Consider the following 498,466-nt stretch of genomic DNA (forward strand, 5'->3'; position numbering starts at 1 on the left):
ATGTCTTCATGCAATTCTGAGATGTTAGTATTTTGTCTAGTTGGAGTCTGTGTTTAAAAGGGAACGCAAATAATTTCAGAGTAAGGCTTGGTATATTTTCATCATAACAGCTTTACCAACACTGAATTATTTGCAGTTTTAAAGATAACAAATGTATTACATATCTGTGGGTTAATTCTCAGGGTGCTTGCTCCACATCTACCCTGCAAGCCTCCTATAAGTTTCAGTTCAACTTTTGCACTGAGTAAACATTACAGATTACCTATACTTTACATTTCATGGTGAAAGTGATTAATTTTAGGTTAGCAGCTGCTTAACAGAGATAATGAGTTAGAGCTAATGAGTAAAGTATTCCTTATATTTTGTCTGAAAAACAGGTATATGAAAAAGAGGCAATCTAGAGAACTTAAAGAGTAAAAGTCACGATTTCAGTACGAATTCAGTGCCTTAAAAATATTTTCCCCTTCACAGATTACGACAGAATAACTAATTCACACGCTTCTTTTCTAAAGTATTTAACTCAATAATTTGTACTCCTTTGAACATGAGTAACTCCACTTGGCAGCAAGCTTTCTTGCTTTAATAGTCAGGGAGCATTTTCATTTTGGGAATAGGTTTGTTTCTGTGGGCTTTTTCAGCAAACGGTTTATTAACACCCATCAAACGCAGCTTGGATCAAGAACACTATCCAGGAACTTGGTTAATCTTTTAACTATCTGTGACCAGAAAAATTAAGAAAAGATTCAAAAAGGTTGACACCTTGCCATTTAAAATTAGCTGTTGTTCAGAATAGAGCTACAAGGAAATTTGGGTACCATTCACAAACAAGAAAAGAAGCTTCCCTTGCTTTAAACATTGCATCCCAGTGGTGAGGGATAAAGAGGCAGAAAGGAGGAAGGAAACTTAGGTTTCTAATGGCTTTTCTAGAGTCTCCTAAGCGCTGAGCCATAAGGACTCCCACATATCCATACACATTACTCCTTAATGTTTTCTCTGAATATTTTGGAGCGCTGCCTACTGCTCACACCAAACACCCTAAACTGAAATGAGATATATTGTGAGTATTTAATGGAAAACACTTCATCCAGTAACTCCAATTTCAAATAAATAAATAAATAAACAGTCCATCTGGGTTGCCTTTCTCAGCTCCGCCCTCGGTCAGTGATGAAACAGAAGCAGAACTGCAGCAGTGCCCCGGGGCAGCAGCTCTAGGAGGCACTGACTTTGTTCACAGTGCCCATAGGCTTTGACCAAACATGCAGAGCACGCTGCGCTAGCAAACCCATCCTGAGGGGTACCTACAAATGGCGAATGCTTTCACAGCAAGCACGTGTCACCTAACAGTGTCCTGCCGGGAAGATGCCCGGGTGGCTGTGCGGCTCTATTTAGCAACCACATCACTGCAGCCCGCGGCGCTGGCCAGCCCAGGGTGCCGCGCTCCTGCCCCAGAGGGGTGCGAGCTCGACCCCAAGCTAGCAGTTGGCACAAGCCAACGCCTTCCTCTCCTTGGGCTGTCATCTGCAGCGTGCTCCAAAGCCTACAGTCAAGGGCAAGCTTGTCTCCAAGTACCTTAGAGGCAATGAAGTTCAAGTGCAGATTTGTTTTTGAGATCACGCAAGGATGGGCTAAAAGCAGAGCAGCTGAGGTGCCCGAGCACTGCCTGGATCCCCGACGGCTGAGGTCGGCAGGGACCCCTGGGCACACCCGGCCCAGCCTGGCACAAGCAGGGGCACCCAGAGCAGGGCGCTTGGGAGCACACCCAGGAGGCTTGTGGGGATCTCCAAGAAGGGAGATTACACGTGCCCCTGGGCAGCCGTGCCAGTGCTCTGCCACCTGCACAGCAGAGAGGTGCCCTAAGTGGATGTGGAGCTGGTGCCCTGTGGAGGTGCGAGTGAAAGGGCTGGTCAGGAGCCACGAGCACCAGCCAGCTCAGATTATGTTCTCAAAGCGTCTCACGGATGACAAGCTTCTCCTAACAAAAGGAACTACGTCCTGTTTGAAAACTAACCATGGACACCAGTAACCCTAGCAGCAGCACAGCTACCCCTCTGCTTTTATTTATCCCTTAGACCGATTGCCAACATCTCTTCTCTCTACTGAGATGTTTCTGTTTAACAAAACTTCACATACTCGCATTGGCTTCCATTCCTTTGGTTAGAAACAAGGACAGTATGTCTGAGGGAAGAGAAGTTATGCAAAAAAAAAAAAAAAAAAAAAAAGCAAACAACACAACAACCAACCAAAAAAATCATAATGCTGATGATTTTTCTGTAATTTTACTGTTTGATTAAATAAGAGCTCATTCGCTTGCAACCTATCCGTTCCTCTCTTCTGTAATGATGTCATACCGTTGTATTTGATCTCAGACTTTCAGCAGGAATTACTTTCTGATATCACAAATTCAATGTTATGACCACTAAAACACTGCAAATGAATATATTAAAATTATTTCCAAAAGGGTAGGATCTGTTTAAACCTGTATTTAATCTTCAGTGACTAGAAAATATACCAAGGAAAATGATAAAAGCAGTGCAAGTTACATTTATTTCTGTTTTAATGCATATACATCTAAAAACCTCTTCAATGCTATAAAAGTTCATCTAAGCTTGAATTCAGATGCCCTGCTTCCAGGCTTTGTTCTAACTTCAATACAGCCTCTAGGCTGGAAGCCTTGATGCATCTTAGAAACAAAAAGTACAAAAGATGAAAGAGACATTGAAAAGAAGCCATCGGTACACAGAAAACTGTTCCCCAAGCCTGCTAAATCAGCCATGTCTACAACCAGCCATGACTAAACCTTTTAGTAACAGTATGAAGCACAGGGTTTACCAATGCTCCGTTTCTGTTCTGGTTGATAATTTAGTATTTCACTACAATACAGAACTCTCTAAGAGAATATGAATATGTCCTCTAAGAGAGGGATTATGCCTCCAATTCAACTGAGCACTTAAGCACATTCTTATCGTAATGCAAATACTCGCTTGTACCTAAAGTACATGACTTAAGCATATTTTTAAACATGGGAATAGCAAGCATTAAGATCCTGCTCTCTTTCATTTAAATAGAAATTAAACTCCACAAATGTTAGTCAGCACTTCTGGAGCAAGCAAAGCCTGCACATGCTGCTATTCGTGATGATTCATACGCAGCTAAGGTCCCAACTCCACAAGCGTGAATACTCCCAGAGAATTTAACCACTAACTTTAAAGAAACTGAGATTTCACCACCTCAATTCAACATGCCATTTACACACAGAAGTCTTTGCAGGTTCAGACCGTGAATGTCAATTTTTCTTATCAGCTAATGTACTGCTAATCAACAGAAAAGCAAAATTATCGTGGGGCTGGCATTTCCTGATCTGCACATGCTACTTAGAACAAAACATTTTAAGCAGGTTTTCAATCAGTCATGTTATTAACCGTAACAGCCAATAAGAGGAAGCTGTATCAACTTGACACAAAACACAATTTAACGGCGTAATCAGTAACATTTTAATAGGTACACATTTTGTGTGAATGAAGGCTGCTTCACTTCGCAACAACAGGTGTTAGTATTTCAAGTCCATTCCCAGTCAGCATACACAGTTAAAAATAAGACCCAGAAGCAAAACGCTGACTTCATTTAAAACTTCGGGAGTCGATGGGAACTGCAGTTATGGGCTAGGACAGATGTTTCCTTACAAATTCAGGAAAAAAACAAACACAAGTCCCTTGATTTCAGTGCTCTCTCTTTCAAATGCCTGGTGGTCTCTTAAAATCCAGAAAAAACACGCCCACATTGCTTGGCTTCTGCATGTTTCCATTCAAAGGTGAGGAATGGTAGCATGCAGGCATTTGAACTCTCTGATCCCAATTAGTGTTAGGGAAAAGAGGCAGAGAATCACTCTTATTGTACAGGATGGAGTAAAAACCAAAAATAACCATCTTTATCCTTAAATCAGACCCATTCTCTTCTGCTAGTTGAGCTACCTACCTGAAAACGGCACCCATTCACAACGTTTTAATCTTAACGATTTTGCAGCAGTTGATCACTTCCCCAGGAAAAAAGCACACAGGATAATGCTCTTATCATTCAGCGTCAAAACAGCCGCTAGAGAAGTCCCAGAGTTTGACTATCATTCAAATCCTCATTCCCTAAGGAAAGAATTGTGGATCTGTATGAAACTGACAGAGAGGAGCGCGTCTTTTCTGGGAACCTGCAGTTCTAACACTTGCCTACGATACAATCTCATTGCCTCCTCATTAAGTAAAACAGCGCAGAAAAGAAAGATCAATTTGACCAACATTTAAAGCAAGCAGCCTGTTGGAATGCTCTGTGACACTGTAAGACAAAAAAAAAAAAAACAACAAAACTTAGCTGGCCAGCTTTTTGAATATCCACACTATTTCCCTTTTATTTCTTGGACTATTTTAAGTAATAAATCCAAGATAAAATAAACTTAAGGAACACTTCATGGGACCAGGGGGGAGGGAAGGAGACAACAACAATCCTGTAAGAGGAAGTCAAATTTTTAAAAGTTGACAAGGGACATAGGAAGGGTAGGAAATGAAGTCATGTATGCCTGCCGGGCAGCTTGCAATCAAGCACGCCAGGTGGCATTTTGCAGTGTTGTTTTGTTGTTTAACACGTACAGACCAAGTGCACCAAGTCAGCCAGCTGCAGACAGCACACCTGTCCATTTCAAAGCTTAATTGAAAGTGGATTATTTAAAAGCGTTAAAAATTAAACCCTATGCTTTGATGCATTTAAAGATTTATTGGAAGATGCGAGTTTATCTGTCCCTAATAGTAGCCTGCGCTGCTCTCCATTATTCGGGGCACAACGGCACAGTACAGGTAGAGTAGAACTGACCTGACTCACAAGGCACGTCTGCTCATTCAGTACCCGCGTTGCAAAGCAGGGTGTTTGCAATGCGAACAGCTCACCACTCCACAGCTCTGCCATTCTTCACATGCAACATGTAAATCCGCATTACTCATTTAGCACAACAGAAGTAGAGACACTGCAATAGAAAACTGTCATCATCGTTCCCAGCACTACCACACAGTGTCTTGGCACTGCCTGACACCTTTTTTCTATTAATGAAAAATAAAGTCAAAGCAGTATTTGAGGCACTATAAAGAGACAGAAATTAGCGAAACAAAATATTGCAGTTTCATTATCTCTTAAGACCCATCAGTTTTGGAAACAAGCATTTCAGCCACCCACATGGAACCGATATAGTCTTATTTTTGTCTTTAGCCAGAAAACATTTGAGTCATATGAACAAAGATGTGAAACAGCACAGAGAACTTCAAAGAAAAAGTAACCTTCCTGCTTAGGATTTCTTTCCCTAAGAGCACTAACAAAGTGATGCTCCTTGTCCAAAGTTTAACCTGCCTTCTAAGTGCTAAAACGAAGAAAACAAACCTTTTGTCCTTTTATGCAACTAGAACACTTAACTTTGTGATTAAAAAAAAATATATAAAAAATAATCGCCTTGGTAATTTAGCAAGACACACTCCAACAGTTGGCTGCCAGAGCTGGGCGAGGCACAGCACTTCAAATTGAACCTGTATCAAAACATTCAAGTTTTCAATTTCCACCATTTGAAAGATATTTCAAAACAGAGTCATGTTATCCATACAGGTCATTCCAAATCATGCAAGAAAAGAAAAATCTGTTCATTTGCATATAAAAGTCTTGGTGCCATTCTTCTTCCCATGCACATAGATTTTTTCTTAAAGACTGCTCTGCAAGAGAACAGTCATTCTAGTTTGGATCCAGAAGAGCACATAGCTGCATGTGTAACTTAAACACACCAAAATAAGGGTTTTGTAAAATGTGGATCAATATTACATGCTCTTGATACTACACAATTACGAGAGCTAGCATACACCAAATGTAGCAGAACAGCGTCTCCTGTAAGTACCATCACATTTAGTAAGACATCAGATATTAAAATAAATCAGTACCAACTAATAGCAGAAGTTCAGCAGGAGACAGCTGAAGTAGCACCAAGTATGTAGAAATTATCAATTCACTCAGGAAAAAAATTACTGAAGACTGGATTTAAAAATTCTGTCCAAAGTATCTGGAGTACTGTGATTAATCCACAGCCCCACTGATCATCAGATAAACAACCGATGTGATTTTGTCTCCAGTGCTGCAACAGGAACAGTTGGAAAGACACCATTTTCAGAGTCATGATGGTTTTACTTTCATTAATTACCTAAAGCCCAGATTGTCGGGAAGGAAACAGGAGTCCAATTCTTTGTTTTACAGAACAAAACAGGTGATTTTAAGCTGTCCTCACCTTTTGCCACATGCTCCTGTCTTTGCTCTTGCCTTTTGTGGAGTATTTAAAGTTTAAGAATTTCCACCTACTCCATTTTCATGCTAGCTTTGTTACTGCTATTTTTAACTTAAGAAAAAAGAAATATGGAAAAGTTCACTGACCCACTGCTGGAGTCTTCCTCCCCACAGCTCTGCTGCAGACCAATCTCTGTAAACATTTCTTAAATGACTTCAGGTAGAAGCCAACTGGCTTAGTTCAAACAGCGAGTAAGGGTACAGCAGGAACATATGGTGTTTGATTAAGTCCCACTCCTCCTTAGGCAGAGATACTTTTTCTTGTCGTACGCTAACAGAAACCACAGCTCTCTCAGCTGTGATGATTCACACATTTATGGCCATACTCACACGCAGTTCAGCAGCAGCCCTCTCCATGTTTAACAGTCTGCTTCACAAGCCAAGCCGAAGGTGAGGACACAAACAGGGCTAAGAGTCATTGTGGGGAGGAGGGAGAAGACACAGGACCTTACAAGTTAGCGCTGGCACCAGACGGCATCTCCTTACCTTTACCTAGCCTAGCAGATCTTTGCCTGACACTAGGATAGCTCAGGCCAGAGAAGTAGATTTGTCTGCAGCCTAAGAGACAGCAAGACAGGGGGACAGATAATCCATGTGATTTAGAAGCCACTGCAGGATATTTTGTTGGAAAGATCGGAAACGCATTGTGCGGCTTCTGCCATTTCTGCTATGCCAAATTTGCAGAGTTATGTGCAGGGAAGCACTTGGTGCACCCTCGCTTTATATTAATGCATAATGTTGTCAGATATCACACAAACAAACAAACAAACAAACATGTTTTTCAGAAAGGTTCTTATCTACAACCCTGGGAAAAGTAGAGTCCATAAACAAAAATAAATCTTTTTGTGTATGTATATTTTGCTACCCCTTTATTCGTGAGGATCTCTACATCTGCTTGAAATTCTACATCCCTGGATTGACAAAGCAGATTACAGTTTGGTAAATTTCTCAACATTTTTTCCAGGCCACAAATACAGCCTCATTCTATCTTGACCAGCTTGAGAATCACTGCAGTCAGCATGAACTGCAAAGTATCTTCGCAGGCCTTTACCTGTCCTTGGGCAGACATTGGGAACTCAGCTCTCCGGAGTTGGTTTTTTGTTTTTCCTTTTTTTTTTTTTTTTTTTTTTTTTTAATAGGTTGCTAGTTTCCACAGAAATTACTGACAAGCTTGGGACATGAAAATGCAGAGAACTGAGGCTCCTAATCATTTCCTTTACCAGACACCTCCCAGCTTCTCCTCGCCCCCCCAGCCGCATCTTCTGTTGGCTGCGGCTGAGCTGCTGCTCCGTCACGAGCAGCCCTGAGTTCCCAGTGCACGTGTGATGAAGCCCGGTCCCCCAGCTCCAGCAGCAAAGCTTACATGAGCACATCCTTTCACCGGGCACTTCCCCGCTGCCCACTGCTGCGCGCTGCTCCCCGCAGTGCCATCAGAACCACCCACGGCTGGGCTGCGAGCCGGTCAGTATATTCATACAGGAGTCTTTTGTCTTGCCAAGGAAAAGTTACGTTTCCTAAACCTGAATCAACTCCACAACTGTGTTCATACTGTGGCCCAGCACGCTGGTGTTCCTCACAGCTCACTTTTGCTGAAGGAGATGCCCAGGGCAGAACATCCTGCATCACTGCCAACGGGCAGGTCCCCGGTCCCTCTGCATATGGCTGTGTGCAGATAGTGCAGTGTGGGCATTAAAGGCAAGAGCAGCGAGCTGGATCAGGAAATTGAAAAAAAAAATCTATGTTGTGGGGACGTTTCTGGGAAAACTGGATCAATTTTTTGTGCTAGCTCACTGCATAGTTGCACAGTCTTGTCTGCTGGCGCAAGGAAAGCTGGAGAGGCATCGTGACAGGCCAGCACTGTCCCTTTCTGCTGCAGCCAGACTGACAGGGCTGTGCACTGAGCAGCTTGGTGCTCATGCTGAGCATCAGGTACGAACATTTGATTCTAGATTCTGCAAAGCCATGAAAGAGGGGGGAAAAAAAAAAAAAGCCAGAAATTCAAATAAATAAACCAGTAGCATCCAGTTTTCCCCATTTTTAAAAAATTATTTTTAAACAGGAAGGGTGAAATCTTTACTGATAGAGCAATAATTTTATATGCCACCATCTGAAATGGTATTTTTGTAAAAATTCGCACTGATACAGCAGAATGTCACTCTACTACTTCTTCAGAAATACTTCTTCTATTAGCTGCCCCATTTCGGTAACAAAAAAAGCATGGGAACATTTACTGCTTTTTAAACCAAATGAAATTACAGTTTACAAATTACCCGAAGTCAATTGTATCATGATTGACTGAGTTGCTGTGACATCAACACAATGGCTCGCAGTAACTTTTGAAATCAAATTGTAGGTTTTAATGATGGGGGGGAAAAACCCACACATCTAAATGATTTCCCTTGTGAATGCTAAACAGCTGCTCATTTGTTCAGTTAGCCTGCCATGAGCATTACTCTCTCCTCCAGTTATTTTCTTCCAAACCTTTGTAATTTCAGCATCTGTAAGAGATTACAGATAAACAGGTTCCAGAAAAAAAAAATACAAAGACAACACTGTTTTTGTGAGCGATATTATGTTTATAATCCTACATTTCTAAGGAGCAAGCCTTCTGTGTCAACAGTTCCCACTTTTTAACCACAGACACAGTTCCTGTGTGGTTACATCAAATGAGAAAACCTAGGCAATCTTGCAAACAGTGAAACAATCACTAAAATTAAAGATTGTCACAACAGTGCTTCTGCAAGGACTGAACATCTGCAAAATAAAAAAAAAAAAAAAAACCTCCAAGTTGGATTAAGCTCGGGATAGATTAAATGAAGCAGAAAAACATATTCACGACTTGGAAGACTGAAGGAGCACATAAGCAGCAAAATAACCAGCAAATACCCGTTAACTAAGCAGCATGTCTAAAAAGCTGGAAAACAAGTACAATCCTTTTAAGAGATCAGATTTAAGGCTCAGGAAAAAAAAAAAAAAAAAAAAGGAAGATTCAGAAGGAAAAGATGCCATTAGACTCTTTATAAGATTTGCAAACATAATGGAATCAGTGTCTTCCAGATGATGCTAAGAATGAAAAGAAAAAGATATCTTACTTTCAAGTCACATCCTGAAGAAGATGAATAAAGAGAAACAGTACTTGTTTGTTGTTGATACCAAAATTGATATAAGAGTTTAAGCAAGTATTTGACAAGGCCTACTATTAGCTAATGGAATAAGAAATCAGAAGAATCAGTACGCTATGCAGCTCTTTGTGTTGGCAAGATGAAACAGGGTGCCTTTCCACAACACATTCTGTCCCTACCGGGCTTGGGACAGCAATAAATGGGTGGGAATTGATGACTTGTGATACACAGCAGTCAAGTTAGATAATGTACTGGCTGCTCTGAGTGCCAGAACAAATAAGAAAAGCTATGACTGTATGACTAATACCAGTTAGAATGAGATTGCTGTTCTTCACCGGTAGTCATTTAATGTATTTGCAAATCTGACAAGACCTCAAGATATTATTTTTTAATTCTCCATACTTCTGTTGTGCCAAAACAAACTGGCTCAAGATGACTTTCTCATTCTTACCAGTATTTCTTGCTGCCCCCCATCTTGCCCCAGCCGCAGGCTCTCAGCCTCGGGGAGGACTCGCAGTGCGCTGGCTCTGCGGGGACGCGGGGCGCGTGGAACGGCCTGTTCCGAACAGCGCCGATGGTTGCAGCTGTCCACCTGGAGCCACCCAGGAGCTGAAAGGCCAAGAGATGGCATCGCGCCACCTTTCATAGCCTGCCAGTGGACTGTGCCTTCTGTACTCACAATAATGCTCAGAAACGGCTCGGTTTGCCAGGGGAGGCCAGTAAGCTTCTTTGTTTTCTAAAAGCCGTTATGTGCAGAAGCTAGGCCAACGTAGCAACATCCAAATTATGGGCTAAAACCAGTTTAGACCGATTGGAAGATGATTTAATGGATCCAGCACACCTCTGGTGCAGGCAGCCTTGCGACTAACGCAAGTCATTGCTCTCTCAGGTTCTGTGCTTCCTCCCCCCTTTATTCTAGGTCCATCTCTTCCGACCTCATTTTGTGTTTCCCGTTCTCCTGCCCACCTCTCTCCTTCGGCCCTTCCTCTCAGCGCTTGCCTTATTTCCCCCTTGTTATTCTTCGTTTTACTACATTTTGCCTATCGTTCCTTGGGACCCCCCATTCCTAGAAGGAGGCGACTATTGTGGCTTGGTAACATTTTATATCCATTTAACGTAACTAGCATAATGACACCTTTCCGGCAGCAGGACCTCTGTTCTCACGCCGTGTTCCCGCTCGGCACACGGCCGTACCGTGGCAGTGCCTGCGGCAGGAGCCCGCACAGACGACGAGCGGCGCTGCAGGGGGCCGGGCACACCGGGGGTGCCCAGGGCCGGCAGCTCTCCCCTCAGAGGAGCCCAGGGGACATTCCCGGCCCGGCCTCCCCCCGCGGCCCCGTCCGGCACGGAACGCGAGCGGCCCCCCCGCAGCGGGCACGGGGCCGTTTTACGGAGGGGCAGCCGCGAACCCGGCCCGGGCCCGCTGCCGCGGTTGCTGATGCTTCGTGCGAGACCCCCAGGTGGCCCCGCCACCCACACGCGGCGCTTCGCCCACCCGGCCCCGGCCGTTACAGGGCACCGGCGGCCCTGGGGGCTCCGGCCCCGGCAACCCTCGGGGGCCGCCCCCGGTGCCCGGCCGGACCCCGCCGCCCCGCTCCCGGCCCTCAGCGGCGCCCCCCGCCCACCCGCAGCCTCTCCCGCCGGCCGCCCCCTCCCCGCGGGCACGGCGGAGGCCATCTTGCGGCGGGGGCCGCGGGCACTTACCGGCACGAGCCCGCGGGGCTGCGCGCCCGCCCCGCACGGAGCGGCCCCGGCCTCCGCGAGCCCCCGCCGGCAGCGCCCGGCCCGGCCCGGCCCGGCCCGGCCCGCCCCTCGCTCCCGCGCCCGCCTCACGGCATCGGTAACCACGGCAACCGCCGCTCCCGCCGCCACTGGCGGGCTCACGGCGCGGCGGCAGCCAATGGGGCGCCGCCGTGCGCCGCGCGGGGCCAATGGGCGCGGCGTGACGCGGCCCGGGGGGCGGGGCGAGGCCAGGCGGAGCGGGCGGCGGCGGCGACGCCGGCGCCACCAGCAGCAGCACGGCCCCGCCGCTCCGCCGCCGCCATGGGCACCCCGGGGTAGGGCCCGGCAGCGCCGCGCGGGGCCGCCCGCGCCCGACGCCCCCTCCTGCCTCGGCGCGGTGAGCGGGGAACCGGCGGGAGGCCGCGGGGGTGGGGGGAGGGCAGCGCGGGGCAGGTGAGCGCGCACCGGGCCGGGGGGCGCCCGGAGGCGGGGGGGGGGGGGGGGGGGGAGGCGGAACCCGGGACCGCGGCGGCCGCCGCGGTCCCGGGTTCCGCCTCCCCCCCCCCCCCCCCCCCGCCTCCGGGCGCCCCCCGGCCCGGTTTGGATGCGCAGCCCTCGTCCGCCCCGGAGGGCCGCATCCGCCGGGCCTCCCGCGCCGGGGCTGGGCTCCTCGCGGACCTTTGCCCCCCGCGGCTCGGTGTCCTGCCTGGCGCTCGGTGTGAGGCAGCGCCCCGGGAGGCGGCCGTCGGCAGGGCGAGGTGTGTCCGGGCCCCGAGGTGACGCCTCAGGCACCGGGGGTGGCGGCGCTGTCCCCGTGAGGCGGCGGCACCGGGAGGCGGGGGCGGGGAGCGCCACGGGCAGCTCCGGTGCGCGGCCGGCCCCGAGCGGGGGCAGCGCGGCCGCTTCCCGGCCGTGCCCGCGGCCTGCGGGGCGCCGCTGTCGGTGCTGGAGCTGAGGCGGAGCAGCCGCCGGCCCCGTGCGGTGGAAGCGCTGCCTTCCCGTCGGCTCCCGCCTCGTCAGGCGGCCGGGATGGGTGCCAGCAGCGGCAGCGGATCCGCAATAAAACGCGGCCGGAGCGAGGTGTGTCAGGCAGCGATCCCCCACGAGTGGGTGAAATCCGCCGTGGTTCGACCTTGATGCTTCCCGGGATCCTCGTGGGTCCGCTCCAACTCGCGATACTCCGATCCGCGTTCTTCTTAGGGTCTGGCTGTGTTACGGCACAACGCGCTTCTTGGGGGCTCCTTTTTCTTTAACGACACTGATGCGGGGCCCTTTTACGATGAGTGGATGAATTCGGTCACACGATGTAAACAAGGAAAGCGTAGTGATAAATTACTCCGTTCCGAGCAGCTTCATTTGCTAGCAAAATATCATGTAGAATACCCTTTAAGTTATCTCTGGTAATGAGCGCTAGCATGCGCTTTGCAAAAATAATGGTAACTGTAATTAGTAAGCTGTGTCAGGTATTTGGGAGAGGAGATCCGCATGTATTGTGGAGGAAACCTCAGTGGCAGGAACACTCTGCATACTAACAGAACAGGAAACATAAATAAGAACTCGATGTAATTCTGCTTCGCTTCGTGTAGATTATTAACATACACGTATAGCAGGTGGAAGGCTAAAGCAATTCCAAAGGATGGTGCTCTGGGAGGACTGTCCAAATCTTGGGTTGGGTTTGATCTTTGAAACTGTGCTGAAATGAGCAATGTCTGCAAGCGTTTCTCTGATTATTTTTTTCTTTCATTATTGGCTGCAAGAAAGCACTGACTGGCTCAAAGATCTCAATGAGCAGCACAGAGTTGTTGTAAGCATAAATGACAAAGATTGGGTTTATTACCAAAATGTGGCTGTTGTATTGTGGTGTAGAGGAGTCCCCTAAAAATCAAGCACAGCCATTGATTCTTGTTTGGAAAAAATTACTTGTGAACCTGCAGTTAGCCGTATTTTGTGTTTCTCTCGTCTCTCGCTTGCTGTCTTAGTGCTTGTAATCCAGCCAGTGGCTACGTTACGATTTCTCTGTATGCGAAGCTGCGCTGCTGTAGCTACTTGTGGAGCAGCTGCCCGGAGCAGTCCCTGCGAGCACTGCGCCAAGGCGGCTGTTGTGAGGTGGGACCCTGCTTTGCCTGGCCGTGCGTTCGCTTCCATTCCTCGAGGGCTGCCCGTCGTTGTGTCCACGTGCTGTGGACGTGCAGAAACGTGGGAACAGTAGCTTCGTTTGCTGGCGCTGGATGGGAAGCAGCTTGTAAGAGTTACTGCAGAGAAATTGTTCTGGTGCCTTGTATAAAAAGCGCACACACATCTCCGCAAGTAACTCCTGCTGGTGTGGCTCAAACTTCTGGAAGTTTCACAAATTTTTGGTCTTGTTTCTGGGTTGGTATTTTTCCTCTGGTGAAAATGAGGCATCAACTCATTATGACTTTGATATGCGCTGACCCTCCAGAAGCTCTCTGACCCAATTTAAGGTTTACTACCTGGAGGGGGATTGAGCTAGCACAGCTTCGCTTATATGGGAATAGGAAGCCAGATTTGGAACCGGAGGTTTTGCAGGCATGGCTTGCAGGTATTGCTTGCTGCTGTTCCTGACCTGATCCTGAGTACTGCTGACAGCAAGCAGTCCAGGTAGCGGCAGAGATGGAGCAGCTCTGTGACCGCAACTGAGCACAGCGCAGCCACCAGCGGCTCTCTGGGCTCGGGTAGCTCTCCTGGCTCCTGGCTGCCTGTCCTGAGGCCTGATGTACAGCGTAGCTCGCTGGGTAACTGGTGGTGTCCCCTTGATCCCAGCAGAATACCCGCTTACTCTTGTTCACGCAGAGTTTGCAGAGGGAGGGAGGAGGTGGCTGAGGACAGCCAAGAACTGCCTCTGGTGACCTTCCCAGAGCTTTTGCCTGCACAGAAGAAAATAGCAGCTTCTTGTCAGTTAAAATCTCTGTAGCTGGCTTCAGTTTCCAGACCTTTGCTCCTTCCTGCTCACTGCCCCTTTCTGTCCTTGGCCTTAGCACTCGCTCGCCTTCCCTCCAAGGAAGGCAAGAGGCGCGTTGCAGGAAGAAGGAAGGACCGCTTTGGTTTCACAGTCGATTGATGTTTTTTCTGTAATAATGAAGGCCCCAGAACGATCGTTACAAGGGGAGGCAGGAGGTGAAAGTTCTTTCTGTGGCATCTCACAGCATTTTGGTAGCTTTCCAAGCCGCCGAAGCGCAGGAGGACGCTCCTCGGGCATGTGCCATGGGTTCAGGCAGGTGACGTGCGGCTCGGGCTTGTCATCCCCGCGGGATCGGCCGCCTGAGTCAGCCCTGGCTTCCTGGAGAGCCCCGTCTGTGCCTCCTCCTGGGAGGCAGGACTGTAGCGAACCAGTTCAGCCAGTTCGCCGCCTGCCTTTGCCTTGCCCTCCTTCGGGGAGCGGTAAATACAGGCGCTTTGGGTAAAGCGGGCTGCGGGGAGCCCGTGGCTGTCCTTAACTTTGCGGTCCTTTTCATTGCACCCCCTTCTTACAGGCAAATGAAGACAATGCTGCTTTGGGAGAAGTTAGAATGTGAGGGAAAAATCTGTTCTTACCGCTTCAGTACTTTTGAACAGGGTGGCTTTTTAGCAGTTTGTTGGTTTTAAATTGGGCGCACTTCTGATATACGTGTGTTTTCTCCCTGTTATTGCTTTCTTTCCTCCAAACAGAAGAGCAAAATACTCTTTCCTATCAACTCAAATTTCAAAGTATTATAGTTACAGAAGGGAAAGGAATTGCTGTTTTTCTCCAGAATGTCTCCACAGTCATCTCTCATGGATCTTCCTCCCTCCTCCCCATTTTTTTAAGCTTGCATAGCACTAGAAAGTGAGGAGCAGCCAACTTTCTGTAGATTGGCTTTTTAAATCGGTGTAATGCTACTTTAGTGCAAAGAATAAAACTACGAGTTATTACTTTTTGAGAATGATTGATCTGTTCTTTATGGAATAATTAAAACTAAATCTTTTCTCCTTCCCCCAGTTAGTGGGGCCCTGTGCTTGTAAAAGACGTGCTCTCTAAGTGTCGTAACTGGGAGGTAGCGTGGTTGGGTTTTTTGCGTGAACCCTACATCCAAATTACAGCTAATCTAACGTTCTGATCAGGGTTGTGATTAATTCATTATTAAAGGAAGAAAGAAATCTGTTGTAAATCCTTTGAAGATGTACAAGCTGAAACTTGTTCTCTGCATCACAGCTCAATGGGGGGATTTTTAATGTATTTACTGTTTATGCAACCATGGGGTAGTAATTATGGGCAGTGAACAAAATTTGCCCTGTAGCTATTGGATCTGCAAAGCAAAAGCTTCATAGATACTGTGTAGGTTGTATAATTGGCCAGCCTTTACTGCTTGTTGGATTTGTAAATAGGAGTTCAGAGCACCAGGTCCCCCCTCCCTTAAGAGGGAGATGCATCACAGCTCGGAGTGGGAAAGCTCTGGTGGGATTTGTGTGTCCCGAGAGCACTCGTGTCAGCTGGCAGCAGGACAAATTGCCTTGGGTGGCTCAGCAGAGCATCCGTCGGGTCCAGAAGTGTCCAGAGCTTAGCTGGAGCCATCTCCAGAGGCAGTAGGAGCAAGGGGGAGAGTGTCCCGGAGGGCAATGAAGGGGTTGAAGGCAGGAAGGTAGGAACAACTTCAGTGCCAGGTAGGGCAAGTAAGAAGTAGCAGAGATCTGGGGAAACAAGCAAGGAAAGGGAGGAGCTGCACTGTGTGGTGCCAGACATTGCTGTTCTCTCGGGTGATGATCAGCCGTAAAGACACGGGCAGGGAGCTGCTGGAAAAAATCTGCATTTCTGTTTGCTTCTGAGCGCAAAAAAAGCTTTTCTCTCTATACAATCTTAACCAAACTTCATTATGGCACACGAGTGTCCTGGAAAGCCATAGGCTGCCATCTATGCTATACTTTTTAAAGTATATGTAAAGTTTTTTTACTTCTATACTTTTTAAAGTATATGTATAAATGTACTCAAAAGCATTTGCGTTACATGCATTCAAATAGAAATTATCTAATCCACATCTGAACTTGTTTATGTGATTTGCTTGTGCCATCTCTGCTAGAAATGTAATGGGAGCAGGAGACTTTCCAGTTTGTTGATGATTTGTCCTCTTCCTGCCAAAAAAAATAGGTTGCAGCAGAGTGCTTCCTTAGCATTCCTAAAGGAAATCTTCTCAATTCCGAAAACATGGTCAACGTCATCTTGTATTGGCAGTATGTTTTGTTATTGTGTAACGGGAATCAAACAGTCATGTATTTGTGTGTCACGAAGGTAAACCTGATTGGTGAAAACGTTTAATGATCATTTCCCTTCGCCTGTTCCTGTGGAGCAGAGCATACCAGCGCCTGCTCGTGTGTGGAGACGCAGTGCGTGCACGGCTGGGTCAGCAGGCGGGCACCCCGCTTTCTTCCATCTCTCCTTCAGAAACTTTCAGCGGCTCTTACAGCGCGAGTGCAGGACATAAATTCCCAGATAATTCTTCCTGGATCTACTTGTGCTGGTATACGCTACCTAGGATGCTGAAATTCAGCACAATATGCTCCCCTAGAATTAACTCTCTAACTTTGTAATGGCAGACTTTTAGTAACTTCACTTAAAAAAAAATCACCAGTCTCTTAAATAAGTTGAGGTAAATGACTTTCGTGTCATTGTGGCATGCTTAAAAATGAAAGTATTTCATATCGTTCATAAAACGAAGAGCAAGATGCTGTACGTAATGCCAGGTGATTTTTGAGCACTGTTGAACAAGCTCTGTGTACAAACATTACATACACGTGGTGCTGTTCACTGATCGTCTTTTTGCAGTTGCCTAGTCAAATCTTGTATTCAAGTGTAAAGATAAATATGGAGGCAGATCTTAATGATTTAATAGTTTTCTTTGTTGTTTTTTTTTTTGAAGTCTGACAATTTTGTTTTTAATTAAGAAATAACAGTTTCAATATGATAGCATGTTGTAAAAGGAAACTGTGCTCGTACTGTCATAGTGCAAACTGATCCAAACTGATACCCTCTTACTGGAGGGAACTCCATGCTCCACAGGGTTTACAAACCAAAAGACAAAGTTAGATAAACGTCATAAGTGGAGGAGAAGATACCAAGAACATGTCTTTTTGTAATAATGCCTTCATCCAGGGTGCTTGTGTTCCAGTAGTAACGCTTGGCTGTTGGTCTGTCTTGTTTGATACAACCTTAATGTAAGGTACACTAGCAGAATTTGCTTCCATCCGTTTCTGCTGTATATCCTTTGTAGCAAGCTTTGCCTTGATGGCTAATGTCATGAAAATAATCATTGATACATTTTAGCTGAAACAGAAAATAATGACGCATGAGATGGTTGGTGTGATACATCCACTTGTCTGTGGGAGCATCTTCATACTTCAAACTAGATGAGAAACCTCAAACCCAGAAATTTCAGGCTGGCGCTCAGACCTGAGAGGTGTCCATTTCTTTCATGCTACTTTGACTACCTAGTAAAGAAACAAAGTTTCCATGAGTTTTGCTGTTGTTTCTTAATATAAATCAAGCAACAGCATACCTTGAGACTTGCGAGGTTTCACTGTAATTAAATAAATTATTTTCCAGAAGGTACTTTAAAAACAAGAAGTCGTTGTTTAGAATTCTCTGCAGAACAGTAAGAGTGCCACGGGGACTGACTGTGGTTCAAAGACGTGAAATTTTACAGCAGGTTCCAGAGTTCTGGTAGAGAACACTGCCTGCTGTGGGGTGCCTTTTGGATCAGGCGGGCGTAATCAGGCTTCTGGTACTAAGAGTTTTTTCATGTGGTTCTGGAACACACCAGTTATTTTTAAGGAGCACACAAAATGCACCATGTAAAAGTAATCCAGTAAGTATCCAGTACCTTAACGTATCTTGAATTAGCACGGCAGACTGAGTGCAGCACTTCGATTTGTCTGATGAGCTCCTGAGTTTTATTTTTGGCCCCTCCAGTGTGCTTAGGATGGAGCAGGAAAAATGCTGTCCCTCAGTCAGTTGCTCCTGCACTGATGATGTCTGAAAACATAGTTGTGCAACGGAGGAGGTTAACACTTTTTATTAAACTTAATTTATTTGTTGCTATTCATGACTAGACTTTTTATTTCTGCTTTATTGTAATAGGTGTAAAACAAAATGTATTAAATTGCAACTTGCTTGCTTTTAGGAAAGGCAGAATTCACGAGGTTTAGAAATCCTTGACTTAAATTTGAGCTGTTTTAATGATATAGTTAATTATGCTATATTATTATCTTGTATTACAAGCACACTGATATATCCTATAATGTAAATATTTATTAATATATATTGGAGGGACAGAAATTTGAAATAGAGAAGGAAGATGTAATATTTTTAAAAACTGTTTTTAGATAGGAAAGATGACCAAAGTGCCATTTTTCCAGACTTTTCCTGTGTCTTCCCTTTATCTCAAAGTAACACAAACATCAAATTACAGCAGCAAACTACTTTACTCTGCTAATACTCCACATAGTTTTTGTTACAAAAAAATTGACTGTAAGATTTTATGTATAGCTTCGGTATAATGTTATCTTAACATGTTCAAATTTTAACAGTTCCAATAAGATCATCTGAATTAGAGCTCGTTTGTTGGTTACTTAGTACTTCACAAATTAAAATGGCTGATGGAAAAAGATCAGGTTGGTAGACAGGTTAACTTACACGCAGCTTTAATATCAGAATACATCAGTACAGATAAATATTGCCACCAACAGCAGCATTTCTGCAGTAGTCGGGTGGAAGGCTGTTGTTAGATTGCTGCTTTGGTTGCTTTTACGAATGCCTGCAAGTCTTCAGCATCTCAGCGTTGTGTCCCCCCCCAGTATTTACTGAATAACGTCTTTATGTATTGCTTGTTCTCCAGCTTATGTTACGGTTGTGTTGTGATAACAAAGTATCTTGCCATGCAGACGCTGTGCCTGTAGAGGAATAAAAGTTATCTGTTCCTTGTGAATGGCAGTTTGCATATGCTGAGATTGATCGCGTTCTAGGAAAAAATGTCACTATATGAAAACTTATGACAGCAGCTCTTTCAGCTGCATTTTGTCATCACAATAGCAGTTCAGAAATGCTTCATCTTAGGATCCAGCAGCTGAACACTTTCTTTTACTTGTACAGAATTTTCTTATCAAATCAAGAACTACTAACGCTAGGTGGGTAATTTCTTCAGTATTTCTTGCATTTCTTTGAGCTAATAATTGGTTCTATATGATCCTAAACAAGCTTTTCCCTCCAGGTTCACTGAAATAAGCAGGCATTTTGCTGAAAGCATATTGTTGTCTGGGTAGCAAACAGCCTCCTGCCTGTTTAGGCTTTTCTTTCAAAATCCTTGACGTGTCAGTCTCCGTTCCAGTTCTTTAGGTGGGCAGCCTTAAGCGTGCTGGAGGAAGGGAGGAGTGATACGCTGCTTTGTGAACCTCATGTCTGCTCTGTGCCTCCTTGCCCAGGAGCTCAGCTTCTTCGCAGGTTCTTCCTCCTCACTTGAAAATGGCCTGTAGCTGACCAAAATGATTTGCTTGTTGCACAGAATTGTATCCAGGCTAGAGATTTTTATCTTGGCAGCTAAATGGCTGTTAATACTAGAACTTGCCCAGTGAGGTGGTGGCATCACCATCCCTGGGGGTGTTTAAGGAAAGGGTGGACATGGCTTAGTGGGTGACATTGGTGGTAAAGGGATGGTTGGACCAGATGAGCTTGGAGGGCTTTTCCAGCCTTAATGAGTCTAAATTAAAGTGTAGCATGTGCTTTTTCCCCCAGTAAGAATAAATGCTAACTGTGATACCTGTGATGTCACTCTACTAACAATCATTAACAATCAATTACCAGCTCTGAAGCCTCTGCTCTGGCAATTTATACAGCCTGGAACAGAAGGAGAGCAAAGAGGTAGTAAATAATCTTCTTAAATTTTCTAATTTTTACAGCTTTTATTTCATTAACACTCCCATTAATGCACTATCTTTTTATATTGCCACTTGTCAACAGGCTTCTCAATTCCTGAAAATAAGGCAGCAGGTGAAGATCCGTATGGATTAGTATAGTCTATTGAAATTCAAAACACTTGAGCTTTGCTTGGCCTGTGTTTCAGAGTCAAGTTTTGGTCACAGACAACAGATGAATAACTGCTGTTCTTCAGCATGTTTTGTTGCAAGAATCTGGCACCTGTGTGTTTAAAGGTTTTAAAAAGAAGATTCTTTAGAATATGGAAAAAAAAAAAAAGCTCAGAAACAGCTAATAGTCTGTGTTCCTTCAGAATATTTTGCTTCCTTTAACTCAGCTTTTAAAAAGTCACTGCAAGTCAGAACTTTTTATCTGCTTTACCATTAAGCTCACATAATTAAGCTGAATCTTATAATTGGTGGTGGCTGGAGAGAAACCTGGGGACACAGAACTGCTACTTCTCTGGTTCTGTTTTCTGCTGCAGGCCATTTTCAGTCAGGATTATCGTGCTAGATGAACCTCTAGCCTGATGCAATATCACTTTCCTTATGTTATTGTAGGTAGCTGGGGTTTCTGCATGCCTTTGATTTTTGGACTTTTTCAGGCTCTGTTTGAAACAAGACAATCCAAGCTGGAGCAATGCTTATATCTGAGGGTATGCCACAGTTTGAAATATGATGCTTTCTTATTTTTAATGAATTGAATAATCCCTTATAAGCAGGTGCATTTGCAGTAGCACTGGTGGCTAAGTTTGCCTTTCAAAGGACCTTGCTGATGGACAGGGTAGCATGCTTCGGAGTTCAGACTCCCTGCCTAGTGCTGTGGGTTTTTTTTTGTTTTTGTTTTTCTGTGATGTGAAGCAGTTCAATGTGATGGTATCTCATGATGTAATGTGTTGAATTTGTAAGAGTTACAACTTTGTGTACAAACTGCCTCTTTTTGGTTTTAAGTGTACGTTAACTTTCTGCTCTTCCTTTCCTTGCAAGCAGAGCTAGTGCTCAATATAATTCATCTTGTCTGGTATACTGGAAGTGGACCTCGTAGCACTGAATGATGTGGCACTAATGGCTGACTTTATTTCTGTGTTGCCTGTTTTATCTAGCAGTGTGTATTAGGAGATCCAGTGACTGTGCGTCTCACCTGGCCAACGCCAAGATCACTTCTTCATCTAGATCAAGGAACATGTGGGTGTCAGACATTCCACAGTGTAGGATTTATGCGTAGATTTTTATTTTATCTTCAAATAGAACAGTGATTTACATGTGCAAATTTACTGTGGTAGGGGGCATTCAGTGTCTCCCCAAGTAAGTTATCCTTTATCGTGACAAAGCTACAGCTGTGTGGTTTTCTCGTGTGCTACGTGTTTTGGGTTGCTTAGAACTGCTATGGCCTCAGCCACCTTGACTGTGCACAGAGCAGACAGAATGAGATCCCCATTTTATCCCAGGTGAAACTAAAATGTGAAGTCTCTCCATAAGACTAGTGGAGAGAGACACAGTGGCTTGAACTAGTTAATTGTTTTCAAATGTCAACTTGCACCTTTAAACCTGGAGTATTAGTGCACTGTTTGTAAGTCAACTGAAAGTCGTAAGTGGAAGAAAGCTGGATTGTCTGTGTTACTAATAACTTTGCAGATTTTTTTTTAATCTCTTGTGAGGCCTGGGGCCAGGTGCCAAGTTAGGCAGGTTAGCTTCAAACTATTTAGCTAATATTGTGACAGGCCTGGATGCTGCCGAATATGAAGGTTTGGTGTTTGTTTCTGGCTGTTGTAGCTTGCCAGCAGGACCCTGTAAGCTACCAGCAGCTGATCCACGCCTTGGTCCATCTATCTGGATGGTGTATGAATGGCATGAGTGCATCACTGTCTCCAGAAGGGTCAGCGAAAATGCTCAGCCTGTGTGTGGAACCTCAGCATGTGGGTCTGAAAATCCTGTGGATGTCCGGATGTACATGGCGTTGTTTTAATGCTATGGATGGATGCTAAGCATAGGCATAATGCTGGTAGTTAAGTTCAGCTACTGTGTGAAGCTATTTGCTTGTATTTTATTCAAGCTCCCTAATTGAAATGGCCCTACCACTTGCCGCGGAATGAAAGCTAGCAAATCACCATGCTTTGACCTTAACATTTTCCAGCAGAAAATGAACCTGAACTGCACTGATTGTAAACACAGCCCAGATGAGCTGGCTGCTTTCTGCTAGTTTAGCTGGTGTGATTCAAGTAGTTTGACTTCCTTTATAGTGGTAGTTATTTTATTTGTATACCAAGGTATCTTTTTGCCACAAGAAAAATTAAATCAGGCATACTAATGGGATAGCCTGGAGGAGCCTGGGGGAGGCCTCATGGCGGCCTGCAGCTCCCTCACCAGGGGAGGCCTCATGGCGGCCTGCAGCCCCCTCACAGGGGAGCGGAGGGGCAGGCGCTGAGCTCTGCTCTCTGGGGACAGCGACAGGACCCGAGGGGACGGCATGGAGCTGGGACAGGGGAGGGTCAGGCTGGGGGTTAGGGAAAGGTTCTGCACCCAGAGGTGGTCAGGCACTGGGAGAGGCTCCCAGGTCATGGCCCCAAGCCTGTCGGAGGTTCAAGAAGCATTTGGACAATGCTTCAGGTGCAGGGTTTGATTTTTGGGTGGCCCTGTGTGGAGCCAGGAGTTGGACTCAATGATCCTTGTGGGTCACGTCCAACTCAGGGTATTCTGTGATTCTATTTTAAGAGTCCACTGTCAAGATCATAACAGTACCCGCTAGGGTATATCACCTGGGCATGTTTTCTGGACAGACATGTTTTTGTTACTGATGGAATTTCTGTGTTGCTTTAGCAAGTCTTTCACCTATTTGTCTGTAACTTTCACATCATTATGTTATTATTTGACTTGTAAAACAATTCTCAAACTTCATGGACTTGCAGGTTTCTTCTCTCCTCTTAGAGTGCTCTACTTTTTTCACTTTTACCTGTTTTAAAATAGTTATACACCCCAGATAGCAAATTCTTTGTTGCCTTATGTGTGCATCAGATGCTTGTGTGAATGTCATCCCTTCCACTAGTGTGGACAGATGCTGAAAAAGTCTGTTTTACTAGCATCAGACAGCTCTCCTCAGCTCAGCTGGAAACTGTGTTGTTTTTTATTTAACAAGTTTTGCTCTTCTCAAGTCGAGTAACTTCAGTTACAGGTTTGCCTGCTTCAATTATCCTTTCATGTTAAATCAGTCGTTAACAACTTGGTCCATGGCTGTTTCTGAAACTGATTTTTTTCTTACACCTTTTAGTCTCACCTTTGTTGAGTAAGTAATCTTTGTAGGTTTAGCTGCTCTTTAGTTACCATATCTATGAAATGAATACCTGCACTCCACCATTATGATGGTTATTCATGCATAAGTCAGTCTAGAAAAGCTGGATCTTACCAAAGTTTCCAGGAGTATTTGTTTCTGATATAGCTTCCACCCCAAAGTTTTAGAGTGGCTACAGGCCACAAGCAGCTTTTTCTTCTCTGCTGTTGGAGATTGACTGAAATGCATTGATGGTTATGCTGTAAGGTTTGCCCTTTCACAATTAAAGGAATGCATTTGTATGACCAGTTACAGATAAGTCTCCAGAGAGATGACTTCTCTGTGAAGTTGAAAGCTGATAACAAGACTATTCCTATCTTTGGAATTTTTCTTTGGCTAGTGTGTCTTAAAATTTGCTGCTGGACCGAATTTATACCTAATAAATTGGAAACACAACGAAAATGTCTTTTGTGGAGACACTGAGTCAGTAGCTTATTAAGCAAAACTTTTATGTGGTTTTTTTTTTTTTCATTTTATACTTGGCACGGACCCAAGTCTTCCATATTTTGCAAATAGGCCATCACTCAAGTTAGGTCATCAGTTTGTCAGAGTTCAGTGGGAAACCTGAAGGTCATACTGCTGCCCCAGTAAGTAAAATTTTTCACTTTCATGAAGACACTGTTGTACAAATCTGCGAAACGTATGGTATTTCTTGTAAATAAAGTATGATGTTCTACAGCAGCTTTCCTCTTAGGTTTCTGGCCAATAAGTTAAGAAATAGGGAAATTACATTGCTTCTGAAGTATCTCCCTGTTTACTGGTATGTATCATTTAATGACTAAGCACTAAGTGTTGGTGCTTTAAGGCTGTGGTAAGAAAAAGCTTGAGGTCTGTAGCACGGTGACTAGTACACATCTGTTGGTCTTCATTTTCCCGATTTGTTTTTGTTTCATTTATAAACAAAATCTAGATCAAGGATTTGTAGTCCTAAGCTTCAACGTTGGTGAATCAAAGCAGCAGCATGTGGTGAATGTAAATTGTACTTACCCATTTCACTCGAAGTATTCGAGTGTCTCAGCAGCGTACGAAGTTACTTTCATGAGAAGTTGAAATAGCATTTTAGTGTTTGGCGGGTTGGTTGTTTTTGTTGTTTAAGTTTTCACAGAATCACAGAATGGTTGAGGTTGGAAGGGACCTCTGCGTTTGATTTTGCCTACCACAGAGTACCGTGTTTAATCTGGCCGTTTGAACTTACCTTTAGCATAGAGCTGTTCGTTTGTAGCAAGTGTCTTGCCTGTGGGGTGCTTTGGCCAGGAGTCGGGAAGTCCAGTCCTCCTTCGGTGTGGCACTGGGAAGCGGCACCGGCCTGCCCCTCACGGGGACAGCATGGCGGCCGGGCCGCTCCGCACCGCTCCGAGCAGCTTTCCTGGTGGCCTGAGGTGGCACTGGGGAGCCAGGGCGTGAGGACGCCCCGTTCCCTGCGCTGCACCTCGAGGCCAGACACGTCCGTTCCTGGCTGTGAGATTTAATATGCTCTGCACAAATCCCGGTGGTGTATCTGAAGCGCATTAGATGTGGGTGCTGAGCCTTCCTGTTTCCTTGGGGATAACAAGGTCTGGCGAGGCGCTAGCTGGTGACAGCGAGTATGCAGCCAGTGACCGACCCGCTGTGGCCGTTTGGGCATGTAACAGTACCACGAGGTTTTCCTGGAGATAAATGCTTTATGCTCCCCGTGCCCATTGGGGATAGGGGTAGCAGTGGCGATGACCTCGCATTTGAAAACCTTGCACCTGCCCGTGAGGGGCCTTCCCCCTGGGGCTCCCCGGCCGGCCGTGCCCCTCCGTGGGGCGCTGAGTGCTGGCACAGCTGGGCCGAGGACCGAAGCGAGGCAGGACAGCACGGGCACGTTATCCCGTCAGTTCAGCGGTGAGCAAGCGCTATCCCGAGCTGACTGTAAAGTGCAAGTTAAGGGACGTCTGGCTTTTTCCATGTATCTGACAAACCTGTTGGCGCAAATCCTTCCTGTGCCTTGGCAGGAGGATGTTGGCAGGCAGCAGCAGCATCAGTATGAAAGCCGGGTAAGAGCGGGACGAGGCGGTGTGAGCGTGCCTGTGTTTACCTCTCCGTATTTGGTTATGTTCTTCTGAAGTTTGCGTTTATAGCCTCGATGCAATCTATTTTTAAAATGTATAAAAAAAGATCCTAACAGCACTCATCAGAAGGTGTGTTGAGAGCTACTTGGAGTTAACTAGCAGTGTTACTGTAGAGAAAAATGTTGTAAACTGTATTTGCCATTGTGACTGAGAAACTTCTTAATTATTTCTTCAGATAACATCTCTTATGTGCAGACGTGTGCGGAGTATATAATGCAAACAATTTAGTTTTTATTGTTTCCGTTTGACAAAAAACAACAGTGGAACTCTGTACAGTCCTGTAAACCAAGAGAAGTGTAAAGCAGGTTTCTGAGCCCCTGCTTGTGCCCCTGCTTTGCTGGGCATGTTGAGACAACATTTGCTCTGTCGTTTGCAGCTTTACCTGTCTGGTCCTAAGCAAACTTCACTGAGAGAGAGTGAATTAGGTGAGCATTAAAAGAAAAAGTAAAGAGGTTAAACCCTTTGTCGAACCTCTTCTATGCCTTTGCTGAGTGCTTCATTTAAAAAAGCTTTGGGTTTGAAATGATCTCTCTCCCAAACAGCAAAGCACAAAATGCAATTAGGTAGATGCTGTTAACATCTGTAATTTCCTCTGCTGCCTGTGATATTGAGGAGATAACTGAATCCTGGACGAAGTGTTTCCTTTTTTGCCTAGCATAAATAAGTGTAACACTTTCAGCTCCTGTGGTATAGTAACAGGGGTGTTTCTTGTTTATTTCTCTTTCAAGTAGGAGTGTGTTTAGCACTTTTCTCTGCTGATGTGTATTCAGAGTTGGGTTGGGTTGGGGTGCTTTCCTGTCAGCCGCTTGCTGTTCCTTTCTTTGCAGTGTTCAGAAAGCTCCGTTCAAGTTTCAGCTATCAGAAGTTGTATATATATTTTTTATAAAGCAAAAGTAAGTCATTCTAAAAATGGAAAGATATGCCTCTAACTACAATTACTGCTTTAGCATTATATGAAATAGCAATCTTGCAAGTCTGGAAGTACATTCTTTTCTGCTGTTGTCATCCCTGAGTGCATTTCCTGAGCTATTATATTGATGTTTTCCTGGACTTGTGGAGTGCAAGCAAGAGCAGGCTTTTTCTGTTTTGAAAATGGAAATCCCCTTCACCAGTAATTAGTTGTTGAATTTCAAGACTTAAAATTGCGTAATTTTCCAGCTACTTTATGTTACTGAGAGGATTTGGTTTTGATAGCTGTGTTTTAAAACGCTTATTTTGAGCTTCATGTTAAAGCACAGTGTAACTAAGTCTAGCTTTTCTGGTGGTAAATAGATTATCTAATTTAAATATATCAATGTTAATTATCAAGCTTATTTAAATCATAAGTGTGAGCATTTAATTGTTGTGTTATCTGTAGTTACGAAGAAGTATAAAAATAAAGTTTGTCTGATTTTGGAAAGGAGGAAGGGGCACCCCAGCATCCTATTTAGAAGAGAGAGTAACACGATTATTAATATCATTGGATAAGGTGTGATACCTGGTAAGAAAATGGTGTTTAAGGCTGGGTTGGATGTGGCTTTGGGCAATCTGGTGTAGTGGTGGGAGGTGTCCCTGCCCATGGCACGGGGGTGGAATTAGATGGCCTTTAAGGTCACTTCCAACCCAATCCTTTCTGTGATTCTGTTGTTCATGATCTCTGAATGCCGACCCTACCATTAAGCAATAGAGTTTCTCCTTTCCCTGGACCGCAGCCATCATCTAGAAAGTGTTAATAATGGTGTTGGCTCCCACTTATCACCCTAGTTAACCACGTCCAGGCAGTACCAGACCTGTGATGGAATGACAATTCGTGCCTTTCAATGCAGTTGAACTAGCGGCTGCTCTGACTACAGCTTTTAACAAGTTACTGTTTGCCCCTTTTCCCCCACGGTATGTTCACCTAAGCTATCTAGGCTGCTTGTAAGAAGGCCACATGACAGCATCAAAAGCTTTATATCCCAGATGTATTTCTTCTAGCACTCTTGTCAAAAAACAAAATTAGGTAGATTTGATATAATTTTCTTGTGACAAATTCACGTTATTTCTTACTGCCTGATGTTCTAAATAGCCGTGGATTCCAATATTCTGGTAGATCAGGGCAATGCAGATTTGGGATGGTCCGAAGGAAAGATTCAGATTTGGGGTCTGTCATTTGTGTGTTCTTTAAGGCACTGGAGCCTTGTAGACTTAATTATTGAAAGGTCGTCTTATTGCCAAATGGCTTCTTCTGTGTTACACGTGTGAAACGTGAACGCTCTCCAGACATCCTTCAGATGACAAAGATTCTTCTTTTTTTAAGGTGAGCTACAAATGGTGCCTCAGGCCTTGAAGGCTATGATCGTAAATATACACTTATTCAAAATGGTTGTCTTGCTATACCTGTCTGATCTCTTCTTTTGAATGGTTAGTTTGAAAGCTATAAAAATACTAATCTTGTGAGCATGTTACAACTGGATGTTTGGGGATGTAGAATCCTGCCTGCTCACTAGGACAAAGTGAAAGTATGTTGCCATCGGCCAAAAAAAAGGGCTGTCTTGTACTAGGAGCTGTAACAAAAACACATTTAGCCAAAAACTAGGGTAATCCTTTCAAACATTTTTAAAAGGATATAGCACCAGCTGCCTTTTGCGCTTGGACATGGAAGGAAGGAGGGAAAAATGTATTTTGAAAAGAAAAGGGGATGATGAAGAGACCACCTTTCACAATAAGATAGCTAAACACATCTCCCACCTTTCTCAGGCACTGTGTCAGGCGCACGTAGGTTTCTTTCATTACCAAGGAGCTGTTTGTGCAACTTGTGCAGGTATTTTTTTGGGCTGTCATTTTAGAAGACAATTTCTTCCACATTTTCATCAGATAGTATATTTACTTCCCTGTTTTCATCAAATAATTAAGTCCATGTGTACAAAGCTTGTGCACTACCCATGTCCATCTAGAAAGGTCATGTCCTAACAAAACGTTGAGCCTATAGTGTGATATTTGAAGGATCTTGACTCTTGCTGTGTTTGGAAATTTTAAAACTATTTTTTTTTGTGTTTGATCCATAAAATCCATTTTTTCATTGCTTGTGTCATCTTTGCAAGTGGATAAGTTGTCATCTGCTGTCTTTTCATCCAAACAAATAACTACTGGCTGGTAGACATAACACAGTTTATTTTAGCTCAGTCACTTGGTTGCACCAAGCTTGAGAATGTAAATCACCGCCTACTGCACGGGCGAGCAGCGCTCCATCCCTCTAGCAGGATGGAGCTAACGTGAACCACTCATAGCTAGAAATGTACTGACATGTCTATGAAGTAACTCATAAAATCAGATAAAATTTAATTGGGTCTTCATCTAAAAACTGTGGAAATGTAGTAAGCCTAGTTTTGTTTTCAATTTTTACATATACTGCAAAGGATCAAAAGAGAAAAGTCTTTGAGGCTGAAATGTGCCTTGTCACTTAAGTGCGGATTTATATGAATAACTTAATTATATAATAAATAATATGTCCATGTCCCAGCAAGTTGGCTTTGGTTTACTGGAGCTTTTTTCTTCTGTACCAATGAAGTAGCTCTGATGTCCTCATCTACTCCTGTTGCTTGATTTAAACTTGTAGCTAGACACACAAGGATTTTTAATAAGACGTTGCTTGGGTTTTTTTCCTCATCATGTGTACTGTCAGTCTATCCTACTCTAGTCAACAGTGTTCATAAGAATCATATTACCTCTTCAGCAGAAATTACTTCGGTGGCTTTTATTACTGGCTTCAGGTCAGTATTGGGAGGCTTGGAACATAGGCAAGGGGGGGAAAAATTGGGAAAATCCTCTGCATAAGGAAGGCAAGAGGAATATGAAAAGAAGTGAGAAGGAAGATGTGAAAAAGTGCCACTTCTGATGTCTTGCAGGGAAACTGGAAAGGTCTGTGGCTTCCTGCCCGTCTCCTGCCTGGACAGGGGTTAGTCAATGCTGGCAAATGTATTGGCTAGCGCTGTGAAAGTAACAGCAGGAGCAGTGAAAGGCGGGGATTAGAGACTAGCTAGAGTGAAGAATTAAAGTGTGGCTTCCTCCCCTCAATTTAGTGATTTCTTGCATTTCTTCTTTCTCTTCAACTGTGTATTCTGGTTCTTTCATTTAATCAGTGATTACACATGGATACAAGATAAGCTGGTTCAGAAAAATGCCATCCAGCTCCCTCCTCACACACACACGGGAGGAAACATAGCATAGCTTTGTGTCAGATAACTCACTGGACCTATTTGCTTTGCAGCTGTTTGACCATTCAGTCAGACAGAAGAGAAAGAATTACCCATTTTGGCAACTGCGGCTTCAGTGCATGATTGGAGGACAAGTGGGAATACCAAGATAGGCAAATTACTAAAGAAACCTGGTGAATGTGCCCCATCATCTGTGCTGGAGTGCCAACAAGTCTGCTGCCTTTGTACAAAAGAACATCTGAGAGGTGTTCAGGAGTTAGTGCTTCTGCGTGGTAGGGGCTGATGAGCTAAGTGTGCATGGCGGAGGCAACAGGTATTCTCTGAAGGGGTGGTGAAAGATTTCCTCGAGCAAATCCTTGCAGTTGCCTGAAGAGATGGTCTCTGCCACAAACTGATTGGAATGTTTTTGGTGGCTTGGTTTGCATCGATCCAACTCACTTTGTGGTTTCACGAAACCATCTGAGTGAGCTTTCACAGTAAAGAGGAGGGAAGGGCTGCTCTTCTCAGCATTGGTGTAGGTTATTTCAGACTACAGACTTCAAGCTGAACAGCTTTATTTCTCTTGCGTGCTTGCTTCTAGATGGAAAATGTAAATGCAGCCAATCCAGCCTAGAGCTAGTGTCACCGCTTTTGTTGTTCTGGCTTTTAAGTGGAGAATTTCAAAATTTGGAATAGGAGTTGGGAATTTAGGTGATTGCTTTCTTCAAGCAGTGTGCCTGAGGGAGGCATGGTGGCAGGCACTGGGCTGGGCTGTGGGGAGCATCATCCCATTTGTGCACTGCATCGCCCGAGCTCAGCAGGCAGCCGGAGTGAATGAGTTTACACCTCGGAGTTAGGTTCAGTGCTTACCCAAGTGTCTGTAGGATCAAAGCCAACAGCTGTCTAATCTTGATACCAAGATTAGAAAATCAGTAACTTTGCCAAGAAATGTGTTAATTGAAGGAACAGCAGTTAAAACAACTGCCTGTCTGGGAAGGTGCAGCTCTCTAAGTACGCCTCTTAACACTGAGACAGATGTACATTTAACACTGACATCTTCATTAGTAACTAATTTGATTGGTTTTCCTTTGAGTGTTATTATGAGACTCAATATTGGGTATATTTTCTGTTCAGAGAAGTGACGATACTTTTCGACTAGTCCAGGTGTATGTTTCCTTGAATGGATTCTACAGAAATCTACTACAGATGAGTTGTGGGGGCTGGAGGGGGTGTAGCTGTACACCAGCAACCTGGTGTAGTGGTGGGAGGTGTCCCTGCCCATGGCAGGGGTTGGAATTAGATGGCCTTTAAGGTCACTTCCAGCCCAACCCATTCTGTGATTCTATGAAATCTGCCTCACTGCAGCTCTTCTAGTGAATCGTGAATTTCCTTTGTTGTTGTTGTTTTGGAATAAAGAGTAATTTTTAAGACCAAACCATTCCATGATTCTGTGATTTAATTGTGTTTGTTTCTCACCTGGAAGTTCTGAACATAAGGGACACTGCGCTGGTTCCTTTGCAGGTCAGGACACAAAGGGATGCATCCCTCTGTAACTTTGTGAGGGCGTTTGGGATTTGACGTTTTGATCTCTTAATAAATTTTACCAAGTGAAGGGAAAGCTTGAATGTGTAGTTTTATTACTTAATGATATGCTAGCAAATTTAACAGTCTGTTTAGAAACCTGAAACGCTGAGTTGTTGTCATAAAAGAGTGGTGGAAAGTGATGTAAAAATCCAGGTATGACCCAGGGAAGTGAAACATAATCTATGATTCTTTTGCTCATTATGGCTTGATGAAAGAGTTGATTTTTGCAAGAAAAGCCTTAAAAGATTACTTTTTTCTTTTCCAAAGCCTTCAAGTTGAATCTGCCACTTCAATTCTTCAAACTTACATAAATATTGGAGCAGTTTTTTATTCTGCTTTCTTTAATGCTGTTTAACTTTTTCTTCTAGAAGCAGGGGTCTCTGGAGCTTTAGATGTATGCCAGGTTTAAGGTTACTTTAGGAAATCTTAGTTTGGCTACCATTGTATTGCAAGCTTAAAATGAATGAAAATGTTTCAAAAATAGGTATCACCAGACACTCAGCGTGCAGGCTCACACGAAACGTGACACGCGAACCGTGTGATAGCACTCTGTGTATTCTCCAAGCGTAAGCTCTGCGCTGTTTGAGAGAAAGCCGGCTCCATCTCCCCAGACGTGGCACTGGCTGAGTTCAGCTGAGCATGATGAGTGGAGGCAATGGCTGGTCCCTGTGCCGTGCCAGGAGCTGCCTCGGGGCCCGGCGGGCAGGCCGGCAGCATGGCGCTGCGCTGGGGCCTCCTCTCCCTCAGAGACCGGAGTCTGAGCCGGGGGGGCTGGGCTGGGTCCGAGAGGCTTTGCTGGGGCCTTGAGGGTGCTGGGGCGTGGTGGGAGAAGATGCACGTAGCCTGGGCTTGCCTGTGTTGGTCTGGGAGGAGGGCAGCGTCTGGCATAACCATCTTTATATTGCCTTGTTTGTGGTTTGATCCCTTTGGAAGGTGATAATGTGAGGGAAGAAAGAAAAGGAGCTGAGCTCGCGTGCTTTGATATACAGCAGTGTGGTACTCGCGTGATTTTTCCTTCTCCGTCCCAGAAGGTAGCCCGTAGACTGCTTGCAGTGTAAGCTACTCTTTGTGAAATGAAGAGAAGGAAGCTACTGTTCGTATTGTGTGCCTTCTCTAAGAATATTGAGCTGCTTCTGAAAATCTAAGTTTTTATTACTGTAATGTTGTATCTTATGAGTTTTTCCTTTTCTGAAGGAAGTGAGTTTGGTACGTGTGCAGGAGATGCATCAATACCGCTTCTGTGCTATTTTCAAAGTATTAAACACATCATAACAATCTGCAATATTAATTAATAGTAACTCCTTATTTATTGTATTTTTATTCTTTTACATGTACTGGGGTTGTTAGTGTGTGCTGCCTCCACAATAATGAAGGTTGGGATTCTCAAACTTTCATCCTGTCTATCCATTCTGTGCTACCCATAGCCCAGGACAATGGTTATAACTTTACTGCTTTGATTTTTTTTTTTTTTTTTTTTTTAAAGAGCACTAGAAGCATTATTACCATTAACTATAATTAATCTCTTTGGTTTGCTCCCAACAGCAAAACACTCTGCTGTTAGATGTCATTCCTCTATGCATGATATAAACCTTGATTCTGTGTCTTCTTGATGTTTAATGCTAGTATTCTTTACGCATCTTGGACTTTGCTACTTTTGGTAATTTCCACAGGATAGTATTTTAAAAATAATCTTTAAACATCATGCTGCTTGGTAACGTCTGCCTGCTCTTTACATTCCTGTTTCAGTTTGTAAAGGTGAAGCACAATAATAGGAACATATGCTGATATGTGTAGTATGAAGTTCTCTGCTATTTTGGATAAGTTTGGAAAGGTGTTAAAAGGAAGATGAAAATCTATAATCCTGAAAATTTGTATTTACTTAAATGTCCCTGACTGAAAATGTAAACTATTTAAAAATATTGTTTATTGCAGGCAAGATGCCAGCCCCTGAGCAGACCCCACTGGTGGAAGATGGGCTGCCACAGACAGCACAGGAAACTTCCACAGTCCCAGGCATGGAACCAGAGACTACTGCCACTACCATTTTAGCTTCTGTAAAGGAACAGGTATATGCCTTGCTTCTAGCAATTCAGAAATCCAGCATGCATTTCAGAATTAATCATTGTCTTTTTTGCATTGCTGGAAAGAAACATTGTTTCTGAAATTTGTTTCCTACTGTTAGTATAGTGCATTTTGTATGTCAAAATGGGGATATCTGAAAGGGTTCACTTTACTGCAACAAAATAAAACATGAATAAAAACAGAATAAAACATGATTACATCATATGGTCTGAATATAAACAAGTTTCATACCCATGGGACCCTTAGTCTTAAATGAAAATTGACTGCAAAGCAATGAAATTTTTCATGACTAAGTACTAGTTTCAAAAGTTTTTGAGCTGGTAATAGACTAATAATTTCTCAGTGATTTTGAAACTGAGCTTCCAATGTTAAGGTTATTAAGGCTAGAGGCCATCAAGATATGAGTAAGCACAGTCAACTTGGTTATAAAGAGCTTGAGCTACCTCATCATCTGAAAACAGCAGTTCATCTTGCACTGCTTTAGCTTATCACGAATGTCAATTATAACTCATTTGCTTAAAGTACATTTGTGGTGATTTTACATTAGTCCATGTTATTTTGCAGTTGACAAAGAACATGCTTGTAATGGTAGCTCAGATGATGAGCAGCACTGTAATAATGACAGCGCTATAATTCCTAGTGAAATAAGGAACAATTTCACCAGCCAATAATCTTACCACTGTGATTACTGTCCAGAAATGCTTTTTGAAATTTAATACAATAGTGATTGCTTAAGCTGAACATACTATTATGACAGCATTATTTACATTGGATTGATTAAAATATATGCCTTTATATATATATATATATATATATAAGCATTCGTTAACATACCCTTTCCTACCCAGGAAACATTTTATCTTGTTCTTACAGAAAAAAATGGATAATGGAATATTTCCTCATTTTAAAAAGGAGGTTAAAACCTCTTCCACTCTTCATTCAAAAAAAGACTCTCAAATTTATGGATATTAAGCAACTCAATTCTGATCAAAGGAAAAAATACGACTAAAATTGTGTTTTAGTAGTTGCTGAAATGCAAACTTAAATGTAGCTTAGTTCTCTGAAGTGTGTAGACATGTTAAAATGAGTGGAATGGGGAGGAGGATAAAAATCATGCTTCGCTCTTGAAAATAATAACTTGAAGGTACTAAGAACCAAACCTTAGCTTTCTGGTATTCTTTCTGTTGATATTAATTATGGACAGACACTGACATATTCAACGCCCTTCCTGTATGGCACAAATCCCAGAACAGAATATTTTCCAGTGCAGTTATTTACTTTATTAAATTTGAATGGAAACTAATATGCTGTTTACTATGGCTTAACTTCATTTTATTCAGAAATCTCTCTTTTTATTTGCAGTGGATCTGTATTTGTACAATAGAGCTGCCACACCTTAAATTCATTGCTTTAGACACGCTTAGAGTGGAACCAAAGTTGAGGAAAAAAAAAATTATCATTACTTGTTCAGCTGTACAAGATTTTAACCTAATAAAAACTACTAGTTACTGCAGTAGTTCTGAAATAAGTACATAAATTTATTGAACGACTTTGTTAAGCAATGTCCACCATAGTGGCATGGATATAGACATATCTAAGACGGCTCACTTGGCATAGATATTTTGAACCTGCCTTGGCAAGGGGGTTGGACCTGATGATCTCTTGAGGTCCCTTCCAACCCCTACAATTCTGTGATTCTGCAATATACAACGTTTCAGTAATTAATAAGCCTATTAACTTTACAAGACATTTTATATAACCTCTCCATTTGTTTCTTTTTCTTCTGATCACAAATCAGCATAAGGCAACCTTGTTATCAAAATAGAGCATGTCCCTTGAACTCTGAACACTCTCCTCATTGAGACAAAATTGCCAGACAGCTGTGTAAATCTCTTGATTATATTCTAGGGAAACAAATGCATCATTTTCACCAAAAGTGATTGAGAAGTGCAAAGAAAATTTGATTACTACTGCTTTGTCTGTACTCTTCTGACAAAGCTTACGTTTTTAAACATGAAAATAAATCCCTAATTAGTATAAACTACGCCACCTCCGCCCTCTTAAAGGAGGGTAGGGAGGATAGTTCTTTTACCAGGATGAGCTATTCTGTTTGCCTCACTAGTGGACGTGCTTTTGGGGGTGAAAATCAAGAGAAGGACTGACTCTTAACACAACTTAAGTTACATTTTTAGTATTGGATTGCCTTTTTGAATGCAGGGAAATCCGAAGACTAACTATATTAAAGCTGAAATGTATTTTAGCCTTTTTTTCTTCTAATAGCTGCATGTATACAATGGTGTTTTGTTTTGGAAAGGCAACATCATAGCAGTTACAGGAGAAATATAAAGGCAGGTAGTTGCCAGCTACTCCAGATGAAATTCTAGATTATTGGGAATCACTGGTGTTTCACAAGCACAGGCCTTACACTACTGAATTTAGAATTGTTGCTGAATTGGCAAGATGAAGTGGGTGACCAGATCATTGAAAATTTAATTTCCTGCTTGGTGTTGGCTTTCCTTTTCAGTGATTGGGCTGAGGGAGGAAAAGGTCTCACAGGAAGAACCTTCCATTGCTCCAGCTTTGAAAAGTAACATGAATATACTGCTTCTGATTTGTTTGCCAAGACAGAAGCAGTTGCAGCAGTGGTAGATTTATTTATTTCAATTTCTTTGTTCTTTAAGTGTTAACTAGTTCAAAGGTGGCCAACTTGTCACTTTTCCTTTGTAAACAGGTGATAATAGACTGAGAATGATTGGATACACTTTTGGGTTAATAATCATAAATCTCTTGTGGTTTCCTATGTGCTTTTCTAGAAATGTTCCCTTTTGTTCAACACTTCAGCAAAACTAAATTTTCCATAACGGTATTGAACAACATACTTTAAAAAAAAAAAAAAAAGGAAAAAAAAAAAAGTGCACTTTACTTTTTTTCCTTCTTTGTTGTTTAAGTACAAAATTATTTAGATGGCTATTGAGAATGTTGTTTTTTTTTTTATGGGGTTGGTGGGGAAAAAGGAAAAAACTGTACAAAAAAGGAAAGAAGGGTAAAAAAAAAAAAAAAAAAGGAAAAAACTGTACAAAAAAACAGCTTCCATATGGAATTGGCGGAAAGAATGTGTTCTTCGTACAGCAGAGTTTTTTTTTACTGAACATTTAAAACATTTTTGCTAAAATTACTGTATTTTCATATGAAGTTTGAGAGATTTCTCTACCAATTCAGATATAATTTGGATTAGGTAGTGCTTCATATCAAACTGTGTAGGCATGTGGCTTCAACAGATTACCTGAAAAAAAGATGTAATAAATACAGTTCTGGTAATCGGGCACAACAATTGAACAGTCTTAGTTTGAAATTCTGATTTGGATTAGTGATCGGTTAGATGGATAAATGTATATCTATTCTGAGATGAACTTTTTATTAAATGGCTGGTACTTTTTAGTAAATGGCTTTCCAAGCTTGGTATAAGTGAAACAAAATCTTTGCTACATGACTGGGAGATTTTTTTTCAACTCTCTTAATGTTGTTTTCAACTGTATAGATCATTCTTACCCCGTTGATTGCGGAACTTTGCAGTTTGCTATCTCTCTTGTTTACAAATATTTCCAGATTTGATGAATCAAGTCTGAGAAGTCTGCTTCCCAAGGCTTTAATTTTAAGACAAAATTTCTGGAATTCCTCTCTCAGATGAAACTGATAACTCCATTTCCAGAATCAAAATTCTTTATACTCTGTTTCTCATTTGAAAATTAGATTAGAAACTAGAATTAGAAATTAGTTTTTCCTTCTAGCATTGTATTGTTAAGCTTTTAAGGGGAAAATCCCTTTGAAGAAGAGCCTGCCTAAAACTGTGGGCATCCACAAAATATATTGGAGTATTTATACCTCTTGTAACACTGATAGTTTACCAGGCTCTACTCTGCAACAACTCAACTCTAATCAGCTGCTGGCAAAACAGTACACTTAGCAATTCAAAATAACCCATCATTGTAACAAACAGTTTTCAAAGAGGTTGCTACTCAGCTGAAGTCAGTGAATACCTCAAGTGGCATTCCTCCTTTCTGTCATTGTATGAGAGTACTTTTCTATTTGCTGAAACTTTGATCCCTCATCTGCTAGAACAGCACTAAACTTTTTTACCAGATCAGTGAACAATGCAGGCATAAAAGTATTAAGGGCTTTAATGGTCTACTGCTGTTGAATGCAGAGTAAGTGTGATCAGCCAATAATTGTAGCTGTGTGACTTCACAACCTGTAATCTGTGATTCTCTTTACCCTGTCCAATTTTTCATCTTTTGTCTTCTGTTTTGGAAGATACTGAGATACTGAAAGCATGAAAATGCAGTTGTGTGCGTGAGTAAACTTTATTTTTACAGAAAACTTTGAGGTTAATCTAATATGGTTAGTTAAAAATTTTGTTTCATTTCAATAGACTACAGGGGAGAATCCAAATATTGAGTCACTGAAGTACAGTATTCAGGTTGAGAAAATATATTTGATATGTTTTAGTCAGTTCCTTAATTTGTTTCAGAATTACAGCAAGTGGAAGCATGTAGGACTGTGCATGGATTAGTGCAGGGGCTGGCATTTGTAATGTGAAGATATAAATTAACTTTATTTTTTCCTCTTGTTTTGCACCTTTGTATCATAGAAATGTCCCAAATATACCTGCCTTTCCTTAGCACAATGAACCCGTTCATAGGCAATGAGAGCTGTGTGTCTCTGCACTGTATGTTACAGCTGACAGGGAAAAGTATTCCTCTCAAATGCTTGCCAGCCATTTTTATCAACTCGAACTACTGGAAGAAGCTTAGCTGAATTGTTCAATGCTCAAAATGTTTATGATTAGGAAAACATTTCAAAGTTAACCTACAGTTACTTCTTGATTTTTCATAAAGACAGTGACGTTCGGCAATTTAAGCAACTTAGCCTGTCCTGGTGCTACTACGTAGCATCACAGCCCTGCGTTCTGCCCCAGCCTGCTTCAGCAGCCACTCAGAACTGGTAGAAGTTGACGCTGCTGCAAGATGCTTCCCCTGCTGTGGCGTCAATGGCATCATCTCTCCTGGGTGTCCCAACTGCCTGGTCCTGGTATGGCAAGACAGGCACATGCTATTCAAAAAGAGTTCAAGAGTTGTTTTTGCTGCTTGTGACATCAGTGCTGATTCTTGGACAATTGTCACTAGAAAGCCTTCAGTTAACCGGTTGGACCTTCTACCCTGTATTCAGAGTTTTAAATTAGCAGTATTTTGCCAGGTTTCAAATTACAATAGGGCAAGAAGAACAAAATTTTTATTTTTCAACATTGTAAATCTTGAGTGCTTATTCTCCTCCGTATTACTGAGGTAGAAAAGTTCTTGGTTAACAAAAATTAAAATGTTGGATCTCTGTAACATAATGCTATATATATATAGACCCTGAAGTATCTTCATGAGTGAGGTCTCAACATCATTGCAGAAATATTACTGCTGGGCATTCAGAGCTTCTAGCTCTGTGTGGTCAGTCGTATTCACTACAATGTTGGCACCCCATGCGGGGTTTTTCTCTGCTCCAGAACCTTCAGCCTCCAAGAGCATCCACGGTTACAGAGCTCTGAAATTTGAGTTTTGGCTTCTAATCACGGAAGCTTGTCTGCCTGATGTCTGTCTGGTTGCCTTTCCAAAGCAAGTTGCTTTCTTCTTTCTTGAACCATGTATACACTGCTTCTCCCTGAAAATAATGAAAGCTAGTGTTTTTTATAGCTTCATGTTAAGAAATATGGCCTGTGGTTTTGCAATGAAATTTAGCTTATGAGTACAAAATTGTTGTTTTGTGAGGTGATTAAGTAGTTACTGCTAAACAGGTGAGTAGAATTACATTTTTTTCCTCTATGTATTGAGTAATCTTGGAAAAAAAAATAGCTCTGGCCGAAGCATTGTAGTGTATGTTTCAGAAGATTCGGTTAGTACCAAATCTTTGGTTAGTATGGCAGTGTATTGGGTAATCTACGTATAACTTCACTGTGCCCTGCCCACATAGATGATGATCTGCAAATGAAAACAAACGTACTGATTATTTTGTTTGACTCCTGTCATATTGTCACAAGCCAGTGCTATAAAAAAAAATAGTTAATTGTGATTTTTTGCTTAGGCTAGCAGCTTCCCGTGCTGCCAGCACTGTATGGGAGCATCCTGTGTGAGGGGATGGCTCCCACTCCTTTCAGAGAAGCTGTCTAGAGAAACAAATTCAAAAAGCTTCCTGCAACAAATAGTATGTTATATGATAGATAAACATACTGGTGGTAGGTGTCCATTCAGAGTGGGATCCCTACCCGCTTCCCACAAGTTTACTCCTAGTGTGTGATGTATTTATTTTAAACTTTTTTTTTTTTTAAAAAAAAAAAAAAGCTTTTTTATTTTGGGTGCTCATTTTGTTTGTCCATTTTAATGGAACTGACTGTGGGGTCTGAAACAAAAGATAAAAAGGATAAAACAGATGTTCCAGCTATAAAGAAGGTGGCACCTCTAAAATCATCCATCTCTTAGGTATTTATGCAGGTATTTAAGACCTGCAATTACTGTTACAGACACCAGATTTAAGAAGAGACATACGTAAGTCAGCATCCATTGCTTCAAAAAGTATATTAGTTTTGTTACTTCACTGGAACCACAGTCTAAACGCATAAGAACGTTATTCAAATTTAAAAATGAAGCTGAATTTTCTTCTACTTTCACACAGTAAATTAATCTTGCTGTCACTTGCAAAAATACATTAGGTCTTCGTAGGTGTCAGAATGATTTTTAAATGGCAAATTAATCATAAAGGGAGATTCAGGCTGGATATCAGGAAAAGGTTGTTCACCGAGAAGGTAGTCAGGCACTGGAATGGACTCCCCAGGGATGTGGTCGTGGCACTGAGCCTGCCGGAGTTCAAGGGGCACTCTCAGATGCATGATTTTGGGATGGGACTGTATGGAGCCAGGGGTCGGAGTTGATGATCCTGTGGGTCCCTTCCAAAGGAGGGTGTTCTTTGATTCTATAAACCTTTGCAGTTCAGTGCACTGTGATATTTTTCTTAGCAGCAGATACACAGGTCATGAATAATACTATAAATGGACAACTGAGGGTGATGGTACAAAATCAACAGTGCTGAGTACCTCAGGTGAAATGGCCAAACATGATTTCTTGTTTTTTTCTATCATGTCTACTTTGCACAGTTTTTCTACTTTAGAACACTAGCGAGTTTTGCTTTTTAAACATAGCATAAATTAATGGAGTAAAATTTCTTACTACATTGTCAATTTGTTACATTCATGTTTTCCACACCCAAGAAAAGTAGAAATATGGTACTTTGTTTTAATTAGCGTTTGATTTTTTTGCAGCATGGGGAAAAAATAGCTTTGCTTTTTTGTTATGTTTATTTAAATTATTATTATCTTTTATTTAAATAGACAGTTTATTAATTTGGGTATTGTGCAGCTTCCTGCACTGATATTATATCAGTGTTCTTTTAAGAGAAAAGTTGTCTGTGTTCTGCCAGTCAAAACCAAATCATATGTTTTTCTAGACAGGGGTTACGCTCTCACTGAGATGTGATGTGAAGTTAAACAGCTAACTTTCAGCAGAAAAAGAAAAGACTTTTTCTTACTTCAGTGCTTTCAGCTAAACCTCACTAATCCTGATCTTTGTAATCGCCTGAAATCCTCAAAACCTCAGGTGATTATTGGTATTGGGTGGAGCTCTGTTCTCCAGATGAAGAATTTGAGTATGCTTTGAGGAATTATCAGGAAGGGTAGGGGAAGGGTGCCTATTAAAACTGCAAAAAAGCAAGCACACTGAAATAACAAAAATACAGCATCTTACACTTGTGTTACCTTTAGATCCCTTTTCTCTGCTGCAAATATAGTATTTTCTGTAACTTACACCGTTATGCTTTAGCAAAGGCTTGTCTTGCATTGGTCGTTCTTTTAGTTTCAGTGGGGTTTTTAGTCTGAAATCTGTGATTTGATTTACACTTTACAAGTGTAATCACTGATTTATCTGATCTTAGTTATCTGGTTCATCTCTTAAACACCTTTAGGACAGAAATGTGGGATGAATTAGTTAACAAAGATGCCATCCTGTAGGTGCAAGGTCAGTTGACAACCCCAGAACTTATTTTCCCTCCCATGTGTCTGATTCCTACCATTGTAACTGTTGGAACTGTAGCTTTGTCCTATTTCCTTAGTCCATATTCCTTTTTAATTGATTTACTTTATATAGGCTTTCTAGAATATGTCAGCCTGTTTGATTTGGTAAGTCACTGTAATTTTTTTCCTTCTGGAATGCAAAATGACAAAGTAAAAAGTTGCCCAGAAATAACCTTTGCTTTATAAAGTGTTTTGCTGCAGAAATACATATGAACTGGTGTAGATCAGAATCATAGAATGGCTTGGGTTGGAAGAGACCTTAGAGTCCGTCTGGTTCCAACCCCAATGCCAGGAGCAGAGGTGCCACCCACTTCTGGCCCACTGCACTCCGGCCTGTAGGAGGCAGCAAATTGGGTGAGTACTCAGATAAACGTGTATACATAGCATGTATGAAGCTCTGTAGGCTAATTTTATTTCTGTTAATGCCTCTGCCTGTAATGAAAAGGCAAAGCAATAGAGATTGGCTGAGTAGAAGCAAATAATGGTTAGTGTATGTTTTGTTTTTATTTATCTAGTTAAAAGATCAGTAAATAACAAATCTGCAACCTGAGTCTTGTGTTCAATTTCATAGCTTAAATCAATGACATTACTTTTAAAAGTATTTAAACACCAAGATATGGGAAGGAGTCCTAGCCGCAGGGTATTCTTTTTATATTATCTCAGCAAGTGAGGAATGTTGTACAACAAATATACTGTTTGTTGTAAGTTTGTTACATGCTATATAATACATCATATTTTACCTGGGAAAAAGCTTGCCTTGCCTACATTTTCTTCAAAAGTTACAGAACTTCAGCATCTGAACATTTATTTTTTTTTTTTTTTGAAAATCTGGGCATTCCCCACTAAACATGTTAATGTCTGGCTGGAGAATTGTTTTTTGGATATGTGGCTCATCTATATTAACTGGAAAATAAATTCTCATTTATAAAGGCATTTGCTTTTTTGCTTAATATACTTCATAAATATTTTTTTCCTCTCCAAAACACAAACTGTCCAAAAGAACAGAATGCACATGTACCTCTTTTGTATAACATGAAGTTACCTCATGCTAAGACCTGGTATCAGCCTCTGAAGGCTGGGTCTGTGCTATTCGATGCGGTTCCGTTTTGTACAAACCTTCCAATATTACCCATGCTTTCTAGTCCATATACAGGCCCATAAGATTTGCTGTGGTCCAAAGGTTATCACATTCATGATGTTTTGTTTTTTTTATCAGGTCACAGGACTAAAAGGAGTGTTAACTTTCAAATTCTGTTCAGAGGATGATTTTTAATAACATCCAAGTTTAGTACATATGTCCTAAAATGCTTTTTCACGTCTGAGCATTGGCTGTGCTAAGCATTTCTAACATCGAAGCTTGACAGTAAATGCTAGCCTAGTGGGAAGAGTTGCTTTGTCTTACACTGTAAATGAGCACTGAATTGCCTCCATCCACTGAAGATCTGGGTGGCCTGGAAAGAGTTGAAAACCACATCTACTTCCCCTGGCCCCCATGGTCTGCATGTGTATTTTTTGGGAGGGGCTTTACTGTAAATATGCAACTATTTCAAAATGAAAATGCTTTGTGCCATGAGGAAAGATCGTATACTGGCATTTAGGGAAAGCTAGATGCCTATCTGTTTTTAGGGTTCTTTTGGTTATCCGAGCCCAAAACAATCAGAAACCATTTTAAAGTTATACAATTTTACCCTAATAGATGATCGATCTTAAAATTTTGCTTGATACAGAAGCCTGAAATTGGGCTTGACCACTGCTGTCCAGTTAGACCTTCTCTGCTTTCAGCATGGGGGTGTGCTGCATTTCAGGGCTGCTGTTTCTTGGCCACGCTGAAATCCATCTTTGTGTTTTCAAGTGTAACATTCTTAATATATATATATATTTATATATGTGTGTGTGTGTGTGTGTATATATATATATATAAAATGGATGTTCAGACTTCCAAGTATTACTTTGCTGATACTTGATTGGGGGGGCAGCGCATGTACATGAAGCGCAAGTGCATGAAGATGTACAGACCCACAGAATGTACTGTTCTAGTAAAATTTTCTTAGTGGAGCAATAGCAGAAAAATGCAGTCTTGTAACATGGATGGGTTATGAAGTTGATCAGAGGGCTGGAGCACCGCTCCTGTGAGAAAAGGCTGAGAGAGCTGGGGCTGTTCAGCCTGGAGAAGAGAAGGCTCCAGGGTGACCTTACTGTGGCTTTTCAGTACTTAAAGGGGACTTTTTAAAAAAAAAAAAAAAGTGGAGAATGACTCTGCTCAATCAGATAATGACAGGACAAGGGGGAATGGTTTTAAACTAAAAGAGGGGAGATTTAGATTGGAGGTTAGGAGGAAATTCTTCGCTCAGAGGGTGGTGAGACACGGGCACAGGTTGCCCGGAGAGGCTGTGGATGCCCCATCCCTGGGGTGTTCAAGGCCGGGCTGGATGGTGCAGGGTGGTGTCCTGCCCATGGCAGGAGTTGGAACTAGGTGATCTTGAAGGTACTATCCAACCTGATCCTGTTCTATGCCTCTGTCCCATGGCAGTAGTGGGTAAGTTCATCATGCTGGAGGGAAAAAGCCTTGATGGACAACATTTAGAGTATCTGGAAGTATTCAGTTTGGTTATTGAGCAGCGAGAAGTATTTGGAAGTTTCTACAATCACTTGAGCCTTATGGGAGGGGCAGTAACTTCTGTGACACATCTTTAACTGGCCAGTTTGTTGTATAGTGCTCAAATCACACCTTCAGAAGAAGCTTTTTATTTTTGTTCTATTATTATTATTTAATTACAGAGCAGTTTCAGGAGCATGGCAGCTGCTGTTTGCCATAGTCTTTATTTGGCTTCCTGATGAAATCAGTGCTAATTAGCCTCCTATTTGGAGGCAATCTCATTGCAGGATTCAAGAGAAGAAACTTTATCCCTGTTTCTGCAAGGTGAATCTTGGTTTTAGAGTAGTGTTTAAGCACAGTTACTCGGACCTCTCCCCCTGGCTGGAGCTGAGAGGTGCAGAGAGGTTCTTGCAGACTGCTGGGAGCCACAGGTGCATTGCTGAGCTGCGCTTGCTCTTGCTGAACAGCTACACGAGCTGCAAGAAGTAGAGATCTCTTTCAGGAGCCGTTAAGGAAAATAACGTATTTAAGCCCTGTTCCATGTAACTGGAGGTATGAAATAATTGTTTGCATTAACTACAGGCTGTGAGTGAAAGTGACTTCTGTGATATGGCAACTAATGTGTAATACAATGACATCAGATACATTTGGGGTGGGGGAATGCTCGTTAGTCATTTACTTTTTGAAATTAAAGGAATGCTTGTGTTGTATTTGACTTCCTTCAAAATTGATCTAATTATTAAATAGTGATGTGCATCTATTTTAAATAATATTGAACAGTTTATTTAACATGATGGGAATGGAGAATAACAAATTGAAAAATAATATGGTTGCTCTGATAGAATACTTATCTCTCATTAACAAAACCTAACCGTGGAGTAAAACTTCACAAATATCCCCTGATGACAGTACGTGTTTCAAAGTATTATATTCATTAAAAAAAGGTATTTCTAGATTTTCATAATACACAAAGATTTTTTTGTAGCTCCATGTATTTCCCATGTCTTCCTGGGAGTATTATGTTCCAAAAGCTGTTCCAGATTTTATAAAGGCTGAGGTTTGATACTTGTGACTGCAAAATATAACAAAAGCTTAAATATGAAATGGTGAAATAACACATCTGTCTGCAGCCAGTTTCAAATAACAATTTCTGTGGTTTTGAATATAGAAGTCAGAACATAGTATAGCTTAGGATTTGAAGTTTTGCAATTGGAAAGGGTAGACCGCAATATTTTATAGTACACCTCTGTTATAAATGAAATTGAGGACCGACTTTGTAGGCACTAATTTTGTTAGATAGTGACAACATAAGAAGATACCAAAAATTTTAATTGTGGGAGGAATAAAATCCACAAATGCTTAAATACATTTTTCTTTTTGTAACAGGTGATTAAATTTGCGTGAACCACTGATTTAAAGAACCATTAAATTCCCCCTTTCATCTAATAATTTATTCCACTAAGGAGAAGTCAAAACAGGAAACGTGATTGTGATGAAACTGACTTTTTTCAGATTTAACCCACACCAATTTTTTAACATCAAGAATGCTTTTCTTTTTATTTTGAAATTTCAGGAGCTCCAATTTCAAAGACTTACCAGAGAACTGGAAGTGGAAAGGCAAATTGTGGCTAATCAGCTAGAAAGATGTAGGCTTGGAGCAGAATCACCAAGTATCGCCAGCACAAGGTACAAGTCCTGATGACTTTACTTTCATATGTCCCATGAGTTAAAGGGCTCCTTATGTCCTGTATACATATATTTCCACTGATAGTTGTTCACCTTCCATTAATATCCTAAGTACAAAAAAATGTAGATTTGCTATGAAGAGTTGTGAGACAGTTTTAAAAGACCTCTTTAATCATCGATTACATTCTCAGTCTAGGGTGTATAAAGCTTTAATTGTACTTTATGTTAAAGTTTGCTTTTAAGATTCAGCCAAAGAGAAATGCAGTAGACTTATAAATATTTGCATCAAACTAACAGTGCTAGTTAAATGCAGTAATCCTTACAATTTCATTTTTCCTGAATTAGCTGCCTAGTTTCATCCAGCTCTTCTAAATATACTTCCTCATTACATTTGTTTTCAGGGAATATCTTGCTGTAATTTTACTGTTAGCATATTTTAAGCAGTGTGAAACATGCCTGATATATTTAATGTATAATGATGATAACTGTAGCAAAGCATTTCATTAAAAGCATTTCATTAAAATTTCATTAATATTTTTATAGTAAGTATGATTTTTTTTTTCAATTCCTTAGCAAACTTTTAAACTCTTAAATGTATTTGGGTGTTTATTCATTTGAAATACGTTAAGTGATTGGTAGCTCTTGATTCTGAAAGCGCTGATAACAGTGCGTTCTCTTATGAAACACTTATACCTGCATCTCAGGTTACAGCACACTTCGTGTTGCCATGTATAGAGAGAATGTGCTCTGAGCATTATACATCTTTTTTCCTTGGTTACTGTTGTTGTTGTGATCTTTCAGCAGTAAATTTAGGTGTCATTTTGAAGTATTTCCTTCTGAGGTCATGATGCACATTTCTGCAAATTAAATAGAAAGTTGATCCCACAAAACCTTAAGAAATGGGACGTGATTATTTGCAATAAATAAATAATTTTTTAAAATCCTGTGTAGCAGCTAACACAGTTGTTTCAATACATCTTATTACTTGGCTTAAGATGTCATTTGACAATGTTGTTCCTAGCATGAGAACTTCTGTTTGAGAAACTTTGAAATATTCAGAAATATTCCTTGGACAAGATGACTGTTTTATACCCTTCCTGCTTGCCCATCCTTCCTCCAGATCCAAACATTTCTGCAGTTACAGTTCAGATTTCGGTTTTGAAAGCTTAAAAAGAAACCAATAAGTTCTTATGGAAGAATAAGTAGAAAGCCTCTATTATTATAATTTATGCCTACAGATACCTCTCATTCAGTCTTGAATCTCCTAATATCCGATTTCAGAGAATTTGCCTGAGCAGTATACAAGGAAAAATGTTTTCTGAATTTGCTGTATGGGGAAGTAGAGAACAAAGAGCACTAGAAATAAATAGCTTATCCCACAAATAAAATTGTGTAGTTTTTGAAGTAATGTACAATTACCAGCATCTACACAATGAGTTAGATACTATGCATTTATCATTTACCAAGATGAAAAACATAATTTATAGCTTCTCAGAGTCATTTGTTCTTTTATTTGCTCTTTATGGCTAAGCAATGTTTGTATGAAAAAGGTGGTGAAAGTGTAGGGGGAGAAAACATTAGCATCTAAATTGGTTTGTTATATATTTTGGTATGAGAACATCTGTGACTCTAGGTAAACTCTCAAAGCACTTGTTTTCAGGGCCATAAAAATTGTTTCATTTTTCTGTAGTTATTAATACACTTTCAAATAAAAATTAATTATAATCTTAATTTTTTACAGACACCCTTATCTTCTGACCACTGTTCTACTCTCTCTAATTTTTTCTTATCCCAGCTGAATCTAGTCTCATAAACATAAGAATGCTACACTTTTTTTTTAAACTGAGGGACACTGGATTACAACTTGACTTACTCAAAACTTTGAGATGTGTGTGTCTTTGGTTAATATTTTGGTTTATTCTTTAATGTGGCTGTGCTTTTTAAGAGACGTGTGAGAAGCTGAAAGAAAAATTCCGAATTGGAATCAGATGCTTCCATTTCTGCATAGCTTCCAGTGGAGTTAGGGTTGTTGAAAGAATCAAAGTAAAACAGTAGCTTAGAGGAGTGTCATGGCAGACACAAATGCAACTGCAACACTTACACCTGTATTAAATATATATACGTGTGTGTGTGTGTGTGTGTGTGTGTATATATATATACATGTGTATATATATATATATATATATACAGCACTTTATATATATATAAAACTGTTTTAAGAAACTGGGTGATGTAAATGTCTTGCTAAGGCTGACAAGGTATTAAAAAACATGAAGAGGGCGTCTGAGGCATAGAGAAGCTTGAAAACTGAACACTTTGGGGATGGTGAACAGCCTGCTCAAAGACACACAGGAAAGTTAAGCATCTTGGCGGCAAGATAATGTTTCTCCCAGACAGATACAAGAATTTTCTAATACAGCATTATTTGGGAGGGGGGCAGGGCAAAAGTGCAGTATAAGATGCATACCCTTCTTTATTTTTACCCTTTGTTCAGGCTTTCTGCCCCAAGCAAATCAACAATGCTTTGTTTCAAAGATAATGCTTTAATCTCCTTTAATGTGGTTAAAACGTTTGGGAGCATTTGATGTCGGAAGTCCAGCTGAAGGCTTTTTTGACTTCAGTGATGTGGCAATGCCTCTAACTTACCACTTCTAAACTGGTTTCTGGCAAAGCAGCACTGGCCTGGAGGTAGTGCTGCTTGCCAAACAGACGCTGACCCCAAGTCACAGGTACATCCGTGGCAGTACGTGTCCATCTGGGTTGTTGCAGCTTGGGCTTTTAGCTGTTCTGTGCTTCAGTCACATCATCCCTTGAGCCAGCTCATCACCCAGTTGCACAAGTGCCAGCTCAAGAGAAGTCTCCTAACAGCTGGTGAGAGAATGGAGAAATGCAACATCAGTGGCGTAAACCAAGTTAAATCTCTGCAGCTAGTACCTGTGGCCTCTCATGTGGTCTTTGTGGCTGTGAGCATAGATGCTCACACAAGATGGAGCACACTCCATGCAGATGTAGGCATGGTCTGCAACTGTGCACCTGGAGGAATCTGTCTGGAGGTAGGCACCGATGGTGAGACTGCAGCCTACTGAGCTCACCTGAGAAGGACTCGTGTTGCTGAGGAATCGTTCATTCTGTTACTGCTAGTCCATAAGAAATGTGTTTGTTGCTTTGTACACATGAACAAAGCAAAACAAACTGATGGTACTTGCAGTTTATATTTGTTAGGCTGTTGCAAGCCTGTGTTACAATTATATTCTAAATGCAAGCAACACATAGGGGTAGTAGTCGGCTGTTTTGCTCTCCAAAGGAGTATGAAAGTTGACAACAGCGGCAGATCCTCATGTACGAAGGATCTGTAATGTGGGTGGAGAAGGAAGCACTAGTTCAACTGCCCTGAATTCTAAAATGTTTTTATTTTTGTGTACGTGTAGGTTATTGCCTGTTAAAATGCTTTCTTCTCATAATTATATTTATAAATGGGTATTGTCCTCAAGCTTTTGTAAGATATTTCATGCCATCCCATTGCATGTGAGTATTAAATATTTTTCATGCGTTACACACTACAAGATTGGAGATGGCAGCCTGGGAAAAACAATGCAAGTTTCAGTTTTATCTTTTTACCTCTTGTGTTGTGTTTTAACATGCACAAGTTTCTATGAGGAAGCCACCAGGCTGTTCAGCCTCCCATACAAGCCCAGATACAGACAGCATTGCAGCTCCCTTTCCATCTGCAGTGTTACTCAGTCGGATTCAGTTCTGGGCTGCCAGGTGTGTTGGAGTGCATGCTGATGCAGGTAGATAACAGTACGTGTCAGGGGTCAGCAGTCAGACTTGCTTTATAAAAACGCATTGCTTAACCTCTCAGGTGGGAGTTGGCCAAATGACTCGCACACAGTCGATTCATCTTACTCTTTTCATGAGTTGCTGTGTGCAGCTCTTGAAAATTGAAGGTTTTGGGGAACCAAAAGGTTCATATTTATTAATTTAATTGTAAAATAGTACACTCGTAATAGCACAAAAAAAGTGACATTAGAGGCACACTAGACATGATCATTTAAAGAATACGGGTCCTTTTGGCAGTATGGTAAACAGTCAAAAATTAACATTTCAAGTACTGAATATACTGAATTGATCAAATTTGAGTTGTAATGTGCCTACCTGAAGTCTTTTGAGTTTTGTAAAACAAAATTTATGTTTTAGCTACTACGGTGGTTTATTTTCTTTGCTTTATGTACTGGAAAAAAGGGGTTAAAATACTATGTGCTCTTTCTGCAGTACTATAAAATATTCCAAAGTGATTCTGTAACATATTGCACTCTCTAATTGAGCACTGATTGTTTTCTTTGAGATGAACATGTATTGCATTTCATGTTCATGTTCTTTTTTTTTTCTACAAGTGGCAAAATGCTTGTAACAATTGTAAATAGGGCAAGTGGTTTTGCTTGAAAGTCAGTGCATCATCGTTTTGTGCTGGGTAACTTTTGTTCCACTGGAGGAGCAGTAATGGGCGAGACACTTCCAAACGGTGCACCGCCCCCGTGCTCCGGGCGTTCCAGGGCATGCAGCAGCAAGTTTGTCCCCACTGCGCTGACCTCTGCTCACTCATTATTCTTACAGAAACTACTTTGTTGATATTCATGTTCAGTTGTTCGTATGACACATCCTGTTTCAGACTTTCCAAAAGGTGTATTTGAAATTGCTTGCATACATGATGTCACCAAACTTTAATGGCACGTTTTAAGCACCATGAAGTTTACCTTTGTAATGAGTATGTTCTTTGAGGGGGCATGGGGACGGGGGTGTTAGATAGGAATTTTAGTTATTTGTTTATATACACTAATTTTACACTTACTGGAATTTGAAAATAAATCATTTGAAGACCTATATTTAATTTAAAAGAAAGAAAAGATATACTTTAATTTTCTTTGTTGCAGAGCTTCAGTGCAAAATAATCATAGAATCATAGGAATCACAGAATGGCTCGAGTTGGAAGGGACCTCATAGATCATCTGGTTCCAACCCCCTGCCATAGGTGGGACACCTCCCACTAGGTCAGGTTGCTCAGGGCCTCATCTGGTCTTGAACACCTCCAGGGATGGGGCATCCACAATCTGTGCCAGTGCCTCACCACCCTCCGAGTGAAGAATTTCCTCCTAACCTTTAATCTAAATCTCCCTTCTCTTAGTTTAATACCATTCCCCCCCATCCTGGCATTATCTGATTGAGCAGAGTCGCTTTCCATCTTTTATAAGTCCCCTTTAACCCTGAAAAGCTACAGTGGGGTCACCCCAGAGCCTTCTCTTCTCCAGGCTGAACAGCCCCAGCTCTCTCAACCTTTTTTCATAAGAGAGGTTGGTCCAGCGCCTTGGTCAGGATTACACATATTCAATACTATTTATCTGGGTAATGAATAATTTCAAATTATGATGTCCTAGTTGATCATTGTAAAGCTGTCGGAAGAAAAGTTGAGGCACATTGTAGTAATGTTGCATTTATGATAACACTTTAGAAAAAATGATGATTAATTACATCAGTAGTATTTAGCTAGGAACTACTTACGTTAGATAAAACAACCAGATATCAGATCCCTTCATGGTTGCTGATGTGAAACATTTTGGAGGGAGTAACTCTCTCTGTTGCAGAATGAAGGAATGTCCTTTTATCAGAAGTTGGTCCGTGTCATGATTGTTTTAGACCTCACATTCTTATTCAGTGTATTATAAATCCTCTTTTATCTACTTGTAAGGTTTCTATTCTCTTTATTACAAATAATTGCATATAAAGGTATGGTTTTTATTTTAATACTCTTCAGACTGTAACAATATTTTGTGATTCTGATTTCAGAATGTAAGAATGGATTGTGTTGGTCTTGTTTGTTCTCCTGTAGGTTTAAAAAAAAAAAAAAACAAAAATAATAATCTCATTGAATGTCTCTTCCTCTGTCAGTATCATTTGATTATACTCTGAAATGTCCTTACTTTAAAATTGTCTCAGGAAATGAACTCATTTTTCTTATCTTCCATTTCAGCTATTTCCCTTGTAGAAAGAATAACAAGACCAGAACCATTAGTTGGTGTAACAACATTAACAATTTTTTCTATATTTTTCATGTTTTCTTCAAAACCTACATTCTAGTTGCTTTTTTATTGTACCCACATCCACTGATGTCTCCTGCTTGTATGTTTTCTTACTTGCTACACAAGATTTTAGGTTTTCAGGTCTTATGGCTGTCCTGAGAATGTAAATATAACAAAAACCACGTTCATAGGCACTTTCATTAGTGGTTAAGTTGGACATAAAAACTCTGTCGTATATGAGCTGGTCCAAATATTCCCATCTTTGCCTGTATCCATTACATTTCTTGTCATAATGCTTCCCATTCAGTCATCCAGGTGTTTAATAAACTAATCTCATTTCCAGATTTCAGTAGTCTATGCAAAGGTTCTTAAACACTGCTGCTAGAAGTAGTCCCAGAATTTCTCTACAAATGTTTTTTGACATTAAAAATGTTTTTTTTTTTTTTAATTTTGTTTTGTTTGTTTTGGTATGAGCAATTTTCTAATCCTATAGGTGTGGGGGGTTTTTTGTAGTTGTTTTTTTGAGTTTATCATGGCTAGTCAGTTATCTTAAATGAGTTTGTCATAGGCTTTGCAAGAAATTTTTGAATATGTAAGTAAATAGATAGAAAAGAACGAAAAGCAGCAAGCCTGTTCTGTTTTTAGCCAAACAGCTGAAGTAGATTAAAGATGTAGGCTTGTCTTTTCCAAAAGTTGTCTTGGCTTGTGGCTGTCATGGAAGCTCGAGTGTTTTTAATCGATTTCAAGTAGCTAATTGAAAACTCAAATATTTAATATGTTCAATATTGCCTTCTGCACCTTCTAAAGGTAGCACTAGAAAAGTAATCGTTTACAATGAGGGACTGATGTGTTGTACTGGTAACAACTGAAACACCTCTTTAAGTTCCTTGAGAATCCTTTCCTCTAGGAGTCTATATTTAGTTTTAGCACTACATTTTTAATAGTTTGTCCCTAGTGAGGAACCACTTGGAGTGGTTTGGAGATTTTTCCATCAACCTCTGAGGATGATTGTTTTTAAGTATTCACTTGGATCTTCTGTGGTGTTCTCTATTTCCTTTATATGTATGCTTTTAGCTCATTGTGAATGAATATGATTCTCTATGGTTTTTTATCTTATAACCAAAGCAAATAAGGAACTCGTTCTCTTTTTTCTCATGGTGCTTTGCATAGATACTCTGTTTACCCAAGCAAACAACAAAAAAGTAGAAAGAGATAACGGAGATTTATGTATTGAAAGTTTTTAAAATTTATTTTACATTCTTTTGCTTTTTACTCAACTCGTAAATAATGTTGCATTATACTTAGGAGCAGAGGTAACAGCAGCCTACATCTTCTTACTTTCACTCTTGTGCAAATTCTTCTGTGCCAAGTATCAGCACGCAATATCCAAGTATTCCATGCCCAGGACTTTTGTAAGTCTTCGCATTCTCTAGCTATTTTTTCTGAAGTGTAAAGTCTTCCGCAGCATTTCTAGGTCATCAAAAGCTATTAAAATTTTAGACAATGCAATATATTAGGTATTTTATGAGTTGTAGTTTACCAAATGTCTTCAGGAAGCATTATAGAGTTCCCTACTCTAACATCTAGGACCTGAAGAGTCACTATATGACCAATCAACCCATCATTTAGTAAGTCTTTTTAAGATGCTTAGCTTAGTGAGTGGGAGAGCTCAAAGCAAGTAACGAGATACAGAAGGCATCACTTCAGGCCTGTAATGCTGAATACCATGTCTTTCCTTTGGCACTTCAGCAGTGACACTCAGGCAGCATCAGCTGCTTGTTTAAAAGTGCAGAGTATGCTATCACTTGTCTTGAATCCACAGAAATTTAAGAAGGCTGATTTTTGCATTTCTACACTGAAAATAAACGAAAATTGTGAACTTTCTTGTTACGCCTCTGGTGTTCGTATTTTGGTTTGTTTTCTGTGTATGCAGACTGTAAGCATTTCTGAAGATCTGTCAAAGCTTTTGAATGCCAGTAGAACTGGGGAATTTTGCTTTTTATGCATTTTGATTGCTGGTTTTCAAATATTAAAAAAGAAATGCAGTTTATTGGTGAGGTGCTCTGCTGATAAATTGAAGAGCGAGCTACATATGTGAATGTTTACATTTTTATCCAGTAATTGACTGAGCTTTGAATTAGGATTGTTAGTTTTCCTGTGAGCAGTCAGCTACCACAGACCGAGACACAGTAAGTGACCTTCTGCCAGCTGAGTCGAGCAGCTTGCGCACACTGCCCCGAGCTCTGCTGGGCAGTGGTGATGAGCCAGGAGGACGTGTTATCCACTCAGCCGCTGAAAACTTCTTACAGCTGAAGCTCTGGAAGGGCGGTGCGTGTCGTAGTAGTTACTGCGGTGTGTTGTTCACCTAAAGCAGTACCTGAAGGACGGTCAAACGTGTGAGACCTCTGCGTTTTGAATGAGTGGTGCCCAGCGCAGGCAGTGCCCTGCTGCAGGGTGGCTGTGCCCCGCCGTTCCCCTGCAGGGCCGGCCGGTCTGTGTCGCTCCTCTGCATCAGGATTCAGCCTGCAACAGCGTCCTGTGATAGGTGGCCAAATTTGGGTGTAGCCCCCAAGGGGCAGCTTCCCAAATCCTACCCAGAGCTGTAGTGCTCGCCTTTATCAGCGGAAGACCTGTCCCGGCAAGTCACAGGACCGCTTGCTCCTCTTGCACTTTGGTAGGTGCCTATAGTACTCTGAGTGGTGACTGCAGAGTGGGTGCAGGAGTTCAGCTGAAAAGCTGAGGACTGGAAATTAGCTTGAAAATTTATCTTTAGTTATAATATTTGTGAAAACTTATGCTAACCTGTGTCATCAAAAATATGGAATCACATTGTACTGATTTTGGTGGTTGCTAGTTACTAGTAATGTGTGTTACAGCCTATGGATTTTAATATATGCCCCTCTTTTTATTTTTCAAATCTGCCTCTGCCAAGAATTTCCAGTTATCTACATCTTTAAGCCTTCATACTGCTTATAACTGTGAATGAATTCTTGATGTAGATACTTAAAATTGAAGATAAAAAATAGGTAAAACAAAACATTCTGTCTTAACAGATGCTTAAATTTGGACTGGTATCTCTGGCTAAGCAACAAACACACAACCCTGTGAATAAACCATTCCCTCCCCTCCCCCTTTAATAGTATAATACTTAACAAAAATTAGAAATCTACAACTTTCTTAAATTTTTGTGTTTAAATTAAAATTAAATTAAAAAAAATAAATAAAAAATTAAATTCGTACCGTTTTCATCCCAGGGATGGGTACTGTAAGAGATTTGGCTGAACCAGCCAGTTCTGCCTTTGAAGTGTGGCCAGGTTGTTAAACTGCCATAGCTGTTTGAGATGAATGTTCATCACCTTTTCTAACTTTGAAATCCAAAGCTGAAAAGTGTTTATCTGACAGCTATTGCTTGAAGAATGTAAAATGGAGCTAGTGATACTTTGTATGTTTTGTCTCACAATGACTTCGTATGAAACCTTTTCCCTTTATGGATTTTTTTTTCCAGACTAGCAGCTAGTTCAATTTTGTGTCTACAACAGAATAAGCTTTGAAATAAAACTGTAAGGTGTCAAAGAAATGATCTGAAATTAAGAAAGGGGTTTAAAAGAAATGCACATACTTAGGAAATAGCAGTAAGAACAACACCAAGAAAGCAAAGGATCCTCAAAATGAATCATGGAATCACAGACTGGTTTGGGTTGGAAGGAATCATCTTAACTATTGTGTGGGGACATCTTCCACTAGACCAGGTTGCCCAAGGCTGCATCCTACGGGGATTGGGCATCCATAATTCTCTGAATTTACTCTTACGCTCAGAGTAAAGCATTTCTTCCTAATGTCTAACCTAAATCTACCCTCTTCTAGTTTAAAACCATCATCTCTTGTCCTATTGCTACATGCCTTGATAGAGGGTTTCTCCCCAGCTTTCCTCTAGGCCCCATTTAGGTACTGGAAGGTCTATAAGGCTGGCTGCTATAAGGTTTCCCTGGAACCCTTTCTTCTCCAGGCTGAACAACCCAAGCTCTCTCTGCCTCTCCTCTCAGGAGAGGTGCTCCACCCCACTTAGCTTTGTGGCCCTCCCCTGGACCCGCTCTAACATGTCCTTCTTGTGCTGGGGGCTCCAGAGCTGAATGCAGCACTGAAAGTGGGGTCACACGAGGGTGGAGCAGAGGGTGACAATCACCTCCCTTGCCTGCCACGCTCCTTTTGATGCAGCCCAGGATATGGTTGGCTTTCTGGGCTGCAAGCACACATTGCTGCCTTGTGTAGAGCTTCTCATCACCAACACCCCCAAGTCCTTCTGAGTGTTGCTCTCAATCCATTCTCTGCCCAGCCTGGATTTGTGCTTGGGACTGCACCAGCCCAGTGCAGGACCTTGCCCTTGGCCTTGTTGAACCTCATGACGTTTGCACAGGCCCATCTCTCAAGCCTGTCCAGGTCCCTGTGGATGGCATCCCTTCCCTGCACTCAATCTCTCTGTCTCTGTCACCAATAAAGATGCTAAGTAATCCTGGCATCAGTGCTGACCCCTAAGGAACACCAGGGGTTGGAATATATTGATTTCAGGAAAATCTGTACGCCTCTTCTGTCTTCAGTAATATATGTCACTGTTATCTGAACTTAAGATATCCATACCTCTCTACTCTTCCTTGAAGGTAGAGAAGCCTTGCAGAGAGGTCCTGACTCTATGGTGGATGCTCTTTAAGTCTTTCTAGGTCTCTCTTGTACTGGGGTCCCAGAACTGGCCACAGTACTCCAGGTGCAGCCTCAGCACTGCTGAGCAGAGTAAAGAGATGCTGTGAGATGAGCCAGGAGAACCTCCATGTGGAGTTCTTCACCTGTAACTTTACACACCAAGTTTCAGCCTAGTAAACTATCCTGCTTTATGTGTTTTGTAAAGAGAGAACAAGCGTAGCATCCCAAAACACTCTAAAATTGGCCATTCGCTCTCACGGTCTATGATGTATAGTAAAAATTTTGATACTGCCTAGCTGGCTATCAGATGCTTGAAGCTTGAATTTGAATTCTTAATTTCTTTGGATTTTAGTTTAGTTTGTGCTAGTATGCATGTTTAATGCTCCTATACGCAACTCTATTGTCTCTCAAAAAAGTTCCTTGATGATTATTTCATGTTTACTATTTTACAAAATATCTAGTAGCGGTGATTTTGCTGTGCTAAAATATTTTTTATAATTGGTAGCTGTGGTAGAAAGATAAAATAAATAATACTAATTCAGTAATATATGCATCTTATCCAACATCACAGTTGCATGCTGATACATAGACAAAATCTGATGGAGTTGCCCGTATTTTCTTCTGAATAGATTTTTGTTTGGAAAATACTAGCTTATAATCATTGCAAAATGATTTAATACTCCGAGTTTGATAATTGATATATAGAGCAAGGAGATAGTGGAAAAATGTAATAATATATGGATGAATTTTCTATCTGCAGAGTAGTGCATTAGTACTGTATCAACATGTGAAAGAATGTCTTGTAGCAGAAACAAAATATTTAAGATAGTTTTGTGTAAAATAACAATTTGAAAAAGACAATCTTGTAAAATAGTTGTTTCTTAAGGCATCTGTTTAACCTTGATAATGGAAATACCTGTTTGTGCTTAGCGGTCGACACATTTTGATATGTCAGATGTCTTCACTTCTTACCATATACAAGGGATCAAAATTCCCTCTGGAAAACTGGGAAGTGACACAGTAGTAATATCTGCAGGTTCCATTTCTGTTCATTTATTCAAATTGCATTTTTGGAGATTCAAAATGCTCTAGAATTGTAATTCCCAAACTTTTTTGCTAGACCCTACCATGAGCCGTGAATGCTCCTGTTTTTGAAGTTGTTTGCTTACTGCTAATCATATGCACATGACTGTGAAATTCTACTTTATGCTATCTTATTTATATCATCACACCTTAAATAAGAAGTGCATATCATAAGACATGCTCTTACCTGTCCTGTTGCAGAGAGGTCACGCTCATTGATAATTTACAATACAGTGAGTTAGAGGGAATTTCCCATGATAAATAGAAAATAAAAATCAATAGCCAAAGGTTGAATTGTCAGGTATAAAGAGCTACAGAGTATTATTTACAGGGGCTATTGAAACTTTGCTGGTTTTTGTACAATTTTATATGTTTTGGTTTTAAAAATACGTAAAAATAAAGAAGAAATTCAAACTAGATACGTGGTTCTTTTTTGTGATAACTTTTTTTCTTTCTGCAGCTCTACTGAGAAGTCATTTCCTTGGAGATCACCAGGTATTATCTTTTATGTGTACATTTTGCTTTAAACCTGCAAATCTGTATTTTCTTGGTATTTATTGCATGTTTTGATGTGAACTGAACATTAGCAGCAGCACTATGTACCTTTTTCAAATATCTTTTCTAAAGTAATATTAATATACTTCCTCATGTGCAGACTTATGTGTTCCTTTGTTACTGTAAAAGGTTAATTTGGCTTAAATACAGATAGTTACAGGTACTTTCCTTACATCTTTTTGTGCCTTTTGAATTTTTGTGTGATTTTGTGAACAACAAAAGCCTTGTATATTTACAGTTAATTAAAATTAATTTTGAGTCTTCCTCTTGGTAGGTGAGGATCATGGAAAAAATACTGTTCATCTTCAGCTTGAAGACTTTTTTCCTTTTTACGGTTATTACGTAACTGAGAGATCCTCCAAGAAAAAACACTCTCAAAAAAAAGCTTTGCTTCTCTTTTTATATCTCAGGATATCCTGAACTTACTTTCCAAAATGAGAAAAATTAGTCTCATAGTACTTCTACATTTACTCTTGAGTATATTAGGTGAAAGTGGATAGGACTGTATCTTTCAAGTGACATTCAACTCTATAAGCCAGAAGGATCAGTTAGAACAATCCAATGAGATCTTGCCAGATCAGAGCATTTAACCAGTGAGGTTGCTTGCATCAGTTAAAATATTTCATGATTGAAGAGTCAATCTCTGAACAGTTGGTAGTCCTTCAGAGTGATGAAATGTATATGCAGAAGTCCTCACCACACAGCAGAACTAGAAATAGGACTTCAACTCCCTCAACTACTTTTGTGCTCGATTGTGTTTTTTTTTACTTCAATCGTATACCCTTGAAAGAATACCATGTTAATCAAAATGAGTTGAATGTAATAAAAATGCAGTTAGAATTTTAGGTAGCTTGTTAAAAGTTTATCAACTAAGTTCTGCACAGTGTTAAATATCTTTATGTAAGTATGTATGCAGTTTTAAGAACTATCCAATATTTTGTCTTACAAAGAATAACACATCATAATGATCTGCGTGTTCACTGAAATGTATTTATAACTATGATAATTATGACTACTTTAGATAAATCCATCTCTCACATTATCTTCTTTCCTTTACCCCGTATGTTTTTTGGTTTTATTTAGAGATTAAGCTTTTAAACCCCATGTAATTGTATTTGCATGGTTTCAGTTGCTGTAACATTATCATCTCTGTTGATGTGAGGCACTTGTATTAGCTTTTTTTTCCTTTCTTTTAAGTCTAATGTTCTCAACAACCTATTTTCCATGGTATTTAAATTTTGCTAATCATGGTGGTGTTTTTGGGGGTATTCTTCTAAACTATTTTTAAACAGAAATTGAGCTCGTTTTTTCATGTAATTGAGAAATTACTATTTCTTTATTAATTTTTTTCATTCTGAAATGTTTTTGTGTCCTTTTTCTTATATTATTTCCCTTGGTTCTCTAATGTTCCAGTGGCAGTTCACAACTGGTAAAGGTATCTTCTAACAGATCTCAGTCTATGTTACTGATTTTGCTAAGCCAATTACATTCCATTTCTTTACTTCCTCCACAGTTTTTCCTGAAGCTTATTCTTAATCTAATGTTTTTTCTCCTTGACTTTCTATTAATTTGTCTTTTTCTTTCTTTCATCTATCCAGTTCTCATTTTTGTCTTATCCTTTATCTCCTCCTATTTCTATGTTTCTTTTCCTTAAAAATCTCCTGCTCACACCCCTGCTATGAAGTCACTTAACATTTGGCACAATGGCAATACTTAAGAGAGAAAAGGTCCAGGAAGTCTAGGAATGCACTTACTTTAGAACAGGATTCATAGTCAAACTATCATAAGTTACAAATATATTTATATCAAATTTCAGTTTAAATAGTGTGTGCATTAATACTAATTGAGATGTATATTACATCTGTGTGTATTTAAAGTAAGGCTTTCCTAGAGTAATTGCTCAGAAGTGTACATGTTAGTATTTTTTTGATTATAATTTAAAGTGATACACATTTCACTTAATGTTCACCTTTACGTTGTGATTATAGGATGATGGTAGGTTTTACTTACATTTCTTTAACAAAGCTCAAAAGTGAATATGTGACTAGATGATGCTTTACCAACTGTGATCTTAAAAATACTGAAGTTAAAGATGAACGAAAACACTTTTTTAAAATCACCAGGGTATTTTCCTGACTTGGAGACAGCAGTTGTCAAAAGACGTCAGCAGGTGTTGTGATGTGACCTTAGCTTGAAAGTGCATCAACAGAAGTATACAGAATTTTTAACAGAAAAATAACATGATGTTGTTTCGCAGGTGCTTATAAATAGAATATTAGATCAGTAGCCATTTATAAAAAGGCTATTATTTTATTCGGGGCATTCTCCTCATGATTTATAGTAGCAGAGAGAGAGAAAAACAAGTCATTTTATTGTGCTTTCTTGCTTTTGTTAGAAAGTCTAAACAATCTTTATTTTTTAGCACTGTGAAAGCATTTGCTTGGTGGCAAATGTGTGATGGAAGTGAGATTTCAGTTTAGATCTCTGTCTTAGAAACATCTGTGTGGCATCGAACAATTGAACTTTATTCTTCCTATGTGTTTGTCCCCACATTGGTTATTTGTCAGTTTGAAATTGATTTTATATTATGTAACAGCCAGTAAGCAAAATAACAGAGCCTTGTGTTACTTAAATGAAATAGACTGAAGATTAAAATATTGAAGTTGAAGATAATTATAAAGTAATTTAAATTACTACCAGTCCCTGCAAGTCTTTTAGTCTAAAGAACATGTCATAATACCCACTGATGTCCATCACGATCTGTTACCGAGTTAATGTAGCAAGAGCTGTGAAGAGTTATTTCAGTGTTGGTTCTCCATATCATTTCTAGGGACACTTTTGATGAAATTAATGAATGTAATAACACTTATTAAGTCGTAATTAAATTTGGTCATAATACTCCTATTGCAGTTAATTGATTTAGTGTCAAATTAAACTAGATGGTTTTGACCTAAGAATGTGCTAGTCCCAATTAAGCATGCTGGCTGCCTGTATTTGTAAGATGCATTGATTTTATTTTATTTTTTAAATCTGATATTTGAACAGTGTTCAAGCATTCATTATAATACCAACTAACAAGTAACATTTTTCGTATGGGAGTTCAATTACTGCACAAATATTGAGACACCAGCATTTTGTGTACGGCTATTATTACCAGCTATTGGTAAAATTCAGAGTATTTCTTTTTTGGCTTCTTAGGTAGGAATACTCTGTCTATGTTTTGGAAATCCATTTGAAGCATACTGTATATAACAGTCGTAATAAAGAATTTCTAATAGCTTATCTGTGGTTTTCTGCGTTTTTTTTTTTGTTGTTGTTGCTTTGTTTTTTGTTGTTATTTTGTTTTGTTTGTTTTTCATGAGTGCAACTAGATTTTATATCAGGTAGAGAGTTTTCACTAGCGATTTCATAGAATTTTTCAGCCCACTTTCCCATTTTCCTCCTCTATCACTAGCATCAAGTCTGCACACTCCTGGTTTTGTAACATGCTGTTATATTCATTTTCAAAGAGCACTTAACGGGTTTCACTGTCTACAGCTCACAACTTTTGATGTGAAACATTTGCAGAAGTTTTTACTAGACCATTGCTTCTTTCCATGTTATTTTTGGTTTCTCATCTAGTTGCATTCATGTATTTCTTCAGTAAGAATTTACATATTTGGTGTTCCAGATGTAATCCATATTTCCTACTGCATCTCTTCTTCATCAGTGTAAGTGTATCATGACAGTTGAATAACAATTGAATATTTGTGTCGATATAACTTTGATTCAGTTTGCTCTTTGGTCTCCTCATCTTTGCCCTTATATTTGTACTGGGTCTGTATTTGTACCACCGCAATATTCTAGACTGTACAACTTTTTCCTTTCTTCATAATACTGTTGTGATGTCTCCTTTGCCTTCTCTTATGAGGCTTTCCTTTGTTATCTGTAAATTTCAGCTAATATTCTTATATGTAATGTTAGCGTAAGAGTGGTTAAAAAAAGTGAGCATTTGGATAGTAACACATGAAATAAAGAATTCATAACATTTGCAGCAACTTCTTTTGCTGATACAAAAATAAGATTGGAATTCAACTCAAACTTTTGCTTACAAAGTTCTCAAGATAATAGGTGACAAGTGACAAAAATTCTCTGTTCCATAATGTTTCTACTCTGCAAAGTGTATTTACTAGATAGCCAATTACATTTTAATTAAAATAAGTTGGACAGCACATCTAAACACTGAGAATTGTAGAGCTATATCAAAATTTCAAACAAGGTTCTCAGACACGAATATGAAAGTTCTTTTAGTTTGGTAGATGGGACCTACAGTCTACCAGTAGACTGTATTTGCATTGGAAGTAATTTCTTTGGTAGCGTGTGTGAGAATTATTGAGTTTGCAGGAGAATTGCATGTGAAGTAGTGCATTTATCATCCTAATGTATTATTTCAGATCCTCCGGCCACCAGTGTAAACAAACCCCCAGTGTCAGAGAGCGTTCATACCAATGCCTATCACGTTACGACAGAGCCAGTACAAGGGAACCTTTACTCACCGGAACAGACATCTCTCCATGAAAGTGAGGGTCTGTTGTATGCATTTTAAATATTAGAATACATTTCTATATTGACTGTATTAAAATGTAATATAATTAATAATGCAACAAATAGCAATGTTCTGTACTATTTTATTTTCCTACTGTTATGCAGTACTTTTATTCTTACGTTGGCTTCATATCTACAGGGTCTGTAGGTAACTCGAGAAGTTCAACACAAATGAATTCTTATTCTGACAGTGGTTACCAGGAAGTAAGCAGTTTCCATAACAGCCAAAACTTGAACAAATCAGAAAACAGACAACAGCATTCCCTTATCGGAACCACTAATAACCATTTGGTGAGAAGCTCACGAGCTGAAGGGCAGACTTCAGTCCAGGTACACTTGAAATACTACACCTTATTTTTTATCTATTTTGCCTGTGTATATAACACAGTTTTAAAGACAATAAATGTATAGCTGGACCTACCCTTTTTTGCCTTAACACCTTCACTGATTAGAAAGTGGAAATGGCTTGCAGCTGAGGTTAAAAAAAAAAACAAAAAAACAACTTCTGAAGACTTCAGAGTGCAGAGTATACTGTTGATGTATAGGATCAGCAAAGCATCACTCATGATTGTTTCAGTTGTGATGCTTGTGAAAATCTTATAAATTTTGCCAATATGCAAACATGGTGCTTAAAGAAAGATGGTATTTGTGTTCCTGTACCTTGTACTGTTTCTAGCCTTTTCCCCCCTCCTTTTTCATTAATCAGAATGATATTAAGACAGTTATTGAATAAACTTTATTAGCTTATACTAAAATTTAATACTATTTCTGAATTTTCAAAATAGTAACTCTTCTTATTAGAATGGTGAGGAAAGAAAGCATTAGTACATATTAACATAGACAAATAGGAATGAGGAATTCCTTTCGTGTGTGAAGAAATTCTGTCTAGAAAAAAAAGGGGGACTTGAAGGAATGACTTTAAGGATAAAAACTATTCTTCAGCTGCTGGTATATATTGTTAATTTGTGTATATTTCTTGTTGTTTTCCCTGTCTTACAGGAGAAAATTATCTACTATATGATAAAAACTGATCAATGTTTTGGTTTTGTTTTTCAACAGCCTTCAGTTGCTACCAACCGAGCCATGAGACGTGTCAGTTCAGTCCCATCCAGAGCACAGTCTCCCTCTTACGTGGTCAGCACAGGTGTTTCCCCTTCAAGGGGGTCGCTGCGAACATCTCTGGGTAGTGGGTATGGTTCTCCATCAGTTGCTGAGCAAAGATCCCTTACTTCTCATGCATATTCATCCACTACTCTGCCAGTACAGCGGGCAGCATCCCCCTATGCTGCACAGAGACCTGCTTCCCCAGTAGCAGTGCGACGGATTGGTTCTATGACATCTAGACAGACGGCAAATCCCAATGGCGGGACTTCTCAATACCAAACATCAGCGAGAGTTGGTTCTCCTCTTGCACTTGCTGATGTACAAACCAGAGTCGCTTCTCCATCACAAACCCAACTGGGATCTTCTTCCCCAAAGCGTTCTGGCATGACTGCGGTTCCACAGCATTTGGGAACAACACTGCAAAGAACGATGCATGACATTGAACAATTTGGACAGCAGTATGATATATATGAGAGAATGGTCCCTCCACGTCCAGATAGCCTTACAGGTTAGTAAAAAGGTAAAGACTCAGTTTAAAACTCGTTACAAACATAAATCACTGTAGAATGCCAGTAGTGTGGTACTAGTTTTAAGGATGAAATGTAGCAGTAGAACGTAATTGTGGTGGATTTTGTAAATACGTATCAATATGGTATATGTATGGTATAAATATGTATATGTATGGTATATGTATGTATAAATATGGTATCAATACCATAAGTTCACAGTGAATACCACCTTTCTCTCCAATTACTAGATTGCTAGCCATGCATTAAATTAAATTGTATGTTTTAGGGTTTATGTGGCTAAGTGAAATTCTGAGTCTCCCAAACAGGAACGTTTCAGTAATTTGAAGATAAAGTATATTTACATGTATGTGCAGATTATACACACAGTAAAAGATACTAGGCTGGGACTAGTTTTATGTCTATGAGTTTGCTAAAATAGGTAATGTAGTACTATTGAATTTTAGTCTTTTTGTCTAATAATTCTAAGTTATCTCAAAGTATGTTAACTTTGAGGGTAACAACATAGGGTAACCATTGTAATATTGTCTTAAAATAAAGTCCTAAAAGGTAGAATATATTCATCTGAGAGGCAGGTCTTAATAAGATGCAGTTACTTACATGTTTTAAGTTCTGTGTGTGTTGCTGTGTTTGTTCTGACCTTCACCTAAAGAAGCACAGACAAAGGTGATCTTGCAGTTAGGACTGCATGTTCTCTAGAGCAGAGACTGCAATGTCTGTTTTTTCTTCTAAACTATTATACTTCACACAAACCCAAAATATTCTTATTTCCCAGCAAAGGGAATAAAGTGTATTCTCCCCAGCTTCCATTTGCAAGGCTTAATAATCTACCAGTTTACTAAAGGGAAAATATCAGTTTGACATAAATGACAATTTAGTAGTTAATATTGATGCAGTCCAGTGGACTGCATAATTTGTGATGTAACAGCAAACCTGTACTCTTAAAATATTTTTAAGGTACTTTACAAATATCAGTGTTTGAGAATATTATTTTGCCTAAACAAGTGAACTGATATAGTTTAGGGAAAAAAAAGTTACTGGGGTAAATCAGTGATACAGAAACAGATGTTTTACGTTTAATGTATCTTTAGTATTAGGAAAGTAATCAATAACTGTGGAAGTAAAGCTTAGCATCTTATTTTGTAGCCATTTGCTACAGGAAAGTTGCAGTGGTATGACTTTAGTGTGCTGTATGTCACAAACCAAGTAAGCATCCCTTATTGTTATAAAAAACTTTTTTTTTCCTGGTATAAATTACTTACTGTGTTTCTTTAGGAGAACAGTTTAAGACAACATCTGAAATCTTAACCTTATATTTGAACTCTTTTCTTAGAGGAAATTGGGATCCAGGGGAAAGGTTATTAATGTTGCAGCCTTTAGTTTATCCAAAACTCTTCCCTGCTACATAAGCTGGAGGAGAGGATGGATCTAGCACTGCAAAAGCTGTAGCAGGAAGTCCACTGCTGAGGAAATTAAGTTAAATGTAGCAGAGGTAAGACAAGTGGAACTCAAGATAGACAGCTAAAAAACAAGGTGAAAAAAAAGTTTCATATAGTTGCTGCAGAACCGTCTGTGTGTGTGTGTACACATATACATAGATAATACATATCATGATCTATTTAAACTTTTATAAAAAAAACATTTCTCCACCTGCTTAAGTCTCTGCTACCACTACCAAGAAGGCTTTTGTTCTTACTGCTATATATTATTTCATTTTCAAGATTACGACCCCACTTGTACCCACTTTCACAACTGGATTTCTGTCAGATTCACAATTTACCTTGTCAGTGCTAATTCTGTGAATGCGTGTGCTGACTTAGCTTTTATTTAATGTTTTAGACTTTTAACTGTAAATGCTACCAGAAAGAATGAGTTGGAAAACTTAGTCATCATATTATGGAGAAAACCTTTTATCAAGGGAATGCAGCTTTGTTAGTGAACCTTTCAGTATGGATCATTTAACAATGGAAAGAAGTTTGAGGAAGAAATCTTTGTAACTCTAACTGTTATACACTTTTTCTTGGCTAAAATAAGAAAGATACAACCGTTGCTGGTTTATTATTTTTGCTGGTATGGGTCATGTACATATTTACCTCTTCTTGGTTTCAGGCCTGAGGAGTTCATATGCTAGTCAACACAGTCAACTAGGACAAGAATTACGATCAGCTATATCTCCTGATTTGCACATCACCCCTATATATGAAGGCAGAACTTACTACAGTCCTGTGTACCGTAGTCCAAATCATGGAACAATTGAGCTCCACCAGGGATCCCAGTCAGCGTTATATCGGACAGGGTCAGGTAGGTAAAGGGCTTAGAAAGCTCTTCCATGGGCTGTGTGCCAAAGTCGTGCTTGATTTTGTAGTGGAGCTTCTCTAGGACCTGTGGCATAAAGGAGAAACGTAGTTCCAATTAAAAATGAGAAACTATATACTATAAATCAATAGAGATAGAAATGAAGTTTGAAGGACTTAAAATAACCAGTAGGAATTAAAAAACTTTTGTGATGTTTTCAAGAAATACTTGGGGTACATGTCAGTGTAAGGTCAGGTTCAAAAGATTTTTTGGTATCATGCACACAGGTACATCCAAGCAAAGAGTATTTCATGACAAATTGTTTTTGATTCCTTTTGCATTCTCTATGCATCAATTCTCTTACCATTTGAGCTCATGCTTTGTCATTTAATTCATCAGTACAGCATGATAGCTTGCACACCTGCACTACCTACTGCATCTTTCTCAGTAAAAATACTGTTTTTACCCTACTTCCTAGCAGAGGATAATGTTAAAATACTACATATGAAAATATAAGTGAAACTGAAATATTCCTCTAATGTTTGGTAGAATTCCTACTGATATATTTTGAAGTGCATAGGCATTAGATTAGTATTAGAACTGATTTCTGTAAAGAGAAATAGTTGATTAATGATTTGTGTACTGGAGTAATTTCTAAAAATTCTGGAAATAATGGACTGATAAAACTAAGCAGCTCTCTGGAAATATTTAGAGAAGTGGGGTGCATCAAACACAGCATTCATAGCCGGTTGATGGAAGTGTTTGTTTCACTCAGCTTTGCATTTCTGTGGCCTCACCTTGAGTACTGTGTGCTGTTATGGGTGCCACAATGTAAGAAAGACATAAAACTATCAGAGAGCATCCAACAGAAGGCTATGAAGATGATGAACAGCTTTTGCAATTATGCTACTTTCTTTTCTACAACCTACAGTATAAAAATTACGTTTGTCCGTCTGTGCCAGTAAGGAAATATAACTAGAAACTTGAATTCTCTGTTTACTTGTCTACCTAATATTGGTTACTTTGGAAGAACAGAAGCTACCACAACAGCTCTGCTAAGTCAGGAAGATACATGTTCCTGTTTTTGAAACCACCATCTTAATACTTTGAAATCATCACTTACTAGTTTTTTTCAGGGAAAATGTGCATGTAGTTGGGAAAAGTAAGATCTAATACAAACTATATAATTTTTTGTTTAATTGTTTTTCCTTTTTATTTTTAGTACTGTTGGCAAGTTGAAGTTACTGTTGGTAATTAAATTTTATTATGCACCTTGAAAACATTTTGCATCCTAATTTCTCCTTAATGGCACAAGATGCATTTCTTTCTTTCAGTACTCAGGCAAGCTGGGGCATAAGCCAGGTTTCACCAAACTTTTATTTCTGCAACCAGCCTCTCTGTCTTCCCTGGGACGTTGAGTAATTATTCTCTTACATCTGATGGCAGCTTTTAACACTGAGCACTGTACACCTTTTTTAGACTGATTTTTTTCCTTACACTTTTAAACACATACTGTCTCTTCTCTTCAACAGACATTTGTTACCTAGTTTGTTTTAATACTGATTTTATACTAGGAGTTGGAAATCTGCAAAGATCATCCAGTCAGCGTAGCACACTCACATACCAAAGAAATAACTATGCTCTGAACACAACAGCTACCTATGCGGAACCCTACAGGTCAATGCAGTATCGACTGTCAGAGTCCAGTTATAACAGGCTGCAGCATGCAACGCCCGCTGATGATGGGACCACACGATCTCCATCCATAGACAGCATTCAGAAAGACCCCAGGCAAGTCCATTTGTGCTTTAATACAATAATTTTTAATACATTCCTTAAGTAAATATGGCACCTTTGTTGTCCATATTTCAGTTTTACAGTGTTTAAATGGTCATGACTTATTTAGATGTAAAGATTTTGTTGAATAGCCAAAGTAATAAATCATTCTACTTTGTTACAGCAAGAAGAGTGACTTTTGTGCAGTTTTCTTCCGTGTTTATTTTCATTCAAGAGTTCTTACAAAAAGTACTTACAAATTTGATGAGAATTGACTGTATTATTCCAAATATTTTCTGTAACTTTACAGAGCCACTTGTAATACTGTAATAAGCTTTCTTTTTGTGGGAATGGGAAAATGCCAGGTTGTGAAAATTAGAAAGTAAGTACCTAATTTATTTAAATGAATTTTTCGAGAGCAGCCTGCTTACATTTCAAACTAATGTAAGTTTAAAAACATTATATAATGTACCACTTTGCAAAGCAAATACACATTCTTATTTTTAATGCAGTTACTGGTTTGAAATTGTAAATGTACGTACACAGCATGGGCATGTGACAAATGTAATATTACCACTACATTTCATTAGACACTCCATTCATTAAATCTTATATTTTAACACGGGAATATCAAAACCTAGTCTATGCAAACCTGGAGGGATTTATGGTACTATGTTTGTCTTCAGTATGGGTGATTGCTAGGAATTCCAGTCTGTCCTCAGATGGCCAGTTCATTGAGGCAGCTCTGTACCCTCCCTAGTCATGAAGGAGCATTATGCATTCTGGTGGTTTTTAGAAACAACTGAATGCAGAACACCTCGTGTATGGACTACATGGATATGGACTACAGTGATCTCTCGGGAGTCTTTCAGACAGAAACTTAGGACAACAGATCAACTTTGCAAAGAGATAGCGATTAGCTATAGTCAGACTAAAAATGAAATCTTTTGTTTTCCTTTGTTTTCTTGGGTTACAGAAAGCTTATAGCATAGTTCAGTTTTTTCCAGTTTGGCACTTTCCTTCAGTCTCCTTCAGTCTGAAGAAAAGCTGAGAGAGCTGGGGCTGTTCGGCCTGGAGAAGAGAAGGCTCAGGGGTGACCTCATTGCAAACTTTCAGTACTTAAAGGGGACTTAAAAAAAAGATGGAGAGCGACTCTTACTCAATCAGATAATGACAGGACAAGGGGGAATGGTTTTAAACTAAAAGAGGGAAGATTTAGATTAGAGGTTAGGAGGAAATTCTTCACTCAGAGGGTGGTGAGGCATTGGCACAGGTTGCCTGGAGAGGTTGTGTTTGCCCCATCCCTGGAGGTGTTCAAGACCAGATGAGACCCTGGGTAACCTGATCTAGTGGGTGGCATCCCTGCCCAATGTAGAGGGAGGGGTTGGAACTAGAGGTTGGAACTTTAAGGTCCCTTCCAACCCAAGCCATTCTATGATTCTATGATTCTATGGTCTTACCTCTAATTTAGATCTACTAGCTGCATGCAGCTGCATGCCAGACTTCTTTTGGTATGGCTTACAAAAAGCTACTCTAAAAGCTACTTTACAATAGAGATGGTTCCTATTCATAACAAGGAATTTTTAAGAAATTGACTCAGTTTTTACTGTTTATACACTTTGTCTTTTGATTTCACAGTGGAATAGATGTACCTTAATCTGTTTCAGTCTCTAATTTGCATGTCATACCATTGCAGAAGTTAAGTTACTGTGTTATATCCTGAGACCAGGCTTTGGAAAGCATTGCTCTAGAATAAGAGTCAGAGAGCATTCTGAAAGCTACTGTTTGTTTTTTTTTTTTAAGAAAGGTAGTTTTCCATAAGGTCTTCCAGTCATTACTGAGAAGGAACAGGCTTCCTAGTGTCTGATCGTTGATGCCCCATGCCTGCCAGTGTTCAAGAGGCATTTAGATGATGCCTTCAGTAACATGCTTTTATTTTTGCTAACCTTGAAGTGGTCAGGCAGATAGACTGGATGATCTTTATAGGTCCCTTTCAACTGAATTATTCAATTCTATCATTAGTAGGGAGAAATAAACCCGTAAGTTGTTGAGCAGTTCAAAGGAAACCCCCAACTGAACTTTTCTTTACTGGTGATTGAATTCTAGGGAGACCCATCATGCCAGGCTAACTTTAGCCTTTGAATAGCTATCTGAATACCCTTTTTGGAACACCAGTTTTTTCATTTGCTTAGGTTTTTGAGAACAGGAAAACTTAAATACTACTTTTCTTCTTAACCTTCCTTTACAGAAAGAAAATGGCACAACAAACATTAATGGCTTTTTTTCTAAATCTGAGAATTGGGCATGGATATGTTTAATGGGTTTTCCAGAATATGAGTACACAAAATCACGGTGTTTAAGGAAGGAGGTTTGATGAAAATTATTTTAAACTTACAGTCCTTAAGTAACTCAAATTTTTCAAGTTTTTTGTACCTGATGAACTTTTGACACTGCGCAGCTTTCGTTCAAGTATAATTGGCTTGAGACTAGGAAGAACACTGAACATTCAGAGAAAAAATGCTGTGTGGAAGAAATGCCCTTGAGCAGCATTGTTAAATGTGTATCAGTTGCACTATATATTTAAGTTTTGGGAGATTCATATAGGTTGCAGTGTTTGAGTTAGTATCATTTTGGTGTGTGTATTTGTGTTGTCAATGAATAAAGTAATTGAAGAACATAGAATATAAAGTGTCATTTTCCAATAAGAAGATTAAAAGTTGATCTGACATAGCTATTCCAATATACCTGTTTTTCTTCCTGTCCCCAATACTCCAGAACAAAAACAAATTGTAAAACACTTATGATGCTCTAGTAATTCCACTTAGTAAATAAGCATACATTTATAACAAATGTCTTCCCTTGAATGTGTTCACCTAATGAAGGGAGTTTGCTTGGCGAGATCCAGAACTGCCTGAAGTCATTCACATGCTTCAACACCAGTTCCCATCGGTTCAGGCGAATGCAGCCGCCTACCTTCAGCACCTGTGCTTCGGAGATAACAAAGTAAAAACAGAGGTACTGTACTGAGTGTGTTTCTGTTTCTGGGGGAACTATAAGCTAAAAGAGCAACTAAACCTCTCATTTCTGTTTTTGTATTTTCATCATACCATGATATTCTGGATTTTTTGTGTTTCTGTTTATACTAGATGTATGTTCATATTGAAGTACATAGATATGTGTGATGGAAGTTACGTGAAATTGTTTAACATTCAAGTTTTATAGTCTCAAAGAAGTGCATAGGACATTTCTTGAAGCCTGTGTTCATGTAACCTGATCTCCATGGCTGGAGATTGAAGAAAAAGAAGTCTTGAAGGCCTTCCACTGTTTTTGATCAAGATAACTTAAGGAATCACAGAGAATGAGTGAACCATCAAGCAAAGAAAAGAAATCCAACCCTAGAAATATGCAGAGGATAGTATTTATGTCAATGTGGTGTGAAGGAAGGACACATTTGAGTGAAAATTCAGCTTATTGTTGAAATTTCTAGAAACTACTTGCATTTCACGAGCTGCTTTTTTTGCAGAGCAGCCATGAGCTATTTATCTGAAGGAGTTTGCTTTTTCATTCATATTATATGTGGGTGTTATCTGCTATTTTAATTATAAATATTATTTATGTCAATAAAATGCTGGTGCAACTTTTACAAGAAGCTAACTTAGCATTACTCACTGTTACTGAAGGGTGGATTAAAAGATGGTGGTTTTGATCTTCTGGTGAAGATCACAATGATCAGCAGATGTAGGCAGATTTATAGGTACTCTTGCTATTTTTAAGAGACAGGACTGCTCATTTCGGAATTCTTGGATTATTATCTGTGTATGTTCATCTATATGAGATCTTGTGTTTCTTCACTTTTTCTTTTCATTCTGCATTATGAAAAATCGATTTTGTTATGAAATTGAATCATGAAAAAATATGAAATGTCTGCTTTAATATTTCTTTTCAAAAGTGCACAAAACAAAAGCAATATGCCAAATTTTAAACTGTGCGATGTTAACTTTTTTATTATGTATGAAAGTGTCTTGTCCTCCTTAGCACTGGAAATATTTGAGATATCAGGTATGATAGATGTGTGGTACCATATATTCAAGCTCCTAAAGCCTTATCCAAAGAAAACATTATTTTTCTGATTTGGAAAGACAATGTATTACATCAGTCAGAGAGACAGCTGTAAATGTTGCCTGCCTTCCATTTAGAGTGTGGAATTTTGAAAAAGAAAATTAACCTTTTTCAGATAGGGAGGGTTTATTTATTGTCACTGTTACTTGCTTTGAGTTAATCAGCTGTTAGAAATTCTTACAATTCTATGACAGAACAATTCTATGATAGGACAATTGTCTGGCTATAATAGTACGGAATAATATTTGTGTGCTTTTGGCAAATGAGGTTTTTATTAACATTTCCTGATGAGGTGGCTCTCAGTCTCTTAAGAAGCTGTATCCTGGGTTCAGATGGTGGATGGCATGTTTTAAAAGCATGATGGTATCTGCGGCAATAGGGAAGCTGCAGCTGACAAGGAGAATGTCCCCTTTCAAAGCAGAGGCCAGCAGGAGAGTATTTGCAGTAGGAAAGAATCATAATTGCTTTATTGCAAAGTTCAGTAAAGCATTACTTGAAGACTGCATTAACTTTGCATTTTTGTTAATTATTTAAATGTATTGTTTTATTGCTGTGGTAAATACCAGATTAATTGCTAGACAACTAAGAGTATTAAAAGCCTGGCAAAATGAATTAAAATGCTTGCATTGCTAAAACCTGAAGGTAAGCATAAAATACTATTTATCAGGAGAAAAAAAAAAACACATTTAAATTAACCATGAAACTACATAGAAGGAATAAATTACCCTTCCATGTAATGCATATCTGTCTGAATTTGTTTTTCCATAAATATATTCAGTACTGGTTTGTTAGTTCATGAATGTACCTTTTTTGTGAGTTCTGTTTTTGTTGTTTGTTTGGGTTTTTAATTTATAAATGGAATTGCCTGTTTAAACAAGCAGCAGCTGCTATATTTCAACATAGTTAATGACTCAGTAAAATAAAAATCTTGAGAATGGTTTTCCAGCTACAGTTTTATTTTTGGATGATGTACATAAAAACTGTATCTCATCAAATTTTGAGTACAGATTGGAAAAATAATGCAGCTTTTGTGTCATTGATAACCTGCATCTGTATTATGGATGTGTAGTGTAAAGGTAATGTTTGATGTGCTGCTGTGTTGGCAGATGAGAAAGATTTAACTGAAAATTATAGGTAATTCTTACTTAAGTTACTTAGTAACATAGAAATAGGAATTATTTGCCTTAGAAGGGAATGACACTGTAAAAATACTTTATAGTATCCTGTATGTAGTCTGTATCAGATACATAAATGGTAAGATAATTTTCATGGTACTGTAGACTTCCTACCTACAGAAGTCTTGCCAGATGAATAACTTCAAGCGTTAAGCCCTTCAGTACAGGTTACGATAGTGGCTTTGCATGATTGATGAATGCCAGGATTTGTATGTTTGGGTTTTTTAATGTGTGCAGTAGGTACACAGGTGTGTAAATAAATGTTTCCTTTTGAAAAATACTCTTTTTTTTTTTTTTTTTAACAGAGATCTAAAAAATTTACAACTTACCAGTCTTTCATTTTCTTTCTTTTATTCTACTGATGTGATTTGACAGGAAAAAAACACATACACTGTTGGATTTCAATTCAACTTGCACTTCAGTTGTTGGTTTGTTTGTTGTTTTGTTTTAAGCCTCTTCAATGTGTTTGCTTTTAGGAGTGTAGATAACGATATTAAACATTTTGATTTCCAATGCCATTTCCTAAGAATGTAACAGAGAAGGTGCTATTTTTCATAGCATCAAATTAGCAAGATTTGGCTAAATCTCTTTTCACTGAGAGTTACTTTATTTGCCTTGTGTTATGGCCAGTAAGACTGAACTTTTAAAGCCAAAAGTCCTTGAAAGCTTGTACACATTAATATATTTCAAATGGCCTTGTGGCTTGCCAAACTAATCAGTATACAGGTTAGAACAGAAAATGAGCATTTTAAAAGTACTTTTATGCTGATCTAGAAAATCCCCAGGACTGTTGTTTTACATCTCTTGTAACTGTTCAGCCCAGAACCACATCCTGGATTAACAAAGTGTTAGGCATGATGGCCTATTTCTTTTCTGCCTGTGACTTCCTTCTAAGGCAGCAGCAGGTATGTGTTTTATTGAGAGATTCTGTGCCAGCTTCATTAGGTGTATTCTGTGGATAGCATGGCATAAAAGTTACTGTGCTGTGCAAAAATAATACCAGGTTATAATAGATCAATCCAATAGCTCATATAATTGCAAAATATCTCATTTTTAGAACAGTTAAAATACTTTAGTAGCCCTTGGATGTTGATTTTTAAAATAATGTTAATCTTAAAAGAAGTGCAACTTAGCTATCTCTTTTAAAAAGGTTTTTAATTTAGTAAAATGTTACAGAACTCTAGAATATTTCAATCTTTTATCACTTCTGGGATTGATTTTGAACAAAGAAAAACACTACACAGAAACAAGATCTCAAAAGACTGCTAGAATTTATTTTTAAAACAAAGAATAAATATAATTAAGCTGTTTAAAGCAAACAATATAAATACTTCTGTTTGTTTTAAGAGTTTTTTTCTACTGTAGAGTAGACTTTTACAAAGAACTTCAGGTATGCCCATAGGACTTCACATACGCTAATTTTAAACTGAATTTATTTATTGTGTGATTAAGTGTAAGAATTGGCACTTAAATCTTTGCAACTCTTCATATATGCTATCCCTTAAAAAGATATTTTGAGGTATAGAAAATTAGTTTAAAAAAATGATTACTACAAAACAGAAATTTAACAGTAACAATCCTCTGAACACAACAAATGATTGAAAATGTCTGTCAACTTTTTCTACAAGGGTGTGAGTGATTCACAGATTTTCATTACAGCATTACAGTTATTTAGATTTACCAGTAATATTTCATGTTGATGTAGAATAGAATATTCTGTTCTTATAAAAATAAAAGTCTTTTTAATCCATAGAGTGAAATCCATTAAATCAGTGGGTGCTGATGTGTCCATCGTTCCATTTTTCAGGTATGTAGGCTAGGAGGAATCAAGCACCTGGTTGATCTCTTGGATCACAGAGTCCTGGAAGTTCAGAAGAATGCTTGTGGTGCACTGAGAAATCTTGTTTATGGAAAGTCTACTGATGAAAACAAAATAGCAATGAAGAACGTTGGTGGGATACCTGCACTTTTACGACTGCTAAGAAAATCTGTTGATGCAGAAATAAAAGAGCTTGTAACAGGTAAGTTTTTAATATAGACCAGTGCAGAACTGTAATACAGACTATGTTTCTGAAGTGGGCGAGACTTTGAAATAATTGGTAAGTGACTGGAATTGTGCCTATTGTCCGGATTTTTATTTGCACATTAGTATTTTGTCAATACAAAACCACTTATTTGGTTACTGACAGTTAAAATCATAGCAAAGCAGTACAAGTGAATCCCGAGGTTATTGCACCAAAGTTCCACTTAGGGTAAATTTTGCCCCGTTATGATTTGCCCAAATACATAGCTATGTTTTGAATCGATATTTCTTTATTTGCTCCTAAACTTAATTTTATTACATGCTTTTTTTTTTTTTTATCAGATGCTGAGAACAATTTTAAATAAGATCTCGTAGAAGTCAAAAGATGGACCCAAACTGTTTGTGTGTGTTTAAATTACAGACAGACAAGTGGAAATATGTAAATTTTGGAAGCCTTTCAGTGCCCAGGTTGTTAGTAGGGTCATGCAAGTGACTGTGTGTACACCCTCATCTCTTGATTGTGAGGTAGCAAATTTAGATTATATCCTATGAACCTGCTTGGCACTTAGTGCAGGCAAAAAGTACAGAAATAATAAATGACTTGAATGATCCCTCATTTGATTTTGCTAAGCCACTGTGCTTAACTATTTACTTAAACACTAAGCAAAGCTGCACAAGAGTGTTCAAGTTAAAAGTAAGAGAGATCTTATTCTGGGAACTTGTCCAAGTTGTTTTCTTGCTTAGGAAAGCTATCAAGTAGCAAAAGGTCTCTGTATCCAAATCATTCATATGCAGCCTTTTTTCCTTAACATTTGTTTTTTTTATTTTTGAATTTAAGATTACCCTGCTACCGAGAATTGAAAAGCTGCAGCTTAAGTCTATTCCTTAAGAATAATTATGTAAATGAAATATTTAAAAGTAAAATTATACGTTAGCTGCCTTGTCTGCTCTGCAGAATTTATGCTTTATGCATCTAAATCACATGTACTTGTAAGGTGTTAGGGATACTTCCACAGATAAAGACAAAGTAAAATTGTAAAATTTTTAATTATAGAGGGTATTTAGTTACTATCTAAAAACAAAAAAAAAAAAAAAAAAAAAAAAACAAACAAACAAAAACTCTACTGTTACTTTTCAAAAAAAAAAGCACATCATCTCTAAGTAAAAAGAGTTTTCAAATGTGAATGGTATTCACATTTTGATGACTTTTTTAGAAGTTGACTTACTTTTTGATGCACAGATTTTTATTTTTTATCCAACTACAGTAAAATTTTAAGTTTTGACCAAATTGTTTTCTGCTTACCTTGGTGGCATTGACTTCTGTTAGAGTTATACCAATGCTGATTGCTTTATAAAAATCCAGAGCTGACTTTTTTGTAAACAGCAATATAAAGAATTATAAGAGATTCAATGACTATTTGCTTAATAATAATTTAAAAGAAAAATGCACACACCTCCACCTATGGTAGAACCAAACTAGCAAACCACACCCCAGTTACTGTGTTCCCAGTTTAAGATAATGTAAGTACAGATAAATGAATATCAATCTACAGCACTAGAAACATTGTAAATCTGATTTCTAGTTTAAATTTAGCATTATTCATTCCAGCTGTAGCTTTTCCACCACTTTCATAAAAATTGATTTTCCATTGTAGTATTTCTGAAGGAAGATGCTTTTCTTTCTACTGAGGGTGGTCTTAGCAAATTAATTGTATCTTCATTATTACAAGTACCAGTTAGTGAACAACCATTGTCTTTTAAACATAACAGAAGAATCTGGTGTCATTGCATGTGAAATCCATCCAGTTTAGTTTAATATGAAGTTAGATCGATGAAACTTTATTATTGCAGATAAGTGAAATTATAATGAATCTTGCAATCTATATAGATATTTTTCACCTGAATGCATTTGTATAAGATTTCTGAGAAATTGTTTGACAAAATAAAGTTTTAGCCTAAAATTATTTGGGAACATATCCTGAAGATTAAGTATCTGAATTTTGAAAAGCTGAGAAAGAGGGGTAAGGGAGGGGGGAGGTGGTAAGTGCAAAAGCATGTTTTGAGGAGTTAGAAAACGGTAGGAATACCAGGGCCTGTATTTAATTAACAGTAACTGAAATGACAAGATTGAAATTATACATAGAGAGAAAGAAGTGGAAGCTGAATAGAAAAACATATGAAAAATATAGAAAGTATAATTGCAAAAACATAAGAATTTTAAGAGGAAAGCTAGTTACCTTCTTAATGGCTATAGATTATTTTGAAAATAAAATGTGCAAAATCACTTCATAGTCACAAAAATGAACTAATACTTTTAAAAATACCTTTTTCTTTAAGTTGGACTTTGAAATGCTTTGGATCACATTAACTCTTTACTGAGCTTGCTCTATTTGTGTGCAGTTTCCATAGCTGCTGGAGCATAGGAGCCTTGCTCTCCTGTGCTCTGCTGTCAGAGACCCCTTTAAAAGGGAAACAACTCCTTTTTGCTAATTGCATCATATTTCATTAGATATTTAGCGCCAGCTCTTTCTCAAGGCTACTGTTTCTCTTGTTCCAGCACAACTTCAGCAGTAGGCAGCAGAAGTATTGTTGGGGCCTTCTTGATTGTGTGCAAGAGCTCCATTCCCTAGCAAGTGACATGAAGGATGTACACTGATTTATTCTGTCTGGGTATGTTTTTACTTTGCAGTAGGCCAGTACAGCCTGGAATTAATCTGTGACTTTCAGGAACTCATGTCTTGCAAAAGTTAACAGCAGAAAACTGTGTAAGAGATAGGTCCAAAGCATGTATATTTTGATTTTCTAGGTGCAATTTCTCATAATCAAGTCTACAATCAAGAGACCCTAGGACGCAGACCTTTAATTTGTTAAAATCTGAGAAACATTGGTGCTCTCCTTTAGTGCAAGTTTTCCAAAGAAAGTGAGTCAAATGCCTATCTTACTAGTAGTTTTTTGATTTTTCATTGGATCTTCACCAGCAGAGGTGTGCTGTAAACCATTCCCTCCCCAAAGACTTCTGATCCACTCTTAGTAGTGGCTAGTTTTCTGTCAGGCTTTCACCCTGGAAGGTCAAGCAAGAACCAGCACTGACCCTGGGGGAGCAGTAGGATTTCATAGCTGGAAGTTAGGAAGAATGAGCATGAATTCCAGCAGCAGCTGATCACTAGCTTAGCTGTATGGTAAAGGTCTGTCTATAAGGCCTGTCTGTACAGGGGAAAGAGGTTGTTGTTGATGGTCCTGGCAATTCTTCATGGTGTATATTACATCAAATCAGTGCTGCATCAGCCAGTTCAGTTTAGAAATGCTGTTTTATGTCCAGCAACATGGTCTTTTATATTCAGCGTCATCTTTCCGAGAGATTGCATTCTTGCAATAGTTGACAACTGTGCCTTGTAGCTTGTGTATATTTGGAAAAGGGACCTCAGGTTCTGCAGTCCAGGCAGCCTGAGGTAACTTTCCAGGAGGTACAGAAATAGCTGCAACTCTCGTACAAGTTTGCAAACTAAGCAGTCTGTGAAATGGATATTGTTGACTTTCACAACTTCCATTATACTGTAATATTTACCTCTGTTCTATTCTGTATACCATCCAAAGTACTTGGTGATGAACTGTGTAAAAACTGCAGAGGTAGAAGAATATGATCATCCATGTTCAGCAGAGGACCTAGAAGCCAGTGCAGCTGCTGAAGAACTCTGTTGCCTGTTTGGTTAACACTACATGGTGTGAGCAGCTGCAGTGTAATTCTTAGCAGTAAACTCTTCTGGGGTCTTAAAAGTCTGGATTAAAACACCGAGATTCAAAATCAAAACAAAATGTGAAAAAGATGTGGCTGGTTGCAGAGTCAAAACAAAAGTCTTTGCCTCTGGTATTTCCAGGGTCCCACAGATAGTTGAGGGTGCCCCCCGCCCAACACCTCAAAAGCCAAAGCTGTTCAAATAGGAATGACCAAACCAGTTTTCTGTCTCTGATTCAGAAATTTCATCTGCAGCTTTTTTTTCCTAACCATGACTCAAGCTTGACTTTAAACAGCTAATGCTAGACTAGAGACATAGGCATCATTATGCATTGATGTCCTAATGAAATAGCAGCTTTAACACATGCCTTTCACATATTCTCTGAATTAGGTAACAAATTAAGCTTTGAAGAGCTACATAGGGAATTTTCTGAACTGAGCAATTATTTTAAAATCCTATTACAGTTGCTGAACTGACATCAGTAATACAACCAATTCAACGGTGAACCTGTGACCTGTAGATACTGAATCAGAGAGAAAGTTGGGCTTACTTATGCTGGAAACTTCATTGCTGTCTATTGCAAAAGACAGTTTTGTCATCTGAAAACACTGCCACAGGTCCAAGTCCAGAAGGATTGTGAATAAATATCAAAAGATTGGGGTTCGAATTAAATGATCTTTAAGGTCCCCTCTAACACAAGCCATTCTATGATTCTACGATTTTGTACGTCAACTGTTCATATACAATTGTCTTAATATTTTTCCCTTAGAAGGAAATATAAAAGGCAAGGGGATGGTAGGAGATATTTCCAATGTATAGAGTTCTCTTAGCTAAGAAGCATTGCTACCATGTCATCCAAGGGAATGCTTTCAGCTAATGAGCATTTGTAGAGAAAGTAAATGAAAAAGCCCTAGACTTGTGGTGTTGCAATTCCAGTCTTTTTCCATACCATAGTGCAGGAGATAGATTAATGCATGTATTAATCTGAGAGTGGAGTTTCAAATATGATTAATTTTAATTATACGGATGACCATCAGTTTGAATGCTGGAATGTGTTGCTCCGGAATGATCCAATATGTACACTACTTCTAATGTTTTCATTGTTGTAATTGTAAAGTTCAGATAGATAAATGTTTCTTTTTTCATATCAGGATATTTTGAGTCTCAATTTCAGTCTTACTTGATGTGTGATGTAACAGTAGCATTATGAATTTCACATCTGAGATGGCTTAGATTCATTACTGATAAGCATATATTGAATCTCTGGGAGCTTCCATCAATTTGTACTGGGTAGTCACATAACCTCTCGTGCCAGGATTCATAATTGCAATCGAGAACATCAGATTGACTAAAGTAATGATTCTTTTTATTTTTTTTTCTGAAGGAATACTTAAGGTATCAGAAATAATTGTCCATATAATTTTCTTGAAAGGTGTGTGACATAGAGGCATATCTTTTAACAATAACGTAAGATATACTTCTTTTATGTCAGCGTAGTGGAAAAGTGAATGTTAGTGTTGATTTAATTTGCACTGAAATAGAAATTAATAGATAGCTAATATTTGCAAAGAACAATAGCTTTGGGCATGCAACCTTTCCAAACTCAGATTACAGAAGGTACGTGCTATAATAACACAGATCTGTTCTTTTTCCTTCTTTTACTACAACTGATTATAGGCCACATCTTGACCCTTGAAGGTCTAAATTAGTATGCTCTCTCCCATACATTACAGCGCCAAGTGAGCTATTTCACAGCTGTTGCTAGGTCATGAGTTTCAGTATACTCTCTTGAGCCCAGTTTAGATTCTGCTAATCACAGGTCCATCTTCCTACACATACTTTGCTTTCATGCATTCCACCCAAGAGCATTATGTGCAGCAAGCAGCAAATAGAGAAACACTGTTAATATTTGGTGTATTGAAAGAACAGTTCTTCAAAAATAACTTCCCCCCAGTTGAAAGTATCTTGTGGAAATTCATGAAAATTTGGGATTTTTTCGGTACTTCTGTGATCTGTCTACATGCAACAGGATTTGATTTTCATGTAGATGAGGTTCTCAACTTTATCAGACTACATATTTTCATTTCCGGAGTAGGATTATTTTGGATGATGTTCAAGAAATGTAAATTTAGCACAGTCCTCATTGAGAGCTGCAAGGATCAGAATTACAGGCTGCAAAAATAGAGCAGACAATCCATTTTCAAAAAGGGAAGACAAAAAGCCCCACATTTCATTAGAACTACAGAAGCTTTTTCATATAGCATTCTAAACTCTCCTGCAAAGCTTTCTGATATTTTTTTCCTGGTACTGTTACTGCTGATTTCCTTCCTCCGTTAAGAATTACCCAATGCTGATCTCTTGAACTTCAGCCCAGTTTTCTCAGGTTTTCCTCACATCAAGAGAATGTCAAGCACAAATAGTGGCTTGTGATTTTTCTTCTGTGTTTTGTAGTATGTTCACAGACTAAGCAAGAAACATGAGGCCTGCTGAAGCAATCAGTTGAATTACAAACCAAAGTGTAACATGAGTAGCGGCAAAAGTCCCTCTCCTTCCAACCCCAGAGATGCTAGGGACAGTAGAGATCCGTTTAGGTAGGTAAGTAGACTTAGCACTCCTTTTGCTACACAGGATCATTTGTGAATGGGATGTTCACCAGTGTCCCAGAATAATGAAGCTGGCAGCTAATAGCTGTTGAAAAATCAATCAAAACAGTTAAATATTTTTCCATGTACCTTCACAACAATGACAAATAAAAAGGCACTTTATTTAAATGACATACAGAATTTTACTGTAACACTAGAAGTATCTTATACCTTTCCTTAATACAACATTGTACCAGCTCCCACCACCATCTTTCTTGTGTTTGAATGGAAACTTCCCAAATTATAACTGCCTTTCCCTTCAGGGTTTGTTTCTAATAAGACCTAAATTTGGTCCAAAATCTCTTAAAAACAAACATCCTATAATAAGACTGTTCTCGTTATTAAAATGAAGATTAAAAGGCTATGTAAGACACATTTTTGGTTTGTAAAATAAATAGCTGAAAACTGCTCCCAAATTACCAAATGGAACATCCTGATGAGAGCTCTTGCCTGCAGATAATGAACATAGGGATAATAAATTATTAATGATCTGATCAATCTACCTCCTTAAGAGTTAGCTTCTGGGCAAGTTTTAACTTAGTTATTCAGTGGTGCTCTAGTGATTTGCTCTTTGATCAATCCCAGGATAATTCTCATGGAAAAGTTAATATTTGCAAGTCTAACAGTCTTCTGGATGGATGGAGTTTAGGAAGGTCCTTTACTTAGTCTTTTCCGTCTGTGCCAGTGCATACACATGAAGAAAAGATGATGTTGGAGGTTCCCTTCCAATTTCTTAGCAAGCACCTGAGTTGTACTGTTCCTCCGAAGGCAAAGCAGGGTGGATATGCTGGGTCCCTTATGAGTCTGCTGCAGCTGACTGCACTGGGCTCATGATCCCTGGATACGCAGCACATCATCTTCTGTTGCCTTGGTATTTCAAACAGTTCTCAGCTGTTCAGCATTTTCACAATCTGTGTGTTAGCCAGTAAGGAAGGCAAGTGCCTTATACTTGGCAAGGCTGAGAGATTTACATCTTATTTGAATAATCATACATTAAGGATGACTTGTAAGTAATAGTAATAATTAATTAATTAAGTAATAATTTTTAGAAAGTACTTACTTGTAAGTAAGTAATGACTTTTAAGTAAGGACACCTAGTGGGTCACTAAGATGATTAGAGGGCTAGAGCACCTCTCCTGTGCAGAAAGGTCGAGGAAACTGGGCTTGTTTAGCTTGGAGAAGAGCAGGCTCTGGGGAGACCTCATTGCAGCCTTCCAGTACTTGAAGGGAGCATACAAACAGGAGGGGGAATGCCTGTTTACATGTGTTGGTAGTGATAAGACAAGGGGGAATGGTTTTAAACTACGACGGGAGATTCAGGTTGGAAATTAGGAGGAAATTTTTCACTCAGAGGGTGGAGAGGCACTGGAATGGCTTGGACAGGGAGGTTGTGGATGCCCCATCCCTGGAGGCATTCAAGACTAGGCTTGATGCAGCTCTGGGCAGCCTGCTCTAGTGGTTGGCAACCCTGCCCAGAGCAGGGGGATTGAAACTAGATAATCTTTAAGGTCCTTTTCAACCCAGGCCATTCTATGATTAATATTTTCAAAGCTCAGGCACGTAAAATCAAGTATGATGTTTTCCCATATGCGTTAGGTAACTAACAGTAGTCTGAGACTCAAAATAAACTTTTTATCTTACATAACTTTCTTTAAGAGCAAATGTTTGGGGGAAACCAAAACTGGGGCTAGTGAAGGGTTTATCTGAGATTTATTTTCTAGTTTGAATCAAGAACTGCATGAAGTATGGCCTCAAAAACTTAAAACTATAAGCCAGTGAAGCATTTAGGTTGTTCACTGTTAGTTATCAGTTACGTTCTTTAGTGAGGATATACAGTCACAGCTTTATGAAATGAAATTTGATGTGTATAGAAATAGCTTGCTTTATGTAAAGTTGAAACTGAAGGATAAGTAATAACTGAAGTAAACTTAAATAACCTAAGCCTATTTTAAGTGTGCAAATGTGATGCAGCACAAATGTTGATGAGGCTCACTCAAGAGACGCAACAAAATTACAAAAAAAGAATCTTTCATAAAATACCACACAACAAATTCCAGCTCCTGGGGGAGCTGATCACAACAGATCCATTTCAAAGGCTTTCCACTGAAGCAACAGCAGTCAAATAAATATGTTTTGGTTTTAGAAAAGGCAGCTGGAAGGTTTTTGAAGATGCTTTGTATGATAAATGCTCACAAGAACCAATCTTAGCCTAACTGCCACAAAGTCTGGTCTAGGTAGGTTGAGTTGTTGAAGAAAGTTACGTTATGCAGGAACAGCGAAGTTAACTTCCACATTCTTCAGACGTTCAAGTTATCTTTGTATGTTGGCTAAACCACAAAGAGAGGAATCTCTAGGAATTATGTATTTTGACTGCCTATGTCACAACTAGATACTGAAAGACAGTCAGAAATCTCCTCTGGAATATATCCACCCCCCTTACGTGTTTTTCTGAAGAGAAAAAGGCAGGCTGTTTTACAGAAATACTTTTCCTTCTTTTGTGTGGCTGTATTCAAAGCTTTTGCTGTTTTGCAGACGTTTGTTTTTATAAACTTTTATAATTTTTACTGTTTTGTCCCCCCATAATTTGTTTCAGAGGAAACTAAATGTTTGAGATCTAGTCAAACTGAAAATTAACCATATGGTTTATAGTAGCAATTGTAGTGGGCTATTGAGAAAATGCTATTTAATGTCTCTGCTGAGTGTACACAGCTATGCAACTTTACAATTAGAAAAATATTGCATGTGAGGAAAATACTGAGAGTTTTTCATGAAAGATATCACCTGTGCCTGGTGAGAATTTAGATGAATTTCAAGTTGTGTTTCATGATGACAATGAAGATTAGATTATTGGAAGTGTATATGCATGTCAGATCTAATAATTTGTATCTGAACGTCTTACAGGAAGACTGTGTAAAAAGGTAGGAAACTACAGAATTCTGCCTGAGGGTAAAAGATTGATAGTATTCAATTCACTTGGTTAGTTGAATGTGTAACACTTGAGACCTCTTGCTATGGTTTTCAAGAAGAAACTTTCTGTAGGATTTTTATATTAGGCTTTGGAAGTTCAGTTCCACATTAAGTATCTAATAGCCCAGACGTACAATGCGAGAACGCAGTAATTCATTGCAGGTCAGCAAAACCATTTTCCCCCTTCCACTGTTCATTTTGCAGTCCTTTCTGGATACTATCTTTCCAGGTTCCTCCTAATATAGAATAATGTCATGTCACACACTTGGGACCTTGTCTTGAAACTTTACTGGCAACCACCCATCTGCCAGTATCTTCTCTACCATTTTCTGAGATTTTTTCCACAAGATCTTATGTTTGCAAGACAGTAATGAGCTTTCAGCCATGATGTCCATAGACTTGGTTTCTTCTCACTTCATTTTTGCTCTTGTATTCCTATGAATACCTTTAAATCGTTATTTCTGCATAGGAATCTGAAGAGATTTCAGTCCTAAATGCTCTCTCTTAAGAATATTGCCAAATCTCTCCTATATTGCTTTTTAACTTCAATCTCCCAGTTTCTTATAAATGAGGATAATAATTTTTCTTCTCCCTCCCAAACCTCATTCTTAAAGGCTTATTGAAGACTCACCCTTTGGAAATCAGATGTTCATGCCTTTTTTACACAAACTTGTAGTGATTTGGCATTTTGCCTGGCCAACTACAAAAAGACAAATTTCTCTTCCCATTGCAGATAGTCAGTATAGGAATCCTCTTTAGATAACTAAGAAAGATACTAGCATTAGAAAGAGAAGCTCAAGGCACATATGTTTCAGGAAAACGGAAAGGTGTTTTGCAAGTGAAATGAGTTTGTATGCTTGTAGGGAATATTCCTCTAGATTTCTGTAGTGCATTGAGGACTTACTCTGCTCCTGACAGGAGAGGATGAGCTGTACCTAAGGAAAGGAAGGAAGAAGGGAACATCTGTCAATCAGTGGATGTTTCTGTTGAGTATTTTTCCTTAAGAAAAAGGAGAGTATTTATTCATTAATATGCATGTTTTCCTTCTCAGTATAGTGGGAGACTTGAAGAGTTTACACGCTTGCCAGACAGACAGAGTAAAGGTTACTGAATACGTAATAACCTGCATATGAGGACATTTTATTTCAGACTGTGAAGTGAGTCTTAATGGCAGCTTTGTTGACCACTTACTGACTGTTACTGTTAGAATAACATTAAAATTGCATTGCAGACTAAATGCATAGGTAAATAATCTTTCTCCTGTTAAAAGCAAAGTCTTTTCAGTTGTTAATGTTGCTTTGTATTTGTTTACCAAGTCTTTTCTAACTTGACAACAATGGAAATCTTTTCTTAAGGGGTTCTCTGGAACTTGTCTTCATGTGATGCAGTAAAGATGACAATCATTAGAGATGCTTTGTCAACACTAACAAACACTGTGATAGTGCCACATTCTGGATGGAACAGTTCTTCGTTTGATGATGATCATAAAATTAAATTTCAGACTTCCCTAGTTCTACGCAATACTACAGGATGCCTGAGGTAATTTGCTGTTATAGAAGAGTATTGCTCTTTTTATGGAGTAATTGTGTTATCCAACAGGTCATTTTATATTTTAAATTTTAAGACAAACTAGCTGTTGTGTTCTATAAATTCAATTTAGTTCTATCATTCAGGCAACTGTCATATATGTATTTTCTCTGTTAGAATATGAAAAGTACAAAGTTAGTCACTGAAAGATGTTAATTATAATGGCCAGTAGTCAAATTTTTTGCAGTTTTCTATATACATTGCAAACAATCATGGCACTTTTCCCCCATTACTGCAATTTTTGCATTGTGTGCACACCTCATTAATTTTATTCAGGAAAAACAGTGTGAATTTGGCAATTTTTTAATACTGTATACATCTAAAAATAGTATATGTATATGTACAAGTAAAGAAATGTTCAACTAATCCCTTTGTGGATTTCTTAAACAGCAATAAGACTAATAAAATATGAAACTAAAACATCTGAAAAGAGAATTGAAAGACCAACAGTAGTATATGAGCTGTTCCTGTTTGTTTGTAGGTTTGCTTATTATTTCAATATATTACATTTCAAACTGTCTTCTATTAAACAGCATATTAAAGCCATTGTGTTTAAGTAGAAGCACAAAAATTGTTTTTATTTGCTGGTAACCATTCTATATTCCTGAATATTTTTATAAGTTACTTTTTTTATTTGTTGGGTTATTTTTCAAGACCACAAGTTTCACACTGCTTTTGAACATACAGTGATAGTATGATGTCTAGAGGATACAATACCAGCACCATGTCTGGAGAATACACACCTCCACAGACAGGCACTGTGACTTTTTTTTTATTATTATTTTTTATTAGCAATAGTACTAGTTTCAGCGTGCATTTAATCACTATATAAAGTTCAGGTTTTGCAATGTGGTTGCTTTGCAGGCAAATAATTGTCAGCACACACTTTTGTTACTTATTCTAAAGCACACTTTTCCTTCCCCTATACCTTACTTTATGCTTCTGTCTATATATCAGTATTACAAATGTTAAATGACACTGCAACCATGGAACAGCAGATCAGTGAATGGATCCAATTTTAAGAAGTAGTAGCAAAGGGTATTTTTAACAAAAACAAGCTCAACCACCTATACCAGAGCATACAAGCCACAAGTTTGTGTTAGTACGACAGAGAGGGCTTGGAATGGAAAAGTCTGTGAGAAAGGGCTTCTGCTCGTGGCTTGTTTTGTCAACGAGTCAATTCTGTCTTGAAATTACAGGTTTGAATCATTTTCATTTTTTATAAACATTCAGGTGGGGTGGGTTGCTGCACCAACTAGAGAAGTTAAAAGCAAGCATATATTTATTATTATTTTATTTAAAAAAAAAAAAAAAAAAACACGCAAGCTTCTGCAAAGTATCTGGTAAAATTATTGCACGTATGTCTATCTGTGAATACACTGTGTTCATTTGTCATTTCAACCCTTTAGGAATCTAAGTTCTGCAGGTGAAGAAGCCCGGAAACAGATGAGGTCATGCGAAGGGCTGGTTGATTCACTGCTGTATGTGATCCACACATGTGTGAACACATCAGACTATGACAGCAAGGTGTGTGCATGTTTCATCTAAGTGATTTTTTGTGCTGAGCCGTATGTCTGATTTGATCTTTTGAGGTTTTTGTACTATAATTCCTCACTGTGATGTGTTTCAGACAGTCTTCTCTCCCAACCCTAATTTAATGATGCACAATCAAATTTTGTTGCATAATGCGGTTTAATTTGTTCTGTACTTTTCATTTTTGTCAGTGTTGACGTATTCATTCTTTAATAATAAGCTCTTGTGCTTTGTATTTTCAGGATACTTAAAATAAGCCACCAGAGTAGAGATGACTGTTAGAGTTTTCACTTTCGAGAATATCAGGAGATAGATTGCAGTTTTCCCAAAGAAGCAGATGTAGCAATGCCCAAGGCCCAGAATTAGAATTTGGTGCTTGTGTTTCAAATGCCTTTTCACCTGTACTTAATTTAGTTTGCTTTATCACTATTTCAGAAAGCAACAGGTTACTTAACATCTTTATGGTTTGGTTTCAGACAGTGGAAAATTGTGTGTGTACCTTGAGAAACCTTTCTTACCGTTTGGAACTGGAGGTGCCTCAGGCACGTCTGCTAGGTATCAATGAATTGGATGACTTGTTAGGAAAAGAATCACCTAGCAAAGATTCAGAGCCAAGTTGCTGGGGAAAAAAAAAGAAGAAGAAAAAAAAAACTTCACAGGAGGATCAGGTATACCTTTTTCTTCGTATTACAAATACATCACCTACTTAGCTAATGCTGGGGGAAAGTACAGAGTTTGAAGAAAAACTACCATAAGTTGAATGAAAATATAGAGGTTTCCTGTACTTACAAATTTATGTTCACTTCTCAGTGGGATGGAGTTGGCCCTATACCAGGATTTTCCAAGTCTCCTAAAGGGGTAGAAATGCTATGGCACCCATCTGTGGTAAAACCATACCTAACACTTCTAGCAGAAAGCTCCAATCCAGCTACTCTTGAGGGCTCTGCAGGATCTCTCCAGAATCTTTCTGCAGGCAATTGGAAGGTATCTGAATTCCTACTCTTCCTCCTATAGTTAAATTTTTGCTGTTCTGTTTCAGTAAGGTATTGGAATGGGTTTAGGGAGAACCAGGTAATTTTCTAATACATGCATATCAGTGTTTCCGTCTGGTGTCTGTCATTCCTGCTTATGCGCTATGGAAGTATAATTTCCACAGTGAAAAACAATGCCAAAGATGGTAGGCAGGAAGAGCAATCTGGAAACTGGCCTTGAAATTGGTACCACTTATTTAAAATAAACAGAAGAATCTTTATTCTGGTACATGTTAGAGTCAAAAAAAAATCTTAACTGCTGTGAGTTCTGGTGGGAAGGTACTGTCAAAATAAGACCAGTGCCAAATAAATATGTATACTATACAGTAATAACACTTCACAAGATCAGGACTATGGTACTCTATATTAATTGGTTCTGAGAATAAATGAGTTTATCTGTTTTATTTCCATACATTCTTGCTTATGACCTTTGCGTACATAACATTAATAGTGTTCTCATGTAGTGCTATTGTATTTGTCACAGAGATTAAAAAAAATGTTAATTGGTTTCTTTGCTGTAGATAAACAGCTGATACTTTTTCATTTTATGCCTGCTTTAAAGTTGGTCCTAAAAAAAAATATACTGTTCCCTCTTTAATAATTTGTCATCTATTAAGTTATTTTATCTGTTAGGTCCCTTTCTTTAAACATTGCTCCATACCAGGAATGAGTGAAAAAAATAGCAGAGAAGCAACACTTTTTACTAATAAAAAGATACGCATTTAACATATCTTTCAATTGTTTTTAATTGGAAGATTTTCCCTAAAATACTTAAGAATTACAACCTAATAAGAGATCATTTTAATTAGAATGTTCTACTAGATATGAGAGTAACTGGAGTTCGATTACAGTTTGCAGCATACATTCGAGCCGCTGTAAGAAAAGAAAAAGGTCTGCCAATCCTTGTGGAACTGCTGAGAATGGATAACGATAGAGTTGTTTCATCTGTGGCAACTGCCTTAAGGAACATGGCATTAGATGTTCGTAATAAGGAACTTATTGGTAAGTACAGAACCGTACTGAATAAAGCACGGTTACCAATACGTCAGACCTTCATTGAAAGAATACTAGGATGAGGTTGTACCAATAGAAATAGCATACTACGTCGTGTTACTTGTCTCACAGAAATAAATCTTTTTGATAACAGTAGCTTTTCAGAGTAGCATTGTCATTTCAGTTTGTCTTTAGCCATCTTACATGGCGATCTCTTTACAACAGATTGAAGTCACCTCAGCCAAACTAAACTGGACAGGAAACTGGCAGTACAAAGTCTGACTGGCAACAGAGCTGTACTTCCTTGGAGCGAAATAGTAGCTTTCTCAGAGGGCTTCAAGGTCCCTTACATATTCTGAGAGAATAGGACAGCCCCGCTGTCGTCACATCAGTAAATTTAACAGTATTGGATAGGGGGAGAGGGGGAAAAATTCCTCTCCTAGTGAAGTATTTCTACCAAATCACAGGTATAGAGCAGTATATATGTGCCCATGCTGAATTAAGAAATCAACAAGGGTGGTTCCTAGAAAAACTTAGTTTCCTATTAGTCAGCTTTAGTATTTAATATTTTGAGCACTCATCTAAGCCTTTCTCATTTAAAAAAAAAAAAAAAAAAAAAAAAAGCAAACATTTTTCCTGCCTTGGTTGGGAATCTGTCTATTGTGGCAAGTGTTGAACGTACCTCACTCTCAGCTTCAGACTGCTATACTCTAAGCTAACCCTACTAACATGTGTCAAGGTATAAAGATGTTTGATATCTGTTACAGAAGAATTTTCTATGTTTTAGGCTACCAGGGTAAGTACATAAGAGCTATTTATACAGATAAGAGCGAGTTACTCTCAAAAAGATGGTAAAACTTTTTCAGCTGCATTTATACATTTCTGGAGCTTCACCATCTAGGATGTTCAGGATATGTTTTCTTGCAGAGTAGGTATTACATCTATTAAAAAATTGGTGAAAAAAAAAAATCAGGTCTGTTGTTGCATCAGCCGTATAGAGGTAATAATCAGGTGATATACTCTTTTCAGGACTTTCTTCCCCTTCTGGCAGAACTTTTCAGTTCAAGAGCCACCTGTTTTCTCTCCCTGTTAAAGCTTTACCTATCAAAGAATTAATGGCTTTCCACGTGTAAAATATTTTGAGACATGTATCATAAGTTACCCCATGCTGTTACCCTATTTTTTGCAAATTTATCACCATTGGTAGGTGCAGGACTAATGGGTTTACATGGTCTAAACTCTGGGGGACAAAAATGTTATTTAAAAAAGTGGATACTGCAACAAGTAACAATATAAATTAGTATATGCAAATGTGTGTTTGTGAGCTTGCCAAAAGATTGGCTGTGACAGAATACTACTGTATACAACGTAGTTGGTGCTAGTATTCCAATGTGTTTGAAATTGAATCGCTTTTGTTTGTGGAATTTGTTAATTTCTTTGCGGTTTTTTTTACTCAGGCATGTTATGCAAATAGCTAGCTAATAGCTTTGAGTAAAGCTTATCCATTGAGCACTATTATGTACAAATACATGTCTTCAATAAAGTAATTTATTGAATTAATAATCATTTAATTATCAACATAGCCTAAATAAGAAAAATATTTACCTTAGCTTTAGTTAATTTCCTTTGTTTGCAGTTTGATTATTCCTGTGCATCAGTCAGTAATTGAAATTGAAAGAGTTGAGATCTGATCTCTTGGAAGTAACAAATAAGGTGAACAGAATGTCTGAAAGGAAAGCTTCCAATTGCTGTAAGGATTTCATTAACCCTCCCACAAATGAAGCTTAGGCATAAACACCACTCCTTGAATCATAAAAATAATGTAATGTTTTCTTTGAATGATTCTGCATTCTCCAAATAATCACTCTTTGCAAGCGCTCCTGTTTTAATAAAAATGCAGCTTGCTTCTCATGTTTTAAGCCAGAAGGGAGAAAAAAAAAATCAAAATTGATCTTTAGTCTCACTTGACCATGTAACGTGCAGATTCTTGGAACTTTTCTCTGGTTTTGATCCTATGTTCCATTTTATTTCTTTAAGGTGCAATTTATTAATGAGTCCTAGAATTTTAACTCTTAAATACCAAAATGTGTTTTCTTACTTGATTCTGTTGATGGTTTTTTATAGGTAAATATGCTATGCGAGATCTGGTGAATCGGCTTCCAGGAGGCAATGGTCCAAGCATATTGTCTGATGAGACTGTGGCAGCTATCTGCTGTGCTTTGCATGAGGTCACTAGTAAAAACATGGAAAATGCCAAAGCCCTTGCTGATACTGGAGGAATAGAAAAGCTGGTGAACATAACAAAAGGAAGAGGTGACAGGCAAGTAGGCAACAAACTTCATACCTAAATGCTTCCTCTATTCCATTTCAAATGTTTAAGAACACAGGAAATGGTTTGGGTTTGTTTGTTTTGTCTTTTTTAACTCACAAAAAAAAGGGGGAGAGATCTGGTTTTGCAGTCCTGATCTGAGTAGCTATCAGAGTCTGAAGCACACTGGGACAGGAGAGGCAGTTGGTATGGTACCTACCATTCTTTTACAGTCTATTCTTTAAAGCTGTTGGAGGCTTTTATAGTTGCAGACAGTAATCATGTTAATGGGGACTGTTCAGGTAGAAAGGTATTAAAAAACTTTTCTTCTTTTAAACATCCACATCATTCGTGGAATATTTAGAGCTTTTCATAGTCAGAATATTTTGACACCTTTGTCAGGATGCATCACAGTAACTCCTAATTATATGTAGGTTGTGAGGAAAGTTTGCCCTACCAAGCAGTTTCCCTAGCCAGTGGGATTTTCTGGAATAGGATTGCAGGGCAAGTGTTGTTTGGTCAGATCTGGCTCTCTGCAGACTGATTCAGGTATAGCTGTGTCATGGAGCCTGGTGTGCTTGGAGTTTTGTTAGCTGAGCTCAGCACAGGGCATTATCATACATTGTGTTTATGTAATGATACTAAAAACTTTCAGAACTGGATAGCTGAGGATGAAGGAACAGGAGTACAAATGGCTCCTGAGCTGTGCACCATCAGCACAGCACAGTTAGTGCAGCCTCAGGGCACCCCATCTGGCTCTGACCAGCATCTCTGCTTTGAATTCCTTGGCATATCTGATGGAATTCAGATTAGCAGGACTCTTGTGTAAACCAGAATATCTCAGATCTCCATTTTTTTTGGATAGAAGAAAAATGATTATGTGTTCAGCCCTGTGTACTATTCCCAGTGTTGCTCAGATGGTAAGGAGGAGGAAAGGATCTCCAGCTATGGAGAAGTTGGTCTGTGTGAATTAAATGTACTGCATTTTTAACAAAATCTGCCTCAAAAAGAGAGTGTGGACTATATTTTCAGTATCCACGATTTATGATGCTTCATGTTTTCAAAGCACAGACTCAACTGCAGCTGTGACTGCAGTGGTCCTTTACATGACTGTTGTGGAGGTGACGTGTAAAGTAGCACTTGCAACTCTAAGGGAACAGGATACGCTGAACAAATTTAAAACACGGGGAGAACAGCCTCAGGTTGTACCAGGGGAGGTTTAGATTAGATGTCAGGAAGAATTTCTTCACAGAAGGGATGGTTAGGCATTGGGACAGGCTGCCCAGGGAAGTGGTGGAGTTGCCATTTCCCGGAGGTATTTAAGAAAGGTGTGGATGTTTAGTGGTGGACTTGGTAATGTTAGGTGATGGTTGGACTTGATCTTATGGGTCTCTTCCAAACTAAATGATTCTATGAAAATTTTTCAAACAGAAGTGTCTACTCATTGACTGACACTATAAACTGCAGTTCTGTCCAGCATTTTTCTTTCAGGCTTTTATTTCAAAAAGTATATTTGGATGAATCTTCGCACTGATGGAAAAAGGTGTATGTTTAATGTAGGTGTCATGCTGTGGCATTTAATTTCAAATCACTTCTTCAGTACTACTACCATTTCTCTTTAAAAATATGATGTGATTTTATTTTTAATAAAGCTGGAGCAGTTTCCCTAGCCTTGCTCTTGAGAATGGAAAGGTGTTTCCCTGACCAATAAATGTTTTCAGTAGTGCAACACAGAACTAGAAAACAAGTCTCAGTATGAGGTTGTCTGGACACTTTCAATACTAGCTCCCTTTACTTCGTTGTTATCCTACAGCTACGAACCTTGTGTAAAGATTTCAAGTATACCGTCTCTGTTTTTATGAAATATACTAAACAATGTTTCTTATCATGATTTTTTATTTTTGTAGACGATGACAATCTGTATTTCTCACGTGGGTGACCCAAAGAAAGAATTTCTAGGCCAGAGCGGGAAATAATTGTCATGCTTTATCTGTCTCTGCACCAGCCTGCTTGTTTAGACTGCTGACACAGCTGTGCTCACACTGTTGTAATGCAGGCATGCATTACTGAAACCTGAAGAGATGACCTGACTTGCTTCACAGCTGCAGGGTTTAGACTGTTCCCTAGCTCACAACTATTATTTTGTTGAAGTGGAGTTTCTGCTTTTTCTGCTTTCTACTAATGTAATATTCCTTATTTCCTTAGATCCTCACTGAAAGTTGTCAAGGCAGCTGCCCAGGTACTGAATACGTTATGGCAATACCGAGATCTCCGTAGCATTTATAAAAAGGTAGATTACAAAAGTAGCCTCCACTGGAAAACAGTTCTACAAAAACTGTTAATTTAATGCAAAGCAATTTATTTTGTTCTCTTCTTTTTACCACTCCACAGGATGGATGGAATCAGAGTCATTTTATTACACCAGTATCAACACTAGAGCGAGAGAGATTCAAATCGCATCCTTCTTTATCAACAACAAATCAGCAGATGTCACCTGTCATACAGTCAGGTCAGTCAAGACACAAAAAGAGATTTGCCAAAGGGGTACCTTGTGTCTCATTTTCAAACTCAAATAGCCTTTCAGTTTATTTGTCATCCTGTCTAAAACATGGGGGCCATGCTGTGTCTCCTCTGTATTTAAACATATAAACAAGACTGCACAAGAATTTCATGTTCTCTGAATGTTACCTTAGCTGATATTACTGTCAGGTTCCATATCCCACAGAGTTTGTGAGGTGTCTCTACAACAGCATTTTAGTTTGGATAAGAAGCACTTCGCAGCCAATCTCCCCATTTACTCCTTAATGCCATTCAAAGTGCAAACAGTCTCAGAATGTGTGAATTGTGTTCCTTTTGGAAGAAACTAAATTGGATGGTGTGCTTCCAGAGCAACGATGTACTCTGTCTGATGACAGATATCCAGTCTGTGGGACAAGATTAGATTTAGTCTTAAGTAAAATCCTCAGAGTGTACAGTGTAGACATCTTGATTTTGTCACCTTTGCCCTCTACAAAGCCACTCCTTTTGTGTTGTATAACATGGCAGGGTAGGTGTAGCCTCACAGAACATGCATACTTAAAAGCATGTAAAGAAAATACATCAGCAAGGAACCTATTTTTGTTCCCTGTAATGTTCCATTAGGATGAGCAAGACAAATAAAAAAACATCTTTTCTGACTGCTTCTCATTTATTGCAGTAATCTCCCCTTTGTTCCTTTAACATTTCCAGGAGTAGGATTTAGATGTTGGACAGGGCTGATGTACAAGGCTTCAAGTAGGTTTTGTGTACTCTTCATTTAGCATTTGTTATCCAATTTACCTTTCTATTTTTGTGTGAATAGATCTCTCTTAATACTGAGAAATACATATTTACCATGACTGCTAAAATAACAGATCAGCTCCTATAATACACTTGTTTAATTACTACTTTTTATAAAAGGAACAGTCCTCACATGCTACTTCATGACATGGGTGAATGAAAAATAGACTCAGACAGGAATTTATTTTGCTATAAGCAGTACACCTACAGTGACTAAGGGAAAGAAAATGTCTTTCATGCGCATAGTTCCCCTCAACCACCAATATGCAGGACTTTCTTTGTCTAATATCATACAACAGCAGACTACTGATAACAGTTCCAGGGGATTTTGTAATTCTGATCTTACCATGTTCCTCATTCAGTTTTCTCCCAGCCTTTTGGGATTCTAATAAATTGTCCCAAACAAAGACCCCCTTGTCATTCTTGAACAATGTGATACCAAAGGCAGTTTTCACCTTTACACCTGGTCACCAAGTTGCATGTACTGCCATCAAAATAGCATCTTGAACTGGAGGACTGTTTAAGCTCTATATCTACAGACAGAGCCAAAATATCTTCTCATACTAAGCAATGACAATGAAGCAAATATTGCTTCAGTAAAATCTAGACAGTTCCCTCAGCCTATGTGTAAAAGGGTATTCCAAATCCTCATCTCAGAGTTTTCTCCCCCTAAGATATGCTAACAGAATGACTTTGCTGCTCCAGTTTTGTGAACTACAAGTAGGAAATAAGAGGGGAAGTTCTAACGTAATATTCAGAGGCTGTTACACGTCAAAGAGAACTTATTTTTTTTTGTTTTGTTTTGTTTTTTAAATCCTAATAGGAAGTGCCTGTTTTTCTGTTCCAGAGTATGAACAAGCTTAAATTATTATGGTGGAAGTCTGGTGCACAAAACATATACACAAAGAGCACTGTGGCAGTAGCCTTGCAGATTACAGTGTACACAGTAGATGCATGGTAGAACAGTTCCACTTGGTCTGTAGCCATTGTTCTTTGTTACAGTCACTTGATTATACACATCCTATTATTAATGCACACGCTATATTGAACAGTTTCAGAATTTTAATAACGCCTCAAAAATTAACCTTTACGGCTATGAATACGCTAGGAAAAATATCAGCAATTAAACTATCCATAATAGCACAAAACTGTGAGATATGATCTAACGGGCATGGCTAGTGGAAGAAGATAATGTTTTGAAGCAAAATTTCTAGAATTTGTTTTTAAGTACGTAAGTCAACAAACCAGTTGTCTGTGAAAGAGAAAAGATTTAGCAGAACAAACTGTTTACAACTGAAGTAGAGATTCAACTGTTCACTGTAATACCACAAAGTAATCTGTTGTTGTCAGCCAACTGGAGCTGACCAAATGGCCAAGGTTCACTTCTGCATGCTAATGTAAGAGCAATAACACAAGTCTGTGTGTGGATTGCTTCAGCCAGGCAAGTTTTCTGTTCCTGTCTCAGGTGATATGGTGGACTTGGAGATTTTATTTAAGTACAAGATACGTAAGATCATAAACTTTAGCAAACAAATGAACAATTACATTTGTATTTGAGTAGCTGTGCTAAAGAAAATGTCATATGCAAAATGAAATGGGTAAAGTTTCTTATTTTAGTTGTAAGCATTATGGAGTAATGACTCACTGTAATACAAAGTTTAATGATAATTTAATGGTATGTCATTGATTGCTTTCATAATTGGTGTTCTCCATACAGGAAAAGCTATGTAACTAGTTTTAGTTTTGTCCTTTACACACAAGTTTACTCATTTCATTTGCTAATCGTTGGGAAAGGAAGGGATGAGGAGAGAAGAGAGAAGGTTAGGTCTGAGAAAGGATTTTATTGCACATAATGGTAATCTTTATTTTTTCATCAGTTGGCAGCACATCTTCATCACCGGCTTTATTAGGAATTAGAGAACCCCGCTCTGAATATGATAGAACACAACCTTCTATGCAGTATTATAATAACCAAGGCGACATCATTGCACATAAAGACATATATACTGGTAAGATACTTGTTAGGTGAACTCTTACCTCAGGGTGTTCAAGGAAAGGTTGGACGTGGTGATTAGGGGCATGGTTTAGTGGGTGACATTAGTAGTAGTGTGATAGTTGGACCAGATGATCTTGAAGGGCTTTTCCAACCTTAATGATTCTATGATTCTCTTCCTTATATAAGGAGTCTATACAGCCATAATATGGACAGTTGCATTAGCAGGCCTGTTACTACTAAATGTTGTTTTCTATTTTTATTCATTTATATTCACTGCAGGAAGAACAGAAGAGGTTTTTCATCTCGCTGCTATTTTCTTTAAAATTGTACACATTACCAGAATAAGAGGAGATCCAGTTTATACACTGGGAGATGAGGTGTTTGGAAATCTCATTTTAGTTTAAAAATCTATTACAGAAAATTGTTTTATTATGCACATTATATTATTATAACCATACATTATATATGTGTGTGTGTGTAATGTTATTGTATTATAAAACTATACCAAGAGTTCATATTTTCCCTGATTTTACTTTTCTCTTCTTACTATTTGATACAAGTCGCAAAATAAGAGATGACAGTAAATAGGGAGAAAGAAATTTTTTGTATTAAAATTAGTCTGGTAAGTAAAAACAGCAGCACAAAAAATTCCTCAGTTTTAATTTAGCTACTACTGAGAAATAAAATTCACTTGCATTTTATTGTTATATTATTAATAGACTCTAAAATCTGAAGACTTGATTGTTTGGGTGCTATATATTTTTTTTCTAGGTAATATAAGAGTAAATAGACAAAAGAATAAAGGTTGAAGTTGATGCCATTAAACTATTTTCTCACAGGTTCCAGCAAACCTTCACCAATTTACATCAGTTCCTACTCCTCACCAGCAAGAGAACAAAATAGACGGCTACAGGTAACTGAAATTTTATTTTGAAATGATACTGATAAAAAGACTCAGACTATGGTGTTTTAATGGAACTTAAAAGAGTTTATTTCATAATATCAGAGTGTTTTGGGTAGAGTGTATCTACACCATTTTAAATTTGTTATTCGGCATTACCATACTTAAAAGTACATAAGCTATTGCCAGTTTATTATTTTGTTTTCTTTTTATAGTCACATATTTTAGTGACTGACCATATTTTGTTACGGTTGGATCTGAGACCACTTTTCTGACTTGACAGGTGTTTTTGGTAGCTATGGTCAGGTTCTGTATATTTTATGGATGTTCCTAAAATACTGCTTTTGGAGAGCTACTAGATTCCTAGTGAGTGCAGGACTTAGAAGTTTTTCCTGCATTAGATTCATTTAAACCTTAGCTACATTTCACGGAGGCTTGAAACCTTTGTTATTGTCATCATTGGTAGAGCTACACTAAACTTTAGGGAAAGGTTGTATATAATGCATGAAATGTTTGAAAACAAATATTTTCTCTGTTAATTAAATTTTGAAAAAATATTTTTCTTCCACTTTGTTAACAGCATCAGCAGTTGTATTACAGTCAAGAAGATACCAACAGAAAAAACTATGATGCATACAGGTTATATTTGCAGTCCCCACATAGCTATGAAGACCCATACTTCGATGATCGAGTTCACTTTCCTGCTGCTTCAGATTATACAACACAATATGGACTGAAATCAACCACAAATTATGTAGACTTTTATTCCACCAGACGATCTTCTTATAGAGCAGAACAGTACCCAGGTTCACCTGATTCCTGGGTGTAGCATCAAAGGAAGAAAACAGTGTATTTCTCATCTTGCTTGAGAAGAAATGGAATTGCCTCATTTGTTGCTTTGGTAATGAAATGTGAAAGTGAAATAAAAGAAGGAACAAGGAAGTGTTTTGGTTTTGGAGATTTTTTGTTTTGTTTTGTTTTTTGTTTTGTTTTTTTGAGTGATGAATTGTCAGGAAGAAAAACTGGAAGGGATGGATTTTTTGCTCTGTTTAGATATTAGGTATAATTACTTGTAGTTCCTGTAGTCTGGTGAGGGTGTGGGCGATGTGATGAAAGGTTTGAGAATTGAGTAAAATGAATTTGGAAAGTGCGTAGGTCAGAGCAAATTAAAGCTGATTTTTTTTTATGTGAATAAAAGTCTTGTTCTGATAGTTTGTACAGAAAAAATAAAACGGATGCCCTTGTTTTATTGCTATTACTAAATGTCAAGATTGTACGCTATTACGTTGTGTAAATTTCTTTCATTGGTGTAAATATGAAAATGCCATGTTGGTTCAAAGTGCCATCCATTTGTAATGCAGTGTGTCATTTTAAAAGGAATTTGAAACATCATGCACAAAAAAAAAATCCAAGAAAATGTTATAAATTAAAAAAAAAAAAACTTTTTAAAATTAATAGTGTAATTTTGAAGCACAAAGTTTAGTTCAGTATATCTACACCTCTCCCATTCCTTGCCTATTTCATAAAAAACTTCACTGCCATTTTCTATGCACATGGAAGAACAATAAATATGGAAGTCTCATCCATGGAAAGTTGTTCCCTGTTCTTTTTATTATTATTTTCTCTGTGTGGTATTCAAAAACAAATACCGTAAATGTGAAGTCTGATCATATGTTTTAAGCAGGTTAAACGTATCAAAACCACTTTGGCCATTCAACAGTGCATATATTCCAAACTTGTCAGTCTGGCATACCAAGGTGTGAAACTATGTACTTCCCTTTATTCCCTAGACTAGTATTTTATTTTTTTTTTACTTTAGATGCAGGTAATCAAGATATTTCAGAACTTTATTATGTTTTCTTCCCACCACTTCTCTATTCCTCCCCTTCAGTCCCCTCAAAAAAATATCTTCTTGCTTTCAGAGAACGTGTAGTCTCCACGAAGGCTAAATTCTCCTTGGCTTTATTTATAATTCAAATAATTGATTATTTTAAGTAACTACATCATGTACTTTCCTCATGCTGCAGAATCTCTTAACTTCATAGTGTTCATAATTATTGTTCCCCATCACTGCAATTTTCTTCACTTTCTAATATTTGGAAATATCCTGATTGCATCAGTGAAATGATAAAAGGTAAGCAGAACTGCTCTAAGTTTAGGTAACGAGGCAATTTTTCCATACTTGGTTGGGCTACCTCTGCCTCCTGATTGTACAATGGGTAAGAAGTTCAGGGGTAAACAGCACAGTGAAAGCAACAAGTTATATCTTAACTTTGTACACAGCTATGACATTCCCCAATGATTGCAGTGCAATGTGTTGTTGAGGGTTGGTGCTGTGCAGATTGTGCCCTTTCTTTCCTAGTAGACTCATTTTTTTTTTCCTGTTAAGGTAGAAAATAGTTTCTATTTACTTCAGCTTGAGATTGGCCAAATTGTTCTTACAAGAAGCACTGATCTCACATCAGGTTTTAACTACCTTCAGAGTCATGTACAAGCTTTGCTACACAGATTAATGCAGATCAGCATTGATTACCTGGTATGCCTATTACCTACTAAAGGTGAGCCAAGTATACTTGGTTGGTATTGCCTTGTCCCAGGAAGATTTAAATTATCTGTAGACGATATAGTAGAGACTGGCAGGATCATAGTCTGTTGTATATATAGAAAATACATAGCCTGTATTTTCTTTGAATCCGCTAATACCTCTCAAAAAAAGCAGATAATCAATGCAATATAGCAAATAGCTCTATGAAGGAATGATTTTTGAGGTTTTCAATCAAGATCAAAAGCAACAAGACTTGGGACAGCAACACATCTATGTTGTAGCACATCTGTTTCATCACATTCATTTTCTTTTGTTTTTACTAGTCTTACTTGTTTATATATTTTTACGCATTACATCTTGGTGCTATACTCATTAAAATTATTAGGTTGGTTAATTTCTCTTTACATGCAGTTTCAGACAATGTGCAAAAGTGGAGAAAAATGGGGCACAGTTTAATTTCATTGTTCATTTTCACAGTGGAGTGGTCTGTTGCAAAATGTCAGGAGCATAAATATAAGGCAAATTTTTTTAAAATCCACTCTATTCACAATTTTGCATTCAGATTGATAAGCCAGTGAGGAAGATAAAAGACTGTTTAACTTTCAAAAAGTCCATGTCTTAAGACAGGGTAATGCTGGTTTGAAAGTTAAATAGTAATAGCACCCTGGAAAATGTACTTCTCTATTTCCATAATTAATCTGCAAATGGACTGAAAGAACAAGAACTAAACTGTATCAGAATCAGGGAGTTAAATAGTTTAATATTAGAACAGATTGAGAAGATGTACAGTGAGACTCAACAGCAGCCTTATGCTTTTCCTTTTAGGTAAATAGCTCCCACGGAGGGCAATGAAAAGCAGCACTGACCTCAGGGAGGCCGTCATACTCACTGAATGCTGCAGAAAAATAGGAAACAAAGGCTTAAATTAACATCTCTGTAATTCCCGAGGAGGGGAGAAGTGTCACAAAATAGGATTAATTTCCTTTTAATACATAACAGAATTAGGATTATCGTTTAAGTGGCCTCAAAACATAAAAATCCAGACCCTGGTCTTTACTCCTGCCTGACTAAGAAGTGTCCTCTGTGAACAACGTAGGAAATTTAAGTTATACGTGAGTTCAGAATGCTCAGCTACCGTACCTGGAGTTTTAGTGAATCAATACGATCCCCTTTCCTCAGAGGCTGCATCTGACCTTTTGACCCCAGGCATTCGCTCTGGTCAGCTGGGGATCTTGGCTGTGAGCCACTTCTGCCTGACCGGGGTGTCACTGCTGCACAGAGTCCCCTGCAGCTGAGCTTGCATGTAAGTGCTGCAGTCTTGCAGTGCCTTCTAAAATTTCTCCTACATGCTCAGACAGATGCATGTTTTGGCAACATCCTGAGAGAAAAACAGAGCAACTCCACTTACCATAGCACACAGATTTAGGATAGTTCCTAAAACATTAATTCAAGAAACATGCGTACAGCTATTGCAAGAACACCTGGCTATGGCCTGACAACATCAGAACAACCTAATGAGTACATGTGAACTGCCAAGTGAAATGAAACATTTATTTGCCATACCTACATTACTTTACGGGGTAGCCAAAGAAGAGAGACATGGATGACCCTGACAGGAGCAGAGATGAGCTAGGCAAAAAAAATGTTTGCCTGAAGGGAAGACCGTAAACATTCTAGAAAAAGAAAAAAAAAAAAAAGGTCCTCAGACTATCAGTGCTGACAGACACTTGTTTAGTTGAAGAGAAGACATCCAATGACAGTACTCATTTGTACATTTTGTGTTTGAGTTTTCATAAGACTAATAAAAGGTGACAACGTGAACATCAATTTAATTTAAAAAAAAAGCAAAAACCTGGGTTTGTGGCCATGGGTAAATTAGGGCAGCTGTGAACAATAATAAATAAAGGGATGAGAAAGAAAGCTGTCATCCTGAGAACACTGGAGACCCGACATCTCTCATAGGTAGCACAGGGCAGAGAACCTCGAGGAAGCTTTACACGGCGGTACAAAGTGACAGGAGGCTGGTGCCAGGAGGGGCTGGCCAGGGCCAGGGGAAATGCTCTTTACCAACACCCAGCCCATGATGACTGGGAGAGGCACACAGAGACCACGGCAAGAAACATGTAACCCTTATAAAGGTTTGCCACAAAATCATTTATACATAGATACCTCATAGCTGTTAATTTGTATCTTCTATGAGGAAAGGCTTCATTTCTGGCTTCACCACTTCTTTTACTCCATCAGTCCTTGGAACTGGATGATTATTGAAGCACGGCTGCACTGCTGCTGTGAGCAATGTTACTTCGAACTGATCAGCACCTGGGGAGGCGCCTTTCCACCATTCAGATTTAAAAAGACACTAGTCTTCATCAACAAGTAAATGGCCCTTTTTGGCAAAGCAGAGCTTGAAAATAACCAGCATTGAGCCAATGCTGTGCCTGCCTGCCTTCTGAGCAAACCTTGTCCTCTGCAGGCTGTGATCAAGCTGAATGCCGGCACAAATACGGTGGCACTAGGCATGGGAAGACTTCCAAAAGTCTAAGATCTACAGGACTATAAACACGCTAAGAGGAGAAACTGTTATGTTGCAGTTGTGCAGCAGTTGTGCTGTGTTATACCCTGTAGCACTAATTCAACAAATTAAGAATTAGAACTTGGTTAGGCCAACTGTACTAAAATTAGGTACTCAAACTTTTACATTGTAATGTGGTCTCTATTACAGAGATCATGGGGGAAAAAAGGAAAAGCAGGTAATTTTAAAGATGATCTGAGGTAACTAAGAGAACGTATTACACCTTCTGAGATTCATGGAGATTGCTGACAGGAATAGTAATATTTTTTTCTGTGCCTTTTTTTCAGACACAAGTAGCTTCAGGTTGCTGGGATTTGAGAATGGAAAAACTGACTGCCATTTATGTGTAGAATAAAACTTTTTTTTTTTTCTTTTTTATTTTTTTGGCGAGTGTGGCATTCATGGGTAGCAATCATGACGTTGTCTTGAAAAATATGTTAGCTACATAAGCTAATTTCTAAAAAGTTTTAAGTTTTTTTGTTTGTTTTTTGTTTTTATGTGTACAATGTCTCATTTATTAAGTCTTCTGCTGCTTGGATAGTTCATTCTACATTTCATAGCTCATTCTACATTCTACAGAAGCAGTCTTCTTGTCTGTTTATTCAGTGTACTTCCTGATTAAACGTTCATAACCTTGTGAAAAAGTTGATGATGGCTGGGTGAATTTAACAAGTCATCCGGAGTCAACCATATTTCTACATTAGACTGCCCAATGTGCATTTAAAAGAATTTGATGTTTCACTGAGTCAAACCAGGTTATATTATTATTAATAATTTGGAGATTAGAGAGTTCAAGTAAAAAGTTATATTCCTGTGTGATTCTGTTAGTAATTTGAAACTTGCCAATTTCAGCTGATGACCATGGAAATCTTTTTTTCTAAACTAAATCCATCTCCCTTTTGTCCCTGAAGTGATCTGATTTTTTAAATAAATTATTCAAATTCTAAAAAAAAAAAAAAAAAAAAAAAAAAAAAAAAAAAAAAAAAGCTTGTTGTTTGTTACAAATTAAATCATTGGTTCTGAGTTCAGTCCCTGGTAATCTCATTTTTTGCTTTAGACATTTATAGGTTTAAATCAGCAGCACCTAATCATTTATGCTTCAGGAAAACTGCAATTACAGGAAGTATGAACATGAGTACAGTTGTGTTGAACTACCACATAAGGTGCACAAGTTTAATATCAACCATGAGCTTTCCATTCCTCAAGCTCGTGAACAACTCCTCAAAGGTAATATAGACATAGGTATTTCCCCACCAAAGAATTTAGACTCCCTAGACCTAATATTTCTAATATTTCTTCAACTCACACTTTTAAGCAGAGACCAAGTGAAGCTGAGCACCCTTTCTGCAGGCATCACTGCTACTACTAAAGCCCAGTGCCTTGCTCCAGACAAAAGGCACATTCCTTCCCCAGGCTCCTTCTAGCTGCTGCCAAAAAGACAGCAGCAAGCAGGGCCTGAGCATATTTGACATGCTCCTCATACTGGTCCACAGGACAACCTCTCTTCATCTCTGCTTGGGTAATTATTTACTGCCATGCTAAGGGAATGTAGAAGAGAGCCATGCAACTCACCTTCAGCCACTAAACAACAAAACGCACAGCAATTTAGCAGAGTTCTAAAAACAGCACCAGGGATCCATAACATCTTAAAGCATTTATCTGCAGATGGGACCGTTGCCAGCATGGTCAAAATTACATCGCATGCTTGCATGGTGAGCATGATCATAGTTAGCCTTTATTGATTATGACTATTAGCAAGCTTATTAGTGATGTTCCCAGGTTGTTACTGTAATGTGACAGCCATTCATGTTTTACATGGACAGTTTAAAAAAAATAAAAAATAAAAAAGCTCACAGCAGAGCTTTGATTTGTGGTCATCCAAAGCAGCTTAGTGCAAATTAACATGAGTTCCTCTTATATATATTCTTTTCCTAGATTGTTACTCTAGGTCCTGAGGTGTGCTGCTTTAATCATATGGATTAAACATTTTTACATCTGTTTTAATCATGTGCTACTACATTACATTAAGAAAATCCATTAAAATAGGCCTCTTTTGTCTGAAGACTATGTAGTTAAGTCTGTGTGTCTCATCAACACCTTTGTGCATTCTGTCATTAACCTTCAGGAGGGAAGATGATAAAGAAAATGAGTTTGCTAGAGCTTAGGTTAATGACCTAACGTGAAATACAGAGTTACTAGAGATCATGAAAGCTTAAAAACATCAAGAGAATGAAAACAAATCTTCTGAGATTCTTACTGAGATTTATCTTTTTATGTAGGACACATTAAATTTAGTCATTAAGCAGATTAAGAATAATTATTGAAATTCCCAGTATGTAGTGGTCATTATGATAAGTATCTTTAAGTTTGATATAAATCACTTTCTCATTTTCTTGCTTTATTTTCATAATTACCACTCACAAAGCTTTTTGTTGTTGGTTTTTTGTTTGGTTGTTTTTTTAAGAAAATATCAAAGCAGCAATCATACTTATCGTCTTTATGAAAAAATGTAATATAAACACAACCCAAATCCCTCTATGGAAGGAGATCTGTCTAGCTCCTAAGGCACGTGTGTTTTACAAATTTTATGTTGGGATATTTATTTTCTCAATGCATTTTTCTCCTCTTCTTATTTTAGTTTGATCATCAGACTATATTTTCAAGTGTTTTTCCTCTGATTAATAAATAGCACAGGGATTGAAAATAAAGGGTTGTGTCAAGTGGGCTGTGAACTTCTGGACTTGGTTACATAAAATTATCTCCTGTGGGACAAAGTCAAATTAAGGGAAGAAACCAAACTAAATCTACTGTTTCTGTACTGGTGTATATAAAAAGACTGTCAAAAAATTATTTTGTCTTTGTTGTTTTTTTTTTTTTGTTGTTGTTGTTTTTGTTTGTTTGTTTGTTTTGTTTTTAAAGCAAAGTAGTCCGTGTGTTCTGAATATTTTTACAGGTACAATTAATAACCTGTTTTTAATATGACAAAAATACGCAGCAGTGATTATTTGTTTTAAGCTAAATCAAAATTTGGCCATGCCTTTCCCCATAGGAGCTGAAATATTATAGAAAAGGATACGGTTAGCACAGCATGATCAATAAACATGCATCTTCACTAATTCAATGTGCCAGTTACAATCTAAGGAGTAGGAAAGGGACATGCAGTTTGAGGAGTACATGGCAAAACAAAATGTGGGTTCTTTTGAACTGCATGGAAAACATACCCATTCTTCATCTTTCCAGACAGAAAAAGCTTATCTCCACAGCAGCTGTAAAGAGCATTGGAATACAGCTTCCTGTTTCTGCATAAGGATCAGCAAATACCTCATTTTCAAGCAGATAAAAAGAGGAAGAGGGATTGTGCATAAGCCTTAAAGTACTATTTGTTCCAGTATAACACCAAGGCTAGCGTTCAGGGACTACTGCATACAGATAGCATTCACATACTTCTAGAAAACTCTCTTTCCATTGGAACCAGCCTAGTTGTGTCGGTTTTGAGCAACAACTGCAGGCTTCAAATCAAGGCTGATTCATTCAAACTGCCAATTTTCATTTATAAAGAACCTTTCTAAACACAGGCAGCAAACAAAGAATATACAAACACAGACGGCTCACTGCTTTTCCCATTTCTGTTTTCTCGTAGAGACAGAATCAGCTCTCACCAGGCAGATGTCATGGCTTTCTAGCATCCACATATCAGTCCTTGAAGCCAGGAATTCCCTCATCAAAGCCATATGTTCTTCATTTCCTATTTTTTGACTGTCTTCCTACCCCAAATTTTCCCTACCATTGTGCTTATATGTTCCTAATATATCACACTTTAAACCAAAAGAAAATAAATTGTATCTTGACAAATAAATAGCGCATAAAATACTAAGCACAGCCAGCTTCTGTGTGCTCCACTCCACCCACCGAGCTATGATTACAATTTTACATGCAGGACTGAAGAACTGTTGAGAAACAACACAAACTACTATTTTCCTCATGCAGTAAGTGACCTCTTAAAGAGAACTCATTGTTAACCAAAGCACTTGGAGACTAAACCTTTCAATGTATGCCCCTTTTTCTACACTCAGAATATCAGAAAATGTATGCTCTTTCCATTGCCCAATTTGGCAAAAAAAAAGAAGCAAGGCCACAGCATAATTTAATTTCAGGATAACTATGATCTTCCCACTTTAAAAATGTCCACATTCCAGGTTAATGAAAGGACTTGTCTGGTCTGAAATTTCTTCTCGATCCATCAACTGTCTTGTATTTACACCCCAAAACAGTAATCAGATAATTAAATATGATTTACAGCCAATGGGTTCTCCATACTGATTCATACCTGAGCTTGTAAATGATAAACCACACTGGCTTTCTTTTTCACTAAAGCTGAGATACCTGCTTTCTTATTTTTAAAGTGCAAATGCTTTTTATGATTAACTTACATTCTTTCCAGCTCTTCTTGGGCAGCATCCTTTTCCTCTGGCTAAAAGGAACAGTGCATCAGTAGACTTCTGGTCTCCTGTCGAGAAAAGACAAACTATCCACTCTAAAGCACAACCACTCTAAAGAAAAGTGACCATGCTCAGCAGGATTCCAACATTCTTGCATGCCCTACAACTGGCAGGCAAGTTATGATGAGTTTTGTAAGGTTGATATTTGCATGTCTTTGTATAACCAGCAGCATCTCGAGCCACTCAATTAGCAAGACTCATATGAATGCTTGCTCTTGTCCCTATGCAATTCTTTACAGACATCCATGGTGTTGTCTAAGAAGAAAGGGCTTCAGTGAGCTCAAAACCAATGACATGCTGCTTCAGAAAAGAAAGTCTTCAAAGTGACTTACAAGCAAAGTCACTGTGCTGTATTTTTCTCTAACAGACTAAGCCAGATACGATAGTCACAGCACCACACCCCCAGGTGCTGGCTGGCCAAGCCCACTCACCAATGCTAAGTTTGTTCAGCTGAGCTTGTTGCTCTCGTGGCAGTAGTTCCCAGTACCCAGCGAGCATAACCAGAGCCATGTCCCAGCTGCTGATGCTGTGCACCCTCATGCACCTCCACTAAGCCAGGGCAGCTTGACAGGAATTGATGAGGCAGCCCTCATAGCCGTACCAGTCGCCAGAAGATGAGACTGCCAAATTTCCTTCAGTTCACATGGGATAAACTCCTCCCATTTTGCCAAGCAGACTGCAGAAAGGGAGACTTGAAATGGCTGGGTGTTGTGAGCCTAGACCTACAGCAAGAGGTCTGATGCCTTGTAGGCCAACTTTTCCAAAGGAATCAGTTGCAGAGGCCTCAGGCCCTGCTCTGAGTACTGAGCGATGTTAACCACCTATTACAACCATTTTCTGTGAAGCATTTTCCAAAGCTAGAACACAATGTGACTATAATATGTATGGCATTATGGAGCCTGTAACACCTGACCATAAAATTATTCAATTTATTTTCTGTCACATTGCCAGGAGAAGATGTCAGTGGCAGAGCGGTCTTCACGAAACTCAGCCATGAACTTGCAGGAAATTCTAAACTGGAGCATGCTGCTGGCTGAATTCTCTGAGCACCCTGCTGTTAGCTGAGGATTTGAATAGTGTCAGAGTCTGGATCCAAAACTCAAGGTTTTATAAGATTTGCACTTCTGATCATCAAGGCAGATTTGAAATTAATTTGTCAGTCATTGAATCTAGGAAATGCAAGACAGAAAAACATCCAAAGGTTCAATTTCTTTCCCAGCCAAGCCCCTAAAATATGAAAGTGTAGTATCAGGCTGGAGTATATAAAACACTGTTTGCAGTGTGATACTGCTTCTTGTTAAGGAGAAGACCTTGAGCTTTTACCTCAGGCAAGACTAGATCAGGAGTAAGGCAATGTTCAGAGCATTTCTGCAGGGGATATGGAGAAACATCTCTTCACACACATCGCGGAGGTGGGAGGAGTCATAGTCTGCAAAGAAAAATGGAAATCAGCAGCAAGATCCTTCATTTGCTTACAATTACCATCACAGAGGTATGTTTTACAATTTGTTTCTTCATCCAAGGATGCCATTATGTTATTAGAGATTTGAAATACCTTATATTTAGATGAATACAACCTACAGAGCCTTCATCAGTTTTAAATGTACACAGTTTCAAAAATATTGAGTTTACTTTTTGCTCTTATTAGGTGTTCTAGGGCATCAAAATAAATAAATAAATAAATATGTGTACTTAGCTTTCTTTATGGCATTTTAATTAACAGGAGGATTGATAATTATACCATAATTAGACTTGCTCATGCAATCATCCTAGCTATGCTATTTTCATAAAACCTAATCAGATGTGTTTAAAACTGGAACATTCTAGAGGACGTTCAGATTAACCCAGAAAAACAATTCGGATAAGCTTTTGTGAATATGATGTCGGACAATCAAATCTATCATCAATTATATAGCTTCCCACACCAAACATCTAATCTGAAAACATACTGGGGAAAAAAAAAAAAAAAAAAAAGACTTGCAAAATAATTAGCAAAACTGACAGACGTAATACAGTGATACACAGACATAGATCAGGTACTGTACAAACAGCTTGATCCATTAAGCCCCTCCTCAAGTCTGTGTGGGACTGTGTCTGCACAAACCTGGTACAAGTTTCAGTAAAATATCCGGAATAGATTATTGCCCAGGGTAAATGTGACTTTCAAAAGCCTGTCTCCTCAATTTTGTGAATGAAACAGGGAGACCTCTGAGACTTGTCTACTTTAATTTCAATCTGCCGTAAGCATGATTTCATTTATTTTAGCATTTTAAAATAGTCAGTGCCTAAACAAAGCACTCACAGTGTTGCATCTCTAAGACTTTCTATCGGATATTTCAGCAGCTAGAGCATATAGGGTAGGTGAAAAGCATAGCATATATTTCCCCAATGAAAATCAGATGTTTAAGTCTTTATAAAACCTGTAAACCACCTATAGATTAAGTGCTGAAACACAAGAAACTGAAACATAGTCATACTTTATTTTTCCCTTAACTTTGTATGTTATCGAGGAAGGTGCTTGAAGAAAAATAATTAATTCAATCCTTCTAACTTCTGCATATGTTTAGTAAGTTTACTCAAAAAGTAACTCAATGCTTTGTGAGGTTTTAGCATAATTCAATGTGATTATTTTACCCCCTCTTACTGAACAGTTACATGCTCTGTATAACTTTCTGGTAAGAATTAAAAAAAAAAAAAAAAAAAAAGCTGAAAACCTACATGCTTTCATTCTTCAGTGTCTTAAAGCACTCTCAAGGCTCATGTTTTGCCATGCAATGACTTACATCTGGGCTGAGACCAAATTCAGAGTCCCAATATGGATATAGCACTTTCTAAAAAGATACTGGACGTATGAAATCAGAAAACCCTCCTATATCAGCAAACTCAACTAGAATGCATTACTTAATAAAAAGCATTGAGTGATATCAGTCAGTCTCATATGTAAGTAAGTGTGGCGTTGGACATGTTATTTCTGTACCATGCCCTCCACTTAAATGCAAATTGTACAATAGAGCCTATTGCAGTAAATAAGCTTCATCTGCTGCTTAAATCAAGTTTTAATATTAATTGTTTTGCTATTAAAATGAAAATTAGGAAAGGCCTATTCATGATAATATACTATCACTCCTCTGTACACAAATGCATGTCGGGTATCCCTCTAGATCAGAGAACAGCAGGCTCTGCTGAATCAAATTTATATAAAACTAAATTCAAATGAAGGAAGCCATAAAATAAAACCTATGAAAAAACATTATGTGTTACATAATCCAACCTAACACAACCTTTCAGAATTTGTCTTCCTATTACTATGTTGGTCAAACCTGGGTCTCATTTGTACTAGTCATAATAATCCTTCAAGGGCAGAAAGGTAAAATCATAGAATCACAGAGCAGTTGGGGTCAGAAGGGACCTCAGACCCACCCAGCCCACCGCTGCCATGGGCAGGGATCCCTCCCACCAGCCCACACAGCCCAAAGCACCACCCAGCCTGGCCTTGGGCACTGCCAGGGATGGGGCAGCCTCAACTTCTCTGGGCAGCCTGGGCCAGTACCTCACCACCCTCTGAGTGAAGAATTTCTTCCTAACATTTAATCTAAATTTCACCTCTTTTAGTTTAAAACTTTTCCCCTTGTCCTATTATTAGGATATTCATTTTCAAAATGAAAATAGCCAAAGCATAAGCACCGGAAAGAAAGCAAGAGTCAGAAAGATAACATGCAAGATTGAGGATCTCAGACTGAAATAAAAAAACTCTTCTAATGTAAGCAAGTCACAAGACTGTTACTTAGATGCATCCTTCAGGCCCTTGTCATCTTACCTTGTCATCTACCTGTACAAAAACACCCCCCACAGTGGTAGGTGTGTGTGGAAAAGTTGCCTTGTTTCTTGGACAAAATAGGGTCACAAAGGTCAGTGGAGAGCTGCAAAATATGGAATTTCAGATCAGATCAGCACCATCATGCTAGAATAATTACAGTTCATGAGAGAAGGAAAAAGCATTTTGGACAACTGCATTCAGTTCAGACTAGTCCTTAATTTACATTGATTTCACTTATCTCATGATATTAGTATGTTGCGACTTTCGCTCAGGAAAGTAATTATCTGGCTGGAGGAGATTACAGAATACACAGACTAACACACTTACATTGGACTGTGGTATGTGTCTTACACTAAAGGAAGGAGCAGCAAAACAGGTTACAGTTGTGTAGGTAATTTGTATTGCACATCAATCTGTCTCTCATATGTGCAACTGGAAATGCTGTAATGACAAAATGCTTTTATAAAACACCAATTATGAACTCAGGGACACCAGTTTGGGAGCTATACCTTTAACCCACTTTGATTCTTGTTAAATATGTAGCTTTTATAGTATGGAACTCATTGCAGGCTGTTCTAAAATACAATGCCAGTAAGAATAGCAAGAAGCTGCTCAGTATATCTCAAGTGACATGCTGGCTCATGCAGCCAGTTAAGACAACAGTTTCCCTTGTCTGTGGAACCTCTCCATTTAAAAATAAATAACTAAATAAATAAATAGAGCAAAGTTGAAAGAGAAAGTTGAGGAATTTGTTACATTTGTAAGCAAGCTCTAGAAGGGGCTGTGAGGACAAGGAAAAGTATCAGAACAGGAATGCTTTGTGGAGTCTGATAAAGAGAATGCAATGGCTTCTTTAGGATACCATCATGTGTAACTGCCCACTCCATTGCTGAACATGGGCATTCATACACAATGCTGAGGTTTTGGTTCTCTTTATAAGTTCAAAGCATTTCTTTTTGCTCAAAGTGCACAAAGAGATAACTTGTCTCGTATGCATTATTTGAAGATCCGGGGAGTGCTGCCACAGAGCCAGGGCAGGCAGGCTAACATGGACAGATGGAATTTCAGGTGCTGATCACTCACTCCCCTTCTGAACAGCGGCCAGGAAAAGCACACACTAAGGCAGCGTTTACTGGGAAGGTATGCTGCTAAATTACAAAAATAGAAAGAAAGCTCTTGCTGCTGTGGTTAGTCTAGGGAATAAAAGTAGTTATAAAAGAATGCAATGGGTGTGGCAGTGGCTAATAACAAGCCGGGTCACAAAGCTGTCTGGTACAGATGCCTGTAGGCAGTTTGCACAAGGAGCACTTACCCACCACAGGAAGACATGAAGTTTAACCGCTCATGACAGAAGACATCAACAGTGCTGTAAAAAGCAAAGCAGGCACTGCCCTTGAGAGAGTAGGGCAGTAATGCTTCCACAGACATCCCAAAGGCAGGACAAGTGTGTCAAGTCAGCCAGTGCCCTGGTCTTAGCCATGAAGGCGACCACTCCATGAAAGAGTCCAAGGGCAGACCAATAATTGCAGGCACTCCATAGCCTTACTACTTCAGGGCACCCTAAATACTGGTAAACATCTTTACGCATACCATTTCTATTTCATATTAAATGTCTCCTTGTGGTCTGTTCTACTTTATATGAATTACATGAAAAAGAATAGTTCAAGCAGCAGGATACTTAGTGAGATAATTTCTAGCTAGTTCTTTAAGGTATATGTAGATTCTTTTTTCTTGACTAGGAGGAGTATGAAATGGATTATATCCAAGTGCATCAGCACAAAGCAATTACACATTATGAGAAGACATTGATCTGCATTAGGACTAAATGCAAAAGACCTCCTGCTAATTACAAAGACTCATAATCAAGTCACAGCACTGAATCACAGTTCATTGACTATGTCCTAAAATTATTTAAATAGTTAAGTAAATCCAGAATCAGCTGGTGCTTCCCCAGATTGACCAGAGAGGTACAGGAAACTGAGATCATATCACCTGAAATGCTGACTGTTGACAATTTTCCCTCTGCATAAAAAATCAGTCCTAATATATGAGTGTATAATATGGGAACAAAATATATATTTCTCCAGCCTGGCTGTAAATTCCCCAGCACTGCTATTGATCCAGATCCTATTTAAAGCTGCTACTCATTCAGAGAGGTTACTAAGATGTTGTGGAATAGATTTATCTAATTCCAAATATTGTACACAATTATAATCCCAAACAGTGAAACAGGGATAAGGCCATTCACTGACTGTTGAAAAGGCATTTATTTTGAACCTGTCTAGCTTGCTGACATTGTTATACATTCAGACAAAGGTAACTAAGAAAGAAAATCTTTTACATTTCATTGGTATGCTAACCTGTAGAGTCCTCTGCTCATGCCTGACATAGGAAGGCCTACAAAGGAAATTCCTTTATAACCCAACTGCAATATCCATCCTGTTCACCAGTTATGAAGTTTGACAATGAAGCTTGTAAAAAAAGACTAAGAAAAGCCACTCTCAGATGTTCTTTTTCAAACTTTTCCCACATAACAAGTAAACTTCTGAGACCATTTGCTTGAACAAGATTCAAAATGACACACATTTGAGAACATACCTTAAACCTAAGAAGGTAGTTCAGCCTAGCCTACTGACTTAACTAATTGCTCAAAAATGTATGTCACTCTGAAAATGCCGTCTCCATGTATTATTTTGCAGACTAGGCTGCCATGTATTTTCCTTTGCATCAGTGATTACCTTCCTAATCTAAGTGGTTTTAAAATAATGTGCAAGACACGGTGGCAGCTAATGATCATGACCATAAAAGCTGTTTGGACCAATGTTTCAGAAGTTGTGCAAAGAGCCATAGGGACAAACATATTAAGATGAAGATTTCTGTGTAAGCAAGCAGCATGAAACTTCCCTAGTGATGCACAGAGGTCTAAGCTGTGTACTTTGGAAAGCCTCTCTGTTACAAGGTATGAAGAGCTGGGAAAGCTCTTTTCAGCTTGCCGGCTCTCTTGGTCCTACAAATGCTAAAATCCTCTACTTCTTGACCACCACCTAGCGGCAGCTTATCTATACATAGTTACATCTATGAGCTTGTGATACACTTTTTTTTCCCCACCAATATAGAACAAAAAAATCCTTTCCTGCACTTTCCAAGCAACATGTAAACAAGATCACAAGAAAGATGTGCTTTTCCAAGACTTCCACAGCCTGCAACCCAACCTATTTACAGATTCCACATGACTAGGCCTATACGCATTACTGCTGCATACGTGCTGATCCAATTCGACAGTCTGATGGGGAAAAGAGAAGGGTCCCTTCATCTCTGCTTCCTCCTCCTTGCCTTCCGAGTGATTGGCACCTCAGCAGATATACACAACAAGCCACTCTGTACAACAGAGCCTTTGAAAAAGCTGATGGGGTAGCAACTAGAGAGAGACTTGAAATTTACTTGTCCTCAGCCTTGACCCATTCACTCAAATGACTCAAGACTGTAATCTAGCTCACAAGGTGAATGTCCCCATAATTATCATATGGTTATACCGAAACTAATTCTGATTCTTCAACTTTAGCACTGTTGAATAACTTTTATGACATTCTGTGAAGATTATCAATCATAACGTTTTCTTTTTGTTAAACTTCTATTTTTATTCCTCTGTGTATGTACAGCAATCACATTTCAATGCCATACTACTACAATGTTACCCCTGCTGTAAACTACAACCATCCAAACCTGAGCAGGGGCAATTCACAATTCTCTCCCTCCATTTTCCAACTTATTAATGTCCTTCCAAGGATTATCACATAATCACTACTGTTTCAGAAAGTTGCTCTTCCAGCAGCAATTACTGGAGAATTTGAATCAGTTTCTACCCCCCGTGAAAAAGGTACATTTGTTGTTGAGGCTGCGTTGGGTATGAAGTCACATCTGGTAAAGGATTACCATCCAGTTGCTGAATATCACGTGCCCTCTAGTGGCTTGTCCTCTAACACTTGCATTGTTTTTGTGCACTTACTCAAAGTAGATATGAAGACAAGTCATTTGCAGCTGCCTAGCTCCAAGGAGCTCAGTGTCACTTGGCGCATAAACCAATAACGATATTAAAAATATTTTGCTTTGCTTTCATTACCTACCATTAAACTCTGTTTTCAAGGACAAAGGCCCAAAGCCATGATCAAGGGCAACAAAATACAGGGAATTCTCATATTTGGCCTTTAAGAACCATGCCTGTATCTAAGGAAAGAAGAGTTACGAATATGATATGTCAGAAATAGTGAAGTCTGCAAGGGATCTCATACTGCTCAGTGTGTTGCAATTGAATTACTAGAATTGATTCACTTTTTCCATCACCCAATGATATATATATATGTGTGTGTGTGTGTGTGTGTGTATATAGACAAGGATATTTAGGTGGATAAATCACATGATGACAAAGTTTAATCTTTCTAGTTATTCTGCCAGCAAAGTTATTTTATAACCAAAAACTACCCAGAAAGACATACCTTCTCCTTAATGATATTACCCTCCCCCGTCCAGCACTATTATTCGATGACTGGACACTTCTTCCCCTGTAGTCTATGAAAAACTTGGTATCCAGATACAAATCAGGACCTGAACTTCTCAGATTTCCTAGACCCACTGGGAAGAAACAGGGTAAGCTGTACAGACATGAAGCCAGACTTCCCACAGATTTTGTAGAAGGCATAATATATGCACATGTGAACAATTACAGCAATATAAAAATCACTGAATATATGGCTGCCTTCATTAATTGGTCTCTTCTATGCTTCAGACACTTAACAATAATGTTCTTTACAAAACTATTCACCTTTACTCCGAACTAATACAAAGAGACAATACAAACACAGGACAGAGAAAAAAAAAATTTAAAGCAATAAAAAATGTATCACACACCTGCAGCAGAATCATTTTTGTTTCTGTCATGTTCTTCTAGCATCTAAAATAGCTACACTGACTCAACTGAAAAATGTACTACCTATCTGTGACTGTGACTGAGCTTAAGAAAACAGAAATAATACTTCATCTCTCAGTTAACAGATGTGAAAACAGGATCAATTTATATCAATAGTCACAAGCTAGTAATTCTGACATTTGAAAAGAAGCAATACTGGAGAAAAGGAGAAAAAGAGTTATGAATAAAACCATGATACATCAGGAAGATATTCCATATGCCTATATGCTGAAGTGTCTGTTTTAGACCTGGTCTATGCGTGGTGTATAATTTTGCTAGTATCTATTAGCTAGATTAGATCAAGTAATCAGACTGTCCGCTTGGAAAGACATTGATTCTTGATTCTGCCAAGTAATTTTGTGAGACTTAGCAATCAGGTAGTAACTTGCTTGTGGAGTGCAGATTCTGAAAGAGAAATTGTCACGAAACATGAAAGAGCTCCAAAGCACTGAAAGCACTGCTCAAAGACAATTCCTATAACTCTTGTCCCTTTACCACAATCTCAATTCTGTGTCTTCCCTCAGGCATGCCTCCATTCTAAATTAAAAAACAAACACACACACACACACAAAATAACACCACCAACAAAACAACAAGAACTTTCTAAAAATATGTATAACCACTACAACATAAATTCCATTCCTAATTACTACCACTAAAATAATCTATCCTCAGTATCAGCTAAATATCTCTGAAGCCTCATATCTTTGTGATCAGGACTTCAGTGGAGATAGGACTGAGAATGGCAGGAAGAGATTTCAGCTGCTCTATCCTGTGGTCACATTCATTCCTCCCACATAGACAAAAAAAGTATAATGATCTCCAACAAAAAAAGCATAATGATCTCCAACAAAATATCAAAAGGAAATAAAGGAAAGTGTTAAATAAAACCAAATTTACATATCCATGCTGATGTTGTGGTATTTTAATAGTGCTGAGTGTTACTTTTCAAGAACAAAGTTTTCAGACAAGCATTATGCAGGTACGATTCCCATTCACAGCAGCTTCTGGTTTAAACATATAACAAGAGATGGAGATAGTGTAAACATCAGAAATAAATAAAAAGAAAGTGAGTGGCAGAAAAACAGAAAAAAAAATGGTGAATCATACCTAGTATCATAAGAAGTCTATGACATCAACTTATTTCTTGTTTAAACCAAGTTCCAAAGATTTTCACCAAAAAAAAAAAAATCTGGAATGACATACAATGGCACTAAACTTTTGTAGTATTAGTGCTTTAGGCAACACACCAAATCCATATTACATGATTGCCTTATCTGATAAGTTATGCACCAGCTCCTCTCCAAACTATCTGGTAAAAAACATTTTCTTTTACGCTGGATATATCCTCTGATTAACCCTCATTAGCAGGTTGTACAACATCGCTTTCATTTTTGGACTCATGATTCCCCATTATGTGACTAATACAGCCTGGGTCAATGGTTCAATTTGCCCCTGTGGGTTTAGCACTAAAAGCATAGACTCATGCCAGATGACCCATGGTCTGGATGTTAAGGGCATGAAGGGGTTGTCTAAGAGACAACGCTCTGAAAAGCCAAGTTTAAATATCCAAACCAACAGATCCAAACCTAAACCTGTTCGGAATTGCCTTCTTTTAATCAGTTTTATAGCGTTTGAGGAAGATATCACAGGAAGCATGGATGAGAACTGTAAGGTTCTTAGGCCTTATTGGAAATATTGTTTTGGCTTTAACTCAAGCCGTGAAGGACTTGTATTTTGTATTGAACTGTGCTCATAGACAAGGGATGGAGATGGTTACCTCAGTAACACTGCTATCTATCATTTTAAGCAGAAGCATGAAGCCAGTGTATATCATTATTAGGTGTCATGGTATCCAAAGAATCCAAATGATTCAACTGTCAAAATCCAAGTCTGAATTGCGGGGACTGAGGGAACACTATAATGGAGAAAAGAGTTTGACACTGACCTGCATGCAAGCTGCAGCAAGGTAAGCAGGCGCACATGGATTTTCCAGATTCTTCTGCTCTCCTTGCATTATTTATTTCAATTTTCTCACGGTTGATTTTCTTCTTTATTTTGCTAGCAGGTTCAGCAGCACCTGGGAGAAATTCATTTTCCTATGTGAATTCTGAGTTCACTCCTCCAAAAGTAAAAGTAGGCTGCCTCAGCACATTAAAACAACAGCTATTTACAAAAAGTACCCACCAGTGGGGGATATGTCTGATCTGAGTAGATAAGCTCTAATGAGACCTTACATTTGAAATGAAAGCACCGTGGACAGGAATGACTAACACAACTTTCCAAAATATGCCAACAGAGAAATATACAAGTTCACAACACTTTTACAATGCCTGCCTAAGAACTACACTGCTGTTGGGAGAAGGAATGACATAAGGATTTATTACATTTGCTATTGCATGTGTCAACTTCCAGGACTGAAACTTATTGACAATATCTAATAGTGATGAGCATGCAAATAGAAAAAAGAAACTTCTGATACTTAACCAGCATAAAGAGTTACTGACTTAGCTTCATTTGTCATTGCCATTAGCAGAATGCAGAGAAAAAAAATGCTGTATTATCTTAAGGATCCGTTCCCAAAACATCTGATTCAGCTCAGATACAAGGAGGGTACCATAGCCAAGCTCATACAAATACACTGAAAAATCAATATGGCTCTGCTGAGGCAGAGTAACATTAATATGAAAATCCTTAATTACTGAACAAATACTTCTGGAAAAGTTTGTTATTTCTCCTTCAGATCATCTGAAATAAGTCATTTCTCCAACCAAAAATGTCATCATCCATTTTAAGCTAAATATTTATTGGCAGAGACATGCAGTACTATTGGCTTCAATATTTGCAAGGTAAGATGCTTTTCTAGGGAGGAAATTGCTGCATACCAAAGCTATTTCCTGCCTCATACAGAAACGAATACGTACAGAACTGAAATATCAAATAGATCTGTTTTAGACAGGATGTCCTTTAACTTTTTCAGCTCTAAGAATCCCAGACAACAGTAGTCATCCATCAGGGTTGCTGTCAAGCTATAAATCCATACTGTTTTCTTATTACATGTTCTCTTCTACTTTCTTTTCTACTTAAATTTTCCCTCCTGATTCCACTTATATCTTTTTTTTTTTTTTTTTTTTTTTTTTACATTCTCACCTTCCTCTTGTTTTTAATTCTTAAAATCTAAGAACAAGACAATCCCCAATAAATCACATAATGAACATTTTTTTTCTTGTTTGTTTTTAGAATCTCTAAAAGAGCTAGTTTTTGTGACAAAATGTTTTGGCAGAGCAGATCAGAACATGTTTACAGCATATGAGAAAAATCTTTGGCATCACGTGTTATGGTTTCAGCAAATGCATGCAGATAAAATTAACACAGTCTCATCACAAGATACGCAGATTTTGCTCTTACTCAGGCAGGGTTTATACTTATATGGAATATTGCGGCATGATAAAACAGCAAGGGGTGGTAGTACTCCAGTATTGTTTTATATCATCCTTCTCCAGCCCACAGAGGCACACTGAGTGGAGTAGGACTCACCTTCTACTGCACCTGCCCACCACCTTGTTTAATGCCCAAGGGCCTGAAGGTCCCATTATCTTAATACAAAAGATTACCATCACTGACAGAGTCAAGATAATGACGAAACGCAATGAAGGTGTCTTCATCCACAACACAGTTTACATCATAGATGGTAAACATTAGAAAATAATTCCTTAATGGAAGTTTTAATTTTAAATACTGAAAATGAAACCATGAATAAATATATCCCATATAGATAGTTGCAGATTTGGGCATGTCTACTTCCAGCTCTTATATTTCATTGAAAGGTTATTATAATTAGACATTTATCTTGGGTGATGTTATTTCTACAGAAGATATCTTTTTGAACAATGCTATTTCTACATGGGATGAAACAGGATTAACTACCATAACTCTGGGATTATAAAAATCACAGAAAAAAATCAGAAAATCTTACTGATGGTACGGTTATTTTAGAATTAAGTACTAATCTTGCCAACAACATCAAATGGAGAAAGAAAAAACATTAATGAATGCTACCTTTGGGACCAGGTCCTTTGCTGTTTTGAGCAAGTGCTTCTCTTCAACTCTCACAGAGAATTGCAGTAACCATACTGCCTTGATACTGGTCTGAGGCAATAAAAACGGTTTAAGAAACACTCTAGCTTTTTGGATGTCTTCACTGTCAATGACAGTATTTAAGCAGAACACACCATATTCATTAACACTGTAACTAAGTTTTATTATTATTGTTGATATTATTATTATTATTTAAGAAGGAAAATAAATCACAATAAACTACACATGGAAAATTATCTGAAGTCACGCATGAAACTGATACTTGTGCCATCAGTGCTGGAAAATTCTTAGCCAGAGCCTACCACGACTAATGATGGCTATTTAGTATCTTAGGCAATAAAGAAAAATAACAGATGTTTCTTATTAGCTGCAGGTTGGGATGTAGTTTTCAGTGGCATAATATTTTATCACTCATGTTTCCTCCTTGAAAATTCATTTGTTCACGATTAGCACAAAAATCAGTTATTTTATGAAGAGGCTCTGATAATTAAGGGCAAAATTATGGTGCTGCTGAAGACAAAGGAATTGTGGTCAAAGACTTCATTTCATATGATTTCATATCACAACTTGATTTCATATCACTTGATTTCATATTCACTTGATTTCATATCACAACTTTTCAAAGAGCAAGTACTCTGATGAATGACTAAGGTAGATCTTTTGGCTGAAATTATGAAATACTGGATAATTTAAACATTATGACAAGTAGGTATTTTCAATAAATTCTGTGAAGCTTTTATACAACTGAAGTAGTATAACTCTATCTTCTTACTATGCATTAGTTAGTTTAGAATGGTTTGCTAAATGCTGCATTGCTGTATTTTTGAAGTGTGACAAGTTCTAACAGACCTGGTAACAAAAGATTTTTTAAATACTTATTAATATAATTCACAACAGAGAGAAAGTCTCTGTGGCTAGTGGTTAACAGCCTTCTGGGCTTGATTTCAGAGTACAAGTAACTGTCTGGTTTGCCGTGTGCATATTTTGGATACCATGCATCCAAAGTATTTAAATATTTTGAAAATGACAGTGATTTTAATGGATTCTTTCTCATACGTGAACGCTAGCTTCTGAGTATCACCATCATGTTTTTGTGTTGTTGTTAATGTACTCTTGCTTAACTTTCTTCTTTAGACACATAGAACAATAACGACTATGTAAAAAGATGCAATGGAACTTGCAACAAAACACAGGGGGCCTAGGTTAGATTTCTCAAGGATCGTGATCTTACTTGCTTTAGCACTACAGCTCTTTTTAGTAAAATCATATTTAGGCTTTCAAAAGTGAACTGAGATTTTTTTTTAGTTGTATAGGCTGCTTCTGACCTTATTGGTGGACCAGATGCTAGTCCAGAGAGGTGCTACACAGCAAGGCAGGGCCCCGAAAACAGCTCTCCAGAAAAGCAGCCCCTGTTCTCCCACACCAGTGTGGAAGAGAGCAACGGGGCTGAAGCTGGATGTTTCTGTGTACACACCAGCTTCAGCAGCTCCATGTTGCATTACAAACTGCTGGAAACAACACTTCCCTTCTCCCTGGTCTTTCCAATCCCAATACACTGCCATAATAGAGAAGATGATGGCTGGATATACTTGCCTGTGACTATCATGTGAACTATTCCAGATAAGAATAATAAAAATAATCTGGATATAGAGTCTACATGTGCATTTCTTAAATTCTAGCTGCTTTTTTTTTTTTTTTTTTTTTTCCTCAAAATAAGCATGCATTTCAGCAATGTACTGGCTGGACACATAGCAATATAAAGTCAGTTATGTCCAAAAGATTGCAATTCAAATAGAAAACTAAAATCTAGTCCCTATATTTGTTTGGATAAGGTTTGAATATAGGTCTCCAGATCTTTTTTGATCACACATTCCAATCAGTAAAAATGTTTTGAGCCTGTATCCCTCATGTATATTTATATAAATTATATACATGTTAAATGAAATCATACATATAATAAATAATAAACAAATTATACATGTATACAAATTATATGCGTGTATTGCTATACTAATATATTAGTGCATTATAAAAGATAAAAATAGAAATTTTAAAAGGATGAGATGAAGTTTTTTTTCTTAAATAATTTCATTTTATTTATTAGTGGTAGAAAACCTTGTCTTCTTACTAAAAATAATGTTTACAACAAAGCAGATAAATTCAATAACAAAAAATATTTTGTTTCAGTAAGATTTACGTGATTGAATATGCTTCACTAAACCCTTACTTTACATTCACTTGCATTTACTGGTTTTATTATTTTGAAAATATCTGCTAGGTAGCATACTTCTGACAGCCACTTGTCATCACAGAAGATGTCAGCATATTTGGAACAGAACTTTTTGTGAAAGAAATACACATAACTCATCCTAGGGAAGAGTTCAACAACTATGTTAAGAACTTTGCATGAGTTGACCAGCAAACCTATGTGTGGGACAAAAGATATCCCTGGTCACTCACCACATCATTACAAAGTATTATAATGATTCCACTGTTTAAAGGTCTTGATTTTATAATTTTATAAAATTTATAATTTAAAATTTTATAAAATTCATAATTTTATAAAATTAACCACATCAATGACATCCTCTAGCATTTTGTGCACTTCTGGCTCCAACTTTGTTGCTGCAATAGTTTACTATGAATTATATGAATTATGCAGCAAATGAAATTCATGTGTGGTGCTATCCTTGTAACCTTACCTCAGATTATTATTGGATTTTGGATTATTGGATACTGGGTTATTATTAATCAACTCAAAGCAGCTTCTCTATCAGTTGTTACACTTGTGTGTTTGGTTTTTTTTTCCATAAAATATTGTTTTTATTAAAGAAGTAATTTGCTGTTGAGAATATAACTTCTCTTGCCCCTTCTTAGTGGGGCAAGATATCCTTATTTTATTTTTGTTATTAAGTAAGAAATCTTAAAGGAGGCTTCTAAAGATTTATTGTTTAGTGAAATTTTGTAAAGTATTGGATTGAGTATCACATGACTTTAAAAAAACACTGAGAGGCTTGTCTTCATATTCCAGCTGCTTCATTTTTAGAAGTCTGGCCTATCATGATGGCTTCATACTGTCATTAGCTAATATTGCATGGCACAATGCACATTCAGGGGGAGGTTTATTGTTAATGATAGCAGGTGTAAATCCACATTTAATGATCATTTCAGCTCTTTTTGGCTGACTTTTTGTCAGATCTCATTAGATTGTCATTGCTTTCCCTCGTAAAGTGTTTGATGAAGAGTTTGTGACAGAGGTTGGGAACCGTCAGCTTTGCCACTTGTTTTCTCGCACTTGCCACCTCGGTGCCGTGTGTGATGCGGGACCCTCTGACACACGGAACAAGCAAGAGCACCAGTGCCAAGCCGCATGTCAAATATCCATACCAGTAACTTCTTTTCTTATTTCGTAAATAGAAAGTAAAGACACTCTGAATGTTTCTTCAGTCACCCCAAGGCACCCTCCCCGCGCACCCCACTTTGGAGATCGCTGCCAGGTACGAGCAGTGAGCGACTGCTCTGCTATTAACTTTTGTCCAGGCTAACTGGGTGCCCTGCTTTTATAATTAATACGTTGAATCTTTCAAATGTCTGGTTTAAGCAGGCAAATTTCAACCTTCTTTCCCCAAAGGGTTTGGAAAACCTGTTGACGGGCGTCGCTGTCTAAATTCGGAGCGGAGAATCAGCCACAGGGGCTGACAGCGCAGGGAGCCGGGACACCGGCCGGCCCAACGCTGCCCCTCCCGTACCTCACGTCCTTCCCGTAGCCGCTGCCTCGCTCCCCGCCGCCTGCCTCTCGGGACGTCCCCGGGCCGCAGCCCCGCGCTCCGACCGCCTCTTCCACCGCCTCTTCCACCGCCTCTTCCACCGCCTCTTCCACCGCGCCTTCCCCCGCCGCTGCGGGCCGTCAGGCTGACAGACCCGGGCGGGGCGGGCCCCGCCCCGCCCCGCCCCGCCCCGCCCCGCCGCCTCATGGGCGCCGCCTCCGGCCGGCCCAGCCCCGCTCCGCCTGACGGGCCCGCGCGAGGCCGCTCCCCGCCGCCGCTCCCCGCCTGGCGATGGTGCGAACGGGGCGCCCCGCGCCCTGCCCGACGGCGGCCCGGCGGCCTCCTGCAGGTAGGGGCCGGGGCCGGGACTCCCCCTCCCCTCTCCCTGCCGCCGCCGCTCCCCCGCCCTGCCCCGCGCCTGCCTTGTGGCGGCGGCTCCGCGGGGTCTCCGCCGGTCCGGCCGCAGGCGCCGGCCTCGCGGGCGGACCCCGGCGCAACCGGTGGTCTGAGCCCCCTGGGGCGCCCGGGGCCGGAGGGGCTGCGGGGCGGCACCGGCAGCGCGGAGCCGGGGGGTGCCCAGCGGCTGGGGCAGCCCCGCCCTGCCCCGCCCTGCCCTCCCTGCCGTCCCGGCCGCTCCCGCGGGGCAGGACTCGCCCGCTTTCCCCCGCCTCCCCCGCTTGGGCCGGCCCCCACGCCTCAGCGCCGCGGGTTACGTGCGCCGTGCGGCTGGCCCTGAACTCGCTCCGACTCGGCCGGAGCCGTGCGGGCGGGGCTGCTGCCCTCCTCGGCGGGGGGCGGGGGGCGGCCGGGTGCTGCGGGGCGGCCTCCCCGGCCTCCGCCTGCGGCTCCGCTGCGGCCCGCTCCGTGCGAGCTGCGGGTGCTGCCCGTGCGGGGCCGGTGCCTCAGCGGGCAGCCCTTGCCCTGCCTGCTGTCCGCCAGCTCCGGGCGCTGCCCCTCGGAGCGCTGCCGCGCGGGAGCCGCGTTCCCGCCCGGTGCGCTGGGAGCAGCCGGTGCCCGAGGGGTGCGGGGCGTGGCTCATCTGTCTCATTTTACCCCTCAAATGTCTTTTGCGTTCTCAAGAACTTAATCTTCAAGCATGCTTTTACGTGTTTGTGAAGTAACTTCTTTTGCAGCTTCGCTAGCTGACTTCGCTAGGCCTTTTCTGGATGATTATTTTCGTCCCTCCGGTGACAGCGGCGGTTGCGTTGCACCTGAAATGGCCTTAAAACCACTGCGATAGTGCCCTAGTGCTTGTCCTGGTATTCCTTAATGTAGGTGACAGTAAGCTGCAGAAGTTGCAGAGAAGCGTTTTCAGGAGGCTTCACCTGCGGGCACTGCCATGCGGTGATCCTTGCACAGGAATGCCAGGAAGCGAGTTGTTTCAGCTCAGCACCTAGCGAGCGAAGGCAGTGCAAGTGAATACGAGGGTAAAGGCACCCTTTATTCTGGCCACAGCATCAACAGTAACCTTGGGATCTCCAAGGTGCTGTGCCTTTGCTTTGTATTCATTTTTGTCGCTGTTGTTTTCCCACCCTGCTTCTTTGAAAGCTGTGGTGTGTTTTAATATGGAAATTGGTAAGGATTTTGGCACTTAATGCTGAACTGTTAAGTTAAATGGATTACAGGGTACTTAAAATATGAAAATTGAGCTCCATATTAAAACTTTGAGACATCTCTCTTAATTGCTTTGAAAAAAAAAAAAAACAGCTTTCTGGTGCATCTATATTACACTCTCCTACAACCACGGAATAGCTGCTAGTAGCAACTATTTTCAAGTTAGTGAAAAGATTGAAATAAGTCTCATGTGATTTGCAGTCATTATAAGCAACTCTTTTCCCAGTGGGCTTGTAGTAGGCAAGACTCTCAACTGGTCACTTAGCGTTTAAATCTTTTTCCCATTTTTGGATATCTCCCTCTTCTTCTCCCACCCTTGTGGTTTTTGTAAAGCTTTATAGTGTTAAAAGTGTTTCCTTGGCTATGTGTGTCTGATCTCTTCTGTTAAATTAAAACCATCAAAAGCACTTGTATTTACAAATTGGCAGTCCTGCAAATGTGTGCTTAAGTGAAGGTCCCATTAAATGAACGATTCCCTTTTGGGGTTTGACACATTCCTAAAAGTGAATGCATCTGCATATCTAACAAGCTGTGGAAGAACGGACCTCCAGCTAAGATCTTGAAATATCCTGGCTTTTTCTTTTTTTAATCATTTGTTGGTATTGTTTAAATATGCCTCTTACGTGAACTCCCTTTCCAGAGAAATTTCACACCTTGTGAGCTTCAGGCTATTTAGAATCCCGATGCTCTTTACTAGAAGACAACTGGAAATGGTTGACATTTTTATTTCAGTGATTTTCTCATTTTGTAGTTAGATTGCCACCAGAGTTTTATTCTAGGTCTCGACTGTATTTGAAGCTGTAAGATTGCTAGGTGATCTATTTGCTGCTTAAACAGTAGCATAATTAACTGTATGTAGGCAATGCTGAAAAGAAAAGACAAGCTGAGATACTGCAGAACTCTACACTGCTTCAAACATGACTGAAGGACAATTGTTAATTCTAAAACTAAACCTGCTATCAGAAAATACAAGGAGATAAGCTAGATCTGATAGAAAACAGTTGTCAGATAGACAAATGCATGTGTTTGGGGGGGGGGGGGGGGGGAAGGAGAAAAAACTTCTTTCTCATGCTATTTAGCCAAGTAATTTTTGAAGTTTTTCTCAATTTCCTGTCATCCCCTGCCCCTCCCTACCACTACCCCCAGTATTTAAATTTGAAGACTCTTGTCCTGATTATTAATAAGAAGAACATGAACCTTGTTGTAAGAGGAAGCAACTTGTTCAAAATAATCAGAATGCATACTGAGTTTGTTCCTTCTTATGCTGGCAGTTTTAAAACTTAAAATACCTTTGTGAATGGGAAGGTACTTGTTTCAACAAGATGTTTTAGATAACTTCATATGTTCTTTGTTCAGAATTGAATTTTCTGACATGCCTCAGAACTTAAATTGTTATTGTTAGGTCTTCTGTAGCTTAATTAGTGCTAATTGGTTTTGTGATTGGCAGATATCTTAATAAAATAGAATTAAGCTTGTTAGAACACAAGTGAAAGATAAATATGCATCTGCATTATTAGCTTTATCCTAGAATACCTTGAACAAATCATGAAACCTTTATTGCTGTTAGTGATGCTTTTTGAAAACTAAGTGTTCAGAGTTGTGGGTGTGTTTGTTTGTTTGTCGTATTTAAAGTGGGATTTATTACATCTGAGATTTATGGGGGAAAGAATTCATACCAACATATTAAGGTGTTAAGATTTAATATAAGTTCAAGTGACTGAAAACCCATTGACTTCTTGATTACAGTATTTGGAAGTTGAATTAAAATTTCTGTGTCATAGTCTATTCAAGTCTTTCTTGGAACTCTTTGGTTTAATTCTGTGTATGTGCATATATACAAGTGAAGTAAAAATAGAATTAAATACCAAAAGATAATTTTGTGTTAACAATTAATCTGGGGTACAGGTATTTTTGTTTTGTTTGGCATGGAATCCCGTCTGTACTTTTACATAAACTGTATTTTCTTCTTGCAGTCAAAGCTGGAGGTATGAGAGTGTCTAAAAAGCAAGAAAATGGACTTGTTAAGAAAAACACTAAACCTCCAGGAAAAGACAAGACAAGGTATTGCACTGCAGGGCTGGTTTCCCTGCTCCATAGGTGAAGGTCATAGACAACAGGTTGAAGGTTGAAAATAAAGACAACTATTCAACTCTGAAGAGTTTAATTCTTAAAGTAACTTGTGCTACGTAGGATTGCTAAACAGTCTGGCAGACTTCGGTCTGACTCCTGCTTTTGTTTGTGTGTTTTTACCCCCACTGGGATTTAAGTTGCCTGTATTACTTCTGATAAACAGATTTGCATCTGGCATTTCTGAGTATCTTTTGCTGCCATCAAGAAGTCTTCCTTTTTAGTTGAATATCTGTCTACATTGAGTCATAGTATCAGTATCTGACAACCAACACAAAGTACTGTAATCTAGTAGAATCCTTGTGAAATAGATTATTTTACCAGGATTTAAAAGGGAAGCTTGTGACTAGACCGACAGCTGAACTCAGGTTTTGGATGAATGTGATTTTATTTTTTACCTTTTTCTTTTTCTGGATAGCTTTTAATATTAAAATCAGCTTTCTTTACTTTTTTTTTTTTTTTTTTTTTTTTTTTTAAACACTAGCATAGTGACACTGTTTTGGCAGGTCTACAGAAATCACCACTGTGGGTTTGTTTGCTTTTCTTTTTCCCAATGGCTTGGAGGACACTGATCTAATTTTTTTTTTTCTTTTTTTTTTTTTTTTTGTAACAAAGCTGAGACAGTAACACTGACTTCTTTCCTGTTTACTTGTTCACTGTACTGTGATCAATGGGTATTCAATATAGCATACATACCTTGTTGGAATGATGGATTTTGTCAGGTTGCAGTCATACAAGCCACAGGAAAATTGTTAAGTAGTAATCATACAGATTCCTTGTCCCTGTGTTTCTGATTCAGATGAGATCATCTGATAGAGCTGTAATAGTGACTTGTTTGAGACTAAGTGGCTGGTCTGAGCTGAGTTCAGTCTTGGCAGGAGATGAACTTTGAGATCTAGTTCTAAAAAAGTGTGCTTACTCTAGAGGTGCTGTGTAATATATTGCATGATAGAATATAATTCATCATCTTAATGGCTAATTAGATGCCTGCATGAGTTTATAGATAATACATAAAAACTGGTTATAGCTCGTTACGTAAGAGAAGTGACTCTTGTTTGGGGGGTTTTTATTTCTTTAATAACCCTTTTTTTTTTTTCTGGAGTATTTTAGTTCGGAAGCTTTTTTTCACCAGTTGTTAGTTGTCTGGGTCCAATCTTGCTGCTGTCTTTTTACAGAATATGGTTATCCGATGGCATAAACGTATATTTAATATCTTCTGTTTGTCAATGTGGCAAACTAACAATTCCTAAATTGAAATTTCAATAGAAAGTTTATCTTGTCTCATCTACCAAATCATTAGCTTCATTCAAGCAGTATCTGCTTTTTCAAGAGTCACGGTTAAGGTGTTTGGTTCCATGTATATGGCTGATACTGGCTTTTCTTGACTGCATTTTAAGTTACAGAGGTGTCACTGCAAATAATAATATCATCAGAAGTATGTATAATCTTCTAATGCTTATCTAAAGTATTTCGTACCCACAGCTTATTTATTTGGAATGCTGGTGATGTGGCTAATTCGCGTTGAACTACAAAGAAGTTAATGGGATAATCTTGTACAAAAAGTTCTTGCTTGACAATTTGCTGATGTCAAGGGAAATATTCCCCTGCCAGAGGATGAATGTTTTTCATAGGCCTAGATTAGAATCAAGAAAATGACAAAGTCAAATTTTTTACTTCTGTCTTTTCATTATAGACTTCGGTGAAGCTATTCCACAGTGTACAAAATTAGTATTTCCTATAAAATATACTACTATAAAATATAGTACTTTCTATAAAACTATGTATAAATAAAAAAAAAAAAGCCACAACACATCTTCCATTGCTCTATTCTGAGGCAGCATACTTTCCTTTTTATATCGTATAATTAGCTCCAAAACTTAAATTTCAATTACAAAATGTTTTGTATTAACAAGTTTGAAAAATAAGTGGCAATGTTTTTGCAAGATGGAGATACTAAATACTTCTCTTTCTCATGCTTTACAGTGCTGTCGTCAGTATTTCAAAAATTCAGAAGATGAGTGTCGTACTGGCAGAAGCACTGGACAAAGTAAGTACATGTGGAAGAACAAGATAGGCATTTGTCAAGGCCTCTCCATAAAACTAAACAACAACAACCAAACAAAAAACAGTGAATTTTCCTTAAATTACTGTCATCTGATATTTGTAGGCTTGTCTACTACTATATACTACTAAATATTCCTGATGATAAATAGCCTCTGAAGAAACATACTATGTGGGTGAAATGCTAGATGGCTAAAATATAACTAGCGGTCTCTTATTCTGCTATTTTGTAATTAATTTTTATTATTCTGTGCATTTCTACTCCTATTTAGCAGTAAATAAGTAGCCACAAAGTGGTTATGTATATGTGTTATAGAAAAGGACTGTTAGATATTTTAAAGTGTATTTTGTTTTTTTTTTTTTTTAGTGGTACGTTGATTTCAAATTCACAGAACATAGAATGGTTTGGGTTGGAAGGGACCTTGAAGTCCACCTAATTCCAATCCCCTGCTGTGGGCAGGGACACCTCCCACTAGACCAGGTTGCCCAAAACCCCATCCAACCTGGTCTTGAACACTTCCAGCATGGGGCATCCACAACTTCTCTGGGCAACTTCTCCCATTGTCTCACCACGCTCAGTAAAGAATTTTTTCCTCATCTGTAATCTAAATCTACCCTCTTTTAATTTAAAGCCATTACTCCTTGTCCTGCAAGTGCACAGGTGGGAAGCTCATGTCAAACTGTTTTAAGTGATCCTTGAGACAACACGTACAACGTATTGCATTGTTGCTCCATATACAGTTATTTCACCTGGGGACTGATACAAGATAGTCAGACATCTGACTGATTTCTCTCTTGGAAATAGAAGATTACTTAAATTTTATGTCACAAGGCTGCTGATAGACTCTTCTATTTCTTCTATCATTATGCTTACAGGTCTAGTATCTCTTGCTAGGTTGTTGATGCAGAGTCTTACACTTAAATATTGCAAAAGCTGATTTAACAAGCAGCTTTTTAATTTGCATGCTAATCAGATCTGACTCTCATCTGTTTTTCATACACATGCAATCTTTAGATTCCGAAGCATACAAAGAGTTCCTCATCTGTAGAGCTTTGTAAAACATCAGTCACATTTCAACATAAGCCTTTCATCAACAGATGGGATCAAAGCTTTACTATGTAGATCTTGAAATTTGGCTTAGACTTATTTGTTAAGGAGAAATAGAGATATCATCTTGTTTTTCCTCTATTTCCCATCTCTTCTGCTCTGATCTCCCATTTTCTTCTACAGTTGGTTTCCAGAATCTCATACATAAGCCTTCTTTAGAAGTTTAAAAAGTGATAATTAAATAATACAATGATGGTGGTTTGAATCAGGAAAAGTAAGAATTTGTAACCACTTAATGTTAACTTGGTTACAATTTATTTGTTCTGCTTTCCTTGTCAGTTCATTCTATGAACTACTGAGAAAGTCAATTCACAGATGGTAGTCAGACTAATGTCAAAATTTTAAACCAGAAACTATTAAATGTACAGAATCACTGAGTTCTGTGTTGATTACTTGAACTCTTTGTAGAGTTAGGTTTAACTACTTTCATGTGATGGAATTTAGGAGGAGAACAACAGAAGTTGTATTCTATTACAACTTTTTTCCCCATTTTAATGTTACAGATGAGCCACAAAATTCCTGCAACAGCATTACAAGTTGCTCACCAAAAGCCACAGCCTGCCTTGGAGAAGTTCATGCTACCTAAAAGAATTTACATTATTCAACAGCCACGGAAATGTTAAAATATGCATTTAAAAACTCATGTTTACATAGAAGCAAATTTCTATTCTAAATAGCACTTAGCACACTGCGGTAAAGGATCAAAAACTGTGGAAATAGTTTGACTGCCTTGTATCTTACTGTGTTTCTGTTAGTGACAATAAAATACTTTATAAAAAGAGTTACTCAGTTACTTGGGTTTTATTAAAATATATAGCTTCTGTCTAATCTATTTTTAGTAGTGTTCAATAATAACTCAATGCCAAGAAGCCTAACAGCTTCACTTCCTGTGTGAGTTTTGACTGAAGTACTGGAATTGTCCATCTTTTCTGTATTTTTTTTTTAACTCAGTGTGATAGCAAAGGTGAAGTGAATGTGATCCTAAGAAAGGTCACAACTGAAAGGCGTGTTTTCTGAGAGAGTTGGTATGTCAATTGTAAATGGAGTGAAGTACTGCTTAAAATCCAGATTGCCTAATGCTTTGACCTCAGTGTTTATTTGGGTCTTTTTTTTTTCCTCTTATAATTTAGGCTGAGGTGTTCCATACCAATGCCTGTCTCAGGCTGATTGCATGACATGGCAACTTCAGAGGGTCCTGGGAAAAACCTACAGATTTTTCTTGCATTTGTTTCTGTAAGGAAGTTCAGCTTATTGTGCACTGGAGCATTTTCTAAGGTGAGGAGGAAGGGAAAATGATGGTTGAAGCTGACATTGGAAAGTTGGACAGGTTAGGAACTTTTAAGGCCCTCAGCTAATAGAGGTTTCCAAACACTTTTTCCTTGAAGGAAGATGTCTCAAGAATTTAACAGCAAGAAGCCCCTCTTTGTCCTTAATGACTCCCCTGCTGGGATCCAGACAGTAGGAAGAGCCAAGTGAGAACAGTCTGTGTTAACCCATTTAGGGTTGAGGAGTAGGAATGAAGGAAATACATGACTTGGACTCGAACCTCTGGGATGAGAGGGAAGACATGAAAGAAGAGTCAGGTTGCAAGGAACACAGTGATTTGCATATGGAGTTTAAGGTTGGGATGCTAGAATGGCAGATGAGCCTGAAAAGCAATTAGACTCAGTACAGACTGGAAGTAGTAGGACCTGAGGGATCAAGCTTGAAAATGGGAGGAGCAATTGTAAATAAAAGAACAGGAAGTATCCTTGAGCCCTGCATGCTTATGCTGTCAGGAAAGACAATAAAAATAGTCAAAGTCCTGCCAGAGAATAATTATCTCCTCCTGCTCATTGGTTGGGTAGGGGTAGCTCAGCTTTTTTTCTTGCTCTGAATCTAATTCTGTTTTTTTTTTTTTTTTTTTTTTTTTTTTTTTTTTTTGTTGGTTTTTTTTTGAGGTAGTAATTGCAGATGAATGTGCCACTAAAATTGCAGTCAAGCACTTCAGGCAGACTCAATATGAAAAGTGATGCTCAGAAATGCATTTATATTGTCTGTAAGGTTTCTTTTTATAGTGTGCTGCACATGACTACAGTGAAAATTTATTGAACATATGAAGCCCTCTCCTTAGAGGAGAACCCTTAGAGGAGAAAAAGGGGGTTACTCAGAATTAGTGTTACCACTTAATATGAATGTCTGCTTCACTTTATTCATCTATGAAATGTAAATAACTTTATATGTTGATTAAAGATTAAATTATGATCACAGGAGGGGGTGATTAGTAGTATGTGCAATAAATAACTTGGTTACACCCTGAACAAATAAGAAAAATTCAAATACCACTGCTAGTACATGTTCACTACAGAATAAATGCCAGAAAAAAAAATTTATAATTCTGATCTTTACTTTTTTTTTTCTGAAGAAAACTAATAGCTAGTGAAAATAATAGGGCCTGATTCTGATGGCGGTTAAGGAATATTTCTTTCTCTGAAGTAATCTGCTTCCAGAAACCTATGCATATGCTTGCCAAGGATCTCATGCCAGATAAGGTTGTGTTAGTAAAAAGGATTATTTTCTTTTTGAATTACACCCATCAACCTTCCCCTGGATGCTAGATTAACTGGACACCTAATTATTCTGGACTGTGCTTAATATATACTTGAGTGAAGAATCAATTCAAGCATCTTTTCCTAATAACTTGAAGGGACGGTGTGTATCCTGTCACACTACAGAAACTGGTGACTGGTGAATTGCACCCTGCTGCAAGGAGCTATTCAAATAGCTTGGGAGCAGAGAGGTACGGGATCCTTGTTTCTATCCTGCACCCCTAGAGTGGCTGAAAACATTACTATTCTAGCTGTGTGCAAATCACTGTGGGGATCCAGTCACTTATTGCAGCACTTCATTGTTGCAGCTGCATAAAATCCTATGTTGTGATACAATATTAACATTGCTATGGCAGTGAGTAAACAGAAGAATCTGACCACCCTTCTACTTGTTCCATATTGAATTTTTGCAGTCTGTTCTCTAATGAATATTATCTAAACAGTTTAAAACAACATGTTTAGGGTAGGGATGGCATGCTAAATAGAGAAAGTAGCTATGGGGAACGTATCTATTGACATGAATCAGGTGGTCATGTTGCTTATGGACCTAACCCAGTTTTAAAAGGTCCTCATACAGTGCACCTGTAGCAGCTTCGATACTATATAGTTGAATTAAATATATTCAGTAACTCGGTTTTCTCTGGTATAGTGACTACTCTGTCTGCACTGGGAGTTGTGCAGTATAGGCTCAGTCTATGTTTTTAAGAAGCATCAGTCCTGGAAAAATGCATCTGCGCGTGTTGCAGCTGTGCCTAGGATCTGTAAGTGTACAGTGCATATTTGGAGTGGTTGTATGGTAGTTCCAACCACCCTATCACAAAGACTGCTTTAATGTAAAATATCTTCCATATTCTACCTATATAAAATTTTAATGTAGAGAAAGGGGACCTAAAACGAAGCCAGGAGGCCTATGTTCGATAAGCTCAGTTTATGGGTTTTACTAAATGTCAAGCAGGTGCAAGTCCCTCTTTTGCAGTAATATGTATCCTGCAGAGGAAGAAATCCTGGCAACTGATCTATTTCATTTCCTGCATTCCCCTGTGGCATTATTACATGTAGCATTTAATGTTTGCTTTCTGTGTCAATAGCACTTGCTATTTGGAGAGAACCTGAAAGTTGGTTTTACTCAGCTGGGCAGATGAGCACCACCACAACTGCTTTCTCACTCCTCCCTCAAAGGGAAGGGGGGAAAAATATGATGGAAAGAGCTACAGGGTTGAGATAAAGACAGGGACATCACTCTGTAATTATTATGATGGACAAAACAGACTCGGCGTAAGGAGATCAGAGAATTTCATTACATATTACTAACAAGCTAGAGCAGTGAGAAACAAACCAAAACCAACCAACCAAACAAAAACCCTACAGCCACCTTCCCCTCCTCCACCCTCTTCTAGGCCCTCATCCTGAGCAGCACAGGGGAATGAGAAATGGAGTCTGCAGTCAGTCTATAACGCTTTATCTCCGCTGCTCCTTCAGGGTCACTCTGCCCCTGCTCCCCATGGGGTCCCTCCCACGGGATGCTGTCCTTCACAAACTGAGCCTGCGGGGCTGCCCATGGGCAGCAGCTCCTCAAGCACTGCTCCCGCACGGCTCCATCCCACGGGGTCCATCCCCCAGGAGCAAACTGCTCCAGCACGGGTCCCCCATGGGTGGGCAGCAGCTCCCCCCAGCCCCCTGCTCCTGCGTGGGCTCCTCTCCACGGGCTGCGGCTCTGGCCCGGGGCCTACTGCTGCGGGGGTTCTCCATGGGCCTCAGCGTCCTCCAGGCCACATCCACCTGCTCCACAGGGGGCTCCTCCACCCATGGGGGGGCTGCAGCGTGGAGATCTGCTCCGTGTGGGACCCATGGGTGCAGGGGGACAGCCTGCTCCACCAGGGGCCTCTCCATGGGCCGCAGGGGAACTACTGCTGCCTGCCTGGAACACCTCCTGCTGCACTGACCTTGGTGTCTGCAAGTCTGTTTCTCACTTCTCATTCCCCTAGCTGCTGTTGCACAGCATTTTGTTTTTGTTTTTTCCCTTTTATCAAATCTGCTTTCACAGAGACGCAAAGAACATCGCTTATTGGCCTGGCTTTGGCCAGCGGCGGGTCCCTTTGGAGCCATCTGAAACTGGCTCTTACCTGACATGGGGCAGCTGCTGGCTTGTTCTCACAGAGGCCACTTTTGCAGCCCCTGCTACCAAAACCTTGCCATGTAAACCCAGTACAGAAGTGTACAGAGAATAAACTCTTCTGCTGAAGTGTTTTATAATTAAGAACACTTCCATTTCAGCCAAGTCAATCTTTTACTTAACTGTTGCATTCTGACAAGTGCTTTTCTGTAAGGTGCTTTATTTTCTCAAATTTATATATATTTATTAAGGTGTCCTGCTTATAACAGTATTCTTAATAACAAGAACTAAACAGAAAACAAAAATTGTATTTTAAACTTTAAAGAATAGACTTGACAGTTTTTCATCCTGTTTGTGCCATCAGCTCTTTGACATCTTTTTTGTTTGTGTTTGCATCATTGGTGATGCTATGATGAATCAGTTTTACCTTCTGTTTTAGGGAGTTTTATCTAGTTCTAGTCTGAATTTATTACTTTGCCTTTATTTAAATATGAACTGCAGCTAAATTCAGAACATAAGGAACGAATACAGTTGGTTTGCTGGAAAAGATCAAAGCCTTGCAGGAAGCCTGCTTTTGCAAATGATGGAAGCATTTAACAAGAATGGCATGCTTTCAGGAAACAATTTCTTCTGTAGAACTTCTTGATGGAAATAACATTGCTTAATATAGGGTTGTTTCTTGTCTGTAGACTTTAAAACACCTTACAGAAGTGGGAGCGGCTGAAGACAACTGGCAATAAAAGCCATGAAAACAGATTTCAGTAAATGCTGCTAGCTACGAGGCCTTCAACATGCATGTATTCCTAAATTTGATAATGTCACACCTTCTGTTTGAAGGCTTCTGGACTTCTCTGCAGGGATGAATTTCTTGAGTGAGGCTGAGTGTCTACCTCTTAGCACCTGACTCTAACATCTTGGGTGGTGCTTGGCAGAGCTGTTTGGGAATTTGGCAATGTGTAACTTTAGCTGTTCTGGAATGAATTATGGTATGTGTTGTTATTCATTGTACAGACTTAAGTCTGAACTGAGAGTACGTGACTTCTGACTTTTGTGTGAAGCCATGAAGCAGATTAAATGACAAAGGAAATACATGTGGCTAATCTGGAAATCTACAATAAAAGGGAACCATAATGAAAGGCTTAACAAAATAAAATAACTGTTTAAAGCCTTTCTTCCTTCTGAGATGTACTCATTCAGTCTGTCCCTCTCCAAGCAGTATGCACAAATTTGCAAATCATTTTAAGCACAGTAACCTCTCCGTGCTATGCAAAATCCAACTGGTATACACACAAACATGTACATGTACTAAATTCCTCTTCAGCTGCATTGGTAGAGGAATGTGTTTCTGGAATGTAAAAATTCCTTGGCCTAATCAGTGTCGTCTGTGACACTGTTGAGCATAACTCCCAAAACAAGTTCACAGTAAGCAATCCTGTTTTGAAACCCTCACTGTCCTTGATGACCATGTTTTCAACATGCTGTTATTCCTTGTGTTCTCTTTCTGCATCTCGTAGGCTGTCCTTCCTTCCTTAGCACGAGCAGGGCAGATGCTTGCAGCTGATCAGTTTAGCTGATCGGTTTAGGAGGAATGCACACTTTTTTCATGCTTTTGAGCCATTTGTGCATTAAATCTTTTTAAAGAGAGTAGGTGTGATGGGATTCTTTGCAGATACCCAAGATAGCATTCCTTAGAGCTTCCAGACCTAAAGCTTTGACTGCTTCTTGTCTTCCTCACCGTTAGCTGAATGGCTGCTGCTGTTCTGCGGAATACATTATTGAACCACGCTTGTACCTGGTAACTGTTTTCAGTCTTTCTCAGCTACTGTAAACTTTAAGGCACTTTGCTTTCTCTTTTCACTAGTTATCGTTTTCACTTTATTCAGCGAAACCATGCAGAGAACAATGATTCAACCTGATAGTGAACAGCTTTTTTCTTCTTGTCAAACCTGGCCATAGACCCCAGTCCTGGCCATTATTCCACTCTTACTGGATTTTAGTGGAAAACTTTTAGATAACTTTATTATTAACATAAATTTCTGGCATTTCATTTGTAACAAATTACCAATTTTTAGTTAACTCCTTAGGTGAAGAGTCTATTAAAATTATGAAACCTGAGTATTTCTTACTCTCCAGCTTTCCTAGTTTGCTAAGTTGCTATACAGGTTTACCAATCACATCAAGCATAATGTAAGAAACCTCAATAGTTCAGTATTATGAGTATACTACTTTTGCCACAAGAGGTAGCTATATGTCTACAGCTTACTCAGGTTCTGCCAGCTAAGCTAGCCTCTGAAAACGCAGCTATTTTCTTAGAAGGAGGTATACTTAATCTGAAAAAAAAAAAAATGAAGTAGTTTCAAAGAAACATAATAGATTAAGTACTGAAATCATCATTTGGTATTTCACACGGGACTCTAGCAATTGTGGAGATCCAAAGAGCATAGTCGTTACAAAACAGTTCCTTTTCCTTCCTACATTCTTGATGTTTATGGCTGTAGTCGATTAAACTGAAACATCAAACAGGGAATACAGGAAAGCGCATACTACATTTATATTAGACACACTTGCATAGATAATCAGTATTTGCTGATTTTATAGGTGCTTTCATATTTAAACTTGTTAATTTAGAAACAATTCATTCTTCCGTGAACCAGGCAACATTGGAAAATTGGATACAGCATTTCATATTCAACTGTTATGTAAAACGGGAGGAAGTTTCTGAAACTGATTTCATTTAATTATTTCAGAAGTTATTTTTATGTAAATGAATAACAAAGCTATTATAAAGTATTAGTTTTTATAAAGTAGCCATCATTTTAGTTGCAAAATATACAGTTAAAGGCATACTGAAATAGAACAGTCACTAAAATAATGAATAGTGACCTTAAACTTTAATTCCAACCTACTTTTTTGGTCATAACTTTCTGGAATTCCTTCTAGTTTAATTTTTCCATATTTGGTATCTTTTTTTTTTTTTTTTTGAAGCTCAAGAGTTAGCGAAAACTCTGAGCCTAATTTAAGCTGCACAAGCCTGAAATATTTGTTCCCTATATGTTGCTGTCAAGAAACATCAAAAACGATGACAAACAAGAATAGCTATTAAAAAATAGCTGAAATTTAAAGCTTTTAACTTGGTTTGTTCTGTGGATCTCAACCGAAAAAAGTGAAAACAAGTCAAAAAGCTAAATTCAGAGTGAGATAATTTTGTTGGAGCTGTTCAAAGATGGCAGGCAACAATGGGTAGACATATAATTTTCTCTACAGTGCACATATATTTGAGTTCTGCTGTGCAAAAGTTTTTCGAGGTTTCTAAAGACAGTACTTTAAAATATTATGGATAACCCTCCAATTATGTTTAACTCTAGCCTCTAACCCTTTAGCAAGGCCAGTTTTAGGCTGCTACTATCTTGAATTTTATTTTTTTCTAACTGAATTCAACTCACAAAAAGTAAATAAAGGAATTTTAAAATGTTATAGATGTATTTGTCATGACACATTTATAACTCTGACTGTCTCCAAGAACTTAAGTGAAGGATAGCTTTGTTCAGAATGCCTTTATTAGCGCATGCACAGAAAAAAAGGGGGATGAGGGGTGGCGAGGGGAATGTCCCAAAGCTCTGCGGGCTGTGGCTGTAAGGAATTTACAAATTTGGCTGGCAAAAATGGAATGCATATATTGTTTTACACTAATAAGATCATGCTTCACAAATTGGAGAAAATTAAGTTTGAACCAACCAACATACTGGTTGGTATGGCAGAATGATAATAAGCTCAGAAATATTTGTCTTTAACCAACAATACTGTTCCTTTCAAATGGAACAAGGACTGCTAACCTTTGGCGTTTTTCCCAGTTTACATAAAACCTTTGGGTAGCTTGGCATATGCGTTGTACCTTTAAACACTTCCACTGAGACACAAACTGTTCTTCTGCTATTATGGCTCACCAAATGATTAAAAACAAATTCTCATTTTAAAGAACAATTTGTCATATTTGTAACAAAAATGTGAAGGAACAGTTTTGACTGTGGTTTGGTTCCAGCTGAAGGGCAGGGGGAGGAATACAATCCCTGTTCCTAAGAAGGACCTCGGTAGCACCAGCGTTCTTGACAGTTTTCTGACAGAGCGAACTATAACCTAAGAACAGATCGTCATCTGTTTACAGAGAAGAAATTCCATTAAGTCTCTTTGAGACAGTCTTTCCCAACAGAATCTTCAGAGACATAAATTAATACTGTATGCTAGACCTATTGCCCTAGAAGTATAAATACAAAGTATACTAGGGAAACAGAACAAATTATCAGCCATAAGCACGGATCTCCTTACTTTCATGACTGTTTTCATGAGATAGATGTTTCTAGTGCTTCCAGCTTTTCAAGACATTCATGGATTTTTTGGTTACATCCTGGGGATTTCTGAAGTATTAAGCATCATTTCTTACATATCAAAATAATTTTTTCCCTTGACAATAGGCTCTTAGGGAGCCTGTAGGGAATGCAGTACATGTCTCCACATGGGGATTCATTTCCAGTTAACTACTACTAGCATTATTTCAAATATAAAACACTCGTTTCCCTCATTCTATGATGTTATTATAGTTTGGAGCAAATAATTCATATACAATGAGCTTCTTCTAAACTTTATGATACACAAACTTTATTTTATTTTCCGTAGTGCTTTTTCTGAACTGATGTGCTGTGCTAAATAAATACACTAAAGTAAAAACAACAACAACAACAAGGACTAAACACACCAATAAACCCTACCCTCTGCACCAGTCTACATTAGTTATTTTGACACGGAAAAAAAGGATGGAAGGAAAGAAAGGGAGGGAGCCTAAAGGGCAAAGAAGAAATTCTGGCTTGTCTCAAAGTGGTCTCCAAGACATGTTACTAGTGCCTTCTTCCTACTGCTGTCTTTTGCAGCATTTTTGCTTCCACCATTATATTCTATCCTCATATGTTTTGTTTTTTAATTCAGATGACTCCATAAAGAAATTGGAACATTTGGGTGCCAATAATGGTAGACGAATTGTCATTTTTTTGCTAAATTGCATTGTTTTTTGCTGTTGTTGTTCCCTGTACTGAAGAGTACTTTTTAAAATGCTCAGTTGCTGTTACACTCACTTAAAAGATTCCCCAATATTAGTTAGTTCTATTTCTGAAAGTAAGGCAGAATGAAAGAAACCACCACAGAGACATAACCTCTGTGGGAAGGAGAAAAGAAGAGCCGAAGAATGTCAGTGGCTCAGAGTAAATAAATTATCTGAACAAATGAGTGGAAGGTGCAGAGGGCAGAACAGTAGAGGACGATAAACAGCTGTGGGCTGAATTGTTCCCAAAAGGAAGGTACTGGAGAGCAAAAATCCTTATGCTGCTGTGACCAAAAGTATTGCTCTGATGAGGTAAATAGGGATGTATTAAAATCAAGCCCCAGTTAAAAATATCCCGATGCCAAGCTTTCCTGTGGAACAGCAGGACCTAACTCCAACTAACAGCAAACTGTCTTTCAAAGCTTCTAAGTTCATATACAGAGGAAGAGCGAGTGAGCACTGAGCGTGACTAGGAATAAATCCCACAACAGCAGCATCATAGCTCTGTTTTTTTGGCTCAGGTTTCAGAGACAAAGACAAAATCATAAAAGGCTGCCAGAGCTAAGACATTTCCTCTGAGACAGAGAAAACTCCTCTCTTTCCAGACAGAGGCCTCATGCAGAATGGAGGGAAGAGAATGTGATTCTCTGCAGGAAGAGGGAAAAGCTGCTGGCTGAGCTGCACAATGTTCTGCCCTTGTTTTGGGACAAGTCTCCAGCTACTGAGCTGCTGAAGTCAAAATGAAAGAAGTGTGAGATAACTGACTTTCTGCTGTTGTACCCCTGAGAGCCTTTGTCTCCACGTTGCTCTGCTCCTCCAACACCATACAAGGCAGTCCCGGCAAGTGTTCTTATGAGGATGCTCTTCTGTGTAAGACTGCAACTCGTTTCTGAACACACATATGGATTCTCTTCTGTACCCCTCAGAGACCCACTGAAAGATGCTGCATGAAATGTATGCACAACATAGAAAATGTCCTGCAGTACTCTGACACTGTAGTAGTTATTTTGCTGTTAAATTCATATTTAGTTGTTCATGATGAATTAAACATGAAGATAAATCGTAGTTTGCTCAGCAAATCCTTACTGTTATTTATAGATGTATTTCATACTGTCCCTACACTTTCCTTTTTTTGGTATGAGGAAGAATAATCTTTTTGTTAATTATATGAAAGTGTGATGTAGAAATTATATGTAGGGAAGCTAATCAGCTTGGCCCAAATGCAGGGAACAGCTGGATGATTGGACATTTGGGATGGAAAAGGCAAGCCATTTGAGACTGGGAGAGAAAAATACATCATATGAATGTTTCTGCTAACGTTATCAACTGCTGTGCTCATAATGATGGCATTCAGACCACCACTGCTACATGTGTCTTTACCTACTGAAACAAACAAACAAACAAACAAAAACAAAAAACTAACTCTAAAACCATTAACATGAGATGGTTATCTAAGTGTAAAAACCACCTAGAGATAATGCTCTGTAGTGGTTACTTTGATACAGCTCATCAGGGTTACCACAGATAGCAATAACCTCAGCTAGCTACACCAAAGTAAAAATATCTGTACTTCATTTCAAACTGGATTTTATGCCAACAGAACTGTTTCAAATTACCTCTTGTGATAGAACAAATCTTCCCTGCTTCTGCAAAAATCTTAAGTGTCAACATTAAAAGCAAGTTGGAATGACTATTGTGCTACTCAGATAAAGTTTTAACAAATTCTTTCAGTAATGCTGAGATCCTTGTCATCAGTTATATTCTGCTCATCTATTTGATGTTTGATTTTAAATCTCGTATTTTAAAAATCATGAAGTGAGCATAAAGATTTTTAAGTAGAGTTCTGCAACTGGGAACTGAGAGATTACTAAGTACCAGTTACTTAAGTAAGTTACTGTCAGACACAGTTGAACTGTTTACACAGACTAAATGCTCAGAGGGATGCACAATGGCAGATTAAAAATAGATACCTGAAATTGCTTTCAACCATCTGCAGCACCCTTCCACCTGGGAATCTTACCTAGCAATTGAGCTTTTCCATCAAACACAATTTGTTTTATTGCTGCAGTTTTCAAACCACTATATTAAGATAAATGGTCCTCAGATCTCTTTTACCTTACAGGCTGACCTGAAACAGTGGCAGTTGAGGAGCTGATACATACCTACACATACTTTGCAGACAACAGAAGGGTAGGGAGCATACAAGGGAAGCAGCATCCAGTTTTAAGCCACTGTTGCACATATGCTGGTGGTTTCACTAAATACACAGCAGGAGCAGGGTTAGGGTTAAAACCTTCAGAACCCTAAACTTCAGAACTGAATCTTTAATTTTTAAATGAAAAAAATCCTGAAATTAATGTCACCAGTCTACTATCTATATAAAAATATGGACAAGTTCATTTCTCATTTTATAACAGAGAAAACACAAATATATACAGGTTTTGATAAAAAGGTTTCAGCATTTATTTTAGCCAGCGTTGCTATATGCTGTTGTTAGTGATCTCCATGTGAAAATAAGTTTCAAATAAATAAATAAAAAAGCAAGTACGAATGATTCACATCATCTTATGAAAATATGCAAGAGAAAACAAAACAAAACAAACAAAAACAGAAAACAAGTGCTCAGATTGCAAACTCAAATCTCAGAAGCCAGAAAATGCTCGAGTTAAGGTCTGTTAAAGTTTAAAAAGCTTTTAATGTCAAGCTTTCTTCCATTACAGTAGTTATATATCATAATCACATTTCCCCAGTTATATCGTCGAAGAACTGAATGCTTTAGGACTGCAACTGCATCATCTTCAGCCTTCATTTATTCAGTTCTCTTCTGCACCCCAATTTTTCAGTATCTTGAGAAATGCGACACAGAAACCAGAAAGCATGTCTCAGTGCTTGTTATACCAAGGGTGTATTCAGAAGTGGTATCGCCTCTGCATATGCTCACTAATCCCTTGTTTATATGTGCAAAGAATGCATGAACTTTTTTTGCTACAGCACCATTCTTGTCGAGTTGCATCACCATTATAGCCCCAAATCCTTTTACAGGTGCTGCTTTCCAAGCCAGAGCATCTCGCCTTCGGCACTGCAGTCACGGACCTCGGTCCTTGTTCCCAAATGTGGTCCTTGTTCCCAAATGAGTCTGCCTGTCTCAAATGCCTCCCATGCCCCAGTTTAACAAGTAATTTCACAGAATCACAGAATCACAGAATTTCTAGGTTGGAAGAGACCTCAAGATCATCGAGTCCAACCTCTGACCTAATGCTAACAGTCCCCACTAAACCATATCCCTAAGCTCTACATCTAAACGTCTTTTGAAGACTTCCAGGGATGGTGACTCCACCACTTCCCTGGGCAGCCTGTTCCAATGCCTAACAACCCTTTCGGTAAATAAGTTCTTCCTATTCATCCTAATTTGGATGCCTCTGAGAAATTTTGTCAGTATCATTTACATTCCACCGATCTTTTTGTCCTTTGCAGATCTTGTCTGCAATCATTTTCAGTGTTGTTTCAGCCCTTTTTATCCAGGCCGTGTTGCAGTACTCAGGAGGTACCCAGCACCTGCACGTTCCCCGGGCGGCACAAGGCAGCCTCCGGGGACGGTCGCTCCGGGGTGCTTCGCGTATTCGGAGCAGAAGCCCCGCAGACCCGAGCCGCATCCGCAAGTTTTCAGCACCCTTAGCCTAGCCGAGGTCGCTGCCGTCCGGGCACGCTGCAAGGGAAAGATGAGGCACAGACGGAACGGAGCGCGCTCAAAAGGCCGCGCACCGGCACCGTCCGCCTGAGCCGAGCTCCCGGCACCCCGCCGCCCGGAGCCGTCGCGCCCGGCGCTGGGGCCGTCGGGGCTGGCGGCCGCCGCCAGTGCCCTGCCCGCCGGGGGGCGCTGCCGTGGGGTGGGCCGCGGGGCCGTGGGGCCTGCGCGCTCGGGGCCGGCCCAGGCCTGGCGCCGCCGGCACCCGCCCCGCTGAGCTCTGCTGCGGGCCGCGCCCGCCCGTCCCGCGGGGGCTGCGCCGAGCGGGCCGAGGGCCGAGCCGATCCCGGCCGAGCCGATCCCGGCCGAGCCGATCCCGCCGCCCCGCCCCGGGCGCTCCCCGCCCCGCGGAGCCGGTCCCGTGCAGAGGCGGGGACTGCGGCCGTCCGCCGGCGGTGAGCTCATCCCGGCGCCGCGCCTGCCTGGCCGCGGAGGAGCCCGGCGGGGGCCGCGCCGCGGGAGCCGTCGGGGAGGCGAGCGGGGCCCGCGCGGCGGAGGTGAGCGCTCGGCGCCTCTGCCCCTGCCCCCCGCGCCCCCGCCCCACGCCGCCGGGTTTGGGCAGCGCCCTTCGCCCGCTCCCTCCAGCGGCGCTCGGCGGCGGCCGCGCGAGTCAAACTTTGTGGCCGCGGAGCGCGGCGGGGACGGGCCGAGGCGGGCGGCGGGGCCGGGGCCGGGGCCGGGGCCGGGGCCGCGCGGGTGGGGGCAGGGAAGGGAGAGGCGCGGCGGGCCCGGAGCGGGGCGAGGCCCGGGGAGCAGCCCGGCAGCCCGGCCTGCGTGCCGGCCGGCGGGGGGAGCAGGAGCCCGGTCCCCGGGAGCGCGCCTGCCGTGCGCTGCTGCCCGCGCCGAGCCCTGAGGGGCGCCCGGGCGAGAGAAGGACGCGGGCGCGGCCGCGCCTGACAGCCGGGCTGCCCCGCGGACGGCAGCGCCGGGCCGGGCCGGGCCGGGCCGTGTGGCGCCGCGGAGCGGTACCGGGGGCCCCGCCCGTGCCCGCCCGGGAGGCGCGGACGCCGCGCGGCTGGGCCGGGCCCCGCGGCCAAGGGCTCTGCCCGGCTCTGCCCGGCCCGGTGCTGCCCGGGCCCCGGCCCCGGCCCCGGCGCCGCGCCTGCCCTCGGCCCGGCGGGCTGCGCTGAGCGCTCGCACAGCCGCGCTGCCCCGGGGTTTCGCAGGATTGCTCGGGGCTCGTGGCGTGTCAGAACGCAGCGTGAGCTCGTGTTTCGGACAGCGGTGGCTTAAAAAAGTACCTCGGTGGCCGTGAAATTAAAAAGCACCAGGAAACAGGGATGGGAAATCAGTGTGGTATCTTGCATCCTGCAGAACTTCCTCCCGCGGCTGTTTGATATGCAGCTGCCAGAAATCGGCCTTCTCCTGTTTGCTCTGAGCCAACGCTTAAGTGATGGGAAAGTAGTATCGTGACATTAAATAATGCTAGTAATCGAGGTAAGCGTGAATACAGTTTCTGTTTGTAATTGCTAGTGCAGTGTGTTTAGAGCTTCGTTTATGTGGGCGCGCTAAGGTGCTACTCGTCTCGGTTTCTGGGCTTAGCTAGCCATCGGAATGGTGATAAATGGTGTCGGCTGCAGAGCCGAAGCATATTTGGCTCATTGCCAAAGTCGCGCAGCTTCCCATAACAGTCTGTAGGAAAAAGACGTTTTGTGTGTCTAACCACAGTCCTGAAGTTGATGCCATAGCAACTTTGTGATCTGAGCATACACTTTGGAAGACAGCTAAGCAGTCTTAGCAGAATTATTCTGTTCTTCTTTAGCTGAACTTTGTGCTGTCATCAGGATTAAGTCTTTCTTTGAAGATGAAAGATTAATCGACAAGCCTTCAAGCTTTCTTGTGTCTAGGAACATCGGCCCGATCTGTTGGGTGTTTGTAATGACACCCATAAACACATCTGCAAATTGAGATTTATAATCATGGCTTTAACCTTAAGATTTGTCTGTAGAGATGCTCTTTTCACTAAATATTAGTATTTCAAGCTCTGTCAGAAGCTAGATCTTTGTGCTTTGTAGAAAGACAGAGGAAGGTCAGCTTTGGATTGCATGTATGACTATGGTTTGAAAAGGATGGGTCAGTTCATGTCTTTTGGCTGCTCCCAGCACCCTAAACTATGCTCAGGCCCTGGAGAGTTTGTTTACCACAAAGCTGTGGCAACAGAAAAAGAAAAAAACATATGGCCTTAGAAATGCACATGGCCTTATTTTTCAAAAATGTTTGTAGAGGCAGTGCTGTTATAAAACTGGCTTTTAAATAATATGTAAGGTATAGTTTAACACATGGAGTGGGGAAAAAAAGAGCAAATACAAAAACAGTGCATGATCTTCCCAGTGCCTTTAGTGTTGTATTTAGCTGTAGTTTTAAAAGTGCCTTTTAAAAAAAGTTTGTTTTGGTGGAACCATAAAGTCTCATCTTGTCCTGAAGGGAAGTAAGTAAAGGGGTCATTTGCTCATAAATGCAAAATATCTGGTGCACGGCCTAATATTAATGTGTGAAATTCCTATCCTGTCTCTTTTTACCTTCTCCTTTAAAATTCATTATTTAGCATGACTGATTAAATTCTTTAGTATTTGTTGTGTTTAGGATATTTTTGTAAGGATGTCAGCACACTTACCTGATTAAAGGTACTTGTCCAAGTATAAAATATACTGTCGAGATTTTGAGATGCTCCCTGTTCTGTTCTTAGCCTCGCCATCCACTGTCCATTCACTGTCCTGAGGCCAGTACAACGTACCTCGCTGCTTGTGCAGAACAGAGACAGGTTGAAGTACGGGGTCTGTTGCACAGTCTGAACCAGAACACAGGTCTTCTGCCATCCGTTGTTGAGCTTCGGCAAAATACTGCACCTCTGATCTCCTTACTGGAGCAAAAATTTCCCGTTGCTTTCTGTTGTTGTTGTTCTCCTCTTGTCTTCATAAGGAGACTAATCCTGCAGTTTGCCTTGTAGTTATTTCAGGCTTCTATTCTGTGTAGGTGCTGAATAACTGTAAACCTTGTCAAGCCTGCGTCTTGAAATACATGCAGTGTAGTTCTCATTAGTGTAATGACTTCAACTTTTTAATGTCTTGTTTCTTCAGTCATGTTTTTTGTTTGTTTTTGTTTCCTCCCCTCCACTCACTGGTAGGAGGCACACTAAGCCGTAGCCTTAAGCCATAAAGGCACTTTGGAACCAGAATACTGCATTTTGCAATATCTTAATATCTTGGCTTAAGTGCTCAGCCTCTCTGTATAATGTATGGAGATACTCCTGTACCTAAGTGATATTCATGAGAGTCTGGAAGCAGAAGGCTGGGTAACACAAAGCCTCTGTTAGAGGTGTTTCTCCATCACTGGGAAAGGAATTGACTGGGAGGGTTTTTTTTGTTTGTTTGTTTGTTTTTTATCAGCTTCCTTAAATTCATGGTTCTGCTTTAAAGTTAGGACTCGTGAATTATCAGTAGAGGCAGATTTTCGTGTTTTAGATTTCTTTTCTAACACTACTCTGTATTTCAGAAAAGTCTCCCCAGACTCCAGACCAGGCCCATGATGCCTTCCTTGCCCTGTGATTAGCAATCCAAGTATTGCTCAAATTCAACTTTTTTTTTTTCTCTTGTAATTATGCATCACATTCCAGCGTTGTAAGAAATAAAGTATCAAAGAAGAGCATGCAAGGTGAACGTGCAACACGTACCCCCCTGCGTGGGAGGGGGAACAGTTACAGACGTGGGGGGGGGCTTGGGCAGTGCCCATGCTGGTGGATGCGCCGTGTAACAACAGCAGTGGGTGACTTTGTGACCCAAGTCAATGGCTTTATTGCTGAACCCTTAACTTCATTTCTTCCCCTTCCCTTCTCTGTGTTCCCCTGTCTAGTTCAGACAAATCTTTAATTAAGATATTCAAGAATTAGCATGGTTGTAACAAAATCTGAAGAATTCCTAAGCAGTCTCTTTGGCGTAATCCTAGCTGCCACCATGGTTGTTTTTCTAATGCAGAGAGCAAAGCATTCTTGGTCATGTTAAGAAGCCCTGGCTTCTAGTTGAACTTATGACTTCCTCTGTTAAGGTCTTTAATTTTTACATATATTTATAGAATTAGCAAATATTGTCAATACTTGTGTTATCTGTATCTAGTAGCATATGAGGTGCAGTTTCAGAAATGTGTAGGATGAAAGGGTGAGGGTTTGCTGCTTGGTTGCTGTATATTTCATATATTTGGTAATTAATAGTTTCAAAAACAAGATTGTATGTGGGATGGCTGCTGCCTTGTATCCAGGTTGCATATATGGTCTGGGTGGTTGTTTTTTTTTTGGGGGGGTTGGGGTTGCTTTTTTGTGTGTGTGGTTTTCTTTTAGGGGGGAGGTTGATGGGTTGATGTTAGTTTTTATTTTTTTAAGACTTGATCATAGTCTTGGTTAAATCTAGATCCAGCCGGAGAGAAGCTGCAACTTGTTAGCAACACAGGAAACGCCCTCAAAGAAAGTTTTTGATGTGTACGTTAGTGCGTAAATGTGAACTCTGCAGCTACATGGCGGGAGTTAGGCAGTGGGGAACCCTGTTCCACTGAAGTGTGGAATGGTTTGGTTTCTTTCAGTGTTGTATTAGCTTCTGGTGGAACTTTGCTGCTGCGTACTTAATTATATTTAAGTACTAATTATTAAATATCTATGACTTGTCGAAAGCTGGTAGTCATGAGTCAAATTCAGAGCTATTGCACTTAAAATAGCTGTGGTGTTTTAGTTGTTGGAAGAGACAGACATGAGATTAAACTTTTTTTTTTAAAACCAGCTTTGTTTCATCTGGAAAAATGTTAGAATTTGAGTAAAGACTACCTTTCTTCTTTCAATCACTTAAAATGAAACTAATCAGTTTCTTTCTTGACAGCTGTCCTTGCCTCTGAATCTCTGTTTCTGGCCAAACTTTAACAAGTTAGGGTTTGAACAACATAAAAGTAAGAATGAATAGAAGCAGAATATGACCTGTGACTTCTGAAACTTAAGTGAAATTTAAGTTGCTAGAGGAGAGCTTAATGTGTGGATTGGTTCTTTTGTTTGTTATGGGGAGGGGGGCTGTTTCTTTTTTTTTTTTTTTTTTTTTGGTTTTGAACAAGAATGACAAAACATAAAAAAAAAATCTTAATGTGAATTCTGGAGGGGACTTATTTTTGTGGTTTACACCAGAAATGCCTTTGAGTTGAGTTGATCGTTAATGTGCTTCAGGGTCTATTTTACACTGGGCTGGATTCCCATTGAGGTCAGAAAGGGAGTTTTTTTGCTTAAGTAAGGACAGAGTTTCTGGATTTTTCTACAATATTTGCCTGAAACTGAAAGTTTCAAGAAGGAGGAATGTTACTGCCACAAACTATAGACATAGTTTTGCTACGACAAAGTAAAATCTTCAGCACTTTCCAAGTACTGATCTCGAATCTTTGTATGCATGAAAGAATTACTTTGAAAAGTTTAAGAAACAATGAAAAGACGTCAGGGGAAAATTCCCCTTTATCCTCAGTTAAGTTATACTTGGCAAAAATGGAATGGAGTAGGAACATTGTGCCTCCTGGCATGAGGTACCTGCCTACTGTCATGATGTACTACCAAGCTAGTGCCCAATTTCAGAGTTCTTGGGAATGCTTAAAGCTCTGGGAAGGCAGAGCTGGTTTGTGTAGGGTTGTCACTTCTTCTGCGTCTAAGCTGTTGCTTGCTTGTGCCACCATGGTGCATTACCAGATGTATTTTCTGTAGGTTTGGAGCAGGTCAATCAACGGGTGATGGAACACTTCCTAAAAATAACTTTACACTCATTCAGTGAAACCAGGCATGGTTTTGAAATCTTGGGGGGAAAAAAATAATAAAGTGGTGTTTTATTTTTCCTGACCAATAATTCTGCACTTTATGACTAAAAGGCAACGCAGAAAGGAGGGCAAAAGTGACATTGTTAAAGGAGGGCAAAAGTGACATTGTTATTTTGTTCTGTAGAGTTCAAAGTGCTGTAGAAGTCTGCACCAGAGGATTATGCCGCAAGATTTGTTAGAGGGGATTTTTCTTCTCGTGCCTCTACCACGTTCTCCCAGGGCTCTTGCAGCCTCTGCCGTAGCGTTTGCCACCACAGCCCCGTCTGGGGCTTCTCGAGAGAGCTCCTGGTGTTGGCAAAGCGTTCTGCTCAGGTGCGTTGTTCCACAGAGAGCTGCTGGCTGTCTCTGAGACATCTAACAGCATCCCTCGATCTGCTAGAAATGACATGCTTCCTGTGTTTTTTATTTTCCTCCTATTTTCACCAGGTCTGCTAATAGGAAAACCAAATGCTTTCTTCCTTGGTGGGACTTGCTTGGTTGAGGGAGAGCTTTAACCGGTCCTTTTCCTTTCTTCAAGTCATAGTTTTTACCAGGACAAATAAAGATTTTTTTCTTTCCAGTTTCTCTTCTACCCACAGGGTTTCAGGCTAAGTGCATTCTTGTTAACTTCAGTCTGCTTCTGTTGCATCTGTTGTCTTCATAAATCAGTGAACTTGGTTCATTTGACTTAAATGGAATGCTTGCAACCATCCCAGTAACTGGCCAAGGTAGAGCAGTACATACTCTCTTGGCAAACTTATGAAGATTACATAGATCTATGATAGTAACGAATAATTAATTTTTAAAGGATACAGGTTTGTATTGTTCCACTAGTTAAATTCTAGTTGTGAAGATTTATTTTTGGGGGGAAGGGTGGGTATGGGACTTGCCTGTGGAGGAAATGCTTTCTGACATTGGCGTTAGAGGCTCTTACTGGTGCTTGTCTATTTAATTACTGAAAGCAATGGGACAACTGTAAAACTTTAATCTATATGGACTTGCCAGGTACTTCATATTTTTGGTAAGAGCATGTATGATCTTGTCTACACCAGGGAGTTATTGCAGAATAAGGCAGGGTGTGAATGTGAAGCACTTTTCACCTTGTATAGACAAGCCTTTGATTTTTCTTGCCGGAGCAAACTCTGGGATGTTTCATGTATGTTTTTGTCCCTAGTTTGGGCTCTCTGGTGACCTTACTGCTGACAAGGAATTACATCTAAAGCATGGATCTCATGTGAGTGATTTCAGCAGTCTGCTTCTGTGAAGGGAGTACTCTCTCACAAGAAAGCCTCCAGTCTTCTTACAATCCAGCACGTAAGTCCTTTGTGGTAGATACTGCTTCTCCTCAGTGTTCAAACAGGACTCATTTTAACATTGTAACAAGGGCTCTTAATCCTACTGCATTATACATTAAAATAAAAAGTGCTTTAAGTGAAGAGGAATTGGCAAAACACGGATGTTTGAGTGTTTCCTTGTAGTTTGCGATATAGAGGAATGTCTGAGTGTTACTCATAAAAGAGCATAACCAATTAATTCAAAACAGAGGATTTGCATTTCATAAAAGACAGAAAGGGTAGAATCCCAGGATTTGAGACAGGAAGCAGGGAGGGTAATATTTCTGCTTTGCCACATTCCTATGGGCGAGATTTCAGGAGATAGCTGAGCCAACCTAGCAGTTTGTTGTGATTCCAAGGTGTGGTTCTCCTTCCTGCTGTACCTGCCGTGGGATCCTGCTTTTTCCAATGTCATCTCCGTGGCTCATCCATCCCCTCAGTGCCTTTCAGAAAACACGAAGAAGGTTTTTTAACCTTTCCTGCCAGTTAGCGTGTTGAATCATGTTACTGAGTGTTCAGACAGAACGGGCACAATGCAGCAGGAATGTGCAGCTGCCCTCTTTGGCCATCATGTAAAGACTCACCTGTTAGGACCTTCAACAAACTGTTTTTTGCTTCTCTGAAATAAAACAAAAATAAGACTGCTACCCTCCTTGAAGTATGTTAGGAAGTGCAATGTGCTTAAAAAATACTGAAGACCAAGATACTCAGGAGGAAGAGACGGTATATATAAATGCCTAAGATATATATTGATTCATGTGTCTCCTGGATTCTGTAACTTAATGTCTAGTCTCCATGCAGGCTTGAGAATATTAAAGTAAATTAGCAAACTTGGGAATTTATCTGCTGTGTTACTGCTTTAGGCTCTTTATTATTTTGTTTTAATTAATTTTGTTTTATTTAATTTTAGTTGAATTGTGCTATGTTTATGAGCCTTGCATTCACGTTTATTTCCTGGACTTAGGGTCACTTAGTTGTCTTGCCTTTTTTTTTTTTTTAACCTGTTTGTTAACAGATCCATTTAAGGCAGTTGCATTCTCTGAAAGTAATAATCTTCTGAATTTCATTTCTAAAACAGTTTCTAAGTTTTCCTTGTATTATTTGCCCTGTTTGAGCAGGTGGGCTGGACCAGGTGACCTCCAGAGGTTTCCTCCAGCCTCAGCTACTCTGTGACTCTACCCTACCCAAAGAAGTCTTAGTGAGCGTCATTACTTTTTGTCATTGTGTATTTCAAGTCGTTGCACAGATATCACTCTACATCAGGTAACTGAGGTTAGAAGTTATATATTCTAATGAAAACATCAAAATCTACGTGAAACAAGAGCAATATATTTTAAAAGTCACATTAAAACCTCCAAAAGTATTTACTTAATAGATAATGCTGATCTCTACTTTTAGTCCTGTGAGGCAGGAAGTGTATAATGTGTCCTTTGTATGCACACTTTGGATGGAGCTTTGCATTTGTTTTCTGGCAAAAGTGAGTAGTTGAAATTCTCATCCATTTCAAGATCACAGAATCATAGAATATCCTGAGTTGGAAGGGATCAGTTGGAAGGGATCAGTTGGAAGGCATCAGTTGGAAGGATCATCAAGTCAAACTCCTGGATCAGATATTTTACAATCAGGTTGCAGAAAACATCCTGTCCTAGAATTTCTGAGTGTAGCTGATATGGAGAGGAAAAAAAATAGATCAGAACGTGCACCTGTATGGGACATAGATGTGCAAGATAAAGACAGACGTGTAGTGTTAGGAGAAAATTATTAATGAAACAGGAGAAAAGAGGCAAATTTTGCTTTTTGAAAGGAAGGAAATGATGAAAATTCCAGGAAAAAGCAGAGAAAAAATTCTGAAAATAATCTGGTGGTGTGGATGAAGAATATAGGTGATCTGGAACTAGATACGATAAGGAATTGAAATGTAGAAAAAAGCTTTGAGTTGCATCAGCACCATCTTACTGTCACATTAGCGTGGCTTTTTTTCTAAATGTCAAACATACTGGATTCTTTGCAAACTTGGAAAGTAGCTTTGATAAGGAGAAAGCCACCTTTTCTGTATACTGGCTGTAACTCTGACAACAGAGATTTGTCCATTGCTGGGTTTATCAAAGAGATCTTCTATTGCAGTAGCTGGCCAGGGGTAGGTCAGCTCAAGGCCCCCCGCTTCATGCACAGTGTTACGTGGGGCTCTGGGCCGGGAAGGAGGCAGGGGAGCGCGGTGGCCGTGTGGCCTGCAGAGCAGGCAGCTGCACCAGCAGGATGGCTGCCTGGCCCCTGGCCTCACCAGGTGTGGCCAATGTCACTTCATTAATGCCATCAGTGACTCGAGTGGTGGTGTTTCCACAGTGCATCAGTAGGAGAATCCAGGAATAGGCTTAGCATTGTTTTCAGCATGTATGTGAAAGTTAAACGGCTGGCACAAAAGAGAAATGATGATGTACCTGCTTGGAGAAACCGAAGGGAGTTGTGCCGCCATCTACTCCTCTTGTAGATTTGCTTCAGTCATGTTTTCAAAGCACAAGTCCCTTAGGGGGCTGTTTGTAAACTACCTCATTTTTTTCCTCTTCTGAGAGATCTTCTCAGCATCTGTAGTGGTCTGGCCAGCTGACATGGTGAAGCCCCTGAAAGGAGTAAGGCTGTGGAGCGGTGACCATTGGCAAGAAGCAGGTATTGGCACACTCAGTTCAGCAGTGTTTTGGCTGGACCCTATCCTGTTGTTGCTGCGGATATGCTTTTCAATAGATAAAAGAAATGATGGAAGAAGCCTTCATTTCTAGACAGTAAACATATATTCTCGTATGATGTCCTACGATGTTTTCCTCTAACTACATGCATCTCTAATCACATACTGCCAGTTTTCACCAGTGCCTGTTTTGGCTTGGTATCAAGCGATTTCATGTAGCATTTGGAGGGAATTTGTCTTCCTTTTTTAAAGGGTTCATCAGTGAGTCTATTACAAATCTTTGGAGTTCAGTGATTTATTTTTTTCATATCAACAGTGGCACCACTGTCAGACCAGATGTGGCAGGTGGCATTTTAGATACACACAACCATCCCACTTCTAGAAGCGCAACTGAAGACCGTCATGCTGCTTGTTTATGTGTAGCCTGGCAGGAGAATCATGGCATTCAATCTGGAGGTGCTTAATGTTATTTCTCTGTTCTTGTTTTGCTTTGCTACTTGGTTATATGCGGACAAAAGAAATGACTATGAGAATTAGCATGTTTGTTGGATCACATGTGTTACCATAATTGTATACAGAAGAGACCTGTGGAGTTAGATTGATTTGAAGTCACTTTTCTGGGGGGGGCTGTGTGTCTATTGTCTAGATATCTAGAGTGCTGTTTTGAGAACTGCCTTAGCTTACCAGTGAAATTCTCAACACATTACTTGCTTTGGCCAAGTCTAATTTTGGAAAAGATGGTCTGTGATTCTTTTTTTTTTTTTTTTTTATTTTTTTATTTTTTTATTTTTAAGATAAATGATCTTGGTGGTTGGTGTGCTTTGTACCTAAAAAGAAAGTCAATTGTTACTGTTTAGAAGTGGCTCCTTTCCAAGTTCTGAGTTGAAAATGCACATCCTATATATGAAAAGACTCCATGGTAGTACACACAGGCACATAACTTGATAAGTTTGTGGTATTTTTTCTATAGGATTTTTCATCTGTAGTATTTGACAAGTTGAAATTATTAAGCAAGTTGGAAGTGAAGCATAATAGCTTTATCTCCCTCACTGTTGGTTTATCCAGGTGTTTCCTTCTGATGAAGATATTAATTCCCTTTACATGGCATAACTTGTTTCCTCCCCTTGAAGTTTAAAACAGCTGAAATGGAGAAACCAAGCACTATATATGCAAGCTGTAACGTAAAAGCCACAGTAAACAAGCAGAGGGCTGATCAGCTGCAGTAGTTCATTTGTTGCGTTTATGGATTTTAATGATATTCAATATGCCTAGAAAAATTAAATCATTAGTATTAAACCTTGTTGGGTGGGCTTTTTAGTCTTCTCAATAGACATGAGGGAAATGCAGCCCTTGACTACTCACCCAGTGACTGGAGAACTTCTCCATTCTTCCTGGGGATGCTGAGTAGAAACGGTATGACTTTAACCAAAATGAATTTCGGTTAAGCCAGTTCTGTCCTGGGTAATGATAGTAGACAGATCTTGTGTATACTAGCTGATGAGGAAGCACTGACTGCCTTAAAGGAATGTCCTGTACCTAAATTTGTAAGAATTCAACTGGCATGCCGTCATTTTGCTGTCACCTAAATCAAATTTGGTTTCTTCCTCCTACAAAGGAGAGTTGGATATTGTCTGCAAACAATTGCAGCTACAGAAGACAGCTATGTGAGTTTTCTAAAGTGTAATGACTCCAAATACCAGGCAGTGCTTCTGAATCAGCTGGTAGGAATCTATTGCCATGGAGAAGTGAAATGGGACATCACTGGGCTGAGAATTTTTGGGTGATGAAGACTTCCTTCTACTGCTTCCCACCCCCCTTATTTTCTAGACTGTGGTGATGCCTTAATAGTACTTGTGGCTTAGTAGGAAGAGACAAAGTTAGTTAAATACACTTGTGAAGGCTAACCTTTACAGGCTATTGAGCCTTTTTTTTTTTATTATTTTTTTAAGAAATTGGGGAACCTACATCTGTTCTAACGGATATACTGGAAACTGCATGATAGTCCAGAGAAGAAAGTCTGTTAAAATGTGGGAGTCAAGTGATGCAGATACTCATGACACATCTGTCCCCATCTCTGCTGTGCGAGATCAAGCCTGTCTTCAGTTTTGTGGGTCATGAAACAATGTCTGGAATTGCAACAGCGTGGAGGAGGCGGGTTTAAACTGATGCAGTGTGGAAGGTGATTTTGCCTACCAAGTTGTGTGAACTGCAGCCTGTATAATTTAAGATGGATACATTCTGCATTGCATTTACTTTTTGCTGTTTGAAGTGAATGGCTGTGTTGTTTTACAGGCAGATTGTTAATGTTCATTTGGAAGCTAGGGCAGTATCTAGGACAGTTGAGAAACTGGAAGCATGTTTTGTTTCCATGCTCTTAATCTTCTGTTCTTTCTGGAGGAAAAGGTGCTGTTATAATGTAAGCATATGGCTGTTCTGTATAATAATCACAGAATCACAGAATCACAGAATTTCTAGGTTGGAAGAGACCTCAAGGTCATCGAGTCCAACCTCCAACCTAACGCTAACAGCCCTCCACTAAACCATATCCCTAAGCTCTACATCTAAACGTCTTTTGAAGACTTCCAGGGATGGTGACTCCACCACTTCCCTGGGCAGCCTGTTCCAATGTCTAACAACCCTTTCAGTGAAGAAGTTCTTCCTAACATCTAACCTAAAACTCCCCTGGCGCAACTTAAGCCCATTCCCCCTCGTCCTGTCACCAGGCACGTGGGAGAACAGGCCAACCCCCACCTCGCTACAGCCTCCCTTGAGGTACCTATAGAGAGCGATAAGGTCGCCCCTGAGCCTCCTCTTCTCCAGGCTGAACAAGCCCAGCTCCCTCAGCCGCTCCTCGTAGGACTTGTTCTCCAGGCCCCTCACCAGCTTCGTCGCCCTTCTCTGCACCCGCTCAAGCACCTCGATGTCCTTCTTGTAGCGAGGGGCCCAAAACTGAACACAGTACTCGAGGTGCGGCCTCACCAGAGCTGAGTACAGGGGGACGATCACCTCCCTCGCCCTGCTGGTCACGCTGTTCCTGATACAAGCCAGGATGCCGTTGGCCTTCTTGGCCACCTGAGCACACTGCTGGCTCATATTCAGCCGACTATCCACCATCACTCCCAGGTCCTTCTCTGCCTGGCAGCTCTCCAACCATTCCTCTCCCAGCCTGTAGCTCTGCTTGGGGTTATTGCGCCCCAGGTGCAGGACCCGGCACTTGGCCTTGTTGAACTTCATGCAGTTGACCTCAGCCCATCGGTGCAGCCTATCCAGATCCTCCTGCAGGGCTTTCCTACCCTCGAGCAGATCGACACACGCACCTAACTTGGTGTCATCTGCGAACTTACTGAGGGTGCACTCAATGCCCTCGTCCAGATCATCAATGAAGATATTAAAGAGGACCGGCCCCAGCACCGAGCCCTGGGGGACGCCACTAGTGACTGGCCTCCAACTGGACTTGGCTCCATTCACCACGACTCTTTGGGCCCGGCTATCCAGCCAGTTTCTAACCCAGCGAAGCGTGCTCCAGTCCAAGCCATAATAAGACTGGACTAGGATGAGTTGGGTCAAGATTTCAGCGTGATTTTTAGAATCATAGAATGATTTGGTTTGGAAGGGACTTGTGACTTCCAAGACCTTTGTCTTCCTTTCATTTTCTGTGTACTGTTAAAGCTGAAATGGCAGTTTCTGACCTAGTTTTCATCTAGTTTTAAGCTTCTGATTTTCTGCTGACGTAGTTTGTGCAGGGTGTCTCTTCTGCCAGATGGAAAGCGATGAATTCTTTCTTGCCTAGTGTTTTGACCTTCTTGTAATTAAAGCAAGGGCTTTGTCATGTTTTCAGTGTTTGACATGGTAGGACGGAGAAAGGTAGGTTGAAAGTGGCTATTATGACAATAGGAAGAAAAAAAAAATCTACGGTTATATTTAATTTTTATTTCTTTGCTCATTCCTGCCCAAGCATAAGCTGTTGGTGACATCCACCTGTTCCTAGGATTGCTGGCTGGGATTCTTGTACTGGTGTTCCCTCAAGACTTTTTTTTTTTTAACCTTGTGACCTTATTTCTGTGTAGAACACCTCTTCAGATAGTGGCTTTCCACTTAGAGGAGGGCCAAATTTTTCGTTTTATCTTTTTAACTTTTTTATTGAAGTAAGTATTATTGCTGAAGGCAAGCAGCAAGGAGTCTTTTTCCTCTTATCCACCCTTCATTATTCTACTTGCTCCACACGCCCCCACCTTCTTCTTACCCCCGAAGCAAAAACTTACTTTGCTGCATGATCTGTGTATCCTGATCTGTCTTGGAAGGCTGGAGGAAAGGAAAGATAATTCATTAAATTTAGAAATAAAAGGCAACAGGATGATATAGAGGGTAATTTACTTCTTTGGAATGGAACGATACAATTTAAGGGAGAAAACAGCCTGATGAAAGTGAAATTAGTCTAAATGAGATGAGACTAAGAGAGCACAGTGATCTTTTGATCAAAGCCTTTGAAGAAACTGGCAGTACCTTGAAAATGATAAGAGCTTGGAGGTGAGGTTCAGAAAGAGGCTTAAATAGCGAGGTTAAAATTGGTAAATTCAGTAGGGAGAAGAAGTAGGTTTGTTTTTTTTGTTTGTTTAAGTCATAACTGAAGAAAGATGAAATTCTGTAGGAAATTGTAGACGGTTATGTCTTGGTATTTTCTCTGGAGGAGCTTGACAGAGTGGGAAGAAAAAAAGAAAAATAGATTTTCTATAACTAATATGTGGCCACATACATATATATATACATATATATATATATACATATATATATATATTTTATATATATATATATTTTTTTTTTCTATATGAGAAACAGCTGGTGAGTCTTAAAATCTTACAGCTCCTCTGTTGGAAACGGGTGCTCTTTATCCCAGCAGTAGACAGGCAAATGAGCTATCCAATGTTTTTTCATCTACATCATTGCCAAATCTTTCAGGTTAGTTTAAACTGGTGTTTATGACATTGGAAATTAATATATATTTCTTTGTCAGTACTTTACATCTACTTCAGTGCAAGATCAGTTTCTTCAGTGCTTGAGGGTAGTAATACATCGCTGGGGAACAGGAGTCTTTTAAACTGGTAAGCAGTCATTTCTGCAGTGTCTGGCACCTGACCAAGAATTTTTGGACAGCAGTGAATTGAAGAGACCACATTTTCCCCTGTGGTCACAGTCCTTAGAGACCATGGCCAAAACAACCTGCAGTAGGGTCAGATAGTAGCATAGCAGAAAAGTGAGTGGTTGCAGGATGGGGTAGGTATGTTGATGAAACCTGGGAAGTCAAATCTAAAACCAGACTGGTAGGAAGTAATCTACTGCAAATGCTCATTCTAATAGCTAGCATGATAGTGAGGATGTTTTTCTCACGCTTCCTCATCTTTCACCTCTTTTATTGTATGTTAATAGTGCTTCAGGGTGCAGTTCTGCTATTTAGCAAGATGTTGGAAACCTCAGAAACCTCTGTGTCCTTTTGAGTCTCCTACTAAATTGAGACACAGCTTTCAGGGGTGTCAGATAAACTGGGGGGGATGCAGAGTATCTCATAGATGATAATAATAATAATTAGGATGTTGAGTGAGCAACAAGTGAAACAAGTGCAGCATAGTTTGTCAGCTTTGTATCTGTATTTGTATTTGTATCTTCCTGCTTGAGAAATATCTAGAAAAATAAATTTAAAAAAATAAATGTCATATTGATTTAGTGTTTCACAGAAAAATCATTCAATAATACCTGGTTTACTTCAGTGAGTTTGTTTAGTTTTGGCTAAAAGCAACCTGTTAGAAACATTTTTACGCTACATTACAAGCTTTTTCAGAGACAGACTTCTTCAGCGTGTCTGTCATTTTCATTCATACATTTGAGTAATAATAACCCAAATATAGCTCATTATAAGTTGTGCCTTTAAAAAAGACGAGCAAAACCCACTGTTCTTTCTTTATCAAATGTTCCTGTTCCTTCGTGATTTGGGGGTCTTGTGGATCTGCAAATACACACTTTATTATAAAAATGTTAAATATTGATGTCGTAATGTAATTGTTTTAAAGATTTTTACATACTCTCTTGTCTTGATTTCTGTTACTTCACTAACATCTTGCTGCTTTAAGTGACTTTTGTTTTCTTCCTGACTGAAAAACACAGTTAAGCGAAAGGAATTTGACTTTGCCAGAAAAGGGAAATGTTTAAACTCTGTGTGTAACAAATGATATTCTGACTGCATTTAAAGGCAAAACAGCACTGTTGCTAAATTAAGTTTTCTGCAAACCTTAGGATGGAATCTTTGGATACTTGTACTAAATGCACTTTTTCCAATACATCTTTTCTTGAAGTACACATTTAATAAATCCTGTGCTGAGAGGTGTTAAGTACTGTTTTGCAAATTGTAGAATGACTAAGATGTTTCACCCTTTACTTCTTTGCAAATACATGCTAACTGTTTTTCAGGATTTAAATATGGAGAGACTGAGCAGCATGAATTTGGGAAGTAGGTAAATGTGGAGTTTGTGGGTACTACTAGCTCAGGTGGTTACATACTGTGAAGGATCAGTTTATTTGTACTCTTCAGACACGATGAACTCTTGTGGATAGATCTTTGAAAATGACCCACTATATGCAAGGTATATGAGACATGTATGCCACAAATCATTAAAGGAAGTGCAACAAAAGCTATGAACCTTTTTGACGCTGATGTTAGTAACTGCTAGTAGTAATTATACTTGCAAAATATTGTCATGTGAAGAAGTTTCTGAGTTTTAAGAGATAATTGCAAACAGGGAAAAGGTGGAGGAACTTTTTCTGTCTTTTTGCTTTTCAAGGGGTATGTTGCCTAGGTTGTGAAGTACATAATTTGTAAAAGATTAGGAATGAAGTTAACAGTATCCATCTACTCCTTACGTAACTTAGCATTTCTATTTTATACACCTGATCATGTTTTGGAATCCCTCATTTAGAAAAAAAATGATTATGCAAGTTCTTAAATCAAAGGACTTTCTACCCCTTCCCTTCATGCTCTGAGTATGAGGCAATTGTATGAAGTATCTTGTGTATCCCAAAGATGCACGGTGGGATTGGGGCTGGAGGGCAGTACCTGTTTTAAAACATTCAACATGAACTCAGGTGGGAGATCCATTTTTTTAAGCAACTAATATAATTTTTGATTGCATAAGCAAAAGAGTGTTGGGGTATCTTCCTACTTATGTGACATTACTAGTAGCATCCCTTGGATAATGAGTCCATATCTGGTATTTAAGAGATCCTCAAGAAGGAGTGAGGGCCATGCGTTTTCATGTTAAAAATGCACTGAAGCCTCACCTGATCACTGAACTCCTCAGGAGGTTTAGTTGACTTCTGTTAATAAGCTCCTGCTTGGGAAGGTTCTGACAATCAGAGTCACTTTTCAAACCAGCAGGCAAAAGGGCTGTGAGATCTAATAGTCAGGAGTTAGACAAGGCATACTTACAAATAGGACGGTGCTTACCCAGCGGGGGGGAGTGTAACAAGTGGCCTGGAGGTTGTGAATGAAGCCTTTGTCATATTCGAGCATGTGCAGGAGTCCCTTTTACAAGATTCTATAGTCTTTTTGTGCAGGAGGACAAACTTCAACTGTTAGATAAATGAGCTAGTGACAGATGTAAATTATTTGCCCCTTACCTAAATGCTAACAGTATGTGACGTTAGTCGATGTAAAGACATACAAATGTGATGAAAAGACTGATGTCTATTAATAGAAAAGGTCTCTTCAGCTGCACGTGTTGGATTTAGTGCAACTGTATGCCACGGCAGTTGTGCAGCTCAATGGAAGCAGTGGCCGTGATGCATGATGTGAAGTAAACCTTGAGAGAGTTAATCCATGCAGATTTCTTTCATGTGGCGATTATGTTGTTTGCTAGGAGACAACACCAGAAGCAGCCAGGTATTAAAGCTAGTCTGATATGGATAAGCAAGGTGCAGTTGCAATGATTTCTAAAACTATTTAGTTGTCTATGTTTCTCCAGGTGGGAGAAGGGTTTTTTAGTGTTTCTGTACCTATTCTTAATTAGGAGTAACAATTGCTCTGCATAAAACTTCAAATAAGTGGTAATATTAAAATCACAAATAAGCTGTTTGTATTTTTAATACACACTAAGCTGTGCTTTTTTTCCTTTCTCTTGTTCATACTTACACTTTTTTTTTTTTTTTTTTTTTGATTAAGAGTACATTAGCAAGGGAGGAAAATTTGCTGGAAGTGTTCATTGTTTTTTTGTTTGCTTTTATACTATAGGAGGAACACACGTATACAGCTTTATTCAAGATAGAGGATGTTAAATAACTTATTATTTTGGAGAAAAACTAAAGCTTTAAAGCTCCTGGCAATTTGTGTGGAAAGGGTGGTATTTAAGTGAAGGTTTTCCTAAAATGGTTTCAAAGGTCTCTGCTTTCTTCTTACTATAGTGACAAGTATTTCTAACACTTCTAGAGATCAGATGAATTGGAGAAGACCAAACAAGCAGGGAGAACAATATACCTGAAATTACAGATCATAGTTGAAAAGAATTTCTAGAGGTACTAGTTATCTAGAGCTTTATGATGTTGGGCCCTTTTTCCCCAGTGTAAAGTAAATGCAGTCACTTAGGGCTTCTGTGAGGGCATTGGTGGAGAAGGGGGTGGAGGGAAACGTTTGTTTAAATGTAATAAACCTGTTCTTCCTTTAAAAGGATGGATAAGGGAAAAAACGTTGATACAATTGACAGTGTTGGTATGAGGTGTGTGTGTGTGTTTTTTTTGTTTGTTTGTTTTCACTCTTTGAGTGATTTTTTTTCTTGTTGATTTTTAGACCTGTTCTTAGTGATCTTCTCACTGGCTAAGTATCACCTGCTAAATTGCCAGCTTTCTTCTTAACTGCACCTCTTTTCAACTCTTTGTCAGGGCAGCATCAAGGCTTTAAGCACAACAGTGTGGGGTTTTTTTTTGTTCGTTTGCTTGTTTGTTTTTTTCCCCACAAATAGAGAGCTCTGATCTTTTCTTCTTCTGACTTGGATGCCATGTTTTTCTTGTTTGAAAAGTGCAGTGTACAGGGTGCACTTCCTGAGAGTTCTCCCCAGGTTTCTATTAAAAACAAAATACTGGACATATGAAATAGAAAATAAAATGACGAGGCCTGCATTTTGAATTACATCAATTTGGGCATCCAAATTACAAAAGTTTCTCAGATTCCCTCATATTTGCTTGTTACCTTTTAAAATTCAAGTCTGTAACTTAGGATGCATATCTTTTCTGCAGCTATCCATGTTGATCCATCAGGATCCACTTGATGACTCCTTTATAAAAGCTCGCTTAAAATAACTCATTTGATACTCAGCTAAGAAAGGCTATAAGCCTTATTGGAGAACTGCTAGACTTTCATTAAGTAGTTTGCTTATGCTCATCAGCTCTTTGGGTTATTTAAAAGGAATTATATGTTTATTGGAAAAACATGTTGGATTCAACTAGTTGTTAACAGTGTGTTGAAGTGGTCTTGGGAATCCCCAAATACTGAACTAACTCTGGTTGGCATACCAAAAATACTAAAGTCAACCACAAAATACAGTTATTTCGTAGTTAGAACTCTCAGGCAGGGACTACACTGTTACAGCTTGGGACAAGTTTTCTTTATCACCTAGGATCCACTGTCATGCCTGAAAAAGCTTAGTAATTTCACTGTAAAAACAATAATGAGTTACAGCTAGAAGTCAATAGCTCCATAGCTGTGTATATTTACTGCTTTACCAGCTTAGAAAAATTTACAGAGTAGCACATAATCTGCTAGCAAAATAAAACATTTTTCCTCCAGTCCTTACTAGACTTTATGATTATAATAAGAGTAGGGGGGAGGTCTCTGGTAGTCTCCATGGAATAATTGGTTTGTATAGCTTCTTTACAAAAGGAACCCAAAGAACGTTGTTAGATTTGAAGCCAGACAGAATTCTAAATGTCAATTAAACTATGTTAACAAATAAAAGTAGCTTTAGTTTTAAGTGAAAGTTATCCTTAGGAGACGAGGTCATATGTAATGCATGATGAACAAGGATATGGAAGTTTCACCCTTTTTTTAGCCTTCATTGGTGAGCATAGACAGCTGCAGGTAGATGAGAAGTGAAAGAAACTGAGATGGAAGTATTGAGCATTCTGCATAGGAATGATGGAAGCAGTTTGCACTGTGCTGTGTTCACACTGCAGTACTAGAAGAAAAGGAGAAAGAGGTTTGAAACTCATGTAAGCAGTATTTTTGCTTATTTGTCAGTTACAAGGAAGAGAAGAATGTGGGAGAGACTTTTAGTTGCTGTTGGGTTTGATATGGTGATGAAATGGGTTTTTAGGGCTGTTTCAGTCCTTCAACTAATATTCTTCTTAAGAGCTGCTTTGATTATCCTTCTCTAGGAAAAAAAAAAAAAAAGACTATTAGCATACTGTTATTTCAAACGTAAAGTGCTATGCAGCAATTTTTTTCCCCACTAGGTTATATTCAGTCAACTTACAAGTTAGAAAGTATGTTTTTAAAAGGCAACTCACTGACAGCGCACATTAATTTTTAGGCAAGTGAACAGTGTGTTGTCTTGCAGTAAAGCATCTATGGATCTATAAGTTCAGTTTTCCTGTCGCACAAGGAACACTTGTATTAATGTTAATGAGATTAATTGGTCTTGCCAGACTCTACAGATGATCTGTATGCTATATCGGATTTTAGAAGTCATGAGCTTGCCCAGGTTACATTTTTTTTTTAATTACATATATATATACAACCAGTTTAGCCAGTTTATGCTGCCAAATTAAACATTCTCTTCCAATTCTACAGTCTAAATCATTAAACCAGGATAAAAGCATTTAGAGCTTAACAGTTTTTCAAATTGTTTTTAACTTCATTTATTTTATCATACAACTTAAAGGAATTTAAGATGATACAGCATCACATGACAAGACAGTGATCCTTGTATCAGAAGTTCTATATTTGAAATCCAGGAGGTGTGGAAGCCTGTAAAGAAAAAAAGCTTTATTTTTGCTTAAGATAATGCACAGTGTTCAGACAATCTATCCTGATGTTCATGATAGGCAACATTTTGCTCAGAAGTTAACTTGAAAATGAATTGCTTTCCAGCTGAAAGGTAGGAAGGCAAGAAAATTAAGGTCCTCCCTTTCCTTGCAGAGGGCCAGTTCTGTGTAGAAATCTAATGTATGTCTGTAGAAATTGTTTATTATATCCTTAGTACGGGATGAGTATAGTTCCTTCGTCGTGAATCTAGGTCAAAATCAGTTCTTCTTTTTTTTTTTTATATTATTATTACTCTTCCACATTCTCTCCCCACCCCCAGTCATTAACTTTCTCACCTAAACTATGAACTGTTGGGATTTGCTAGGTTTTAATATTTCTGTTTTAAATCTGTTTTGGGAGCTCTATAATGGGAATCAGCTGGAATATTTGGCTCACCAGTGAGCTGACTTAAGAAAACACCTATGGTCTCAAAGAAGTGAGACTAATATAATTAGTAATAATAAAATAATAAGTCTAATATAATTAGAAAAAAACAGGTGATCACTAGCCACAGTCAGTAAAGCAGACGAGAGTTTGATGCTTTCACATCCTTTGTCCATTGGATTCCTCTTTGTGCCCAATATTATTTCCACTGACTTTTTTTTTTTTTAATGTCACATTTCTTCTGTCTTTGAGCTGCTTCTGGAGACTTCTTTTAGCACTGAACCTGTTTACAATTCTGTAAAAGTTGTTTTATTATTACTTTTTTGTGGAGGCTCAGCTCCGTCAAACCAAACTTACTTACCCTCTTGTATTCTTTGGTTCTGGTTGCATTACAGTAGTGAGCTGTATCACTTCTTGGGGGGGGGGGAAAGCACATCCAGTATTCTCTTTAAGGCAGAACTAGATTAGATATGCTCTTTGAGCTTTAGCAAGATGTCAGGAAAACTATTTCTGTGTTCATGATACTAGTCGAATTTAGTAAAATCTGTTGTTCTGCAAGATTTATGATGTTCTAAAGTGTTTGTATGTAAAATTTGTCGTACAACAAACATACCAGTAATGTGTAACACTGAACAATTTTAGAGGAAACATGAAAGTTTCAAAGCCATGCATAGGTTAGAGAATACCAAATTAAAAATGTCTCTGCAAATCTAACTAGACTTCCCACTCTTCTACATCTGCATTATGTTTCAGCCCTGAATTATATGACTGAACACTTTTATCTTCACTAAATGCTTTAACTGTATCTGCAAACACCTGCTTACAGGTAGTAAAGCTTTGTGTTTTTTTTTTTGTTTTGTTTTGTTTTTTTTAATTGAAAGCTATAATACTCTTGAGTATAATTACCTCAGTTGTGACCTACTATAATGAGCTGGGAAATTTTTCATTTTAAGGAGCTGTCCAATTACATATAGAAATGAGTTCCACAGAACTTATGACCTTCAAACTGTAACAATAAGGTCAAAATTATATATCTGGGTTTCTGGAACAAATGACCAGCGTCCAAACATTAAACACAGACTCTGTGTTTGTTCCAAACTCACACATGTAGCAGTATCTTAAGTCGTGTGGTGTGAAGTGGCTGGAAGGATTCAAGAAGAACCAGAACAATTTACCTCTTCTTTTTTCTTTAAAAAAAAAAAAAAAAAAAAAAAAAAAAAAAAAAAAAAGTTATGTGCTAAAATTTGCAAGATCCTTTCTGAAGTGGTGTTCAAGAGCATGGGGAAGAGAACAGTGGAGTTGGAATCTATTTTTTGTCAGAGAAAATATCAATATTGTTCAGTTTGGCTGATAGGTATGAAATGTATAACACAGCTGCCCTGTACAGTACTGTGCTTTACCCAGTTGTGTGAAAACATCAGAGAAGGCTTGTCTTTGTGCAAGTAACATTCACTACAGCATTTTCAGTCTGTCATTTTGTAGATATAATGCATAGCTTTCTTGGGTCCCAGTCAGTGTGCTATAGATGAAAAAGGGGGTTATTTTATTTGTAGGCATCCTTTGGAATATTTGAATGAATAGGACACAATTACATAATTAAAGATTTTAGCACAGTTTATGTACAAAAGAAAAAATTTGGATTGTACAGTCCAGCATTTAAATTTCTAGTATCCTAACTTTTTAATGCTTGCCTTCATAGTTTTGGCATTGTTAATGTATGTAAGAGCCTTTTGTTTAGTCTGCAAGTTTGAATGTGGTGCTGTTTAAAAAAGATAAGCAAAGAAAAACATAGTTTGAAGTACTAATAAAGATAAGTGTTTCATACAGATACTGGGAAGTTAGTTCTGTAATATTAAAGAACATCTGTAATAATTCAAACATGCTTTTATACATAGTTCTCAATGCAAAATCATTCTTCTTTCTCTCTCATACCTATTTCAAGCTAGGGAAGATGTTCTTAAGTGCTTGATTTTTAAGTACGATTTGAGGACTTGTTGGTTTTCCACAACTATAAGATGTTTATTTGACTCTTTAAAAACAAATGACAAAAAAGAGGCTCTATTTAAGCAAAATAAGATTATATTCTTCCTCATTCAGTGTATTTCTGTAAGGAATCCCAACTTAAAATATTCAATCTAGCACAGGACATTGAAGCTTTAAGTAGCCTTGCTTTAAGTAACCAGGTCTGAACCGTTTTCAGTATTAAAAAAAAAAAAAAAAAAGCCATTTCACAGAATCACAGAATCGTCCAGGTTGGAAGAGCCATCCAAGAGCACCTAGTCCAACCTCTGACCTAACACTAACAAGTCCTCCACTAAACCATATCACCAAGCTCTACATCTAAATGTCTTTTAAAGACCTCCAGGGATGGTGACTCCACCACTTCCCTGGGCAGCCCATTCCAATGCCTAACAACCCTTTCAGTAATTTTTTCTTTTTATCTATAGTTTCTTGACTAACTGTTTGCTAACCAGTTATGGCATTCTAGTGCCCATGTTTATTTCGGGGCTCTTGACTTGCCTCTGACAGCACAGAGCAGAGGTGTGGGAGGCATTTTGGAAAGGGCGCTGGGCTGGCCCTTAAGGGTCTCATCCATCTGGAAGATTTCTGTCAATAATCTACTTTTCATAGATCTGGAATGAAGATGAGCTTTAAAGCTTACCAACTTTTTTTTTCATGCCTAGAGCAGAAGCTTGTGAGGTTTACAGCTTCTCTTGCCGTTTTTGTTTTGTTTTTGTCCCCTTGCCCAACACTGTGGTCAGGCGGATGAGCACATCAACTGGTGCAGATGTTTCATCCTCAGCCCGACACTTCTTACTCAAGCACCACAGCTGAATGTCTTTTCTTGCAGATGTCTGTCTGAGCTGTTTCAGAGAAAAGTATTCTACTCTTTCCTTATGGGCATGCTCTTTTCCTGTCCTCCTCCGTCCTGACTAGTCTATCCAGTGCAGATCTGAAGTACAGGCTGTTCACTTCTGTGTAACGGTCTTGAAATACCTAGCAGGCTAATGTAATTACATCTCACGGAATCGTCTGTTCTCTACAGTAAGCAGCCTGTTACCTGCGTTTGGGCGCTGGCACTCCAGGCGTCTCAGAGCCCTGTCCCAGGCCCAGGCCTGAGCTCTGAGCACGGTGGGGCGAGGGCTCCTCCAGAAGCCTGGTAGCACCCTGTGCCGAGGGATGGTGGCTTTGGTTGTTTGGAAGGCAGTGCTGCTCCTTGTACAACTTAGTAAGTGGCTTGTGGTCTGTATCATCTGGCTGTTTCCAGCTGATCGTGTCTGAGTCTCTCAGAAAATTCTAAGGAATTTTTTCCTTCTGTATAACAGTGGACCTGAGGACATGACTTGTAGTACATTCATGTTGCATATCATGTGCTAAACTGAGATAGCTTTGCAGTTTTTCAATGGAGAGAGAAAACAAACAAACAAAAACAAAGCAAAAACAAAAACAAACAAAAAAACCCTAGAATTTATAGATGCTTTAGAAAGGTTTCTGAGAAAGAACTGCTCTTCACTGTTCCTTGCATTGTTTTCCCTGTAATGGAAGATAGTTACCTGAAACATCTAAACTGTCTTCCAATTTTATAACCTGGATATATTTTTCTTATACTTGTAATTCTCAAATCTGCAACTGCTGCTTGCTTGAAGTTGACTGTTAAATTTGAGACGTCAAGCACAGACTGGGAGACAGAAATGCATGTGCTCACAGTCATGAATGTGTCTGACACGTGTCTGTACATAGCAGTGATAAGGACTGCAGTGATTTAATTTGTTGTGCTGTTCTTGTGTTGGTCAAGAGTGTGTTATATAGGTGAAAAACATTAGTGTGGTGATACCATGTCCCATTGTCCACTATCAGTTCTGTAGTTCCACAGTCTCCAGCTCATCCAGCCACGTCGCCAGTTCCTTCAGCTGTGCTGATGAGCTCAAGTCAGGAGTTGGGCTTTTATTCTTTTCTGTTTTTGACAGGGTGTCTTACAGTAACTTACAGAGGTTTAGCCTTATAACCTTAATTACACATGGAATGTGGAGAATGCTGTATTAGTTTTCTTTATAAAAAGGCAGCGAACTCTAATTATTTAGTTCAAGTATTAAAAATGCCTTCTGCTTTAGGACTTTGCTTAACCAAGCTACATTGAACTAAAAATAAAGCCTGCCAATAAGTTTCTTCTAATTACCTCACTGTTTTGTTTATGCTGAACCTACCTTTGTTTTGTTTGGTTTTGTCTGAATGGCCATTATTAATGTTGCATTTAATTGTGTTTCTCTTTGTTATCCTTTAGGAACAACATTTAAAATGTTAAAGGCAGTTTTAAAAAAGAGCCGAGAGGGTGGAAAAGGGAACAAGAAAGAATCAGGTATGAGTATTAATAAAATATTTTATAATGTAGATGAGTTGTGTATTATAAGTTCAGCAATTTATTCTGTTGCAGCAGTGATGCCCAGTCTTCAGGACAGAGGGTGACCAATATTGCTTACGCTAAGTGTGGGGAGGTCTGCATGCCATAGGTCTTCTGCTTTGACTGGAGTCTTTACATGCAGAGCACTCATTTTGTGCAAAAGTAGGAGGTCTGAACCAGGAGGTTCCTGGAAGTGCGTATCCAGCGCACTCATTCTGGAGCTGCTGCCAGGAAGAAGGGCAGATGAGAGCAGCTTGCTCACTTTTCTTATCATAGAAATACTGCGAGCAGGATGCATGTATTGTCCTGTCAGCTTTAACATGGTCCAAAGTCTGAGGTTCAGAACCATGAACTATAAAAATCTGTTTTAAACTACTTTTTCAACTATGTTATAGCAAAAGGTTTATTATGTGTTACAGGAGATATATATGTATTGTTAGTCATGTATTTAGGAAAAAATATATTGAAATTAAGTGAAAATTTTTAAAGTTGGTTATCAAGCTTCCATCAAGTTCTGATTTTTCTTTTAACTGCAGGGGTTTTTGAAAGTAAAATTAATCATTAACAAATTTTAATTAATAGCAGAATAAGTTTTATTTTCTATTAATCTTAAATTCAGTAGGCCACTACTTAACTGTATTGTATTTCAGGGAGAAAGTAATTAAGAACGCTAATTCCTGTTTTCATGGGCAGACAATGACAAGCAATGCTCTTTGAGAATAAGTAATAGTAAAAGAAGTGCAGATGTCGGCGGCTGAGTATTAAACCTGCCTGCTTTGTGCAGGGTATGCTGAAGCCTATGTGAAGCTCTGTTGGCTAGAAACTTAAAGGATCTCCATGACAGTTACCTTTTCCCTCACAGTTCTATCTTTAACTGGGAACTACTAATTTAGATTAATATGTCTGATTTTCTGGTTAGTTTAGATCCTAAATTATCAGTAAGAGTGAATTTATGCTTTTTGGCAACACAAATTTATTACTCCCATAATAATAATAATAATAATAATAAAAAAGAAGTAAAAGATTTAAAAAAAAAATAGTCCTTTAATGCACTAAGTAAGTACTGTGCACTACAGTACATAGACTACCACATTAAAACTGTCAAAACCTTTAAAACAATGCAATCACTACATTTGCTTTGAAAAGGAAGTTAAATATGCATCTTGCCATGCTACTTTTAAAACTGTACTAAATTAAAGTCCTACAAAGAAGGTTTTTTAAGTGTTGTTTTGCAAAAAGCAGTTCTGTGTTCAACTGGCAGGTAACTCAGAAAATTCTTGTGGTCTTCTGAAGTTTACACTTCACCACAGAATCTTTCGAAGTGACTGAATGATGAGAACTGTTCTAGAAAGAAAAAACCCTGAAACTAGAACAAAGATGCACAGAAGTGATCTCAGAGCAAGATGAAAGGCATCCTGTTAATATTGTATGTACCACTAACTTGAAGTTAACAGCTGGAATTGTTTAAACATAGTAGGCTAAAGATTTCAGTAGTGAGGCTTTCCCTGGTACATTTTTCTTTAAAATACTAAATGGAAATTGGTTTAACCTCAGAAGGAAAATTAGCTTGTTTGGAACGGAGCTTGGACCACACTTTAATCAAAGTCTGAAGCTTGAAAAACCTCTCTCCTCTAGGTAAAAAAAATCTGTATTTTCTGTTTGGGGATCTGATCACATCTATCTAGAGTAACATCTGCAAAAGAAAGGGTTTCCTCACTTTGTTTTAAACAAATACAATTCTGCTATGTCCCTGAATAGAAGGGGATGTTAGGGTATATAGTTTTTACTGTTTCTTTTTTGTTTTGTTTTTCTTTGCTTTAAAAACAAAGATCTAAAGTTTCATGTATAAATTGAATGATGTGGAAATGAAATACTGGGAAAAATCAGTGAATAATTCTTGGCTGGTGAATGCTAGAGTAAGTAGAAGTGCAGGAACTTCTTTTTAAAATGAAGTAATTAATTTATGCAGTGGTTTCCACAGGTTTGGGCATATTTTGTATTTTGTATTTGAAGATATTTAGAAAAGTTTGGGGGAAAAAAATGTGTACATTCTGTTCTGTGTTACATCCACCGCTTCTTGTGAAGCTGTGTTCAGTTTCATAGTTCTGTCTGTTTTATTTCAAAGGACCTTCCAATTCTTTCAACTGTAAGACATTTCTGAGCTTCTTTTGGTGAAGGTACGAAGCCAGGCAAACAACACTGATCAGCCTGTAGAATTTATTTTTTTGCTCACTCCTCTCCATGACCCCTAAAATCCAGACAGGGAGAAACATAAATTTTTTGAATTGCAGAGTTGTCCCATTTCATGGTCCTTCACATTCCTGATGACAACATCTTTTTAAAATTTATTGACAGAACTATGAAGAGACTGAAAAGGTAAGCTAATGGTGGAAGTTGACTTGAGAGTTAATGTGGAAACATCCATCCTCTTAGTCACCACATCTGAGGGTAGTGCAATAGTATATTTAGATTTTTCTTTGAACTTCATGGTTGCATACATTTGATTTTTTTTTTATTGACAAAGTTTTGAAGAAGTTTTCAAGTATTTCAAAGCTTCGGAATGCAGCAGGAAGTAGACGAGACAGAAAAGTTTAGTAGTGTCAAACTAAATCTGGTTAGGAAGACTTCTGTGACCTTCTTTGAGTATAACTTGTTCAGGAATAATAGCTGAAAAGGTAGGAAGATGTTAGGTTGCCACAGCTGTGTCACATTTGGCTGTATGAACGAGCTTGCACGCTTCTGCTGAGGTGCACAGGTAAATCTATCTTTCTTTGCATCCTAGTAGAAAAAGATGAAACATTGATGTACAGGATTGCAGGGGAGGAGCTCTAACTTCTGAAAGCTTTGTCTTGACTATTCATAATTGTCTCGTTCTAACTGAAGTCAAAAGTGGAAGAGGTTGAGGCTAAACGGCAATAGGTGATTCTTAAACAGAAGTAACCCCTGTTGTCCCATAGTTTTACTTGTGAATAAAAAAAAAATAGCCTGAAGTCGGCATAACTTAAAGCTGTATGGGATGACTCCCATTCTTCTGAACATAACTTAATGTCTGTGTGTTAGCTACATCTTACCGTTTTTGCATCTGTTAGCCCTGAAGAACCACTGCAAGTAGGAAAGAGGAGAACATACCTAAATTGAAGGCACAACTGTAGTATGAAACGGTCTGGGAAAAAATTTAAAAAATTGAAAGAAATTAAGACTGACAGTGCAAAAATAGACTGTGTGGATTTTAATGTTGAAATTGGCTCTTTTGCCCTGACATGAGGTCTTAAGAGCTGAAGATGTGCATAACATTTTTGAACCCTAACTGCTAAGTGTATTTCAATTTTTAATAACTTCTTCAATTCAAACTTATATTGAAAAGGAGGGTCACAAGAATGAGAGCTGATGCTTTTAGGAAAGAGGCTACCTTATGTGTTATACTAAAGACTACTAGAGGGCTCTTATATACACATTACCTTCTGCTCTAATCAGGTGGAAGTCAGTGTTGTGGGAATGTCACTTGTGAATGGAGAAATGGTGCCTGGTGCTACTCCAGTAGCAGCATGCTAGCAGTGTGTAGTAGGGCTTGGATCCTGTAATCACTTCCATTACAATTCTTCTTTCCTACAATTGTTTAATTACTATGGGTTTATCTAGATGTATCTGGGAGGCATTGATAAGTGAGTGAGTGTTGTAGCATTAGGTAAAATCTGAGTGAAGCAAAACTTGTGTGTGTGTGTAAAAAAAGTGCATGTACTTGTGTACAGCATGAGTACAGTATGTGTACAAGTACGTGAAAGAGGGCAGCGTTGACAGCACTTTCCATAACAAAACTTAGTGATCTTATTTCTAATTGTGAATTCAAAGACAAGGTAGTTGGTATCATATTTAGGTAAACTGATGTGCCAAGGAAGCAAACTTTTTAACAAAGCAATTTTTTGATCTGGGCATACAACTTCTGCACCTAGCTTTTCCTTTGTTTTCTGCAGTAGGAAACAGGCTTCTTTATACCCATTCAGACAGTCATTTCTATGAAGTTGATCTCAGCATTGTCTTGTACTCCTTCCTTCCAGTAAAATGATGTGCATACTGGGTAAAGCACAAACCTGGGGTAGGGGAAACCACTCAATCTACACCCTTCACATGAAACTAACATAAAACTATTTTATGATTGTTGGGAATCAAACAGAAAAAGGGTGAGTGTATTAAAGTGAGTCCAGAGTTGGACGACAAAGATGATCAAGGGGCTGGAGCACCTCTCCTACAAAGAGAGAGATGGGGTTCTTCAGCCTGAAGAAGAGAACGCTGTGGGGAGACCCTGTAGAGGCCCTCCAGTACCTAAAAGGGGCCTACAGGAAAGCTGGGGAGGGACTCTTTGTCAGGGAATGTAGTGAAAGGACAAGGGGAATGGCATTAAACTAAAAGATGGAGATGTTCTGAAGAACAAGTCTTAGGAGGAGCGGCTGAGGGAGCTGGGCTTGTTCAGCCTGGAGAAGAGGAGGCTCAGGGGCGACCTTAGTGCACTCTACAGGTACCTTAAAGGAGGCTGTAGCGAGGTGGGGGTTGGTCTGTTCTCCCACGTGCCTGGTGACAGGACGAGGGGGAATGGGCTAAAGTTGCGCCAGGGGAGGTTTAGGTTGGACATTAGGAAGAACTTCTTTACCGAAAGGGCTGTTAGGCATTGGAATGGGCTGCCCAGGGAAGTGGTGGAGTCACCATCCCTGGAGGTCTTTAAAAGACATTTAGATGTAGAGCTTGGTGATATGGTTTAGTGGAGGACTGGTTAGTGTTAGGTCAGAGGTTGGACTAGGTGGTCTTGGAGGGCTCTTCCAACCTAAATGATTCTGTGATTCTGTGAAAAGAGGGTAGATTTATTGTTATTACACAGTATTTAAGTGTAAGACTGCATCAACAACCTAGCAAGAGATACTAGACCTGTAAGCATAATGATGAATAGAAGAGTCTATCAGCAGCCTTGTGACATAAAATTTTAAGTAATCTTCTATTTCCAGGAGAGAAATCAGTCAGATGTCTGACTATCTTGTATCAGTCCCCAGGTGAAATAGCTGTATATGGAGCAACAATGCAATACGTTGTACGTGTTGTCTCAAGGATCACTTAAAACAGTTTGACATGAGCTTCCCACCTGTGCACTTGTCAGCAACACTACCCACTTCCTTTTTAAGTTATCTTTTTTCTTCTCTGAGCTGGATCCTTAGAGAAGTTAAAACCATTTTCATAGTTGGACAGTACTGAAGACTATGTTTTGCTCTGGGTTGTAAACCCAGCTCTGCCAAAAAATTACTATGTCACTGATAGCTTTACTCCACATTTCAATAAAATTTCCGGTACCAAAGGGACCTAAAGGAAGCTGGGGAGGGACTCTTTGTCAGGGGTTGTAGTGACAGGACAAGGAGTAATTGCTTTAAATTAAAAGAGGGTAGATTTAGATTACAGATGAGGAAAAAATTCTTTACTGAGCGTGGTGAGGCACTGGGAGAGGTTGCCCAGAGAAGTTGTGGATGCCCCATCCTGGAAGTGTTCAAGACCAGGTTGGATGGGGTTTTGGGCAACCTGGTCTAGTGGGAGGTGTCCCTGCCCACGGCAGGGGATTGGAATTAGATGGACTTCAAGGTCCCTTCCAACCCAACCCATTCTATAAACAGAAACGTTTATTTTTGTGTCCTCAGAAGCAATCCATGGTTTTCTAATGTACACTGGACTGCAAATATGTAAGAGTTACTCTCTCAATTTACCTTTGTTTCTTAAGGTTTTCATTCAGTCTTAGAAACAACATAAAAATGGTATTTTCTCCTCTCTTTAAGGTTATTGTCATCAAAGAAATATACTCTCTTTAAACTCTGAAAGAGGTTCTGAGTCTTTGAGTATTGCTTAGGAGTTGCCCTTTCTAGTGACATGTGTCGTACTTAGGCTTTTTGACTGGGAGTCTGTTGTGTAACTATTGCCAGTTATTATGACTTCCCTTAGGGCATGAATTTTCTTTCATTATTCTTTGTTTTTTGTCTTGTTTGTATGTTAATGGTCTTTATTTTCTAGATGTAAGATGATCTAATTTCTGTCTTTACTTCTACCCTATGCTTCTTTCTAAATCCCTTGGATATTTTTTTGCTACTTGTTGTCATCTTTTCACAGCTGACTGTGGATTGTATGTTTTCCAGTTTCTTTCCTTGAGGTTTTGAAATTGACTTCTGTAGCAACTGGGAGATGCTCTACCTCTGGCCTCTCTTGCAAGGAGTTGACCTTTGTTATTTTAGTATAGCACACAAAGTTCATACCTTTGTGTCATAATCCAAGAAATCAGAGTCAGAAGACTTGTTTTCTAACTCAAATTCTATAGGGTTTAAATCCCCTTGTCTGTCTCCATGATACAATGATTTTATAAATAACATACTAATAAGTCTCAGAATGTAAACCAAAACTACTTCTAAATTATGATTATTTTAGTAGAAGTTATACTCCAGCAACACTTTCTTAAATGCTTAAAAATGCTTCAGAGGGAGATTTGTATTATTTCCTGTTGGTTTTATATGCTGCCAGTTACTGTGTAGTAAACATTTATGTTTGTTTTCTTTAACTGTCCTAAGTTGGCATACTGCCTGCATGGGAATCTATATTTTTCTTCTACCAAATAATCAAAAGATCAGTAGATATATAATAATTATAATGGATTTTAACTTGAAAAGAGATGAAAATCCTCTATAATATGTATCTACAGAACATGCTCAATTATTTCAGTTGGCTTTTTAGTAACATGAGCATTGTCATTCTGTTGACCCAATATCAAGCCTGAAGGAACATGAATAATGGAAGTATTGTGCTTAGTTTGCGGTGTTTTTTCTGCACTAAATCCCATCAGAAGTTTAACATCAAATGTAGTACACAGCATGCATGAAAACGTCAGTAGAAATTAATGTGGTAAGTAGTTGGGATTTTTGTGCTTTCTAGTTTAAAGGATTGTTTGACTTCCATGTAGTGCTCAAATAACAAGGGGCAAATTATTATATCAACAAAAAGGTAAAGTTTAGAACATAATACTGCAGTGCTGTAGAGGTAGAGATTCTGGAGAAATAAGAATGAGATCAGTGTTTGTGATTTCTGGATGATGAAGTAAAGGGTATGGAAGTACTTATTTAATGTTACGCATCATGTTCAGTGGTCGTCTTCATGTCTCAATTTTTTAATTGGGGTAACAAAGTTCCATTATTAATATTATCTTCTTGGATCTTGTTCCATTCTCTTGTAGATCAGACTTAATTTTTTACTTTAATCTTTCGAGGCTAAGTTTCCTTTGTTTTTCCTTTTTGTATTCTGGTATCTGTATATAAATATTTTTGACTTAATATGATAGAATAGATGCTTTTATTTCTGCATTATGTTCTAGTTCTAGACTGACATACTCTTACCCTTTTTTTCGTATGCTTAGTTTTTGTATTGATGTTTTATACTAAATGACTTGGATGAAAACTCAGAATTTCAAATTTATTTCTCTTTTTGTATGTGTTCAGATTTAGTTAGGAGATGGATTACAGTTTGTGTTCTTACAGAGCTATAAAATGGCTTTCAAAGGCATGTAACTTATGCTGAGTTGTGATCACCTGTATAATATTCTGCCATTCCTGTTAGCGTAGGCCACTGTTATAAGCCTGACCAACAGTGCTAGTGCAGCACTTTGAATGATAAACCTAAATGTGTTTAAATTTCCTGACGCTTTTATTTTTGTTAATGGTAACTAAATTGCTACTTTAAAAGTGAAGTTCCAGTGCAAGAAGGCATAATCTTTTATCAAAATCCATATTTATTTAATCATTAATTAAAATTCAGTGCTTTCAGGGTTATTTGCCTGTGTAGAACTTGCTTAGTTGGAATGGATTTTTGATCCCCACTTGATATATGCATTATGTCTCATTAAACATTGGTATCTGACCAAATATACTTGTAACTAAGCTGAGAGCAATGACACCTTCAGATACCCTCTTGGCAAATTCAAAGGCTTGAAATAATTAAATAAAATAGTTTAAAGTTTTGATGTTTTATTTAGTTTTAATACTTTTAAAACTAAATATGCAAATTCAATTGGCATTTTCTGTCCAAACTCTTTATGACATTAGGCTTTGAATTTTAAGTGCAAAGGTAAAATACATATCCACTAGCTGGAGCACTGAACTTTTACTGGAATACTTTCAAGCTTCAGTGTGACTTTTGGCTGTTGCTTTAAAAATATCTTGCAACAGAAGAGGCATTGTTTCATGCTTTAAATATGGAGCTGTTTTTGATTATTCTATGTTGCTTTGCCCATTTTCTATGTCTGCTGACAGTTATTTAAGAATTTAAACTCATTTTTTGCTGAGCAGTGAGTATTTTATGTGGTGAATGTCTTTTCCCAGAAGCTAATTCCAGTGGTAAATCCCACATAGATACAAAGGGGAGGGAGGGAACACACCATGATCCTGCTCTTGAAACACATGTATAGAAATAACTTCAGTGGTCCTATTAACCTCTATTTATTTCCCTGTTTTAAAACTTTGTTTCTTTTCTTTTTTTTTTTTAAGTTAACACCAGAAGGGAACATGAGAGGGAACATGAGTATTTTGTATGCTGAAACAGTAATCCAGACTTCAGACATAAATGCTTGAAAGTGAGCAAATAATTACAAATAAGTACAAGCCTAAGTGGCCATCTGGACCTTTGAACGTTTATTCTAATCTGTACTTGGTTTGTTTTCTAACTCAATGCCCTTCACTGCTGCCCAGTTACTCATGCTGTAATGAGATTTCTTCCACGCTAATTCCTCCCTTTTGTTGGCCAGTCCATACCAGAGTCTCAAGAGGAAATAAGGAAATAAAGAAAGAAAGAATCAAAGAATCATTTAGGTTGGAAGAGCCCTCCAAGACCACCTAGTCCAACCTCTGACCTAACACTAACCAGTCCTCCACTAAACCATATCACCAAGCTCTACATCTAAATGTCTTTTAAAGACCTCCAGGGATGGTGACTCCACCACTTCCCTGGGCAGCCCATTCCAGTGCCTAACAACCCTTTCGGTAAAGAAGTTCTTCCTAATGTCCAACCTAAACCTCCCCTGGCGCAACTTTAGCCCATTCCCCCTCGTCCTGTCACCAGGCACGTGGGAGAACAGACCAACCCCCACCTCGCTACAGCCTCCTTTAAGGTACCTGTAGAGTGCACTAAGGTCGCCCCTGAGCCTCCTCTTCTCCAGGCTGAATAAGCCCAGCTCCCTCAGCCGCTCCTCCTAAGACTCGTTTTCCAGACCCCTCACCAGCTTCATTGCCCACCTCTGGACTGGCTTGAGCACCTCCATGTCCTTCTTGTAGCAAGGGGCCCCAAACTGAACACAGTACTCGAATTATTAGGTGTTGATCTTCCTTATTGCATGGATTTTACAAGACAGAAGCCTGTTGTTATCCCAGAAGGCTCAGTGATGATTTACTTCTCTTACTATGAATTTTTTTCAACTTGTGATCAGTGTGAGTGGTTACCTTAACCTAATTGCAAAGACTGGGTCACTTGGATCCTTGTGTCCTCATAGTGTTCTTATTAAATTGGGTCAGCTGTGTATGTACATGCACACGTGCACATGTGAGCACTTCAATTTTGAAAGACAGATACTTTAAAGGGCAAGTGTCCTTGTTGTACAGTTGAAATAAAGCAATGTGGACACAGTTGCTGAAGAGAATTCTGTTGCTGTTACCTGTCAAATCTGTTGAAAAATTGGATGGGAATGGAATGCAGAAGTAAATTGTTTTTTAAAATACCAAAAATGCTGTTTTAGTAATCTTTGTTTCTCATGTTTCTTTTGACTTAGACATAGTGATACTTCTTTCTGGAAAGTGCTAGGTAGTTCCCCTCATTCCATATAACTATTTTTTTTTTCCCCTGATCGTTCCCTTCTGATCTTGTTGGTTAAGTCAGATCTTTTGTTTAACATCTGTTAGGGAGAAGCATGTCCTACCAGAATAAAATTTAATAGTATTGTTAGTAATAACGTGTAAGAACTTCTAAGTGTTGCATACTCCTGTTTGCAGAGACAATCGTTCTTACTATAGTGCTGCACATACACATACGTTAGTACAGTTTGCTACTTGAGGTCTTCTTGAAAACTCAGTAGTTTTCACAGAGGTGTCATGGGACTTCTGGTGCATAGAGAACAATAATACACAAATGTTAGACAAATTTATCGATGCCTGTATTCCCACAGAAACATGAGGGCAGCTGGCAGACAGAACATGTGCGTGCAGGTTGAGACTGAGGCAGCCACCGTGTTTAATGCAGGTGATGTTCTTTTCTGTGGAGAATACTGATTCCTTTCTTGCCTTTTCAACTGTTTATTGAACTCCGAGGATTGCTGATGTAAGCCGGCAGTGACCTTGGTAGTCGTGCAGTCTTAGACCAGTCCTGTTAGTATTCTCTTTTTCCAAGGGAGGTTTGCTGTGGCACCCAGGTTTTTATGACTTTCTAGTCTACTGCCTCAAAAGTTTTAGGAAAGTGTGAAGTTTGCAACTGTTGCATAGCAACATTTGCTTATAGCTTCTTTGCTTTATACCAAAGTCCCACCTAGTCAGATCTGGGCAGTTATAGTCAAGTTCTTGTTTATCTGAAAGGTGCTTTTGGTGCTCTTTACCCTATGGTGCATGCTAGGAAGCTTTATAAGCAATAGGGTGCTTTTTTTTTTTTTTTTTTTTTTTTAAAGCTCCTTTAAGCAGAACTTAAGTTTACGTCTGCTATAGCACAGTTTGATATCAGAAATATTTTTAAATGGGCCAGGACTCTTGTTTCACTTAAGCATGTAGATTAAGGGAAAAGAGGACAAATTGTCTGTCTCAGAGTTAAATACTGAGAGACAACTGTAGAATATTGTCTGTCCTGCAGTTGCTGTCAATATTTAGACCTAGTCAAGGAACTTATGTTTTGGTTGTTTTAGCTTTCACTGTTTTGAAGATTGACATCCTGCTCCTTCATGATAAATTAACCTGAATTCTAGCATCAGCACAAGACTATAGTTTTCATGCATTCTGCTGAAGTAGTTTCAATTCATTTAAATTCAATTTCAATGTATTTTCCAAATAATCTGCACTATTTCCCCTGACACACTTACTTCTTTGTGGCTCCCCGCTCCCTACCACCCGCTCAGGGTGCTTTCTTTATCCCTTGTTTCCTCTGGGGGGGCAGAGCATGCGTGTGGTTGTGAGGGAGAGAGCCAGTGGGAAGGCCCGCCATAAGAAGATGCTTGGGGAAGAGAGAGAACAAAGCAAGCTGCTGTGCTGCACACCCTCTTGCCAGCCTCCGCCTGTTGGGGGTCTTGAGGGCTTCCTTAACTGCAGGTCGCTTTTAGTTGCATCGACAGGTTACTTCCTTGTGAACAGCCTCTGAATCCATGTAAGGTTTTAACATTCAAACGCTAAAGGTTTCCGTTTATTATTACTGTGAGAGTCCTTCTTGAATCTTTGGGGTCTGTGGGGAGTTCTTCCCCTAGAAGATCCGGTTTATGCCTGTGCCTGGGACAGTGCTGGGCAGGTTGCGGTGCAGGAGCTCTGTTGGTTACCATCTACTCCTGTTGCCTGCTTTTTGGGGCTGCAGGCGTGGGGCTGGTCTGCTAGCTAGCATAGCCTTCCACTAACAGCTTTTTAGAAAGTTCTTGCAGGAGGACTGTGCAGTTTCTGCTTTCTTGAAATGCTTTATGTCTAATAGCTGTCTGACAGGGTTTGCTCCTCTGTTATTCCATTGTATCCTTAGCAGTTTTTATTGATAGTCTGCTTTTTTTCTGCTTCAGTAGAATTAATTAGTGTTTAAGTATGTTTCCAGCATCGCTGAGGAAATGATATCCTCATAGATTGAAGTCAATATGGTTGGGTTTTCTCAAGGTGTGAATTTTTGCTCTAGTTAAAAGCTATAGTACCTTAACAGCATAGGTGTATGAATGACAGCAAGCAGAAACTTGTAAAATTAGAAAAAAGAAGTGATTGAAAAGGAGAATTTCTACACGCATTTTGGATTTCTGTTTTTTTAAATCATACTACTCTTACAATCCAAGCCATCATCTTTGTACCTCTCCCGACAGCACCTCTGGTGGTGTCAGGAAAACAAAATCTGAAGAAAAAACAGTGTTGCTGTAACAAAGATTGCTAAGACAATAGTATATAAACACACTGTAAAACATGTTTCAAATTATTGTCATGATCAAATCATCTAAATATATTGTTTAGAGATACGCTACAGAACTGTATTTAGCCCTTTGATACTGAATTTTGTAGGGCTTTTCCATGGCATGTAACATTTTGTATACAATAGAGGAGGATAAATTAAAATTCATGCATTTTATTAAGAAGACAATGAGTTAAACACTGCTTGCTTCCTTCACAGTAAAAGGGAGTTGTAGGTGGACTTATTAACCCTGAAGGGGGAGGAAGTAATTTCTACTCTTTGTTCTCTTGTCTCTTGCACCCTTTCTCTAACATTCCAGCTGGAATACTTAGACAAATTCCAAATTACACCTGTGGCAACATATCCAGTTCAAAAAAAAAAAAAAGACAGTATTTTTCTCATTGTAGTCACCTGTATGACTGCTACTTTTGTTTGCATCCAAAGAAAAAACTGAAATGAGCATCATAACAGTTTTCTTTGTGTTCTTCAACAATATATTAGGCAAACTTGCATATACTGTATTGCATAACCAATAACATACCTAATATTAAGTCTGTGTTTAAAAACACCTATTGTCAAAGTTTAACTCTAAAAGGACAGAGAAAAAAAATCCTTAGCTTCTTGTTTTCACTGAAAGTATAATGGGAACTCAGTGATGTAGATATGAGATTTTAAAACGCTGATATATGTAATTATAGCCTCTAACATTTTGTAGCTTTTTATTTTAGTTATATACTTGGCTAGTACTTGTTTTTCTTTTACGTTTGGTGTTTTACAGCTAGTTTGGTCAAATATTGAGGCTGTTTTTCTAGTTCCCAGGAGTTTAAGCCAATAGTTACACTCCTGTAATTGTTGCAATGAAATTTTAAAAAGAATAAAAAGTTAGTTATTTAATGTTTCATTTCTTTCCTAACTTGGTTAAACTTACTTGCTGTTTCCTTGAAATCATTACCTCATTACATGTCGCTATGAATTTTGTTTGAACAAAGAGAACTTTTGGAAGGGGATTTTTAAGGTGGGTTCAGAGGAGTAAGAGAGTAAGTTTTACATATATAAATTGAAAAAAAAAAAAGTTTGAATCTAGCATAGCATTCTTCAAGGTCATTTATCTTACAAATAGATCTACATAGCTGTCACGTATGGTTCTTGTGAGGAAAATAGTATGTCTAGAAAAAAAAATACAACAGCTTAAATATTTGCAGCTTTAGAAATACAGAATTAGACTGTAAATTTTAGGCCTATTTGGTTTTCTCATCCTTCATGTATACTTCTGAAAAAGAGAGTGGCAGTTAAATTGGCGAAAATATTTTTACTTTTCTCAGAGGGCTAGGTTTGGGTTTTGCCTTCTGTCACGGTGGAGAAATTTATTGTATGCACTTAAGGATGCCTATAGTAGACTGTGGTAGGAAAGAGCTCTTACAAATTGAAGGCAACAACAGTTGAATGACAACGGAGTCAACGAGAAAGGCGGTGAGAAAAATCCCCAAAAAAGACAGGATCTTCTGTGAAGCCATTTTATTTGTGACTGCAACAGAGGGTATCCCACAAGCAAGAGCGCACAGTAGAAGTTTATCATAACCTCATATTCCCCATTACCCGACATTTGATTTCTCCTGTTTCCTCGTTGGATGAGTAATACAGGTTCACAACCTACTCAACACACTTCTATACCCTATATGTACGATTTGATTTGACTAACCGTTAGTTTCTCCTTTTCCTTTTTTTTTTTTTTATTTTCTTTTTCCTTCTTTTCCCTTGACTAGAGGGCCTGTGATTTGTTTTTACCGATTTCGTTCTGCTCATCCTGTTTTTTGTAGCTATCCTTCTTATTTCGGGACAGCAGGACCTTCCCCTTATCTGCTTAACATACTCCCTGCTGCTATGCTACTGTCATGCCTGCACAATCACTTTTGAACATGCAAGGTTAGTGGAATTTTCCACTGCAAAAACACCTTCTATTGCAAAAACACAACTTTGTTTCTCACAAGGCAGATCTTACAGAGGCACATCTATCTGAAATGTTTCCTTATTGTAAGAAAATAAACATATGGAAAGTTCATATTTGAAAATAAATTGCTTTTCCTTTGTTTGTCTGTTCTTGTACTTTGGATTCCCATACTTCAACTTTGCTGCTTGTTGCTGCACAGATTAATCTAAAAAATACTGTGTACTGTCTTCTTTGCATCAGTTTGGTTTTGCTTTTTTACCTTTGGTCACATTCAATTTTGGTTGAATCAAAGATTCAATTTTGACAGCAATTTGTATAAATTATTGAGCAATACCCTAATTTGAGTATAAAAAAAGCTGCAGTTAGTTAACATTAATTTTCACCTGTTTTTGTCATCTGACTAGGAAAAACTGAGCACTTTCAATATCTATTACTGCTGTCTTTGCTCACAATAATGATTCAATATATTTTTTTTTCTGTTGTTTCGTAAACATGTTTGATTTAGCTGAACTTGCTCTAGCAGGATATGTCTATTTTCAGTGTATTTCCCTATTTTGATCTGCTACTTAGTATGTTGTGAACTAATACTTTGTTTCTCAGACTTAATAAATAAATAAATAATAAAAGAAGCTATCAAATTGCACCTAACTGGACTTCTGTTTTACAGCAAAAATAAAAAGGCTGAACTGTCTGTGAGTGTACTTTTTTGTGAGATCCTTTTAAATTAAGTGTAGGGCGGTCACCCTATGAAATTTATCTTCTAAGTACTTTTCAGTAAAAAAAAAAAAAACACACACATTTTCAGGTAGTCATTGAATTTAAGGATGTCATGGTAATCCTAATATACTTTTATTCTGTAGAGAAGATTTTGTATTCATAAGAACTGTAGTTTTGCCTCCGAGAATGAAATCTGAAAAGTTGTTGTTTTGTTGAAAGTGAGTTTTTTTTTTCTTCCCTCTTGCTATCTTTACTACAGTAAAATAAAATCTTGCTTGGTTTTGTATTTTAAATTTTTCTAGTGGATTAAATTTTTCTGGTGTATTTTCTATATGGATTCTATAGTGGAGGGTACACAGTGAGAAGTCTGATCATGCTGACTTGGTGCTGGCAAATGTATATTTTTCTGTGTTAAATACTTGTATTTCAATGAAACTGCCTAACTTTTGTTTTGGTATATCACATAACAGATGACAACATTTTATTTTTAGCAGGTGACTCCTGCCCAGAGAATGCCTTGCAGATCGTTGCAACATCTGGCCACAATGCAGATTTCCCCATTGGCAATCAGCCCGTCTCTGAGGATACTTACAGAATGAACTTGGCTAAAGGAGTTTCAATGTCTCTTCCATCTTCACCTCTGCTACCACGACAGTCTTACTTGATGCAGTCAAGATCAAACAAAAAGTCCCCAGGTAACCTGAAACCAATGAACAACTCAAATCTTTGTAGTATTTTGATTCAGATTTGACGCAATATAAAAGTAACACTTCCTGACACTTTATATAAAGTAACACAGTAAAGTCATGTTAATCCTTTGCAATGAGAACAAGAGCAGTGAAGGCTTTTTGCATGTTCTCAGGTTAAAAAAAAAAAGAGAGAAAAGATAGTTGATTATTAAATAGAATGTATTATTTCATATGGCAAATAATCATTCTAATTTGTATAGTAAATACCTTTAGTGAAATGTCTGAATATGTTTAAAACTGATAATTTATGATTAGTAATTCAGTTAAGACAGCTGCAAAACCCCATGTTCATATATATGTTAACAGTAGTATAAAAGTGACCTGTTGTTACTAATGATTGTAAGTATTTGGCATACCTATTAAGTATACAATATTAAGGCAGTATTTGTTTCAGAAGGTTGTTTATGGTTTAAAGCTAATTTATTTTGCTTATATCTACACATATAAATGTATTAATAGTTAAATAACTGCTGAAGTTTCGGCAAGAAACTTCATAATTTTTAGAGGTTGCATCGTTAGTAATGACCACGTACTTATGTGTGAGCCTTACTAAATAAGGCACTCCATCTGGTTCCCTTTTTATCAACATTCTGCACATATAAATCATTCCAACACAACAGCATCAGTTGAGTTCACTCAGGTCAAAGCTTGAGCGTCAGGTGAAATTGTCCATATTCCTACTACTTGTGCACTCAACAGTTTTGAAATTCTTAGTTGTAAAATGTATAAAGTTTAAGAACAAAGACTGGCAAAAGTTTTTTGTCAGCACTGAGAAAGGTCTTGATTAACAACCCATTTTACATAAAATTAAAGAAAAAATCTTGCTCAAAGTATTACCAGAGGATAGTAAATACAATTTGTTAAGTATTCTTGGTTTAAGTTGTCTGTCAGTATTTGACAGTTTAGGTAAAATTTTGAGTCACAGAATATATTTTGATGTTTTGTCTTTTGCTGCAAGTGATTTGCATAATAAACAGCTTCAAAGGAATTTATCCTGCCTTTTAATGTAGAAGGAAATGGGATTTTTGCCAAAGACTTAAAGGAAGGTCAGGATCTAACTCCTAACTTTGTTACTGTTGGGAAAACCTAACTGCATTGTAGCTAGTTTCAAGATAATATCTGACCAACCTCATAACTCAGTTTGGATTAGTGATGCGCTTTAATAAGCAAAGTATAGGCTTCTGTTTCTCTTGCAGGAGATGCATAAGAGTTGCTAAATTTTAAATGGAAAGCTGTATTCACAACACCCTTAAAATCTTTTCACTGTGATATATAGACAAAAAAAAAGTGGGGGAGGGAGGGAGATTTCTTAGGTTTATGAAGTGCTTTGAATACATTGGCATTTGTGCAATTGTTTTGTACAAATACCTAACCAGGTGATGGGGTGCAGGTAGAAACATTCTGTGATATTCCTGTGAGTTTCAACAAATTAAAGCTGATGGAAGATGGTTTAATATAAATGATCTAGCTAGCATCTGGGAGTAATAGAAAGCAAGAGAATACTGGCTGTACAGATTGCAGAGCATTATGTTCAATAGCATATGAATAGCAGGTTGAGTTTTTTTCAGGATATGGTGGATAAAAGCATCAATGATGACATGGAAAGTTAAATAAATGTTGCAAAGTTAAGATGTAGTTATTCTAACCTGTGGTAGAATAAAATTCTAACTTCAGTCCTCACAGTTTACGGATGTATATTTCAGTGTAAACAATGTTGTTAATTCCTTTTAATGTCTTTGCTCTATTGCACTGCATATTTTCAAAGGAAAAAAATGTCCCTTGAAATATCATCATTTGTTCTACCTTTGATTCTATTATGTAGTCCTACTTTTTATAAGCCAAGCATGCTGATGGTCATATGCATATCACAGAAACAAAGGATGGTTTGGGTTGGAAGGGACTATAACGTGATACACTTGCATAACTTATTTCCTTGAGTAGAAATTCTATTTAGCATCTGCTAGACTGAAGCAATATACTGCATATTCAAGGGTAATAATGAAAGAGTATATCACTAAATGCTACACATTTTTTAATGAAGATTTTTTCCGAAGTTTTTATTGAGTTTGAATAATTTATTTAAAAATTTTGGTTTGTAAATTAAAATCAGTCAGATTTTCCTAAATTGTGTTTTGGAGTTATTAATTCAAAAACAGAAGCTGTAATTAACAGTTATTTGCACTAATGTTCATGAAAACATCTAATTTTGAGGGCTTCATAATTAATACATTTCCACTTTTCTAGCAAATGTGTCTATACTGTAGACTGTATTTATCCAGTCCTGCACCTGTGGTAATTGATTTAAAAATAAGTATTTAATCAAGCTTATATCAACAGTGTGTAACAATACTCCTGGTTAAAATATTTTAAAATAATATGTGGAGGAATGTTTTTCAGTAAGAAATGCACTGTAAAATGTTTCATGTTTTTGTGTAACTGGTGTTAACATTCAAACTCTTTCACAGAATTAGATTCCATTTTGTGATGTCTAGAAGAGAAAAAACTTCGATGTAAACTAATTAACAACTTGCTTTTACCGCTTCTCCTTTCTTTGCTTTCTGCATATTTCCAAGTGGGTGTTAATCTGCAAATTCTGAGGGATATATTTGGATTTGTTGTTTATGATTTAATTTCTTCTCTTTGCTTGTATTCTCTACTATCTGAACAGCAAGAGTTACCCTGCCTTGTCATTGCTTCAGTGTGTTATCATTTAGAGTAGGATGTGGACAAACCTTTTCCTTCCATAACCGCTTCATCCACTCAGTCTGATTATCCACAGCATAAAACTTGAAAAAATAGCATTTCCACCAGAAGTGATTTAGTTAATGATGGAAGTATGTTCTATATTTCATTCCCTATCTTTTTAGAAAGTTGCACACTCATAGATGGATGGTACTTGAAAGAAAGCAAATTCTTATCTGTATCCTGCTAAGCAAAAGGTATTGAAAACATTCTGAGCATCTTAGTAAATTTTGGTAATATACAGCGTCATTATCACAGCAGTACTATGAGGGGGAGAAAGAAAACAGCAGAAAATACACAGTTTGTAAAATTGCATTCAAGCAGTGTGTATATCCAAACAAACAGTTTAATTTATAATTCAAAACTATGTAAAAATACTTTTTGCCTCATTGCTGGCAGGCATGTTATCCTCACTCAAGTGAACATTTGCTAATTTTGAAGGATTATTTTACCTTATAGGCTGTTTCAGTTTTCTGTTTAGTTTATGTAAGATGCAATGGTAGGAAAAGATGTTCTACTGTAAATGTGTCCCCCTTTGAACGTTGTATACCTCCAGGTAGTTTTCTACTCCAGATGATTTAGAGGATAGAATGCTTTTGCCAGAACGTATTAGCTGCAGGTGTACTGTGGATAGTGTGTTAGTTTTGTTCTGTCCCTTTAAACTAAGAAGGTTTTTTTCCGTCATTTAACCTATCTGTTCCATGACTAATGTCATTATCAGTTCTCAGGTTTGGATTGATTTCGCTGAGAAAAACTCTTGGGGACCTTAGTATTTAGCAAGCTTAGAGGTATCTGTTCATAACACATTTGGAAATTGCTAGTCTGGGGGGTCCCTGAACCAACACAGAACTTGGGTTTAGTGTCCTTTTTTGAATCTGTTATTTTGATTGCTGGCATCACACTTTTCATTCCCTTTCTCTTGTCCACTACCCCTCTGCGTAGAGTTCACACTTGAACTGATCAGTCTGAAGTCAGTCTCCATATGTTAAGAGATCAGTATGTTAGCTATTTTATTATACCTATTCTAGTGAACAGGCGCGCTGACAAATGTGCCCATCTGACAGAGACATCTTTGCTGCAGCGCATGTGTGGTAATAGCTGCCGTTTTGCCCATCAGTCTTCAAGTAGCTCAGCCCCTAGAATCTCATAACCCATGGGCAGGCAAAACTGTGGAGAGCAAGCTGAGCTTCTTCCCTGGAACACAGAAGGCTGTACAGTCCTGTTTGCACAACCTTGTGTGGGTGACATTGTGTTTTAATTATTTGCATAGGAGGTGGGGGAGTTTTTTGTTTGAAGAGCTTGGAAGAGTACCAGTGCTTCTGGCTCCAGTTCAATCTTCAACTGTAACTATAAAAGGAGGGAAGAGAGAAACTATATCTTAAGTTACCAAAGAGCCAAAAATTATTGGCAGAACTAAAGCTACTGGTTTGTTTGGAGTCAAAAGCTTCCTTAATGAAACAGTCCATTGAGGAGGTGGATAAAGGAGCAGGAAAAAAAAAACAGGACAAGGAAAAAAGGTTTTCAGCAGGAGGACTTTGTTTGGGAAGGGGAGCAGTAAATGAAAAAATGTCACAGTAAGTTGAGTTTCTTCTCCTATAAAGCTAGAATGAACATTGCTTGAATTGGTAAACTTAGAGCCGTGTAACTAAAAAATATTCACGTTCTTACAGAGATGATAGTTGATTGCACTATAATTTAGGATGGTCAATTAAAAGGAAGAAAATACTGGTTTATAAAGGAGATTTCAAAAAATGGTTGTTGGACTTTATGGTGCAAACTAGAAACTGCTGTTGCCTTTGAAGTAAATGTTTACTGAGCTAAATTGTTTGTACTACCACGCTTGAACAGAGATAGGAAGCAACTTCTGTTTTTAAGGGCATTAGTGAATGCAGAGGATGACTGCAGGAAGAGTCTTCCATAAATGTACAGTGGAACTTTTAGTTAGTTTCAAATTAAGCATAAATTAAGAGTTTTAATCAATAAAAAAATTAAATCAGCATGCCTGACACTTGAGAATAGACTAGGTAAGAGAACTAGTTTCAACTAACCTTCAGGTTTGTGCTCCAGTCTTGAGATCATTTGTAAGCAGTTCCTTTTTGCTATTTGCATGAACCTAAGCAGAGAAAGGTGGGTTTCTTAGGGTTCCTGGGATAACTCAAGTTGAAAGGGATGTCAGGAGGTCAGTAAGCCAACCTATTCCTCACAAAGCAGGGTCAGCTCTGAGGTAAGGCTCAGGACTTTATCCAGACTGGTCCTGAAAACTTTTCAATGGTGGAGACTACACAGCCTGTCTAGGTAACTGGTTTCAGTGCTTACAGACTAAGTATACCAGCCTCCAACCCAAGTATTCCAGTGTTTCTCCAGTGAACTACTAATTATAACAGCTCTTTTTCATGTCCTTGATTTCTCTCACCAGTTTCACATCTGGGCAACCTTTTGCTTTCATAGCATCATCCCAGCATGCCCAGCAATGTTTCTGAATTCCTCTTTTGCTCCTGCTACCAGCTCCTGTTGACCGTCTTTTTGTATTGAAGCTGAGTTGTGAGCCAAGTCAATCTCCTGTTAGATATATTTGTTCATTGTACTATCAGGATGGACTGGTTTTGTGCTTGGAAAGAGTCTGTTCCTAAAGACCCTCCAATTTCCTAAGTTCTTTCAACCTTCAGAGCCATCTCCCATGGGATCAGACGTATCATTTCCTTGAGTAAGCCAAAGGCAGCTCTCCTAAAGTTCGGGCTTTGCCTGCGCTCTGCCATTTGTGTTCCTCACTCCCATCATTCTTGAAACCCACTAGTTGATGATCACTGTGGCTGAGGCTGCCTTTGATTATCATATCCTGAACCTGTTTGTAAATAACAATTGCAGCTGCATGTTATCCTTGGTATATCAATCCGTCTTTTTTTTATCAAGTACATATATATCCTTGACACCCTCCTGAAATCTCGGTAATTTGTATCCTGTCACAATGCCTTTCCAACAGACTTCAGGAAGATTATAGCATCCCGTATGAGCCAGACGGCATCTGTGACCCAGAGACTTCATAGAGTTCTTTAAAGAAAATTTTGTCAGGTTCTAGTTGTGCTCTAAGGAACTACAGAAAGAAGACGTTTTTCTGTCCATAGCAGGGATACTGATTCCACTGTAAGAAAGAACAGAGTTAGTGGGGATATTGGCAAATATAGCATAATAGGAAACGATCATTATTGACTTCTTAAAGGAAAGTCATGACCCCCAAAATTGTTGGAATTCTTTGGAGGAAATCATGTAGACAAGTGATATCTTAGGTGGTGAAATATCCCTGGATTTCTAGGGGGACCTCTCCAAAGAAGAAATTGAAGAAATTTAACCATTATGGGGTAAGACAAAAGACTTTAATTTTTATATTTAAATAGTTACACAGAGGATCATCTGCGTGCTGGAGGGAACATGCCAATAATTACGTAACTGCTGAGATTTAAACTGTTCAATGCATTTATCAACCGAAAAAGGAATGCATGGTAAAGTTGTAAAGTGTGCTGGCATTGCTAAGTTATTCATGGTGGATGACTACATACGTGACAGAACAGCAGGTGAAGTTCGGTCAAGGTGAATGTAAGTGTTAATCGGGAGGGCGGGAGTCCTGCAAATTTCACATAATGTTGATGAGAAGGAAAGCCAGTTCAGAGGATTAGGAAGGAGATGACCACGTTGCAATAATGCTTTGGAAACTTCAGCTCTTCAACAGTCAAAAAACAATCCTAACAGTAAAAAAGGAAAGGAATAGATCATAAGCTGAAGAGAGTATTGTTATGCTATTGTATCAGTCTGTTGTGCTACCTCAGGAAGATTCTGGTAATACCAACTTCAAAAATCTATAGTTCCACTAGGAAAGAGCTAGAGTAGGGCAGCAGGAATGACTAAAGTTGTGGAATGGCTCTGAACTATAAATGATTTAAATGGATTTGTCTGGCATTTTTCTGCCTGGAAGAAAGACAGTTGGTGGGAAAAGGAAACTCTGAATACTGTTTCACGTATATTTCAATATTGTGTTAACTTGTAAATTTTGTGGATGCTGCAGATTGGTAAAGAAATGACTGGGTAAATTCGTGGAAAGAAAGTCCATCTAACTCTTAAATAGAAAGGGACCACTTCTAATTCAGGAAACTATAACTTCTAAACGGAAGTCAAGAAAAGTGTACCAGGACAGTATGTTTTCTGTAACGTAGATTATCATAGAATCATTTAGGTTGGAAAAGACCCATAAGATCGTCAAGTCCAACCATTACCTAACACTACCAAGTCCACCACTAAACTGTGTTTCCATGCTGTGGGATTCTCCTCTGGTGTTTGACGTTGATAAAATAGTGTCCCAGATGAACCCTTTATCAGACTCAATACAATTATTCTACACTTCTGGAAAACAGCTTCCATTTTGCAGATACATTTTGTCCTTTTGGTACAAAAAGGAACTTTGTTTCATTTCTTCATGCATTAGTACCTGTGTCCTCTTCTAGATTAGTGCATGAAAATAGACTTAACTGTAAATTTTCCTACTTATTGTAATGTGTATCAGACTTGAAAGTACTCTATGTCACTACTAAATCAGTCTGTGAGAAAATCTAACTACGTGTCTGCTCCACAGCCTAAAATGTGAGTAGTAAAAATACATCCTGAAGATACTTTAATTTTAATCTGTTTTATATGACTACATGTTGTTCTGGTTCTTTTAGAATGGTTGTTTTTTTGTTGTTCAACTTTTGATACATTTAACTATACTCCTGCTTACAAATAATAGGTATGGACTATTGTCTCCTTAAAAAATGTGATGTTGTTCCAAAGGAATGTATTTTTTGCTGTCTTCACTAAGGCAAATACCCCTAGTTTTTGTTAGGAAATAGTGCAGAAAGGGCACCGTCTGGTGATAGTTGGTAACTATGGTTTCTTTTGGTTAGAAAAATGTTATCATCTCATAGTCTCTAGATAGAGCTATAAACATAAGTTTACATATGCCTTAAATTCCATGCCCTGTATTCCTTAGCTAAGAAATTAGGTTAGCACCATACTCACATATTCCACCTCCAGGTGGAAGTCTGAAAGAAAAGGTAGGTTCAATAATGAAATGCCTCAGTGTTGTAGAGCCAAATCATCTACCTGGGGAACAATGTATGTAGGCCTGTGATGTAGCAGGTCACATATTTTTCTGGTCCCTTGCAGTGTGATGGGAAAACATGTTACCCTGGGGAGCCTGAAGCCGAAATGTAGAGAATTGCAACTTTTCTTAAAAGTGGACATTGGCCTTAAACTACCCATGGAAATGAGCAAGAAATCGATGCAGATTTTGGAGAGGTATTGTAGTGTCTGAGGCTACTGCCAAAATGAATCACAGAATCATTTAGATTGGGAAGGACCCTTAAGATCATCAAAAGTCCAACCATCAACCTAACACTATCAAATCCACCACTAAGCCATGTCCTTAAGTGCCACATCCACACACCTTAAATACCTCTGGGGATGGCAACTCTCTGGGCAGCCTGTTCCAATGCCTAGCTACCCTTTCCATGAAAAAATTCTTCCTGATACAAACCTCCCTTGGCACAACCGGAGCCTGTTTGTCAAGGTATGGGACACGTGGTATGGCTACAGGTGTCATAGCTTGAATATGCTGTGTTTCATGATAAAATATGGGATGCTCAGAGAACTTTGGGATGCTCTTGAATTTTGAGCCAAGTAGAAGACGACTAAGGACTTAAATTGTAGCCAAGAAAACCACATTATCAAAAGCTGTATGGTACAGTTAACATCAATCCTGCAGTCTTTCCCTAGTGCTTTCCAAGTGGTATTTACTTTGTTAGTGAGGGAGATCTGCTGACCAGAAAAAGGAGGAAAAACTGAAAAACAGAAGTGCAGTCCAGAATTGTACGCTAGCATTAAGGAGGATAAGAGGAGGGAAGCAAGCTTGCTGGAGTTGTTTTTGCACAGTGTTCACCTTGCACACCACATACGAAGAATAATTGTCAAGACACAGATCTATTCTATCCAGCACTTTGAAGTATTAGACTCTGTGAGAGTAATGACTCATCCTTCTATTACTGGTGGGAGAGGAAGAAGCTGAGACCTGACGGACTGAAGTAACAAAGAAGCAATTGGCATGGTGGTAGTAGCACAGTGAGGTGGTTGTCCCCTAAGACTGAAATTCAGTTTGCTTCTTTTTGTTGTTTGGAGCTTTTTTTGATCACTTTCCTCTGAATCCAGTACATTATAGACTAATATATTTTAAAACTATCAGAATATCGTGAACTGCACTTGGTTTACAAGCAACTATCTCTAGCTTTCTTGAAGCTTTCTGGCTTCAGTTCTGGCTTTCGTGAGAGGCACCAGACAGTGCTTAAATCCGGAGTTCCGGCACCGCATTACAGGGTAGACAGGGAAGTAACGGGGACTCAGGTCCTGAATGGGAGCATTTCCTGGCCTACTGCAGTATCATTTCTCATTAACAGTAAGTTCAAGTGTTTGCAAAAGGCCTTCCATTATCCAGTCCTTAGTTCTGCAACTGGCAGAGGCAGGAAGTGAAACTACTTGGAAACTGCAGAGTTTAATAATAACAAAATCCAGGTTCTGCCACGGTGTTATAACCTGCTTCATACAAGGCTTATTGGGTTTGAGTACTATGTATTATTTTACTGATTATTTCCTATTTGAAACAAATCCTACCTCCTGCCCCTCCCCCCAAGACAATGAAGACAAAAACCATCAAGTAGCCTTGTCAGTAGTTTGTTATGGAGAAATATATGAAATATATTTGTACTTGAATATCACCTTCTATCACCATGGGATTGTTGCCGATGAAGGGGGGTTCTTGGAAATACATCTGTGGAACTTGATTCTAGAGCTTCAGTTGCTTAATGCTTGTCAGTGCAAACTTAACCAGTTTAACCAGAGAAGACGCTTGACTGAGATCTTGGATTTCGTTTTGCTTTCAAGTGTATCATAAATTTGACTAAATAAAGAATCTGACAGGAATGTTTGTTGAAAGCCAAAAGTTGCCATGACTTGGAAGTTGAGTCACTGTAGCCTTTGATTTTCTCTTTGGTAAGTGCTTTTTGAAAAGACTTCTGAATGTAGTTTTAATTCTGGCTTATAATCATCTTCAGTAACTTGGAAACTGTAATGCATTTCAGTATGTGAAAGATCTGGGAAACAAGGCATGTGTAGTATACTGTTAACTGTTAGTGCTTAAGAATTTTAGTAAAAATTATGTGCTCCTGACGAAGATTGAGATCCTGCTGTGCTGTAGGTTTGTCTAAGTCTGGTATCTCTTCCACTGAACTTAACCTACAGAGTGAAATGTACTGGTAATCCAAGAGTGGAATACAGTAGGAAAGTCAGAGAAGAGCTTCATCAGAGAACAGAAATAAAGTAGGAAGTAAGAGAAAGTGGGCCTGGCTGGGCAATGGAGTTGCACTGAGATGATGTGAGGGAGTACACTTCCAACAGGGAGCTGGGCTGGGACCTGGAGTCCTGCTCAAAGGACAGTTTGGAATGGGCAGGGTGGAACAAAAGCTTGTGGGGAGACCTATCATTTCAGGATCTGGAAGACTGCCGAAGAGCATGGCAGTCCTGTGAGCCAGTCCTTCCTCTGCTGTCAGACAGTATTTGAAATTGTCAAAGCACTTTGCAGTGCTTTTTAATTAATAATGCTCTTTAATTACATTTACATGAATATTTCTGTTCAACTCTGGCTACTTTCAATTAAATGGGGACAAATGGTGCTGAAAAGAAGGGTAAATCATTACCTGTTTCCAGAGCTGGGGAAATTCCTGAAATACCTGTATTTCAGATTTTTTTGTTAAGTCTAGTAACTGACTGTGTTTCTAGAGACTTCTAGCTAATACTTAGTTTGCTCTGAATGAAACATTAGAATCACAAACTACACCTCCAGCTCACTAAAACCTTGAAAGTTTCAAATGGCTTTATTAGACACATTACAAAAAATAAAAATGGGATTGTACTAGTGAAAATTTAAGACAAAAATACAGGTTTAGTACCTTCAGTTTTCAGCACTGCAGATGATGATATTTCCACTCCCTATTCCATTCAAATATCTTAGCTTTCTAATGTGTAACTTTGCAAAGTACCCTGTTTATGCTGCTCCAAAACTCTCAGTGTTGCAAATGCTTTTATTGTTATAAAATTCTACTGACATATTTTTTCAGGATGTGGATAAATACACGGTAGAGTTTCAGTTCTATGACATATCAATGAAGCAGCCTACCTTCCAGTACTATCAATTGCTAAATTAAGATGAAAATTTCTCCTTAGTGTTTGTAGTGCACACAGATGTTGATGGTGAAAGTACCGGTATGCTTTTTCTGTTAAACCTTTAGAGGGCAGCATCGTTCCCTTTTAGTTAGATACTTTGCTGACCAGAAGCACAGTTCTGTAGTTAACATTTCCTGCAGTTGCTACTAACCTACAAACCCGTGTTCAGCAAAAAATAGATCCACAAACAGCCTGAAACCAAAGCATGAAGCTAAAAGGGAGAGCAAAGAGAGAATCAGTTTGATTTTTCAAAAGTGTGTTTGTGTGTGTGTGAATGCACCACTCTTTTTACTGCTCTTTTTAATAGTAGAGGTTGTGTATTTAAACTTATTATAAACTAGGAATGCTATTGTTTTATGAAAGCAGAAATTTTTAGTGTGATTTTTTTAGTGTGCTAATTTTGCAAACTGTCTGCCTGTAGGATTTCTCGCTTAGTTTCAGAGATAACTACTAACAATATTATCTTCTTGTTATAATGGAGAGTGAAAGCTCTACAGAGGAGGCCCACTGGAAGTTACCTGAGTTTGAACATGGTAAAGTCACGCACTGTATATATACTGGAAACTTCCAGGATTGTCACAACAAGCAGACTGGTTTGATTTTCTGCTGGGCTTTATGTTCCCAAAAGCCCAAACAGAGCATTTCTTTCTCACTAGTGCAGAAGTACAACAGCTCTTGAGTTCTTACAGTAGCAGCTCTGCGTGTAAGAACTAGTTCCTCTACTTTATTTGTCTCCGAGGATAGACACTTTACATTTGAAACTTGTGGTCCATCGGGAAACCTTTGATACTCAGCTCTTTCCCATTGCAGGTCCGATCAGGAAGCCCAAGTACGTGGAAAGTCCTAGAGTGCCAGGTGAGGCAGGTTTACTGCTGAGAAAAGGGGCAGAGCAAGGAGAACCCAGTCAAACTGGTAAGAATCTGTTCAATGATACTTGGTTTAGAAGAACAGCTATTCATTTCAGAGGATCCCGCATAATAATGAAATTTTGTTTCTTTATTTGTAAGAGTGTTTGGCAAATTCCATATGCTTGTACTAAGGAGGGAATGCTTTCCATTATACTTACATGATCTTTATAACTGTCTCAATTGTTGGAATTGTATGTGTACTGCAGGTAAAACAATGTTGACTGTCACTGATTACTACGTATTGCAGAGGCCAACTAGATTTTTTTTTATTTTTATTTTCAGTGTAAACTGTGTATCTCTGCACTGGATACAGTGCTTCATTTTAGAAATTTTGTAAAAGCTTGCTAAATATGAAGTCAGTAACAGCAGACTTCTGTGTTGGCAAAGCTGGTGAAAGCTAATTCTCTGAAGTTAAATGGAATTTTTGAAAAGTTACACACACTCATCTCCTTCTCCCTTTCATCACTCATTCTTTGAGATGTTCCTCAATTAGGGTCTTTTTGTTACACGAATTCTACAAACTATATACTGGTAAAACTGTTTGGATGTCCGTACTGTCTTCCAGGTGTCTGGGAGCACATCCCCAGGCTCAGTGCCTTGCTCAGACTGCACTGATTGGGAAGCAGCAGCACAGATGCTCCTGTGCTTTTCCCATATTATAGAATCTGGTGGTAGGTAATGCAGCTGGTGTTTCTGTAGCTAAGGATTCCTGCTGTGAGGAATTTCTCAGAGTCATTAGAGGATGCTCCCTAATAAATTGACTGTTTATACCTGAGGAAAGACAGGCCAGCATATTATCCCTTTTTAATGGATAAAAAAATTAAATGCCATATGAATGTTTTTGTTAAGGAAGAGCTTATGCTTTGGTAGGTGATGCCAAACTGTTGACATCAAAGAAAATAGCAGGAGATGGTAGTTTGTGAAAAGATTGTGTTAGCTGTAACAATCAATGACTGTGTTTTCATTCAGGGTCGCCTCTTTTTGACCATACTGTTTCCTTATATTTGTTGGATAACAGAAGATATTTTAAAACGCTGTACTGATAAATATTTTTGTAACCAAAAAAGCTGGGAAATCTAAAATAGTGTCACCTCCATTGCATAAAAAACAACAAAAAATAACGGTATTAGTTGCAATGTTACTGTGAAATTGTAAGTCTGAGTTATTAACCTCTGCTTTTCACATTTTCGATATGAATTAAACTTTCTTAAAATTACTGGAATACATTTTCAATCTGACCCTGAACTGTGATGTTGCTGAGTTTATTGCTGTTGATACATGATAGTCATCGTGTTGATCATCAGTCCAGTGATGAACTGTTTGTCTTCATACAAACAATTGCACTTAATCATTTCTGTTTTGATTGGGGGTTAGGGGTGGTGTTTGGTTGGCTTGGTTTGTTCGTTTTTTGTTTTTTTTTTTTTCATCCCCTAAATTTGTGCAAATATGCGGAGAATCCAAGAACCACCAACAGTTTTAAGTCTAATGGGCAAAAAGTTAAAATGGCATTAGCTTCTCTGTTAGTTAGACATACTGCTGAGAGAAGATCTAGTGTTTACATTTAATTGTACTTTTTCTGCCTCTTGTAACATTTTCCAAATACGAGACTAATTTTAACCAACTTCCCCCCTACACCCTGTCTCCAAAGCAAAACCTGATAAAGACTCGAGCTGTTCTCCTGCAGCACAAGAATTGATGACAAGATTGGGGTTTTTACTGGGAGAAGGGATCCCGACTTCTGCTCATATAGAAGAGAAAAACGAAGCCATGGTAGGATAACAGAAAACAACATATTTAATGTTCATCTTACTTATGTTATTTCTTTATTTTCTCTGTTTGCTAATTGCAGTTACTTGATAATTACCACATCTATTTTAATGGGCATATGGTAATGGAATTGTAAATGAATTATAACAATCAAGTTGCATGTTTTGTTTTCTTTTAATTGTGGGCTGATCTTGCATTCTTTCTTTAAAAAAAAAAAAGTTGAAAAAAAGAACAGACTCATCAGTCTTGGAGGCTAAGTCTAAGCTACTCTGAATCTGAAGAGCAGCTAGGGTTCTTTCTGCATTATTTCAGTATTTAGTATCTTTTCCTGGTATTCTCAGTGATTTATGAGGATGGAAAATTTCAGTGGTTTGCTAAAATCGATGCATGTTTTGGGGGCATCCTTTCCTTTCCAAGAAGTTCACTTCTGTTTGAAGGTTTTTGTTGTCATGTAGGAGAAAAAGTGGGGAGAATCAAGTAGCTGGTAACTGTATGAAACTCATCTGCTAACCTAAACTGCTTACTAACTACCAATCTCTCTCTCCCCTTTCTTCACTTATTGTCCCAGACCTGAAAATTCTTAGTGCATTGGATTCCAATGATAGGAAAGGGTGAATAAGATTGCAGTACCAGTGGTTTTAACACAAATATAGACTGGGTAGATGATGGATTGAGATCCGCCCTGAGGAGAAGGACCTGGGTGTGGCATGTTGGTGGATTAGGAGCTTAACATGAGCTGGCAATGTGCACTTGGAGCCCAGAAAGCCAACTGTATCCAGCTGCATCAAAAGCAGCATGGGCAGCAGATCAAGGGAGGTGATTGTCCCCCTCTGCTCTGCCCTCATGAGACTCTGGTTGGAGTGCTGTGTTCAGCTGTGGGGCCCCCAGTGTAATAAGAAGGATGTGGAAGTATTAGAACGAGTCCAGAGGAGGACCACAAAGATGATCACGGGGCTGGAGCACCTCTCCTACACAGACAGGCTGAGAGAGTTGGGGTTCTTCAGCCTGGAGAAGAGAAGGCCGTGGGAACACCTTATAGTGGCCCTCCGGCACCTAAAAGGGGCCTACAGGAAATTTGGGGAGGGACCCTTTTTGTTGGGGATTGCAGTGATAGGACAAGAGGGAATGTAATTAAACTGAAAGAGGGTAGATTTAGATTAGATGTAAGGAGGAAATTCTTTGCTCTGTGGATGTAAACTGGAACTGGTTGCCCAGAGAAGCTGTGGATGTCCCATCCCTGGAAGTATTCAAGGCCGAGTTGGATGGGGCTTTGGGAAACTTGGTCTAGTGGGAGGTGCCCATGGCAGGGGGTTGGAATTAGATGGTGTTTAAGATCTCTTCCAATCCAAGCCATTCTGTGATTGTATGAAATATGCTTCACTGCAGCTCTTCGAGTTAATAATGAATTTCCCTTTTTTGTTTGGGAATAACGAGCAATATTTTAGACTTCTAAGACACATTATAAGAGTTATCTGAAAACATGTCAATAAGGCTTCAAATCAAAATAAGCATTCCCTTCTTGAGGTTTTTCCTTAGAAAATGTTTTCTTTGCTTTGTTTAACCTTGTTGCATCTAATTTTCGGCACAGTATTGTACTGTCTTCTGTGCAATAACTATGCATTTTTCTTCACACTGCAGTGTACAATAACCAGTCAAGGTGTCAGTCCATGTTCTACCCTCACAAGCAGCACTACATCACCTAGCACTGATAGCCCATGCTCAACTCTCAATAGCTGTGCTGGCAAAACAGCAGCCAACAAAGGTAGTCCCTGTGGAACCATTAGCAGCCCTAGCTCCACCCTGGAGAGCAAGGACAGTGGAATTATAGGTAAGCATCCTAATTAGTAATGCAATTAAAATAAATTAACCTTGTCTTAATACTGCAGATCTGAATAGCTGCTTCTGCTTCCTGACAGTGTTTGATTTTTATGCCATAGCTGGATCCCATTTCATGTCCTCTGTACTTGAAAATTGAAATCCTATTTCTGTAACAGTCGCTGTTGTTAGAAGTGCATTTCTCTTCTTTTGCTTTCATGGTGCAGTTCTAATTTCTGCATGTTTTCCTTTTAAAATAATTTCCTCTGTTTGCTCCAATTCTTATTTTTACTTCTTCCATTGTATTTGCCTTTACAATACATTTCCTAATAGTGAAGGACAGAATACGTTGAAGCTGGTTTGATTTTCAGGGGAGGAAAAATTAATTAATGCTACTTGTTGTGAGGATAATCCAAATAAAGCTGTTTAGAAAAAGTTCAGACATCAGAGTAACTGGCATGAAAGCGAAGTGTAAATGGGTCATCAAGGAAGAGGTGAAATTGTGGGATCCGCTGCAAATTGGATGACTGAACTGAGGTTATGTATGCATATCCAACGTGGTGTCAGCCATCATTAGATAACTTTAGCAAGTCTTTTCTGTATGAAAGAAAAGCTATGAATTCTTTGATGCCTTGTTTGTACCATCTTCTCTATTTCTGCTCCCTGCCCTAGTGAGTCCTTATCAGTAAAGCTATCTTCCTATACCTTTGAGCGTTCAGATGGCTGCTTTAATATTACTCTTTGGACGGCCAGAGTAAGATGTAAAAAGCATAATTTTAGAGTTGTTATAAACTGTTGTAAGAAGATTTATTCTTTATTGATTTAGTCAGTTTTTTAGAATGGACCAATTGGTTGAGAAGTTGGTATTTAAACTTGATTTTGTAACAGCTGTTAAGCTTTTTTAAAAAAAAAAAAGGTGGGGAGGCAGGGGGAGGAGGAAGGAAGGGCACAGTATGCCCCCTAACCTGAAGCTTTCTCAATCTACAAAAGCAAACTTCCAGTTTTATTTAGGTCTAGCAGTGTGAAAAAAATTAGGGATGCTGTAAAATCAAGCAATTCTAAATCTTAAATGCCTTGATTTAACAATATAAACTTAAGTCATGTTATTGTCTTTGTGAACTTACTATTTTTTTAATTGCAACTTTTGTTAATAGAAGGAGTTGCAAGTGAAAGTGGTATCTGCCAGCCTACCTGCCTGCTGTTGTGAATAGTAACTTGATTGTTGTTATAGTACTTGCCAAGTACTGATAATTAAGTTTCTTTAACACGGTTAAGAACATATAATCAGTACTTCTTGGCAAGTACTAATACACTTCACTCTGGCTTTACAGATGTTCTTGAATTTGAAAGTGAAGTAATTGTCATATGTTACGGCATAACATAGTTTTTACTGGTCATTTACCCTAAGAGAGATGGTTATCATAGGTCAAAAGTTTCATTTATGTAACATCATAGAATATCCCAAGTTGAAAGGGGTCTACAGGGATCATCGAGTCCAACTTCTGTATTTGTATAACATTTAAGTACTTTGTTTTTAGGAAATTATTTTGTAAACTTCTTCCATAGCAGACTTGCTGCTCATGGATTCATAGATCTGTCATTGCTTAACTTGAGAATAGAATCCATTAGTTTTAAGCTTTGTCAGTCTTTAGGGATTCCTGCTTCAATTACACTGGTGCAAGTATAAAACAAACTGAAATGATTGTAGAAGTGTGTATATTGCTATAAAATACAGCAGTGTATGACTACAAGAGACAGTAATGTTTTTTGTTTCAAAAAATATTTATCTGTTGGTATACTTCAGTCATTTCCTTGTTTAATATGTTTTATAGTTACCTTGCTTTTTTTTAAATAGAACAGTTCAAATCGGTTCTGCGAATGACAGATTTGTGAGAGCCGTACAATTACAGAAAAACAGGTTTCACAGATAGGACATGGTTACAAAGACAGTTCTACCTTCATAACTACACCAGTGCTTTACTAACACTGTAAGTGATACGTAGATATTAGGCAATTTACTTAGATATGTTTCAGAAAAATTTAGGATTTCCACTTCTTCGATGTGTTCAGCCCAATGTAGAGTCATCACATATATACGTGTAACACTTAATATCTGTGTGAACTGAACTGTGGACTCCCCACAGGCTAAGATTTTGTTTGAACAAGCATCGATTGACTGTTATTTTTCCCTTGGTGCCTATTCATCCAGTGTTATATTTTTCTCTGTTGCATACATTCATATGTAAGCTAGCAGTTATAATGAAATACTTTGTTGTAGAAGCTAGGTCAAGGTAAAAAATGTATAATGTGATAAGCTTTAACTTTACCTGAAGTTAAGTTGTGAAGTTTTAATAATACACTATTTTGTTTTGCCATTTCAAAGAATGAAATAAATACAAAAAGTCCCCCAAATCAGACCAAAACAGGGAAAAAAACAAAACAAAACAAAACAAAAACAAACAAACAAACAACAAAAAAAAAAACACTTTTCCTGACCTATCAAGCTTCTTCTTTTTTCATGTTTTATTTCCCCTTTTTAATACTTGTTTGATTGTTAGTCTGACCTAACTTTTTTTCCAAGGTAATTTTGAGTGATTAGGCATTCTGTCATACAGACATGCTGTTCTCATTGATTTAGGTGAACTTTCAAGCATTCAAAATACAGAGTGATCACTTAAATATTTGTTGTTCAAATATTTTGTGAAACTTCAGTGTAAGTATTGAAAATATTTTAAATTAAACAGAGTAATTTCCCTATTAAACATACAATAAGCAGTATACATTTGCAAAGCATTCTTATGCGAATATATTAGTGGAGTTTTAATAAACGTCAGTACAGTAGATTCTAGAAGTATAAATTCTTCACACTTTCAGATATTGTAGGAGACCTCTATTAGTTACAGCTGTGCCCTCAACCAACAAACTGGACTATGGAGCACTGTAGATAATGCAGTTAAAAGTGGTTCTGCTTTCATTGAGCAAATTGCTACAGCAGTGGAAAACTACTATTCTGCAATGCAGCATCCAAAAAACCTGTGTATTCTGCACCTGTCGTTTAGCTAAGGATCTATATAGCACTGTGTTGTATATTTTATGGCATCTGGTACTTCTACAACAAAGAAAACCACAATGGTACATCTTACTGCTAAAGAGTTTCACATAGTACTCAGAAATTATTTGTAAATGTTTCCTGATTTGTTTATAATAAACAGAAAAAACTTTTTTGAGTCTCATATTTACTTTATACAGTAGTACATTGAAATATTTTAAAAACGGAAATCAGAGTGTTTAATCTAAAATTTCATTCATATACTACTCTAGTGGGCCTGATCAAATGTGCATCTAGCCTTGTACTCTTTCTGCCAGTGAAATGTAGCAGGTACTTAGGAAACCTTGTAGAAATCTCAGTTGCAGGAAGTGTTCTGTCAAGATTAGTTTGTGAGGTATGTGAGAGTCCAGGCTGACTGCCACCCTAAGCTGTCTGTGTTAGGTGAGCTAGATCTCTGAACAGTATTGAGGTTTTTATCATTTATACAGGATGTTACAGTATAAACAATACTGTTGGTCACAAGTAGGCTTGGGGCAAGCCTTCTGACTTACGATAGAATGGCCTGGGTTGGAAAGAACCTCAAAGATCATCTAGTTCCAACCCCCCTGCCATGGGCAGGGTTGCCACCCACTGGAGCAGGTTGCCCAGGGCCTCATCCACCCTGGTCTTGAACACCTCCAGGGATGGGGCATCCACAACCTCTCTTTTCTGACTTCAGGAAAATTGTGCAAATGTTTTCAATGAATTGAATTTTGAATTCTGTTTGTAAAATATTTGACTTTAAATGTATTTTTTTGATAATTCACTGTCCTGGTTTCAGTTAGAACAGAATTAATGTTCTTCCTAGTAGCTGGTGGAATGCTGTGTTTTGGCTTGGGATGAGAAGAGTGCTGATAACACCCCGATGTTTTAATTGTTGCAGAGCAATGCTTATACCAAGCCAAGGACATCTCAGCCTTTTGCTCTGTCCTGCCAACAGGCAGGCTGGGGGTGCAGTAAGAGCTGGGAGGGGACAGACCCAGGACAGGTGACCCAAACTAGCCAAAGGGGTATTCCATAGCATCTGACGTCATGCTAAACAATATATAGGGGTGGCTAGCCGGGGGGAGGGGGCCGGACTGCTCGGGGTTAGGCTGGGCATCGGTCAGCGGGTGGTGAGCAATTGCATTGTGCATCACTTGTTTGTACATAATATTAGTAGTAGTACTATTATCACCATTGTATTATTATTGTTATTGTTATTATTATTTTCCTGTCTTATTAAACTGTCTTTATCTCAACTCACGGGCTTCACTTTCCATTTCTCTCCCCCGTCCCAGAGAGGGAGGGGGAGGGTGAGCAAACGGCTGCGTGGTGTTTAGCTGCTGGCCGGGTTAAACCATGACATTCACATTTTTAGTTTTTGTTCTTGCTTTAGGTGCGCTATTCTTATTTCTTACAGAGCTTTTGTTTCTGTGTTTACAGAAGGGTTTGGAAATTTTCAAGATATTATATAGATTTTTAAATTTTAAAAGAAATTGAGACATATTTTGGGAAAGTAATAGATCTGTCATACAAGATCATAAATGTTTTGGTGTTGTTTTTTTTCCACTCAGCACAGATTACACAGATTTAAAGACATACCTAGATTCTTCTGAACATCTTTTTTTGCTCTGCTTTCTGAAGTGTTTTTTCCAATTTGAATTTTTCTAAGCTGTGTTGTTTGGCTTTAGTTAAGTAATATTACACAAATTAAACAAAATATCTAGTGGAGAACTACTTGACTGTTATCTGCAGACCCTAAATGCCATCTGAGTATGAAAATTATAATGCACAGGTGGGCCATTTTCCTCTGCTGTGTACTTCAATTTCTTCTAATTTCTCAGCAACGATAACAAGTTCGTCAGAAAATGATGATCGTAGTGGATCCAGTTTGGAATGGAGTAAGGATGGGAGTCTCAGAGCTGGAGCACATCAAGGGATTAGTCATGATCGAAGAACAGATAATTGTTCACCGGTTGCAGAAGAGGAGGCTATTGGATCTGCTGAGAATTTGGCAAAAGAAGTAACAATGGGAGAGGGTCCTGTTCCTTATACTCAAAGTTCTGGATCTTTGATAATGCCTCGTCCAAACTCTGTTGCAGGTAAAGTCCTGAAATAGAAAAATGGATGTTTTTGTTAATTATGTGATTTAGTTAAATCTGCTTCATCTTACCATTGATGTTATATTGTTAGTTTGAAAGTGTTTTCATAGGACACACATAGGAAAAAAAAGCATAGTTTCTAAACTGAATGGGTAAGTATTACTTAAATTGTTTAAAATTATCATACAGAGTGTTCGTCTTGTGTTTAGTAGGTATTGGTTAAAGCAGAACTTTGGGGACACTTTAAAATCCATCAGTCATCCTAGGATTCTGTATGGTATCAAAAAACACCTCAAGTTTGTTGTTTTTTCTGTGTGCTCACATTCACTAGAGCTGTAAATCTGATTAACACTAAGACCAAAATGATATTTTGGTCTGTGAACCATTAACGCATATCACTTTATTATTATTATTATTAAAATAGCTTTGTGAAATTCTGCATTCTAGTTGAATCATTCAATTCAGAAAATGTGAGTCTGTTTAGTTATGGTAGACACATATGCAACCTCAACCTTAATTTTTATGTGTTGTAAAATACAAAAATCCCTGAAAAAGCACATCTCACTTGAGCTGTAGTAGTAGAACCTATCAAATTCTGTTTGCTTACATAAATATAACTCTGCAAGCAAAATGATCTGACAAAGTGCTCTCCTGAGCATGGGTGCCATATATGAGACAGTAGATTTAGCTGACAAGTTAGAAGAAAACTACTAAATGCAAAGTGAAGAAAACTTCAATAAAGAGGTTAGAGCTTGGGTGTTGATGATTCCTAGAAAGAAGAGGGGAAGATATACTTAATAGCAGCTATAAAATGTTGCTAATAACAGGGAGTATTCTAAGTTTAAAAGAGGAAAAAAAAATGCTGCATAGAATTTTCTTAGTATAAGTGTCATGGGGGAAGTACTGCTAGTAAACCAGCTTTTGATGTTATCAAGAGCAATCTTTTGGTATATAATTTGCTAGCAACTTTGAGAATTTTTAAGTTCTGACAATACCACTTTAAATTTTGGACCTGTAAAGTTATGGATTGTGAATAAGCACTAGTTCTGTGTTTTCATTGTGAATGTACAAACATGCTGGTTTGCTGAAAAAAGAGAAACACTTTCCTTTTCATTTTTGCAGGACATATATAGAGAGTGTTAGTTTCTGAAAAGTCCAGGAAATTGTAATATACTGGAACTGCAAAAGACAAAGATGCTAATTGGCAGTTCAGTATTATCAATTACTTAATACTTGTCAGTAATAGTCAAAATCCAGTGCTAATACAAAACAGTCTTACATTTAGTATGGTTCATGAAGTGTCATGAAAGATACTGAAACCCACACACTGCAGTCTTGACAAATATAATTCGAGGTTTTAAAATACCGTAAAAGTTATTGGCACAGTGTTTCAAAAACAATTAAAATTATGCTGTTGAAGGATTATTTTGCAGCAACATATAGTGATATGAATACAGTGATAACCGGGTTCACAGCAGGAGAGTTACCAAGATTTTTAGTTTAATTGCTATGCTTTCTTTTGTGTTTATTCATTAGAATCATGCTGTTCACAAAGTGAATTTCTCAGAGTGAGCACTAGCAAAGAATTGCAATGAATTAAGTATGCGTGTAGCTATTTATATAATTGTAGAATTACATGTTAGAAGAAATATTTGAGTCTGCTTTGAAAATGGCTTTATTTAGCTGTAATTTGCCTGTTGAGTGAGCTGACCTATATCTTTTATAATGCAGATAAGTTAATGCTCTGTGCAAAACTGTCAAAAGAACTGTAATACCCTTTTATAAGTTGTTCTAGTATCTGATGTTGTAGAGATTTTGGCTACAGATTCTTGTCAAATCTAGTGCTCTAAGCTGTTGCCAGACTGTTTTCTGGCATTTGAGTGCCAATGCTAAATATCCCTTTTTAAAAACTGGACTATTTTGCTCCATGTGCAAGAAAAATAATTGATTTTCAGTACCCTTGCAGATAAGAGACAGATGAAGCTGGTCTCTTTCTTTTTGAACATGAGATTGGAAGTTGTCACACCTCCAATCCCTGCTCAGACAAGTAGGTGTCTTGTTTTAGGGATCACTGAATGTGACTTGCTGTTACTGCATTCCCAGTTACTATGTCTGACTTCTTATTTTGGTGGCCTTTCCAGAGTTCTGAGATGGACCGTAAACCATACTATGCTCTTGCTTTCTCTTTCTATCTTATGTTACCCTCTTCCTAAAGAAAACTTCTTAGTTCATGATCTTGACGAAGTAGATATTCTAACTCCTGTATCATATGTTAAGTTCATGTACTCTGGTTATGATTTGGAGCATTTATGCTGCTTGTGTGCGATTTACATTCTCTCCAAGTACTTGATCTGCATGTCAGTTTAAAACTAGTGCCTTTTGGACATAGGTAATGCTGATTCTGGGACATGGCTGGGTAAGAAGCAGGCAACCACTTTCTTTTCAAGGGTGTTGGAGCAGTACTGCGTAAATTTTGGGAAACTTGACTGTTAGAGCTGTCTGAAAAACAGGTTCTCAGATTTTAGCTTTGGCTGCTCTTATACTTAAAAGTGCATGAGTTTTGTAAATGCTATAACATGCTAAAATGCTATAACTTCAACCAATGCAGCAGATGGTGGCTGAGCAAGTATTTGTGAAGCGATGCACACAAATTCTGTTACAGTTCTCAGAGTGACTTATGCAGTAGAAGTATTGCTGTATTGCATGCGTACAGTGTGAAATCAACTGCTGATGCAGATGGTTTCTCAACAAGAGCTTTTACATGGTTTAGAGCTCTGTTTATCTATGCAAATGAATATGGGGAGGCTTAGAGAATTAATGCATTATTGCTGATGTCCTGAATGTGGTGGAGTCATGCAGTGTCTGCTAGACTAATTGCATGGTACAGATTGATTGCAACTTGGAAAGAAATTGAGATGAAAGAATCAGGTAGTTCCTGTGTTTCTGTGCAGAAGTATTGAAATTTTACTGAGTAATTTGTACCTTCTGTTTGTTTTTTAGCTTCTTTTCAGGAATTTTAGTGTCAGTTTAAATCTTGATGTTAAAATTTTTCATTAAATACATAAATCAATAAAACTCAAATCTGACTAAAGAACACCACTCTTCAAATGGATATTTCAAGGAGATAGTGTAGTAAGAAAGGATCTCCAGAGAGAAACGATCAGCTTTTTCTTTTTTTCTTTTTTTTTAAAGTAAAAGTTAGCTAAAATCAGTTAGAAAACATATGAGTATGTACGACGTTGAGGAAAGAAATATAGTATATAACAACGCTCATTGTAAATTATACTGTAAGAAAAATAAGCTTCGATTCTTTAATAATACTTTAGCAACAAGTTCTACCAAACTGGAAGATCTGAGTTATTTGGATGGACAAAGAAATACTCCTTTACGCACTTCAATTCGCTTGCCTTGGCACAACACTGCTGGTGGAAAAGTGCAGCAGGAAAGTAAAGGTAAACATTTACATCTGCATCTGTCTTGGCACGGTCACATAGTTGCTAAGTAGTTTCATAACACAGACTTTCTGAGATCTTTGTAAACACCACTATCCTACAAAATTATATTGTATTGTGAACTTCACAGATCACTCAATATGTCTGAAAATAACGTGCTTGTTCACACTTTTTGCTGTTCAGAAATTGAATGTGTGGCTTTTAAAATATAAATCAGTGAACTGTTTAACTAAGTGTGTATAAGCAGTGCTGTTCAGACCATGTGAATGTCCAAACTGAAGTTGTGTAATACCAGTGTTTAGGAAAGACTGATTTTCATGGTTGCCAGATTTTATCATCTGCAATACTTACGTAATAGCATACTACAATTTGAGAGACTACACTGGATTAAAAATCTTCAGACACTGTCATTAGAACTGTGTTTTAGGAAGAAAACTGATCTAATACCATTAGATGTGTTAATGACAAAAATATTCTTTAATATTTCTGGTCTTTGAGTCTGAAAGTAGCAAGGTTATGTTAAATGCAAGTGAGGTGGGGAATATTTTCTTCTCTTAACTAGCTTAGTCATCTGCAGGTTCTGTTAACTGATTAATAGCAATTAAAAGCAGGAAAAGATTATCCTGTTGTCTTTCACTTATGTTTTTTCATATTTGTTGATCAATGCTGATGTGTACCATTAGATTTAGTTAATGAATCCTCATACCATTATATTAGTGAACATCATGTTTCTGTAAGTTTTAATGTTTTTAATGCAACTAAAACCAAATTCTTCTTCTCTCCTATATATCTTGTCACGCATTCAGCAAATGTTTAGATTCAAGTAATCAAATGTGACCACACTTCTAGCTGTGCTGAGTACTTTCTGTTCTTATGTCTTCAAAAGTACTGAAAAAGAGGATAGTAATTTTTTATCAATTTTTATAAATATTTTATTAAAAAATATTTTTCTGGTTTAACAAAGAATTCTTCTCTGTACATTTTTCTGTATGTTTTTACAGCTTCGAAGACATGCTACTGAAATGCTCAGCAGTGTAACTCATTTTAAATTGAAAAATGTTCGAAACTTATCAGTTTATGGAATTATTGATGCACTCTCAAATTCAATTGTAAAAAAAATCCTGAAATTATACTTGTAACTTATTTATAATTTAATTCACATAGGAGTTATGGAGGTGACCCAAGCTGAGCAGACCAGCTTTTATTATTTTCATGGTGGAAGCTCTAAAAAGTCTGATTATGAACATGATCAACAAGTCACTGAACAAAATTGTCTTCTGAAGCAGTGGTGTTCTATTGCAGAACTAGTTTCTAATAAACTTTTCTCCCTGCCACCTCTTCTCAGCACGTTTCGTTCCCTATAAGCCTCAAGATATTTTGCTGAAGCCACTGTTGTTTGAAGTGCCAAGCATAACAACAGACTCGGTGTTTGTTGGAAGAGAATGGCTGTTTCAAGCAATTGAGGAAAAAATGAAGAATACAGATCCAGCAGAGAACCAGGGAGCAGTCATTACTGGAAATGTGGGATTTGGGAAAACTGCTATTATTTCACGGCTGGTGGCACTTAGCTGCCATGGAGGTCGCATGAGGCAAATAGCTTCAAATAGTCCTAACTCATCCCCCCAAAGTAAGTCCCTTCTCTGAATAACTGTTTGGGTTATTGTACTGATAATGAGTCAGTATGTTTGCTTTTCTGACTTAAGTTACTAGGACTTCACCAACTCCTCCACGAATGTTTTTACACATACCTTCCACATAACGTTACCTACCATGGACTTAGCCCATCAAAAAGCAAGGTAAAATGGAGACAATGTAGAATCTCTTCCTTCTATCATGCAGTGCATACCCCAAAGTATTGGCAGTATGAGAGCAGAATTCAGTCTGCTTACTAATTAGTAAGCTCCCCTGGGAATCTGCTTTAGAAGCCATTAGGATCCATTAATGCTGGTCACTTTTGAAGTACCTACCACTTCTTAAGAACACAAGAACAGGTGATTTTTCTACTAGCGATAAAGAGATTCTGTAATGCTTTCATATAAAACAGTCTGTTTTCAGCAAATTTGGTCTTGTTTGCATTTGTTGCCTTTTAAAAATAGGTGGTGACTCCTGTCAGGAGATTCCCTTAAGTCAGTTACCTCTGTCTACTCCTCCAACAAGTGGTACATACACAATGAAGACTCTGAACTGTCCTGGTAGTCCTGAATACCAAAATCAAACAGGTGATTCTGTGAGGCGCCTTGCTTCAAAGGTGAGTTTTCCCTTACTAATGGATTTTTTCTTTCAGCATATTAGAAAACATATAGCCTGGGTGGAGACAGTCTGATTTGCAAAGCCTTCTGAATATGTCAAATAGTCAGTGATGGGAGAACAGGTAGTAATATTGGACACTTAAAAAAGACGTGCAAGTTTCATGGCTGGTGAAACCAGCTATCTACCTTTCTTTGTTATTAATTGAATTCTTTAATTAAATTAATAGAATTAAATTCAATTAAAAACTTCCAGACTGTTCTATGTGTATGAGAAGGTTGGGATCCTTAACTTGAAAAAGAGGCCATGTGTTCTCTTCAAGTAGTTGCTCACTATGTTTTCCACAGGCAAAGTTCTGAAAGAAAAAGACAATAAAATCACAGAATCACAAAATTGTTTAGGTTGGAAGAGACCTCAAGATCATCGAGTCCAACCTCTGACCTAACACTAACAAGTGTTAGTGTTCACTAAGTTCAACATCTAAATGTCTTTTAAACACCCCCCAGGGATGGTGACCCCACCACTTCCCTGGGCAGCCCATTCCAATGCCTCACAACCCTCTCAGTAATGTTCTTCCTAATATCCAACCTAAAACACCCCTGGCGCAACTTTAGCACATTTAGTCCAAAATGTTTGGACTGTGTATAATGCATCTGTATTCCATGATACAACTTTTTTTTGGAAACTATTTTATGAAAAGCACTGAAGTGCAATTATTTTCTTTCCTACAAACAGTGCTCTTCCTGGTGCACCCTAGGCTACCATAGTCTTTCCTGGCTGCAAGGGCACATTGCTGGCTCACGGATCTGGGGGTTTTGGTCAACGGCAAGTTGAATAGCAGTCAGCAGTGTGTCCTGGTGGCAAAGGGAGTTGACTGTGCCCCGGTGTGCCTTTGGCACAGTACTGCTATCTGGTTGGGGGGGGAAGACACCATCACACCCTACTCTGCCTGGTGCAGCCTTACTCTGGGCATTGTGTGCAGTTTTGAGTGCCAGTTTGGGGCATAAAACAATTAGTGTCCAAGGAAGGGTTATGAAGGTGGTGAAGGGTCTGAAGGACAAGATGCAAAAGGAGCAGCTGAAGTCCCTTGGTTCTCTCAGTCCAGAGAGGAGGAGACTGAGGAAAGGCCTCATGGCGGCCTACAGCCTCCTTCCAAGGGGAGCGGAGGGAAGGGCAGGGGGCAGGCACTGATCTCTGCTCTCTGGGGCCAGCGACAGGACTCGAGAGAACAGAATAGAGTTTTCAGGGGAGGCTTAGGCTGGGTGTTAAGAAAAGGTTCTGCACCGAGAGGGTAGGCAGGCACTGGAACATGCTCCCCAGGGCAGCAGTCACGGCATCAAGCCTGCTAGAGTTTAGGCAGCATTTGGACAACGCTCTCAGACATGGGGTCTGATTTTTGGGTGGTCCTGTGTGGTCCTAGGAGTTGCACTCAATGATCCTTGTGGGTCCCTTCCAACTCGGGATATTCTATTGTATGTTTCTGCATTAAAGGTTGACTGCTAAAGGGTGCTGCTAGACTTTGGCTGTCTGCTGTAAACAGAATGTTTTTCTTGTTATTTTATTTTTCAAAGGAATACAATCCATATTATGTTTTATTATTAAGTAGTACATACTTTTGCATTAATCATAATGAAGCCAGTTGTCCTTTTGCCTCTATGAGGATGTCTTCATTAGCTGTTTGCCATTTGCTTTTGTCTAATAATGATCAAGATAGTCCTGGGGTCTTTAATGTGGCACAATTTTGTTTAGTTTTAGCTAATAGCTTGCTAAGTAGATACTCAAATTATTATTTTTTTTTGCCTCTACTACTCTAGTTTCTTAGAGATTGGGTATTCATCCCCCTGTATTCAAGCGGGATGATCTCAAATGACTATATTTTCCTGCCAGAGTCTGACATTTTGATTTCTTTTCCTTTTTGCATGGCCTACAATATCAAAATCTATTCCACCATCTAACTTCCTGTGCCTTTACACCTCTTGGCATAAGCCATCTGACAAAAATTATGGAATTAGATAATTATTCTAACACTGAAAAATACTCTGTAGCTGAAAGAGAAATTTGGTAAACTTTTATTGTAATTGGACTAACAAGTTCCATCTTAAGTATTAAATGGGTAAGCCTTTTGTTTTTTCTTTTTTCTCCAGGTCGTTGCTTATCACTATTGTCAAGCTGACAACACATACACCTGTCTTGTCCCAGAATTTGTGCACAGTATTGCAGCCTTACTTTGCCGTTCCAACCAATTAACAGCATACAGAGATCTTCTTATAAAAGAGCCTCATCTACAAAGCATGCTTAGCCTGAGATCTTGTGTCCAAGATCCAGCAGCAGCTTTTAAAAGGGGAGTGTTGGAACCACTTTCAAACCTCAGGAAAGGTAAATCAAACAAGAAGTGACTTAGAAACTGAATCTAAATTTCATAAATATTATGGGGGGGGGGAAACTTAGAAACGTCTATTTTAATGCCAAAAGAAAAATAAGTAAGGCAGAACGTTCGTGGAGAAGGGACTCCTTAACTGTGGTAATTGTTTGTAACAATAATAGTTTTTAAACAGTTCTTTTGCATTTTAAAGTAAAATTCTATGAAATGTTAAAAATTATGGAAACTTTACTTTTTGCCAGAAAACTCAAGGATAACTTTGTAGCTTGAAGCTAAAGCTGCTATATCTTGTATTAAAAGATTTTCTTTTCAGATGCTGTTGACTTTAGTCACTTTTCTTTTTTGCTTAGTAATTTTCTGTGCCTAAACATCTGCAAATTGGATGAGTTTTTTACTTGCTTTTAAAATTGAAATATGATATGACAGTTTTCCAAGAAAGCATGTGACAACATGATTTTGTATTTAAGAAAAAAAAAATTTGAAAAACATTCCCTGAAAATAGATAGCTTCACAGTCTATATGCCAGCTGAGGATTTACTTTATATATCGTAGGCTGAAGGAGGAGATTTTTCTGTTTCTGAACTGAGTTCATTCATTTCTATGAAAATTGGTCTGCAGTTCTTGATTTTTTTTGTCTGTTAACAAATACCTGTGAAATGCATCAGTGAATCTTACGTTTACTCCAGGATTTTGATCCTTAACCAGTGCTCAAAATGAGCAATGTTAGTTTATCAAGCTGTTACAGCTTTTCTTCTCAAATTTAAAAGTACAAACCAATGCTTTCAAGATTTTTGTAAATTGCATGCTTTTCTTTGTATGGTAAATCCAGTAAAGTATAAATGTTAAGTAAATGGTTAATAATTAAAAGTGGTGTCAATTAATAGCCTAAACAGTATGCATATGCATTTGTCCCATATCCATGCATCTCATCTCTGTTCCATGCTAACAGCCTTGTTTAATCTCTTACTCTTTTTAAAGCGGTTGTAAAATAGATCCATAATCACAGTTAAAAACACTGTATTGTAAGTGATTGCTTCCATTTCTTAGCACTCTGCGTCAGTGTTGTATTATAGTTACAACATCACAACCAAAGTTTTTTTTGTTTTAATTATCTGACCAGTATCATTAAGTACATGTATAAAGGGTGGGCTGGTTTAAGTGATAATAGTACTGTTTTTCAGTTGTTTAAATGTTCAGTTTCTAAAATAATGTCTAAATGCAATAAAATGTATTGCTGTGACTAAAAATACCTTGTTCATAAAATCATAGGATCCTTGATGTTTAAAATTTGGGAATAAAAATATGCCAAATAATAGGAGAACTTATAATCACTTTTTTTTTTTTTTTAAATTTTCATATTTCAGAGCAGAAAATTCCTGACGATGATTACATAATTTTGGTAGATGGTCTAAATGATGCTGAATTTCATAAACCTGATTATGGTGACACAATTTCATCATTTATCACAAATATAATTTGTAAGTTTCCTCCATGGCTGAAGCTCATTGTGACTGTAAGAACTAACTTGAAGGTAAGAACACCTTTTAAGTTTTTTCTTATTTTCAAAGACAAAGTGATCTTTTATATATGTGTAGCTGCATTATTATGATACATACTGGTTTTAAAGGAATTCAAAGTCAAGTCTTTGGTGTTTTCTTTTTCCTTCTATGTTGTTGCATGTTTCTTTATGATATTAGGAGTTAGGAGTATCCTTTGTTTTGAATCACTTTCTTGAGTATGTTAGTAGAATTTGTAATACAAGTAGCGGTGAAATCAGAGTATGTTTCCTTGGTCTTCAAGAGAGAAATGAACAAATGAATGAGTGAAAGATTTAATAATAACAATAATAATTAGAAGCACATAGTGATCTTGTGTTTGAGAACTTCCTATGCAGAAATGCTGTTATACTATTATCAGTGAACAGTATGTGCAAAACCAGAGTAGAGATAGAAAGCTTGTTTTTAATCTGCCTAATACTCACTACAGAAGACAGCTATAGGAAAGACGCATTACTGAGTGTTCAGTGCTGGAATGCTATAACGCTTGTGTGTTTTTTCTTTCTTCCCCCTCTTCAGGAAGTAGCAAGTTCACTTCCCTTTATCACAATATCCCTGGACAGTTTTCCAGACAACAAAGAAATCCATGATGACTTGAATGCTTACATTCAGTACAGAATTAATAGCAGTCAGGAAATTATAAACAACATATCTTTAAATGGAAAAGCTGATGCAGCTATTATTGGGAAAGTGAGTAACCACCTGATCATGAGAAGCCTGGGATCTTATCTCTACTTGAAACTGACTTTGGATCTTTTCCAAAAAGGTCATTTAGTAATCAAAAGTGCAAGCTACAAGGTAGTTCCAGTGTCTCTATCAGAATTGTACTTACTTCAGTGTAACATGAAGTTCATGACAAACTCTGCTTTTGAGCGAGCCCTCCCAATATTAAACGTGGCACTGGCATCCCTACATCCCATGACAGATGACCAGATTTTCCAAGCTATTAATGCAGGCCAAATAAATGGTGAACAACAATGGGAAGACTTCAGCCAGAGAATGGAGGCCCTTTCATGTTTTCTGATAAAAAGACGTGACAAAACACGTATGTTCTGCCATCCTTCCTTCAGGGAATGGCTTGTTTGGAGAGCAGATGGTGATAATACTGACTTCTTGTGTGAGCCAAGGTAAATGAAGCTTGCAGTAATTCATATTCAAATAACTGCAGTTATGTTTTACATAATTGTTTTCAACAATTGGTGAGAGGAGAGAGTAATGGTAAAACAAAAGCACGGCTAACATTTTCCAAATGAAAACTTTTGCATATTTGAAAGTAAACTTGAGCAGTTGCCAGAAGTTACCAGGAACGATCAAAGTAAACTTGACCAGAAACAGTATTGTAACAAAAATAATTGACTTTGCAGAATTTGCATTTGACTTCGCTATATTCATTGAGAATTGAGAGTATTATGTTGTTATTAATATAGCAAAATAGTTGACTATTATGTGCAGCAACACCATGTCTATTCAGAGTGCAGGAACAGAAAGAAAAGCAGCATTTGGGCTCAATTTCCATATTTTTTTGTTTCTACAAAAGAAAAATTGACACTGACTTATAAAATTATTACAGACCCAAGACTTCTCTGTGCTTTGGAGAGTGGGCTTAACAAAAAACATTTCAGCAGGCAGAATTATCAGGTTTACAGACTGTTTGGCCCATGCTGTCTTGTGACATTGCTAGGTGCACTCTGGGCCAGCTGAATACGTCATGTACAACGCATGCTCTTAACAGAAAGACTTGTTTCCAAGTTTTACTTAAAGCTGCCCTTTATGAAAAATTATGTTCAGAAATGTGTGAAGATGATATGAGAAGCCCTGCCCCAGCTTCATCAGCAAAACAATTTCTGAGTTAGCATATGGTCAATTGTCCTATTATAGTATGTGATCAGATTAATGTATGGTATGTGGCATACCTCAGGGTTATGCCATTTCCACACTTTGCTAGAACACCAACTACTGTAGATGTAGAATAACTAAATACACAATTTATATCAAATTTTGAAAGGATTCGAGTTTTTCACTTCTAAAAAAAATTGGATTTTATCTGAGGTACCTGCAGTTTGTGACTGTAAGATGAAACATGTACAAAAGGGGGAGCAGTATGCAAGTCAGTGTCTAAAGCTGCATCAAATCTGACAATAGGTTTTATGTTAGGTGACAATAGAGAAGTAATAAGAGTATATTTCAAATGTGAAATCTCCGTTTTTTCTCTGTTAAATCTTTGTGAAAATAATTTCATACAGACATGATGACTAAAACAACAAACAAACAAACAAAACAGAAGCAGCTCCTATCTTTTGATAAATTACGACAACCGTTACAGATATTTCCATATGTTGTATGTTACTTGGAAAGCTGCAACAGTCAAGATGGCTGTGATATCATTTGGTTTTGAGAATGCCATCTGCAAACTACCAGTCTTGCAGGCTTCAGTGAAGTGTCATGATTTGATAGAGGTTTTTTTTAATGATCAGTTGTTTAAAATCAGGTTGCTATTCAATTTGTTTGAATAAGTGAACTAGCTGTACTTAACATAGTTGCTTTCTACACTGGTGAAGGTTTGGATAGCCATTAGAAAATTTGCCTTTCCTGATATTTGAACATCTAATTATTTAAAGCAAGTTATATGGATGTTTCAGTAGTCTGATAAAGAAAATCAAGGTGTGCATGTTAGAATATTTACTGAAAGTGTACTTAAAACACAGTTCTTTTTCAATCCCATTCTTTTTACTAGGAATGGACATGCTCTGTTGGCTTTCATGTTTTCTCGACAAGAGGGAAAGTTAAACCGCCAACAAACTATGGAACTTGGTCATCATATACTTAAAGCTCACATATTTAAGGTAAAGCTGATAGCTTAATAGTTTTCATGATCTTAATGAATTGATGTGTCTTAGAGATTCTCATCTGAGTTGCTTTAATAATTTGTTAGAATCTTATACAAAATACTTGAGATTGTTACCAGGGTTAACAAATATATGTTAGTTCTCTTTATACTGATGAGATATAGCTATAAATAGTATTTGTAATACTATAAATAGATTTTCTGTTATATCATTTCTGCTAGGGTCTCAGTAAAAGGACTGGAATTTCTTCCAGTCAACTTCAAGCCTTATGGATTGGTTATAGTACTGACGGACTTTCTGCAGCCCTTGCTTCTTTGAGGAACATTTATACACCCAATGTGAAGGTAAGAAAATAAGCATTCATGTACTGCTCCATCTGCCACTGTTGCAGTAACTCTGTTAATGTTGAAATTAATGTAACAGATAAGAAGAAAACAAAAGCACCATGTATCTGTAAAAGAACTCCTTTATAATGAGTCTGCATGTACTTTTTGAAGTTGTTGTTCGTTTTTCCTTAATAGTTTTGATGGAAAGGATTTCACCTTGATTTTGGTGTAGCCATGTTCTGTTACGTAAGTAAGCATGTGGATGCATTTTCAGGATGTCAAAGGTACCACCTAATTTTCTGGGCAGAGTTCAGACACATTTTCTTGTATGGGGAAGTACTGTGAGAGTAAAAAGATGTAAAATGCTAGAGTTTTGCTTTATTATTTGAATGCTTGGATCGTGGATAGGGAAAGCCAAGCTTACAAGTTGCAATTTTAGCCAACTGGTAGGTGTTTTGATTGAAAATTTGCTTGTGTACGCATGTGCATGCACTCCCAATATTTTTGAAATATTTTTTGTGCAATTTGATTTACATAAATGAGGTCAGTTACATAAATTTGCATAGTAACCCAAATAAAAGCTTCAAAAATAATACTGTTACAATGGATGAATTTGTGGTGACAGCGTGGTGAGTTTCAGGGGATAGGTAGATCTTATATTAAGAATACATAGTTAAGTGGTACAATAATTAATTTGTTAGCAAATGATTTATAATTTTTTGTTGTTGCCATATATGTGGTAATGCCAATGCCTGGCAATAAAATCTGCAGGAAAATTAAGGAGTAACATAGAAGGATCTGAATGAAGACTTCAAAGTCATTTAACAATTCAAGCCAAATCTGAGGTAAAAATGGTTTTGTTTAAATTAAATTTTAGGTGAGTCGGCTGCTGATTTTGGCAGGAGCAAACGTGAATTACAGGACTGAAGTACTAAATAATGCTCCAGTGCTGTGTGTTCAGTCACACCTTGGACATGAAGAAGTGGTCACTCTTTTACTAGAATTTGGAGCTGCTATTGATGGAACATCAGAAAATGGAATGACTCCGCTTAGTTATGCAGCAGCTGCAGGTCACATGAATATAGTTTCACTGCTGTGCAAAAAGGGTGCAAAGGTAAGCTGATGTGCAAAGATTGCAATGCTTGCAGGGAAAAAAAAAAGAAAAAAAGCAAGGGCCTAAGAAAATTATTGTTGATTACATAATTATATACTAACATAATTAATACAGACATTCAGAGCATTTAAAAAAATCCAGAACATGTACGCAGACTTTTTCAACAGAGCATTTTCGTTCTGATCATCTCCATGCCTAATTTTTCATGCATTAGTAATTCCTCTGAAGTTAATAGGACTACACATATACCAGATGTCAAAACATTTGCATTACTATTGCTTAGAAATCCAATTATGAAATGCCAACGTTTACCATCAAAATGTAGCCAAAAATACTACAAGTTTTGTTACGGCAGTGGGCAGGAGTAGCAAAGGGGAGCATTTACAAAGGCTGACTTTGCCTTGTGAAAGTAATTGTCTGCTCAGCTGAGGCAAGTGTATTTATTCAGAAGGGATTTCATGGCAACTGTATGTAGCTAAGCTTCTACCCTTATCCCTTATTAACTAGACAAGGGACACTAGTCTCCTAATCAGGCTTTGTGAGTAGCAGTAATGAGAAAGGAAGATGTATTAACTGGAAACCATGCCGTTTTGGTATTAAGAGTCATAGAATCATAGTATCATTAAGGTTGGAAAAGACCTCCAAGATCTAGTCCAACTGTCTTCCTACAGATAAAATCACCCACTAAACCACGTCCACCAGTACAACATCCAACCATTCCTTAAACACCCCCAGGGATGGTGACACCACCATCTCCCTGGGCAACCTGTTCCCATGCCTAACCACTCTCTGAGAAGAAATTTCTACTAATTTCCAACCTGAACCTCCCCTGGTGCAACTTGGGGCTGTTCCCTCTTGTCCTATCAGATACGTGTGCGAAGAGGCTCCTCACAACTTCATTTCAGGTAGCTGTAGAGAGCAATAAGGTCTCCCCTGAGCCTCCTCTTCTACAGACTAAAAGAGTCATGGAGTAGTATTTTTCATTATTTAGTATTTTTATTTCTCAGTGTTGAGTGGTAGCCAACAAATAGGAGATTCCAGCTAGAAAGTTACAGGAGAAATGAGGAAGCAAGCCAAACTACAGGAAAAGAGTATGAAAGACAGTTGTTCTTGTTAATTGAAGTGCAAAAGTAAGGACAAGATGAGATCATTTGAGACAGGAGTAGCATAGTGAAGACATGGAATGGAAGAAGAAACAAAACTGTCACCGCTTAGAAAAAGGTGCTATCCAAGAGCAAAGAATGAATGAGTTTAAAGTTTGAAATGGAGATGTTTCAGAGCTTACAAGACCAGTGAGAAGTAGAATTTATTTTTTAAAGATATTTTTGTTCCCTTTTTTTTTTTTTCCCCTTGCTATTACTGTGTTAAATTCTGAGCAAGTAGGTAAAAATGATAGGATTTTCTTGATGTAAGTTGTAAGTTGTAGTTTTGCAGGTATGGATAACTTAAAACCTAGTTGCTGGCTATATTTAAAAGAGGGTAGGGGAAGGTCTTTTAACAGGTATCTGCACCGTTTTTAAAAGTAGGGAGCCCCTAACTTTGCATCATTTTGGGAACAGTCTTCAAATTATTTTTTTGTCTTCTTGAAATAACATTAGAATATATTTTGTAAACTAAGTAACTAAATAAATAAATCAGCCCTGTTTGTATATCATGTTTTGCCCTGATAAAGTGCAACAGACTTTCCACATGAGAGTTTGCTGCTGCTGTGAAATGAGTACCATTGTAGTGCAGTTTGCAATGAAATCATAGAATAGAATAGAATAGAATAGAATAGAATAGAACAGAACAGAACAGAACAGAACTTTTGGAGATCATCTAGTCCAACATAGGGCCAGCTAGTGCAAGTTTCCCAGGACTGTGTTCAGCCAGCTTTTGAATATCTGCAACGATGAGAGCCTCACAACCACTTGCAACAACCTGTGCTAGTGTTTGACTACCCTTCAGCAAAACAAAGTATTTGTGTGTGTGTTTAGGTGAAATTTTATGTTTTTAATTTGTGACCATTGCCTGTTTTCCTGCCACTGGCCACTACTACTAACTACTCGCTCTCTGAGACATCTCTTCCCCCCAGGCTAAGCAATTCTGTCTCTCTCTGCCTCTCCTTATGTGACAGATGTTCCAGTTCCTTAAACATCTTAGTGGCCCTTTGTGTACTTGCCCCAGTATGTCTGTACCATTCTTATATTGGAGAGCCCAGGAATGTACACAATACTGCAGATGTGGACTCGGTGTTGAGTAGAGGATTGCTTCCCTCAACCTGCTCATAACATTCTTCCCCATGCAGCCAGTCAGTCCCCACTGTGTACTGATGCCTAGGGTTATTCCTTCCCAGCTGGCAGATTTTTTTTACACTTCCCTTTGTTGAACTTCAAGATTCCTCCCACCCCGGTTCTCTGGCCTGTTGAGATCTATCAGAATGGCAGCACAATCATTTCGCATATTAACGAGACCTCCACGTTTTTTTATCATCTGTACACGTGGTGAAGTTGCACTCTGTCCTATCATATAGGTCACTGATGAAGATCCTAAACAGAATTGGACCCAGTGTGGATTGCTGGAGTATTCCTCTAATGAGTTGTCTCTAGGTGGACTTTGAGCTGCTGATCACAACCCTCTAGGCCCGTCCATTCAGCCAGTTTTAGGTCCACCTCACTGTGAGCTATATGTAACCTGTAACCATTGGCTTGTCCATGACAGTGTTATGGGAAATGATGTCAGAAGGCTTACTAAAGCTGAGGTAGATAACGTACACAGCTCTGCCCTCATCTGCCAATCTAGTACTTCATTGTAGAGGACAATCGGATAGGTTAAGCATGATTTCCCCTTCATAAATCCATGCTGACTGTTCCCAATCAGCAGTTTGTCCCACGTGCATATGGAATGATTTCCAGGATTAGTTTCTTCATCACCTTCCCAGTGATTGAGGTAAGGCTGTTTGGCCAGTAATTCCCCAGATCTTCCCTCTTTCTTTCCTTGAAAATAGGATTACATTTGTTCTCTTCCAGTCCTTGGGACCTTCTGTCAGTGACCTTTCAGTATACTTTTTAACTCTGAACATTATTGTTTCCAATGCAGGCTGACTATCTAGATAAGAAAGGGCAGTGTGCTTTGGTCCACAGTGCATTGAGAGGGCACTGTGATATCCTTAAATACCTGCTTGATGTTGTTTGGATAGCTTCCTCTCAAGAACAAAATTCACTGAGAAAAAGACAGGCGCTGCAGCAAGCACTGACAGCAGCTTCCAGTATGGGACACTATCAGGTAGGTTGATAATTGGAATATTTCCAAATCTGTTTGAATTAATCAGAATTAAGCAATAGTGTTGTGACTATAAAAAAAGAAAAAAAAGTTTGGAAAACAGACTTGTTGAAATTTTAGATGTTTTTAGTAGTATGTGTTCTTATCAACTGTTTTAAATGCTGTGGTTAATTACCCAATAAAATGAATTACTTGAAGATTTTGTCAGTGTGTAATTTTGTCTTTGTTCCTCACTGTTCTTGAAGTTGTACTAAATCTCTAGTGGTAATGATAATATGCTGTATCAGTGATCCACTGTAGTATGTTTCTACCCTAGGTAGAATATTTTCATGAAATAAAAATATATATATATATGCTGAAAGAACTGGCTTATTTAACTTTGCAGAGACAGTATAACAAATTGTGTTGTTATAGTATTGGTTGTAGAGTATAACAAATCATATTTTGCACATGCATACTTAACTTTTTACCCTGGTGCACACCTCAAGTTACAAATCAGCTTAATTTAGCTTAATATTAATTATGCACAGAGATCCAAACTTCTGTCTTGTATATTACTAAAGAAGTGATCCTCAGCAGTGAGGTATTATTCAGCAATAGGAACACTAGAAGTAAACATATGAGAAAATACTAAAATGCTGTAGATATTCAGATCTTCTCTTTACTGGGAAAATAAATCTTAACCTTGAGATATAAGTCATCAGTAAGTATAGATATATAAATAAAGATCACACTAGGTTGATGTAATTATCAGTTAATAACTTACATGATGTGCCAAAAGTGGAAGCTTAAAATCTCTTAAATAAAACCATGTTGATACTAATTTTAAAATAAAAATCTAATTTAAAAAAATGATGTAGGATCAAGATTCTTATATTTGAAGTTGTTTATATGATTCAAACAGAAATGTCTCAGTACAATTAATTTGTCATATAAGCCATGCGGTCTCAGTATAAATTTAAGGATTGTGAACTATGATTAACTTGAATTAATGATTAATTCTTTCACTTTTGTAAAATTTCTTGTTTGCTATCCACTGATGAAAGTGAAAGCAGCCGACTCCTGAATAGTTAGCAAAATTGATTGTATCCATCATAAACACTTCTTCATATCTAAAAATGGCTATCTATTTTGTAGGACAAAAAGACGGCTTGTTCTTAGCTAGAAAAAAGGCGTGTTTCATTAATTTTGAATAAATTCTGGCATTTCAAATGTTAGTGTTTTCCTTGCATTCTGTATAATGCTTCTCATTCTTTCAGTTCTACTAAAAATCATACTGAACTTGCTTTGGTAGATTATGAACAATATTAATTTTCTTTGATTCGTATGCATAAAGAGGTAAGCACTATTTTGCTTATTAGTATAGGTTGCAAGTGACAAATTGATGATTTTTCTGTGACTAATTACATCTGATTTTGACAGGTGGTTTGTTTCATCTTGACTATTGTAAAGGAGCATGAAATTGACATCAATGACACTGATGCCTTGTGGGGAGAAACAGGTATTTCTCTTCTAATTTTTTCTCAAATTGGAGTTGCTCACTTAAGACAAGGGTTCTTTGGTTTTTATTTTCTATGGTAAAAGTCATGGGAACATACCAGTTTTCACAATTAAATGACATTTGTAAGCGTAAGTGCAGACCTACTTACCTCACGGATTGAAAGGAGGAGTTATTTTGTATTAAACTTACCATAAATTAGTGACTTTCTAATTAAACTGCAAATTGTCCTTGGAACTACAGTGCTTCAAGTTTCAGGATAGAGTTTCATACAATTATCTGTATGAAAAATTCTTTTTTTTTTTTTAATCTTGTTTGCAGGGAATGGTAGGCAATTGCCTCCTTCATTGTAGGTAGGCAGCGAATGAAAATATTTGCCTTTGTACATTTGGCAAATGCCAGATTTCTTTTCTAAAGATGCACAGTAAACTATGCAACCTGCAGCTGAATGTTTTCATTTGTTACCATACAAGTACCATTTCCCTTAATGGTATTCCCTAAATAGCTGAGGGAGTGAGCAGGTGGGAAGCAGCCTCTTTTAATGATTCCAAGTAGCCTCTTCATGTACTGGAGAAGCAAATGTTCTTTGCTTTTATGCATATACCAAATGCAAATACAGTGAGTTCCAAAAAAAAAAAAAAAAAGTACAGTTTCTTAAAGACTTTCTAAATTCATCTTCCCTTAATATTTTCTTTTCAAAGTTTTGTATTCAGATTCTTTCTTAATGGACTGGGAATCCTTACTCATTAAGCTAGTGCTTCCTTATGCAGTCCTAACTTTTGATGGAGGTGAAGATCTGAGTCCAAACAACTACAAGCAATTCCCTTTGTCACTTCTATGCTGAGATAGAAAATAGTAAGTTTGGGCCAAACAAAACATTTAGAATCAAAATAGCCACAGGATTAGCTTTACTTGAAATATCACTCTTCACTTACTGAACGTAAGAAATTTGTGTGAAAAGGGTGCTAATTTATATGCTGTTGGAATCTCGCATTTTTGCATGTGTGGTCGAGCTTGCGTATGGATTGTACTGTTTGGTTCTTTCGCTGTTCATTTTATAAAATGTTATTGTGGTATGGAACTGGATGGGACAAAACTTTAGAAGTACATGGCAGATGGAGTGAAGAGCAGTGTGTTTTGTGAGTATCTGTTTTAAAGGAGGAAAATCCATCACACCTTGAAAAAGCTTTCATGTTGTAACATGTTTAGGAATAGCTTAATTCCTGTTCGTGTATTTGTAGTGCTGTTATCTACATGATTGAATCCTGAGTTGTTTCAGCTTACTGTAGAGCCTGTTTCAATAATGTTTCATATTGTGAGTCTTTCTGAGCAGAAAATAGCAAGAGATCATGGTGTCCATTCCCAGTATTTTATCACATTAGTGCAACTGAAGGGCATGTCTGTGTGGAGTAAAGGTTTGAGGCAAGTTCCGTAGAAAATTACAGACTACACCAAAAACAAATGACAAAAATATATTCTGAGAAAAGCTCGTGTCATTAAAAGTATCATAGAAACAAAGCATGAATGAAAAGATAATTCAGTAAGTGGATGAATAAGGCTGGCATAATTGGCAGGGTGTATAGGGTATGTATATCAAAGGAATAATAGGGAAGATATGAATAAAATGTAACATAATAATTTGGGAAGAGGTGTAGTACAGCATAATATTTTCGAGTTAAAATAGAGCTCTTAATGTAAAACAGTGATGGCTTGCAGAGGGGAGTTGTTGCATGCAAGGATATTTCAGTCCAGTGATGCTAAGTCATGATACAAGCTTGACGTAAAGGAATTACAAAGGAAATGAAAGAAAGCTTTCTACAAGCATTGCCAATGCAAATGTCATGCTACAGAACATTGAAGGTAGTCAGTTAAACACACAAGTTTTATTTATAAAGCATTCTTTTTGTAGACTGTATGAAATTTAATGTGTCAGCTTATTTAAAAAATAATACTTCAGAAACACACTGATACTCAAAAAAAAAATCCAGGATTAACCTCTACAAGGTGTTTTTAGTTCTCGATTAAGTACAGTTTAATGATTTTTCTGTTGCACTTGTTGGTTTCTGCAAACTGCTGTCTCTAATTTACAGTCTTGTTTCCAAATAGCTTTCCAAATTGTCTTATTTCAGACACAAAAACATCATTTTTTTCTACTAATTACAGTTTCTCTCTGACATTGTTGGCTACAGATCAAAAATTTGTCAAACTCTTTTTCTTTCAGCTTAATTGGCTGCTCTTACAGCTTCTGTTCTACATCAGCTGCTTGTTTAGCTCTTCATTTAAATTCTTTCCTTCTTTATTAGGGCAGAGTGGGCCGTGCTTTTGTAGAGTACCACTAGGTGATTTCTTCTAGTAGAATAGTCAGAATTCCTGAGCAGGGTTCAGTCATGATGTTCTTTTAAACACTCTGTGAGAATTCTTTAGTTTTCTTACACTTGAATAAAGTATAGGGTAGTTCTATTGTTGCTCTAATGTTAGTTACACTGTAAGCTAAAAAGCTGGATTGGTCTCTTCTCCCAAGCATCAAGTGATAAGACAAGGGGAAATGGCCTTAAGTGGTGCCAGGGAAGGTTGGGGTTGAATGTTAGGAGATATTTCTTCACTGAAAAGGTTGTGAAGTATTGAAACAGGCTGCCCAAAGAAGTGGTTTGTCACCATTCATGGAGGTCTTCCAAAAACATGTAGACGTAGAACACAGTGACATGGTTTAGTGGTGAACTTGGTATTGCTAGGTTAAAGTTTGGACTAGATGATCTTAGAGGTCTTTTCCAGCCTAAGTGATTGTATTAGTGAGTCAAGAATGGATGAGCTAGGTATTCATACAATCATAGATTGGTTTGGGTTGGAAAGAACCATAAAGATTCACCCTCCATGCTGTGGGCAGTGACACCTTCCAATAGATCAGGTTGCCCAATCTAGACATGTCCTTGAACACTTCCAGGAATAGGGCATCAGCAACTTCTGTTTTTGTTCTTTTTTTTTTTATTGTTGCTTAAAAAAAATAAATGAATTTACTACTTGAAGTGTTGGTAATTTCATTTACTTTCATTATCTGTTGGAATTTTTAAAATCTAATTTACCATATTTAGAAATTCTAAAAAAGATTTCTAATAAATACAGAATTTGACCCCCTTTTTATTTAAAAATGCTGTCTTAGGATTTAGAAAATGGAGAGGTGAATCCTTTGCTGATTCTTGCAGAAGCTAGCACATGAATCCATTTTCAAAACAGTGTTAACATTACTGATGAGGCTGATAAAAAAATCAAGCATCGTGTGGCTACTACACTTTATAAAGAGATCAAGAACAGAATCATTCTTGTTAACATACACTGTCCAGCTCAAAAACAGGTCTCAAAGGCAAATGAGAACATTTGTCTTTTGTGTGCTGTAAAATGTGCAGTAATACCTTGAAGCCTAAAGCAAGGACTAACGTAGGAAGCAGAAGTATTGATTGATTACCTACTCTATTTTTCCTGATGAAAAACAGGGAAAACAATTTTAACTAGTGCAGAATTAAGCTAAATTGTCTGAGTAACAGATTTTCTGCATAAATCTAAATATCTGCTGTTTGGTAATACATCACTGCCTGGTATTGAGTAAACAGTGCTTTAGTTAGTTACAGTCCCTTTGCTAAATCCCAGAACTGTTATCATCTTCACCTTTGGGAAGGGCCTGAGGGAAAAAGAAGCAGCTTTCCTCTCCTGAAGAAAAAAATAGTGAAAAAGGAACTATAACTGTCTTAAATCTTAAAGAGAAGCCTACCTGTCTATCCTAAATTTTCATAATGAATCCCTTTAACCTACAAGGTATGTACATGTTGTATTTGTTATCTTTGAGAATTACCTTTTTATTTAAGAGAATGTCTTTGGCTTTTTGACTTAATCTGATTGTGACTAATACATTTATAGTCTGAGAGTAGATATGAAATATCTTGTGGAACAGCTGAGTTGAAAAAAACTGGGGATTCCTTAACACTTATATAATGTGCGTGTATCAAAGGAATTGTTAAAACAGCTAAGAGGTGTTGATGAAAATGCTTTCTTTAGCCCTGACAGCTGCTGCAGGAAGAGGAAAACTGGAAGTGTGCGAATTACTTCTCGAACATGGAGCGGTTGTGACAAGAGCTAATAGGAGGGGCATTCCTCCACTCTTCTGTGCAGTACGGCAGGGTCACTGGCAGGTCTGATGCATCTTCACAAACTAATGTACTGATACGGAAACTGTCTTTGATTTCCCCTGTTTCTAGTCCTGTAATAAGTCAGTGTAAATTTTGTAATGTGCATTTGCATCAACTTCTAAGGGACATATTCAGAAGTTTATTTTTTAATTTACCAGTTCAAGAATATATCAGCGGTATGCCAACCTTAATTGTAATATTCCTTAAAAATAATATATGGAATTTAAAACACTTTATTTCGTGGGCCAAGAACAGAGACAATTTCATATCCACTAGACTGCATCTGTATTTAATGGGGAGAGACCCTTAGAGCCTTCTTCATACTTGCCACTCCCATCAACAGAAAGTCCTGATTTGCAAACAGTTAAGAGTTGAGTGGGATTTCTAAATTATTGCTATAAAGAACACCTTAGTCTTCTCCTGTAGAAGTTCATTATGGCAAAAATTTAAATTTACCAATTTATTTTCAATAGTGTTTTTTTTCTCCTATTTCAGATTGCTAAACTTCTTCTGAAACATGGGTCTGATGTAAATTTAAGTGACAAACAAGGCAGAACTCCACTTATGGTGGCTTCTTGTGAAGGACATTTGAGCACTGTGGAATTTCTCCTTTCTGAAGGTAGAAAATAACTGTTTCAATGCTCAATGGCTGTTCCAGAAACTGCATCTATATGAGTTGAGTAATTTTGCATATTAAACAGGACATCTTCATTACAAAGTTGATTTTCATTTTTAGGTGCAGCAATTTCATCTCTGGACAAAGAAGGACTGTCAGCTTTGAGCTGGGCATGTCTAAAAGGCCACAGGGAAGTGGTTCAGTATTTAGTTGAGAAAGGTGCAGCAACTGATCAGACAGACAAAAATGGACGAACACCTTTAGACCTGGCAGCTTTTTATGGAGATGCTGATATTGTAAGTAGAGCTTAATAGCAGAAAAACTAAGCATGTATTGAATTTTCACAATATGAAAGAAAATTAAAAAATAAAAATTAAAAAAATTAAAAATTGCCAACCACAATAGAAAGGAAACCTACGCAAGTAGTTAAGATGGTGGTACCACTAATGTCTTGACTGTAGTAGGAGTGTTTACTCTGAAGAGCATTTTCTAGATAAGGCTTTAGTACCAAGGTACTTGTGATGTAAAGTCCAGCATTACGCATGTATAAATGATGTTTTAAATCTTAATAAAAAGTAGCATAATTTCTATGTTGGATGAACTGGAATTAAAAAATAAATAAATAAAATGGCTGGGGGATGCGATGTGAGAGGAAAATTTTCTTCTGCCTTCGCTAATCAATCAAGGTAACCAGACAGGATCCCAGTCAGTTGGTTACCTTAGTGGAACAGAGACACCAAGAGAGACTCAGAAAGAAGAATAATATTGCCAGAAAGGATTAAAGGTTCTACTTCTCCATTATAATGCAGTATTACTTGTTCGCGATAATTATCTTACAAGCTGTTGCGTGACAGTGAGAGAACTGTTAGAAATCCATACAGTTTTCATCTTAGGAATGTCATGGCACTAAACACATTCCAACATTACTATCCAGTCTATAAATGTGGAAATACAAAGCCTGAGATGTTGAATCAGTTTTTCTGATTCTGAACTAGTTTGTTCCATAGGTCTTTTCAGAAAAAGGACAACTGAAATTCCTTTTTCTGGCTTGTAACTTTCTCACAATTTTTTCTCTAAATTATACAGTAAGTTTGTGATTCCCATAAATCTTTAAAAATACAGCCTTGGAAGTTATTGTATATTTTTGTTTTCATACTTCAAAACTCAGCAGTAAAGCACAGTTCAGAATCCTGTCCAGATAGGATTGTAATTTCAGCATGCTACATGGAAGAACACGTTCAGTCTACAAGCACTGTAAACAGATCCTACAGTTACCAGGGGATTAGAAACAATAGCATATGTAGCTTCTCAAACTCACCAGTATCTGTTTTTCTAGTTTGCATACACAAAATCCTGTTTCATAACAGCAGTTCTCGAATGAAAATGCTACCATATGGTGTAGTTTGCTTTAAGTTCCATTCTGCCTTTGTTAGAGTTAACTTAAAATTATAAATAAGTCCTTAGATTCTGAACTAGCTTTAACAAATTTCAGAAGTCACATCACAGAACTCTTCCTGCACCTGCAAGTGTTCTTCAGTAACACAGGTATATGAAGGGTTTTTTTCTTCCTGCTTGGAAATGAAGGGTATCAAGAGCTCTGTACATACCCTACTGTGGTTTATCGCACTGGAGTAGAAGCTGTGCCAAGGCTTCATATTGCTGAACAACCTGATCTTTGTGCTAAGGCAGAGATTATGCACAAGGCCAGCAGGTTATTGGTCTTGGGGGCCTGTCAATGGGAAGGATTGTTAAAATCTTTCTCTGTGCTAGATTACTGCCAATCATATTTAAGTAAGCAGTGGTTACACAAAAGGACTGTTGTTTACATCAAACCTGTCATTGCTGTAATTTCCTATATATTGCACTTTTAATTGCTGTTACTGATGAACAATTACTAGAATTACCCCATTGCTCTGGATACTTGGAAGCTGATGGTATCTGACATTTATATTGGTATCCTAAACTTTCTTTTTTGTCCATGCTGCATTTTACGTTTGTTATGTTTATGTTGGAAACTGCAGTGCTGGACTGTTGGGATAAATGGTTAAGAAATGAAGAAAATAACAAATGTTCTGTTTTTTTCTTGGTATAGAACAAGAAGCGGTCCCTCAGCACCATAACTTGTATTTAAAATGTTAACTAGAATGTTTTAAATATCTCACACAAGAATAGTTTGTGTATTTTCTTTTTATTGTATTTAAACAGCACTTTGTCCTATACTAGGAGCATATGCTGGTACTGCACTTCATGTTTGTTATCGTAGTCTTACAGAGTGCTTGAAGACTCTGGTAGTTGGCTGAAACCACAGGTCCTGCACTGCTACTGTTTTCATTTGAGCTTTACTGCCTTTTTGCTTAAGTAGCTGTCTGCATATCAGCAAGCAGAACATGAACAAAGCAGAGAACAAGCATGTGTTGTTTTCTTGACACAGGTACTTATGTGTCAGAATTTGGGTGTTTTTTTTTTTTTTGTTTGTTTGTTTGTTTTTTTTTAATTCATTAACTAGGAAAATGCTGCTCTTTGGTGTAGTTTGACAGTATAGCCATGTTGTCTTCAATGGATTCAGTTCAATGGATTTTAAGTGGCTTTATCATACTCAGGATATATTCAGTATACTTCAAGGAAGATTAGATGGTAGATTAAACATTTCACTGTTCTGCATCTCCTACCAAGAATAATGTTACAAGGCTTGTCTTATTTCTTTTTACAGGTGCAGTATTTGGTAGAGAGAGGAGCGATGATTGAGCATGTTGACCATAGTGGCATGCGGCCACTGGACAGAGCTATTGGGTGTCGTAATACATCAGTAGTGGTTATGCTCCTAAGAAAAGGAGCTAAATTAGGTTAGTAAACCTGATTATCTGCTCTGCTAGAATTGCTGTCACTTCTGTGAAGTCGATTTAATAAATAAATATTGAAGTGCGTGCTAGATTTTTGTAGGTAGTATGGTTTGCAGATGCCCACCCAAGAGAAATGAATTTCTTTCCTTGTTTTAGAGGTAGGCATTCAAGTCCTCAAGTCTCCACTTCAGAAGTGAGGAAATAAAAGAAATCTTATTCTACTCCTTTCTTTAGCGTATGATGATGGAGAGCCTGAGGAATCTGTCTTTACATGGTTACTCTGTCATGACATACTTAAACAAGAAAAGAATTATTATGCTATTAATGATCCTTAATTCTGCCACTATTAATGGTTTAGATGAAGAAGTTTTACATTTAAATAACATTCTCTAAATATATTTTAGAATCACACATTTTTGCAAGTAGTAGACAAAAGGTATGTCTGTGTCATGTATTATAGTGGGCAAGTACATGTGCATCTGTGCATGTAATGACTACTAAATCTGTTATATGCTTAAATCGTTATTTGGTTACTAAATATGATTAAATGCAGATCCTTATCTAGGCCTGTGCTTCACCATGGACTTTCATCCTTTCCTATACTGGCTTTAGAGCAAGGGAAAAATGAATTGGACCCTTTCATATTTGTCTGCTATCTATGTGGGGTGGTAGGGGACAAGTATGGATATGAATGTGCGCACATGTATATTTAACATACACACTTAAAATATAGTAATAGTTGTTTCATGAAAGTGGGATATGCACTAAAGTAGGATTAGGCTTTCCAGTGCAAATAGTTATAAAAAACAATTTTTTTCCCCTTTGTCAGAGATCCTTAAAATTTAACTTTCAGGAAATGCAGCATGGGCAATGGCCACCTCAAAACCCGACATTCTCCTTATTCTGCTGCAGAAACTGATGGAAGAAGGAAATATACTGTACAAAGTAGGTAGACTTTTTCCTCATTGGCTGAATACTACAGGTTCACAAACCACTTGATGCTTATTACTATACCCTATATGTACAATTTTATTCGACTAACCATTAATTTCTCCTTTTCTTTTTTTTTTCCTTCTTCTCTCTTGACTAGGGGGCCTGTGATTTGTTTTTACTGATTTTGCACTGCTCATCCTGTTTTTCTTAGCTAGCCTCTTTATTGTGGGACAGCGGGACCCTCCCCTTATCTGCTTAACATACTTCCCGCTGCTATGTTACTGTCATGCCTGCACAATCACTTTTAAATATGCCAAAGTCCAAGGTTAGTGGAATTTTCCACTGCAAAAGCACGTTCTACTGCAAAACACAACTTTGTTTCTCACAATATCAAGAAACCTTAAGAAAACCTTGAGGAATAATAATTTAAAACTAGTATGTTAATTAAAAGAATAACAACAATGGTTAAAGGGTAAGTATATTTTCTTTCAGTTGAGCAAGTTGCTCTGTGGACATTTGTCAGTTGGTTGCAACTCAGAATATAAGGTGCTCATTTGAAAGTGCCTAGTTGAATTAAGTAATGTACAGGCATATCCTTCAGGCTAATGTTCTTTTGTATGCTATTTAAATATAGAATGAGGAAAGTGGCAGCTCTTTTGATACATTCTCTTTACTAGTGGTGATATCTTGCTCAGAAGAGTGGAATTGGTTTCTGTACACTCTGCAATACACCTCCTTTATTTCACTAGTGCAACACAGCAGAATGACTTATACACACATCATTCAAAGTCTTTTCTAGCTATAAGATTTTTAATTTGCAGTTGCTTTTTTTTTTCCTTTTTTTTTTTTTTTTTTTTTTAAATAAGGATCTTCAAACATCTGCCACCTTATCTCTGATTTTTGATCTGAATGGCTGAATGGCACAGCTTTGCATAATATAGGAGAGGTACCCTTGAGACTTTACTATCATGAAGCAGGGTGGACCTGCTTAGATTCATCCAAATTCTGTCTTAAAAATACATCTGGTTGATTTGTCAAGTTTATTGGTCCTGAAATGAGGTTAGAGCTTTACATACAAGCAGGTACCTTAAAAAAAAATCATCACAGAATTATGGAATGGTTTGGGTTGGAAGAGACCTTAAACACCATCTAATTCCAACCCCCTGCCATGGGCAGGGACACCTCCCACTAGACCCAGTTGCCCAAAGCCCCATCCAACTCGGCCTTGAACACCTCCAGGGATGGGACATCCACAGCTTCTCTGGGCAACCAGTTCCAGTTTACATCCACAGAGCAAAGAATTTCCTCCTTACATCTAATCTAAATCTACCCTCTTTCAGTTTAATTACATTCCCTCTTGTCCTATCACTGCAGTCCCCAACAAAAAGGGTCCCTCCCCAGATTTCCTGTAGGCCCCTTTTAGGTGCCGGAGGGCCACTATAAGGTGTTCCCACGGCCTTCTCTTCTCCAGGCTGAAGAACCCCAACTCTCTCAGCCTGTCTGTGTAGGAGAGGTGCTCCAGCCCCGTGATCATCTTTGTGGTCCTCCTCTGGACTCGTTCTAATACTTCCACATCCTTCTTATTACACTGGGGGCCCCACAGCTGAACACAGCACTCCAACCAGGGTCTCATGAGAAGCTGGGACATCTTTCAACCTAAAGGATAACAGTTAATGCAGCAAAGGCGATTCTGTTGTCCCTGGGAGGCCTCTCCTGTGCCACACTAACCTAGTGGTGTATTGAATATGACTCATGGGGTTGTTAAAGGAGAAGGTGTCACCCACAGCGTCACCAGCACCAACTTGTTTTGTTTCAGTTTCTCCTCACATTGCTGTGCAGGTTGGACTCAGCCTGGACTTTGAGACCAGAGATTAACACAGCAGGGCTTGGTACTAATATGTTTTACAATTTCTTAAAAGAGGTTGTATCCCCTGCTGAGACCTTTTTTTAGACCATTTAGTTTTATTATAATCATTTGATTGGACCTGCTAGAGCTATGGTATGTTATTTAGCTTATTAAACTTTTTCAAATATCCTTTGATATATTTGTTTGCCGAAGTATCTGCAAGATAACTATCCAGTAGACTAGCACATATTTGAGTGTATTCACAGTATGCAGTAACTATTCAGCTTTCTGTTTGAATAACATAAGCAAGGTAAATCTTAAATATTTTATATGTCAGTTTCAACAGTAAATTATGACTACTGTGAATGTTTAATTAAATGAAAAGAAACAATGTTTATGAAAATAAACTAACTCCTATAATATCCATTAAGAGAAAAAAAATCTTCATCTGTCAGCTGAAAGATTTGCTATCTTTTCATACTAGGAGGATTTCAGTGGTTTTAGCAGAACTGTGTCAAATCTTCAGCTTGTTGTAGAGATGTTCTCCAAGCATCTTTTGGAGAATCTGAACATAATGCAACCATGGATCATCCAAATAGTCCTGAGGGATGGCTTAGCTTTCTTATTCAACCTTTGTTAAAAAGTTGGAGACTGATCCTTCATTGCTTTAAATTTATACATTCAGCCATCCAATTAATCATGCCTGAGACACCTAAGCGAAGCTGGGAGTAGCTGGACTGCACGTGTGAATGTTGTACTGGCTCTTTCTCCCTCTCCCCATTCTCCTTTCACCAGAGCTTCTACTGCAGCAGCACCACCTGATTAAAGGTTACACCATTCCTGATTAAAGACATGATCTATTAGAAACATCTTAGAGCTATAATAAACTATGGTTGACTGCCCTCTTTAACAAATAAATAAATAAAATTAAGAACTTCATCATACAGTATTATAGATATACCAGAACAATTCTTCAGGTATAAGTATTATATATTAATGCAAGTACTGTCTTGGTGAAATACCATAAAGGCATGACTTTAGAAAGAAAGACAAACGCTAGTTAACTCTCAAGTTCTCTCTTTGTGTGTAAGTGTAATAATATATATTTATTTTTTTTTTTAATATATAAGTGTCTGGTTTATATAAGCCAGTCATATAAGACACACACACACATATAAAAGAATAATATATAAATATTTGTATATAAAATATGATAATTTTTATATATATATATATATATATATAAATGTCTGGCTGTGTTTTCTACTTGAAGTGCGCCAGTTGGTAGATGTCAAATATAAATGTGGTTACACTGATCTTGAAATGACTTTAGTGATTTATATCCAAGCAGGTACCTTTGAAGGTAAGATACCTGTTAGCCTACAGGATAATAGACTTATTTGAATCTGTAATATTCTTTATTGTAATATTGAGAGTTTCTGAAAAGCCTCTTCTTCCCTAAATTTGTAGAAAGGTAAGATGAAGGAAGCAGCACAGCGCTATCAGTATGCTTTGAGGAAGTTTCCGAGGGAAGGCTTTGGAGAAGAAATGAAAGCGTTCAATGAGCTGAGAGTTTCATTGTACTTAAATTTATCACGATGTCGACGAAAAACAAATGTAAGCTCTTGCTTTTAATCTGTTGCACTGGGAATCCTAGACCTCTGTTCTATTCCATTATTGACAGTTTGTGTCACATGTTGATGCTACTGTACTCCTGTGGTTGGTTTTTGGTTATCCTGATGTGCTGAAAGGGCAGAAAAGGGGGAGGGCATGCAGAGTCTTTCAAAGCATTATCGTCAAGGGAAAGATTTGGACATGGCCAAAATATTAGGATTTCTCCTTTACTAAACATTGGTATGTTGTCCAAGCACTGTACATGTATTTTTGCTATTTTAGAATTCTTTTCACTGTATCCTGATTTGGGGCTTTGTTGCGTCAACAGATGGGGACAGTTCCTAAGATGAATGCATGTTGCCATGTGGGAACTATCACAGCTATTCTTATGTAATCAGTTATTTTGGAATAACAAACTGCTGGATGTTTTTAGTACTTTTAAAAGACTAAATGGAAAATGCTGTCACGGCCACCACCCTTTGATATCAAACAGCATAACCTACTACTACAGCTTTATTCTATGTGCTGGCTGTTTCTTTTCTGCCTTCATCAGTGTATCAGATGGCTGGTAAGAACTTGAATGACCATCAGAGCAAAAACTTTTAATTTTCTAAATACACTTTACACTAGGCCTTCTTTTGAAACATTAACTTCTCATTTCCAATGTCATTTAAGTTGTTCTTGGCATCTGTTTCAATGTGAAGAACATATGAACATGGGTGTCCAGGAGTCTACATAGGCAGTTCTGCTGCTGCCTTGCACAGCAGTACTATCACTTTGCCTTTTCTGGTACAACTACCATCTTGTGATGCCCTGGTGCCTTCCCAGACCAGACTGCACTTCTCGGTTTCATAAAACCAGTACTTGAAAGTGACTCTGTGGCCAGTGAGAGGGAGGGAGGGAAGGAGGGAAGGAAGGAATGAGGTTCTCATTGTATTCAAATGATAAACTGATTTTATTATGATAAAAACTGATTTTATTATGATAAAATGATTATATATTGCTAATCCTACAGTGCATCACCTTGCATCTAAAGCTTAAGTTCATCATATTACTCTCTCCTGCATGATACCATCATACCATGGTTTGGGTTGGAAAGGACCTTAAGGATAACTCATATATATATATATATATATATATATAACTCCAATTCCTCTGCTATAGGCAGGGATGCCACCCCCTAGATCAGGTTGGCCAAGGCCCCATCCAGCCTCGCCTTGAACACCTCCAAGGATGGGGCACCCACAGCGTCTCTGGGCAACCTGCTCATGGATATCTCAGGATGTGGGATTTTTATTATTATTTTTTTTTCATGATAATCTTTTCCAGTTTCCTGCGCTGTCATGCTCAGTATCATTTGGTATCATGAAGACCTTATGCTGTGTATGTGTATTAAAATTAGACTGGCTTCTGCTTTCATCTTTTCCATGGCCATCTTTGTCCCAACTTCAATCCTGCTTTGTTAATTCCGGTCTTTGTTTTAATCATGAATTTAGCTGAACTATTATATGTTGTTGTTATTAAATTAAGACCAATTATATTAGATCTAGTACAGTTCTTCTCTAAAACTGTCACATACCTTAGCAAACAAGCCTGGACTAGTACAACATATTTTCCTTGTTTTTTTTTTTTCTATATTCATAGTTTTTTAACTAGTCATTTTTAAAAATACATTTTTAGAGCCTTTTTATCTGAGGTACTCACTTATCCTGTTAAACATGCAGTCTCTTCTAGCATTTTAACATCTGTGGGTTGAAAATAGCTGTATTTTATCTATATTAACACTGCTTTTTAGCTACCTTGGAGTCAGTTTCACTTGGACATAAGAGAAGAGGTTACCAAGATGAGGTCTGGTTTTGGTCTTTATGAAAATGTCTGTTCTTCTTAACCAAGAAAGGTGACTTTCTATACTGGATCTGCACTTCTGTAACAGAACCATGAATGAAGAGCATACAGCTTTCTTTTATTGCCAATGTATAAGGAGTACATTTGTTTAAATTCTTAGGACTTTGGTATGGCTGAAGAGTTTGCTACCAAAGCACTGGACCTGAAACCCAAGTCTTATGAAGCTTATTATGCTAGAGCAAGAGCCAAGAGGAACAGCCGGTAATGTTTGATTCTGTTCATCTATCCACCCAGATTTATTTATTTTTTTAACATTGTAACAATTTCAATAGCTGTGTTTTCCACTAGTTCTGGTTGGAATTTACAAAAAGTTACTTTCTTTGTGCATTTTCCATCTGTATCAACTAAAACTGACCAAGCCCAAAAAGCAGTATTGAATACTCATTTAGGTAATTATTAGACAGTCCAGGAAGTAGAAGGTAACAAATTGATAATGATGTGAGCTATATAAAATGTAAGAGTGGTTAGAACTGCTCCTCCACATTACTCAGCAGAATGTTGTCAATAGTCTACCACCAAACTCCAGCACTGCATTATTTATCACCAAGAATAACCAGGTGTTCTTATAGAATTTGTTGAATCATTAGCAGGTCAAGATAAAAAAAAAAACAACAGGAGAGAAGAGAAACCACCTTTCTAAATTGCAAAAATACCAAAGTCAAAAAAAATAGCAAAGCCTAGGGAGAGGTGTGCCTGTTTGATTCACTTTTCTGAAGACTGTTGGGATTCAAGGGGAAAGGTTTAGGTCTGGATCTGTGCTTCTACTTTAGACTCTCCTGGGTTGGATAACATCCAATCTTTATCTTGTCACCATATCTAGCATGAGATGACAAATCAGAACATCACTTTGTAAGTGGTGGAGGTGGATAAGTAGTGGTTAATGCTGAGGCTCAAATTCATCCCAGGCTTTTACTAACAAATCTTGTGTGTTTTTTGTTTTTTTTTTTTGTTGTTGTTGTTGTTGTTTTATTTCTTTACTGTAGAAAGCTACTTGCTGCTCTTGCTGATTTACGTGAAGCCACAAAACTGTGTCCTAGTAATCAAGAAATAAAACGTCTCCTGGCTCGAGTGGAAGAGGAATGCAAGCAGTTCCAAAGAACACAGCAACAGAAGCACCATTCTCCACAGTCAGTACAGCAAACTAACAATTCTGATAATGAGGGGGAGGAGCTTATACAAAGTGCAAATAACTTCGGTCCTCAAGAAAGGGAGGAAGAGCTGCCACACCCTGATGAATCTGTTTCGTCTTCACAAAGGCTGCAACGTTCCTTAGCTACTGCATCATACACCAGAACCCTTCAAGACAGTGTTCAGCAGAAAGCTAGACCTGTGTCCCCTCAAGGCAGAACAGGCAATAAATATTTGAGAGAGCCAGGCTTGATCGTGCAGCCAACAAAACAAGCACAGATTGTAAAAACTAATCAGCACCTGAGCTCCATCCAGCCTGGATCAAAAATGGGAAGTAGTCAATGTAGTACAAAGACAGCACAATCAAATTTTCATCATCTCTCCCAAAGTCCTTTGCCAGTCCACCACTCTAAAATTCAGCATTTGGATGGAACAAACACATCATCTGGAAGTATTTCCACAGGTCCTAGTTCTGAGCTGTACAATGAGAAGCTTATGTCCAGCCAGTGTTCCCATTCACAGCATAATGAGAATTTCTCTTCTCATTCTTTTGCAAGTAAATCTAAAACCACTGACATGTCAACAGCCCCTACTATGACTTCCAGTGAAGCAAGACTGCAGCAAAGTCCTGTAACCAGTGGTGTCTCTTCTTGTTCTCCATCTGGCAGTATGCTTCTTGCCAGCTCATCCAGCAGCTTAACTTCAGCTAGCAGTTTTTCAGATAGTATTAAGGGGATAGGGCCAGATGTTCGAATAAAGGAGAATAAAGTTAATCAAGTTCAGGGTACTGCTGCTGAATACAGACCTCGCAATACTCCATTTATGGGCATTATGGATAAGACTGCAAGGTTTCAGCAGCAGAATAATCAATCAAGTCGCCCATGGCACTCTCAAGCATCAGATGGATTACCAACAAACGTTGCATCTGGGAGCATTCAGTCCTCAAATTTTGACCAGTTCTCAGTCAAACACTATCAAACTAAAACTTCTGCTGTTATTGCCCCAGGCGACAGCAACCAGAATGGTATGCAAGCTAAAGAACCGGAGGAGGTTAAGTGCCAAACATCTGCCTGCTGTCAAGACAACAGACCATCTAGGCAAGTTTTGCATTTATACCCAGATGCTCTAGCACACCAACACTCTCACATCAATAAGGAAGGCCATCTAAGTCATGTCACTTCTACAAAACCAAAGCGATCATTCATTGAATCAAACGTGTAAATATTATGTTGTATATTATGTAGTTGTAAAACTTCGCTTATAACATCATAGGGTATTATGACAATACAAAATAGCAATTGGCTGACCATTTTCAAGTTTGAGTACATATCCAAGTGGGCCAGTATATCATGGGTACAACCACTTTAAGCTGTTCATACCATCACAGAACAGTTATAGTAACTGGAATAGCAAATTCTGTAGGAAGTATCACCTAGGATCATCAGTCAGCCAAACTAGGACCTCAAGCAAAGAAATTATTTCCATTACACTTTACCCTGAATATACAACTTTACTTTTACATAGGGCTTTAATCTTGGCTTTTAGTTGCATTACATCTCATCACTTACATCATAATTGTGCCTCTATAATGCTTAAGTGCTTCTCAGAATGGTGTTAAGAAAATACCTGCTGCGTACCATTCAGATCTGTATATGTATGGGTTTTTTAAATCAAAGATAGTATTTTATCACTTTTCTAGTGGGCTCTAATTCGGGTTGCATGATGTACATTTAGGAAGCATAAATAATTTGTGTATGAGTAAGCTTAAAGCAGCCATGTTTTGACATGTAAATATAGCTATTTTTAGTAACAAGAAGCAATCAAGTAAACTAAACAGTGACATCTGCATGTGTATTGAGAGGCTTTGACCATATTGGTTATTGCACTGAGTAACGCAATATTATGGCATGTTAACAATAACCGCACTTTATATAGTTTACTTAATCACCTCTGGGTGCTATTTTACAGCAAAATTATATATTGTTTGTTTAGTCAGGTAAAGAGGTACAACAATGACATGTTTTAGTAAGTGTTGTGAACTCACTCAAGAAATGGATGGAATGAAGATGAAAGTTGAAGGAAAAGTGTATGTGCAGTTGCTCTTTTGGATGGAGTTGTGAAGATTTTTTCAGAGGAAATAAAGTTTTATATTGGCACAGTTCTGAAAATATACAGCTGCAGTGACATTCCTATGATTGTACTTTGGTTGGAGTGGTCAACTTGAGGTTGTCACATTCAGGTCTTGTTTGTGTACAGTGTTGTATGTACATTGTAAACACCCGTATGCATTTTTACAAATTACGTTCTAAGTTCACATTATTATGCTTTAGTTTATTTATTGCTCACTGTTTCTTTGGCATTTTGTACAAGTCTTATATTATTCTTGTCCTGTAGTTCTATTTTTGCACAGCTACTGTATTTTTTCCATACAAAATAAAAGTTACTAATATAGCTGTGTCACTGACACTTAAAGGAAGATCTCTCTCCCTGCCTTTCCAAATGCATGTTCAGTAATAGGGAACAGAGATGACAATTTTATTTTTTATTAGAAAAAGAAATACCAATTACATACTTTGATATTTCTTAACTTCTGGAAGAGACTAACTTTGCAAAATGAAGACTCAAAACTTCATAAATGTAGTGAAAATTTTAAGAAAACTTTATTTGAAAAACTGTGAATCTGAATGTTTGATTTCTTAAACAGAAATACTACAAAGTGAAATTATCAGTAACTTTTAAAAAAAATTGGTAATTTTTTGGCAGCTTCCACCAGCAAAGCCATTCTTTTCTTAGCATAAAGATTGAAATGACATCTAGAGTAAAACAGAATTAAACTTCATTTCCCCTTGTTTCTGACACGAATATTTCTGTTAGCTACGTACAATTTCGTTTTAATAAATAACTTCAAAACTTAAGTGGTTTCACCATACTTTTGCTGAGTCTCCAGCCAGCGACTGATAGCCATTTTCAGTGTCCTATTTGGCGTAAGCATAAGAGAGTGAAGAGGAAGATTTGTCATGGGACTAGATCGTCTTTTATTACTGATCCAATTTTCCATTGCCTCCTTTTCATAGGAATAGCCATCTGCAAAGAATCGATCATCAAAAGTTTATATTACAGGTGCTTGGGTGCTGTGTTACACCATACATATTTTACATATTTAAGTAAGTGATGGAAGTGAACCAGGATGTCCAAACAGGAAAACTGAGTTGTAGAACAATCATTTGGTTAAGTTTATTAAAGTAACACTTTTTATACAGCCGTACCTAGTTACTTGCAGGAAGTATAGGGTATGGATGGCACAGGACGCATGAAATACAGATAGCTCTCTTTTAGTTAGTGGTACCTGTATACTTATGTTTTGCTACTGTTGTAATTTCAGTTGGCATGGAGCTTTGTCTCACATCTACTATCAGCAGAGGCATGCCAGCAAGGTATTTGTACTCGGTCTCTATAGAGTTGATATTTATTTACTTATTTTACTATAGGCAGTCAGCTTTAAATATTACCTATTAAATCAACTTTTAAAATCCTAGCTGAAAACAACATGATTCTGTAAGTAATTCTAGAATAATAACCATTATTTTGTAGTGATAAGTTATATATACCTGTGAGGTTTTGGTAACTGAAGAAAGCAAGACTTCCCAGCTGAATTATTCCCATCACTAATTACACCTTAAAATATGCTTTAGAAGTGCTTAACAAAGGTAATCACAAGGCTGTCAAAGGAATCATCAGAGCTCTTAGCCAAGTCCCCTGTGCCTGTAGCCTTTCATGTATAAAAAGCAGTGAAACAGTGACATTACTTAAAATAATAATTAAAAACAAATAAATAAGCTGTGCTTTACCAAATTGCATAAATGGCACAATGGTATTAAAATTACTGCACTCCTTTGGATAATAAAACTGTTAGATTTAATCACAATTTAAATATTTCCAATTAGCTGGCTCTAAAGCTATTGAGTAACTTTTTTACAAATGCTTTTCATTTAAGGAACCCTTTCAAGAAGAAAACAACAAAGCTGAAAGTGAGTAGAAACAGTTCAGTCTGAAATTGAAATCAGTTTCTGTCTATGCTTCTGCATAGCAGCAAAATACATTCTGAAAGTATTAGAATTTATTTTCAGCTTACGTGATAGGTGATGTTAAATGAAAGCTCAGTACTATCTAATAACTAACCCAACCAAGGACTGCTGCTGCTGTGCAATGCTCAAGCGGTGAACACCAAGCATTAGCCCTCCACCAGACCTGAGCCCCACAGCCCTGAGCTGGGTCCCCACTTAGCCCTGGGCACCTGTCTGGCTTCAGGCCTTCAGCTTCTTCCTGTCAGTACCTAAACAAGCTGTAACTTACAGCTACGTGCTTACTCCCTTACAGAGTGGGGAGCTTACTCCCAGACACTAGGCTCCACCACAGTCTTTCCTTCCTTGTTACTGAATATGAACCACTTACCATGGAAAAATCTTATTTAGGCTGGTCAATTTGGTAAAGCACTATGCAGGCTGGAATTCTGCCTTTTATTTTCCTTTAAATTTTACATCGAGCAGAAGCATAAAAGAAGTGTTACTTAACTCTTAGCTTACTGAACTAAATAAAACTCCTAACTCACTGCACTTACTTTCTAATCTCAGAAATGGCTAAATTCCTCTAATTAATTTGAATCTGCAAATGTGCCCACATCTCTAAAGTCATCTGTACTAGAAAAACTTCAGTTCGATAATGTAGGACCATGAAGCAGCTAGTGCATACAGACATTTCTAACACCAAATCCTATACTTTCCTTCACCTGCCATCTTGCCACAAAGTGTCATTGTTCCTGCTGCAAACTGGAACACTTCTGGAATTCCTCATTTTTTGACTGCCATAAAAGAGCAGTGTGAGGAACCCCCAGTACATGCCTGCTCTGTGTTCTAAAATGCACAGGAATACCACTTTTCAGGACAGCAGTGTAATACACAAATACTGAATAGCAGCAAGGTAATATTTATTAGTAACGTATTATAATGGATTACATACACTGTGAACATTTTATTTTGAAAGGGCGGGGATTTCTCTTAAAAATGCCTATTTGATTTTGTAATAAACCTACGAATAGTCACTGGCAGTGTTTTTCAGCTAGACTATCCTACTCTAAAATGATATAGCCTTATTTCAAAATGACAGAAGACTATCCTCCTACTGCTACTGCTTTGAGGCTCAAGTCCTAGTAAAAGCAATGCTTCTCACTCTAGTAATCAACAAACATTTTCGTGTTCTGAATGATTAGACTCTGACAAGTCTGGCCTGGTATCTCAAAGCTATGAAATTACTGTTTACAGATCATCAAAAATGTAATGATCTTTTAATGATACTCCTCTCCTTCACCCCAGGATTAGAACTACAAAACATTAGCTTTCCATAACTACATCACATGCTGCTTCTTGCAACTCTCACTCCAGAATCTTGTCACACCTAAACGAACCTCATTCTGTACAAACTTCTAAGTGCTATATACATGGTGTGCTAAGTTAGTAATGAGACAATTTGTTGTTGTTGTTTTTCCCCCCCATATGCACAATTGTGCATTTACCAAGATGACTCTGTAATTTGGCTTTTAACTACAAACTTGCAGAGGCACAAAAAGAAAGGACCATTAAAAAAAAATGTATACTGCTTCATCAGTAAAGTTGATACTACGGGAACTGCACAACACATTTTTTTCCTCCGTATTAGCGATGCAATTTTACCATTTACAACAGTCCTATTTTTGTTGCAATAGGTACTTAGACCAGTTTATCTTTCTACAACTGATCAGATAGGCCTATTTTTTTGTGTTCCCACATCCCTATTCATTTTGTTCAATATTTGTCAAAGACATACCTGCTGCAATGACAGGTTCCTTCATAAGCTCCCGAGTTATAGGACATAAGAACTCATCAGGGATAGCAACAGAAACAGAGACCATTTTCATCCTCAGTTCTTCAATTTTCTGAAGGATTTTACTGCGCAGGCCTAGAGACTCTGAAAAGTTGTATGTACATGAAGTGAAAACACTGCAATGTCAGGCAAAGAGGTCAGTTCTTGCACTTGGCGGCTGTTGTGCCACAGGAGACACAGCTCCTCCCCACCTCCCCATATGGGAAAGTCCGCAGACACCCAGGCACCCTACAACCAGCTTAACAGCAGCCTGCTGCTGGCCTGCAACAATTCTGTGGAGCAATGAAAACAAATGGTAGAACAAATGCAAATGCAACACTGCTGCAAAGCCACAGTTACCTGGCAGAACAGTATCTTCGCTGGTGCATAGTAGGATCACATATTCACCTTTATTGTAAGTGATAGCCATAAGTGCTGATTTATGAAATGAAAGCATGCAGCACCAAGAATAAAACCAAGTATCAGCTGTAGGTGTTCCGTTCGTTATTTTCATAAACAGTTTAATTGTGTGTCTCCGAAATTACTCTTCTGACAACCCCTTTGTTCCCAGATATTCTGTCAGTCTCCTAGCTAAGCTTATTTCTGCTGCATGACAAGTATCGTACCCATTCACTGCTAAGCTGTCTTTCACCCACTGTACCATGCCAGAATGTGTTTACTTTCCAAAGGTACCAGATAAAAAACATCAACAAAACACCTTGCCTGAAGAAGAGCCCTGAAAAAGATTTGTAAAAAAAAAAATAATACTAATAATCTTAAAATAACTTTTAATGTTACTTTTAGAAAAAAATCTTTTAGAATATCAACACGGCTTTAAAAGCTTATAACATTTAAACTGATATAAATATTGTTTTAAATTTAACACAAGTCATATAATGGAAAGATCCAAAATAAAAGTAGCCAGCACAGTGTAAAGAATGAATTGGAAGCCACAAATGACAGTCATCTCTCTGAATGTGCTGCACGTCTACCTGATGTGCGACAAAACAACACTGTTGGTAAAGTGACTATGTTTGCAGGGATTAAAAAAATAATTACAGATTAAAAAAATGAATACAATTAACATTACAGGAACTGATTGCATTTTTCCTGAGTTCACAAGACTGGTATGCTCTTGCAGTCAAGCTAAATGTAAGGACATACAATTTCAGAACAACTATGATCTATAGGATTTTCTTCAGCCTTCAGTTTAGCTTTTGTCATAAAAAGTCATTTACATCACTCCATTTCAATACCCTAAACCTGCTGTACAACATTGTTGTCCTACGTCTTACAAAGGGACAACTGAAGAATGCCTGAGCTTGTTTGTTGAGATTTTTTTTAAATTACATTGCAGCTTTTTCCGTCTCTCTCTAATCTAAAAATACAACTAAAAGCACAATTACAGTTGTGCTGTGCTGCCTTGTTTTCTTTCAGACTGGTTAGTTCAAAGGCACTCATTTGTGAATGAGCAGACAGAACAAAGACACATCAGTGTCTCTAGTCAGCATCATCTTATTAGCCTCAGCTGGTGATTGGTGCCACAGAATTTTAAGCTACTCCAATGTTAAGGAACACATATACAGAAAGGTAGAGCTACATGTCTCTCATGGGTGGCGATTCATGACAGATTTCCAGAATCTATGTTGATTTCTCTAATTTAACAAGGCTAGTTGCACAGAAATACTATGATCAGATACATACCAACACCACGCACATGCACACACAAAACAATTAATAAAAGAGGGGAGCAGTCTGCCTATAAGGAAGAATGCTAACTTCTAAAAATAAAAATGTATTTTTAAAAATGTTTCTTGACTCATTCAGCCTTTTGCTATACTTGATTTCACTTTGGCAAACATGCCAACAGCAAATTTACACCTAAATCTAGCTATAGTGAATAGAGAACTTACATTTTGAAAGTTCCCGTGTAGTTCACCACACTGAAGTTTCTTATTTCTGAATATGGCACTTCCCTGTGATTCCTTCTAAGATTTAACTACAGTTTTGCAATAGTGACATCACAACATATTAAATAGAAGGATGCCTGATGAATTATAAAGTGTCTGAGCTTGGAAAGCTTTGCTCAATCCTTACTAAATGTGAACATCTAATGCTTTATCTCCATACTAAGTAAAAACTAAACATACCTTGTACTTTTCTATTATACTAACTGTACTGTGAAGAATTTCACTGTTAAAATCGAGGTAGTTGACCGCACAGTATTATAAACAGAGCACTTTTACCGACTGACCGTAAAAATTATGGAGAACCCTATTTACTAAAGTCAGAAGCATTAAGTGTGTACAAAACCTGAAATTACTTTCCTACAACTTGATATAGAGTCTAAAAATTAGAGACAAACGCAGGTAAGACCACTTAACATGGCATTGTTGGTGGATGTGCTTTTTTTTTTCTCTAGGAATAAGCAAACACAAAGAAAGAGTACTTTGAATAATGTGACATTTGGTTTGTTTTTGATTATCTACGGTAATAAAAAAAAAAAAGCATTTCAGGGAAAACATACCCATGCATGGAACATGTAACTCGCTTTCACTCCATCATTTCATACATACTCACAAGATTACAAACTACTTGAATTTCCACATTCTTACCAATTTTTAATTCATTAGTCAGACTTTCCTTTGTAAGATGCAGGAGTTCTTTGCCATCAATGTTATTCCGTTTGAAAAGCCCAACAAGGTCTGTTAAGCCCTGTGCACAAAGCCAGGCTGAAACATCATCCTCTGACCAGTTCTGAACAGCCACCTCAGATTCATTTTCTACAGTATTTCCTTTGTAAAGGAAAGATAAAAGACAGTAAACAAAACACAACAACAACTAAAAAAACAGTGCTAGGAACTACGGCAGTCATGAACATTTTCCAAGTGCTCTCATTACTGAACATTCTCCAGCACTTGACAGAAGAGATGCTCAATAGACATTCTTTCAATGGGGGACAATCACTTGGTTTTATCTTCTTTGATTGACTTTCAAAGTTTAGAGGAGTGTGAACTCACATGTGCTTACATTTGTCGAAGTTGAACTAAAAATATTGAAAAGCATCAGCAAACACAGAAACCAAGTCTCATACCTCCTTATAGAAGCAGACCAAACCCCAGACAATTGTGTATTGAACAGAAATCTATGTATCTTTGCCCCGCATACTTCAGGTGCTCATCTATTTTGTAACATTAGTTAGTTATTGTGTTTTTTTTCATCTGTAACAACTGGCAAGCTGTACCTGTTGACAAGTATGCTTGCAATTAGCATATTTCCTCTTTAACTCACTGTCAATTATACTTGCCCAAAAAGTCTTTCAGTCTCTGTGAATAACACCCTTGTCTTAAATACTGTCATTTGAGAGAGTAAGAAATTGATAGTATCAGAAAAGATGAAGATAATATACTTCTAACAGATGAGAGGGAGAGAATATACCTTGTATATTAATAAGATCAATTCAGAGAAAAAATAGTGTGCCACATACTTCTGAGGTTACACACTAACTGCACGTAAGCAAAAGTGGGATCTTTGCATCTTCAGGAGATGCTCAACAATACTTTTCTTTAAGTTTAAAGAACAAATTAAAGATACGCCAAATCTAACAAATTAAAGATACTCCAAATACTAACCTGCACAGGGTTGCTTACTGTCAAATTGCCATATGTTCACAGTTTTATCCATTGAACCTGTGGCAAGTAAGGCAGTACATGGTGCAAAAACACAAGTTGTAACATATCTACAAATAAAAAACAAATGTGTGAAAATTAACATAAAATGATTTAATTTATTTTATTTATTAATAGTAAAACAGAATAATCATACTGAATTCATACCTGGTATGCTGAGACAAAGTATGAAGTATATTTCCAGTATTCTGAAAAAAAAAAAAAAAAAAAAAGAATATCTGTGATTTAAAATCTTGAAGATCAAAAAAAACACAACTCACTCATTTGTATATCTACTTTCAAATATTCCCAAAAGAAATATTATTCTTGTAATATGACACAAGTTACCTTCAGAGAAATTATACAACCTTGCCAAAGCTGATTGGCAGCAAAGTCAGATAAGTAACTTGACTTTCCTGACTGAAGTCCCCTGTTCAATTCCCTGGAAAAAGGCCACCCTTCAAAAACCCTAATTGAAAAATTACATCAATGGAACAGAAAATGCAGAGCAGGCTGATGAAGCTTAAAGTTTGTTCATCCTTCATTCTCAGCAAAATTATTATTTTCAATATAATAAAGTACTAAACATAAATACCACTTACAGGTGAACTTCAAAGGATGTAATAACAGCATTACACAAAATACCTGAAGAGTGCATTTTTAAGAAAGGACATTAGTATTTAATGTATTTTTTCTTGAATTCCTTATCATGCTTCTGTTTTACGTGGGCTTTATATATAAATAATTAAAGGATTATAGTGATCACTATTCCTGATTTTAGGTCAAAAGGTACCATCATTCTTGGTTTGGATGAAATTTGAGACTAATGAACCCCCTTCTGCCTCAACATGAAGAACAAAAAGCATGGAGTCCACTGAATAATATTGTCACTGTAGAGAAATAAAATAATAAAACCCTCAAAGAGATATAAATAAATAATGAGAGAGAATGATCGATTCTCAAGATCTTCAAACTTACTTTTCTCAAAAACAAGCAAAAAAAAAACAAACAACATAACAGACTAAATATTTTGGGTTTATATAATTCCTATTCTTTAATATTCTTTATCTTGGTAAGTCATTGGAGAAACAGTGCTGATATTTCATCAACACACCAAAGAATGATCTTGCACTATGCTATACTTACAGTTTCATATATTATGACACACTTGTCCACAGACCTTCAAAAAAAAAAACCAAACACATCGACATTACAGTGGTGCAGAGTCATAAAGAAACGAACTGCCTAATTAAGAAGGAAAAAAAAAAAAAATAAAATAAAAAACCTTTTCCACAAGTAAAATAAGAACAGAGCTCTTAACAGAAATTTACGGAAAGCTAAGCTACTTAAACCCTTTTCACCCATGTCCAGCTTAAGACAATGACACTGGTTAGCTACACCTACAGCATGATATAAAAACTAATACATACAACATAAAATTTCGCACTTCCATAAGAATTTCTGGTGCAGAGGGCTTGTACAAGGTTTATGTGAACTGGCCAACAATACTGGCTCTACAAACAAAATTATGTTTATATGTAAGATACAAATAGGCCTTTGCAAGAAGTATCTGTAATGCAGACATTCCTCTGCATCATGCACAGAATCTGGCTAACCATTACATACTCTCAGCACTTCTATTTAATTTTGAAACCTTTTCATTTCCAAATCAAACTAGAGGAAATACTGCAGTGTGATCCGTAAAATATAGTTACGCAATGCAATCAATCATAAAATATTTAATGAAATACAAATTGCATAGCTATTTGCCATGACAGCAGTATTTACTTAAAGGCTGAATGGGGTAGATATTTCAGTTATGACAATGTAATCTACATGTAAAACAATAATCCACATATCTAATGGAAAATAAAATAACTTAAGGCCATAAACATTCAGAATGATCTTCAAATACTGAAAAAGACTCTATATTCTTTTTACGGCAGCAAAATGTCAAAGAAAGCTATTGTCTTCTGTGTTTTGCATAGTTTTCTGTTTATTTGCTGTTGTGGTCCTTTCTTTTTCCTTCACAAGACATCAGCTTCTATGTTTCAGTTTAAAATATCTTCATAAAATAAAGATGATTAAAATCTAGAGAAGAATCCTTTGATTTGTTAGATTAAGTTGCCAGTGGGACAGTTTAGAAGTGATCAAGCACTTTTCTTCATAGAGTGCAGAATAAAAGCATGTGGTCATTCATATTCATAGAACCATAAATGATGATATCTACCTCATTTAAAATTCCTTCTTTCAACAGCTTGATCCCTGAGGAAAACCACTAGCAACCAGCTGCCAGTTTCACTTTGCACTGCTCATCATCACAACTGTTTCAGCCTGACAGTCCAGTAACTTTTCCATTCATCCTACCATCCGCTTACCTGACCTACACTTCCACAGTCTGGATGTAAGACTTTGATGGGAGACCACGCCGAAGGGCTTGATAAAGCCAAGGCGTACAGCACAGCTGCTCTCTCCTTGGCCATGCAGCCGGTCACCTCATCGCAGACGGTGGTCAGATCAGTCAGGATCAGTTTGCCCTCGATCAGCTCCCGCTGCTTTTCCCAAGCATTTACACCTAGAAGCAGCTTCCAAGCCACTGCCAGGATTTGCTCCACAACCTCCCCGAAGACTGGAGTTAGGCTGACTGGCTTGTAGCTCTCTGGGTCCTCTGCCTTGTCCTCCTTAGAGGTGAGCATGACATTTTAATTTTTTAACTCATCAGGAATTTTCCCCTCACCTCCACCACCCTGGGTCTTTCAAACACAATAGCAACTGACCATGCAATGAGATTGGCAATTCCCTTATCACCCTCTAACAAAGACTAATAATCATATTAGTCTGTAGCTGATGATTCATGATTAATCTGGGTCTTAACCATTATTCTGTACAGGGCTGGCAGCAAAAAAACAGGTCTACAAATATCTTGATCATGCACTTTTTAGGGAAAAAGGCCTATGCTGCCATACTATGAATATGGATCGATTAATACCTTTTTAACAATGGCTAATTTGAATCAAATCTGTCAAAGACAAAAATTTCAAGGTATTTAAGTTTGCAAAAATTTCCCAAAAAATTTGAGTGAGAAGGAAAAGAAAAACCGTAAATGGTGTCCCAAAGACATGGTAAGGTTGCAGTGTAAATTCGTATTTTTTAATAGATGTTAGAGTATCCACATACAAGAAAAGCCACGTAAACACAGAAAAAATGAATTTCATTATAATACTCAGAGAACAGAGCTTACAACATCTTATATTTCAAACTCAATCACCCACAAGATGCAAACCAATTGGAAATACACCTCATTAGTTCTGGAGGTCAAAGAACGATGCCATAAGTACTGGAAATATATTTTGGAATCTGCAACATTGCAGATGCAACATTTTGAACTTTGTTTTACAATATTTAAGTGTTGACTGGACAGCCACCTACATGCCATTTCAACAAGCACAAGATACTGCTTACCCTGAAACTAACATCTGTCCATCATAAGAAAACGCACAAGCCAGAACTGGGGCAGAATGTCCACTCAATGTACATTTGTATCTTAATTCAACACCTGAAAATACAAGAAGTAAATTATTACATATGGACATATATGACAAGGCATTAAAACAACATACTTTTAGGAGTGTAAAGTTGCCTCAAAAGATCTGACTCTGTGACATACTGCCTACAGAGAAGGGGATAAAGAATCACACGGAGAACTTAAGTTTATCCTCTCTGACCTCTTCACTCTGTAGTTTTACGATGTGTAACAGTATTTTAGATAATTGTGTATCCGTACATACAACATTCATCCTTACTGACTTCTATATAAAAGATATGACAAGAAATTCCCACTGGAGATAGTTTTGCCCATATGCTTGGTCTCTATGTAAGTCATACATTTGCATTGCAGTTTCAGAAGAGCCAACACCATTTTCATTCCTTCAGTTCTTGCTCAAAACACCAAGATGTACTGAAAAATGAAATGAAACCTTTCTGTGGCCTGGCAGATTAAGAGGTTTCAAACTCCCAACCTGCCTGGTGGTCACAGTAGAAATTATACTGGTTACCAAAGGTGACAATACCAACTAAAACCGAACATTTATCAAGATGTTAAGGTTGAGAGGATTGGAGGTTTTTTTTTTTAACCTTTACTTTTACAATTATTGCTAGATTACTAAATAAAAAGCTATAGGGCCCAATCTCATAAACCACAGCATTCATTAGCTGCTTTCCAGCAAAACAAACCAAAAGAATACTTTCAATGTGTGGTTAGTTTGGCTGTGAATCCATGGTAGCAGTATAAATTTGATCTTACGTGCAAATTGTCACTAAAGAGTTAAGACATTTGATTATGAAAAAAAAAAAAAAAAAAAAAAAAGTCCAATACAAACCTAAGGAGTCTGCAAACAAAATAAGCCAGACTTTGACCTTATTATCTTGACCACAAGAAGCCATCTGGAAGCATCTGGATCCATGTTCACCATCTGATAAAATTCAGATATGTTAATGGGAATCAGAAGCAACAAAAATTGAAGTGTATCAGTAAATTACACCAGCATTCATACACAATTTGGTAGATCTCCTTAATCTCAGTACTACTTTAAAAAGTGTTGATAAAAATAAATGCAGAGGTTCTAAAAACATTTGCAAGTAAGAAACAGGTATCACTGCTACACTGTTTCCTGAACAGGTAGATAAAACCCAGAACTGCACTACTGTCCTATTTCACATGTTCTGGAATGTGTGTGTTTTTGGTTCCTCTGTCTGCTGTTTCATTTTTTATAAACTGTTTCATGACTGCAATCTAGCTAACCACTCTTGAGAAATACTTGCATTAGTTTGATGACGAGATGAAATACAACAGTACCGATAGTTTCATAGCTTTCCCCTCTCTATTCAATGGATATGAACATTTCTGAATTATCATCAAGTTCCATTCTAAAGGTGTTGTTTCTGTCTGTTAACGTTTTTTTTCTTTTATTCTTAGCCCAATTCTTTCTGCTTTTCTACTCCAGTGAGCTGGCATACCAGCCTGACACAAATCATCACAACATTCCTTCAACAGTGTTACCTCTGCCAGTAGCAGTCTTAAAACTCCTACGAGAATCACCAGGTTTAACGCTGAAAATCAGAAAACTCTAACAGATGCTAACATAATAATGTAAGTATAAGTACCTTAAATAAGTGCTCATCTTTCCAGCTTTGTAGTTACTGCAAATGTCAAAATTGTTACAGTCAAGCATCTAACAAAATTACCCCTGAGATTTCATCTCTGTTTTCCACCACATAAAGTGTAGTTTCAGTTTCATCTGGTTATCAGAAGAAAATTCTCTTATACATGCTTGCAGTTCACAGGAATGATCAGAGCTACTTCAGCTGTGGCAAATCTTAGGGCTGGCTTCAAATCTGTCAAACATCAAAATGCCTCATTTCTGCTAGGATTTTACAGTGCAAGAGCTTGTTCATACTGAGATGCATAGCATGCCTTAGCTATCATACTGTAAAAGCACATTTCTTGGTAAAATGGACACAATGAGAATTCTGTCACAATGCACAGAGTTGGACACATTTTACACATTGCCAAGTTGTTAGTAGGGTATTACAGTGGTGTACATGCAGAGTTCTTTGAATAACTTAGAAGAGGAATACACTGTCTTCCACTAAGGTACACTAAAAAATTTTAGCAAGATCTTTTTTTTTTTTTTTTTTTTCAACCCAGAATCATTAGGCAATTTCATTGAAGTTTGCTCATTCAGGAGGAGGGCAGCACTGATGCTCTGGATACAGACACTCTGGCTCCAATTTTGCTCCAAATTAAGCATGTAAAGAGAGTCTCAATCTGAAGTCACATTTTATTGTGCTGGATAAGCACTACTTGTATTGTACAATGCATTAAATCTGCCAGTAGTCCCAGAAGTTTCACTCCTTGATGATTAAACAATACAAAAAAAAAAGTTGTTTTTCAACAACATATGGTTTAAATTAAACTAAAAATGATTATGCTTTCTTCTCTATTTCTCTCTATCTTGGTGCATATAGGCTGAAGCATGAAGGGCCAGTGACGTATTTTTTTAAGCCCCCAAAATAATTTCACCAGGAAATGGAGCACTGGAAATTACACTATGATCTGTTTAATTGTTTTCCTTTGTTCTCAGATACAACTCTTAGTCCACAATGAAAGATTTTTGGTAGTGTTTTCACCAGGAAAGATGGAGACATTATTTCAATATTAAATGTTTCTGTCCTGTCTTCTTCCTACTGCTTCTCCTGCCTTCTCCCTGCTATGTACTATTTTGCTATTGCTGTGTTTAGTGCTTAAATATACAGTGTCTGCTCGGTTGTAACTCTCAGAACCTTTGAAAGAGCAGCTCACCTGTACTCTGTAAACAGAAGTCTACCTTTACACAGACCACTTTGTAAGCAAGTAAAGTGATAATTGTTATCAGGCACTCCATCTTCGAACACCTTTGTCAGCCCTGATAGCTAGGCTTCTCTTACAGACGTTGCCCAAACATTTTTCAAAACTCTGATAGCATAATTAGCTAGTGAAAGCTAACATAAGCAAGCTAATCACTTGTTTGTTGACCTAGTAGATTCCTTGTCATCAGCCTCACAACTACTTTTACTTAAGAGTACTTGGAATATTGTGAAACATCAGCTCCTCCCAATGTCATCTGTTATCTCAAGCACTAATAAAAATAAGAACTAGAGAGAAATAGAATCACTCTTTCTTTCCCATGTTCCTCCCCTGAAGAGTCAAGTGACTAACCAGAAATTGGATGTGAAGAAATATCACAGCAGGTAACACCAAGATCATGTGCTTTTTCATTATATAGGCATCTCATTGTATCATCCCAAATGGTTATATCACCCCATGATGATCCAGTGACAAAGCAATTTCCATTTGGAGAAAACGCACAAGTCACCAAAGAACCATCTTTAACACTCCCAGATCTGAAATGCAAGAGTATACGGTATTTGAGTTTAGAAGAAGTAACGCTCTGAAGAACTGATCTCTAAAATGTGAACTGATGCAATACACCAAACTGTTCTAAGCCCTGCATTTTGGAACTTGGTAACAGAGGGCAGAGAAACTATCTCCAGCTGTGCAATGAGATGCACAATAAGGAGAGCTGAAGGAATCAGGGCCTGCTCTTTGACTACAGAAGGAAAAACATGAGATGACACTCCAAGGTAAAATCATTTTAGTTGAGCGATAAAATGAGCTTCAAACTAAAGACAATTATAATGGACTTACCACTTGATAGGCAAAATACACTATTAAAAATCTATGGCAGAATAAATTTTCAAAGTCAATGATAAATACACAACAGTCATAATATGTACTCACATCTGTGAAAACATGGGGGAAACAACTCCCACAATTCCTCTGTTGTTTTTAAAGCCAAAACAGAAAACCTACTAACATTTATGATAAGCTGTAGCTGAGTAGAATACTTTGTGATTTATGATATAGGGTTAATTCAAATCACTCATAGACAAGAGAAGGTAAATTTAAAAATTATGATTTCCATACTTTAACTAAGTCAGCCAAAGTACTTTTAAAAATTGATCATATATTAAAATTCCTAGCAGATACGCAAATGTCTCAGGAAGGAAGCAGGGTCAATCTAACATCCTCTGGGTTATCGGACACTAATGTCAAGCCAATTGAAAGTGTCCCTCTCCTTTTAACAGATACTAGATCAGGCCCAGTGTGCATAACAATCTTTAAGCCTAGGAAAAAAGTCACAGACATAAGCAACAGTCATACAGTAAGAAATCTCAGTCCTATTCACTCTGTCATGGTATTTTGTGGAATACCTACACATTCTCTTTTGCTGATAGAAATTTTATTTAATGTCAGAGGTGTCAAACTTAATGCTACAGAAGACAAGTCCATAAACTTGCCTGAGGTCCTCTCTAACCAGACCTAGGACAACCAAAAAATTATTGACTCCCTTAATTCGATCATTAAGCATACTAGCAAATACACTACTCTGCTTGCCCTTTTCATATATACAATTCTGTTTCCTTAGCCCAGATTTTAAAACTTTCATTCTTCCACACAGAAAAAGCTACAGATGCCACTCTGAAAACTTAACAGTAAGATGAAGAGCACTATACAAATGTGTATGCTTTTATGACTTTCAGGTCAGATATCAGTATTCTAGCTACTGAACAGGAAATGGCAAACACTTTAAGAAACATACATAAACTAATTTGCTTTGAGTTTGTTCACACCCTTCATAAACATGCTTTAACTTGCCATTTTCTTCACAATTTGGAGAGGCAATTACAACTGTCCAGCTAATAAGGACTAACTGGTTATCTTGTAATTACCATCCATATATTTAGTAAAATGACACCATAGTGTGGTAAAAGGCTCTCATTTAGCATCAACACATTCAAATGTTGCAAAAGAAGCAGAGGATCACAGAGTGACATCTGTTGGGTAACTAAAACCCTTGATGTAATTTTTAAGCACACTGATAATTTCTAAGTAATATTGATCTCAGCTTTAAGAGAAAAAGCATGGCAGGTATACCTGCAATTACAAATGTGAATAATCATTCACGGAATTTATCAACTGAATATATATATATGTATATATATGTGTATATATATATATATATATGTATGTATATATATATATATATATATGTGTGTGTGTGTATATATATATATATATATGTGTGTGCGTATATATATATATATATGTGTGTATATATATATATATATGTATATATATATATATATATATATATATACACATATACACACACACACACATCCCCAAAATATATACAATTAAGACTAAGTTGACCACTGTTGGCATGTTAGCACTTTGAAATAAACTTTGAAAAGTAAAAGTGAGGTGAACAGGAAAGCAATGTTCACGTTCTTTTTTGTTCTCTTACAATGTAAATACCAAATCAGAATAATTTAAGCTCAAAACAACAATATAGTTTCTACATTGTTACTAAACATCAACAAAATAATATAACAACAATAAAATAATAACATAATTAATTCAAGCTTCTTGAGTTTGCATTGTTCAACTTAAAAAAAAAAAAACAACACAAACAAAACTTGGCACTTCTATTTATGTTCTTTTGGTCTTCAACATCCTATTCCCTTTTCTTTGTCACATAAATCAGAGGTGTAAAGTCTGCAAGTCTGTGCACATCACACATACTACTAAAAGAATAGCACTTATAATATATTATATTTCTGTCATTGAAATAAAGGTTGTGAAAAGATATTTGGCACTGACCTGTACAGTTTCAGTGACTGCACGTTCCAAAGAACTACACTCCCATCCGCGGCACCTGACACCAGATACGTGGACTCTGGGGAAAATCGGCAGACTCTAACTGGACTGCCACTGGGCTGCCCAAGCACTGCCAGCACCTGACCATCACGAGTGTCCCAAACCATGGTAGTACCATCCGTTGAACATGAAGCTAAAAGGTGTCCCAATGGAGAGAAGCAGCAGCAGTGGACAGCATATGTATGACCTTTCAAAGGTGAGTATGAAAGCTCAGTAAAGTCACTTAAAGAATAAATACGAACTGTTTTGTCCAAGGAACAAGTAGCCAAGAGCGATGGTGAGAAAGCACAGCAGTTGACATCATCACTGTGATCTGCTAAAGTGTGAATTAATGTTGCCATTTTATCTACTTTCAAAGAAAAGAATCTGGAAAAAAAAGTTAAAACAGTTAGCCTCTCCTATTTCATACATCATATATGCTACCTTAAACAAGATACTTTCTCCAGGAAAAAACAGATGTTTTGCAGAGACTAATTTTTCATTTAAGCATTGCTTTTCTCTTTAACTTAAAGCACAGAATATCCACAGCAACAAGATGAGGAGTTTGTGAATCAGTTAGAATTAACATATATGAACTTTTATTTAAGTCAATTTGCAATTTTGAAATAAAACGTGCAAGCTCACATAATAACTATCTAGTCCAGGGGCGCTGGTGATAGAGCTTATTCCAGAACTTTTATTTATGTTAATATGTTAGCTGTTCAAATTTGTTAGCTGTTGCATCTACACGAGACACAACGAAGTAAGCATTTTATGAATTAGGCAATGAATTTTATGAATTAGGCAATGAAGTAGCCTTTTTAGAGGCCAGTCACCAAGCAAAAAATTTATAAACCACTTGCTACAAACAAATATATCTTTCTACATAGGATTGGGACATATATATGATCTTGTGAGCAACATCTCAAATAATTTTCTTCAAACAGGATCTTCTATGAAGCTATTCTATTTGCAATTTCAGTGGCGGGCGTCCTGTCCATCAGGAGCGCATTTTAGTAAACAAATCATAACCTTTTATTTCTTATTACCTGACGCCTCATCACCTCCCCTGTTTCTTAACTGGCTGAGGACTACAGGTTCACAAGGTACTCGACACTCCTCTATACCACATATGTACAATTTTTCTTTTTTTTTTTCAACCCTTTAATTTCTCCTTTCTTATGTCTTGAGAACTTATGATCTTTGTTTTACTATTCTCACACTGCTCATCTTGTTTTTCTCAAGCTTCTACCTTATTTTGGAACATTGAGGCCTTCCACTGTCCACTTACCTACTTAGCGTTTCTCCTTATTATGACTACGCAATGACCTTAGAATACAGAAAAGTAATTTACTGCAAAAACACAACTTTGTTTCTCACAATCTGAATAAAAAATAAATAAATAAATAAAATCCTACCAAGCTAGGACAAAACAGCTGAAAGGTGTCTTTGTATTTGTTTTCAAACAACCCTCCCTGAGTTGTAACTGGATGTGTTGTGGACTATTTCTAAGCCACCCGCATTAACATACTATTTCATGAAAGCAGCAGCAACTTGTCCAATCATACCTCTAAACCTGACTCCGCTAGAGCTGTGTGTGTGAAACAGACTGCTAGAGCTCTAGCTGGGCGCAGGCCACGGATGTGTACTAGGACTGAAACACAAATCATCAAGAATTACATTTGGTCTTTACTTCCAAAGATTGGCATGTATTTTAAACTAACAGCTATGGGAAGCAAGCACGACCAAAGAATAAAAGCTAAACTGAGACAGTCTGTCGACCTGACAGCTACTGATTTGCTGGGAAAGAGCCGCTGCATCTTCTCTTCGATCATATTCCCTATTCTTGCAAAATCAAGCAGTTACCTGTACTAGTACTGTCCAGGTCGCACTTTTTCTTCCCGGACGGATCTGGGTTAGGTGCCTAACCGTGAGATGCAGATTAGACGGAGTACAAGGCAATTTATTTCCTCGTTCGTGCAGTCTCCAAATCTTAGAAAGCACATTTAAGCCCTCCTCGCTCAGCGCTGCTGCACCCCTGCTTCCAGAGGAACCGCTGCAGGTGTTGTTAAGCGGACTAAGCAGCGGCAAATCGTCTCCTCCCGCTAGGAGCAGCTGAGGAGCCTCGCTGCTGCTAGACCTCAGGGCCTCGCCGCAGCACCCCCGCGCAGCAAGGACAGGGCGCAGGAGGTTCCCGCACCGAGGGCGCGTTGCGGCCCGCTGTCCCCGCGCACAGCGCTGCGGAATCGCCTCCCCTGGCAGCCGCCACTTCCTCCGTAGCTCGCGAGCCACCCGCTGTCGCTTACAGACAAAGCTGCGGCGCTTTCGGGCGCTACCGACAGCCCGCGCCTCACCTTGCGCCCTGCGGACGGCTTTCGGAGAGCGCTCGGGGGAGGCCCTCGCTCGGCGGCCCGGCCGCAGGGCCCCGCCTCGCCAGCCGCCGCCGGGCACCGCAGTGCCGCGGGACGGCGGAAACAGGCCGCACGGCCGCGCCCCGCCCCGCCCCGCCCCGCCAGCCCCGGGCGAGCGCCCCCGCGGCAGGAGGGCTCGCCCCGCCCTCCCCGGAGCGCCCACCGCCTCACGGCGGGGCCACTGCGCGCGCGCATCCCGCGCCGCCTGGCTCGCCGCGTCGCAGCCCGGGCTGCCGCACTGGCCGGGGCCGCCGCCGCCGCCCCCGCACTGAAGCGACGTCGGCGCCGGCGTTTGGCCGCTTCTTGTTTTTCCCCCCGCCACTTCGCCGGCAACGCTTCCCCAAACGCCTTCGTTTCCCGGTGCGGTAGCGTGCATCCCCGTAATGCTGCAGTCTCCTTCCTCGTCGGCGAAAGATCGTTGCGGTGCGGCCACGCAGGCGCCCCCGTTGCGAGGCGGCGGGCGGGAGCAGCGCGGTAGGGCCGGCGCGAGGCGTGCTGCACGAGGAGCCCGAGGCGCTCCCCGCTGCCGCCGAGCCGTCGCCACCGTTCCCTTCAGCTCCTGGCGGCTTCCACTGAAAGAGCGGTCCGTAATTAACAGCTGGGAGACTCATTCGAAACTGTTCGCTCGGTAACAAATGGCGAATCAACAGCATGCACAGAAGCGTAGCTTCTATAACCCGTGGTTATTTCGGACAATACAGTCAACAGAAATGTGCGTGATAAAAGGTGGTCGTTTTTCTAAGTGTACACGTAAAAAAAAGCTTGCATTGTTAGATCTACCTTGAACTCAGAACTACAAAGAGTTGTGCAAAATCAAACAGCATAGTTGTGCTGTTCTTGATTTCCATCTTTAGTGGTCAGCTCACAGGCACACTTTGGTAGATCTAGAACATCTAGGGAAAATACGATACAGACTTGATGTTGTTCATTAATGTTGTTAAGTCCCCTGGACCAGCAGTTCAGCATGTTCACGATGGTTCCTCAGATATCAGTGCCCATTCATAGGGTACAGCTGTTCAGTTAAACTGTCATTAGGAAATTAAAGAAGTCATATAAGAATTAAAAAAAAGCAATAGATCTCTTTTTAAACATACATAGTTGTCATAAGCAAAATATAACTTTTAATTTGCACCTGCTTCTGTGCCATCCAATTTGTTTTCAAAGAGATGCTAAGAGACAAAACAGAATCCAAAGTGGCAGCCAGAAAACTCTTCACTGACCTTTCTCTATTAACGGTATTTTAAAATAAAGAGTTCAAAAGTTTGTCAAGAAATTCTCTAAATTTAGATCAGCCTACATTGTTCAGGAAGGAAGAAAAGCACACTGGACTTTTCCTCTGCAAAAACAGATGGATAGTAACATTAATAGGAGAGAAGGTTAGCAAGTAAGAAAAATTAAGCACATTTTTTTCCAGTAGTTAAAACCCTGATCTTATCTAAGAAGATATATGATGGCGTGCTTATGATTCAGGCTCACTTTTCAAATATAATTCTGTAAATTTAATTTTATTGAAATTGGAATGAAAATACTGGCTGATAGCGAGGAAAACAATACATTGGTAATGTAAAGTCAGTGAGACAAGCTTCACCTCTCTTATCATAGCTGCAAGCTCCTTAACTGTCCTAGCTGTACAGTCAAATCAGGATACAAGCTGAAAAATGCAAATATGTATGTAATGTGGCTGTAACATATGTAATGTTCTATTCTAGCTTTCCAGAAAACTGTGAGATTTACTATGGGGGATAAAACATTAACCAGTACAGAATCTGATAAAATAAAAACAATTGTTTTGCATCGAATAAATGCTTTTGCCAATAATCTAAGCATACTTACAACACTCTTACGAGCCTACTGTTATATGTTCTAAATGCAGATTACTCTTCATATCTCTGAAACTTATCAGCAGACCTTATAATTGAAATCTTCCGAAATGTGATGAAGAGGAAAGCCATGAAGCAGTCATTGGTAGAGCTAGTGTTAGAATGCAAGGCTGCTTTAATATCCAGATGTGATTTTTTTTTTTTATTATATGTAACACCGGTTCTTCTAGCAAGACTTCAGAAAAGAAAAATAACATTCAACAAGATGTTCTGGAGAGGGCAACAGAAACCAACAAAAATTTTATTAAAAAACAGATACTCTCTCAGCAGAGGGAGAAAATATAATGGCAAAGGGATATAAGAAAAAAAAAAAAAAGACTAAAGCTCAAACTTGGCAGGCCTAATTTAAAATATAAAAAAAATTACTTGTCAAAGGAGCTTTAGGTACTGGGGCTCCGCAGCACTCATCTACAATTCTACTTTCTTTAGTCAGAACAATGATTATGACTCATGCCCTTCTACAGACCAAAAAAACCCAAACCATATAATCATCATTGCTTTTAAGGAACATTACATGTGGTACGTATTTACATTACTGTTGTTACAGCATGAATGCACGTGATAAGCAGGACTGGCAGAAAGAGGTCAAACACTAGGCAGCCAGCTGGTTACACCTAAAGGCCGCATCATCTATGCTCATTCAAGTAGGTGGTAGAACTGCTACTCTGCCTGGCAATTGCTTCAAGTTACCATTAAAAGGCCAGGAGAATTAGATGAATCAAACAAACAATATTAAATGAAAGACTCCCAAGATATTATTAAAAACATTCCTGTATACGCAGGATTTGAAATATTAAAATCGCCAAGAAAATCTGGTTTGCAAAACAGTCGTTTATTGTATCCGTGCCACACATACTAGTGTAAAATAACACTCCTAAAAAAAGGGAAAAAATGAAAAAAGAAGAGGAATGCTACCTTTCCACAACATTTCTTTTAAATAAAATTTCAAGTACTCTTACATTAGTACAAAAAAAAAAAAAATCTATCTGCCCCAACAGGCCACCACAACACACAGTAGGTAAAACACAGTGGTTACGTACGTCTTTTTTGTTATTTATGGGGCAAGGCAAATGGAGAGGAATGTATCTATGAAAAAATACTGTGTGCGTAGGAAATCGTCACAATTTTATTCCACATGAATACAAATGATTATACTTGAAATTGAGGCCGTGGTGGCTTGAAATTATGTAACAAAATAGAAAAATGGAAAACTAATATCCCCTACACCCTGTTTTGAAGGCAGGCACTACCAAGATTAAGGAGACTCCACAGTGTTGGTAGAGGATAATTACTGTACAAGCCATATAGCTGTAATTATCTTAAGACTAAAATAAAATGCTACTGTCCTCCTAAGGCATAAACAATAATGTCTGCAAACAATATGTACACATCATACATATTTAAAACAAGACTTAATATAAACAATAATGAACAGTATATACATGTCTCAATTTTTTCTTCACTGTCTTGAAATACAATTTAACTACACAAGTGATGCAGCAACATATATATAAATGTACTTGTAACTCTACAGTAAAGTTTAATTTTTAGTGCTTTTACAGCACATCAGTGTAAACAGTTTCACTTGGCTTTGTTTTATATCTTAAAACATTCCTTGTTGTATTTTCAAGATTTAAAGCAATTTTCTAATTCTTCCTTTTCACAGAAAACGAAGATTCTGGATGTTGTATAATCATAAATAATTCATAAAATTAAATACATTCACTAAAAAATAAACTACAAAGTAAAAAAATGAAAAATAGATATTTATTGAAAGGGAAAAAGAACCATTTCCCCAAGTAGAGCTCTGGTGGTTGAATATTCAGTGCGTTTTGATATATTTTAAATTGCTATTGCACTATAACACCCCTTTCTTTGAAATTCTTTGGGTGTGCTTCCCTGTTCTACCTAAATTAGTTTGTTAAAACATACAAACCAATAACCAAGGGGCCATGGTTGCTGTAGGAATGAAGCCTTTAGAACTAGTATCACTCTTTTGTGATATTTTTAAGGAAAGAGAACAGTCATTAGTTATGCACGTGCCTTGCACTTTCATGTAACTACAGTTCACATTGCTGGTCTTATCAGTCCTCATTTAAAGGAGAAAAATGAGTTCTGGTAACTTCAGCTCAATTTGAAAATCTCTGTCCATTTTTTTTCAAAATATTTCCTCATGTTGTGACCAGCCCTGCCTATGTCAGAATCGTCTTCATTAAAGGTTTCACAGTTGTCAAATACAAGCCTGACATCTAGCGAAAATGCTTCAAGATTAGGGTACCTGAAAGAAGAAAAAGGTAAATGACTTTTGGAACAGTGACAGCCAAAGGAGAAAAATATTTCAACTACGTGAAAAAGAACTCAACATCAGTGAATTTATAACCAGTCACAGAATGCTAAATTAATAAATTATACCTTTAACTTTCTCTTTCACTGTTGTTTTTGTTACTGTCCTAAAAAAAATTGTAAGGTAGAATTTCAAGTCTATATTGGAAAACAAACTTTTACTTTTTTTTTTTTCTTTAATTAGCTGCCATTTTCCCTTTAGCAGTTTTCTAGTGAAAATGCTATGGGTATTTTCCACTTAATTCATCTTTTTCTTGGGTTTAAGCCCTTTCAAAGGAAGTGTTGAGTACAGCTGCATTTACCCAAAAGAGGAACCTTCAGGTGTATTGGCTGATTAGGCTGCCTTGATTAATCCCATAACATTGTCTTTTTTTTTTTTTCTTATCCTGAACACACGCGGTCCAAATAGCATTCCAGTATTCAGAGCAATTGTTAAAAAGAAATACAGTAGAAGTCTCAAGTCTACCAATAGGCATTTGGAATATATTACGCTCTCAGGCATAAGGAAGGAAAAATCTCAAGAGATTAAAAAGCCCTTTGTGTCATCCCAGGAAACTAGCTTTGCATGGTGCTGACAGACACTGAAAAGGGTTCATCGTTTTCTTTATGGGTGACAAAGTCTTGTTTGGTGTTGGAGAGTCATAAGAGTACTGGGATGTAATAAGGAAGGAAGAAGAATGGAAATATAAAAAGTCTAAGGGTAGTATCATCATCTTTGTAAGAAGTTGTGCAGTCTAATTCTAGGACTAGAAAATTATTAACTGCCATTACCGGAATGTTACCCCACAACAGTGGTACCAATTCACTCCAACACACTACAGCATTATTTAAAGGGACTCCATTAGTTTAAAGCCCACACAACTAGAAAAGTTATTCCTGTTGACTGATTTTGTGCATTTAATGCGGCAATTCTGTTCTTTTTCTTGTGAAGTCAGTTCCACAGGTCCTCCCACCTGTCATGTTATTTCAGCTTAGATACGGCAAAGACAGACCTTAGCAGTTACGAATTTTTGAAAGGAGAGACGTGCCAGAGAAGGCAGATAAAAATAGTTGACTTGACTTTTTTTTTCTTTTTTTTTTTTTTTTTAAATGTACCGTATTTCAAGTCAGCATAGCCTTTTTAAAGTTTTGCTGAATAATTAAACATTTTCTTAAAATGTAAAATAAAATTTTAAATACTTTTACTTACTGTCCACTAGTTAGCTTGTCTCTAATGGTGGAAAAGTCCATAGGTTTTTTAATAACTTTCTTATAACCAGGAACAAGTTTCAAGTTTACAGGAAGTAAGAAAGGCCAGGCATCTTCATGAGTTTCCAATTCTGAGAGAATCATGCTGAATAAAATAAGGATTTAAATCAATATTTTTAAACTGCTCACATATTCACAAAGGTTGTTCACTGTTCCATAAATTCACCATATGCTGTGAATAGGTTCACTCCACAAAAGGAAAACACTAATATTCTGTGCCCTCTGCAAGGCACAAACAATCTGACAGATAACTGACTATTCAGGGTAGCATTTAGTTCTCTCCAAGAAACTGACGCAAGAGGAATTATCTGTGCAACTTCAATAGTTTGAACCTCAATAAATGATTTGCAACTTGATTAAACAGATTCTAATACTAGCTTTCCAAAACCACAGAGAGGCTAAACTACATCACTTTATACTGACCAGAAACACTACAAAAGATGCTTTTCTATTAATATCTCATCCTCTGTAAAATGCAACAATGCTTTTCAGACATGGCAGATAATCATCTTCAATACAATTAAGAAAGCTGTCAGTACCACAGCTCTCAGGTTTCTTCCTACTCCTGGAAGGGCATGGAGGAGTAAATTTCATAGACCACTCTCTACCATTAAGTACTTTCCTCTTGGGCTTCATTGTCAAACACAGCAATTACTCCAGCAAGCACGAAAAATCCTGTACATCTACAGTCAAACCATCACAGCATGGGTGGAGACGCATGACAGAATAGGGTTTTTGTTCCCCAAAACACAAGTAAGCGTAACAAGGCACTACTGGCTTCAACAACACATACCATACTTTAGAATTTGTAACTTTATAAATAAGCAGATCATACCTGCATATAGCCAGGTCCTTTGAATCATCTCTTTTAGGTTTCTTAATAGCAGTGAAATTTTCTTGCTTTAGTTGGCTTACAGAAACATTTTCATCCATTTTCCTTTTTTTAGGATCTGTTTTTCCTCTTTTTAAGGAGGTGCTTGTAGTTGCAGAGTCTTCATCTTCTGTATCTCCTGCTAAAGACAATTTCCTGCCTTTCTTTTGCTCATTACTTTTTTTCCCTTTCATTTGAAGTTTTTTTATTTTTAGAGTTTGACCACTTGCCTATAATAGAAAAAAATCAGGAATAAGCAACAGCCAAGAAATTACTTTAACCTTTGTACCCAAATTCTGACAGTGTAAAAGCACCTGACTTTCAGGATGGTAAGGCAATACCTCCTAACAAACCAGGCTGATCCAGTTTTAGGAGAAGTATTTGTCTATTCTTAAAAGACTGATATAACCATAGCTGAAACTCTACATTCATTTTCAAGTAGCCACATTATTTTTAGGATATGCAGAAAGAGCTTTGAAAAAAGTCAGTGGAGTGGAAGGATCAATTAATTTAAAGATTAAAAGCTATGAAAATAAAAGATATGAAAAACGTAATTAGTTTGACTTTAAGATAACTACAGCAGAACCTAAAAGGAGTATCAAATTAAAAGAATGGTATAAACAAGTTGAAATAAGGATTATTATTCAATCAAATATAAAAATATTTACAGACGACAATGTGAAACTAAGAAAGGGTACATTTTTGGCATTGATTGTAATTGGCAAGGCAAAAAATGTGGTCGGTTTGTAATTAATTTGTCATCTGATCTGTAACATGGAAAATGTATGTTGTGTGTAGAATTACTTTTCCTTAATAGAGAACACTAGAAAGTTTTGTAAATAACAGCACTCAATTAATGCCATTCTGTATCACTTGTATATATTCTTGGTCCAAGGACAGAAAACCAGTCAAAGATGTCTGTTTATACAGAAATTGAAGAGGAATTCTTAATTTCAGCCATTTGGATAAAAATGAAATGTAAGGCAATGAGATCAAATCAATTGTGAATATCTAAAGCCTGACTTGGAAATATTCTCTATTAACTCCTAATAGGTGGGAATAGAAAGTGGTTAATGGCTGCCTCATTTTAGACGAGAAAAAAAAATATTGAATTCAATTAGAACAGCACAGTTTGTATCTAATCTTATGCAAAACTGTTTTAACGTTTTGCAGAAATATATATTCAATACACTTTTAAGTTCGCCTGAAAATTAACTTTAGATATCTTATACCTTTACATCTCCAACTTTCACCCAATTTTGTGACAGAAAAAAAAAAAAAAAAAGAGAAGTTACTCTGTCATACTAAAAATGATAATTATTTTAAGGAAAAAAAAAAAAACGTGTTCCATCCCATAGTACGATAGGATAATTTCTACCCTTGTAACAAGGTAAACTGCAACATGATCCCATGATAACTACAGGAAAAAGCTACAGAATGAGTTTAGCTCTTACTAAGTACTATACAATCAACCATGAGCTGTTTTCATTATTTGGGTTGCACGTAATTATTTCAAAAACAATTTGTCTTCCTTATTACTTAGTGAAAGATGCATAAAAAGAAGGCCACATTGACAATACTTGAAGAACACAGAAAATTGAATACTATAGTGAGATATTATATATAATATACTATAATATAGTATATATACTATATATACTTTATATACTATATAGTATATATACTGTAATATAGTATATGTACTATATATGTAATTTCTATATTAAGATTACTATAGTAATATTTTTATTATGAAGTAATATTTTACTATAGTAAAATATTTCTTCAGTTACAGTATTCGCAGGTCATGGCAGAAACATAAGAATGAACAAATTTAGCAAAAACTGCATTTAATTTCAGGACTACGTACAGAAGGGAAAGACTGTGGATATTTAACAATACTACCTACTAATTCAGTCATTCAGTCATTAATTATCTTAAAGTTCTTTTTAGACTATTTTTAATGGAGGAGAAGAACACACATGAAACATACACAGCCTCTCTCTCAAATGCACTGTGGTGTATCAAAAAAGTAAAACTATTCTTTGCTGTAAAAAGGCTGATTTACTAGGTGTTTTTTCTATGGTTGGTCTTTTCAAATACAATCAAAGACATTGGTCTGTTAACTCTTCCCAATTAAGCTCTAAAAGACAAGTGCTGAAAAGTATTACAAAAGAAAAAAGCTGGCATTGAATCGGCAAGAAAATTCTGTATGTACTTGCATCAAAATCTAAAATTTAAGACAAACTATAGTAACTTTTGTTGCCATTGAAATCCTAGTTAAATAAAACTATGTCTCATATTAGTTAGAGCCCAATACAAAACACATAGATAATTATTTTTGTTGAAAAAAGCACCAGTAGACATACAAACTCTAGCATCTATTAAAAGACTTCACCTTTATGGTTAGCATTACCTTTGCTATGCAGGCAGGACAAAACCAGTCACCATCTGGTATTGTAGTGATCTTGGGTCTGTGGCAGTATGTATGACAGCCTTTATCACAACCATCACAAAGCAGCAGCAGTTCCTCATTATCTCCCTTTCGACATATTTGGCAGTACTACAACACATAGAAAATTGCTTCCATTGAATTTTTAAATTTTGAAAAACAGGAATGGTACCTAAATTGCACTTCCCCTTCTAACATACAAATTCACTCTGAAAATTATTTTCCTTTCATTTTACCACAGAGTCGGGTAATAATCACATTTGTGAAGGAATATATATAGTGTGTGAGGAACTAACCTATAAGCTATGGGGAAGCACATTTGAATATTCATTGTAAGTTAGGTGTCCTCCAGTATAAAAAACTCTGAATACTTTTTATATTCAACTTACGTCAATGGAAGTAAAGGTGTCTTATACCTATCAAAATTACTTGACCCACACGTACTTTCCCAGTCTCTTCATTTATGCCCATGCTGCATACGTAAGTTACTCAATGCATTGCATTAATTTATATTTTACATTTAAAAAGTATTTTCAATTAATAATTGGTAAGGATCTTATCCAAAGACACCATGAGCAAACTCAGTTATGCAAACCAATTGTGATATGAACACTCCCTGAAATTCACACTAATATCTAAAAATATCTAATGTGTCATCATTTTCCTTACAAGCATTGTGTGGTTTTGACACTCTTCTATACCTGGACTTCTTTTTCAGAAACTTAAAGATGTCCATTTTTTTCACCAAGTATTTACATTTACTATGCAATTCATTGCCTAGAACATTTCAATCACATTGAGAATAATATTGCACTTTTTTTTCTGGTTAATAAATTACTACACCTTGAAACATTCAACTGCCTTTCACCTGCTCTTAAATTGATAAACTTTGTTCTACAGATACAGCCTTAAAGCTAAAAATACATAAAATTAAGGAGACACCCCTACACGATAATTTTTATGTAAATCATCCTTTAATTGTCCAGATGTAATTCATATCAATGTAGAACTTGCAGAAACTAAAAAAAATACAGAACTTGCAGAAATTAAAAAAAAATTAGGGCAAACACTGATAATGAAAGAATCACTTTTGCCAGAACCCACTGTGTAGCACTGGCCATACTTAATTATATCACAAAGCTCATCTTAATTCCAACCTTAAAGATCAGCTAATTCCAACCCTCCTAGACACAGACACCTTCATCTGTATCAAGTTGCTCAAAGCCCCATCCAACCTGGCCTTAAACACTTCCAGGGATAGTGTTTATATAGCAAATGAAGCTGAGTTTCAACAATAGTGCAATAACTGGAGAAATATCTTTACACAATACCATTTCAACAGCAATTGATTTTAATTATGAAAATTCTTCCTATCACCTTTGCTGTAGTAACATTACATTGTTGCTTTCAGAAATTTGAGGCTCAACAGTCCATGCAAATTTTGATACATGCATTTTGCATGCCTTCTCTGTATATGTGATTAACATGGATCTACTTGTTAAATGGGCATGCATACAAGGAAACGGATATCTCAGGCTGTTTGCTCAGACACTTGCCCAATTTGTATGTCTAGTTGTTAAAGTGTACATGCAAAGCAGCCACACATTTGGAGCATCTCAACTTCCTGAAAAATGAAGTCCCTAACTGGGATATGCGATTCTGAACCACCATAAAGCTTATGCCATGGATGAGATTGGAAATATTTCATTGGATAGGTTATCTTCCAGGAGATGAAGCCACAAACGACTCTTTTTTACCTGAATGTTAATTACAAAGAATAATTACTATCTTACATGTAACAAACTATTATAAAAGCTTTTCATCTTAAGAATTTAATGTTATTAGTTTGTAAAGATGGAGAAAATCCATTCTGGTATTCACTTGCGCACAATGTACAGTTTAACTGTATTAAGTTTTACAGACTGTAATAAGAAATACATTAGTCATGGTATCTTGAAATACCTCAGATGGGAAAGCATGATACAGCAAAATTTGTTCAGTTACAGTATTTTTTTTTTTTTAATGAAAAACACTTACGACTTTCATAATTGATTTTTCCCATGCTATCGATTTCTGTAACTGCTGAATGCACAGAGCTACTTGTGCAGCACTGCGCGCTTCTGACAATGCCCTTCTCCACACCCTTAGACCTGGAGCAATATCCTCTTCAGCTCTGCATTGAAATATAGAGAAATTAGGTTGGTCACATCTGTGTTTGCTGATGTTTAAACGTGGAACAATCATTATCACACTGAAAGCCAAGCAATGACAAAACATACACAGCCAATAAGTATAAGGCTTAAGCAACTAAATTTGATGTAGTGCACAGACTGTGGCTACGTGCCTCAAAGCTTAATCACAACCAGTTAAATGTAAGATAACTTTGCAAGATTATCAACAAACATAACAAAAAATATCTTTACAAAGCACCATGCAGAATAGCATGATCCATACGGATCACAGACATACAAGAAAGTACATAGATAACAGGCAATAGAAAATAGGCTCCAATTAGCAAAGAAGCACAATAATTTTTCAAGTTAATCTCAAAAACCTACCCGTCACCATCACCACTAATGGATGGTGCAGGAGCAGGGACAGTAACTGTGCCCACATTATCCAGTTTGATCTGAATGGTGGTACTTAAGGGGCTCTTCAGATACCTTCGCTCAATGTTCCGCTCCAAGTCAGCAAGCCTGGTTACAGCTATATCTAGAGGGTTGTCACTCTTCCGCTCTAGAGAGCTGGTACTGCCTTCTCCGCCTCCAGCACAATCCCCATCGTGCTTCTTGTGCAATCTAGTAATTGACTTATGTTCATGATATACCAAGTCTTCTCTTTCTGATGCAGGTTCAGGACACAGCCAGCCCTATGTTAACAGAAAGGTTTGTGCATTTATTGGTTGCTATTAACTTTGTGTAAATAGAGGAACTGTTTTACAGATTCAGACTAAATAATTGAAGAGTTGTTTCCAGTACATCTTGGTTACTTGTAATCCATCTGCAGAGAAACTTTCCAAAATCTTCAGAGAACTAAAATAATTAATCAAAATCATACAAGCATTACCAGACTTCCTGAAGGGACTTTCCTGCAACAGTCTGCATTCTTATCTCCATTCAAAGCATCCTGTTCTACTAGTCGAAACATCACAGTAGGTCTATCTGTTCAGTAGTCTCAGAAGAGGGTATCAATTGGTCACAGAGAACTAGCATCTACTCACAGAACATACCACATCCAAAACACATCTGTACTTCTACCAAACATACTCAGTCTGGTGTCATCAACACTGGAAAAATTCCATGTTGTAATGACAGCCAGTCAATTCTTAACTCTTTTACACTAACAACCCATTTATTGCATTCTCCATAACTCTACAATACTCAGGCAAGGTATTATGATGTATTTGCAGGCTTTTCTGAAATCAATAACAGCAACAATAACCCCAAAACAGACAGAACAGTGGCAAAACCCATTATAATTAAAATGATCTAAATGCAATGAAATCTTGGCATTCAGAAAAGGTTATCATAAAAGGGACACTGTCAAAGAACACTCTGCAGTGGTAGCGACTCTGACCCATCTTCTTCAGCTGAAGATTTAACTGCAACGAAATGTCTGAAATGCAAATATCCATGACACTGCTGCAGCGGATTTTACTTGCAATTACAGATGAATGAGAAGGCACTTACCAACAATAAAAGGATTGCTACTACCTACTTTAAATTCTTGCCACTTCAGTAATGTTATTTTAATGAGACATTTTACTAAAAGTTCGTTTTACCTTAACTTGCAAACTAGCTGATGCAACTCTCCTCTCCAGATCTTCCACCTGCTGAAGAATAGCCAGATCCATCTCCATTGCTTGTTCTTCTACTGACCAGTTTTCCACAACATCTTGAGTTACCTGGTTATCTTCATTTTCATTGATATCAATAATTGCAACTGCATTTGAGAATCATATTTTATTAAATTATTATCATAATTTCCCCTGAGTAAATTCAAACTGATTTACCTCTCAGTCCAATTAAATGTTGAAGAACTGTTATAAAAGTGCATGACTTAAAATACCCAATCTGACAACCAACTTCAGCACGTTGTCAAGCTTGCAATTTAAAGACAAGGGTAAGCGAAGGCTGAGGTATATTGTTACAGAGACAAAAAAAGAAGCTTGAAATGATTACCAGCACTTAGGCCACTAGAGGAATTTATATTAAATGGGATTTCCCCAACACTGGAACTTTCCAGAACAAGGCTGTTAAAAAGGCATCTATAATGAGACCTTTACATTTTTTCTGGCTGCCACTCCGCCTCTGTATCTAAACACATCTTGGAGAATTCTCTGCAAGTCTTCTTATCTGGGACCCCAACATCATATGGAATATAAATACCAGTTACATACCATCCTTATTTTTCATGCAGGCCATAGTGATATAATCCATGTGTTTCTGTATTTGCTTTTGTAAGGCCTTTTCTCTTATTCCCCTGAGATGCAGCACTTTATGCAAAGATTTTAGTTCCTCGGGATCGGTAATCCTCCACCACCCATACTGCATTTCTAAATCAAGAGAAGTAGATATGTAAGTGTTTATATACTTTACAGGTGTTTTTAATGTGATAATAATCAGATTAGAGAAATCCAGTAGGGAAATTATAAAAAATAAACTTTAACAGCACAGTAGCACTAGAAATTATCGTTCAGACGATTCCATTTAATTGATCATACTTACCTTCTGGTATGGGTTTTGGGTTTGGGTAATCTACCGGCTTGGCTACGTCCACTGCTGTACAGGGAGCAGAAGCTATCTTTTCAGTCTGTAGTGCTGGTGATTCACTTTTACTTGTAGGAACGCTAGATGTCAGGAATGGGTTACCATTTCCTTCTGATAATCCCAACCCTGATCCAATAGCAGGTAAAGGAGATGAAAATGGAACATTTGAAGTAAGAACTCCTGTAGACCATCCACAAAACTGAAGTCCCATTATAGGTAGTCCACTCTTCATCTGCTACACAGAAAATATTTTTAACACAATCACAACCGGTATTTTTCAGTATTATCCAGAAACCTGTTTTATGATCAGGATGCTAATTCTCAAGCAGTAATCAAAACATAAAGGAGGCCTTTACTCAGTACTTTGAGTAGTTTAGGAAAAAAAAAATACATTACAGTAATGTAATAATTCTTATTAGGATCCTGTGAACGCTTCAGGAAGAACAGCTTTTGAAGTGGGCAGGGTCAAATTTCTGAAATCTGTTTTTCATTTAATACCATGGCCAATCCCTAAAACCAAAATCAAATTTCTGAAATATACACACAAAATATCAGACATTGGTTTACCTCAACTTATTTTTTTTTTAGTAAAAAACTTCTAGTATCAAAAAACATCTGTAACATGGAACTACCTATTAACATTTAGAAACAAGAAAAAAGAAAAGAAATGAAGACATAGTACCACTTTTGTGAAATAATTCATTTCAACAGAAATTCTGCAAAACAAACAAAGCAAATTCACACTACTTAAAACATAAGTGTTTACTTACCTGCAGTGGTGGCAATGCAAAAGGACTTAATCCTGCTGGACTCTGTGCAGATGTTGAGCCCAGAAGAGGTGACGGAACAGGTGAAGGGGACTTTGATGATGGATGTGATTGAGGAGTAAGGGAAGTTGTAGTAGCTGGTGTATCTATATGGGTGACTGACATGTCATCACAGGGTATTCTCGGTAAAAGGCTGAACCACTGTCTGCTCTTTTCAGTAAGAGTCTTTAACAACTGATCACTTGGAATTAGTGGAGAATTGTAAAACTTTCCTGTCCCACTTGGAATAGGACTGAAAAGATTGTTAGAATCAGACTTCTCGTTGCCACTTTGTGATACACTGGGCTGAAGACTGCACAGAGAGTTTTGGGATGTACTCTGATAGGATAACGTGCATCCATTTGCTGCACTGCCAGTAGGTTTTTGGGAAATAATGTCAGATTCAGGTGGCATTTTTGCTACCTCTAAGAGTTTGCTCAGTTTTGAAAATGATCCTGGCTTTTGTAAAAATAAATTGGTGTTGTCCTTTTCTTTCAGATCTTCCTTTCGCTCACAGTGAGTTGTATTTAAACAGTGTAATTTTTCTTCAGAGGTCTCAAATACCTCTTCTTTGATATGAATGCTTTCTACTTTTTTTAACTTCTCTTTTTCTTTTGCAATTTCTTCTAGACCTAAAATTGTACAAAGAACACATATGAAATACAACAGACCAAATAATTTAACCATTTTTATCAACTTTGTTACATAAGCAATGATTTATTTTTTACCTCCCTGCATGCTAGATTGCAATTTTTTTTTTTCCCCCCTTCTTTAAAGGAAATCATTTCTCACTTTACCCAAGGAAGCGAATACCAAAGCACAAGCAAGTTCTCTTTGGCACCTGCTGTGCAGTTAAGTACCACACAAACATTCACTCATTTTGCTTCCCCCAGTGATATGGGGAGAAGAGAATTAAATTGGAAAGGCAAAAGTTAGAGAAGTTGTGGGATAAGATAAAAACAGTTTAATAAGGAAAAGAAACAAACAAACTAAACAAACAAAGGAAATAATGTGATTGCTCACCACCAGCTGACAGATGCCCAGCCAGTCCTCAAACAATGGCAGTCCCCACACCAACTCCCCCCCGTCATCTCCCCCCCCCCCCCCCCCCCCCTTTTATTGCTTAGAATTATATCATATGATATGGAATATGCCTTCGGCCTGTTAGGGTTTGGGGTCAGCTGTTCTAGCTGTGTCCCCTCCCAGCTTCTTGTGTACCACCTAACTTACTGGCAGGCAGCTTGAGAAACAGAATAGGCCTTAACTGTGTCATCAGTGCTTAGCAAGAACTAAAACATTGGTGTTATCAGCACTACTTTCATTACAAATCCAAAACATATCACCATCTGAGCTACTATGAAGAAAATTAACTCTGTCCAAACCAAACCAGAACACAGATACATATCGAATCTTTAAACACAGAATATTCTCCGTATTTGTACCAAAAAAAAAAAAACACTACTGAAAATGATAGAAAGAAATTAATATCCACATATTCCGTGGTTGTCGTAGCTTTCATATGCAGAGTTCACTGCCACAGAGAAATAACTACAATCGTGGAATCATTCAGTTGGAAAAGACCTCTAAGACTATATATAGCCCAACTTTTAACCTCGTACTGACCAGTCCACCACTAAACCATGCTAGGTTCTACATTTCTTGAAGTTCTGCATTTCTTGAAGACCTCCTGTGATGGCGATTACAACCAGGGCAGTCTATTCCAATACTTCACAACCCTTTCAAGTAAAGAAAATTCCCCTAATATCCAACCTAAACCTCCCCTGGCACAACTTGAGTCCATTTCTCCTCATCTTATTACTTAGTGCCCGGGAGAAAACAATTCAGAAAGAAAAAAAGAAAAAAAAAAGTATGTATATATGAAAACTTTATTGACTAATGATTAATCCTCATTTTCAAATAAATATTAACTGTCTCACAACCAGGAAGGTAGCATCAGAAAGCGCAAAATGAGTCCAAGAGGTTTACTGACAGTTACCTCTTTAGCCTCTGGTTGTAGGTAAAGCCTAAAGACTTCACTACACAAAAATATTGCCTACAGAGACTGGTAGCATGTCTTGACAAGGTATGCCCTGACACGACATTTTTCTTTAATGCTTCTTACCTTCACCACTTTCCATGCCTTCTACAAAAATACCACCACACTGGGGCAGAATCCAATACCGGCGCCTGTAACGATCTTGACCAAACATCATTGAACGCAAACAGTGTGAAGCTTCAAATAATTTCTTTCTATACTGGCTTTGTTGCTGTTTTAAAAAAAGGAAATCATCGTAATTGAATAGATAAAAAAACAACACACAACACAAAGCATCAACAACTTTTACAACAAAACATCTCCTGTCAGACTGAACAGAAATTCAGGAGTCACGTAAGTAGGCTCTTTTAGAGAAGATCTTTTTGCGTGCTATGCGATATTCTAATCGCAATTGCTGCCTTCATTATTTTACTTAGAGAGATGCCTTTAAAAAAGGCAATCATATTCTGATTCACCTTACGTTTATCAGCTTTCCTATAAAAACACATTTTTTTAACGCTAGGGCCTGACTTTTAAACACAAACTCACACAACAAAAGGATCAATGTCAACATTGCTCAAGAACAACTGAAATCCAATCAATTAAGCAACAGTAAATACAGAGCACTTGAACATAGTCAACCAGGCTGTGATACTGCAGCCACTGATGGGAAACTAATGAGATATTTTAACTGGTTCATTAAAGAATATTCAAACAGTTCTATGAGGGAAGACAAGAAGAATTTCAGTTCATTCATTCACTTTTTTTCTCCACTAAATTAACACTGTTGGAAGTCAGGTGTAATTCTGGACTGCTATTTTTTTGCAATTTGGCACATGAGAGAAGCCAGCAGACAAAGCTTTAAACATCATGTTTTCTGATAGAAAGAATAAACTTGTTAATAAAAAACATGGTCCATGAGTAGCCCAATCTACAACACTTTTTCTTCAAAATTTATGTTTCTCTTTCTATTCCATTATTTCTTCTATATATATTTTATTTCTTTAAAAACCTGAAGCAAAGATAGCTCTCTCTATTGGTCTGGAACATAGCTGTAGCAATTAGCTTAACTATAGGAAGAAATGAGACCTGCAGTCATTTGCATAATGAAAAATATCATTGCTTCTTGTACACAAAGCTTTACGATCACTGTCTAAAATCAGAAGTTACGTACGGCTAACAAAGATTTAAGATGTGCACAGATATCAATGACAGCTTTCTAAGCTTCTCTTGAGTCAAATCCACTAGTGCAACAGACAATCATTCTTTGGATTAAAGTCACGATTCAGATGTCATAAACAGCATCATCATGCACATTTTTAATAAATGAAAGCTGATCCTCAGTTCAATTTATATTAAGGCAGAGGGTGACGAAGGTGATGGCTTATAGTCCTACTCTTGACATTGAGCAATTAAATCTGAATTACAACTAAGATAGATGATCTCTCACCTTTGTCAGTTTTTCAATCTGCTTCTCTAGTTCTTCAACACTTGCTGTCTGGTCTCCATCATCCTATAATCACCAAATATACTGTCATATTAAATCTATTTTGTGATAAAATCATACTAACTCCATCTTACTAACGTTACAGTAGAAAAGATGAAACAGAAAATGAGACATCAAATGTGACAGGCAAATCCTAAGGGTAAAAATGTTCAAATATTTTACATGTTGAATATATTTGACAAGGAACAACGTAACTGGAAAAAGACCTGCCTTTTTGAGTAGCATCAACTACTGCATATGCAGGAGAAAGCTGGTGGCCAAACGTTTGTTGAAAACATTCTTTTACTGAAAGAGATAATTCAATTTTGTGCATAAACACTTAAAACTATAGAACTTAATCTAATTTCCTATGAAGTTTTTTGGATATTCAAGTTCACTTCAGAGTTTTTCACACATGAAATAATGTAAGCTGTCAAAATTTTATTTATCAGTCTTTGGTCAGAGCAAACCTGCACCTTATTTAAATGTCTACATGAAATTGCAGAGTCACTTAAACGGCAAATCTGCTGTAACATTTCCAGTATTAATCGTCTTAATTTTTGAAGAGGAACGCACCTGTGATTAAGCCTATTAGCCTATAAGCCTATTTCCCCCTCTTTCTTGTCACAGTTTAATATATTTGCCATTTACATAACAAGAATTTTAATTTAGTTCCAGAAGGACTTTGGGGATAACAGTGAGTTAAAAAAAAAATCGTAGGAGCTCCAAATTACTTGCAACATAGGACACTGGTCTTCTATTTCATGGCTCTGTAAAAGAGTACCAGAGTGAAGCCATCTGAAATACCACAAATAACACAAATGCAATGGAAATCATTATTTTCGAGGTGTTTTAGAACATCTGTTTGTGAGATGTGCAGTGCACCAAACTGTAAGATTGCATTTAAAAGAAACAGATTAGGAGAAGAATGTGAGATTAGATATGTAAATATTATCTATTTTAAATTCTAAAATATAAGTTTGCAAGAACATTGTGCTATATCTCTCAGGTGTTCTCTTTGATTCATACAAATTAGTTATACTTGTAATAAATTCTCAGTAGTGGCAAAAAGGACAGTTCCTACACTAGAAACTACCTGGATTTCTAACGAAGAGTGTTTCCAAAGATTTGAGTTCCCACATTAGCATCACGTGCATACACTCTTTGAACAGACATGTTCACAGCACTCTTAAAACTTCAATGTGAACTTTAAAAACCGTACACAAATATATCAGAAATATATCATTTTCTGGCAAAGTGCAACACCCAGTGCTACAAGTTAGTATTTGGTATTGCTTGTCTCCTTTATCAGTTTTCATGCAATACTACAGTGAAATTTGTGGACTTGTGGCACTTCTACAAAAAATTCACTTGGTCTGCAGTAGATAGAATTCAGCTCAACAAACTAAAAATATTTCAGTGATCCTTCCTGCATCTGACATTGGCTAGTAAAAATTTTATCATCTTGTCATCAAATAAGTTGAGGAATGAAATGCACTTTCTCCAATACTCATTAACTTTGAAAAGTTAGGAAGAAGCACGCAGTAAAGTCACAGGCAAGTTTTATAACAGATAATGTTAAGTTTAAGGTTACAATTCTTTACTATTTTGTTAATTAAAAAAGACCTTTATTTTCCACTAATGGAAACTTCAGTTATGCACGTTTGCTAAAAAATCTGCAGCTCTCAGGATCTTGTACAATCTTGCAGGATTTCAGGAAAATTAAAATGAAGTCAAAACAAGCAAGAAGCTATCAATATACACATACACACTCTGGAAAATAAGCTTATTCAAAAAATTTAAAAACAATGGATGTAAACTATTTTTCCTTCATTCTTATTTTAAGATTTTTGGGAAATAGTACTGTGTTGCAGAGAAACAGAAAGGAAACAAGTTTTAATTTACCAGTTAATTCTGTTAGAGTATATTTAAAATCCCCACCTCATCCTCACAAACTTCTGCCTTCTTTCCTTTCTTATCTTCTTTGTCCTCTTCATCCTCCTCATCCTCATCTGCCTGATCATCACTATCATCATCGTCATCATCATCATAGTCACTGTCCCCACCCTTTCGTCTGCGTTTGCGGCCTGGTGTTGGTGTTTCCAAAGACTGCTGTTCCTCTCCTATGTCACCACTTCCTGTAGTATCTCTTTTGCCAGTTTTTTTGGCATGAATGATTCTAAGCCTTTGAAAACATGACAAGGAGTGAAATTATGAAGCTTGTTTGTAGCATAAACATACCTTTCTTCCTTTGTGACTGAAGGTGAACCATACATTTTATATTCAAATTAGTTCTTCTGTTCTACAATGATACTATATTACCTGTTTATCGTCATTAACCAACAGGAAAAACAACCAAACTGCAGAAAGCCCTTAAACTTATTCAGTCCTGCACAGAATTTGTTTCTCCCAGGACTACTGTATTGCATAACCATTTAAAGGAAATGCAACACAAGTGTGGTTTTGAGAAGTCAGGAAGGACAACTAGAAGAACTATTTCAATGTCTTTATCTCCTGTTTTATGCATTTAAGAGTACGATTATATAAAATACCTACCCCATCCACCACCCACCACGCCTGCCAAAGAAAAATTCCTAAGTTGGAAGTATGAAATTACTTATATTTGCATAGCAACAGCATGGTTAGAGTTTTTTTTTTTTTTTAATTATTATTTCAGATTTTTATGTTTTTGTTGGTGGTGTGTTTGTTATTGTTTTGTTTTTTAATTTATATATTATTTTACTTCAGTACAGTCCCTTGATTCTTCCGTTTTTGGATACAGTTTCTCTTCTGAGAAACAGTAGTTACCTAAACTACTAGATTACTCCATCAAACCCTCATTTTTCCTTTTATGAAAGAAAAAGGAAACTTACATACCAGTAATTATGGTTGTTGTAGACCTTCTTCTTCTATAAAAACCCTATAAGACAAGATTCCACACAGCAAAAATTATAGTTCCACCTATCAGGAAGCTAGCAGGCAAACATGCTGAACCGCAGGAGGTATAAATAGCCAGGCCTAACCAGTCACTTATAATGCAGACCAAAAATGCAGCTGTCTTAGAAGAGATTCATAAACGTGTAGAAAAGACAAAGATTTTATAAGAGATGGTTGGAAGAAGGTAGGATGGGAAAAGTAGAACGGTAACGACAAACAGAATTACCAGTACGTAATTTTCCCTTGTCGCACTTCTCTCTCTTCCCATCCTACAACACAATATTCCATACAGCAAGTGGCTACAAATACAATGAGTGTTGTAGAAGTACTGGCTTCTTAGTTGATGTACACTGACAAATGTATCAGCTTTCTAAAATGCTGATAAAACCATGCCAGCACTCAACAGCACAGATTTTAATGAAGCTGTCTCTGCTCAACTGATAGAAGCAGTTTTTAAAAAGACTGTTGGCAAGAAATCATCAAGGGGACTGCTATTTGCCTTAGAAATGTTTTGGATTTGTTTTTAACGTAGTGGCTTATCCACTGAAGAATTTATAAAGTTTTATGATTTTATTTTGCAATCAGTAATGGATTTTTAGCAACTTAGAATATTTTGGATAAAAAAAATATTGAAGCCTTCCAGTGACTTCGGAAGCAAGTACTATTTTTTCAGCTGTGGTGCAAAAAGCTTTAGTCTTACCAAATATCAACATTACTCAGTCTTCCACTGAATTATTTTATTGTATTTTAGAAAAAGATTTACTAGGGTAACTTCAGACCATCAAATCATCTTCAACTGGACTGGAAATTCCTGCCTATGCACAGAAGTAAGTTATCAAACAAAGCCACGTTGAATGCTGCGTGACTGAACAACTTTAGAGACAAATTAGATGAAGATAATCTGGGAAACAACTTAGTAAAAAAGCTGGCAGATGAGTTCAATGATCAACAAACACCCTCATTTATATACCTAAAAGAAATGAGAACAAGTGAAGAAGGCTACTTTCACTGAAAGCAAAAATAGAGATAAAATACTGGAAAGCACCAAAGGAAGCCTGCATGACACTACAAATAAAGATAGAAATGAATCAAAGATGTCCTCGTTTTATAGCAGTACAAGCTCCCAAGGCAGCTGTCTGCATCCAAAGTAGCACACAGGAAAAAATCAATGAGAACGTAACTTCAAATAATGTTCACAGTTGTCAAGAGGCGGCACAATTTTCCTCCTACTACCTACAAATATGGCTGAAAGAGGAAAACCTTCACTCAGAGAACTCTTTCATCTTCAACTCTCACGTACAGACTAATAGGACTTCTGTAACCAATGAAGGAATTACTAAGTCCATTGGCCTATAGAGAAGAACTGGTGACCCACCAAATACTCAGATATGTGACTTAAGCCGACGCTTTCCTAATCTGTAATGTTTACTAGATCATGGAAATAAAATTCCCCTTTTGAAAGCCTCCCCCATTAATTTTTGTACATGACATAATTATATTAACAAATAGCAAGGACAAAAAAAAAAAGTATCACATTCTCTTAACACTGTTCATTTGGGGTCTCAAAAACTTAAAGTTTTCCAAATCATAACTACCTCCTACCCAAATTCCAGGTGTAATTCCTATCCCTGTCTAACACTGCCTTTGGTTTACCCTTATTACTTACAACTGAGATGGCCTCATTGGAAAGAAATTAACTTACAAGGAGAATGCCATAACACTGGCATGTTAAAAACAGCATCGTTGTCGTAAAAAAACTTGTTCTGCAGTATTTCGAAGTTTTGTGAAGAAACTGGTATTATCTAATCCTTCAAGAAGCCACATTTCATTTTTATTGCCTCTTACATCAATCAAGCTACAAAAGAGATGTCAAGAAGACATGTAATGGAAAAGAAGACACTGAAGTTACAATTATCTAGTAGTAAAAACACCTGGTTCATCTCAGGAATATAGTCTTCTGACAGTAGCTGTGATACAAAATACAGATGACAAAGAAAGATGAATTGAACTGATGAGACATACCTTCACAAATATATTAGCATCAAGATTCACACCTAAATGTGAAGAGAATGCAATAGATGTGACCTCTCAATGACCATCAGCCCTGCAGAAAGTATAGTCTAGGCAGCTCAGAATTCAGTTTCTGAACATAAATAACCTAATTCTCAAGGAAATCTGTTCAATAGCCATAAGAAAAAAAAACAACAGTCTCTCTACCAGCTTTTTCCTTTTTGAAGCCTGGGATTCTAATGGGCTTTTTTTTGTTTTGTCTCACATCTTACCAACATAGCTTTTCAAATCTCCTCCCCACCCCCAGTGCCCAGCATATCCAGTTGATAGACTAATCTGAACAACAGTAGGAGCATAAGTAAAAACATCCTTCTGACACAAGCAGAATGTCTTCTTGTCCCACTTGGATATACTTCAAGACAATCTGGACGTCATGCTATGATGATTTATACAACACATATGCTCAAATCCAGTACCAGGCTGAGCTGAAATAAACTCCTTCCTCAGAATCCTTTATTCTATCACTACACACTTTCCACATATGAAGAGCTTTTGTTTTGACATTTGTGTGCATGTAAAAAGTGTACACGTATCTGTCAATCACATGACAAGTATTCGAGAGACCAGATATTCCTAAAACTGTTTGGGACTGGGATATTTAAAAACTAGCCTGAGCTCTAGAATGGATGGGGAAAATAACATACGTAAGAATTAAGCTTAGAAGCTGAAGAAAGACCAAACAGAAGGCTTAAACGAACAGGTTTCTTTTCAGAGAAGCCCCACAACAGTTGTAAGATTCTATGAAAATCACCAACTGACAGAAGAAGACAGCACTGTTTTTAACTGATCAGTGAAATTTCTTCTTAAAAGCTTCTGAGAGTTCATCAGAAAAAAAGTGAAAAATTCAAAGATTTTGAACCAAAGATGAGAGAGATGAGTCAAGTCCAGTGACTTCAAAGAAGCACAGGAAGAAAGTCTCAGAGTACTCCCATGATACTTACACTTTAAAGTAGGAAAAGCACTGGTGAAACTTCACATCCACACAGGAGAAGAAAACACAAGAAAAAGAGAAATGATTGTAGAAAGGAAGAGAGGCTTAGGGCTTCAGGGTATTATGCCCACTATTTGAAGGGGAAGGAAAGAAAGATCATGAGAGAAAAATGAAGATCCTAAATCTACAAGTACTTACAGTTTGATGGAGGGAGAGAAAGACTAAAGGAGTCCCTTAGGCGACAAGAACAGGCAAGGGTCCCATTCCACTAACAAATAATTGTCTACATTAGAACTTCAGCGACACTTTTTAAACTATATCTCCTAGAAGAAATACAGATGAAGACAGAAAAAGGTATTTGGACTGTCCTAAGGGATAAAATGTATTAACCCTATGCAGACTGGTAGCTACAGTATTAGTAGAGAGTTATTTTTACTGGTCTTATTTTTTCCTCTACCTCCCTCTTGTCCTTCTTCTTTACTTCTTCCTTCTTCCTTCGCAGATACATTAAAGGGAAAAAAGGGAGAAACAAGATTAAAAACACGAGTACCTAAAGCAAAGACTAAGACAGGATTCACCATTCCTGGTAAGAGGTAGAGATGACCAAGAAAAAAGAAAGAGGCTGGCTATGCATTTTTACCCCCTGTGATTCATGAAATTTATGCCTTCTAGCTTCCTGGTAGTTGAAGCCATTATGCTTGCTGTATGGAATTTTGTCTTGTAGGATGGGAAAACAGTGGGTATGATGCTGAACAGTCTTAAAATGTTCCAATTTTACCTTAAATGAAAATATTAAAATATCCCAATGTTGGCATGCTACAGACGATATCTAACTATAGGGAATGATGCAACATACACAAAATGGAAACATTAATATTATGTAATATAAATAGGCAAAATTTAATGGGTGACTGTTGTATGAAAACCATGTTTTCTTAAAATGCCTTTCAGAATGAACATTACTAAGTATGGTAGGTCCAAAATAAACTTTGATAATGTCAATCACAATTATTTTTTTTTGATTTATCAATCACTTAAAAAAAAATAATAATAATAATAAAAAAAAAATAACACAATATGGACTTGACTTAGTTCCAGTTATGAGGGACACTAACACTGTGAATCTCATGCTTCTTTAGTGTATGGTAAAAGACTGGTGCTGGGCCACTCTAAATTCACATCCATCTTAATTAGGAGCCTCAGTCCCTAATTTCTTGGAAAATCTGTAATTGCATTAGATAATTTTGTACTAAGAACCAATTGCCTATATAGTAGGATATCTGAATGAATGCAAAAAAGCAATGTATGGTAACATTTAAGGAAATGAAACTTACTTCCGAAGTTTGCCTTCAACCATCCATTTATCTCTCCTTAAGTTCGACATATAATCAATGTTTTTGTCAATTTCACTGTCAAAGACAAAATAATCCAAAGTAGTCAAGGAAACATCATAAACTCTGAGCTTACATATCTTTTTCTGACAGGCGTTTATGCAGATTCATTGTCTCAAAGAGCTACCTTGAAGAAATGCTTAAAGTACAAAATAATTTTAAATCTAGGAAGTTTCAATATTTGGAATTTCCATGCAGTGTACTACTATACATGAATCATGAAGTCTTTATTTAGATGTAAGCTTTCAGAAGTATGTCATTCAAAATATTTGACATTTCTTTTCATAGTTCCCATTCAATGTGAAGCCTCCAGCTGTATGTACCACAAAGGATCTAACCTTACACAGAATACAAAATTATCACAAATACATCTGTAGTATTCTCTCTAGGATCCATGTGATCTACAAGCTAACATCTATTTTCCAATACAGACATCGAAGAACAAAAGTAGTGGTTCAGTTCAGTCAACTATCTGGAAACCCACACCTGAGGAATTCCAGCATCAACAATTTAGCAGCTTATACTTGTTTAAATTATGAAAATAAAGCTGAACTTGTTTTTGAATGATTTTTATAAATCTGGTTTTACATTTCATCATCTGTAATATACATAAGTGAAACAATTCCTTGCTGTGATGAATTCAATTAATACATGTGAACTCTCTTGAAAAGTACTTACACAGCACTTGCTCTAGCCAATTCTCTTGCAATGTCACAGCTTTTTTTAAAACATGAAGCATCTCTTTCGTTGAGCAACCCTGGTTAACTATTGCAACACACTGTACCAAGATAGACAGAATTGGCAAGACACAAAAACGTACTCAATTTGGTCGTGGACTATCACAGTAAGCAAGCATATGGAGGTGAAGGTATCCCAAAGACTGGCATTTCCTAACTTTTTATTGCATGTTTCTGGATTTTTGAATGTTGTCTATCACAGCTTTTTTTTAATTATAAAATGCTATTCATTACCAACAACAACTGAAGTATACACTTTCTTGAATTGCTACACCATGATAAATCAAGCCTGCTACTTCAGCTTAAAATTGACTTCAAGTATTGATGTATGAAAGTACTGAAATATTAAAAAAAAATTCAAAGGGAAAAGAGTACTACAGAAGATTTACAAAACACTTCTACACTGTTCCCCACAATACCTAGTAAATTTCTTTGTATTCAACCACATTTTTTACTCCCAGAATAGTGAATTTTACTTCAAGTCTTGAAAAAACAAAGCCAAAAAACTTGGCAGAAAATGGCTAATCTTCTGTAATATCGGAAGTACATAAAAACAAGCAGCAGTAACAATAGATTTCAGCTTTCATTTCGAGAACCTCAAGAAATCTCCTGTAACAAAGTGGCGTATACTGCATTTTTAAACTATAACAATTTACTAATTTTATTTTTATACATCTGTTTGAAAAACATCTTACCTGACCACACTTTTACTGCAAGCTAACTCATTGACAAGGAAAGCAAGAACTGCTGCTTTCTGAGCTGGAGTATGTGCCTGAAAAGCTTTTGTCTTCAAGCTCTCCGTAAGCTCAGTTTGCCCACAATGAGCCTCCATAAATATCTGCAGAATCTCAGATACGTTATCTCGATTTATGCCAACATTCAGTAAGTGCTCCCCAAGAATAGTCTTAGCCTAAAAATGAAGATATTTCAATTAATCACATTTGAAAATATTATTCTCACTGCAGACCATATTATTGTTTATAAAACAGTGATGTGATTTTGCTTGCTTTTTACCACAAGAATTTCAATTGGGATTTTTTTTAACTACTTAAATGTAAATCATGAATTAGTAACAAATTAGGATGTCTTCACCCTGTAAGTTTTTAAGAATAGAGATAATGCTAATATTAATGGCACAAGATAAATAAAAAATGCACGTTCCAACTGGACTCTTTTGTACACTATGCAGAATGCATTCATAAGTATAGGGTTTTTTTTACTATGGATTTTTTTTTTTTTTTAATTTTTAGATTTTTTTTTTTTTTTTTTTTTACCTTGTATCCTGTAACAAGTCCTGGATCACAAACAGCTGCAGAGACAAGCTTTACAAGCAAGTCTTGTACTTCTCCCATGCTGTCCCCTATGTTTAGCAAACCCTCTTGAAGAATACTCAGAGAAGGGACTTCCGTATTCACATCAAAGCCAAGAACTTTACCAAAGTTACGCAAGAACTGCACTACCATGAGACAATCTGAAAATGTGCTTCCAGCAAGAACAAGGCCTGGAATGCGAGGCAGCTCTGGCAAAGGCTGAAAAGTTAGGAAAAATAATTAAAGATTCAGTAGTATATTTCAGAGGATAACTTTTTGTTACTAGCTAGGGAAATTGGCTGATACGATCACATGACTTACAGTATATTAACAATAGAAGGTGAAGGCAATAGAAGAGCTCCTCCCCACCCCATCCATAAATCATTACTATTTATAAACTCATCATTAACATTTAACTTTTTCACTTAGTATTAATTAGTCTGTGGCCTCCTATAATTACTTTTTGACCAGGAGAGGTTCTCAGGCTGTATTCTGAGCCAAAGTACCATAAAAGGTGGCATAAAAATATTTCAGGGACACAGAAAGGGAAAATTCTCCAAAATTCTCTGGAAAAGATAGGCCTTGATCTTGAGATAAGTACAGTCCTGAAGGACAAGAACTGAGAACACAGAAGCTTGGAAGAGTAAATTTTTAATTTTTTTTTTTAATTTTTTTTTTTTTTTTGAATAATGGCTTAGAAGAGTTGCACATATGAGCAAAGCTCTATTTAGTGCCTACGTACTAAGAGAAAGTGCATGTTCCTGCTGTAAAAGCAACTGAGACTATGGCATTTTTATTAAAGCATTCATGCAAATTGTTTTTGGGAAGCAATCCACTTTTAAACAAAATAGTTTTAACTAAATATATCAATACCCACTTCACTGTTTCTCATATACTGTATTTATAGATTTTAAATACAGTTATCTTGTTATCTAGACCAAAACTTGAACGCTTGATGAGTGACTGCAAGAAAAATAGTTATTTTCACAACAGCAGAAGACAGAGACATGAGGCAAGAAAATACATTTTATGTTATTACAGTCACCTTCTGATCGGCTAAGCACATATCTTCGTTAGGCTTCTTTAGTTCCTTTGCCATTTCCAATTCCAATCTTCGTTGTTCTAGTTTACGTTCTTTATTTAATCTTTTTTCATCACGTTTTTCTTGCTTTAACCGTTCTTTCTCCTTCAATAGATTTAAAAGGGCAGAAAATAAAACCCGTGTACTATACTTAGAGTGTAACAGTCTAAGAATTTGAAAAGTACTACTTATGTAATCGTAGTAATTACTACAGAAATTAAGGAACCTGCATTCAAGTAAAAGGAAGGTAGAAACTACACAAACAGAACAAAATCATTGAATAGCAAATCTAAGATCCACTTAGATTTCTTTTAGATTCCAATTTAGAATCTGCATACACTACTCTATTACATGGACACGTAAGAGTCAATATTTCTAATTTTGCCAGTATTGTAGAGGTACAACACACTGAAATATTTTCAGCCACAACAATGTGTGTGGAATACGGAATCAACAATTTTTTCACAACAGTTGTTTTAATTTAAATTCCACCCAGCTGTGTAAAAATTAGATCTACTCCTAGGTAGTGCTGCTATGGAAAATGATCTTCATAATATTCAGCTCTTAGTAGCTTTATTTGCATGGTTATCAATATAATATGAAACATTATCTGGGCTATTACATTTTACACATTAACTTCTCAAGGATCAATTTCTCTATAGGACATTAAACTAAAAGACAGGTCAAGTAAAATTGCAGTTGCACAGGATATTTTCTCCCTTAAGTGACAAAATAAAAATCCTACTGAATATATGCATCTTTGTAATCATTCAGATGCTATGAATTATATGTTGCTTCCAAACAGCTGATTGGACAGCTCCTAGAACCTCTCCTGTTACAGTTAAGTGCACAGAACTCCTGATAAAAACAACTGGTGATAAATGCATGTTTAAAAACCATTTGTTGTTCATTGATCCTCAGTTAATTATAGGGAAAATGCTCATATACTCATGGTAGCTTGCTACCCTGTTTGCATAAATGAAGTGATTTTACCATTACATATTGCTACCCTGAAGTACATAGAACTCCAGAATAAGTAAAACCCTCATACTGTTAAGAGATGCATTCAAACCTCAAATATATGATGTGTTATCTCCATACCACCGAAGTCTTGGTCCTAAATTCTTACGAAAACCTTCTATTACATACATTTAAAGTGAAATGTTTCATGCGAGTAAAAAGTAAAAATTGGTTTTCCGTGAATGAGCAAAAGCTAAACTGATTGTTTATCTATACAGCATAAAGAGAATCTGAATGATAATTTTATTTTGCTCCATTTCACAGAAAGTCATTAACTCTGCTATTAGAACTAAAATAATTTTTATTACTCATATCAATTAGAGGAGGCAGGTGGCAAAAAACAACCTAGAACAAGAAGCAAAAATTTCTATCTTAGCATTAGATGAATGCATTTTGATGGGTTTGGATTAGGTTGTGCAGGTTCACACTACCAGCATCTCATAAATGGTCCTGGTCTTCTACAGATGACTGCCGAATGAACAAATGAAAACTTCAAAGTTTCACTGGTTAATTACTCACTTCTGCTTTTTTACGTGCTTCCATGGCTTTCATAAGCATCATATGTTGTCTTCTCCTTTCTCGTTCCTATTGAAACAGATAGGATTAGAACAAAACTATTCCACATGTTAATATCAATAGAAAAGCTGAGTACAAGTTTAGCATTAATAGACAAGTCACAGTAAATACTAAATATAGAACAAGAATGGCCAAGTCTGTGCATGTTTTAGTTCAGGTTTAGAAAGCAAATACAAGAACAATCAAAAGCAAAAAAGGTAAAGCAATGAATATGGAGACAGTGTAAAAAAAAGAAGCATACAGATTTACTTATGGTCAGTTGTGATGCTCCTTCATAAGCTGGCAGAACAAAAAGCATAATGGTTGGCTGGAACAGGTCAGTTACCTTACATCTGCTATCAGGGAACTTGCAATTTACTTCTTCAATAGCCAATTCAATAGAAATTTTTAAACTAGTCATTTTGAACATTGTAAATATTAACATTTCTGTGATCGAGAAACAAATTAGTATGATGAATTTTCTCAACTCTAGATCAGTTTTAACCAAGCTAGTGCTGGCGCAGCGCATATACATACGCACCGACACTTGAATTTACTGATGCCTGTCTTCCAATAAGTTATGCCAATAACTTCAAATGCATTAAGGAGCTGTATTCTAGAGTGGTACGTGTGTTTTTTTCTGCCTTAAAAACTGTAGAATAAGTCTTGGCTCCAGTAAAAGCAAAAGGTATTTTACCATCTCATCCAATGAGAGTAGGATTACAGACTAACGTTTCACTGTATAATTATAATGTTATGTATTTACACTGACTGAAAGCTAATTTGCTCAGTACTTTACAGACTTGGGAGAGAAATGATCCTAACTTCTAAAAGCAGGTTAATTCAAATCATATTTAAAAACTTCTAGATCCACTCCCAGTGAATGGGACAAAGTTTAGAAAAAGTATCCATGTGACAACCTATTAATTTTTGCATTAATTAATCCCTGATCTTATACAGTTGTCCAATTTATGTTGGGACATCAGCAACACAGATTTCTGTTTAAAAACTCATTTACAGATTACCATGTTCAATTTATATACTTTTGAGATGTCTTTTTTTCCCTTAACAGACAAGACAAGCAGATGTATGCAATGCACTGTGCTGTAAAGCCATGCAGCAGTATGTAATATGACAGCAGCCAGTGCTACATTTTATGCATTGCTATGACAACCATATCACAACCAAATCACAATGCGGTGTTAGATGTACAAAAATAAACATACCCATACCATATCTAGTCTATGCCTCTCCAACTCCTGGTAGAAAGAGTTGGCACAACATTATGAAACAGAAATCACAAAGTCATAAAACCACTTTTAAATCCCCCAAAAGACCCCAATACCAAAGCAAAGCAACAAATCATAAGATGAAAGAAAAATTGTGCAGGAATCAAACCCAGGAATTTAAAAAGGGCATATTTTGAAGATTTTTCCCCCACATTACTTAAGTAGTAGTTCACAACTGGCATTCTGCCTGCTTGGTCAACCGAATGTATACCAACCTGGTGCTTGAGAAGAACAGCTTGCTGCCTTCGCATCTCTTTTTCCTTAAGCAAAACAACAGAAATGTATCTTATCAAACTGTACTTACTATGATGAACATATTTGCTATACTAGAATAGCACACTTTAATTAAGTTTTCTTAGTTTTATTTCCCCATAAACCAACCACAGAACAGTAATAGCATATATCAAAGCAAATCTACTGAGTTGGGAGTTCAATGTTAAAATAAAACGCCAAAGCAGTAATAGAACTACTAATATGAACTACTTTTTTCCAGTGTCTGAAGAAGAGGTCCCTAGTCTCGTATGCATCTAGCCTATACAGGAATATTAGTTGGGAAGCAACAAAGCATTTTAATAGTGTGCTTTAAAAAACATTGTGAATAACACTATTGCAAAAGCATTTGAAGCTATGTAAACCAAGTGTCATGTAAGCAAAACTCCTGTTAATGGCACAAAAAAATAGTGTCTATGTCTATATATTCATGCATGCATGTATGAACGTTACTGTTTCTATATGACATAGGTGTAAAAAGGTCTGTATGTGTTACACATCTACAAAACATATGCACACTTAGATTTATTTTAATTCCATACCTATTCAGTTGAATACTCTTCCAAAAAATTGCTTTTCTGCATCAACATGTATTATGCATAACAACACAATTATTTTTCGAACTCATATAAACTAACCTTGATTCGCTTTTCAGCTTCCAGTAATTTGGCATTTGCTGCTTCTTCCTTCTTTTTCTTTTTTGCCTGTGCATGCAGAATAGGTCACTCAACAGCAACATCACAACTTGAAAATAATCTGACTATAAATAAAGCTACACACCATAAAAGGCTGAAAATGACATCACATATTAAGTGTACATTTCAAGTAATCTCTTCCTCAATGTATGTCACATAGTCAATCCATTCACTTTGTCTTTATTTAAATTAAGACAGGATAACAAGTCCTATGCAAAATTGCTTCACTTGGATATTATAACCAAAATTAAATAAATAAATAAAATAACAAAACGATAAAATATAAATGGCAAAGAGATTAAAAAATTTGTATTTGCATGATAGGAAACTTGAATACCAGTGATCTATTCTTGCTGTTACACTAGCAACGTAGTACATTAGAACAGCATACTAGTATTGTATACTAGTTTATTATAGCTTATATATTCATAAAATTAGTATTTTAAAACTACTGCCTTTCATACAAAGTGGAACATATTGCTTTAGCATCCAAATATTGCAAAATTGTACTTGGAAATTTTGTAACTGTCTTAAGTCCATATTGTTAGAACTGCTGTATTTGGTAACATTCTTACTTCATGTGTGGCTATTAAAGGACAACATTCTCACAAATGCAAACACGAAAATACTTGAGCCGTTATGTCTACCTCTAAAATTTGTTGAGCTCGAAGCTCTTTCTCCATTCTGATTTGCTGGATACGCTTAATTTTCTCCTACAGGGGAAGAAAGTTAATTCTGTTTCTTGAAAACAATATTAAGGAAAATTACTTCAGCAAAAAAAAGAGTGAGGTTATACACATATACTTTTTGTTATTGAGTCTCACAAGCATTACAGTCAATTGTTCCCTTACAGTAATGCACGTTTAGAATTTTTACTAGCATTAGAAGATGCCTGATATATCCCTGAAAAAACAGCGTTCACAGTTACGCGTAAGTGTTTGTGTTTAGGAAGTCACAGTATTATTATTTTATTTCTTTAACAGTTTTAAGATTGCCAGATAATGACACTATAAGTAAACTAGCAGCGTTCAAATTCTAGCAGGCAATGGTGGAGCTATTCAGGAATGAATAGAAATGGGAGTTTAAACACAAAAAAAGGACAGTGATTTGATGTAATCTTCCTGAAGAAGAGATACAGGGGTCTGTCAAACCATCATTGTCTGCCTTAGTTCTAGCAGTCTTTCAGTTGTGGCAACACGCAAATCTGAGTAATGTGAAACCCAAAGCACTTGATCTGTCAGCCAGTAACAGTCACCCACATGCAACCTGGTTAATGTATTCACAGTTAAGTGGACTTCAGTATCTTTACATTTTTAAAACATTCAGATACTTAATGATTAGTTTGGATGCCTTAATAACAAAAAAAAAAAAATTAAAAAGGAACTGACCCTACAGCCACAGACAATACGACATTATGTCTTTTTGAAAGCTTTCATGTTCCCAACGTAACATCTCACTATTTTGTTAAAATTCTGTTGTTAAAATAATGAAAAGCCTGTTACCATAAGTAGCTTCATTTGGTAATGTTTATACAGGCACATTCTCACTTTTGGTAGAAGCATTTGCTATAACAATATTTGGCAATACCTGTACATATAAAAACATGTTAATTCATTGGCATACTGAGATATAACCCTTCACGCACAATCTAAAACCACTGAGAGATAGCCAGAATCCATGAAGAAGCTAACTACACTCTTCTGGTATGTACAGAAACAGATATATTGCTGTTTGTTTTCACAGATGTAGTTAAAGGATGACCACATCACCACACTGGAGTAGCAGTTTCTGAATTTCTTACCAATATTGGCAAACAGCTACACGTATGCACAGCTTAAATCAACACAGACAAATCTGGGATGTCCTGACAGCATGAACTGGCATGACAACAGAACTTACATTTTTCAATAATATACAGTGTGCTCTGTAGAACTAGATTTAAAACATTCACTTTGTAACAAGCATACTTAATTTACAAAATAATTTAAAAAACAAAACTTGGTAATTTAAAACAAGAAGGGCTTAATTAGCAATCACAAAGGTTACCTGCTGCTTCATTATCTTTATCTGCTCTTTTTGCTTTCTCTTTTCTTCAGCTGCCATAATAGCTATAAGAAAGGCAAATAAATAAATTAGTATCAGCAGAAAATAATGAAAAGCATACAACTTCACATCAACAGTTCTCAAACTAGTCTTCCAGCATGCACAAGTTTTCACAAGTCTGATACTTGCCTTGCTGTTTTTTTGCTTCTTTGGCAGCTCGAGCTTGTTCCTGCTTCTGGAGTTTTCTGAGTAGCTTTATTTGTGCTGCTTGTCTAGCTATTTCTGTTATAAAAAAAGGAATTGAGTTCATAAAAACAGTGCTGTCCAACAATAAAGATACAGCTCACATTTCCTCATGCTTGTCTGAGGTAAACAAACGGAGAAAACAGTCCATTTTTTGTGCACGTTTATCTTGAAAACATTCAACTACCAACTACTTTGGGATATTTCCAATATACATATAAACACAGACACAAGCACAGACACATTTTTATGCATATATAATATGTATGTATCAGAAGAACTGTGCATAGCTTCTACATTAAGAAGTGTTTTATTTTTGGAGGAGAAATGTCTCCATAAAGTGTGTGATAGTATCCCACTAATAATGATGCTTTGCTTAAAGCTAGATTTCTTCTTTCTTTTTAAAGCAGAATATATTTGTCTCAAAGTACCGGATCATCATATCATTCACAAAGCACAAAGTTACTCTTTTCCTTATTTTTTACTTCAAATAATCACCTAATCCTTCTTGAACAATGTAGCAGAAGCAGACTCAAATGGGACAGAGTATTCTTTAATCATAGCTACTAATTAGCTTTTGCTAATTACTAACTTCCTGACTCATTCTAATATTAGAAGTGAGAACAGTACGAAATTTGGGTGAACTGTGCATGGACCCAATGATGTAGACAGTTATAGGAAGAATTTTTCTGGAGGCTCAATTCAGCTTGCTATTCAAAGTACTGAGGCCCAATACTTCCCTTATAGAATTCTTCAAAATAGTGCTAGCTTCATGTCCAACGACCAAGAGGCAGGCAGACATATGGAATGCCCATGTGTAGATCAGACACTGTTGTAGACAATTAAGAGCAGTACAAATAGGTACACTACAACTGGGAAACTTTCAGGGCCAAGGGGAAACAATACATAAAAAGCAGCTAAACATGAACTGCAACAGAACTGGAAGCTAGAAATTTAACTTCTCCTATGTGACCTAAATTCTAACTACGATCCATGGAAAAGCCAACAGAGTCTAAACTGGGACAATCCATGAGGAGGATGTAGTTAATGTGCAGCATGTCTTTGAAAAAGTAAAAACCAAAACCAAACAAACAAACCAAAAAAAAAAAAAAAGCAGAAGGTTAAAATCTACAAAAAAATGGCACAGCAAATTAGACCCACCTGCAATCCCATTCAACTGCTCTGTGCTTTATTTAGGAAAAAAAATTGAGTACTTCTAAATAAAGGCAAGAAAAAAAAAAAGAGGAAGTGAAACCAGAATTCTTGGCATCAAATGATAATCTAGATGTAATGAACATCTCACGTACATGTTAGAATGTTCTTTAATAAGATATGGCGTTGATGGGAATTACAGGAATATCAGTTGACCAGCCTTCTATGTACAGTATAGTATCAAGACATATAACAAAAATATTAAAGGAAGAGATGCTTGTAATCCATTTGGTGGAACATTAAAAGAAGGTGTAAAAAGCAGTCTTCAAGTGTGCAATCTTAAAGTGAATAACCTCGAAGCATTTAGAGAACAAAAACCCTTTACTTATCTAGGTAAATAAGCACTGTGCCACGTTTCAAAAAGGAAAAAGGTAGTTCAATAAAAAAAGACACGTGGCTCTTCAGAAAAGGAGGCTGTCAAAAGAAAACAGTGAGCACTTAAAAATAATAATTTTGTTCAAATAAAAACAGGAAAGCCTATGACATTAAAATTAAGGACCATGTTAGAAGGGCTTGAAAAAAAAATTGAAGAGATCCTTGCATAGGGTGCCTGAACAGACAGTGAAAGATCTTTAGACATATCAAAACAGGAAGCCAGAAATGCAATCAGGGGACCTAATGACAGAGGGAGTGTAGTGACACAACAAGGGTTAACAATTGTAAATTAAAAAAGGGTAGGTTTAAATTAGATGTAAGGAAGAAATTCTTTACTATGGGGATGGTGAGGCACTCTGGGAGGTTGCCCAGAAAAGTTTTGGATGCCTCATCCCTGGATGTGTTTAAGGCCAGGCTGGATGGTGCTCTGGGAGACGGGTTGGAACTTTAAGGTCCTTTCCAACCCAAACCACTCTGTGATTCTATTATTCTATGAAACAGGAAGAAAAAATGGCTTAGCAAAGAATATTAGTGAAGTGTTTGTGCTAGTCTCTATGGCTGAAGATGTTGGGGATATTCCCCAACATAGTGTATCGTCTACAACAAACAGGACAGAAGAGCTAGATGAACTGGAGGTAAATAAGATGCTAACTTCACACCAGGATTGGACAGAGTAAGCTCAGAAATCTGAAGGAACACTAACTTGGAACCAGAGAGGCATTGGTCTGGATGTTTATTGCATTAATAACAGCCACTTTTCACCTGTTAATAGGACTAGTGACTCCCATCAACAAAACAGACTCTAGAGAAAGACTCTTAACATGCTCATCTGCTATTTCCATTTTCTATTCCTCTTGAGCTTGAGAGGCTTCACTGAGTACACTGTAAAACACCATCTGTTGAGACAGTCAGCATGGCTTCTATAGAGGGAAATTCTTCCCAATTTCAGAATTTTACAAGCATGTCAGTAACAGGTTGATGAAGGGAATGTAATGGACAGAGCACATTTGAAATTTCAAAAAATCTTTGACAAGTTTCCAGGTCAAACATTTATAAATAAAACTAAGCAGTTACATCACCAAAGAAAAGCTCCTTTACAGACCAAAAGCTCATCAAGTGGTTGCAGGCAAAAGGTAGGGATTACCAGTCACCTTTTGTCATAGAGAAAAGTTAGTGGAGGGTATCCTCAAGTATCAGTACAAGAACCACCTTTAATTAATATCTCTCTTCTTCAGTGACTTGTAAAGGGTACAGAAAAGTTAATCCCCAAATATGCAGATGATATTAAGCATTCTGGACAATCCAAGGCTGTGCTGACACCAGGGGACTATGGAAGAGCCCTGCAAAGAGGTAAGTAAAGGCAGCAGAGAAGCACCATCAAAGAAAAATGTAAGGTAAAACATCTAGAAAAATACAAAAATCAGACACAAAAGAAGATAAAAGGGATGGAACAACTATGTTCTGAGAAAAGAGTAAGAATACTTGGGCTCTTCAGTTTGGAGTGGACAAGATGAATGACAGAAAGAAACAAGGTTTGCGAAGTCATCAATATGGCAAAGGACACAAATTGGAGAACTGTTATTCTCCAAATCCCACAATCATAGAACTATGGAACACCACTAAAAGCCCAATACTTTTTTTTGAAAATTAGAAAAACTTCTTTATTGGTATTTATCAGACTCCAAAAACTTCTTGTCATAGGAGGCTGTTAGAGCAAACATCAGGTTAAAAAGAGAGTGAAAAGGCTAATTCATGGGAAACAGTTTCATAAACAGAAAACAAAAGATTCAAGAAAACTTATACTAATATAATACTTCAGTATACCAGGGTGCATTTATGTGGGAATAATTGGACCAAGAAGCGATCAGGCTCGCATGCCTTCTCCCAGCAGCATCTACCATTGACGCTGCTGGAGAAAGAGCTCTGTGCTAATGAATCCCTGAAATGAGATACTACGGCATTTCTTATACTCTCAGAAGAGGAACAAAAAGAAGCAAGATATATTTGAACATATGAAAACATCAAATACACATTCTGAATCTTATTTTATATATGGACCATATGCTTTTGTGTATTTTACTAAATGATCTAAATGCTGTGTGTGGTAGGAAAACAGACATGGGAGAGTATTCTCCTCTCCTCTCCCCCCCCCCCCCCACCGCCTTTGCAGTGATCAATATGGGGAAAAGGAAGATACTAAATGAAGCAAAACATCTTATGATCAGTGACTGAGACTTATCTTTTCCCACTAAGAAAAGACTTCTTTAAATAATATCCTGTACCTCCACAATAAACATACAGCCTCTCAGCAAATGTTGTTCAGCACTTGACACTTCACTTACAAATAGCTTCCCAATTCTCATGCTGGGCAAAGCATGGTGGTGACCTTAACACTCGGGTAGAACAGCTGCAAAACGCTTAAAAATACTTTGCATGTCCTGAAAGCTGTTTTCTCTCTGTCCTTCTGTCTAAAGCATTACCATCGAATCTCTTAAACGTTTTCACACTGAACAGCACTCTTTGCAGACACAAACAAAAGAGATGCAAAGAACTGCACCAAGGAAATATTTGACACACACACAAGGAAAACCTGCAAAATGCTAGATAGATACCCCAAAATGTGTTTACAGTAAGCAAATGAAAGAGCAGTTCTGAAGCCCAAGTTAAAACATCCCATCTCCTGGAGGTAAGAATTTTTCATTAGCTCCATTTGGAAAATATGATACAGTTATGGACTAAAGAATTGAAATTCAAAGGTCACATACCGGATGTTTATTTAAAATACGGCCTTCATACCCTTGATATCTAGTAGTATTCCCTAACATTGAAGTGCTACTGTATACATTAGTACTGTGAACATGTGACAGTATTCAACATTATGGGTCTTAAAATCTTGTCACTATCAATGATTTCACAAGAACAGTGTTTTCCCTGGGGCAGCCAAAAGCTTCATAGAAATGCTGACTTCAATGGTTCTAAATTTCAGATGTGGTAGAAGTAGCTCCAAAGTTTTATCCATCCAGATTGTTTGAATTTATATAGCATTGCCATTTTTTTAAAGCAACTTTTTTTTTTTTCATTTTCAGTAAGGCAAAGGTGTGTTTTGTTTTGTTTTGTTTGTTTGTTTTTTTAAAAAGAGAAATCTACAAATGTAATTCCAAAAGCACAAACAAGCTAAACTGATTTAAGTAAAAAAGATCAATTTATTAAAAAGTGTTGTCCCTAGAAAGGGCCTTTCTAGTTTCAATTTTTGTTTTTTTGTGTTTTTTTTTTTTTAAATAAATCAGTGCTCTTGACAACGTAAATCATAACATTGTTCTCTGCCTAGTGAGACCAATTCTCTTTCATTCAGTCATAAACACCTTGTAGAGGCTGAGGGAAAAAATAGATTCTAAAGAGGGTGAAAAAGCTAATCAGTTTCAATTTCTTGTTCTAATGTTGTTTGAGCTGCTATCAGGATCACAGAGTTCTGATCAGTTTTGCCAATTTAAAGGAATATCAATAGCAACAAAAATACTGTATGTCTGCTTTTTTAATCTATATAACTCAATCTACGTAAACTACAGAATAAGCTCTTAGTCATACACCTGTGCACACATGCTTCTTCCCTTGAGTCATACATATATTTACTGATCTTGAAACAGAAAAGGGCTTCAATGAAAACACTTGACAAAGTTCCAAAGTAAGATGTACATTACTTCTCTTTAGAAAAACATTAATCCTCCATGTACATCAGTACATGTCCTTGTTTGTGAAAGCAGTAATATATTTCAGTAATATATTTCTTACCTTGAGCCTGTAGCTTTCTTAAAAGCTTTGCATCAGTGTTGTCTAGAAATTCAGTGCTACCAACATTTGGAGGTCGGCCTTTGCGTCGTCTCATTCTTGATTCCTCTCTCGAATGCTGTCTGTCTAGATTTGGTGGTCGTCCTCTACGCCCCTCCATAGCCCTGATACGGGGAATGACCTCCTCTTCCTTCAGAAGACACCACTGAACGCCCTTTTGATTGACACATTTCACAAACAGGTATTATAAACGCAGATTAAAAAAAAAGAATAATAAGACATTTGAGAACATGAATGGTGCATGTGTTTTACATATATATTTACTAAAAACCTATATGTACATAGATATATACTCAAATGAAATATATATATACACAACATATAAGAGTTGTGATGGACTATTTGTGTAGTACAATGTTTCAATGGTGCACAGAAGCTATATATTGATAGCTTATCACTACAAAGCATTTGTTAACTGTACTAATATGCAAGATACTGAAGTCTATTCAGTGACATACAGAGTTACTACAAAGCAACCATGCCACTAATCTTTTAGTTTTAATGATTTCAGACAAAACCACTTAATACTCAACACATTTTAAAGCAGAAACACAGATTTTTCCTTATCACGTAAACTAAAAAATAACTTCACTGCTTTCACAGAAACCACTGCTCAATGTAAGTGAAAAAAAGTGTCAAGTTATGGGTCACTGTCTTCCAATTGTGTTTATAGTAATTCTGGCATACAGAAGCAGCAAATGCAGTGGTCTATTTTGAAATACTGCCTTTTGTTGTATATCTTTGTTTTGTAACAACTAAACTGAAAAGCCCCACGCTCATTTCTCATTTTAATCTTGAAGTTTTGTTTAGTACAATTTAGTTCTTCACCCCTCCCACAGAAGGGAATTAATTTCTGTGCCAACTTGTATTGAAAGAAATGAGAAGTTTGTAGCTTTTTACAATATATGTTAACTAAAAGCTACAGAAACTATATTCTTTAATTAAACAAAGCAACATCACAATGCATTGAAACCATTCTTTCACTATTGTTACTATTTCTTAATGGAATCTCAAAAACAAATAATGAAATACTTTGGTAGAAATAGAGGTCATTTAACTGATGAGAAGTTTACCGTTTCTACTGAACAGAACAGTAGCTTAGCCAATCTGTTCCTGATTAAAGCTATTTCAAAATTGTAACATCTTATACAATATTCACAATCATTTGAAAACAATGGGGAAAAAATGGAAGCTACGAATCCTTTAGACTTCTCCATAATTTGACTTATAAATGTTCGTAAAGGATTTTGAAAACACCTGCTAGATCAAGAATAAAAGTTGGTAACTTATAAAACCCATTAAATATATGTTTACAATAAATATATATTTGCATTACAAGTGTACCATAAAATACAGTGTTTGCTTGTTTTGTCATTTTATTATTAATTTTCTGTTCTTCACAATTTATTAGAATGATTAATACAACGTGCATTATTATTTAAAAAAAAAAAAAAAAAAGGCATTTAAGTAAACATTCAGATCCCAAGAAGCTATCAGTATCTGCAATTATACCTTTTTTGAAGTCTATACGACTCTCAGTTAGGACCATCACAAGAGTACATCTCAGCTGCCAGACATTCCAAAGCACTATGGCATTAAGTTATGTTCTTAAAATACAAGCTGTTCAGAATCACCACCATACCTCTATATGAAGAATATATCATTGCTAAGGACTTTTTAATCCAAAATTATTTACCTCTACAATTTAAACAGAAGTCCATTCATTTTCTATCTTTAAGAGTACTGTTTAAGCATACATTGTCATTTCACTGTCTAGTACTGAACTTAAAATTTATTACAGGTTTAGTTTGTATTGCTGAGCAAGGTAAGATGGATTACCACACTTACTTATACAACCCTGCAACCTATGAAATCACCTCATAAATTTTAGGTGTCCAATAAATAAATAAATAAATAAATCAAGGAACATGAGGAGAAGCAGCCATGGCTCAAGTGGTACCTTAAGTCCTGCAATGGAAATTTCTCTTGGTCTCTACTTTATTTTCTGTGGTGAATGATACTAACAAATGTGCAGAACTCTATCTACAAAAGTAAGATAGGTCTCTACAAGGCCGTTAGTACCACAGAGACTATGGATGCATATTACAGTTGCCTAATTCTCCCAGAAAAGAAACTAGAGGCCATTATATGAAGCTCACAGGAGCTCAATGGTTCAATAAGCACTAAGAGCTGGCATTTCAAGAAATAGAGTAAGACTACTTCACATGTTGTCAAAAGACACTGCGGATGCAGTTAAGTTTCCACAAGTTAAATACTACACAAAAACGGTCTAAAAATAGATCCACTGAGAGACACTGAATAGAAAAAACACAATAGGTTCAGGACATCCCCATAGCTTAAAATACCTGGAATACTGGGATAACTGGAGGAATTATCCCACAGGTTTGCCTCCCTAGGTATTCACTGATAGCTACTGCTAAAGACAAAACACATGAAACAAAGGACTCCTGTTTTGAATCAGTTTGGCTGTTCTTATAAATTTATATTGCACTTATAGAGGAACAAAACAAATATGACAAGCTGCATATTACTGGTTTTCAGTTATCTATTTTTTTTTTATTAACAAAAACAATGCAAGTTGATGAATATCACTCAAACACATAAATCTTTGACAAAATTCATGATACTGGGGGAGGGCCACACAGTGTGGAGCACATGCAGGCACACACAATATTCTCTGCCTTGATATTGCTTTAGGGCAGGAAAATTTTATACTGGTACAAATGCACATTTATTTACTGTCAAGAGTGTTGATTTCTGCCAGTCAAGAATCTGGTGATAAGCTGTCCAACACCCGAAGTATGTTTCTGTCGTTCATGAACCATTACAAAAGGCTGTCCGAGAAAGCTGCCTTGTTGACAATCTAGCTGGTGTTTTGATTTGATTTTAAATACAGTTTATTCTCTAAACAACTGTGGAATCTCATTGTTGCATTTAAGCTTGCAGTTACCACCAACTTTTGTGAAGGATTCACTAGTAGTGTAGCTCAAATGTCATGGAAGAACAAAGCTTGTGATAAGTGAAGGCAGAAAGATGACATTTCAACCAAAATTTTATTTTTTATTACCCATTTTTTTAATATGAAAAAATAAATGCTAATTTGAATTCACTTGATATTCTTTTAAGAAAATATACTTGAATAATCTATGTTCTCATACATCTCACTACTGTGAAGTTTCCACTACAATCAAGTTAATAACTTAAATACAACTTGTATTTTACAATTTACAGTAATATTAGCCACGTACTACACTACACTTGGTATTTTATTTTATTAAAGCAGTTCTGGAGTTAGAACATACAAAAACAGAAAAACAAGAAACAAATACAATTTCCAAGTCTGCACATAAGTGCTCATCCAGCTGCATGCACCAAGGGCAAGCACTCTACAGTGAAATGGAACATAGTCAAACCAGTATGACGATATCTGCAAAAATAGGCATTAATTGACCATCTATATTTTGGGTTCAGACAGCTTTCAAAAATCTGACCCAGAATACATTTCTATCAAACGAACAAACAAACGGGTATTCTTTGAATTCTCTATATGCCAAAGGAGAAAAAAAAAGGAGGGGGGGCATGTGCCTCAACATAGGAGATACAGTGGCTTCAACTTAAGCTAAGCCTCACTGCACAACCATTAGAGGAACACTGAAGTGCTATTATGGTGAAATGTTGTGCTTTATTGTTGAAACTAAACAAAACAAGAATACAGTTTCTCTCCTGTAGGTATCTATGATCTGTTGCAATACTCTCCTGTGCTCAGCAGATTTGCACAGGCCTAGCAACTGGGACAGACAGAAGAGACACTGGCCTCTGGAAAACACAGCCTACAATATCCCTTCTGGCCTCAAGCTACCTCAAAGTGTACAAGATAAGTATGCACAGAAGTAAAACAAAAGTCCAAAGCCTGTAAACCAAAATAATGAACAAAATCATAGCCACCTTAGAAGAAGCAGACATCATCATTAATTTCAGTTTGTCAGACAAAGTAAAGAACAAAGCTTTCCAAATTAAAATAAGGAATTCAGAATAGGAAAAACATTTTAAAGTTCAGTTTCAAGCAAAGGAAACAAATAATTACCTTACAAACGTACACAACAACTGCTTTTAACGTTGACTGTTCTATATAGGTTTGTTGTGTTGTTTTTTTGTTTTTTTTTTTGCCTGTGATAAACATTCTAGACTTCTAAAATTTTATTCAAAGAATAAAAAAAACAGACTAACTAAATAATAGTAAGCTTAAGAACTGGCTTAAAAGTGGCAAACCTCATGCCTTATGAAGATATATTGCATTTGTTCTGAACAGCAACGTAGTAAGAAACTCTTGTGAAAGTCTCTAATGTACATACATGTTATATGACACTAAAGAGATAAGAATTAAGATACCTTTAAACACTTTTTTTCCTTCCTGTTCCTGAGTTCAGCTGCCCTTCTAGGCAAGCATTCAGACTCGAAGAAAAAATAAATATTTCCCCACCTTTATGCAAAATCCTACAGGGAAAAATGTGCATGTCATGTTTACTATTACCCACCAGGCTAATCCCAAGTTTTCTCTAACTACATAATGACCAACCCTACAAAGGTTATCAATTTTGTGTTACAACTAGTACATAGAAGAGGATTATCAACAGATAAACCACATCCTACAGGAACCTAACAACCCCACAATAATCCATGTGTAAAACTAACCCTCCTCAGTCTTGCCTGATGTATATAAGGGACAGAAATAAACGCCTTATCTCCCTGTTCTGTATTCAGATCACTAGCAGGTTGATCAACATTTAAAAAAATAAGTATAGCTGAAGGCTTATTCACATGCAGTGGTTAGAAATCTTGAGACATGTATAAGATTTAACTAAAAGTGCATACTTCTAGTTCAGAAAAAAAGTGTTAGTCTAGAATACAGTCTCACATCAACTACATTGCTATCTTTCTTATTTCTCCAAAAATACACACACACCTTCTGACTTTCATAATTACAGATTTAGAGTGAAAGCTTCAAAAACAAGGATGCAAAAAGGAAAAGGTTAGTTTTTTTCATCCTCTACTTCAATTTCTTCTTAAGAACTAATTTAAAACACTTATTGATAGTTACATATGCTTACTTTTCTTAAATCTGTTTTTTAATTATTCTTTAAAAATTATATCAGCTTAAAAATGCAGTGTAGCCATCAAATATATCAGCTTCTTAAGATTAAAATTCTTACACTGCTTCAAATAGAAATTGTTTCCAAGGAGAGGGGGAATATGAGAACTATACAAAAAAAAACAGTGTTATCTTGCTGTTATCAGAGGACCTAACTGCACTTCAAAAAGCCAATGTGAACTACTAGAAGACAATTAGATTTAAGTTTCTGACTATAAGACAATGAAGTCCTATAGTTCACCAAAACACCCTCTATGTTTCAGGCCACATGTATATGTACATTGTATATTTAATTGGTGTTGTAACTTAAATTTATTTTTGTTATGAAAATAACTGAGCACCAGAAAGAAAACTAAGAAAACTTCAAAACAAAGAGTTCTTCGCCTAAGCGTAAAAATAAGCATTCTGGTTTCCATGACCTCACCTCCAAAAACTAAGTAAAAATTCCACTGTCATATACACAATGAATCAAACTGCTAAAACTTTCCAGGCTGGAGCCAAATACACTGCTCATGATGTTAGAGGCTGAAGAAGTGAGCTGGCAGAAACTTCATGGAGTTCAAAAGGAAGTGCGAAGTCCTACATGCAGGGAGGAAAAGGACCTGGGTGTCTCGGCAGACATCAAGTCAAACATGAGCCAATAACGTGCCCTTGCCACAAAGAAGGCTAACAGTATCCTGGGCTGCATTAGGCAAAGCACTGCCAACAGGCCAAGGGAGGTGATCCTTCCCCTCTACTCAGCACTGGTGAGGCCATGTCAGGCCACTGCTTTGTCCAGTTCTGGCCTTCCCAGTACAAGAGAGTCATGCATATACTTGAAGAGAGTAAAACATGGCAATGTAGACGAAGGGACTGGAACATCTCTACTATGGGAGAAAGTCTGAAAGAGCTGGGAGTCTTCATCTTGGAGAAGAGAAGGCTCAGGGGACATCCTACTGATACCTGTAAATACCAGAAGAGAGGCTGAAAAGAAGACAGACTCTTTTCAGGGGTGCTCATTGATAGGTCCAGAGGCAATGGACAGAGTGTGAAATACAGGAGGTTCCATCTGAACATCAGGAAAGATATTGGATATATTCAAATGCTGCTTGGACATAAACAAGTAGTTTGGACCAGGTGGTCTCCCGGAGTTCCTTCCAACTTAACCATTCTGTGATTCTATGATGGATACTCTCACTCTTATTCATTAATCAAAGACAGTAAGATGCAAACTTAGGGCATAGCTCAGTATTGCTCCAAAACGCAGCCCTCCATTACTACATGAATGCAGCATTCCTATCCATATTACTCCAACTGATAAGGACCCATGCCCTCTCCATCTCCCCATCACTACACACACACATCACTCCAAAGCACAGCAGTATAAAGCCTCCAGGTCATGTAACTGTATTTCTACTTTTGAGAAACTTTAAATGTTCCTCTAGAGCCTACTATTTCAGAGTCCACTTCTGCCAGATATGCTGCTCTGTTAAAGCAGTTGCACAGTCACCGCACAACTGCACTAATCTGAACAACCCAGATTATCAGGTAACTTGTGCCCCATGACAAAGAAACACTGGCACCACCAGAAGCAGGTAACTCCTGTATTTTTGGCACACTAAAGGCAATTCTTCAGTATAAGTAATTAAGTCCACAGAAAACTTTATTTGTATCTTGTTCCATACATGAGCATTATGAAAATCACTTTGGATGCATGCTGTACATCTCAGAAAATGACAAATATAAAGTAAAAGAAGGGAAAGGTAACAGTGAATCAATAATAAAAAACAATTAGAATAATCAAAATTGGACCCTAAGCACTAATCAAACTACTGGAATTGATTCTAAACATCAATAAAGATATGATTATCATGTATTGTTTGCAAGTGAACAATTAAAAAACGCCTGTAAAAAGGATGCATACTATGAAATAGTTATCACATACCGTAGCTATCACATACCAAGTGTGAATTATCAGCTTGAGTGTAGCTCAACTGATTACATTACAGTCTACTCAGTCAAAAGCTGCTACTTAAAATATAAATACGTCTTAGTACATCTGAAATAGCTGTCCTGTTTGAGTCTCTTTTTATAATAAACTCTTTCCTTGCCTAATAAAGTCTAAGCACAACCTAGCACAAACTATCCAAAAGTAGAAACTACAGTCAGATGTACAATAACTTAATGTTGCATATTGCCAGTCTTGCCTACAGCAACGTGCTCGTCCAACACTCCTTTCTGAAATTGTATCGTACCAAATCTGAATATTATCCCATGAATTAAAGGACAGAAAAGAGAGAGAACTAAAGAAGGGAGTAAGTTAAATGAAAGACTAAGGGAAACACAAGAAAAAGTTAACAGGGTAAAACAAGAACAGATATCCTGACATTACGCTGTGTTCACAGTATAAAGAATTATTCAGACTAAGCTGTTCAGGTCCTTAACATAATGCAGTTCACACTCACATGAACTTGTATTTTTTGATTTACAAAGGATAAATACGAAGAGGTTTAAACAATCTTCTACTCCGTAAGTCAGGAATCAGCATGCACTACCTCAAAGTAGCTGCTTACCATGAACTCAGCCTATAATATCCTTTCAAATTTTTACTATGTAAATACTATGTATTTCCACAGGGTATAAAGCCCACATAAGGGAAAACTACAGCCTGAATCCAAGATTGCTCAGAGCATGGCATCTGTCCACGTTCCCATATCATATACTTATATTATAAAGAAAAAAACATATTTACCGACAAAGTTCAAAATTTTTTGCACACGTCCTAAAGAAATAATAACATGACTAAACTAGAGAAATATAGTATGGATCAAAAATAGTATTAATTTCTCCAAAATTCTAACAACCTACACAACATCTAATAGTTCAACCATGGTAAAGCATAATTGGTATACCGAGCATTCCCTCCCATAACCATCTACTATTTCAAGAACGGAGTCTGAGATTCCTGATCCAGCCAACATTTGTATTTAAATATGTATTTCAGATATATTACGAAGGTGAATACATGAAAAGAGTGTAATTTAATGCACACACATATACTGCTATCAATATTAGGTTTATACAAGACAGGAAGACCAGTTTCAGTCAAAAATAGCTGAACATTGACTCAGATAAAATATGTAGCTCTGAGTTGATTCTGAGGCATGCTGAACTCTTGGTATCTCCTAGTGAAATCACTAAGAGGAGTGGTTTTCAGCACTGCCAGTGATCAAGCTCTCAGCATCTCACAATAACTATCATAAAGAAATATGCACATTTTTCAGAAAGAATTATCTAAAATCAGTAAATGCTTCAGATTGTAGCAAAAACTACTTCACCTAAACTTATGTTAATTTCCTTGGATCAAAGACTTTACTTTTTAAAAAGCAGATACCTGCGGTCCATCTCTGGCTTCATAGAAGTCACCCACTCCTATTTTTGCACTGAAGCTGAAATTGTCCCTTGAGATATCCATTATTCCATTTCTGCTGAGATACTGAAAAAATCACATATTTTTCCACTTCAGCTTGTAAATAATTACAACCCAGCTTTGATGTACAGCTAACTGTGAGTGTAATGTTTTGCATATTCTATCAAGGGGATATATAGGAGATCAAATCAGTAATAGGCTGAGATACATTACCCATCACATCATTTTGAAATAAGGATCTTTATTGGAAGAAAAAATTGATTTTTTTTTTTATCGCAAGCATGCTTAGTAGCATTAGAACACCGAAGTTAAGAAAAGGAACATACCTTTACTACTTCAGGATACTGTCTCAGCTTCTTTCCACAAGGTGCAAAATATGCTACTTCTCCTTGAAGACGACCACCAAAGTTTCTTATACGGGTTTCTCTTTGCCAGCTAGATTAACGTGAAATAGTTGTATATAACACTTTTTTTTTTTTTTTTAAGCAAATAACATCAATCTCAGAACAGGTGTATATAAGAGTATTTTTTTCAACAGATAATAACAATTTCAGAACTTCACATAAAGTGAAAAGGTCACATATCTTAATTTGACAAACCATCAAAAAAAATCAAATAGGCAAAAAATAAATCATCATTTAGATTGTCAAATTTCTCGTTATACATGAATTTATTTAGATCATGCTACTTACATATTAGCAGATTTTAGAACTATACTTTAAGGAGTTACTTGGCATCTCTACTGGCTCAGAACAAGCCCAAAGTATTTAATTTCCAGCAGCACAACTGCTAAAAGGCAGGTCATGTTCACAGCAAAGTAACTCTGATGAAGAAATGAATACTTGAAATATGCTGGTATTTTTAAAGAGATCCACAGACACTGAGTTGAAAATCTAAATCCCTGAAACCCTTTGCTTATATTTCAGTCCCAAAAATATTTAAAACATTTCTTTACCAACTTATTTTTGAAGATATTAATTCCCCTCTGGGAAATAGCATGTATATATGTAAACCTACCCATATTCTAGAGGAACACGCAGCTCCCGTTCATCTGTTACTCTTCGTCTTTTTGAAATGCCTAAAAAAGAATTTCTAATTAATGCCTAAGAGAGGGTTTTGTTTTGTTTGTTTGTTTTAAAAAAAAGGTAACATGTTCCTAGAATATACCTTTAATACTTATATCCTCAAAAGAAAAGATAAACCATTTTACATTACAGCCATCATATATCTCAACTACCAAGAAACTAGAGTAACTTATTCTCTTTTAGAGATACTTTTTCCACTAGCTTTCCTTTAACCTCTTCTTCTAGAATTGTAAACAGAAGAAAAATCTAATCATGCCATACTGAGCTGCTTGTCTTGGTTAGCTCTCTCAGACGGCTATAATAATTACACGAACACCTGCGTTTCTATACAAGAACATAGTTAATATTTTTCATTACAGAAGATGAAAATGGAAATACCCTTTACTTTAAAAATCCGTATATGACTAGACTGTCTTCAAAAGTACTGCATAGACTGTGATCAACTATGACATGAAGAAATTTTTTCAGGATTATTCCAGCTATTCAGAATTCAATCGGCTGTTGATATGTTTGGTGCTATTTAAAAGACTGAATCAAAAAAAAAATTATCAAATGTGAGGCTTTAAAGAGTGCTGAAGGTTGGTTCTTTTCACAGGCTTTTTTGAGAGAACAGTAAGCTATCAACTACATCCACCAACAAACTTTTAGGAAGATTTGTCTAGACCTTGTGATAAGAGTGTGACATAGCTCTTCCTAAGTGGACATGAGAGAGTATCCTTATCAAACAGCTTCTTTGAAATTTGCTCCAACCTATTACAGTTAGAAGGAGTATCGTATGGTCTAATGGCACAGGTTTCCAATGGAGATGACTGAATGATCTGGAAGCAACTGCTGATTAGACTCCTCAACAGAAAACGATGTGGAGCTGCCCATGCCTAAATGACAAACTGCTTGGACATATATCTGCAGTCTTAAGCTAACATGATCACTGCATTACTTCTAACACTCACGGTAGAAGGAGGAACACTGTTTATCCAAATACAACTGAATTGAAAAAATTAGTTCTCCAATGCAAACCAGATATAGAAAAGAGACTCTAAACCTCTTCAGCAACAAAGTACCTTTAGGTAAGATGAACACAATAATATTTTAATAGTTTTATAGCCACTTAGTAGGAAAAAAGTATTACGCCTACAACAAGGAGACAAAATTAATGTATTGTATCTCTTACCTCAACACACTAACAAAAATCCACTAACAGCCTTTTATAAGTATCATAAATCATCCTAGATTTCTGAGAAATAATGTAACTTTGTACTTTAAGAATTCTGATTACTCCCAATATGTGTAAAATCTTTTACAAACTGTGTAATTCATACGCTTGTTTCTGGGAAAAACGTGAGGTAGATCAAATTACATTCCTTCAAAATTAATGCGCTTCATGACATGGCATCTGACACCTATTCCACTGAATCCAAGTACAAAAAAAAAAATTATGAGTGGATGTCACCATTAAAAAGCTACTTACTTGTATGTTAATTAAATATCAAGTTGCTAATTCAAAGCAGTAAATATGAAACTTGATTTGATATTGTACAAACTGAGGAGCGTGACTGACTTTCAAAAATGCAGCCCTTTCTGCAGCAGCTGTAATTACTAAATCATTCAAATTAGTAACCAGATAAAGAATTATAAACACTACAAAGTATCAGGAAACTGCTAAATGATCCTTTCATGAAATTTCAAAAATAATTCTGTGGGCATGATCCATACATTCTTATTGAGAATTTCAAAACAAATAATGCGTAAAGATATATTTTAACAAAACACAGTCACTAGCTTTGTTAAGAAAGTGCAGAAATAGAAGGCTGTGTGCAAACTATGATACATACACATTAGAAGTAAGCAAAAAATTACTAGTTTGGAATAAAACAGTAAATAAAGACCAAACAATAAAGAGTTTTAGTGTAATCATAATGAAATCTGGTTAATACATCTTACTTTCTCTCAAATAATTACATGGACTAAGACGTCCTACACTAAGTGTAATGTTCAGATTTCAGGTATTTGCAATTCTGCTGAATGATTTTAAGGTCTGTTGCAAACACTCATGAAAAAAACCACTTGATATCAGGTGATAAAGTGATAGGCCTAAACTACGTTTTATAAGTAGTTTTGCAACACAACCCACTTAGGTGTATAACTGAATTATATAAAAAGATATTAAGATACCACAGTGTGTACTTGGTGTAAGAGTAGATGGTGCTGTCCCAAGAAAAACTGCAGGCTGGGACTCTGGACATAAAGCAGCTGGTGCAGAGCCTGGGGCCTTTGCTGCTTGGAGATTAAGCGGGGTGGAATGAGCTGCAGGACCAATGGAAGAGCTCTTCATGGAGGAAGCAGTTTTATTCAGTTTCAGTGGAGTTTTTTCTCCCTCAGTATCTGTATCTGATTCATCTTGATCCTTATCGTCCTCATCATCTTCATCTTCAGACCCTTCGGTATCTGATTCAGAATTACTGTCGGACTCTTTAAAAAAATGTAGCAAAAGGCACATTATGACCAGGTAACTAATAGCAAACACTTAAGTTTTAACACTTGTAAAGTCTTTGGTCTTATTGAGTAAGGTGTTTTGAATTCAAAATTTTTAAAACATTTCTTGAGTAGCAATTGAAGGTTATAATGAGTTACCTAAACTTTTAAGTGACTAAAATAATGACAACATAAAGTAATCCTCCATTATAATGCACCGCTGTTTGGACTTGAATTCTTTGTTTTTCCATGAGGAGAAGACAGAAACCGAAGTGTTTTAAAAGGGGGGCAGGAGTGTCGGAACTAGATGATCTTTAAGGTCCCTTCCAATCTGAGCCATTCTGATTCTACGAAGAGATTGTTTACTATCGCTACAGCTAAGTAAGACTCCTCTGTGAGCCTGACAGCGGCTGAGCACTTGCACATGAATGGCACTTCACAGGCTGTGAAATCTAGCATGAAGAGGAAGAAGCAAATGGTGGAACTGGGTAGAGGGAAAGAGATGACAGAATTGGAAGCGTCACAATCTGGAAAAAGGAAGAGTTAGAGATAGGGTAAAGGGTAGACAGGATAAGGAATGGAAGACTGGCTACAGTTCTGAAGACAGAAAAAAGGATTAATATAGGGTATGTGGATAAAAGGAGGAGAGATAATAACAAAGGTGGAGCTGAACACAAGGGACATGGGCTCACAGGGGGAGGGAGTAGCTGGGAATATAATCAAGTCTTCAAAACAGGTCTAGCCTTTCTGAACTGATTCAAAGACTTTAGAAAGTAACCTAAAAAGTATCTGTGAACACTGAAGCCTTTACAAGTGCCATGGTACCTTCCTGTAATCTTGCTCACTCACTAACATGCTCCTGAATGAAACCTAAAAATATGTTTTTCTTGCCAGTCTTGAAAACTTGAAAGCAATTTGCCTTACTTTCTCTCTGGATGGGGAAGCCTGCTCTGCAAATGGACTCTGCCTAACAGAATAATTAACCGTTAACAGCCTACTGTCTCCAACCCTCTCCTAAACACAGTGCCACCCAAACAGTACATGAACTGTAGGCTGGGTGATTTATCTGGATGTCAGGTCTTCAACAGCCCTTCCAGAAGGCCCTCAGACCCCCTTTGCGAGGCAGCTGAAAGTATACCTGCCACGTGACCAAGTATCAGAATATTCAAAACATGATTTTGGATATCACACAAGGAAGGACTCGGAGGCATGCGCTACTTTCCATGGTATCCTGAAGACACTGGGTGGGCCATGCTGCCTCAACTTTTCCTTCATTTTAAAATACAGTGGGGAAAATGCAGGTTTTCAACACACACACAAAAAAAGATTCTGTTTTTCCTATTAAAAAGATTAAACCACCTGATTGGCTATCATCAGAATCATCATCTTCATCATCCTCATCTTCATCTTCATCGTCGTCATCATCATCATTTGAGTCGTCAGAGTCCTTACTGCTGGGGGCATCTGAGTCTACCCCTCTGAACTGCTCCACCACCAGTTTTGGAGAATGAAGGCGGTGTTGTGTTTTTACTGCATTTACTGCATTATTGCTGACTGCTTTGTCCTTTCCTGAACCAGGTAACACAGGAGAGGTAGAGGGCATAACAGGTGTCCGGTTACCAGCTGTTTTTTTCCCACATGCACTCAAGTTCACTGGCAAAGAAAAGGGGGTACTGCTAGAAATGGCTACACTTTCATTGATCTTGGTCTGGGATTTCGGTTTCGTAGTAAGTGCAAGAGGAGCCTCCTGGATGACGCTCTGAATAACTCCATTGGGTTGGTGATTACCTAAAAGTGCATTTGTCAGGAATGGATTAGAATGGTTGTTTTCCAAAGATGTGAGTTTTTGATGAGCTGGTGAACTAGATGTTGGTTTGGAGCTTGACAAAGCTGCAATAACCTTCTTCAGGTTCTTAGATGATTCTTGTTTCTTTAGATGTGCTGCTGGGAATGTCTGCTTATATTGTTCCTAAAGAAATAAGAAGACAGAGGAATAAAATCTGGATTTTCTTTTCTTTTTTTTTCTTTTTTTTTTTTTCAGCCAGATGAACTCTATTAAATCTTTAAAATGTGCTTTCAGAAAAGCTATTTTTAGTAGTCAAAAGTAGGTGCTAGTGACAACAGAAGAGATGAGTAGCTACAAGTTAAGTCTTTAAATCTTGGGATTTTCAGTGTAAACCAAGTAAGAAAAGATGAACTGAATGCAAAACAAAGCTGATCTAAAATAATGCAGAGAAGATTGCTGCATTGCTCTGAACAACAGTTTTCATGAAGAAATTAAGCATGATCTTAAAAAAAATGGTAAGAAAAATAGATTACCTTTATGTACCTACATAAAGATAAACACACTTTTTACTCATTTCAGTGCATTAAATTTCTTTTCTGAACATAAAACTATCTTTAGTAATTTGTCTATTTTAAAGCACACAGTAAATACAAACATGATAATGGCTATAAAAGTAGAAAAAAAAAAAAGATGACTCTTGGCACAGAAACGTTCTATCCAGAAAATCCTGAGAAAAATGTTTTTACTCAAAAGCACTGTGATAAGCTAGGTTTTAATCTCTGAAAAAATAGTACTATATATTTCTTCAGATAAAACTTAAAATGACATAGTAGTGCTCCAGAAATACATATAAAGCTCGTCTCAAGACTATTCCAAGGATAAAGAAAATTCATCTTCCTTGATTAAAAAAGAATTAATATGGTGCATCTAAAATCAATTTTTAAATATTAAGTCAAATACAATACATTCTTGAAGTCACTGCCACTTAAAACTGAATATCAAACAAAACCCTATAAAAATATTTACATAGTGCTTGTTTGCAGTAGAAAAACAAAGAAATCAAAACGCTAAATGGATAATGGACCACCATCTAAAGACTCTCAACCTAAATCTGACAACAGAAGCCTCTTCCGATGGCAAAGACACATGTTGCCTTTGTTGTCTAAGAAGCAACTCAGAGTTGAAAAAAGAAGTAGTGTTTCTTTTCCAGACTAGGAATAAAAATTGTGTTAAAACTTTAAAATCCTTAAATGGTGAGCTAGCTGTGAATCAGACTTCATTTTACTTTTCATCTATGCTACTTATAATCAGGTGTTTTTTTTTAAAAAGAAACATCTTCATGAACATATTTATACATATATATATATATATATCCAGCTTCAACATTTTTAAAACATTACAGTTTTCTCTTCCAATCTCCATTACAATTAAACAGAACAGAAATTATGAAAAGTCATCACAAGTCAAAAAAAAGGATTCTGCCTTAATCAACAATAAAAAAGTACATAATCTACAAAGAATAAGCTACAATACTGTTAAGTTAGATATGTGTAAACATGTTGTAGAACCCTGAAAGGAAAAAGGAAATAAAAATTTTATTGCAAAGGCCATACTGAGTGTTAATAGTTATCAATCCATGATCATCCCCCTGTCTAAGAAAAAAAAAAAAAGTAAATTGACATTTTTGAGGATTCCAGCTCTCTGATTTAAAAACACAATTTTAAAAGGTAGCTTTAATTATTTTGACTTAAAAATAACCAACTTGAAACAAAAAATAGTCTTGTTTATATGACTAGATATTGAAAGTACTAAACTAGCATTTTGATTGAAACTATGAGAAGCAAAGCTGTATCATCCAAGCCCATAAAATTTCTCAGGAGTATTTTTCTTGTTTTGATGTTGATTTTAGTTGCTCAAATTTCTCTAAGACGTGCACAAAAAGTCCTTTCCTTCCTTTGTCAGCATCTAAACAGAGCAGTTTATAACCTTCATAAACCACCATACTGAAGCCCTTCCAAATGCAGTTACATTTTTAGTTACCCTTTGTGTCCAAGTATTACAGGGCTTACTGTTTTTACAATAATATGATACCAAAGTTACTAGGTGACCTTCAAAGAAAAGGTTCCAATTTAACAATGAACTGCAGACCACTTTAAATTATATTTAAGATTATATTTGAAAGTTTGATAACACACTATTAAGTCTTGATAACAACTTGTTAAGCAGACAGTACAGGTTACAAATAATTAGAACAGTGTTTTTTCACTCACTCGTTTTGATCGTATATCGCTGGTCAAAGGGATAGAGTCTTCAGAGGTATTCTTATTCCCTGCTTTGAGTAGATCAGAGGAAGGAACTATGAGTTTTAAATAGGTTTCCTTTTTGGCTTGATGTACCAAAGACAAAGGTTTCACATTGGGAACCAATCCTGTAGACTGTATTACACTAGTGTGTTTGTTCACAGATTCCTCCTTTGCCTGAGAGCTTTGGAAAATAAATGGAAGCTGCTGTGACAAAACCTGAGGCTGCTTCTGCTGGGACGGGAACGATGAGTGAGTCTGGGAATCAGACACAAGAGGTATCTGCTGGTGTGTTCTTTTTTCTTGGGACTTTTCAAGTGTTTTTTGTCCATCAGTTTTCATATCTGTTACACCACTATGCATTAGCACCTGCAAAACATACATTTATGACTGTTCATATTACATCACTTAAAGATGCTGAAAAAAACGACATCATCCATCCTCAAAGAGTAATTATACCGTTCTTTGCTGAAGACGAAAAATAAATTTTAAAAATCTTGTTACGTATTTAGGCTTTTTTTCTTTCCAAGATAGCTTCAGCATATGGATACGATGCTAATAGTAGAAAAAGATACTAAATCATGATCATTTTAAAATGTATTCTCAACTGTAAACCTAACAGGATTCCTAGTAGATTCAAATCTTTCTCTTCTATTGGTTATCAGCAAAAGTAACTATCCTATAGAAAAAAGGCAACTGCCCTGCCAAAGTGCAATATTTAGGCAAAGGTAAACTTCCAATACACTACAAATGCACAGCACGTCATTAATTTATTTCCCACCTGACAATAAAACAAACAATCTAGCACTTGTTACCCTCTAGCCCCTCAGGAACAAGAAAAAGATACCAAAAAAGGGAAAGTGAAAAAAAAAAAAAAAAGAAGAAAAAATAAAAAGAAAAAAAAAACGGAAAACCTGTAAACCAATCCAAACCCAGCATTCCTAACATTTATAAATGATAAATAATTATTCTATGGTACAAACATTGTATCTTTTTTTACCAACAGCTTTCAGTGACAAAACTGCAAGCGTCAGAGAGAGTTGTCATACCTTGTTCTTGGTTTTGTGATGTGCTTCATTTTCAGAATCAGATTCATCATCTTCACTTTCTTCAGCGCTCTGGTCCTCTTCCTCCTCTTCTTCATCCTCCTCTAGATCATCAGAGTCGCTACTACTTATGCCTTCACTTGATGTGTCTGAAGAAGAGCCTGAATCACTGTCGCTATTGCTGGAGCTTTCCACTGCTTTTTTTCTGGGCTTCTAACAGGAAAATGAATGCTCTATTAATGGTTCAGCTTTAATCTGCTGTATCACTTTTAGTATGCATAATCTTCAAAACAAAAAACACTAAGACTTTGGAGTAAAGGGGCCTGCAATCTGTGAACGCAACTAAGGTAGCCTTAGCAAGAAACTAAGAAGCATTTCACAAGGTGATGAAAATTACTCAGGTGGCAAGATCCTGCCAAAACGTTTTTTGGGGCACACTGGCAGGCCTGTACTTGGCAACCTACATCTCAAAGCAAGAAATCCAGTTAGAGCCTAGAAAACTGGTCTGGAACTCAGGTCTAGAAAACATCCACAGAATTTATTGCTTCCAAAAATTCAAAAGCTAAGATTTTTGGCAAAAATAACACAGAAAGAACAACATGTATCAAATTCGCCAATATATTTAAGAAAAACTTATACTACATTATTTGTAATTTCACAGTATGTGCTATTTAGCGCTGTAAGTTTTTGGCGACTGAAAATAATCAAATTGCTTCTGGGAATTGCTTCTAGAAAAAGGACCAAAACCTGCTGAAATACTCTGACAATGTTATATTTAAATTCTTCTTGGAAAGAATCAATTTGCAGACCAGAGAAGGAAAGCGAATGAAGAAACAGAAGAATGGAGAAGCAACATCTGAAAAAAAAAAAAATAAACCCACAAACTAACCTCTGAGATGTTTACACTGCAAGACCAGATTTGAAAATGCAAGATACGGGGAAAATTAGCTTTTTAAAGAAGCTAATTAAAAGAAACACATTTTATAAACATATCTGAAGGAGCTTCATTGAGACTTGAGTGTTATAATGGTAGATAGGCAAGAGAGACATTAAAGTATGTATTACTGCATAAGAATACATGAAGTTACTAACAAATTGTAAAAACAGTCAAAAGGAAGATAGATGGACAGCAAAAATGGTGCACAGAGGTTAAAAGAAGTTGCAGCAATTCAATACAAATGGGAACATCAGAGAAACAGTATTTTAAAAATAAATGGTTTGTTAAGAAAAAAATAAACCTCTTGGCATAGTTAATGCCAACAAAATAGTTACCTATTTTGTGCATGGTTTGTGTAAAATAAATCAAGGTACTAAAAAGAAAGCAATTTTATATCAATAATCTTTGTCTTGTTAAGAAGGAATTTAATCATATTAGTAGAACAAACTTCTTTAAAGTGGGACTGAATTTACATCATGAAACATCTATTAAACGTGGAAGCTGTACATGGATTGAGTCTCAGTTACTTGTCAATAGGCTGGTATCTGTATGTTCTTTTAAACTATATTTTCTTTATTGACGTTTGTGATGAACACAGTAAAACTTCCCTAAACATGCCTTATGCAGAACAACGTATGCATTGGTTTGTTGTTGAGGTATCTTAAGAATTTAAGTATATTTATTTGCATTTACTGTTTCACTGCTCAATTCAGAAAAGCATCAGTTGGTATTTCACATAAGGGACTGTGATCTGAATGTACGCAGACAAAAAAGCAGTTCTAAAAAACTGTACCTGTCTACAGTAGGTTCTAAATGTTTTGTTGCTGGCCTCCTTGACATCGTATTTAAGTATCTTTCTGTTTAATATTTTGCACAGATGCAGAGTACTTTCACGTAGGCCATAAAATGAAGAACAAATCATGATCTGAAGTAATAAAAGTAACAATGCATCCTGGAGCTACATAAATAGGATCCTATCCTAGTTTTTGCCCTTCATCCCCTGCAAAGAGAGATCTAGGGGGTTATGGTTGACAGCAAGCTGAACATGAGCCAGCAGTGTGTCCTGGCAGCCAGGAGGGCCAACTGTGTCCTGGGGTGCATCAAGCACATCATTGCTAGTCAGTCAATGGAAGTTACTGTCCCGCTCTACTCTGCGTTGGTGAGGCCTCACCTCCAGTACTGTGTGCAGTTCTGGGCACCACAATACAAAAAGGATTGCACTCCACCAGCACAGATTAGAGTGGGAGACTAGCAAGAGACAAAGTTACTTGCTAGTGGCTTTATGGTCATGTTCAGAGTGGGCAAAGCCACAGACTGTGAAACAACCCACTGCCCAGACAGAAGGTGGCTGGATCTAACCCAAAGAAAATGGGTTTTCTCTGAGGAGTGCACATATGTTTTATGAACTACCTTAAGCCTTGAAGTAATTTGCAACTTTAGGGAATAAGAGAACCACTATACATTAGGATGAAACTTAAGACATACTATCCCAGAAAACTGGCATGCTGACAACCCCAAAAGACAATTACAACTACAGACAAGATCAAAGAAATCAGAGGAACATTAAAAATTAAAACCCTGATGAAGCCTCAAGGAAAAGAACACATAAAAGTATAAGAAACTAAAAGTCTTTTAAAATAAGATACACAATAAAATCTCCTGTAGAGAGCAGGAAACAGAAAAAGAGGTAAGTGATGTTATACCTTCACATTTAAGAGCAAAACATCACTTCACAGAAATTGCAGCACAAAATACTGTCTTTCTACTGCCTACTTTTCCCCTGCTTAAGAGACTCAGTGCCACCTGTGGATTCTTTGTAACATACTAAAACAAAAAAATAAACAAATAAAGCCTTCTAATCCACTTCTCTTTTATAGCATTCTGTATGTTTTGATTGGAAAGTTTGTCCAAATAACTCCATTGACAAATACCAACCACATCTAGGTGTTTCACAGAAAAGGAAGAAAATTTATACTTACATACAGAACATAATACAATGAGAAGAAAATAATGCTGACAAACATTCTGACTGAAATTTGAGGAGAAGCAAAAAAAAAAAAGGTGAAACTTTCAATGATACTTTCAGTAATGCTCAGGGCCTCATCCAACCTGACCTTGAACACCTCCAGGGATGGGGTATCCACAAGCTCTCTGGGCACCCTGATCAAGTGCCTCACCAACCTTTGAGTGAAGAATTTCCTCCTAACCTCTAATCTAAATCTCCCCTCTTTTAGTTTAAAGCCATTCCCCCTCGTCCTGTCATCTGATTGAGCAAAGAGTAGCTCTCCATCTTTTTTGTAAGATCCCTTTAAGTACTGAAAGGTCTCAATGAAGTCACACCGGAGCCTTCATTTCTTTAGGCTGAACAGCCCCAGATCTCAGCCTTTCTTCGAAGAAGTGCTCCAGCCCCTTGACCACCTTTGTAGCCCTCCTCTCGACTCGCTCTAACAGGTCATACTCCAGGTGGGGCCTCAAAATGGCAGAGTAGAGGGGGACTATCACACCTCTTCTGATGCAGCCCAGGATGCAGTTGGCCTTCTGGGCTGCAAATGTGCACTGCTCACTTATGTTAAGCCTTTTGTCCACCAATGCTAATATATAATGGCAATATATATTGTGATTATATATTATATACATATATATAATACATATTGTATGTAATATATATTAACAAATTGCATATCATTAATATATATTTTATAGTATGTTTGTTCTTGAATATTTGTGTTTAAAATATACTTGGATTTTATAATTGCATAAATGAAAATGTTAATAAGTATAGACGTTATCTAGTGAAGTTAGTGCTAGTAGTTCATAAACATGTACAAAGTTTAAAAAACAAGCAACAGAACATTTTGTATTGGCATAAATCACTTAAGAAGGCAACTGTTCACACAAATCTAAACACCATCTCAATTTTTTCAGGTGAATCCTAAGTTGTTTATGCATATTTACCTTATCTTTGATTTTATCAGCTCTGGTGTCCAAAAGCTGAGCTTTGCTTTGCTCCTGGTTGTATTTGCGACCTCCTGCTCCTGAGGTTGTAGTTTTCACTTGTCCTGCAGATACTGCAATGCTAGTGGATAGTACAGATGTGCTGACACCAGATACTGCAGTGGTACTGTTCCCATTCAGTGATCCATTTATACCTTAAAATGACAGATTTTACAAAGTGACACTTAAAAAAAAAAAAAAAACAACACTAAAATAGCATGTTCTTTCTTTGTGATGCCCCAGTCACAGTAACCTAGCTCCAATAAAGCTTTAACATGACACTAGACTACTCACAATTAGATCCTATCATAATCTCAGTTTTGCCATCTAAGAATCACTTTGAATTGTTCATGGACTTACTTGAACAAAAATGTGCAGACCACTCCTCACCTGAAGGGCAAACAAATCTAATGCTGTAAGGTTAAAAAAAATAAAAGATCTGAAACCCAAGCCATCCTAGAGTTTAATCACGGACAAAAAAAAACAAGATTCTCCAAAAAAAGATACAAAAACATACACAATCCAGTAAATATCTCACAGAACCATCTGCTTCAGATTTTGAAATATCAAAAACTCCAAAGAAAACCACAATAAGCCAAAGAAGTGTTTTCTAAGAAAATGTCCCTATAACCACATGAACTTGTTGCTCTGCAATCCCACAACTATTATCAGATTGATTTTGAAACACCTACAAGGTCCTAAAAGCTACCAGAACTATAACAAAAAAGCTGCTTGTACCTCAAACAAATATATGTTGTATTTTCAAAAGACATGAAGTATCACTACATAAAATACTAGTTTGAATTGTAAAAAAAATATTCTAATGTTAATGGGCTGGTTTTACCAAGATCATAGCCCTATCCCTTCTCCTCCATATCCTCCTGCACACAACTACCTTGGTATCTGCTTTTTATATGCAGAAATGCATTCAGTATGGAAGTACAGGCTCACAAATAAACCCATAAACATCCAAAAATCTTCCCCAGTATTCAGTCTCAGATAAATCATCAAAGGAAGAAGGATAAAAAATAGCATTAGCAAGGGCATTTTTGTTATTGAAAACCCATACTTGTATATTACACACTTTGCTGACAGAATAACTTCACAGAGAACTTTTAAGGAATGGGAAGCACACTGAGAATTAGAGCTCAAATTCCACATCTTTCTGCACATGCACGAGTTTAATACACTCATTCAGCTTTAGCCATTACCTTTTTCTGTACTGCCACGACTATTTTTTCCTGTAGCTCTTGAGTGGAATGGAGTAGAATCGTGATTTTGTGCAGGAGGTGCAAACAACGGTGGAATTCCCAAGAGCGGTGGGAAGAAAGCTGCCCCAGAACGAGAGTGTGTATCTGCTGTCCGCCACCATTCTGCACCACAAAGCAAATGAAAAACAAACTTCAGCTTTTCCAATGACACACTGAAGTATTTCTGCAAGAATGTTCTAGTACATAGTTTAGAAAAGATTTTCTATTTTCTTTTTACTCTTCATCACAATTTAAAACACTTAGGAAAACACCAAATATGTTAAATCACATGAATTTCCTGTGGCAATTCTGGCTGTAAATCATTTAAGTCACTCCGATAAAGGTTTCGATTCAGTGTTGCTTATATGCATTCTGATAACAAATACATAAATAACAGAAAGCTACATGAGAGTGATCACAACAACATGAAAATGCTAGTCTTATAAAGAGAACAACATTCACAGGCTGTTACTGAATATTCATTATCACCTCACCAACCTTCCTAAAAAATCAGAACTATGGAAAAAACAAAAACAAAAACAAAAACAAAACAAAACAAACAAAAAAAAAGAAAACAACAACAACAACAAAAAAAACATATTTAAAGTCACCACTGCAATCTCAGTCCTTGAATGCTCTGGGGTCTCAACCCCCTTCCCCAGGAAATTACTTACTTAATCTCAAAAATTCTAGGTACTCTCCTGGAGCTCTATAGTCACTCTGAAAGTTTATACCCTTCGATTTGAAAACAGCCAACTGTTCATTTTTTCTCTGATGTCCTTTTTTATTCTTTCACAAGTAGCAATGAGGCCACTTTGTGACATGCTCTTCATAAAAGAAATTAATCTTGTTGAGTGAGAAATATTTAAAAAATAAAAATTCAATGCTAGTGTTGAATTCAATGTCTAGTGTTTTGGTGTTTCTGTTGTTTAAAATTTTCATCTTAAATCATTACCTTTGTTTTCCAGCAAAACGAACTTTTAAGTGAGTTGCTACAGACCCTACAACATTTTTTTAAGTTCCTTAATACAGCAACAACTATTTAGAATACTTATCTAACCCTTTTTGCAGGTTTCTGAAATTCCACAAGACCAAACTGTCTATAGCTATTCCGTGTAAAAAAAATGATCAGCCATTTAAGAGGTAAATATCTGCTGTGTGGTTCTTGACATAGAAACATGGGTTCCTGTGCTTTAAATAAGAGCCCAAATGGAGTGTGCAGATTTGCCTAAAGGAATTTTTTTTGTGTGTCAGCCTTATTTTATAGTAATTGCTGCAATAGCTAAATAAATTTTTGGTGGAATAAACACCAAAACACTGGTTAACAATAAAACAAAACGCAAGCATAACTAAATAACTGCCTATCCAAATCTTTCTGAAGGAAAAAAAAAAGTACTGCAGAAGTAGCTTTGCATGATTTCCGCATAAACAGCTGAGAAAGCACTAAAGTACTGAGTTCTGTACACCATAAGGATGACAACTGTCAAAAGTATAGAAATTGTTAATTTACGCATACACGTTACAAATTTCATTAAAAGACTTGCACCACATAGTAGAGCAAGATTTAGTCCAATGCATTAGGACATTTATTTTATTGTAATACGAAAGAGCACCAAGAAAGTAAAGAAAGTGAGCAATACTTACAGAAGCGTAAGGATGTTACACACAGTAATTAAGACCCTTATGAATACATAAAATGAAGAACATTTTCTGTAGTATTTTAGTATTAGTATTTAGTAACATCATACATTTTTTAGTATTTGTAAGTATTCAGCATCAGCATTTTGTTAATATATAAAATGCTAATAAGCTTTAACCTGACAGTATCAATGGACACTGAAGTTTTCTTATCACTAAAAAATAAATGAATAAATAAATATGGCTACAACACCAACAATGAAAACAGAAGACTGGGCATCCTAGATCAACAACTCCAAAACTTTATTCATAGCCATGATAAGCAAGCTATAACTGGTCTGCAGAAAACTTAGCACCGCTCCGTTATCTTAAATTTGGAAACTGAAGATTGTGAACTGAGTGGTCCCACAAGCATACAGAATCATTGCCCTAAAACGTGCTAACCAAAATCAAAAATAATGGTCACTGGAATATATACAGATGTATATATGTGTACATATATATAATACACATACATGTACACACACACAATAGTGCATATGCAGACCAACTGCTACCAAATTCAGTTAACAGTCTACAGCAAGGTTATAACAGCTACGTACAACAAGACTGCCTGACATAACTACTTATATAAGCTATTTATTGTACTATCAAAATCTATGGAAAAGACTGCCTTTCAACGAGATAGCAAACCAAAATCCTATGATTCTTTTTTTCCTCATACACCTACCTAAACAGATATATAAATTTGAAAAAAGCATGACGTGAGTCTCTCAATTGTCAACTGAAACCCTTAAAAACATCACAGAAAGCCAGATAATTGTCTAGGGTCATATGCAGACAAAGCTATTATTCCTACTTCAGAAAAAAAAATACAATTTACTCAGTGGAAAAAGCTCTTGCAAAATGAAATGAAGTCACAGGGAAGCTATGGGTATTTACCACCCCTTAGGGGGAAAAAAAAAAAAAAAAAAGTGTCTGTTACTTTACTGCACTAACACAAGATAGCTGGTACAATTGAAAGGACTTTTAAAGTAAGAAAAAAAATTAAAAAAATCTCACAATGAAAACATTATAAATGTATCAGTACTGTATCAACTTTTTGAAGCTAATTTACCACTCCTTAGGAGGCTTTTGGTATTTGCATGTTATACACATAGTATCTCATGTGACATTTGTAACTGAAGAAGTCTGTGGCTTACATGAAACTAAATTTTAAAATACTAGCAGAACTCTTTGTTGTATTTGCTTTAGGCTTTTGCCAGTCCCTAACCTCACACTTCCCCAAATTCTACTTAAGGGGGAGATTGGGAGGGACCACAAGAGCAGCATAGGTCTCTCTAGGAACCTCACTTTCTGGTAGGAATTTCTCTCTTTGAAGCTACAGAAAAGTAATTTAAGAAAGCATCTTGACTTACTATGTACTTTGGAGAATGTTCTACAAAACCTATATACATTAGAAAGCTTGGTTCTCTGACATACGATTTAAAAAGTATACAATACTTTTACAGATGAAAAATCTCTCTTTACCCAAGGAATAATCCACAGTGCAGCACCCTCCCTGAGTTACAGCATCCCAAGAGCAGAACATTCACACTGAGGCAGGATGGCATATCAGTTATGACCACATACTTCAGTAGGATCAGTCCAGGCAGGAACACTTCCACACCAATGCTTACGGCCTTAAACCACCCTGTTTTCAGAAGTTGACCTCATCTCCCTATCACAGCACAATATGGATGTAAAGTGGGGGTGGGGAGAAGAAAACTTTGACAGAGCTCACAAAAAGAAGTCAAATTCAATTTCCTTTTTCAGGTTTGGACACAACTTCTGCCATTAAGTGTGACAGACAAAAAGCATGTTTACAGAGGAAAACAAGTCTATCTTGTTATTGGCTGAGTACTTTCAAACATTGTCCTTATGCAATCAGCACAACAGGTAACGATCAAGGATGTTGCATTGTGATGGAAGGAATAAAAAGGATCACATAGTACTTGGATTTAAATGGTTCTTAGAAGACCATTGTGAGAACATCCTTCCTGAAAAACTCAGGACATATACAACGTATTTTCTTCTTCTCATCAATGTTGCCTAGGACTTAAACAAAGCCCACACTCTGAAGTCTACAAAGTTTGCTTAGTAGATGAGGACAGTTAGCCTTCTTCTTTGGTTTAATATTCTTTGCAACAATGTTTACCTGGAAAAGGCGCTAGCTGGGGATGTGCTGCTAAGGCTGTGGGTGTACCAAGTATTCCCAAGCCACCAAACTCTGAATACCCTGAGCTGGCTGCATGCAGGCCAAAGACTGGGTGGCTGACCACTGGGAAGGCACTCGACACAGTGGACAGGTTACACGGCTGTTCCCCAGCTGTTCTGAACATATATCCTGAGGGGAAAAAACAACACTTGAAATTGCACTATCAAAACAGATGCAACATCATGTGAAGTCCAACCTCAATCATTAGAGAATTTATACATTTTTTAATTTTAAAATCTAACGTTAAATTTCACATATTGTATCTTCTAGCACTGTTCTATTTCTCCACAAAAAGTATCTGAAAACCTTAGCATCTCTAACAAAAGGTCTGTAAGTAAAAATGAAAAAGCGGCATCATATTTGCCACAGCAAATTCTGTTAGCAGTGGGAAGGGGTCTGTTCCCTTAACATAACAGGGTTAGAAATGGAGGGAGATCATTTTATTAGCAGAACTATATGAAGTACCTATCCTTAATAGACATGAAATCTGCTTCAGGGGCCTACAGTACACAAGCTAATAACGATGTACGCAAAATAACAGATGCATTGTGCATATTTTAGAAATTATAAAATTCAACTCAAAAATCCTAGTAACTAGTCATTTTTGATGTTTAAAATGAAATCTATGTAAGTCAACTTTAAAAAAAAAAAAAAAACAATTTAAAGAAACTTCATTCATCACAAGCAAATTATCTATCCATTCTAATGTACTTCTAGGTACAGTTTCTACCTGTATCAAGCATAAAAATAGAATTTCTAGGGAAGCAATTAACTTTGCCTTGTAGAAGTTGTGAAACTGGTTTTATACTGTATGTGCACTACATTTCACATTTTTAGCTACAGTTGTAGATTACTTGCATTGAATTAAACGTAGCTCAATTTCCAAAGAGGATGCAAAAAATTAGTTTTAAATGGCATATATACATTTGCTCCTAATTCTTTTCCCACAGAGGTTAATTCTAATCTGATACTATTTCTTCTTTCAACTTCATTTATAACACATAGAATACTAACTTGCAATCACATGATCAAACAGGAAACATTTGTCTGACTTCTATCAGAAGTTATGCTGTCTGATTTTACCAGTCTGTTTAAAGCTACAAGCTTCCATGTATGTGCCCTCCATTTTGAGAAGACAATTCTTCTTTTCTTGTCTGCCTAGTGAAAGTCTTAAAGCTCTGCCTTAAAGCAAAATATCCATTTCAGAAAACTGTTTTTTTTTTTGATATATTACACCTAATTTGATTTAAATAATATTGTATGAAAAGTCTATAAAGAGCGACATTTTTAAACAACTTTTTATGTGGCGTGCTGAAGTGTTTTATCCTGGCATCCATGCTGTTTAATTTTATCAATGACCTGGAAGAAGGAATTGGGTACTTTCTCATTAAGTTTGGGGAAGGCACTTGAAGACCCGGCTGTCATTCAGGGGGACCTGGATACATTGGCAGAATGGACTGGCAAGAACCATACACAACTCAATAAGGACAAAAGCAAAGTCTTGCACATAGGAAGGAACAATTCATTGGAATAATACAGGCTGCAAACTAACTGGTTGGGAAGTAGCTCTACAGAAAGACCCTATGGGTTTTGGTAGATACCAAGCCACAAATCAGCCAGCAGGACTACAGGAACAGAGCATGGGAAGTTAATGCCCCTTAAATCAGTGCTCTGCAGACTTAATTTAAAATACTGCATAATGTATTAGATCGCCAGTACATCAAAAACATCAACCTTAGAGCTGACCTTTCTTTGGTTTAGAGGACAGACTAGATGACCTCCTGAAGTCCCTTCCAAGATGAATTTTAAAGTGATCTGTGTCTACAGATATGCATATACCGTACATAGTTCCAAATAAACAAGTAGCAACTGCTAGAAGCACTCTAGCTATGGAGACTGAAGTTCTAGTAAGGCCCATTTACTGTACTTCTCTGCAGGATTTTAATTAGCCTATCAAATCACCAGCAGAGTGCTATCACTTGCTACAGCCTATGCAGCTTGAATTTCTCTATGTTTTGCTATATGAATAAGATTACATCCAATATACATAAAAAGAGTCTCAATGTAAGGACCTTAAACATCCAATGACATAGACAGTAAGATCGAGTGCACCCTCAGCAAATTTGCTGCATGACACCAAGCTGAGTGGTGCAGTTGATACAATAGAAGGAAGGGATGCATGCCCTCATGGGGCCCCACTTGGAGTCCTGCGTCCAGGACTGGAGACGCAGCATCAGAAGGGTGTGGGGCTGTGAGCGCGGGTCCAGAGGAGGCCAAAAAGATGCTCAGAGGGCTGGAGCACCTCTCTATGAAGAGAGGTTGAGAGATCTGGGGCTGTTCAGCCTAAAGAAATGAAGGCTCCGGTGTGACTTCATTGAGACCTTTCAGTACTTAAAGGGATCTTATAAAAAAGATGGAGAGCTACTCTTTGCTCAATCAGATAATGACAGGACAAGGGGGAAAGGTTTTAAACTAAAAGAGGGGAGATTTAGATTAGAGGTTAGGAGGAAATTCTTCACTCAAAGGTTGGTGAGGCACTTGATCAGGGTGCCCAGAGAGCTTGTGGATACCCCATCCCTGGAGGTGTTCAAGGCCAGGTTGGATGAGGCCCTGAGCAACCTCATCTTGTGTGTGGCATTCCTTCTTATGGCAGGGGGGTTGGAACTAGATGATCTATGAGGTCCCTACCAACCCAAGACATTCTATTCTTTGATTAAAAATGTACCCATTTGCCCTATCCGCAAAATAGCACAAAGTTTCCAGAAAGCACATTTCTTGCAGAGGGGTGGACAATAACCCCCCTCTACTCCCTAGGCACTGTTCATTGGGGAAGGGCAGCATATTTTGCTCCTAGATAACAAGTGACAGTATAGGGAGTATGTTCCAATAATTGTTTTTTACATGGTGACTGTAACACATTTTTTGAAAAGATCATTTCAGAAATTTTTGTACTTTTCCTTCATTCAGACCCTGGAATTTTCCTTTGTGCCACCAGGTCCTGCCACCATCTTTACTTTAAAATTTCTAAAGCAGGTTCTGACCCAAGTCAATACCCTCTACTAACCAGTTTTAGAACACAACTGTTCAGTTGCAATAAATCTATCGAGTCCAACCGCCTGACCACTTCAGGGCTAACCAAGAGTTAAAGCATATTGTAAGGGAATTAACCAAATGCCTCTTGAACATGGACAGGCATGGAACATCAATCACCATGCTAGGAAGTACGTTCCAGCATGTGATAACACTCATGGTAAAGAAATTTTACCTAATTTTAACAGCCCATTTCACAAAGAAACAAATTAATTCTAGAAAACCCTTTCTACCATCATGCCAATGAGATAAACTTATAAATTTCAGAATGTAAACAATGAGTACATGACATCAGCTTGTGAAGTTCATCATCCTTATCATACATAAAAAAAATTAGATCGCTTTATACTATACTATATACAAAAAAAGCATTACAAGTATGGCCATAAAAAAATACAGCTCTGTGTGCTATCTAAGCCAACATCTGATGTGTCCAGAAAACAGAGGCCATCAATGTCTAAATATGCATTTAGAAATATGGAAGAAATAAAACAATTGTTTGCTTGTAACAATAAACCAGATTGTAATGACACTTCTCTATTTCATAGAACATCAGTCTGTCCAGCAATGAATTCTAGCTTTTTTTTTTCCCTTCAAGTTACTAACCTACTATAGACACATTCTGCATCCCGAAGCTTAACATTGAATTGCACTCCTTAGCATTCTTGACTTTCTTCAAAATTTTGAATTTTTTTATTTATCACAGTTTTTGAAATTTTACTAGCCACTACAAAGGTAAATGATTGAAAGCACTCCTCCAAAGGGCAATATCCATTTCAACAATGCTGGTCTCTTAGTAACAAGGAATGATAACTATGAATGCCTTTGTTAATATAAATGAACTTCATGGTACAATATATTGAGGTATTCAAACCTCAATAAGGTATAAACACTTAACTAATGCCTAAAAATATAAAGCATCAGTGCATCAACCAGTAAAAATAAAAAAATAATTTGTTATTTCTAACCATGCCAAGGGCACTCCAGCTTATACCACAAATCTAGAGAACTGCTTAGAGTGACAGCAATTTGTTTTCACCTTGTGTTGTTTATTAATCATTACAGTACTATCAAAGTTTGTCTTCTACATGCTTTCCAACACCAGACTGTAGATCCTCCAAACATTCTGTTTGGAGGGCATGTAAAATTTCATAATACGTCCCACGGCATAGAACTTGAAAACATGGAAAAGGCTGGAAAATGGTTTATATATACACACAGTAACAATCCTCCAATCTCAAAATAATAATAATTTTAAAAGCTGTCATCAGACCAGAGAAATGTCCAAAATATCTGCTATTTTAAATGAAAGCAAAGCACTGGGTATTTCATTAAAAGACCCACTCAAAGAGGGGGAGAAAGTAGGGGTTGTATCATTTTAATAGCCTCTGACTATGCTCTCAAGGAAACAAGTACACAGATAAAAAACATGAATGCAACAGCAAGGACTCCACCTTTAACTTAACTTCATAAATCACAAGCAAAAAAGAAACTAGTCAAACTAATTTTCTGGGAAAAAAATAAATTTTCAAAACGGACCAACAAAACTACTCCACTGACAAAGCCAATGCAGAATTCAGGCAGAAACACAGCAGATAAACTTGTAAACTTGAAAGAGTGAAATATATAAAGAACATACAAAAGACTACCAATCTACTAAGCCATATTTTAAAAAGTATCAATCACATATTAAAAGCCTCAATGGGAGTGCCGTAAGAACTACCACATGCGTAATGTTGTTTTAAAATCAAATTATTTAGATGCTCAAATACAACAGTCACCTTCAGCCTCCAGCATCCAAAAAGCACTACGCTGAAATTTATTAGAAACATTGAAAGAAATAGATCCCAACCTCATGGTTGGAAAAAACAATTAAAACTAACCATTAACCTGCATAGTCTTAATTAGCAAGCATCAGATGAAAGAGAATTGTAAAACTCTTGAATACTTGAGATAACCCTAAAGAACCACTCAGCTCTGGTAATACCAAAATGCTAAGGCCAAACTGTTCAGCTTTAAACAGTTTCACATGCTGCTATAATGACACCTCATAAAGATAAAACACTACATTATGGTAACATTTACTCATGTAAGAAAAGGCTATTGACTTGTACTCTTCCCAAGTTGCTAGGAAATATATCTATACATTTTTTATCTTAGGTAATACTGACTCTTTTAAAAATTAAATTAAAAGATTTTCAACTGGGACTTAAATTCATGGTAATCCACTACTGTTCAGAATAAACTTGGGCTCTTGAGGTAGAGTGAGCAAGAATGTTTTCTCCAAGCTGAGAAACCCTTCTGCGCTAGTATAGTACAACAAGTAAATTCTGAGTGTCCTCTACACCCTAAGCATGTTCATTTGAAACTTCCTAAAGAAGACAACTAGAAAACAGATATGTATACCTGGAATCAAGCTTTATCTATTTATTTTAATTAGTCTAAAGCCAGCCAGAAAAGATGCTTAAGCTTAAATTGATCCAGAACAAATAACAGTGTTTTTAATTTTCAGTAGTCCACTACAAACTTACCTTGAAAAGACATGTTGTGTTCAGTAGCATATGCCATTAGAAACAGTTCTCCATGGTAGTTCTCAGAATGTACTACAAGTTAATTTACATAGGACTACAAACATATAATCCCAAAGTGAAGATTTATGAGACTCAATTACCTCTCCTCACTGTATTTACTTTATAGGTATTACAACATCTAATTGTGTGTCTTCTGTAGTGCTGTGCATGTAGAGGATTTATAGTTAAACACAATGAACAAAATAAAACTCGTCTGTAAGAAGCTGAAAAAAGTAGTAATGAAACTAGGCTGTCAGTTTTTGTCTTCACTGGAAAATTCAGTTAGCCCTTTGCTTAGGTAGCCCTTTCGTTTTAACCTCAACTTTAAAGAAAAAAAAAGTTTCATTTTTGTCCAGCAACTGATAGTTAAAGAGACTGATAGCAACTATCTGTATTCACGAGTTCTTTCCTTTATTTTTGTTTTTAAATGGTTAAATCCCTTGCCTGCTGCATCTGATCTTTTGTATATGCTCTCTCAAGGACACTTTGTATTCCTAAAAAGAAGCTGGAATGTAGTTTACTATCAATACTGTCCCATCAGTTTTATTTAGGAGTACATTCATTCCTCTACCTGACACAACAGTACACTGTGGTTACTGTTGCATCCACTCTGAAAAGGTATACATTGTTCTAGAGAAATTTTGCAGAAATGTTCATGCTGTCAACCAGCCAAACATAGTTTTCTCATGAATGATCCATAACTAGAACAGTAATTTCATTAAGTCAAAACTTTTCTGACTGTATAGGATACTCTGTAGATGAGATACATTAGTATCCTAGTCTGTTTCCAAACTTCGTTATTCACTTCTGTGATCTTACATTATTTATATAAAAATATGAGTATGTCCATCAGTCTCATTCTGATAATCAAAGTATGTTAGCTTTTAAAAATCTTTTTTTTTCACATTTAATAATCTCTTAAGAACAATCAACTATTCTTTCTAATAGAAGGTTAAAGGCATCTCAATCTGTGCATTAGAATAGAAGGGTCCCTTTTTATTCCAATTCCTTCTACTAATTTTCTTTGCAATACTCAAGTCTTTTAAGTAGCCTCTGTTATAAACTTGATTGCGTACCCTGTCAGTTGCCAGGGTGCATGGTTGAGTTAGGACTGAGAGTCTTTATGCTTTGTCAGGAGATTACACTACAATAAAAGGTTACTCCAGCATATTTCAAGGTTTTATATTTATATGTGTATATTTTAAAAATTCACTCCCCAAAAAGAAGAAAGAAACGGCAAGGACGAGCTAGTTAATTCACCACTTCTTGCTTTGTTGATAACTCACATGATTCAGCAGTTGAAAGGAAAGTTTAATTTACAAAAATGATATCCTTGCATGGAGAAATCTTCCATATGAATTTCTGATTCAACCCAAGATGTTTGGCTAGTCAAGTTTATGTAAGACTATGGAATTTTGAAGTTCAGCTTTTCCATCACAACTTCCATTAGAATAAACTATTTCTCCAGATATAAAAACAGAGTAGGGACTAGGCTTGAATGCTGAGAACATGATGCATACTCCAGAAGTTTATATCTGAACCTGAAAAGTGGGAGCAAGTCTGCTAAATGAATTTGTAAAACAGTCCCCACTACTGAGGCAGTTCTGCAAACTGTAAAGTTCTTTCACTTTTAAAATGTATAAATCATTTTAATCCCTTAATACATAAGCACTATGCAAAATATATACCGATATGAATTTCCATCCTAAAAATAACCAAAAAATGAACATTTTATTTTGATGCATCTGTGAAACCTTAGTATATTTGACCAAGCATTAATAATTCCAAGTATTTGCAAACACTAAAATCACATTGCAATATATACTTGAGTTATTCTTACCACATGTGTTGATTGTGGAACTCAGTGATGCAGCTCCAGTGGTAAGGCCACCCTTGGAAACTGCAGAAGGAACAGAAGGTGTAGAAGACACTGGAGATGAAGTAGCTGCATTAGATGAGATCGACGAGGACGTTAACCGCTCTCCAGACTCCATATCTGTAAAAGAGAAGAAAAACGTCTACTTTCTGCAGCAGGAAATGAAATCACAGGTGGGCCTACAGGATTGTCTGTGCTGACCATGTTGCAGGAACTGCACTTGACTCAAGCGGTTTCCTGAGAGACCTTCAGGTGAGAGCTACACCACATGAAGAGCACTCAGTTATAAGAGGAATCCAGCGTAACTGCAGCAGTAAGGGAATTAGGTACTTCTGTTGAGAGCAACGTAACATTTGAACTTGAACGCTGCACAATGGAACCTATAACATTAACTGCTGTCTCCAATGCCCACCAGTAGCCTTAGCATCAGCGCCTTAGGGGCACTAACAAGCCTTAATTGCCCCAAGGAGCCTCACCTAAGACAATCATCCCACACCCTCTGCCCAGAAGTTTCATTTGGGTTCAGGCCTGCACCTTCAGCCCTAACCTGAGTCAGGTCATACAGGCCTCTCTGCAACCTGGCCTGTACCCACACTTCATGACTAGATTCCTTGTTATGTGTTGTAGCTTCCCTCCAGTCCTGTATCAGCCCCTATCTTCTGCTACTCCTGACCAGATTACCAGAGAGACCCTAGGCCCAAACAACTCCTTTTATTTTGTCTGGATCCTATGACCAGCACTCTACTCCACCCTGTCTTCAGATCCTGTGGAACTGTTCGCTGCTCAGGGAAGGCACTGTCCATGTCACCTTCAGCTCCCAGCCTGCCCCTCCTTGTGGAGCAGCACTGCTCTTGCTGCTCCCCTAGAGAGCTTTTAAGAACTCGTAATGCAGACAACTCCATAGAAAGTACTTCAACTTGGGGAATGGCCTAGTTGTTATGGTGGACTATTATAAATATAACAAATCGCATAATTGCTAGCTTCCCCCTACCCCGTGGATTTCTCATATAGAGTGATGCTTTTACTTGTGCCATGAATTGCCCAAATCAAATTACAAGGCTTATGTAACTGAACACGTGACTGTACTTTAAGAAAAATACACAGTAGAATTATCACTAAAAACGTATTTGTTGAGAAATGGTTTCTCAAATACTTAAACATTTTATTCAAGCAAATAATATCTAACCATGGTGGCAGCACAGTCAGAACACTGACTCAATCGGCAAGAACTCCAGCTGACGATAGGTCAGGATCAGAGTTCAGGAGAATGGGGAAGACATTGTAGTGTCCCATTATTATTTTAAGCTCAATGAGACTAACCACAGTTAACACCTATCAGGGGAACTCCTGAGAAACCAGTTCCTGTCCTAGAGTCTCTTTCAGCTACAAGAGACACCACTGTTTCTCAGGCCTATCACTGCCACGGTGAGGAGGCCAAGTACTCTGCATCAGTCCAACAACTGATATAAAATCTCACTCTCATCTTACTAAAACAAAATGACAGGTAAAATATGCACAAGAATATATATATATATTTTTTAATTAAAATAGAAACTGTAAAAGCGTTAAGCAGTTCTGACCCAAAGTTACGTCAAAACAGTGACTTTTAAAATACTCATTTGGAAAGGCAGCATAAACGCTGCTATCTACTTCTCCAGAAAGATACAACATCTTTGTTCTTCTCAGTCACTTAAGCTGCATCTTAAAAAGCCAAAGGAAATACAAACAATGCCATTTAAGTAAATCAAGTTATTTATCACTGTTTTTTTCTTATATGTGGCAATTTTGGACTGAGTAAGGTCTCTAGACTTTGCTAGATAGCAAGACATAAGAAATGAAGTGAAAAACCTGCCAACAAGGGAACTATAGTATACCATCTAGAACTGCCCACCCTTTACATAACAAAAAAGCACTCTACAGATAAAAGCACTGGAAGACTTCACTGATTTTGTTCTTTACTCCCCAGTTTATCATTCAGAATTTTCAAGCATTCAGGAGAATTTATTCTATCTGCAAATATATAAAAAAAATAATCAACTGGTTACATTGATATGGAAAAAAGTATTACTTTACTGAATATGAGGGCTATAACCTTTTGCTTTAGAACAGTAGTTATAATTAAAACATTTTCCTTCAAAGACATTTTCAAAGCCAAATACTACTAAGCATTGTAAATCTTTTTTTTTTTCTTTTTAAATTCCAGGACACCTAAATACATACTTTTTTCCGATTAAAACTTTCTATCTACAGTTAAAGAAGAAATACTTTTAATAAAGAACAAATTAACTACTGTATGCTTTAAATATTATAACATGTTCATTAAATTTCATATTTTTCCTATATTTATAATAAAAAACTTTTCGTAGTTTAAGTATGTAGCATTAACATGCATTATTTCACACTACAAAAAAATCATTTTTAGTATACATACAGAAATCAAAAGAAAAAAAGATATAAATGAAAATAAAGTACAGACAATGAAGATATAAAAAAGATATAAATGAAAATAAAGTACTTCTAAGTCTCTATGGAATGACCAAATTTAGGTGAGGCCAACAAGTAGTCTTTGTACAGAAACCTACGGTTTTGTTGTCTTTTGGTATTCACTGTTTTAAGTATGGCTACAGTGAATTTACTATATATACACAAATGGCTTAAGAGAAATCAGAAACACACCATAATGGCATTATTACAGTAATCACTTGTAAAAGGAAAGGTGTTTCTAAGTTTCAATGTGCTACATTCAGAATTCAGGATTCAGACTTGGTATTTCACTCGTGTTTCCTAACGAAGACATCCAAAGCTCTCTAATTTCTGCAGTGTTGCTCTCATGTTGCATGTTACAATTCATTATTAAAATATTTACCATCTAATATATTTTGTAAATAAGAACAGTTAGAAACTACCCATTAGCACTCAGCATTTCTGCTACAAATGGGAAGACATGCTTGGTAAATTAAGATTTTTTTTTCTTTTAAATACAGAAATGGATGTCTCTATAGTTGGTAGGCTTTTAACCAACATAAGCTACCTCTCTGAACTGGCAATACAGCACCAATTAAGACTGGAGAACAAAAATAATAAAAGCTGTTCTTTTAATGTTTGGTATTAGTTTGTAGGGGTTTCGGTTTTCTATAATGTTGTGTTTTTTGGATTTGGGGTGGACAGGGACTCTTGTTTGTTTGATGGGGAGGTGTTTTCTTTAGGGATTGCAATTTCAACCTTTAATTCAGCTAAGTTTTTGTTTAAGTTTAAATAGAATAAATAGAATATTGGTATTTGTTAAATTTTGAGATGAAGAAATTAAACTCTTCCTAGATACATGTATTTTTGCTTTCAAATTAAGTCAAACCTTATTTCTGTTTAGTTAGTTTATTACATTAAACCACAGCAGATGGTTGAAACCAAAAAAGATAATCCCTGAGAGCCATTAATCAGGATCAGCAATAATTACACGGTAGACCTAATATGTTCTATGGCTAAAGAGCTCATACCAGCTACAACAGATCTGTATTCTTTTTAAGCTTGAGAGCATATATTAAACGTTTACTACATTTTACTGTATTTTGCCAGTCAATACTTATGGTAAAGTTTCATGATTGCTTTTTAAACACTTATATTTTTAAACGAGAAACTGAGTAAGTAAAACTGATTTTTTTTTTATTATTATTCTCTTCCACACATAGTGATTTGTGTCAGTCCTTCTAAACGCCTTGCTTGAAACTCCAGTTATTTTCCCAAAGTTCACCATGGCGAATAATATTTATGAATGCAACTTTACTCAGTGAAAACAGAAGGCAATCTCTCTAAAAGCATGTGCAGCTTTTCACTAGAAAACAAAAATCTGATTAAAAAAAAAGAAACAGGAAAAACATTACTGATAAACAGAGAATGTTTCATAAACATAGAATACTAAACATAGCTGAAGTTCTACTACGGGAAGCACGAACTAAATCATTTTCACATTTAATGAGCTGAAATTTTTAAAAACTGAATTACCTACCAATTCCATGCTCAAAACCTCTGCTGAAATGTACACTACCACAGAAAAAAATACATACTCTCTTAAGTGAAGAGAGTATACTCTCTCTTTATACTCTCTTGAAGAAGTAACTCCCTTGAATGGATGTGATCATTGATATAATAGTATCCTGTCAACATTAGTTGGATGCCCAAATACTATGAAGCTAGTCTTGAAAAACATCCAAAAAGTAGATGCACACACTTAAAACTTCCAGTTTAGCCTCTACACACTTATATATTACTTCGTTATTTTAACTATTACCTTGAACACAGTCAAGAAGTTAAAAGTGCAAAAGTAAAAATAAACTTTGGACTTCTTCAACATCCAAGTGAAATTTATAACAACTATTTGACAGCAACCAGGAGCAGACTCCCACAGCATTCAGTATTACCTTGCCAACAGAGCAAGGTATTTGGTCATTTTCACAACATATCACCAGTCCGTGGCTATTGCTAGAGTCAACACATGTGTTGTAATGCTTAAAGATTTTACAGCTGTGTAAGGGAAGCACATCAGCCTCTCTCAGAACAGACACTCCAGCACAGCCAAGTTCATCACAAATTTGGAACATAGCTCCGTTGTATGAACTAAAATTGAAAATCTAACTCTTACCCTTTGTAGTTGGGCAGAACCCTAACAGGTCAGCACAAAGAGGGTCAACGCAGTGCAGAGTGAGAGTGCTGGCCAGGCGGTGAGCAAGCATGCCAAGCAGCACCTGTGGGTTCTGCACTACCATGTCACAAAGGACACAGAACCAAAGACAAACAAAAATACAAAAACAGTGGTATGCCAAAAAATACAACAAAGTACCACCCTGACCAAAGACTCTTGGAGAAGGAAGAGTAGCAGCTACAGGAATGGGTGCAGTGCATTATATACAAGCTGCAGATGCAAAAGGCACACAGTGATGTTCCCAGTTCTAATGACAAGGTCTACTCATAAAACTCACAATGTGCAGTCTACTACTACTAATGTGTTTTAGGCACCTGAGGTCTTTAAACTCAAATGAAACTGCTGATAAAGTTAGTGAGATTCACTTCATGTCTTGAATGCTGTACAAATCTTAAAGACATCTTCAGTATAATTATGTGACTTTTGATAATTTTCTTTGAGCAATTCACATAAAACTAAGGAATGAAACACTAACAGTTTTATTTTTAGTAAATTAACAGCAGGTTTGTCTTACGTTTCTTTAGTATCATATTAACCACAAAGAAACTCCACAAATAACCTTAATGTATTATTGTTAGATAGCTATGCTGTGCAAGGCACATGGTGCATTCCTGCATCATGCCCTGAAGCCTTTACAGCTCCGACCCCTCTCCCCCCCCCCCCCCCCGTAATATCAGGCCAAATTTGATCATTGATGTAACAACTCACTGTTTACTGCGTAAGAATCCATAGCAGCAATGATAACTGTAATAACACAAATATACCACATCACAATTCTGCAAACATTTGTTTTAACAGCCCTTACCCACCTAAGTCAACATACTAAAAACGACCTAAATCAAATGCAGCTCCCTAAGATTGGCCTAAATGAATGAGATCTGGCTCAGGGAAAATGGAAACTTAACATGGAATCAGTGGCCATTCCATTATTTTGGTAACATACAGTGGGCATTTTAAATAGATTCAGAATAAAATATGTCATTTCAAAAATGCATTTTCATTTACTCCATCTTTTACACATTTAGACTATGACAAGGTAAACTCAATTAGGTGGCAAGAAAAGGACTCATCATATAATTTACTTCTGCCAATTGAGCAGCTGTACAACTTTTCCAGGTTAGGAAGAATAGCACTCATGCTTCAGATACTAGGAGCAGGATGATACGCGGAAGTTCTGAGGAGACAATGTTAAGGATCACAGATAAAAATAGAGATGATAGCCATTGACACGTTTGTATTTCAACATTGCTATGCAGATTTGAAAAAGCAAGTAAATATTGGCACCACCTTAACTGGATGCAGAATCTCAACCCTGTGAGGACTGCAGAGGCTGTCATAATAATAATAAAAAAAAATAAAAATACCATCATTATTTCAGAACTGATGTTTTAACAGACCTCTTTGATGTTTTAACAAACCTCTTGTTTAGCATTTTATACTGACTTGGGATGAACATCACTTTTTAAGGACTGTATTTTTGTGTAAGACAGTTCACCTTAAGCAGATTAAAATCACATTTTCAGTTTATGTGTAAAGAAGGCAATGTTCCATTCCTCGCATAAACTTTTTTTTTTTTTAATCCTGATTGTGAGACTCAGATAATCTGTTCTGCATTAGATTCTAGTGTTATGGTATCTTGTTTTGCAGAAGAGAGGTTTATACTAAAGTTTGTGAAGACATTGAACAAACTGTATATATAGGTAATTTTCAAAATTAAACTATCATTCAGTATTTCTGAACTGATACACATTACATTTTCTAAATATATAACAAAAGATTCTTTCTCCAGATAGACCTGAAATAGAGAGCTAACAGGTATCAACATCAAAAATCCTATGTCAATAGTAGTGTGAACAACAGAAAGTAAGTGTTGAAGAACCACAGAAAATAAATTTCAAGTGAGCAAGTTCACTAAACATGGTCTGGTCTGTTGTTTTTTGTGGTTTTGTGTTTTGGTTCTATTTTCTTAAAAATAAAAAGTTATTAATTAGCTCTTCCCAACAAAAATTGTGTTTCTGGGGATCACTGCAAAAATCAGAATGTTAAGATGAAGAAGCATAAAGATCATTTGTAGCATTTCAGGCATTTGTAAGCCTGGTTTTTATTCCTTTTTATTGTATGTGTTCAAAAATATGGTATCAAATATAGTAGTTCCTCTAATTTTGAGCTACACAACAAATGTGTGCCCAATTTACCCAGTAACATGAAAATCAGGTGATTTTGGAAACTAAGCTTAAATAACAACGCATTACTTCTCTTCTTGGCATGACCTATAGACAACACTTGTGTCATTGCTTTTTACAAACCAGGTAACTTTGATTTAAATCTATGAATATGCATGTATTCCTCCTATGGGCTTCCTTCCTAGAGTAAGCCTGCTTCTCTGTAAAGTAACTCTGACCCAGGGGTGAATTTACAATGCAGGTCCCAGGTTAAAAAATATTAATAGAAGCAGAGAAACAGGACTGATGAGTAGTATTTTGCAGATGTCTAATGAAAAAGTTCATCTTTCCTCTACATCCTACATTCTAATTTTTCCTCCAATATTTTACACTTCAGCAGAGAAAACCTGAATACCATTTATGCTGCAAAAAAAAACCAGAGAAGAATCACTCTTCCCTCTAAGTCCCTACTCCTAATTTTAAGTGCGAAAGAATACCATACTTCCAAAGTCACCTAATCCATTCATGGGGCACTCCAACAAGCTTTGTTCAGGACCGATGAAATAAGAGTATCCTGCAGCCAGTATTTTTAGCTGGTAAATGCTATCATTGAGTGTGGTTAGAGGGAAGAAGAACAATTAAAATTTAACTATTAATACCTAACAGTAGCTGACATACCAGGGGTTTAGGACAGCACTGCCTTATGATTTTGTCCACTTTATCTTTCTGGACAAGGCAGAAAGAAGTAAAGGAGGAAATAACAGTTTAAAAATTAAAATTGTATCTTGGTTAGAATAAAGTAGAATTTCTTGCATATAATGGTAAATAAGTAACAAGTGGAAGGAGCACTAATTACAAAATAACCCATTTTTAAATGAAATTGAAGACAAGTGAAAAAGTCACATACACAATCGGACTCCACAAAGCCTACTACAGGTTTTTGACCTTGCCTATGACAGAATGCAGCAAACGGGGACAGCTGACAGAAGCACAGGAGTCATTGCAGCAGTTAACCAGGCTTCTTTAGAGAACTTCTGGGAGAGATTTTTTGGGAATCATTCTTCAGCAACTTCTGGTAGCTTGCTTAAAAACTTAGTTCCAGTTTATTGCTGTTGCAAAACACCCGACCTCTGGATCACTCTACCACGTTCCTCCACCCCCAGTTCTACTTCTACTCAAGCTCTAAATCCAGGCTCAGCTCCAAGTATAGGAACCAACAGAGCTTAAAGAAAATTTACTGAGGAAACATCCTGCTGAATCTTTGATGTCAAAAGCTGCCACAGGTACACCTGGGCATTAATAAAAATAAAAGTATTGAAATTCATGCTTTTGTCAAACATGCCAGTATTTCCCTAATTGAACCTTGCTTATCATCTCTCAAGAATGGTAAAAGGCACTAACACAAAGGATAACTTCATGAAAACTACGCATCTGCTCTAACATACACATACAGAAAAGCTTTCAAAAAAACTTACCACAAGCACCATATTTTGCCCACCTGTTATTCTTCTGCTTCAAGTTTGGAAAAAGAGTGGGCAGAGAAATCCAAATGCATAACATAAGGAAAAGAGGCCCCCACAACTCAATTCTTCTGGAAAGAAATAATGTTTTGCACTGCAAACTCAGGTATCTGTCAGTGTACATGAACTCCACAGAAGTCAAAGTAAACAAAACGGATAAATTTGTGGATGCTCCTCTGTAAATCTTTCAAAGAATAAAGATACAGAACAGGATACCTTTTGTCCTGCAGTCCTAAACTTACAGACTACACAATACATCATGTAGTCAAACAAACAGGAAGGGCAAGATACTTTATCCCTAAAAACTGCTAGAACTAAAACAACCAGCATTCTCCGACGAGTTCTCATATACCAAGTCAGAGTTCCAGAAACAGAATCAAATCTTTTGAATAGCCTTAGGCCTTGCAAGGGCTTTGACTTTGTTTTAGAATATCACCAAATTTCATTACTGAGAGCACGCGAGCACAAAATTCAAAATTGTACCTTCAGTTCTGCAATGCAAGTTACAGAATAACTTTACCCCTTTACCACAGGACAGTGATGAAATGTGTATGCTTCTCATGCCATTAAGTGAGTTTTGGCACCATGACTAATAAAATTATCACTGAGGCATGCTAATTCCTCAATTTTGCACACTTATGGCACCTTTGGTGTCATCTAACAGGAATGCAATGGTTCTCAGTAACAGACTGAGGCAGCAAGGCTGAGGCACAGAGAAATGGTATCTGCATTTACATGTTGTTCTGTGCATGTAGTTCTTCAGGATTCCAGAACCAGTTTTAGAAGGAAGTACTCTGTAATACAACTTCATATATACATTTAAATACACTTCATCATTGGTATCCACCCTCATTTCCAAAATGTTCTTCTTCGGCTATTTTTTCATCGTTTCTTCCACTTTTAAGGCACTAAGATCTTGAAATGCACTGAAGCATTTACGCAAAAACAAGCCCACTCAAGTTTACCTAAACAGAATAACTAGAAGGAGTAATAACAAGTTCTTAAAGTACAAAGAAATAAAAACAAGCCTCAACAGAAGCCACAGCAGCTATTACCATGTCAGTAGACTACCCTTTACCAGCCCCACTCACAATACTATTCTTACAAATTATGCAGATAAAAATCTGACATTTTCATGCTATTTACACACTTAAAGGAAGTGGCTAGAAACAAAAAAAAAACCTGACAGATCATATTTTTGACTCTACATACTGGAAAAGACAGTAAACCACCTATATTGCCATCTACAAAAAGAGAAGTACTAGATTTCAGGCACCTAACAAATACGAACGCTAAACATTCAATTTTCCTCCATTATTAAAGAGTTAAAATACAGAAGACCATTTTAGCTGTATCAATTGTTGTTTCTTGGCAAAGCTTGGCAATCACTTAAAGACAAATAACGATACACAGTATTCCCATAAACCATTCTTTCAAAATTTGAAGGCACACTGTAGATGTAAGCCAGGACATCATGGACACATCGGAATAACAGGTAAGACTGCAGCTCTTTGGCAGGAATAAGGCAGAATGCAACCAAAGCAGCACTAACTCCTGCCACACAGCATTCACCTCAATAGGATGGCAACAAAAGGTGGCCAGGGCCCATGGCTGCAGCCCAGATCAGGATCTGTCCTTCCACATGTAGCACGAGCAACTCTATCCCTGTCTCAGAGTGTCTGTTCCCTGTGCTTCCCTCTACACAGAAAGGCAGCCCGCGAACCAGCAGCTCCAGCAGCCATCAGGGCTGTCCCTCCTGTCCCACAGGAATCCGGTTTTGTCCAGAGAGGAAGCACGAAGCTTTGAGCCAACAAATTCAGCCATGAGACACCATGCTTTACATTTATGAGGATCTATAGTCACAGAGTGCACTAAAAGATTAGAAGAAACAAGGGAGATGTTTTTGCAACATCAGAATTGTGGGACATTGGTAAGAACTGTCCAGGGGTATAAAAAAAAAAAAAAAAAAAAAAAAAAAAAAAAAAAAAAAGCTGTCTAGGCACCACAGGAGTGCAAACCCTATGGAGGATGATATGGCATGTTTTGATGGACAAGAAAACTTTAGTATCAAGAGCACAATATTATTTTAGCACGTATTCTGCAACTGCAAAATTTGCCTTAGCACCTTTCTAAACTTTGACAAAAGAACAAAAACGGGAATTCATATTTTTAATATAGAGCTTCTGAAAGTGTACCGCAGTACCTAGAACTCTATGAAAAATTCTATGCCATTAACACTCTTATAAAATAAGACCAGCCTTAAAATCATTTTGACCCACTTAACAAAGCAGAATAACACAACTGTACTGTAACTATCACTTTACAGTATGAAGTCTCTTAGATGAATACTCCAAAGTAAAACAAAACCGGACCTGTACACTGAGTGAAAGCTGTCACACACCCACCTAGTCCTCATCAGCAAAAAAGAGAAATTACTTGAAGGAAAAACCCATCAGTTCTAATAAATGCAGAACATTAAAACATTTCTTATACAATCAAAAAAGGAGACCAAAAGGTTGTTTTATTCAAAAACTAGGTTTATGTTAGACATGAAACACTTCTGCAAATGATAAAAACAAACTATGAATATGCATGACACATATGCACTTTATGTCTCTGTGTTTGTCCAATGAATGTTGGGATTTTTCAAAGTTAATGCCAGTTGTTTTTCAACACCTAAACTGACTTTAATGATTTTCCTTTTTAAAAATCTCATGCAAATCAGGTATATTTTCTCATCACTACTGTCAGATAAGCATTACGAAACAGCAATAGTTGTCTTAGACTGAAAATTTTTAAGTTACAACTCTAAATATTCTTTCTTCAATCTGTAAACATTTCAAACTATTAAATGGGGGGGAAGAAAGGGGGACGGAAGCACAGAAGAAAAGCACTTAAAACTTGGCAATAGAGAAGAACAGATACAGAATATTAACAGCTTACTGTGGAGAGTGATTTAATCAGGAAGTAGCCATTATCCTGTCGCTAAAGAGCAATGACAGCGCTCCAAAACAAGCCGTAGGTTTTTTTGTTGGTGGTGGTGTTTTTTTTCCCCTCGGTCACGGAAGGAAGAAAAGAACATAAGCTATTGTGCTCGAGCTTTGCTGAGCCCAAAGGTCGTCAGATGTTTATTGGCAAAAGCTACCCTGAAAACAAAATGCAAGCAAGCATCTACAAAGCTGTACTTCAAGAAGCATCTATAATCTACCACAACCTCCCTCTGTGTTACACACAAAACATGGCTGTCTTACTCAGAGATTAGCAATTATTGTAATGAGATACTGTCGGAGAGGGTCAAATAGTACTTCCTGCAGTTTACACATCTTGATTTCCTGGTAAACAAACTGAAAGGCAGGTGGAGCACTTGGATCAACAGTAAACACGCATGCTCACAGAAGCAAAAATCAGCCTAGGTGAAATACACAGTTTTAATAAAATGTGTGTCTGTATTTTAATTACATGAGTTGACAAGGCATAAGAAAATGTAAAAATAACTCTGAATCATGAAAGAATGTTTTTCCGCAATATTAGATAGATGTCAATGCTGTACCTCATTGTTTTCATTTCTAAGCCAAGCCACAGTTGCAATTTATTTTCCCTTAAATTGTCCTTATGTACACATATGCATGCAATTAAACCTGCTCACAAAGTTGTTTTGGTATGAAAAAATGCTCTGAAATGATAACCTGAATCACAACTGAATCTGAAACTGAGAAAAACAAATGCGAATTACTGTGTAAGCATTTCAGCACTAATCTCAAATAAAAAATTAAAGTAAAATCTGCCAATAATATTGAGAAATTATCAAAATTAACTGAATATGATTTTGAAAGAGAAGTACCTTAACGCCTTTTTTTCCTAAGCTGCCTCCCCCCAAAAATTCATCACACGTGGACTACGCATATTGCAATGATCCAATGGGGGAGGGGGAGGTTCCCTACCCAGAATCTTAAAAAAAAAAAAAAAAAAAAAAAAGTAACTTCAAGAATCTCCAGTTAAAAAAAAAAAAAAAAAAAAGATTTTCACAGTGGAACTGAAGGGGGCCTAGGATAATAGGGAAAAAAAAAGACCTCCAGCCCAAACAAAGAAACAACATCCACTCACCCAAAACCACCTTGACTAATGAAAGAAATGGAAGAAAAGGCTTGCTATCTCTGAGCAACTGGAATAAACTATTTGGCCAACTGACAGGAGGCAGAACTTATCTAAGGGATAAATTGAGTCAATTTATTGTACAGCAGGTGCATACAACAAAAACTGCTGAAGTACCCTAGAGCAACAGCACAAGGGCTTGAATGGTAGCATGTTGTAAGATAAAAGATTATTTACATACTAGGGGAAACGCACAAAACTGAACATTAATTATCTTTCCCTCTTAGCAGCATGAACGAAAAACTAGGGAAAACAGCAACATAACATGTCTGAGGAAACAAAGCCAGGAACAGATCAAGAAGTTTCTAATAATAATGTTAAAAATAAGCTCAAGAAAAGAACATGTACATATATATATATACACACACACACACACACTTATATGTATATATGTATATACACACACACACACAGAACAGGAATTAATTCTATGGTCATAAAGAGAATACAAAATCCTTTTGCTGGTTTTTGTTTGGTTGGTTTTTTTTTGTTTGTTTTAATAAGTAACATTAAGAACTTTTTGCAGAGCTGTGTCTCCTTTCGTGGAAGCTATGTCTCCTGTCAAAGAGATTTCAAAAAGTTAGAAATCCTACTGCTACAAACTACAAGAATCATCTCAAAACTGTATCAAACAAATATCAACTCCAGAAGAAATATGAGCCTATCTATAACTACCCATGTCATTCTAGTAGCTCTATTTCAACACAAGTTTTGATTTAAAACACCATAGCTTATCCTTTGATAATGAAAAGTAAAAACAGTTAGGCAACGAATGTTGCTTATGTTCATCTGAAAGAAGAACAGGTAATCTCTACGCAACCTATACTGAATGCCAATAAAGCCAGAGATCTGCATTTTGCATCATACCCTGGATCCAGGGTATGGATTAATTACAGATAATTACAGATAACTTCAAAACAGAAGCATATTTAAAACAGTGGATGTTTATGAACATAAAAACAACACCTAAATTCAGTATCATCTGTAAATTCAATCTGCAGCAATAGCTTTGGAGAACAGGAACTCCCTGCAGTCATCTCTGTAATGCATTAAATCAATAAATTAATTTCTGAAGGTTCCACATACAGTATTGGTCTATGTTTTGCTTCTGGCAATTTTAGCCAGAATCCTTTGACAGTTGCTGTATGGATGAGTGAGTAATACACATGACAGGGCAAACAGGACAATTCATTACTTTCAGCAATTGTCTTCTGGGGCGTGGCACCAGAACTTCTAAAACATCTTCCTCCTCAAGAAAACTTAAGGAGTTACTAAAAGTATCTCCAACTAAGCTACAGAAAGAAGGGAGACGAAATCTTTCCTCATCCTACCTGTCCCGTGCCAAGTCTCAACCACATTTTACACCGAAGAGCCATTCATATTATCACATACCAAAGCAAGTCTTAGGAGTTAGATTCTGACCACATTCACAAGCCTTCAAATCATTGTTCCCCACATATGCTACTAAGAAAAAGTACACTTGGGTGCCATTATTACATGGGGTAACACCAGACATTGACATTGTTCTCTACAATGGCAAACATCAAGATGCAGCAGGAGATGGATCATCATCTCATTTCAATTAGTTTCTTACTACCAAGAAAAAACACACCAAACAATCTTTTAAAACCCATCAGCTGATGCATTTTTATGCTGGTTACAGCCCTACCAAGGCAAAGGGTGAGGAAGGGGTTCCCCTTCCCAAGGGGAAAGGAAGGGTAGCAGGTAGTTTCTCTTTGTTCTACCTCCTCCACATTCTGGTCACACATATCAGTCTATTGTTCATGATTTTGCTTCATTTAAAGTACCATTCCATTCTCATTATTTACTGAACACACAGACACTTCATCTAGCAATCTGATTTCTAAAATGGTATCCTGGAATAAACACAGCAGTTACTGAACTACCACTCACAAAGAGCCAGCCATGTTATAACATTACTAAACATCTCTAAAATAAGTAAGTAAGAACAGAATTGCTCGAATGCATATAAAAGGCATTCAAAAAAAAAAAAAAAAAAAAAAAAAAGAAACTGCAGCCTCTTCTTTACATTACTATGGTACCCAAAAGACTTCTTCATGATGGTTCGTTACCCAGAACTAGTCACAAAACTATTCAGAATTCCCCAATTCTATTTCAGTAGCATTTCATACATTTTCTGCTGAATTTTGACCCCACAAAGCTACATACAGAATAAATTCTGAAAGCACATAAATACCTGAATTAAATTATCTCAGTGTATTTTAATTTTCCTGCACCAATGCCTTCTCATGTGCTCTCTCCTTTTGCATAGTGTATATCAAAATGCCTTATTAAAAGATACAGAGTAGCTTGTTCACTACCAAAAGAAACTAAAGCATACATCTTAAGGATCCTGTTGTCTTCCAGTATACTAAAACATGTCATTTCATATTACAGCTGATTTATCTTATGATAAGCACAGTTCGCTTCAATATTTTTATGGAATATACTGGAAATAATTAAGAATCATGTCTGCTGAGATTTTACTGAGATTACGTTTATTTCAATGTTGCACATGTTACTATCAGAAATTTTAAAAAAGCAGTACAGAGAGCAACAGTTAAACTTTTTCTTTTTTTGACATGGTAAGCTTAGTATTAATTGTTATTTAGTTATTTTCAGGAAAAGATCACATAGGTTGCAAACATGGCAAAAAAATGCACAGAGAAAGGGGAGGGGAGAGAACACTGCTATTTTCCATTAAAATTACCGTTACCGGGTTATTGGAAAACTGAAATATAAAACTATTTTAAAATATAAGGGTATTTTTTGTAAATTTTAAAAGATCAGAATAACTAAAAATACGTATTCTTTAATTTATCTATCACCACAACATCACATACACATACACACAGCCTCTGAGAATACAATATTCATTTTGCTGCAGAAGAACAGACATTGCATAACAATGAGATTTGCTAATGAAATCAGCCATCAACCTGGAATACATATGTATTAAACCAAGACCTCAGTGTCACTTTCTTTTTGCATCGTTTGTTCGTCCTCTCATTTTTCCTCAACCTTTCACTACTATGTCCTCCCGGTTTCACTGCTCAAGTACAGCAATACTGTAAAATATTTTGTTAACATTACGGGCAATACTTCGTTTTACAAAATTTATTTCTTTACTTATTGCATGGGTTCTCTCAGCATTAATTTTTCTTTCAAGGGTGCATTAACAATGAGTGCTAAGGAGACAAAGGAGTTCTACTTCTCTGTAAAACTGTAGGAATATCTAATGAAAGTTGAGTGTCACTTGGACCATAAACTATACTTCCATGTCCAGAGCTGTATACCAGTTAATACTAGGAATAATACACATTACTAAAAAATCTTTTCTAAATTGATCTAATGAACAAACATGAACAGAAGTTAGAATTCTGACATGAATAGAGATTCAATTCTTTTGCATCAACATGAAAAATTATCCTGAAACCAAGTAAAACAATCCAGCAAAATCAATAACAGTACATATAAGTATAAACTGTACATATCTGTTACGCAAAACATGTTAGTGCACAAAAAGATGAATGGTGAATGCAATTACTTAGTGCTGACCACAAAAAGACTAAAACATTACAAAATGTATTTTTCTCTATATGTATCTAAATGCTATCATATTTTGGTTTTGTGGGATATAAGCTGCCCTATAGATAAAAAGCACCCTGTTTACACCACTAGCTCCACGATTATCAAGACTGTTTTGAGTTCACTTGAAAACTATTGAAATCAGTAATATGCTCCACTGTTTTTTTCCCACTTCCCCCAGTTGTTTTTTAAATGAAATGCTACAAATAAAATATTGTTCCCATACTGCCATGATAAAGTTAGCTCCAATGTCTTATCAACATGCAGTAAAAACAAACAAACAAACAAAAAAAAAAACAGTTTGCTGCTGTTTGGTAGGTAGTTGAAAAAATATGAAAAACAAAAAACAAACATTCCAAAACTCTAATTCCATAAAGACAAACAGCCAATTAGTCATTTTTAGTATACCAAAACTGCATAAAGAGCTCCGTTGGAATTAATGAAGATAAGTTGTAATTTATTTTCTTGTTTTATCTTGAGAGAATTAAACAAATCATTTTATACATAAGCTGGCCATCAGAACACCAAAAACGCACAAAAAGGCACAAGACATCACTAAAAATTTGAGAAGAAATAATAAAATGTCTGAAAACGGCCTTAACCATCTCTGGAGCTAGTCATATCAAATCATCATCATGCTTCCCAAGAAGAACAGCATCAGGATAGCTGCCATAATGAACATGGTATGTAGTTGAAAACATAGAAGTTTAAACACTCTTCACATGGGCTCCAGCTCTTTTTCAGTTAACAAGCATTTATGCCATTGAGAGCTTTGTGAGCGGAAGTAATAAAACACATAGCATTACTTTTCCTTCCGTTTCTCTCACTTCTAAAGATACACAGCTCTACAAGACAAATACTGAAACACTGCACCACAGAATAGTTAGGGTTGGAAAGGACTTCAAACATCATGTAATTCCACCCCCCCCCCCCCCCGCCATGGACAGGGACACCTCCCCACTAGACCAGGCTGCCCAAAGCCCCATCCAACCTGGCCTTGAACTCTTCTAGCATGGGACATCCACAGCTTCTCTGGGCAGCCTGTCCCAGTGCCTCACTACCCTCAGAGTAAAGAACTTCCTTCTCATGTCTAATCTAAATTTCTTTCAGTTTAAGACCATTCCCCTTAGTCCTATCACTACACCCTTTGATAAAGAGTCCCTCCCCAGCTTTCCTGTAGGCCCCTTTTACGTATTGAAAAGACGCTATAAAGTCTCCCTGGCACCTTCTCTTCTCCAGGCTAAAGAACCCCAACTCCCTCAGCCCAACTTTGTAGGAGAGGTGCTCCAGCCCCTTGATCATCTTCATGCCCTCCTCTGGGCTCATTCTAAGAATTCTTAGACTGTGGACCCCAGAGCTGAATGCTGTACTCGACATGTGGCTTCAGAGCTGACAGGTGGGACAATCAATTCCCTAGTCCTGCCAACCACACTATTCCTGATACAAGCCAGAATGATATTTGCCTTCTTGGACACCTGAGCATACTGATGGCTCATACTGAACTGATTTTCCACCAATACCCCAGGTCCCTTTTCAACTGACACCCTTCCGGTCACTCTTCAGCCTGTAGCATGCATGGGACTGTTGTGCCCCAGGTGCAAAAAAAAAAAAACAAAACCCGGCATTTGGCCTTGCTGAACTTCATACAGCTAGCCTCGGTCCGTCAGTGCAGCCTACCCAGATCCCTCTGCAGAGCCTTCCTACCCTCGAGCAGATCAACACTCACTCCTAATTTGGCATTGTCTGCAAACCAACTGAGGGTGCGCTCAAACTCCTCATCCAGATCATTGATGTAGATACTGAAGAGAATTGACCCCAGTACGGAGCCCTGGAGGACACCACTAGCTACCAGCCTCTGACTGGATTTGGCTCCATTCACCATGACTCTTTGAGCCTGGCCACCTAGCCATTTTTTAACCCAATGAAGCATACATAAATATTAGATATATTTATATAATATAAACTTCCAGGCACATATTGTATGAGGCTGTCTTACTCTCATTTGTGCATGATCATGTTCTAACAAAAAGATGTATGAAGACTATTTTGGATCACACACTATCAAAAGCACTTCGGTTTCAGTTACAAAGCATCTGTCTTTCCGCAAAAACACCGTATATGCTCTATCTCAAAATGACTGGAACTGAATAGATAGAAACACGGTTAATTATAGTGGGCTTATCTTCAGGAGCTAAGGTTGTACAACCTTCAGAGGTTGAAAGAAAAACTTGAATAGAATAACCTTAACCCTTAAAAGTGCTAGGTCATTTTCTTCTGTTATGAGCAGTGACTGCTTTCTATAATTTTAACAATTGTCAAGTAGGCTTAAGAGTACTGCTGGCAGGTTACAGTTGTGTAATGCCTGCACGTTTAACAGTAACGTACTACCCTATAATACAGGTTTGCTGTCCAATTGAGCATTTCCTCTACAAGATGTCACAGGCTCTCAAGACTATATACTACCTCAACTGAGATCAGTGAATTTATTAGTGTCTACCTAGTGCATATGGATGCTAAGATTATAGAGAAGTGTTAGAAACCAATCTTAATTCAAGTGATTAACTGAGAAAACAGATTCTAAGACATCCACACCTATTGTACATATGAAATATATGATTCTGGTATATAACTATTTATATTAGACAAATGTGCATGTATCTTAAGTATAGGATATCAAAGCTTAACTTTCACTACTTGGCACATTTTTAATTAATTAATTACAGATAAAGGTGAACCCTCATTCTGTGGGTACTGATGCAACCCCACACATTTAAGTGAAGCAGATTACAATACAGACAAAACCATAACAACAGTATACAGAATCAGATGCTGACAACTGCTAAAAATACCTGTGTTTTTTTTTTTTAAATCAAAGAAGGAAAACATGAACTCACAAATGAGACAGAATTTATCAACCATATTTGTCTCCTCTAAACTAACCAGAAACAGCTTCTTCAATACATCTTAAAATTCTGTATTTTCCTGAAGAAAATCACAGATACAGACACTACAAACAGAATGTAAAAATTAAAACTGTTGAGTTTACTGTTTCTCTTTGTAGTTTAAAAACATATTACAAAGAATTCACAGTTTGTATATTATTTTAACATTGAGTGCTGTACTAGCAGCTGTATATATACACACACACAGACACATGTGCCGTTAATTATTAACACACGTGCTTAGTTAAAAGCTGTTTTGGGGTGTTCAAGGAGAATTGGCATGCAACCTTCAAACATTACTTAAAATCTTGTTATAAAGCAAGCTTATGGAATATCCCAAATTGTACTGAATTACAACTACTATTTATCTGCTTGTAGTGAATAAAAGTAGAGGATAATTTACTAAAGCACACCAGGAACTCCTGAACACTAGAAGGTCACAGCCTGTGTGCTGAGCTGCTCAGCAAAAACATCTATGATGTTCCAGAGCTGCCATTTTTCTTCCTTGACAAAGACTCCATCTGTCACAGTGCCATTTACAGCCTCAGAGTCAGAATATCAATGATTTCCAACCATTCCGTAAGTCTGTTTTCACCTTGACATCACCTCTGTAATACATCTAAACTGGATCATATATAACCCCTCTACGAGCTCTAAACTCGCACTTTATTAAACTGATAGAGTTTAGGCTGTGCTCTAATGTACCATTTTTACTTGCTCTGAACTGTAAAACAAAATTAAAACTCCAAATCCTATGTCTTTTCTGTTGCTCTACTTGTTTGAAAATTTTCAAATATTAAAAAGAAATAAAAAGCAGTTAAAAATCTGATTTTAAAACGTCTGCTTTCATAATATACATAAAATCTAAATTTATTTATTTTTCAAAACAAAACATGCCTAGTAAGATCTTTTTTTTTTTTTTTTTTTAAACAAGATCACCATGCAGAATAAACTATCAGTTTCGCTGAATTCAACAAAATCATATTTGTCTGTTTCAGTTCTACATTTCTTTAACCTATGTACAAAATGCCACCCTAGAATTTCCCTAGCTAAATCACACTAGGACTCAGGTAGACTGCAGTATAAAGGTGAACCAATTCAGGCATTACCTTTGTGCTTGCCTTGCAAATGCTAGGAACATCAGATAATCATGGATACATACCCACAATGTTTATTTTATGACTTACAGCTATTCACCTGATGCTCTAATATCACATCTCTCACCCCCCCAAAAAAATTTGTTCTATTCTACATCTGCTACCAATATACATTTCAGGTGTTTCTTATCTCATCTACCATTCAAATTCCCCCACATATCTCGTTATCACTAGATAATCACTCAGTTTTTCTAGTGGTAGTAAAGTGGGCTGGCAAGCTATACAATGCAAGGAGGCAACTGCATGGAACAGACTTAGCTCAAAAACAGAGTGAAGTCCTGCTCTGTGTATGACACAAGAATCAAATATGAATAAGGACACTACACTGCATCCAAATTTAAGACAGGTTCTAAACTAGGGAACACGAAACCCAACAAAAAAGCAGAGGAACACATCTTTAAGACAATGTGCTACAAAGACACCAATGTAGAAGAGCTAAGGGGGCAGATAAAGTAATTTACTTAGATATTGCCAAATCTGGGAGATAGCACTGCACTAAGACAGTGTACTGAGTTTATGTGGAAAGGTTTTGCTAGCAGAGTGGCTGCAGGAGTGGCCTCTGTGAGAAGAATCCAGAAGTCTCTGACAAGTCCTGACTGGCTCCATGTCAGAAAAGGGCCATGCACCAGACGGCTCCAAAGGGAGCCACCAATGCCCAGAGCTGAGGCAGTGAGCAACATTTGTCTGCACCTCTGTGAGAGTAAATTTAAGAAAGGGGGGGGGGGAACACTCCAAATTTGTTATAATTCACCCTCATACCCGTATCTAACAACTCAAAGACAATATCTACATCCTTATCATGAAAATAAACGGGGTAGTTTTCAAAACCTATCAAGTCCTTACTTCTACCTACTTTAGATAGCATGATTTAGGAATGGTTTAACATCTTCTTCGATCCTTGTTTTTCTTTCACTCCCCCCAAAAAACTCCAAAACTTTAGGTATCACCCATAATGATCCTTCTACTAACTGTAACATTCACCAATCTCTAATACTTCCATAATGACAACATAAACATAACCCATTAAAATAACTCACCATCATCATACTGTTCAGATTCTGAGAACTCTTCTTTCCTTCGCATTTACTCTAAACATTACACTGCCTTCTGTTCAGCAGATTTTTTTTTACTCTTAAACCACTTGTTTAGTTATAGCCATTAATTGTTTACTTAAAACTATAAAGAGAATTAATAGTGTTATCCATATCATATCTCAAGTACTGTGTGAAAATTAATTTTCAACTGAAGCAATGGTCAAGTGTATCTGTACTTTCAATGGGGACAAATATCCTTCTCAAGGAAAAGTATTACATTCTTTTTAAAAATAAGACATCACAAGTCAGAAAAAGCTAGCCGTTCTAGATTTTTAAATCCCAAGATAACAGTAGCTTTAAAAACTAATTAGATCCTACTTCTTCCCCAAACCCAAACATGCAAAACTGGAAGCTTCTTCTAGAAAGTTTCACAGCTTTTTTCAGACACAGGGTAGCTGAGAACATAATAGTCTTTCGTTTGAGATTTGTGGCTTTGAATTAAGTGTCATCTTCAGTACACCTCAGTAAAGATGTTCTCATTAACAAAGAAACCACAGGTTTCAGCTTTTTGTGAAGAGAAAGCTTTTTCATTACGACTAGCTCACTCTACGGAGCAGACAGTGTACTACTGTATTATAGCAAGTTTCACGTCTTTTTTTCCCCACCTTTAAAAACACGTTTCTTCCTATTTGACAGATCTACTCTCTCCAAATGAATTTATTGATTCCCTGAAGTCTTCAGATGCTGTATTCTCCTCAATACAGTATCAAGTCACATATAGTGCCATTAGTAACTTCTTTCTGAAGCATGAAGCACAGAAAGCATGAAACTTGAAGTAATTTGAAAACCTGAGCCTTTTAAATTTAATCCTAAAAAGTATTTTAATCTGTATTTAAAAGTTATTGATTGAGCCTTCTTTTCTTACCTTGTTGTCAGGGCACATTTGAAATTTACTGATCATAAAGTTACCTCTAGGACGGGTGACTGAAGGTCTCTACTGAAATATAAGACTCCACAGTACCATACAACATTGTCTGGGATCGATCTAATGACATACCTCATCATTGAACATAATTTACAGTATCTTTTTTACAAAGTTAATTACCTTCTTTTCAATTTTCAGGGTGTATTACCACAGACATGTATGAAGAATCAATGGTTAATTGAGAAGCACCAAAACTATAAACCTAAAAAAACATTTCAAAGCTACACAGAGTTCTTTCTCTTACTTTGTGTGTCTGACAGTAAGTACAATGAAAGTAAAAAGACGTGCCTGGAAGTTGCACTTAAGCATTGCTAGTTGGGCTTTCTGTTTAAATGTCTTTGTACCTATTTTAGTTTTCACCATTAACTTTGCCTAAAGCACAGGAATGGAGTACGGAAAAGGGCTTATGTCTAATGATGAAAAAAAAAAAAAAAGTAAATTGATACAAATGCAAAATTCTTCAATTCCTAAAAGTCCAATAAGCTATCTATTGATAAAATAATTCATATTCACTATGTTGCAAATTATTATACTAGATCTCTGAGCATTCAAAATAATTTCTTTAGGTTGGTAAAATTGATTTTGGAATGAAAACTCTTAGCAAAATCTCTCAATTCATTAAGTCAGACATCGAAAATTACACTCTACCATATTTATATTTCATTCCTACATAAAAGTGATCACTTGCTATTAAAGTGCAACCATGGACTGATTAAAGACCTACCCAATGGTTAAGACTGAAGTCACAAACGTAATTACACATATGAACTAAAAATGTAAAAAAGACTTGCTGAATCAGGACCTGGATGCAGAATCTGGCACTAAACCATAGACTATATAACATTTTACTTTTTTCAGTATGATTTGTGCTTTTCAGAAAATTAACAGAATGCTTACTGCTATGGCATACTTACTGTGATGTGTTCAGTTCTGTGACATTGCTGTTTTGCAAGCTGCAAACAGAAGACAATTAATGATCAACTGAATCATACTTTCATCAAGTAACTTTTACAAGGACAAAGACACATCCAACAGAACATTACAATTTCTTAAAAAAAAAAAAAAAAACAAAAACAAACTATAAAATATTTTGAGTACACTGAAAACTCTGTAATTATCTAACACACCCAAATATGAAGCCATTAAAACAAGAATACTTTAAGGCAAATGTTATGTAGTCACACTCTTTGGTTAAAATCAGCTGTTTAAATATGTGCATCTATTTCACCCTTACTCAACTGTGGATATATTACAATATGTTCCCCTTCGATGTACACAATAAGTCAAAGGAATCTTTCTGTTAAAATGCAAATAGAATTCCATCCTCACTGAAATCAATGGGCCTTTTCAATTTCATTTATACAGAGACACTATTTCATTCCATTACTGACGCTCTTACGCACAAGCATTTCAAATTCTATCCATGCAATGAGAATTTAGAAGCATCTCTATTTAAATACAAAATGAATACATGTCACTGAAAAATTAAAACTAAAAATAGGTTTTCAGCACTTGGATCGCCTTCTTCCCTGAATTGTAAACACGCAGCTCATATTTTTTCTGTTTGCTATACAGCGTGTAACAGATGCAACCTGTGAAATACAAACATTTCAGGAGAACACTACTTGCCACACTAGCAAAAATCTGGACTTCCAAACTGTAAACCTCCTAATAGTTACAGATTGAAGATTAGATCAGAAGAAGAGATGGTCAGGAAATAGTATGATAATTTTTGGTTAACATTCCAAGACCTAATCAGACATTTGCATATTATATGCAAAGACATGAAGAAATGGTGGAGAAAAGGTAGAGGACTAATATCACAAAGGACATCAAGTCAGACCATATAAGAAACACACATGGGGGCAAGGAAGGTGATACCATGAAGTCCACACCATCCATATGCTCTATAATCTTAAACTGGGCTACCATAAACACAATGTTCAGGCTACTCCTCGAAAACTGTAATTATAGCAAGACATGTAGCTTCTCATAAAATCAAGGCTCAAAACAAAATAGATGACACCACTTGATAAATTCTCAAAGAAGTCTCCCATAAATAGGCTATATTCACACTACAATCACTACTTACTGCTCAGCTTATTTTTAGCCAACGTTAAGCTACGCTTAACACTACTTAACCATCTTATTGCAGCACATAACACAGCTAAAGGAGAATATTCAATTATTTACTGCTTTTTCCTTCAGCCCCTGAGCAGTCACGTACTGCCACCTCTACATTGATGACCCTTACACAAGCCAATTCAAAGCTAGTTCAGGATTCTGCACAAGATGCGTCAATTGCAAACACCAGCATTAGCTGCCCCAAGTTTTGTACACGTTTTCAGGAACCAGATTCCACATCTTACGGAAGCATTCCTTTACCCAGTTGTGAATTTTAACTGACAGCATTTCAGTTGAAAATATTTCTTTTTTCCTTTTCATGTTATTACTTCTGACCGATGCTATATTCTGACAGTATCAAAATCCATCTGAATGTATTGGTCACACTCTCAGGAATTCAGTAACACTTCTCTTTAACGTCCAGTTATAATGGAGATTGAGATGTACTGCAATAAAGCAGTCTGTAGCCTGGAGAGACATCTTCCATCTGATCAAGTCACCTCACTCTTCACTTTGCAGTTGAACAAGTTTCCAAGCCAATGCAGAAGAGAAGCAGGATTCAGCCACGGCAGTGTTGCAGCTCCTTTTAGGACATAACAGACCTTACTCAAAATTAATTTAAACTCCTACTACAAAATGCAAGAAGTTTGATCATCCCAAATAGAATGGATTAGATAACTTGATTCAAGTTAAGTATTTGAGGTAGAAATAACTGCACATCTTTTTGATAAGGGTTTTGATAAGCTCTCGGTTTTACCTCAGTATTTTACAGTTGCCTATAACACATTTCTACTATTCAGTTTAAAACTTACTGCTAGTTCTTTTAGAACACTGTGCAACTTGATCGCCAGCATACATATGCTGTAATAACTAAATGCCATGCCAGTTATTGCAAACACATTTGTGCTTGTTACTTCTTTCCTCTAGAGGCCATCCTCATGGTTTGCTTCACTCAAAACTGAATTTGCATTAGCTGATCAAGTAAGAGTTTGCACTAGTGGGATAAAATGAAAATATGAGAACTATTTAGTAGCAACCACAAGGAAGAACCCAGATTTCTGTTTATTGAGGTTTCTAAGACAAACCATTTAAAAGGAAAAAGAAAAGGAAAAAGAAAAAAGGAAAAAGAACGAAAAACAGCCATAAATCATTATTGAGAAAAGAGCCTCATCTTTTATTTATACAGCAAGCTCTTGAAAACATGACTACAAGTGACTATGAGCACTGAAACTCACACTGTAACTCATACTAAACTCATATACACCAATACTGAAGCTTTAAATTTAATATTTTGACACAAAAGAAGCATCTATCTTTATAAATAGCAATTGAACACTAAGCATTCCAAAATTTTTCTTTTCCCTGATTAAAAGAATACAGACTTGTTTTGGCCCTACTGTCCAAAGCACAGGGTAAATAGCTGCCTTAAGTAGACAAATACTATACCAAGCAGAAAATTGAGCTAAAATTCAACAATGAATATGTGATATGGCACAAACTTAAGGAAGTTACAAAACACTACCATTTCTGCGCAATAAAGAAGTATTAAGGAGGACCAAGGAATATTGTTTCAGACTAAATATTTTCTTCTGAGACAAGTATGCATACACACAAACATGGAAATCTCAGGTTGTACCACTTAACTCTGCAGTAATATAACTCCTTGCAACTATTTTTTTTCTCCGTGTTATTACTTCTTTTATTCCACTTATTGTAGGTCCATCAGAAAAAAAAAATAATTGTGATTTATTTTCCAGATTTCATTTTAAAACTGATTACAAAGTATAAAGCAAACTATATTTAAATGTAAATAAAATGCTACTGCAAATTTAAAAATAAACTACTAAAGGTACAAAAGACAGAAAGTCAACATTCCACACTCAGTAGAGATAAGTCAAGTATTTAAAAGAAAGAACAGAAATGTAAAGAACGCCTGAAGAAGCAGACTGTAAACTTCATCTTTTATGTTCAGATTTCCCATTGTCAACCCAGCACAATCAAAGTGTTTCATAGACTATACAGACACACAGGTGTGCAGATTGTTTATCACTGCAGGGACAGTTAAAGTGGATAGGCAATTTTTTCCCTTAATTTGACTATTAACTATGCAAAACTTGAATGTCATCTAATCCTTTTTTCTGCGTTATTACCTCAATGTTTACAAAGTAAAGAAAAAATTTCCTGTGCTTAATATTAGCATATAAACAGAGCTAATTAAGGTTTGAATTAAGTGGGAAGACAGTGGGTAGGGTGAATTCCCACCTTTGTTATTTATCACTTTGCAGTATTTTCTTTAATTATTATTTTTTTTAATGCAAGAGTAGGATAACTGGTTTACATTCTGGCAATGGCATCTTCTCAACTAAATCAAAACTTAGATTCCCAAACGAGAAGTTTTTGTTTCCCTTTGTGACTGCAACTTTCTTCTTTCTCCAATATAAACAGGCTACAAAAGACGTTTTTTTTTTTTCTTTTAAAAATTGACTTTGTACTCTTTCTAGTTACCTTGTAAACAAAGGTTCACAGAACCTGAGCTTTTAAGTTTTATTTTTTCCTGGTTTTCATCAGTTGTTCAAGACTCGTCTACTCTGGAAGTTTAGACAACTGACAGAGTATCAGAACATTTTTAAAACCATCTTCCACTTACCTACTGCCTGCATCCCCAAATCACAATGGACTCTAGCTGGGATTTAGGTGGTAGACAAAATGACATGGGCAAGTTCACCACAGAAAACACTGGACTCACCTCAATTGATTAATAAGATATATGAAAACCATGACGTGATAAGAAAAACAACAGGGAACAGCAAACAGTACTGACCAATTTGATACAGACAATGTAGAGAACCAATGATGATGTTTCAAAAATACAAATTATTTCATCTCAATATACATCAACCTGTGAAACACCCTTTTGTTATAAAGAAGCTATCTGCCAAAGCAAAAATATTCTTTGTGATTTTGGAACCTGGTAGTTCAACAGGAGTTCAGTAATATTCCAGTAGCAGATTTCAGCAATGTGTCTATTAGTGCTAGTGAAGACTGGGCATTAGAAGACATATTTAAGTACTAGAAACCAAATGCTTTCTCTTATAGCTTAGATTCCGGGTAAAATTTATTTTAAAAACTTATATAGTTGGGATCTACCTGTTTGCAATTCCTCCAACCTCCCCAGTTTTATAAAGCAGTGTACTAGCACTAAGCACTGGACTGGAAAGGATTTCCCAGATCAAATCAAATTCCTATTCCACATCATGCAATCTTTTTTGTAAGTGATCAAACACCATCTTGAAATTCAGCCTCCTCCTTTCATCTTCATGCACTCCAGTTTTTCAGCCTGGAAGTATTCATCAGCTTAACTCCATTTGTTTGACTCCAACAATTTTCATTCACTCTAGTTACTGCAGAATGGAAGTACGCGCTGCTGTTTTTTCTTTTAGTTTGTGGGCTATATGGCAGGAGTATGCAAGCTCTCAATTTTTCGTCACGTTAAACTTAAATTAGTTTAAGTTCTTACAACTCCTGTAAGTTTCTGAATTCCTTTCAATCTGTTCTTGTCACCTACTTTAGTTTTGTTTACTTGAACATGAATAATCCTGGAACAAAAGAAGTAGAAAGATGCTGTATTCCAAATGAAGATTTATCAGCATGTTCATAAAGGAATAATGATATAAGAGAATAATTAAAACCAGTGCACAAAAAGCATCCCATCCAGAGATCTCACATTGAATTTAATGATTCATTGAGGCAATAAGTTAGCCAATAAAAACACAGCAATCACATAATCGTTCTGCCATGCAGAACTGTTTGTTGGTTAAACTCTTCACAGCTCTTGCTGTATCTTCTAAACAGGAATAATACAACTTGAAAAGCAGGGAAGAAAAAAAAAAAAAAAAAAAAAAAGCAAACTGTCTTCAATACTGTCAAGTTCCAAAGTCTTCTAACCTTAACTCAAGACCACAAACTGCTTTAAGATCTCCCTGTTCTTCCACTCATTTGCAAGTGTACATATAGTCCTTATTCCATTAAAGGTTTGAAGAAGAAAAATCTACCATCTCTTCACAAAGAATGCCCTCTTTTCTCACTTAAACTATTCTTGTATCACATACTAAGCACTCGTCACCTGCATTCGACAAACTACTAGAAGCAGCAGGAACTGAAGGCATTTACCTAAATCCTAACTTTGGAAAAACAGAGAGAACATAAAAGGAATGAATTTGACTGCAGTCAAATTCCAGTAGTCTGGAAGACTTAAGGAAAACACATGCACGCAGTCAACTCTGAAGTTTCTGTCAACATGAGGACACAAAACAGGTAACTTTTGTTAATTGACAACTAAATACAAACTTCTAATTAATTCATGTAAGGAGGGAGTCATTGCAGATCTTTTTGGTTTTGGTGTGTTTGTTTGTTTGTTTTGTTGTTAGGTTTGCTTTGAAACACTTGGAACTGAAGGAATGAAAAAGATCAATGAGTAGCCAGTCACCTTGCAAAGCTATTGTTCACACTAACGGCAATTTAGAATATAGTTGCAATTACATCAGGAGAAGTTATTGTTGGTTGCAAGGCTACATACAACTAAGCTGGTAAGCACACTCTATGAAAATGAATCAGAAGGAAAGTTCCTCTGCACTAAACATTAAAATCTCTTATTTTAGTTTGATACAGTTAAACATCACTCATCTACTCTGCTACCTTTTCTTGGATAAGGTATCATTAGACCATAACGCAGAAAACAACACTGCTGCACAATTATGTCTCAAATCTGTAGAACTCATAAATGACTTTTTTTTTCCCCAAAAAAATACTTCTGGGCAATTAATGATTAAAAATATCAAATAAAGAGGGGAGAAGAAACAATAGCATAAAAAGTTAGATGAAACAAAGGACAAAGAAACTAAGGGGAAAATTTGAAAAGATCTGGTAAAGGGAAAGCAAAGCACAGATGAGAAAAAAAAAAAAAGAAAAAAAAGAAAAAAAAGCATGACACTGGTCAGGCCAGTTACACAGAACAGTTAAGTTGGAGGGAACATCTGGATCCATCTGGTCACACTCCAGCTCAAGCAGGGACACACAGAGCAGAGTGCCCAGGACCACGTCCAACCAGCTTCCGAAGATCTCCATGGAAGCAGACTACATACATAACCTCTCTAGTTTTCATTAGGAAATCACTTTGTGAGCAGAAAAATATGGAGGTTGCCCATTTTTATGATTGTCCTAGTCTCAAGAAGCCACATTTGTCTTGGGAATACGCTAGCACTATTTTATTAAATCAGAAGCCACAGAAACCCTTTGACCCCTGCTTTCTTCAGTAGGCAAACTATATCTGTGACATAGAGGAAACACACAAGTCAGACCGTCAGGTGGTAGAACACTGCACACACAGACTATAAACTGGCCACAAATTGTAAGACTGAGGCTTTTAGAACACAGTTCCTCTTTCTTTTATTAAAGTAATTTGATCTACATAGCTGGAGACATCTCTTACATGCAATTCTCTAGGCCCAGGGATCCACTTGCATAGACATAGATAAGACTGTCTAATAATGGTCAAGTAAACACCTTCTACAGACATTCCTTATTAGTCTTTGAATTGTTATCTATCCCCATAAACCTTTGTGAATTTAAATTTATTTCTTTGACCATTTTCAAATATTTTTAAAATGTTATTAACAATTCTCATGCTGGTACTGGAGCAATTACACAATCTGATTTCTGAGTGCTGAAAATCTATATAAAAACTATGTGAAGAACAAGCTTAATTGTCTTTCAGTGCAAGAAGCCACAAAAGCTTAACTCCAAGTTTGAGACTTTATTTATCAAAGCTCTGTCAGCACATCAGAAATTGTTAGGCCATGAACCTTTCTACATCAGGACCTTTCCCTGTTATGATAGTTGAAAGCAACGATGTCAGCAGTAACAAGACGGTCTACATCATGATTAGGAATTTTGATCGAGACTCAAGACTTGAAAAAAAAAAAGATCTTTTGGCAAAGCCCATCTAAAAATGCTGAAAGGCTTTTGCATCCTTTAATTAGTTTTCACTGACTCCCACATTGCACAGACATGACAGAATGCTTCTGACTCGGCACTTACAGAGATAAGCCAAGCACACTTATGAGTAAAAAGTGCTGGCCATTCCGTATAACCTCCCATGTGTGTCACTTCCATACATTTGACAGATAAGAAGAATGATGTCAAGGCCGTTCTCTAGCCAGTGGGGACGTGTTGATTAACAACTCCAACTGCCATGCCAATACAAATTGAAAAGAGGAACAGTCAGTAAAAATACAGCAATGTTCCTCCTCCTGCCATCATGATCAATGGAAGATAAAAAGGTGAAAAGAATTATGAAGTTCTTCTAGTAAAGGAATTACCATTTCACACTTACTTTATCATCAGTTTTGAGTTAAATGACAAAGAAGCCAAAGTTTTTATGCATTAGGAGGGATTTTATTTTTCTCCTCTGCTTAAAAATTGACTGTTATATTGAGATTGCATATTTGTTCTAGAATCTCATCAACTGCAACAAACAGGGATGGAACAGGAAGACTCAACTTCAGTATTAACACAGACAGTCATGTCTGCCGAAAATATAAAGTAATTATTTTGCACATTCCACTACTAGCCAGTCTAAAATATTAACCACTGGGGGTAGAGATACGTGTTATTTTCTGAGACACAAATGTGGACATGGTGCTTTGGGACATGGTTTAGTGCTGGACTTGATAGCGTTAGGCTGATGGTTGGACTTGATGATCCTATGGGTCTTTTCCAACCTAAATGTCTCTATGATTCTCAATGTTTCACTGAAGGCACATACAATCAGCTGGCACTTACAGCCTAAAGTATCTTATGATCTTATGAAAAGATCACCCTCACTGTGTCCCACACTAGAGAGTCAATCTAAATCTAACAGAGAAGCAGTATTTTTAAGACAGAAACACAGATACTTTTTTTACAGGTACATGTAACTTGTAATTGTTCTCTTGATGCCTGATACATACAAAAAAAATAACATTTTTCAGATGAAATACCTAAGTTACATGATCTGAAGCAGGAAGCACACAATATATTTTCACAAAGCTCAAAAACAAGTCACAACAGAAATGTTTAAAAAAAAAACGTGGTGCAAAATATTTAAAAACCTATTGGTCAGAGGACTATTAGAAAAAAAGAAACTGTTTTCAAAAGAAACAGTCTTACATACTGCTAATATGATGCTATATACTATGTATCATTCCATACATTTTTATAGGCACAGCAGAAAAAAAAAAAAAAAAAAAAAAAAAGAAAAGAAAAAAACAGGAATTGATTTAACCATAAGAGCATTTTAGAAACTGGAAGACAAGTTTTGCCTACAAATACAGGTTACAGATCGCATATAATCCATTACAACTCTATATTCCCTCACCCAAGATATTATCTTCTTTAGGCACTAGAGTGTAATACTTTAGGGACTGGAATATTCTGCTATCACCACAAACTAAGTCAGCACAGTACCAAGTTTAGCAAATACACATATTCTTTGGTGAGCCAACCAACAGAGAACTGAAACTGTTTAACACTAGAGATTACAGCTCTTGGTTTTCCTTTTCAGGTGACAAACACAGGCTCCTGCACTGCCATCTGTCACACAAAACAGAACAGAGCACAACACTTCTTTTACATATTGCATAATCCTTAGAACATACTGTCAGATTCCCTCTTCTATATTTCACGATATGTAGTCTCCAATTCTGTCCTCAAGAACCATGTAGTCTGCTGGTTTTACTACAGAAGAAACACATTCACGTCTGAGTGAAACAGGGAGTTGTGATTAACAAATACCTACTAATATAAGCTAACCGCTAGTAATACTTAAGAAAAATATAATAGGATATGAAGAAGCTGATGATAAAATAACCCTTTTGCAATTCAAATATTCCATCTTCATTCCCATTTAATAGTGCTTAGTAAAATATTTTAAATAACAAATATTGTAGCAAACTGTACTGGTTTATGTCTCTACTACATTTACATTGGAAAACTGCACTTATTAATCACAGTGAAAATTACAAGATAAGGAATCATACAGTACATTTCCTAGTTATATGTGTAATGAAGGCAGCATTACTTTTGAAACAAACAAAGATGTAAAAATGAGGTGTTATTACTGACAGATTGCACTTTTATTTCTTTGTACTATTTATTTTCTGAACTTCACTTCACTTGAACTGACCAAAAAAAGGTACTGAAGATTGTAGACTAACTTGAATGTTACCTTTGTTCCCTACCTTGTTAAACACTCATTTTCCTTATTTTCAAAATCACTGTATGCTTATATATCGCTTTGTATGTTCCTTGTATGTGAAGAAATAGAGATCAATTACTAAAAGGTGGAATTACAACCATCAAAAGGAAACTAGTAAACATGTTTTTATCAAACTAGAACACCAACTCTGAACTAACAATTATGCTTTCAAGAAAAAAAGTTTCACACAGGTCAATGCATGACCCATCAATCTTATCAAATGCAAAGTAAAAGCTTGTATCACTGAAAAAAATGATGGCACAAACGGACACCTTCATTTGTTTAGCCCCCAGCTGCCAAGGAACATAACAAGAGCCCTGAGGCATACTTAGCTGATTTATCAGATCACATGATAAACACAGGTGTAAGATACATGACCTGAGAAAACCTACGCTGGTGGGTGAAATCCGGTTCAGAGGGCTTCCTAGCCACAAAACCCTGCTAGAGTTAAGTAGCTGAGCCTACTACACAACACCCTGGAACAGAGAACTCCACCCCCTGCTAGCAAGCAAAATACAGGCACTGAGAAAACCAAGAAGCAAACATGCAACCAGAGCCAGATGCATGAATCTGCATGCTACACAAGAATCAACAGGCATGCAACAACCGTATTTCTGATAAGGAAATACTTCCCTTCCCTTAAATAGCCATCACGTACTGTTTTAACTTAAGCCAACAGTGTCATTTACGCCATGGCTCTGTAATACCTGGTTAGGAAGGTATTACAGGTACAACTGATTCATTCTTAGTTGGACTCATTTAGCATACTTTTCCTCACAGAATGCTCTGGGGTCAGCAGGGGCCTCTGGCTTCATTGGATCCAACCCCAGCTCAAGCAGGGCCACCCAGAGCAGGGTACCCAGGACCACATTCTAGATGGGTGTTTTAAGATCTCCAGGAAGATGACTCCACAACCTCCCTGTGCAACCTGTGCCAGTGCTCCATCACCCACACAGTGAAAATGAACAAGTGTTTCCTGATGATCAAACGGAGCCTCCTGTTCTACTCTGTCCCCACTGCCTCTTGTTCTGTCACTGGACACCACCGAAGAGACCAATCCTGCTTTCTTTGCTGCCTCCCTCCTATCAGGAACTCATACTCCGATAAGAACCCCCTTGAGCCTTCTCCTCTCCAGGCTAAATAGTCCCTGCTCTCTTAGCCTATCATCATAGCAGAGGTGCTCCTGTCCCTCTTCATCTCTGTGGCCTTCACTGGACTTTCTTCAGTAGCTCCGCATCTTCCTTGTACCTGGAAGACCAGAATGGGTCACAGAATTCCACACTTCTGACAAATTTCAATTCTCTCCTTCAACACATATTTAGCTATATTTAAAATAGCACTAGGATTTTCCCACAGCAAAAGGAATTACAATAACCACTAACTCAAAGAAACAGAAACTGCATACGGGTGTTTCTCCATACTATTGGAAAACTTCTTCCACTGTACTATTGAACAAAAACCACCGACAACATTGTAGAACAAAAACAGACTACAAGACTTCATGGAAGTTGGGCGTGTAAAGCAAATCAGTGATTTAGTCTTGTACTAGTCAAAAGAACTAGAGAATTATGCAAGAGCAATGGTCTCAGCTGATAGGAGCGAGAATGTGTTGGTTTTTTTTTTTCCCCACATGCCCCCTTCTCCTTTCCCAGCAGCCATGTCTTGATGAAGTGATGATGGGATTCTTGGCCACAAGAGAACTATACTGCCCTCTTGGAATGGCAAGTTTAAAAAAAAAAAAAAAAAAAAAGTGGTGAACTATGTATGCACAAAATAAATCTAAAAATAAAGAACTAGTGGTAGCCATACATTTTAACTTAAAACTGCTCATTTATTAAGTTCACTTCATTACTCTAGTACAACAGCTATGGATTGGCCTCTGATAACAGAAAGCAAAGTACAGCATGGGTTACAGCAAGTTTGAAGACTTCATTAATGACCACTTGATCAAAAGAACTATAGCTTTGTGTTTAGGACAATTGTAATGATTTTCTCTCTGCTCCCCTACTCTTTCTGGGCAAAAATATGCTTACGAGTACTTTCTCCTGGTCTGTGAGTTTTCAGGTTCAGAGTAACAACAGTTTTGACACAGGTTTCTGTGAAGAAAAAGAAAGACAAGATAATCTATGAACTTGTAAAAGAAAGTTGTCTGCCCAGCAACAGAAAGAGAAAATACTGCAAAGAAAGGGCACTAAAAGCGTTGGAAGAGATCACTGTGGAACACAATGGAGTGCGAAGTCGCAAGCCGGGGGTATTCTGAATATATCCAACGTTTCTTGTTTTTTTGTATTTTTGGTTTTTCACTTCTTAAAGGCTAGAGCTTGAACTAAAGGATGAAACTTCTACCACTGTTTAGCACTGATTTAATTATGCTGTTAAAGCGGTTCAAACCACTTCTAACATGAACAAACATCAGTAGAAATGGTAAACATTTCTTATATCTCATCACTTAACATCTTAATATCTGGATACGCATAGAAAATTGTACCTATTTTATAATAATCCATTGTGGAATAATTTTATCATAGAATCATAGAATATCCCAAATTGGAAGGGACCCATAAGGATCATCGAGTCCAACTCCTGGCACCACACAGCTCTACCCAAAAATTCACACCATATGACTAAGCACACAGCCCAAACGTTTCTTAAACTCTGACACACTTGGTGCAGTGACTACTTCCCTGGGGAGCCTGTTCCAGTGCACAACAACCCTCTCAGTGAAGAAGCTCTTTCCTGATATCCAGCCTGAGATAAACAAAGTTTCTTTTACAAACAAACTGGTTTTAATGTAGAAGGAAAGGCATTCAAGATTTACATTTGTTTAAAACTTAACTCCCTTGCTTTCAGTTTATCCACAAACCCCTTATAACCTGACCCCTAGTGTTTCATTTGAAAATGTATCAGAGACCATACTCTTTAAACAATGCTATGTCTGATTAGTTCATTGGCTGTTATTAATAAAAAAAAAAAAAAAAGGTAATTTAAATGACTTGTTAAAAAAAAAAAGTCCTGTAAAGTTGAAGTCCTTCTCTTTCACACTTATGCTGTTAGAGACTAGTTAAATATACCTGTCTAATTGCATCTAACTTCTGTAATCTAAATACTGAAACCTGTTTTTCAGCAATGGTATGATGACTCCTTTTCTAACATCAACAGCAGTTAGTCATTGCCACATGCATGAACCAGTGTAATTCATATTGTAATACAGCTGCTACTCTCACGGGCTTTTTCATGTCTGACAAACAGGTCTGAATCTTGCTAATCAGGTTTACAGTTTACGACTTGGAAATGCATCAAGTATGACCTATCGCTCCACTGAAACCCAGTCCTTAAAAAAAAAAAATACTTAAAATAGATACTTGGAAAAAAAAAAAAAAAAAAAAAAAAAAACCTTCACTTGCATTAAGTAATTGCTACATGCCTTTTTAAGCCCTGTGATTTTCATTTACATTGAACTAAATTAAAAAAAAAAAAACCTGCTTTTACTGATGAAACTGCAATCAGCTGTCCATATACTAACCATACAATCAGTCTTTACAGGTAGTTGTTAAGCACACAAACTGTGGTTCCAAAAAATCCTCAACTGAAATGAAAGTTATGGAAAACTGTGTACACATGTCATTCAAAGTCAAGTTTGTTTTCTACACATCAGTGCAAACGTTTGTTCTCTTAGGTACAACTGGAATGAAAACATAACAAATCAATGTGATTCACATGAGCGTATCTGTGCCCACAGTAAGAAATACACATGAACTTATGTAGCAACGATTCTAAGGAATTTCCACCAACAGAAATATTTGATTGCTTATTGTTTGTAGTTACATATGTAACTATCATTCTAATTATGTTACTTAAAAGTCACCTACATGTTTTAATTAAAAAATCACAACAAATTAAAGGTAATCTGAAAGAAGTATTTTGATCCAAAAAGCAAACCTTAATCCCTAATATCCACATTCTCTATTATACACATAACACATGTAAGAAGGTATAAAGCAAAAGCCACAGACAATAAATTTGCAGTTACTACAGGTTTTGTTAAAAGCATACAACTTTTGAGGTGTGAGAAAAAAAAAATCTCCTATGAGCAAAGTGCTCCTTTGATGGTCCTTCGTACTTCTGTACTGCCATAAACCAGACCCTGCCCAAGAAAGACAGGCCACCTGGCAAGGACAGCGATCATGGAGTAGATTCACACATAGGACAGCACACAGACGCTGATGAATCAGAACTGCTTTGGGCAGAGCAGAAGTAGCACCAATCCTGCCTACCATTTCCTCAGCTGGTAGGTTTAAAAGCTCCGTGTCTTTCTACAAGACTGTAGAAATTTATCTTTGAATGTCCAGCCCACTTTCAATTACAGTTGAAAATGAATTGCAACTGAAGTTACCACATGGAGTGAACAAGCACATGGACAAATTGGTGAACAGACAGTGTGATCATATCATCGCACATGTACTGGCAACAAGCAATTCAAAGGCGAAAGGGTCACGAAGGAATCTCCTGTGTAAATAGCAAGCCTCTGGATTTTATCAGAAATTACTTGTCCCATTTCATTAAAAAAAAAATAAATCTGAAATCAACCTGTTTACAGTAAAGTGTGTAAACACAAGTTAATCTACAGCTCCAAGGCTCCGCATCCAAGACAAAATTTTTTAAAGATTTTCAAAAGTCTACATTATGTAGAATCAACATTCCAGAGCGTTTAATTTTTTAACACCATTTTAATACATCAAAATTAACTTTTTAATTGGGATGGTTCCTGACATCATTAAGAACTACAATGCGAATACTGTGAACACAAAGCCAAACTTTTACATATAAAACAATTCAAGTACTATATTCACTGGATAGGCAGACACATATGATTACTTTCCTGCTTTCTCTAACACTTTTCTCTGGGAACAGTTGGGCTTTGTTTGTTTGTAGGAGTGTGCTAAACTCGGTATCTGCTTAGAATAGGGAAAAAAAAAAATACTCTCAGGTTTTTCTGACTACTGTTATTCAGTGTAAGTGGGGCAAAACTTTTCTCATAGTAACAAAAATTCCAGTTAATTAGAAGATTGTTTAAATCCAGTAGTTTTTGCTGTCCCCTTTTATTTTTTTTATTATTATTTTATTTTGAATGGGTAAAGATGCAATAGGCCTTCTCTAAACTAGATGCAAACTCCATGCCTCAGCTACTGCAAGCCCCACAGGACATAAGTAGCTCCATCATTTTTATTTCTAACTCCAGCCAAACATTAATTAATTTAACTGAACTTAACTGCCACTTACTTGCAATACTCCTAAGTCTTTAGGATAACAGCTTTTTCCATTTAATGTAATGTCAACAACCTCAAGATGACTACCATTTTTTAAGTCATAATTTACAGGAAATTGGTACTATTCATATAACAGTTGGGATTACTGCACTACTAACAATTACTTCCCAAAGAAGTGAAAGAACTTGTATTGGCTAAGTAACCCACCCATTTTTGCACCTTAAACACTTTTGCTAGTAGTTTCACAGCATGACAATTTCTAAAATTCTGCACTACATTGAAGGAAGTTTCTTTTAAAGTTGCTAAAAGTGTCTCTAAATACATCCAAGACAAAGCTTTATTTAAAGAGGAGCTATATGTTCACAAAAAAATAAAACTCCTTTTTCAACAAAGTTTTAACGACATGCTTGCAAAACCTTGCTCAGAATTTTCCTCCTCTTTAAAACATTTCACGTCAGCACCTTTTGTGTCAGACAGTTTGGGACTTAAAAACCTGTTATGCAAATACAGAACTGCAATTTTAAAATGTAGATAGCATATCCAGAAAAATAGATTTGTGTGTGTGTGTGTGTGATTTTTTGTTTGTTTTTTTAAGACGTGCTTCAATTTTTTCCTCTAATATGTAAATCACTGTACTTTGACTATAATATATATATGATGCATACTATAAAAATTGCTTTTTCCAATTGTGGTCCCAATATTTAAATATGCTAATACACACAAATACCTTCTATACACTATCCGAAGTTTAAATACATTTTCTAAAACTGAGGAATAATCAGCTCCAATTGTCAAACAAACATTCAGATACAACAGTAACTACCCAAAATCATCACAGCAAATAGTCTATGGTGTCAAACGTTCTCTTAAACCCCTGTAATTTTTTTTAAGCAGTTATAGAATTGTTGAACATAGTCAGTGCTCTAGGAATTTGTAAATCTACTCCAGGATTGACTTAACAGTTGAGGCCTAGAAGAATACAGTCCATGGTCCAAACATTTGTTCACACAACGTTTCAACAGAAATTGTTTTGATTGCATGTCACTGTTTTTTAGAATCTTGTATTTGGCTAAAGCACATGTTGTTTTGCTTAGACGACACCTCTGTAGTTTGGTCTAAATTTTACTTATATCTACCGAAAGTTAACTAAATCCATCACTGAAAGACATTTTTGGAGATATGCAGCATAGTCCACAATGTTTGGGCTTAGGATTTAATGGAAAGGCATACAATCTTTTTTAAGAGAACACATTTATGTATCAAATCCTGAAATCATTACCCAAAAGCTAAAATGTAGCTGCTTTCCAACATTTTCTACTGACACATTAATCTGACTACTCACAGCCTTGCCCTGACGTTCAGAATGAAAACGTCATTTTTAAGTGCTCTTTTTCCATGTCAGATGATTCACAAAAGGTAAGTGAGAGTTGCCAAAGTAATTTAAGTATTTACATTATCCTCCCTTCTAGAACATCTGTTCCCATGGAAAGAGAAGGAGAAACTAAGCCAGGATCCTTCCAACTTCAGTTGCTGGCTGCTGGTTCCCAGTTCTGCTTTTGCTCCCATGGCAACTCACATGGCAGCAGGAAAAACAAACAGAGAGGATAAACAACAGCTTAGGTAGAAGTGCTACCCACCAAAAAAAAAAAAAAAAAAAAAAAAAAAAAAAAAAGTACTCCAAAATGCTAATAAACTACAAAATCAGAAGCAGAGGGAGAGAAGTCAAAAAATAAGTCTGCAAAAATAACTAGAGAAGTATGATCTGGAGCATCAAACTCTTAATTTATACAAGAATCTGCACAGCACGAAAATTCATCACTCAGCAAAAACCCTTCACACACACACCCCACATAAGAACACACATACTTTGTCATATGCATAGTCCTCGTTCATTTGCTCATGCAAATCTGGCACCGTAATAGATGGGCTTGTCCCAGGCTCCTATTTTAGAACAGGAATTGCTTTTGTTCTCTCTCCATTTTTCTCTTTCTGAGCAGTTCAGTCTTGGGTTGCCACAGGCAGCGGAGATTACATCTACAATACTCTCAGGGTGAGTACTACCCAGTCCCTGCTAAACTTGGCCTCTGTCTCAAAACAAAAAAGAAATGAGGCTTCTGATTGAACAAAACTGCAATCACATCTCTGCCAGTATAACACTGCAAAACATAAGGGATTCCTTTGGTCTCTTTGTTTTTTTTTAACTCTGCCTTTTCATGGGCTGATTTTTTTTTTCTGAGCACCTTTCTCCTTTGATCATCAAGTTCAACAAAGTTCAACAAAGGCAAGTGCAGGGTCCTGCACGTAGGAGGAACAACCCCAAGCACCAGTCCAGGCTGGGGGCTGACCTGCTGGAGTGCAGCTCTGCAGAGAGGGACCTGGCAGGCCTGGTGGACAGCTGGCTAACTGGGAGGGAGGCAGCAACGTGCCCTTCTGGCCAAGAACGCCAAGGGAACGCTGGGCTTAATTTAAGAGTGTTGCCAGTACGTCAAGGGAGGTGATCCTTCCCAGCTGCTCAGCCCTGCTGATGCCATATGTGGAGTATTGTGCCCACTTCTGGGCACCCCAGTACCAGAGGGTCATACAACTACCGGAGCGAGTTCAGAGGAGGGCTGCTAAGATGATGAGGAGCACCTGTCAAACAAGGACAGGCTGAGAGAGCTGGGCTTGCTGAGCCTGGAAAAGAGGAGACTGAGGGGAGACCTCATCCATCGGTACAAATATCTGAGGGGAGGGTGTCAAGAGGATGGATACAGTTTCTTTTCAGTTGTGCCCAGCAAGAGGATGAGAGGCAACAGGCACAAACTGAAGCACAGGAGGTTCCATCTCAATATGAGAGGGCACCTCTTTACTGGAAGGGTGACTGAAAGCTGGCACAGGTTGCCCAGAGAGGTTGCACAGTCTCCTTCTCTGGAGATATTCAGAACCCACCTGGATGCCATCCTGCGCAAGGTGCTCTGGGTGATCCTGCTTGGCAGGGGGGTGAACCCTATGATCTTCAGAGGTGCCTTCCAATCTCAGCCATTCTCGGATTCTGGGGAGCTCTTAGTATAGAATAGTTCAGTTGGAAGGGACCTTCAAAGATCAGCTAGTCCAGTTCTCTAGAAGGTAAACAAATACTGGAATGTCCTGGGTGGGGACTAAGCTCACAAGTGTTGCAAACCTCTTAATGACCTCACATGTGATATACCTAACAGACAGACACACATGGGTATAGAGAAGACAAGGAATATGGGAAAAATCTGTAAGGTTTGAAGTTACATTGCATAAAATTACTCTGTACCATGTTAATGGAAGAATGCATGTTAACAAACTCAGAGCAAAAAGAGTACAAAACTGAAGGATAGGACAATTAGAGATGACTGAAGAAACATGGTAAACAATCACAAGCCAAAGATGTTTACAGTTCAATCCCTCACAAAATAAAACAAAACAGAACCAAAACAAAATCTCTGTAGTCATTAGAATCATATATGTATTTTTATATTTTGGCATCTATTAATTCATCTACACAAGTTACCAAAGACCGCACTAACATTTATAAGAACAATATAAACAGCAACAGTAATTCTGAATGAAGGTACAGATCCTCCACTCGGAAATCACAAGTATAATGATTTCACAAATGTAACGTTACATTTGAATCACTGTTCAGCAGCCACTGACAGACACCTTATATTAACTTACCTGATCATTCTACGTACATTCCAATGTTCGTCACTACAGCATCCAAGGATGATTCTGCAATTTAACCAGTCATCACATGGAAAGCAATAGCTCTTGTTTTATGTTAACAAAATATTGGGTTTTGTTTCACTGGGTGATTTTAGTTCTAATAATTTATTTCAGTCATATTTGAAATGTCCAGAATTTGTTTTTTTTATTTACTTTCTCTATGCCAAGTATGAGTTTATAGCAATTTGTCACATAGCCCAAGATGAAGACAACTGTTTACTCTCGTCTTATAAGGAAAACATTCCATAACTGATGATTCCTTTCAGTATTGTTTACTTTTTCTTCTCCTACTTGACACGGGGTGACCTGAAGTAATGCAGTAGCTTATATGTTTTCCATTCTGTTCTTTATTCTTTTCCCAGCAACATGTCAAATTTGCATTTTGACTGCTTCTCAACTGGTACTTTTAACCAAACAATGCACTGACTCCAATATTGCTATGCGATTTCAGGTAATTATTTTAGAATCCATCACTATGTGTGTTTAGTTAGTGATGCCCTGCTTCTCTCTGCTCCATATATACCACCCCATATTACTCTGTGATGAATTTCAAGCAGCCACTTTGTATCCTGGGACTCTTTGAGTTCATTCAGACCTCTCCATAAGCATAGTGCTTCTTCACCATGGTAAAACTTTCATTTCTCAACAGAAAAACTCAGCCCAGAGTATAACTATAATTGTTTCAAATTACCTCACTAGAAGAAAAATCACACATTTTAAACAAGCCATCACAAATTCTGACATCACTTATTGTACAGATAGGCAACCCGGTAAAAGAATCAATATGGATCTCATGGATTTTAAGTAGGTAGTTTGAAAACACATTCTGAAAGGTCTTAATTTACTCTTGATCTGCATGTGGCTGTTATTTTTTCAGAGTAAAACTTCGTCAATAAATCAGAATTTAAATCAAACTCTATAAAGCATATAGTGACATCATACTACACCCAAAATTTTCTTACAAAATTGAGCAACCTGATCAAGTGGGTGGCATCCCAACTTCAACCTGCCAGATGTCAACTGGGAATATCACACAGCTGAGACAAGCAAATCCAGGACATTCCTGAAGCACCCTGATGATAACTTCTTGGTATAGGTACTAAGAAAGCCAACTAGAAGGTGCCCGTCTGGACCTGTTGCTTGTAAACCTGGAGGGTGTGGTGGGTGAAGTGGTGACAGGTGCTGCCTTGGCCATAGTGACCATAAGGGAGTTGGATTCAAAATCTCTGGTGATAGGAAGAAAACTGCCACCAAAACTTCAACCCTGAATTAGAGGAGAGCAGACTTCAGACTGCTCAGGGAACTAGTTAGTAAGGTTCCCTGGGAAACCGCTTTTAAAGACACTGGGGTCCATCAATGCTGGTCGGTTTTTAAGCCCCACCTCTAAAGAGCACAGGAACAGGCAATTCCAAAATATCAGGAGTCAATCAGGAGGGGCAGAAAGATGGCTTGGCTGAGCAGAGATCTTCGAGAGCTTAGGCAGAAAGTGTATGGCCACTGGATGCAAGGTTGGGTGGCATGGGAGGACTAATGGGATACTGCTCATCTTTGTGGAGAGGGAATTCAGGTGGCCAAAGCTCAATTAAGAGTTGAAGCTGGCCAGCAGTGTGGGGGACAATAAAAAAGGCTGTTTTTAAGTATGTTAATGGGAAAAGGAAGACCAGAGCAAACATTGGTCTGATAATTAATGAGGACGCTCACCTCAAAAACAGGGATATTGACAAAGCACAGATGTTTAATGCATTTTTCATCTCATCAACACCAGTGACAGGCTCTGGGACCCCACCCCAGCCCATGAGTTGAAGGACGATGACTGTAGGAACGATGAACTCCCATTTAACCCCAAACTTGTGTAGGATTTGCTGCTACACCTGGATGCATCCAAGTCCATGAGGCCTGATAGGATTCATCCCAGAGTACTCACTGATCTGCCTGATGTCATTATGGGGCCTCTCTCAATTATTTTTCAGCGGTCTTGAGAATCTAGAGAAGTCCCAGTTGACTGAAAGCTGGCAAGTGTGGTCCCAGTTTTCAAGAAGAGCAAGAAAGAAGATCCTGGCAATTACAGGCCTGTCAGTCTCACTTCAGTGCCTGGTGAAATTATGGAGAAGATTACTCTGGGAATTGTTGAAAGACACCTAAAGAACAGCACAGTCTTCAGTCAGAGCCAACATGAGTTCACTAGGGGAAGGTCATGTCTAACAAACTTGATTTCCTTCTAGGACAAAATCACCCAGCTAGTTAACCAAATGAAGCCAGTTAATGTAATCTTTCTGGATTTCAGTACAACATTCGATGCTGTCTTGCACAGTAGCCTTCTGGACAAAATGACCAGAATACATTTAGATAAGAGCATACACATAAGATGGGTAAACAATTGGCTGATGGGTTGGGCCCACAGGGTTCTTGTAAATGGGGTTACATCAGGCAGGTGACATGTCACTAGTGGGGTTCCCCAGGGCTCCACTTCAGGACCATCCTCTTCAATGTTTTCATAAACAGTTTGGATGAAGGAGTTCAGTGTTTTTTGAGCAAGTTCACAGAATCACAGAATCATTAAAGTTGGAAAAGACCTCAAAGATCATCTGGTCCAACCACCTCCTTACCACCAATATCCCCCACTGAACCATGTCCCTAAGCACCACGTCCAACTTTTCCCTAAATACCCCCAAACAAGTTTGTGGACAATACCAAACTGAGTGGAGCTGTTGACTCCGTCAAGGGTGATGAGGCCTTGCAGAGAGATCTGGACAAATTAGAGAGCTGAGCAATCACCAACAATATGAAGTTTAACAAGGGCAAATACCAGAATCTGCAGCCAAGAAGGGGCAACCCTGGTTATATGCATGGACTAGGGGACAAGATACTGAAGAGCAGCCCTGCCAAAAGGGATCTGGGGGTTTTGATCAACAGCAAGCTGAACGTGAGCCAGCGGCATGTCCTGGCAGCCACGAGGGCCAAACATATCCTGGGGTGCATCAAGAACAGAGTTGCTAACTGTTCAAGGGAAGTGATGATCTGGTTCTACTCTGTGCTGGTACAGCCTCACCTAGAGTACTATGTGCAATTTGGGGCATAACAGTGTAACAAAAATACACAGCTGTTAGAGAGTGTCCAAAAGAAGGCAACAAAGATGGTAAAGGGTCTAGAGGAAAAGACATATGAGGAGTGGCTAAAGTCACTTGGATCATTCAGCACTGAGCAGAGCAGGCTGAGGGGAGGCCTCATGGCGGCCTGCAGCTCCCTCACAAGGGGAGGCCTCATGGCGGCCTGCAGCTCCCTCACGAGGGGAGGCCTCATGGCGGCCTGCAGCTCCCTCACGAGGGGAGGCCTCATGGCGGCCTGCAGCTCCCTCACGAGGGGAGGCCTCATGGCGGCCTGCAGCTCCCTCACCAGGGGAGGCCTCATGGCGGCCTGCAGCCCCCTCACCAGGGGAGCGGAGGGGCAGGCGCTGAGCTCTGCTCTCTGGGGACAGCAACAGGACCCGAGGGAACGGCGTGGAGATTGGACGGGGAGGGTCAGGCTGGGGGTTAGGGAAAGGTTCTGCACCCAGAGGTGGTCGGGCACTGGGAGAGGCTCCCCAGGGCAGTGGTCACAGCACTGAGCCTGTCAGAGTTCAAGGCGCATTTGGACAACACTCAGACACATGGTCTGATTTTTTTTTTTTATTTATTTGGGGGAGGAGGGGGAGAGGAAGCGATCCTTTGGGGACCCAGGAGTTGGATTCGATGATCCTTGGGGGTCCTTTCCAACTCAGATATTCTATGTTTCTATGGTCCCTGCCCGTGGCAGGGGGATGGAACTAGGTGATCTTTAAGGTTCCTTCCAACCCAAACCTTACTATGATTCTATTTTATATATATATATATATATATACATGAAGCAACCTGATGCCCCTTACTCTTTTTAATACAAGATTTTACACAAGATTTTAGAATCAAATTGGCATCTTTCTGTCCAGTAGCACTGTAACTGTATAAGTATGGATCTTCAAGAAACAAGTAGTATCTAACTTCAACTATGATACTGCAGAGGGATAAGTCACAGCCAGTGGGCTCAGGGCTAGACAAGCCCAATCACCACGCCAACTGCAAAATAAACTAACTTCTTAAAAAGATGGTTAAAGCGACACAAAATGAAAGATCCCTTTTCCCCCCTTTTTGAGGGGAACACTTTAGATTCGACACAAAAAGAAAAAAAAAAAAAGGCATTATCTGACTCTGTGAATGTCCTTCCACAGCTACATGCAACAACTCAGGTACCAGTCATTTACTGATTATCCTTTTTTCTCTAAGTAAACTATCACAAACCTTAGAATTAAAAAATACACATGAAAAATTTGAAGATTAGCCATACAAACAAATATCCCCTCTTACCAAGTCAGAAAAACCTTTCAACACAGTAGTATACCACCATACATCCAAAACGATACATGAATCTTACTTTCTACCTTAACATTCTGACCTCGTAAGAAACATAAGACAATATAGGTAACTTCTCCAAATTGTTGCTTTGATTGTTAGGCTGGTAGGAACTCTATCTACCAATCTGTCCAATGCCGTATTTATACAGTGCTCACAATGCGTATTTTGAGCCTGACTGAATCTTAACATAAAAATGCAACTTTTGCTCATAAAGATCAATTCTGTACACTTTGAAAATTCTTCTGAAATAACTCTGAAAAAAAACATTTGTTGGTCACTGCTTTCTACAAGCAGCAGAATTCACGCTAAGCAACATATTACAACTTGCAGGGACATTTTCAACCAAAAATAGTGATTTACTATTTCTGTACTACCTTCTGTGCTGGGTCACCCACAGAAATTTGCAAGGGATTTTTTTCCTAAAAGTTTCTTAAGTGACTATTATAAAGAAACAGATTTGAAATTTGGCACCAAAATACCTCTTTAATATTTATTCAAACTTCTGCAGTAAACCACAAAGGATTTATTGAGTTATGAATCACTCAAATTACGTACGGAAACTTTGTAGGGGCTGCTAAAGAATAAAATTCTTGTATGTAAATAGAACATAACGAAGATCTACACACATTACCAAACTAAACTAGGACTCAACTATTACCGCCTATGCTGCTGGAAGCAACAGGGAAAACAAACACTTAAGAATGTACCCTTCTCCCCGTCCAAGTTTTATAAAAATGAATAGAATGCAGACCAGTTCTGTTGAGGTCAATGTATGAAGCGAATTAAGTCACTCAGCTTTCCTAACTGTGTTAGAGATCCCACTGAACTGCATTTTAAACTTTTCCTAAAACAGACAAAACAGATCACTGCACTACGTGACTGCTCCTGTATTTATACTAAGCACTGTACAAGATACCAAAACTACAATAAATTATGTAAATAAAGCATTTAGAGCCAAAGAAATAAAAAAGGGCAGTTGCCTCCCTTACACGCCTGTTTGGATGATACAGGCGTTATGTTACTAACAGATCTCTCAAAATATACAATTAATTCATACAACTGAAAAAAAAAGTCTACACTTAATTGTATCTTTGAATAAACCACTTATATCAACATAGTAAACTTTGCAATATGCTGTATATCCACAACAACATAACAATTAACACCAAAAGTTAACTGGCATCTTCGAGACTTGTCAACAGATCACCAATATATCTTAAGAATCAGGAACAGGCTGACATACAGAAAACCTTTCCAAAAATTCATGGAAGTATTCCAAGCTGCTATATACACCATAAAAAAAAAGAAGTTACTAGTATAATCTATTCCTTTTAGTTCCTTACACCAGGGAAAATAGTGCATTTTTACAAGTGATTACTTGTAACAATTGCAGTTACTAGTTAGTGCCCTTCACTTTAGTTTTATCTTCAAGTTCCCTTCCTTCCCAGCATGCTGTTTGACTACTCCATTCCATGATCAACAGACTTCTTCATACAGTCACAAGAAACAGCTCATGAAAACCCTCTGGACAAGACTAACTATAGAATCAATACTTCCCACTCTTGTTCGAAAATGCATTTGTCTTAGTGAAGATGACACTGAAGTCTTAGGAATACAAATCTGAAAGCACCTCTTAAAAAGACAGCAATTGCTGTCCTATCCACCCACTTTGCTTAAACCCCATGTTCCAAATCCTACTCCACTACATTCAAGGTATGATTGACAATCAGTGTTTTCTCTACTAAGGTGTCAGAACAATGGAGAATTGATGGAATGTATTGCTGTAATTTTTTCAAATTATTCAGTACTAATACACAAAAGCTCTGAACACAAGAAGAAGAAAATCCATTATTTTTATGCCGTTCAACGGTACAATAATCTACACCCTTTCATTGTTTTTATACAGGAAAATGGATCTCAACTTTCTTCCCACTTCTCAGACAATTGTTTCAATCACACTTTCCTTGGGACAGTATCCTTTCAGCACTGCCTTATACCCACAAAATGATTAGAACATTTCAGTTACTGTCCATTGTTTTCTGATTGTCAATGATTACTAAGTAGACTACTCCCATTCAGTGTTTCCACTAAAAAAAAAAAAAAAAAAAAGAGGGCTCAAAGCACCCATTTCACTTCTTTAGAGCCCTCCTTAAAGTAATTTCCTTTAAAGAGAAAAAATGGGCACCCTATTGTTTCTAATATTAGACTAGCTAAATAAGACGACAGAGGAATTCTCTTTGCTTTGAAAGCTCTTAAAACTGTGCTTTATAATGGAACTATGGAGCACTCTGCTCTTCTGCCTCACTTTTCTCCTAAACCACACAGCTGTAGTCTTAACTATTATCTCTGATCTAGCTCTTTCATCAACATCGAAAAGAAGCAATGAGATGCTTTAGGGTAAATCCAAGGATGAAAAATGATCAGTGCTGCAATGGAAAAGCACTACTTTACATTTCTTATGGTTAACCTTTTTAAAAGTGCTATAAGTACTTAAAAAAAAAAAGAAGGAAAAAAAAAAACACAGCTGTAGGGAGAGATAGTATCTTTTATTAAATCAACTAATACAGCTTGAAAAACTAGACCATCTTTCAGGCCTGTATGTCCTCCTCCAGGTATTTTTAACTGACTGACTAACACATTAAGGAACCTTCTTTAATGGCTTCCCATCTTCCTGGTTCCACACATACAAAATAAGAATTTATTTACAGGCTGTGCTTATTACACCACCATTTTGTGCAATATAATCACATTTCATATTTCTGGTTTTCCCTCCAAAAGCACTGGGCACACAATGCATTAAAACAGCATATTTCAGCAATTAGTTTTACCAGTGTAACCTTGGATAAGTCTAATGATTTCTTATTTGGAAAACTGAAAGAAATCAAAGGACTACAGCAGTTGGTTGATGTTATTTTTTTAGGCTGCTTTACATAAACAATTGTTATTTAAGATGCGCATCACTGCTGACCCTTACATTTTGTTTCTCTAAAGCTCACATTTTATCATTCAACATTTTCTTAGAATTGAATATTTAATATTGAGGCTGTTCTGTGTTGCAAGCTTGGCTGAAATGAAAGGCCTCTGTGGCTGCAGTGACTAGGTTTCAAATGCAGGTAGATCAATAAAAAAAACACTCAATCACAGCCTCCATGTGTGACTGGAATGGTTTATAATAGCTTGCAAATGACTATGTGCTTGCTCTAACCAGCTGTTCTTAAATTAAGAATATGCAAGCAATCCATGTTAAAGCCAAATCCCAGCACTATTTCTACAGAGAAATCCCAGTAGTTTTTGCTTGTTCTACACGTTAGCTCTGTTAAGGATACAAATAGCAGTAAAGCTTCAGAACAAATAGGACCACGCTACTGGCATTTCATGCACTAAGTCCATTATCACAGCAGGGGTTGTCAATCTCTAGAACTTTCCTATAAAAGCTCAGGCAGTACAACAATTATCTCCCAGCAAAAAAGTAAGGAAAGAAAAAAAAAGTCTAAGCCAAGCTGACACTTCTTTGCTTCAGCCAATCACATTGTCAGCCCTGACCTCCTAGGCTTGCATCATGCTTCAAACATTTTAAAACATCAATCATAAAAACAAAGACAGGACATTGAATTATACAGTATTAACCTCCAGGGTTTGCATACAAAGACCTTAGATTTATTTATGTCCCAGCACGTTAAGAGCTTCACTACACCATTCTTTACACCAAACTGGCTGCCAATTTTGATGAACCTCTCTGCCCTCAGCAGGAGTGCAGCGTCTTTGATTAATGAGTGCATCCTTGTGGAAAGGTGTAAGAACAGAAAATGGGGCAAAATCCACACAATTACATCACTACACATCAGATGGACCACTGCAATAATCAACATCAAACTGGATTTCTCTCGTGCAAGAAAACACTGAGGACTGAAGAGGAGGTTATGGTTTTTTTTTGTTTGTTTGTTTTTTTTCCCCGATTATATTTGGATACCCCAACAACAACCACTGTTTTAAAATAGTAATCTGATAAAATGCAAGACACTGTTTAATAGAATGTTTCAGCATTGAAAACGCACAAGTTTCTCAATACAAATTGGTTAATAATGTCACAATCGAGATTTGTTAGTTACATATTCTAAGTGAAGGGAAAAAAAAACAACTCCCTAGAAGATTTCAAAGTTTTAGCTTCTCATCCAAGACTGAATCTTCATAGATTCCAAATCAACAACAGCTAGGCAGAGTATTTTGTACCACTGTACCATCATATTGAATAAATATTCTGAAGAAAATCTAGCTTATGCTGCCTCTAACTTGCAAGAGCACATTAGTAAGGGTTTCTGTTCATAAAAGAAAATTCCTTGCCATCCCTTCCAACAGCTCCTGAGTTCTGAGGCTCCAAGAAGATGACATGGTCTGACAGTCATGATATTATTTCTAAATCTACTTGCTCTTCTGGTGACCAGTCCTTACACTCAGCACTCCCATCGGTTTCAATGGGACTATTCACAATAGTAAACACTCCATCAGGTAGATAACGTTTTCAGGTGGTGCCTTTACATGTTTACTTGTTTAAGGTTTTGTACGATGATCCCCTCAGGGGCTACCTAAATCTCTGCAATCTCTTCTTGCTAACTACCAAGGCTTAACCCATTCAGTTCGTTACAATGCCTGACCTACATCAAGTGAAAAGTGTCATGTGTCCTTTAAACCCAGCAAAGGACATTCAGGATGGGCGTGAGTAGGAAGGCAAAGGGGAAGATCTCCTGTCAGTGACAACAAGCATCCCCCTTTGGAAAGGGCAGGGACACTGACAAGCCTAATCTATCTTTTTTGCAAGCCCATACTTTTCAGAGACTCATCTGAGATATCACCTGCCATTAGGTAAATTTTAAAATGGATACTTTCTTTGATATTTGTCTTTTCCCCTCCGATCTGAAAAAATAAAACATCCACATAAAGATATTTTTTTATTATTATTATTAGGAAATATGTCAAATGTATAAATTGATTCTTTTAAAGCAAGCAGGGAAAACCTCCTTTCCTTTTTGCTACGTTATAGAACTGCAAACAAGACTTCCTCACCAGGAGCATTTCTTTCACCTGGTGGTCTCATTAAATGCTACCACAGCAATATAGTCACTATTTCTCGAGGAAAGGTGGAGGAAAGGAGATGAGGAGGAAAGAAATCACACTGTAAAATCAGGTATTTTTTGGATTATTTTCTTTCTAGAAAGGAAAAGTCTGATACAGATTTTAAAAAGTACATTGAGTATTTTTATTAGTTATCTGGCAAAGAATGTCTGAAGACCAGGGCATTACACAGGTGTAAGTTTAGGGCAGAGGAAAGGATAAAAAAAAAAGGCAAGACTTGAATTCATCTATTATATGAAGTGGTGTGCTATTTGTATTAGATTTTCTATGTTATTACTTGGGCTCTTAATCATACATTTTTAAGGTAAAAAATATTTTTAAGGTGAAAAATACATTACCATTCCACAGAGACTAGATGAAAATATGGTCCCTTTTTTTTAAAAAAAAAAAAAAAAAAAAAAAAAAACAACAGTCAACTTAAGCAATCAGGCAGCAACTTCTCAAACTAACAAAACACGGGCATTTCAGTTTTCGAGAAGTACCTACTAGTCATGCTATAGAGTAGACAGTGAAGACAGCTTATCTTTCACCTCTACCATCAACTTCTTATGATGGTGGTAAAAGACTAAATCCTTAGGTACATCAGAGTCTAACAATGAAACCAACACTTTCTCACCTTCACAAAAGTACTAAGAAACTAAAATGAGAAGTGGTGACTCACCTCTGGCCGATTTTTTCTTTAAAGCAGGTAAAATTGGGTGGGGAGGATTTACTTTCTCTAATTTTTCTAATACAGTACCCTTGATTCCGTTCCTCGTCCCAAAGAGTAAGCAGGAAATGACTTCGACTCCCCCAACCCCCAATAAAGATGCACTTTTTCATTCAACCCTTGCACAGTAAAAACGCAGTAAAATGACTTTTACTCTGAAATGTAGCAGCATAAAAAAATAAAATAAAAATTTTATTTTTATTTTTATTTTTATGCTCTCTTACAGCATAGGATGTCTTCTTTTTTTTTTTTTTTTGTGAAATGGAAAAGATCAACTCTACCTATATCTTGGATTCTGCATCAGGCTACCCTCATCAGAAATATCTGATTTCTTTAAAATATTTGACTGATACATTTATTCCACTTTGTCAATGTTTAAGATGATCTAGAGTAAATAATCACAGAAACCACTGCCGTCCTTGATGCCTGCCATCAGAAGAAATACTGACGTAATTATGAACACAAACTAGCTTAAAACATGGCATGACATCATTTACTGAATGTACAGCAGTAAAACAACTCAAAAGTTGTACCATACTTCAGAGAAAACTGACTAGGAAATCTTCACTGGGCCAAATTAGCTAAATGACATAAACACAAAGTACCACTCTTCTGATATCTTCTATTAGAATACTTGCTCGCTTTTTTTTTTTTTTAAAGAAAAAAAAAAGATGCTCAGTACTATGTTACATCTTTATTCAAAGTCTCTATTACATTTTTCTCTGAGAAAAACAACTACATTCTAAGAGGTTTATTTTATTTTTTCCCCTCCTATTTAGCACCAAGAAGTAAAAGGTCTTTAAAGAAACCTGTATTAGGGACAAAAATATCACCATGAAGTAACTTGAACTGTGGGATGCCCTTAATGTATCAGTGTGTGAGTGTAGAAGACATTGCATTTTTGGTTGTGTTAACTATGCCTCACAATACACCAGATCTTAGCCCTCAAAATACTGCATATGCCATGGTAAGCATCTTATAAAACTAAAAGTAGTCAAGTACTACTGACACCTCCCTACCACTAATTCGGGGAGACGAGACAGAGCATGAACCTCCCTCCCCTTCTTTGCAACTGCGCTATTCCACATCTTGTGTAAGAACACTGAAGTTGCAAAGACACTAACAAATGCAGTTCAAGCTGGGAGTGACTGTTCTGTTTCAATTCAATGACACCACTAATGGCTTCTTAGCAGCTCCATGAAATCAACCAGCTGTCAAGTCGATGCATCAGAAGGAACAGTTATACACTCCCATAAGAAAAAGCAACACATCAGGATGTTTTCCAAAACATCTGTTCCTTTACACTGCAGTTCTATAATAAATATGCAAACAAAGAAAATGAGAGAAAGGGCAACAGGCCCTAGAAGGACTTCCATTACTTTCTTATTGGCATTTTCAGCGTGTCACAAGACAAAAATGTGTCTTGTAGCAATTTCTTCTCACCGTAAGGTCAGCATAAAGATTAAATAATTACCGAAAATAACGACTCACCACTGAAATGACAAATCATCGCTTATTCCCTGCATAATATAAAAAATAATGATAATTTATCCTTTGAAAGTTCAAAGCATCTTAGCTGATTTTCATAAACATCTTTCTCCCCAGAATCACAAAGCATGTATTGTCTTTCCCCTAACACTGTTCAAATAAATTTACAATGTAATTGACAACCTACAACGGTCTACAAAAATGACTTACAAGTAATTTTTCTGAAAACACTAAACTGAAAGGAAACCAATACATCGGTATTTAGCTTCATTTATAATAACTAAAAAAAAGTAGGATGATAAATACCAGCAGTGCAATTCTAGTCTACTACTGCTATACATTAGTCACAAAACTTTGTGCCGTTCAGAAATAACTTTTGAGTCACTACTGAAAGGGATGCATTGACAGATTCTCTAAAGAAGGTGTTTTTGTTTTTTACTATTCAAAGGGTTCTATTTATGAAGAACTTCAACACAACACAGTATTAATGCTCCACTGTTTACAAGGAATTGCTACAATTACAAAAAACAAAACTGCTTGAAGAGAACAATACTTCTTTATCATCAAAGATCCCTTAACAATTCTTAGTGTTTCCTCTATATACACTTTACAAAAATTACCTCAGCTACCATTTTCTTATGTAGATTATTGCTTTTGCAGCACTGGGACAAAAGTACGCACGGTTTATTATACAGGTACAAGACATCAAATATCGTAACTATCATTTTCTGAAACTGCTTATCCTCTGTTGCTCACCATTTGTAATCTGCCACATCTTCTAAGACCTTTGCTGCATGTATAATTTAGAGCCATCTGTTCTACGTGCCTTTAACTATTTCAACGTTTTCATCTACCTAAGGTTCATGGTTCATGTTGCTGGCAAACATGACAATTCTGCCATTCTTTCTAATGCATTAAAAAAAAAAAAAAAGGCACACATTGTGGTAAATATTTGACATTTCTTCCAACATGACTTTTAGGATACCGTAAATACATTATTCAATACCAACTTGGTTAGAAAAAGTCTTTATGTACTAACAGCTATTCCTCTTTCTTTCTAGGTTAACTGTTGTCAATGCTTTTCCCACCCTTGAAGACAAAGGAAATGCAAATTAAATACAGGCAGTTTCATGTTCTCATTAGTGTTACTGTAAATATGCAGCAAGTAAGCCGAGTACAGGAAAAAGAATGAAAAAATGGAACTTTACCTACAACAGGTTTTCCTTATCAATTATGCAGTGTTTTACCCAGAATTACCATGTGACCGTGGAAACTTATGAGATGTTAAAAAAAAAGTGTAACTGAGAAATAAATTATAACACTACCTTTTGTTGTTTCCCTTTTCATAACAGTTGACACAGTCCTGATAGCCAGCAGTGAAAGAGGGTTGGTTTTTTTTTGTATTGAATTCAGCATAATAGCTACACTTTACTGTCCGTGTTATATAGCATCTGCAACATAAACCCGAACTACGTGTAATACGTATATAGAGAGATATTTTCCAAGAGGAACCTTTTATCAGTAAAGCTTAAAATATCTGTTGCTTCCAAATAAGCCTCCAAAATGTGTCACATCAAAATGGAAAAACGGTGTATTTCCATGTTCCTCATCCCAGCTACAAACTCTTTATTCCTCAGGGAAGATTCTGGACCAAGTTTTTCACCTTCGATAAATAGGTCTCCTGATTATTACTATTTTTTTTATTTCACATAAGTTTGGATTATTTTTTTTTAAACAAGAAAACAATTCAGCAAGAATTAGAAATTCAATACTGAAAGCCTTGGACAAAAAAAAAAAAAAGGGAGGGGAGAGGGAATAATCAAAATCATATTTTTTTTTCTACCTGTTACAAAGGTAGCAAAGGAACGCACTCTTACTGTTCCCTGGACGTGCAAGCTCAGCTAGGAACCCTTCTCTTTAAAGTGTGGTTGAGATCGGGATGAATTCCAGGGGAAAGTGCATGCTCTTGGAAAAATTCTCCTTAAACTTTACATGACGTCACTGTCTGTCCCTGTAACATTTCCTAAACTTCAAGTCTCATCCTGAAAGACTTTCAGGGTTTCCACATGTTCCCCCTAAAAGAGACGGCCAGGACAGACTCGGGAATAACAAACTGCCCAAGATGGCGAGAGGCTCGTTGTTTAGAGGGCAGGAAAAATGGAGGATATTGTAATATACACAAAGGGATAAATTTCAACAACTCGGTCCAGGGACGCAGCTGCCCGTCTCCCTCCGTCAGGGACCGAAGCGCACAAAGGAAGGCGGCGGCGGGGCCCGCTCCCGCTCCCGGCCGATCCCGCTCTCGCTCCCGGTCCCGCTGCCGCCGCCGGCCGACCCCGCGCCCCGCCGCCCTCGAGCCTCGGCCGCGCCGGGAGCGCGGGGGAGGCGGGGGCCCGGCGCCGCCCGTGCCGGGGCGCTGATCGCGCCCGCCGCCGGCTCCCCGCCGCCCACCCCGCGCCGCTCCGCGCACCGCCGGGGTCGGGCCTGACAGCCGCGGCCGGCGGGGCCGGGGGACGCGGGGCAGCGCCAGGGGTGGGGGGAGGCGGCGGCGGGCGCCGCGCCGCGCCACACAAAGGGCCGCCGGCAGCCGCCCGGCAGGGAGGTGACCGGCGCGGCCCGGCCGGACACCGGCTGCCAAGTTGGAAGCCGCGCGGGACCCCGGCGCCCCCGCCCCGTCCCGGGACGCCCGGCGACGGCCGCCTCCCCCGGGGCCCGGTCCCAGCGGCGCGGCCCGGGCAGGGCCCCGCGGGGGCGCACGGCCGCGGCCCCGGCCCCGCTCAACAAAGGCGCGACCCGCTCCGCGGGGCCCGGCGGCGAGGCGGGCGGGCGCCAGCCGAGGCTCCCCGCGCGGAGCCCCCGCGGCTCGGCCCCGCAGCGCGCCGCGGCCCGGCTCCTCCCGAGGACCCCCCGACACGCACACACCCCCCCTCACCGCCGCCTCACCTCCGCGGCCGGGAGAGCTCTGCCCGCTGCCCGGCGCCGGGCTGCGCGTGCCGGAAGGCGTCCCCTGCCCAGCGCTGCCGGGAGCCGCGCGCGGCCCCGCGGAGCGGGCGGGGGCGCGCGCGCGGCGCCGGGGGCGCGCGCGGCGCCGGGCGAGGCCGGCGGCTCGGCGAGGTTGGCTGGGGCCCGCCGGCCGGGAGTGACGTCACGCCGCGGCTCCCCCGCCGCCCGCCAAAGTCGCGCGCGGCCGCGGCCGGCAGCGGGTTGCGCGGGGCGCGTCACGGCGCCGGGCCGGGGCTGCCGGGCAGCGAGCTGCGGGCCGGCCGGCCGCCAGGCGCAGTCCCCGCGCCGCTCCGCTCCGCTCCCGGCGCTGAGGAAAAGTTGCACGCGGCCGCCGCTCGCCGAAGCGCGACAAAAGGGCGCCCGCCAGCCCGCCCCCGGTCCGATTTTGGCGACGGACTGCCTGCTCGGGGCGCGAACGCGGCAGTCGTGTCCCCCCCCCCCCCCCCCCGAGTACTAACGCGGCATCTTGCACTGCAGATGAAGTCCGGGCTTTAAGAAAACCAAAAGATGCTCTGCTACAAACAGTGGCCATCGACTGGAAAAAAGGCGACCCGTCTCCCCAAAGGGGAGACGTTTTCAAGAAGCCGAGCAAATCGGGAATTGCGTGTGGAAGCACCGCTCACCGTTCATACTTCATGGGAACTACATAAGTGAAATTTATGTTACACTAAGATAAGACGGGCAGGAGATTAAGTTCACGTCATGTTGAACTTAAAATTCACTAGCTATTGACACAAGTTTGCTTTTTAACGCCTTTTTTTTGTTAATAAACTACCTAGCCAGGGTTATTTGTGAACGAGGAGAGAAGCCCGTGCCTCCCTCCAACGAGTCCTCCATCCACACACGTGGTATCCCCTTTTTTTTCTTTCTTTGGCACAGTCTCAAACTCAGCCGGGGTTAAAGTACGCTTCAAGAGCCAAGGCATTGCTCTCCATAAACCATAACAGCATAGACTTAAAGTTATACCACAACGCAATGAGTACATTTTCTCCGTACGAGATACTTAAAATTGCATGTGAAGAACTCAAAAATATGTTCGGCTCGTTTGCCTGGTTAAATGCTGCATATGAGCATTTTTGAAATCAACATTATTTCTAAATAAAGCTGATCTCAGCACAAAGAAGTATGTACACGCAGAAAGATGCCATTGTTTTCTGTTTCCTCTTCAGCCTCTGGCTGTGATTTTAATTGTGCTGGAGGATCTTCATTAGTATTAACACATGGGGAGATTTCACAAAGCTGCTTCATTAGGGGGAAAAAAAGCTTGGCAGAGCAGCTCTTTTTGCATGCAATGAGAATGTCAGCCTTACCTCGGTCATTTGTAACATAATAAGTGCAAGCACAATGATTGCGATGCAGGGACACTGGGGGAAGGGCAAAAACGCTGCCTAATACAGATAGGAGAAAAGAAAGCTTCCCATTACACAGTACAATGTATGCTAAAAATTACCAAAGATGATGTCTCATGAGGCTCACGCTAAATAAATTAATGTGCTGATACGTTTTTAATTGTTATTTTTGTACTAGTTTATTTCATTCCCAGGATTCATGTCAGGCAGCAAAGGTTTGCTAACATTTATTGATTTTTTTTCTCTGCCACATTCCCGGAATACAGATTTTAATCATTTCGCTACACCACACTCCGTAATTTCATTAAAAACTGGAACCTTCCATCCTCAGAAAGGCATTTAATTTCGATGACACACAATTTCTCTTAGCAGCAAACTGTCTCAACAGTAAAAGCTGGCCTAAGGTTCAAATGCATAATTTAGTCCTGAGTTCTCCATGCTCTGCATTCCTTTGAAGCTATAATTTGACTAAGTACCTAATAACTGTAATAAGGACAATGATTTCCTTATAATATGTTATTAACCCATATTTAATTAACTCAGAGTCCAAGCTCTGTATGTGTTTGATTGGGTCAGTACCTCTCTAACCTCAAAATTTGCTAATAATGTTCCTCGGAAAAAAAAACGTGGGGTAAGAATTAATACAATAAATAGCTGTTTTGCTCAGAATGTTATGAATCAAGAACTCATACATTTTCCAAGACGGTAATATTGTCACTTAAGAGATAACAGGATTTTATAATAAGGGGAAACGAACAATGGGTTTAGATATCTCGCTATCAAATTTACTGGTTTATATATCTCTATATATATACACACACACACACACAATATCTCTGCCTGTAATGTTTCAAATAAATTCTAGTATCTACTCTTATTACTGCTACTCAAAATAACTATTCTAAACATGTTTTATATTAGTAAGCCAAACCATAGTATCTTTTGGAAAGCAGACGTATGTTCCGAGAGTGTTCTGTAATCTTGGTTTTCTGTAATGCTCAGCAGGACAGAATTTAATCTACTTGAATACAGATCCACAGAGCTCAAGACATACTACTCTTCACAAAGCGAAGTCAGCAATCCAAATTAAAACCACTATGATGTATCTAATGTCAAAATAAAAAATATGAGCACTGTCTTTCTCATTGCACTGAATATTAATTTTGCCCTCAAAAAAAACAGCTTTAGGTCACTACACAGTATTTTGCAGCTTACACCACAAAATGGTTAAAGATGTTTTTTTCGTTGGTTACAATGGAAAAAAACTGTTTTAGTACTGTGAAACTCATTTTATAATTCTTATTTTAGAATAAGAAATTTACTTTTTTTTTTTAAATAATTATTCAATAGAATTTGTTGTTAGTGGATGCTACCAATGTATTTAAACTGAGTAACTATTAAATCAGAAGTGTTCCTGGACTCCAAATTTGTCTGTTCTCTCCCTGGCAATATTAAAAGCTGTAATTCTCAATTCAAAAAGAGGAAATTCAAACTGCAGGAAATATACTGTATTTTAAAAAGTATTCTTGTTTCTTTTTATTTCTTTGTATGACAAATTAATTGCAAACATAGACTTGAAATTCCTTTTAGGCTTCCAGTGCAAGTGCCATAAATATATATATATATATCAGCATATGGTTTTGTAGTTTCAGTTGTCTTTTCTTATGCTTATTGATCTTATCATTACTATTTCTTTAGCTACTTGCATTCATAAATTAATGCATTCATAAATTTCATTGGTGAAATGGGAGAAAACAAAAAAAGCAGGCTTTGTATTTATAGGCATATAACCTTATACATTTGAATAATTACACTGATACCACTACAATCGTTTATGTGCTAAAAGATCATCACATACATACTCGTCTGGGAGGACAAGCCCAAAATTCCTACAGGACTATGTAGATGAAGTTCACTGTTGCGATCTCCACAAAGGCAAAGCCGGTTTAAGAGGTTCCTCTCTTCCCCACCCCTACTCACATGCTGGCAGCACAGGTTTACAACCCTCTATCTGTGACAGTTCATCTACTTGCACGGCTGTGCACTAAGGTCAGCAAAGTAAAGGTAAGACTCACAAAAACGTTCACACGTATCAGACACCTCTAAGATACCCTGTTCCAGTCAGTCCTTATCATTCATCTGAAGAAAGTAACAGTCTTGGAAGAGTGTTTTAAAAAGCTATCCAATAGTCTCTGAAGGTTAGACACTATACTATATGCTTTTGTTAACAGGTGTCCTGGGGAAGGGTTCACCAAGCACATATTTTATTATAAGATGTTATAAAATGTTATAAATATATTATTATTATAAAATATGTTAAGACAAACTCGACATACAGTTAGGATCAATAGAAAGTTACCATCAAAGAAAAGTTTTTGCAAGGTTGGTATGACTAGCCATTCCTCTGATGAAGGGTAGAAGCATTTAACACTCAAAGTGTGCTGTTACTCAAAAAAAGTCAATCTTCTTAAAAAAATCTTAGTAAATCACTCAATTCTGAAGGTCAAGTTGTGTTTAAAAACTTCACATTCAAAAGCTTTAACAGTGTAAACCAGTTAAAAGCACACCCTTTGTGCTTAATTTACTCTACGTTTAAGGGGTTTACTCTCATCACAGGTACTTTTGGCACCACAGATACTACGCTATCACTCTCCGAGGGCTACGTATATAGGTTAACACACCTAAACACTCCTGGCCTTATGCTCTCACACACCTGGTTTTAAGACATCATCTCAGCATGCTCAAATGAGGATCTAACTCTCCTCACTGTAATGATGAGGTCAGGAAGACAAAGAGCCCCCCAAATCTTTAAAAGCACAATTATGTTTACATACTACATAAAACAAATGTAATAGCTTTTCAACTGGACTGATGTGATTGCTACTCTAAGTAGAACCCATTAGGAAATCCTGTTTTAATTGCAGAAAATCAGTTTATAGGCAGATTTTCTAAAGGTTTGCAAAGGTGCTGAGGCAAATGAATCCACAGAAAAGCGACTGTAAATATCTGCAGAGAATATAGATTTGAAGTCAGATGATCTGAAGATGAGACGACAGAAGAAATTCCAGAGGCTCTGCAACTTAACACACACAATCAATTCCTAAAAACCCTTCCTATGGAGCTTCTGCATCAGCCCATACTACACACAACTTACCAAATACACTTATTAATAAGTGCACTCCTCCCACCAGAGGAGACAATAGCAGCTACAAGTTGTTTGCATTTTACTTCATTATTCAACTATTAAAGACTATTCCTGCTCTTCTAACAAGATAGAGAAATCAATGATTCATTCTGCCAACTCTGTTTTAGCAGTGTCTCATACCCAAGCCTAACTGCTCCAATGTCTTTCACATCTTTTCTCATCTACAAGGCTGGAGCATAAGTAAAAATAATATTTTCATAGTTCTATTTACGCAGTAACAATGTCAATTTAACCTAAATAATTATACTATTAACCTTCTAAAATAAGTTTTTGGTGTTATTGAAGATGATTTAAAAAAAAACAAAAAAAAAAAAACAACACAACTTGTCCCCTTTGTACTGGTATTCTCATTTTATAATGAATAAGACAGGGAAATACTAGCTTACAAATCCAGGTCTTTTATCATCTTCCAAAAAATCCATTTTTTCCTCTCCCCTTCTCTATTTAGAGACCCATAGCATTTCCCCTTCCCTATGTACCTCTATTACATTTCTTACAAAACAGCTTAGGTAATTTTCTTTACCCAATGCTCTCTTTGTTCTGAATCAAAATCAAAGCAGAATTTTCTCTGACCAAAGCAGTGTTTTCCTTTCCTCCTGTTGCTTCTTTAACCACGTGAGTTCAAAAAAGCCCACCTCAAAATTCAGTGTATCTGTCGTTAATTACACCGACCACTGAAGAGTGGCACTTTCAGGGCGGAGTACAACAGCTGTTAGAGAGCAGACACCAGAACTACACAATAGCTTAGGACAGGAAGTGATGGCATCTCTCATGTAACTAAGGCTAAACAGGAAATAACCTTATGTAATTAGACAACTTGGAATCTGGCCAGGTCACAACGATTAAGAACTCTTGCAAAAAGTTCAGCTCACTTTGTTAACTGTTCATTAACTTAATTTCAAAGCACAGCACGTTACATACTACAGACACCTAACATACACTGAAACAAACCATTCTGAATATGTGTTTACTGACAAAATAATTGAAGCAGCACTGGAACTATTAAAGATACGTTAGCTTAAGTTTTAAGATTTGAATAGTTTCATCCATACAATAACAGTTTGCAGTTGGCTACCTTAAAAGTTACACTTAATTTATCCATATTGTCCAGCTAATTTTTAGTTTATTAAAACAGAACACGGCGTTTCTTTTCAACACGCTCCAATGCAGCATTGGAGATGTATCTGTATTTTTTTTTTTTTTAAACAGATTCAAGTTGACCAAATTTGCTTTAATCAAGATCTGTTTTTCTACAGAACCTTTAGTTTTGACACACAAACTATGCCTACTTATGCAGTTCAGATTATTAGGCTTCAAAATCTTCAATCAGGGTATCCTAATTGCATTTGCAAATAGCATTGCTAAAGACACTGTACACACACTTACCTTTTAAGAACCGAGAGAGGTATCCATAAAATAGAAAACACATAACACAAAGTGTAACTTCTAGAAAGCTAACCTAGATAATAAACTGAAGTACTTTATTTAAGTGTATTTTTAAATATGCTTATTAAGACAGAAAGGAAGAAAAAAACAGTCTAAGACACCATTCGTCTAGGATATACAAGTACTTTGATCAAATTAACTCCTGGTACCTTTTAGTACAAAAGCCACTGTTTACTACTTCTTCTCAGAAAGCTACTTAATGTAATGTGGTACTACACTGCTGCAGGTAACTTCACTGATTTGATTAGATGTGGCAGCTACAATAGCTGGTGAAATAGTTTAAGAAAGACTACCCGATACGTCAAAGGGCTCTGACTCATCTATTAAGCCATTGGGATAACGGCTTTTCCAACTGTATCATTAAGAAAAAGGAAATACAGAAGACAGGGGTCTGATCTCCAAAGAACGTCCTTAGCATGACAATGTCAACCAATTAATATCTTTCAGTTTTTCTCTAAACCGTAAATGCTACTCTTGACAAGAAAAACAAATCTAAAGATAAGCAAAGCGATGACCCTTAGAAGTTACACCTCCTCTTTTTTCATTGCATCACCAACAGTAACCCCTAAAATAAGTTTTCAGCGCTTTGTCTTGGATTTCAACATCAAATCCTACTTAAATATGAAGTAATACAACCGCATGACAGACAGAAGGTTGCACGCGTTCACAAAACGCCAAAGGTAAAAATCAACCTCCACAGTCCCCACAAGACCCGCATAACCTAGGCGCACCACGTCCGGTCTCCCTTTCTGCTACGCTTCAGCGCTTTACCAAGCTAACAACAGTTATCAAAGTTACACCAAACGGGGGAACAGCCACGGAGCTCAGTGCTCCTTGCGACTTTCAGCCCTTCAGCGGCCTCCAGCCCGCCTCCAGCCTCGTCCCTGGCTCCTGACAGCCCGCGTGGGCGCACAGGGCGAGGCCTACCGGGGCTCCAGCCGTCCCGCGCCGGGAAGCGCCTCAGCACCTTTCTCGCCGCCGAGGGCCTTGCGGGCTGTCGCCCAGCCGCCCGCCGCTGCCCTTCCCCGAGGCTCCCCGAGGCCAAGCAGCCCGGCCGCACGCTCGGAACACACCGAGCACGAGCCTCGCCAACACCTGGCCTCGCCACGCGCTCCCACGCGCCGCGGCGCAAACGGCCGGCGGGGCGGGGCGGGGCGGGGGCGGGCCGCCCAGAGCTCTCTGGTGATTGGCCGTCCAGTAACACCCGCGACGATTGGCCAAGCTTGGTTTAACCTCGGGCAGCCAGGCCCCCTGAGGGGGCCGGGCTGGTGCAAGAGCGGCTGCGGACGACCTCGTGCCCGAGGGACTGGTTGCACGCTCGCGTTTCCTCATCTGCTCGCTTATCGGCAAGAATTCTTTGCGATGCGGAGAAATCCAACGTAGGCTCCTCGTTTAAAGGGCGTGCGGCTGTCAGGCAGGGCGCAGCTTTGGAATGAGTCAGTTACCTCCGTCAGAAGCACGGGGCAACAGCGAGGTAAACGTTACTGCAACACGGGCGAACGCCTGGAACAGAAGCGGCGTGCGCGTGCGCGGCGAGAGCGAGGCCGGCTGCTGAGGAAAGGAGCAGCCATCAGTGCGCTGCCTGGAGGGAAGAGGGAGATCGGTTATTGCATTCTTCAGAGCAACGTTATGCGCTTGCCCTTTTAAAAGACTATGTGATTTAAAATAGGACTATGAGAAGCTAGACTAGGCATATTTATTCACCTTCCTTGCTGGGTGTAGCGCTAACAGGATGCTACAGTGAAAGCGCCGAGGGTAATGGCAGAAATTTCCCTGTTAGTAGTATATGAACAAGAGGCTAGAGACGTATTGTTTGAATATTTTGGGGGCAACATAAAAGATTAGACTCAAAGTGGGTGTAGATGCCATCCGAACTATGAAACCGAGAACCCTGAGCATTAACAGGATCAACGTAAAGATAATTACAGAGTAGTCATTAGTGCCAGTCTTAAATTTTAGAGGCGGGGGGAGGCCATTTTGGATCTTTTTATCTCAATACATACAGAAAGAGAGGAACAATTCCTCCCATGAGGTACCGATGTGGAAATTCAGTGTAGTATTCCGAAAATAATTACAAAAAAGACATGATCTCTACTAGACATATCTGTTGTCAATAATTGGTGTTGGTAGTAGAGGCTGTTCAGCAAGTTTGTCCGGTGTTGCACATTGTTTAAGACTAAGGATAAACTGCCAACAACAGGCAATTTTCCCATTGCTGACTAACCTCACCTCAAATCGCTTGATTCCACATACTTCAGTGCACAAAGAAGAAATCAGCCAAGAAATCTGTGGATACTGATGACTGCAAGAGAAAAGATGGAGGTTAAGTCTCAGGCAACCTCAATATCTAACCTTAACAGTATCATTACAGTGATATAATCTATCAGTAGGCCTAGATGGTGCCAAGGAAACAGCTGGCAAATAATTCCTGTAGTTACATTTGAAATGTATAAATAAGCGCATCCTCAAGAGTCTTTCTCTTCCTTCATGGGACACTTATTAAGGAAATGTTAACCAAAGAAACACCGAATTTCTGAACTCATTCTTACCGGCCATGATTTTTCCATCTTACATGTTACAAAAGGATATGCTTATGCTCTAGGACCTTGGGCTGCACTTTGTTTTCTACTAATATTTTTCATTTAGCGTACTGAGCAGTTCAGATGAAAATAAATCTTTTGTTTTCCCTAGTATCAAATATATTAAGTCAGTTCTCTGAGTCATCCTAATTTTCACCAGTTTGTCTTGGATGGATTTATGAATTACTGCTTGTTTGGGAAGTTCAAAATCCTAGATTCAAATCCAGCAGCAGAAGGATCTGACAAAAAGAAAGCCTATATCCTTTTTGTGTGTTTGTTTACAACTCTGTCTACTTCTGTTTACTGAACAGACTTGTAATATACTCATGCTAATATATTTACGTTCCTGTGATTACACTGATATCATTAAATTTAGAATCTTGACAGAAGTAATCTCGCTTTTATTTTTCCATACTTTTGCTGCATAATATTAATGGTATTGATCAGTATTATCTCCTTCCATGAAATTCTGAGTTCTATAAGCACACCGGCAAGTATTTGCTATCAGCTATTAAGTTAGCTATTCCGGTTGTCTGAGACTTGATCTTTCCTCTTGCAGTCATCATTATCTATGGATTTATTGGCTCTCTTCTATGTGTACAGAAGTATATGGAATTGGAAGAAATTGAGGAGGAGGTTCCTTGGCCTTCCTTATAAGCTAAGGAAGTTGAAAAATGATACTTTCTGCTCTCAAGTCCAGGCACTAGTTAGATTTCAAACAAGGGCTAGCTTGAAATCAAAACACAACTACTGCACAATTAACAGCTTTGGTTTTGAGGGTCTTGCTTGATACAGCCTGCCCTGAAAATGACTTCTTTCATATCTGCCCATATGCTCTTAATTAGAGTGGACTGCAAATGGCCGTGATGAGGCTCCTTCCAGCCTGATTTATTCTGTGTCATTATGCTGCCTTCGCTTTCTATACCGTCCTTCACGTATTTATACATAAAATATATGCACAGAGAACATGTGTCTATCAGTTCTTGTTTTTTTATTTGTTTGGCTGTTTTTTTTTTTACCTAAGAAGGTCAAAATTCCAAATACTCCTCTTTCATGGATGCTTTTAAATCCACACCAGAGGACATTACTGGGGTTGCTCATGTTCACAAGAGCTTCATGGCAGAAGACGGCTATGTACTTGTGGGTGGGTACGTAATAACACTCCAGTGCAACAGAGGGTTGGCTGGCCAAGGACAACTGTCTGGATTCCCAGATCCTGGGTGGCAGCTGTAAAAGAGGGGAGAACAGATTCTTGGAGGGGAGCAGTGAGAACAGAGAACTTTGATTTCTATTCCATTAGTTTAAATGTTTCAGTAAGCTACATAGGCAAAGATAACAGATTTAGCTTCCTGTTAAGGTCTATAGAGTTGACAGCTGTTAAATGTCAGTCATCATAAGCAGGCCTAAGGACCACAAGGTTGCATTTATTACAGAGAAAGTCCCATAACTCTTCATTGTCGTCACATTTTATAGCTATATGAAAAAAATATACATATAAGACTGCAAAGTCAAACTCCCTGAGTTAAGAACAAACAGAACTGAAGCTGCATGTGTCACATCAGTTTGGCTTCCTTGTGCTTCCGAGCTTATTAATCTCAAGTCATTTGCAGGGGGTATCAGGGTTGTACACGAGGGGAGCAGTTGTCTACTGAATTCCTGACTCATTTGCTGCGTAAGTTAGAGCATAGAATTAATGAAATACTGAACTGTTGGTCTTTAATTTAAAGAAAATGAACACCACACAGGAGAATAGGCTTCTATCTCTACCTCCGACATGAAATATGTTTTCTTAAAACTGAATTTTCAGAGATGGTCGGTAATTACTCTTCTTTAACTAAGTATGCAGTTTGAGCACCTGGTTTCTGGACATACAAGGTATTCAGAACTGCGATTGAAATATATCACAGAATCACAGAATTTCTAGGTTGGAAGAGACCTCAAGATCATCGAGTCCAACCTCTGACCTAACGCTAACAGTCCCCACTAAACCATTTCCCTAAGCTCTACATCTAAACGTCTTTTGAAGACTTCCAGGGATGGTGACTCCACCACTTCCCTGGGCAGCCTGTTCCAATGCCTCACAACCCTTTCAGTGAAGAAGTTCTTCCTAACATCTAACCTAAAACTCCCCTGGCGCAACTTAAGCCCATTCCCCCTCGTCCTGTCACCAGGCACGTGGGAGAACAGGCCAACCCCCACCTCGCTACAGCCTCCCTTGAGGTACCCATAGAGAGCGATAAGGTCGCCCCTGAGCCTCCTCTTCTCCAGGCTGAACAAGCCCAGCTCCCTCAGCCGCTCCTCGTAGGACTTATTCTCCAGGCCCCTCACCAGCTTCGTCGCCCTTCTCTGCACCCGCTCAAGCACCTCGATGTCCTTCTTGTAGCGAGGGGCCCAAAACTGAACACAGTACTCAAGGTGCGGCCTCACCAGAGCTGAGTACAGGGGGACGATCACCTCCCTAGCCCTGTTGGTCACGCTGTTTCTTATGCAAGCCAGGATGCCGCTGGCCTTCTTGGCCACCTGAGCACACTGCTGGCTCATATTCAGCTGACTATCCACCATCACTCCCAGGTCCTTCTCTGCCTGGCAGCTCTCCAACCATTCCTCTCCCAGCCTGTAGCTCTGCTTGGGGTTATTGCGCCCCAGGTGCAGGACCCGGCACTTGGCCTTGTTGAACTTCATGCAGTTGACCTCAGCCCATCGGTCCAGCCTATCCAGATCCTCCTGCAGAGCTTTCCTACCCTTAAGCAGATCGACACACGCACCTAACTTGGTGTCATCTGCGAACATACTGAGGGTGCACTCGATGCCCTCGTCCAGATCATCGATGAAGATATTAAAGAGGACCGGCCCCAGCACCGAGCCCTGGGGGACGCCACTAGTGACTGGCCTCCAACTGGACTTGACTCCATTCACCATATCTAGAGCTGTTATTTGAGCAAAGATCTTCACGAAACACAAGTGCTTGATCTGCATATTCAATCTGGCCAAAGTTAGCAGATATGTATTCCAACATGCCACATATGAAAAATGAGAAAATCAATTAGAATATATATGACTGGTAAGCCAAATACGGACTACATATTCCAGAATAAACTGCCATGTAAACAAGTTCTAATGCATGGCCTACTCACCATATTATAAGTAATGAAAAAAATAATACTGAATGTTTTAATCTACTTTAAATTAATGTCTCCTCTATGAAATGAAAATATTCATTTTCACCTGTGAAAATCATCACTTCTAGCCTAGTTCTGGCCTCAGAATTAATAACCTCCTCATGGGCCTTCCTGGTGTACACGTTGCTACAATACAAGATACAGCAGCTTGTTACATTCTCTTCACCTTGTGCAGACAAACAATTGCCAACATACTCTGGCTTTATAGTTTGACTTCAGTAGCTTTTAAACAGGGCAATTGATTTACAACCACTACAGTAACAACAAAATGAACAAAGGAGAAACACTGTGGTAAGCAAAATATGTATCAAAAATAAAAATGAATGTAGGTAGCCTAAACCTTCTGATTCCACTTTGATATCTGTGAAAAATTTTGATTGATGAAATGCAAAATTATTTACATATTAAACTCAAAATTCTGACGACTGCCAGCTCAACCTCTATCTGGCTTCTGAGAACACCACAAACACATGAAGACTTGTTTACAATATCTCCTTGTTATCCGATGTGTATTGTCATCGCTAAAATTACACATTATGGCAGCAATCTGAGAAGTATGACTGGAGAGGTAGTTTCTTTACAGATTGCCACATTCAGAATGCTGGTACTCTTGACAGAATGGTTTTACTCATCCTTTGCAATCCAAAGTTGATTTTGTTGCTATTGCTTTTTAAGTGTGGCAAATGAAATTTACAGCATTTTCTCCAAGTCTTCATTTTGAAAAAAGGTGGGGAGAAACCTAATTTTTTGTCTCTAATTTCAAGAGCATTTTTTTTCCATAAACGAAGCATTCAGTTTTCTGTAAGCTTAGTTCTCATTTAGAAATCCAACTCCTTAAAAGGAAACTGAATTTTAAAATAGTGATTTTAGTATAAAAACTGGATAATGACCCATACATTGATTCCCTGTCCTATCTGCTGTTCACTACAGAAAAAGCTGTAACATGACCTTCTGGGAGATTGAAAGGAAGCTATGCTTTGCCAGTTCCACTAGTCACGGAGCTACTCTAATTTGTGTTTGTTGGTGTCCTTAAAGCAAAAATGATCACCCAAAAAATTATGTTTCCACAACACACAAGTTTTCAGTGCACAGAAATAGCAACAGAGCACTATTACTATGGTTTTCCATCCTCCGACTCTTTTACTACGGTAGTCCAGTTTATCCCAGGATCCCTTTGACATCCTTTCCAGGTAAGGAGGCAGCACCTGATATGCTAATGTAAATTCATATGATCATTGATTGGACAGGTTGGTTTGTGCAAAAGGACATACATCATATGCATCCAGGCATTCCTTTCCTCACTGAGAGTATTAATTAATATTGCTGTCCTTCACACCTGGCAAGAGCTATGGGAGCTATGGCTTTCTGATGTCCCCAAAAGATAATGCTCATTGTGAACAGAGGCAGGAAAATCTTGATGTTTAAAATGTCTGGGGGGAAAAAATCAATGATTTATGGTTCTGAGAAGGAACCTCTATCAACATTTGTTTCAAATATAACATTGACTCTGATCTATGTTTAAAGCTGGGCTTCTGAGCAGGAGCAGAAGCCTGCCAAGATGTACTTTGACTCAGTGCACTCAAACCAAAAGATGAGTTCAGTATTTAAAACTAAGCAGGTACATTGTCTTTATACAAGACTAGAATTTAAGTCTCTTTTGGGAGTCTTCTAGATGAAGCAAACAACTGTCATACATGCATTTGTTAGTTGCTTCAGAAAGACTTAATTTTAAGGAAATGAATGGTGAGAAGAATGCAGTTGATTCCTGATAGGAGCACATTTTGCAGCAGTATGGGGCTGGCTGTTTTGCTATGTCCTTCGTGGATGCATGTAGTCAACTGCAGACTCCCACAAGAATCTGTACATATTGCTCCCTGTATCTTTTTATTGCAGAGGATGCGACAAGATGCTAGGATTGATCTAATATTTTAGTAAAATATTTTTAGTAGAAAATGGAGGAATTTTCATCAAAATAATACAACTGTTTTTCTTTTTTTTTTTTTTTCACTATTCCTATACTTTCTCGTATTAGCTTTGTATCCACATGATAAACAACAAAAAAAAAAGTTTTTATTTTTTTGTTTTGACAATAATCACAGTCTTTGTCATTGACTCAGTTCTTGTGAGCCTTGGTTTGTTGGCTTTAACAGGTTACTCCTTTTTCCCATTACAATGTACTGCTAGAAAGAAGCATATATTTGACAGAAATGGACAAAAAAGTAAAATGAATAGTTGGTCGAGTATAATGATAAAAAAATTTACCCAACTTCAGACTTCCAAATCGGTCACACATAAAACATCAATATACACAATACAGAGGAAGCAAAGAACACAGAGAACAATTTTAATTACTTCAGCAATAGATGCACAACAGAAGTTGGGTGGAATAAGTAGGCTTTCATTAAATTAATTGCTGTATTAGTAGTTAATTTTCCCCTTGACGTATGTCACCTTTTCTTCCATTATTCAGAAGCAATCCTGACAGACAGTGAACGTCATAAGCATTAGCCTTCTACAGGCAGTGGACTTACGTCATGCTGCAGGACTTTTTTCCGAATGCTGTGTGTCGGCTGAAACTGCCATGTCTTCATTTGTAACAACAGCTGAAGGTGAGCCCAGGAAACCACCATGACAGCTTAAGGGATCACTGTCAACAATGTCTCAGGCCAGGCTAATAACCACCCATCTGGTGAAAAGACACTACAAAAAGCACCAAGCTTATTAGTAAACAAATCTTTGGAGATTCACAGTGTAGCTTTTATTTTAGTCTTAGACAGAAAACACACTTCAGATTCTTGTAAAGCATTTAATGTTATCCCAATTAAATAGGCACTTGTGAGTCCAAGGCTTTGAACATCAGTTGTAGCTGGACTGTAGGCATTTTTTAAAATCCTGTGTGAATCTTCAGATAGCTCTAGACTTTTTAAAGTCCTGAACTGTTGCCTAGATAGTTTCTGACAAAATTTCTGGGAGGGGGTGATACACAAACTAAGTTCCTCTGTTCTGGCAAAGGTTTCCTCCCTTCCCCTTCCCCTTCCCCTTCCCCTTCCCCTTCCCCTTCCCCTTCCCCTTCCCCTTCCCCTTCCCCTTCCCCTTCCCCTTCCCCTTCCCCTTCCCCTTCCCCTTCCCCTTCCCCTTCCCCTTCCCCTTCCCCTTCCCCTTCCCCTTCCCCTTTCCCCTTTCCCCTTCCCCTTCCCCTCCCCTCCCCTATTCCTTCCTCTTTCCTTCAGTAAGTATTTGGATTCAGGACCATAACCAAAGTTAATTGCATATATTTGTTTTGGATAATTGCTTGGATGACTGTTTATCACAAAGTAAACATTATGCTTAACTAGTTATTTTAGAGCTGACAATGATAAATGCAGGCTGACTCTTTTAAAGTGGTACTATATTTATTTCCACCTCTCACTTGGAGCTCATGCAGCTTGGTGAACATGGAAGTAAAATACTACATTCTCTTTTCTCCTGCATTCTCTCTTCATATGAAAATGCCAATTGTTTATTAAGACAAACAAAATAATTTATTGTTTTGATATCATATACAAGATATTAAGTGATTTAACTAATTCCATGAATGTGCCTTAAATGAGGAGAACATAGTATTCCTTACCGTATTTGTTCTTTATCTTATTAAGTGACAATAACGCAGACAGTAAATGGCACCTTCCACACAAAACACATTCTAAATTTAATGTCAGTCTAATCACAGGAACATAAATATATTAGCATGAAGATATTACAAGTCTGTTCAGTAAACAGAAGTAGATGGAGTTGTAACAAACAAACAAAAAAGAAGGATATAAAAAAAGGCTTTCTTTTTGTCAGACCCTTCTGCTCTCTGTAGCTGGATTTGAATCTAAGATTTTTAACTTCCCAGACAAGCAGTAATTCATAATTCCATGCACTCTTCCTCAAATGCTAATATTTTTCTTACTGAATCTACATTATTTAAATTCCAGACAATATTACTTGTTCAGCAATATGCAAAACTCTTATTACAGCCCAAGCTAAGAAGACTGATGATCTTGAAGATGAAGCAGTAGACAGTTCAAAAACCCATGACTGATTTCAAAGCCAACCAATACTTAATTAATGGAGAGACACAGAAGGCAAAATGAAAATAAAATCAACCTTTATGATTGTAACTGGATAAAAAGTCTCTATTATGTTGTAAAAAGTGTCTTTACCATTGATAATGACATACAAACAAACAAGGCTGGTGTTTTTGCCTGCAGCTACCTGGATGCAAGCCTTACTTTCCAGGCAGACAAAGAGTGAAATTATTAAAAAATGCAGTGGACACACTCAAAAATTAAAGAGGATAACCTACCCCCAGAATATACACTCAGCTACTTCATTGATATAAAAAAGTGACCTTGTCCTTTTCACATTACATTCAAAAAGAGGGCAGAAATTACATAACACAGCAGCATATCTTGCAACACAGCAATTTCCCAAAAGGTATTTAGAAGCATTGTGAGAGTATTAGCATTAGGGTAGTAGAGTTTGTCTTGCTGTTTGGTCTTGCCCCTCTTTACACATCATTGGGATACAGTTAATCAATAAGAATTCAGTTATAAAATTGCTTCAATATGTAGCTTTCCAGAGCAAGGTCTACTCATGTGAATGGTTTTCATCACGAGAGGAAGAAGAAATGAAGAGTTCACCAAAATCAGTTTTAATGTAGCACGAGGTTTCTGATTTCACCAGTTGATATTACTGTGTTAACTGGTGCAACAAAGGAGAAAAAAAGTGTTGTACTGATGAGGGAGATGAATACTGAAATACAAAAAGAAAAAAAAAAAAAAGTGTGATTACACAATAGACTCATTGAACATTGAGTATATTAAAAATAGAAACCTTTTTCTATCTATATATGGGATTTGGTACTTTAAGGTACATAAATTATTGAGAGCCTTATTTCTGCTTTCTTAGCATACTATGCTTTCTTTCTCTCCCAGAGATTACATTTCTGGTAACGTATACTTTCAGTAAAGCTTAAGAAATGACACCAATACAATGTTGTTTACAACCCCCCCCAGCAGTCTTAAAATTTTCCAGGATATTTATGTAGTTGACAGCCTGTACTTTTAGAACTCTCTCTCTACTTGTTTCTGGCTACATTCTTCTAATTTTTATACATGAAAATCCAATTAAAATCTAAATGCATTTTACCCAGGCTTTGCAAGTAAGTTTCTCTACTACAGTAGTAATTTTACAGATACTTAGCTATTTTCATTCTGAAGAGTCAAAATATTTTATAACTGCAATATAACAAGCCACAAGGCAAACTGTATATATGGATCTTGTCATTCAGTGCTAACAATCCATTTCAGAAGTGGAAGTCAGCATCTGTTTGACAACATAGGACAACATGAGAGACCATTTAAAACAAAGAGAAATAGTTTTAACTCTGAAACTGCAGAAAGTAAGATACCCATATTTCCCAAATGAGTTTATAAGGAGTACGTGAGTATCGGTATTTTAATTCTTGCACATACAACCTAGAATATATAATCACAAGTGCTGAGGACCTTGATTTTACATCCAAACTGAGAAACAAACAGCCTATCATCTGCAAAAGAACACTGCCTCCCGTTACAGTACAGGACGTTGGTACAGAAGGTCCTCAGAGGAAAGAGTGCCATCTGCTGAATTGCTACCATACAGGAGCAATTTGTTTCCTGGGATAACTTGACTAAGAGAATTTTGCTTTTAGAAATTTGTAAATACTCGCTTCTTAACTATCTTTACACTGCTCTTCTATACACATAAATTAGGATTCAGTCATTAAATAAATGATAACCTTTTGCTGAGACCAGTTTCTATCATAATGGGAAATATGCTCTCATTCTCTAGTGTCCTGTTTCCTGCCTGCCTACCTCATAAGGTAAGGAGTTTAAGACCCTCTTTTTTGTCGTTCTTTATTAGAGCAGCAGCTATTTTAGAAAGATCCCATGGGTCATTACAGCTTATGTGTGTTTACTGATACAAATAATAACCAGAAACTCACTTCTCACATCTTAATTCTTAGAAAGGGAAAGAAATAGTAAACTGGCAGAAGAAAAACATATATTTGCAAAAAACAATTTGTCTAAGTAGGTTTTGCATGAGGCATTCATCAATGTATTTATCCTCATTAACATTCCAATATGCCCTTAATTTTAAAATAACCTGTTGGATTTGAAAATCTGTATGTTCACAGTTACCTCTTCATCAAGTCATACAATCACAGAATGGTTTGGGTTGAAAGGGACCTTAAAGCCCACCCAGTTTCAACCCCCTGCCATGGGCAGGGACGCCTCCCACTAGACCAGGCTGCCCAAAGCCCCATCCAGCCTGCCCTGTTGTTTTCATCAGAAAAGTGATATAAATTCACACACACAAAAATCACAGAGAGGGAGAATCAGTGTCAGGGAAGGTCATGGCCTGTGAATATCCATTAGTGGAGTGACAGCAGCTAAGGAGGAGAGGGCAAGGGGATGGGTGAGGTTGATTGGGTGGAAAAGACAATGAACCCATGTTTTGGTAGTCATGGCCCATTAGATGAGCTCCACTGCTCATGAAAGCAGCCTAAGTATAGAAAGGTAACACACTGACTAGTAAAAAGCTTATGGCCTGACCTTAGCCTTGCATCAGAACATCATTCGGTTTCACAAGTACATGTGCCCTTGAACAGGCCTCTGGCTAGGCAGGAGGAAAGGACTGTGCCAATGCTAAGTAGTACAGATCAGTCTGTGGTACCATTAAGCAACACCCTGAAGACAGCTGGAAGAGGACAGAAGCGAAATTACTGGAATTCAACTGTATATCAGCTGACCTGTCCTGAATATCCATGAATGTGCCATTCTCATAGCAAATGTGAGGTTAATTTGACCTACCTTGAAAAGGAAGAGGCTTAAATTAGGATACATTACCTAATACTTGTTATGGTCTAAGGCTGTGCCCTCTGTCAGAGTGCACGTGGCTCAGCAGACAAGCAGGAGCTTGTTTAGCTCCAGGAACTCAGTCCTGTGGTGAAGCCCTGCCTCACTGCATTGCAAATCAGCCGCTCAGAATCATAGAATCGTTCAGGTTGTAAAAGACCTCTAAGATCATCTAGTCCAACCTTTAACCTAGCACTGACCTAGTACTGATGCCAGTACTCCTAGCGTCCAGCCCACAGGCACAGGTGTCATCTTGAGAAACATTAAAAGGGTGCGTAGGTTGCATTGTTGAAGCAGCTGTTGGTATTGCTTCATGTAGTCACAGAACTCATTCATTCTTACTCCCTGCCACTGCAGCTCATGCTTTTGTATAGTTATACTACTGCTTACGTATGACAAGCAGTACGCGAGACAAGTATTATGAATCAATCGGTATTTAATTATAATATCTCTAGCAACAGTCTGTTGTTTCGATTCAGACATTCTTTATTGAGCCAGTAAATTATACTGCATATTTGCATAGGCCCTTGTACCTTGCATTAGCATACGTTACTTCAAAATCTCAGCAGAAACAAGGATGTATCTATACCTATACCTAAACACACCTTAGCACACAATCCACTTCTAAAGGCAATCATAAGATTTCTTGAAAACAAAACTGCATTCCTGTTTGTTGAATGTAGCTCAACACATCCATAGACACAGGATGATGGTGCCATTTTAATCACGTTTCCTATTCTTGACTCTGCATTTAGCAAATACTAGCTTGTATGATAGTCACTCATTTCCAGAAGTTTTTTAAGATTCTGTATTTAATCAGAGTGAAGAAGAGATGAAAAATCACATGCACGGAAGATGATGTTTAGCAGTACTCATAAACAAGCAGATCATTCACAGCTCCACAAACAAATGCATTCCAATCAAAATTTTAAATGTGCTATGATTCTGGGGAATAAGTGAGATGCTAGTAGCCAGTAGCTTGACAAGTAAACTTGTAAAAATGTTTATGGCTTCTCTGGTTGAAAATTGAGTCTCTGGAGAAAAAGAGAAAGAAAGCTTTGCAGTTATGTCTTCATTGTTTTTTGTTTGTTTACATTTATTTGTAGGTGGATACAGAGAAGGCCATAAAACATTGAGTCATGTCGTGTTTGCAGATTTTGTACAGTCTGAGGATTCTGTAACTTAATTTAGAGATAAGAATGCAAACTACAAAAGAAACAGGCATTATAATAAGTGCAATGAGTGTTTGAGAAGCATGTGGACTCAGACCTGATTACAGTGATAGTTAGTTCTCAAGTTTATACTTTAATCTTGTTTGCTTCCCACATAATGGAAAAATATTTCCTGAAGCAAGATAGCTTTTGGAATTAGCTCATTGCAAACTCACATCTAGCTCTGAAGGAAATTTCACCAGCAAACCATCCTTACTCCATTTGAGATCACTTTGATTCTCAAGGCTATTAAAAGCATCAGGCTCAAGTCCTTTTTCACTAATAAAATAAACAAACAGCAACTTTTTGGTTGGGGAGGGGTTACGTACGTAGAAAGACAACATTGAGGGGAAGAATACAAAAACCCTGCACAACCCTGAAAAGAGATGTGCTCAAAGGAAACAGATCGTGAGTTTTCAAGCATCAAATTAATATTTTTCAGTATATATTAGTAACAAAAAAGTTTGGTTTGTCAAAGTTAAGTCCAGAACAAAACTTTATCTGCCTGAATATCAGTTTTAAACACAACATTCTGTAAAACTTCAATCAAAGAAGTTGTAAGGATCTTGATGTGGGCAAAAGCTGGAATGATTCCAGAATGAGTATGGTCCAGAAATGAGATTTAATATCTTTGAAAAACTTCTGCAAATTGCAGGAGTGCCAAGTCAGTTAAAAATAGAACTTAGTAAATAAGCAAAACTGCATCAGCTGCCATGAACTCATATTCTTTTTTTTTTTTTTTTTTTCTTTCCCTAGGGCAAAATATGTTATCATCAAATCTTGAAAATTACCTCAAAGTAGGATTAAGCAGAGCAGTGCAAATTTCTAGCTTGCTAAAAGTTTTTATTTTCCCTAGTTCTTTTGTTGAGTAGTTGCCTTGAAACCAGAGAAGCTCCACTGGCATAAAATATTTGTGGATTAAGAATTATCTTTCCTTCTGCCTATTTCAATTCATGTAATAGCACAGTGTGTTGCAGGTGCAGGGAGCTTCACCCAAGGAGAAACATGAAACAGAAATGTAACTTGCTGTAATGTAGATGAAAAAAAAAAAAAGTGTAATAGCTAGACTCACTCTGTACTAAACCATATCTGTTCTGAAACAACTTACATGAGGAATTCTGAAACCCAGAATAAATTATGTTAATGTTGCTACCTGTAAATGTAACTGGTTGTATGTACTGAATAATCCATTTACTGTGTTCTGCAGGCAAGGAATATAAGGAGAAATATTTGTGTGTCCATATATGCCCATGTATACATAAAGTCATTTTTATGTAAATTTTCCATTTAAAAAATGATTTAAATTACCATTATAATCATGAGTTAATCCTATGCAGTTTGACTTTATTTGAATAAATGCTTCTTCAAAAACATTAATATAGCTTGTAATCATTAGTTATATTTTTGTTCATCATAAATATACTAAATACGTATTAATTAGAACTATGTTACGGTGTGTTTATAGAAAACCATTAAGACTATGTACATTTGAAAATGGAAATTCACTGCTTTCTAATTTTGTGCAGGTCTCACTGGACAAAATAAACCCTGCATACGTTATATAAGAAACCTCACTGTAAACTTCTCAGTCTTTTCAAGATGAAGGAGACTACTGGGGTGTATCCAGTAGAATAGCAAGATCTCAAGGTAATCGGTAAGTGAAAACAAGGCTACGTTTCCAAATGAGTTAAAACAGCTGTTTCAAAATTGTTTCCAGAGAAAACGAGTAAATTGTAAATTATAAAACATGTTTTCTTCGTAGGTGGTAATGGTGTCCAAGCCCAAGACCCTACTACAAATTTCAGAACACACTGCTGCTACAGCCAGTGTGTTCCTTTCAATACAGTTTTATATTTTGCTACACTTACCTGTAGCATTACAAAGATTTATCAGTATGCTAACCTTTATAGTTCATGAGAATTTCCATAACCCACACAGCATATAATAGCAGCTGCCTGATAACCAGGCTAGAGATCTAAGTATGCATCATACAGGCTGTCACAGAGGATGTCAATAAGTTTGTTCCCATCTACCCAACAAACATTTACAAAGGGAGCAGACACTTTTTGCTACTTTCTTATTTTCGTAGGTTGTAGCAAAGCCCTCCCCAGACTACTTTAGCAAGCTTTAGCTTTGTTAGTAGTCTTAAGCTCCAATAATTAAAAGATTAAGTACTAAATCAGTATATTAAGAATACTATTAACAATGTATTTTATAACATCAAATTATTCTTACTCTATTTTATGAATGTTATATTTATATTATTAAGACTACATAGGTTGTATAAAAAAAATTACTAACTACAAAACCAAAAAATATACAAAACGTCCAAAAAGAAGCCTTTTATATTGTGTTTTCTAAAAGGAAGGAAACGTTTTCACCTTGTTGCACTGAAATCTCCAATGCCCACATAATCTCGGAACATGAAAACAGCAAAAATATTTTACTGCTATGTATCGTTCTTCTCTGTCAAGCATCAGTCTCATTAAGAGACCTCTCTCCTCAGGCTGATGGATAGTCATCGTGCCAGTACAACTAGGAAACTCATGCTGCGGGAAAGAAACTACTCAGTAATTGCCAGAGATTTAGTCTCACACCTTTCCTATTTATGGGACTTGCAGAGAAGATGTATAAACATACAAGTCTGACTACATTGAAGCAGAGAATGAGTACATCCAGTCAACTTCCTGGATCTAGATCTAGATATGTGGTGGGTTCACCTGGCCTGGTTGGTGAATGACCACCCTGGGAAGCAGCATCAAACTACTTCCAGGCTGAGCCTGTTTACATGTGTTGATAGTGATAGGACAAGGGGAAATGGTTTTAAATTAAGACAGGGGAGATTTAGGTTAGATATTAGCAAATACAAGCAAATTATTTTGACAGCACATAGAGTACGGGCAAAAAGCAGACCTTGAAAGTCAGCTTATAATAGCTGTGTGCTATGGACTGCCTGTTCCATTGGGAGACATAAAAATAAATCAGAACATTTATATGGAGGTCAGAACAACCTAGTGTGATTCAGCACACAAAGAGCAAGACAGTGCCTATCGAAAGGCTGGACCTGATTACTGGGACTGCTTGTGGCACTCGAGTCTGTGACAAGAAGCCCTGTGTGCTGTCTGGGGTTCCTCTGAGTTCGTTTGAATTAGATGAACCCAGAAGCCTGCTTTGGGTTACTTGGCTATAACATTTTCTCAGACACGAAGCATTGAAAACATGTTCTTGCTTTAATGGCAGCTGAGAAAGAAAAGAAATTTTGTAACATCAGTCTGTACCTGTGTGGTAAGATAATCAGTCGTCATAAAAATGAAGACAGAAGATGTGTGTCACCATGCACATTTTTCCTTTTATCATTAATTTCTTTCTCTTAAACTCATATAAAATGGACACAGAAGAAAACATGGCTTGTTTTTTTTTTTTTTTTTTTTTTTTTTAGTGCAAATCACTTACTTGTCATCAGGTAAATTCTAATTAGGCTTTTGTTATATTTGTGTGCATACTTATTAATTCAATAATTATATATCTTTAAAGAATGACATTACCCTTATTTACTACATCTACAATGTAAAGCAGAAGAGAGTCAGGCAGACAGAGAATAGCTAAGCAGCTTTTCCACCAGCAAGATGCACTTCTGATACATAAAACAGTAGAAGCCAGGACAATGTTCCTAATCCTACACTTGATTTATTACATCAAATATTCTTGATATTTATTTCCTCATTTGTGTGAGACACAAGAAGAAGATAATTAATATGATCTTACTTTCTTAAATGCACAAGAAAACAAGTTTGTTCATTTTCACTTGTTCTTGGCTTGTTGAAGCTCAAGAAAAGGATTTTGTCTGTATAGCAAGGGTAACAGACAGGTACAGTTTCACTGACAGTTGAAAATGCCTTCTGTTTTAATCATAGTCATTTGTCCCTACCCAGAAAAATGATGGACATAATAAAAACAAAGGAAGACAAATGAATAAATTACATCCCGCAGGGGGAGTGGGGGTGGGGGAGGAGAATACAGGGGGAGGGCAGAGAACGAGAGCACTCAACTGCCTGTATTTCAATTACAGGAAAAGCACAATGATCCCCTTGCATGTACATGCAACTAATAATTCCTGATGCTTTGCTCCTCCCACTTCCTCTTCTGCTTTAATACTAAATTGGTCACAATAACAATAATTATCTCTTTCCTGGATTCCAGTCCGTTCTCACCAACACATTAGTAAAGCATCTCATCCCTGCCCTATTTACATGCTACCCTCAGTAATAGGGCTCAGACAGATTTCAGTAAAATCTTACATAGTTATTATGCTAGTTCAAAAACTTTTTCATGTCCTTATGTTTACATATGTACGTGTGTTGCTTTTATGCAAATACTTATAAGTTAGGCACACAGAAGAAGGTACATATTAAGGCTATCCAAGTTTTCTTAAGTATTCAGTAGCAAAACTTAAAGCAAAACTTTTAGGTTGGATATTAGGAAAAACTTTTCTACCGAAAGGGTTGTTAGGCACTGGAATGGGCTGCCCAGGGAAGCAGTTGAGTCACCATCCCTGGAGGTCTTTAAAAGACGTTTAGATGTAGAGCTTGTTGATATGGTTTAGTGGAGGACTGGTTAGTGCTAGGTCAGGGGTTGGACTAGGTGATCTTGGAGGTCTCTTCCAACCTAGACGATTATGTGATTTTGTGAAAAAATTCTTCCTGAATGACAAGACATTTTCATCTTCAAAGGAGTAATTTCCACTCCTCTAGCCTGGACAAAGTAACAGAAGTTAACCTCCACCTGGGTTTTTCTCCAGCTGCAGAGATACGGTATTCTCTCAGATCTGCAAACAGCATCCCTAACTGAAGCCATCATGCTGGATAGTAAGATTAATGAGAATATTCATATCTAAACTTCTTATTTCCTCTATGATGTTACATGACTTTCTACTGTTAGCCTTGTATATTAAAAAATAACAATCCGTATATGTGGTTTCAGATGAAGAATGTTTCCTTATATGATATTTGTATACAAGGTGTAGATCAACATAAAGTTTTTATTTTATAGCATATAATAAAAGTTTTAGAAAATGAGAAAGGTAGGTGTGTTTCCTGTTATCTGCTGAAGAATATATTAGTTCTGATTTTTTTTTATTTGTTTTAAGATGATGTATCTCTGCCTTATATTTGCCCTGTGTTTAGAGAAGACTAGATGCTCCACAGAAATTAATGAAAAAGAATACAAGCATAAAGGGAAGACAAACTAACAGAAGCATTTTGATCAACGTTTTTAATTCAAATCAGCTGTAAGAGCTCTTTAGTGAATAAAATATTACTAGAAGTTAAATTCTATGCCTCGTATAGCTTTAGGCTTCCTCATCATATGGATCGTGCAGTCGAAGGAAGTAGACTTTAAACAAAGATTTCTAAAACATTCACACTTTATTAAAAATCCAGAAATAGTAATTATGGTAAAAAAAAAAAAAAAACACAAAACAAACAAACAAACAAACAAACAAAAAACAGACTATCTCTATAGAAAACAAAATAATCTAACCAATCTAAAGATATTTTGTAATTTTAAGAGACATTCTTTTAGATTGAAATTAGAAGAATCTCTGGAAAACATACGTGTAATCTAAAATGAAAATTTTAGAACAAGATATAGGTACGCTTTGTCCTTCTACACAAGGTACTATTACCTGACAAATTTCATCTACTAATATCCTTTAATTGCCCTCAATGGTACGCACTTTTAAAGCAAGAACAGATGTTATTCAAGGATATAACATCTTCCTGATTAAAATACATTGGTAGAAGAAGGAAGTAAATATTTTTATGCTTAAAAAAATAAGATTAATTATCAGGAACATTGGACAACATTGTTTTCTGGATACAACAGGAGAAATATAGATTTATAAGGCAGAGAAACAAGAAAAAAAATGTTTCTAACATGGGTGTGAACTGCAGTGTTTTATCTTACAGAACACTGGGCCAAAATTATTTCAGTTTGATTGTAATAAAGTTAAAAAGTCTTCTAGTTTCAAAGCTTTTCATATGAAAATTAGTTTTTACTTAAACCAGTTTCCCATAACAAAAACCTTAAAAACAGTGATTGTGACCTTGCCTTACAAAAACAACTATGTTCAAAATCCCTGCATTGTAAAGGCAGATGTTTTTTGGTTATCTCTTTGTTTCTATTAGAATTATGTGATGCTTCACACTGGCAGTATTACAGTTTCTTTAAGGCTCTATCAGTTCTGAATTCTTGTGTCTCTGCAACAAACTAGTAATTTTTTTTTTCTCATATCACCGCAGTGTATGCTGCAGTTTGGATGCTTAGAACAAACCCTTGACTGTCACCACCCTTACAAGGTTTGCTTAAGCTGTGAGCTCTGATTTGGATCTAGCCTCTGAGGACAACTTTCCAGTTCACTGTCAACTTTCAAGTCTTTTCTGTGCAGTGTTTACTAGAGGCAGTCTACATGAACTCTGCTTCTTCGTGCATCCCAGTTTTCCCTCCTCTGTAACATATTTTGTACTTAAACTGTGTGGCCCTGTGTTTCAGCAAGTGAACCAGGAGCAATCCCCAACTCCTGGCAGGCTGAAAGCAGCAGACATTTTGCATTGTGCTCAAAAACTACAGTGCACATGGCAGCCTGCTGGTAAAGCACAACACAAAGAAGAAAAGACAAGGCTCAAGCTGACTCCCAAGGTAGCCCTTGGGAGATGTCTGTAGGGACTATTTCTACAGTACTTGTTTTAGCTGATAGAATAAAGAGAAAAAATACACACATAACCTAATGCAAATCTTTTGTGCAGACAAAAAGAAAACAGAACACAGTAAAAGGATGATTTCAGACTTCACTGGTTTTGTCTGTCTGCAAATTCTTAACCCTATGCCTTTTCTGTAGTCTCTTTCTATGCTACACATACATAGCAGGCAGTGCATTCCAAACCCTGCATTTCATAGAAAGTGCTGAATGGACTGACTCAAGAATGCATTTTTTCCTTTTTCTTGGGGCATAATGTTTGCTGCCCATGGAGGTCTTCCACCTGTGCCCAACTTTACAAACTTGAATCATTAATAATAGTTAATAGTTGGGATCACGTACATGAAGACATGCCACATCTGAAAACCTTTTATTGATTTGGGACCTTGTTGCTGGCATTTCTCACTGAAAGGAGAGGGTCAAAAATCTTAGGATTTTGGCTAAAGTCCTTCATACCAATGAATATTCAAGATGCAACTTAAACTGCATATAAATCAATGAGTTTAGCACTCTAATAAAATTCTCGCTGGTCAGAAATGTTACGAACATGCTTTGGAAAGTGTCTATCTCCAGATGGTTAGTAGAAATGGATTTTATTTAATAGCAATCTACTAACATGTAGATTAAAACTACACCAACTAGAAGACTCCAATTCCAGGTCATCTTCAAATTTCTTTCTATGATCTACTGAAATTAAGTACTACCCCCGCAAAAAGCTCAGCCATCTGTGGGAAAACAGGCTTTGTAAGAGAATGCAAGAATGGTCTGTTAGGGATAGTAACTCTGTTAATAATTATCTGACTTGAATTTGCCCGTTTGCATGTTCATGATACAGTTAAAGAACACGATGAAACAGAAATACCCTAAACCTATTTGGCCATTTACGAACACATTATTACGCAGGCTGTTACGACTCCAGTCAGTGAAACCCCATGCTTTTGACATTTTCCTTAAGACAAGCCCCAGCTTATATTCCAGTCTCATGAGAGGTCCCAGTTTTCGTAATGACTCACAATGTAACAAAGTCTTTGTGCAATATGGTAACATCAATCATTATGTCTTACCTTTTACCAAGATTATATATTTATGATTAAACCAATTTACTTGTGCAATGCAGCCATATTACAGGAAGGTCTTTGATTCATTATGCAGATTTACGAAAATGCAACCCTTTGAGTTCAGGAAATTGCATACATTTTCTTATTCTAAGAAGAGGCAAAAAGTTTTGACAAGAGTGGGGCCAACAAATGGCTCATGAAAGGGTATTGCATCATCCCTCATGTCACAGAACCCTAGAATGGCTTGGGTTGGAAGGGACCTTATAGATCATCTGACTCCATGTCACACACTGCGCATTGCATTGGGCAGAGCTAATGTAGTGAATGGCATAATGTTTTTCTTAGCACCCTGGTAAATCCTCTTCTGATGATAGTGAGACCGGGTTGAAGAGTTCTCAAGTTCTTCATTGCCTTCAAAAAGAAAAGCCTAATGGGCTTGCTTAGTGGTGGCCATGATCTATTCTGACTGTGGGAGGATTTTACATTCTATCCTCTACATTCACATGATCATTGTACTTGATCTGTGAATTACAACTGATTTGTGCATGATTACAACTGATTTGTGCATGATTAGAAAGGCAGAACCCCTTTCTAAGGATCAAATTTACATAAGTAACACTTTCTAGAAGCATTCTTGTTTGCTAAACAAGAGAAAGGGCATCCAGTACTGCTAGAACGATTTTGAAGTCCATTCCCAGCTGTCCTCTTTCCCTTGAGAGAGTTATGCCAAATAAAGGGTACTTGAAGGAGCAGCAGCCTGCTCCTGGCTGCTGTAGACAAGATTTCCAAATCAAATATGCACATACATGTTGGCATGCTGGTAAAAGGCAGCAGGCCTACCAGCAACAACGAAGAAAAGAGCAGCCTTCTCTCCCAGGCATTTCAGTCAAATTGCTTTTCCCTCTCTCTTTACAGCTCTTCCCAGCCCAGATAATCAGCAAACAAAGCCAGTCACAGTCCAAACGTTTGCAAGAACACGGTTAAAAGCACCATCGGGAAACAGAATCAAGGCAGTTGCTAAACATAGGACTGTCCCTGCCCTTCAGAGATGCCAGCTGGCTGGATTCGGACCAGCCTGGCTGGTCTTACGCGTCCCAGATCTGTCAGAGCTATGAGGCACGCACACGTTGCCTCTGTGTGCGCTGTATCCCTGTGCCAGGGCCGGCGGCTTCGGGTTATTTTTTTTTGTTTTCCAACAGACCGGCCAGCCTGCCGCTCTTTCACGCCCCTTTATCTGCCGTGCACCACTGCGATCTCGGGCACTCGCCGCGACGCCCGGGTAGCCCTGCCGCAGGCCGCTGTCGGGCGGGTTGCCCGGCGAAGCGCCGAGGCCCTCGGCCGCCGCGGCAGCGCCCCGGCCGGCGCAGCAGCGCCGCGGAAGGCCCGCAGGGCCGGGCCCGGCTGCCCTTCTCGGGGCCGGGCTCGCAGAACGCAAGGTCGCAGGGCAGCCGGCGGCGGGGCTCGGTCACCGCCCGGCTCCCCCAGTGACGCCAGCTCGGGGCGGGGCGGGGCGGGGCCGGGCCGCCCCTCCTCGCCGCAGGCCCCGCGGGGAGCGGCGTCAAGGTGAGGCCGCGGGCGGCGGCTGGCGAGGCGCCGGGAGCGCGCGGCCGCGGCACGGCCGACAGCGGGCGGCCCGCTCGTTCCCTGCCCCGCAGCACGGGCCGGCCGCCGAACGGGGAGGCTGGTTCGGACGGCGCCCGTGCGGGGACTCCCCGCGGGCAGCAGCTCCGCCTTCCGCCGGGGGGCGGCTCGGAGCGGCCGCGGCTGAGCCGAGCGCCCCCGCCCCGCCCGGGCCGCCCCGCTCTGCACAGCGCCCCCCGCAGGCACAGAGCGGGTCGGCCTCCCTCCCTCCCTCGCCCGCCCCCGGGTGCTGCCGCGGCCGCTCTCGCGAGAGCCGGGCACGGGCGGGGCGCAGACGGTGACTGACAGCCGCGGGGGCTCGGCGCTGTCGCCATTGTGCTGCGGGGAGAGGCGGCTGGATCGGCTCGGCTCGGCGCGGCCGCCTGCGGGTCTGGCTCCTCCGGTGACCCTGGGTGCGCCGCCCGCGACAGTGAGTAGGGGCCGGCCGCGGCCTCGGCGGGGGGTGGGATGGCCCGGCCCGGCCCGGCCCTGGGGGCTCGGCTTGGGCCCGCGCGCCGCCGGGAGCCCGCGGCTCGGGGCCAGGGAACCATTTTGTGTCGGGGCTGGCCCCGGCCGCGCAGAGCGCTTCCGGCGGGAGGGCGCCCCCGCGAGCTCCGCCGCCGCGCCCGGGCCCCGCCGCCCCTCGCCTCCTGGGGGCGCCCCTGCCTCGCGGGGTGGGGGCAGAGCGCTCGGCGCCGCCCTCGGGGCCAGGCCGGGCGCGGCCGCCGGTCCCCGGCCTCCCCCCGCCGGCCGCGGGGCGGCGCCCTGTCGCTGCGCGGGGCCCCGGCTCCGGGGCGGGAGCGGCGCGGGTGCTGGCGGCGGCGCGGGGAGGCGGTCGGCTCTGGCAGGCGTCTCTGTTAATCCGGGGAGGCTGCCGAGGTTCCGCCGATCTTGCGGCGGCGGGTTGGGAAAAAGCCCCGAGCGACGAGCCGCGCGGCCGGAGGAAATTGCCCCCGAGGCCTGCTTGGCTTGTCGGTAGAACGTGCTTCGTGGGTAAAGGTGGGAGAAGGCCGCGCGATCAGGACCTGGGCGACAGTCCTGCCACCGGCTGTGTACTGCGTCAAAGGATACAGAAGCCTGTAGCCGTAAAAACTCAAGTTTTAGCTAGTAGCAGCACCACGTAGTTCAAAGGTAGAAAACTTCCGTTTATGAGCTGGGAGCGAGGCGTGTGCAGCGCTCTGAGCGAGGATACAAGAATGCTTTAAGCTGTCAGCAGAAGGCGTGGTAGCTAGTAAGGGCCTCCCTTGCTGGTAGACAGAATACATCAAATATCTCCCTCGTTTCTCAGTAGAGGGGGCTTAGGCCACCAGAGAAGCAGTGAGAAGTCCCAGTTTTAAAAGTTTGGTGTTATTTTTACCTTTTGAAATTACTCTGCTTACCTGTAAAGAGCTATCAGTTTTGGTTTTAATCTGTTAATGCCTGCCTGTGGCTAGGTTAGATCTAGTTCATCTAGTAGTTGGAGGAATCACAGCTTAAGAAGGGCAGAGCGTTAGAGCTGTCTACTCAAAATAGGCAGTTCAGCTCCACCTCCCAGATAAGACACGGTCATCTCTTTTCCATGTACAACTGAAATTTAAACTTTGATTTCAGAAGTTGTTGTTGTTTTTCTTTTTTTTTTTTTTTTTTTTACCCTGTCTTGAGATGCGTCATGTAGTGCCTTACTCCTGAAAACACTGGAGTTCAGATTCTTCTGTGGTGTTTTGTGTGCAAAGTTGAATACCACTGTATGAGCTGATGGAATATTATGCTTTGATGAGGAGTGTTTCTCACACCGTATTCCATTTCCTATTTTCTGCTGTATAGCCACTCCGCAAATTGTCGGATAGCAGCGTGAGTAGTATCAAAATATGGAAGTCACAGAGAATCCAGAAATGTGGTTTGTCAAGGTAGTGAGTTGAGGTTGCACAATGAAGGATGTGACAGGTGTTGTATTTGAGTAAGGTATTGTTCTCCTTTCTCACAACAGCAGCCTTTTAAACCAGTTGAGGATGTAATGCAATTTTATTTTCGTTTGTTCCTTAAAAAAGTTGTTTAAGCATTTTTCTGTCTCACTGCCTTCTGTGTAAATTTAGTTGACTACTTCATCATTATAGAACTTGTTATAGCATGTTAATCATCATTTGGGGTTTGGTGAATTTCTTTGCATGTAAACAAAACGTTTGAGGTTTTAAATTGGAGTGCCATTGTGTTCGTTCAAAACAAAAGCAGACAAAAAAAAACACACCTCATGGTACTGTGATATTGTAAAAGAGAACCATTTTAATTCCAAAATATCCTATAAAACTGATGTTTCCCCTTTCAGATGTGTATTCTTGTGACGTAAATAATTTTTTTAAATGGTGAGATCACAGAATCACTGAATGTTAAGGATTGGAAGGGACCTTGAAAGATCACCGAGTCCAGTCCCCCTGCCGGAGCAGAACGCCTAGATCAGGTCACACAGGAACGCGTCCAGGCAGGTTTTGAATGCCTCCAGTGAAGGAGACTCCACAGCCCTGCTGGGCAGCCTGTTCCAGTGCTCTGTCACCCTCACCATGAAAAAGTTTTGTCTCATACTTAGGCAGAACCTCCTGTGTTCCACATTGCACCCCGTTGCCCCTTGTCCTGTCATTGGGTGTCACTGAGAAGAGCCTGGCTCCATCTTCTGACACTTGTCCTTTACATACTTATAAATATGAATAAGGTCACCCCTCCGTCTCCTCCAAGCTGAAGAGACCCAGCTCCCTCAGCCTTCCCTTGTAAGGGAGATGCTCCACTCCCTTAATCATCCTCGTGGCTCTGCACGGGACTCTCTCAAGCAGTTCCCTGTCCTTCCTGAACTGAGGGGCCCAGAACTGGATGCAGTATTCCAGATGTGGACGCACCTGGTCACTGTCGTCTTATGTACTATGTTCTGTGATGGCATAGTACATTCTTCTTGAACACCTCGTTCTGTTACCATGATCGTCATAAGCCTTGTGTGACTCTGTGTATTAAAGCTAACTGCGAATATGGTTGGTCTATGAAGCCTTCCTTAGTGAAGTGCTTAAAACAATTTTCACAGAACTCTGGATGATAAAAGAAACCCAAATGAAAATGGATTTCCTGCTAGTGTTGGTTGCCAAAGTTGAGTTGTATCTGGTTTGATTTATACAATATGTTCAGGTCATAGCTCCGTTGACTTCAGTTGGAGATGTATGCATATTTTATTTCTTTTATGTTGGATGCCCAGAAGATTAAGTGGTCTTCTGTGCTTGTATTGGCAAAATGATTCACCTGAATGACATGTTCCACATCACTCAAACTGTGGTCAGAAGCAAAAATGAAGTCCAGTTTCCTCATGCAGAATTTCCCTGCTTGAGTCAAAAGGCCTTTCATTCAGTAACTCGGCGTGAAAATGAGGCAGGGTTCCTCTTGTCAGGTGCCTGTCACTATACAAAACTGAGTCATCTTTATAGCAGGTCCCTGTTCACTTGCTGAGGCCAAGACTGTGCAGGAAAAGTATACAGTTTTAGAGGATTTAATCGTAGTGCATATTCATAAGCTGACATTGAAGTTGGCATTTCCTAACGTGCTCACTATAAACATATTTTTGTGTTTAGTTTTCTGCAAGATTTACTTAGAACATATCCCTTTGATAGTATCATCCTGATGTGTTCAGGCTGAAATCATAGAAGACAGCTGCTTGTGCTAATTTACAAGATGGAGTTGATTGATAATATTGTCCTCTTGGGGTTACCACTGGAGGAGAGAATTAGTCTTGTGCCTCTTCATGTACATTTGTAGAAGCAGTTAGCTAATCTTAGTCTCCATTTCAATTTCTAGAGACTAGGCATTGGACACAACTGTCTTCTATCCTGTCCTTTCCTATTGCGACAGGCTGATTTTTCTCTCTTGTGTGCATAAGCAATTTTAGTAGCATTAGATGATCTCTGATTATGTCTTAAAGTTCTTGAACTTCTTACACTTGTACTTCTTCCCCTGCTCATTTGGACGTTCATTAATCCTGCTGTACGGAGCTTCCTTTCCTTCATCTAGAACCTCTGCATATTTTCTGTCTGCGTCTGACGTTCTACTTGTGTTATTTAATTCATTTGGTTCTACATACATCTGAAGGAAAGTGATACAGAAGCAGAATGATCCATAACTGAAGCGGTAATTCTGGTGCTCAAAGAATGTTAGGGATTGGAAGGGATCTTGTGTACCAGTCCCATAAACTAAGTTTAATCAATGGACATCTGTACAAACTAACTTTTACCAGGAGAGTATTGGGTAGTCCTGGGTACATGAACTTGTAACTGCAGCCAGGCATAGGCAATGTCAGGATTGCTCCAGAAGCTTTTCAGAGACGTAGCTGAATGTGAGGAAATAATTGTACTGTATTGATTGTTGTTTTGTTTTTTTTGTGTGTGTGTTTGTTTTTTCCCTAATACATCTTTTTCCCATTGCTGCTCTCAGAAGGCAAGGTCAGAACTGAAAGTTGTGAAATAAAACATTGTACCACTTTGGCAAATCACCTGCACCGATGCAGTTCTTAGCCACCTGTTTTACGAGCCGTTAACTGTCATGCACCTCTTCCTGCACCACACAACTGCAGATGCTGTAATGTTGTGAATGTTATTTAAGAGCTATTTTTTGTGGTGTAGTTCTTTCTGTACTGTCCTGAGGAGGAAGAATATTAGAAAACCAGTTATCTATCTATCTAGAGTTCTTAAGCAATGTGAAGTTGAGATATCCTTCAAAGGACAGGAATGACAGGATCACTTCTTATGTGGAAAAGGCACCAGCATTTGTTTTAAAATGCCTAGAAATACCAACAGAGCAAATATTTACTCAAAAATAAATTTGTATATACATGTCAGACCACATACTGTGGTTTTACAAATGAATTTTCATGGTAGTTGTCTTGGAGAAGTGAAATACTTCTTTGAGGTGGGTAGTTTTAACAGGAAAGTGAAGTTTCACAGTTCTGACCCTGAAGAATAAGCTTGAGTGTAGTTTCTGCAAGTAGCTAGTTGATCTTCTCATGTTGTAGATGCGGCACATAAACAGAAAAGTTACTTCAGGCTTTAAGAAATCAGAGGATTCTTTCCGTGACTCCTGGTTCGTTTTTGCATTACTGCTGCAGGGTTCTTAAGGGATATAAGTAATATAGTAACAAGAATATCAAAAGCAGCTATGTTCCTAGTTTTCTAACAGTGAATGGGAGGGGGTTTATGGAAGAGGTGCAGAAACCTGAGAAAGAATTCATTTCCACATCTTACTGACCAGAACAAAGCTCTGTGTAAATGTATGTCTGTGTGTGAGTAATACTTACGTTACACTGGAAAACAGTTGTGCATGTTTTGTGTGTAGATCCCTGCATTTGAAAGAAAAAGTAATGAGTGTGTCCTTCTACAGGGTACAAAAAATGGAATCTAAACCCTCAAGAATTCCTCGGAGGATCTCTCTTCAGGCCTCCAGCTCTCCAATAGGATCCCGACCATTACCTGGAAACAGTTTAGGTGGGGCATATAGTGCAAGAGAATCTTCACGGAGATTAGACTCTGGATACCAGGTAATGGTATTGATTCTTTCTATGAAGCATACGTTCATTTAATGTTTGTTTCTAACAGAGGAAAAACCCTAGAGTTGCTGACCCCCCCCCACCCAGGGGGGGAATTAAAAGGAAAAGTATCGGCCAAGGTCTTGCACTTGTGAACAAAAAACATAACTAATCATCCAAGGCAATGATTTGATGATCAGGCCAGTGACAGTTTTCACAGAATCACGGAATGGCTGAGGTTGGAAGTTACCTCTGAAGATCATCAGATCCAACCCCCCCCTGCCAAGCAGGATCACATAGAGCGCGTTGTGGAGGATGGCATCCGGGTGGGTTCTGAATATCTCCAAAGAGGGAGTCTCCACAATCTTTCTGGGCAACTTGTGCCAATGCTTGGTCAATCTTACAGTAAATAAATGTTTTTCTTGTACTCAGCTGGAACTTCCTGTGTTTCGGTTTGTGCTTGTTGCCCCTTGTCCTGTTGCTGGGCACCACTGAAAAGAGTCCAAAAGCATCCTCTTGACACCCTCTCTTCAGATATTTGTATATGTTGGTAAGATCCCCTCTGTCTTCTCTTCTCCATGCTAAACAGGCCCAGCTCTCTCAGCCTCTCTCTGTCTGAGAAATGCTCCACTCCCCTAATCTAGTGAACTAGTGAACCTGTGAACTGGTAGTTCTAGGTTTGACATCTTTACCTACTTTTGTTTGTAGCTCTGCCTTTAAAAATCAGCTGATTGATGAGAAAAGGGCATCCCGATACCCTTTTGCTTTAAACTAAAAGAGGGGAGATTTAGATTGGAGATTAGGAGGAAATTTCTCACTCAGAGGGTGGTGAGGCACTGGAATAGGTTGCCCAGAGGCTGTGGATGCCCCATCCCTGGAAGCATTCAAGGCCAGGCTGGACAAGGCCCTGGGCAACCTGATCTAGTGGGTGGTGTCCCTGCCCATGGGAGAGAGAGTTGGAACTGTGTGATCTTTAAGGTCCTCTTCAACCCCAGCTGTTCTGTGATTCTATGACATGATTTTATGATACTATGGATCTGTTTTGACAATAGTCACTGCTGTCCTAAACTTGGGTAAATGGGTGTTGCTGGTGAGGGAATGTGAGGATTTTACATGGAATGTTAATAGGGCATTATACTTCACGTGTGGATAGTGATGCATATATAGGAATACGTTGTGGTTCTAAGAGTTGACAGTAGGATGTACTACTCTGCAGCATGTGCTCACTTTGTTTTCTGTAAGAAAAGGTAAGAAGAGGACTTCCAGGTTTACATCATACTGTCCTGTCAGTATGTTAGTACAGCTGCACCTGGCAATGGATAGGGCTGTGGCAGAGACCTTTGCTGTTTGATGCCAACCAAAATGTTTTTTTGTGGGATGAAGGTATGTTCAAGAGTAAGAATTCATACTTGGTAGATGCTTTCCCTTTGAAAGAGGATTGTGGTAAGTATAGATTAAACTGATACAGAAATTGTTTTGGGACATTTGGAAGTAACCAGAGGACTGTTGGGTTCGATTATCTTAATTTTGTTTCTGCTCCTGTCAGCAGTTCCCACCTAAAATTTTGGGACTAGAAATATAAGTGCATTTTAGTCTTTGCAATGCAGAATTTTAACTTGATGACTAAATGTTTATTGTATAAAATAGTAATGAATTCTGTCCCTGATAACAAGTGATCTGGGGCGTTGTGTTGTATAATTCCTTCCCCAGAAATAGTTTCACAAGTAACGCATATAATTATCTTTAGCACAATGTACGTATAGCCATGTGTTACACTTGTTATATCTAGCCTGCATGTGTTTGTTAATATGTAGGCTACAAAGATTGCCTAAGGGTGGTCTTCAGACAGTTTTGATCTATTTATTTTTTTGTATTCCTACCCATTTTTTGCAGACCAATTGCTCTGTAAAACCGTCTGATTAAAAATAATAAAAAATAATAATAAAAAAAAAATTGAATAGTCTTGCTCTTTCATAAGGTTTATGGACCCATCCAGTCTAGATGGGATGACACAGAAAGCTTTTGGTCAGAAGATTAGTCTCAAACTGTGAAGCTAGATATGTTACCAAACTGTTTTTCCACTGTCAAGGAATTAGGAGGGTTATGTACTTGATTTCATTTATTACATGAACTGCAGTGTTTACACTGTGCAGTGCGTTATCATTTGGATGTTTTGTGCTGAGCAACGTGCTTCTACTCTGAGGAATGACCTTTACAATACTTCCCAGGTAAAACGGAGGGAAAATAATAGCAGAGAGGATCATGTTGAATCACTTTTTTCCACTCCAATTTATAGAAGATAGTCTGAGAGCTTGTTTTATGAGACTAGTGCCCAGCAGTTAAATAAAACATACGCAGGCGTGCTTAAATGGAAGATGGTAACTTGTCATATTGAAAGTTGAGTTCCTTAACTCTGTCCTGTTTCTGGAGTATTTAAGTAGGGGTAACACCCCAAAAAACCTATTGTCCACAATCAAATGAAAGGACAGATAAAGGAGATAATTAATAGAAAAATATTTTTCCTTTTGCCAGTGGTTTTCTTTTTAAACCTGGCTCATTTCTTCTTGGGTATACCTTGAGGTTTTTAATGGATGTCTCCCAGTTTATTAGTACCTCACCCTTTCCTGCATTTTTGATATTCAGATCGGATATACATTTCATCTTGAGTTACAAGATGTATCTGATAAGCATGTTGTTCTTCAGGAATCCACTGTATTGAGTACTTCTGGTAGAGACTGGGGAATTGGAGAAAGAGAGACCCATGAAACTGCTTGGAAGCTTACAGCGTCCTCTCCAACTCACTACTCAGGGACACTTGATCATCCACGGTCTGGAAGATTCTGGGGAAGCAGAAACAGACTGGTAATAACTTTTAATGTGTAATGACTTCTTTAGAAAAGAGGGTTTTACTGTAGCCTTCCCAATCTGAAAAAAATGCTAGCAGAAGCTTGCTGTAATGTTTTTAGATAAGAAGATCTTACCAAGTCAAAATGGAGGGAAAACAAGATGGCAGTGTTAAGAAATTATTCAGAGGATGAAAATAGTAATGTATATTAATTTGACTACTAGTAGAGCCACTCACTTCAGATTTCTTTCTTAAGAAGGGACCATTAACAAAGAAAAAAGGGCATGCATGATTAAAGTCTTTTACATGCTGTAGTCCTACAAATGACAAGATAAATGTTTTACTGGATTTTTCTAGGGCACAGTGTTTTTTGTTTGTTTTTTTTTTTTTGACCTTACCAGCTTTGTGACCTGAGAACAAAGTTGGTAGTTTGAAGGATCTGTTTTAGAAAACTTAGCTTTAGATTTACTTACAACTTACAGGTAACATAACAGTTAGTTACATGCTGCTTGCAGCATACTGTGGAAGAAAATGGAGGCCAACCTCTCACCAGACTGGGATCCAAGGCTCAGGCCTAAACAGCTTGCCTTAGGTGGCCTCCATAACCATACATGTAGAACTGAACCACAGACTGTCCCTTAACAACTCTAAAGTAGTTTGCTTCTTTGAATTACTTATGCACTGCAGAGTCAAAATAAAACACTTCCAGTTGCATTAGAAATAAAAAAAATAGAACTGATAGTCCTTTCCAGCTGAACTATTCTGAGATCTAGTCCAACTGTCTGATTATTTCCCGCTTTAAGAGGGGTAAAGCAGACAACTATAAAGACCCTTGGGGGTAGATAGCAAACTTGAAAATTCTGCTCACTTGAAAACTGAGAGGGCTTTTGGGTACCTAAGGATACTTGAACCGTAAGTAGGTGTCCATTTTCGTACAGTTACTTAAAAGGTGAATGCACGGTCAGAAAAGTGAGGAGTGTGGAAAACTGTGGGGATGCTGGCCTGCAGGAGTAATCCTAGTAAATGGCTTTAGATATGGTTGGAACCTGTGGTTGTAGTAGGCCCATGTATATGCAGTTAAGCTAGAGCTGCAGGCTTTTTGAAGTGAGAGTGTTGTTTTTTTTTTTTTTTTCCTAAGTTAAATTTTCTTCTTAAATTATGTTCTGATGGGGGTGAACACTGCAGAAGGCTCAAACTTCCACTTGTCAAATAGCAAGCGATTAAAAGATAAATTACATTAAACATATAACTTGAGGGGAAATTAACCTATTTTCACACTTGGTTTGTGATGTTAGATCCTCTGTCTGACCCTTTTGTCTTCTATGATGGGGAAAGAGAAATAATTGAAAAGCATTGGCATAAGCTCAGCAAAACCATAAAAATAAAACACAAGTAAACAGTTAATTTGTTTGGCCAATTAAGAAGCTTGGTTTCAAATACTTTCTGGGAGAAGAACAAACTGTTTGATCAAGCTCAAGTTTTTGGTATCAAAAAATCTTGGCGGTGAGTAACCAGACCAGTAACTTCACGGGCCAATACGTTTTCCTTTCTTTTTCTTTCTTTTTTTTTCCTCAGTACTAGGAAGGCTATATACTGCAAAAATTGTTTTGTACTTTTTAAACTATTTCAGTTGAGTTTAAGCTTAATAAAAAAAGCTTTTATTTTCCTGGTACAAAAAAGACAGGGATCTCCTGGAAAGAGCCCAGTGGAGGGCTACAAAGATGATATGGGGCCTGGAGCATCTACCCTACGAGGAAAGGCCTAGAGACCTGTGTCTGCTCAGCATTGAGAAAAGAAGATGTAGAGGGGATCTTACTAATGTTTATAAATACCTTAAGTGTGAGAGACAGAAGGATTTGGCCAATCTCCTGTCAGTGGTTTGTGGGAACAGGACAAGGGGCAATGGCCACGAAATGGATCACAGGAAGTTCGGCACCAATATGCAAAATAACTTTTTCATGGTGAGGGTGATGGAGCACTGGGACAGGCTGCCCGGGGAGGTTGTGGAGTCTCCTTCTCTGGAGATATTAAAGGCCTGTCTGGATGCCTACCTCGGTGTCCTGGGTCTGTCTGGGATGTTAACTTTTCCTGCAGCAGCCCATTCAGTGCTGTGCTCTGCACTTGTAGCTAGAACAGCAGTGGTATCACACCAGCGTTGTGTGTACTGCTGAGCAGTGCTGGCACAGCATCAGGACTCTCTCTAACCCTCCTAGGGGGTGGGCAAAAAAGTGAGAAGAGAAACATCACTAGGGCAGCTGACTTAAACCAACCAAAGGGATATTCCATACCATGTGGTGTCACACTCGGCAATAAAAGGTGGAAACAGGAAGAAGAGGGGAGGGGTGGGCTCTCGTGAAAACTTCAGTTCTCCTCCTGAATGCCAGCTACGTGCGTTGAGGCCCTGCTTCAAGGACGTGGTCAAGCATTGCTCATTTGTGGGAAATAGAGAGTAATTTCTTTCCTCTGCACTTCCACATAGCCTTTATGTGTTTTTTTCCCTTTTTTCCTTTTCCCCTTTCTCTTTTTTTTCCCCTTTAGTTAAATTGTTTAGTTAATAATAATAATAATAATAATAATAATAATATTTTTTTCCCTTTAATTAAATTATTCTTATCTCAACCTGTGAGTTTTCTTTACTTTACTTCTTTCCCTCCTCATCTAAGGAGGGGGAATGAGAGAGCGGTTGTGGTGTTTAGCTGCTTAGCATGGTAAAACCACCATACTTGGCAACCTGCTCTAGGGAACCTGCTTTGGCAGTGGGATTGGACCTGATGACCTCATGAGGTCCCTTCCAAACCCTACGATTCTCTGATTAATGTAATCAAAATATTTCTGGTCTAAGCACCTTAATAGAAAGTAGAGCTACCTCCTAGCTAAGTATATTTTAGGTTGTTAAAAGATGAGCAGGGTTTGTTAAACTACTATATCATAAAGGTAATCTGTTACAGCCATTTCTGAAATACAAAATTATGTTTGCTTTATTATCTGTAAACCTACATCTGGGCATTTTTATGGTATCTTAAGAGTCAGGATTATCTCTCTGTTCTTTAAATGTCATCCATCTAAAAAAGAAAAGGTGCTGACTGTAGTAGAAACCAGCTTTAGATGCGGAACTGCCTTGAATAAACCTGAGAAATGCTTGTGCTCTTGACAGCAAAATTCTATAATATTTTTAAATAAAAAAAGACTTTGCGTCGTAAAGTTATTCTCTGCTGGTGTTGTGGGGTTTATGGTATATATGCTATTTTTCAGTATTGTAGGCTGTGGAAGGTACCCCTGAAATACTGTATCCATAATTATCTTTTCTTTTTTTTATGTTATTTCAGTCTACATCTTCCTCCTCTCATTTTACATCTGGGTGTTATGGCGAGTCTGAGAGAACTCAGGGAGCATATTCAAGACTGCATAACCAGCAGCGAGATAGTGATTCAAAGAGACCTAAGCTGTCCTGTACGCCTACCTCTTCTGTGAGAAATAATGGCTTGACTGCCTTTTCAGGTGAGAGGCTGACAACTAGAGCTGAGCTACGTGAGAGTTTTCTGAGTAAGATCAATCAGGTCTTACTGAGTTGGAAATAACTTGCTTTGAAATACTATGTTTCTGTTATTCTTCAATATGAAAAACTTTGACGGTAGTATATGAAATAGTGAGAATGCTGTTGATGTGTTTGAAAACTCATTAGTACTCATGGAACTTCAACATTAGCTGTACCTATTCCATTTGCAGTGAAGTTGGACTTAATGTTTCAAATAGATCTGAAGTGGTTAAGATCTCAAGGAAAGAATGAGTGCACTTGTTACATATGATTTCAGGGGACTAATTGTGTTAGTAAACCTGCATGTGTCAGACAGCAGAAAGAAAATCTTTATGTACTTAGCTCTGTGTTTCAAGAAGCATAGTGCCATAGCTGGTTACAATGTTGTTGGTAGGGGGTCAGGCCCTACTGATAAATAACTTCATTCCCTAAACTATTTCTACAGGCCAGGCAAAAATTAACATTCTACATGAGGAACTCTTCCAGGAAAAACTGAGATTCTCATTAAAGCTCTAAATAACTGTGATACTTGCTTAGATGTAATTTAAGCAAATACTTGGATAACTGTAATTTAAGCAATATGCTAACAGTGGTCTAAAGGCCAGGAAATAACAACAAGCTACTACTGAAAGCATTTCTAGAATGTTTTGAAACAGACCCTTAGAGACATTCAGATTACCTTTATGTGTATAGACCAATTTTGGTTTTATAGAATTACGTGGCCATCCAAATAAAACTTAATATGTTCTTACTAAAAACCCTGTACTGTAGATACTTTCTTACTCTTGTGTTAATGGCAGTCATATTATTAACATGACTGTTATGATCTGGGACACGTCTGTCCGCTTCTGGATTGGTCATCACCCTGTTGACCAATGAATGCCCAAATATAGATTTAGAAGTTAAAAGTACAATAAATTCATGGTGGGTTTTTCAGAGCCATTGAAGAATTTTTTTTTTTTTTTTTAATGAGTTCTGTTCACAGCTTAAGTATGTATAGTTCCTGATTTAGTTGTTGGAGCTATTATTGAAAAACAAGATCTCTTCAAATTGAGCTTTTCCCTTCTGTTTCTGTAATATGAGCAAGAACAGTGTTTGTCACTGTTCTTAAAAGTAGTTTTTAAAATGCTCTTAAGATATTCAGATGTCTTTTTGGAAAGTCAATCTTAGGAACGCTTAATGAGTTTCATTGGAATGGCAGCATTTATTAAACCTCGAGTTGCTGTTTTGCCTAATGTGAAGCTACCTAGTAATTAGCTGTCACTGGAAGACAAGATCCTACTTCCCTTCTCCTGTCCTGTTTGACTGTTACAGGGTCTGACTCTTCACAAAAGTATTACTGCTTTTTTTCCCGGGTTAGCTTACAGAACCAACTGCATGGTTAAGTGAGTTGCCATCAGCAGCAGAGTGATGCTGTATTCTTAGCTTTTTGTTGGTAACTGGCCACTTGATCAGCTTAGTGGTATTGCTAAACTCCCCCTTAATACAATATAACCAGAATGCATGCTGAAGTACCAGCTTTAATGGATTTTAAAATTATTATAAAAATGTGGCATATTTTCTTTTCCTAGATGCCTCTTGGAGGTATAGTAGGATTCCTAGATCTTCATCTGTGATGCTCGGTTCTCTGGGAACTGAGCTGGTGAGAGAGCGAAGAGAGTTAGAAAGAAGAACAGATATGTCCATTAATGATCTGGTGGATCACAGTTACAGAAGCAATGACTTGTCATCTTCAACATGTATGTATTGTAAAAACAAAGCTTGTAAACACATAGGCTGCATGCCTGTTAGTTTCTTCCCATGTGCTTTTCATGCGTTCTTCAAAAAAAACAAAGTCAAAAGATCTATTTAATTTAAAGGTATTCTTTTAAATAAAGCTGTTTAGCCGCTCTCTAGGTGTTCACTAAAATCATCAAAAGATATATGAATGATCTAGCTTACATAGATGCATTCAGTCATAAGAAAATGGTATCAGTGTTTGCCACAGTAACAGTGCAAATATTCATTAAGCCTCCTTTCTCCTTGTGTATTTTAAGATTTCTTTTTATTTTGCCATACAGAAATAAATTAAAAAATTTAATGGACTCAAAGAATTTCCACCAAGGCACTCACCCATATCTCTTTCCATTGTGTTTTTTGAGTGTTTATTAGGGAGAACTGCTAGATCATTGACAGTACAACTGAATAAATACATATACTATAGGAAGTGAGAGATCTGTTCAATGGTATCTGCTAGGACTAGTATGACTTTCTGCATTGTCACTTTCACTTTCTCCCTCTTTGGATTGTTGTGGTCTGAGGAGGTAGCTAGTCATCAGTCTTCATTGACACCCTTTTTGCAGATGCAGTAGTGGTATTTTATATACAGAAGTTAAAACTACAACAATCCTTTACAGCTATACAGAAGATGAGCAGAAAAAATTAAAAAACAGTTCCAATTCTCATTCAGCAGTTTTGCCTTGCCAGAAGAGTATGTTTTAATGTTGTCATACTCTACATGACTTCAAATGTGTGAAAAATGGGGAGTGTACCTGGTAGAGCCTAATGGGAGAAAAGCAGGGGTGGGTAAGCTTGCTTTGTATTGTCTGTGCTGCCTTTCTAGCTGTAGTGCCCCCGTCAAGAGCTATAAAAGTAATTCCTGACTGTTCTCTGCTTTGTCGTCAAAACCATGTAGGAAATGCGTAGCATCTATGTGGATGTTTCCTTCCTTAGGATATGCCAGGTGCATAAACCTCACCGTCAAGAATAAAATAGTATGATTGCAGTGCAGAACCTGTAAAAAAAAAAAAAAATCGCATGAAAGGTTACGAAGAACTTCTTTACCAAAAGGGCATTGGAGTGGGCTGCCCAGGGAAGCGGTTGAGTCACGATCCCTGGAGGCGCTTAAAGATGTTTAGATGTAGAGCTTAGTGATACGGTTTAGTGGAGGACTTGTTAGTGTTAGGTCGGAGGTTGGACTAGGTGATCCTGGAGGTCTCTTCCAACCTAGATGATTATGTGATCCTGTTTCAATCTCAGAATTACTGAAGAAGGACTTCTACCTCCTACCTTAATCTACCAATGCCTGTTAAGTATTTAGAATGTTAAACGAAATGAAAAGTAATTTCCCTTCCTATGAGGTCAGCGTGCATCTGCTGTCCACTTTCAACCCAATTCTAGCTATTCTGCGAGAAAGAAGACTATCCTTCTCAGCTGCTTCACTTAATGTCACCTAGACTTGAGCTACAGTAGAATTCCATGTTGAGGTATATATGTAGTAATGACAAAAACTGTGGTTATAAGAAAGCATTATGTAAATAAATATACTTCAAAAAGCAGTGGAGGGGACATTAGTGTGGTAATAGTTATTGAACTGGCTATATGTGATTAAGGTAATTGAGAGAGTAGCTATGATTAGTAATACAGGATGATTATTAGTAATTTGATCCTGCTTAAGCTGCTTGCATAGCTGAATCTGCAACTGAAGTTGTTGTATTTCTTTGAGAGAAGCAGTAGTTAGTTGATAGAATTGTAGAATCATTTAAGTTGGAAAAGACCTGTAAGATCATGAAGTCTAACCATCACCTCATGCTACCCTATCCAACGCTAAACCATGTCCCTAAATGCTACATCCACCTGTCTTAAATATCTCCAGGGAGGATGATTCCACCACATCACTGGGCAGCTTGTTCCATCGCACCCTTTCCATGAAGAGATTCTTCCTGATAACTTACCACAGGAGGTTTAAATAAGATAAGGCTGCTTCCTAACTGTCTTATCACTTCTTGTCTGAGAAGAGAGACTGACACCCACTTTGCTTACAACCTCCTTTCATGTAGTTGGAGAGAACAATGAGGTCTTCCCTCAATCTCCTTTTCTACAGACTAAACAGACGCAGTTCCCTCGGCCACTCCTCTTAGGTCTTGTTTTCTAGTCCCTTCACTAGCTTTGTTGTTATTCTCTAAACATGTTGCAGCAACACAACATCGTTCTTGCAGTGAGGAGCTCAAAACTGAACATGGTACTCAATGTGTAGGCTCACCACTGCTGAGTACAGAGAGGCAGTCACTTCCCTAGTCCTGCTGGCCACACTACTTCTGATGCAGGCCAGGATGGGCACGATACTGGCTCATTTGCAGCCAGCTGTCAACCAGCATCCCCAGGCCCTTTTCTGAAGGGCAGCTGTCTAGTCACTGTTTATCAAGCCTATATATAAATGGCTGCATGGGGTTGTTGTGACCTAAGCGCGGCAATGGGCATTTACTCTTGTTGAGTGCAATACAATGGGATGCAGCCTATTGATCCAGCCTATCCAGATCCATCTACGGAGTCTTCCTGCCCTCAAACAGATGAATGTTCCTGCCCAGCTTGGTGTCATCTGCAAACTTAACTGAGGGTGCACTTGACCCCCTCATCCAGATTGTTGATGACATTATTAAGCAAAACTGGCCCTAATACTGAGCAGCTTATGACTGACATCCAACCAGATTTAATTTCATTCACAGTGGCCCTTTGTGGCTGGACATCCTTCCAGATTTTTGCCCAGTGAAAACGACATCCATCCAAGCCTTGAGGGTTATTGGGAAACAGTATCAAGTGCGTTGGTAACAGTCCAATTAACAGTATCACAGCCTTTCCTTTGTCTGCCAAGTGTGTCATCTTACCATAGAAGGAGATTGTATCAGTCAATTAAGACCTGTCTTTCATAATGGCACACTGGCTGGGTCTGATCACCTGGGTGTCCTGCACATGCCACGCGATAGCACTTGGGATGATCTGCTCCATGACCTTGCCTGGCACTGAGATTAGACTGACAGGCCTATAATTCCCCAAGTCCTCCTTCCTGCCCTTCTTGTAGAAAGGTGTTGCATTTGCTAACCTCCAGTCAGATGGGACTTCACTGGTTAGCCAGGACTGCTGATAGGTTGTTCAAAGTGGCTTAGTGAGCACTTCTGCCAGCTTTTTCAATACCCTTGAGTGAATCTTTTGTGGCCCAATAAATCTGTATGAGTTCAAGAGGTGTAGTAGATAGCTAACCATTTCCTGTTGGTTTATAATGGCTTCATTCTGTTCTGTGTGTCTTCCAGCTGAGCAGGCTGGGTACCCTGAGAAAAATTAGTCTTACAAAAGTCTGAGGCAAAGAAACTTTCAAGTACTTCAGCTCAGCCTCATCTCTCACCACTATGTTTTCCCTTGCATCCAGTAAGGGAATGAGATTCTCCTTAGTCCTCTGAAGTTTTGTTGCTCATATATTTTTAAAAACATTTTTAATTAACTCATTTTAGCCAAACTAGTGCAGTTGCAGTATTTTTAGGCTACTGTTTTTATGTTTTAGTTCTTTTTAAAAAGAAATATAATAACCCTCCCTAAAAATCTTCGGACTAGCAAGGTTTGTCTTGCTAGAGGTAGAATACTGTGATTCGAAGACGTACGTTTAATTTAGATACTGTTCAATTTCTGTTATCCAAAGTAGTTAATTTTATGCTACCTTTAAGCAGTGTTTTTAACTGCAGTTCTTGATGTTCTTGTGCAGAAAGTAGCTTGTAATAGATGGAGAATATACTTGATGTTTCCTGTGCATTTTTTTTTAGATAATTTGGTGTCTGCTACATTGCTGATGTTTATTAATGTTAATTAACCTGTCTTAGTATACAGGCAGAATGGACTGTTAAGTTATTAAATAGTACTGTACATGTACTTTTTTTTTTCAGTGTAAGTGTTCTTATATAACTTCTAACAGATGGTTAGTGTTCACTATTTTTGTATTGGCATAAGACAGCAAGTCATACCTTGATAGACTGAAGATTTTAGGGGGGTTAGATTTCATATAGAGTTATCAGACTGAAAATGGGCTTGGTTTCAGTTTAGCATTAGAATTATAAGAAGTAAGTTTAAACTTAATATTGCTCCGGAGTTTACCAGCCAAATTTGAAACAATTTTGTGAAAGGATCACAAAATCCTGAACTTTTGCATTGACATTTAAGAGTTATCCATCTGGTATGTAAGAATTGGAGCACATCTTGTTATTGTTTTCCTCTGCTTTCCTGCAACAGATCTTCAGGATAGGCCTGCCTCTTCATATGCAGAGGGAGCAAGACCAAAAGAGAATTCATTAAGCGCTTTGAGGCTGAATGCATCCATGAACCAACAGTTGCCTTCTGATCGTCAGCCATCGTTTTTCAACAGAGACTCTAACATAAGCTCTTCAAGATCAAGCTATTCTTCAAGGCAAAGGAGAAATGAAATGGAATCACCCCAGAGGAGCATGCAGCCAACATTTTCTCATACTGCCATTAGAGAAGAAATTCCTTCCTCAAGTGGTTCTGAAAGGGTTTTATCTTCTCAGAGGTCGTTAAATGAGGCTGCAGCTGACAGTGAAGGGAGGCGCACAACCAGACAGCTGCTGTCTCGTTTAGCATCTAGTATGTCATCTACATTTTTCTCTCGAAGATCTAGCCAGGATTCATTGCATACAAGGTCATTAGGCTCTGAAGAGTCATCTGTTGTCCCAAGAGTTCAAGCTTCTACTCTGTCTAGTGCTAATGGAGCTACAACTCCAGAAACTCCAGGACTTCAGACATCTGAAGCTTCTCAGGGATTTAGTTTTCTTAGACGAAGATGGGGTTTATCAGGAGTTTCACAGAATCTTAACTCTGATTCGGATGGGGAAAGCTACAGACCAGACTCTGAAAGCAGGAGCACGGGATCCTGGTTATCATCATCTTTGAGGAACAGATGTACACCTCTCTTCTCCAGAAGAAGGAGAGAAGGAAGAGACGAGTCTGCAAGGATCTCCACCTCTGATACAACTGCTAGATCGCAACATGTCTTCAGAAGAAGAGCATCAGGTGAGGAGACCTCTCTTGAAGCATCAGATAGCCTGCCTCGGGCTTCTGTTAGCAGACCATCAACACCTGCAGTATCTGGCATTTCTACAGCTACTGCCTCCCCACCAGATTCAACCCACAGCAGGAGAAGTTCTGGAATTCTGCCTGGTTCTCTCTTTCGCTTTGCAGTGCCTCCAACATTAGGAAGCAGTCTGTCTGACAATCTTATGATAACTGTAGATATTATTCCCTCTGGCTGGAATCAGTCTGAAGGACAAGAAAGTGATAAGTCTAAAATACCACCTTCAAGAGATCCAGAAAGACTCCAGAAAATTAAAGAAAGGTAAATTAGTATGTTCTTTTGAGATAATTAAATGTACTTGACTTAGCATGAGAGGGTTTTATGTAACCTTGATGTTAAAAGGTACTTTCCTTCAGAGAAGGTTGCAACTCACAGCTGTCACGTACAGGCTCACTTTTGCCTTTATAGAAACTTGTATTAATCCTCACAGGTTTGAGAACAGTTGGAGGACAGAAAAAATCGTACATGAAACATGTCACAGTGTTTTGTTGATATTCCTTCCTATTCAGTCTGCTTTTAGAAGATTCTGAAGATGAAGAGGGTGACTTATGTAGAATCTGTCAGATGTCGTCTGCAAGTTCTGACAACCTTTTAATAGAGCCATGCAAATGCACTGGAAGTCTGCAGTATGTTCACCAGGAGTGCATGAAAAAATGGCTGCAGTCCAAGATTAATTCAGGTAAAGGAGACAACAGACTATGGTAAATGTCTGGGTATGGTGGGAAACTTACTAGTACGATTGCTCTTACTAATATTGACATATTTTTGAAAAAGCAATGATTGGGGAGAGAAAAGTGTGTGTGTGTGTATATATATTTCTTTTATTTATATATATATATATGTATATATATATAATATAAGAAAAAAACAAACAAAAAACATTGACACTTCAAGGCTTTTTTTGGTATGTGTGCACGCGCACAGATGTGTGCACATTTTCTCCTGTGAGTTATTTCCAAGAGCAGTATCAGTCATTTATAGAACTACATTTTTTGTAATGCCTACTTAGGTGTTAAACAGAACATGTAACATTGCAGAGGTCTGGGGCATGAGAAGATACTTTTAAGAGTTACTCTACCAGTTTGGGCAAGTGTGTTCCCAGCAACTCCTTGCGCATGCAGTTCTAATTATTAAGTCTCTGATAGCCAGTCTGACTGTAGCAGAGCGACAGGAATTTTAAAATCAAAAAATATTTTTCTATTGCAACAGTTCTTGAATACATTGTCTTTTTTTATTTTTTAACATATCTTAACTGCTGTTCAAGGCAGTTGAACAGGAATAAAGATTTTTTTTTTTTTTTAAGATACACTTCAGAAAGTGCACACCATACAGATGTTTTTGTATTTCTTATAAATTGTTTGATGAACTTATATGTAGGATTCCTAAGACTTAAAATACATGGCCTGGTAGAGACATGAAGATCATGAAATACTTTTTACAAAAGGTACATTTGCTTGTTTGTTTACTTGGCATAAGATGACCTGCATCAGAGAAAGGACGTGTTAAAAGCCTCAGCATGTAGGGGAACTTCATTTGAAGTGTGCAACTTTGTAGATAGAAATCAACAAATTTAAGACACAAGTCCGTCATAATCTTGGTTTGTTTTGTTTCGTATGAAACAACTAGTTTCAGACCTGGAACTTCAAGACCAAGTCTTACTCCAATAGTATCTTTAAACTATTCTAGTGTATTTATTATTACTTTTGTGTATAACCGGATTACAGTATAGAATTCAAACAGCCCAAACAGCAGCGATTTTATGCCAGGCTTTCAAGAAGTACGGTGTCCAGATTGAACATGAAGCAAAATGCATATAGCCTGATAGGGAATAAACATTCTGTAGCATTTAAATTCTGATGGTTGTAAATGTTCACTACATTTATACCAGAGACCATCTTTTCATCTAACCTTGCTTTGGGAAGTAAAGCCAAGAAATAGTTACAGTCTAATGCTTCTATAATTGCGTCCTGTACTTTAGACTGTTGCAACTTGACACTGATTTCTTACCTTCCCCCTGCGCTTCCCAACCAGGTTCTTCTTTGGAAGCAGTAACTACTTGTGAACTGTGTAAGGAGAAGTTACATCTGAATCTGGAAGACTTTGATGTTCATGAACTCTATAGGGCACATGCAAATGAACAAGTTAGTATATTTTGCTTTGTTTGGTAAGTGTTGATTTTGTGCTGGGAGGGCACTCCTCTTTAGAGAAAGAAAATGTTTCCCCTTTTCAGGAGGACTGATGTGCATGTAAAGTAACAAAACCATGGAACAGATGTATCTCCTCAATATTCAAATTCTATCCTCCTGCTTTTTCCTATTGCTAAGCCTCCATTAAAGGTACTATATCTCTTATCCTTAAGTGCAGATCTGCAGGTCTTTCATCTGTCTTTGCAATCTAGTGTCTTTGACACATAGGTGCAGTAGAAATCCTGCATTCACATTTATTAAATCATGATGTGTCTTTCTTTTTAGTGTTTTTGTTTGTTTGAGAACATTTTAAACAATTGTTTTAAACATACCATTAGATTTATTACTTTATTCCTCTAATTAAAGCGTAAAAAACAACTTCTTTTATAACAGAACTTCTTGCTGCTCCTTCAAGTGCTTTTCTAAATTAAAAAAAAATAATAATAATAAGTAAAGGTCCGTTGGTATTACTGTCTTTATATAAAATGCATCATTGTATAACCACTGGATTGTGTACTGTTTTACAATGAATACATATTAGAAAGCTGACATTGATATATTGAACTATTCAGGGGGTTTTCCTTGTTCTCTGGGTTGAATTCTGTGAACACAGGAAGACTAATGAAATTTGCCTACCTGAGAAGTTAAAAGAAAATACAGAAGAGTAACTCCAACTTTGAAATGTGTGAACTTGGTGAAACATCAGCCTCTGATTTTCTTACTGTTTAGAGTAAGATAACTTACTCTGGTACTCTAGCTCCTTTCACCTGGGCTACATCATGAACAGTCCTTAAGAGTGCTGTCATCTTACATTTTAGCATGACTGAGCGTTGGTTACTGTCACTGTACTTCAGTAGAAGTAAGGCCTTTCAAGCTTTTTCCTAAAGAGTCGACTCTAAATGATCAATTCAGCAGTAGTAACATTTTGAAGATTTTCCTTTATTGCAGTGAAAATAATTTCTTGAAATTTTTATTAACACCTATGAACAACACTTTTTCTTTCTGTAAAGTATTGGGAACACTGAAAAGAAACTGGCAAAGTTTTTTTTTTTTTTTTTTTCTCCAAATGGTACAATTCTCTGCTCCTTAGATTCTTACCTGTGAACTAGTCATACTGACTTAAATAGAAAAAGTTCCACAAATAAAATCTATCTTTAAGGATAACAAGTTAGATCTGTGGTTAGTGGGAGGAACTACAAGTATAATAGCATTTTAGTAAGTAATTTGTTTTTTCCTATTACATTTCCGTAACTTCCTTGGAACAACTAGAGATGAAATATGTAGTGCTTCGAGTAAAATTTAATTCTTGTTCTGCCTCTTGAATCACATATGTAAATGTACTGCTAACATTCTGAATGTTTCTTTTGATCTCCTTTAAGGCAGACTATGAATTTATCAGCTCTGGTCTCTACCTTGTAGTGTTGTTACACTTATGTGAACAGCGCTTTTCTGATATGCTAGGAACTGCAAGTGAGGCCAGCACACGTGTCAGAGTAAGTATGCATTACTTTTATGGCAGGAATTGCTCATACAGTGAACTTAGAACTATATTGTTGTCTTGAATGACTCAGGAGCTAGATAGATATCCCAAGAAGTACTACTGTTAATTAAGAGATTTTGATGTAAAATGGTCTAGATTCGTCTAAAGTAGTAAGACTATGTTTGATTTAAAACTGAAGGATACTATGTTATTTCAGTTACTGTGTTGCAAAATTAATTTTGTCAAGGTTATCAGTAACTGATTGCTTTGCATGTATCTTTTGCATATATCAGTTTTCATAATTTCTGGGTATTTATCCAAAGCTGGAGGGTTTATCTTCCTCTGTATTCAACATTCAGTTTAGAACATTGGACTATCTGACATGACAAACCTTTCTCATTATGCCAGTCTGCATTACAGAGGTCTGGACCTTGCATTCTCCGTCTGCTGGATTGAGCCTTAAATAAGTACTTGAAACTGCCGAGCTATAGTATGATTTTCTGGCACTAGTCAAAACTCTTAACAATTGGGTTTGACTGGATTCTTGTCACTTGAACGCCTTGACTTAGAAGTGCAGTAAGTGCACCTTGGACCATTAAGAGATCATCATACAAAATCATTTTTGCATAGAGACTCTTTCAAAAATCTGTAATCTGCATGTTAATTTGATACTGGATAGTGAACTTCAGTGTTCTTTGACAACTGATCCCCTGAAAGGTATATATATTTTTTAAATTGCTTAAAAATAAATGGCAATATAAAGCTTGTCTGAAGCTTGTTTGAATGATTGCATAGCAAGTAGTAGGCCTTTGGAGTAGAAGCAGGACTGTGCTCAAATCTTCTACTGTATTAGAACAGTGGTCCCCTTTCTGTACATGCCCAGTTATATAGCTTATTTTCTGTGGTTCACATGAAATGTACATTAGAAAGAAATTCTTTACTCTGAGGGTGGTGAGGCACTGGAACAGGTTGCCCGGAAAAGCTATGGATGTCCCATCCCTGGAGCTGTTTAATGGGGCTTTGGGCAGCCTGGGCTGGTGGAAGGTGTCCCTGCCCACGGCAGGGGGGTTGGAATTAGATGGTTTTAAGGTCCCTTCCAACCCAAACCATTCTGTGACTCCCATTTTCCTCCGCTACAAGTGTAGAGACAAAAGACACAATCTAACTGTAGCCAGCATCCAGTACAGTTTATTACCTTGAGTGTATTGCAGAAATAAGATGTTCTTAATGGTTCTGATCAGGCGCAGCATTACATAGGCGTGTGATGCTACATTTTAAAGCAGTGAAGATCACCCATGTGCGTTTGATACTGAAACCACAACTGGGCTATGAAACCTCTTAAGTTATTCTTGTTTCGTTTTATTTGCTGTGTGTCAGCATCTGTCGTATCATTTAAACAGTGATGTAGATTGTCACTGTTCTTCTAACATTTAACTGCCATTATTGTCTAGTAGTTACCCTGATTTTAAACTATATTTACGGATATAATCTTCAGTGGATTTATGTTTTTTTTTAATAGCCTTGTTCAGCCAGAGGGCTCTGTTTTTGCCATATAAATAGTGAAATAAATGAAATGGATTCAACTAATGAAGTCCATGTGGGTTACGTTTTTGTGCATTGGAATTTGTAGGAACGGTTTTCATAAAACTGCCAATTTCTTATATATGTGCAACTCTCAAAATAGATGTGTTTTACAGACTGTAGGACATGAAGATGGGGAGGCACTAAATGCTAACAGAAGCATTTGACGTAGTATGGAAGCCAAAATAACTGTGCAGTAGCAATTTGAAGTCTAATATGTGGGACTTGATATTAAATTTTGTATTGATTTTGTAAGTTGAGCAAGTGGGTTAGGATAACCAACACCTGGATTGAAGCTTTGGGATATAAAAAGTGAAGAAAAGGTGAAGAAAACTTCTTTGCTAACGTGTTGCAAATTACTGCACATAAACTTTGCAACTTTTAAACTACTTTCTCTCTGCCTTGTTTCTAGTTTATTAACCTTGCAAGAACTCTTCAGGCACATATGGAAGATATTGAAAGTAGGTGCTTCCCCTCTCCTCCTTATTTCCCCCCCCATTAGATCAAAGTTCAATGAGTACATGAGTACAATCCTCCTTTGCCAAGATGATTCATAATACCAGACTAAATTACTGAAAACTTGACTTTACCCAGTGCTTTTTTCCAGTGTCAGTAGAAATATTCTGGGTGGGAGCTGATTTTAATTCTCCATGATGGATTTCCCAATAGCATCATGACTATGCAAGACTATGCAAGTGTTTCCTGCCAGTGATACCAAGATTCTTCACGAGTTTACCAAGATTCTTTGCGAGTTTATTCTAGTAGTACCTAATTATGGAAATGGTGGTGACCTTTAGGCTGTAGCCTTTTCATGAGTTCTTGTGGAAAAGAAGCATTTCAGGCTAAATTTGACTGTGCTTAAATTACCATACTTTTATTGCCCTTTTTGTTTACCTTGTTTTCCCCACTTTTTGGATGTACGTATTCTTTGATCAGCACTATCCACTTCTGGAATGAATTTAACAATTCTCAGCTAAGGTAGAGGACTAGCTTACTTTTCACCTAGTTGTTCTTCAGTGCGATGAAGTGAGAAAAATGTGTGCTGACCTGTGGTAAATGTAGCCTGAATCTGAGTCTTATTTCTGGGCATTGTGAATAGGCAGTGGAAAGGTAATTGGTTTATCTTCTTTCTAGTGTGTGTTTGTCTCTCAGCATGCAAATTTTGTATATGTATTGAGCTTTCAGTGAACAGGACATGTTTGGTGTATGATATAAGGAATGCTGGGGGGGAATTGTTTAGTTCAAGAAGCAGAGGATTATTTCTGCGTTCAGAGCACTATGTAGGTAATGTTTTCTGTAACAGAGATGGATTGGAATTCAGGATTTATTCTGAAGTTATGTGTATTCTTATTATAGTAGAAATTAATCTTAGTAAGTGGCATTCCACACAGCAATTTAATCTATATTTGAGCTAGACTTTAACTTTTAGGTTAGGAATACTGACTTGAAATTTGTTATTGACACCATTTGAGTTATGTTCCTCTTCTGAGGAATGTTTTTGGGAGGCTGGAGAAGTGATGAGAAAGACGTTGCTTCCCTCTTTACGTTCAGAGATGGAACAAATTACGTGATTCAAATAATTTCAAGACTGCAGAGTTTGCTTAGGAGGACAGATTAATTCCTGTTAGGCACAAGCTAACTTTACAAACCTGTTGTAGATGTTTGTACTCAGTTTTTATCACAGTTGACAAGCATGTGTTTGTCCTTTAATTCACCTTTCAATAGCAGAATCCTATGCATATGGGGACTTTACCTTACATAGACTGAAAGAGTGGGGGTGGAGACAGTAGCTGCTTCCAAGTAGGACTCACTTAATTGTATTAAGCAACAGATATATATATATATACACACATGCACACACACAAAACGTGTGTGTGTATATATATATCTATATATATATATGAATGTAAATGTCAGAAATTTCTGTTTGCTTAGATTAATGAACTTTTCTTGGTATTTTAGTATAAAGATAGTTTACCTGTGGGAGTAATTTCTTCCCCCTTGTTGGGTGCAGCTGTCATAGCTTGAACATACTCTCTCTCTGCTCTTACTACAGTTGGAATTAGCCACTGTGAACTTCTATATAAAGCTGAATCTCTGGCATAATCATTTTTTCTTCCTTTTATTTTGAGGAGGAACAGCAGGAGGACACTGCAGTTTGTAATGTGGAATTCAGATTTAAAAATGCTACGTTTTTCAGATGTGAGATGCATTTAAAAATTAAGCTATGGAAATTACACAAGGTTTGGGCCGGTATTACAGTCAGCTATTTATATTATGAAATCACCTTTATTTCCACTACTCATTTTAAACTAAAAGTGCTCTAGTTGTAAATTTAACAGACCTTTACGAAGGCTTCTGATTATACTGTGTTGTTCCAACAGCTTCTGAGGATGATTCTGAAGACTGATGCTGGTGGAACTGTGTTGCAAGAGACAAAGAGATGTGCTGCAGAAATGCTGAACTGGCAAGAACAACATCAACATGCATTTGTTTTTTGCTCTCCTTAGTAAAAAGTGCATTGAATATTACTGTAGTTTTTGAAGCACTGTTAAATTCAAAATCAACTGCTGCACTGTGGAACTCAGTGGATTTGAGAACTACTCAGCATGTGCAAAGATTAGATATATGTGTGTATATGTATATATAAGGCAACTTCCCTTTTTAAATGATGGGGATGTGCTTCGTTTTGGGAGACATCAGATTTTGAATATTTAAGAAAGCTATATCTGTCTTTATTTCCTTCTTACTGTAGTCACATTTCTGGTTTTGTCTATCCAGTTTTGCTCTCTACTGGCACTAAGTGGTTATTGTGGGTTTTGGGGTAAGGGCGGGCAGGGAGGGAGGGGATGTCCATGTACCTAAATAGCTTTTTTTTCTTTTTTCTTTTTCTTTTTTTTTTTTTAATGCCTCTTTTGTGGCCTCATATAGTAACTGATTGCTTCCAGTGTTAATGAATGAGCAGGAGGATGAGCAAGGTACAGTAGAGACTGTTTGGTTTTCAGTTTATTTGAAGAGTATTAACTCAAAAAGCAATAAGAACTTGCAGTGGTCTTCTAATACATAGTGTTAATGATGGCTTTTTTATTTACCGGTTTGGAAGTTGGAGATTATATTTGATATTACGTGGGTATTCCACTATGGAATATTGCAGGTGTAAATTCTTGCATTTCAGCATTCCTGGCAGATATGCAACTCGATAAAGACCTAAGCTTGTGTTAGTTCAATCAGATTTTTTTATGTCCCACCTTCACTGTTCAAAGCACTGGTTATCGATGTGTTTTCTAGTGTTGTCACTTCTTTATAAATAAAGTAAAAATGAGGTATGCATCTTCACTGGTATTGTCCATTTTGTTTATACATGGATATCTACCAGAACATATATTTGAAAACTTGGAAAGCTGTTGTCTGTGGTTTATCTTTACTAATGTTTGTAAATTCTTACGCAAATATTTAAGATTGTTTCTCAACATTTTAAATTGAAATGCTTTATATGAATGGTGGTACAATAAATTGTCATACATGTATCAGAATCGTATTTGCTATAAATATTTCTCTTGGCCCTTTAATGACTAGTAAGAATGTATCTGCAGGGAGTTCAGTATGTGGAAATACCTTGAGTTTATGTACAAATGAACTTGTGAGGAAGAAGGAACATACCTTCACGGCAGAAATGAACTCATGATCGTAGGAATTATCCTAAAACTTAGTGTTGTATGAAGTGGCCTGACACCTGTAAGTCTCGAAAGAAACTGGGTATTGAAGAAGCTGAACGTTTCTGTGCTCATTCTGATAACTTTAAGCCGTTGGTTATTCAGCGACAACGCCTGCAAATATAATTCTGACAATCAGTTGAAACACAGCTCTCCTTCAGCTATTCATTTGAAAGATGGAGGCCGAGGCATAGGTGAAATTTTTTCTGAATCGTTTCTGAAGAAATTGAATTCAGGTAAATAGTGACAGGGAAACAAACATTCGACCGTTTCTGAGTTGATGTAGCTTTGTAAAAGCATTAGACAGGGAAGTAAGCGGTACTGCCTGTGCACTCGGTGCACGCGGAGGCGCAAGCATGGGTGTCGGTAGCCTAGTAACGGGGTGACTGGAAGGGTATATATATATTTTTTTTTTCTTCCGTCCTTCCGTATAACAAACAGCACTCCTGGCAGGTGAGCAATTTAGGCAGCCGCAGCTCCAAGCACCGGGGCGGTTCAGAGGGCAGGGTGTGGGTCCGATGTCCCGCAGAGCCCCAAAGCGCCCGAAGGAAGGACACGGAGGTGCCGTGGGGGAGCCGGGGGAAAGCAAAGGGGGCCCGCACGGGTCGCTTGGCAAGGCGGCGGCCGCGGCGTCCCCCGCGAGCCTTGGCCCTGGCGCACGGCGCCTGGCGGCGCGGCCTCGGCCCGGGCGGGCGGCTGCGGGGCGGGGCCGGGCCGTGGGGCGGGGCGGGGCCGGCGGAGCCGCCCCTCCTCCGCGCCGGAAGAGGCCCCGCGGCGGCGGGAGCATTTCCGGGGCAGCGCCGGCGGCGGCGGCGGCCCAGCAGCGCCATGACGTCGCTCCGCGCCTTCACCTGCGACGACCTGTTCCGCTTCAACAACATGTGAGTGACACCCCACAACCCCCCCGGGCCGGCCCCGGCCCCGCAGCCCGGCCGGGCCCGCGCTGAGCGTTGCTCGCTCTCTCTCTCGCTCTCTCTGTCTCTCTCTCTCTCTCCCTCCCTCCCTCGCTCTCCCCGCAGCAACCTGGACCCGCTGACGGAGACCGTATCCTTCCGCTGCCGCCGGCCGCCTGGCGGGAGGCCTCGGGGGGCGCCGCGCCGGTGTGGCTGTGCTCCTTAACTGGCGACCGCAGTACGGGATCCCCTTCTACCTGCAGTACCTGGCGCACTGGCCCGAGTACTTCATCGTGGCGGAGGCGCCCGGCGGGGAGCTGATGGGTTACAGTGAGTGTCCCGGCCCCGGCCCCGGCCCCGCCGCTCCGGGGCCGCAGCGCTCGGCGGGGGCTCCGGCTGCTCTCGGGCCGCGGGGCGGGCGCGCTGCGAGCGGCGCTGAGCTCCGGGCTCGGGCTCGGGCTCGGGCTTCCCTTCGCCCGCCGAGAGCCAGCCCTGGGCCGGGGAGCCGAGCCGAGCCTTGCCTTGCCTTGCCTTGCCTTGCCGCGGTGGCGTTCGCCAGCAGTACCCGCTACTAGGGCTGTCTGCCGGTTCGCCCTCCTCGTTATCGCTGCCCCGGCATGACGGGAGGCCTTTGCAGAGAGTGGGGAAATGGCCCGTTCTATGTGTTGAAGCCTAAAGCATTGGTGCTGTGAGTGACGGGTGTTTCTGAAGTACTGCGTGCGACAGGAGGTTTGAAGGGTTGTTCGCAATCTAACGCTTGTGTGGTGCTGTGTAGAAACAAGCTCCAAAGACACCCCCGCTCCCCACCCGACTCTTCCCCCTCCCCCCAAAATAACAAACAAACAGAAAAACCCACCTCTTTTGGCTACATGTAATGTGTTTGCAGGGTCTAAGCTGTCTTTTGCCAGATTAGCAAAGCTGCCCAAGTTCTACCCCCTCAAAGCAACCAGAAATTTCCTTTAGTTGCTAGGGTGATGAACTAGTTTTTTGGCTTGTAGCCCTCTGTTCTTCCATTATTCCAGTCAGACCCCGAATTCTGCTCGTTTAAAGACTCGTGAGAATTGCTTAAGGCTTTTATTTAGAAGGCACTCCTCAAAAAACAAACTTTGAAAAATGATTTAACTTTTTTAATGCTAGTCAAGAGACTAGTGTAAAACGAGCAAAATGATGTCTGATGCAATGAAGCAGAACTGTATGAGAACCATCTGCATTGTCTGCGGTAGGTGAAGTTGGGTGTCAGAATAGGTTCTGTTAGCGTGCAGTTGGTGAAATCAGGAACTAGCATCTGGGGGTCTTTCCAATAGAGCTTGGAATCCAGATGGAAATGTGACCTTCAGGGGCCTTGTCTGCCTTTCTCTGAAGCTCTGATATTTGACCCGTAACCGTACAGAGTTGCTAAGTCATAGAGTGATAATACAGACATGCCTTGTTCAGCTTTTTGCCACAGTTGTTGCAGCATGTGTTCATATACTCCTCTGTAACGATGTACACCTGGGGTGCGGTGTCCCAGAGGTGCTGCTGTGCTGATACTCTGTATGTCCGCAGTAATGGGTAAAGCAGAAGGCTCTGTGGCCAGGGAAGAATGGCACGGACATGTTACTGCTCTCTCTGTTGCACCAGAATTTCGACGGCTGGGTTTGGCTGCCAAGTTGATGGAACTATTGGAAGAAATCTCAGAAAAGTGAGTATTACCCTTCTCTTTAAGCTGATCTTGTAAAGTATTCTTTCTGTAGACTTTTGTCCCTGGTTTAGGTATTTGTTTTACATGAAACGTACCCAGACTCCCGGACTTCTCTATTAAATAGTGCCCCCAACTGACTGAAATTCCCTGTAGTTAGAGAACAAGAGCTAAAAACTTCGCTCGGCATTTTAAAATGTCTTGATTTCTATGAAAGCTCACTTGCCATGATGAATGGGAAGTAGTCTAAATTGCAGCAAAGACACAGTATAAATTATCCTTTTCTTGATATTTTGTGAAGTTCTTTTCCTACCAACAGTGTTTTCCACAGTGCCCCCAACATACTTGTTTAGCGTCTGTGGGCTTTGTGCGGGTTCCCTTGGATGCAATATTACGCAAATGTAGTGCTGCAGACAGTAACTTAGCTTATTTTCCATCTCATGCTGGCTTACTCGTACCTGCAGAAAATGAACACATAAGGGAAATGTCCCTAGCTCGTGCCAGTAGGGCAACCCTATCGTGGTTGGTTGAATCCCCAAATTGCTTTATTCTTTGAAGAACTTGCATACTGAGGGCTGTCTCCTCAGTTGCTGTTAGGCAACTGAATTGTGAGACTGATTTTTCTTCCCCTGTTCATTTTGAAGGGGGTAGTCCCTAAGCTAGTGCAATGTAAATGCATCTAAAGTACGGATTATAATTAAAATAATCATATATATATATATATATATATGAATATATATATATGTGAAAATGAGGCTTCTGTGGGTATTTGGCTGGCCCTGTTCTTTTTGTTAATAATTCTGAGTGCACTGGATGGTGTAGAAGATTGTTCATGTGACCAAAAAAAATAACTTATGCCAATACTGGGCTTGTCCCGTGGTAAAAGGAGTGCATCTGTTATTACAGCGTGAAACATACCTGATTAGTGTATTGCCTCATCAGACCTGTTCTTGGTTACATGTTGTGGGTTTTTAATTGGAAATATATTCACCTGCTCGTTCTTACTGTGTTTTGTTTATTTTTTAAAAGAAAGGGCGGATTTTTCGTTGATCTCTTTGTGAGAGTATCAAATCAGGTTGCGGTAAACATGTATAAGCAACTGGGCTACAGTGTGTACCGGACAGTGTTAGAGTACTATTCTGCTAGCAATGGAGAGCCTGATGAGGATGCTTATGGTAAGTACTTGTTCTACCCCACGTTGAATGGAAAGGTCCTCTTGTGTGTCCCAGGGTTGTCCCTGTGTTTTGTTTATAGGGAAAAAGTTAAGGTGGTGGTTGTTTAATGGGATTTTACTTCTTCCTTTAGATAGCTTTTCCTGCTGAGGATTAATATCTGTTAAAAAACTCAACCTTGTGGTTTGCACGTTGCATTGTATCCATGGTAAAATAAAATACCAGATGAGTAAGCTATCAAGTACAAAGACATGTTATTCTGTGAGTAAGGATAAATAACGTTCGGTTACTTATCTAATGGAAAGAATGCTCCTGGCAGGTGCCTGGACTTCTTCCTGATGCCACTGGGAAGAGGAATGGCTGTGCTTTACTTCTTCTTCCTTTCTCTTCCCTCCTTTTCTGTGACGGTCCCCCCCCCCCCCCCATTTGTTTTGTTGTCCCTTGATTATATGGACTTGAGGAATTGTTTTTCTCAGCCAATTAAAATCTTACAGAGGCTAATGGTCCACAGTGACAGAGAATTGGGTGGCCTTTTCAATTTAAAGGACAAAGGTTATGGAAATTTCAAGTACTGTGTTAAAAAAACAGGAGTACTAGGTGCTTGTTATTGCAAGGTATTTTTTCCTGTAAGTGTCCTCCACGAAAGCTTCTTTGGGCTTGCTGTGTATCTTTTCTGTTCATCCATTCATCGTTTCAGATTAAAGTAACATACGAAATACAAAGGCTGTGGACAGACAACTACAGTTGTTGCAGATGACTTAAGTCATGTTTGCCCTTTTAGCCTGCCATTTTCTTGACATTCAGCTGAATTTTGTGCCGCACTAATGATTTGAATTGTTAACATTGCTGCCAAAATTAGCTTGATTGAAAGTGGTAACTTTCAATCTAACTGTAATAGGGAATTCGCTTAGTATGGCTTTGTGCAACAACTCTTGTTACAACAACATCTTGTTCCTCTTGCTACAGATATGAGAAAAGCACTTTCCAGAGATACGGAGAAGAAATCTATTATACCTCTTCCTCATCCTGTGAGACCGGAAGACATCGAGTAACTGTAAACCGTGATTCTCAGGCAACATGCTAAGAATTTTGGATTGCTTTTCTGTCTACCCCCCCAAAACCTTACAGATGAGAAAACATAGCCGCAATGTTTTTTTTCTCATGAAACACCAAAAGCAATATTGAGAAGTTTACTTACACCGTCTTTATTGGTAATAGCTGCAGACTTTTGAACTTCCCCTAGTGAATTTTCTTTTCAAATATTGGTAATGCAGAGACTATTAAACGGAATCACCTGGTGACATGGTGCACGGTGTGTGTTTTTTATTTTTCTAAAATCAAAAATAATTGGCCAGTAATAGTAAAACTCCTAAAAATGCCATTAATCATGACCAGTGAAAATATTATTGTACAATACCCAGGAAGAGGGACAAGGGGAGGTAGTGTATTAATACTTTCATAGAAAATACACCTGTTACAGACAATTTGGACATTTTTACAAGTTCTGTGGCACAAGGAGGGGCTGAACTCAATTTGGTCCATGCTCAATTTGGAAAATCCAGGCAAATAAAGAACTCAAGGATTCCTGTCTACGGAGGACCTGATTCAAGACCAGTTCTTGGTACCATACATAAACTTGGAATGCTGCACCAATTAATTAAGCCACAGTAAGGGTTTCTTGCGTTCTCATCCCATACTGCAGGTATTTAACAGCAGGGTTGAACGCCACGTGCTGGTGGGAAGTAAATACTGCAGGCGGCCGAACTCCACGCATGCGCGATGGCAACAGATGGCGCCCTCTGCCGCCATCTGGTGGTGGGAAAGGGGTACTACAGGCGGCCGGCGGCCGCGCGTGCGAGGTGGCGCCCGCGGGTGCCCTGTGACGCCTCCTGCTGGTGGAAAACGAGCACTGCAGGCAGCCGGGGTCCGCGCATGCGCGGTAGCGCCCGCGGGCGCCCTCTGCCTCCACCTGCTGGTGGGAAAGGAGTACTACAGGCGGCCGGAGGACGCGCATGCGCGGTGGAGCCCACGGGCGCCCTCTGCCGCCACCTGCTGGTGGAAAACGAATACTGCAGGCGGCCGGGGTCTGCGCATGCGCGGTGGCGCACGCGGGCGCTCTCTGCCGCCACCTCCGGTGGCAATCGAGTACTGCAGGCGGCCGGGGTCCGCGCATGCGCGGTGGCGCCCGCGGGCGCCCTCTGCCGCCACCTGCTGGTAGAAAACGAGTGCTGAAGGCGGTCGGGGTCCGCGCATGCGCGGTGGCGCCCGCGGGCGCCCTCTGCCGCCACCTGTTGGTGGGAATCGGGTACTGCAGGCGGGCGGGGGGTGCGCATGCGCGGTGGCTCCCACGGGCGCCCTCTGCCGCCACCTGCTGGTGGAAAACAGGTACTGCAGGCGGCCGGGGACCGCGCATGCGCGGTGACGACCGCGGGCGCCCTCTGCCGCCACCTGCTGTTGGAAAACAGGTACTGCAGGCAGACGGTGGGTGCGCATGCGCAGTGGCGCCCGCGGGCGCCCTCTGCCGCCACCTGTTGGTGGGAATCGGGTACTGCAGGCGGACGTTAGGCGCGCATGCGCGGTGACGACCGCGGGCGCCCTCTGCCGCCACCTGCTGTTGGAAAACAGGTACTGCAGGCAGACGGTGGGTGCGCATGCGCAGTGGCGCCCGCGGGCGCCCTCTGCCGCCACCTGTTGGTGGGAATCGGGTACTGCAGGCGGACGTTAGGCGCGCATGCGCGGTGACGACCGCGGGCGCCCTCTGCCGCCACCTGCTGGTCGGAATCGGGTACTGCAGGCGGCCGGGGTCCGCGCATGCGCGGCAGAGCCAGCGGGCGCCCTCTGCCGCCACCTATCGGTGGCAATCGAGTACTGCAGGCGGACGGGGGGCGCGCATGCGCGGTGGCGCCCGCGGGCGCCCTCTGCCGCCACCTGTTGGTGGGAATCGGGTACTGCAGGCGGACGTTAGGCGCGCATGCGCGGTGACGACCGCGGGCGCCCTCTGCCGCCACCTGCTGGTCGGAATCGGGTACTGCAGGCGGCCGGGGTCCGCGCATGCGCGGCAGAGCCAGCGGGCGCCCTCTGCCGCCACCTGTCGGTGGCAATCGAGTACTGCAGGCGGACGGGGGGCGCGCATGCGCGGTGGCGCCCGCGGGCGCCCTCTGCCGCCACCTGTTGGTGGGAATCGGGTACTGCAGGCGGACGTTAGGCGCGCATGCGCGGTGACGACCGCGGGCGCCCTCTGCCGCCACCTGCTGGTCGGAATCGAGTACTGCAGGCGGCCGGGGTCCGCGCATGCGCGGTGACACCCGCGGGCGCCCTCTGCCGCCACCTGCTGGTCGGAATCGGGTACTGCAGGCGGCCGGGGTCCGCGCATGCGCGGTGACACCCGCGGGCGCCCTCTGCCGCCACCTGTCGGTGGCAATCGAGTACTGCAGGCGGACGGGGGGCGCGCATGCGCGGTGGCGCGCGCGGGCGCCCTCTGCCGCCACCTGCTGGTGGAAAACGAGTGCTGAAGGCGGACGTTAGGCGCGCATGCGCGGTGACGCCCGCGGGCGCCCTCTGCCGCCACCTGCTGGTCGGAATCGGGTACTGCAGGCGGCCGGGTTACGCGCATGCGCGGTGGCGCCCTCGGGCGCCATCTGCCGCCATCTGCTGGTGGGAAAGCGGTACTGTAGGCAGCCGGGGGCTGCGCATGCGCGGTGTCCTCCGCGTGCGCCCTCTGCCGCCACCTGCTGGCCACTTTGGGGTACTGCAGGCAGCCGGGCGCCACGCATGCACGTTGCTTATTACGTCTTTTTTTTTGATGTGTAATTTCCTACACTCCTAGATTTTTCTTCATATGTAAATGAGAGGTTTGAGCTAATTCCCGTGGAAAATATTTCATTTACTTTCTTGGTTGTATTGTCCTTTCTATGTTCAAAGCTGAGGCATAAATACGGTATATTTTGCTTCTAGAAACACCCCAGTTCTTTTGTCTGCACTCTGCATGCTGTAAACTAGGGAAAGGCACAAAAAAACAAATAAATAAATAAATAAAAGAACACAGCTGCTGCTGCTCCTGCTCTCTTTCTTGTGGTTTGCCCCCTCCTCTTTCCCAGGTGATTGGGTTTGGGTGCTGGGCTGGGCCAAATGGTATAGGAGCCCCAGGCATGGCATCAGAGAGCTCCTTCTGCCTGGGCTGCTCTTTGGGGTCAGTGCTTTGTTTATGCTTCTGTTAGCTACATGCAGAGTTCTTTTGGTGGGTTAGGGTCTGGTACGATCTTTTAGAGGAAACCGATCTAGTAGTATGTGCATGTATTGCTTGAAGCTCTTTGGAGGTGATTAATTGTTATAGCACATTTATGGATGGGATGTCAATGTTACTTTATGTGTTTGCTTTGTTGTTCTAGGTCCCTCGTGATTTTTGCAGGGTTACGGGGCAGATGCCACCAGATCTACCCCTTTTGTTGTTTTTGTTTTGTTTGATTTTTTTTTCTTGATTTTTCTTTTTCTTTTTTGGAAGGGGGTTTGGGATTTGAGTGTCCTGTTTTTTTGGGTTTGGGATTTGAGCATCTTAATGTTGCGGGTTTGGGATTTGAGCGTCTTAATTTATTGGGTTAGGGGTTTTAGGCATAGGACTTCAGGGGTTTAGTGTGGTAAATAGTTTGGGTTAGGTCTGTAGGGGTTTCGAGGATTTGTAGGGTTAGGCCTTGAGACTTTTTTGTGTAAGGGCGGGAAGGGCTAGGGTTACAGTGAGTGCTGTTAAATGTAGTTCTCGAAAACTCGGCCTCTGATTGGCCGTGCTGGCTGTCCAGGGAATTCTGGTAGGTGTAGTTTTCCGGCACCAGGCTTCCGGTAGGCCGTGTTGACTGCCCAGAGCATGCCGGGAGATGTAGTTCTGGGACTCCGAACTTCCGGGAGGCCATGTTGGGTGCCCAGAGCATGCCGGGAGATGTAGTTCTGGGACTCCGAACTTCCGGGAGGCCATGTTGGGTGCCCAGAGCATGCCGGGAGATGTAGTTCTGGGACTCCGAACTTCCGGGAGGCCATGTTGGGTGCCCAGAGCATGCCGGAAAATGTAGTTCTGGGACTCCGAACTTCCGGGAGGCCATGTTGGGTGCCCAGAGCATGCCGGGAAATGTAGTTCTGGGACTCCGGACTTCCGGGATGCCATGTTGAGTGCCCAGAGCATACCGGGAAATGAAGTTCTGGGACTCCGGACTTCCGGGAGGCCATGTTGAGTGCCCAGAGCATACCGGGAAATGAAGTTCTGGGACTCCGGACTTCCGGGAGGCCATGTTGAGTGCCCAGAGCATACCGGGAAATGAAGTTCTGGGACTCCGGACCTCCGGGAGGCCATGTTGAGCGCCCAGAGGGTGCCAGGAAATGAAGTTCTCGGGAACTAGGGTTGGGGTTAGGGACTAGGGCTGGGGATAGGGTTAGAGTTTAGGGTGAGGGTTGGGGTTAGGGGTTAGGGCTAGTGAATGCTGGTTCTCTGTGTTTACAGATGACAGTGAGCGTGTTTAAACTAATTCCAGTTGAAGAAGTTTCAGTTACTTGCTTGGTGACGTTATCAGTTCAACATTAAAAGCTGCAGCAAAAGCAAAAGGGGATTTTTGCTTCTAGAAACACCACAGGTCTCTTGTCTGCTCTCTGAATGTTTTTGAGATAAAACAGATTTTAAAAAACAAAGGAAAAAAAAAAACACAGCTGCTTCTTTTGCTCTCTTCCTACTTTCATGTGCTTTGCCCCTCCCCTTTCCCAGGTGATTGGGTTTGGGTGCTGGGCGGGGCTAAATGCTATATGAGCCCCAGGCATGCCATCAGGGAGCTCATTCTGCCTGGGCTGCTCTTTGGGGTCAGTGCTTTGTTTTTCCTTCAGTCCGTTGCAGGGTTGTTTAGGCAGGCTGGAGTCTATGGATTTCTGGGTTTTAAGTGCTTGGAATTCACTTAGTAGAGGGATGTTTAGTGGGAGCTGCTGGCTCACTGTTTTTTTTCTTGGGATGGTGGGATACTCTTCTGTTTTTTAAGCTATATTTTAATCTCTAGATGTATAAAATCAGTGGTGTAACTCACCAGAGGACTAAAACCAGCTTGACTGCATGCTACGTGTGGCTTGGCAGTGTAGATGCAGCATTACCAAGAGACTGAGTAGGGTTGTATCAGAGTCACCTCTTTCCTCTGCAAAGGGTAAGTCTGTGATTACCCCTGCCGAGGCTTGTGTGTGTGTGTGCATGTCTTTTTGGATCTTGTGGAGCTCAGTTTTCTTTTTTGTTTTTCTTTGTGTGTATGCATGTTCTTTTTTTTTTTTTTTTTTTTTTTTTTTTTTTTTTTTGAGGGTCAAATAGTGTGTGTGCTGAGTGTGGTTAGAATGAGGAGGTGGGGAGCTGCTCAGGACTGGTAGGTTTGGTTTCTAGGAGTATGCGGCATCCTTCCTGTGCGACGTGACTAATTGTTGGGCTGGAACTTTCCAGCTCGTGTGTCTTAAGCAATGTAGCTTGTGTAGCGTATGTTGTGTGTCCCGGGCAGAGTTTGCAGTGGTGCTGTGAACGAAGAATCTGAGTTAGAGCTGGTGAGCAGCTGAAGTACAGGAGCTGGGAAGAGAGGTATTATTGCAACAGGTATGCTGTGGCTGTGAGGTGCCTCAGAGTGTGCTTTTCTCTTGTCTCTACAGGTGCTTTGTGCAGTTGTGGACAGGGAAGGGAAATCCTCGTGTCACGAAGCTCTGAGGGAAGGTGAGTGTTGTCAGCCTGGTCATCCCTTATCCGAAGCGAAGGGAAGACGCTCAGGTGTTTTTCTGTGAGGGTCTGAGGTGAGGCTGTTTGGGATAGAGGAGCAGTGTGGCAGGTGTGTGCTTGCAAGCACAGTGGTCGTTGTGTCCTTTTGTGTTCCCAGGTGGCGTGGGTGATGCTGGCCGCTCCTTTCAAGCTTGGACCTAATTTGCAGGTACAGAGGCAAGTGGCCTGCTGTTTTGAAAGGATAAAACTAAAGATGGGGTCCCTTTTGTTGTTGAGGGATGGGTGCTACAGCTGTCAGCTGAATGTTTATCTTCTGCCTGTGTTTTGCCTTTTGTTCAGGGTGAAATGCAGTGCGCAGTGCAGGACGTCTTGACCCGAGCTGCCTCTGCGGTGACTCTGGTGCGTGATGAGCAGAGGTAACTGTTGTTTTTGGGGCGCGGTTGTCACTGCAGTTATTTTCCTACATCCAATAGAGTAAAATTCCAGTTTGCCTTTTAGAGGTGCTATAAGTGGGTAAAGGGAACAGATGGAAGCATGTGCCACGTGGGGCAGGCAAGCGGCTGAGGTACAGGAGGGGATGAGAGTATGTGATTTTTTTTTTTCTGGGGATGAAATGGAATCAATTTTGTTGGTGTATAATGTGTTCTGCTCCTAGATTTTTCTTTCAATGTGAAGAAAAGTTTGAGCTAATTCCAGTTAAGCAAGTTCCAGTTACTTGCTGGGTCGTATTGTCCTTTTAATATTCAAAGCTGCAGCAAAAGCATGGGGATTGTTGCTTCTAGAAACACCCCAGTTCTCTTGTCTGCACTCTGCATGCTGTTCAGCTAAAGCAGACTAAAAAAATAAATACAGGAAACACACACATGCACAAAAAACAACAACAACAAAAAAAACACCATTGGGTGATGTGTTACGAACGTAACGATCATTTAGTCCCTTTGTTTTCCCAGGTGGTGTGGATGATACTGGTTGCACTGTTGGAGCTTGGATTTGGAGAGGAACAGGTGAGCAGAATCGTATGTTGCATCAGCAGTAGTCAGCATTGTGGAGAAGGTGGGCATCATGGCTGGCATACTAGTGAATGCTGGTAGTCTGTTTTTGCAGCTGATGATGAGCCTGGCAATTGACTAAGATGACAATCAGTGCCCGTGCATTTCTTGAGGCGGAGGGAATTTACCATGCAGCAACCTGAGAGCTAAGTTGGGGGGCACCTGGTATTTGCGTATCTGGGGTGGCTAATGGGAGCTGGGAGCCAGAGCAGCATGGAGCCAGCTGGCTGAATAGACTTGGTGCCACTGTGAGGGTGGCTCAGGCTGGGTCACGTTCAGGCTGCTTGTGGCTGGGTCACCAGGCTAATAGAAGCAGCGGGATTATTTTGTAGCGTGAGTGGGTGCACCAGGCAGGACAGTTTCCTTCTGTTTGTCTGTCTTGTGGTGTTGCTTCTGCAATGTCTGTTCTGTGCTTCTCAGGTCTTGATATCCTTCTAGCTTTTTAGACTGGACTGACTAGACAGGCGACTTGGTAGCGGTGCTGAAGGGCCTCAGTGCTTGTTTTGTCATCATGACTCTGATCCGAGCACTTCTTGTCTTGCAGTCGCTGCTTGAAGTGCAGATCTGTTTCAGGTCTTCTGCATCGTATTCGGTTTGAGATCGTGTCTGTTTCCATCCTCATTCTTGCAGAAGTCATCTGGGCTGCATCAGGAGCTCTTGCTTGGGAATCGATTACCTAAGCATCTTCTTATGGGGTTTTCTCTCCCCATCCTTCTGGTCTCTTGTCTTGAAGGCAGGCTTTTTAGGCCTCCATCATCCCAGTTTTGGCAGTTGCTTCCAGTCACATGTCGTGACATTTGAGTCTCTCCTTGGGTCTGCTGCAGAGCACCTGTTCTGACTTGCTGTTGCCATAGGGCTTCCCTCTGGGGGTCGCTTTTTCTTGTGCCATGTTGTGTGTTTTGCTTGTAGTGTTTGTGGCGTGCCTGTGTGTGTATGTGTTTGGTCTGAAGCTGTCCTGCCTGGCAGTTAGTGATGACATCTAACGTGGCAGTGCATGGGTGTACTAATACATTGTCTGGACTGTGTTGGCGACGACATCTGGTCTGCCTCTGGGCACGTACTGAAGGGCAGCAGGCACAGTCATCTCTGTGGTGTTTGTCAGATGTGTGTGGGGGGGGAGAGTTGAGCTGCTTGCGAGCAGCTGCTCGCATAAGTGCTTGAACAGTGTGCTTGAGGAGGTCTGTCGAATCTTGAAAGCTTACAGATATGGGGTTTTGAAACTTTTATTTTTTTTTTTCTATCCTGTCCCCAGTAGAGTGTAAACCTTTGGAGGAACCTGTCACAGGAAAGAGCTCCTTCTGGAACTGTTCAGCACTGGGTAGGCAGCTCAGTGACTGGCTTGGTCTACTTCTGAGGTATGGGGGCTGCTGTTTTGAAATGATAATATTGTAAATGGAGTCCCTTTGTGTTGTTGAGGGATAGGTGCTAATGCTGGCAGCTGAATGATTATCTTGTGACCGTTTTCATTTGTTAAAGCTGAAACACAGTGTACAACACGGGACTTGACCGGAGCTGCTTTTGGCAAGGTGAGCGATGAACAGATGTGGCAGGTACTTTAGGGGTGCAGTTGTCACTGCAGTTACTTAACTGCACAAAGTACAGTAAAAATCCTATTTATATTTCAGAGGTGTTGTAGCTGGCCTAAGAGAGCAGATGGAAGCAGCTGCCTCGAGGGCAGGTGAGGGGGCCCGAGGTAAGGGAGCAGATGAGAGTAACTGTCCTAGCTGTGCTGTGTCTTTGGATGCTGCTTCAGCCTATGCTTTTCTTTTTGTTTCACAGGTGTGTCGCACAGGCTCAGAGGGGCCAAGCTGCACTCTGAAGAGCAGCACGAGAAGGGCGGGCTGTTTGTGAGCTGGATTGGAGCAGAATGGTCAAGTAGCACGAGGTGACTGCGAAGGGTCTTGCTTTGCAGGTGCCATGGCAGGCTCTCCACAGAAGCAGTTGAGGATTTGAGAAGAGGTTGCAGATCATCGAGGAGCGACACGTGCAGGGATGGCTTGAAAACGGTATGGCTGCTTTCTCTTCTGTTCATCAGGTGTCCCAGGCAATGTGGGCTGTGATGTTAGTCTTTAGAATCGGAAAAAAGCAGGTGCTGATGGCTGTCTTCTTTGGTAGGCAAAGAGTTGCCAGAAGCCCCGTCCTGTGTAGCCTGGGCACGCCTCGCTGAGTATGAAGCCTGCTTTCCAGCAGTTCTGAAAACTGTGTTGAGGCTGAAACGCTGCATCTGTGTTTGGTTTGGGGTTGCATCTTGGTGAGTGTAAGGATGGATTTTAAGTGGGTGCAGCGGAGGGCCCGGCCCCAGTGTCCTGTAGTGTGTTTTGACCCATGAGCATAGCCTTTTGGTTCTCAGATAGCCTACTGAAGTAAGTGATTTTTGCTGCGAGTGGAACGGAATTGATTTTGTTGGTGTATAATCTGTTCTGCTCCTAGATCTTTCTTTCTATGTAAATAAAAGTTTGAGCTAATTCGAGCTGAAAAAGCTTCAGTTGCTTGCTTGTTTGTATTGTCCTTTCAATATTCAAAGCTGCAGCGAAAGCATGGGGATTGTTGCTTCTAGAAACACCCCAGTTCTCTTGTCTGCACTCTGCATGCTGTTGAGCTAAGCCTTATAAATAAGTAAATAAACCACAGCTGCTGCTCCTCCTCTTTCTACTTTCATGTGCTTTGCCCCTCCCCTTTCCCAGGTGATTGGGTTTGGGTGCTGGGTGGGACCAAAAGGTATATGAGCCCCAAGTATGCTGTCAGAGAGCTCCTTCTGCCTGGGCTGCTCTTTGGGGTAAGTGTTTTGTTTTTCCTTCAGTCAGTTGCAGGGTTCTCTAGGCAGGCTGGAGTCTATGGATTTCTGGAATTCTAAGTGCTTGGAATTCACTTAATAGAGGGATATTTAGTAGTGGTTGCTGGCTCACTGTTTTTTGGGATGGTGGCTTATGCTCCTGTGTTTGATCTGTATTTTAATCTCTAGATGAATCAACCCAGTTGTGTAACTCTCCAGAGGACTTAAACCTGCTTGATTACATGCTAGAAGAGGCTTGACCGCGTTGGTGCAGTATTACCAAGAGACTGAGCAGGGTCACCTTTTTCATCTGCAAAGGGTATGTCTGTCATTACCCCTGCCGGTGCTGCTATGCATTCATGGCCTTGTGGCATTCGTGGACTTCATTTTTTTTTTTTTTTTTTATTTGTCTAGCTCTGGTCTCTGTGTTTGAGTCCTCTGCATGTGCTGCACTGTTTGCGTATCCATTGTGGATGTGACCTTCTCTCTTTGTTTCTTGTAGCTCAGAGCATAGGCACGGAAGCTTGAACGAAGCATGAGGGTGAGTGGACAGCAGTGGCGGCCCCGAGTTGGTCGGTGGTGTTTGTGGCGTGCCTGTGTGTGTATGTGTTTGGTCTGAAGCTGTCCTGCCTGGCAGTTAGTGATGACATCTAACGTGTCATGTGTGTGTATGTGTTTGGTCTGAAGCTGTCCTGCCTGGCAGTTAGTGATGACATCTAATGTGGCAGTGCATGGGTGTACGAATACATTGTCGGGAGTGTTTTGGCAAAGACATCCGGTTTGCCTCTGGGCGCATACTGAAGGGCAGCTGGCACAGTCATCTCTGGAGGTTGGGAGATGTGGATTTGGCAGAGTTGATCTGCTTGCGAGCAGATGCTCGCATAATGCTTGAAGGGTGCACTGTTGAATCTTGAAAGCTTACAGATATGGGGTTTTGAAACTTTTATTTTTATATCTTTCCTGTCCCCAGTAGAGTGTGTACCTTAGTAGGAACTGCTCACAGGAAAGAGCTCCTTCTGGAACTGTTCAGCGCTCCGTAGGCAGCTCGGTGACTGGCTTGATCTACTTCTGAGGTGCTGAGGTAAGGGGGCTGCTGTTTTGAACTGATAATATTGTAAATGGGGTCCCTTTGTGTTGTTGAGGGATAGGTGCTAATGCTGGCAGCTGAATGATTATCTTGTGACCGTTTTCATTTGCTTAAGCTGAAACACAGTGTACAACACAGGACTTGACCACAGCTTCTTTTAGCAAGGTAAGAGATGAGCAGATCTAGCCGTTACTTTAGTGGTGCGGTTTTCACTGCAGTTACTTAACTGCACAAAATACAGTAAAAATCCTGTTTATATTTCAGAGGTGTGCTGTAGCTGGCTTGAGAGCAGATGGAAGCATCTTCCTCGAGGGCAGGTGAGGGGGCCCGAGGTAAGGGAGCAGATGAGAGTAACTGTCCTAGCTGTGCTGTGTCTTTGGATGCTGCTTCAGCCTATGCTTTTCTTTTTGTTTCACAGGTGTGTCGCACAGGCTCAGAGGGGCCAAGCTGCACTCTGAAGAGCAGCACGAGAAGGGCGGGCTGTTTGTGAGCTGGATTGGAGCAGAACGGTCAAGTAGCACGAGGTGACTGCGAAGGGTCTTGCTTTGCAGGTGCCATGGCAGGCTCTCCACAGAAGCAGTTGAGGATTTGAGAAGAGGTTGCAGATCATCGAGGAGCGACACGTGCAGGGATGGCTTGAAAACGGTATGGCTGCTTTCCCTTCTGTTCATCAGGTGTCCCAGGCAATGTGGGCTGTGATGTTAGTCTTTAGAATCGGAAAAAAGCAGGTGCTGATGGCTGTCTTCTTTGGTAGGCAAAGAGTTGCCAGAAGCCCCGTCCTGTGTAGCCTGGGCACGCCTCGCTGAGTATGAAGCTTGCTTTCCAGCAGTTCTGAAAACTGTGTTGAATCTGAAATGCTGCGTCTGTGTTTGGTTAGGGGTTGTACCTTGGTGAGTGTAGGGATGGGTTTTAAGTGGGTGCAGCGGAGGGCCTGGCCCCAGTGTCCTGTAGTGTGTTTTGACCCATGAGCATAGCCTTTTGGATCTCAGCCTACTGAAGTAAGTGATTTTTCCTGTGAGTGGGACAGAATTGATCTTTTTTTTTTTTTTTTTTGGCGTATAATCAGTTCTGCTCCTAGATTTTTCTTTCTACGTAAATAAAAGATACGAAGAAAAAGAAAAGGTACATTGTTTTTGGGAAACCGTGGGATAGGGTTCCTTGACCACATAAATGCAGTAGTGCTTAGAGAGTGAGCAGGGTCACCTCCTTCATCTGTAGAGAATAAGTCTATTCGGGCCCATTTCGGCGCGGCGCCGCCCGGGCCCATTTCGGCGCGGCGCCGCCCGGGCCCATTTCGGCGCGGCGCCGCCCGGGCCCATTTCGGCGCGGCGCCGCCCGGGCCCATTTCGGCGCGGCGCCGCCCGGGCCCATTTCGGCGCGGCGCCGCCCGGGCCCATTTCGGCGCGGCGCCGCCCGGGCCCATTTCGGCGCGGCGCCGCCCGGGCCCATTTCGGCGCGGCGCCGCCCGGGCCCATTTCGGCGCGGCGCCGCCCGGGCCCATTTCGGCGCGGCGCCGCCCGGGCCCATTTCGGCGCGGCGCCGCCCGGGCCCATTTCGGCGCGGCGCCGCCCGGGCCCATTTCGGCGCGGCGCCGCCCGGGCCCATTTCGGCGCGGCGCCGCCCGGGCCCATTTCGGCGCGGCGCCGCCCGGGCCCATTTCGGCGCGGCGCCGCCCGGGCCCATTTCGGCGCGGCGCCGCCCGGGCCCATTTCGGCGCGGCGCCGCCCGGGCCCATTTCGGCGCGGCGCCGCCCGGGCCCATTTCGGCGCGGCGCCGCCCGGGCCCATTTCGGCGCGGCGCCGCCCGGGCCCATTTCGGCGCGGCGCCGCCCGGGCCCATTTCGGCGCGGCGCCGCCCGGGCCCATTTCGGCGCGGCGCCGCCCGGGCCCATTTCGGCGCGGCGCCGCCCGGGCCCATTTCGGCGCGGCGCCGCCCGGGCCCATTTCGGCGCGGCGCCGCCCGGGCCCATTTCGGCGCGGCGCCGCCCGGGCCCATTTCGGCGCGGCGCCGCCCGGGCCCATTTCGGCGCGGCGCCGCCCGGGCCCATTTCGGCGCGGCGCCGCCCGGGCCCATTTCGGCGCGGCGCCGCCCGGGCCCATTTCGGCGCGGCGCCGCCCGGGCCCATTTCGGCGCGGCGCCGCCCGGGCCCATTTCGGCGCGGCGCCGCCCGGGCCCATTTCGGCGCGGCGCCGCCCGGGCCCATTTCGGCGCGGCGCCGCCCGGGCCCATTTCGGCGCGGCGCCGCCCGGGCCCATTTCGGCGCGGCGCCGCCCGGGCCCATTTCGGCGCGGCGCCGCCCGGGCCCATTTCGGCGCGGCGCCGCCCGGGCCCATTTCGGCGCGGCGCCGCCCGGGCCCATTTCGGCGCGGCGCCGCCCGGGCCCATTTCGGCGCGGCGCCGCCCGGGCCCATTTCGGCGCGGCGCCGCCCGGGCCCATTTCGGCGCGGCGCCGCCCGGGCCCATTTCGGCGCGGCGCCGCCCGGGCCCATTTCGGCGCGGCGCCGCCCGGGCCCATTTCGGCGCGGCGCCGCCCGGGCCCATTTCGGCGCGGCGCCGCCCGGGCCCATTTCTTGCTTGGAGCTACTGAGCAGGTGAGATAAAGGAGCTGGGAACAGAGAGGTATTGCACAACTGTATATTGCAGCAGTAGGTAGTGAGCGTTGTGCAGGAGGTGGGTATCAGGGCTGGCATGCTAGCGAATGCTGGTTCTCTGTTTTTGTAATTGATAATGAACATGTTTGACGTAATTCCATTTGAAAAAGTTCCAGTTACTTGACTGGTTGTGTTGTCCTTTCAATATTAAAAGCTGCAGCAAAAGCATGGGGATTGTTGCTTCTAGAAACACCCCAGGTCTCTTGTCTGTTCTCTGCATGTTGTTCAGGTAAAGCAGATATAAATACAAACAAAACAAAACAAAAAAAAACAAGAAAAAAACAAGAAAACAACAGCTACTGCTGCTCCTTCTCTGCTCCTGTTTCCTTGTGCTTTGTCCCTCCCATTTTCCAGGTGATTGTGTTTGGATATTGGGCAGGGCCAAAAGGTATATGATCCCCAGGCATGGCATCAGAGAGCTCCTTCTGCCTGGGCTGTTCTTTGGAGTAAGTGATTTGTTTTCCTTCAGTCAGTTGCAGGGTTCTCTAGGCATGCTGGAGTCTATGGATTTCTGGATTTTAAGTGTTTGGAATTCACTTAATTTAGTAGAGGCTGTTGGTTCACTGTTTTTTGTGATGGTGGGATACTTTTCTGTTTTTGAGCTATATTTTAATCTCTAGATGCATTAACCTACTTCTGTAATTCTGCAGAGGACTAAAACCAGCTTGATTGCGTGGTACGTGTGGCTTGACAGCGTAGGTGCAGCATTACCAAGACACTGAGTAGGGTTGTATCAGAGTCTCCTCTTTCATCTGCGAAGGGTAAGTCTGTGGTTACCCCTCCCGGGGCTGCTGTGTGTGCATGTCTTTTTGGCATTTGTGGAGCTCAGTTCTGTGTTTTTTTTTTTTTTTTTTTTGTGTGTGTATGTTCTAACTTTTTTTTTTGTGAGGGGCAAATAGTGTGTGTGCTGAGCGTGGTTGGCAGGAGGAGGTGGGGAGCTGCTCAGGACTGGTAGGTTTGGTTTCTAGGAATATGCAGCATCCTTCCTGTGCGATGTGACTGATTGTTGGGCGGGAACGTTCTAGCTTGTGTGTGTTAAGCCATGTAGCTTGAGTAGTGTGTGTTGTGTGTTCCGGGCAGAGTTTGCTGTGGCGCTGTGAGCGAAGAATCTGAGTTAGAGCTGTTGAGCAGCTGAAGTACCGGAGCTGGGAAGAGAGAGGTATTGCAGCAGTGTACTGCTGGCTGTGTCTGGCTGGAATGTTAACTTTCCTGGCAGCAGCCCATACAGTGCCATACTCTGCACTTGTAGCTGGAACAGCAGTGTTATCACACCAGTGTTGTGTCTACTGCTGAGCTGCAGTGGGACAGTATTGGGCCTTTCTCTAACCCTCCTAGGGGATGGGCAAAAAGTGAGGAGAGAAACATCACTAGGGCAGCTGACCTAAACCAATCAAAGGGATATTCCATACCGTGTAATGTCATACTCAGCAATAAAAGTGGAGACAGGAGGAGGAGGGGAGGGGTGGGCTCTCGTTGAGAAAACGTCGGTCCTCCTCTCGAACACCAGCTACGTGCGTTGAGGCCCTGCTTCAAGGACGTGGTCAATCATCGCTCATTTGTGGGAAGTAGAGAGTAATTTCTTTCCTTTGCACTTCCATATAGCCTTCATTTATTTTATTTGTTTGTTTTCCTCCCTTTTTTTATTTTTTCCCTTTCCCCCTTTCTTTTCCCCTTTCCCTTTTTATTTTCCTTTAGTTAAATTGTTTAGTTCATAATAATCTTTATTTGATTATTATTATTATTTCCCTTTTAATGAAATTATCCTTATCTCAACCCGTGAGTTATTCTTTGCTTTAGTTCTCCCCCTCCTCATCTAAAAGAGGGGGAGTGAGAGAGCAGTTATGGGCTTTAGCTGCCCAGCACGGTAAAACACCACAAGCAGGTACGCTGTGGCTGTGAGGTGCCTCAGAGTGTGCTTTTCTCCTGTCTTTGCAAGTGCTTTGTGCAGTCATGGACAGGGAAGGGAAATCCTCATGTCACGAAGCTCTGAGGGAAGGTTTGTGTTGTCAGCCTGTTCATCCCTTATCCGAAGCGAAGGGAAGATTGTTTGGTGTTTGATTGTTTTGGCGTATAGTCTGTTCTACACCTAGATTTTTCTTTCTACGTTAAAAAAAAAAAAAAGTTTGAGCTATTTCCAGTTAAGCAATTTCCAGTTACTTGCTGGGTTGTATTGTCCTTTTAATGTTCAAAGCTGCAGCATAAGCATGGGGATTGTTGCTTCTAGAAACACCCCAGTTCTCTTGTCTGCAGTCTGAATGCTTCTGAGCTAAAGCAGATTTCAAAAAAAAAAAAAAAAAAAAAAAAAAGAAACACACACACACAAACAACAACAAAAAACCACCATTGGGTGATTTGTTGTGAATGCGACGATCATTTAATCCCTGTGTTTTCCCAGGTGGTGTGGATAATACTGGTTGCACTGTTGGAGCTTGGATTCGGAGAGGAAGAGGTGAGCACAATTGTATGTTGCATCAGCAGTAGTCAGCATTGTGGAGCAGGTGGGCATCATGGCTGGCGTGTTAGTGAATGCCGTTATTCTGTTTTTGCAGCTGATGATGAGCCCGGCAGTTGCCTAAGATGACAATCAGTGCCTGTGCATTTCTTGAGGCGGAGGGAATTTACCATGCAGCAACCTGAGAGCTAAGTTGGGGGGCACCTGGTATTTGCGTATCTGGGGTGGCTAATGGGAGCTGGGAGCCAGAGCAGCATGGAGCCAGCTGGCTGAATAGACTTGGTGCCACTGTGAGGGTGGCTCAGGCTGGGTCACGTTCAGGCTGCTTGTGGCTGGGTCACCAGGCTAATAGAAGCAGCGGGATTATTTTGTAGCGTGAGTGGGTGCACCAGGCAGGACAGTTTCCTTCTGTTTGTCTGTCTTGTGGTGTTGCTTCTGCAATGTCTGTTCTGTGCTTCTCAGGTCTTGATATCCTTCTAGCTTTTTAGACTGGACTGACTAGACAGGCGACTTGGTAGCGGTGCTGAAGGGCCTCAGTGCTTGTTTTGTCATCATGACTCTGATCCGAGCACTTCTTGTCTTGCAGTCGCTGCTTGAAGTGCAGATCTGTTTCAGGTCTTCTGCATCGTATTCGGTTTGAGATCGTGTCTGTTTCCATCCTCATTCTTGCAGAAGTCATCTGGGCTGCATCAGGAGCTCTTGCTTGGGAATCGATTACCTAAGCATCTTCTTATGGGGTTTTCTCTCCCCATCCTTCTGGTCTCTTGTCTTGAAGGCAGGCTTTTTAGGCCTCCATCATCCCAGTTTTGGCAGTTGCTTCCAGTCACATGTCGTGACATTTGAGTCTCTCCTTGGGTCTGCTGCAGAGCACCTGTTCTGACTTGCTGTTGCCATAGGGCTTCCCTCTGGGGGTCGCTTTTTCTTGTGCCATGTTGTGTGTTTTGCTTGTAGTGTTTGTGGCGTGCCTGTGTGTGTATGTGTTTGGTCTGAAGCTGTCCTGCCTGGCAGTTAGTGATGACATCTAACGTGGCAGTGCATGGGTGTACTAATACATTGTCTGGACTGTGTTGGCGACGACATCTGGTCTGCCTCTGGGCACGTACTGAAGGGCAGCAGGCACAGTCATCTCTGTGGTGTTTGTCAGATGTGTGTGGGGGGGGAGAGTTGAGCTGCTTGCGAGCAGCTGCTCGCATAAGTGCTTGAACAGTGTGCTTGAGGAGGTCTGTCGAATCTTGAAAGCTTACAGATATGGGGTTTTGAAACTTTTATTTTTTTTTTTCTATCCTGTCCCCAGTAGAGTGTAAACCTTTGGAGGAACCTGTCACAGGAAAGAGCTCCTTCTGGAACTGTTCAGCACTGGGTAGGCAGCTCAGTGACTGGCTTGGTCTACTTCTGAGGTATGGGGGCTGCTGTTTTGAAATGATAATATTGTAAATGGAGTCCCTTTGTGTTGTTGAGGGATAGGTGCTAATGCTGGCAGCTGAACGATTATCTTGTGACCGTTTTCATTTGTTAAAGCTGAAACACAGTGTACAACACGGGACTTGACCGGAGCTGCTTTTGGCAAGGTGAGCGATGAACAGATGTGGCAGGTACTTTAGGGGTGCAGTTGTCACTGCAGTTACTTAACTGCACAAAGTACAGTAAAAATCCTATTTATATTTCAGAGGTGTTGTAGCTGGCCTAAGAGAGCAGATGGAAGCAGCTGCCTCGAGGGCAGGTGAGGGGGCCCGAGGTAAGGGAGCAGATGAGAGTAACTGTCCTAGCTGTGCTGTGTCTTTGGATGCTGCTTCAGCCTATGCTTTTCTTTTTGTTTCACAGGTGTGTCGCACAGGCTCAGAGGGGCCAAGCTGCACTCTGAAGAGCAGCACGAGAAGGGCGGGCTGTTTGTGAGCTGGATTGGAGCAGAATGGTCAAGTAGCACGAGGTGACTGCGAAGGGTCTTGCTTTGCAGGTGCCATGGCAGGCTCTCCACAGAAGCAGTTGAGGATTTGAGAAGAGGTTGCAGATCATCGAGGAGCGACACGTGCAGGGATGGCTTGAAAACGGTATGGCTGCTTTCTCTTCTGTTCATCAGGTGTCCCAGGCAATGTGGGCTGTGATGTTAGTCTTTAGAATCGGAAAAAAGCAGGTGCTGATGGCTGTCTTCTTTGGTAGGCAAAGAGTTGCCAGAAGCCCCGTCCTGTGTAGCCTGGGCACGCCTCGCTGAGTATGAAGCCTGCTTTCCAGCAGTTCTGAAAACTGTGTTGAGGCTGAAACGCTGCATCTGTGTTTGGTTTGGGGTTGCATCTTGGTGAGTGTAAGGATGGATTTTAAGTGGGTGCAGCGGAGGGCCCGGCCCCAGTGTCCTGTAGTGTGTTTTGACCCATGAGCATAGCCTTTTGGTTCTCAGATAGCCTACTGAAGTAAGTGATTTTTGCTGCGAGTGGAACGGAATTGATTTTGTTGGTGTATAATCTGTTCTGCTCCTAGATCTTTCTTTCTATGTAAATAAAAGTTTGAGCTAATTCGAGCTGAAAAAGCTTCAGTTGCTTGCTTGTTTGTATTGTCCTTTCAATATTCAAAGCTGCAGCGAAAGCATGGGGATTGTTGCTTCTAGAAACACCCCAGTTCTCTTGTCTGCACTCTGCATGCTGTTGAGCTAAGCCTTATAAATAAGTAAATAAACCACAGCTGCTGCTCCTCCTCTTTCTACTTTCATGTGCTTTGCCCCTCCCCTTTCCCAGGTGATTGGGTTTGGGTGCTGGGTGGGACCAAAAGGTATATGAGCCCCAAGTATGCTGTCAGAGAGCTCCTTCTGCCTGGGCTGCTCTTTGGGGTAAGTGTTTTGTTTTTCCTTCAGTCAGTTGCAGGGTTCTCTAGGCAGGCTGGAGTCTATGGATTTCTGGAATTCTAAGTGCTTGGAATTCACTTAATAGAGGGATATTTAGTAGTGGTTGCTGGCTCACTGTTTTTTGGGATGGTGGCTTATGCTCCTGTGTTTGATCTGTATTTTAATCTCTAGATGAATCAACCCAGTTGTGTAACTCTCCAGAGGACTTAAACCTGCTTGATTACATGCTAGAAGAGGCTTGACCGCGTTGGTGCAGTATTACCAAGAGACTGAGCAGGGTCACCTTTTTCATCTGCAAAGGGTATGTCTGTCATTACCCCTGCCGGTGCTGCTATGCATTCATGGCCTTGTGGCATTCGTGGACTTCATTTTTTTTTTTTTTTTTTATTTGTCTAGCTCTGGTCTCTGTGTTTGAGTCCTCTGCATGTGCTGCACTGTTTGCGTATCCATTGTGGATGTGACCTTCTCTCTTTGTTTCTTGTAGCTCAGAGCATAGGCACGGAAGCTTGAACGAAGCATGAGGGTGAGTGGACAGCAGTGGCGGCCCCGAGTTGGTCGGTGGTGTTTGTGGCGTGCCTGTGTGTGTATGTGTTTGGTCTGAAGCTGTCCTGCCTGGCAGTTAGTGATGACATCTAACGTGTCATGTGTGTGTATGTGTTTGGTCTGAAGCTGTCCTGCCTGGCAGTTAGTGATGACATCTAATGTGGCAGTGCATGGGTGTACGAATACATTGTCGGGAGTGTTTTGGCAAAGACATCCGGTTTGCCTCTGGGCGCATACTGAAGGGCAGCTGGCACAGTCATCTCTGGAGGTTGGGAGATGTGGATTTGGCAGAGTTGATCTGCTTGCGAGCAGATGCTCGCATAATGCTTGAAGGGTGCACTGTTGAATCTTGAAAGCTTACAGATATGGGGTTTTGAAACTTTTATTTTTATATCTTTCCTGTCCCCAGTAGAGTGTGTACCTTAGTAGGAACTGCTCACAGGAAAGAGCTCCTTCTGGAACTGTTCAGCGCTCCGTAGGCAGCTCGGTGACTGGCTTGATCTACTTCTGAGGTGCTGAGGTAAGGGGGCTGCTGTTTTGAACTGATAATATTGTAAATGGGGTCCCTTTGTGTTGTTGAGGGATAGGTGCTAATGCTGGCAGCTGAATGATTATCTTGTGACCGTTTTCATTTGCTTAAGCTGAAACACAGTGTACAACACAGGACTTGACCACAGCTTCTTTTAGCAAGGTAAGAGATGAGCAGATCTAGCCGTTACTTTAGTGGTGCGGTTTTCACTGCAGTTACTTAACTGCACAAAATACAGTAAAAATCCTGTTTATATTTCAGAGGTGTGCTGTAGCTGGCTTGAGAGCAGATGGAAGCATCTTCCTCGAGGGCAGGTGAGGGGGCCCGAGGTAAGGGAGCAGATGAGAGTAACTGTCCTAGCTGTGCTGTGTCTTTGGATGCTGCTTCAGCCTATGCTTTTCTTTTTGTTTCACAGGTGTGTCGCACAGGCTCAGAGGGGCCAAGCTGCACTCTGAAGAGCAGCACGAGAAGGGCGGGCTGTTTGTGAGCTGGATTGGAGCAGAACGGTCAAGTAGCACGAGGTGACTGCGAAGGGTCTTGCTTTGCAGGTGCCATGGCAGGCTCTCCACAGAAGCAGTTGAGGATTTGAGAAGAGGTTGCAGATCATCGAGGAGCGACACGTGCAGGGATGGCTTGAAAACGGTATGGCTGCTTTCTCTTCTGTTCATCAGGTGTCCCAGGCAATGTGGGCTGTGATGTTAGTCTTTAGAATCGGAAAAAAGCAGGTGCTGATGGCTGTCTTCTTTGGTAGGCAAAGAGTTGCCAGAAGCCCCGTCCTGTGTAGCCTGGGCACGCCTCGCTGAGTATGAAGCTTGCTTTCCAGCAGTTCTGAAAACTGTGTTGAATCTGAAATGCTGCGTCTGTGTTTGGTTAGGGGTTGTACCTTGGTGAGTGTAGGGATGGGTTTTAAGTGGGTGCAGCGGAGGGCCTGGCCCCAGTGTCCTGTAGTGTGTTTTGACCCATGAGCATAGCCTTTTGGATCTCAGCCTACTGAAGTAAGTGATTTTTCCTGTGAGTGGGACAGAATTGATCTTTTTTTTTTTTTTTTTTTTGGCGTATAATCAGTTCTGCTCCTAGATTTTTCTTTCTACGTAAATAAAAGATACGAAGAAAAAGAAAAGGTACATTGTTTTTGGGAAACCGTGGGATAGGGTTCCTTGACCACATAAATGCAGTAGTGCTTAGAGAGTGAGCAGGGTCACCTCCTTCATCTGTAGAGAATAAGTCTATTCGGGCCCATTTCGGCGCGGCGCCGCCCGGGCCCATTTCGGCGCGGCGCCGCCCGGGCCCATTTCGGCGCGGCGCCGCCCGGGCCCATTTCGGCGCGGCGCCGCCCGGGCCCATTTCGGCGCGGCGCCGCCCGGGCCCATTTCGGCGCGGCGCCGCCCGGGCCCATTTCGGCGCGGCGCCGCCCGGGCCCATTTCGGCGCGGCGCCGCCCGGGCCCATTTCGGCGCGGCGCCGCCCGGGCCCATTTCGGCGCGGCGCCGCCCGGGCCCATTTCGGCGCGGCGCCGCCCGGGCCCATTTCGGCGCGGCGCCGCCCGGGCCCATTTCGGCGCGGCGCCGCCCGGGCCCATTTCGGCGCGGCGCCGCCCGGGCCCATTTCGGCGCGGCGCCGCCCGGGCCCATTTCGGCGCGGCGCCGCCCGGGCCCATTTCGGCGCGGCGCCGCCCGGGCCCATTTCGGCGCGGCGCCGCCCGGGCCCATTTCGGCGCGGCGCCGCCCGGGCCCATTTCGGCGCGGCGCCGCCCGGGCCCATTTCGGCGCGGCGCCGCCCGGGCCCATTTCGGCGCGGCGCCGCCCGGGCCCATTTCGGCGCGGCGCCGCCCGGGCCCATTTCGGCGCGGCGCCGCCCGGGCCCATTTCGGCGCGGCGCCGCCCGGGCCCATTTCGGCGCGGCGCCGCCCGGGCCCATTTCGGCGCGGCGCCGCCCGGGCCCATTTCGGCGCGGCGCCGCCCGGGCCCATTTCGGCGCGGCGCCGCCCGGGCCCATTTCGGCGCGGCGCCGCCCGGGCCCATTTCTTGCTTGGAGCTACTGAGCAGGTGAGATAAAGGAGTTGGGAACAGAGAGGTATTGCACAACTGTATATTGCAGCAGTAGGTAGTGAGCGTTGTGCAGGAGGTGGGTATCAGGGCTGGCATGCTAGCGAATGCTGGTTCTCTGTTTTTGTAATTGATAATGAACATGTTTGACGTAATTCCATTTGAAAAAGTTCCAGTTACTTGACTGGTTGTGTTGTCCTTTCAATATTAAAAGCTGCAGCAAAAGCATGGGGATTGTTGCTTCTAGAAACACCCCAGGTCTCTTGTCTGTTCTCTGCATGTTGTTCAGGTAAAGCAGATATAAATACAAACAAAACAAAACAAAAAAAAACAAGAAAAAAACAAGAAAACAACAGCTACTGCTGCTCCTTCTCTGCTCCTGTTTCCTTGTGCTTTGTCCCTCCCATTTTCCAGGTGATTGTGTTTGGATATTGGGCAGGGCCAAAAGGTATATGATCCCCAGGCATGGCATCAGAGAGCTCCTTCTGCCTGGGCTGTTCTTTGGAGTAAGTGATTTGTTTTCCTTCAGTCAGTTGCAGGGTTCTCTAGGCATGCTGGAGTCTATGGATTTCTGGATTTTAAGTGTTTGGAATTCACTTAATTTAGTAGAGGCTGTTGGTTCACTGTTTTTTGTGATGGTGGGATACTTTTCTGTTTTTGAGCTATATTTTAATCTCTAGATGCATTAACCTACTTCTGTAATTCTGCAGAGGACTAAAACCAGCTTGATTGCGTGGTACGTGTGGCTTGACAGCGTAGGTGCAGCATTACCAAGACACTGAGTAGGGTTGTATCAGAGTCTCCTCTTTCATCTGCGAAGGGTAAGTCTGTGGTTACCCCTGCCGGGGCTGCTGTGTGTGCATGTCTTTTTGGCATTTGTGGAGCTCAGTTCTGTGTTTTTTTTTTTTTTTTTTTTTTGTGTGTGTATGTTCTAACTTTTTTTTTTGTGAGGGGCAAATAGTGTGTGTGCTGAGCGTGGTTGGCAGGAGGAGGTGGGGAGCTGCTCAGGACTGGTAGGTTTGGTTTCTAGGAATATGCAGCATCCTTCCTGTGCGATGTGACTGATTGTTGGGCGGGAACGTTCTAGCTTGTGTGTGTTAAGCCATGTAGCTTGAGTAGTGTGTGTTGTGTGTTCCGGGCAGAGTTTGCTGTGGCGCTGTGAGCGAAGAATCTGAGTTAGAGCTGTTGAGCAGCTGAAGTACCGGAGCTGGGAAGAGAGAGGTATTGCAGCAGTGTACTGCTGGCTGTGTCTGGCTGGAATGTTAACTTTCCTGGCAGCAGCCCATACAGTGCCATACTCTGCACTTGTAGCTGGAACAGCAGTGTTATCACACCAGTGTTGTGTCTACTGCTGAGCTGCAGTGGGACAGTATTGGGCCTTTCTCTAACCCTCCTAGGGGATGGGCAAAAAGTGAGGAGAGAAACATCACTAGGGCAGCTGACCTAAACCAATCAAAGGGATATTCCATACCGTGTAATGTCATACTCAGCAATAAAAGTGGAGACAGGAGGAGGAGGGGAGGGGTGGGCTCTCGTTGAGAAAACGTCGGTCCTCCTCTCGAACACCAGCTACGTGCGTTGAGGCCCTGCTTCAAGGACGTGGTCAATCATCGCTCATTTGTGGGAAGTAGAGAGTAATTTCTTTCCTTTGCACTTCCATATAGCCTTCATTTATTTTATTTGTTTGTTTTCCTCCCTTTTTTTATTTTTTCCCTTTCCCCCTTTCTTTTCCCCTTTCCCTTTTTATTTTCCTTTAGTTAAATTGTTTAGTTCATAATAATCTTTATTTGATTATTATTATTATTTCCCTTTTAATGAAATTATCCTTATCTCAACCCGTGAGTTATTCTTTGCTTTAGTTCTCCCCCTCCTCATCTAAAAGAGGGGGAGTGAGAGAGCAGTTATGGGCTTTAGCTGCCCAGCACGGTAAAACACCACAAGCAGGTACGCTGTGGCTGTGAGGTGCCTCAGAGTGTGCTTTTCTTCTGTCTTTGCAAGTGCTTTGTGCAGTCATGGACAGGGAAGGGAAATCCTCATGTCACGAAGCTCTGAGGGAAGGTTTGTGTTGTCAGCCTGTTCATCCCTTATCCGAAGCGAAGGGAAGATTGTTTGGTGTTTGATTGTTTTGGCGTATAGTCTGTTCTACACCTAGATTTTTCTTTCTACGTTAAAAAAAAAAAAAAAGTTTGAGCTATTTCCAGTTAAGCAATTTCCAGTTACTTGCTGGGTTGTATTGTCCTTTTAATGTTCAAAGCTGCAGCATAAGCATGGGGATTGTTGCTTCTAGAAACACCCCAGTTCTCTTGTCTGCAGTCTGAATGCTTCTGAGCTAAAGCAGATTTCAAAAAAAAAAAAAAAAAAAAAAAAAAAGAAACACACACACACAAACAACAACAAAAAACCACCATTGGGTGATTTGTTGTGAATGCGACGATCATTTAATCCCTGTGTTTTCCCAGGTGGTGTGGATAATACTGGTTGCACTATTGGAGCTTGGATTCGGAGAGGAAGAGGTGAGCACAATTGTATGTTGCATCAGCAGTAGTCAGCATTGTGGAGCAGGTGGGCATCATGGCTGGCGTGTTAGTGAATGCCGTTATTCTGTTTTTGCAGCTGATGATGAGCCCGGCAGTTGCCTAAGATGACAATCAGTGCCTGTGCATTTCTTGAGGCGGAGGGAATTTACCATGCAGCAACCTGAGAGCTAAGTTGGGGGGCACCTGGTATTTGCGTATCTGGGGTGGCTAATGGGAGCTGGGAGCCAGAGCAGCATGGAGCCAGCTGGCTGAATAGACTTGGTGCCACTGTGAGGGTGGCTCAGGCTGGGTCACGTTCAGGCTGCTTGTGGCTGGGTCACCAGGCTAATAGAAGCAGCGGGATTATTTTGTAGCGTGAGTGGGTGCACCAGGCAGGACAGTTTCCTTCTGTTTGTCTGTCTTGTGGTGTTGCTTCTGCAATGTCTGTTCTGTGCTTCTCAGGTCTTGATATCCTTCTAGCTTTTTAGACTGGACTGACTAGACAGGCGACTTGGTAGCGGTGCTGAAGGGCCTCAGTGCTTGTTTTGTCATCATGACTCTGATCCGAGCACTTCTTGTCTTGCAGTCGCTGCTTGAAGTGCAGATCTGTTTCAGGTCTTCTGCATCGTATTCGGTTTGAGATCGTGTCTGTTTCCATCCTCATTCTTGCAGAAGTCATCTGGGCTGCATCAGGAGCTCTTGCTTGGGAATCGATTACCTAAGCATCTTCTTATGGGGTTTTCTCTCCCCATCCTTCTGGTCTCTTGTCTTGAAGGCAGGCTTTTTAGGCCTCCATCATCCCAGTTTTGGCAGTTGCTTCCAGTCACATGTCGTGACATTTGAGTCTCTCCTTGGGTCTGCTGCAGAGCACCTGTTCTGACTTGCTGTTGCCATAGGGCTTCCCTCTGGGGGTCGCTTTTTCTTGTGCCATGTTGTGTGTTTTGCTTGTAGTGTTTGTGGCGTGCCTGTGTGTGTATGTGTTTGGTCTGAAGCTGTCCTGCCTGGCAGTTAGTGATGACATCTAACGTGGCAGTGCATGGGTGTACTAATACATTGTCTGGACTGTGTTGGCGACGACATCTGGTCTGCCTCTGGGCACGTACTGAAGGGCAGCAGGCACAGTCATCTCTGTGGTGTTTGTCAGATGTGTGTGGGGGGGGAGAGTTGAGCTGCTTGCGAGCAGCTGCTCGCATAAGTGCTTGAACAGTGTGCTTGAGGAGGTCTGTCGAATCTTGAAAGCTTACAGATATGGGGTTTTGAAACTTTTATTTTTTTTTTTCTATCCTGTCCCCAGTAGAGTGTAAACCTTTGGAGGAACCTGTCACAGGAAAGAGCTCCTTCTGGAACTGTTCAGCACTGGGTAGGCAGCTCAGTGACTGGCTTGGTCTACTTCTGAGGTATGGGGGCTGCTGTTTTGAAATGATAATATTGTAAATGGAGTCCCTTTGTGTTGTTGAGGGATAGGTGCTAATGCTGGCAGCTGAATGATTATCTTGTGACCGTTTTCATTTGCTTAAGCTGAAACACAGTGTACAACACGGGACTTGACCGGAGCTGCTTTTGGCAAGGTGAGCGATGAACAGATGTGGCAGGTACTTTAGGGGTGCAGTTGTCACTGCAGTTACTTAACTGCACAAAGTACAGTAAAAATCCTATTTATATTTCAGAGGTGTTGTAGCTGGCCTAAGAGAGCAGATGGAAGCAGCTGCCTCGAGGGCAGGTGAGGGGGCCCGAGGTAAGGGAGCAGATGAGAGTAACTGTCCTAGCTGTGCTGTGTCTTTGGATGCTGCTTCAGCCTATGCTTTTCTTTTTGTTTCACAGGTGTGTTGCACAGGCTCAGAGGGGCCAAGCTGCACTCTGAAGAGCAGCACGAGAAGGGCGGGCTGTTTGTGAGCTGGATTGGAGCAGAATGGTCAAGTAGCACGAGGTGACTGCGAAGGGTCTTGCTTTGCAGGTGCCATGGCAGGCTCTCCACAGAAGCAGTTGAGGATTTGAGAAGAGGTTGCAGATCATCGAGGAGCGACACGTGCAGGGATGGCTTGAAAACGGTATGGCTGCTTTCTCTTCTGTTCATCAGGTGTCCCAGGCAATGTGGGCTGTGATGTTAGTCTTTAGAATCGGAAAAAAGCAGGTGCTGATGGCTGTCTTCTTTGGTAGGCAAAGAGTTGCCAGAAGCCCCGTCCTGTGTAGCCTGGGCACGCCTCGCTGAGTATGAAGCCTGCTTTCCAGCAGTTCTGAAAACTGTGTTGAGGCTGAAACGCTGCATCTGTGTTTGGTTTGGGGTTGCATCTTGGTGAGTGTAAGGATGGATTTTAAGTGGGTGCAGCGGAGGGCCCGGCCCCAGTGTCCTGTAGTGTGTTTTGACCCATGAGCATAGCCTTTTGGTTCTCAGATAGCCTACTGAAGTAAGTGATTTTTGCTGCGAGTGGAACGGAATTGATTTTGTTGGTGTATAATCTGTTCTGCTCCTAGATCTTTCTTTCTATGTAAATAAAAGTTTGAGCTAATTCGAGCTGAAAAAGCTTCAGTTGCTTGCTTGTTTGTATTGTCCTTTCAATATTCAAAGCTGCAGCGAAAGCATGGGGATTGTTGCTTCTAGAAACACCCCAGTTCTCTTGTCTGCACTCTGCATGCTGTTGAGCTAAGCCTTATTTATAAGTAAATAAACCACAGCTGCTGCTCCTCCTCTTTCTACTTTCATGTGCTTTGCCCCTCCCCTTTCCCAGGTGATTGGGTTTGGGTGCTGGGTGGGACCAAAAGGTATATGAGCCCCAAGTATGCTGTCAGAGAGCTCCTTCTGCCTGGGCTGCTCTTTGGGGTAAGTGTTTTGTTTTTCCTTCAGTCAGTTGCAGGGTTCTCTAGGCAGGCTGGAGTCTATGGATTTCTGGAATTCTAAGTGCTTGGAATTCACTTAATAGAGGGATATTTAGTAGTGGTTGCTGGCTCACTGTTTTTTGGGATGGTGGCTTATGCTCCTGTGTTTGATCTGTATTTTAATCTCTAGATGAATCAACCCAGTTGTGTAACTCTCCAGAGGACTTAAACCTGCTTGATTACATGCTAGAAGAGGCTTGACCGCGTTGGTGCAGTATTACCAAGAGACTGAGCAGGGTCACCTTTTTCATCTGCAAAGGGTATGTCTGTCATTACCCCTGCCGGTGCTGCTATGCATTCATGGCCTTGTGGCATTCGTGGACTTCATTTTTTTTTTTTTTTTTTATTTGTCTAGCTCTGGTCTCTGTGTTTGAGTCCTCTGCATGTGCTGCACTGTTTGCGTATCCATTGTGGATGTGACCTTCTCTCTTTGTTTCTTGTAGCTCAGAGCATAGGCACGGAAGCTTGAACGAAGCATGAGGGTGAGTGGACAGCAGTGGCGGCCCCGAGTTGGTCGGTGGTGTTTGTGGCGTGCCTGTGTGTGTATGTGTTTGGTCTGAAGCTGTCCTGCCTGGCAGTTAGTGATGACATCTAACGTGTCATGTGTGTGTATGTGTTTGGTCTGAAGCTGTCCTGCCTGGCAGTTAGTGATGACATCTAATGTGGCAGTGCATGGGTGTACGAATACATTGTCGGGAGTGTTTTGGCAAAGACATCCGGTTTGCCTCTGGGCGCATACTGAAGGGCAGCTGGCACAGTCATCTCTGGAGGTTGGGAGATGTGGATTTGGCAGAGTTGATCTGCTTGCGAGCAGATGCTCGCATAATGCTTGAAGGGTGCACTGTTGAATCTTGAAAGCTTACAGATATGGGGTTTTGAAACTTTTATTTTTATATCTTTCCTGTCCCCAGTAGAGTGTGTACCTTAGTAGGAACTGCTCACAGGAAAGAGCTCCTTCTGGAACTGTTCAGCGCTCCGTAGGCAGCTCGGTGACTGGCTTGATCTACTTCTGAGGTGCTGAGGTAAGGGGGCTGCTGTTTTGAACTGATAATATTGTAAATGGGGTCCCTTTGTGTTGTTGAGGGATAGGTGCTAATGCTGGCAGCTGAATGATTATCTTGTGACCGTTTTCATTTGCTTAAGCTGAAACACAGTGTACAACACAGGACTTGACCACAGCTTCTTTTAGCAAGGTAAGAGATGAGCAGATCTAGCCGTTACTTTAGTGGTGCGGTTTTCACTGCAGTTACTTAACTGCACAAAATACAGTAAAAATCCTGTTTATATTTCAGAGGTGTGCTGTAGCTGGCTTGAGAGCAGATGGAAGCATCTTCCTCGAGGGCAGGTGAGGGGGCCCGAGGTAAGGGAGCAGATGAGAGTAACTGTCCTAGCTGTGCTGTGTCTTTGGATGCTGCTTCAGCCTATGCTTTTCTTTTTGTTTCACAGGTGTGTCGCACAGGCTCAGAGGGGCCAAGCTGCACTCTGAAGAGCAGCACGAGAAGGGCGGGCTGTTTGTGAGCTGGATTGGAGCAGAACGGTCAAGTAGCACGAGGTGACTGCGAAGGGTCTTGCTTTGCAGGTGCCATGGCAGGCTCTCCACAGAAGCAGTTGAGGATTTGAGAAGAGGTTGCAGATCATCGAGGAGCGACACGTGCAGGGATGGCTTGAAAACGGTATGGCTGCTTTCTCTTCTGTTCATCAGGTGTCCCAGGCAATGTGGGCTGTGATGTTAGTCTTTAGAATCGGAAAAAAGCAGGTGCTGATGGCTGTCTTCTTTGGTAGGCAAAGAGTTGCCAGAAGCCCCGTCCTGTGTAGCCTGGGCACGCCTCGCTGAGTATGAAGCTTGCTTTCCAGCAGTTCTGAAAACTGTGTTGAATCTGAAATGCTGCGTCTGTGTTTGGTTAGGGGTTGTACCTTGGTGAGTGTAGGGATGGGTTTTAAGTGGGTGCAGCGGAGGGCCTGGCCCCAGTGTCCTGTAGTGTGTTTTGACCCATGAGCATAGCCTTTTGGATCTCAGCCTACTGAAGTAAGTGATTTTTCCTGTGAGTGGGACAGAATTGATCTTTTTTTTTTTTTTTTTTTTGGCGTATAATCAGTTCTGCTCCTAGATTTTTCTTTCTACGTAAATAAAAGATACGAAGAAAAAGAAAAGGTACATTGTTTTTGGGAAACCGTGGGATAGGGTTCCTTGACCACATAAATGCAGTAGTGCTTAGAGAGTGAGCAGGGTCACCTCCTTCATCTGTAGAGAATAAGTCTATTCGGGCCCATTTCGGCGCGGCGCCGCCCGGGCCCATTTCGGCGCGGCGCCGCCCGGGCCCATTTCGGCGCGGCGCCGCCCGGGCCCATTTCGGCGCGGCGCCGCCCGGGCCCATTTCGGCGCGGCGCCGCCCGGGCCCATTTCGGCGCGGCGCCGCCCGGGCCCATTTCGGCGCGGCGCCGCCCGGGCCCATTTCGGCGCGGCGCCGCCCGGGCCCATTTCGGCGCGGCGCCGCCCGGGCCCATTTCGGCGCGGCGCCGCCCGGGCCCATTTCGGCGCGGCGCCGCCCGGGCCCATTTCGGCGCGGCGCCGCCCGGGCCCATTTCGGCGCGGCGCCGCCCGGGCCCATTTCGGCGCGGCGCCGCCCGGGCCCATTTCGGCGCGGCGCCGCCCGGGCCCATTTCGGCGCGGCGCCGCCCGGGCCCATTTCGGCGCGGCGCCGCCCGGGCCCATTTCGGCGCGGCGCCGCCCGGGCCCATTTCGGCGCGGCGCCGCCCGGGCCCATTTCGGCGCGGCGCCGCCCGGGCCCATTTCGGCGCGGCGCCGCCCGGGCCCATTTCGGCGCGGCGCCGCCCGGGCCCATTTCGGCGCGGCGCCGCCCGGGCCCATTTCGGCGCGGCGCCGCCCGGGCCCATTTCGGCGCGGCGCCGCCCGGGCCCATTTCGGCGCGGCGCCGCCCGGGCCCATTTCGGCGCGGCGCCGCCCGGGCCCATTTCGGCGCGGCGCCGCCCGGGCCCATTTCGGCGCGGCGCCGCCCGGGCCCATTTCGGCGCGGCGCCGCCCGGGCCCATTTCGGCGCGGCGCCGCCCGGGCCCATTTCGGCGCGGCGCCGCCCGGGCCCATTTCGGCGCGGCGCCGCCCGGGCCCATTTCTCACTTGGAGCTACTGAGCAGGTGAGATAAAGGAGTTGGGAACAGAGAGGTATTGCACAACTGTATATTTCAGCAGTAGTAGTGAGTGTTGTGCAGGAGGTGGGTATTAGCTCTGGTGTAGAGGGATGGTTAACTGAGATAGGTCACGTAGACATAAAACAGCTGAATCTTTACGAGTTGGACAAACATCGCAGACAACTTGTCTGAGCCAATCAGACACAAGGACACAATATCCGTTGGCGGTTTGGGAAAGTACTGACTGTGTTATTTCGGTCGAAAGGATGAGGAAGAAGCTGATAAGATAAGGACGTAGGGGGACCAATCATGAGCTTAACTTTTGTAATATGTATGAACTAATTATATGTTAAGGAATGAAAGGCGTCTGAGCTATCCAATAAATTGAAGCTTGCTGATCATTCATATTGAGTGTCCCTGTCTTCCTTCTGTCGACAAGAAATGTCGCCCGAACAGGGACCCTGCTGGTGGTGAACCTGTGAGCCACGGATCGACGGAATAAGGGAAGGAAACCGGTCCTGCAATGCAGCTCAGGAGGTGGAAGGGACGAAAATGCTGAATCCTTGCACCCGGGAGCACCTATAGAGGGTCCCGCCGGCCACGCGTTGCCGAGGTCTTGCAAAGGCTGCAACAGCGCTGACGTAAACAAAGGTATGGAGAGACAAGCGACGTATGATCTGCTCAAGTGCTTTTTAGAAAAGCGGAGCATGCAGGGTATAGACTGTAAAAAGGAATTGCGGAGGGATGTGGAAAAAGGAATTGCGGAGGGACGCGGGAAATTGAAGTAATCGCGGCGCAATGCGGGACATCCGAGATAGAGTTGCTACAGTAGACCAGAGGCATCAATGGACAACGGCAGCCGACCCTCACTGTGTGGCGAGTCGGCACAGAGCAGAGGGGCGGACATCAGGACCCTGCAGACTGTCTGACGTAACCGTGGAAGCAGCGGTGGCTGTGCTGCTTCTCTCTGGCATTCATTTTATAAGAGGTTTATCTTGCAATGCAAAAAAGATTATTCGTCCCCAGATCGGTGTTATAACTATGTTTCTGGATAAGATTCCGTGGGGTTGCCACATTCTATGGATTAGTAATGACGACTTAGCTCTATTGCGGGGCAGGAGTGCAGAGATGCAGATTACACTGCCAAATGACCACCGGCAGACTTGAGGAGACACTGCTCAGCTGCGGGGATCGGCTGCGGCGTGGCGCCCCTAGGTGCACCCTGAGCGTTTTTGCTCGGAGGGGACTCCACTCTCAGCTGCTCACCACAGGAGCAAAGATCTCGTGAAGCTACAAACAAACAGTATGTTTTCAGCTGCTGGAGGGGTACTAACTGGAGTGTTAATAATTGTATGTGTTATTCTTAAATGTTCAGGTATTTTGTGTTGAAAGTATTTGTGTAAGGGTAAGGTTTTAAAACAAAGTGTTGCAAGTCACTTCATGAGGAACACAATGAGAGCCAATACTTGTTTGTTTGCTTATCATTCTAAATTATATTGGCCGCACGTATTGTTTGCTTATCATTCTAAATTATATTCTTGTGGTATGATTGAGGTTGTGGTATGATTGAGATTGAGATGTGCCAGAGGCCTCTGGGTGTGCAATTGTGCTGTGTGTGTGCGAGTGTGCTATGTACTGTGTTAGTGAGAGCGTGCTTATTGCCATAGTGCAGGTTGCCATAGTGCAGGCTGAAATCATAGGAAATTAGTGCTGGCAAAAAATCATAGGAAAATGAAGGACGAAGTAGCCCTAGATTCATTACAGTGCTTTTTAGAAAAATGGGGAGTCGATTGTAAGCAACTAGCAGGACTAGTTGCGATCGGTCGAGCAAAATCATGTTTCACAAGTACGGAGTCAAGGACTGGGGGCTTTGGGAGCTGAAGCAAAATCTAATAACAATCCGATATGGAATAATGACACTGCAAAGGCTCTGCCACCTGGCATGTTTTTGATTTGCGGGGACCGTGCATGGCAAGGAATACCTGCCAACGCGTTTGGGGGTCCATGTTATCTAGGGCGACTCACATTGTTTGCCCCGGACTTACACAGTCTCCGGAACCAGAGCTATTCGCAGAGATCCAAACGAGCTCTTAAGACTTCGGGTTCTGACTGTGATGATGGTGTAGAATTACGGGGTGCTGCTGAGAGAATATTTGCTTCATTAGTTCCAGCAGTGGGAACTGCACATGCTTTGGCTAGCATTAATAAGCTTGCTTGTTGGGCTGTTAAGCAATCAAATGTAACAACTGAAATTATTACCGAAATGGCACAAGATATGGATAGTCTCAGGCATGTTGTGTTACAAAATAGGGCTGCAATTGATTTTTTGCTTTTAGCGCAAGGACATGGATGTGAAGATTTTGAAGGAATGAGTTGTTTCAATCTTTCAGATCATGGTCGATTGATTCATGACCAGTTGAAATGGTTGATGGAGCACACAAAGAAAATTACAGTACAACCTAGTTGGCTTGACAATTGGTCGCAGTCCATCTTTGGGGGTCTGTCTAACTGGTTAGTGAGTCTAATCAAAGAGGGATTTCGCTTTCTGCTTATAGTTATATTGATAAAAATAGCTGCGCGAATAGTTTTTGGTTGCTTAACTAAGAAGCTTGAACAAGTCACAGAGAAGGTATTAGTAGTCCAAAATAAAAACGGGGGAATTGTAGAGGGATGGTTAACTGAGATAGGTCATGTAGACATAAAACAGCTGAATCTTCACGAGTTGGACAAACATCGCACACAACTTGTCTGAGCCAATCAGACACAAGGACACAATATCCGTCGGCGGTTTGGGAAAGTACTGACTGTGTTATTTCGGTCGAAAGGATGAGGAAGAAGCTGATAAGATAAGGACGTAGGGGGACCAATCATGAGCTTAACTTTTGTAATATGTATGAGCTAATTATATGTTAAGGAATAAAAGGCGTCTGAGCTATCCAATAAATCGAAGCTTGCTGATCACTCATATTGTGTCCCTGTCTTCCTTCCGTCGACAACACTGGCATGCTAGTGATTGCCAGTTCTCTGTTTTTGCAAGTAATAATGAACGTGTTTGACGTAATTCCATTTGAAAAAGTTCCAGTTACTTGACTGGTCGTGTTGTTATTTCAATATTAAAAGCTGTAGCAAAAGCATGGGGATTGTTGCTTCTAAAAACACCCCAGGTCTCTTGTCTGATAAGCATCATGTTCAGGTAAAGCAGATTTAAAAAAAACAACAAAGAAAAAAAAAAAAAAAACAGCTACTGTTGTTCCTGCTCTGCTCCTACTTCCTTGTGCTTTGTCCCTCCCCTTTTCCAGGTGATAGGGTTTGGATATTGGGCGGGGCCAAATGGTATATGAGCCCCAGGCATGGCATCAGAGAGCTCCTTCTGCCTGGGCTGCTCTTTGGGGTAAGTGTTTTGTTTTCCTTCAGTCAGTTGCAGGGTTCTCTAGGCAGGCTGGAGTCTATGGATTTCTGGATTTCTAAGTCCTTGGAATTCACTTAACAGAGGAATATTTAGTAGAGGTTGCTGGCTCTTTTTTTTTTTTTTTTTTTGATGGTGGGATGCTCTTCTGTTTTTGAGCTATATTTTAATCTCTAGATGTATAAACCTACTTGTGTAATTCTCCAGAGGACTAAAACCAGCTTCATTTCATGCTACATTTGGCTTGGCAGTGTAGATGCAGCACTACCAAGAGCCTGAGCAGGGTTGTATCAGAGTCTGCTCTTTCCTCTACAAAGGGTATGTCTGTGATTACCCCTGCAGGGGCTGCTGTGCGTGCATGTCTTTTTGGCATTTATGGATCTCAGTTTTTTTTGTGTGTGTATGTTCTAAGCTTTTATTTTTTGAGGGGCAAACAGTGTGTGTGCTGAGTGTGGTTGGCAGGAGGAGGTGGGGAGCTGCTCAGGACTGGTAGGTTTGGTTTCTCAGAGTGTGCGGCAGCCTTCCTGTGCGATGCGACTGATTATTGGGTGGGAATGTTCCAGTTTGTGTGTCTTAGCCATTGTAGCTTGTGTAGTGTGTGTTGTGTGGCCCAGGCAGAGTTTGCTGTGGCACTGTGAGGGAAGAATCTGAGTTAGAGCTGGTGAGCAGCTGAAGTACAGGAGCTGGGAAGAGAGAGGTATTGCAGCAGGTACGCTGTGGCTGTGAGGTGCCTCAGAGTGTGCGTTTCTCTTGTGTGTGCAGGTGCTTTGTGCAGTCGTGGACAGGGAAGGGAAATGCTCATGTCACGAAGCACTGAGGGAAGGTGAGTGTTGTCAGCCTGGTCATCCCTTATCCGAAGCGAAGGGAAGACGCTCAGGTGTTTCCCTGTGAGGGTCCGAGGTGAGGCTGTTCGGGATAGAGGAGCAGTGTGGCAGGTGTGTGCTCGCAAGAAGAGTGGTCATTTTGTCCTTTTGTTTTCCCAGGTGGCGTGGGTGATGCTGGCCGCTCCTTTCAAGCTTGGACCTAATTTGCAGGTACAGAGGCAAGTGGCCTGCTGTTTTGAAAGGATAAAACTAAAGATGGGGTCCCTTTTGTTGTTGAGGGATGGGTGCTACGGCTGTCAGCTGAATGTTTATCTTCTGCCTGTGTTTTGCCTTTGTTCAGGGTGAAATGCAGTGCGCAATGCAGGACGTCTTGACCCGAGCTGCCTCTGCAGTGACTCTGGTGCGTGATGAGCAGAGGTAACTGTTGTTTTTGGGGCGCGGTTGTCACTGCAGTTATTTTCCTACATCCAATAGTGTAAAATTCCAGTTTGCCTTTTAGAGGTGCTATAAGTGGGTAAAGGAAACAGATGGAATCATGTGCCACGTGGGGCAGGTAAGCGGCTGAGGTACAGGAGGGGATGAGAGTATGTGATTTTTTTCTGGGGATGAAATGGAATCAATTTTGTTGGTGTATAATGTGTTCTGCTCCTAGATTTTTCTTTCAATGTAAATAAAAGTTTGAGCTAATTCCAGTTAAGCAAGTTCCAGTTACTTGCTGGGTCGTATTGTCCTTTTAATATTCAAAGCTGCAGCAAAAGCATGGGGATTGTTGCTTCTAGAAACACCCCAGTTCTCTTGTCTGCACTCTGCATGCTGTTGAGCTAAAGCAGACTAAAAAATAAATAAATACAGGAAACACACACACAAAAAAACAACAATAACAAAAAAAAACCACCATTGGCTGACTTGTTGTGAACGCAATGATAATTTAATCCCTTTGTTTTCCCAGGTGGTGTGGATGACACTGGCTGCACTGTTGGAGCTTGGACTCGGAGAGGAAGAGGTGAGCACAATCGTATGTTGCATCAGTAGTGGTCAGCATTGTGGAGATGGTGAGCAATGGGGCCGGCATCCTAGTGAATGCTGGTACTCTGATTTTGCAGCTGATGATGAGCCTGGCAATTGCCTAAGATGACAATCAGTGCCCGTGCATTTCTTGAGGCGGAGGGAATTTACCATGCAGCAACCTGAGAGCTAAGTTGGGGGGCACCTGGTATTTGCATATCTGGGGTGGCTAATGGGAGCTGGGAGTCAGAGCAGCATGGAGCCTGCTGGCTGAATAGACTTGGTGCCACTGTGAGGGTGGTTCAGGCTGGGTCATGTTCAGGCTGCTTGTGGCTGGGTCACCAGGCTAATAGAAGAAGCGGGATTATTTTGTAGAGTGAGTGTGTGTGCCAGGCAGGACAGTTTCCTTCTGTTTGTCTGTCTTGTGGTGTTGCTTCTGCAATGTCTGTACTGTGCTTCTTGGGTCTTGATATCCTCCTAGCTTTTTACACTGGACTGACTAGACAGGCGACTTGGTAGCGGTGCTGAAGGGCCTCAGTGCTTGTTTTGTCATCATGACTCTGATCTGAGCACTTCTTGTCTTGCAGTCACTGCTTAAAGAGCAGGTCTGTTTCAGGTCTCGTGCATCATATTCTGTTTGAGATCGCGTCTGTTTCCATCCTCACTCTTGCAGAAGTCATCTGGGCCGCATCAGGAGCTCTTGCTTGGGAATTGATTTCCTAAGCGTTGTCTTATGGGGTTTTCACTCCCCATCCTTCTGGTCTCTTGCCTTGAAGGCAGGCTTTTTAGGCCTCCATCATCCCAGTTCTGGCAGTGTCTTCCAGTCGCGTGTCGTGACATTTGAGTCTCTCCTTGGGTCTGATGCAGAGCACCTGTTGTGACTTGCTGTTGCCATAGAGCTTCCCTCTGGGGGGTTGTGGAGGAATGGTTAAGTGAAGTAGGCCATGTGAACATTGCACAGCTAGGAGGACGCGAGCTAACAAAGTATCGAACACAGCTCAAATGAGCCTGAGAAAGTACGTAAATAAGCCTGAGAAAATACGTAAACGCGCCTGGGAAAGTACGTAAAATCTGGGAGGTTTTAGGGAGGTTTTAGGGAGGTTTCAGGTACAAGAGCATGATATCTGTTGGTGGTCTGGGAAAGTACTAACTGTGTTATTTCGGTGGGAAACTAGCTGATAGAATAGAGAAATGCACTAACCAATCATGAGCTTAGCTTTTGCAATATGTATGAGCTAATTATATTGAATTAGATAAAAGACGACTGAGCTATCCAATAAATCGAAGTTCACTGATCACTCATATTGAGCGTTTGTGTCTTCCTTCTGTCGACAACAAATGTCCTCGCAACAGGGGGTCACCTTTTCTTGCGACTTGTGTTGTGTGTTTTGTTTGTAGTGTTTGTGGCGTGGCTGTGTGTGTATGTGTTTGGTCTGGAGCTGTCCTGCCTGGCAGTTAGTGATTACTGTGGCAGTGCATGGGTGTACTAATACATTGTCTGGACTGTTTTGGCAAAGGCATCCGGTCTGCCTCTGGGCACGTACTGAAGGGCGGCTGGCACAGTCATCTCTGTGGTGTTTGGCAGATGTGGAGGTGGGAGAGTATATCTGCTTGTGAGCAGCTGCTCGTATAAGTGCTTGAACGGTGTGGTTGAGGAGGTCTGTTGAATCTTGAAAGGTTACAGATATGGGGTTTTGAAATGTTTATTCTTATTTCTTTCCTGTCCCCAGTAGAGTGCAAACCTTTGGAACCTGTCACAGGAAAGAGCTCCTTCTGGAACTGTTCAGCACTGGGTAGGCAGCTAAGTGACAGGCTTGATCTACTTCTGAGTTGCTGAGGTAAGGGGGCTGCTGTTTTGAAATGATAATTTGTAAATGGGGTCCCTGCTGTTGTTGAGGGATGGGTTCTAATGCTGGCAGCTGAATGATTATCTTGTGACCGTTTTCATTTGTTAAAGCTGCAACACAGTGTACAACGCGGGACTTGAGCATAGCTGCTTTCGGCAAGGTGAGCGATGAACAGATGTAGCAGGTACTTTAGGGGTGCAGTTGTCACTGCAGTTAGTTAACTACACAAAATACAGTAAAAATCCTGTTTATATTTCAGAGGTGTTGTAGCTGGCCTAAGAGAGCAGATGGAAGCACCTTCCTCAAGGGCAGGTGAGGGGGCCGAGGTAAGGGAGCAGATGAGAGTAACTGTCCTAGCTGTGCTGTGGCTTTGGATGCTGCTTAGGCCTATGCTTTTCTTTTTGTTTCACAGGTGTGTCGCACAGGCTCAGAGGGGCTAAGCTGCACTCTGAAGAGCAGCACGAAAAGGGCGGGCTGGTTGTGAGCTGGATTGGAGCAGAACTGCCAAGTAGCACAAGGTGACTGCGAAGGGTATCCATCTTGCTTTGCAGGTGCCATGGCAGGCTCTCCACAGAAGCAGTTGAGGATTTGAGAAGAGGTTGCAGATCATCAAGGAGCAACACATGCAGGGATGGCTTGAAAACAGTATGGCTGCTTTCTCTTCTGTTTATCAGGTGTCCCAGGCAATGTGGGCTGTGATGTTAGTCTTCAGAATCGGAACAAAGCAGGTGCTGATGGCTGTCTTCTTTGGTAGGCAAAGAGGTGCCCAAAGCCCTGTCCTGTGTAGCATGAGCACGCCTTGCTGAGGATGAGGTGTCCTTTCTATCAGTTCCCAAAACTGTGTTGAAGCTGAAATGCTGCGTCTGATGGGTTTTAAGTGGGTGCAGCGGAGGGCCTGGCCCCAGTGTCCTGTAGTGTGTTTTAACACATCAGCATAGCCTTTTGGTTCTCAGCTTACTGAAGTAAGTGATTTCTCCTGCGAGTGGAATGGAATTGAATTCTTTTTTGGCATGTAATCAGTTCTGCTCCTAGACTTTTCTTTCTATGTAAATAAAAGCTTGAGCTAATTCCAGATGAAAAAAAAAATTCAGCTACTTGATTGGTCATTTTGTCCTTTTAATATTCAAAGCTGTAGCAAAAGCATTGGGATTGTTGTGGAGGAATGGTTAAGTGAGGTAGGACATGTGGATGTTGAGCAGTTAGGAGGTCATCGGCTAGGGAGGTACCGTACTCAACTCATATGAGCCTGGGCACGTGCGCAGCCGGTTGAGAACCAATCAGGCCCAAGGACACGATGCCCTTGTGTGGTTGGGAAAGTCCCTAAGGCGGGACAGTAGCTAAAAGAGGGAGGAACTAACTGACAAGATAGGAAAGTGTTAGCCAATCCTGAGCTTAGTTTTTGCAATATGTATGAGTTGATTATGTTCGAACTAGATAAAAGGCGACTGAGCTATCCATTAAAGTTGAAGTTCACTGTTCACTCATATTGAGCATCTGTGTCTTCCTTCCGTCGACAACAAATGGCGCCCGAACAGGGACCGATCTGAATGGGATTTGGACACTGCTGGCGGTGATCCTGGGCCACGGTTGGACAGAATAAGGGAAGATCCGGTCCTGCAACGCAGCTCAGGAGGTGGAAGGGACAAGAATCCCCTCACCTGTGTTGGGAAGGTGAAAGGGACGTGGAGTCCCCGCACCCGGGAGAAGATCCCGCCGGTCATGTGTCGCCGAGGTCTGAAAGGTGAAAGGGACGAAAACTTGGAGTCCCCGCACCTGCAGCTCGGAAGGTGGAAGGGAGTCCCCGCACCTGGGATGAGCCTATAAAGGGTCCTGCCGGAGAAGTGCCGCCAAGGTCTTTGCAAAGGCTGCAACCGATGTATATAAAGGTATGGAGAGACAAGCGGCATATGCTTTGCTCGAATGCTTTTTAGAAAAGCGGAGCACTTTAGATATAGACTGCAAAAAGGATTTACCAGGATTATTAGCATATGGAGTAGCGCAGGGTTGTTTTATCAATCCTGATACAGTTTTTGAACAAACAGAGTGGCGTAAATTTGGGGACAAATTATTTGATGAAGATATTAATGAAAATAAGGCTGCTAAAAAATTATTGAAGCCTTGAAGAGCAGTCACTAATGCCTTAGTTATACATCAGGCTGAGCAGAGAGTCGCTACTGCCGCTACAGAGCGACTGGGATTGCCGGGAAGTGTTGGAGCTGGGGATTGCCCACTGCCGCCCTCAGTGAGAACGATAACGCTGCCTCAGGGGGCTACGGGGCAGTGGGAGCCTCCCCCCCCCCTCAGTCACCGCCACGAGCAGCGCTGCGCTCGGAGTTCCGTGGAATCGAACAGCAGCCGACCCTCACCGTGTGGCAAGTCGGCACAGAGCAGAGGGACGGACATCAGGACCCTGCAGCCTGTCTGACGTAACCATGGAAGCAGTGGCGGCTGTGCTGCTTCTCTCTGGCATTCTTTTTATAAGAGGTTTACCTTGCAATGAAAAAGGGATACTAACTGGAGTGTTAATAATTGTATGTGTTATTCTTAAATGTCCAGGTATTTTGCGTTGAAAGTATTTGTGTAAGGGTAAGGTTTTAAAACAAAGTGTTGCAAGTCACTTCACGAGGAACACAATGAGAGGCAATACTTGTTTGTTTGCTTATCATTCTAAATTATATTCTTGTGGTATGATTGAGAGTGAGATGTGCCAGAGGCCTCTGGGTGTGTGAGCGTGCTCTGGGTGTGTGAGCGAGAGCGCATTTATTGCCATAGTGCAGGCTGAAATCATAGGAAATTAGTACTGGTCGAGCAGAATCATGTTTCACAAGTATGGAGTCATTGTGCGAAGTAGCCACTTGGAGAAACTTAAGGGAACGTACTGTTTAAAACTTTTTGATCGTAATGAGTCAATTCACAAATCCATTACTTTCTTGAAAGAGCACATGAGAAAGAGTCAATATGGTATCAATCCTTTCAATCAATGGTTCACTGATTTGTTTGAAACAATGCATAGATGGTTACTGGGATTAGTCAAAGAGGGATTAAGGATTTTGTTCACTGTGGTGTCAATCATCATTGCATGTAGTATTGTGATAAATGTGGTTAAAGAGTTACTTGCAAAAATGTTATAAAATGTTATAGAGATTTTGAAGTGGTGCCAGAAACAGGTACCCAGTGGATCACTGCAAAGTGGACTGAAGCAGCTTTAGAATCTGCACACGCCGAAGACGACCAGGAAGAGGTTCCTGATAATCATTCTGACAATGACGTGGGCTGTGACACCTCGACGACTATCAAGAACAGCCTTTGATCACCATCAAGTGATTAGGTTTAAGTGTGTTACTACTAAGTTGTGTTACTTACTATTAATTGTGTTACCATTAAGTGCTTACAGTAATTGTAGTGTTATTAGGGTTAAGTTGTATAGTTGTGTTATGTTATGTACCCTTTCAGAACATGCTTGTTTGGGGTCCCGATAGGGGACCCCAAGGAACTGAGTGAAATGTTAGCACCATACTCTGCCTGTATTACTCTGCTTAATGGATCTTTTTCTGACTTTAGGAACTGCACACGCTTTGGCTAGCATAAATAAGCTTGCTTGTTGGGCTGTTAAACAGTCAAATGTAACCACACAAGTTCTTTCTGAAATGTCGCAAGACACGGAAAGCCTAAGGCACGCTGTGCTGCAAAATAGGGCCGCTATTGATTTCTTGTTCTTGGCTCAGGGACATGGGTGTGAAGATGTAGAAGGAATGTGTTGCTTTAATCTTTCCGACCATGGTCAGTCAATTCACGACCAGTTGAAATGGTTAAGGGATCATACACAAAAAATTGTAGTACAAGATAGTTGGTTTGAAGGTTGGCTTAAATCTGTTTTTGGGAACATGGGTGGATGGGTTTTGTTAGTTAAAGAGGGACTTTGCTTTCTACTTATAATTATATTGATTATAATTGCTGCATATGTAACCTTTAACCGCCTAACTAAGAAACTAGAGCAACTCACAGAGAAGGTATTTGTAGCACAAAATAAAAATGGGGGAATTGTGGAGGAATGGTTAAGTGAGGTAGGACACGTGGATGTTGAGCAGTTAGGAGGTCATGGGCTAGGGGAGGTACCGTACTCAACTCATACGAGCCTGGGCACGTGCGCAGCCGGTTGAGAACCAATCAGGCCCAAGGACACGATGCCCTTGTGTGGTTGGGAAAGTCCCTAAGGTGGGACAGTAGCTAAAAGAGGGAGGAACTAACTGACAAGATAGGAAAGTGTTAGCCAATCCTGAGCTTAGTTTTTGCAATATGTATGAGTTGATTATGTTCGAACTAGATAAAAGGCGACTGAGCTATCCATTAAAGTTGAAGTTCACTGTTCACTCATATTGAGCGTCTGTGTCTTCCTTCCGTCGACAACAGATTGTAGCTTCTAGAAACACCCCAGTTCTCATGTCTGCACTCTGCATGCTGTTGAGCTAAGCCATATAAATAAGGTAATAAAACCACAGCTGCTGTTCCTCTTCTTTCTGCTTTTTTTGTGCTTTCCCCCTGCACTTTCCCATGTGATTGGCTTCAGGTTCCAGGTGGGACCTAATAGTAACTGAGTTGCAGGTGTGCCATCAGAGAGCTTCTTCTGCCTGGGCTGCTCTTTGGGGTAAGTGCTTTGCTTTTCCTTCAGTCAGTCGCAGGGTTCTTTAGGTGGGTCAGAGTCTATGGACTGATGCATTTTCAAGTAGAAACCGGTACGCATATCTTTTCGAGGTGGCAACTGGTAGGATCTGTTATAGTAAAGCAATCTAAGTAGTAGGTGCCTGTATTGCACGCAGCTGTTCCTCAGGTGAGTAGTTATTACAGCAGTTTTACGGATAGTATGGCGATGTTATTTTGTGTGTTTGCTTTGTGTTTCTGGGTCCCTTATGATTTTTGCAGAATTACAGGGCTTTTTGTGAGTCTTTGCCTATATGTCAAATCTTATCAAAGTCACAACCTTGGTGGCAAAGTGATGGAGCAGGGTTTAGGAGAAATGTATCATCGAAGCGCCCTGTGTGAGCATGTATCTGAAAATGGCAGCATTGGGCATATAAGCAGTGGTCTTTCTCAGGGTTAGGGGCGGTTTGTTATATTTCTGGAGCTTTTGCCTGTGTGTTTGCTGTCTGTCGAGTCTTTAGACCATAAAGCCTTCTAGGTTTTATGTGCATGGAATTCACATATTTGAGGTATGTTTATGAGGGGTTGCCAGGTACGTTGTTTTTGGGAAACCGTGGGGTACGGTTTCTTGACCGCATAAGTGCAGTACTGCCAAGAGACTGAGCAGGGTCACCTTCTTCATCACTGAAGAATAAGTCTGTTTGGGCACATTTCAGCGCGGTGCTGCCCGGGCACATTTCTCAGTTGGAGCTACTGAGCAGGTGAGTTAAAGGAACCAGGAACAGAGAGGTATTGCACAATGATATGTTGCATTAGTAGTAGTGAGCGTTGTGCAGGAGGTGGGTATTAGCTCTGGCATGCTAGTGAATGCTGGTTCTCTGTTTTTGCAAGTGATGATGAACCTGTTTGACGTAATTCCATTTGAAAAAGTTCCAGTTACTTGACTGGTTGTGTTGTCCTTTTAATATTAATAGCTGCAGCAAAAGCATGGGGATTGTTGCTTCTAGAAACACCCCAGGTCTCTTGTCCTCTGCATGTTGTTCAGGTAAAGCAGATTTTAAAAAAAAAAAAAAAAAAAAAAAAAAAGAAAGAAAATGAAAATCTGCTGCTCCTGCTCTGCTCCTACTTTCTTGTGCTTTGTCCCTCCCCTTTACAATGTGATTGGGTTTGGGTGCTGGGCAGGGCCAAATGGTATATGAGCCCCAGGCATGGCATCAGAGAGTTCCTTCTGCCTGGGCTGCTCTTTGGGGTAAGTGTTTTGTTTTCCTTCAGTCAGTTGCAGGGTTCTCTAGGCAGGCTGGAGTCTATGGATTTCTGGATTTCTAAGTGCTTGGAATTCACTTAACAGAGGGATATTTAGTAGAGGTTGCTGGCTCACTGTTCTTTGCGATGGTGGGATACGCTTCTGTTTTTTGAGCTATATTCTAATCTCTAGATGTACAAACCTACTTGTGTAATTTTCCAGGGGACTAAAACCAGCTTCATTTCATGCTACATGTGGCTTGGCAGTGTAGATGCAGCGTTACCAAGAGCCTGAGCAGGGTTCTATCAGAGTCTGCTCTTTCCTCTGCAAAGGGTATGTCTGTGATTACCTCTGCAGGGGCTGCTGTGCGTGCACGTCTTTTTGGCATTTATGGATCTCAGATGTTTTTTTTTTTTTTTTGTGTGTGTGTATGTTCTAAGGTTTTGTTTTTTTGAGGGCCAAATAGTGTGTGTGCTGAGCGTGGTTGGCAGGAGGAGGTGGGGAGCTGCTCAGGACTGGTAGGTTTGGTTTCTCAGAGTGTGCGGCAGCCTTCGGGTGCGATGCGACTGATTGTTGAGTCTCTCCTTGGGTCTGCTGCAGAGCACCTGTTCTGACTTGCTGTTGCCATAGGGCTTCTCTCTGGGGGGTCACTTTTTCTTGTGCCTTGTGTTGTGTGTTTTGTTTTAGTGTTTGTGGCGTGCCTGTGTGTGTATGTGTTTGGTCTGAAGCTGTCCTGCCTGGCAGTTAGTGATGACATCTAACGTGGCAGTGC

General features: G+C 39.2%; 7 protein-coding genes and 5 long non-coding RNA genes across 30 annotated transcripts; 10 read left to right on the top strand and 2 right to left on the bottom strand.

The window, feature by feature from the left end:
• Positions 1-11,459: 11,459 nt before the first annotated feature.
• Positions 11,460-100,410, top strand: PKP4 (plakophilin 4). Of its 3 annotated transcripts, none has more exons than XM_084289664.1 (22): positions 11,460-11,592; positions 33,218-33,351; positions 45,701-45,813; positions 58,126-58,160; positions 62,654-62,785; positions 62,944-63,134; positions 63,864-64,416; positions 66,545-66,736; positions 68,305-68,525; positions 71,393-71,521; positions 75,608-75,821; positions 86,522-86,705; positions 88,163-88,280; positions 88,763-88,954; positions 89,097-89,270; positions 90,169-90,319; positions 92,435-92,630; positions 94,824-94,908; positions 95,010-95,127; positions 97,814-97,945; positions 98,772-98,845; positions 99,414-100,410. In XM_084289664.1, the coding sequence occupies exons 2-22, from the start codon at positions 33,223-33,225 to the stop codon at positions 99,660-99,662; spliced, it is 3,582 nt and encodes a 1,193-aa protein (XP_084145790.1). In that variant the 5' UTR covers positions 11,460-11,592; positions 33,218-33,222; the 3' UTR covers positions 99,663-100,410. The 3 variants fall into 3 exon arrangements, with proteins under 3 accessions (XP_084145790.1, XP_084145791.1, XP_084145792.1); XM_084289665.1 differs by having other exon boundaries at positions 62,654-62,779; XM_084289666.1 differs by lacking the exons at positions 11,460-11,592; positions 45,701-45,813 and having other exon boundaries at positions 33,231-33,351; positions 62,654-62,779.
• A 24,936-nt stretch (positions 100,411-125,346) lies between these two features.
• On the top strand, positions 125,347-132,696 carry DAPL1 (death associated protein like 1). Its single transcript, XM_084288599.1, has 4 exons — positions 125,347-125,443; positions 128,682-128,769; positions 130,819-130,882; positions 132,508-132,696. Exons 1-4 carry the CDS (start codon positions 125,386-125,388, stop codon positions 132,625-132,627), a joined length of 330 nt encoding a protein of 109 aa, XP_084144725.1. The 5' UTR covers positions 125,347-125,385; the 3' UTR covers positions 132,628-132,696.
• Positions 132,697-145,953: 13,257 nt separating this feature from the next.
• TANC1 (tetratricopeptide repeat, ankyrin repeat and coiled-coil containing 1) lies at positions 145,954-242,448 on the top strand (the record flags this gene model as incomplete). Of its 4 annotated transcripts, none has more annotated exons than XM_084289136.1 (27): positions 145,965-146,036; positions 152,519-152,658; positions 171,084-171,158; positions 186,519-186,722; positions 198,627-198,728; positions 200,373-200,494; positions 202,130-202,319; positions 207,221-207,478; positions 210,805-210,930; positions 212,276-212,557; positions 213,027-213,178; positions 215,322-215,553; positions 216,922-217,088; positions 217,633-218,240; positions 219,848-219,956; positions 220,181-220,303; positions 221,163-221,399; positions 224,478-224,663; positions 226,083-226,161; positions 230,206-230,339; positions 230,832-230,955; positions 231,073-231,248; positions 233,663-233,795; positions 234,646-234,737; positions 238,042-238,188; positions 240,191-240,291; positions 241,074-242,448. In XM_084289136.1, exons 3-27 carry the CDS (start codon positions 171,098-171,100, stop codon positions 242,437-242,439), a joined length of 5,511 nt encoding a protein of 1,836 aa, XP_084145262.1. In that variant the 5' UTR covers positions 145,965-146,036; positions 152,519-152,658; positions 171,084-171,097. The 4 variants fall into 4 exon arrangements, with proteins under 4 accessions (XP_084145263.1, XP_084145262.1, XP_084145264.1 ...); XM_084289138.1 differs by having other exon boundaries at positions 200,409-200,494; XM_084289137.1 differs by lacking the exon at positions 152,519-152,658 and having other exon boundaries at positions 145,954-146,036.
• A 1,681-nt stretch (positions 242,449-244,129) lies between these two features.
• WDSUB1 (WD repeat, sterile alpha motif and U-box domain containing 1) lies at positions 244,130-262,544 on the bottom strand (the record flags this gene model as incomplete). 2 transcript variants are annotated; one of them, XM_084289140.1, is made up of 11 exons in its annotated part: positions 262,437-262,544; positions 260,047-260,469; positions 257,539-257,723; positions 255,161-255,253; positions 254,244-254,337; positions 251,928-251,961; positions 250,950-250,990; positions 250,746-250,852; positions 249,729-249,908; positions 247,078-247,218; positions 244,130-244,302 (listed from the first exon to the last, which is right to left on the bottom strand). In XM_084289140.1, the coding sequence occupies exons 2-11, from the start codon at positions 260,442-260,444 to the stop codon at positions 244,130-244,132; spliced, it is 1,446 nt and encodes a 481-aa protein (XP_084145266.1). In that variant the 5' UTR covers positions 260,445-260,469; positions 262,437-262,544. The 2 variants fall into 2 exon arrangements, with proteins under 2 accessions (XP_084145266.1, XP_084145267.1); XM_084289141.1 differs by lacking the exon at positions 262,437-262,544 and adding an exon at positions 261,949-262,241.
• A 3,578-nt stretch (positions 262,545-266,122) lies between these two features.
• BAZ2B (bromodomain adjacent to zinc finger domain 2B) lies at positions 266,123-392,756 on the bottom strand. 12 transcript variants are annotated; one of them, XM_084288729.1, is made up of 37 exons: positions 392,636-392,756; positions 359,440-359,478; positions 336,233-336,388; positions 324,799-324,960; positions 323,549-323,742; positions 319,660-319,869; positions 318,581-318,979; positions 315,884-316,493; positions 314,225-314,521; positions 311,985-312,045; positions 311,294-311,402; positions 310,932-311,033; positions 302,332-302,542; positions 296,902-296,994; positions 296,716-296,777; positions 295,317-295,382; positions 294,613-294,678; positions 293,920-293,964; positions 293,642-293,674; positions 292,380-292,445; positions 290,805-290,945; positions 289,724-289,978; positions 289,145-289,359; positions 287,656-287,730; positions 282,325-282,568; positions 280,348-280,410; positions 278,985-279,129; positions 276,827-277,494; positions 276,015-276,288; positions 275,687-275,842; positions 275,069-275,229; positions 273,951-274,156; positions 273,325-273,460; positions 271,252-271,398; positions 268,800-269,065; positions 267,906-268,049; positions 266,123-266,651 (listed from the first exon to the last, which is right to left on the bottom strand). In XM_084288729.1, exons 3-37 carry the CDS (start codon positions 336,384-336,386, stop codon positions 266,498-266,500), a joined length of 6,390 nt encoding a protein of 2,129 aa, XP_084144855.1. In that variant the 5' UTR covers positions 336,387-336,388; positions 359,440-359,478; positions 392,636-392,756; the 3' UTR covers positions 266,123-266,497. The 12 variants fall into 12 exon arrangements, with proteins under 12 accessions (XP_084144855.1, XP_084144864.1, XP_084144861.1 ...); XM_084288738.1 differs by having other exon boundaries at positions 276,015-276,291; XM_084288735.1 differs by having other exon boundaries at positions 273,846-274,156; positions 276,015-276,291; positions 314,237-314,521; positions 392,636-392,755.
• Positions 392,757-422,040: 29,284 nt separating this feature from the next.
• MARCHF7 (membrane associated ring-CH-type finger 7) lies at positions 422,041-448,618 on the top strand. Of its 2 annotated transcripts, XM_084289314.1 has the most exons (11): positions 422,045-422,452; positions 427,402-427,558; positions 430,250-430,408; positions 433,718-433,889; positions 435,498-435,665; positions 439,960-441,076; positions 441,325-441,494; positions 442,847-442,956; positions 444,381-444,494; positions 446,475-446,523; positions 448,447-448,618. In XM_084289314.1, exons 2-11 carry the CDS (start codon positions 427,412-427,414, stop codon positions 448,470-448,472), a joined length of 2,232 nt encoding a protein of 743 aa, XP_084145440.1. In that variant the 5' UTR covers positions 422,045-422,452; positions 427,402-427,411; the 3' UTR covers positions 448,473-448,618. The 2 variants fall into 2 exon arrangements, with proteins under 2 accessions (XP_084145439.1, XP_084145440.1); XM_084289313.1 differs by having other exon boundaries at positions 422,041-422,452; positions 446,475-448,588.
• Positions 448,619-450,549: 1,931 nt separating this feature from the next.
• Positions 450,550-454,826, top strand: NAA20 (N-alpha-acetyltransferase 20, NatB catalytic subunit). The gene is made up of 6 exons (XM_084289036.1): positions 450,550-450,656; positions 450,795-450,819; positions 450,908-450,998; positions 452,214-452,349; positions 453,376-453,521; positions 454,485-454,826. Exons 1-6 carry the CDS (start codon positions 450,604-450,606, stop codon positions 454,568-454,570), a joined length of 537 nt encoding a protein of 178 aa, XP_084145162.1. The 5' UTR covers positions 450,550-450,603; the 3' UTR covers positions 454,571-454,826.
• Positions 454,827-461,759: 6,933 nt separating this feature from the next.
• Positions 461,760-462,935, top strand: LOC311210958. The gene is made up of 3 exons (XR_014618568.1): positions 461,760-462,637; positions 462,759-462,808; positions 462,908-462,935. It is a non-coding gene; the product is annotated as an uncharacterized lncRNA (long non-coding RNA).
• Positions 462,936-463,089: 154 nt separating this feature from the next.
• LOC311210957 lies at positions 463,090-465,465 on the top strand. Its single transcript, XR_014618567.1, has 7 exons — positions 463,090-463,288; positions 463,398-463,533; positions 464,245-464,374; positions 464,558-464,596; positions 465,026-465,136; positions 465,258-465,307; positions 465,407-465,465. It is a non-coding gene; the product is annotated as an uncharacterized lncRNA (long non-coding RNA).
• A 5,309-nt stretch (positions 465,466-470,774) lies between these two features.
• On the top strand, positions 470,775-471,940 carry LOC311210797. Its single transcript, XR_014618557.1, has 3 exons — positions 470,775-471,642; positions 471,764-471,813; positions 471,913-471,940. It is a non-coding gene; the product is annotated as an uncharacterized lncRNA (long non-coding RNA).
• Positions 471,941-472,094: 154 nt separating this feature from the next.
• Positions 472,095-474,470, top strand: LOC311210796. The gene is made up of 7 exons (XR_014618556.1): positions 472,095-472,293; positions 472,403-472,538; positions 473,250-473,379; positions 473,563-473,601; positions 474,031-474,141; positions 474,263-474,312; positions 474,412-474,470. It is a non-coding gene; the product is annotated as an uncharacterized lncRNA (long non-coding RNA).
• Positions 474,471-480,612: 6,142 nt separating this feature from the next.
• Positions 480,613-482,935, top strand: LOC311210794. Its single transcript, XR_014618555.1, has 7 exons — positions 480,613-480,758; positions 480,868-481,003; positions 481,715-481,844; positions 482,028-482,066; positions 482,496-482,606; positions 482,728-482,777; positions 482,877-482,935. It is a non-coding gene; the product is annotated as an uncharacterized lncRNA (long non-coding RNA).
• The last annotated feature ends 15,531 nt before the right edge of the window (positions 482,936-498,466 follow it).

This window comes from Netta rufina (assembly GCF_964035555.1).
Source record: "Netta rufina genome assembly, chromosome: 6".
Taxonomy (NCBI): domain Eukaryota; kingdom Metazoa; phylum Chordata; class Aves; order Anseriformes; family Anatidae; genus Netta; species Netta rufina.

What these genes read in the sequence shown, in the direction of transcription:
- PKP4 (XM_084289664.1), top strand. Translation starts at nt 33,223, where the DNA reads ATGCCAGCCCCTGAGCAGACCCCACTGGTGGAAGATGGGCTGCCACAG. An exon ending in TTCAGAAAGACCCCAGGCAA is followed by an intron (nt 68,526 to 71,392) that starts GTCCATTTGTGC and finishes TAATGAAGGGAG; the next exon opens with TTTGCTTGGCGAGATCCAGA. An exon ending in AAACTTCACAGGAGGATCAG is followed by an intron (nt 88,955 to 89,096) that starts GTATACCTTTTT and finishes TTCACTTCTCAG; the next exon opens with TGGGATGGAGTTGGCCCTAT.
- DAPL1 (XM_084288599.1), top strand. Translation starts at nt 125,386, where the DNA reads ATGGTGCGAACGGGGCGCCCCGCGCCCTGCCCGACGGCGGCCCGGCGG. An exon ending in CCAGGAAAAGACAAGACAAG is followed by an intron (nt 128,770 to 130,818) that starts GTATTGCACTGC and finishes CATGCTTTACAG; the next exon opens with TGCTGTCGTCAGTATTTCAA. An exon ending in TGGCAGAAGCACTGGACAAA is followed by an intron (nt 130,883 to 132,507) that starts GTAAGTACATGT and finishes TTAATGTTACAG; the next exon opens with ATGAGCCACAAAATTCCTGC.
- BAZ2B (XM_084288727.1), bottom strand. Translation starts at nt 336,386, where the DNA reads ATGGAGTCTGGAGAGCGGTTAACGTCCTCGTCGATCTCATCTAATGCA. An exon ending in AGTATCCTGAAGTAGTAAAG is followed by an intron (nt 311,034 to 311,293) that starts GTATGTTCCTTT and finishes TGATTTTTTCAG; the next exon opens with TATCTCAGCAGAAATGGAAT. An exon ending in GACAAGCTAACTAGTGGACA is followed by an intron (nt 266,652 to 267,905) that starts GTAAGTAAAAGT and finishes TTCTTCTTTCAG; the next exon opens with GTACCCTAATCTTGAAGCAT.
- MARCHF7 (XM_084289313.1), top strand. Translation starts at nt 427,412, where the DNA reads ATGGAATCTAAACCCTCAAGAATTCCTCGGAGGATCTCTCTTCAGGCC. An exon ending in GGGCACATGCAAATGAACAA is followed by an intron (nt 442,957 to 444,380) that starts GTTAGTATATTT and finishes ATCTCCTTTAAG; the next exon opens with GCAGACTATGAATTTATCAG. An exon ending in AGGCCAGCACACGTGTCAGA is followed by an intron (nt 444,495 to 446,474) that starts GTAAGTATGCAT and finishes CCTTGTTTCTAG; the next exon opens with TTTATTAACCTTGCAAGAAC.
- NAA20 (XM_084289036.1), top strand. Translation starts at nt 450,604, where the DNA reads ATGACGTCGCTCCGCGCCTTCACCTGCGACGACCTGTTCCGCTTCAAC. An exon ending in TGGACCCGCTGACGGAGACC is followed by an intron (nt 450,820 to 450,907) that starts GTATCCTTCCGC and finishes TGGCGACCGCAG; the next exon opens with TACGGGATCCCCTTCTACCT. An exon ending in TTGGAAGAAATCTCAGAAAA is followed by an intron (nt 452,350 to 453,375) that starts GTGAGTATTACC and finishes ATTTTTTAAAAG; the next exon opens with AAAGGGCGGATTTTTCGTTG.